A 560,420-nucleotide genomic window follows, 5' to 3' on the forward strand; every position below is an offset into this window, starting at 1 on the left:
TTAACACGTAGAAAACATTAATGAATTCATACTTAAACGTGCGCCAAAGATTTTCGAAACTTGCAACAACAGTAAATAGGCTTTAGTTTGAAGCATAGGAGGGATCCATATGTCACAAGGGCATACAGGAAATAATGCTAATGTTATGTGATTAATAAAACTGTAATATATTTATTTAACTTATTTATTAACTTAATTATTTATTTCATAGTTACGGTTTTATCATTTTTCCATGAAAACTAAACTAAATTAATTTTACCTAAATAATTATGTTAAAGTTGTTACATTAAATGTGTAAGTGGAAAAAGTTTTTATTATGTACCTCAAAATTATATATTGTAAAGACGTATTATTTAGTGACATATGGATGAATAAAGTGAATAAAACAAACAAAGAACTCCTTTAAAACGGTCTAAATACCGTTGTAAGTTAAACGATGCAGGATTATCTAAAAGAAAAGAAAATTGAAAATATAAAAAGGCCACTTTTTTGGCCTCTCATTTTTTATAACTCACATGTAATGTCAATTTCCTTTATAGCATCTTGTATTGATTTTATTGATTACATTTTTTCATATATATTGTAAAATTAACTATAATAAAAAATGTATACATACAAAACTACGCTTGTAAGCTCCTAAAATCGGTACAAGAAACCTAAACATTCGCTACCGTTCTAGACCGCAATTCTCTGATTTGCTCTCTATAACTGCCAAGGATCGACACCCTTCAAATAAAACATATTGTGCAACCATTTTCCACCCGCCGCGGGCTTTGACTCAAATATAGATATCCGTCATAATTGAGTATACGCGAATAGCCTGGTTAGGATGATTCTTCTTCTGCGATATAAATTCTCTGGGGGGAGGGTTAAGAAGAAAGAGCTTATCGAACGACCTGGGCCACTGAAGATGTCATCTTTTCGTTATCATATTTTTTATTGATCAGATTGTGATAGTTAAGATCTGCAGGATGGTCTTTCGCCGCCTAGTTCGTTGCTCTCCGGCGCTACACGTGTCAAGGTACCCAGACAATTACTACATTTTTTAGATACGCGCCAACTCGGCGTAACTTTCCAACAAAAGCGACGATCCATCGAGAACTTCATTATTATGAAGATTACAATGGATAAACAGGGCCGAGAGAACAACATTGAAGTCGGAAACATGAAGAACACGAAAGACAAAGAAAAACACAGACTTTCCCATATCAAACTACCAACAATAAACCAGTTGTTAGTAAACTCATTAGTTGCTAAAATAAAAATTTAACATGAAGATAAAAGGAACTAGATGGAAACGACAAAGACAACACAAGGAGGACCGTAAAAGAACAGAAGAAAAGATGCTCCAAGAACGGTAGGTACATCCGATGTAAAAGAATTTTTGTACGTTGAATGATTTTCCTGATTTGGTCGGTAGTAGATGTAAAAGTAAACAACTTTAAACATGAACAGGAATGTTATATGCTTCAACCAGAATACAAAAAAAAACTACATCACTGCTATTCTGTGTTGAGCTGAATTCAGATAACATCTAGTGATGATGCTGGAGACCGTTGGGATGTACCAAAACAAATTCGCCTGAAAACATTAAAAAGGGGATCACACTTACCCGATTCAACGCCATGTGATGCTTCCCGATACTACTCGACGCTTGTCGCGTTTTTGTAGGGTGTGCACACCTATGCGTCAAGTGCACACCACGTACGTCACACAGCGTGTATCACAATCTCAACGCCTTTTTTGTTCTTAATGCACTATTTTGAGCAAAACCTTGTAAAAAATTATAATTAAATTTTATGAGCACAACCATGTAATAAATTGTTTGAAGAACTTAATCGTTTTAAATAAAGTTATTCCGGTGTTTTTATAAATTTTCTTCCCAACCACCTAATTAAATAATTTTTATAAAAACTCATGACGTTTTGATCTAGTTTAATATGGTTTACATTAAAATAAGAATGTTTTAATTAATACAACGACAATAATACATGTAATTTGAATAAAAACATGAGTGTCCGGTTCTTTTGTCTTCAAATTTACTCGATGCTACTCGACGAAAATCTGGACAGTGGGGATCGCGTAGGGTAGCGTAGCGTGGCATCGGGCAGTAGTGCACGGGGGTACAACAATTTAGAAAATTGGACTTTGCATTTGCGTCCGGTAGCATCGGGTAGCGTCGCATCGGTAAGTGTTCCCCGCTTGAGTTGTCTCTATGCTGTAATGAATGTGAAGCCTGGGGAACGGTACATGAATGAAAATGAAGGCCCATATTCTACATCGATTAGGCAGAATATATGAAATCATGGTTCAGTATCAAAGTGATGGCCGAATTTTCGGCGTCGGGCAAAAGAGCCATAAATAACTAATATATTGTACTATAAGAGTCCGCCACACTCGGCGTTTGTTAATGAAAATGCATGTATTTGTGTGTTAAAGATTGATATATCTTATTTTTATTGTTACTTTTCTATTAATCAGAACCAACTACATTAGTGAAGTGTCTACCATCTTATAGATATTTTCCGCCGATACCCATACATAAATATCGAGACTGATAAATAATAAATAACTTGTATTTGTAGATATTAAATTATTTCTTGATTTTTGGTTAAAAGTAGCTATATTATTTAAGCAGTGAAAAAGAAATATAGAAAGTTCTTATAACCGATTTTTCCACAATGGACATTCTTTCAGACAAAACCATAATTAATAAAAGCTGAATATATCAGGGAAATCTCACTTTTTATATGAGAATATTAATATTAAATGAACACATAGCGTTCACCTCATCTATTGTTTAATTAAATTGTTAAATTGAAAGCAGTTTCTATCCTTTATAAATATGATTTCTTTTTAGTATTTTTTTCTTTCCCTCACATCATTAATATAATGTGGTTTTCTCATTGTGATTTGTGGCTTTGATAACAAACCAGATCTTATATGTGAATTTTTATAATAATGCATTCTCACATTGGAATCACATGGAAGAATGTTGTATGAAAAACGTAGATTTCTTTAACTTCGGTCTTCTCAGGGAAATTTGACTAAGATAACCAAGTGCTGTATCCCAGAGAGAATTATCGACCAGTGATAATTAATAATTGAGGATTGAGATCAAGTGTGTGGTCCAAAATGAAATAGTCGTAACTTTCTTGCAAATCTTCGGCTTTTTATTAAGGCCTCCTCAGGGACCTCCTTTATAAAATTGCATCTAGTCACGGTTAAGGTATTTATTTGGCAAATTATTTACTTGTTAAATTACAAAAACTTAATACTGTATAAAGTAAAAACATAAGAATAAAATGTGTGGTGATTAATGACCGTTAGTCGATGATTATTCGGAAATCGTGAGATGCGGTCTGGTGTGATGTAGGTACCCAAAAAACATTTCCTTTACCGTCCCAACGTTTCGATCTTTATTAAGATCATCTTCAGCGTCTGGGATTTACAAACATTGTTTAAATTTAATAAATTCATGTAGGATATATGCGTAAGTATCCAGCTCTGGGGAAGGCTTAATAAAAAGCAAAAAGCTTGGCAAAAAATATATGACTACTTGGATCATTTTGGACCATATACCCGATCACAATAAACAATGTCAAGTGTTGCATCTTTGTAGATAAGAAACAGATCATCCAATGTTAAGGACGAGTATCTATTGTAAGCAAAAATGTTGATTTGACATTCTCATTGATAATTTATCATATCTACAAACTTTCGCTTCATCTCAAATCAATTAATTTAAATTTCGGCGTTTCGCCATTTTTTCCCTGGCTATTTTTCCGCGGAAGGGATTTCCAGGACGAAGGCTTTTGCCCGCCTCTTTGGCATTTTCTCTTCGGCAATTCAAGACGTAAAACTTTATCTAACCGAAGTTCCTAAAGGTAACTTGGTTCAGTATTTATCTGTATCCGGTATTTGTCTAGAACGGGCTATTCTATTTTCTTTGTTTTTATATGACCTCTCGACAAGAAAAAGGCGGATCGTAAACTCAGCAGAACATCTTTTACAACGTGCTCTGAATTACTTTTTAGGTATCCGGAGCATAAAAAGCCAAAGTTAGATATAAAAAAGTTACGCATGCATAGTTCACTAAGTACTTAACAAAATTGGTGCCCTGTGCGCGTTGTCGCCGTTTGGAATATTCGAATGTTGAATTTAGTTGGTAATTGATGTACATAAAAAACAATTGTGCGTTGTCTTTATATATGAAGACGAGAGGAAAAGCAATACTTTTATTCTATGGTAAGAAGAAGAATTTTTGTAATATACATAGTGATAAGATGGCCTTTTATTATTATTACTTTTACATAGAAAGTTTAAACTACGCGGTCTCGAAAATAGGTTTCAAATGTTGCAGCAAAATGAATTAAGAAAGAATTAAAACGCTTTTTTCTGTTAAGTTATCTAATTTTATGTTTTCGAAGTAAGGTTACCGTTGCCATTGGGGCTGCTTTCTTTTCCATGAACATAAAGATCTCCACAGCAGTTCTCTAGTCCAATTATCTAGTTTTCTGATAGTTATGGGTGTCTACAGAATAGAGTAGAAACTATATTGGTGACCGTTTTAGATGTTATTTATTACTTAAGGTCGTAAAAACTTCTTTTTTCTCTCTTTAGATTTCTATTTTCTTTTACCAAACAAACATGAATGCTCTTATTCAAATGGCTTATTAATGCTAGGTTGAATTGTTTTTGAAAACTAATTCCTTCCTCGACTATTAAACTTTCAAAACGGCTATGCAAGACATGGATTGTGTTTTCTTTGGGTTTACTTAAGGTGTATTGCGAACTCCTGCGAATTCCTGGTGGTGCACCTATCTTCTTTTTTTTCTTTTTCACACAAAGTGAATTATGGTTTATATTTCATTGCTTGCGAATCTCGTGTCTCATTATTTTATGTATTACTTATACTTGTTTTGTAATAAATTACTGCTTACTGATTTATGTAAACCATAATCTACATAACAAATGTGCATACATAGACATGGGTGCCGAGCTGAGCTAATCACATCATTCCTTCTTTCGTAATTTATAATAAATTCGATATCGAGAATCACCCGTGTGTTGGCAGTCCGAGGAGAAACCTCGGTCTCATCCGTCTAGCCACCGAGGTAGGGCTCCGGGTCAGCTAGGTCATTTCAGCACGCAACGCAGTCTGTCAGTTCAAACTCATTCCCACTCCCACTTCTATAATTTAATTAATAGTATGTTTTATATTTTTTATTTATTTTTGATTTCATGATAGCTCTTAATTTGAATAATTTCATGTAAAAGCTTTGTTTCTTACTTTTTAGGAAAAAAACATTGTTTTGTGATATATCTGTACTTAATGATTTTTTGTGATTAAGTATTATTCGAAATCAAGGCCCGCTTTATCTACTTCTTATGCAAACATAAGGTTAATCTGGGCCCTCATGGCCATGATGATAAAATTTACAGATTGACGCGAATCTTTCAAAACAGATTGGGTCAAATTTTGTCGTACTGCAAGTAAAAAAAGAGGTTTTGATTATGTAAGACTTAAGTTCAATAAATAGAAGTTCTATTCGCATTTGTTTTGGGATGGAAGAAAACATGCATTACTTTTAAACAAAGTTCGTATTTTAAAAGTTATTCATAAATCGGAATTATGAGTATGAAATTTTCACTGATATAGTAAAAATACAAACATGGTTGCATGCGCCTTCTTGATTACACAAAGAAGGAATCATGACAACTTCGAAGTAAAGACTTGCAGCGTGGTTTTCCAACCACCTAGCCGAAATGCTGGCCGTTTTGAAAACAACCTCTAGAGAATGACCGGAGGTGAAAAAAGAACGATAATTCATCATACGGATAGTGTAGTCTCCATCTCAATGATTCAAGGTCACAGAAACCATCATAAGTGAGTTGAGGAAATCAGGAAAAAACTAAATATATTGCGACATGATTTCGGTTGGAACATTACAATTTGTTGGGTCAAGGCTCATTCTGGTAGGGAATGAGAAGAGAAAAGAGGAACAAAGGTTGATAAAAAACATTCCATGAAGTTCATGTAAGCTAGGTTAAAAGTCGAACTGAGGAGAAAACATAAAGAAGCTGGAAGAAGAATGGAAAAATACCAACGATACAAAAATAACAAAACGTTATTTTCCGACTAACATCTCGCCTTCGACTGGATATAAAGCATTCGTTCAAATCCACAATGGCTGTGACAGACCATGGTAAAACTAGATCATATCTTGAAAGGTTTAATATAATAAGTAATCCTGCATGCCCTTGTGGCTACATTACCAAACCTGGAGTCACATAATGACAGATTATGTTATATTCGACATGGAAAGATTGATTTTGATGATATTGGGTTCAAAATAGTGAAACTTGGCCAATAGAACAAGAAAAACTGATTTCTAGATAACCAGAAGCAGTACTTTAAATTTGTGAACTCAATAAATATTGAAAAACTATAAAGAAATACATAATTCGGTATGTTTGGGCAAATTTGCTGTTGTTTATATAAGTGTAGTTTTTATTTATTTACATTATTAGTAGTATGTTATTCTTTTCAATTAATTAATCTTTAATTAACGTTTTGGTTGAAATAAAAAGAGGCAGAACCACAAGCGGGATTCGAACCCACGACCTTCGGCTAAATACGCAGCTGCTCTACTTGAGCTCATTTTTCTCATTTTATAAAATTCAGACTGTTAATAAATCCACTTGACAAAATAACCTCACTAGGTATCACACTTAATTTAATTTAAATTTACCGAGTTCTGTAAAACAATGTTGAATAATGTTTGACATAATTTACAATTGTTTATGTATACAAACCGGTAAAACAAAATCGATTTTTGTAGTCTTTATCTTTGTATACTAAATTCACTAATTTCGTGGTCCGCTTGACCAATTAATATATTACAATTAATTAAGGTTTTTAGTTGAGATAAAAAAGTCAATAGCACGAGCGGGATTCGAACCCACGATCTTCGGCTAGATACGCCGCTGCTCTACCACTTGAGCTATCGTGTCTTCGATCCACTCAGGCACTAACTTCCCATCTCTCTATTTATCTCGATAAAGGGGTGCAGGCAGAAATAAAGTTATTTAAAAATACATTTTTTGCGAAGTTCAATTTTGGGAAAATAATTTTAAATTTACTTCACGTGAATATACAGATAACAACAAATTGCACACAACATTTAAAATTTAAGACAATATAAATATTGAAGAGAAAAAGAACTGACAATCGCAAAAAACGACCGGAACAATAAAAAAACGGAAACAACCAACCTACATTTCATCCCCCAGCAGGCCACAACAGGAAATGCTTCGGTGAATATTCGAAACATTTGAAAAATGGTATTAAATCAGTCTGGTGTTGTATAAGTATTATTTTAAGATCGAAATGTTTTTCGATTGCATACATTTTTTACGTGACCATTTTTGCATTACGGTGGAGTGTGCACGGGTTGGCTAGGTTAAGCTTAATTGGGTTGGTTTATTTTAGGTTAGGTAGGGTTACAGTTAGCTTAGGTTACATCATATTGAGCTAATGTTTTGACATCTGAATCAGAGAAAATGCGACTTTCACTTATGATTACGTATAATGCAAATTTTATAAGAAAAAATTTATTTCATTATCTGTTCTTATTTGGAATAGAAAAATGCAAAATTTAAACGTTACATGCCCAGCAACAAATTGCGACTTTTCAATAAATATTAAATCATTTGCTAAATTTCGACTGCTATAAACAATTTGTATATAAAGCCGTATTGCGAAGTTTAATTTAGTTGTATTTACTTACCGTCGCAGTACAGCAATAGGACTTTTTCAGCGTTTACCGCTTTTGGTTAAGCAAAGTGGAGCCGTTTCATTTGATTTTATTTCTTCTGTAAACATTCCGGCCAGCTGTATAAATAACTTTATAAACATTCAAATGCGAATTAGATCAACCTTGTTTCCAATGGCGTTTTGGTGTAGTTTCCCTATTCTGAAAAAAGTATATTGATTTTAGCCAGTTTGGTTTATAATTAAAATGGTGCTATAAATTAAAATCTGGATCTCACCAAGCACTGGCTACAATTGGATGGGGCCAGACTTACTGGAGTGATGGACTATGAACCGGTCACTGCCTTCTGAGAAAACATCTACATAAAATTGGCATAGAAATGACAAATGTGGGGTGAGTATGTATGTTCTACTTTTTGTGAATCAGTTTCAACCCACAGATTTGTTGTTTACAACGATCCGAATTTCAAGCATTAATCGCTCACCATCAGGTTGAAGGAGTTACAAACACGTCTTTGCACATTGACCGTCAACGCGACGGTCTAAAGGTAAGTTGGTTAAATTTTGGATGTGCGAAAAAACGTGCATTACAATAGAACTAAATATTATCCCAATAAATACTGTAAGAAAATAACTTTCAATTAGTGATTCACTTGTATGTCAAATAATATTTAGACACGTGGTTAAAATAGGAGGTAAATTAAAATCTATTACAAATTCACTAATTTCGTGGTCCGCTTGACCAATTACAAAATTTGTTGATTTATCTCCATGTTTAATTTTAATTTTTTATTTCAAATTTCTCGAACCAATCTAAACTGCGCAAAAATGAATAAGGATATTGCCAATTTTGTAGTATTTATTTTCCCTAGCATTTTTATTATATATCTATTATAAATTGCATTAAAATTTATTAGAAATTATTACGCTTTTACAGAAGATAAATTTAATTAAGGGATTTTGAAAAATAACGAACTAAAAAGTTTTAGTTCCATAATTTTGTTTATTGGGCACTATAATTTTTTAAACAATTAATACCATTAATAACCATAAGAATTAATAATATCCTTTGTTTGCTAACACCTCTGTGCACCTGTTAGGCATACTCTTTGGTACTTCACGTCACAGGACCAAATGCGGGTTAGTCTTCAATCTCCACAGCTGTGCATTACTTAAATAAATTCGCTATCAATGCCGACCTCTTCTCCTCGTCCTTTCAGATCTTAAAAAAAATATTTTTTTAAAGATTATAAGTATAAGTCAGTTCGGTTGTCACTAATATTTTTTTATTTTATTTATTTATAGTCCAAACAGGTCAGGTACCCAAATATAGGACAGTCAAGAAACACAACAAAACAATAGTTATGATATAAAATACTAAAAAAGGATATAAAAATAATAGCAATAAAAATAACAGCAAAGAAGCGCTTACACATTTAACAAAAAATCAATATTATAAATAGATTAATAAATAGAACAACAAAAGTAATAAATAAACCTTCAATTACATTTTAAAGCACGTTTAATATTTTTTTTACATCTGAAAGGACGAGAGAAGGGGTCCGCACTGATAGCGAATTTATTTAAGTAATGCTCAGCTGTGGAGATTGAAGACTGTAACCCGTATTTGGTCCTGTGACGTGAAGTACCAAAATAATTCATGGGTTCGTAGTTGACGCTGGGGATCCCTAAAGCGATAAGATAATATCTCCGGGGAGTCAATAAAATTATTTAGGATCTTCCACAGAAACACAACGGAAGCCAAAACTCTTCTATCCTCCATTGAATCCAGGCCTACGAGAGCAAGTCTGGCTTCATAGGAGCAATGATGGTAGTTCCTGTGATTGCATAATTTGTAATACAGGTAATTCGTGGCCTTTCTCTGTACCCTTTCTATCATGTAAGACCCATCTAAAAAACTCGACGACCAAACGACACTGGCATACTCTAGGTGAATGAGGCACCAGAGATTGATAGAGTAATTTTATTGCAAACGGGTTCTTAAAGTCAGCAGTTTGCCTGACTACGAATCCTAAATTTTTAAATGATTTATTTCTAATGGCATGGATATGGTCCCGAAAATCACAATTCTTATTAAAAATAACCCCGCGATCCAAGATAGTATCTACCTCGTCAATGTACCTTCTATACTATAAACAAGTTGGTCGTAATCGTGAATTATTTTTTTCTTGCTGAAATTCAAAATTGTTCATTTTTTGTTTAATTTCAAATTATTACGCTGACACCAAAGCCAAAAGCGACCCAAGTCATTTTGTAAGAAAATACAATCATTCAACGATTCGACAGGGCGATAAATTTTCAAATCGCCTGCTAACAATGAAAATGAAGAATTAATGAGAGCAGAGTCGACGTCATTAAAAAATAAAAGGGCTAAGATCGGACCAGAATAAGAGCCTGAGGTACACCAGGTCGTATTTTCGATATGCCTTCACCAAATCTCACAACAAAAGACCTCTCAGACAAACAGGACTCCACCCATCCCAAAAGGCGTTGGCCCATACATAGTTTTTTGACCAGAATGAGACGATCCACACTATCAAAAGCCTTTGATAAATCCGTATACACCGAGTGAACACATTTACCGAGCTCTAGATTATTTAAAATGTATTCTTTATACAGAACAAGTTTCGTAATACAGGAGCGTGCTTTCATGAACCCATGCTGCTGTTTCAGAATAACATGCTTAAACAAGGAGCACAAAGCATCAGCAATAATGGAATTCATGATTTTCGGAATAATCGAACATTTGTTGATAGGGCGATCATTTTCAATATTTTTACGATCTCCTTTTTTATAAACCGGGGTAACAAAACTAATTTTCCCCTCCCTCAAAGACTTCTTGAATCAATATCGTAAGGGATTTCACTTCGTAGATGTTGTTATGCTGCACTCAGGTGGAGGTCAACTGGCTGCGGATAGTGAACGAAAAGCGTTCTCTGCAACACATCCTACATGTGTTCAGTGGGATTGAGGTAAGGAGAAATGAGGAAATGGGTAGATGGGAAATGGTTTTCTAAACATTGATTAACAACTCTGCCTCTGTGAGGTTTGGCATTGTCATCCAGAAATCGAAAATCACTGCCAATGAGATCCCTGAGATATGTGATATTCCTCGATGATTTGTTGGGCAACGGACTACGTAGAGGTTGCCTTCAACAATACGGAGTCCAGTTAGTCATTCAGTGTAAGTCCCAGCCCAGACCATTAAACATCTTCGGCGCCTGCTATCACCATAGAGGCAGAAACGCGACTCACCAGTAAACATAACAGCATTCCAATTGAAAAATGGCAAAAAGGAGGGAAAACACATAAGGTGGGGTTGAGATGGGAAGTTGGTGTTCCAGTGGATCGAGGTCACGATAGCTCAAGTGGTAGAGCAGCGGCGTATCTAGCCGAAGATTGTGGGTTCGAATCCCGCTCGTGCCTTTAACTTTTTTCATCTCAACTAAAAACCTTAATTAATTGTAATGTATTAATTGGTCAAGCGGACCAAGAAATTAGTGAATTCCAATTAGGGTTCTCTTCTAGGTGCTCGATGCAACATATTTTTCTGAGTTGCAAGTGGCGGGTTTTTGCTGCAGGTCGTCTCAATGGGTCATACGATGTGAGGCCAACAACTTAAGGAATCGTTTGTGTTGATAAAGTCCTTGCCAATACAACTTGTACTTCATTTAGGATCTGGCGGACACTGTTTTTTTGCACTAATGACAATATTGCTGACCTCCCTTAGCGTCTTAATGCACTGAGATCCACTTCGCCAACTGCCTCTACGATATCCATTTGCCGGTGACCTCGATGACTCATTCTCACAATAATATTGCGACATTTTAGTTCAACGTGTATTTCCATAGTTAAAGAGAATATAACCGGACTGAAATGTAGAAAAAAGAGAAAATATGTTTGTTTACAAAATGAATAATCTTCATGTTTACTCCGTTATTAATTTGAATTTTTTATTTTGTTTTATCTAACTAACAAGAATATATCGGTTAATTTAATTCAAATTAATATAATAAGAATAAATATCCGATTACATTTTTGAGCAATTTATTTCCTCCACTGTTGAAGCTGGGTAATATTTTTGTACTTAATTTTAAATTGAAATTGTGTTCTATTTCATTTAGATGGTCCTTAAATTCAAAAAATTTGATCGATTTAGGCAAGTGTATTTAACTTTTGTTTTAGTTTCTCTGCGCTTTGTTCTATGTGCTTAATATCGGAATCATGATGATTTGGCAACAGTCAAACTATCACTGTCAAACTATATCAACTTAAGATTGATTTGCCCTGAGGACTGAAAATTGTTCGAAAGCTTTGCAGCCGACATTTAATTTTGTTATTCAGACAGACCATACCGAGATCAAGGTTGTTCGTGGGTAAAGTGGCTCATACATCGCACTTTAAAAATAACTTCGTTATTATTTTTACAGTTACACACTTCATTTATCATATTATTTGTAGAATTAGAAGAAGACAAAGACATAATTTATTGCGTACTTGCATTTGCAATTTACAATATAAGATGGGCAAGGGGCAGGGCTTCCTTATTTTGGTCTGTCGGATGCTTTTAAAACAGTTTATTAGAATGCAGTAAAGAATTATCACTGTGACATATGTTACCCTTTGTCTCTTACAACTTCTTTTCATAAAAACAAAAATGTCCTTCCTCTTCCTTTCGTGTCTCGGCAAGCTCTGCCCGAATCGTTCGGTTGGGGGGATTAACATATCTTCACCCAACAAATATAATCTTTATATAAAAAAGTAATGTTATAAAAGCAGATCTGGCTCGGACACGAAAGGAAGAGGAAGAAACTTTTGCTCCGCTCTGTCGGAAGCACATTTTTTTATTTCCACAGAAATTAAATTATAAGGCTGAAAATTATGTCAGAATAATAAGGGAAGACGGGCAGACCAAAATAATAAGAAACGACAAGCTAGGTTTCTCACCAGGAAGACCTCATGAAGAATCTGACAAAAGTTTACTGTATTGAAAAGTAAATTAAATAATAATATTACCTTTGCTCTTAAATTGAGTTATTGGTAATATTCAGTGTTACGAAACCAACCAATTGTGATAAGCCAAAAAGCATCGTATAAACCAAAACATACGGAAAAGATAAGTTCAATCACTATAAAATTTTAGGGTGATATTACAGCGAAAAATTGGCGGATGTTTTTAGTAGATAAGTTTAGAAAGTTGAGCAACAATACCGTTTAATTGTAACTGGAAAATACAATAAGCTATATTTTCTAAACTAAAAAAATTATAATTTTGAAACGTGTTGGAATAAGACGGACATTCGGATTAAAAGGATTCAAGTGAAATTATATATAAAGTTCACTTATTGGAAGTTTGATTTTGCATTGAGTTTTGTTCACTTCGATGGACGAAGGTCCTTCAAGTCTTTTTAGCTTCCTGTATTCAAACACAATTCTTTCCCTATACGCATACATACTAACAGGTTATTACGAATGTCAGATTATAATTCACGTCCGTTTCCTGCCGTCTGACGTCTTTGCATATATATGGATATATTAGAATATTAATAAAATTGACCGGTCCGAATGACAATGGAAATTTGACACAATTCGTTACTCCTCGCGCGTAAGCCACGGAGAGAATACGTCAATATCTCAAAATTGACTAGCATACGTATCACCTGAATAAGATATACAGCAGATTATATAAACTACGCTTTAAGAGGATAAAGTATGCATTTTAAAAAATTGAAAATCTGAAATACATCTCCGTTTTTCATTAAACAACAGGTTTTTCATAAAAGACATTAATAATTATAAAAAAATCCAGATAAGCCTACAAAATGACATGCGTGCTCGAGTGCGTAAATTGATAAATTGATAAGATATATGATTAGTTTAAGCTTTTAAATATAAATGAGTTTTCGGAAATAATAAAGTTGGAGTTTTTTTAATCTCTTTAAAAGATAGTTCTTACTCCCAGTTTTGAGTAACTCAAACTATAACAACTATCATTTAAAGAGAATAAATGAGTTATTCGAAATAAATGTTAAAAAAATAACACGTTTGTCTAGAGATTTTGTTAGATAATTGATCTACAATGCCATTTGTATTAATTTAAAAAAGTGGTGGAGTTTTACAAGTCAAATTTCAACCAACTTTATTGTTGGCCTCTGATACGACGACCACTTAACCATATCTACTCCGAAAAAATCAATTTATACATTATGATAATCGGCTGATGGCTGAAGGAGAGACGACAACAATTGAAGGAAGTGGTTTAAATAGCCTAAGAGCATAGAGCTGCTCAAAGTGAAATCTGCTTATTGAATCAAGACGTCAATTCAGCCACAGCGGGGTAGAGCGACGAGGTAAGCAGATTACAGGGTTACATGTACCGTAATTTTCGTCGATAGATTTTCAACACACAATCGAGCTTGAGGAATTTGGTTTGTACTGAAAAAAAAAGAGTCTTTCCCACAGACAACAAACATACAGACTCATATATTTCGACATCTATTATTCGGAGATTGTGAGTTGCGGTCTGGTGTGACGTAGGTTTTAGAAAAACAATTTCTTTACCGTGCCAACGTTTCGATCTTTATTGAGATCATCTTCAGGGCCTGGGATTTGGAAACATTGTTTAAATTTTACAATTAGATGTAGAATGTGAAAAAAAGGATTTAAACAATGCTAGAGAATTTTAGATTAAAAAAAAGAATTTATACAATGCTAGAAAATTTTAGATTAAAAAAATTGAATTTATGCAATGAAAAAATATTTCTTATATTCAATAGCATTTGAAGCATTTCTACTCACTCAACGTGTTTGTTTTCAGCATATAGATTTTGTCATGACTGAGAATCATTATTTAAATATTTTTCGACCCATTTAAAATTGATTTTTGCTCTGAGGTGAAATACAAAGAAAGCATGTTTAGTGTAACCTCGAGATCTTTCTAATGGCTGACTGTTTCAATAATAGTTTAGTGGTATGTCTTGCATATCATTAAGTTCCTGTAATAACTCGAAATGATCTTTCTATTAAATAGAGATTTTTAATTGTGAGGCACAAGCATCGTTGCACGGCCATACATACAATTACATGAGTGATAAATTATGGTGACTGTATTTATTAGCGTGAATGAGTAGTAGATGGCCAAATGTCGGCGACGAAATATTGAGTCCCATATCGACCTCTAATCAGATTAGGTCACCCGATTTGACTTAATGGTATCTAATTAGTATAGAATGTATTTGAAAACACTAAAAATGGCCAAAACTACTAAAACTAAACTGACATTTTTTCTGTGGCAGGACCGTCATGACCAAGTTCAGGCCATGGACTGAAAATAAGCCTGAAGTAGCGTTTCTCTGGGTTGTCGTGAGAAGACTAGTTCGTAATTAATTTTAATGATTTTGTTTAAATCTAATAACTTTATTGGACATTTGAGGAAATAATGAAAAATATACACGGTAGCTTTAGCGATATTGACATGAAACATTCGCAGTGGTTATCCTCCTAAATTGGTATTTTTTTATGACAGAAAAAATATCCATACTCGTTCTAACCAATTTGATGGTACGTTTTATTCGGATGGCCCAGACTATATCTATACGCAACTGTAAACTCAATTATTTTGTATGTAACTTCTTACGAAATAGTTTCTTCAAGTGGACGAAATATTCGAGAATTTTTTAATATATTTTGTGTAGGAAATAACAGAATGTGTCTTTTAGAGTTTAGGGTACTTTTTGTACCAATTTTCGTTTAAAACGAAGCAGATAAACCTATGGTCACACATAGGAATTCATTTCATATGCAGCTTGAAATAATATCCTTCATTTCATTGGATGTATTTATTAGCGTGAACGTCAAGTAAGTTTGGGAGTATTTGTGATCCAACATCGAGTTTCACAAAAACCCCAAAGTCTTCTAGGTTAATTGGTTATATATATATATATATATATGGGGGTAGTCACTGGCGTAAAATCTAAAACCCTGGTGACTTTGGGAATGAATTTATTTGCCTGAATGTTTTGGACACACACGTGTACTCTTTATTTCACACAGACTTGTCGAACAAATTAGGATGACTTGATGCATGATTTTTACTGTGTGTCAATATATTTATTGTCGCGAATGAAGGGAGGGTGTCAGGGTAAAAATCGCTTTGCCGGGCTTCCAACCGAAGGTTTTGGCTGTAAACTGTAAGGCTGGAGAACCGCCAAACTTAGGTTAGATAATCTTTTAAAAAGCATGACTGTGTGTTTTATTGACTATATTATGTGTATTGACTTAGGATATTTTAATTACGTGTGGAAGGGTTAAACAACAAATAAATGGTTAGCAAAACAAACGCATGATAGACAAACCGTGAGGAACCAGTAATAGCCCTACGTGCTAGCCAGCCGAAAATAATAACACTAATTAAAATTAGCACGAAAATATCATCATGCTTTTTTTAAAGCAAATGATGTAAGCTTGAGTTGTTAGAGTAAAAACGTGAGTTCGGGGGCACCACTCCTTCGTTGCTATACATACCTAATCAAATTCTTATTTACAATGTGTTTTACCTTCTATTGTCTGCTTCATGCTTTTTAATTATTATTTTTAGAGATTGCATTATTATAGCACATTGTTATAAATAAAATATTGGGTTAAATTATTTGTCTATTTCCTAAAATAAAGCAGCGCCACGATAAAAGCACTCAATACCGACAAAGCAGCCGTTCTAACAAAAATGAATATAAATGGAGGGTTCTTTCAGTTTTTTAATCTTCCACGAAATAGAACGACTGAGTGACTCCATGCATTGTAAAATCAATACGTAACTTATTTCGGCTGCACAAATGATATTGGCGATACTGGCCTTTGTTGACTTTGGAACTCGAGTAACTTCATAAAATTGGCACTTCTGTAAATCTCATGATCTCCATGAACCTTCGGGATCCGATCTTTTTGAAGAATCCCATTTGTAAGTATGTTCACCTTACATTGATGAGCGCCGTGTCAACTCCTAAACTGTTGAGCCCTCCTATTGTAAAATTTTATTTTCACACATTTCGGTTTTTCTAAAACTACCTCCTCCACCGATCTTTCACAAATTTTTACACTTAATTAAACAAAAATCTCTGAAAATCGCTATATTTTCAAAATCTTAAAACAATTATCAAAAATTCCAAAAAAAATATGACGATTTTTTTTCTTTAATTTTTGAGCTCATGAAAATTGTTTTCAAAGGAAATCAAGAAAACAATTTACTAGATAGAAACTAAATAAATTAATAGGGCGCGTCGGTGGCCACAAAGGTTTAAGGGTTGACACGGCGCTCATCACTGTAAGGTAAAGGTCCCGGGTTCGAATCCAACGGCCCGCATTCCAACCCGTCATACTTTCAAATGGGCTTGTTTTAAAAACACCAGCACACTGAGGGTTGATTGTGACTTCTGTTGTTACGAACCCTCGTCAAAAATATAATAAAAAAATCATAAATAATAAAATAAAAAAAGACACGACTAAAAATTACTTTAACATAACAACGGACAAATATACACATCTAAACAAGGACTGTGAATGGTTAACCCAACTACCGCCACAATAGTACAAGTATTTTTACAATACTGTAACTAGAAATTATTTCCCAAAATTACAGCAAAAACAAATCGTTATACATGTCCTTATTCACTCACATTCATTAATGACATACTTACTAGACGCCAAAAACAACAATTAAGCCGGGTCACCTTTAAAGATGGCCCGGCTGAATTTCTCTAGAAAAAAAAAATAGTTCGTAATATTTTGCCCACGTTCGAAAATTCCAACGGTTTAGTATGCCATTAGAGGTGAAGTTGGGTTCATTAGAATGTAGGGAACAACGTTTTCTTCAGCCTCCTAAAATCGACATTTGTGCAAGGAATTAGACGTTTGTCATAATGAGAGTCCCGAAATCCCTGGACAATATGAAGATACGCCTTAAAATTGTAAGTCCGGAGTACACCTCTAATTTTATTTTTTGAAAAACCTAAAACCCTTCCAACATTTTGGAAGAGGAATTCGTATTTTCGGGAACATGTTCTTTACCTAACAACCACTAAGACCAAATGTACGTCAATTCTACATATACAGAAATCAAACAGCGATTGACAAACCATATAAGCCAACCCCCACCGATAAATTACCTTTAGTAAAAAATGCGTAATTGATTGAACACCTGAAGGACAAATGCTCGAAACAGTCTGTTTTTCTAGTGATTTCTGTTAGATTTTCGTCAGTGGAGATAGGAGATAGCTGCGCCATATGATACGTTTATTCCACGGTTTGATGAGCGGTTCATACTACCTCGTATTTTTTCTATTGGCTGTGCTCTTTCAGAATCAGTCTTTATAAAAGAAATGAAGGCTGTTTTGAAGTTTACGATGTACTGGGCGGCTTACTGTTTATGCAGATCTTCGTCTCTAAAGTTTAATTTCTAATACTCTGAGTGCTTGAACGCAGGCCATCATATTTAACACCGGGCGGACTTTTCCAGCAGTTAATCTTTTTACGACCATATTCTTGGCTATCGCCGTCATTTATGACTTGGACGTTTCAATTTCTGCACAGTAAAGTCAGTTTAATTTACACAAATTTTTACAATACGGTGGCAAACTGTAACCTAAATATTTTATTTTGGCTGAATTAAATCCTTATTGTTTTAGCTTGTTCGTCGTTCCATTTGTGTCAAATAAATATGCAAACCTCGAACTACCCTTTTAGACCTCATTTAATTTTCAAGGAGAAACTATGAGCTTTCAGTTCAGCAATATGTGTTATTGCTATTTCTATTTAAATATAAAATAATTTTTGCTTTTGTAAAAAAACTTTTATTTTGCTATTTATTTCAAACGGTATGTGTTTATTTTCATCAAAATATTGATTGCACTATTCTTATTTTAATGGAAACCAAATTAAATGAGATCAAAAATGCTTGAGTTTTATGAAAATTGTCTGATGCCCAAAATACCCGAAAATTATTTAATGCTAGATTACAATTCTTTATCTGTTTTGGTCATAATGTATTATTAAAATCAGAACCATGCAATAAATTGTTAGTTAAATTTGTGATTGAAGGGTTTTCTAAAATTTTACGACAATCTTTCAATTAATTAAGGTTTTTAGTTGGTAAAAAAGTCAGTGTCATTAGCCGGATTCGAACCCACGATCTTCGGCTGCTCTACCACTTGAGCTATCGTGACCACTCGGACACCCACTTCCCATCCCAACCTTCTTTTAAAGTGGATTCGAATCCCGCTCGTGAGAATGACTTTTTTATCTCAACTAAAAACCTTAATTAATTACAAGATATTAATTGGATAAGCGGACCACGAAAACTAGTGGATTTTACTACAATGTTTTCTTTTACTATTTTTGCTGGAAGCTGGCAAAACAATCCTGTAAGTGAACAAGAAAATTGTTTAATCTATGCGTATCACAACTACCCCATGCTCGGTAACAAATAATAATAATTATGGCGAATGATATTTAAAAAAAAGAAAGAATCTAATGGTATTACCCCTTATGTAGACGTTTGACATATTATTCGTTTGATTTCTAGGCTGGCGGAATATTTGGGAGTTCTGAATTTATGAGTTCAAGGGAGAGGAAGATTTTCGTTACATTTAAGAGAAAGGGATTGAGTTACTTAATGCCAAATTTTTTTGTGTCTCGGTCTTTTGTTGGAGAACGAGTCCTCCATTATAATTCAATAATTTTCTCCTTCCAACAGTGGACGAGATGCGATAAATATAAATTTAACAGACAACCGGATATCGTGTAATCCTTATTAAATGATGAGAACGATAAAAAATCCTAATTTTTCTTTTAATGCATATATAATACATATACAGAATATATAAAATTCACAACTCCATTTCATTCAGTAGGGGTACCCATCAGAAAACAGTTCAAGTTGTGAATTTTCGATAAAAATGTCAGAAATGGTGAATTTTTTGTACCCCTTCACCTCCTACCTACGAAAAATCGCCAAAAATGAAATTTTCGGCCGATCAGGTTGGTTTTAATTCTCACTTTAATCAATCGACGCAGAAATTAATCCTCTACAGATGTTATGTCAAGCTGTTTTACGGTCAGGCTAACGGTTTACTTACAATTTCACGAATAAGGTTAAAAAACGTGGTTTTTCATGGTTTTTTGCCTGTAGCTGAAGGGTTTGCGGACACAGGTTCATAAGACCTTTTTTTACTCAGCGTTAAATTTGCTATAAGATCTGGAAGTGTGGCTGAATCGATTGGGGCCACGCTGTATACTGCTTAAAGAAAAAACTAAAACTAAGAGATAGTGTTATTTTTTTGGTAAATTACTGTATCGTAGAAGGTGTTTGATCAGTAATCCTTGAGAGAATTTATTCCTGTTTATTGAGAGGGTACAACTATAATTATATTATTTGCTACTTAAGTTATGCAATTTATCCATAATTTTTCAAATTTTGGTAAAAAGGAGGGAAGTCAGATTGACGTACTTCAACACAGACTCGCTAGGTTGTGGGAGCGTCCGGCCTTGCGATGTTTTTAAGCTGCACCCGTTAGAATGCCCTGCCATGTCTTTACACCCCCGAATTGACGGCGAACTCATAAACGTTTAATTTTAATCTGATAAAGATAGTAATAGCTTTTTCTGTAAATAATATCAGGTGTATAAAAATGCATGTTTTGACAAAAGCAGTTAAAACTATAATTCATTTATTGAAAATATTTTTCATCGCGATCTATACATCTTTGCCAACAGGTAACATGCGCTTTTAGTCCGCTGACATAAAAATGTTTATTTCGACTCGCAATAAAATCATGCAAGGCGTTTTCAAGGCTTCACCGGGCTTTCTAAACATTTTATCCTTCAAAAAGTGATCAAAATGTCTAAAAAAAATGGAAGTCTGTAGGCGAGAGGTCGGGTGAATATAGTGGATGGGGTAATGTTTCATATCCTTAGTCCTTAAGTTTCTGCAGGGTTGGTATTGCGACATGTAGCCTGGCGTTATCGTGATGAAGAATCTGCCCCTTACGGTTTACCAGTGTTGGACAAAGACGTTGCCATTTCCCATACATTTTGTCAATTTCTTTAAAATATTTCTCTACTGTGAAGTTTCATGATAATTCAAAAAATTATAATGAACAACCCCAGGAGTACACCAGCAAACAGTCATTGTAATCTTTTTTGGATGCAGATTTGATTACTGGAAGTGTTATGGTGCCTCCAACCACTGACTTTTACACCTCCTGTTAAGGTACAGAATCCATTTAACATCACGTGATGATTTGATCGATAAATTTGTCGTTTTGGTTGCGCAACAGAAGATACGTGGATATTTCAAAGCGTTGATTTCTTTGGGCTTCGGTTAGGTTGTACGGTACTGGTCGTTTCTTTATTTTACCAATTTACTCCAGATGGCCAAAAATGGTTGAGTGGTCAACACTAAGCTCTTCCTCAATTTCCCCTGTTGTCTTTCGTGAATTTTCCTCAATCAACGTTTTTTGTTGGTCGTCGTTCACAACGGAACGCCTACCGGGATCGTTCCTGTCTTCGAGATCGAAATCTCCAAAACGAAATGAAACCATCGCTGCACCGTGAATTCACTAATGCTTCCCTCCCCCTCAATCTGTGCTGAAGTTGCGCGCGGTTTGGACAGCAATTCACGCAAGTTTAAATTTGTAGAAATAAATTTGACACAAATCAAGTTTGGACATGTTTAATTTCAAAGGTCCTCATTCTTATAAAATTCAATATAAACTAAAACATTTTGTATAAAAGATAACACTTAAAAGTATTTATTAAATTCCATAAATTAAGCTTGTGTATTTAATGATATTCATAAAAATAAATTTAAATTTTCAAAACCAGCCTTAATTTTGCACCAAGCTAATATTTATTACTGCTGACTCCAGTTGACATTTTTACTGCTGATAATTTCAAGAGATAATTTATTAAACACATTTTATCAACGACGGTAAAATATTTTGTTACCTTAAGCCTTAAACGAGGAAATTAACATTTTTTTATCTTAATATGCGCGTCTTATAATTTATTTATACAATATTTTATATCATACTAAAAAGTGTATATTAAGCTGATTTTTATTTCCTAATATAGTGTCCTCTCCGTCTAACGCTCCAACTACAAAACTTCTAATCCTAGAAATTGGCCCATTGCTACTAACAAACGCCATGATTTAGACTTCTTCATTAGAGCTTAGCTCTCCTCACTGACCACAGTCCTGTTCTATTAGCTATGGAAAAGAAAATAAATGTGAAAAACCCTCTACCCCTGTTTGCCAAGACAGAGGAGAAGAAAACTAATGCTTTTGCCGCTTAACTGAAGACCATGTTCATTCTCACATCCAAAATCATAGACCACATAGACCACACTTATTCACAATCGAGGAATATTTAACTCCACTATTCTATTATCCATCACTCCTAAAGTTTTTTCACCTTCTAATGCTCATTCTGACATACATCTCAATTCAGAAAAACTCCAGGCCTTAGACCTAATTACTCCTAAAATCCGTCAACACCCAACCAACAAAACATCATATTCATTACATTCATGTTTAATATTGCTCTTCATAGAACCTACTTCCCTATAACGTGAAAACACTCGTAATACAAATGGACCTTAAATCAAAACCCAACCAAAAGCCAATAAGTCTCGTTAGTACCCATTGTGTATAAAATTGTATAAAAGCTCATATTAAAAAGAATTCTAGCAATCGTAAATAATCAAAGTACCCCGACGATCAATTTAATTTTTGCAACTGCTATTCAACTATCCAGCGGGGCCACGGTACGGTAGACATTATCTACTCCTCTCTTGAGTTGAGACAGTACTGTTCTGGGGCCTTTCTTGATCTAACCCGAACTTTTGATCGAGTTTGGGACCCTGTTTGCTTTTCATGTCCAAAGGTAATTTTTCCCCACATACTACTTCTCTGCAGTTATCTTAGTGATATGTTTTTTACTTTCATCCAAGACAATTCCCTCTCAGAATATTTCCCTATCCATCCTGGGATTATATATTACGCAGGGTGGGCGACTAAGACCCGAAGGGTTAAATGCCTGGGTAGACTCTACCCATCTCGAAAGGTCCGGGACTTGTTCCTCCATAAATCTCATGGACTTGTTCACAAACCCCAAGATTTTGGACTATTTTATCTCGGGGAGTGATTTTGGAGATGTCCACTACTTCAGAAGATTTCAAATCTAGACCTAGCATACCTATCACACCCTGCGAGGTAGTGCTTTGCCGTTTCTTCTTTTATTTCGCAAAAACGGCAAAAAGGATCTGGTAGAATACGCATTACGGTGTCTTCTCACTGGGCAGTGGCCCGACAGGATACCCATTAGCCTCCTAATTCCCTTCCTTGAGATAGAAAATATCCATTTCGATTCTGCTGGTTGGATCACCTTAACAAACTCTTTCGATTGCCTGTGTCCGGAGGATAGATTCTACTCCTTAAGGAATCCATCCTGGGATTATATATTACGCAGGGTGGGCGACTAAGACCCGAAGGGTTAAATGCCTGGGTAGACTCTACCCATCTCGAAAGGTCGGGACTTGGTCGGCTCACGTGTCCTGCATAAATCTCATGGACTTGTTCACAAACCCCAAGATTTTGGACTATTTTATCTCGGGGAGTGATTTTGGAGATGTCCACTCCTTCAGAAGATTTCAAATCTAGAACTAGCATACCTATCACACTCTGCGAGGTAGTGCCTTGCCGTTTCTTCTTTTATTTCGCAAAAACAGCAAAAAGGATCTGGTAGAATACCCATTACGGTGAGGTGTCTTCTCAGTGGGCAGTGGCCCGACAGGATACCCATTAGCCTCCTAATTCCCTTCCTTGAGATAGAAAATATCCATTTCGAATCTGCTGGTTGGATCACCTTAACAAACTCTTTCGATTGCCTGTGTCCGGAGGATAGATTTCACTCCTTAAGGAATCCATCGTGGGATACCTAAGGTTACCATTCTGCCCCCCTCCCACCAATATACATGGTTTATACAGCGAGCATTCCATCACATCTTCAAACCACACAAACATTTGCAGACGATACGGCAATCCTCTCTAATATCTCCAATCTTCTAATTTCCACGCGAAACCTTAAATAACTCTCTTCTAAAGTCTTGGTGTGAAAAGAAAAGAATAAAATTTAACCCAGAGAAACCTACCCACATTACTTTAAAAAAGATCACCTCTCCGGTCTACTTATATATAATTAGAATTAATTTTTTTTTTCTTCCCAAGTACGGACCATGTGGGGTACCTCGGACTGTACAACAATAAACGATGACAAACTCTCTGATTACCCCTCATGAACCTCTGCTTTACAACACCCTAATTAAGGCGATATGGACTTAAGGACAAGAAGTGCAGCCAATGGTATGGTATGGTATGGTGGAAGGGATGCCGGGAAGCGGGGTTGTGTTCCCCAGGCACTGCAGCCTTCTGGCTTATTGTACCTTCCCNACTTATTAAATCAATACCAGTAAAAAGAACATTAAAAGCCATACAAAAATTAATTTATTAAGTGAAAGAATTTTTACAAGAAATTTATCATTGTTATCGATTTGTCGCCTAAAAAATGAAAATAATGTAATAATATTGCACAATCTTTATGTGTTACCCAAATATATATAGTATTATCACTCCCTTACACGGTTTTAGTCAACACATCATACGTACAAATTAGGTGTATGATTTATTTTTGTTACTGTTAATTTAGTAGTAATTAGTAAGTTATATAATACAACATATGTATATAATTTCTTGGTTGCAGCTCAAAATGCACGAATACAATTAACAAAAATATATATGATGTTCTATTTCATATTCATTTCAATAACAACAATACATTTACTTTATATGATTCGTAAGGTCAATTTCTTAACGTTCGGAAGTGTTTAACGCGCGTAATGGAAAGAGAGTGATGGCCAGCAGTAGCGTTACGTGACCTGTGAAAAACTCGTGATGTTCTCATCAATTTCGCTAAAGATCGCTATCAATCAGTTTAGGGATACGCAGTATTTAAGACAAGATTGATGGCTCAACTGAAATATTCCCAAAGATTTACTTCCAATAATTTTCTTTGAATTCGCCCACTGTCAGTTGAAGGGTCGTTCCAAAATAATTTTCCCTTTCACGCGGATAGACAAAAAATCTCTACCACTGGCCATTTTCTGATTAAGACATTATTTCACACGTCAGAGAACCATATCGAATCCAATGGAACGAAATGAAATGTTTCCATAGAAATTAAAGAACATAGATATATACCCATCTTTACATACTTCCAACATGTTAAGCGCAGTTAAAACTAAAATTAAAACATTCTATAGGATATTTTCAAGTTCATCTTTATTCTAGGCAACTGCGGTGCAAATCGTACATGCACAGCAAACAGTTTTTACAATTTTATTGTGACCATATTGAAAAAACAAATTGTAAAAGCTTGCTAATTCCTTGTTTACTACACTCAAGGGCCCTTGTAAAGCAGGAATTACTTTACTTTTTTTACTCACTTTGTTTATATTCCAAATACTGTAATAAATTTGATAAATATTTGTTAAAAATCGGAGAAAAATACAATTTGAAATTAAAATCTCAGTTTTGTCATCGAGATTTCAAGAAATATATCCCATCCATCACTACTTGAAAATGAAGTCGGCAATAATATTGAATAGGTTCGACAACTGTTAAAAGTAAAGAATTATTTTATAAAGATATAATTACAATACCCACAACATGTACAAATATAATTGAAATAATGAATATCTACCACACTAAGAAATATTAAAACTGACTAATTTGGATGTTTTAAAGTTGGTCATTATAGCCTATATACTTTTATGTCAACTTTCCGAAATATACTTACGCCTATTCCATTTTCACATTTATACCAAATACAACATTTTCAATTTAATTTTGACCTTACCATGTTATTATTAAACGTACTCTTTTTTAATGTTAGCAGTTCCATTTAATTTTAGATATTTCCATTCATTATTGAACTGGTACCTATTTAATTTAAACTTTTACGTTTAATATTCAACTTTTTTACATTTTGACCTTAATATACTGTATTTTTATTCATATGCCTTACTCTGCTTTTACTTATTAAATAGGTATTTTAAAATTGGATGCTCAATTTTTGTCAATTGAAAGCGGTTCAAATACATGTAGAAAATATTTAAACGTAATTGAAAAAAGTTGAATAATAAATAGCAATTAATCCATATTTCTTAGTGGTCATAATTGACCACATTAGTTATTCTTTTTATCTAAGGTTTTTGGTGGAAATGAAAAATTAGCGTCATGAGAAGGATTCGAACCCACGACTTCAAAGTCACGATAGCTCAAGTAGTTAGAGCAGCGGCGTATTGAACCGAAGGTCGAAGGTTTGAATCTCACTCATGACATTATTGGATATACATAACAATGTGACATCATTGGGATCTCAACAAAAAATCTTAGACAAAAAGAATAATCAAGTGGAATAAAAAGAATAGTGAAATTAAAACGGGAAATTTTTAAATATATTTGCATAAGGTTGAAATAAAATTGAGAATGCTTTATAACACTGACTTTTTATATATTTTTCATTGTAATCAAGACTTATTACGCGGTATTCGAGTGGTTAGAACACCCTACTCGTATTCGCCAAATTAACCGTTTTGGGTTCGAATCCCGATATAGCCCATGCAATTTTATTTACACCTTTTATATAAAAAGGTTAATACAAAAAAATGTTTTAAAAATTTAAATGTTGTAATTGTTTCTCTAAAAGTTTTTCAACTTATAAAATATTGTAATAACATCACTTTTCTGAAATATTATTTATACAACGAAACATGTCCCACTCGGTTTTACATAAAGGAATGTAAGTGATGCTTCAAGACCCCACATCGGGTTTCAATTGGTGGTATGCGAACTTGAAACTACATCAAAATAAAATGGAATAGACAGACACGTCGAGAAGGGGATTAGTAAAAGATCAAGGCTACATATTTCATTTCTTCGTATGATACATAACAGAAAGTGCAAGGGAATAGCATTAGAGTACATGATATAATATTAAATAGTAATAATTAAAAACAAAAATATTTGATCAATATGTATTGAAGAGCAATATTGCAGCAATCATATTTTATTTTGATGTTTTATTCAATTGCGAGTAAAACTGGCTTTTGGATCAATAAAACACAATCATTCGGCTTGTATTTTTATTAAATTATTTCACTAATACTATTTGTTTCCAAAATAAAAAACAACACACTGTGTGCATATGAAATAGTAAAAATAATTTGAAAAACAGAAACAATGGAAAATCTGATTGGTGACGGGCTAAATTAGTTTCACAAACCTTTGAAACGCTTGTTTTTAAATGTTTCCTTTGTTCCTTTTGAAAACTCTATAATTTATTTTATGTGCTTTCCGTCAGTTGTACCCCTAAACACTTGTCTATTTTATCTTCAATTGCATTATTGCATCGCTTTTTCGTTATATTTTTTATTATTGGGCGAGGACTTAAATTCTAACAAGTTGAACTCGATGGGCGTTGGATCCTCCATCAATACACCATACAGGGCTCTTTGCTCGTCTTTTCGACAAACGCTCTAACTTACTTCACAATAATAAAAGGTGACGTTACAGAATAATTAATCCGATTTGGAGTTACTGTCCGGAAGCGTGGGGTTCAGCCAAATGTCCTTTTTGCCCTATTTTATATATCAAACGAAACTGTAAATAAAGACATAAATATTCGTCCAAGATAAATCCTACTCCCGTTATATAAAATTTCACAAAATCCCCTCAATCACTGTTAATCAGCACATCCAAAAACTCGTATCGCGACATATTCCACCAAACACACCTCTCCGACGGACGCGATAATGGTCGCAGATCATCTACGCAGTAACAGTGAAAGTGATGACACAAGTATCAATTAAACAGACAATTTTTTAGCATCCTTGGAGCACAACCAATGGATAATTTTTCCACTCTTGTTTTATTGCTGAATACATTTCCTACCTCATTAATACAAGTATCGAATTGAAGGTAGTTGTAATGTAATGTAAATTAGAAAAATTCCCTAAAATTTTTTTTTCATTTTTTCCCGAACGTGGGATCGTCGATTTTAATGAAATCGTTTTTAATTATACTAGGTTTCAAAATACTAGACGTGTTCGAGCGTTCTTACCAGTGAGACTGAAGATCCGAGAAAAATGTAAAATATGATTTTAAACATCGTGGCGTATGTTGTGTATTGTATTTCGAAATTATTACATATTAGTCGATTTTCTATTTTTTTGTTTTATTAGAATAAAGAAATTGTGCAGAAATACTAATTTAGATTAGTTATATAAAATCCACTTAAAAACGAAATTTTATAGTTTTAGCAATAAGCAAATAGACATTTTTGGAAGGAATTTTTTACATGTCCTGTGTCCCACTTACAAATTCATGATCGCTTAACTAAGTTAACGCTTTTTTCATTTGGAAATCTCTTATTTGTAATGTTTTCTAAACCTTTGAACTACAGCGTAGTCGTTTCAAACTTATTACCATTTATGCGATTTTCAAAAGAAATCGGTGTCATTGAAAAGCGATTGAATATTGAACGGCATTTATTTTATGTCTTCTTAAAAAAAATTGTATTCGAGGGTCCAAAAAACGAAATATCAACTTTGTTCTTTGCGAAAAAAAAAATGTTTATGTTTCTATGGTGGGGATACCACACTCCACAAGCAGGGCGGCCATAAATCAGCAAATAAAGCGATCTTTTTTACCGAAAAATTTACAAGGAAAACCTCAGGTGGCCGGGTCGCTGATTTCAATTTTTTCTATATAAAAAACGTCCCGGGAAGTAAAATTGGCCAAAATTAAAATGTATAATATTTCCTTTTATAGAGCCCTGAAGAAGGTAGAATAAAGTTCCGAAAGCTGGGGGAAGATTTAAAATTAAAAATATTTTCTTTGACCACATCCCTGATAACAGCCAAAAGAACTATCATTTTTGTCCTGCTTTCTACAAAACTTATTTTTCAACGAGCAGGTGTGTATATAACCAGATCCGGTGAGTCTACCTGACCGTTTTTATTGTTTATTTCTTTATTTATTAACGAACATACAAAAATTTTTGCAAATCCGATCAAGACTTGGTCCAAATTAGTTCTGTCTACGGGAAAATACAATTTTTACCATATAAATATAACTTAGTGAACTTAAATTGCGTGTGTGTGCTTTATTTGAGGAATATTATATAAACAATGAATCAGTTGTGGTTAAATTCATGATTGCATCGTAATGGTCGATCCAAGCATTCAAAAAGAATTTACAAAAATGAGCGTTTTGGGCTGGATCAACAGGGGGGGGGGTATTTTTTTCTGATGCCTAGTGCTCCACTTCCATTGATTCGTAAATTTTTGCATTTTATCTAATTAAACATTACGACATCCTTCAATTAATTAAGCTTTTTAGTTGAGATAAAAAATTCAATGTCACGAGCGGGATTCAAACCCACGATCTTCGGCTAGATACGCCGCTGCTCTACCACTTGAGCTATCGTGACCTCGATCCACTCGGACAATAACTTCCCATCTCAAACTCACCTTTTGAAGTTTCCCTCCTTTTGGGCGATTTTCAAGTGGTAGAGCAGCGGCGTATCTACCCGAAGATCGTGGGTTCTAATTCCGCTCGTGGCACTGACTTTTGTATCTCAACTAAAAACCTTAATTAATTGAAAGATATTAATTGGTCAAGCGGACCACTAAACTAGTGAATTATGACATCCGTTAAAAAGTTGGATTAGTTTTTTTTTCTACTTCATATGAACAATGTTACAATGTATTGCTAGTCACTTGTTCCCTACAAAAAAATAAAAATGCGTAATATCATGAGTATCGCAGATATTGAAATACTTAGTTTGTAGATAAATGATGTAGCAAAGTAAGTTATTTTTTATTTTTTGAAACAATATATTTTTTGGGGGAAAATAAAGATTATATCTATTGATGCTGATTTCTTCTGATGTTTCCAAAATCACAAAAATAGTGATACCATTGAAACATCACCATCAATCCATTGAATATTTTAGGGCGGTTTAGAACGAGAGAGAGAGAGAGAGAGANGAGTGATATATAACAAATGTGGACTCCATGGACAACCATGGCGGAAAATTAAATTTCGAAAAGAAAAATTTTGCCCATTGGAACGAACGCGGGTAGAACATATTTCATGTTTGAAAAAACAATTAATTGAAATCGGCGATCTGGCTACCTGCTTACTTTTCATTACGAGACTAGTGATCAAGTGTGCCGAAGGTTTGATAACATATCTAACGTATTTTGTATTAAACGATGTCAACGGACATGCTGAATTTCCAACGTAATAGTTATAAAACAACAACAATCTTATTAAATCTGCACACTTGAAGTAGATAGTGCCAAAGTTCACTTCTGGATTTTAGATAACTTATAAATTTATAGACTCCCTTTTATACATTCGCCTTTTTTCCTGTTTCACCTGGTCTATCGTTTTCTGGAAAATCGACTGAATACATGTTCTTTAATGCTTTGTTGTTTGTTTTTAGGCTTGTCATAGTTTGTGTGCTAACTCAGATGTATATCATTTTTCGTTACTTTATTCCCTATCAGAGTTTCATTCTACTTTGTTGTTACAATTATGTATCTTTTTTCATTTCCCTCAGGGACGACCTCTGGCACACGGATGTTCAAATCCAAGCCATATTGCTACTTTTGTAAATATCACTTATGAAAAGTAATAACTTGCCCAATAAAAGTCGTATATTAATGATGTATTTGTTACCAATTACACCACTCAGTATAATTAGCATATAAATTTGTTTATTCGGAGATTTTGATATGCGGTCTGGTGTGACTTAGGTTTTACAAAAATATTTCATTTAGCGTGCCAACGTTGTGTACATCAATTTTGTGTGGTGTTTAGTGACTGTTAGTCAATGATTATTCGGAGATTGTGAGATGCTGTATGGAGTGACGTAGGTTTTAGAAAAACATTTTCTTTATCGTGCCAACGTTTCGATCTTTATTGAGATCATCTTCAGAGCCTGGGATTTACAAACATTATTTAAATTTAACAAATACATGTAGGATGTGGAAAATTCACTTTTTTCCACATTATACATGTATTTGTTAAATTTAAACAATGTTTGTAAATCCCAGGCCCTGAAGATGATCTCAATAAAGATCGAAACGTTAGCACGGTAAAGAAAATGTTTTTTTAAAACCTAAGTCACACCAGACTGCATATCACAATCTCCGAATAATCATCGACTAACGGTCTCTAATCACCACTCATTTCATTTAATTATAACACCGTTCAGATGTAGTAAATCAGAATATTTACTAACTAAAATTTTTGAATTAAGCGAAGGTTTTACATTTTTTGACATGGTTGCCCTTAACTATTCCAACTGTTTCATTTTGCCATTTAGGTAGTGGCTGATCATAAATATGAAATATTGATTACGTTAAAAATGATTAACATTTGCTATGAAAAAACTTTTTTCGTCGAATATTACAATTTCTATTTAAAAAAGTAAATTAGTTCATACTAAAATTATAAATAGTTATTCATTAACCTGCATTATTAAAACAGTGTCTGTCTATGTGTAAAATCGTTCCGTCAGCTTTCGTTCTTTCAAGCGAATGATTGAGATATAGTCTCAAAACGCAGCAGCTTGAACTACAATCCCATTTAATTAAACCTAAACAGAAAACGTCCTTCGACTGTAAACAGTACTAAATAGGATGAAAATCATGAAACGTCCTGTTTTCCATTTTGTTTTGTGATGGCATTTCGATATTTTCCGGCCAATGCAAAATGTTTATTAAAAATTCCCTCCATAAAAATATAAATGTGTAAAATGCACGTGGGTGATAAAAAAGAATTGGTTTGTTTGAAAAATTCACCTTCTGTATTAAATCGCATTGTACTCTATTTCTGTTGGTACGGTTTAGATTGGCTGAATTTCCCAACGGAATTTAAAGGCATCAAACAAGCAAATAAAATATGTACGATTGGTAGAAAAGTATATACGTATTTTTTAAAACTGTATTGCTACAATAATGTTCAAAAGATAAATTACTGTATGTTTCAGTGTTAATTATTTCAAGAGCTGCTATCTTCATTAGAAATACTTTAAAACAAACTATCCAAATTGGTCTTATGTTGAAATTAAAATCATTGACGGAACTAGGAAATTTTTTGTAACTTTCCCTTAAACTGTAAAATTAAAAACGGTGCGTAACATTATTACATACACTCCTGTTAAACAAATTTTTTTACGAAGACGGTAAAACAAAACCTTAGCAGACAACTGTTACAGCCTTTTTTACTTTTTAAAACGCGTACCTCTGCCTTTAGTATTTCTAGGAATAAAATTAGCATAAATTATTTATGAGTTGTGTTATACGGATTGTTTTTTTAAGTTTTCATTATTGATTTGCGTGTGGCTCTTTTTGTTCATTTGTAAAATGTCGGAATAATTTTTCGCGGCTTGTGGTGATGATTGTATGAGAATACTAGGAACGGGATTATGCATTTGTAGAGCTGTATTGTATTAGTACGTAATAATAGGTAGCACTGCAGCCTTCTGGCTTATTGTGATCTTCCTTGTTCCTTAGTTCAATTGAATTAACTCGAACTTCTGTGGAGAAGTAGAATGTCATTCAAAGCCATTGCTATTAATTCTATTTCAAGGAGATTCTTGGTACCCTAGGTTATGGCTCCATTGAGCGGTTGCTTCACATTGGTAGTTGAAAGAGGCAGTTCTGAGTCTACCAACTAAGCATTGAATTTATTACTTGCTGTGTAGGCAGTTCGTTCACACCCTTGAGTTTTACCTTGTCTACCTACACCAATGATTCTTGCAAAAATTCTTTTTTAACCTAAACGACAATATATATATATATATATATATATATATATAAAGTGAATATTCCTATGTGTGTTAATGAATAAAACGAAAACTACTGAGCCGATTTCAATCTTGCTTTATGTTTATTATTATCGGGAGGTTTAGAAATAAACATATAAATAATGGGCGTCAGGATTTACAAAAAAAGAAGAGATATTTCAGGAATTTGTGGCGTCCATTTTCACAGTCAGGCCTTTGGCTTCCGATATGAAACAGGTGTCTCGCGTCTTTCAAATTCCAATTTGTAATCGCTAACAGTCAATAGACGTAAAAACTACGCTAAAACCCTATAGGCGCAAAATTGCATAACAGCAGAATTGGTTCGCTGATGCAAAGATAGGAAAGTACAATGTTTACCGTTCTATATTTACTATAGGCAGCAGTGGTGTTGGTAGAAGAACGAACTACCGGCGTGTGGTCTGACCACTCAGTCAAACCATTAGAATTGAGAAAAGTGCTCCAAGTGAATTTAGTATACAAAGATAAGGACTACAAAAATCGATTTTGTTTTACAAGTTTGTATACATAAACAATTATTAATTATGTCAAAAATTATTCAACATTGTTTTACCGAACTCGGTAAATTTAAATTAAATTAAGTGTGATACCTAGTGAGGTTACTTTATGGTGGATGTATTAACATTCTGAATTTTATAAAATGAGAAATTGTGAAGTTCCTTAATGTTCAGTTTTCCAATATTTTGTAATTAATTAAGATGATTTTGCTGATTAAGAATAATGTTTAATTTTACATTCTGTCTTCTGTTGTAGAGTTGATGTTGGATTTGCATTTTGTTATTGTTTAAAAGCTTCGTAAACCACAAAATATCGGTTTATGAAGATATATTTCCAAGAGAATTCCAAAAGAAAGACAAAATGGTACAGAAGAAGAAACAGCGCAACGAAATGAATGAAATATGATTCATATGCCAATGAATATCAATGAAATAAAAAATAAAAAAAAGACACGAGCGTCACATCACTAAGCACAAAATGAAGGAAATTGAGAAATAATTAGGGAATTAAGACTATATTTTCCCTATTGTGATCAAAATGAAGGACGTGACCAAAGTCGATTACGCATGCACTTTTTGTAGAATTGCATTTTGCTGTTGTTTAAAATGCCACCAAAACGACAACATATTGTTCGTAGATTAATATTAATAGTCTTACTAAAATTTAAAGGAGAGGATGTGTGTGCTAATACTATTACCAATGATACCAATAGAAGTGCCTTTCCAAATCAATTGATTGCAATTTCTAATTAAATTGCTTTGCCAGAAATGAAGTAAAAATCGTAAGGTCTATCATCGCTAGTGTGGATTGAATTTGGACATTTATACGTTGCATGTTGGGGATTTGTTGTCAAAAACATCACCAAAAACATTGTATGTCCATAAGCATGCAATGAGTTTAATGCAGATACAAAAATAATTTCAATATAATTCAAAAGAAAAGTAATATTGCATATGTAAATATCTAATATGATTTTGAAATACAATCATTAATATCACACATTCACTTGTCTGTATTATATATATTATAATTAATANATATATAAAGCTAGTGTAATATTTAAAAAGGACATACCCAGTGTAAAACACACAGGCCAACCACGAATGATTGTGAAACAATGAAATTCGTCACGATAAAATGTACTGGATTGTTAATTAACCACTAAACTTTGGATAAATAAAACAGAAATGTCTAAAAATGCAGGTATATTAAGATCAAAAATAATAAAAAATATAACTCCACAATATGTTTTTAAAATTTCGCCATTAACGTAGAGGTATGTAGCTTGAAGATCTTCACCTGACCAGTTTGTCAGCATGTTCATTACTGAGAATGGATCATTCACTGAAATTTTGAAGGTTTTTTTTAGAGCCATTTGGCTATTTTAAGATTTTCTAGTGCGCAAAGTATGAAAGCATATTTTTAAGGTTGAAAGTTTAAGGGACTTAGTTAATAATACAGAGTAGTTATCTTTTTAGCTTGCACAAATTATGTCAAATTTGCTTCCTTTCAATTTCCGGTTCAACGATTCAACCTGGTTTTCTCCTTTATAATCTGTTAAAACTTTATAGTCTGTTGGCAAAGATGGCTCTGGTATCTTTCAATCACTACCAATCACGTCGAATGGGCGGCCGATTTTAGTCAGCTTGTGAATTAGAGGAATTTTTTTGTTTCGGATTTGACAAAAGTTTTTAAAAAATTTTTTTAACCTAGTTCCTTGGTAGTTGGAACCTAGTTCAAAATATAGGTTACCTTTTCCGAATTGTAATGTAAAATGTTTGAAGGTTATTGAATTCCTGCAAAAAATCTTACTGGAGATAGCATAATGCAACATTACAGGAGAACCGTTTTTCTAAGCGAGTCAGTTTACGTACGTTTTTCATAAAAAGAGAATTATCTTTGAATGTTCACGGCTGTTAACTCTTACAAAGAACGTTTTTAACTTTCCTGGTTTCTAATTCCCATACTTTTTTCAAACGTTTTTACAATGTATATTATTTTTTCAATCAGCCCGAACCAGAACCCTGCCCTCGTTTTTTCGTGTTCGTTCTCGCTGCTTTGAACAATAAAATCCAACTAACTTCAAAGAAAATTATTTTATTTCTTCTCTTACCCTTTCATTCATATCTTGATTCATTAAATATTACAGCGATTAAAGGGTTTTAATTAAAAAACATTTTTAAAGCAGTTTTTGAAGACCAACCATTATAATATGTCCATGAAAATGACCAGGAAAAGTTTAATATTGTTTCACGTATTAACATATTTTATATATATCTTATTATGTAAAATGTAAAATGAAACAATTAACTATTATTTATAATCATATGCGTGGTGTTTTTCGTATACGAAAGACCAATCTACATAAAATTAATAAGAATTATCTGATGGTAACTACAAAAAATTAATAAATTGCATATCTGCATGTGCAATATCCCGATATTAAACTTCTATACGAATTATATGACGGTATTAAAATATATTTATATATTTCTTTTATTAAATTATTTTGGAATATTCTGTTTATAATATAATATATTTGGAAGTAAATAATATAGTATAGCTTAATATAAAAAATAATATACAAGTAAAGTAATTGTTGTCAGGTAAAGTAAATGCGGAGGTAGGTTCGATCCACTTTCCAATTTTTTACAATTTCTAATTTCTAATTAAAATGTCATATTTTAAACCTGTACTGGAACCCAGAACCTATAGCTTGTCAGGTACGCCTCAGACGACCTAACCTCTTGCCCACAGAGGTTCCGCTATAAATGTAAGTTCGCATAACACCTCTGAAGTCCAGTTACAAAAGACATTCACAATATTGTATTACAAGTAAGGTTTATCAAATATGATCACCTGAAGTATATCAAATGGAGGGCCTATGATTACCTAATCCTATTGATGAGGAAAAAAGTAAGGTTCCAAGCTTCAAAATTATTTAATTTATATTTAAGCTATTGGTTGAGATAACAAAGTCAGTGTCACAAGCGGGATTCGAACCCACGACTTTNTGTAAAACTATAAAAATTAGTTTTGCAGCTTAGTCTCGTTTAAATCCCCGAAAAAATGCTAGCTTGCCAGAATGAAAAATATGGGCGGTTAGATGCAGATGTGGTTAGGGAATGGGTGAGCCAAAGGTAGTTTGTCAAGTGGAAAATGATTTTTTTTCCCCTAGAAATAAAATTATCGACGATCAGTTAAAACTTCAAATAAATTAATCCACATTTCATCGACCTTTTAGACTTTATCACGGTTGAATCTTCTTAAAGTTTTTAGACTTTTTTCAACATTATAATTTAAAAATAAACAATTAAATAAAAGTCGATTTACCCAACGAAAATTATACTAAAAATTTTGCTAAAATATGCCAAATTTCAGAAGAAATCGATATTCTATGGAAATGGAAAATGTATCGATACTTTTCTGAAAAAGTTGTTGCCATGCGATATTAGCAACGTTTTACTTTATTAATGCAATATCAAAAACTTAAGAGCATAGGATATCAATTACGATATTCATAATCTGTATAAAAATTGGAGGGCACATATAATTGTTTGTGTTTGCTCATTAGGTTTCTGTAGCAGTAGAGATGGCTAATTGCCCTTATCCTGAAATGAATTAAATATTAGGTATATATTTTTAAAGGTAATAAATATAATATTTATAATTTGGTCTTCACCGAGTATTCTCGGCTGCTTATCCTAGTTGTCTGACAGATAGGCTTGGGAATTTCATACCTTTAGTGTGATTTACAACTAATCTAGCGAGGATGATCGGTAAATTATCAAATCAAATTTTAAAAAAAGTGTTGGTATGAGGTGGAGGGACACATATTAAAATCATTTGCACTGATCCATTACTGGATCAATGGTCACAAGTACATAAGACAGTCAGGGCGAAAAATAAATTATAATTATAATGAAAAGTTATTATAACATCATATTTAAAGTTATTATTACATAGCAACTTGTGAGGAAAGTAAAAGAACAATGCTGCTTTCTTTGACCAACAAAAAGAAAAACTTTTACTAATCTGTTAAACCAATTTCATTTAGAGATGAGTCGGTTATAACATTTTAACTCCGAATGATCTTTCTTAATTAATATAAACTATTCTTCATTTCATCATTGAGGTTCTGTTTTTTCTTTTTATATAAGATTTAATTTTAATTTATAAGCCCATTATTTGAAAGTTTTTAAAGAAAATTCTCAATTGTACAACGCTTCAGAAATCTTGTGCCATTTTCAAAAAAATAGTTTATTTCTGTAAAACTTGTGACCACCCAGTTAGGCTATCATCCTCCAGTGAGGTTGTATTCGGCCTATGGTGTTCCAAATAAGGTTCCTTATTGTATATGTTTTTAAGTTGTACAGACACTATAAATAAAATAATAAACCTATTGTTTAAGATTTCAAATTTAATATTGACCGAAAACTTTCTCCTTACCAGGATATAAGGATATTTGGAAAAGAGCGGAAATATTGTACAACAGCTCATACGTACTTTTTTATTCGAAACAGAAACTAAAAACAGTTACAAGCTTCGATTAGAACTAAATTAAAATTATTCCGAAATCGTGAGATGCGGTCTGGTGTGATGTAGGTTTCAGAAAAACATTTTCTTTATCATCCCATCCTTCCAATATAAACACAAAATAGCAAAATCTCACTGGCACTCTCAAAACGACACGCAAGAATGGCACAATTATACAGAAGATAAACACTTTGAGTGAGTAGAAATACTTTGATTGAATATAAAAAATATATTTTGCATTGTATAAATTCACTTTCCATATCTTAAATGTATTTGTTAAATGTTCGTAAATCCCAGGCCCTGAAGATGATCTCAATAAAGATCGAAACGTTGGCACGATAAAAAAAATGTTTTTCTGAAACCTACATCACACCAGACCGCATCTCACGATTTCTGAATAATTATCGATTAACGGTCATGAATCACCACACACTAAATTAAAAATTACCCAGGAGAAATGGCAGGAATTAAACCCTGCAGCAACAATCAATCAGGCTTACGGCAATTTCGGTTTTATCAGTCCTTCCTTTCGATCCGAGAGCCAGGCGTAGCCTCTTGCCCAATCAGATTGTATTTTCCGCACATCACGCCTCACGGTGGTCCTCATCATCATCCTTGGATCGGTCCTGTTGTCACTCCGCAACAAAATGTTATAATTTTATATGTATTATATTATTACATACATTTACGTCGTACAATTGAGATTTTTTTAACAACAAACACCCATTAATGAGCGTTGGCAGGAAGATTCATCAATTTGAGGGTCTTGGGTTCGAATCCAGCGGATCTGAATTCGAAAAAATGAAAACTTTAATCTAATTATAATAATAAAGAGACTAAGAAGATTTGTGAATTTAAACTCTCTATTTTTTTAAATATTTTTTTAGAACTTGTGATTAATTATGCCATGTATGTAGTGCCCGCATTCTTGCGCCTGTCATTTTTTGCATCTGTTTTACTTCCAAAAAGTGCATGTTCCTAAAAAACAAAAATATTGAAAATATTTATTTATACAAACGAGATTAAAGAATAGGAAGAAGTAGGAAGAAGGATGGTGGGTTTGTGATTAGCAAAAGAAAAGTTGGATGTTTATTCTTTTTTATTTGCTTAAGGGTAACACATTTTGTCACATATGTTTCACTTTATTTATACAAACTACAATATTTTGTACACCAAATTATTAGTTACAATTGTCTTTACCCTCGCTATATTATGCGTGTTCTTAATAATAGAAAATGAGGATATTCCTTTCTTTAAACTAACAATTTATCGCAATCTATCTCATTAACATACATTTATTGCACAAAGAAAAAAATTTCAATTTATGACAGAATTTGACGAGATGCTTTGGTCCAAAAAGATTTTGGAAAATATATAAAAATATTACGTGAACATTCATTTGTGTTGATACGATAACAATTTACTGTTAATTTTGAGTAGAATAGTATAATTTCGTTGCTAAGACCGTTTCGTCTTCACATTCCACGGAATAAAAAAACCACACTGGGCATTAATCTAATGATCTATTTTATTAAATCTCATTTTTTTAATAAATAATTTCAATATACATAATATATACAACAAGAAAGTTACTCTAATTGGGATGTATTTTTATTCTTGTTTTCACCAGTGTAGAACCCTGTATTTATTAGTAATTGATATAAAATATTTGTAAAAAAACGTAAATAAAGATTCTAGAAAAACAAACAGTTCTATAATAATCTAACAATTTTGTTTTGATATAACACTATTAATTTTTCACCCTTAACCTCTACCTTATATAACAATTTATGTACAGGGAAGATGGTAGTGAGATGCGATCGATTTGTAAGATTGCTCTCGATAACATCATCACAGCCGATGCAAAAAGGGGTCCAGGAAATTATCAATTAATTTTTAAAATTTTGGACGGTAACTACAAGACTACGGGGTTTGTCGAGGGAGGAATAATGAAGGACTGGGGTAATTAATATTTATTAAATACAAAACAGCTTATCTCAACTCTTAGCAAAGTCAAATCGGAGAGATAAGTGTTGTTACCACGTTAATCCCGAACAACTATTATGTCTTAATCTATGAGATACTTTCTAGGCTAAGTACGTACCGGCCCTAAAAACAAAATTAAAGGATCTGTTGTTCCATCGGCTCAAAATGGGACCTCAGACCCTTTTTTCAGAATACACTTATAATTAAACATTACTATCTCAAAGAATTTTTATAGTTTTTATAATACATTTATGTACAACATTTAAACTGTTAAGATGATAAGCGTAGAAGCACATTATTAACTATGTACGTAATCTGTTCATAGCTTTATACACAATATCACAAAAATATATTACTCAGTCTGAAATGATGGTAAATAGTATATATACACTGTGAGTCCACTCGCAACAACATACATGGGGGTGGGGGAAAGAGAACTTATATACATTATTGTTTGTCGTTCACGTTCCGATCGACATGAGTTTTTTGAACGCTTTCCGGAATTCAGGGTTGAAAATCGTATAAATCACCGGGTTAACAAAACTGTTCATATAACCAAGCCAGGTGGTGAGGATGAAAGCGGCCACACCGGGCTGGCAATCCGCTCCCAATTTGGAACAAAGGGCGTCCAGGATGTTGCACGTAAAAAAGGGCACCCAGCAAAACAAAAACACACCTGTAAATAAAAATGAATGAATGCAAATGTGTTTAGAATTGAAAAAATATAATGCTAAATTTGTGTAAGAAATTAGTATTTTACGTAAAGATGCTTTTGATTAAGCAATTGTACTTTATTTACATACATATATAAATCTATTAATACATTAATAACACTACATTTCATAAGATACATAGTTTATCTTTCTTAGAACCTCAAAATTGTCACATTTCATACTCTTGTCTTAACCAGAATGCGCAAGATGTAGTATACAATTGCAGTATTCGAAACGTCCAAAAATTTCAGCTTGTTCTGTAAAAATAAAAATATTTTCCACAAAAAAATAAATATACTAATTTCAATTGTTTATAAAAATATATTTATAAATTATTTAATTAAAACAATTTACCATTTTTCTAACTTAGATTTGATAATATAAAACATTACTAATAATTAAGAAAAAACGTTTACTTTGCGATATAGTTACATAGTTTTTTATTAATTTTTAATTAATTTTTTTATGTGTTAGTGAGCTTTCGCTGGTGGGAAAGAGACATCGTCAGTGCCCATTATCTATCAATGGTGCATATTTTACAATGCAGAAATCTACTCCGGGTGATGGACTGTTGTCCATGCCGAAAGGTATTTTGTAAAATATTTGAAGTTTGTTTCTATTCTAGGTATATATATACCATTATTCATTCATTCAATGCAGAAAATTAAAACTATGCAGGTTGAGTTACGCCATCAGCGGGGACGGATAGCAATTTAGCAAATGAGTGTTAACAAGGATTCAAAATGTTTCGTCTAGGAATATCAAGTATTATCGTGAAGTATGATTTATTAGCGTGAATGTGTGGTAATAACCAAATCCGAGGAATGTCAGCGCTCTTACGGACAGAATGTGGTCTTAGGTGTGTCGTGTTAGTCGTTAGCAGTAAGGTCACTTCGGTACTGTTTTGAGAAACCAAAAATTTTGCATATTCACTGTCGAGAGATTAAAAGAAAAGTATTTTTCTGAGCCAATGTCGTTTATATCTGCACAGAAGATTCTGATATGGGAAATAATGGATAGGTCGTGACCCCGGAAGGGTAAGTGTGAGAGAAAATTTGAAGTGAAACTTCAGTAAGCACGAACAAATTGAGAGTTAGAAAAGAAAATCTTGAGGTCATTGTCAATGAGAGATAATAGTAAATCGTGGTTGAGAGCTTAGATTTGATAATATAAAACAATACTAATAGTTAAGTAAAAACGTATACTCTGCGATATAGTTACATAGTTTTTTATTAATTTTTTTTATGTGTTAGTGAGCTTTTGCTGGAGGGAAAGAGACATCGTCAGTGCCCATTATCTATCAATGGTGCATATTTTACAATGCAGAAATCTACTCCGGGTGACGGACTGTTGTCCATGCCGAAAGGTATTTTGTAAAATATTTGAAGTTTGTTTCTATTCTAGGTAAATATATACTATTATTCATTCATTCGATCCAGAAAATTAAAACTATGCAGGTTGAGTTACGCCATCAGCGGGGACGGATAGCAATTTAGCAAATGAGTGTTAACAAGGATTCAAAATGTTTCGTCTAGGAATATCATATGTTATCGTGAAGTATGATTTATTAGCGTGAATGTGTAGTAATAACCAGATCCGAGGAATGTCGGCGCTCTTACGGAGAGAATGTGTTCTTAGGTGTGTCGTGTTTTGTCGTCACCAGTAGACTACGTTCACTTCGGTACTGTTTTGAGAAACCAAAAATTTTGCATATGCACTGTCGAGAGATTAAAAGAAAAGTATATTTCTGAGCAAGTGTCGTTTATATCTGCACAGAGGATTCTAATATGGGAAATAATGGACAGGGCGTGACCCCGGAAGGGTAAGGGTTAGAGAAAATTTGAAATGAAACTTCAGTAAGCAAGAACAAATTGAGAGTTAGAGAAGAAAATCTTGAGGTCATTGTCGATGAGAGATTATTATCCCGTAGTAGAGAGCTTGGAACATTGAGAACATCTGATTGGAATGCGTGGTCACACTGTTGGCAATTATACCTGAATTATAATTATAAACGTTAATACGTTTTTCCTTATGTGTCTGTGTAAGTTGGAGAAAAGAGCCAAAAACAAGTAATCAGATTAAACAGGCATGATTTGTTCGTACATTTAGGAAGTTTTGTAGATTTGCAGTTGATAAAGAAAGTTTCGATTTTGACCGCTGTCTAATTGCTGCCCAATTTGCCACATGGGCCCTCGATCAACATCCATTGTCGACAACATTCATGAAGGAGATGTATTATTAATTCGTCCAAAATTGGACTAATCTGTTTATTCAGATACTGCGACATCTGAGACGCCATGACCTAATTAGATTCCTTTAAAACAATATTTGACCAATTAACAGCTATTTGTTCTAGAGTAAGTTTTTATTATGAAGTATTTACACAGGTATATTTTATTATTAGCAAATATTTTTAGGAAATTCACTGTTCAGTTTCAATTTTTTTTTTGGCAGAGAATTTAAAAAAAATTAAAATTGAACATAACAATGTAACTTTTAATTATTTTTATTAATTTATACCTAATTATATAATTACTCAATTAATTATCCACAATTTTTTGAAAATGGAAACTTTGTGTCACGGATAGGATTCGAACCCACGACTTTCGGCTAAATACGCCGCTGCTCTACTACATGAGCTACCGTGACTTTGATCGCCCATGGCACAAACTTCCCATTTCGACGGTCACGGTAGCTCATAGGGTAGAGCAGCTGCGTATTTGGCCGAAAGTCGTGGGTTCGAACCTTGCCTGTGACACAAATTTTTCATTTCGAAAAAATTGTGTATATCTAATTGAGTTAATGTTATTTACCATTTTCAAATTGAAGAATGATGGAGTGCTTAAAAAGTCCAGAATCTTTTGTAAACCGCTGTTCTTTGCTCACCTCGGCCGACAACACGAAAATTTAAAATTCAAACGGGAACATACAGAAACAGTCTCCGGCTATATTGAACATCATCTTGTTAAAAGACACGGCTAAAACAGTGAGAAGTGTTTATTGCTTATTTTATTTTGAGTACCAAATGGCTAAACGGCAGATTAGGTAATTCGTATGAACTTACATAAAACTGACAACAAAACAGGCAGAATAAAGAACACCTAGTGGGTACGTGATCATTCAATATTTTCAATTAACGGATTATAAAAATGATAAAACAACTGAATTATAATTGATATGTAATGTGTGGTTGTGAAGAAAATTTAGTGTCACGAGCGGGACCCGAACCCACAACCTCCGGGGCTTTATACCCCGATATACAGGGTCCTTTTTAGATGGTCCGGCTGAATTTCAGTGAACGTGAAAAAAAATACATGCTTATTATTTTTTAGCCTGGTTTCAAATGTTTACCTTTTTTTGGAGAAAATGATGCAAGGTATTTCAGGCCCATTTCAAATTCAAAATTTTAAATACGACCCTATACATCATTTTAAACGATTTTTTATACTGAAAACAATTGTGCAATTGGATTTTAAATTGGTCGAAAATGACAAAGTCAAGGGAAAAAGTCATTTGGTTTCTTTTTTATTAATCACATTTCTTGTTTCAACTGCCGGCCTTGCGAAAATATGAAAATATTTCATTTTTTATCCACTCTTCACCGGTGCTCAGAAGGATAAAGTCAGGGGAGATGATTGACAAGCATTTCCTACCCTTTGCCCCAGTTCTTCAACTGAGGTTGCTAATTATGATAGGGGTAAGTACAGTATTAAAAATGGGCCCAGAGAAAATTAAATCGGATGTCGGAGGATGCTTCCGGGAAGTGACGATTCAAATAATGTCTCACCTGCAAACAATTGTATCCAGAGTATCAATCAAGCTGGAGATCATGATTGTCGTTGTTGCAGAGAAACATCATTTAATAGTGTTGGTAAAACCTCTCTCAAAAAATTGAGGTAGTGAGCACCATTTAAATTATTCCCAAAATAATTTATTCCCGAGAAGTCCACAACAAAGGTTAATACTGTGAGCCCCTGATGATAAGAGCACGAAATTCTCAGATTTTTCTCTGCCCACGTTCGAAAATTCCAACAGTTCAGTAGGCGAGTAGAGGTCGAGTTGGATTCATCAGTCCGTAGGAGAATGGAAGAACCTTTTCTTCATCCTCCCAAATCGACATTTATGCAAGGAGTGTTATACGCCTGTCCTAATCAGAGTTGGGGACAATATGAGAACGATAAGGCTTAAAATTGTAAGTCCGAAGTACTTATCTAATTTTATTTTTTGAAAAATCTAAAACCCTTCCACCATTTTGGAAAGAGGAATTCGGATTTTCGCGAACAAACAGTAAAATATTCGGCTCTTCGTCGAAATTACGCCGCCAGTTCCTTTTTGCCATAACTTTGTCGTTTTTGTACCAAGTTAAAAACAGCTGTAAGCTGTGGTCCCATTCGTTCTATTTATTAGGGATAACTTCGTGTTAATGCATGACAATGCTCGACCGCATGTAGCTCGAGATGTCACCCATTATTTGCAGGATGAAGGGATTACCACAATGAATTGGCCAGCACGTTCTCCTGATATGAATCGCATAGATAGAACATTTATGAGACATGTTACAGACGGTTTAGACGTTCGCCGACTCCAGTAGGTTGAGAAGTTTCAAACCGCTCTTGTTGAAGTAAATTCTGTTCCAAAGGACAAAACTCGATCACTCATTTAGTCAGTGCCTAGAAGACGTACGGTTTTCCGCGAGTCCCCAGAAGGTAATCCGCGTGAAGAAGAACTAAACTATGCATTAAATAGTTTGTTACAATGCAGTTTGTCGCTAAATTAATTTTCAGGTATTTTTGTGAATTTTCTGTCAAACCATCGTAATTAAACAATTTTTATTAAAACTCAACTTTTTTGAGTTTGAGTGTGTAAGAAAAATTACAGTACAAGAAGATGCAAATTACACTGTGGAATATATATATAACCATATTATCCGTTTTTTTGCTCCACTCTGTCTTTTCTTTAGGCATAGAGTTTCACATTTTACAATATTCAGATCGAGACAACCAATCTCAGACTGTGAAATAATCTTTTTCTTTCCGTAAAATCACATTTCTTACAATCCGAACCTGCCCAATTACAACCGTTAATTAAAAGTTTTAATTTGATATCAGATCTAAGGCACGCAGGGGAAAAAGTTTATTTAAATAAATTAAGCCATGAAATCTCATTATAGAAAGGTTTTTTCGAACACTTATTTCTTATTCAAAGGTTTTTTAACAAATTATTACAGAGTCTTTCTTATCGAAGATGGACGATAATGAGTGGTAAAAAAATATTATCAAAATATTTAAATAAATAAATAGTTGTTGGCTACCATGACTCCGTAGGCAGAGTGAGGCTGGCTTGGCGATAGCTAAAATGTAAAATCATAATTTATCATAAAATCAATAATTCACAATTAAGTTATATAAATTAGATAAAACAATAAAACGCAATTTTATATTTGAAACTGCAACGAACAAAAAAAAGCTAAATCAAGTTTGATCATTCCTTAAGTAATATTATTTTAGTTTTATGACAATATACGAAAAGTTGTTTTTATATTTTATAATCTCAATGAACATTTGTTACAACCAGTTTTTAAATTTGTTAAAAATTAACTAATAATAATTTAGCTATTCGGCTTACATTTTAAAATAATTACATACTCAATAATACAATTTGTGGATTAATTAAATGCAATAGTCATAATAATAAAGGAGACAACATTATGGATTAGTTCTACACGCCCCGTTGGATATAAATGAAGATATAATATGTCCAATCACCTACCTGAATATTATAGGTATTAAAACAAAGAACAACGAGTAACTTAGTATTAGTCGGTACAAAACATTAATCAATGTAGGTAATTGGAGTACAATATTAAACCAAATAGAGCACTCATCAATGCGTAAACCTTTAATGACTACGAGCCTAAACTTCAATAGTGAAGAGATGGTACATTGAAGTGCCCTAAGACACCATCGCTTTGACATTCCTTGAGATCATACATAAAAGGGAAGAATAATTATTCGGAAAATCTCTTCAGTGATGGCTCTTTTGAAATTTATGAATTGAATATTAGAACCAATTTGCGTCAATTTTAAGCTCGTTAGAGTTAGGAAAGAATATAAACGAATAATGGAACTAACGAAAAGTTTAAACCTCAAAAGAGAAGAGTCGCCTTGTCTAATTGTATAATATAGGGGGTTCTGTAATAATGTTTAATAAGACAACGATAAAATTATGAAAAAACTGCTTCTTTTGACCCATCAAAGCTGATCAACTTTATGCGAATAAAGGGAATTCTAAAAAAGTCGCGATATTAAGGTACATTAAGCACGTTTATTTTTTTAAAATATTGTTATTTTTTATTATTATGTTAAGGCCCTGACGAACTACATTGGTCATTGCACCTCGCTATTTCTTTGCATTTCTTTTCCTGTCACCTCGCTTTAAATGCTACTGTTTTTTTCCTGTTATGCTGATGTATGAGACGGTAACGGACTCTACCTCTTTTCTATACCATATCGCTAGACACTCTGCTTCTCAGGACCTCGTCAATTTTCGATACACACTTGCACAATAAAACGAGAAAAAAGATACAACATGATAGTCTGGTTATTATTTACACTAACTTAAAAGATCTCGTTAATCCTCGGATTGTTTGGCGATGAGAACTCCATTCCCGCAAATAAATTACATTTACTCAGAACAATTCGTTCACACTACCCGAAAGTTTTCTAAATTCCTCGGGGTAATCGAGGAAATAAATTAAATTAACACACAAAAATTCATTCACTGTCGACACTCGACATTCCTAGGGTGATTGTGGTTTACGTCCTTCCATCCGCTCAAATAAATTACATTTACATACAACAATAATTAATATTTCAATCAATATTTCATTCACTTTACCTAAAGTACTCGATATATCTTGCGCTAATTAATAACTAAGAATAACATTCAGGCAATTAAATTGAATTCGCACAGTAAAAATCAGACTAGCTGAACAAGAATACTCGAATTTCCACGGGGTAATTGAGCATAAGCCTATTCATACTAGTAAATTACATCACATATCATATTCATAATACCCTATAATACCTCACAGTACTTAATATGCCTCTCGGTAATTGTGGATAACCTCTCAATTCACGATACTAAATGCTTTAATTAATTTTGTTTTAATTTAAGGTCTTAGTTCAGATGAAAATATCAGTGTCACGAGCGGGATTCAAACCCACGACGTGCCGCTCAATACACCGATTTTCTAACCACTTGAGCTATTGTGACTTCAGTCCACTCAAACACCAACTCCTCATCTTAACCTACAAGCTTTCGAATTTTCCCTCTTTTTCCCATTTTTCAAATGTCGTATAATCAGGATTCGAATATCAATATTATGAAATGACGACGGGAGGTGTTAGCGAAGTGATTACTTCTTTAATTATTATATTAATCCATATGTTTAGCGATCATAATTGACCATATTATTTCAATTAATTATTCTTTTTATCTAAGGTCTTCGTTGAGATGGAAAATGGTAAAAAGAGAATTGAGAATTGGTTGGAACTCGATGAGGAGTTGGCGTCTGAGAGGATCAAAATCACGATAGCTCAAGTGGTAGAGCAGCGGCGTATTGATCCAAAGATCGTGGGTTCGAATCCCGCTCGAGCCAGTGACTTTTTCATATCAACCAAGACCTGAAATAAAAAGAATGCTTAACTGAAATCATTAATACGTTCAATTATGACCGCCGAAGTTATATGAATTAATCTAATAAATACATTTCCATTCTTCCAATAAATATGATATACCACATACATTAAAGGTACTAATATTTATATTCATTTACAAATGTTTATAGCCCTGAGATAACAGATTAGAAATTATTGCAACATTTTACACCGAATATTTTGTTGTGTTTGTTTTAAATTTTGCTTATTGCGTAAAATAGTTGGCAGATTAGAATAATTTTCCTGCATGTATTGCACTTTTTTATAAATCAATTATATAAATACTGTTTTTATTACTTATTAAAAGAATGGTCAGCAGCAGACTTTGAAGATACATTCAAGGGTCCGCTTGGAGATAAATTGGAGGAATAATATCTGAAAGATCGCCGAGGTTCAAGAGACATCTGCGATAAGGGAGGCCGTGACGAGCGGCTCTGAAAGGTGACAAGAGGTGAGAAAGAGACTAGTTTCCAGTATTTGGAGGGAGAGTGATCGTCCGTCCCTTCTGACCCTTTTGTCCCTCAATTTTATTAAGCGTCGACGACTTAAAATCAATACGCCCCTCGTCGTCCTCCCTACACCTCGGCCCTAGGTAAAATATTCCAAAAAACCCGGATCAGGTTCCAATTTGCCGGTAGTAGCCCACCCTTAAGCGGAATACTTCCGAAACCGAAAGTTTGCCCAGAATACGAAAATACCCCGTTAGCAGAGGGTGCTACAAGCTTTTTAGTTAAAGGCGAATTTCTTCAGTTGACACATTCTTGATATTATATTTTTTTAATGTATGAATATGTATAAGATATACGTAATAAAACGTCCGATTCCCAAAAGTTTTATTTCTGTCTAAAACTTTATCAGGTCCATTGTAAGCATTTTTCAAAATTGAAATTAAAACTAGCCGTTTATGTTTTTACCAGATTGGTTTGATCCGTTGTGGCTGAACGTGATGTCTTTGAACACCGCATTGGATTTTAGTTCATTCGTTATAATCATAATTTTTTTCCACTTTTCCGAAATTTTCAATTTTTTTATGTATTTATATATTTTTAACTTTACAAAAGTATGTAATACATAAAAAATTTGCGTCTGTAGTTTTCTAGTCTAATTTGTTAATACCGAATGATCTTTTGTTTGAGGGAATTGGTTTATTATCAATTTAAAATTGTAAAAATTTATAATTAACTCTTTTAGCGTTTACCGAGTAAGGGGCGTCGGTAGCCGCAACTGTTTAGGCGTTGGCACGGCGATCATCACTGTAAGGTAAAGGTCCCGGGTTCGAATCCAGCGGTGCTGTATTAGAACCGGACATACTTACGTATGGGCTTTTTTCCAAAAACACCGGCACTCTAAGGGTTTATATGACCTCTGCTGTTGCGAGCCAAAAAAATAATAATAATGTTTACCGAGCAATTTTTTCTTATTAGAAAATGGCGCCAGAATTCATGCAAAAAGCTAGTAAATTGTTTTTCCAATGGTGTGTCGAAAAATGCATCCATATTAAACGAACATTTTTGAATAGTCTTATTAGGCTTGAATGTTTATAAATATGTGGTATTCAAAAAGGACTTAAAGCCTCAATTAAAGATTTTTATTTCAAACACGGTTTACAGCACCATATTAATAAACTTTATATTATATGGAATTAATGAAAGGTATGCAGGGTAAAAAAACTGACAAAGGTAGTAAACATTAGTGAAATTAAACAATAGAATTAGTTAATTTTACTAACATTTAATTATCTTCTTATTAAACAAGAAGCATGATCGGTTTACTCGTTATTTATATCAAAATTAATTACTTTCAAAATTATAAAAAAAAATAATTATTGAGTTTTATTTATGGCTGGGGTTCTAGGAAATATTATTTGATTTTTTTAATTAGCCTTTGATAATAGTAAATTAAAAAATATTTTATTTAATGTTAAATAAGATGATTACCGAGCACAATTGCTAGGGTCTTTGTAGCCTTCCGTTCTTTCTTTGCTGAGCTTTTTTCCCTCTTTTTTCTCGACGCTTTGTTAACTTTATAAATTGTGAATCTTGAGGCAGCCGAGGCTTTTCTTTCCTTTTTGCTCCCACTGGTCGTCCCTTCGTCTTCCGATGACGCCCGGACGGCGCTCACGCGTCCTCGGCCGCCACGTCCTGCCGCAGAGCCGTTCCTTTTCACGCTCTGGCCGGCTTCTTCGACGACACCGCACTGAAAAATAAAGAAGTGATCAGCAAGAAAGTATATAAATTGAAATAAGCCTAGGGTAAATCATGTAAGAAAATGAGCTGTGACGACGTGATCGGTGATACTTTACAAATTGCCTTTATTGCCCCTATAAATCATTTCGTATCCTATTATCACGGGGCCATTAATTCAGCTTGATCATTCTCTCGGTTCTAACTATTTGCCAAGTTTGACACCAAAGAGTCGACAATCAAATTCTGGCTAGGGGTAATGCTGAAATAATCAAATTTGGTCAATATAATCTGCCGTATGAATATCCTAAACAAAGTGAAGAAAGGAAGGTTTTAAATGAAAAAATGGAAAATGTATTGTGTGAGTTTTGAACGTTAAGTTATAAATGTCTAAAGTAAAAAAAGACGCTTTAAACTAACATAAAATACCAAGTTCTTTTACACTTAACCTTATCACCAAAATTATTTAATAACAAAAACCTAGAAATAATACAAAAACATAAAAATCCCGCACGTGTTCATCACAAGGCAACAAATTACATCAATTCAATTTATTTATTATCAGTGTGCAAAGAGATGGCAGTTGTTTATATCTTACGTTGTAAATGGGATAATGGCAGAGGAAACAAGGCATGTGGAGACTGGTTGACGAGGTAAATTTAATTTCCGCCGCTGGAAAAAGTGCTGACGTTGAAAAGGTGGCCGTGGCTCGTAGTAAACGGATTAGTAGTGGCATTCGGCAAGAAGGAAATATGTGGGCCCCATGGACGTGACTCTCAAGTAAGGTTCCAACTCCTATTATTTGTGGGACCCGTGAGGGAATTCCGAAACGCTGCAACCATTTAATACAACAGAGATAATGTCCTTAATGCATTCGGTATACTGTTCATTAACGGTAATGCAATATCGAAGTCAGTGATGATACATTAATACGATATTAGCAGTTCAGTTATTAAGTTCAAACTAATTACAATAGCTTTCCAAATCCAGCACGTAAATGGAAGTTTGTATATGTTTCTTTTAGTAAAGCATACTCATTTGATGTCGAAAAATTCCCATTATTAAAATGTGTTCATTCAAATACAAACTTGAAATAGCATAATTGTTTAAACAAAAGTTTTTCATTCATAAACGAAAGGAACGAACGAAGAAGCAGGAAAGTAGGGAGATTGAGTGAGTGAATGAGAGAGAGTAAGAGAGAGAGGAGAGAGAAAGAGAAGAGAGAGAGAAAAAAGGGGGTATGTGACAGAGAAGGAAAATAACGGAACGACCTTAACGAACGGAGAAACAAGAAAGTAGAGAGATTGAACAAGAGAGAGAGAGTGAGATATCGAAAAAGAAAGAGAGCGATATAAAGAGAGAATGTGGCAAAGAAAGAGGATAAGGGACTGAACTGTACGAACTGAGAAACATGAATGTAGAGAGAGTGAGAGAGAGAGAGAAAGAATGAGAGAGGAGACGGAGAAATAGGATAAGAGACCGAACTGTACGAACGTAGAAACAGGAAAGTAGAGAGAGAGAGTGAGTGAGAGAGATAAAATGAAAGAGAAAGAGGGAGAGAAATAAAGAGAGAATGTGACACAGAAAGAGGATAAGGGACAGATCTGTACGAATGGAGAAAACACGAAAATGGAGGGAGTGAGTGAAAGTGAATGAAAGAGAGAGAGTGATGAGGGGGGAGAGGGAGAAAGCCAGAAAACCAGAAATACATGAAAACAGCCCGACAGACAGTCATAAAAAACGAACCGAAAAACGAAAAGTCGCACGGCTTGCAGATAGTTTTCTGATACACAGAGTCAGAATGATATGCCGAAGTACTGACTAGAAATAGAAAGAATAACTATTCTATAGCCAACCAGATTAACCGACCGATATTATATCCCATGGGGGGTTGCAATGCCATCAGGATTCTTTAGCGTGCGCACCTGGCACATGGCCTTATCTCACGTTTAGATTCTCAAAATAGGAACGACACATCTCAGCTCACAAATGATCAGTGTTAATACTGTGTAGCAGCCACAGACTAAGTTGACTTGTCCCGGTGGCTCTTCCGAGGAGATTGGCCGTCATTTATGCTCCCGACAGTGTGCCGCAAGGCTATTGGAAAGGCGCCGCTCACTCGGTACTGAAATCTGTTGACTAACATGTTATACTATCTAGATAGAGAAGGTAACTGTATCTCCAAAAGTGTTGGTCCCGACCAGCGTCGGATCCGCTCCGGGCACGGGTATTGTTTATAGTGGGATTTCTAAGTACCCTCCCAGGGGTCTCCCCACTAAATCACTACGATTTTATTCCCATGTAGCGCGTGCCAGGTCTTGGAACTTGGAACTTTGCGCTACACCGTAGTATAGGAGAGCTATGCTCTCTGTGCTCTCTCTCCCGCCTTTGCAGACAGGATCTGGTGCCCTTCCCCGTCTGTGCTACTGATCGAGCACCAGCCGCCGGCCTGCTGATGCAAATTCCGCCTGACCAACGCATTAACCGACAGACAGATGCAAATTCCGATAGACAGTCATAAGTACAGAAAATATATCGTTATACAGCAAAACAGGTAGGCGTACAGAAAGAACGACGGGAAGAAAAACAGGCGGAAAGAACATCCGACAAAGAGGTAGATAGCCAGACAGCAATCCATATCGACAGACAAATAGAAAGAATGACCATCAGGCTGACAGACAATAAAACCAACGGACAAGTGTTTACGGAGAGAGGGAAATAAGAGCTAGATGGTAAAAATCAAAGAAACACAAACGGCACAAGAGATTAAATAAGAACGAAGTATCTAAAAGACAGATTTAAAAACCGAAGTTACAAAGAAAAACCCCTGCGACACGAGAAAAAATGAAAAAGTGAAAATAAATAAGACAATAAATGAAAAGAGAATGATATAGAGGTTTCATGTACCTTTTCGAACTCCTAGCATAATTACGAGAATCCAGTAATAGATACATGAAAACATCGATAGCGATTAACAAGGACAAATCAACCAAGAGTTAAATTAAAATAAAATAGAATGAGCGGCAAATTAAATTAAAGTCAAGTGTAATAGAGAAATACTGACTTACAATTAAATCTAAACCCATTAAAAAACAATTGTACAATGCATGCAGAATAATTTATTGGGGTAAATAAAGACAAAGTTACAGAGAGAATATTTTTAAGGGTAAAAATATGGAGGACAGGGTTGGAACATATCCTCACATTTCCGGCTTTCAAAGGGCCTACTCTCTATTTTTATGCTCTTTGGCTACATTTACGTGAATGAAAGATTTATTTACCTTGTTGCAAATTTTTTACACTCATACCATCAGATGGGAAATTTTATTGTAATTGTGCTAGTTTTATTTTAATTTATTTCGGTGAATTCGTTGGATATTCTGAATATTTTCACCCTCCTGTTACTATTTCACCCACTGACTATCCATGTCTGTTCGACTTTATACTCAATTTTATTTAATGTTAATTTTATTCTGTTTATATTCATAAATTGTAATTACAAAAAGTGTGTCATGGGACACCTGTTGCCTATTTATACTTGTTAATAAGTTCTCTTCATATTGTCCTCTTTTGAATAACAAATTATTCTTTTTTTTCTCCAATAAATCGGAGATTAAAAATATTCTTTATCAATTTAGTTTATTTGCGTGATATAATTTTTTATCTATAATATTGGATATTTCTTCATATGTGCAAACTCAAAACATTGGTTAAGAATGGTTATATTTATAAAATTTTAACAAATGGCTATGAAAATTTTAAAGATATAGATACAAGAACAAGATATTGAGAGATACCAGCAATGTTACTTTTTATAGAAATAATAAGTAATAGAGTAACAGTAGTAATTTAAAGAAATGATAATAAGGTGGGGTGAGTATGTTGTTTAATCTCGTTTAAAGATAATTCTTATTCACAGTTTGTAAAAAAACAAACTGGACAAACTGTGAGTAAAGCTAAAGAGATGTTACTTTTTTTTCTAGAATTCCATTACATTTCATGAAGGTACAGGTTTCTTTTAGATAGATAACCTCCAATTGGATAGGTAAGATATTTATAAAAAGCACATGTAGCAAAATTGAAATTACGATGACATAAGAATTTGTAATTGAAAAAAAATCTATTTATATATCTACAATATAATCATAATAGGGACAAACATCAATAATAGGGAAACTAGCCGATTGGATTTAATCTTCAGGTGTGACATAAATCAACGTTACAGAAAAATTGCTCCTTATTAACTATTTACGAGGTCGTGTATTTGTATAAGGTAATCAAAGAACAAAATTCAGAATTACAAAACTATTTTAAAATTGATAGAAATAAGTGGTCTGGATTGTTGTACTTATTTAAGCACGTTGATCCATTTCCTACCTATTTCTCTTTGTTATGTCTGAGTATAAACTGTTTTGCGCTAAGGCAGAAATTTCCTGTTGTCAAACTCTCCGCTGGCCGCATATTGTTTTTAGATTTTCCAATATTGCGGTTTACCATGCCATTGATTTCCACCTGTCAACAGCAAGTTCATACCGCTAAACTCCTAACTCATTCGCTTGGCACAGGTGCGGCTCAGAGAACAAGAAGAAAATTCTTAACAAGGTGATTTAGTTGTTACTCGTTCGGCTTGTTAATTATCTTCAATATCTATGAGATTTGTATTACTGTGTAAAATATGGGCGCACATATGGATTTTTTTTCTTTAAACCTGGGGGCTTCCAGTCATTTCAGCCCCCTCGCACTGCACTGTTAGGGCCAATGGTGTACTCATTATTCCGCCATCGGCCCCTACAGTCTAAAAAGATCACTCACTTACAACAAACAAATAAATAAATTACTTACAAATAAATACACGACACAATGAAACACAACACAGATATTTAAAAGTGAGGAAACACCCCCGTTTCACTTAAAAAGCTGAATAGGGGATCCAACACTTGCTCACTTACTCGCCCAAGTACCGTTCTTATGTCGGGGTTCATGCCTACTCGCTCACTGTAGGGGGCCAAGGCACGGCACTCTTCGACAAGATGAGACACACTGAGCAACCTTTTGGTTTTGACTCAGAAGCAGATGTCCGTGTGTCAGACGGGTATGCCCAATCCACAACCGAGTTAACACGATCCTTTCATTTCGTTTCAGATTCTCATGGGGCCATCGTTCAGTCGTGCCCTTAACTTGCAGGAGCTTCTCGGACGACCCGGCCCACTGACGCTGCCAACGCTATCTCACAGCTTCTTTACTGCTCGCAGAGCGTCACCGGGCCGGATCGCGGTAACTTGGTCTGGAGGGCGAGAGGACCCAGCTTTCGCTGCCTCGTCTGCACGTTCGTTGCCCTCCAGCCCTTCAGACAACTACTACCGTTTTTCCCAGGCGCTCCAGCTCAGCATATCTTTCTAAAAGGAGTACGACAAGAGGGTCCGTGGAGAATCTGTCCTGTATTGCCGATCTGCACTGAGGAAGTCCGTACAGACAAGGAAGGCAGAGGCTTCATGTCTCGAATCACCCCGAGTTCGTGCCAGATCGCATAGAGTTCCGCCGTGTACACGGTGCAGTGCCGCGGGAGTACCCATGAAATGGACGAACCCCCGTTATACACGGCGCTCGCCACACGCACACACACACACACACACACGCACTTGGACCCGTCCGAAAAGACGAGACGAAAACCAGAAATTCCCATCTGAGTTCTAAAAACCCAGCTCGGTAATGGTGCGGCGGTGTACACGACCCAATACCGAGAGGTCGTCCCGGCTGGAAGGACCCAGGGCGGTGTCGGTCTGTTGCCCCGAGTCCCCAGTGTCAGACCCGCCCTCCCAACGGCTTTGTTAAAGCGAATTCCTCGCACATATGGATAACAATAGGAGAGCGAGAGGAAAGAGAGTGAGAGTGAGTGAGAGCGAAAAAGGGAGAGAGAGATTTAAAAAAAAAAAAAAATAATAATTCCATGACTAAATCCAGCTTGGTATTTACTTAGCATAAATAGGACTATTATTGTTTAAACAATAGTTTATGCAAAATATGTCCTTTCATAATAATATTTTTGATAATCAAGGGCCAATTGTGAAAATTTATCTATGAATATTACCATTTTCTTCACTTTGATCCGTTGTGTAATTGCATTCCAATACGTGGTCCTCTTGACCACAAAGCCTTTGGTTGCGTTTATTCCCAAGAAGCCTATTGGACATATTGAGGAATTTTAACCTTCCAATACCCCTTTCATCATAAAGGATTCAATTTAATTAATCAAAACATAAATTCCTTTTGGATCTGCTTACAATATTTCGCTCGGTTTTAAAGTTAAAAAGGTAAATGATCATTTACAAATTCAATAGAGGACATTTGTATAAATGTATTTAATAATCGTGTTATGCTAAGCGTGTCTAATCAAGCAGCGAACGCCATATTTATGCATGACGTATGGAGTAGATATACAGAGTGTAGCAGTATGTCAGAAACAAAACAAGCTCGCAATCCTGGAAGAATAATTGCTTGCTATATATAATCTACGCACTTGTTTTAATAAAAATGAGAGATATATAATTTAAAACCACTTTGCCATAACATTAAAAAAAGGAAACATTCTTCATTGTGTTTTTTACTAACACCGTAAAAAAAGGAAACGAAAGAGGATCAAGAGGATTCAATTCCAATGTCGATCTGTCGATAATCTATTGTGATGTTTCTTGTTTTTTATGACCGTGATAAAGCCGATAAGAAATGTCTCCAACATGAAATCTTTTTGACGAAACCTATCGTATTACAATTTGTGTGAAACAGAAATCTCTGTACCAGATTTTTTCCTGTTACTGAGTAAAATGAAATTTTGCAATTAACGTCTTGCCTCATGAACATCGACTAGTTTTCCTGATTGAGAAAGAAATTTAATTATAAATGTTTATGATTTCGATGTTTTAGTATAACAATTCTACTGTTAATTGATCTATTTTAAAACCATCGGTTTTTACAAAACCGCTGAAAGTTTACTGTTTTAACTTTATCAATGTTACTTATCAGTCGTGCGTCGATATAATCGGTAATACACAATTTCTGTATAATTTATACTTGGGGAGAATAAAATCAACGCAATGATATCATAGTTGTTTTTAAATTCATTATTTTTCGTGGTCCGCTTGACCAATTAATATCATTCAATTAATTAAGGTTTTTAGTTGAGATAAAAAAGTCAGTGTCACGAGCGGGATACGAACCCACGACCTTCGGCTTTATACACCGCTACTCTACCACTTGAGCTATCGTGACCTCGACTGGGGTGTTGAGATGGGAAGTTAGTGCCCGAGTGGTCGAGGTCACGATGGCTCAAGTGGTAGAGTAGTGGCATATCAAGCCGAAGGTCGTGGGTTCGAATCCCGCTCGTGGCACTGACTTTTTATTTCAACTAAAAACCTTACTTAATTGCAGTTGTTTTTAAAGAAGTTTCATGTAAACAAAATTTAATTTTGAACCATTGTTGTCCAACAATAAACGTTATCACCACACCTCCCACCACAAACGCCTATAGCGACAACCTACAGAACAAACGCCAAACAGCCTCACTGGCAGTTCCTCACTGAAGATGTCTCAATGTCAAAACGCGTTTTAATAGTTCAATAAACCCGCGAATAAAGATGGACAGAAAAGCGACCCATGTCGGTTCAGCATGATTTCACCTATCCACAGATTTATACGCAGCATGTTATTACTAAAAACAACGTCGGCCAACATTAATTTCGAGAACCAGTAAAGCGCATAATGTTAACGACGAGTTAACGTTTTGTTAACGACACAAAAATAACGAAGTGGAAACACTTCTGTTATTACGATAAACTTTTACTCGAAATAGAACAGTGATTCTGTCAATTAGTTCTGACAGAGATTCTTCACACCAAGAAATATCTTGATGCCTATCACCCTACACCGTGACACTTCAACTTTCAATCTAACGAAATAAACTTGTTGCTGGTTCCTGTCCTTTAACTGTCCGAGCATCGTTAGAGAATCTGACGTCTACAATCTTCTAAATGTACCCAATCAAAAATCTTTCGGCAAACAGGAAAATAATTTCTATATTTATTTCGGAAAACCAATACAATCCATACTGATTTAGTAATTATAGAAAAAACATGCATATAATTTTAAAACATCAATAAACCACTACCAATAAAAACAACAAAATATTAATTATTCACAGATCGACCTATAGCATTTAAAACATACGAAAATAAAATGTTTAAAAAATACGAACTTATATAGGGTAATAATATTATCTAAATACAGAAAATAACACTGGTAATTCTGATGAATTGGAGACCGTGAGATGCGGTCTAGTGTGACGTAGGTTTTAGAGAAACATTTTCTTTATAGTGCCAACGTTTCGATCTTTATTGAGAGCATCTTCAGGGCCTGGGATTTATAAACATTGTTTGAATTATACAAACACATGTAGGAGGTGAAAAATTGAATGTATACAATGCTAGAAATTTTAGACTCAATCAAAGTATTTGTACCCACTTAAAGCGTTTTTGCTGTGTGGATATGTCATTGAGTGGCGTGTTGAGAATGCCAGTAAGATTGATTGAGTCGAAAAATGTCTATCATTGTATAAATTCACTTTTTTCACATCCTACATGTATTTGTATAATTTAAAAAATGTTTATAAATCCCGGTCTGGTGTAATGTAGGTATAAAAAAAAAAACATTTTCTTTATCGTGCCAACGTTTCGAGCTTTATTGATATAATCAATGGTGCAAGAATAGCACAATTACGCAGAAAACAAACACTTTGAGTGAGTAGAAATACTTTGATTGAATATAAATATATATTTTTTTGTATTGTATAAATTCATTTTTTTCCACATCCCACATGTATTTGTTAAATTTAAACAATGTTTGTACATCCCAAGTCCTGAAGATGATGTCAATAAAGATCGAAACGTTGGCACGATAAAGAAAATGTTTTTCTAAAACATACGTCACACCAGTCCGCATCTTACGATTTCCAAATAATCATTAACTAACGGTCACTAAACACCACACAATGGTAATTATGTTTAATGCCGAGGAAATTTGAAAAACTATTGATCCATTCTGTAATTGAGCATCCTACATTTTCCATTTGACGTGATTTAATACATTTGCCAGCAAAGTTTCTTTGTTCGACAAGAATATATTTATCTGTGAAATTGAGCACGTGAGATAAGCGCTGATCTCTTTATGCTACAGCCAAGAAGAAATCCGATATTGTCACAAAGGGGATTACTGTGAAATAACAGAAGCGCTTATCACCGCTTTGGTTTATTTGTTCTCAGATGTGTTTACCTTTAATATTTATAATAAAAGTGCTTTTAAAACGTCATTTTTTACATTTTTACCGCAATTCTTTTTAAACAATACTTATTTTATTGGAAAATTAATTTAAATGTAGTAAATATTGAAATATATGATTTGTCATTTTATGTCTTAATATGTTAATATGTTATTAAACATCAATCAATGTTTATAAAAAGCACAAAATTTTTAAATGTTCAATTTTTTTTAGGTCGATGCAATTTGATTTATGGTACAGTACGTGAAACGGATAAATTATTTACCTTTTTTTCTTCGGCATGGTGTTGATCTTGGTGTGATGGATCTCCTGCGGAAGCTGCGTAACCGCTGTCGTTGTTTCCGTTTGGGTCAGCGCCCCTCGCGTTGTTCCGAACGACCCTAGTAAACATAAAATATAGTAATATTTTATAGAGGTGGTTGCAGTATTGAATGTCAAAACTGCCATGGTGGATTTACTAAAGCATAGTTTGTGCCACCAAAGCGAGGTTTCTATTTTGACTCTATTGTGGGTCCTTTAAGGAATGAGTATATTCCGTCTTTTAAGGTTGATTAACCCCCTTTAGGCCGGTGATCTGCCTCAAAATCAAAGGAATTTTGATTTGAAATAAAATACGAACACAATTGCAGAGGGACACCTCTATTTTGTTTCTTTGACTGGCTTTCAGCTGGATTTTTTCTTATTGTTTTTCTTCTAATGCCTAGGCTAGACTGAACTATCCGTTCTCGCTTTCCTGTCTCCAGCACGGAGGGGAGAGCCTGGACATAATTTGTTGTTATAAATATTCCCCCATATACAAAAAAAAATTTTTTATATTGTTTCAGTTTTAATTATTTATTGTGGGTCCTTTAAGGAATGAGTATATTCCGTCTTTAAGGTTTGATGAACCCCCTTGAGGCCGGTGATCTGCCTCCAAATTAAAGGAATTTTGATTTGAAATAAAATACGAACACAGTTGCAGAGGGACAACTCTATTTTGTTTCTTTTAAAACAAAAATGTATTTCCTTATGAATCAAAAACGTTATATAAAAAATATAAAACATAAACCTTTGCTTACAAGCTAACAATATTTTTTTTTAATTAAATGTTTTTATTAAAACTGGTCTTATTAGATTTACATTTTACAATAATAATATAGAATAAATAAATGTTTACACTCTTATAAACCCATTGGGACAATAAGATTTACATTTCACTATTCACAATTCACTTAATCTTCTGACCATGTTTCGGTTATGTAAGAGTTTGGTCGCTTCCACATTCTCGTGCTGGCTGAGGCGAGCCTGGTGTTTGGCGGCAAATCGTTGTATTTCCGCCGTGACTTCAGGGATCTTAAGATCCCTATGTAAGTCCTTATTCCTTATGTACCAAGGTGCATTGACCATGTTACGTAAGATTTTATTTTGGAGTGTTTGTATGATTTTGATATTGTTGTGTTTGGTACAACCCCATAGTTGAATACCATATGTCCACATAGGCTTTATGACTTGTTTATATAATAATATTTTATTTTGTATAGCAAGATTGGAGCCACGTCCTATCAACCAGTATAGTTACCTATACCTTAAACCTATTTCTGTCCTTTTTTTCTTCACGTGTTCTTTCCATCTCAGCTTGGCATCTAAGGTCATACGCAGATATTTAGCTGTATTGCTGTATGGTATAGTAGTTCCATCGATTGTGAGCAACGGAACATGGTCCACCTTTTTGTTTGTAAAGATTAGATGGACTGATTTATGTTGATTTAGCTTGATTTTCCATTTTTTTGTCCATTCATTTATCTTATTACATGCATTTTGGAGGAGTTTGGTTGAATGGGTGATAGTCGGTCCTAGTGATGTCATCTGCAAACGTTGAATTTTTACTCCATCTATTTTCGGAAAATCACTGGTGTATAACAAGTAAAGCAGTGGACCTAATATGCTACCTTGTGGCACTCCTGCATTTATTGTTTTTAATTTTGAATATTGATCTTCTTGACAAACTAACAATTTAAGAATAATTAGATACTATGGGAATAATATGGGCCTGAAGGGCAAAATTAAAATAATCAACCTTAATAACCAAAATGGAAAATACCAAACAGAAAACCATAAATGAAAATGAGCCACAAAACAGAAATAATTTATACTAATAAAAATCAAATGGATACAAATCTGATTTGACTGGCTTTCAGCTGGATTTTTTCTTATTGTTTTTCTTCCAATGCCTAGGCTAGACTTAACTATCCGTTCTCGCTTTCCTGCCTCCTGCATGGAGGGGAGAGCCTGGACATAATTTGTTGTTATAACTCTTTCCTGAAATATTAACATTTATGTAATTTTAGTGTAAAATCAAAATGTTTCACATAAAAATCGTAATTTCTCAAATTTACTGCCATTAAAATACAAATCTGAGTTTTATTACATTGCGCAAACTACATTAAAATTTCCACAAGATAGAAACTTTTCCGTTGGAAAATCCGCGCTTCTCAATTCATTGTAGCCGCTAAAGAAGAATAAGTAGCAAAACCTATGTTTTTTAAATACTCAATTGTGGCTCCTAAACAATTACGATATGAAAACTTTTGTAAGTTGATAACAAAAATTATTGGCATAACCAGGAGCCCTGATTTAACCCCACTACATTTTTTCATATTGGGAACTCTAAAAAGTACTCTCTCCAACGAGGGTACAGCTCATCGAGAAAATCGAAATTATTTGCAATGACATTTGGGAAAGAAGGGATGAAGTCCTCCGTGCATTAGGTCAATTGCAATACGTTCGCCCTTGTGAATCCCATACGATGTAAAGCATTTCGGAAAATACGAAAAATGTATCTAATTTTTCATATCAACTAATAAATGTTTTCATTAAAAATATGACATGTACGAGGTTCTCGTGCTGCTGCTCCTTGGGTTCGATATCACGTTGTTCGACCTTGCGAAGGTGATTTCAGTAAGAAAAGTAAAAGAAAGAATAGAAGAAGTCTTGCAATACGTATAAAATTGGGCAACTTTGGGCAAAGTCCTGAAAATGTTAATGAAAAGTCATTTGCACAAGCCACAATTGAGTATTTAAAAAAAAATAAAAATAATAATAATATATATGGGTTTTGCCATTTGCCTTTCTTTGAGCGGCTACCCTGTATTCGGAAGCGCGAATTTTTCAACCAAAATGTTATCTTGTGGAAAATTAAATTTAGTTTGTGAAATAAATGTCCTATTTGTATTTTAATGATGATAAAGTTGAGAAATTGCGATTATACATGAAAAAATCTGACTTTCGACTAAAATCACAAAAATAGATATGAAGAAAGAGAGAAAGAGCGAAAAAATGAAAGAAAGGGGAAACAGTTGTGTATGAAAAAATTAATGGAAAAATGATGTAGTTGGAATGTAAAAAATTTGTAATTAACGGAAAAAATGAGTAAATAGATTTATTTTTATTTGACCTCAATTTTAACAGATTTTCAAATCAAAAATCCTTCCATCAAAAATATATTCAATTTAATCATTAGCAATCATTTTGGTCGTCTTATATTTGCCGAATTTTGTTTCATAATTTCATGTTTCCATCTTTTGTTTATAATTTCAATTTTCATGCATAATAAATCTAAAAATATTCGATATATTAGTTAATCCCTATACATATTTTTGCCCTTTTGTATATTTAATTGTTTGCTAGTTATCCGCTTTCTTTTTCTTTTTTTAACTTTCACACTCTCACTCACCCACTTAGAAACACACTATATCTTTCTTTTTCTATCTAACTCACACAGTCTTCTTCTTCTCTCCTCTCTCTCTCTCTCTCTCTCTCTCTCTCTCTCTCTCTCTCTCTCTTTCGAGTTTATTTATTTTTAATGGTTTCCTATTTTCCTGGCGCAGTTTGAATTTTTTTAGAAACTTTAATTAACTTTAACATTAAGTGGACCTCAAACTTAGGCCCAACACAGACCATACAGCAAGGATAGGCACATCAACATTACCGGTCTACCATTAGATTCTTTATGCCGCATACCATATCGAGAAATCTCACGAAGAATCACGTATGCTTTTCATTTCTCGAAACGCGGGAAAATAATTTTAGTATATTTTGTCACAAAGATTAGTACAATAGTTCTAAATGATATGTATTGAAAAATCGTTTATAGATTTTTGAAATTAACCCATATTCCCTAAACTTTAACAAAGTACAAAATCTCTGTTATTAAATAATGAAAAAGTCACTAGATAAGGCGTTTGTGGAACAATAAAGATCATCCCATACTTTTGTTCTACAAATCAAGAGGGTTACGAGCAGAACAAAGAGTAAATGGCAGTGTGTGAGATAGTATTGTCCGGCCCACATCACCTTTACCGTCTTTACGGACCTAATTAAACAGCCCGGTTTGGGTTAATAGATAGGGCACAGACAGTCTTTTCCCTTGCATTAGAATCCGCCAATTGTTTTTTCCCTTTTTTTCTTTGGGCTCAAAGAAATCTTTTGTTAGCCGGATAAAGATTAGTTAAAGAGATTAATAATTTTTACAAATGAGTGGATTAACAATCAATTTGAGTTTGCTGCTAGCATTGGCAGGGTACAGATCGGCTCTGTTATTTACTTCTTTTTTTGTGGTTTATAAGTAGCCGCTTACTTTGATTTTTTGAAGTTTTTTTAATCAGAGTTTCAGCTTCCGGGTACAGTTGATGCATTCTTCGCTACGAGACTTTTTCGTAAGTTTCATTGAACTTTTTCAAAGTTAATTTGTACTCGGTAAGGGCAAGGTTCGGGCCCCTTTGTTGTGGCCCACCGGACGAGATATTCGGTGTTTTCGTTGAGGTCTCCGACTGCATTCTTGTTTGATAAACAAACCCAGTTTGTTTTTCTTTGCCGACGTCTGATGTCAGCGTCCCGTAAAAGAGATCGTACATCCCCTCAAAGCGACTCAGAACGAATCATTAAAAAATACTATCCGATTAAGGAGTCACAAATTCTTCGCCACATCTTCTGTCTGCAATAAAAGATGTTGTCGCTGATCTTCTGGACTCCAAACTTTCGTCTCTTGCAACCAAAGATGACATATCCGATATCAAAAGTGATCTGAAGTCTCTCAAGGAGGAGAACGCCCGTTTACGCACTGAGAACAAAGCTTTACGGGAAAAACTACGCGACTTGGATTCACGCCTCGAAGATCTGGAAGTAAAATCCCGACAAAATAATCTGATTTTTAAAGGATTGAAACACTCCACAGAGCATAACGTCGAACAAGTAATATCTTCCTTTTGTAAACAAGTGTTCAATGACCACATCTCTCCGGAAAAACTCCAGGTGCGTCATTTAGGAGCTATTGGATCGACAAATTCTCCGTTACTAGTTACGTTTTTACAACCAAAAGATAAATTCAATATTATAAAATCTTTACAATTAATTAAGGTTTTTAGTTGAGATGAAAAAAAAGTTAATGGCACGAGAGGGATTCCAACCCAGGACCTTCGGCTAGATACGCCGCTGCTCTACAAACTGAGCTATCGTGACCTCGATCCACTCGGGCATCAACTTCCCATCTCAACCACACCTTTTGAATTTTCCCTCCTTTTTGCCATTTTTCAAATGTCACGATAGCTCAGTTGGTCGGATACAACCTTTCGGACTTCCTGAAAGCCGTTCACACGGACTCACTCGCCAGCGATTACTTCAAACTTCAACATAAATCATCGAACTCAGTCCCCCAACAAAAAAAGACTTCTAAACATTCTAAATGAGATTTCGCAACCGTCAGTTTGAATAATAGTTGTAACTCCTCATATATTTCTGTGTTAGCTATAATATAGCAGTTTTAAATTTTAAAGTGAATGATTTTTCTTTCCTAGATTTTGTTAGAGGTTTTGATGTATTTGTTCTTATCGAAACTTTTGTTGTGTCAGGTGGCAATAATTCATGTTCTCGGTTTAACAAAGTTTTTCCTCATCACAAGTTGCATTGGATTTCTGCGGCTAAGGTCTCACTTTTTGGGCGTGCGAAGGGGGTATTTTGCTTGGAATAAAATATTCTTTTTGCAATCTTTCTTATTCTGATGTTGGAGGGTACCCAGTGATTTGTATCGAAACAAGAAAATTTTTTAATATGTTTATAATTCCCGTTTATTTAAATTATTCGTCATGGGATATGGATTTTTCTAAACTCAGCCAAGTGTTACCTAATTGTTCTGAGGATAATATAATCCTTGTAGGGGATTTCAATGCTAGAATTGCTGACTCTCAGACGCTCCCTGAGGAGCTTGTTTTGAACAATGTTAATTGCAGCCCCTTAGATCTTCAAAGGATTTAACCATAAACAACGCGAGGTCCAGGTTGCTTGAGTTGTGTGATGATAATAGTCTTGTCATTCTGAACGGTCGGTTTAGAGGGTACACAAATGGGGATTTCACATACATCGGTGCAAGAGGTAGTTCAGTTATAGATTTTTGTTGCACGTCTATAAATTGCCTTCCCATAATAAATAATTTTGTCCTCAGTTTCATCCAATAACTAAGTAAAACCCCTTCCCCTCCTCCCATAAACTCTCATGGAAAGACTCTGACTTGGATACGTACAGATCAAACATAATCATATATTTAAATGATGTTTCCTGTTCCCCAAAAGACCAACAATCGTATGCTAATCACCTGACTGATGCCATTGTCCTTTCATGTTCTGCGAAGCATCGGAGAACGTCAAAATTTCTGAATTCACAACGGAAAAGCACATGGTTCAACGTACAGTGTTGGCAAGTCAGGAAAAAAGTATTTGCACTTCTAAATCTCTTCCACAAAACTGATTCAATTATCGTAAAAGATGCATATCTCGGTGCTAACAAAACCTATATCCGCCTCTGCAAAGAAATGAAGAAAAATTATTTAGAAGCGACTTGTGATAAGTTCAAGAGTGTCTCGGATGCTAAGCAATTTTGGTCTCTTGCTAACAGTTTCCGTAAAAAGGGTTGTCTGCGTCTGACAACCCCCGATGTCTGGGTTACACATTCTGAAGCTCTCCTTAACTCCTCTCACCCCAACCCCATGATGTACGCACCTCAGTATTTGGTTTCGGATTTCTTAGACGCCCTTCTCTTGGGTGGAACTCAATGAAGTCATTGCCTAACTCAAATTAAATAAAGCTCCGGGTCCTGATCGTATAAAACTTGAATTTTAAAGATATGCTCCCTCTTCTTTTATCGAGAAACTTCTGGACTTCTTCAACAATATTTTTGATACGGGCCTACTCCCATCCTCATTCAGCAAATCAATTATTTTCCTCCTCTTTAAAAATGGTGACGTAAACGGCGTATCCAACTATAGAGGCATTTCATGCATAGACTCAATAGCTAAAGTATTTTCTTCCATGATACACCGGCGTTTAGAAAAGTATGTCGAAGGGAATGATCTGCTTAACGAATTTCAGGTTGGGTTCAGAAAAGGTTATTATGCAATCGATAACATCTTTGTTCTGTCTAACCTAATACAACTGAAGCTCTCAGAAAAACGAAGGAAAGTGTACTGTTTTTTCATAGACTTAAAGGCAGCTTTTGACTCAGTCAATCATTCATCCTGATTTCTAAAGCTCATAAACATGGGCATATCGTCTAAGTTTGTGGGTATACTTAAATGCATTTATGCCTCGGGAGCCTCAGCGGTTCGGACCTCAGAAGGAATTTCTAAATACTTCAGAATAGGGACTGGAGTAAGACAAGGGTGTGTGCTTAGCCCCACGTTATTTGCGCTTTTTGTGGACGATATTGTTAACCTACTAGAAGGAGGAATTCTTGTTGGCAATACCAAAATAAAAATATTATTATATGCGAATGATATAGACCTAATTGCTGAGAGTCCGGCTAGTTTGCCAAAACAATATTCGAATCTTTGAGTCCTTTTGTGATCCTTGGAACTTATCTGTAAATTTAAAAAAGTCAAAAATTATAATCTTCCGCAATGGGGGTAAACCGGCAGCCTCTGAAAAATGGTTTTATAAGGGTAACAATATCCAAGTAATGAATAGGTACAAATTCCTGGGGTGTTATTTTTACTCCGCGTCTTTCCCTATCTCACCATTTTGAAGCAAGAATTTCGGCTGCAAAAACAGGTTTAAACTGTGCTTGGGTAAATCTCTTTTACAACAAGCTTGTACCTTATGAAACAAAACTAAAAGTTTCTAACAGTGTACTGCGCACAGAGTCGCAAAAATACTCATGCCCCTGGTGTTCGGGAGAATCTCTCGGACCTTTTAGTTCTTCCTTACAAAATAATCGAAATTCATCGAGAAGAAGCTGTGAATAAGGCGAAAAGCACAGAGAGGATCTACTTGTATAAGAACTTTTCAATGAACACCTACGGTCATATAAACCGATCCTTTCCCAGGACCTTTTCAGGATTCAAACTAAGAGGAGAATTGTTATATTTGAAATTCAAACCCTGGGTTTTGAATGATCTTCAAGATAAAATTTGTCCACTTTGTAACAGCCACGCCGATCGGGCCATTTAATGGGAAAACCAGATTTTCCGACTGTATAAATCGCATCTGACAGTTGCTTCTGGATTGATAGTGAAGCTACTACCATTGATTGAACTATCACTTTTTTTACTGTCTCGCGATCATTTCTATCAATCTTATCCTGTGCATCTTCCTCCGTCGGCCAGTTTCGCTTGATGTAATTTTTCAAAACGACGCTCCTGCCATACGAACAGCGGGATCGACTTCTGTCGAGTCTATGAGCCTCAGAAGCAAAACGGGATAATTCCTGTTCAATTCTACACTCTCCAAAAACCTATCGGCGCGCGTAAGGATTGGGGTCCAACGTCTGAATAAGATAGTTGGACAGGGTCCTCATTTTGTCGTCGTACAAAACGTTTAACGAGACGTCCACTGCTCCTCAAAAAATTACGGCACGATCAGATTCCTTTTTCGAAAAGTCTTTTTCTCGACTGGCGGAAAGACAGCAGTGACCGAACAAAGAACAAAGTCGAACAGAGAGACGTTTCATATAACTTTTTGGGAGTCTGCTCTCTTCTCTCAGAATTCAGAATTCTTACGTGGGAAAGACAGTCATCTCCAAAGTTGAAATACTGGAATATCTTTCTAACCCCAAGTATCCCCTTTACCGCTAATTTCCTTTGATCGGCACTCCTGGAGAGTGAGATACGAGTGACTGTCAGATATGCAATAATTGTCGTCCCTGTACATATACTTTTGCTTTTACTGCTTTGTATTTTAGTACAGTATCAGTTCTCAAAAGGTAATTTGTTCTTATTTAATTCTTTTTGTTTTCTTTTTTTTCTCATATTTCCATCTATTATGATTCATACACTTGCTGTATGTTAATTTTCTCTTCGAATTTTTTTGTTTTAATATTTCTGTATTTGTAAGGTTTTATGCAGTAAACTCAGCAGACGGCTATTAGCCATGCTTATTATACTTTCTATCAGTATTTCTATTTTTTTTTTAATCAATTCTCAAAAAGTATTGTGTATTGTATTGTAACAATCAATTTGAATCGTGAACAACGGAAGCTTGTTATAAATATCCCTTTCATCCTTTGAGAAAGTATCCTTAAATGGCCTTTACGCAATATTTTGCCTTACTAATGCAAGCCCTCTTCGCGTTGATTAATTACTCGCAAACACAATATTTCAAAATACTTCTTACATTTTATGAAAATCCTGGATAATGACAATAAAGTTTTATTTTTTTGCTTGCGATAAAACTAAAAGTTAGAACATTTTAAAATTTTATGTTTACTAGGAAACATTTCCTGCTAAATGAAATTTATTTTACTCCATTAATTATACACAGTTTTTTCGAAATGAAAAATTTGGGTCACAGGCGGGATTTGAACCCACGCCTTTCGGCTAAAACGCCGCACAGTGGGACGAAATGCCCAAAATCTCTGAGATGGACCAAAAATTATTTTTTTTCTATTCCAAGCCCCTACCTATTTGCACCCTCTTACAACCTCTTAGGTATAAGAAAATGCAGCCATTTTCCTGGATACAAAGTAGAATCGTTGTATCATATACAAAAAAAAAATATTAGAAATCGACAAGTGAGAGTTAAACATTCGTGAAATTATATTTCTTTCAACTTTAACTTTTTCTTGGATTTCTAATGATGTTACCTGTTTTTTCATACTAATGAGGTATTAAAATTAATAGGTCAAGCGGACCACGAAATTAGTGAATCTAATGAGGTATATTGAAAGTGAATAAAAAACTTACGTCTAACAAAATGCTAAGTGTATTAGATTAACACTTGATGACACTTGATATTTAGTAACTTTGAGCATGTTTGGGTGCACTTAAAAAAAAGCTCCAAATTGCTCCAAAAAAACTGACTTCTTAAGGAAGAATTTTTTAGGAATATTTCAAATGTGACGGTTTCTCCAAATAATATTATTTTATTTGCAATTTAGTGTAGCACGCTCTAATCAATTTAGTTTAGTTTTTAAATTATAATGCCGGTGATTTTCATTGTAATTACTAAGTTCATGCCCATGTTGAACCGGCACTGGGTTACTTATTGCGACCATCTTTTTTGTTTGTTGGATTACTCAGCCTAAAAAGCGTTAATCACACTAAGAGCAACAGAAAGAATCAAGTCAATTTGATTTTATACAAATGGGGAAAACCATTTGAAAATTTAGAAAAATGAATAAATATTAGGGAAAGCAAAACTTTCACGGCAAGTATTGCAAAAATGACTCGGTAAATCAAAAACTCCAATAGAAATTTCCCCGTGCTTTTTTAAACAAAAAACGATTTTTAAATTTTTGTTTCGATAAACACAATTCCGTAACAATTTATTACAATTAAAAAATTACGACAATAACAATAAATGATAAAAAAATATAACAAATACAATAACTTTATTTACAGTTCATAATTGTTCAAAGTTTTTGCTTTCCCTAATATTTGCAACATAATTACCAAATAATTATAAATCATAATAATGATATAAATCATTGAGACAGTCAATTGCATACATGTTGTAAAAGGTTTAATTTAAATTGACTGAGCATATTTTTATTATAAAAATATTTTAGATCATTTCAAAAAATATTCGCGATTTTTTTAGTACGTGATCATTCTGAGGTGTTACTTTTTATTAGGAAATGTTATTTGAAACGATTTTCAAACGGTGTTTGCCTTTTCCATAAAATGTAATGAACCTCATTAATCCGTATAAGAAAATGTAGCTTACTATTTGAAAGCAAAGAGCCATATTTTTAAATTTTTTTAAATTAACAAAACGTAATTATTGTACTATTTACAAGTAGAGGTTATGAGGTAAAACATTTTTTCTAGGATGAGTTGTTTTGACAAAAAACAGATGCACTAGTAAGTTGGTACCTTATGTATATTTGCTTGATAACCAATTAGTTAGTATATTAATAATTTTCTGTTCATGAATTATTTATTTTATAAAAGAAAAAATTTCTAAATATAACTTTCTAAAATGTATTTCATTCGCCTTTGCATTTCGAGCCTCGTTTTTTTTCTCTCTTCAAAGCTATTGTTTGAGCTACTCAAAAAGAACTATGGGTTTGTACTATTTCGCTCAAATAACTATTTTGAAAAGAGACTAGATACGTGGCCAGTAATTCAAACACAAATGAAATATTGGGCGTATATCATAAATTGGCGTTGTAGTTAAAGAAAATCAAAAACCTAGTTTATAAAAAAAAATTTTATTATGTTATAATTGTTATATGTTTGTAGTAATAAATTTTTTTAATGTATTTAGGTATCAACTAATAGATTATTATCTATGGCGTACTCACATGTACACACAAACACATCTGATCATCAACCCTGCATCTGGAGTAGGCTTTAAATACCAAAGTTTTTCTTTTTATTACTAATATAAATTTTATTTTAATCATTGATTTTATATTTTTACTGATTATTATTTGAGATAATACTACGAACACAGCAAAACAGATAAAAACATGGTGAATGTCGGGTATATATATGCACATTTATTACTTTTTGAAATACATTGTCTGGCTCATTTGATGGCAGATTTCATTGAACGTTGTCAACCCGTTTGGAGGATGAACCCTTGATGTGCTTTTGAAAACGTAGTTATTGGACAGAACGGAATTGCCACATTTTGCCCGTGATATTGCGAAAGTGGGACGACAGATAAGAGTTTAAATATGAGCAATAACCAACTTTTCACAAGCAGGAGTCCTTTTTAAAAGCATCAATAAAAACAGGTAGTTTATGTCGCTATGAAATTCGTCATTTAACAGTTTACAACATTATGAGTATTTTTGGATGATTCAATATGGGTTTGGTGTTATATTTATATCAGCCGGTTCAATAGAAATCTTCCTTTTCAAAAAATTGCCAGTCCATTAATCAGCAATGTTTAATGCGATTTTACATGTCAAAATCACTTCTCGGCTTAAAAAAACGATTACAATCAATTGCGTTTTTTCGATTCAAAATTCTATTTAGATTGCTCAAACTATAAATAGTTGAAATAATTATTCCAAGCCATTAACCATTCGTTGAGGGTCGGTGACTGTAAGCTGGCCTCACATCGGGCAAGTGCAAATTTTTACTTGTCAATAATTAACTAATAAAACTGGGGGAGGCTACAGAGTTGGGATATTTAATCTCTTAAATAACAGTTTTTATGAAACTACATCAAAAATATTAGACACGTATATATTTCGTGATTAATTGATGTCATATTTTTTTGTGTTATGAGAAACCAATATTCAGGATCATTGTAAATGGGATTAAAATACGATCAAAATCAATAGTGGCTCTCAGTAAAGTAGGTTAAAAATATTTTTAAAAAATGGGATTCTTTTAAACACTCTTTGAAACTTATAAGAACTAATTTTTATATCAAACAAAAATATTCAGTTTTGTGCTGGATTAGACTGGGCTTTTTTCTTTAATGTCAATTTTTCCACATACAACGTCAAAACGCTACAAGATGTTATCTAAATTTAAATTTTGACTTGTCAATAATTGAATAATAGAACTGGCAAGGGGAGGCTACAGAGTTGAGATATTTAATCTCTTAAATAACCGTTTTAATAACACCACGACAAAATATATTAGACACGTACCATCCCTAACCATTTGAAGCCATTAACCATCCGTTGAGGGTCGGAGACTGTAGGCTGGCACCACATCGGACAGGTGCCAAATAAATATCCACCAAATTTGAAATCAAATTTTTACTTGTCAATAATTAATTAATAAAACTGACAAGGGGAGGCTACAGAGTTGGGATATTTAATCTCTTAAATAACCGTTTTTATGAAACTACATCAAAAATATTAGACACGTATATATTTCGTGATTAATTGATGTCATATTTTTTTGTGTTATGAGAAACCAATATTCAGGATCATTGTAAATGGGATTAGATATAAAATACGATCAAAAGCAATAGTGGCTCTCAGTAAAGTAGGTTAAAAACATTTTAAAAAAAATCGGATTCGTTTAAACACTCTTTGAAACTTATAAGAACTAATTTTTATATCAAACAAAAAAATATTCAGTTTTGTGCTGGATTGGACTGGGCTTTTTTCTTTAATGTCAATTTTTCCACATACAACTTCAAAACGCTACAAGATGTTATCCAAATTTCACGTTTGTATAACGGTTATAAAGGGGTAATTTCTTTTTCCACAGCTTATGTCAACTATGTTTAAATTTAATGTCATAATAAGGAGAAAAAATCTGATTCAACAAAACTCATCAAACTTTTACTTTAAATTTCATAACTTTTTTTTTTCTTCAGAGCCGAGATTTTTACCATTACCTGTAGGCTATAAGTTTCTGAATCAGTAAAAAGTTTCCTATAAATGGGCGTGTAAATTCGTATCTATAGAAATACAAAACGATTTTGAAACCGACCGACGTGGCCAAATAGATTAAAATATTTCTAAGAAAAAAACAAAGTTGATAGTCTTTTCGGTACCTCAGACTATAATGTTTTTTTTGGATATTAAATTTTTGTCTCATAAATTTTACGTATTCAAACTTCTTCTATTTTTGCGTTGCCTTTGACACGGCTCTATCGAGCCACATAAAACTACTGAGGCTTAGCGCCATGTAATATCGTTGTAATGGCCCAAACCCGGTTATTTTAAATAAATCATAACGGAAATGATAAAGTAAAACGTTTGGAGAATTTGTGCAAATTTCGTTTTAATTTTCTCTCCTCAGTTTTCAGCTCCCAGCTTTAATGTTTAAAATATATATAGTTATATCAAAATAAATAAAAAATGTTAACATAAACTTTTATTCATTATAATAATGAAAGGGTAGTTACTTGGCTGTAGTAGTAATAGCATACAGTCCAAGTTGCAGTCCAATTCTAATCACGTCTCTATAACGGAAATCAAATGCATCAAACCGATATAATTTGAATTTATGAATAAACACTAGACACCGTCCTTGAAATTATGCGAAATAGAATAATTATTCAAATTACAGTTGCTAATGTAGAGCCAATTAAAAATTCTAAATGAGTGCTTTTAATGGGCTCATGGACCGATAATTTCCATCAACCCTCTCCGGCTGACACACGACAATACCACCACATAAGCATCAAGATAAGTCGTTTACATTTCTTGCGAACAGCCTGCTGATATTGCAACTATCCTCGAGGCAAATGAACAAAAATTATATGAAGTGTAGGAATTTTAAAAACCTTCAGTTCATAAACAGTTCATTACTATTAATATTGTTAAATAACACATTTTCCTGGCCCTGATTAATATATTAGTATATATGGAATTATATATTAATTTTTATATATATGGTGACCTTTTTAGATGGCATGGCTGAATTTCTCTCTCTCACTCACCCTCTCTCTCTCTCTCTTTCTCTCNTGTTGAATATTAAATATTATGAATTGTCAGTTTATAAATATGTAACGATTAATACATTTACATTGAATAATTAATATTGCATAGCCAAGAATTGAAAACTGTTCTAACATATACTGTGTAAATTAAGCCTTACTTCTCCCGAGGTATTCTTTTAGTCGAAGTAATTTTTTTAAACATTGAGGAACGTAACTTTGTTTAGACAGTTTTTAAAAATGGGAACAGGTTTGGCAATAGACGTTCCGTACTGAAGAGCAAGTAGAAAATTTTAGTTAATAATTTATACCGATGTTGATTTAATGCACTATTGAGACTTTATTTTTGACCAAGCATATATGATCGTGAAATTTTCTTCTGCTTTGTGGGGAAATCTTTGGAGAGATAAACCACAATTTGGGCGTTACCGATCAATTTGATTTCCTATCCTCCTTGGGGCACTTCTATCCATGAGTTTTGCCATTTTACGAATAGAATATGAGTTATAAATAAATTTACTAAAATAAAGTTTAGGATTTAAAATTTGACAAGACAAGTCTATTTTAAAACTCTGAAAGGTTACTCTGTGTTTAAATAAGTTGGAAATGACAATTGGATTAATTCTTCTAGTAAGTAGTTAAGGTAATTGTAGTCGATAAAAATCGCCTTGAGACTTGCAGGCAATAACCGTACATGGGCGAACGTACGCTATCTGTAACTACATTTGAAGAATGTTTTCCGAAGAACGGGGAATATCAATCAAATACCACAAAGTCGCAAAGTAAATGCTCTTTAAAATAGTTTAAAGACATTACAGTTCGGGGTCCGATTGACCATTAAATTTTTCAATTAATTAATCTTTATGAAAGGTACTGGTTGATATAAAAAAGTCAGTGTCACGAGCGGGATTCGAACCCACGATCTTCGGCTAAATATGCCGCTGCTCTACCACTTGAGCTATCGTGAATTCCATCCGCTCGGACACTAACTTCCCATCTCAATCTCATCTATCGAATTTTCCCTCCTTTTTGCAATTTTTCAATTCGAGAGGTTTCAATCTAAGGACAATAAATAAATGTTGAATCCCCGTTCAATTAAGTCTTTTTTTTATTGCAATGAAACGAAAATTCGAGTCATGGAAAGGATGTTCTTGTGGCTACTTTTTTTTGCTCATCTATTTCAAAATGTTGCAAGAAATCAGTTGGATATTACTCATTCCTCATTTTCTACTTTCTCAGCCTTTCTTCGGATTGATAGACGAACAAAACTACGAATGAATTATATAGCGAAATTTCGAAATTACCTGGATGATGGAAGTCTACCCTAGGCCGAAGACAGAAGGCAAAATAGTTTTTGATAAACAATGCTGCCAAAATATTTCATAATAAAAAAATGCTACTAAAAAGTGTATATTAATTGCAAGCCTTTTCGCTTTTGAATGTCATTATGGATAAACAGGAAAAACCTTAGACATGTATCGTGTTGAATTTTAATTTGAAAAAAAAAAATTTGTCATACGTACACTTATTTTTTCCTATTTCAAGTTAATTGTTCTCACATTGTTTTTTTGTTGCATGTTTATTATTTTATACATAGTTTGTATAAAACTATGATTATATACATGCATAATTATCGTCGGAATCTATTATTATATTTTTATTTATGTAATTGTAAAGTGTAATTGTCATTTTATAGTTTGTTTTAAAAGTGAGTATGATTGATTGATTAATTTTTATCAATAAAATATTACATCATAAACAAATTGGAGGAGAAAAATGGACTTTATTTTGATTTAAAAAAAACGTTTGCTTTATTAAATGGGAACTTTTAACATATTACTTTTTTACAAGTTCCGAATTTTTTACAACACGGAAATCCGGTCTTAGGGATAAGAGTATACATTCCAAACGATTCCGGTTATACAAAACCCATTTGATGAGCGAAATGCGGACGTTCAAACAAAAGAAGATAATTCTTTCAAAAATAAAATGGTAGAGAGTATGTCAAAAAGTTTATCCATGACAAAAAATATGTTTATAAGACTATCCGACGTTTTACGTAATCAATAATTAAGTTTGTACACAAACCCAACGTGTACACCAATCAATCGTATTTTCTTCCTTTTTTATTTTCTTTCTTTTTAATTTTTTTTCTTTCTTTTTTAGTTTCTTTACTTTTTTTGAGCAATTTTGTTTGATAAAAAATAAATATATCAGTCTTGTAGAATATAAAAAGGATTTGAGCAAAAAATATCGGGTGGAAGTAAGATCACTAAAACAATTTTTATGTTTGAGAATTTGTAATTTCCTTGGACAGTGTTAACTCATGGATTTTAATTTTGAGGAAACGCAGTCTATCGGATTTGCTGCTAAAGTTTTTTGGGTCCGGCGATCATCTGGTTTAATTGAGTTCCTTTATCAAAGTCCCTACAAATTAAGATTTCTCAGTGCGGATGTGTACTTCATTACACGATTGGGCCGGCTCAATTACCCGGGAGACCATTAGCCTTGACCATCCTGACATGAAAGAGAACCGGGAAGAGTGGAAGAGAATTAGCGGCTGGCAGGGAGGGCCCAACTGAACGGATTCCCTGAATAATGCATCCCGGCCACCCGTTAGGAGAGTCAAAATAAAATTGATGGCACTGCAGACAGAATGTGAGAATAAGCCGCCATATATCAGCGAAGATCAGGAGACCCTCTGGGACGAGGGGTAGATGGATCGTCAACACCCAATTACACGAAAAGGATGTTACTCCTCAACCGTCCTACATATTCCAACTTTTTCCTTCAAATTTTCTGTTCCAGACACTTATTCTTTTTTATTAATCAAAAAACTATTTTGAAATATATTTAATTTAAATATACTTAAAAACAAAAAGAATGGGCATTAGTATTGTTTTTTATTTCTAATTACATGTATTTTTACCGTTATATTAACTAAAACATACTTATTTTAATGTAATCCAAACTAAACGAGATCAGAATTTCATGAGTTTTAATAAACATCAGTTAATTATTTCAATTAATTATTCTTTTTATATAAGGTCTTGGTTGAGATAAAAAGTCAGTTTCATGAGCGGGATTCGAACTCACGACCTTCGGCTAAATACGCCGCTGCTCTACCACTTAAGCTATCGATCGTTAGTTAAGAGGGAAAATTCGAACGGGTGTAGGTTGATATGGAGAGTTGGTGTCCGAGAGGATCGATGTCACTATAGCTCAAGTTGTAGAGCAGCACCGTATTTAGCCGAAGGTCGTGGGTTCGAATCACTCTCGTCACACTGAATTTTTTATCTCAACCAAGACGTTACATAAAAAGAATAATTAATTTAAACAAGTAACATGGTCAAATTATCAGAGAGCCCGTGATAGTCCAATTCATTGTCGCAGTCCCTATAGCCTCCAAGTAATGGGTGACAACCTGACGACCCTCGATGACGATCATTATCATGCACACGAAGCTGTCCCCCCATAAATGGACGAATAGGGCTACAGCTACCAGAAGAACTTCTTCAATATACCTTAGTGTTCAACGATCCATTCTATATGATATTCACTTCGGCAAGGGCATGGACGTTGGTTTCACTCTATTCTCTTAAATCTTTGAAAAGGTTGTGACTCGTGCATTGTACACACAAATGTTACACGTCTTCACCACCCACTATCCGGGTCATCTGAATGCCACAAGCCAAACCGGCTCTCATCGGTGAAGAGAAGAACTCCTCATTGTTGAAGGGTCCAAGTGATGCCTCACTCGGTGCCCCACCAGTAGTAGAACCTGATGAGGGACGTTAGAGACTAGGCTATTCTCATGAAGCCTTCTGATCACCGTTTTAGACCTCAACGTTACATTACTGACCGTTTGAAGTTGGCTACCTACGACAGAAGACGTTAATTGAAGGTTATGTAGTACGGCAAAACCAACAAAATGTCTCTAGCCGTCTTACATCACGGTCGACCACGCTCTTCTATGAGACTTCCGGTGGTCATAAACCGCTGTAGCCCATCGTGGATGGTAGAGAGAGGCATGTTCTGTTATGACACTAATCCGTCCTTGCCCAAAACATACTCCTGGGCAAAATCTTCTTGACTTGAAACCGTGATTTAAAAAATTGATAATGAATTGTTTACTCCCATTTGCTGTTTGATCAAATAAAACAATTTTTGTCGCCGAGAATCAAATAGATTACCCGACATTTGAAAAATGGCAAAAACGAGGGAAAATTCGAAAGGTAGGTTTTGATGGGTGGGTGGTGTCCGAGTGGATCGAAGTCACGATAGCTCAAATGATAGAGCAGCGGCGTATTTAGCCGAAGGTCGTGGGTTCGAATCACGGTCGTGGCAATAGCTTTTACATTTCAACCAATACCTAACATAAAGATTAATTAATCGAAAGAAGTTATTTGCTCAATCGGACCAGGAAATATAATAGATTTAAAAAGGAAGCAATTTAAAAAATCAATGAAGCCACTCGACAAGATGAGTCTAGAAAGGAAGAATTCAATCGATTTTCTTTATTTTTAATCTAAAAAGTGTAAAAGAATTAGTAACATTTTATAAAGGTAAACCACATAATTTTAATTATGTTTTTACATTTTACATCAATTATTAATCTTTATAGTTAATTATTATGGGAAATAAACAAGGTTTTTTGTCTTTGAGAGTACAGCAACATTCTAACTGTTCTGTTATCTAATATTATAAAAAAATCGTATTTTATTTTTTCTTCAAAATCAGATAAGCCATGTTTTATAATTTTTTTCTTTAAGCATTTTTTCGTGTATACCTTACCGTTTTAATTACTTTTTTCATTTCGTTATTTTATTAATTACAAAATATTCGGTACGGCCCATTATACAAACATACAAACACTACCTAAGCGATAATTTATTTCCGAAATTTAGGAAATTAAAATACGTTTTTATTTCTTTTGCAAATTAGATTTTGAACTTTATTCGCGTATAAATGTTAAACAATTCTTTCCAGCTACGCCCTATTGTTCTTTAAATCTCAATGCATGAAACAAAGTTGTCGGTTTAACAGTTTGTACTTCAATTAAAACTAAAATACTTTTCTTTTAATTACGGCAAAGCTATCAGCAGAAAAACAGTTTTTTCAATAAATTGCAATTTATCGTTTATTTCTCAATTTGACACGAAGAAAATTTAATATTGACTTATCATTAAGCAGCCAGCACTAGTGACACCTGCATCAAGTTGGGATTTATCCAATCCGCGCGGGTAAAACTCGTTTAAAATTTCAAAACAACTTTAAAATATTATAGTTTAACTCCTTCCGTCGAATTGCAAAACGGTAATGCACGTGAATGTATAAGGCACATGTGTCACAAGCGCCTCGAGGCTATTCCGGCTTGCGAAGTGTATCGATTATACATTAGGAGTGAGCAAGAGCTAAGGTAAATTGATGTGACATTCGCACACGTTCTAATGACTACTTAACCCTGCTTTAACGAGCCCATAAAATATATTACTTATGCTATTCGTGAAAAGAATAAGAACTTTCACAATATAAAACATTAATATAAAAGCGCATTAATATTTCAGTTATAGTCCTAAATAAAAAAAACTTAAATCATTTCTCGAATCGTCATAAAACCTGGTTGGCATAACATTTAGAAGGTCAATTTTCATTAAAATGCGTCATTTACAATTTACATAAATCTAATAATATACATTGATGTATGACAGATTCGTTAGAAAAATTCTAATTATTCAATTAATTATACAGAATTTTTTCGAAATGAAAATTTATGTCACAGGCGGGATTCGAACCCACGACTTTCGGCTTAATTCGCCGCTGCTCTACCAATTGAGCTACCATGACTTCGATAGCCCATGCCACAAATTTCCCATTTCGACTCACTGTTTCATTTCAATTTAAGCAAATCGCGGCTTCATATAGAAACACTTTTTATTAACGATTATGCTACATTAGCGGGACTGTGTACGTTTCACAGTTGTGATCTTAGATGGTTTCGAATCCCGCCTGTGACTCAAATTTTTCAGTTCAAAAAAATTGTGTGTTTTTGATCATTTTAATTTGAGTAATTATATAATTAAGCATAAGCTGATAAAAATAATTAAAATTAGTATTAATATGAAAATTCTAATGAAGGAAACATCATTGGTATTAGATTTTCGTTGTTCAATATAAATTTATTTTCGTTCTTAGACTTCTCAAAGCTTGCTACTGCGATCGTTGGTACTCCAAAATCATTTCGGATGAGGTGAGACGTGAGTTAGTTGCTGACCAACTAACCAATTTTCATCTATGGAACTGGACTTACTTAGGCTTAATGGAGGGTTGGTGCTGGCTTGAGAAAGAAAAACTCAACTACATGACAAAAGCACCAAGTATGAGGCTAGGGAATGAAAGCGGGCACCAAAATCAACTCTGGAGTATTATGATCCTTTTTCGTGCCTAAATCTCGCTCTAGAATATTGAGAAAACCCATGGACATAACACAATGGGTTGTATTGCAGGTTTGTCTTACGACTACTACCGACACATTCACTGAGAACATTGGTACCGAGTGGCCAAAGTGTATTTTCTTGAGACCATACGTGAAAATTACGGATGTTGTAAATCCCCTTAAGACAAGGATAGTTTTAGTATCCGACTTCACCTGTCCACAATATGATGTTGTTCTTTGTTTACACATTTTGGTTTGGTATATTGCTCGTAATATTATCTAAGCTCAAGTTCTCATATACTTGTACAAATAATTATTAAGATGGAAGTTAAAGAATTATTAAATTATTATTATTATTAATAAGAATTATTGAAATATAACACCTTTAACAATCAGGTACTAAAAAACGCCAATATTTTTCTAAATAATCTAAAGAGTTTCAATAATTAATTTGATGTTATAAAATATGATCAATCAACTTAAATGAAACCGCTTATTTGATTTTATGCAAAAAGAGATGTGATGTATATATATGCAACATGTATACAAAGATTTATAACAATAATTATTAGGTAACTGTGTTGCAAATGTTTGAGTAATATGTAAGGGAAATTATGAATTAAAAATATAGTTGTAGTATTTTTGGATTATTTTTCTATCGATTATCTATATTTACCGGAATTGTCATAAATATTTTTATAAAAGTAATAAATTGTTATGACATTGTGTTTATCGTAATAAAAATCTGAGCAAAAGTAATTTTTATCTTAAAACCCATGGTGAAGTTTCTTTTGCGATTTTTGATTTACTGTGTTATTTTTACAACATATAACGTTTTTCTTAACGAATATTTAAATGGTTTTTGCCATTTGTTTAAAATCGTATTGATTCGAAATAAAAATGTATGTTTACTGTCGAAGAAAGAAATTTCATTGTTTAAACTTTTTTTAAACAATTAAAAAATCTGTAATCATTACATTGTTAATGTGAACAAATAATAATGGTTAAACTTTTTTCTTGGTTGAGTGGTATTTGAAAAAACTAGATCGGTCCATATATATCTAATATTTTTATGGACCGATTTTCAAATGGTGACATTTTTTATACAATCAAATTTACTTGAGGAATCTTCAAATTAACATTTAAGCTACTATTCGATAAACAAAAATCTAATGGTTTTTATTTAGTAAGACATTGAAAAATAATTGTAATGTCTGAAAGTAAATTGTATGCGAAAAAATAAAGTTTAATTTTTTTTAACTACTACAGCAATTATAATTAATGTTTCATTTAAGAAAATTACCATCAAATAAACTATAAAAAATGGATTTGAATTTCTTTTCTAATTTTTGTTCCAATTTTGGGAACAGTATAGCGCACTAAAAAGTTAACAATCTATAAAAAAATAAAAAGCTAATTAGTACATGCTGCCCGAATATATGTATGTGAGTTAACGAACGAAAAAGATTATATAACTAAATTTTTTTTTTTAGTTGGATTGCAGTAGTTATTCTAAAAGATGATTACTACCGTTGTTGCTATAAACTAAAATTAAAATTTTTATTTCTAGGAGAGAGAGAAAAACGTACCTATTTCAAAAATTTAGAAAATAATTCAGCTTTTTCCTATTATTTTACAAATTTTCAAACACCCACATCCTGTTTCTGTTTATTTTTTGAGACCATACGTGAAAATTACCGATGTATTACGGATTGTATAAAAAACGAATTTCGGTCCAAATTTGGTGAAAAGTTCTCCCTGTCATTACATCATTGCACAGCGCCTTCCTTCGTTTGAAATCGAATTTAAGATAAGGTAAATGGTATTCGGGCGAATAAATTATTTCGTTCATTAGTGCAGCCTTTGGCTTAGGAGTAACGAGTGGGACTTACTTATGTGGGGACTTTGACTTACTTCCACACCTAATTGGAACGGTACACCTATAATTCCTGAAGAGGGTTTTGCGGATCGTTTCCTCTATTAAGGATAAACCACCTGCTGTTATGTTCTAATGGCTTTAATTCCAAAGTACTCGGTGCTCATAATTCAAGCACGGACGCGTGAAGTGATTTCTGAAGATTTACCAGATTCTAAGGAGAATATTTTGACATTTCTTTCATCGGTTATGGAACAATTTAAAAAAAATTATAAAGTAGGCATACTCATTAGCGTTAAAGGATTTTTCTATTGCTTACAGTAAAATTTATTAAGACCGTACATTATACTTTATTTTGTCATAATAAATCGTTTACTCAACAATTTTCTTTTCACACACACACACACACACACACACACACACACACACACACACACACACACACACACCATATCTCTCACTCCATCATTATGTACATATGTAGGTCGTCAACTAGATTATGTATTTTATTAATAATTTCGGTCTGTGTATGTGTTTTTTCCCTTCTATGCTTTAATTGTTTATTTATCTATGTACAGGTTGGTTTGCTATGTGGTTCTAAAGTATATTAAGATGATGGTTAGGAAATAAATTGTCTTTTTCACAATAGGACCTACTTATTTCCTTCCCATTATCTTATGATGAAGTTCAACAAAATCAGGATGAACACCATCAAAAACGTAAAGTACACTAGGTCAAGTTGACCGTACGCGAAGTCGATGCCACAAAAATGGATTTTAAAGGAATATATAACACCAAGAAAATAGAAAGAAATTTTTAGAAAAATCAAACTAGTCAGACGAAAAAATATATTCTTTATCTAAACTTTTTCATGGAAATTAGATCCTTTTTATAATACCCATTATCTCATGATGAAATTCAACAAAATCAAGATGGACACCATCAAAAACTAAAGTATAATAGGTCAAGTAAATTGTACATGAAGTCGATGCCACAAAAATGGGATTTTATAAGATGATATAACCAAGAAAACAGAAAGACATTTTTATAAAAATCAAACTAGTCACAGGAAAAAATATTCTATTTGTTATCTACACTTTTTCATAAAAATTAGATTCTCGTTTAATCTAGGTGAAATTTTTGGAAGAACTATTCATCTACTGTACCTTTTTAGAACAGCTAAAAACCATCAATTCTGTCTAATTTCAAGCAGAACTTTGCTTATTGGATTATTTTGTTCTATTAAGATCAATATTGAGAATTTCTTTTGAAAAAAATAATTGAAAAATTATCCTATTATAAAGAATATAATTTGGCAGAACAGTGGAAATAATTAAATTGTGAACGTGTTTGGATTAATTGTGTACAAGGTTTTTTTATAATAAAAATATGTTGGTTCACAACCCCTCTAAATTAGCAATTTATATGTTGAAAATAAAAGTTATCAGCGACTCAGTGTTTTTGCAATTCTCTTTCTCGGAAATAGGAATGGGAAATCTATTAATGCCGATTCACCCCTTTTCTGCGAGCCGGCACTTTATTTATTGCTGTATCAGGAGGTGGGGCACGAAATGTAAAAAAGTAGATTAGTTTAACAAATAAGGGGATTTTCCGAGTTTTCCACACTTTATCCTAAACTTAAGCTATAAAAATATATGAGCCTAAAGGCCAGAGATATCTTCTGCGGATGCTAATCAGGAATAGGGGAATATTTTTAACAGTCTCGCTTTTGATGGGTAATGCGCCGTTTTCCATTATCCAGGATACTGCGGTTTTGACCAACGCAGATGGAAGCAGAAATTAACTGTATTTTACAGGTCTCGGCCAGTTAATGAACTCCTGTAATCTATTTTTAAAATGCTATCGGGGTAATGTTTGGTAGTAGGGTTTTTATAGTTTTATAGCCATCCTGTGCAACTCAATCTTCATGCTTTATCCATACAAATGTACAAAATTCAATGTTTTATACTGACGTAAAAAATAATGATATTAATAATAGAAACTATGTTTAGTTGGTTCTGATCAGTCGATTTTATTCGTAAAAATTCTAAGGGTTTCTGATGATAGGATGATAGGACATATCGTAATGGCCATTTCAATCACGAAGTTTGCCTGGAAGGTTTGTGATCTTTCTGCGTTATATTGTTTGGATACAAAAATATTATAGATAAATATCCATATTTAAAACGTACTATTAATTACTTCTCATTGTAAGAAAATAAATTAAAATTTCCAATGTAAAGAAACTGCTATATACTAATCTTATTTTGCATAAAATAATGTGTGACATAAGGGATTCGTATTTATATATTGAATAAATTTAAATTCTACTCACCCTCCACTCTCTTCTTCCACAGTGGCCAAAATAAATTCGGTGCTTTTGTCATTGGAGATGACATGGCATTCCTCGAAGCCGGGGGATCGCTCTCCTTCCTCTTCCTCATCCTGAAAAATATATGAAGAGATTCTGTTTTATAAACTTTCCGACCTGGCTGCGTAATCACGGGACAAAAGCGGTAACAACAATCGTAAAGGTCTTTGTGGGGCCGTAAAGGCGCTCTTAGCCTGGTTAAACTTTCAGATTCGGTTCTACAATAACATTCATTTAAAACCAGCTACAGACGGCCTGTAACCGAGAACGCCGGGCTTACCCTAAAAGTGCTCGCCTGTCAAAACTAAGTTGGGTCAGAAGGTTTTTTAGAACTAAATTAATTAACTACAGAAAATACAGACCAACTTGCAGAAACCTTGCACATGAGGTCTCTAAATCTAAGTCAAAAATAATAATTACATGTATATATTATGTATATATTATAACCAATTAAACAGATCTTTAAAAAACTGCGAAATATGTTTTCATTTTGTATATTATTTTTATTATTAGCAATATCGTAGAATTTACAAAGAATTTAATATACATTTTAGCGGTTTAATTTCTTTTTTAATTACTTGTTTCAAAGATGAAGAAATTGATGCACGAAACGAAAAAACCGTGGCTGACAGAAAGATTAAAAATAATAAAAGATAAAAAACTTAAGGAAATTTTGAATGGATTTTTTAAACGTGTTTTAATTTTGATATGAAATGCTCTACATCCTCCGCAATGTATTTTCGACGCAGTGCCATCGCACTAAACCCGCAAACCTGAACATATAGCATATTCTTCAGAGAAAAGTAGCCACGGAGAACTAAAAAAATTTTGAATCTTAAAACTTTTATATTCCGGAGAATAGAAATGCGATAATGCTTTAATTAAATTTTGTATGGGTGTTTGTAAATATGTGAACACTTGCACTTTTCGGTTTCGAACCCAAATTAAAAAAACGTACATAAAATAAATTCATTCAAAATTACCTTAAGATGTTTTTTTTTTAATTTTCCACCTTACCAATACGTCAGCCACTGTTTTTTTCCTTTTCTCCATCAATTTCTAAGTCTTTGAAAAAAGTAAGTTAAAAAAATGTACATCACTAAAACGTATATTAAATGGAGTACAATTTCTGTAATTTTCTTGTCTCTAGATTTGGAAATGGTAGTTTAGAATCACAATAGTATGTTTTCAACTTTAAAATTTTTGTAATAAATCTGGATTACACACAGAACAAAACAAACATAAACGTAATTTCTTAGAGATGGTTTATATCAACAGAGATAAACACAGCATCAATTACAGAACAGATACATGTAAACTCAGTCGCAGCTACGCCAATATCATTAATCAAATTCAAAACATATAACATACCTATATCATCACATTACATTCCACACATCAAATATTTTTCACATAGTCTAATTTTCCAACAATTTAGCTTTCCTTTTCCTATTTATCCCTTTCCATATAATCCTGAAAGGATAATCTGGCCGAACCATTACCAATACATTTTTTTCCCTTCGTCGGCTCTTTTCACCTCAAAGAAGCCGACGCCTTATACAAAAATGACTTTTCTATACCGACATCCTTCCCCACCCCATCAAAATCCAACGTATATAAACACAAAATAGCAAAATCTCACTGGCACTCTCGACACGACACGCAAGAATGACACAATTACACAGAAGACAAACACTTTGAGTGAGTAGAAATACTTTGATTGAGTATATAAAAAATATATTTTGCATTGTATAAATTCACTTTCCCACATCGAAAATGTAATTGTTATATGTAAACAATGTTTGTAAATCCCAGGTCCTGAAGATGATCTCAATAAAGATCTAAACATTGGCACGATAAAGAAAATGTTTTTCTGAAACCTACATCACACCACACCGCATATCACGATTTCTAAATATATATATATATATTATAAAGCTCTGACTCCAAACATTCACTCATAAACTAATTTATCCTATTGCCATCCAAAGTTTGAATTTATCCTTTTAAAATTCTTCATTTGAAACGCTAAAAGTATTCAAAATCCCATTTTAAATTACATATAAAATGTATTCCTGTTTTTTATTAGAATTTTGAATTTTTGTTCGATAATTTAACATTTCCCATAGCCTTGTATGGCTAATAATAATAATAATGGAGTCAGACTAGCAACAGTGTAGGCTCACACTTATTCTTTTATTCTTCCATTCAAATATGATCACAATATCACAATAACACTTTTTTTTAAGCTAACTTTCTTATTTAAATAACAATTTTGGGGCATTGCAGTTTATTACACCGCAATTTTTATTTTCTTCCATTTAATTTTTCCGCTCCGGCAGCCTGAAAAATTTCTGAAAAAAGAAAGAAATCTTGCACGCACAACTCTCGTTCAAACATTAGCAAGCAAACATTCAATGGTATAGCGATTTGGGAAAAGGCCTAAATCTCATTATAATTTCCAATAAATTTGAGAAAGCTGAAAAGTGCACTTCATAAGGAACAATGGGGACCCAGTAACTCCTGTAAATCACTCGAAAGGTCGAGCCTTTGCCTAAAGGGTTGCAAAGTGCGACAGTCAACCAAAATATGTTTTACTGACAGGAGATACGTTCTCCACTTCGCATACATCGAGGACAAGTTGGAAGATAGTTGCCTATTAAAAGTCTATTATGGATTAGCCGGATGTGACCTATTCGCAATCTAGAGAGAATCACAAGTTCTTTTCTCTCAAGTTCCTCAGTTGGCCATGTACAACTGGCTTAATTTCTTTCATAAAAGCTCTACAGACATTCCATCTTGCCTATTATTATTATTTAGTTGACAACATGAAGTACATGCGAAAGGCTAGCACATTAGGATATCGATGTAGTGTAAGATAAAACAGAATGTTTGTAAGCAGATCAAGACTATCAAATGGCTGTAATTTACATAAAAAAATTCGCGTGAAAGTCCAGAAAATGAATGAAAACACGCAGAGGGCCGACCTCGCCCCATGAGCCCACATGAGGGTTTATATATGTATACATATATACATATATATTGATGGTTGGAGATTTAAACTTGACATAAACAAGTACAAATTTTAATTTTGATTATTCTCGTGTTTAATTTAACAGAAATTATACATTATGTGAACAATTTGAACATAACAAAACAAATTCTAGTAAAATATTTGTGGCTAAATCATACTATTTAACGGAAATATAACGGACATTGCAATAAAATACATCAATAATTGTAATCAAAACATACACATATAAGGAACAAGTTTATCACATATTACTTAAACAAGACTTGAAAAGAATAAGGGGCACAGATATTCGACAAAAATTAATATTTACACGAAAACATGCTTGAAAAATGGATGAATGGTTTGAATAGAAATTTGTCCTTTTTAAAGATAAGAAGTACCGTTGTGCTTAATAAAATTCCAAGGAGAAAATAAATAACCGTCCAGATCGAATGGAAATGACACCCACTTGATGAAAAAGGGGTGACAGGGTGTAGGGGCAGTTAGAAAGAATTGGGAATAAAGGAGAAAGCATTTGCATTCCAAAAATGACTACGGGCCAGCTACCCTAAGCATCTGCATAATTGGCTGGGGACGTCCGTTGCTTAAACCTTAGTTAAGGTCGGCGATTCGAAAAAAGGTTCAGGATTAAGACAATGAAAACACTCGATGTAACATAATTTCATAAGGGATTGAACTAGAATAGTAGTCCATTTCATTCACATATTTTTTAATATAGTACAATTTTACACAATTTTATTTAGGGATATTTGTTTGACCATATTTACTTTTTGGCAAGGTACAAGAACAGGATGATATTCGGACATGAAATATTTCAAGATCTATAGGATAGGTTTTTTATCACACGGGTTCAAATCGGTGTCAATATTTACATACCAGCATGGCGTATATGGCTTGCATGTTTGAATCCTGGCATATCGAAAAGCCAACAGACGAGTCTTCAAAACAATAATTCAGCTAAAACATCAATTGGAATTAGTCAATCATTAATCATTTAAACCGTGAAAACAATTGTTCATTAATTTACTCCCAAAAAACTAATAAAATGGCAAAATCATAAAAAAATATTACGATATTAAATAATAAATAGACAACTGCGATGTGGTGCTGGGAAGTCATTAAATCCAGTTCAATCAGCAATTAAAAACCGAGAAATATCCTGCATGTTTTATTTATATTGTCAGTGTTTAAAATAAAACAGTTCCATCTCGATAGCATTATCAGAAACATTATACAAGTATTTAAATAAAATCCTTGATGCTCATCCTAAGTGAAAATTCTTTTCTAACCCCATGCACAACACAGAAGTTATCAGTGCTGGGCAACAGATTCCCGCTGCTCCCCTTCAATTTTCGCCAACAAAGTATTTTTCACTCTTATATAAGTCAAATAATGACACTATACAGTTCTTTAGGAAAAAGACGTACGAAGAATAAAATTCACTTAACATTTTTCATAGTACCACTACTTATGTTGTTATTCTATTTTCCTGCAGTAGTTATTTCTTTGAGATGTATATTAGACATTTCAGGTACGAAATTAAGTATTCCATTTTTGTACTATCTATCAGTAATATTTACAAGTTTACCTTGTATAAACATAAAAAATAGTATTCCATTCAGAAAGATGAAAATAAGTAAATATCTTACGAAACTTTAGTGAACATAAAAAAATTATTGCAATAAAATCCTCTCCACACACACAAGCAATGAAGTACGAAGGAAACAATATAATTCGCCGATGTCAAGGTAGGAAGGAAAATAGAGACAAAGGTAAACATCACACGGCTTTTATGAGAAACACCTAAAAGTTTCTTGAAATGTAAACGCACTAAATAAGATAAAACAAGAGACCAAAGATGAGACAGCCCAAGAGGTTTATGACCTTCCAGGTTGATCCTAGCTAAATGAACTTGTTGAGTAGCAGAACTTGTAAGCCCTTGAAGCCAAAACACACTAAAATATCACTTGAAAAACAAGAGTGAGAAAGTTTAGCTTGTTTTATACACAGAAGCAGAAAGTCATGTCAACGTAGTTTTTAAACTGCAATATTTCTTTCTAATACTTAACTCGGCGGTGTGATTTAGTTGGGCCAATTTGTTAGTTCCTTCGGAAGCTTTAACAGAATAGATGATTTATCTCTGAGAGTTCCAACATTTACGGTAATAAATTTCCTGCTAGTTTCCTAAATATATATTGGAATGTACACATTTGATGTTACCAACGTGCATTTCGTCCGAAGTCTAAGTCCTTTTAGCTAAAAATATATTTAAATTTAAGTATTATCTAGTTTTTACATACTTTTGTTTTTTATTATTTCTGCTTATGCGTATATGAGTTAAAAGAAAAACAGAAAATTTAATACTGAAGTAGAAAAGAAGGGTATTACCGTCTGTTTTAAAAATTTCGTACTTTTAACAAACTTGAAAAATATTGAGAAATGACTAAATTAAACGATTTTAATTAACGATAGTCCTTTATTATTTTGCAAACAAAATACGCTTATATTTCAATCAACAATTATTCGTTTAGCAACGTTTGTAAGAAGATTCTCTTTTATGAAGATTTATAAAGACTATAACATTTTTATGGACAGCCTTTACCTCTTCTGTGAGTATAAAGGAGCTAGCTGAACAGTAGTCAATTAGACACAATAATGAGAATTTTCAATCCTTTCATAACCTCTGTTTATTTTCCGATCAGCCATGCCATTACAAATGATTATCAATAGGATTTATGAGGAGGCATCGGTAGTTCAACGTTTAAAGTGATGGTATGGTGAATCGTTATTGTAATAGTCTCAGGTTTCAAAATCAATCATATCTTTTAATCATGTCATATCTCAAATCCTGATAATTGTGCACATTTGAGGCAAGGATTATATTACATAGGTCATAATAATATTTGAGTTCGTTCTACTGCCATGAAAATGACGCACATTGTAGCTTATTCAAAAAGAAAATCTTGTTTTAGTATGTAAAATTAAGTTGGTTAACATTTCAATTTCTCCTATGGAAATCATCAGCCGTTTACAACTACCCTACTTATTTTTCAATTATTCCGTACAAGTAGGGTAACAATAATTTTTTTATGGTATTGAATAAACGACAGTACGAGAAGCTTTTGAAAAAGAGGTTCTGGTGGACGTTTTACAAAAATTAATCTACAATCTCACCCCATCATGATCATTTCCAGTACTCCAAACTTTCATGGTAGTAGAATGAATAAGACCTCCAATAGTATTTTGACCCATCTAACATATCCCTTGATTTGACATTTTGTTATTCGCTTTTGCTGCCTCCTTTAGGCCTTACGGAATTTTGTAATTGGTAAGAATTTCACCATTTCTATTTTTTTGCATAAGTTCCTGGATTGTTTATACGACTGAAGATGTGGAGGAAGTACTTCTGCTGAGCCTGTATCTCGTTTTCTAATTCCAATCCACTCCTTAACCATTTAAAACGGAATTGTTGATTAATTAAATTTATACTTGTGCATTGATAACAAAACAGGAAAATATCTGAGAAAAGGCTCACACGAATGTGAAAACTCCTTCCTAAAAGAAAAAGTTCAATGATGAAATGAAATTAGAATAATAGCCAAAATAAGAAACAACAAATTGGTTTTTATCTCAACCAATACCTCAAATAAAGATTAGTTAATTGAAAGAAGTTATTTGGTCAATCAGACCACGAACTCTAATGGATTTAATAGGAAACAACTGCAAACTTACTTAGGTCTACATTGCCGTAAACGAGTTCTTTATGTGCATCCGATACCGATTGCCTTTACGGAAAACTTTAAGAGTGTGAGATAATATCCTATTATTAATTAATTTCCACCCACCAGTTGAGTCTACTTTTAATCATTCTTTCATAGGTTTTTTGTACACAGTACATTAATGTTATGAGTTGTAAGGAGGGTTATCGACAGGTTTGCCTTGTTTTGGGATCGGAATAATCAATATTGGGGGCGTCGGTGGCCGCAACGGTTTAGGCGTTGACACGGCGCTCATCCCTGCAAGGACCCGGGTTCGAATCCAGCGGCCCTGCATTCGAACCTGACATAATTACAAATGGGCTTTTATTTAAACACCGACACTCTGAAGGTTGATATGACCTCTGCTTTTGCAAACCCTCGTAAGAAAAATCTATGTTTTATTCCAGAATTTCGGTATTTTGAGTTTGTGTGTAAAATGGTCGGGACTTTAAAAAACAAGTGGTGGACTGATACCAAGAAGATACTCTTTTTTAAATATTTTTTTCCATTAATTCAGCACTCAAATGCATCCAATTTAACTTGCCATCAATCTTTGGTAGCAATAGGACACATAAAAATAAAATAACCACTTTTTTTCTTAATAAAAAATACTTTTAACGAAATTATTATATTCAATGATAAACTGAAATAACTGAAGTATAAACAGACCATATTTTTTTCGTTCAGGCTGTAAATAATAGAACAAGGCTTGCCAAAATTCAAGCGTTTCTGGGTCTAAATTAAATCAAGCCGATTGGGTATGAAAACATGTAAAACATATTGTAAAGTGGTCTGGCCAATTCACAAAAATAAAAAAAAATTGCCTTGGCTAAAGTGTCAAGTTAAGTAATCGAAATCAAATGAAATAATGCCCTCATATTCCGGCAATAATTGTTTTAATTTCCATATTGGGAATTAAACATGGAGAGAGGAGGGTTAGCATTGACAGGAATTTTATTAAGAAATCGTGAGATGCGGTCTGGTGTGATGTAGGTTTCAGAAAAACATTTTCTTTATCGTGCCAATGTTTAGATCTTTATTGAGATCATCTTCAGGGCCTGGGATTTACAAACATTGTTTACAATGTTACAATTGCATTCTGGATGTGGAAAAGTGAATTTATACAATACAAAATATATTTTTTTATATATTCAATCAAAGTATTTCTACTCACTCAAAGTGTTTGTCTTCTGTGTAATTGTGCCATTCTTGCGTGTTGTTTCGAGATTGCCAGTGAGATTTTGCTATTTTGTGTTTATATTTGTTGGATTTTGAAGGGGTGGGGAAGAAAGTTGGTATAGAAAAGAAATTTTTGTATAAAGCGTCGGCTTCTTTGAGGTGAAAAGAGCCGACGAAGGGAAAAATGTGTTCGTTATGGTTCGGTCAGATTATCCTTTCAGGATTATATAGAAAGGGATAAAATAGGAAAAGGAAAGCTAAATTGTTGGGAAATTAGACTATGTGAAAAATATTTGATGTGTTGAATGTAATGTGACAATACATATGACGAATACATAATACGGATATGTATGTTATCCGTATTGAATTTAATTAATGATATTGGCATAGCTGCGACTGAGTTGACATATATCTGTTCTGTAATTGATGCTGTGTTTATCTCTGTTGATATAAGCCATTTCTAAGAAATTACGTTTATGTTTGTTTTGTTCTGTGTGTAATACTTTTGGATTTTTGAAGTCGAAATTGTGTTGGTGTTCAAGATGGTGGGTAGCGAGTGCTGTAGGATTTTGCTTCTGTTTTTTGCAATCATAGATATGTTGCTTTTCTCTCTTGTCCAGATATTGGGATGGAAGACCGATGTAAGTTGCCGGACAGTTTAAACAGTTGATCTTCTAGATTACGTCATATTTATTTGTTATTGGTGTAGGATCTTTAATTTTGGAAAAAATGGTTTTATAATTTTTGAAAGCTATTTTGAAGTTATCGGACAAGAGAAATGTGTTTAATTTATGTGATAGGCGTTGGATAAATGATATATATGATATATAAACACAAAATAGCAAAATCTCACGGGCACTCTCGACACGACACGCAAGAATGGCACAATTTTTCTTGACACACAGATGACAAACACTTTGAGTGAGTAGAAATAGTTTGATTGAATATATAAAAAATATATTTTGCATTGTATAAATTCACTTTTCCACATCCAAAATGTAATTGTTATATGTAAACAATGTTTGTAAATCCCAAGCCCTGAAGATGATCTCAATAAAGTTCGAAATGTTGGCACGATAAAGAAAATGTTTTTCTGAAACCTACATCATACCAGACCGCATCTCACGATTTCTAAATAAATATCGATTAAAGGTCACTAATCACCAAACATTGACAGGATTACAGAGTTTGTCCATTTTTTTCATAAAACTAAAATGTGATTTTCTTAGAGTAAAGGTTGTCAAACGACCATTTTACCATAGTATCGAGTTAGTAGTTATATTAAAAGCTTAATGAAGAAATTTAAATTTCAGTCTAACATTTACTTTGAAACTGTTGGTCCGTATTTTATATTTAAACTGGTTTTATTGTTTTAGCTTACAATTCCAAATTAGTTTTGCTCGTTCAAAAGGGTGTGAAGCGTCAAATTGTTGATTTTATCAATAAAACATTCCCGTCCGTTGTTATACGTGATTTGTTCCAGTTAAGTTCACCGTAAAAGCCCAATTGTGCGACAGAACAAAACGGCGATAATGATTGTTAACGACCTCGGCGGATCGGAATCCGGGTTCGACGTGGATCCAAAAGCGGAAAACGCCGAGTTATGCTAATTCCAAGTAGCAAGGCTTTCCAGGCCGTCAAGAGGGACGTGCCTTCAATTTGGATGCTATGTTCGTCTTTAACGCGCATACAAAAGGCCGATTAATGGGGTAACGCGTGTACCACTTGACTACGGATGGAACGAAGGGTCTTGTTCGACTCCAATAATGGAAATAGACGATAATGGATAAAACGACGATCCCTTCTCTCACCCGGCTCTTAGGGACACATCCCTTGAAGTGCACTCTTCCCCACCATGGAATCTTTACTGGACAAAGCTTTCAGGAGATAACAGGCAAGCTTTGTAGAATGCTGGCCGACTCACGGCCTTTTTTACTTTGCATTTATAGCTTGTTCGTGTCTTGACGCTTAAAGAAATCTCTTTCGTGTAACACAAACTGTTTTTAAAAAATTGCGAAAATAACATACTTATATTTAACTTGACAAACAAAGGTTTACAAAATGTTAACAAAAGAAATGGGTTTTTTGTTTGTTAAAGGCGATCATCAGAGTGTAAGGTGATAGGGTTGTGCACTAGAAACGTTTTCTTGTGTGAACAATTCCGCCGCACCACCCCGATAAGAGCCGTTTTCTCCGTTCGGCCGAGGCTTAGAAAGACAGAAGTGCTCTCTATTATAAACTGAGCCCTTTTCCAAAAGTAAACAGAGGTTTACAGGCGCCTCTGCTTCTCACAATCTACTCTAAACAATTTCACATTTGCGATTTAACTCCCATAAAATGTTATAACTCCCTAGTGAAAATTAAATTCATTCCTTTACTAGCCTATTTTTATTTCCTATTATTTATGATTTTTCCATGATCTTGAGCTGTTGGCATTGGACTCGGGTTTGTTCATAGCACTGTCATATATGTTGATAGGTTTGAATTGGGATAGGTTTTGCTGGTCAGCAGTATGAATAGTTAACAGGATAGGACCAGCAATTATCCCTTGTTTGATGGCTACTTGGATCTGTTTTATCTTGTCGAAATCCTTGCCACACCTCATTCTAAAGCAGAAGTACATTAGGTAGAAAATTGTCATTCCTGTCCTGTCGAACGCTTAGGTCATGTCAAAGAAGGATTTCAAGCAGTACGCTTTATTCTCAAAGAACGATATGGCAACATATACAACATTAAAATTTTGTTTTCTTCAGTAATGAGAAGAGCGGAAGCCATCACTGGAAGAAGGCTGGGTTATATGTGACTTGGAGGCATGGTAAGGAATAAGAATGAGGATGTGTATATATGGGTATGTGGCAGGAAATTAGGATTGAGTTGAATATTTTTATTTTAAACTTATGCCATTCAAAGGGATGTTTCGGAGCATTGTGGCGTTATGAGATAGTGTCTAGAAGATTTCCAGCTTAAGGAGTTGTGACTTTGGAATTTGAATGGTATATAAAGAGGCAGTAACATATCATTTATTGTTTGTATTATAGGCTGTGAAGGTAATATTGAAGGAGGTAAATAATTTAAGAGATTAGCCCCATGGATTAAAACTTCTACTCCTCGAAAAATCATTGCAGCACTTACTTTCAAGTAGCAATCAGTTAAATATGAATTTGAGATGAAGCAATAAACAACGGATAGAAATAGTTTAATTTTAATAAAACTCCAGTTTTTTGTTAAATATCTACTCGAAGGATACAAAATTTTGTGCTGAAGAATAATGGTGACCGTTCTTCCCACGCTAGCGGTTCTGGGTTCGAATCCCGGCAGAGCCCATGGCTTTGATGATAATAATATGAACAATGTATTGTAATATTCCTAGTTAGATGTTAAGCCCTCCTGTTTGACAGGAATTATTTTATTTTGATAATGAGTGAACGAGGATTCATTATGGTTTTATTGACTTAGCTTCAGTTGTTATCATAAGAATAAGCCTTTTATGTTCGGGAAATCTCAATTTTGAATATTCTTCATAAAATATACAAGATGATTTGTAAAGTAAAGGAATGAAACTCGTGGGTAATAATCATTATTTTCTCTTTTCATAATACTAATTTATCATTAAGATCAAAGAACCAGAATTTCTAAACTGTCTGAGAGAATGAAATATCCATAGGGCTTTATAATAATTTAATAAACATTTTTATAAAACAAATTGAAAATGGAGCACACTAATGTTGAGAATCATTAACTACAGGTAATGTATTGTGTTTTAATGCGTCTTATTTTATTGTGTTTTTTCTAAGGTAATTATTTAAGGTTTATAAAGGTAATAATTTAAAAAATATTTAATTTCAAATTTGTTGGTAGAAATAAAGCATAGATTCATAACTTGTAACCAAGAGGTTTTTTTAATATATTTATGACAAAAGTCAATAAATAATGAAATATCCATATCTCTGTTTTGTCCGAGTATCTTTTTAGTAAAAAGCGAAAACGAGCCCGATCTATTATAGGAGGAGGGGTGACGTTGATGTAAAGCACCGAGAATGTAATGGGGCGAGGCCCCCGTTTCGCATACAGGCATAAACGGATTTAATATTTACTCCTGAAAACGCCAGTGATCTCCACCCCATGCCCGCAAACCATCCTTCGGCCCGTCATTTAACTCATGTCAAAAAGGAATTCGTATTGAGCCACTATCACCCGAAGGTACTTTCACTTTTAATCCCAATTTCATCCCCTCAGGCTCATATCAAGTACCTGCGGACCCAGAGCTATTTTAATTCCCTGGCATTTGTAAATTGTTAATTTTATTTGCAATAAATACCGACGTAATATTTGCATGTACAATAGGGGATAAAGTTATATAAGAATTCAATTAATTATGGTTTTTAGTTGAGATAAAAAAGTCAGTGTTACGAGCGGGATTCGAACCCATGACCTTCGGCTTGATACGCCGCTTACTCTACCACTTGAGAGCTCGAATCCCGCTCGTGACACTGACTTATTATCTCAACTAAAAACCTTAATTAATTGAATGATATTAATTGCCAAAACGGACCACGAAAAATAGTGAATTTAATGAATTAAAATGAAGGATACTTCACTAAAGCTCTCCCTGAACATTTCATTTGTCGCCGAGAATCAAATAGATTACACGACATTTGAAAAATGGCAAAAAGGAGGGGAACTTCAAAAGGTGGGGTTGAGATGGGAAGTTAGTGCCCGAGTGGATCGAAGTCACGATAGCTCAAGTGGTAGAGCAGCGGCGTATCAAGCCGAAGGTCGTGGGTTCGAATCCTGCTCGTGACACTGAATTTTTTATCTCAACTAAAAAAACCCTAATTAATTGGTCAAGCGGACCACGAAAAATAGTGAATTTATATAAGAATATTTAGACCGGGTTTTTTCGAAATAAATGTTAAACTATATAAAAGATCAACTTGATTCACAATAATTTAATGAACAAGCTGATCGTTTATCTTTACTTTGTGAATGTAGTTTTGATGATTGAATTTAGAAATGAGTAAATTTGAGAAACTTAAGTGAATTAATAACTATGAGACGAATTCATAACTTACATTAATGTAGCATATTTGAACCTCACCTGACTTCCACTGCCTGTGTTTGTTGGTCGTTCTTCGTCTACACTCGACCCTGGAAGCAGCGCAGATGCGACTAGAGTAGTCTCGGCCAACCTCCTCGTCTGAGCTACATTTTCTATAACTATGCCGGGCTTCAGCTCGGCCTCGGGTCGCCTCGCGGCACGTGCCTTTTTCGCCCGCGTCCTCAACGCCTGTGAACAAAACAAATAAATTTGTTAATGATGTGCCGAATTAACACAGGTTTTCCTAATGGCTGTTTAGAATGTGGAAGATCAATGATTTAAAGGTGATCGACCAGCTGTTATTCAACAATATATTGGTTAGGATCGGGGATGTGGTCCAAATAATTCATTAGATTTCGTGGTCCAATTGACCAAATAACATCTTTCAATGAATTAATCTTTATGTAAGGTATTGGTTGATATATAAAGTCAGTGTCACGAGCGGGATGAGGGAAGATTTGAAATGTCGGGTAAAGATGCAACTTTCCATTTCAATGTACCTTAGTGCAGTCAACTATCCTTTCTATATGATATTCAATTCGGGCATGGACGTTGGTTTCACCCTATACTTTTAAGTCTTTGAAAAGGTTGTGATTCATGCATGATGCATGGAACAGAGCCTTCTACACGTCTTCACCACCCACTATCCGGGTCATCTGAATGCCACAAGCCAAACCGGCTCTCATCGGTGAAGAGAAGAGCTCCTCATTGTTGAAGGGTCCAAGTGATGCCTCACTCGATGCCTCACCAGTAGTAGAACCTGATGAGGGACGTTAGAGACTAGGCTATTCTCATGAAGCCTTCTGATAACCGTTTTAGACCTCAACGTTACATTATTGACCGTTTGAAGTTGGCTACCTACGACAGAAGACGTTAATTGAAGGTTATGTAGTACGGCAAAACCAACAAAATGTCTCTAGCCGTCTTACATCACGGTCGACCACGCTCTTCTATGAGACTTCCGGTGGTCATAAACCGCTGTAGCCCATCGTGGATGGTAGAGAGAGGCATGTTCTGTTATGACACTAATCCGTCCTTGCCCAAAACATACTCCTGGGCAAAATCTTCTTGACTTGAAACCGTGATTTAAAAAATTGATAATGAATTGTTTACTCCCATTTGCTGTTTGATCAAATAAAACAATTTTTGTCGCCGAGAATCAAATAGATTACCCGACATTTGAAAAATGGCAAAAACGAGGGAAAATTCGAAAGGTAGGTTTTGATGGATGGGCGGTGCCCGAGTGGATCGAAGTCACGATAGCTCAAATGGTAGAGCAGCGGCGTATTTAGCAGAAGGTCGTGGGTTCGAATCCCGCTCGTTTTTATCTCATCCAATACCTTACATTACGATTAATTGTATCGGTAATTAACCAAAGAATGTTCTGGTGTTGAATCTACGCCAAGCTTTTGGTTTTTTATTTCCCCTTCCTCAGGATCACAGTCATTTTCGTTTACGTTGATTTTGTCTCTGATAATTTTGAAATAAGTGCCATTTATTTATTTATCTATTCATTGAAAACATTGAATTTAGTATAAGAAATGACAAAAAGAGTAAAAAAATATCTGCACATGTTGATAAGGAAAACAATTCTAAACAGTGACAGAGAATCTGTAAGTTGGAAAAGCAAGTGAATTTTTGATTTTCACTTACACAAATGAGCAATTAGAAAATGTTATATATATATGTATCCGTTGTAGAGCCGTGTCGAAGGTGCAATAAAACACCGACAGCTTCAACACCAGAACATTCTTTGGACCTCATCCCCGATCCTACCAAATATATGTTGTAGAATTTCGAAGTGTTAAAAAAAATTATAACAGCTAATTTGAGATTTGCTTAAATAACAAGCTAGCAACATAAAAGTGGTAATTTCTATATAGCAGTTAAAAAAAAAAAACAAGCAAAGGAATCTTTCACATAATATCAGTAGAAACAATATCAATTTAATCCTGACTAACATGTCCTGGCCTGCAAAAGACCACTGACCTTTCATATGAATCCCCTAAGCTTACCACCTTCAGATCGTCTACCTTGATGACATTTGGAAACTCCAATACGAACCACTAGACATGCGGACGCTGATCAACTAAACCGAATATTTAAATATTGTTCTAAAGCTCTTAAGAATTATGTTAATTTAGAAATCATGCGTTGAAACGATGAACTTTTTCATTAATATTTCGGTCAAATGGCTAAAGCAGCCGGCATCGATCGCGCTAAGTGCAGAGAGATCGGCAGAATTAAAATACAGCTGGGCCGTGATATTGATTAACTAGTTGTTCTTTAAAAGACGACATTAGCGCGTTAAGCGACAAACAAAGTTGTAACATAAATTCTCATTCACTACTAAGTTTCACCCGTGGGAACAGGCGCGTAAAGTGACGATTAGCAACAGACGTCGTGTGAGACACAAGTTAGTTGATTACAACATAAAAAAACTAACTATGAAAATTAGTAGCTAAGGAGTTTGAATGAGTTGAAACATGAGAACAAATCCTTGTTAAAATATGCAAATGTTCAATTTTTCCAAGTGATATTGTAGAAAAGTAGGCATGAAAAATCGGTGGATCCAGAATTCCTTAGCTAATAAGAATAACTTAAAATAATTTAAATGAAAGCACGTTTAAAACTTACTTAACTAAATTTATCAATCTTAAAAATTCCTGACGTCCAACAACCCAATGCGTGTAGCGGACGACGGGTCAAACCACTTTACCATACTTTCCCCTCACAATTATCAATTAAACAGTTATGAGCTCGGCCGGGATTGGAACCCAGAACAGTTAGGGTAGCAAATATGTGATAACCAATCGACGATCGCGGTTCCCAACTGATCAATTCATTTTAATTAGTTTAACACTATCGAAACGTCAATTGGTTAAATTGAGGGTCAGATATACTATACCATCCTTATATCTCCATAATTTTGTAACGTTCCAGTAGTCATTTAAAAAAATTGAATTTTTCTTCAAACTAAAGCACTTTGTACACATTCTTTATTACGTAATCCAAAAACCATACTTAACTGATCGCTGCTTGGAAGTAAGGTCGACAATGATTTGTCGGAGAGGAGCCAGCGTCCCAGACGTTTTAATTCATGGGAATATGCTACAAATTATTTACACTGCTGACCTCCAAAATTGACTTTAAAACTATAATGCAATCAAATGAAATTTCAATAACTTTTTATACCGCCGTCCAATCTAGACGATACCAGTCAACTTCCATATTCACCAAGTCGCATCCGGGAAATCTCCGATACACCATTTCATAACCCCACAACTATCCGAAACCTTTTCTTGAATGACGTAATTTTAGAACAAAAATAGTCAACTGAATCATACGTTCCTCTAACAATCCATTAATATGAAAATATTCCATTATGATCTCCATTCCGAAACTTAATCAAGTCTCAGTCATACGTCCTCCTAAAATCTTATAAAATCACTAGTTTTCGTGGTCCGCTGACCAATTAATATCTTTCAATTAATTAAAGTTTTTAGATGAGATAAAAAAGTCAGTGTCAGGAGTGGGATTCGAACCCACGATCTTCGGCTGGATACGCCGCTGCTCTACCACTTGAGCTATCGTGACCTCGACTGGGGTGTTGAGATGGGAAGTTAGTGCCCGAGTGGATCGAGGCCACGAAAGCTCAAGTGGTAGAATATCGGCGTATCTAGCCGAAGATCGTGGGTTCGAAACCCGCTCCCTACACTGACTTTTTTATCTCAACTAAAAACCTTAATTAATTGAAAGAATCTTCTAAAGGTTAAAATCGCCTAATACCTTTCATCGTTTTACACATCAATTCGTTTTCCGTCTTTGGCATTCTCCAAAACGACAAGTTTTACAGTTGTATGCCCTAATGACCTTATATAATAAGGACTGCTTCCCGATCCTTCTTTGACATGACCCCAGCGTTCGACAGTCTATGCGACAATTTTCTACCGAATCGATTTCTGCTTTAGAATGAAGAGGAACCAAGCCAACCTGGCGTCCAACAAGGAGCATTAACTTTCTATTCGTTTCAATATTTACACAGCGGAACTTCAAAATCTCTCCCACCCTAGCCTGCCAACCTATACGGCAGAATTATATACACGAATACAATACAAGCCACGGCTGATATTTCGGAACACTTCAAGCTCATGGAAACATAGGAAATGACCGAAGATGAAATTAGACGAAAACAAATTATTTTTAGGCACAAAAACAACATTGCTATAAACATCCACGAATCGGAACTACCGATATACTACTGGACACAACCTAAGCCGCTGTCATATACATACTAACACAAAACTTACGCGCGCGACACGACGATCTTGTTTACATCTACGATTTTACCAGTTTCATCGTTCTACATTCACCAACATTTAGATCTAATTGCCGACTCGTACACTCGGCATTAAATTGAAGAAACAAAAAAACCAACACCTGACGGTTGCACTTAAGCGAACCTTGAGCTTAGCGAATATTAGTCGGACCCCCCCTAACCATTCGTCCACCGAGGTACCTTATATTACTCTTAACAATAAAAATAATTAGATTCCATTTACTTTGACTTTTATTAAAACCTATGTGGCCATGGCCTTAAACGCTAAATCCTATAATTGTATCATCTTGGCTTGGACTACTAGATATTGGTTTTAATTTAACATCACAGTTCTCGTTTGAACAAATTCTCTGGTACAGGTAATACAGGAAGGTAGGAATGAACCAAGAAGAGAAAATAAATAACATTATATCAGAGACGTATTCTTTGCACAAAGGAAAACCACAAATAAATTGTAATCATATGCTGATGTAGAAAAATCTAGTCTATCGTAAATACCAACAAGAACTAATTATCAAGTGTAATGATTGTTCAGACCAAACATATGACAGAAATGTTTCTAAGTGAAAATACAACGAAATTAACTATTAATTGTTTCATTTATTGGACAACTTTTGTCTTGTATGGAGTGGCAACAATGTATATGCTAATGCTATCGTTCTACTAATACGAAAGTCTAGAGCTGAAAATGTGTTTTTCTTGATATTTACAACCTAAATCCTAAAAACGTTAGCTAGTAATATGTTAAAGAGCCCAATAAAGAAGGTTGGTAAAGGGCGGGTTAATGGTTTTAAAGCGTGCTTAAAACGAACCCAGTTAGTTTTTCTTTTAGTTTTTTATTTTGCCCACTTTTCCGGAAGCATCTTTTGTTTTGTGTATCATTTTAAATTTCGATTCTGCACATTTTTAATCGTCTTATCTTGTTTGGACTGTTAGAATTAGATAACGATGAAAGACAAAAAAACAGGAAAATTTCTTATTTTTATGTATCATAATTTTTGACTTAGTTTCATTAGAAAATCTTTTATTATAATCGCTGATACAACATCCTTCGCCTTTCCTTGTAGATAAGATTTTATTTAATTTTACCTTAAAGTATCAAACCTCAATCACCGGCCTTTCATATCGGAATATAAATTATTAGTCGTATGAAAAAGTTGTAAGGAATGTTCATCTTATCTTTTAACTTCCAGGCATTGGAAAAAATTTTTTCTTTACGGAAAATATCTTTTACAGAGATTAAAAAGCCTTTCATGATTACTTTCCAATATTCTAGTGAAACAGAACTACTTTGCTTTGAACGTCAATGTCAAACTTGACGGTTATTTTGTTGTAATTTTTAATCTTTTCTTAATGTTAAATTCTTGTTACCATAACGTGAAAACAGAAGAGCTATGCGGTTTAATGAACGAGGTTTTATGTTTTAAATTGTAGTTCGTGGGACAAAGCCATGTCTTTTTGTTTTTATAGTATAGAGTATTCAAGTTGCTACGATGAAACGAAATTAAATCGATTTTTTCACGAGAGTTTTTTCAGCTCTTATCTTAAAATGCTATTTTCTCCAAACATATTTAAAAAAAAAATCCTTTGTTTACTGGAACAAAGAAGGCCTGAATTTTTAGCTTTGTCTCCCCATTTATCAGTATATGTTCGTGTTGTTCGCGGGATCGGTTGCCGCTCGGTGTGAAAACTGGGTAAACAAAATATTTATTAACAACATGGCTATGCAGAGCGGTTTGGATGAAACAACGCAACGGGCATAATGTAACACGGTTTTTAATCAAATATCATGCTATAAACATTGGCCTCTCGAAATGCAGTCACCAGAGAGATTGCTCTTCCGAGCGGATAATTGCAGTCGGTTTACGTGTAGTTCAATCACATTGTCTATCTTCCCATTTAGTATTATAGTATTAGTAACATATAGTATTAGTCAGTCTGTATGCAACTATTTCTACACTGGGAAAAGAATGAATAATAATAATTACAATTAATTAAGGTTTTACAGTTTACATAAAAAAGTCAATGGCACGAGCTGGATTCGAACACACGATCTTCGGCTTGATACGCCGCTGCTCTACCCCTTGAGCTATCGTGACGTCGATCCACTCGGACATCAACTTCCCATCTCAACCACACCTTTTGAATTTTCCCTCCTTTTTGCCATTTTTCAAATGTCGTGTAATCAATTTGATTCTCTTCGACAAATGAAATGGCCACGGAGAGCCACAGATTCTATGTCACTGTTTAGAAATGTTTTTCCTTATCAACATGTGCGGACATTTTTTTACTCTTTTTGTCATTTCTTATACTAACTACAATAATTAATTAAGGTTTTTAGTTGACCTCGAGGTCACGATAGCTCAGGTGGTAGAGCAGCGGCGTGTCAAGCCTCGTGGGTTCGAATCCCGCTCGTGCCATTGACTTTTTTATCTCAACTGAAAACCTTTATTAATTGTAATATATTATTTGGTCAAGCGGACCAAGAAACTAGTGAATTGAATAATAATAATAATATTAAAAAATTTCTGTAATAATTTCTGTAATAAAAGTTTTTAAAATCGATTACTCCATACTAATTTCTGTCTCCAAATGTGCTTTAGAAAATGTAGTAAGATAAAGTTTGAAAATTCAATTTTTGATGGTTTGCGGTTTCAGATCGATCATCCGGAAAGTTCACTGTCAAACCCAAATTAAAACTACACGTATATCCACTCTCTAACATTCCGCATATACTTCAACCAATACTGCAAATGCAAATCTCTGTTAATTACCTCTCCATAGAAGTCAAAGTGAAAAAAGGCTAATTAAAGAAAATTAGAATCTCTAGTTGTAAATGAATAGTGTTCATCACATTATTACATTCTTACGGGGTTTTTTTTCATTTGTAAATGGTGGGATTAACGCTGAAATGGCTGGGTAACCACTTTGCCTTGAACGCCAACCAATGTTTTAATTTATGGTTCGAAAAAACCTGCGCTTACAAAAGCGAAACCTGCAGTTACAATTAATTAAGGTTTGAGATGGGAAGTTGATGTCCGAGTGGATCGAGGTCACGATAGCTCACGTGGTAGAGGAGCGCCGTATCAAGCCGAAGATCGTGGGTTCGAATCCCGCTCGTGCCATTGACCTTTTTTATCTCAACTGAAAACCTTCATTAATTGTATTACATAAATTATTTTGTTGTACTAACATGAAAAATATTGTAGTTTTTCAACATATTAAGAAATTATATATACATNATATGATTGAATATATAATATGATTGACGAAATTGTCACACTTTAGGGCGAGGGTGGAACAAACTCAAAATGAATTAATTTTCTCCGAATTCTGTATAATTTTCAATAATAATAGTGAAATTTTGTGGTTTAGCAAACAGTGTAAAACTAAAACTTCACAATAAAAATGGAAATGTTTTCTGTACCGTTGCTCCCAAGATATGGAACATGCCGTTAACAAACGTATTAAATTTCCGTAAAGAAAATTCTCGATCTAGATGTTTGTTCATATATGTTTACCCAAAATTGTGCAAATTTTGCGAAAACATCGTTGATTAATAACCCAATTATCCCGACTTAATTAATTGGAGAAAACAACGAAATTACGAAAAAAATTACTAGATACTGATTAATAGATAGGGCGAAAGGATTGTAAAAATTAAAAATCTTATACTTTACAATTTGTATTTATTAAATTAGTTTCCACGGGAAGAAAAAGAAATACGAGCAGTTGGTACTTCCTTTTTAGATGTTTCAAGGGAACGGCTGCTCATGGAATTAGAATGGAAACAAAACATCTGCTCAGCTTCCGGGAACTTGTCCTACTGAACCGTACGCCATAACCCCCTATATATATGGCAAGGTTTTAACGTAGTTCTCTGTCTCTGTCTCTCTGTCTCTCTCTCTCTCTCTCTCTCTCTCTCTCTCTCTCTCTCTCTCTCTCTCTCTCTCTCTCTCTCCTCTCAAAACCAATTATCATTATGCGCTAGTTTTTCCACATGAATGCACATAATACGAATTTATTTTAATTCAAAACGTAAAAACGAGTTAGTTTTCACGGCGTTTAAGATAGATTGGATTATACTCTGACAGGCGCTAGAGTCGTGAAGGTTTAGCATCAACGAATGCCGTGTTTTGTCGACTTTTAACGGAACTCTCTCTCTCTCTCTCTCTCTCTCTCTCACACACACACACACACACACACACACACACACACACACACACTCNGAGATAAAACACCATATAAATGTTACTCAGACATATTTTACTGTTAGTACTAACCATAGTTCTCTCATAGAAAATCATAGTTCTCTTCCCTCCCTCCCTCTCTCACACTCTCTCTCTTTCTCTCTCTCCCTCTCTCTCTCTTTTTCTCTCTCTCTCTCTCATTATTTCTCTCTCTCCTCTCAAAACCAATTATCATTATGCGCTAGTTTTTCCACATGAATGCACATAACACGAAATTATTTTCATTCAAAACGTAAAAACGAGTTAGTTTTCACGGCGTTTAAGATAGATTGTATTATACTCAAGCAGGCGCTAGAGTCGTGAAAGTTTAGCATCAACGATTACCGTGTTCTGTCGACCTTTAACGGAACTTTCTCTCTCATTCTCTCTCCCTCTCTCTAAAAAATATATATCTGTCTATCTAACTCTCTGGTTCTCTTTTTTCACTTTTGGATACATTGAAACATCTGTTCACGATGAGTTAAATTTTTATACGTTACGTTTATTCGTATTATAGCGACATTGAGTATCTAACACTCTACTCACACACACACTAGGGGTATTCACGATCTTTGTGTTAACACTGTAACCTATTAGGTCGTGTGAGATTTAGGAAAATGATGACGTAGACTTCCAAGAATCGGCTAGTTAACATTGCTCGATCTAACCGGCCAGGGCCAATGTTAGATGTTAGGCCGAAAATGTAGGCTATCCGTTAGGGCTTAGGTAACCAACATGGCAGCCATGAATTTAACAGCTGTTTTTTTTTTACACATATTTTTATTCTCAAATACGCATTAATCAAATCAGACCAATACATTTCTTTTGTTAATTTCTGACATGTCCTTATTCTCTCATTCATAATAGATACATCCCTTATGCAAGTTAAGTATGTCGGCACGAATTGATGCGTGTCATTTGTTATTTTAGAGTGCATAATAGCATTTTAAATGAAATAGTTGATTAATTTTCCTTTTTTATTAACTTTTGGCATCTTACATTTTAATACAAAAGAAAACCAAAGCAAACAACAGCAAGCCTTCAAGAACTGTTATAACTTTATTTTTGGTTCTTCCAATCGCCACGCAAGCCTTGCGGAAAAACTAACGTTTAACATGCTAAGAAACGAAGGGGGCGTTCACGATCTTATTGGACATATCTCTATTCCAGGTAACATGGGTTAACATCTTACAAACATCGTGAATACCCGTACTCTCCCCCAACAGGGAATATCTAACACATAAATTAGTAATTATGTCACCTAGTGTATCTACATATAGTAGGTGGTATAATTACTAATTTATACTATTGATATATACATCTCTTTTCTGTAGACTAGATCGATCCTGTCCTAGCTTTTTAGTGTGATTCTCTGTATCTCTGAAGCTCCGAACTCCCCTTGCTATCGTAGAATGATTAACACTCGGTCTCCTGTCGACTTTGCCTTGGCTCTATCCTTCCTCTTATAACGTTCTGACCCAGACAATATCAGGCTCACATAAATGCCTGACTTCACCTATTGGGAAAGGCTAATGATATAAAATGAAATCAACGAAGGTAAAAGATTGACTTAATTAACATTAGTCACAGCAAAATGGAACTGCTACCTTTTTGCAAATTAATCAGTACAAAAGTAAATAAACGAAGTAAACAAAGCAAAATTTACTGTTTGTTTTGACTACCATAGCTTCTAATTGTCGGCAACTAATGAAGAAAGACAATGGATTTAATTTTAAACTAAATAAATTGACTGCGTTAAATTTGTCCACCAGTGAATATATATCTACACTGATACCGGTAATTACGAATGAGCGAAGTTAAGTTAAACAATAAATATTGCTTTTTTTACTTTCTTTGTTTAATTATACATTGTGATATGTAGATTCATATTATTATAATATATTATATTTGTATTATTTACTACATTCAAAACCACATAATATCGATGCCACTTTGAATGTAAACGGTGATAAACGCAAGAGGAGGGGATATTTTCTTCATTATCTTTAAACTGAACATAAACACAACACAAACATTCATAAACACTGTATACATTTTAAAATCACAATATGTTGAAACATCGGAATAGGGTTGTGTTGCCGGACCCAAGACTACGCCTGTGTCAGATGATATGCCAAAGTATTGCCTGTATATGTCAAGCCTTCTACAATTAAAGGTGCTTGAACGTTATTCTATTATTGTTTAACGGGCACCCACTCGATCGCTTTCCGGCCAGAAGATACCATGTTTTATTCGTGAATCATCTAGTCTTGTCAGTAGGGCCTTTTCCCTTTTCGAAAAGTTCTCCGTCGAAGAGGGACAGACGTCTGTCTTAACCTGCCACAGTTTGGCAAGATAATTTCTGTTTTTACGAGCAGTGCGGTTTCTCCATTCTTCTTTTACATTTGAAACTAATAGCCTTAAAAAAGTTGAGGCGCTGAGGCGCACGCCCTGTCAGCTTTTTCGTTCCCGTGTATCCCTATGAGGCCAGGAACCCATGCCAACACGACTTTCATTCCATCTGTTTCGATCTCTTTTAATTGTTCTTTTATTTTCTTTACGTGGTGTTAACGGAAGCACTACCCTTCAGCTTTTGTATTTTGGAGTAGGTATGTAGTAAAAATCATTTACTGTTTGACTTTTTTTTAATACTGAGTGCGTTTAGTTCCACCGTGTACTCACTATTTTTAAAAAGATAGTTCCTACTCACAGTAAGTGGTTTTCAACGATCCGGATTTCGAGCCTACAGATCACCATCATCAGGTTGAATGAGCTGTACAACCAGGTCTCTCGTCATAAATTGCAACACTGAACCACAGGCCAACACGGTCACCAGTCCATCACGACGTTCAAATGAGAAGCTCCTTTTTAATGCTGCTCAAATATCACGTGGGAATTATAACAAAATCCGGAATTATAACACAATTAATATTATATAACTAAATACTGTAAGAAATTAATTATAAATTATTAATAATTTTTTAAAAATTAATATATATACCTATATACAGATATACCTATTTTTTAAATATATTTATTTTATTTAGTTATTTATTTACTAATTTCGTGGTCCGCTTGAACAATTAATATATCACAATTAATTAAGGTTTTTAGTTGAGATAAAAACGTCAATGGCACGAGGGGGATTTGAAGTTATCTATTTATTATTTTATTATTTATTTTATTAGTTATATCAGTTATTTATTTTTATTTATTTAGTTAGTTCTTAGTTTCAATTTTTATTTATTTCTTTTTAATTAATTACTTTTATATTTATTTTTTTAATTTTACTAATTAATAAAACATAAAAATTAAAATGATATTTTAATAATAGTTAGTAGGTTAATGACACTATTAACAAAAAAAAATTAATTAATTTGATTATTTTGTACGTCTAATATTATTTATGTACATATTTAAAATACGTCGTTGATCAAAGTCCACCGTATTATTATTTCATTTATCTCCATGTTCAATTTTACATTTTTAAATTCAAATTTCTCAAACCAATCAAGTTCTCTCTCTTTGTTAAAACTATGTAACAGTATTGCATTACAAGCGTACTTACTCTCAGTGGGAGTGAGTGGCATTTTTTTACATGTCCCTCTCTGAACAAGGCATACTCTACGCCCACTGCGGTTCTGGTCATCTCTATATTCGTCTTCTAGGGCTTCTGACTTGCACATTACTTTATATGCATAGTGGAGTTTTTCTTTAATTTGGCCATAGCCCACTGTAGGACGAAGGAGGGGAGTAACAAGGGGGCGTTAGAGTAGCTTTTTTGCCTTCACCTGGTTCTGCTCTACTTCCCGGGCCGCTAAAATCTTCTTAGCTCTTATGGCCTGTGGCCTTGTACGGTTCCTCAGGAGGGCGTACATTTCGCTGGAGTTAGGGTCGAAAAGAGTCTTGTGTAAGAAATGGCCTGGCTTTTCCCATTTGCTCCTATAATATTTCAGCATTATCTTTTTTTCTTTTTAGGGGGTGGGGGGGTGAACCAGTGCCTCTACGCAGATGCTATCAAGCGGGCTTGTCCTAGACGCGTTATCACTTATCTTAGCAGTGCATATTGTACGTTAATTCCGTTTCTTTTTCCAAATTGTTCTTGTAATCTGTCAGGGTTTTTTTTTTTAAAGAACGAAACTACGAATTTTTATTTATTTCGGGACTCCCACAAATCCTCTTCAGCGACAACCTCAAAGAATATATAGTGTCTAATTTTTCAAGGCATATTCTTTTTGTCGAACCGTAGGCCTTACAACCGTAGAATAATTTGTGGCATAGCAGCGTTTGAAAAGGATCAACAATACCTCCCTTTCAACTCTCCACCTGAAGTTCGACAGGTATATCACAATATTCTTGAACTACAAGGGGAAGAAAGAATACTTTCCGTTTTGTAATCTTTGAAAACTGGAGCAATCGCTGCTTATATTAACATCCCCTAAGGCCCGGGCAAAATCGATAGTGATGAAAAATGAAGTCTTCATATCATCTGGAAACTCCGCCCATTGAAGAAGAATTGCCAACCCGCATATATTTCTATATGCGTACATTTAAATTGCAACTCTGAATTGAAACCTAAGAGAAAACTTATGCCATTGTGTTTTAAATTTTTTTTCTTAAAAGAAAAGTACAAAATTTGTCCGTACCGCTCGCTACAATTTAGAAAAAAGAGCAAAGAACAAACAATAGGTTTGATTATTTTTGTTATTATTACCAGCTTTTCAATAGATTTTTATTAAAATAATCAATAACAATAGGCCTAATTTGAAACATCCAACCCATAATAAAAACAGAAAAAAAATATATAAATTACCGGTTATAATTATTTATATATTTATATTTCCTGATTATGCACGCGATTTTATTTATTTATAGAATAATTTTAAGTTAACCATTTCTATGGAAGTGAAGTGAATTGCCAAATTCATGTTGAGGCCAGGCTAAAGTGTTTCATTTCATGAATAATTCCTCTCTAACCTCCGCAAGCATTTCCGAAAGTGATCGTTAAGGCATGCCTGCTTATATCACACTGTTGCCTAATCACTGTAAAATTAATAACAATTTTTTATTATGTTTAAAAGAGAATTGTATAATAACTAAAAATATATATTTCTAAAATGAATAGATTGTTCAATTTCATAACAAACTATCATAAAGTGGTATAGGGCGCCGCATATTAATTGGAGATGGCCGACCGGTACTGAATCGGCACAGGTTCACTTATTGCGTCCGCCTTTATTCGCAGTTTTGTTGAACTACTCAAACGCATTTCAGCATTGTGCCTTTCTCAGTGATGAAAGATATCATATTTTAATTTACCATCAAATTATTGATTAATTCAAAAAATCTTGAAAAACATAGCGAATAATCTGAAATTTCGTGCATACTGGTCATTTTGTATGTCATTTATGTTGAATTTTTAGGCCAAAATGATCTGTAAAGAAGAACCTAACAATGTCTCGATTATATGTTCTCACGTGTTACGTACAATTATGAGTATTGCAAAACTTATTAATATTAAATATTATTAAATTAAATAAATTAAAATTAAATATTATCAAATTCGTAATGCAAATATTTAGTTTTAATTGAAACAGTTAGATTTTAGTTTTTATACTTAAAGTTGAGATGATGAATAGAACTGCTGTTGAACTAAGTGGAAAAAGTTCTTCGTGAGTTCACTACAGAAAAATTTCTTTCAGTTTTTGCTGAGCTTTCGACGATTATATCGTCATCATCAGGGCCTATTTATTATAGGTAGATGTAGCAGTTACATACTATACAAATTAGAAATAAAATTAAAAACAGGTCCAGACAGCATCTCACGATTTCTGAATAATTATCGATTAACGATCACTAATAACCACACATATCTTACTAGAACTCGATAAGAGTTAAAATATTTCTGGAGAAAAAACTGCATTTATAATCAGTTGACTAGTTTCCTGGTCCGCTTGACCAATTAATATCTTTCAATTAATTAACGTTTTTACGTTTTTAGTTGACATAAAAAAGTCAGTGTGACGAGCGGGATTCGAATTATTAATTCAATTATTAATTGAAAGATATTAATTGGTCAAGCGGACCACAAAATTAGTGAATTTAATAAGTTTAAATGAAGTGTGCACGCGCTGGTCGGTCGCAATAAAATAATTTTANAATTTTCAATTTCTTTACGTTTGTTACAATATTTAAATTGTTTTTTTAAGTTAGTAACACTACAATTTTTACACACTATTTCCACAACACACTATTGATAAGGTCCGCTACCCACTGGGGGAGTTTCAGATCAAATTTCGTAGGATAAACCATCGAAAAGAGAAACTTTTGTAGAGCGAAACAAAACACGTCTGATCACGTTAAACGCCATTGCGCGACCATAAAATAAAATAAAATAAAATAAAAATACAAAACAAAATAAATTCTCACTAGGTAACTGTGGCTTGATTTTCTCGACAACCAGGGAGGAGAGCCGTTTAATAGCTAGAACCTGCAATAACTCTGGCGAAAGATAAAACAGAATCCTAGTCTATTAATTACCTTAGGGGCTCCGTCCGAACCCTGTATGATGTGTCGCATTAAGGATGAGGGAGGAGACAATCGCGTTATTTTAAACGCGATAATTAAGAAAACGAAATTAAAAAAATGCTTCTTGAAAATAAGAGAAAAACTGAAAGAAAACTAAAAGAAAATCACTCGTGGAGGCTAATTAACAGTGGACTGTATGGAAGCGAGACGGAAGCGAACAGGACTAGAGCAGGATTAGGCAGCAACAGGACATGATTGTGGGGAGGGAACAAAGCTAGGATAAATTCTAGATTAGCGGCATTTCGGAAACAAATAAACAATTATAATTCGCGATTTTTAGCGCGAACATGAAGTATACCTTCACTAAGGCTCTCCGTGGCGATTTCATTTGTCGCCGAGAATCAAATAGATTACAAGACATTTGAAAAATGGCAAAATGGAACGAAAATTCAAAAGGTGGGGTTGAGAAGGGAATTTAGTGCCCGAGTGGATCGAGGTCACGATAGCTCAAGTGGCGGAGCAGCGGCGTATATAGCCTAAGATCGTGGGTTCGAATCCCGCTCGTGACCCTGACTTTTTTAATAAGATTATTTAAATTAGGTGAAGCTCAACATCTACATATTAAAAAGATAAGAATCAATTAAAAACGATAAAACCAACATAATATATAATTTTAAAAAACAACGTTGTCGTATAGGTTACCTCGGTTAACATACATGTAAGTACATGCCTCTTTTCTTACATTTTTCAGGTACATTTCGATAACACAGTTTTGATTACTTTTGCTTTTTATAAAATGTACTATAAAATGTATATAATTTGTTTCTAACTTGTACAATATGTTCCAACTGCTTTGTTTTCCTATAATAAATAAGCTCCGATGACGATATAATCGTTGAAAGCTCAACAAAAACTGAATGAATTGTCGTTCTGTTATGACCTTTTCCACGTAGTTTTTGTACCTAAAAAAAAAATTTATTAATCGTTTTGTGCCAATTACTTTATGTTTTACTTTTAAATATTTCAGTTTTATTTTATTTATTGCGAAATTAACATATGCACATGTTTTATATCGTCTTCTGTTCCTTGATTATCCCTTTCTTTCTTAATCTAATAATCTATGATTATTATATAAATTTTGAATTGTGCATTGTAATGAGTGATTTGTAAATTAATTTAATACATAAAATTTATGTTTTCATATCCAATTAACAATATCTTCCTTCCACTGAAAATGTCCTGATGGCACATCGTTTGATTGATGGACAAGTGACAGCAATAAAAAATATCTACAATGTAGTATTTTCTATTTTATTTCTTCACCATATAAAAAATGAAAGGTCAGTTATATTATCCCTAATTGGACATTACGCCAGAGCCATTGGAGAATTGGTTACGGACGTCCATATCTCTTAACCGGTAATTAATATTACTTCTGCGGCCGGGGTCAAACACAATAATCATGAGATATTACCACGGGTGTTGGAAACTTGTCTTAATATAACTTGTTAAACATTAATTACAGACCAAAACCCCTTTGGCCCGTTTATTGTTTCCTAACCCTTTATCAACATAGGGAGGGGGCAAGTCAAATAATGTCGGCTGACTCATTGTTGCGGAAGTGAGGTATACTGCATAATAAATTGCACCTATTCTAAGTTAAACATCCACCTTGATGCTGTACGTCTTATTTTAATTGCAATAATTTGATTAAGAGTCCAGTATTAATTGCTCGGCAGGGACTCGATCACAACATTAAATTTATTAAATTCACGAATTTCGTGGTCCGCTTGACCAATTAAAATATTACAATTAATTAAGGTTTTTTATATCAACTAAAAACCTTAATTAATTTTAAATTTATTATTGAAAAATTTAAAAGTTGGCGTATTTGATTAACCCAAATTAAAAATAATATTTTAATATATAAAATGATAGAAACCACTGTTTGTTGGGTAGTAATAGTAATTACGCACCGAATCGTTATCGTTGTGTAATGTTTCTGTTGTTTAAATTATACGGCAACGTTTGAAATTTGAGCTAAAATAGAAAATCTCTTATACTAAACAGTGTGATTAAGGATTTTTTATTTTTCGCCCAAACCCTCCATCATATTAAAACGATATGTATTTTATTTTTGCAGGTTATAGATAAACATTTATAGAACGAAAATTATATAAAATATCTTGTGCTGAATTTTTTTAAATTTTTAACAAAAGAAAAGGGGTAAAACTGTTGCATAAATTTAGCTTAGGACAAAATTTACGAATCAATATTTTGAAAAACCTACATTTTAAATAAGTAAAATACATACAAAAAATATATACTAAACTAAAATATTGGTTGTAAAATATTCAACTCCTTGTTTCTTTTTGCTATAACTTTGTCATATTTTTCACAATCCGATAGCATCATTGTTTTAGGCGGATAGAATCCTTTAAAATGATGTGTAAGGATGTAAGGGTAGTAATGAAATTTCAATTTTGAACTGAGCCTGAGGTACCCTGCAATTGTAATTGCACTGTGCATCAGTCAACAAACATTTATTGTATTTTATTATTTGTAGTATCCTTTTTTTTGTATTCCTTTCTTTTACAGATATACTTATATGCCATACATCCCGACTTTCTCTCTCTCTCTCTCTCTCTCTCTCTCTCTCTCTCTCTCTTTCTCTTTCTCTCTTTCTCCATCTCTCTCTATCTCTTTCTCGCTCGCTCTCACTCTCTCTAAAATCTAGTATAGTAGTATAGATTAAATGTTTAATCCGTCTGTTTTGTAGTAAGAAATGTAATTCCTGTCATTCAATTGGGCTTAATGCCCCATTATCCGACAGGTGCTTCGGACGACGGGTCAAACCATGTTACAATATTTTCTTCGTTTTATTCACAATAAAAATCCAAGAGCTATGCCCAGAATTGAACATAGGACAGGCACGAGTAAGACGCCCTAACTACACGGCCACGCGACATCATAATGGATAAATCTAAATAGTTGTAGTAGTGGTTGTGCAGAAAGAAAGAAAGAAAGGAGAGAGAGTGTGTGAAAGAGTGAGGTGTGAAAGAGACAGAAAGAGAGACAAGGAGAGAAAGAGAGTGTTAATATGTGTGAGAAAGGGAGAGTAAAAAGAAAGACAGTGTGGGAGTATATTTCTTATTTATGAACTAAGCACATTGTAGTCAATTTATCTATTAAAGTGTGTGGTGATTAGTGACCGTTAATCGATGATTATTCAGAAATCGTGAGATGCGATCTGGTGCGATGTCGGTTTCAGAAAAATATTTTCTTTATCGTACCAACGTTTTGATCTTTATTGGGTTCATCTTCAGGGCTCAGTGTTTGTTTTCCGTGTAATGTGCCATTCTTGTGTCATGTGTTGAGAGTGCCCTGAAGATGATCTCAGTAAAGATCGAAACGTTGGCACGATAAAGAAAATGTTTTTCTGAAACCTACATCACACCAGACCGCATCTCACGATTTCTGAATAATTATCTATTAAAAATCACAGATAAGTTCTATTTGGATCAAGTGCCTATGTCGGAGGTTTGAAGGAATTAGGATTTGAATTTATAGAGAACACCGGCCTATTTATTAAAAAAATATTAATTCCTATATATTTCTAATTTTATCTTAATAAATTCACATAGCAAACTAAATTGGTATTTTCATTATTGAAAAATGTTTATGTTTTCGTGTTAATACATTTGGAAAGTATTTATGTTATGTGTCTGTTTGTTTGATGTCTGAAGGGTGTGCTGGTCTGGCCAGTCTTAGCTCTTGTTGATCATCCTTGTTGTGGAATCAGTTGTGGAGACAACAGCAAGTGGAAGCAAACGAAGCCATCCATTGAAAAGAGAACGCGTTCCAATCATCAACTGCGCAATCAATCCTCCGATTACGGCAGGTCGTGTGTTCTGCACTCTGCCCCGACCGGGAAGCCTGCGATATTACCTCATTTCGCGACCTATCAAACAAGAACGGCATCTGTCGAAGCGAAATGTTTACATTGATTAATTTTCCCTGGCAAATACTGTTCGAAAGCATTGGAACGGTTTAATTAACTTGTTGATGCAGCACCGATTACAACCGCAGTTGTTTGTTTACTATCCAATCTATTAGTTTTGTGCACCGCTAATTCAAAAGCTTACTTGATATTTTTTATCATCTTAGTAATTTTGGTTATCATTTCTTATGTATTTAAAAAACATAAAATTTGATTAAGATTTTCAAAAGCAAAACAAAATTTTTAGTTGTTACAACAACAAAAAAAAAAATATTTTTATTTAACCCTAATAATGTAGTAATAGTATGTTATTTTATGACGAAAGCCGTTTGAGGCTCTCTTGTTGATGAGATTTTCTTGATGATTTTCTTCCCATTTTGTAAAATTAAATTAACAAATTTAAAAAAAATACACATTAAACGTGATCCGTAATTTATTTTAATGGCTTTATGTACAATTCATATTAGTCAAACCAGACAATATATTATCCGTATTTACATTGGGTGGGAGGGTTCATGAAAACAGGGCAAGAGGACACGGCGGGAATTGAACCCACGACGGCGGGGTCGACAGGCCTGGAGTCTTTCACACTAACCACTCGGCTACCGCGGTCCCCTTCGTAAAAGTTATGTGAGAAAACAATGTGGCGGTGTGCAAACGTGCGTGTTCCAACTCGTGCCAGTTGGGTATCGCTTTAAAAGAAATATAATTATTTGAAAGAACCACCCTGCAGCTCTACTACCAGTGGTAGGGGAAAAAACGGGCTTTTTATTTTGGTGTAACTAAAAAACCCACCTATAATGGTTTACATAACATAGTAATAATAAAAAGAATAGGGGAATCTAAAGAAATAGAGGAAAATGGGCCTTTCTGAAAATTATATCAATTTCATTCAAGGATCTATAATCCCCATGGTGTCTGTCTTAGAACAATAAAAAAAATAGTAACTGAACAAAAACACATATAATTTGCTGAAAACTATTTGCAACTTGCATACTCATGCAAGTTATAAAATATTGCAGTCATATAAAGAAAAACTAAAACTGCCTTAAAAAATAGAATAAATGAAAATTTCGGAGCCAAAATAAATGCAAAAGATTGTAGGATTTCTTTAGTAGTGGTTTTTTTATTAACGTTACAATGCAGGGCTGCTGGATTCGAACCCGGGATCTTAACCATGCAGTGCCGTGTCAGCGCCTAAACCGTTGCGGACACCAAAAAAACCTCCATGTTATCAGAGATTTTACCATTGCGTCATTGATATCGAGGAGGGGGTGCACATGGGTTAGGTTAAAAACAGATTGATTATGGTTACGTTTAAGCTTAGAATTGAGGTAAAGTTAGGTCATGTTATGTTTAGTGAAGGTATAACTGTTATGGTTAGGTTTGGGACAGAGTTAGATTAACTATGCTGGGGATATGGTAGAATAATGCTGAAGTTATGGTGAAAGAGAATGATTATTATTATGGGACGAGGTTTCGTTAGGGTTATGTAAGGAACGAAAGTTGTTCTGTTAAAGTTGCTTTCTTTATATTCACACAATTTATGTAGAAGTAGAATATTTTGTAAAGATTATAAAACATTTGTTTACACAATAAGAAGCTTTCACTCATTACTTCCAGAATAATTTAATTACGTTAAACAAAAGTACATAATATTTTTTATTACATTAGGGTTAGGACGGAGGACATACGTGTCATTGGCGAATACAGCTGCTTTGGAATGGTGCCAAAAGGGAAGGTCAGCGGCATAAACGTTAAACAGGAGTGGTATCAGTATACTTCCTTGAGAAGCACCAGAAATGATAGAAAAGAATTATAAATGAAAAGTAACTTTGAGCAACATATAAGTGAAAATAGATTAGCTGAGTTTTGACAATGACGTAAGGAAGTATTATTTTATGTTTCCATCACTGGTCTAGGAAATTTCCAGGGAAAAACCTCACCCTGGATGAGTAATAGGGAAAGCAACATATCATCGCTACTTTATTCATTCAATCTGAAATCATATTTCAACAGAATATTTGGTTTTGAGTTGATGAAGGGTATTGGTCTGTAAGAGACCCTGTAAGGGACCCTGTGTCTGTTCAACATGAGTTCACCGATACGCCGACCAATACTCATCATCAACTAATAATCCAGCAAGTCAGTCTACGTTACTTAAAAGGTATGTATATACAGCGAGTGTAGACAGACCTAGTAAGTGACCCTGTGTCGTCCATGATAATTTATTTTATTAATATTAATTATGTACATCCATAAACTAAATCTTAATTATTGTCGAAATTATTTCCAAAAACCTTTAGACAATGTTTTCAAGTAGTGAAGAAAAGAGGAAAACAATGAACTTTACATTGCAAAAAAATATTAAATTTCAAAACAAAGAATCTCAGGTTCATTCGGCTTGTTGAAGTGTTTTAACAATGTTTTTCACCGATTTTTCATAGGAATAAAAATGAACGCTGAACTCAAAGTTAGGCGGAAAGGGCGTAATCTATACTTTCGGTCTTGTTTTGAAAATTGGTTTCCCCTGTAACTCAATTACAAAGTGGGTCCGCAAACCATTTTGGCTGAAGCGAATGAAAAAAAAGTTTTGCCCCATTTATTCACGTTTTATGCCATTTAAAAATCTAGGTAAAACAGTTAAACGCTTCATTGGACCTGCATCCATTTTACAAAATTATGGTGCTTTGGTATAATAATTATTCAGAGATCGTGAGATGCGGTCTGGTGTGACGTAGGTTTTTAGAAAAACATTTTTTTATCGTGCCAACGTTTTGATCTTTATTGACATCATCTTCATGGCCTGGGGTTGATAAACATGGTTTAAATTTTAGAAATACATGCAAGATGTGAAAAAATGTATTTATATATATTGGTAGAAAATACTAGATGAAAAAACTAATAAAAAAACTAATACTAGAAAATTTTAGGTTAAAAAAATGAATTTATACAATGCTAGAAAATTTTAGATTCAATCAAAGTATTTGGACTAACTCAAAGTGTTTGTTTCCCGTGTAGATGTGTCATTCTTGTGTGTCATGTTGATAGTGCCAGTGAGATATTGCTGTTATATATATATATATATATATATATATATACGATGGATTTTGAAATTTTGAAGGGGTGGGGAAGGAAGATGATCTCAATAAAGATCGAAACTTAATTATTCAGAAATCGTGAGATGCGGTCTGGTGTGATGTAGGGTTCAGAAAAACATTTTCTTTATCGTGCCAACGTTTCGATCTTTATTGAGATCATCTTCAGGGCTCAAAGTGTTTGTCTTCTGTGTAATTGTGACATTCTTGCGTGTCGTGTTGAGAGTGCCAACACTTTGAGCCCTGGAGATGATCTCAATAAAGATCGAAACGTTGGCACGATAAAGAAAGTGTTTGTCTGAAACCTACATCACACAGGCCGCATCTCACGATTTCTCATTAATTATCGATTAACGGTCACTAATCACGACACAAAGATCGAAACGTTGACACGTATAGAAAATGTTTTTTTAAAACCTACGTCATACCAGACTTCATCTCACGATCTCTCAATAATCATTGACTAACGGTCACTTAACACCACAAATTTGGTAAAATGTTCTGCCAATTTTCCGTTAACTTTTTATTGATTCAATTGTTTTTATAAAACCGAGTGAAAAAATATATTGCTATAGCAACTACAACCGTGAACGGTATTAATAACCATAATTGTAACATTATTATAATTAACTACTCATTACGTTAGATGAAGAATTTTTATATATTGACAGTACTGTTTTGTATAAGCTAACTCGATTTGGAATGAATCTGTGAGCACTGATCAATCACTTTTTGTCATCAAATAATAAAGAAATAAAACATTAGTATATAATGAATTTACTATAAAATAATTTTTTTAATTATTTCACTCTAGTTTTTTTAAATATCTGCTCTCTCTCTCCAACAACGCCTCGACATCTGGGTACCATCACATCATGCTTTAAAAATGAAGGTCAATGAAAAGCAGTTCATTAATCAATTTTCTTATTAAGCAAAGAAAAAATAACCTTCTTCCAGTCTTTCATAACACTAAAGAACTCAGATCTCTATTGCATTCAACTTCCAATCCCAAATTCTTTGTATATTATTAAATACACCGTTCCTTGTCAGGAAATATACCATTCACACGAACCTAAGTATCCCCTACCTCCTAGTACTTGCCAAATCCAAATATCTTAATTTTCATTCCAAATTAGCTCCTCACACTAATCTATCAATAAATAGACTTCTCTATTTACCGTCGTCCCAGACCATGCTGAATACTTATTAACCTTTTTAAAGTTTTAGAGATCTAATGAAAGGAATATATTTCTCAAAAGCTGTACGAATCAGCTGTACCGACTGTAGAATAATGAAGTATATTTTCAGACAATTTTATTTATTGATATAATTTTGTGATGAAAATATTGGTAACTTAATTTATGGATGTACCCAATTAAAAAGAGTAAGTAATATTGGTTGGTTAATTTCAAGGCGAAATATTTCAAAAATAACAGCACGACAAATTAACATTTAGTTCTGATATTTTGGACATCCAGCTTAAAGAGTAAGTAACGAATGATAAAACCATTATCAGTTTCTTTTAATGCTTACTAATTAAAAGCTAATTTTGATTTAAAAAAAGGTTTTGAAGGATGTTGTGTAATCGATTCATTTTCCCTGATTTACGATGGTGTAGTGTCAAGGAATAATTATTTTGTTTGGGTTTGTGTCTCTCTGCTGGGTTCAATTCAGATTCCCTGAAAATTCATTTTTCAACTGGTAACTGATGTTATTATGTCAAGATTGTCTATGAAAATAATGAGCATCTCATTTCTGAGACATTGGCAGTCTCACATTACATACGTAATTTTTTTCTTAATTAACCTACACTTTCAAACCTGCCTTAATTAAGTAAATTTGTTTCTTGAACATGAACTCCTTTGAAATTCATCCAGAAGGGTTGAAATTAAAATTAAAATATATTTTCTTAATGTTGCACGATAAGAATCTTTCCTTTGGTGTTGCCTGTGAAAGTTTCATTATTGAGCTTTCAACCTTTGTGCCTCGCATATTTAATGTTTTCACTTAATTAATTTACAACTTTATTGCTGACTCTCTGAAGTTTCTCATGTTACTTTTCATCAGAAACAACAACAACAACGAAACGTTCAACTTTACTGTGCACAGAATTTTTATTCAATTAAGTACAATATTTATTTACAGTGTAAATTATTGACAAGTTTGATTTTTTAATCTGATTTAGGATGTATAAATTTAGTAGCTTAGCTATAGGTTAAAATTTTAGATAATAACATAGCTGACAATTTTTTTAAAAGTCTTTATTAAGTCTATGCTGCTTAGCTTCATATTTTTATCCTAGTACATAGACGCGGTAGCATCGGTTCTAGAAACCAAGTAATCAGCCATATTTCTAGACGTTATGGATGGTTTAGAACGAGTAGGGCACCGTGGCCTTGTTTTTCAAGTTAAATGTGTCCTCGTTCGTATTTACAATTTGGCTGTGTAATCTTTCTTCCTGGAGAGCTGGCTAAGTGAGAATCTGTTTCGATTTTACATTCATTATTCCGATCAAAACTGGTGTACCGTAGGGCAGTATTCTAGAACCAACCCTTCACTGAATCTACGCTACTAACACCCCTTCATTTTAACATCCAAATCACAACCTACGCAGACAATACGGTGATTCTACCTAATTAGTTTCTACAATTGTCAATCCTCATCCATCAGAATGGACCAATATAATACTCAAACCAAATCGTTAAATTTCTCAATTTCTCTTTTTCCTATCTCACCGCCTCACAACGCTATACATCCCTCAGACGTCAAAATCCAAAATTTCCGCCTCTCTGTAAAGACGTCCTCAGGTCAATGAATTCAAAGTTTGGACAACCAACATGACAATATTCAAAGCCCATTCACACCACTAACCCAAAAAATCAATTCGAATTTAGATTCTTTCTTTCTAATCGCTTGCAGTATTTACGTGTAGTCGACACACTATCATCTATCCTAGAAAACCAGCTTCATTGCACAGCAAATTTTTGAGTGTTACAGTCCCACTTTACACCGATTGTATTCCCACCTATTTCAACTCACAACTGTTATTATCAAAAACAATTCAATAACACGTAACAGCCCGTTACGGGGAGCGAGTAGGCATAAGCCCTGAAAAAGATGGTACTCGGGCGGGATTGGAAATAAATTTTTAAATAATTAATGTATTGAGAGTAGGGCTGAATATCGAGTACCCATCGGTCATGACCTAACCTATAAAAAATAATAAAATAAAATATAATAAAAAACCTGCCTCCATCCAACCAAATTCATTATCTTAGTTGATATTAAACCCACATACAAATATGAAAAGACAAAAACTCAACAAAAGATACAGTCTTCCGTAGTCAATATTCAAATAGCATATCCTCCACATGTTCTCGGACCCATTTTATTATTTTCCCAATTATCTAGTCCGTATTCCTTAAGCCAATGGAAGAGTCAGCGGCTGTGCAGTAAAAGGGTTTAGCAACACGTGTACGGAAAACACTCATTAGCCATACTTGGAATTACGCAGTCAAGCTGTGGGCTCGGCCAAATTCTCCAATATCCATCAAATCCATTCATTTTAATCCAATGCCCTCAACACACCATCAACGCTTCCTTTTACCATCCTCACATAACAATTGATAAAATCTTGGACATTTCATTTACCACTTTGCAATAAATTTTTCATTCTAGAATCAAAGAAAATACAATGGCTTCAACCCAGAACCTCTAGAGTAGTAAAAACGAGCCGAAAGCCCTAACCACTCATCCACTGCGGTTCCATGCAAATCCTAATCCCCAAAATAAAGCTTTCCTCAACTCAACTTGCACTATTTAAACCTCCACACCGACTTTGAGACTCATCTTGATTTTATTCTAGTTCCAAATAAAGTTACAGCAAGGGCTGGCTCCTATCCATCACGCCAAATATTCTGACAAATATCAGATCTGTATATACGTACTGTTCTTGTCAGTCAATGTAAATTTTTGTATAAATAGCAATACATAAATAAAAAATTATAGAAACCTAATAGTTAATAATTTTAATTACTGATAGATGCACGTGACCATCGCATTGTTACAATTATTTTGTTGGCTTAGTAATTTACAAAAGGGCAAACAAAGGAATTATGTTTTGTTTTACGAATGCCAAGCTTTCCGAACAATTGTTTTACAAAACAAAGAAGCAATGACGTGAATCATTATGTAAAAAGATACGCATACTCCGTACGAATATGAAAGCTCGTGAACAAATTGAAGTTTTTTAGTAATTAATTGTGTAAACACTTTCACGAGAAAACATCCAACGTACTCACTTACGTACCATTCTTAAAAACAAAAATTATATTTTTCGTTCTTGTTGTCTTTATTTTTATTCCGTTATGGACGCATAACGGTTTTAGTAAATCATTCTTGTTAAGGCCTTTTATAAGGGCGGAGAGAATAATTAGTGAGACTTATTTGTACGGTTATACTAAGTCATCCTATACACATTCCGTGCAAAATGATGATTAATTAAAATATTCCAAATATAAACACTACATTTAATATGGAACTGGACGTCAAAATGTTAGTGAACAAATAAGCCTAATTAATTAATTTAAACATTTTCAAAATAAATGGCCTAACAACGGTGTTTTAATTTAATAAAAATACTTAATTGACAGTGAACAAAATTTATTATAATTACGCAAGGTTAGTTTGTCATTTAGCTTGTATAAACCAACATGATTTATAGCATTTGTTTTACAAATACGGCTTTATTTATAATAAACATTTTATGTGTGGTGGTTCGTGACCGTTAATCAATAATTATTCAGAAAACGTGAGATGCGTTCTATTTTAATGTTAAATGTAAACAATGTTTGTAAATCCCAGGCCCTGAAGATGATCTCAATAAAGATCGAAACGTTGGCACAGTAAAGAAAATGTGTGGTGATTAGTGACCGTTAGTCGATAATTATTCAGAAATCGTGAGATGCGGTCTGGTGTGATGTAGGTTTCAGAAAAACATTTCCCTTATCGTGCCAACGTTTCAATCTTTATTGAGATCATCTTCAGGGCTCAAAGTGTTTTCTTCTGTGTAATTGTGCCATTCTTGCGTGTCGTGTTGAGAGTACCGTTGAGAGGGATGATCTCAATAACGATCGAAACGTTGGCACGATAAAGGAAATGTTTTTCTGAAACCTACATCACACAGGACCGCATCTCACGATTTCTGAATAAAACCATTTTATTTTTACAACTTTTTAAATTAGTTCTGTAACACAGGTTTTTAATGTTTAGTAATGTATTTTATTTTTAAAAAAAAGAAGAGATTTATCTCTTGTGTTGGAATCCATCTAACACCTGGACTTATTTTTTATTTACAATCCTAGACAAAGGAAATATGTAAAAATCTCGTACATGCCATTTTCAAATAAAAAATATTGAGATTCCCTTCTCAATGGAATGAATATTTATTTTATGCGAGATTAGTACGGATAGAAAGGAATCCGCAAGCGTCTATTTAATACAACCCAACCGTACAAAAAGGGCCCGGCCGGCTTGGTTTTCTTACAGTATACCGCAGGAGAGGTTGACAAAGGGATCTACCTAAATGTCTCCTTTGGCCTTCTGGATGAAAACGGGCTCTTCTTTCTTCCTAGCCTTTACCGAAGACTAATCCAATGTCAGGTCCGATTTGCAAGACATTCCTTAACCGAATTATTTATTTTCATCCCATCCATGCTTTCTTCCTCATGCCCCTCTGTATTTCCGTTGTTTTTAAGTATTACCTATTTAACTTTATTAAATCGTAACACAAAAAATTAATCAATTTAAGCCCTTATTAAAACATCAATATTGAGGTAATTTTGATATTTAATTTAATTTCAGTATATCATATTCGGGTGTCGATTCAATTCAAAACAAAATAATTGAACCTGTCGAATGTTAAAAAAACATGTCTTAATATTAAGTAATTACAATTTAAAAAACAAGACGATATCAAAATCGTTAAGTTCTAAATCTTTAATGGATATTTAAGTTTTCTTCAAATGACTTGCTGTATTTTTTCAATTCTAAAGATTGGAAAACGATTTTAGAAAAATGCAGAATCTTATCCAAAACAGGATTGAGGGGTTTAGACATACCAATTTTAATAGGACTCATAAGCAACTCAATTTTTTATTAGAAAGTGATAGTTTTACTTAAAAATATATTAATTTTTATGTTATTACTAATATTATTAATAATTTTTGAGGGTGCGACGTGGCTAAGGTCATTTCACGCCCTAATATTTAAACCTTCTATCTTAGAATTAATTAAACTGTATTTAAGGTATTGGTTGAAATGAAAAAGTCGTGTCGCCGAGAATCAAATAGATTAAACGACATTTGAAAAATGGCAAAAAGGAAGGAAAATTCAAAAGGTGAGGTTGAGATGGGAAGTTAGTGTCCGAGTGGATCGAAATCACGATAGCTCAAGTGGTAGAGCAGCGGCGTATTTAGCCGAAGATTGTGGGTTCGAATCCCGCTTGCGACACTGACTTGTTCATCTCAACCAATACCTTAAATACAGATTAATTAATTGAAAAATGTTATTTGGTCAATCGGACCACGAAAACTAGTGAACTTCAATCTTAGGTTAGCTATATCCCTTCTGAATTCAATAAACCTCAGACTCCAAACCATCACTCATAAACTAATTTTTCCTATTGCCATGCAAAGCTTTATTTCTTAAAGTATTAATTTGGAAGGCCAAATTTATGCAAAAAACACATTTTAAATTATAAAATTTATTCCTGTTCTTTAATTATAATTTCGAATTTTTGTCCATAATTTAAACATTTCCCATAACAATTGAATCAACAAAAAGTTAACGGAAAATTGGCAGAACATTTTACCAAATGTGTGATGGTTAGTGACCGTTAGTTATTGATTATATGGAGATCGTGAGATGCGGTCTGGTGTGACGTAGGTTTTAGAAAAACATTTTCTTTTTCGTGCAACCGTTTCGATCTTTATTGGGATCATCTTCATAGTTCAACATCTTTTGTTTTCTGTGTAGATGTGTCTTTATTGTGTGTCGTGTTGACATGCTGGATCCACTTATAAATATTGACACGCTTATAAATATAGAAATAATCTATCGAGTGTACACACTGTTTTAAAGTCTAAAGAGACTATTGGCTCCCTGTCTAATGTTGTTTAAAGGATGTCCTTTGATGGTTGGATGGGTCAAACGAAGCAAAAAATCAATGTTACAATGAACCACCACAGATTGCATGCATAAAAAGATAGCCATCTTTTCAAATTCTGGGTCGAGATGTTCGTTTTGAGATTAGGCTTGTATTGGAAAAGGTACATATTCATGAAACACAGAACGCCTGCAACATGAAAAGTGACAGACTAGGTTCCATCTCAACATTTTCGGGATTGATAGAAGAGTACAAAAACGGAAAAATTAGAGGGCGAACAATTGGAGGCACACAGAGCGTGGTAAGCTTCACTGATCATAGCAGTCAAACCCGTGGCGACGGGAATCGTCGCTTTCTCCCTCATTAATTTTAATCATTCATAGTTTCTATAAATAGCTGTAATTTTAGTTTTAAATATATTCTTTGTGATCACAAATGTTACGGATTTTTAGCGAAGTATTGTTTAACTATATTATAAATATTGTATGTTAATAATTACTTTTAATTTTATATAGATGTCTATTTTCACCGTCAAAAGTATAGTCGAAAGTAGATTATATATGATATGTTTGGTACTGAAAACGATAATAAAAAATAATTTTTACTATCGTGTAAAAAACAAATAGTTTATATTAAGAAAATATTTGATTATACTTCTGACATGAAATTAGGGTGGTTTGTAAATGGTTATCATCTTTGTATAGTAATTTTATAGATACTAATTGTTTCAGGGATGTGGTCAATGACACTATGCAACAGTAAATATTCGGTGGTCGATACTTCCATATACAACATTTAATAATTTGGAAATTTTACACAATTCATCTCATAAATCGCATTCTAACATACAGTGTCTCTCAAACGTATTCGTAAATTATGTTATATATTATTCTCATGTTTTTTCTTACTTATCAATGACATTTTGTCTCAGATTTTTATATAGTTACAAGGAACAATAAGGGGAAAGTTCGAGATAAAAAATGAAAACTTTTAAATACAATTTTTCAAAAATGAAACAAAAATTGGTAACAATGATATTTTTGTAAATTGTCAAATTCATGAAAGCAACACATGATAGCTCCTGCCTTATTTTTTATTGGATTGGAAAAAAAACCGATACTTGTAAATTTTTATTTTTTCTTTATTTTGTTATGTACCAAATGTTTTGGTCTAACTTACCAGTATACGTGGAGACGAAATAACGGCTTAAATGTATCAAATAGGAAGATACTCATCAATGTACTTTTTGAAAGGGTTTCGGACGTTGAATTCAACGGTGCGAAAGGGTTTGATTTGTGGTGATCGTTCTCAAGTTAATTGCAAAAATCTTTTTCCCAAAATTGTTTCTCCGAAAAACAATCCTATTTCTTCAACCAAGAGCGAATTTATTTATAGTTACGCTTTATTCCGAAATCCTGGAGAGTTAGAACAATTTTTTTCATGGGAAACATCTCCCAGATTTTTTTTTCCAAAACTCCCCATTAAAAAAATAATATAAAAATAAAAATCGAGGAAATAGATGTTAAATTAATTTACGTAACTATTAGTATCACTGTTGTTAATATATTATCGAACCTTGTTTTGTGACAATAATACAATTGACAATATTGCTATCGAATGAACTATTTTAAACTTAGTTACTCTTACTTTGAACCACCCCATCATGTTTGAAAGAACACTCTGGATCAAGAGATGGCCTTGAAGAAACTACGACTTTAGATACTGTGGGCAATACTGTTACAGTCGTTGGCAATGTTGGGACTGAATCGGTATTCCAGAAAATTTGAGATCAAATGTAAAAAAGCTTAAATATGTCAATCTGTAGACATGTTTAAGATTGCTTTCCCCCGATGACGCCATTACAATAAGTCGAAGCCTTGGCAGCAACAACTGAATTTTTTTTCTTCAAGACAATACCGTGTCCAGGATGTTCCTCAGTGAAAAAGTTGTGTATAGTTTTCAATAAATTAATCTTTAAGTAAGGTATCGATTGTGTATACTGCTAACATTAAAAACAGAATCTACATAAGGTACCGAACGTCATGGCCATTTTAAGTCATATTATCCAAATTTACAAAAGCATCATCATACAAACAATTATATATAGGAAACAATTATATATAATATATACATAGGCAATACTGTTACAGTTCGTGGAAATGTTAGGACTGAGTCGGTCTTCAAAGAAATTTGAGATCGCCTGTAAACTACTTAAATACCTGTAGACATATGTAACATAGACATATTAGAGAACTCGGAATTAGGCTCTACCGGTCTCTCTGAGAGGTAACAAAAGTTTTTTGTTTGTAAATTATTCCGACTTCTTTGTAGGTCTTATTTGCGAATTAATAATTTTGTGAATTTTGCTTCGAAATTCCTGCTGAAGGCGTCATCGACGGCTGAGAGCTTGACACAGGAAGCGGTTGTTGTTTTCTTTTTCCTCCGTGGCCTTATTCCCGATTGAAACAAAAACTAATTAATTATTGAATGCTGATCATCTATATCAAGGAAAATTAACCTTAAATTTAATTCAAATGTTTTTTACGCCTGCTATTAATTCAGATTACAATTCAAAAGAGATCACCTCCATTTTGAAAGCCACCAAGTATCGACGTGTGCAACGGTGTATGTATATATATTTATATGATAGGAGATAAAACTGGTTCGTGGGAGTAAAAACTCGGGGTGTACAAAAACCTTTGTATGAACGTTGTTGAAACATTTTGTTTTCACTTTTTTTATCTTGACATTGTATGTTAAAGTTAAAAAATTTATATAATAAAGTAAGGATTAACAAGAAATTTTTGAAAACTTCTTTGGGCTTTATTATTGTACACTCCCAAATGAAGTCTACCACTTTTTTATAGAACAACGTTCTCATTTTATTTACGTGAAAATTGTTTTAAGTAAAACCAATATTAACGTAATGATTTAAGCATGAAGATTAAGAGCGTGTGTGGTGATTAGTGACCGTTAGTCTAGAATATTCGGAAATCGTGAAGTGCGGTCTGGTGTGACGTAGGTTTTAGAAACATTGTTTAAATTTAACAAATGCATGTAGGATGTGGAAAAAGTGAATTTATGTTTTTATTAATTGTTGTTTATGTTGTTAAAATTAAACAATGTAAATCCCAGCCCCGGAAGATGATCTCAATAAGGATCGAAACGTTGGCACTACAGAGAAAATGTTTTTCTGAAAACTCGTCACACCAGACCGCATCTCACGATTTCCGAATAATCAGTTTTTAAGAGCGTCTAACACACCTATTCTTTTTTCTATTTTCGCTCCTTTCTTCATTGAATTTCTGTCCATCAGATTTTCAGAAGATTTTCGTTTCTTTAATAAATACAAATCTATTCTCAGGGGTTGGTATCTATTTTTTTGGTATATTTTTTCGCAGAATCGGTTTCCTAGGTACCTACGAGAGCATTTTCCGAGCTTTCCAAAGACAATTTTATGAGAACGAAACTCCGGTTTTTTTTATTTATTTATTTATTTTTTTTTAAAGAAATAATCTACATTGGTCATATGGTTACATTCCCATTTTATAAAGTCGGATTTTACAATGTTGTTTATCTGCGTCACACCTTTTACAATAGAAAGTATGCAAAGACTGTCGTTTTATCATTGCATATCGTAAACAATATCTTTCTCCTTCTTTCTGCTCTTGAGGTATTCTTTGACAATCGCTAACCTGGTCATTTCACGCTCTTCTTGACCTGCAGTTGAGCAGGCTTATTCTTTGGTGTCCAGGGGTTTCTCCATTTTTATGTTACTATGTTTCATAACCATTGTTTTAAACCTGCTGGGCTTACAGATTGGGATTAATGTCTTAAGAATCTCGTCGAAATTATAACAATTACAAAAACTAGCTTAATTTTTCAATCAATTAATTATACATATATGTATTTAGTATATAATTGACGTATTAATTATTTTAATTACTTATACTTTTAATCTATGGTGTTGGTTGAATCCTGCTCGTGGCACTTGATTTTTCATCTAAACCAAGACTTTAGCTTAAACGTATAATTAATTTTAATGGGGGTTCGCAATAGCAGCGGTCGTATCAACCCCCGGGGTGTCGATGTTTTTGAGGAAAAAAAACAACAATTTGCAAGCATGTGAGTAAAGAAAAGGGACCTTTACCTTACAATGATGAGGGCCTTAATCGTTGTGCCACCACGTCCAAATGTCAAAATAATATTAAATAAATAAAAAAAATCACCTGAAATCAGATGAAGACCTTTTGTACGGTGATGCAGTATCTGCTGACATAAATGCTGGATTCTTTCATTGGATAAATCAAGATTAAAAGACGTATCTACTGCAATCGTCAGAATTTTGAATAAGGAAAGGAGCAAGGATGAATATGTGATACGGTTAAGCAACTCTCTAACAAATTGGGGTTGACATGGGTTAGTCCACGATAAAAGCAAAGAAAAAAAAACGCTTTGATCTCTGAACGAAAAGCAGTTGGATCAATTCGTTGTATTACCTGTCCTTGAGTATCTTATGAGAAAATCGATTTGGGGAAAGATAATGCTGTTATAAAAAATCAGGCATTCAGTGTCGTCACTAATCCACAATTTTAAAAATATAAAAGGAAAACAGTTTTTTTTTGTTAGACTTTAAATTAAACACATTGGTTATTATCATAAAAATACCTTTCTAAAACTTTATAAAATATAAATTTTTCATAATTTGGTCAGCCATACGACATTAAAAGGTTTGTTATGACAAACTGTATATTTTTCGTCAGTTAATCTCGATTTAATACGAAATAGTAACTTTTATCGTTTTCTAATTTACGCTGAAACTAAGTACATCTTTGCGCGGGGGTTGCCGTTCGTTTATGGAATTTTGTCCTTACAATGACTGGAGGGGCAAAGAGAAGCTGGAGTGGTTTACCTTAGTTGTATCTTATTGCTGCCCTCATATGGTTTGGAAGAAAAGCAAACAATTTCAAAAGGTCCCCTTTTTGAATTAAGACTGAGGATTAAGTTGCTCGGAGGACAGAATGTAGTTGATGGGGCGGTATTGTTTCGTCCTTAATACAGCCTCCATGTGGTGGCGAATTGCCTACTGAGAAAACCTTACCAAGGCTAAAAGCTCTCATCTCTTCATTAAATTTGGCAATCAACGTATCGTTGAGACGGCAGAATGGGTAAAACAAGAACAAAAGAAAAACTAACAACTCGGCCCATTCTGGAGAAACGACTTCGTCTATGACACCTACATCGATTCATTAAACAGATCCAACGAAATTTTTCTCGGTTGCTCCATATAATTTTACAGCACAAAATAAGTACATTTCAGTTGTTTATATAAATAATTTTATATACAAATAACGCGGAGCATGCATATTAAGATATTATTGATCAGCGAAACTCATGCATACTGAACCATTCATGTTTAAACCTATAAAAAAAATCATTTAGGCATATCTGCATAATATCATATTAACTGTTTTTTCCTTCTCCAATTGCGAACTATATTTTGGTTTAGCCTATTGCCACAAAAAATATCTATCCAAAAAAGGATCTAAAACTTGATGAAAAAATATACCAGGCATGAGGTACACAAGGACAATTAAAGAAAGGCCATCTGCAAAAATTTCTTTAAAAAAATGCAAATTTCAGCTCAGTTTATGTTGTGTACAAACCAATTGAACTTATTTTGGTAATGATATTTGAAAAAAAAGTGAATTTTACCCTATTTTTAGAAATTAAAAGAAACTGTAATTACTCCAATGCTCGAAAGTATGGCTCCTGCCAAAAAAATATATAGTATATATCATTTTTTTTTAAGTTCAGTGCTTTTTGAGCAAATTGGACGGTATACGTTGACACCTTGTATACACTGCTTACAGGTGTGTAAAATACAAAAATGTTTGTATTATTGATAAACATGAGAAAATGAGCTAACCAAATTAAAGCTTTAAGTAAGCGTAAAAACCCAATACATTTTTTTTACATTAGATTTGTTTTTTATAGAAAGTTACATGTTATTTATTTTCTTTACCAAGCTCATGTGTAAATAACATGTTCTATAACAAAAAATAGTTTATTATAATTTAATTCACCAGTCATTTAATTCATCTGTCACCTTGGTGAATTTTCAACTATGTTACCAAATAATCCATATATCTTTTGCGGCCATAATAGACCATATTAACTATTCTATTTATCTAATTTCTTCATCGAGATGAAAAAGATGAAAAAAAATAAGCCGGAGAGGGTTACGAAATAATGTCGATATTATTACTACGATTATCATTTTAATTATTTGTCACATTTTAGCCTTAATTCATTATTATGAAAATTTATTATTTGGTATGTATTTAGATTGCTTTGCAGAATAGATACATGAACCGTGTGTTAGGCTTAAATTATGAACGTCACTGTGTTTCCATGGCAATAGCAATCAAAGAAGCCTGGGTCACAGCGGTGTTATCTGGTTTACTCATTCTCTTTATTTTATTGGTTTATTGGTACTTAAAATCACAATGAACACTTGTATTCGCTGAAAACAACAAGTGACGCTAGTTTAAAGGTTTAACGAATGGTAACCGAATAGTTGATTACCGTATCAATATAACTGTTGTTGATAATTCATTAACTCCCTGTGCCCAACATTATTCAACATCGCGAACAATTCTCTCACCTCAAAGGGCAACAATACGATATAGTTTGGCACTTGAATATTGTAGTTGACCTTTTGGTTCATGACCCGACCCGAATTACAAAATCGTACTAATGACGATTGATTTTCGTATTCTGAATATAATTTCTTCTGAATAACTTACTTTAGAAATAGATAAAATCGATTAAAGTCTAATAATAGAAAAGGCTGTTTCCAGCTGTAATTCTCACGTTCGACGCAAAAGACGAATTATGTGTTTTATGATTCGTAGATTTATGTTCTTCAATAATTCATGTATAACCAAATAATACGTATTAAAATATATGTGATAGGTTTTTACAGTCAAAACGCTGACACATTCCACTGCACCCGGAAGACACACGTTTTGAGAAACCAGCCAAAGCTTCATTCAATACGAGAAATTAAGGGACAAAGAGGACGCAGGAAATCGTCGTTTATGGCGATATGGCGGGTTATCGGAACAAAAATTTGTTGAGTTGGCTAAGGCTGTAGTGTTGTGTTTATCAAGAGTTTTGGTTGAGATAAAAAAGTCAATGTCACAAGCGGGATTCGAATCCACGACCTTCGGCTAAATACGCCGCTGCTCTACCACTTGAGCTATCGTGACCTCAATCCACTCGGACACTAACTTCCCATCTTAACCACACCTTTGGAATTTCCTCTCATTTTCGTCATTTTTTAAATGTCATAATTCTTTTTACTGACAGTTTTGTCTCAACGAAAACCTTAATAAATTGAAAATAATTTATTTGGCCAAGCGGACCACGAAAACTTTATTTGTTATCTGTACAGAATTGTATACTATACAAATATGTACACATGAATGATAACTCACACAGCGCAACACTAGCACTAATGCCAGCACTGCACCGGTAGAATACATGCTTTGAGGAGCCAGCCATTGCTGGCACTCATTGAGTATGACTAGGTGTCAAGGAGGTCCCGAGGCCATCGTCAGTTGAGGTGACGTGGTGGGGTGTCAGGATGGGAATGAGTGGATACGGCTCGAGCACTATAGTTAGGATGGTCCGAAAGGTTGGTATGGAAGGTTGGGAATCTGGACTGTATTAGTTCGTTAACAAAAGGAATGTTGAGGTCTTTGTGGATAGTGAGGTTAATGACATAATAAAGTGCTTTGACAATTTGTCTAAGGACTTTCGATTGGAAGGACTGGATGCGCTGGATATTGGAAGGCTTGTCAGTGCCCCACAGTTCTACTCCGTATGTCATTATTGGTCTTAGTAAAGTCTTGTATAGTGTTAGTTTTGTCTTAATTGTCAAAGTCGATTTCCGTCTTAAAAGTCTTCGTAGTAGTCCAAGTCTTGTATTAATTTACTGTTTTTTAAGTCTTGTGTGGGGATTCCACGTTAGTCTGCTGTCGAGATATAGTCCCAGGTATTTGACTTGAGTGGAAATCTCTTTGTTGTAGATGTACAATGGAGGGCAAGACTGCTTTTTCAGCGTAAAAGTACACTGAGTGCATTTTTCTTCGTTCCTACGAAACCTAATAAAATGTAATAAGCAAAATGAAGTATACTCCACTAAAGCTCTCCGTGACCATTTCATTTGTCGCCGAGAATCAAATAGATTAAACGACATTTGATAAATGGCAAAAAGGAGTGAAAATACGAAAGGTGGGGTCGAAATGGGAAGTTAGTGTCCGAGTGGTTCGAAGTCACGACTGCTCAAGTGGTACAGCAGCGGCCTATTTAGCCGAAGGTCGTGGGTTCGAATCCCGCTTGTGACACTGACTTTTTTATCTCAACCAAAACCTTAATAAATTGAAAAGAATTTATTTGGTCAAGCGGACCACGAAACCTAATGAAAAATTTATCAAGAAGTTGATATAGAACTGTAGGAAGCGGGGTCAAATCAGTAGGGGGTAGTAAAGTCGTTATGGATAGTAAAGAGGTTTGACAATTTGTCTGACCACATTAAAAAAAAAAAAAAAAACGATTTGAAGCACTTGATATTCCATGGCTAAGAAACTGAACATTCCACTCATGACCAAAGTTGTCTCAGCGATATCTTGTATGGTAACGGTATAATCTTGAAATGTTCGTAGTTTTCGACTCTTATGGATACCACGTCAGTATACTGTCAATGAATCCTCAAGAATCTCACATGATTGGTAGTTCTTTATTAATAGTGTACAGCTAAGTGCAATATTTTTTCTAATGCTTCTGTGTACATTCATTTTTTTCAGTCTTACACTCCACGGTTTGCATGAATCCTTGATAAATTCAAGGTTGCACGTTCGGTTAAAAAGCAAAATTTCAGTTTATTCCGTGTGAAAAGCAATGGTATTATTAGGTTTCAGAGGAAAGAAAGCAGCATAAATAGTACAGAGGAAGGGGACTAACAATGATCCCATGTGAAACGCTTATTAGTCTGAGTATTCGTTATATCATTCCAGAATTAAGTAATAAGTGGTCCATAGGACGTATTTAAGTTGATAAAGAATAACTTGATTTTCAATAGTTTGCTTCTAGGTATAGTTCCGAGTAATTTACGTGGAAGTATGTACCATATTGTTGTTGATGTACACCAGTAAAAGAGGTTGATTTTTTACCGTGAAGTTGTACACTATGTACGTTGATCCTAACTTAGTGCACTTTTTATACTAAGGTGTTCTTTGAGGAGGTTCGGTAAGTCAGTAGTATAAATGGGTCTAGGAATTTTCCTCCTGAACCATGCCAGCTTGAATTGATCTAGTTTCTTAAAAGCGGCAAATGCAAACTGAAACAGGATTCTAGGTAAACGTAGAAAGCGTTTTTAGAAAAACCATAACTGCCAGGACATCACATCTAATCACATCCAGGCATGCACCCAGGCAATGATGTTTGTATGTTTGACCGAAGAAATGGTATCAACCAATCCGAAACATTGTGGGGTCAAGGGGAGGATTGATAGGGATGGAATCTGAATTGGAGACAAAGTGGAATTTTATGTGAATCGAGTTAAAAATAAATAACTATATTTTATTCCATTTGTATGAAATCTCTTCTAAAGCACGCTAATTATAATTGAAATAAATTTATTACAGTTAAACTAAGTTACTTTATCAAGAAAAACATTTGGGAGATAATTATTCTACCCTAACATTTGATTAATATATAACTTTTTATTCCGTTGTTCAACTTATTTTCGTTGGTTTATGTTTAGAAACAGCATTGCTGTTGCCATAAGTGCTGTTTCATAATCCAACAATGAGCAATTTAGATTTTCAATTCCCAGTTGTTCTATTTATCAGTATAAAATCGGTGAATTTTCCAATTCCTTTCTAACACTGTCGCGCCGTGACTTCATAATTATTTCTCGTGAGGCCGGCATCAAAAATTCACGATGAAATGTAAACACATCCGCTGGGTTGAATACAACTCGAGCACGGTCTCGGTGGGGGATGATAACGAATTTACAACTGAGGAAATGAAGGACAATGCTCCCCGACAAAAGAGCCTATTTAAGATCCCGGCTGAAAGAGAACAGATCGTTTTTCATATATTTTTTTTCTTCTGCGCATAACAAATTCACGCAAGGCCCCACTTAGATTCTGAGTAGAAATGCAATTTGTCGAATTAGCAAAAGAGCGGGTTTCTATAAATCAAGAAACTTCATTAGCACGCCCCAATTTAGTTGAAATGGCCTGGTGATGCTTCTCTTTGCAGTTATTGTCACGACGGAGCAATAACATTAACCGCCGCCGGTGCGGGAATCATGCCAAATTCCTTTATGCTCACATCCTCGGGAGCAAGCAGCTGGAAAATGGATTTCGAATATAACTCCAACGGGATAACAATCCGGTCATACGTCAATTACTAAAACCGGTGGAACAATTAGCATACCGGTTACTAAAATTCGATTTTCCCTTGCACCAGTACGAGAAATCATGGCTAAATATTCCACCAAATCGCGTGAATTTTGTTTACAAACCTTTAATCCAAATCAAAAATCAAAAAATTCATCGGGGTCAATTCCCAAAAAATTGAAATTAAATTTAACCCCAAAATTCGTCCTTGTTAAATTAAATAAAAAGAACTGTTCAACTATCTTACAACCTAAATACCATAAAACTATATAAAATAATAAATTAAATAATTATACACTCAAAGAGATACAAAATGTTTTTGCCAATATTTGCGCGCAATCTATTTGCCTGATAATTGTTTTCAGTAGATTAGGATAAATTTGATTTTGATGCATGTTGGGATTTTATTGATTAAAAACAAAATACTATGAACAAAAAAATTTAAAAAAATAAAGTACGGTATACTTAAAAATACTCATAAAGACCAAACAACTCCAATTAAATTTTACCCAAGGGTTATAAACTGAAGATCATGGTATTAAATAAAGAAGAGAACAATTTATTAAATAAAGGTTTAAAATTTGTTCCATAAACGGACGTAGATAAAACGGAGCTACTTTCCCTTGGTCCATCGGGTGATTGTAGTAAAATAAATGCAAATATAAAATATAAATGTACTGAAGTAATTAAACCAAACTTTATAAATCTAAACGTCAATTTAAATATCCAACGTACAATTAGATCTATTGATACATAATAATGTAATAAAAAATAGTTTTGTTTTATGTCTCATAAAAATAATATAGTTTTCATTGATGACCAAACATTATCTAGAGTTGAAGAATTCCGAAATAATCACAATTGCACAGAAATAAAAAAAGATTGTACCTTTATATTAAAATTGGAGTTCAGCAGCCTAGAGTTTTATAAAAAAATACTAACTTTATATTTTCAAATGACAAATACGCGGTTAAACATCATATCAACCAGAATGCGAAATAATACAAGTAAAATTTCAATAAACCTAATTCTAAAAAAATTAAAATATTATTGATGTTACAGATGGAATGTTGATCAGGATAATTACATAATTAATAACGTCAGGGTTAGCGTTGTTGTCTTAAATCAGGGTTAAAAGTGTTTTTATTATGTAAGACGTTACTGGAATACAAAAAATAGTCAAAACCTCTATTACCTCATACGATTTCTTTTGAATCTGGCAGGTATCACAATTTTTCGGTTGGGTGAAAGCATGACCATGGATTGGATAATTTGCAAGCTGTGAGCTCAGATAGTCTACCCAGAATTTGTTTTAAAAGATTCCTGACCCTCGATTTCTCTTCCTCAAACCTAATCCCAGTGTAATTGGAATACAGATAAGACGCCTGTTTTGATGCAGAGGCAGTCATCTCATCCTTGGGACCAGAACTACAACTAGGTGCGCCGGAGTGCATGCTTAATTGGAACCTAGAAATATGGCTTGAGAAAGAAAAATTGTAAAAACCACCAGGTCTAAGGCAAGCTAAGATATTTATAAATTTCCCAAAAAGGAAGGCGAAGGAATTCCTCTTTTTCAGGCAGGATTTGAAAAAAATTATAATCCTCTACAGGGCACTGCCCTCTTATCTACGAGTTAAAGATGGGTAAGCAGAGATAAAAACGTGCCGACACTGTCTGGAAGTATCGTAGATATTAGCAGAAATCCTTTGTGAAGGTGAAGCAAAAGCTCGGATACTGTACAGTCACTTCAAGGTAACTATCACACCAAAAGAGCTCGAAAAGGCACCGAGGAAGGGTATGGCTAAAATTTATAGGGGTTCCATAAAAGATCCATATAGGTCGCGGTGGAGGAAAAGATTATTAAATTCCTTATTTCAGCCCCTCCTCCAAACTTAAAAAAATCATAGAAAGCCTAGGTAATGAAAATGAATTCACAATTTAGTTAATCTTACCTTATACAAAAAAAAAAGAAAAGGATCGCTTAAAATAAATCGATAATAATAGTAAATAGACAGAAGGATCATTATTGGAACATTTCCTACTATTTGGGTTATCAAAAATCTTTTTTCCAGACATGTACTAGCAATAAATAAGTATAGCTTTAAGTTGATTTTCCAAGCAGATATACCAGATTGATAGAAATTCGTTTTGCTCCCTTTGCCGTTTATCCGAAAAGGAAGACCTTTTGCATATCTTCTTTTATTGCCCAATTTATGAACCTTTTCGTCCCGCTTACTTGGATTATTTTGTGAGGGGGAAAATCCAATTCAACAAGTTTGCCGAGCTGGTAAATAAACATTGAGCTAAGTTTATTTCACAAGCACACAAGTATGTTCATTTAAGCTGAGTGGACTATATATTGATTTGATATATCTTACCTTAACATATATATATATANATAATGTTATATAATTATAAAATAATAGTATAAGTTTCAGCTATTATTTGTACTTAAAAATTAATTATTTTAAAATACATGTTTTTAGGTAGTAAGAGGTTTTGTAGGTATAATTTTGTTTTAGATAGTAATATTGGTTACCACACAAGGAAAAAAAAAATAAGATGGACATTTTATGAATCTATGTAAATTTTAAGATATTATTATGTTACCTTGAAAATATTATAGTAAAGGAAGACCATGATGATACAAGGTATGTAGAAAGATGACAGCGATGAGTAGATGATGAAATCTGAATTGTAAAATAGGCAGAGATCAGGCACTCGATCGGGCGTATTGTTAAGCCCCATGACGATCGGGCTGCCTATGGCGCAGCTGATCGCCCAGACGAGTACTATCGTTAGCCAAACCCTCCGATTATTCTTGTGCTTGGCGTATTTTATCGGCTGGGTGACGGCAATGTACCTGAAACAAAATGAAATCGCCAATTAAAAGGCGATCAATCGTAAAATCCAGTTTCGAAGGAAAAAATGCCCTAAAAATCGGGTAAATGGAATAGATGGTGTCGAAATAAAGTTAACCGGGGTGAGAAGAGCGGAGTTCACTTAGGAAAAATCAACATAGAGTAATAATTCCTTAAATTCACTAATTTCGTGGTCCGCTTGACCAATTAATACGTTACAATTAATTAAGGTTAAGCCGAAGATCGTGGGTTCGAATACCGCTCGTGCCATTGACTTTTTTATCTCAACTAAAAAAACCTTAATTAATTGTAATACAATAATAAGATGACGTGAATGAAAAATGGGCCAAAAAAAATTTATATAAAAATATTGACAGTAGTTTCAAAGAGATGTTTGAACTGCTTGATTCGACGATTTCAACCCTTGACTTGGAACGGGGTAAATTTCAATCAGTAGGCCAATTTATGTGATGCCCTGTTGTGGCAATGTCCGAAAGTTTACAAGGGACCAATTTGTTATTCGCTCCCCTTTTGGCCAATCCATCTTGATTTGCGTCAAACTACCGACATTCCACGTTCTCAGCCAAAGTGGTAATGGAAAGCCCAAACGGGATTCTCACGATTAGCAAGGGGCTGGTTTCTCATTAATAATACAACAACTATTTTACTTTTCACCCCTAACAGTCATTTAAGCTACCAAGAATAGCTAGATTTACTATTTTAAAAATCAATTGTTTTATATCTCTGAATTCGTTTACCATCGACCAACTTAGATTAAAGTTGAGTGTAAAGGTAATAATACTTATATAGATCCATATTTAATGTGAAAATTGCAAAATCAATGTGAAATTAAGGTGGATTAATTATCACAATTTATTTAAATGTTAATTATTATAAAAACAGATGAATATTAAATAACGACTGAAAATTACACATATAACATTACACAGATTGTGCTGCATATACAGTGGAATTCGCAGCTGGATACAACGATATTCTGGTCTTACGTCTACGAAAAATGGTTATGGTAGGTTTTCTATCTCCTATTCTCATATAACGCTGCCGGTTACATGGATAATTTAGAAATAGCGGTCCATTTTGAAAGAAATTCTGAGAATTCCTCCCATTAAATTTTCTGTTATTCACTAATTGCCAACGATCTCCCGTCTATATATTGATATTTTTCCGGGTTTAAATTATTATGATATAACGCAATCAATCAGGCTTTACTATTTATAAATCTAAAGGTTTGAAGTGTTTTTCTTGTTCGTGGGATCGGTAGTAAATTTTAGTTCGTGCTAGAAGCAACACGTGGTTGCAACAGGAACCCGAATGCTTAAATGACCAGCCGAGCTGAAATTACTCTGGGTGGCTTTTCATTTTAATTTGACCGTCGGTTCTTTGAAAACCTTTAGCGTTAAACAATATTAAGGCTTCAGTGAGTTTATTATTGCAATTAGTCTGTGGCTAAGTTTAACATTGTTTATACTAACGGTTTACTAAATAGTTTAATTTAGATTAACCTTAAGACAATAAAAACCACACTTTTATCAGTTTCAAATAAAACTAAGAAATGTTTACTCGTAACAGATTTGTTAGTCTTTTCTTTAACTGGTTGCACATAAATTAATGTATTAATTTAATAAATACGATGTTTTACACAAGGAAAAACTTACAATAATTAAAAATACCTGAAAATACGATTTTGTCTACTTTCCCCATACATATTTCGTTTTTCATCTCGTTTACCCTTTTTAACCCCTGGGCTTTCATTTGCTATCTATTTGTGTCCAGCATATCCCCTTCTCCAAGCTGAATAAAACGGTTCTTCTAGACCTGACCTGATAATATTACACCTTTCAAATTTATCAATAGCCCCGTTCTCAATACACTTCGAGTTTCCTTATTTTTCATCCAAAACCGGACTTAAAGAAAATATGTTATATAAATATGTTATCTCCGTTTTTTTATTTGATCAATATTATAAATGTTTTAAAAGAAGTGCAAATTGATGACTTTTTCGTTATAACAAATACAGTGTGGAGCTGGCCCGAAGAGAGAAGGAGTGAGGAAGAAACAAGCAGAGAGGGGAAGGAAAAGAGGGTTATGAACAGTACCGGGTGAAGACAGGACTTTTTTGGGGGGGAAGCTGATTATCTGCACTTAATCAGACATCCTTGGCCTCAAGATCATAAAGAGGACTCGTTTCACAATCGGAGACTAATATTCAAGAATAGCATTTCCTCGAGCTCGAAACCAGTTTTCTTCTCTCCACAGGATCAGCATAGCGAGGCAAGAATTATCAACTTACATACAATTAAACAATACAATTATCAACCATCAACTTTAATTAGTAATCTTCCTTAATTAACTTAATATGAAATATTCAAAAGGATTTTGTTTATAGTATAGCAAGCACATATGTACATAGTTTTCTGAAATTTTCTCATTGCACATGTACTTTTGTATGTTAAGTTTTTGTTTGTTTTAAAAAAAGGAATTCAAAGAATCTTGTCATTCTTATAGAATACATTATACCATTTCTCAAGTACAAGGAAAGATTTTTTTAATTAAAATATAACTCAGAACATAACTCCAGCAAGATAAGTCCCCCTTAATAGATGGTTATTTTTGGACAGAAGGTAAGATTCATTAAAAAAAAAAATTCGAAGATTTTATTTTAATATACAACAGCACGTATCATTATATCGTTTTCTGAATATTTATAAATGATATCCCTTAATACCAGGTTTACCTTCAAGAAAATAAATATTATCATAGTAATAGTGTAATTAATAATGCTAGGTAATATAATATATAAGAATACACATAGATTGTAAACACGCCAAGTGGAATTTTTGTGCAGAAATTGTGTTAATGAAAGCCCAGTATAATTAAATGAAAAATTGCCATGGTTTAAGCTAAAAACAAGTAGGTAGTTTTACTTTTCATGATAAAAAGAAAATTATTTATTTTGTTGTTTTTAAATGTTGTAAAATTTATTATTTGTTATCAAGTTATTCTTAATTATACATCAAATATAATCTTTTCTATACCGACTTCTTTCCCCACCCCTTCAAAATTCAACGTATATAAACATAAAACAGCAAAATCTCACTGGCACTCTCAACACGACACGCAAGAATGGCACAATTACAGAGAAGACAAACACTTTGAGTGAGTAGAAATACTTTGATTGAATATAAAAAATATATTTTGAATTGTATAAATTCACTTTTTTCCACATCCTACATGTATTTGTTAAATGTAAACAATGTTTGTAAATCCCAGGAAGATGATCTCAATAAAGATCGAAACGTTGGCACGATAAAGAAAATGTTTTTGTGAAACCTACATCACACCAGACCGCATCTCACGATTTCTGAATAAATATTATACATAAACTCAAATAATTAATTTAGTTTACAATTGGAATAAAATGGGAAGTCAAAATGAGAAGTTTGTGGCATGGGCGATCGAAGTGGTAGCTCAAGTGGTTGGATCAGCGGCGTATTGAGCCGAAGGTCATGGGTTCGAATCACACCTGAGGCACAAATTTTTCATTTCGAAAAAATAGTGTATAATTAATTTCTTAATTGTAATGTTTATCAACCTTTTACTTTATAAGTTTTAATTAGTGGGATCGGGGAGGTGGATAATGTGGGTGAATGAATATTAAACATTGACACTATGCCAAGCTTCGGTGTTTATTTCGCCTTCCTCAGTGCGAGACAACCAAAATTATTATTGCTAAATGTTAATTAATATTTGGTTATTTAGGTATGGAAATAAAGATCTTAAATTATTTAAGATACATAATACATTTCTTACTAATTTAACATTGGTTTACATAGATATAATCAGCGTATATCACACCCACAAGAAAAGTGACACAAGTCGAAAAATTATAAAAACCGGATGATTTAGTTTTTGTGAAGCATTCGGGTATGTGATGCTACAGGAGAAACGACTATAGGTGGACTCATCTGTTATGCAGCACCATGGGTCACTTTTGTATTGGCGGGAACTTACTTTCACCATTCACGAAAAATGACATATCTTAGTTCTGAGTCGAGCTTTAAAGCATCGGTGTGAGTATTTATCAGGAAAAGTGGGACATTTCGAGTTACGTCAGTTTTTTTCTTGTTTAGTGAAGAATTTTATGTTGTACCGGAATCACATTTTCACTTTATGAAAGTCAATTGTTAAACCAACTGAACAAATATGCTTTTCGTAACGTGAAATTAATATAAGCCCTGATGATGACCTTGAAATAGGTCGAAAGCCGTAACAACCTATTGGCAAGATTTTTTTTTAATAATGTCTTTTTATAGATCCAACGATTTTTTAAATATTTTAATTATAATATCTTTAATAATAAATAAAAACTTTATGTCATTAATTAATTTTGAATTTTAAATAATTAATTATCCCTGACTCCAGCAGGAAAGCATATTTGGATAACAATCTTACTAAAGCTTAATACATGGATATTTATGCTCGGTTATTAGGTTTGAATTTTGCCTGTTATTATCACAAAAAATTATTGCATTCGTTGACCACCCTTATCGTTAGAACAAGGAAACTAACTTAAATTACTGAGAGCCAATATATGCAAGAAAAGTGTCAAAACTAAAAAAGTGGTATTTTTTAGGGGTAATACTTCTGAATTTTTAAAGGTTTGTATTTTCACATAAGTGTTGGAGAATTGAAAGACAGTATTGATGGATCATGGCACTTTTTATTGCCAACAACCGTAATGGCGTGTACTTAATACATAAATCAAAGAAAGTAAACTACCATTTGTCTCTCTGTTAAATTTTCATTTGTTGTGTTGTGTCACTTTTCTTGTGATGTGTTATATTGTGATATTTCTTGTGTGTGCGATATATAAAAATGTACCCATTAGATAGTGATAATACGGAATTGTCATTTTTGGGAGAAATGAAAAATTCAAGTATATGAACATTTTTACTTAATATAATATTTGTAGTTGTAAATATCAAATAAATTTAATTAATTTTTTTAAAAATTAATTTTCAGCCTATCTCGAATTCTACGATGAATGAATCTATCATCTAATTAATCAATGAAAAAATGTTATTTACAAAATAATATACATTATGCATTTTATGTGGTACAATTACTCCTGCGTTTAGACATCCTATAACGTATTTGTGACGATAATAAAAAATATAATTTTGTCTTAATCTATCAAACACAATATTCAGATTTACATATATTACAGTCTAAGAAAAAGTGCATTTTTCTTATGGGTGCTTATTTTAACTTTACAATATAGCCTGGCTCTCTACGATTATGTAGTACTCGTTGTTAGAACCTGGGTTATGCGAAGTGTACAGAAAAATGGAGAGCAATGTATTATCTAGGATTGAGCCACATGTGAAACATCTGTGGCGATATTAACGTGCTAGAACAGCATATTTTATAATAAAACCATTTATTTATTTTAAATATTAATTTTTTTCTTCACAATATTCTTCGATTAATTAAAATATACAAATAAAGGTCTCTATGCGTTACTCATAGACAAAAGATAAGAATGTTGTAGTTTTTCATAGTATTTTGTTTAAATGGTTACAATAGTGTGCAATTTTCACTAATGAATAATCTAGTTCTCGATACGGTCTGGATGAAACACAAGTTCAAATGATAATCTACAATACAATTGTTATCAGCCAAGTTTTCACCTTATCCGACAACATCATAAAGAAGTTTTCAACAAATTTCCATAATTCAGTTTTTATTAAATGGTTTCAAATTTCTTTGAACAGTCCCAACATTTCTAACATTGAGATTTACTGTAACATTATTACAAAACCTTAACATGGTCGAAAGCTATACTTTTTTTTTTAATGCTGAATTCGTTTTTCACCCAGACCATACGGACATTCAAATTACTCATTTATATTTGAAGTTAGTTTTATATATGATGAAATTTGTTTCGAAGAATTTCAATCAGTTGGTCATTGCGTTGTGGCTAATATTTGTCCTACAGTAGAATTGCAGAAGGACTCACAGAAAATTCAAATGAAAATGAAATTGAAATTGATTGACACAGAAAATGAAATAAAATTGATTTCATTGTTGTATTTTAGTTAATTAATCTTTATGAAAGGTATTGGTTGAGATAAAAAAGTCAGTGTCACGAGCGGGATTCGAACCCACGATTTTCGGCTAAATACCCCGCTGATCTACCACTTGAGCTATCGCGATATCGATCCGCTCGGACACCAACCTCCCATCTCAACCTTACCTCTCGAATTTTCTCTCCTTTTTACCATTTTTCAAATGTCGTGTAATCTTTTTGATTCTCGGCGAGAAATGAAATGGCGACGGAGAGCTTTCGTGAAGATATACTTCAATTTAATTATTAAATCCATTACAGTTCTTGGTCCGATTGACAAATTAACTTTTTTCAGTTAATCTTTATGAAAGGTATTGGTTCAGATAAAAAAGTCAGTGTCACGAGCGGGATTCGAACACACGATCTTTGGCTAAATAGGCCGCTGCTCAACCACTTGAGCTATCGCGATATCGATCCGCTCGGACACCAACTTCCCATCTCAACCTCACCTCTCGAATTTTCCCTTCTTTTTGCCATTTTTCAAATGTAGTGTTCTATTTGATGCTCGGCGACATATGAAATGGCCACGGAGAGCTTTCGTGAAGCTATACTTCAGTTTAATTAATAAATCCATCACAGTTAGTGGTCCGATTGACCAGTTAACTTTTTCAATAAGTTAATTAATCGGACCACGAACTAATTTGGTTGTATTTAAGGTCTACACCATCCATCGAATTGTACATTTAGAGTAATTGATCCCAACCACTTATGTAAAGGTCGTAAAGGTCAAAATGGGACCAACCTGTTAAAATGAAAAGAATTTTAAGTCTAACCTGTAAACGCAAAGTGGGATAAAGTGTAGCGTGACCTTCCTTCAAGGAAAGGGATGGGGATGCTCTTAAGGACCAACGGTTAATGGCCAATCCCATTTTGTTTCCAATTGGTCGCAGCCCAATTGTTATAAGGCCGGGAACCGAATCGGCTCAACGGTAATTACCGAAACCTTTCAGTTACGTACATTTTGAAAAAACGGTTTTACATGAATACACTATTATGTTTAAGCTGACGGTATTAGGGTGTACGTATAACGTCTAGGAAGTAAATTAGCATATTTGGAAGATACGAAATAGTCAAGGCAACCTTTAGTTCATTTTTAGTTTTAGGTTTCTTTCTTTTACTAAAATTTTTCGACTGTTTTTATATAAAGATAGGTCATACAAACGTGGAGCGGCAATGCCGAAACGGGAAAAACAAATGCAAATTTTTTACGCGTTTAGCTAACTATAAGACGAAAAGAGAAAGACATGTTACTTGTATTGAGTGTCTTGTGAAGTCAAAATAAACAATTTTGTATATACATTTTGTTCTTCTGTCTAATTGTAACATTTTTAAGGGCGTCGGGTATCGGACTCCAAAATGTTACCATTGTAATTATGAGCAAAAAAAACAATATATACATACACACTGACAGGCAAAAACTTTCCTCCACTTGTAATATAAAATTGATTTGTATGTATTTTTATATATATTAATCAAAGTTTCACGTTTTTGAGCGTTTAATATTGTGTTTTCGTCTAAAAAAATAAAATACAAACATGTAAATTGCTACGCATGATGTTCCAAAATTGCAGCCACACAACGAGTGGCCGTCAAAGGCCCTCCACGAACAACAACCAACTCTGTGCGAAACTATGAAATTCCCGTCCACACCATCACTGAGCTACGTTGAAATGGTTGGCTCTGGGAAAAATTACAGGCTTCGTACCTTTCATTTCACCTTCTCCACACTCTTTCACGTGCATCTGGAAATCGTAGAGCAAATTTGCACTCAACTGTAACAAGTACAACAGAACCGTTCGTCCAACGATCGATGGCTGTGTTCTCGAGCAAATGCGAGCCATGCAACAGTGTGTTCTGGTCAATTCTGGTTCTCTTATGCGCGAAAAGCCATCAGGTCATATTGATTTAATCTTCTTCGAGCAGTGCGTTCAGAAATTTGTACAACTCTAACTTCCCGGAGCTGTTGAATCGCTTGAACAAAAGCAAAGTGCCGGTTGCGCAAAATTCTCAAAGTCAAAAACTGGTGACTGTGGTTCCTGTTCTATGGTAGGATCCAGTTTCTCGAAAACGTCTAAGGCCGTCCCTCAATATATCCTAGGGAACTCCGATAAAGCTGATGGAACGTCCACCATCAAGTGCCACATCCCACGTACCATTCTCAGCATTAAGAGGCATTTTTAAGTTTAAAAGTTGAAATTAAGAAATCAAAGATGAAAACAGTTAAATGTACATGTAAAAGTCGGGGTGTAATATACTGCGCCCTTTAAGAGCTATTGTATTCCCCATTCTCTTCCTAAAACACACTGGTGAGTCCTATTTCATGTCAAGGAACTTCCTCAATGGTTTCAATGGTTGAATCTCTTCTATGATCACATTGTACACTTCCAAGTATGTCCTCCTGCCGGCAAGTGTAGTACCACAGTTTGTTAGTAGGTGTGTATGTGTCTCCTCTGCCTCTTTGCAGAGGCTGCATGTGCCGTGTTGGATTCCAATCTTTTTAAAGTGTCCATTTATCGTGCAGTGTCCTGTTATTAGGATTCGCAGTTTATTCCTGCTTCAGTTGACACATTCTGTAATTTCTTTTCTTCCGAAATTTGTAAGGAGATTTTTGGATTGTCTGTAAATTCCATTATTCCTTCATTTTCTTGTTGTCCTTCTGTCTGTCATTGATAGTGTGGGCTCCTAGGCCACAGAAGGGTTCGGGAATTTAACAGTTTATTCCTTCCGAATTGAAATGAGACTGAATAAACATTTTAAATTCCGTAAAAAGTAAGCATTGAAAAATCCTTTATCTTCGTTTTGGATTAAGAATTAACCGTGTTTACTTCGAATTGATATTTTCAATTTAAAACATTTCATCAACGAATATTTATTGATAAAAACAATGAGACAAATGAAGGGCAGAATTTTTTTCGACAAGACACGCAAGAATGACACAATTACACAGAAGACAAACACTTTGAGCCCTGAAGATGATCTCAATAAAGATCGAAACGTTGGCACGACAAAGAAAATGTTTTTCTGAAACTTACATCACACCAGACCGCATCTCACGATTTCTAAATTTAAAAAAACGCAGATTTTTTTTAATCGAGAAAATGAAAAAAAGTCAATTGGAAGGAATATTTGCCTGACAGTATATTTATCCTGGTTTCGTACGTAACGCCTTAATTGATTAACTTATTTTTGTCATGTTTGATCACTAATCACTGGTACAAATATTTTTGTATTTTACACATTAGCAAGCAGTGTCACCTGTGGTGTGTGGTGTCAACCTTCTAGTGCACCCTCTAGTTTTCTTAAAAAGTACTGAACTTAGAAAAATATTTAAACTAGATATTTTTTGCATGATACTTTCGAACATTGGAGTAATTACAGTTTCTTTTAATTTCTTAAAAGAGGGGAAAATCCACTTTTTTAAAGGTTATTAACCCAGTGCCTTCGCATTCTACGTACTACTAGTACACATACCTAAATTTATAAAACATTTATAAAATAAAAGACTATAATTTTAATATAAATGTAATGAATAGTCGTTGAAAGTGAATATAAACAAGAATGAATGCATGACTTTAAATAATTTGTTTGCAAAATTAGCGCTGTCGGCTCTTAAGATTCGTTACTTCCCTATTAAAACCCGTCAGACTTCAAAACCCTCTCTTCTAATCCTATTTTATTTGTTTCTTTAATCTTTTCAAGCTTTTATTCTAATTAACTTCAAGACCGTGTCATTCAATTGTTTACCGCGATAGTAAAATTTTTTCGAAGATAAACAATTCCATTTATCTCACAGTATCCCCCTTTTCAAAAAATTCTCCTTCACATCGTGCTTACTGTTCGTCTATCTTTATAACCGGAATCATAATAAAATTTAGAAAAGTGAAGAATTCAATTAAGCCGGGTTAATAACGATCACAGACTCATATAAACGGACTTGGGGTGAGGATTATTTTAGAATTTAAATGTATGAAATATTAATGAGAAAAGAGTAATTAAAATCTTTCATGACCTTCCGTAACTCAACCGCATATCTGAAGAGTTTGTGGAAATTATGTTTAAGCGGAATGTAACGAAATGACTAGTTTGTAACTTTGATAAATGCAAATCCGGGCTAAGATTTACAGTGTAATTTGTGTGAAAAGGTAGATTAAAACATTTCAAAAAAGGGTTCTTACATTACAAAATAACCAGGAAATTCTACTAAGTTCTGTTCAAAACTAAGGATATTTTTCGGACTATTCACTATGAACTTATTCTTATATAATAAAGCCATTAAAAGGTCGAACTTAAGGATTTTTAGTTAAAAATAAAAACCATTTTGACACAGTTTGATTGAATTAGAAAGCCTGGTTTAATGTGTACATAAAATCAAAAATTATGAATGCAATAAAAGCAAGATAATAATAAAAGTTTGGTAAATTTATAAAGAATAGGATTTCATTAAGACAGTCAGAGTAAACGTAAAGTATCATGGGTGAGCTTCAAAATGATTTGACCACAATAAAAATGTGATTAGTAAACAAAAGCAAATAATTAGGTCGTTAACCATGTTCGTTTTTTGCGTTATAATAGAGTCTCGATCCTCCCTGTTAGAAGGTGATGGGTAACGACCATAATCATCACCCCGTAGACCACACGAATAAATTTCTCTCTCTCTCTCTCTCTCTCTCTCTCTCTCTCTCTCTCTCACACACACACACACACACACACACACACACCCACACACACACAAATACACTATTTCGAGGATTCCTCAATATACCTCAAAAATCAACTTGTACAGAACGTGATGGACCATTAGAAAGATTTCGCCAAAAGGGTAAAAGCCTGAATTAAACTAAAGCTAAAAAGGAAAGGGATAAAACATGGGAATAGAAAAGAAATTAAAGTGGATATTTCCAACAACTTTAAACCCATGTCAGCCCTTCTTCTCCTAGTGTAGAAGAGAGCTAGAATCCCCCAAATGTCGGGTGTGCGCAAGGAAGCTACAAATGTGTTGGACAATTTGGAAGTGACGGTCTGTAAGATATGATTTTAACGTAAGACGTAAGGTAGATGGTACGATACTCTTGAACTTCCACCAAAACCATACCCTGTAAAATGGCTGAGCTAGGTCTAGAAAGACAGCAGGGCAGTACTGCTTCAGCTGGAGTGCAGTTGATATGAAATGTGCAACGCGATGAATTTGATGGCTGTATGAGTACCAAACTCCTCAAGCCAAACTAGCGATTATGATTAATATGGGAGGGTATTATATAGACGAAATAACTGTATTATTTTCGAAATCTTATTGATTTTAAGCAAAATATACTGATCGTTTTGTAAGACCCGGGAAGTTGAGTTATTTATTTGGTTTAGGAATAATCTTTATTTGAAATCATTAGAAATAGAATGATATGAAAGGTTGAAGGAGGATCTACTATGTTCTGTTCTAAACCTGGAAAAACTTTTCGTTTTTCAGAATTTCCCAGGTTTTAAAATAAGTTAAGTCTTAATTGAATTTCTTACCCATTAGACATACAATTTTGGCTCCAGGGGTTTGGGAGATGTGGACTTATCCAGATACCTCGATGTAAGGTTTTTACCCACATCTCTAAAACCGACCCTCGTAATGAATTTTAAATTAAACCTTTAAGATTTAAGATTGAGAATATGAGAGGGGAGCCCTGTCATTTCCTGTTCGTTCGCTGCGGCCGGCTTGGTGGCATCTGGCTTCTGGTGATGCACGGCCCTGAAGGTCGGTTCGTTGGCTAATGTATAACAACGAGGCCAAAAAAAATTCACAATTGAAAAATAATTGTCATCAATATATCGTAAACCGTACACGTCGTCCAACTTGATAATACATTTTTATGTGATTCATATTTAAAATTCTATGGGTATGCCAAGATTAGAAGAAAAACCACTAGCGTGGTAAATTGCAGAGCAGAACGCCCATCGAATCACCTACTTCATACATCTAGTTTTGAAATTATCATAATTTTGAAGATAATTGAAGTTACCTACAGAGCAAGCTTAATTGTCACAACGGAATATACAGGGTGTACGGCTACTCATGTTACATACTTTACCAGTAGATTCAACATTCAGAAAGGAACCCAAAATCCTAATTAACTATGGTCCGAATCTCAATAGTTCGGAGTGATTTCACTTTTTCTGTTTTTTAATTTTTCACGATCTTGCTCCAAATAAACAATTATAACACCAAAACGAAAACATTTTAGACAATTCCGTCGATACCATTGGAAACATAAATATCCAATAAGGTGTGATCAATACTAAACTGGTAAACATTGGTGAAATAAGCTTACTTATTTTGGTGCTACTTTGGTTGCACTCGCTCGTTTTGGTAGCGAGAACTTTGAAAACTTACTAAGGTGATTGGAAGCTACAATTTCCAAACCAAACCAGTCTACTTCAGAAAACGTACTTGATTCAATATCCTCTTTAGTGGTGCAATTTAATTACTTTTTTACTTTTAATTACTTTTTTCAAAGATGAAGAAATTGATGAAGGAAAAAAACTGTGGTTGAAGGATTGGTAAGGCGAAACCCATACATGAGATGTATATCAGAGTATTATTCATTACAAAAAGTAGCCATTGTGTTGACAAGATATCACATAGATAACTAAAAACGATTTGAATCTTCAAACTGTTTTATACCGGCAAATAATAATACAGTATTTCTTTAATCAAATTTGCAGTCGTATTGGTAAATAAGCAAACACTTGCACTATTTCGGTTTCGAATCCAAATTAAATTTTCGTTTAATAATCGTTTAATAAAGTCATTCCTTAAGTTTTTTTAAATTTTGCATCTTACCTTATTAGCCACGACATTTTCCTTTCCTTCATCAATTTCTTCATCTTTGAAAAAATTAATTAAAAAATCAAGTGCACCACTAAAAAGAATGTTAAATGGAGTCCGTTTTCTGTTTGTAAATAGTAGTTTAGATCACCATAGCTTTTCAACTTTGAAAAAAAAAATTCAAATTTCTCGCTATTAAAGCACTTATTTCCCGAAAGTTTACAAGCTATTACAAGTTTACAAGATATTGGTCACGTCTTATTGTAATTCTATTGTAGTTTTCAATGGCATCAACGGATTTGTCCAAAACCTTTTAGTTTTGGAGTTATCATTGTTTATTTGATGCTAGGTCGTGAAATCTTAAAAAATCAAATATCTCGAAACTGCTGAGATTCGAACAATAGTTAATTAGTACTTTTTGATTCCATTTTGAATGTAGAATACACCTGCAAAGTTTGTAAGACGAGTTGCCAAACACCAAAAATGAAATCATATCAAAAAAATGAACTAAAGAAGCAGCATTCAATAAAATTTTAATGTTGTTAGAAGAAATAAGTAAAACTTAAATATGCTAGGACAGATTATATGAATGTTTTGATGATGTGAGACAGTTGAAGTAGTCAATAATAAATTTGTGGTGAAGGAAAATATATTCTAAAATATTTTGTTATTTGGACTTTGGAAACAGTGTTGTCAGATTATAACAGGCGAGCCCGAATTTGAAGTTTCAGCCTATTGAGACACCAAATGTATTCACACTTTAGCCTGTCGGACATTCACGACACTCGCACACGATCCGTTGTTCAAATCGGCATTGATCAACCGTTGCAGGAAGTGACAGGTGTATGCTAAGGGCGTGTTTGTCTTTGCCAAGATTAATTTACGGCCCTTCGACCCGGCTACTTCCAGTCGTGTTAATTGCTTTCAAATTCCCTCGGCGAATTGAGCCGATCTATCAAACCAGTCGAACCGATATCCATCTTCCACGCAACACTTCATGACAACAACTTCAACATGACGATGGTCCCATTAATTTTCATTATATAAAACAGACTAAAAACTCGAGTGCTCGGTACTTTATACAATTTTAGACATCAAAAGTTTTAAGGTTTTTGCAAAAAGCACCTATACATTCACCCATTAGTCCAAATATTACAAAATCTATCCATTGTAATACAATCTGTTAGATTAGCAATACTAATAAATTTAAATGTTTTGGTAATGTTTTGTAGGCCAATACCAACGTGTACCAATTGATTGTAATTTTGTTTAACAAGAAATCAAACTAAATAGTTATTAATTTTTCATATAAAATGGATTTGTCGGCCGACAAACGTATGAGGTTATTGCCGACCCTCTGCGTGTTTTTATACATTTCTCTGATCTTTTACGGCATTTTATTTAAATGAAATAAAATCTCAGGCCGGCCTCGGCTTTCCATAAGAGGCCATTTTTGGTTCTATACTGTACACTATTTATATTGTTGACCTTCCGTTGCATCCCAACACCACCCTCTCAATCCCTTGATTTCAACCCCTAACTCTAGAAAACAGCAATTGACCACCGATATCTATGTCAGGTAAAGCCGGGAATACACTTAGCCGATGCTACGCCATGCGACGCTATCCCGATGCTCCCCGATGCCTTGCCATGTTTTGGTAGGGTGTGCACATCTATACGACGCAAGCACACGTCGCGTACAGTCCACAGCGTTTATCACAATAATCACTATCACAATCGCAACGCATCTTTTGTTCTTAATGCACTATTTTGAGCAAAACTTTGTAATAAATTGTTAGTTAAATTTTATGAGCACAACCATCTAATAAATTGTTTGTTAAACTTAATTGTTTTAAATAAAGTTACTCCTAACCATCAGAATTAAACAATGTTTATAAAAACTTTGAATTTTTGATCTCGTTAAATTTGGTTTACATTAAAATAAGTATGTTGTAATTAATATAACGACAATAATACATGTAGTTTGAATAAAAATATGAGTGTCCGGTTCTTTTGTCTTCGATTCTACTCGATGCGACCCGACGAAAATCTGGACAGCGGAGATCGCAGAGCGTCGGGTAGATGTGCACGGGAGTAATACAACCTTATGGAAAATCGGAGTTTGGTCGCATAGCATCGGGTAAGTGTGTTCCCGGCTTAACTCTTAGGGACTAAGGTTGTATGACCTAGAATCCTCACAAAAGACCTCCGCGAGAAGAGCTCAACAACTTGACAATTTAATACAGGTCCAAAATCATATATAACTGTAAATAACAAACTAACACCAACCAAATGTTAGTTAAGTCTAATTGAACATACAAATTGAAGCTTTGGGGACCACTAAGCTAATAAACAACTAATCAAACCATTCCAATAAAAAGCCCTCAGAAGAATTCTCCAAGCTTTTTACAATGTCTGTATTTTTTCTGACCAAAATGATCTAAACATTCCCATAGTAAAATAAATGGTCTGTTCACGATTTCTAGTCTTCTTCGATTTTGCACTTTTGTAGTTCAAGCCACCTCGAACTTTATCTGACTACAGAGAATAGCGACAGTTTTGCTAGTCGTTTATAACATATTTTCTCCGGGTGCAGTGCTTCACTTACACAGTACTTGCTTTACCGTAATGTTAGTGTCCCAGTAGTGCATTTTTCGACCCATCATAGGAAAAACAATGCACCACCTTTTTCAAAAGACTCGGATGCAACTTTCATAATTTTTTAATTATAACGTATTTAATAGTTAATACTGAATTTAATTAATTCGAATGTCAAGATGTTTATAAAAGAATCCCGTGAAACAAAAATATATATGTTAGCAAATAAATCTACAAAATACAAAATAAAAAATAAAAATATATGTAGGTACATTCCTAATTATAAACAATATATGAACCCAGTAGTAAAGTTTGGATTATATTTCGATGGTATTTTAGTATTTTGAAGCTTTATAGGTTTGCTTAAAATCAGAAAGATTTTTAGTACAGAATTCATTTATTAACTTTGACTTATTGCAACTTTACAAGTGGGTTTTTATTTTGTTTTTAATTTGAGAAATTACCTCCCTATTGCTTTTTTCATTTCTTATGTACATTTTGTTGCTTTATTTCCATATTTATTTTAAAAGAAATTTCTTTGACAGAATTTATATTCACTTTAACATTGTAAAATCACATTCTTCAAGCGTGTATCAAAAAAATTGCTTTAATTAGAAAATTAAGAAAAATTCACCAAAGTAAATTGAATCGTTGTTTTCCATATTTGGCGTCGTGTGTGTGTGTGTGTGTATTGACTTTTATTTGTATTTTTTCTTTTGTTACAAATAAAACAAAACTCTGCATAAAGGCTTCAAAGCTATTTTACCTTTTTCTTAATTTTGCATGTTCCGGACTCACTAATTAGGGGAATGTATAATTTTCGCTAACGACCCGCGTTTCGTTAATTGGGTTCATTTATGCTTAAAATAGCCCGTTTCACGCATTTATGGAAAAGAACAGAAACTATGCGAGCAAGGATTTGTAGGACAGTTCGAAATCCCACCTTGGTCCCGTTTTACCTGGATAAGCATAAAATAAATTTACGTTTTTTTTCCTTTGTTAAAGGCCTAATAGGAAAAAAAAGGTTAAGCGTTTCGCATTCAGCGAAAATGTTTATATAATATATGTTTAAAAATTCTGGAATTCATGAAGTGGTTTTGTTAAGGAAATAGTTCGGGTTAAATATGAGAAAATAAATATTTTTCGTTGAACTAAAGCATTATGTGTAATCAAAGACCGATCTGAGTATTTTTGTTTTTTGTTTATTTCGAAATCAACGCGTGGTAATGGCAGGGGGATGATGACGCCATTGGGGGGAATGTGGATCCCATTGTGTGCAGGGTGAAGACCTAAGCTGTTTAAAGCGGCTTGATAAGAACGTATGACACACGCTTTCCCTCTTATCTATAAACACAGACACGGTTTGTCACACTCCACCGACAAACATTGTTATTATTATTGAAAGCCCCGTTTAAATATAGTGATATAACTCATTTTCGTTTGAAGAACAATTCGTCAAATCGTCTAGACCAAAATCAGCTAAATTTTCTGGTTTATTGGACACCGAACAAAGAACAATATTTTTAAACTTACAATTAAATAAAAAATTATATTATCTTATATTGATAATATTGTTATTGTTATTATATTTCTGTATTTGGATTTGTATAGGTTCAAATCCGCACTTGTACGTACATATACATAGACATGTCGCGAGTTGAGCCTATTGGCTTCTCGTAGTCCCCAGGCAATTCCAACTTTTACTATTTACAATAATTTGACGGCAGACACGAGAATCTTCACCCCGGGTGTTGGCAGTCCGGGGCAGACCTCAGTTTTATACGTCCAGCCACCGAAGTTGGCAGTTCCAAATTCATTCGCAGTCACGTTCATTCATAAATACATTCACTCCTATTTACATTCAATTAGGGTGATGAAGTACTCGATATTCCTCCATCACCTTTTAGACATATTAAACAACTAGCCTTATTGAGGGTCGACTCGGCATTCTGTCATAGGTTCTCTCACATCACACACACACATTCACGCTAAAACAAACATTCACACTATTACTATATACCATAGAACAACCTCTTTCTTCCAAGAACCTGAACATAGAACCCAACTACTCGCAACCGTGCTCAAGCAGAATTCATAAATCGGTTAAGATTCCGGTGCGCTCTCTTTATTCCACCAAGGAATTGCACCTTTCAATTAGGTGAGACACAGCCGGCTACCTTTATCTACATGCCGGACATATATGCGGGGCTTTGGCTCAAAAGTAAGTGTTTACGCCTGAATTTAAATTTTATTTTTGTTTTAATTTAAGTTGAGTTTGTTTGGTCTCGTTGCCACGGGGAACGAATGTTGACGCCTCCCGTTGCTATGGGAACCAAATGTTATGCTTTCGGTTGCCATGAGCACCACGTCGCCGTTGCTACGGTGAATTGTTTTGTATTTTTCATTACCATGGAAACGCCCCTTCTTTTCTTTGGTCAAGTCCAGTCAACTGGACCAGTCGCGTCTCAACCGCCAAGAAGACAGCATACGCTCTGTTTCTTACATTTAGATGTTTCAGGCAGTAATTTTATATAAGTTATTTTGTATTGTAAATCGATAGTGCAACATTCTGTACTGTTCAACAATACGGCCATTATTATTATTATTCGTCCGCCGCACTACAATCAGTTGTATTCTGTGTCTTGATTCACAACGACCGCACGCCTGACATCTTCCCGCACCGCAGCAGAAGTGGACCCGACTTCATAATCTTTCCCGCACAACCGCAACGCCACGTCACATCTATACATCAAGAATACTCACAAGTGAACTTTTAGTTTAATTTAAATATATATCCTTTTTTTTTTTGTATCTTCATTTTAACTTAGTTTTTTCTTTCTTTTCTAAATTCATTGAAGAGCTCTTCCGTTATTTCTCTGTTTAATTAATTTTTAATTTAAAACTAATACTTTAATTTTATTTGATAGTATTATTATTACAATAAGAAACTAACTTTGTTTACCTTTGCCGTAACTTTTTCTTATAATATATTTGTTATTTCTATTAGATAACATTTTATTTGCATGCTATTGCCTATTAACGCTATCTTATGGATTTTTAATATACAGAAGCTCTACATCTAATCAGGTGAGTGATTTGAGTGGCAAAGTGTCGTAAAATAGATCTGGCAACACATTTGGGAAAAAGATTACCTCCCACAATCGGACGAGGTCGCTGAATACCCAACAGTAAGTGTACGGGTATCAACCTCGCATGGCATATTCATAATTGGGTTAGGATGACCCTTTTTCTGCGCTTCAGATCTTCTGAGAGTTATCCATCGACAGTGCTCATCAAGAGCCTATCAAAGGCGAGAGATTTTCTGTCGATCCGGCACATTGTCACTGCTGTCTTGTTTTAATTATGTTTTTGTTGAATTCTTAGCGTCACATGGTCGGATCGTGATTGTTAAGTCCGGAGGTTGGGACATCCCAGCCTTAGCCGCCTCGTCCGCCTTTTCATTATCTTCCAGGCCTATGTGTCCAGGTAACCAGACAACAACCATCGTTTAGACGAAACGCCCCAGTTCGTGTATCTCTCCAATAAAATCACTACAAGAGGGTCGATGGAAAACCTGTCAGGGACCGCAGAGACCGCGCTGTGGGTGTCAGTGCACAATAAGTAAGCACAGCCAACCTCTGATTACTACAATCGCGTGCCAAATCACATAGGGTTCTGCCGTGTAAACGTTACAGTGCGCCGGGAGCGACCACGAAGTCACACCCTCGCGATACACATTTTTATTCTATTTTATAGGTTGTTATTAAATTTATTTTTTGAAAATTTATTTTTTATTAGAAAATTGAATAGAGTGGGCCAAGATAAAATATAAATTATATACATCCTCAATCATTTTTAAATAAATTATTTCTTATTTTCATACTATTCATTCAGGCAGGGTGGTGGAATATTCGATATTCTTTTATCATCCTATTAATATATTACATAAATGCAGGATGGAAGGAAAACCATCTCAAGAAATAAGTGACCTCATTAAACACTCCATCGAACTTTTCACATTACATATTCACTCAGAGTGTACACAAAAGGAAACATAATTGATACAAATATTAAGCATAAGGTGGGCCGATTCTGCAGAGAACTCATACGTATCACCATCGATAGCTAGGCTCGGGAAGATCTGAATTGTAGAACAGGGATCATCCTCACCCGCTTAACAATAGACACACGGACACACTTTTGTGCAAAGGTCTGCGTATGTGTTCTAAGTGATAATTGTAGCGAGCCAAGATTGGGTCCATGCAGAGTTGGGCAAAATCAAACTAATTCATTCATGATTAAGAATTTTGATTGATGTTTAATCACAATTGAATTAGTCCTAAGTAAATTAATTATTATAACTAAATGATTTAGTCATAATTAATTCAATCATGAGGTATGAATAAATCATACAATGATTGATTTACTCATGACTAATTCAATCATGATTAAACTTCAATCAAAATTCTTAATCATGATTGAATTAGTTAGATTTTGCTCAACTCTGTCTTCTGTGCGTCTTAAGAAACGGCGATGATAAGCAGATCCAGAGTTGGGCTAAATCGAACTAATTTAATCATGATTAAGAATTAGATTCATTAATTTCGTGGTCCGCTTGACCTTTAATATATATAAATACTTTACAATTAATTAAGGTTTTTAGTTGAGATGAAAAAAAGTTAATGGCACGAGAGGGATTCGAACCCACGACCATCGGCTAGATACGCCGCTACTCTACCACCTGAGCTATCGTGACCTCGATCTACTCGGACATCAACTCCCCATCTCAACCCCACCTTATGAGTTTTCCCTCCTTTTGCCATTTTTCATTTAATTAAGAATTAGTTAGATTTTGCCAAACTCTGGCTACAATGACCAACGGACAAAAATTTTGAGATGAGAGTCGTTCTCAAGGCCAACCTTCAAAAAATGTTATCATAAAAGAAAACCAAAGTTACATAATTATTCTACATGTCTATTTTATTACAATCAAGACTCCTTGTTGATGTATTTCCACATAATGTAGAAATCCCTACTTTCAAGTGGAATAAATTTTAATTCAAAGAAATATTTTTTCCATTGATCGGTTATGTAAACATATTTACTTTTCTAAGCGTAGCTTGTTCTAGGATATTTTTTATTTTATTGTCATTATTATTGTTATTATTATCATTATTTTTTTGGCTTTTCATAACGACATAGTTTTAATTATATTTGGATGATTGATTTTTGTTAAATAAGGTGGTGAAGTATTTTCCTTTTGATGAAATAAATTTCTATTAGAAATTTTTTTAAAAGCGATGAAGTTGTGTATTTTTTATTTTTTGAGCCCACATTTGTACAAGATTTATCGAAATTTAGTCATGACTAACTATATTGTGAATAAATTAGTCATGCCTCGTATTTAATTACTAATCATGACTAATTTAGCCATCAATCACATATGGTGACTAATGACTAAATTAGTCATTTACTACCAATCATGACTAACGTCTGATTGATCAATCATTTATCATTAGACATGACTAATTTTTGCCCAACATTGGCTCCATATAGGGAGCGTAATTTTTCAATTGAGTTTTTGGTTTTACTTACATCTTGTTATTATTTATATATTATATAACTTACATATTGTTTGAAGTGTTTAATGAAAGTTTTTTTAAGTAATTACTTTTATAAAATCTTTATTCAGGATATAATGGTACGCAATAGTTTAAGATCGATCAAATAGCTTCTGATATAGATAATTATTTTTTTCATTAATAATGCATTTTTTTGTTTTATTGATTAATAGAACTCCACTAGATGATAAAGTCAGGGAAATGTTTGTTTATTCTTGACGTTAATAAAAGGAAGGGTGAAAAAACTGGCTGTGTTAAAACTTCAATCATGATGACGAAATGAGGAAACGCGTCTGACAGACAAACACGTCGAGGAAAGGCATGACAAAAATGATCAGTAATGTTGTTAACCTATGTTCAGGTTGCCACTGTACACAAAACTGTTATCACCATATCACGGTAATGAAACGGTTAAAGGGTGATATAAAAAAGTGGAAAGGGGTTTAAAATTGGGAGTTGAGTCATTTACAACTCTTAACTCGACTGATAAAGCGGTGATTTTTTACGCAATAGCCATAATCCCTAAACATCCAAACTGTGCCTGAGCTACGCCAAACAATTCTTAACCATAAGATTGTAACAATGATTACTGTTCGGTTACATTAAACGTATTTGTTATGTGTGGTGTTTAATGACAGTTAGTCGATGATTATTCAGAAATCGTGAGATGCGATCTTGTGTGACGTACGTTTTAGAAAAAAGTTTTCTTTATCGTGCCAACGTTTCGATCTTTGTTGAGATTATCTTCAGGGGCTGGGATTTATAAACATTCTTTAAATTAGTCAAATACATGTAGGATGTGAAAAAAAGAATTTATACGATCCTAGAAATTTCAGATTCAATCAAAGCATTTGTACTCACTCAAAATGTTTGTCTTCAGTGTAATTGTGCCATTCTTGCGAGTCGTGTTGAGAGTGCCAGTGAGATGTTGTCTGTTATGTTTATATACGTTGGATTTTGAAGGGATGGGGGAGGAAGTCGGTATAGAAAGACATTTTTGTATAAGGAGTCGGCTTCTATGAGGTGAAAAGAGCCGACGAAGGGAAAAAACGTTGGTAATGGTTCGGCAAGATTATCTTTTCAGGATTATATAGAAAGGGATAAATAGGAAAAGGAAAGCTAAATTATTGAAAAATTAGACTATGTGAAAAATGTTTGATGTGTGGAATGTAATGAATGTTTTATATGTTAAATGTTTTGTGTGATGTGATGATGATATATGTATGTTATCTGTATTGAATTTGCTTGATGATATTAGCGTAGCTGCAACTGAGTTTACATGTGTCTGTTCTGTAATTGATGCTGCGTTTATCTCTGTTGATGTAAACCACTTCTAAAACGTCACGTTTACGTCTGTTTTATTCTGTGAAAATTTTTGGTTTGTTGAAGTCGAAATTGTGTTGGTGTTCAAAAATCCAACGTAAATAGAAATAAAACATCAATATCTCACTGGCACTCTCAACACGACACATAATAATGACACATCTACACAGAAAACAAACACTTTGAGTGAGTAAAAATCTTTGATTGAATCTAAAATTTCTAGCATTGTATAAATTCATTTTTTTCCACATCCTTACATATATTTGTATAATTTAAACAATGTTTATAAATCCCAGGCCCTGAAGAAGATCTCAATAAAGATCGAAACGTTGGCACGATAAAGAAAATGTTTTTCTAAAACCTACGTCACACCTGACCGCATCTCTCTCCAAATAATCATATTTGTTATGTTATTTTTCGAAGGTGCTTCAAACCAATAATGACCTGAAAGGACATGGACTTCATAAAAATCACAAATACTCGGGATTGAAGATGTCAAACGGCCGAAACCGACCCAGGGAGGAAGGCAGACTAAAAATGTTCGGTAACGACCTAATTAAAGATGTACGAGCATGAGTAAAGTATTTTCCAACTTTGATTTCGGCTGAATATGCGGTGATTAATATGTATAATCCCTAACACATGTAAATTAGGCAAGTAGGTCAAAAATTGTCACAATAAGTTTGTAATTATGATTATACTAGTTTACTTTAAACACATCTGATTCGTTATATAAAACCAAGTAATTTAATTGTCAATAGGGTTTATTCAGTGAATGAAGGGTGTCGGATAATATTTAATCCGACAAAGTAATAGGGACACGGACGACGGGTGGCCTTAGCGAAAACACGCATTTCACAGCCCGTCCCATTTCATCGTTAGACGTACAAATAACTCATGTAGATCTAATCGAGATGATATTTCATGCAAGCGGCGACCGGGCCGATACGAGCGAAAGGGAGCCGTTTGGAAAAAGGGCGCATTAAGGCGATTGCGGTAAATCACTCGCTTCGGCCTCAACCCTGGCAAAAATCATTTGATTGCCAGGAGGAAAAAGCGGAAACAATTTAAGGGGGGCCGGCGGTTAAATATGAGTAATGAGCATTTGATGGGGGAGGAGATTAAAATGAACGCGGGCGCATGAACTCGCTTCCAGCACTTCACCGCCTGGATTTCCGATTTCTGGAACAGCTTTAAATACACTCCCACTAATTTGAATCCCACTGGAATCGGAACTCGAACAGCTTTGATTTTAAAGCTTTTCACCCAGTATTCAAGAAATAAACTCGATACGCTGGCTTTGAAAGCGAATAGCTATTTTCAGCATTTATATCATTCACATTTTGTTAATGTAGACAGTTATGGCCAAACGCTAACCAAACAATCGTTTTGCTGAGCCTTCAAGAATCTACGATTTAAATTTTACATATAATGAATTTATGATATACAGTGAATATTTCCAAACAAAATATTATTAAAAATAAGTATTAAATTATTAAAACTTGTGTTAAAACGAATGTGAGATTTATAAGAGGTCTTCAGGGTGACTAACGTGCAAGTTGCGCATTACCGATCGTTTTACCCATCTGTAATCGCTCGCAATGGTTATAGTTGAAGAAATATATTGTATAAAACTTATATTTTATAAGCAATAATAACATAATGCACGGCACTAAATGATTATTTGTGAAATTTTGGTTATTGGCTCGTAAGATTAGTTATACTTATGGGAAGTCTTTTCAGAGGATCTTCGGAAGAGGTCAAAACAGACTTCCTTACGGTTTTTCGCCGAGCTTTCGACAGTTTTATACTGTCATCTTCAGGGCCTGTTTTATTATCATATAAACAAACAATTAAAACATGAAAAAACAATAATTACAACAATAATTGGATATCTTACTTTAAAACCAACATGGTGTTTTGGGCACAGAAGTACATTATGTTTTTTGGGGCTCAGCATCTAAACATTAATTTAAATTGAATACATTAATAATTAAAAATTATAGCTAAAATTACAGTAAAAATAAAAATTAAAAAACTAAAAACGTGGTCGAGAAAGGTTATCTCATATAAGTCTAAAAAACCAATAAAATCCTCCTTTTTTAGTTTTCCAGGTACATGTGATCACAGTACGTTTCCCAAATATATATACATATACAATTAACTTATTTTAAAATTTAAATAACAATACAGTAGGATCACAGATCAAATCAATAAAAACCGATAAAACCAAACTCTCTACGACGAGGGGAAACAAAGGCTACGGGAAACAATCGTTTTTTTCCTCCTAGTTAACCCAAAAACCGCCACTAGGGCGATGTTCTCCTTTCCCTCCTTTGCTTAGAAATCCTGTATTCATTTAGGAGGCCTGCAAAGACCGAAATGGATTCCAACCTATCAGTTTGTAGATTACAAGTATTTTGGGTGACACTGATATATACTTTCTCGGTCAATAATCTCCTTTCCATGTTCGACTCCCCGGACAAAATTTTCGGGAAGTCGAACTTGAAAAAGTGATTATTGTTTAACGCATGGGTAGTAAGTCCAGATATCTTTTTTTATTGTCGCAATCCAACCTGTGTTGGTTCAACCGTGCAGACAATTTTTGCTTTGATTGACCTACATAGTTGACATTGCATTCACCACACGACACCTGATAGACCACATTGCAAAGTGATCCGATTGGTTCTTTTGTTTTTAGATTTGCATGTAATACATTTAGGTTGTTCTTATATTTATAAGCAATACCTACATCCCCAACCTTATGTCTGAAGAGTCTTTTTAATTTTTGAGACACTTCAGGTATATATGTGATAGACTTGAAAAAAGTAGGTTTTGCCACCCCGTTATTTACCATTTCGATTTGTTGTACCATCGCACTTTTGTTATTTGTCATTTCGACATTGCCATTACTTACATTAAATTGATTATGCCTGAATTCAGTAATTAGGTTATTGATCCTCTGAAAAGACTTCTTGTATCCAGCAGGTCGATTATCTAGTTCATCGTTATACTTATGTATTAAAGCTCCACGGTCTTTGAAAATGTTTTTTATATAACCTAGTGTCTGTCTGATCAAAAGTGGATCAAAATAATAAGAAACTACCAAATTTTATATTTACTGTAAAATCTCCAGGTTTTTACCGTTACGATTGCGCATCTTTTAGAGTAGGCCTAACAAACCTGAACTAGTTTGCCCAAAAGTAAAGGACTTAGGTGGTCCCCTTGAAGAAAATTAGAGAGGCTCAAATGGGTCGTAAAAGACGACGCTCCGAAGCAAGGAAGAAACTATCATGCGGGTAAAATTTGTCAAGTATTGATGTACGTATCTAATCGGTAATTGGGGCAATCACAAATGATCAGTGTTAGTGTGTTTCTTATGAGCGATGGCCGAGATCCTGTTCTTGAGTTGCTCCTATAATTGGAAAAACGTTTCCTTTCATTCTGTGAATAATTTTATTTTTTGTTGTATTATTTTATTTAAAAAGAAAAATTAGGATTCTATTTTCAATAAATATTGAAAATAGATATATATTNTCAGTGTGGAGGAGTGCTGCCTCTGGGCAACTTCTCCTAAGTCTCAATTGAAAAATTCTCACTCAAACAGCGGCGTGTTTATCGGAAAGTCGTGGGTTCGAATCCCGCTCGTGTAATTGACTATTTTATCTCAACCAAGACCTTACATAAAAAGAATAATTAATTGAAAGAAGTAGCTTGGGCAATTGACCACTAAAACATAAATGGGCTATTTATGTACCATATACCAACTAAAACACAGATGGTTTAACTCCTCCACGTATAAAAGGGCGAAATAACCGTTAAAATCCCTTTTATGTCAAAACTGGTCACCAACAATGGATGCACTAGTTACAAATATAAGTAGTTTAGCGAGCCGTGCTTTAATTGAATATAACTGACAGGGGTAGTTTAACCGAAATATTAATATATATTATTAAATGATAGATTGAATTAACATTTCAGGTTGGTTAATCCCTATATTTATATTTTATTATGTAATTTATTACAATATCTTATTGTTTGTATTTTTTTTACAAAATGAGTAAACAGCAATTGAGAGATTTATTAGAATAAGATAAACAAAAATTCGTTATAAGAAAAATATTCTCCCTTCCTTTCCAGGGCCCTTCCTTTGAAAGGAAGAGCTTAGGAAAGACGTAAAGAACAATATTAATCTATAAAATTGGAATTATTTTAGCGGCCTTTCGGCATGGCGGAGAATTGGATGAAGAAAAAAATCAGTAGAAGGATATGGTGCGATTGAACATCTAGACGTATGTCTAGGAACACACCAGAAGGTCACATGATATTTACAAAACGATGAATTGGTAGATTATTGGTTGCCTGGATAGGTCACTTGGTTTATTGGTTTCAATACAGTTTTTTTTCTCGTCTCATTTATTATTAATTTTTTTTTTTTTAAAGGGACATCCGCCAGCCTTGTCATTTCAGCCCCTAGCGCATACGAAATATTGCAACACATATTCAATAAGCATTCACACAAATAAATACATTCACACCCATATATATTGCATTTATTGTATTTGATAAATGGAGTACTCGATATTCCTTCATTAACCTGCATACAATATCAATTGGGGGGTCGATGGGGTACTTTTATAAATATTCCGCCATTGACCCAAGTCATGGACAGAGCTCGAGAGGCGATGGGGATGCTACCCCACAATCTGCCCCTCCCCATTCACTCTAATAAATACACTCACTCATACAAAACACATATTTTAACGGCTATATACAATAAAAAAATTCCCAATTCCTCTAAAAAGCGGAACAGGGGACCTTGAAACTCGCTACCGCTTGATAATTATTGTTATACATTATGGTGTATATTCTTACATTTTTCTAATCATATATTTTTCTACAGTTTGTGTGTGTACTAGAGAAACTCTAAATTTTAACTTGAGCATATATTATATATATTTACACCCTAACAAACGTGTTATTAAAAATTATTATTTCAAATATATAAAAACTACTGCGTTTGTACAGCAATAATTAGGAACAGGTGTTACATGAATTAATCAATTTAAATTGTTGGGAAGCTTTGCAGGAGACTAATCAATAATTAATAGGAAAACCCTTCATTAATAACAAGAGCGTGATACAAAAGGAGGCAATCTATCAGCTTTAGGATAATTAGTAACATTAAACATAATCGAATAAATCTGGCCGTATTTTAACAAGTTTCTTGAAACTGTAAATAAATGACGAAAAAATTCTGTCTACTTGGGCATTCCCATGCTTTGTGTATGTTGTTGGCATTACTGTTTATTTCGTCAGACTGTTCAATAATTACTTTTTTATTTTGCACATTTATGTGAAATATACACTTGATGTCAACGGCGTAATGAGCTCGTAGAATACACACCTCTTCACATCGTGCTCGTATCATGAAAATACATACATTAAATAAAGATTTCAACTTGCAATATTAAGTCTGTGATTTGTCAGGCGTAAGCGTTTTATACAACCCACTTGTTTTGAGTTGTAAATAAGATAAAATGTGCTAATACAGTTGGCAACATGGAAAGAAAATAACATTCGAGAAGATACTTTTTAATATATAAAACCAAACCGACAGAGTGGCGAGAATCAGTTTATTAAAAGTTCACTATTTTTCGTGGCCCGCTTGACCAATTAATAACATTCAATTAATTAAGGTTTTTTAAGTTGAGATAAAAAAGTCAGTGTCACGAGCGGGATTCGAACCCACGACCTCCGGCTAAATACGCCGCTGCTCTACCACTTGAGCTATCGTGACCTCGATTCACACTAACTTTTTTATCTCAACTTAAACAACCTTAATTAATTGCATGTTATTAACTGGTCAAGCGGACCACGAAAAATAGTGAATTTAATTGATTAAAATGAAGTACACTTCACTAAAAGCTCTCCGTGGCTATTTCATTTGTCGCCGAGAATCCAATCCGATTACATGACATTTGAAAAATGGCAAAAAGGAGGGAAAATTCAAAAGGTGGGGTTGAGATGGGAAGTTAGTGCCCGAGTGGATTGAGGTCACGATAGTGAAAAAAGGCTAATTAAAGAAAATTATAATCTCTAGTTGTAAATGAATAGTGTTCATCACAGTATTACATTCTTACGGGTTTTTTTTTTCATTTGTAAATGGTGGGATTAACGCTGAAATGGCTGGGTAACCACTTTGCCTTGAACGCCAACCAATATTTTAATTTCTGGTTCGAAAAAACTTGCGCTTACAAAAGCGAAACCTGTAGTTACAATTAATTAAGGTTTGAGATGGGAAGTTGGTGTCCGAGTGGATTGAGGTCACGATAGCTCAAGTGGTAGAGCAGCGGCGTATCTAGCCGAAGGTCGTGGGTTCGAATCCCGCTCGTGACACTTAAACTCAACTTAAAAAACCACAATTAATTGAATTTTATTAAAAGTATTTTTTACAATCACTTACATTATTTTATTGTTATAAATTTGTACATTTATTTATTGTTTCATTAAAGGTTGTTTTGATTTTAAATGTTTTTTTTTTCGTAACATTAAGGTGTATGTTAATTGTACACCTTAAATTGAAATCTTTAGTTCTCTTGTGGTGACCACCTGTGGTGTCGCTTTACACTGTAGCCTATGAGCTTGCAGCAGGTCTGTATATAAACAGGGGCTCAACCTGCTTATTTCTGACTTGTCGACCAGTTCTCAACTCTCACTATGGAGGAACCGTTACCACTAGTCACAGCAACAAGCGTGCTCGCAGCATCATCTCTCGCACTCTCAACAGCCGATGTGGCTGCCTGCTGCACGAGTTCCTTCGTTCGCTACAGAATCTACCAACAACCGGTTCATCAAACACCGGCGCATGCATATGGACATCAGTCCACGTACTCTAACCATATCGATTTAACTCATATCAGCGGCCATCAGAGGAGCCAAAATCCCCGGTTGCTACACTATCCTACATGTACGAAATTTATTTTAATAAATTCAAACACTGTAAATTAATCAGGATATTATATTACGGTTCTTGCGGAAGATTCGAACAAGATGAAACAATAGTTTAATTTTCCAGAGAACCGGACCTCAACCCCAACCCCACCATATCCAGGAAATTAGAGTAGTTATTCAGCCCATAAGTTACATATAAGGGGCTAAATGGTTTTTGTATACCAATGAGCCTCCCCCAACAGAGGGAATACAGATTTTTCTACCGTGGTATACAAGGGGTTTAAGCAGTCTAAAAGTATTAAAAAGTATCCTGAGAAATGTTGAGTGACAATTTTTTGTCCTCTGGCATAGAAAAACACTGAATCATAAATATTCCCTCGGTCCCGCTGGAATTCATGAAGTTCCAAGCAAGGGAAAAGCATACTTTCTCTTGTCAAACATACACATTGAACTGGATTTCAGCTCATGCAAAAAATTATTAATTGTAAACAATATTGATAAAATAAATTTTTGAATAAAATATCTTAAAACTTAGAGAATTATTACTAGCTTCTTGAAAGATGTGGTATATTTTTTCTCGTATTCGCACTCATATATTTCTATACTAATTGTTTTGTTGTTAGTTTCATATAATAATAAAAATTACTACTGATAACATTAATCTCTCTACTTCTATAAGTTTCATAATTATTATTAAAATTTTCCCATCTATTTAACGCACAATTAAACATATCCCCAATATCTATAATATGGTTACTGTAATCGAAAAAATAGCTAATCCACTACACAAAGATTCATCCTATCGATCCATTTCGTTGCTTTCAGTAATCTCATAACTAGTTTAAAAAAAGTCCTAAAAGATTTATACCCTACGTTGAAAAAGCAAACATGATATAAAAAGCCTTTTTAAAAAGACAGTTCCTACTCACAGTAAGTTTTTTGCAACGATCCGGATTTCGAGCCTTTTAGCTCATCATCAGGTTGAAGGACTTCTACACCCACGTCTCTCGACATGGATTGCCAAAGTAAACCCGCTGATACCTCCGCCAACGCTACGTTCCAATTAGTAGCTGATTTTTTTAATTCATTTCATTAAATGATTCCTGTAACCGGTAGATTCCCGTTCTACTACCTATGGAAAACGTCATCACAATTTTTAAATGACACAGCTGCCCTCTGCCTAGAATAAGGAATAATACATCGACGAACCGACAATCAAAAGCCTTCATGACTATATAGATAATTGAAAGATCAAAATAAATGACCAAAAATCTGCACATGTTAACTTCACAAATTGAAGTAAAAACTTAACAAATACCAATGATCTCAACCGTAAAATAGTACAATCTCAAAGTCAATAAAATACATACGTTACATTATCCTATATGGATGTATTTCTGAAAAAATAACATTATCATACTAGAAGGGTTTCAAAATAATGTACTACGAAATATGGTACTTGCTACTTGGTGGTATGTATTAGTGGCATATTTCAAAGCAGACTGAAGAGGCTAAATTATCGTTTGAGGTCCTTTTTGACAAGTTACAAGATTTACGCAGCAAGTTAAACTATAGCACTAATGAATGGATTTAATTAACGATATTATTATTTTTATTTGCGAACGTAAATTAGGTCGCATTTGAATAGTTTAAATGTACATGATAAAATGTGTTCAAATATATTACAACAACTTGAAACTCTTTTACGATTTTAATTGTTTAAATTTTTTCTTTATTTGTACTATTAAGTACTAAGAAATAAAACATCATTTCGATAAACCAAAACAATAAATATAGAAATAAATTGTGAAAAGTGCTTTTTATGCATAAAGAAAAGTTCTTTCAGTTCTTAAAAACGCACTCAATTATAGAAATGTTTTCGATTAATATGAATGATTACAACAAAAAAATGCGTGCCCCTCCAGATCATTTATCTTTTTTATTATTGATTACTGAACAAATGTTAAAGTTGAAAACCATGAAGCCAGAAAGGGCAGGTAATAAATTAATCAGACAGGCATAGAAAAAGTTTTCTTTTGATGAAATAAACGAGAAAAAAGGCAATATTGAAAATATTTTAATTAAATGATGGTGGGAAAGTGGCTGAAAATATTTCCAAGAGATTTTGGTCTGCCTATCCTCAAATTCTTGATCAGAAAGAGTTGTTTCTGTTTTTTTTCCATTTTTTAGCAACGATTCTCCGCGATTCGTAGTACTGCAGATGTACCAAAATAATACCAAAGTCCAAAGTATAAAAAATCTTATATAAAAACTTCGTAATTTAATTCTTAAATTTGTTTAAATTTTTCATTTGTTGGCACGTAATGTTTTGTATTCTTTGATCGATATAATTTTTCAAGTGTACGGGTCTTGCAGAGGAATTACATGCATGCAGAGTTTATCTAACGTTCATTTCCCTCTATTTATTTTTGTTTCGGGCGGTTTTGGGAAATACTTTAAATTTTTTGTTTTTTACGGTTAGTTTTTCATGACCCAAAAATTTATGATCTACTCCATTTTCACAGGGTATGAATCGGAATTTAACTAAGCATGTTAAAGATCATTGTACATTTAGTTTCTCATTACCTAAAAATTTATGATCTACTCTTAAGGTTCACAGGGTAATCGGACTTAATTAAGTATGATGCAGATCATTGTACATTTTTGACGCCTAATTCAACCAATGGATTTTAATTTAGAGCAACCATTTTTAAGTTATTTGCAAAAAAACTTTTTAGAACGCTTTTTCGGATGAACGAAATCTTGTCCAACTTCTTTAATCGATTTATTTATCATTTTATTGGAGAGTTAATTATTTGCTGAAGGTACCGATTTTGCAACAATTTCCCCAAATATATAGATTAACAGGACGCTCTGGATGTTCCAGATTAAATCGTGATTCAGTTTGGTGCAAATTATTGTCCACATTTCCCAAAAAAAGATTTTACGATTTGCACAGTTATCAAAGCACGTACAAACTATACTTTGGTTTGTATGTAAGTGTAAACAGTGTATTAAAACGTTTCAATAATTTTGGAAGATTATTTAAAATACTCAAACGTCACCAAATTATCATTTGTTTACGTTTTGTTCGTCAAGCATTACTTTCTTTAAGCTTGTATTTGTAGATCGAATTTGCACTACACTGAATTGCGCTTCAATGAGCTGCAACCAGAGCGATTAAATGATGTTATTTTAGGAAATTGTTCTGAAATTTTTTGTTCAGTACCACGAACAAATGAATTGGTGAGTATAACAAGGTTAAAATTCAAAAAATGGTTGATATGAGTGACGAACACCATTTTGTAGCCGTAACTAAGCGTATCGAATGAGTCAAAAACGGTTATGATTACAGCATTACTTAGAGCGTAGAGCGTTATGAAAAATATTAGTGAGAACAATATAAGGAAAAGACAGGATAAGATTCCTGGAGATTTTCCGTTGTTGATAAGAAGAGATTTTCCGATAAGAACCGTTGATACTGACCTGTTTTTGCATATCAAGGGTTGGTGGCCTCAATATTACAACATTAAAACAACGACAGACATTGAGAAAAAAAGAGTCAAGTTCAGTATAAGCAAGTACTGACATCTTATATTCTAAAAGCGTGCCTGGTTGTGTTAAAGCCTGCGAATTCATTGATGGATTAATTCCAGTTACTTTCAAATTGGCTAAAACAGCTGCCCAAGTGCAGCTACCTTCACTGAAACCTTATCAGGGGGCAAAAAAACAATCAACTACAAGAAAGTAGAAGACATCAAGAAGGGGCACATTCACTATGTGCTTGAAAATTTTAAACCGTTCTACCAAGAGATTTTTGAGTGGCCAACTACCAACCAGGATTTTGACAGCGACAACGAAATGATTAAAATGACTTTTTGCTTTTTTGAAAGAAAGGTATTTCTTAAAATACATTTTTTATTACATGAATATTTTGCTTTTTCTCAAATAATGGAAGAAAGATATAATTTCAACAGATGTATTTTAATATAGCTATAGATACGATGGACTTTTTTTTTCAACATCTTCCTTCAAGACTTAAAATGAACATAAAATAAAAATATTGTGACTAAAACTATTTTTCAGGAAGAAAATAAGTTTTCTTTGTTTTTCTCAAAACTAGGAAATTGGATTCTTAACCTTGTTACACTCCTCGATTCAAATAATCTATTATCAATTAAAATGGTAAATACATAAATTTGTGATTATTTGGAGATTTTGTCGTTCCAAAAAAAGTGTTCGAAAAGGATTATTCCCAAATACTTTGAGAATGGTCGTTCCTAATTAAAATCCATGTTGAATCCAGCGTCAAAAATGTACACTCTTGCTTGCTCTTATTCGTATCTTGTTAACCTGAAGGTAAATAAATAAAATTGTATTTTGGTGGAGATGATGTCCTTTATCCAAAAAAAAAAGTATTCGGTAAAGACAACTTTAGAATGGTTGCTGCAAATTACAAACCGTATGTATAGTTTAATTCAACATCAAAAGACATTTTATAAAATGTACATCGATCAACATCTTGCCATTTGAAATATTTAAGATCCTATGTCATGAATATTTCTACCCTGGAGAGTTACATCAAAACTTTTTGGTTTGTGAGAAGCAAGGTATAAAATAAAAATTTGCTAGTACCGATGTTTTGCATAGAAATACCTAATGAAGAAAATAAGAGGTGTAAAAGTTAAACTTATCCTGTATTTTATATTTTTTCTTTGTTTCAGTAACTATCAGCACAAGACGCTTAACTCTGAAAAATAATGTCGATCAAAGAGATACCACAGTACCTTATTTTACTTAAAATAAAGAACTTTTAAAAATAGACATCGATCAGTATCTTGCCATTTAAAAGAGTTAAAATCTTATTATACCCGTTCCATCTTTTTGCAAATAATAGGCGAAAAAATAAAATTAGACTTGTTTTGAGATTTTTTCCCAAAACTACCCCAATAATAAAAATATAGGGGAACAGAAGTTTTAAAAATAAAAAATAATAACCCTTTATTTTTTGGAGCATCAGTTCGCCTAGGGTTGAATTTGTAATAATGAGTACGGTGTGCATTACTTCTTAATTTTCATTAAATTGATCTTATGATTCTTCCTTCTTGAAGGTGAGATAATAGGTCATCTCAAAAATGTTTTGAGATGACCTATTATCCCACCTTCAAGAAGGAAGAATCATAAGATTAAATTGATCCAAATGTAAATCGAGTACACATATCATTTTCCTTATTTTCACGAGAAATTAGTTTAGTTCGAGAAATTTAACACAATTGTAAAGAAATATCATAAATTAATATTTTTAAGTTGAGCCAATGCCATTCGAAGATAAATAGAAATGTTAGATATGTAATCAAAAGGAAAAGTTATTTTTTCTCACCAGAAGCAGTGAAACGTAGATTTTAACAAAACCATTTTAAAAAGTGTAACAAAGAAGATTCGTTTTACTGCCGCACCGGAGAATAAAACTCGATCAGCATTTCGTTTATTTTTGTCGGCCCCATTCCAAAAAAACTTGACCCCAGGTTAACATTTCTTTATAAAAGAGCAGGCTATAGTTGTCATCGCGGTTCGTAATTACAGCTAGAAAGGGTCCGTGCTTGCCATTCGGCTCCACAGGTGATCCTGTTGACAGATCCGATGGAGCGTGGAGTCGTTGGAGACCCGCTCTGTTTACCTTTCAACTTGAGGGAATGTAAATCAACGTGCGACTCCTGAGACAACCTTTCAAAGAGTTACCACTTTTTTTGCCCTTTTGTCAACAAAGTACAAAAAAACGAATTCATTACTGGTTTTTTAATCGTAATTGGAATTTAAAGAAATGAAAAATTGACTGTAAAAAAATTTGACAGAGGCGGAGATAAAATTTGTAAAATACTTTCTTGCAAATTAATAAATTAATATAAATTCTTAATGCGATGTGTGTAAATAATTTTATTATTATTACTANTGAGCGAGGCGGAGAAAAAATTTGTAAAATACTTTCTTGCAAATTAATAAATTAATATAAATTCTTAATGCGATGTGTGTAAATAATTTTATTATTATTACTATTATTATCATCGTCATATACAGTACAATTATATATACAATTTCAATGTCCAATTGATTTTATTACCGACCGATTTCAACCCACTGGGTCATTCTCAATGTCCTACAATCAATATTTATGTTAGTTTTAAATAATTTTTACAAAACAGAAAATTGGAACATTTTCAGTTGTGTGTTAAATTTATACAAAAGAAACTTGATCACAGTAGAAGCAAGTATGCAAAATTTAAGTTTGCACTTCACCGTTTATTTTTTTAATTTAACTGATCGTAACAACTTAATCTACACAATTTTACAGATCGTGTATTGTATTTGTATATATTTTTTGTATATTTGTACATATAATACATTTAAACCACAGACATCACAGCACTTTTATTTTGTACTTTTAGGAAACTTAAAATTATACAACTTCCAACAATGTCTGTAAGTTCACTAATTTCGTGGTCCGATTGACCAATTAATATATTACAATTAATAAAGGTTTTTAGTTGAGATAAAAAAGTCAATGGCACTCGTGGGATTCGAACCCACGATCTTTGGCTTGATACGCCGCTGCTCTACCACTTGAGCTATCGTGACCTCGATCCACTCGGACATCAACTTCCCATCTCAACCACACATTTGATTTTTCCCACCTTTTTGCCATTTTTCAAATGTCGTGTAAACAATTTGATTCTCTTCGACAAATGAAATGGCCACGGAGAGCTTCTGTGAAGTATACTTCATTCTAAATAATTAAATTCACTAATTTCGTGGTCCGCTTGACCAATTAATATATTACAATTAATTAAGGTTTTTAGTTGAAATAAAAAGTCAATGGCAAGAGCGGGAGCTGATCGAGGTCACGATAGCTCAAGTGGTAGAGCAGCGGCGTATCAAGCCGAAGATCGTGGGTTCGAATCCCGCTAGTGCCATTGACTTAAACCTTAATTAATTGTAATGTCTGTAAGTTTTAGCAGACTGACATATCTGCCATGTGTTATCTCTGTATGTTAGAAGTGTCACCTGTGGGGTCATTGAGGAATAAATAATCTGTACTAGCCGTGAAATTGTATAGATTAAGTTGTTAAACTATCAGTTAAATGAAAAAAAAATTTTTTTTGCATACTTGCTACTACCAGTGATCAAGTTTCTTTTGTATAAATTAAACACCCAACTGAAAACCACCCTGAACAAAGCTGGAAATTATCCTAATTTATTTGGCCAACGGAAACGTCAGCCTGTGCGTATCGGGATGGAATGGGGAAGAGTACAATTCACCGGTACCTTTCTCAACCACCGTATGTCACTTTTCTCTACTATAAGAAATTCCACTTTTTTCAGTAAACAGTTAGAAAAATTCTCTAAATAGTTAAGAAATGGAAACGACAAAAAGGTAATTAAATTAGTTGAATTTTTCAAAAGTCATTCTCAAATTTAAAAGAGATGCTGGGAAATGCTGCTTTATGAAAGTAGAATCAAATGATTATTAGGAGGTTGTGAGATGCGATCTGGTGTGACGTAGTTAAAAAAACAAACATTTTATTTAACGTGCCAACGTTTCGATCTTTATTAAGATCATCTTCAGGGCTCAAAGTGTTTGTTTTCCGTGTAGATGTGTCATTCATGTCTGTCGTGTTGAGAATGCCCCCCAGTAATGTCAAATATCTAATCACATTGTAAACCACAAATCATGAAACATTCCTGAGTGTTATTCCTTGACGACTCGAGAAAGGATATGCTGATCTGCCGTCAGAGATAGAATCGTATTTTATTCTGTAGAATGAGTTTGTTCTTTATTGTTTTACAACTATTATTTAGGAACTACATTTTTCTAAGAACAGCAAAATGTAATCAATGCAAGTTAAATAAATTAAATCAAGTTGGTAGTTCGGATAAAAGCAATCGAAAATTGATTTAAGGTAATAATGGATATAAGATTGAACTAAATTAACATCTTTCAATTAATTAATCTATTTATTTAAGGTTTTGATTGAAATGAAATAGTGTCACGAGCGGGATTCATTTCATTTCTATAAAAACCTTAAATAAAAATATTAATTAATTGAAAGAAGTAATTTGGTCAATAGACCACTAAATATAATGGATATGTTAATATCTATGAAAGACAAATAACGGAAGAAAGCTCAAAAGCTTTCATTGGATAAAGTCCCTAATCGTGTATGTTTAGCGCTTGGTTAAGTTGACACCCCGACTTTCTAAGCAGTAATGCATAATTAATAAAAATAAATAAAAACAGGAATTAAGGCCTTATTGTGTGCAATGAATAAAAAAATAGTTCCAACTATGAATTTTTAACAAAATATATCAATAAAATGCCATTTTGTTACCGTAAATTGATTTTTAATGAATAAAATATTTAATTGAAAAAAGAAAATAGAACATAATAATAAATAAAAAGTTTTTAATACAGCATTGACTGTAAAACTTTGTGCCTGTAATCAAAAGCCAAAGCTGCCTAAATAAAGAAAACAAATTAATTGGAATTTGGGTATATTTATTACAATAATAATGAATAGTATACGTTTGTATATTGGCGTTTAGGTATTAACTATCAAACACAAGCTATAAACTCCCCCCTCCCCCCAAAAAATATATATTAAAAATATCACCATAAATACGCAAACAATCTAATTTTTGTTGGAACATTAAAATATCTATTTTTGCAAAATGAACCAAAACATGGTAGGTCTAATTTGATAAAAATTAAGTTGATACACTTATTTTACTGTCATATTATTTCAGCTACGTATTGTAGTTCTTTTGTAAAAACTATAGGAGTTGATATATAAACTTGTTTTTTATAGCACTTCGTTTATGGGAAAATTGAGTGTCGTATTGTCGCAGACACCTTGTGTATTGAAACGTTGACCACGTAATACATAAGCAAAATGACAACATAAACTGCATGCTGATAGACTTGAATTCTTTACAACAACAAGAAAAATCATAACTTAGTCCAGAACTAAATGACAAAGAGAAAAACAAGTATAATCTCATGACATAACACAGGCCGATACAAATTGCCCCCAAGGACGCAAAATTGCAGCAGTAACGTAGGTAAAAATAAATACAATGCTAACATTTGATCTAAAAGAGAAGACACGGGACCCTTCGTAGGCCCGATAATGAGTGACATTTCCAATTAATATCCAAATTTCACTTAGGCCGAGATCCTCGGAGGCGGCTGAAGAGAAGGAGAGCCGTAGCGTCTTTAGAACCCTCCCAACAGCCTTATCACATTAATCAGGACACCTCCCCTCCGAGTATGCCGTCGAGGCGAAATTACATTAAGGCACTCCAAGTCCAGCTCGGAATGTCAAAACCCGGATTACATGTAATCACGCTCCCAGGGATGGCAACTTTGTACTGCGGAAGTTTCCCAGTAAAATTAATTTTAGGGAGATCACACGTCCTATGTCACAAAGCCTCCTCTTTTCATCATCCGGAACGATGATGAAAACGGAATAGAGATCTTTGAAAATCACCCTTAACACCTTTCGACAACGATGTCACACGATATAAACTTTGTATTACGTCTTTTTTTATATTTTTTAATCAAATCGGTAGAAAATTAGATTCAATGGATACATTAGAACTGTTTGAGTAAAGTTTCAATACTGCTTACTTACTATTCAACCCATTAACACATTGGATGTAGGCATGGATTTATTTTAAACAGTGAATTTACATACTTGTAACAAAATTTCACTAGTAGAGAAAGTGTTTCTGCACTATGCTTCCTACTGATCTTTTAAATAATAGAGAGTAACAATATCTAACATTTAGCAATTGTGAAAAAAATTTGTGCAAAAACCACAAACAGAAGGATGACACAATTTGTACGTACAACAATAAATACCTAAAACTAGCTTATAAATAAATTATTCAGAAATCGTCAGATGCGGTCTGGTGTGATGTAGGTTTCAGAAAAACATTTTCTTTATCGTGCCAACGTTTCGATCTTTATTGAGTACATCTTCAGCGCTCTATAAAGATCGAAACTTTGGCACGATAAAGAAAATGTTTTTCTGAAACCTATATCACACCAGACCGCATCTCACGATTTCTGAATAATCATCGTCTAACGGTCACTAATCACTACACACTTATTAATAAATAAAGTAATAGACAAATAAACAAATAAATACATATAAGTAAGTTAATTAATTAATTAATGCACTAATAAATATTTACACTTTCGGTACATTATGCTTAACATGCCTGAGTTTCCAACTATGTTCCTACTGAACAACAAATGGGGTTCGATGAGGCGAAAATTATTTGTCATTAATCTATTTATTTTTAGTGGTCAATTGGCCAAGTTACATCTTTCAATTAATTATGCTTTTTATGTAAGGTTTTGGTTGAGATAAAAGATTGTTTGTTGCATATTTCCTCGTGAATCCATTTGACATTAGTAATTTTGTGCAATTCGGTTAAATTATTACTTGGGAGAGAACGTGGCTAGCATTAAAAAGTTACTTTGTATAAGCTGTACTCTGTTTAAGTTTGACTTATAGGTCAAATTACATCCTAAGCAAGCATACAGCAGCCGTGGTTTAATAAACACTTTGTAAATCAGTATTTTATTGTTTTTGCTCATGCCAGACTCCTTTCTGAATGATGGAAACAGTGTCCTAATAACCATTTTGCTGTTGCAAGTCAAGTGACTTGTGATAGCAGTTTCACGGAACTTTTTATAAGTTCAGTTTGGAGTCAAGTGTAATCCTCAAGTATTTTCTGTTTTTCTGATTTTCTGTTTTTAGCCAGGCGAACGACCTTCCCTCGAAAGTTATAGAAGAAGAAGAAGAAGAAAAATAACTTTATTCTGGGACTGGTGTCCCCTAAGAATTAGTTATACTATGTTAAGTTATACTACTTTTATAGAGTACTACTAGTTATAGTACTTAGTTATAGTACTTATACTTATAGTTAAGTACTTATATTATACTTATAGTTAAGTACTTATATTATACTTACATTAAGTACTTATATATTAAGTATTTATTATATTAATTATAATATACTTATATTATACTTACTTATAGTACTTAGTTATAGTACTTAGTTATACTACTACTATACTATGTCAAGTTATACTATGTGTTAGCTGAGCATACGCTTAATAAATAGTATACAATTAGGTTTAGAGGTATTAATTTTCAGTTTCTATATAATACAATACCGCTTAATTTCTTCAAGCTCCAATTTAGTGTTTCTAGTAATCGCACTAATTCTCCAAGATGTGTTGCAAAGCGAAATATCATTACAAAGCTATTAGACAGCAGTTTGATGTAAGTAGGGCATTTAGAAATTTTAAAAAAGTGTTGGTCCAGGTTTCAGCGCTAGGGCACTCCTGCCTTGATAGAAAAATGGCAGGAATCATTGTCACAAATTCTCACATCTGTCCAAAGCCAAAGGCAATTGACATGTTTATATCCATTAGGAGAATTTCAGTTTCCGAACATTTTTGAAACGTTGATTTCGAAAAATAAAACTAGGATAATCATAATTTCCAGTAGCGCATGTTTGCAAATAATATACAAGAGGTACAACCACGGTTAGAAACCTGCAATGGATAATATACCCGAAACAATCGAGCAACTAGTTAGAACATGGCGTCAACTTAAAAATAAATANATTTTAATTGTATTATTAATTGTGTTTGATTAGAAAGTAAGTTATATTTCAAAAAAATTTAGTAAAAGAATAACAAAATATAATTTAACATTTACGTATTTTGTGCGGCACGAAATGATTAAAAACTATCAAAACACGATTACTTCAGTCCTGTCAACAGAATATAACCTTTCCGGAGCTCTTTTTATAAATTTAAGAGGATCTCAAAAAATATCTTCCATATTTTTCTCAGGTGTATGCGCAGTAAATGAAAGGTCAGGGTATTATATGACACCATGTAATCTGGGTTTTCAATGCGATAAAAATGATCGTTCAATCTACAAGCAACGAAATCATGCCTGCGGTTTGGTTCTCTGTTTGCTCCTCTCGCTGACCTTTTTTTTGTGTTGCCATAAAATACAAAAATTTACCGAAAGGACTTTACAACCAGCCCTTACTTATTACGACTTCCTTCTTTTACGCCCTCACTGATTTGGAATTTAGAGCTCCCTCTGTGAAAGATCACGCGGTGTACTATACAAAAAAATGGAAAAAGGGTAAAAAAAAAACTTTTAAATCATTTTTTTATTTGTTTTATTTATTGCTATCTTTGCAAAATAATTATAAATTTTCCAAATACATAGGACATTTATATACAAATCTGATATATTCTGTCAATTTTATATAATTAGGACGTAAGAAATTAATCATTTCAAAATATTGGTAATTGTTGAGTATTTATGTGTATTAATTACATTCATAACAAAGGTAATTTATTTTAATAAGTATTAACACCTTAATATTAATTTTATTGTATTAGTCTTATGATTTAGCCGTCGATCTTCGTAGATTTGAGAAAGTTTTTAAGGCTCCAATGCAATATGCACTTAGTGATAGTATAACAACATAAATACAATTAAATTTTATAACAGTTACATTAAATGGTATACAATTATTATTGATTTTTGTGAGTTAGAACAAATTAAACCTTCGTGTCAGCCAATACGTTCCTGGATGTTTTGAGTGTCAGCAATCGGCACAAAGCACACATGTTATCACATCGAAACTCCATTAAAAGTGTTCTATTGTCCAAAATATTTGCCGATTCTCGTACTAACTTCTATTGTTCCGAATTGGGTCAGCCAGTCGGTAGTACGCTTTCGATTGCCGTTTGTTCATTTCGGATTCTCCCTCCGCCCGACCACGACGTGGTTGGATCCTCCAGTCTTGTGGATAATCGTTGAAGGGTCCGCCGACACACGCTTAAATGGTTCTTCGATCCAGGGCCAATTGGTCTATTCATGCCCTAAACTCAGGCTAAGAAATAAAATTCTGCACTTCTGCTCAACTTTCAAGTAAAAGGGACTCGATTAAATTGGCCCACTCGAATTACTCCTATTTATTTTTATAAATATATTTTTTTTTCGAGTCATCTAGATGTGTTAAAACACTTGAAAAACAGTAAACAATTTTACATAAACTTATACAGCATGTTTATTTAAAATGGCCCGGCTGTATTTTTCTTGAATCAATGACGCTAAAAAAAACCTGTTTAATATTTTTTACTCTATATTCAAAATTTTACCTTTTTTGGAGAAAAATTATACGGGTACATTGAAAACAATGGTGCAATCGGATTTGAAATTGGTCAAAAAATGATCAAATTATGGCAAAAAATATAAAACGCATTTTTTTTGTAGTTAATTCCAATAGTTTCCTTCTTCACTAAAGTACACATTATGGCCATTTCGTTTACATTCTGTCACTCTCGTCATTGTTTGTCAAAGTCGTATATCAGGGCAAATCTTAATTCGTGGAAGTAAATAAATTTTACAATAGTACCCATTCGTTACATTCACTAAGAGAGCATATTTTTTCGGTCAAAAGCGAATATACGACTGCTTTATTGACAGTGGTGGTATTGCGCGTCGTGCAGTCGAGTTGTACTCCCAGAAATTTTCTGATCGCCCCAGGGTAAACCACAAAATGTTTATTCGTGTTGTTTGCAATATGAGGAGATACAGATCAGTTGCTGTTCCATCACCAAGAAACTCGCAGTTGTATTTTATACTGTAAGTTCGCAAAAAAAAAATTCCTCTCTGCGAAATGTTGGAATGATTTTAGATATTACAAAAAATAAAATTAGATCTGTACTCCGGACTTACAATTTTAAGCCGTATCGCTCTTATTTTGTCCAGGGATGTCGGGACTCTGATTATGACAGGCGTCTAACGTTATTCGCCCAAATATCGATTTGGGAGGATTCCTGTAATACATACATCCTATGGACTAATGAATCCAAGTTCTCCTACCATTGCATACTAAACCGTTGGAATATTTGAACGCGGGCATAGGAATTTTGACCTCATGTCATTATCATAGTTTACAGTATCAACGTTTGGTGTGGGCTTCTCGGAAATAAATTAATTTGGCCTATATCTACGAAAATTGTTTAAATGTTGCTCAATTCCTCAATATGTTTAGGGTGGTTTTACCAACACTATTAGATGATGTTCCTCTGCAACAACGACAAAGAATGATTCTCCAGCTTGATTGATGCCCCGTACGTATTGTTGTATCGTAACTTCCGGGATAGGCGGATAGGACTTCATGCCCGATCTGTTGACCTCCTCGGTCACCCGATTTAACTCCATTTCATTATCGTCGGTGGGGCTGATTAACAAGTAGTGTCTACGCCTATCATAAACCAGCAACCTAAATTGAAGAACTGCTGCAAAGGATAGAAAATGCTTGTCCATCCATCTCCCCTGACTCTATCGTTCTGAGCACAGAGAGCTTTTCAGTTTTATTTTTATTTTTTTTTATTACATTTATTTGGTATTTACAACTACAAGTGATGTATTAAGTAAATATGTTCGTATATGTTGAATTATCATTTGAGGTTCTTGTAGGAGAAGTTGCCCAGTGGTAACATTCCTTCACACTGATATCTTGTTCAGTTTTCACACAATGAGAAGGTCTCGGGGCCACTTTCGCTTCAATCGTCTTGGAGGATTTTCAGGTAGGGTTGGAAGTGATAAATTTCGTACGAATAGATTACTGTGTGTGTTCAGTGATTGATGAAATTTTTTATATCGGGTTTTGATGAGTTCATGTACAAACGGGATGTGTAGGTCTTTATGGATAGTGTAATTTGAAACGTAAAAAGGAGCATTTATAATTTGACGGAGAATTTTAGATTGGATTGATTGGAGACGCTGGGAATTGGAATCCTTGGTTGAGCCCCACACTTCACAACCGTACGCCCAGAGAGGTCTAATCATTGTCTTGTAAATTAAAAGTTTATTTTCAAGGTCTAATTTTGATCGTGAGTCGAGTAGTCTTTTTAACAATTTATAACGTCGGTTTGTTTGCTGTCTTTTCAGTCTTGTATGGGGATTCCAAGTCAGTCGTTTATCCATGAAAAGTCCAAGATAACGCACAAGGTCAGTGGTAGGCAATGGAATTCCATTTATACTCACCGCAGGACAGACATTTTTACGTAAGGTAAAATTGATCTGTGTGCTTTTTGTTAGGTTTACCTTTATTCTCCACTTTGTGAACCATATTGTTAATTCATTCAGGTGTTGTAAGTGTTTAGTGTTAATTGAGGGGTCCGAATTGCGTGTAAGGATCGCTGTATCATCAGCGAATGTGTGTATCGAAATGCCAACGTGTGTAGGAATATCTGCAGTGTACATAGAAAATAGAAAAGGGCCAAGTATGCTTCCCTGAGGAACACCCGCCCGTATGCGTATACATATAAGGTGAGAATTCAGTTCCCTGACGGACTCGACAAAATCGATCAGTCAGGTAGGATCAATTTTTCAGTGTGGGTAAAAAGAGCAAATCTTTGCATATTTACGCAAGGCAGCACTCCAACATGAAATGTGATTAATAAACAGCAAACTGTTTTTTCCCGAAAGTTTTGCCCTACATTTGTCAATTTTTGACCAATTTAAAATCCGACTGCACCACTGTCTTCAGCGAAAAAGTCTATTGACTGAAATGATGTGTCAAGGTCTATATGGTGGTATTTAAAATTTTGAAGTTAAACTGGGCCTATAGTACCTTGTATGATTTTTCTACAAAAAGGTAAAAATTTGGAAAATATATATATATATATAGTATTTGTTTGTTGTTTTTTGATAGCGCCATTTATTCAAGAAAAATTCAGTCGGGTCATCTAAAAAGGGCACCATGTGTAGCAATTAGAACTATAGCCACTCTTTTGTAAGTTTCAAATACTTCAATTTAATCACAAATTATTTTTAATAAAACTAGATTCGTTTGAATTCATACAGCACTACAGCTGTTTCAAAATTAAGATTCTTGTCCATTTTACAATGGAAATTGAATTTTTTTACTCCATTGTTCAACTCATAAATGTAATAAAGATATAGATGTAAATAGATGTGATGTTACTAGAATTATATATTGTATTAAAAAACATTAGGGGTTGTGCCAATCAGAATGATTCTTAAAATGCTTGCATTTCCACATTATTGGTACGGGGGACATTCTTGACCTTCAAAAGTAATTTTTTTAGAAAGCGTAAAGCTTTTAAAATTTAAATTAAAATGCTATGAACTTTAATATACTTGTCAAATCAATACACCGATATTTTACATAACTTTGTCAAGGTGAATTGAAAAGAAACTAAAATACGAGATATGGAGATAACCTGATCTTAACTCCATTAAGACTCAATGCTGACTTAAGTTACTCTGATTTTTCTATAATTTTTGTTATTCGCATATATTTTTCCTTGGTCTATGTTCATAAGCTTATACACAGAAACAATAAAAATACAATTAAATATATATATTTATTATTATTCTACTATTGTCCTGCGGGAAAGATATGCAAAGAAATGGTTTAGATTATTGACCATACTTTTTTATGACCCATGGTGGAAACTCGGGAACACTTATATAATACTTGCTAACTTAGCATAATAAAAAAGTTTTTGTACAATCGATGAGCCCATGTCCGGACCCTCCACATAAAAGTACAAAAGGTGCACATTTTTCTTGATAGTTTCATATTAAATTTTAAATTCACTAATTTCGTGGTCCGCTTGACCAATTGACATAATTTTTTTTGACATGACATAAGTTTTTAGTTGAGATAAAACCTTAATTAATTATAATATATTAATTGGTCAAGCGGACCACGAAATTAGTGAATTTAATGAATTAAAATGAAGTATACTTCTCTAAAGCTCTCAGTGGCCATTTCATTTGTCGCCGAGAATCCAATCCGATTACACGACATTTGAAAAATGCCAAAAAGGAGGGAAAATTCAAAAGGTGGAGTTGAGATGGGATGTTGTTGTCCGAGTGGATCGAGGTCACGATAGCTCAAGTGGTAGAGCAGCGGCGTATCTTGCCGAAGATCGTGGGTTCGAATCCCGCTCGTGCCATTGACTTTTTTATCTCAACTAAAAACCTTAATTAATTATATTAAATTTTAAACATAAAACTTTAACAGCGGGATTTTCTTCTGGAATAGAGTTTCGTTTATTTGTACTCGTAACTCCTCACTCCTTAAATATATTTTAAGGAGTAGTGTCGCAAGGAAAGAGAATGGACTTAAAAGCTTAATTTTCCATCCAATTAATGACTTTAGTTGAACAAAATTAACAGTTCAATCTTGCTTTTTGATTAATAATCGATAGTCAATCGAGTTATTAAAATACGAGGTAAGAACGTACGCCCGGTTATAAACTCGGCCAGATAGTTGGGCTAAAATTAAACTCCCTTTCACTCCACGGTGCGGGTTTGCCGGTTTCTGCTCAAATATTTGACTTTGAGACCTGCACGGCTTAATCGACTTGGCTTATTGCCATGAAGATGAGCCATAATTGTTAAAGACATAATGAGAATAACCTGATGATTAAGTCATCAAGCCGAATTACTTGTTTGAATGAATCGAGTTTAGTTGATACTGTTGATAAAAAAGTGTATACATCCAAGTGGTAACTTCTCTCATAATTTGACGGACTTTAATAACATCTTGAACGTAATAAAGAGGCAAATCTGGATTTTGTGGACATTTTGAACGTTGAAAATTAAAGCCGCAGATGGGCTTTTCTGGAACGGTTCTAACCCAATTCGGTTCAATTTTAGACCCTCGTTACCCTGAAACAAGTCCTCTCTCAATAAAGTTCACCCTGCTCTTTTGCATAGTCCCTAAGGTCCCTTTCTTGTTCTCAGCTCAGACCAGAGTTTTACTCGAAAGGTTTTCTTTCAACCGAAGACATTTATCTTGTGTTTCAATTTATTTAAAACGTTTGACCTTATTCATTTAGCTTAAAATCCATTAGGGTGTACACTTAATTTTTCGTTTTGGCTATAAAGTTACCAAAGTATGTTTTATTTTAGAAATTATAGCGTTCAATACAAAACTTGAATTGATCTAGTAAATAAATAATGATTTATTAAAAATCAAACTTTAAGTACATATTTTCGATTGTATACAAATATAAAAATGTTAAAGCTAAAGTTTGGTGGAGATGAATTGTCAACATTAATACCCTAAACAGACCTAATATTTTTCCCGTCTTATTCGAAATGATCTACAATTTTTCTTGCATATATCGATTTATTGGAACGATTGGTGGTCCACCAATCGGTGTGCAGTGTGTCGCAGTAGACGACGCGTCCAGTAAGTCATGTATGAAATTATATATATTGGGTTGTCCGGAAAATAATGCAGGATTTTGGTATTAAACAAAAAAAAAGAAACTAGTTACTTTAAAGCAATGTTCTTTAATCAAAATAATTTCCCANTAATCCTGTAAACGTAAACAGAATATTTTATATAGATTTTTTTTAATGAAAACTTAAAATCCTGCATTATTTTCCGGACAACCCGATATATATACCCTTCCTCTTGTGAACATTTCCGGCCAATAGCATATATATATGCTATTGGCCGGAAATGTTCACTAGAGGAAGGATTTTGTCAATATAATATATTGCCTATGAAAATATAAAATATAAAATGATGTCCGCTTGTCTGAATGCTTATTTTAAATATAAACATGATTTACCTATAACCTTTTTATATTTACAGATTACTAAAAGTTCGTGTTTTACGACTAATAAATTTTTACTTGTTTATATGTAAAACAGCTTCTCTGATATGTGAATTGGTATGAGCTTGTTTTAAAAAACGTGATTCTTATTAATATTTCAACAAACATAATTTCGATCTTCATATTCAGAAAATATATTTCGTGTGTGATCCATTGAAAAATTGATCTTACAAATACGCAATTTTCTATAATCAAATTAACTTTAATTTTTCGTTGGACTATACATTGAGTAGTAATGAAATATATACTCCAAAATTCCTCTCAATCAATTATGATTTTTCATTGGTTTCTGACCATCTGACATAGCATATAATATTCGTTAAAGGAAATTCTACCTTGATGAATAGAACGTAATCTCCCGATGTGAATTGTTTTAGGTGTTGTGTTGAAATAAATCGCTGGTTTGGTTTAGCATTTGCTATTGTCATTTCTAAATGTGTTTCGATACAGCCGCCCTTCAGTGATCCATGATGCTGAATTACGCTTGAGTGTTCAGTAGGATCTGCATGACAACATTTGCGGATTATCGGTTACAACTGTTGCTTTCATTACAACACTAAGCTGCCGCAAACATTTTTCATTGAGCTCCGACAACCGTACTTGTCACAGTCATGATGCGTGATTTGTCAAAGGTCAGCTTTTAAAGCAATTGTATATAAACAAATTTACTCAAAATTCAAAATATTGTGCAGAATGTCGTACCAGTTGACTTCCGTTTGAAAAATTTAGATCTAAATCGTATCTGGATGATAAGTATGCCATGCCGTATTCTTACCAGCGTTATAAATATATAAAAAATAAATGGAAACTTCCATTTAGCTGACTTTGTCAATGTTCCAATAAGATCATCATTTGCGCTTTAAAGTAATCGACATTTTTCATTTACCAAACGATTCCGTGTTGTCGATTTTCCCATGTGATCTTCAGTGTGATGTGCCTGTACCGTCATAGTCGTAACTGATTGTTTTTTCCGTCCAGATAGTGTAAGGTCGTCAGCATGCCGAAATGCGTCTGACAGACCAAAGCAGCGAAATTACTGTATAGTGGTACCAAAAAGATTGGTATGACTAAACGGCCAAATTATAATATAGACGAGAATAAAAAAACTAGAATGCACAGAATTTGAAGAATTTGTTAAAATTCAATTCGCCTATCGGTAAAAGAAGAACACACAAACTATGTAGCGTAGCAGAATCGCCTTTCCCTTTTCTCGCCATAAATGTTGTTAACAGTGTAGCCTCCAATCAGTATTAAGTCAATTTGAGCAACAAAGAATACAAAGCACAGGGTGAGGAGAGAAAGAAAGAGAGACATAGATAGAGGGGGAGAAAGAAAGTGAGTGAAAGAGAGGGAAAGACAGACAGAGGTATAGGTAGATAGAGGCAGAGCGTGAAAGACAAAGAGAAAGGTATTGAGGGCAAGTGAAATATATATAATCAATAGCTAGAGGGATAAATGAGATAGGAATGGAAAAAGCAAGAGAATAAGGAAAAGAAAGAAGCAGAAACATCGAAAATGAAATCGAGCAACAAGAAGGATTTAGATAGAGAGATAAATATAGATAGAGATGGAGTGATAAATAGGTAGATGTATAAATGAGAAAAAAAGAAAAGATAGAGAAAGAGAGCAAAAGAAGGANGCGAGAGAGAGAGAATGAGTAAGCGAGTAAGGAATGGGAAAGAAGATTGATGCGTCTAGTAGGAAGAAACTCAGCTTTGACGGATTGCTCCTCTTGATGTATGATGGGCCACATTAGGAAACGCAATTAGAGGCAATGATGAGAGGCAGTTTTTTAACCGTCGCTTTATAATTAATCTGGAATATTTACTGAAACAAGTAAATAGGCAACCAGTTGCAAAGCTAGTAAAGAAAACCAAGTTAAACCAACGTGAATAAAAGAGGGGCCAGTTTATTAAAAGCGTAATGTATCATTATACTCCTACTTCATTTTCAATGACGTACCCTAGCAAAAAATAAATATAATTGTATTAATTCTTATATTCTTTATTCATTTTCATCATTAAAATGGTTCTGATAAATTGACAAAAGTGAAATTATTTTTAATACAATAAAAAAATTATAAATTTTAGCGGCTACATATAAAAATATTAGAACCCAACACTGTCATATGATTTCACAAGGCATGACGAGAATAAGAAATTAGATTGTACAGAATTTATGAATTTATGATGAACACGATCATCATTTATAATGGTCTAATTAAATGTTCCTACTGCATCTCCCGGAAAGAAAGAGGCTATAGTGAAGACGTAATGAACGTAATAAAGACCCACAATTAATGCAATTTTCCGTTCTCTAACATTAGTTGATTTAACTATTATACATCGGTTAATATTAATTCCTTGAAGGTAGACGTGAAGGATTTTTTCTGCATTTTTCTGTCTTTTTTCTGTTTTCTTTTTTTTTCTTTCTCTCGTCTTCTTCTTTTTTTCTCACTCCGTCTTTCTCTTACTGTATATCTCTATTTCTCTTTGACCCTGTCTTTCCCTTTCTCTGTCTCCATCATTTTCACTCTCTATGTTTCTCTTTATTCGTATCTATCAAATATTGTATACATTTGGTCATTGTGCATTTTTTTAACTAATTAAAACAAAAAAGTTTTATGCAATACGGCATGTTAGTGCGTTGTTACTATTACCAATAGTTCAGTTTATGATATACGCTAATTGCAAGGGCTTAAAGAATAGGACGTAAAAATAACCTAAAAATCATTAAAATTTGTATATTAATAAGAAATTTTTTCTAACTTTTATCAAGGTGATCGACGCGGAAAAAAGAAAAGTTAGAAACGTTTATATCAATTCGCTTAAATTGAATTGTTTCCTAACATACTACGGAGCATTGGGCATACCAATTTATGGTTTTAACAAGTCGAGACTTCATGCGTGAGGAATGTAACAACCAAACCAGCATCATATGAATTGCAAATAACGAACGATCATTCCAACTTAATATTGGATTTGGCAATCGATGGCAAATTGCACAATAACGGCAACAACCAGGCCCCAAATATGATTTTTCGATGCCGATATTTTTCCCTGCCAAAGGTTTGTCAAACATCATCTGGCCAAGTTGATTGATTGCCCTGCGGCCGTATTATGTTTCATTTCCGACTCTATTTGTTCCATCATTTCCGACTTGACTGTCCTTTTACTGAAACGATGACCTACAGGTAGAACTCAGTTCACCATTCGACGTTTGATGTTCCTGCATCGTGGAGTGCAGCTTGAAATATATATCTTTTAGCACTTACACAACCGTTAAGACGTCCAGATTGTAAGAACATTGTTTCATTAATACCTAGGGCTGTTATGAACATACCTAAGACAAGTTGCTAGGTGACTTAGATTTTTGATATGAAATGGTTTGCCCTTGATCCGCATAGGTTACACGAGTAATAGTGGATTTGTTTTGTTACTAAGTTATAACATTCTTGCATATGAAGAAAATGGAGAACTTAATGGAACAGGGATTAAGCTTGTGCATTCTGACCGCCTACCTAGGAACTTGAGCCTTTAGTTATAATTTTCCTTGCATCTTTTGCATACGCTCAACCATGCTTTCCTCTGATTCCGATCCTGCAGTTGCCTAGGAGGAGCACTAGGCAAACATCTAACCTCGAAATACTCTTTTGTAAATAAATTATTCACCACCAAATTTTCTGTAATTCACGACTAATTCTCTACGGACAATAACCCACTATTCCAATCCGTATCCCAAATAATCAATCCCTATAATGAGTCAGACGACGAAAAGCAGAGCTGGCTCCAGGATCGCCCGCCAAGAACCAACCCTTGCGTAAAGTTAGGAGAAAAACAATGATTGCTAACTCCCCTCAATACATTTTTTTTTGTAGGGGGTAGGCGAACAGCAAAGGTCATAGCCGACACCCTAGAAAATCTAAAGGTGGGTGTAAGTTTTTCTCTATTTGTTAATTTTTCTTTGTACTCCTTTTTCCATTACCCCTTTCTTTTATTCACCTTCTTTTTCTTCTCCTTTCTATTTTATGCGTGTGCGTGTGAGCGTATGTGCAACACCCACGTCCACACGCAGGCGCTTATGGAGGCGGGACGGCTTCACTATTTCCCTCCAGATCTTCCGCTCTTCTGTAGCTCTGAAAGTTAATAGTTTTCACAAACTTGGCCTCGTCCCCCACCCTCTCTCAATTATATCCTTTCATCTCTTTTTCCCCTTCTCTTCTTTCTTCTTCGTAGTTTTCTATTGGGCTAGGCAAATATATGTCAGAGTGATTGGAGATTCTCCAAGCGATCTTTCTCAGGACGGGATACGTTGGATTAATTCGTATCGCCTCACTACTAACCCCCTCTTCTTGCAGTTTGGGGTGTTCGGATCCTTGGATCCTATCAAGACACAGTTAATTGAAAATATGTTTGAAAAAATCCATATAATTACAAAATGTATTATTATATACCGATGGTAATAAACATTCTATTAAAAATATTATAACTGTTATAATTCTAGGAATTTTGAAATATACTCTTCTAAAAGTTCAACCCTGTTCAACTGAATGTTACTTCTGATCATTTTAAGGTCTTTATATAGGTGAATGTAACCAATATCGTCTAAGATTAGATCATTTTTCTCATTCAGCGTGAGCACCAATATTTTTGTCCAGCACTTTTTGCACCTCCTCTCGTGCAGTCAGTTTTTGTGTCATGCGTAACATGGCGTTGTAGTCAGCAAATTTCGTTTGTAATGGTCGGAAGATTGCTGCCATTAAATAAAGTACAGAAAAAGGCCGAGAAAACTGCCTTGATACCCTCCCGATTTTATTGCTCTTTACATCGATAGTGCGTTAAGGTCATTTCAAATACGACTTTCAAACAGATACAGCGGACTTTCATTTTGAACTTTAACTATATAAAGTTACTCAATAATTCTCACGCACACATTTTTCATATGTATTTGATATTGGCATCAAAAATATTGTACATTTTATTTTATTTTATTTTTTTAAATGAGAGAAGGAGACCTCTTATCCAGTACGTCCGCAATGAAGGGGTTGTCAATTTGTTGAGCCAACTCGTTCAAAAGAACTATTTTTTTCTTTTTTTTACCGGCTGATTGGTAGGACCATTTTATTTTTACAGATTTGCCATCTCGCGTCGCATTGGCTAAATGTCATCATCATTTATGATATTATGGCTTCGTTGCTATCTCTAATATGCTACCCTCCCACACGCGGCTATGAAATCCTAGTTCGATATAATTACACATGCACATTCATCCTAACGCAAACAATAACTTAATCTATGTTTGTAGTAGTCGGAGTACGCTAAATTCCATTGAGGACAAACAAGTAATAAAAATGTACAAATTGATTATTTGGAGGTCGTGAGATGCGGTCTGGTGTGATATAGGTTTTAGAAAACATTTTCTTTATCGTACCAACGTTTCGATCTTTATTGAGATCATCATCAGGAATAACTATCGAAACGTTGGCAAGATAAAGAAAATGTTTTTGTAAAACCTAGGCCACACCAGACCGCATCTCACGATCTCCAAATAATCATCAAATAACCGTCACCACACAATACGGGAACTATAGTTAGGAAGATACAGGGTGTTGGTAGCCTGTAGTCCCACCATTCATTCCTAAAAATACATTTACACATAGAGATAATCATCGCGGTTTTTTGCGTTTCTCCAGGGTCTTACTCAGTCATATACCTAAAAGGTATATGTTATTTAATATAGGCCTGTCCGTGAGGTACTCGGTATCCGTCGCAGACTCAAATACACATGCTCAACCATTCACGCCAATAAATACAGTCCCAACTTAATAAAAACCTCGTAGGTTCGCTGTATGCATCAATAAAAACTTCTGTTCAAATTAATTCAAATAACATTCAAATAATTTATTTCTAGCATAGTTGGATACTTTTATCTCGTCGGTGAATATGTAGCATCTTCTTCAATCTTCATCCGTATTTTTGCAGTCCTTTGCAATTGATTATTTTATAGCCTACTGTTTATTGCTCCATGTAGTGAATACAGCTTAGGTCTATTTCAGACTCTTTAGGTTAATCGCTATTCCAAATCCTCTCGCGGGTTAACACTATTTTATCCCTTTTTTTTTAAATTCTCCATAACACAAGAGTTCACCTTGGGCATGCAATTTATTATTTTCACTGGATCGTGATTATTATTAAGAACAAAACTAATATATTGTATCTAATAGGTTGTAGTATTTCACTCAATAAAGAAACAATTATAATTTTTTTAAAATTATAAATTGAGTTTTTATTTTTGAAAATGTGAGAAGTGAAAATTGCCTGCAACCAGAGCACGTTTCAACCTGAAATTCAACATTCCTTTTAGAGTGCTGGCTGTCGCCCACTTTTTTCAAAATAATCGTCCTGAGAGTGATCTTAAACCCCTTGTTGGACAGCAATAAATCTCTATGGGCTTATTGAAAAGTGATTCGTTCAATCGACTGAAATAGCTTCCCAAACGCGGTCAACTAAAAATACCGAAGTATGGCTAATCTAAATGCTTTTAACATTTTGTTTTAGTAACAATTCAGAACCTCAATACCTCTGTTGACTTCTTAAATGTTAGTAATTTGCTCATTAAATTGTTGACCCGTCACTTTTCGTTTTTAACAAAGTGTTTAGGGTAAAATATACTTACGGCGGTAGCTAGTGAATTAGTTGGATAGAAATTTTCCGACCTAGACAAATGTTTATCCAATATTTGCCGATAAAGTACATAAATTTTTGCCTTGATCTTCGTATGTTCAAACACTGTTTGAATGTAGAGGCCAATGTGTTTTGATAGGTCGGAAGTAATTTAACGCGCGTGTTAACGTAGACCTAATTTCCATATCCCGAAATCAATTTACTAATACGTTACCGTTGGAGAGTATTTTCCCATTATTCAAATAACTGAACGTTGATGGGAAAGGTGAGACTTGAACTTGTTCCGTGCAAGTCATACATAAAACATGTGACACCTGCGATGGGCCGAAATCCGCTGTCCTCCAACGTCCGCTTAATTCCATATTAATTTGCTCGCTACGCCTTCCATATTTGGCAAGTCAAATGCCAATGGTAATCATGAAGGGTGGCAAAGGATAACATGATTTGTCCCTATGAATTATTTAGCCCCGGGCGGTGTCTTTCGTCTGGCAGAAATTCGTCTACTTGATTGGAGCAAGAATTGGAAACGGAGACGAGCCGGTGAAATGATTCCGACTTGCTTACCGAAACCATTTCGCGACGGCCAAAACTAAATTCCTTCTTTGCAGTAAGTGAAAGTAAAGTTAACTCAATATAATTTTTGGAAATACGAAACCAGGACCATAGATTACACAAAACCAAACGCAAACACGAGATAATTTTCTAAAAATGTTCGTAAATTTTGTATTAATTTATTAATTTCCTATACCAACATTCCTTAAACTAGAAAATGTATAATCTCATAAGATATTAGAGTGCAGTTTTTGTTTATTCATTATGTTAAAAAATAAATAATATAACCCTTTAATGTAGGTATGTTTCTTACATTAAAAAAATAATAATTTCTCCATCTTGTCCTCTGTTGTAGGGCCTTCAAACAAAACTGGTCATTGCCAGACATGTTTTACTGCTTTTCTATTATTTTTCTTTTTGCTTGTTCATTTTACATGCTGTTTCCAGTCTCTCTGTAACTCATCGCCCGGTCTGTCCAGGATAAAATTATACATATAATAAACATATATACGTACTCGAAAAATCAAGTCTGGTTAGCATTCCTACTTACTGCAGAGTACTTGAACTTCCTAGAGATAATCATGAATGAAGATTCTCCATTCACGCTAATAAATTACATCCACAATCACCGGACTTTATACACATTGCTTGAGAGAACTCAATTTCCCTCGGGGAAACTATGTCGATTGTATTCACAAAATATAAAGCTATAATAAATAAAGTATGAGATGTTTAATAACCGTTTTAAAGTAAGAAAATTTGTTAGCAAAACTATGAGAAGTTTAATTCACTACTTTCGTGGTCCGCTTGACCACTAAAGCTCTCCGTCGCCATTTCAATTGTCGTCGAGAATCCAAACCGATTACACGACATTTGAAAAATGGCAAAAGGAGGGAAAACTCATAAGGTGGGGTTGAGATGGGGAGTTGATGTCCGAGTGGATCGAGGTCACGATAGCTCAGGTGGTTGAGCAGCGGCGTATCTAGCCGAAGGTCGTGGGTTCGAATCCCTCTCGTGCCATTAACTTTTTTTCTTCTCAACTAAAAACCTTAATTAATTGTCTTGTATTAATTGGTCAAGCGGACCACGAAAATAGTGAAATAGTGATTATTGTGATACACGCTGGGTGTCGAATAGATGTCCACACCCTACCAAAACGTGGCAAGGCGTCGAGTAGCATAGGGCAGCGTTGCATTGCGTGTGTTCCCCGATTGTGTCCGGTATATACAGAAAGCTTGCTTAATGTGTCCCACTAACTGAAGGGTGCTGTTCCTCGCTTTCATCCAGAGAGGGCAGGTATTCCACCTTGAAAGGGAATGTATTTAATGGCAAGAAATTGTTGTATGAGAGAGCCGATGGCTGTATGTAGTATGACCGCCGTAAATTAGTGGATGGTATGTCAGTAGGAAAGAAAGTATTTAAGAGTGAGTAAGATTGTGAAGGATTTTGGAGGCAGATTACAATAGGAGATGAAATGAGTTGATTGCCCTCGAGACGAATCTCGATATCGGCTCGATAAAACCCAGGTCTGACCACGGAGACCAGCGTTGAATGATTCTCCAAACCTGCCAGTAATTTCAGGCGTGCTGCGAGAATTGATAGGTTCGTCTACACTCACATATGTGCAAGGATAAGCTTAATAAATCACTGATCAGTAAACCATCTATAAAAACAAGGACAAAAGAAAGAATTTTTTTAAGTGTTATGAATTTTCTTTTTTAGATCATTTTTAAAAACACTTATTCGAATGAAGGTGTATTTTTCCGCGTCTTTCATACTCTTCGTTTATCTTATTCCTCATAAAAACGAGTCGTTCTTTTTTTACAGACAGGTTTTATTTTACTAGGTCGTAGGATGCAGAGCATTTATGATGTCGAGCAGACATAACCCGCGATTTTTCACCATTACTATTTTATTTTATTATCGTAATAGAAAATATATTGTAGATTCTTTCAATGCTAAAACACCATGAAAGGCGACGCATCTCTTTGATAAATCCTGTTTATCCTATTACTTCCGAGAGAGTGAACTTTTTCCTGAAGGGCTGGGATATGGTAGAATGTCTACAAAATGGTCAGTACGGACAGAGCTCCATGAAAGTCTTTTATACGACCATGCTTTAAGGGCCAGCCTTCCTTTCGACTTCAGTCATAAACTTAGAATGATTGGATAACTCCTTTTTAACATAGGAAGAGTGGAAAAAATAATCAATCACAAAGTCAAGCACACATTTCAAATAATTAACCAAATTGAAAGAAAAAAGTTTATTCATAGTGCATTAAATTAAATTAACCAGATTAAAAAAAAAAATATTTTGACGCTTTTTTATTTGCAGTACTTCATTTCATGTGTGTAGAACACGACTAAAATTATTGACAAGAACGCCCAGTTAGCATTAAATAAGAGAAAAAGCCAAGGGATGAAAATGAATAATTCCGCAAATCGAATTGGCTTATGGAAAGACCTGTCCGGAATCGTCAGAAATAATTGGAATCATGACTTGGCCTGCACAAACTGAAAGGAATATTATCCTTTTCTCCCATTATGAAAAAAAGTATCAACCCCTTTTTAAAGGTTTCTGGCTGTGTGAAATTAAGGTAATCTTTTTCCTCTTTTGTTCGTAACTGGCTGCCTTCCCTTCTTTAGAAAAACTGAAACAAAAACTCACCATGATAACCAATTATACGCTTCGTTTTTATTATAATGTTGGACTGAAATAACATCGTTTTTTACAAATTACCCTTCTTTTCGCAGGTCCGAAATTGAACGACGTATTGGAAAATTTTCGAAATTGTAAAACTAAACTAGGAAATTGGAATTCCCATTATTAAATCAAAAATTACTATAGAAAACCCTCACAAACCCTCGATATTTCAGACAAGCACGAAATTACTACACGATGTACAAAAAAGACAAAAAATAATCTTACTTGAAAACTTGAAAATAAACTAACATAACAAATTTAACACTCATAAAACCACAATATTAAAAACATTTCACAGGCCAGTTTTAATACTACACAAATGAGAAAAGAAGGATGGAAGACCACTAAGACCGACATAAGAAATGAAAACCAGACATAATCTATTATTGTCACCGACAAAGAAAGTAACTGACCATACACAGTCTTACCCCTTGGTCCTACCAAAGAGGACTTATGATTTGACTTAGGAAGAATCACACAGTCCTAACACTGAAGATCCGTCACACCTACCCATAAACGTGATGATCGGTAGAGATCACGTAACTAAAAGAGAATTGGTAAAAGTACAAAAATCTCTCATTTCGCATGCTTTGATTCTCCGAACATATAATCACCAAAGATGAGCATACTTGAAAACTTAGAAAATACTAACAATTTACATTAAAACACCCATAAACATACACATTAAACATTTACACTATTCAAAACCATGTACGATTTTTTTATAAGAGTAGAGAAGCAAACCATTTGGCATTCCAAATGGATACATTCCATTACATTTCACTACCACTACCTTCACTGGGCCTTTTCACAAGAAAAAAAACACAAACACAATTGCATTTGCTTACACGCAAACCAAATAAAATGGGTGCTCTCAAACAAGAGAACGTCACGGAGGATAAACAATATTAGATATATAATAATAAATAGGATTAAAATGTATTTTTGGTCGGACTCCTGGAAAGGAATGCAATGGCTGTTCATACATACAAACTGCTGTCCACTGTTCAACAACTCCCACCCATCAACAAAAGCGACTTAACAAATGTTTGTGTCCCTTCTGCATGGCTTTTTGATTAAAGCAGAAACACGTCTCACACCCACAAGAAAAGTGACACAACTCAACAAAAGATAATTTTACAGGAAATAAAAATGGAAGTTTACTTTTTTGCTTAACATTTAAGTACACGCCATTACGGTTGTTGGCAATAAAAACTGTCATTATCTATCAATATTCTTGTTCGTTTCTCCAAGTTTTAAGCGAAAACACAAAAATTTAAAAATCCGACTGTACTACCCCTAAAAAATTACCCTTTTTTGACTTGTGACACTTTTCCTGTAAATATTGGCTCTCAATAATTTAAGATAGTTTGTTTGCTCTAACGATAATGGTGGTCAATGTATGACTGTAAGGGTATGAATTTTTTGTGAAAACAGACAACAAGCAAAGCTGACAAACGAACATACATATCCACGGAGTAAGCTTTACTAAGATTATTTTTGACCAAAATGTCCTTTCATCTTGAAGTCAGGGATAATTATTTATTTAAAATACGACATTAATTATTGATGGAAAGATTATTTGGAGATCGCGAGAAGCGATCTGGTGTGACGTAGGTTTAGAAAAACGTTTTCTTTATCGCGCCAACGTTTCAGTCTTTATTGAGATCATCTTCAGGTCCTGGGATTTATATGATCTCAAAAAGATAAAAACGTTGGCACGATAAAGAAACTGTTTTTTTAAACCTACAATAATTAATTAACGGGCGTGTCTAGTCATTAATTAACGGTCACTAAATACCACACATTTATACAAAGGTTTTGTTGATTATTAAAAATATTGCGATTAAAACATTTAGAAATTGTTGAAACTATAAAATAATCTAAGAGTTAAAAAACAACAAGGTTAAAAATTATAATTAAGAATGTTATTTTTTTATTAATTTTTCCATCTGAAAAACAAGGTATAAGAACAAAACTTCCAGAGAAAAATATATGAGGAGAGCCTCCTTTAGAAAAAAATAAATATACCCACAATTCAATTTTCTTCGTCACTTAGGGTAACCGTGGCCATCTGCGTCTCAGTCGACGTGGAGGATTATCTGGGACGGCTGTGGAACTGAGCTGACGGACCAAAGCATTGGGATGGGTGGAAAGGGATTGATGGAATTTTTTTAAATTGCTTTTTGTTACTTCTGGAACAAAGGAAATATTTATGTTTTGGTGTAGGGTGAGGTTGATACACAATAAATAGGGTAAACAATTGTTCTTAAGACTTTTAGTTGGAATTTTTGGATACGTTTGGTGAGGAAATGCTTGGTTGCCCCCCAGAGTTAGATACCATAAGTCCACATAGGTTTGAGAAACATAGTATATATTTATCTTTTGTAATTCAGTGGACTTTTAATCGTCTTTCGATTAGTGGTAGTAACTGTTTGTATCGCCCTAAAAGAATATTATTAAATTAGAAGAAATGAAAAAAAAAATTCACGATCACTCTAGATCAAGGTCTGGCCTTGAAGAAAAAGGCAAATTCAGTTATTACTGCCGAGCTTTCGACCTATTTTAAGATCATCATCAGGGTCTAAAATTAATTTCACATTACGAAACACATATTTGTACAATAGATTCAACAATTTTTTTCATAACGTGAAAATTATTTGGAGAAGGTGAGATGCGGTATGGTGTGACCTAGGTGTTAGAAAAACATTTTCTTTATTGTGCCAACGTTTCGATCTTTATTGAAATCATCTTCAGGGCCTGGGATTTATAAACATTTTTCAAATATATATTATATATTTAAAAAATATACATAAATAGTATTAATTAATTAAATTAATATTAAATATACATATGTATGTACACGCGCGCGCGCGGTATCTGGTGATAAATGTTGAAAATTTCAGGATGTCATGCACCATATGCAACAAAAAACTTCCTATAAACCCCTGTCCAATTCTAAACGGTAAAGAAGTAATTTTATGTTTTGTGTTTTTTTTCCGACATAGGTCCACTGAATTGCTTATAAACTTCAGAATTACTGGTTGTAAAACAATCAGGTTTGTGCCACCTAAAAGAACGTTAAATTTTCTGTGAGGAAACCTATTTACATTGTAAAATTGATGAAAAAATCCTGCACGAAAAATTCAGAAAAAACAAAAATGTTGAAATTTAATTTTTTTTAAATTTTGGATTGGTAACTTAATACCTACAAACTCCTGAAGCTTTGCAAATTCCCTCAAAAATTGTCCTTTCAATTAGCTTCCAGCGGTATACCTCACTTATTGGATTGCCATTCGGGAAGGCCAAACAATTTTTCATTCTGTTGGAAAAAAACTGATGTCGATAAAGGGGGGATAAAACTCCGTCTGGCTCTTGAGTTCCGTGTCAATTCTTTAATGTTCAATTCAATCAGTTTGCCAGTTTGCTTTATGTTATCAGCTGACAACTTCCTCGGGTTGGTGATTTAAATTATGTCCTTCTTTCCTATATATATTTGGGTTGATAGGAAGTTTGTTGTTGCATATGGTGAGTAGAACCTCCTGAAATTTTCGACACTTATCGGCAGTCACCCCCCATTATATATATATATATATATATATAAATATATAATTTTTCGACTTGTGTAACTTTTCTTGGTGGTTTGCGACATGTAGCATATCAAAAATTGTCATAACAAGTATAACATAGAAAATTATTAGAGCTCTTCCTGAAATGGTACTATTGTGTAAAAAGCGTTCATTTATTATTAATAGGTTCTGTACTTAAAGTTATAGAAATTGATTTGAAAAAAAATTGTACAGGTAGTTATACAAGATAATACAGACGGTATGACAGTGGTACATATTTTATAATATAATATACCAGTTTTAGTTTATTGTCACAACTAAATTTTGTCCTAAACGAATTATCAACTAAATAGTAAATAAATTTTATAATGCTCTTGAAGATGTAAGCAGGGTGCTAAATATTTATTGATGTCAGTCTCACTTCAAACATTTTTCCTGAAATATATCCAGCCTCGTTGCGTTAAAGAATCAGGTTTCTCTGGAAGATGTTACCATCAACTTTGTAACGCGATGCTCTCCTTGGAAATCTAATGCCGATATTTGTTCTCCCTTTGCGACTGAGAGGTATATTATGGCTGGGACCTTTTGAATAATAAAAGCAGAAAACCTCCATGTTTAATATAATGGGAGACAATTATTTTAGCGAAATTAAGAAATGAAACAATAAAATTTTAACTCACATACAAACTTATGTAGTTTGTAAAGATGGCTGATATGTACGTTCAGAATCGTAATACGGACAGGATTTAAGATAAATAATGCGAATGCAACCCTCCTACACAAATATAAAAAGGGAATATACTTATAAAACTTGTTGATCCTCTTAAGAAGTCGGCCACTCAAAGTAATGCTCTTCAGTTGAGAAGTTCGATCCTTGAGATAAAGCCTGCCCTATACTTTCTCTTTTCACGTTTAAATTCATAAAGTGCAAAAGCCAATAAAATTCTCTATTATTAAAACGCCACCGCTACAACTTTAGTTACACAATAAATAAACAATATGTACAATAGAAAATTCTTATAATCATTGTAGCGAAGTAAATTAAATCGTGTTGTCTTGGTTTCTCCCTCGTTCAAGGTTGAGAAACTCAGGCACTGGATTGTCGGCAACAATTCCGCAGAGGCGTCGTGATTTTATGAGATTGCGACTTGTTGAAGAAGGGGTGATAACAAGGGAAGGCTCCGCAATAGGATTATGAAGCGAACAACATGTAGCAGGAAGTGTGCCAGAACGAAGTTTATCGCAAGTTGCGTCTTTGACTTTATTAGCATGTATTTTCCATGAAAGCTTATCAAGCCCGACCATTTCACCGGTTCGTATTATTAAATTTACTCTCATCTAGTACAGTATAAGTCATTTTAATCAATTGTGATTCTAGCAATAGTTATGTGCAAAATTAATAATTATCATCATGTTACTGTACGCGGCTTTCCGTCTGTCGTAAATCAAATTTTTTAGTAAAGTATTTCGTTTCTACAAGTATATTTGCAATCCAAGGGCAAATGTTTCTAAAGATATAACAATGTAATAAATTAGAACATGTCATTAATTACTAGAAATGTATAAATACCTAACAATACATTTATAAATTCATATTACAACCAATATCAACAAAAATACTAAAATGATATTTTCACTATTTTTGTTTTACATTTTCAACTTTGCAGCCTGTAGTTGATGCTGCATGTTGGTCTGCGAGTCGGCGAACTCACAACCGGCACTGGGTCACTTATTGGGTCCGTATTCAATCGCGTTTTATTTTTTATTTTTGATTCGGCTCAAACCGATTTCGGCATTGCGCCATCTTCAGTAAGGAAGGAACTGTCATTTTGTCTGAGAAGGGATTATGTACCGTTGGGACCGTCAGTTATCGCTAGGGTCGTTGTTAGAAGTGCGGTGTACGTTGGTCAGCTGTGATGTCTGTTATTTCCTTTAGTTTGTTGTTATTTCTGATCGTTTGCTTTTTTGTAGCTGCTTTTATGTAGTGTTTTTAGTGGTGTGAAAGTAGTATATGAATGTGAGTTTGTTTTTACATTTATAATTTTCCGCCTTAAGAATTTTTTTAATTTTTTAATTTTTATTTATTTATTTATTTATTTATTTATTTTTTTGCAGGGGCATACGACAGCTTGATCATTTCAGCCCCGTAGCACTAGGAAAATATCGCAACACACACACGATCACACCAAATATTTGTTGTTATATGTCTAGTTCTTTAGTACGTTGAGTTTTGTGTTTTAAATTCATGCTTGTTTCTTTCATTGTGATATATTAAGTGTGAGAGTTAATTTGATTTCCCATCGTTGTCTCTGAAGGATTTGAGAAGTTTTTTAATCGATTTTTTAAAATTTCTTTCCAGTCTGTACATTGTTTGAGTCTCCGCATTGACAGTAACGTTATGAATATTTCCTGCGGGTCAGTTGTGTGTGTTCCTCTTCAGTAGTTTAACTGTGTTATTATTGGTCGTTAATGCTGTTTTTCTGTTCCGAGTTTGGAAATTGGTTCATTAATCTGTAGGTGTTTCTTCCTGTGAATATTGTCCATTTTTTAATAGTTTATAGTATGGTGCTTGTTTTGTATACGTTTTTCATCACTAATTTTGTTATTATTTGTAGTTCTTTGTTGTAATTTTCAGTGTTGTGTGGGTTGAATTTTAGTTTTGCGTTTGTGTGGGTGGTTGGATTTTCCGTTTAGGATGTCGGTGATTGCGGTGGGTTTTCTGTACATTTGGAATTTTATTGCTGGTTCTGGTGGGTGTTAAGAACAAGAAGTTGATGCTGTTGTTATTTTCAGTTTTTCTGGTGAATATAATGTTTTTGCGTATGGTAATTGTTCTTAAGTATGTTTTCTGAGGAGGAGTTGTCTGCTAGTATGTCTTCGACATATCTAAGTAGATAGATTATTCCATTTTCAGCCATATTTTTGGGAACGTTTTTAATTCTCCAATTTCACTCCAATAACTGGTTTTTAGGAACCATTTTTATTTATTGATGTCTTATACTATTATAAATAATAGAAATAGTTTCACATCCTTTCAAAATGTTTTCTAGATGAATGATCAAATTGTTTCTATCCTTAATAATCTATTTTAAGATTCCTCAGTAATATATTTTTTCGTTACTTAATTAGATTTGACCAATTTTTAAATATTCAGTTTTTTTTGTGCAAAATATCTTAAAAATTCAGTTTACACCGAAATATTAAAATTCAAAAGCTTACATATCTATTGTAAAATTCTTGACATTTATGGTTACCCATGTCGGCCAACGATATGTTTATCTTCGTAATGCAGGAACGCAGTTGATCCGAAAATTTGCATAAGTCGTGAAACTTTCTCCCCTTTTGTTTATGAGTTAAGGTAGTTCCAGGGGATTTACGGTAAAGAGATATTTGCCCCAAGGAGATAAGTGAATCCACATGAATTTGTTTTGATCCTCGTAAGAACACACGAAATTCCCCAGCCGGCAGCGGCCTGGCAATAAAACATTTATAGCTCATAACCTTTCTAATGTCACGCTATACTAAAATAACTTCAGACGACCATGGAAGCCCGTAATGGTTTTATTATTCCGAAAAGAGGGATGTCAAAGTTGTGACCGGAAGATGGAATAAACATTTTCCTGTGTATGCATAAAAAAATGGTGGGGAAGGGAAGTTGAGCCGGAAAACAGAAGGCAAAACTGCGTTTTCTATGAAGATCCTTTTAGCTTTATTCACGACCCGCTCAACGCATTTAGAGTCTCCCCGATTTACAATTTTCCGTATTTTTATCGTCTGCCGTGATTTAAAAAAATGCATTCTTGCTAAAAGTAGTTCGTAAATTGTTCAAAACTAAAATATTTTTGGTTTAATTTGTATTTACCTGTCTATACTTATAGCTACGAGATTAAAGATGGAAGATGTGCTACAAGTTACGTCCATTGCAATGTAGAAATCGCACACGAATGCTGGTAAACTCCAAGACCCGTTCACCTAAAGAAAAAGAAATCTGTTATGTCATTGTTTCATAAAGCTATATAAACTTAATTTTTTATAAACAAAGTTAATATTTGTAGTTAAGAGATGAAACTAAGTGTTTTTATTTCTTTCAAATTCCCCTTATGCTTGGATTTTTGGGTAGTTAATATTCAAGTTCTTATGAAATTATTTATAAATTAATTTAACATTTTTTGTTCATAGATTGAACTGAGTATGTTTATTTCTTTCAAATTCCCCTTATCGTATGTATCATTCTTGCTGTGGTGTTGAGTGTGGGTAGTTTCAACACGGAAGGCAAGAATGACACATCTACACAAAACAAACTCTATGAGCACTGAAGATGATTTTCATAAAGATCGAAACGTTGGCATGATAAAGAAAATGTTTTTATAAATCCTACGTCACACCAGACCGCATCTCAAATAATCCTCCATCACCTCCAAATAATCACTAAGTGACGGTTACTAACCACCACACATATAATTGTGGGATAGTTAATATTCAAGTTCTTATGAAATTATTTATAAATAAATATAACATTTGTAATTAAGAGATTGAAAAGAGTTTTTATTTATTACAAATTCCCCTTATCCTGATTTTTTTTTTTCAATTATAATATTAAGACTTACATCAATCATATCAAAATAATTTGAATTTATTGTATAATTTAAAAAATATGTAGGATAGTCAATATTCAAGTTCTTATAAAATTTTTTATAAATTGCTCGAGCTTGTCGCCGAGAATCGAATCCTGATTACTCGACATTTGAAAAATGACAAAAAGGAATGAAAATTCGAAAGGCAGGTCGAGATGGGAAGTTGGTGTCAAAGTGGATCGAACGATAGCTCAAGTGGTAGAGCAGCGGCGTATTTACCCTAAGGTCGTGGGTTCGAATCCCGCTCGTGACGCTAACTTTTTAATTTCAACCAATTCCTTTCATAAATATTAATTAATTAAAAGAAGCTATTTGTCAATCGAACCACGAACTCTAATCGATTTATTAAATTTATCATTTGCAGTTCAGAGATTGAACTGAGTGATTTTATTTCTTTCAGATTCCCCTTATCCCTGATATTTTTATTAGCAATTTTAATATTAAGACTTACATCAATCATACAATAATAATTTCATTTTATTATATAATTTTAAAAATAAGTAGAATAGTTAATATTCAAGTTTTCAAGAAATTATTTATAAATAAATTTAACATTTGTTATTCAGAGATTGAAATGTGTGTTTTTATTTCTTTCACAGTCTGCTTATCCCTGATTTTTTATTTTCACTTATAATATCAAGACCTACATCAATCATATAATAATAATATCATTTTATTGTATAATATAAACAATACGTAGGATAGTTAATATTAAAATTTTCATGAAAAGACAAAAACTTGAATTTATCTTTCTACGATTATTTACGATTTCAAACATTCGCGTTTTTTGCAACTGTATCCAACTTTTACCTGCGGCAAATCGCACAGTATTTTTAGTCAAGTTAAATTTGAAACGGTGTTACAAAGATTTAATACAATTGCCAGCTTATCGGACGTTAGCCATACCATTGTTTCTCGATGATACAAGGCCGGACATTTGGTTTCGACGGAGTTTACACAGTAACCGCAACGCAAACAATAGAATTTAATAATTATGTTGGCCACTACCGTTAGAAAGCATATTTTATAACTCAATAAAAAGAAGTGCCTTCATGTTATTTTTAATCTTCGAGAAAATTCGTTTTCTTCATGTTTGTAAATATATTAAACGTATTTTATTCTACTTTAGCCCAAAATAACAACAGCAGCATCAAACATGCCGAATAGAGTTTGAAGAGTTTTCAAATATATTAAGAAAAGATATTCATTTTTTTATTTAGAGATTTGATGCTGCTATTCTTAGGTACGCTTTAAAAAAAATAGCAGTCGAAGAATGTAAAAATATTAAAACTCGAACCAAACTAATGAATAAAAATTAACTAATCACTTATCAAAAAGTAAAAACAATAATTGCGAAATAAACTTTGCTTCAATAAAATAGAAGGAGAATAAATATAAATTATTTAAAAATACTATAATTATTTTAGTATCCAATAACTATAAAAAATATATAAAACGTTTGAATGTATAAGGTACCTAATCGAATGTTAAATAATCCCAACTAGTAATTCATTGTAAATGATAAGAACTATTAGTTATTCAATAACTGTTTTATGTTTTACCTGTTACTAGTGTTGTAATTACACTTGTTTATATTATAAATTGTAATTAATAACATTTTTAGTGGATTTCAATTATTGAATGTTGTTGCTGAGATTATTATGGTAATTGTCATTTTTCGCCGAGAATCAAATAAATTACACGACATTTGAAAAAGAGCAAAAAATAGGGAAAATTCGAAAGAGAGGTAGTGATGGGAAGTTAGTGTCCGAGTGGATGGAAGTCACGATAGCTCAAGTGGTAGAGCAGCGGCGTATTTAGCCGAAGGTCGTGGGTTCGAATCCCGCTTGTGACACTGAATTTTTTATCTCAACCAATGCCTTAAATACACATTTATTAATTGAAAGATATTATTCGGTCAAGCGGACCAAGAAAACTAGTGAATTATTATGGTAAATTCAATTGAAATGGAGAGATGCATTAGTTAACCCTGTGTATTATATTCTTGGTGTTCAGTGTAAATTTAATTCTTAATTTCATTGTACAGTCAAATCAATTCAAAATATTTTTATTCGTTAACAATCCTAAGTACAAATTGTATGAATTAAAGTAAAATAATTACATATAAATACACTACAAAGGAACTACGCACTAAGCGATAAAAATAAATAATCGTAACAAAGTAGTTAAAAAACTACATTGACATAAAATTTATATGGTTGTCACATTATAAAATTCATTTTCATCTAGAAATTTCAAATAATTTCTTCTAAAATTCTTAACGTTTTTAAATGTAATAATATTGGTGCCCTTTCTAAGTTGAAGCCATCAGAAGGAAGCAATTCACCAAACAGTGGCTGACGCCAGAGTAGTGTCAATGCATTGTAAGAAATATTCATGGTATCTCTGGGTTTCCAGAGTATGATGCGCACTGCTTTTCTTGAGTAAAAACCCTCACTTAAAAGATCAGGATCACTATCCCAAATGCCAATGATACACCGCATGATTACTCAATAACAGCTGCTTAAGCTCAACCGGCCTTAATCGCTGCAAACCGAAGCAAAAGCAGACTCCGAGGAAGGTTTCATCAACGAGGGGAGGTAATAGTTGCTAATAATGAGAGTTGACTGAGTTTTTTTTGTAGCGTTTATCTGCCTTACTAAGTATTATGCAATTTGATTTAGAATAATTGAGCTCCAACTGTTTTAATGAAAACCAAATGGATGCCTTCTCGAACAGCTCTCCTGTGGAGCATTCTCGAGGGTGTCTGCGCGCTCAACAAAGTTGAAGTCATCGGCGTAGTTGATAATAAGCAGGAAGCAAAGAATATCATTGAAAAACTATAGGCAAGATGGGAAAAGTAACTTCAGTAACTTCCAACGTACTAACAGCTAAGGGCAATTTAGCAGAGCCGCTGGGCATCCCCCAACATCCCTGCCGAAAGGAAAAGAACCAAACCAGGACAAAAACCCGAATACCATTTTTTCAACCTAATCAGATGAATGTTATGATCTACTGTTCAAAACCCTTCGATAGTTCCACGAAAATACCAATCACCTGATCTCCCTAATGCAGCGCTTCAACATAAAATAAGTGAGGTCAAAGGGTGCTTAATCGGTAGATCTGTTTTTCAGGAAGTAATGTTGGCTCTCCGGAAACCCATTTAACCATAAGCTGGTTATAGTTCAATATTTTAAGTAAATGTTTATATTGATTAACCTTATAAATTATTAATAATATTCTAATAAGTGAGGTAAAAGTGTGCTGAATCGGTAGATCTGTTTTTCAGGAAGTAATGTTGGCTCTCCGGAAACCCATTTAACCATAAGCTAGTTATAGTTCAATATTTTAAGTAAATGTTTATATTGATTAACCTTATAAATTATTAATAATATTCTAAGCCCTGATGGAAGGAATAAGTACCACAAGGAAGAAGCTAAGCGTTACTTTTCCTTTCGAATTGGCCTGGTGATCTCAATACCAAATCCGGCTACTCAATCAAGAAAGTTATGAGTTTGAATTAATTTGGTTACGTTATTAAAAAGAAAAATTTATTTGTTGGTTTTCAGGAAACGTCTATATGTAATCCGCAATCATATTCATATTTCTTATGCCTTGAATTTTTAAAAGTTTACAGCGTCCTTCCTCGAGCCCAAGAAGCGTCATCCCTTAGTTATTCAATTAATTCTGGCGGGCAGACTGTCAACCTGTTTTATCCAGCGTCGCCTTGTGAATACATTATACAACGTGCCCTGAATAACCGCCATTATTAATATCCCTCTTCTGTCACAGATGCCTGTCTCTTTTGCCAAACTGATCATGCTACGCAAAAAACCAAGCACTAGTTTAATTTCGTGCAATTATCAAAGGACGAGATCGTGTGAAATGCTTTTGACAAAAAGCCCACATAATATACGCTCCAGAATTGCTGATATAATAAACGACATTTATAATAATTTTCAAGTTAATTAAGGTTTTAAGTTGAGATAAAAAAAATCAGTGTCACGAGCTGGATTCGAACCCACGGTCTATGTATGTACCTACTATGTATAAGTAATTTTGTCGTTATATTAATTACAACACGATTATTTTAATGTAAACCAAATTAAACGAGATCAAAAATTTATGAGTTTTTATAAGAATTATTTAATTATGATGGTTAGGCCGAAAATGAAACACTGGAATAACTGTAAACAAAACAATTAAATTTAACTGACAATGTAGGTATTGTATAGTTATTCTCATACAATTTAAATAACAATTTATTACAAGTTCACTAATTTCGTAGTCCGCTTGACCAATTAATATATTACAATTAAAGTTTTTAGTTGAGATAAAAAGTCAATGGCACGAGCGGGATTCGAACCCACGAACTTCGGCTAGATACGCCGCTGCTCTCCCACTTGAGCAATCGTGACTTCGATTCATTCGGACACCAACTTTCCATCACAACCCCACATTTGGAATTTTTCCTCCATTTTGCCATTTTTCAAATGTTTTTATCTCAACTAAAAACCTTAATTAATTGAAATATATTAATTGGTCAAGCGGACCACGAAAACTAGTGAATTTATAATAATAAGACAATACATTAAGTATAAAATGTATCTATTTATCAATTCATTTTATTATAGATTTTTAAAATATTCCTATTTATCGGTTTCAGATCCATTCTGTAATTAGTAAGTTTCGAACATGATATTTGAGATAGAACAGTAACGGATGAGACCCGAACGGTCATCGGAACAGTACCCCCACGTGAAAAGTGTGAAAAAACGGATGGGATTCGAGCCCACGGTCTTCAGAACAGTTCCTCGAGGAAAAAATTATTTCATTTTTTCCGATAAAAATTATACTCATTCATTTTGTGTTTCTTGTCTTGACAGCAATATGGGCACTCCAATAGGTTTTCTTCACGCCAAATTGGATCTCGATTTTTTTCTCGAAAAGGATGGACAGAAATTAAACTCACTCTGTATTGAAAAAACCTGGTAGAAGAACAATAGTTTCAGCTACACACAATATATGTCGTTTGTACAGGTGGTTATAAAAAAATCGACCAAAATATTTTTGAAGCTCAGGCGTCAATCTCACATTTTCCGGCCTAACTTCATTTTTATTTATTTATTAATTTTTTATTAAACTTTTTGTACATAGTACTACGTAGAGTTGGGTTTTACGAATACATAGTACATTTCATCATGCAAGCTCCAATTAACTTTAGACATGCATTGCCGTAATGACAGTTTCCAGCGGATTTTCGTGGGAAAGAAGGACCTGGTGGTGGCGTCCATAAGTTTCGCGCATCTTTCTTACTGACCTTATCCCCTGTTTTCTGAACAAGTTAACCTGTTGAAGGTATCTCAAATTGTCAAATTGGTATTATCAATACAAGAAAACCCAAACTCATAAAACATAAACAGTTTCATGCTACATGGAAACGCCACTAGAGACGGGAATCCTACTCCCGGAGTAGAAGAAGCCCCAGAATTGCCACGGTGGAGAGCCTTTGGGTCTTTATAAGCGCTAAATCAGGTTTGAAAATATATCAATTTTGATATCTTTATGATAATTAGGTAGTGATAAAGATAAGATAAAAAAGGAGTCTCAAATTAAACAACATACAACTTGGCGTGTATAAAGAAACTTGAAACTTGAAATATGAACTGCTAAGGTATGCGGTTTTATAAAAGTTTTTAAAACGCCCTTCCCAAAATACAAAATAATTATAATGGCTTAAACATTAGATAAAATTGAGTACATGAGATAAGCAGCAAAAACAAATTTTCTCATCTTTTTTTCAACGCTTCGATGAAACAAACAGGAGGTTCATTATGCAAATGCACCCCCGGCAAATGTTTTTCATAAGTCGTAGTTAATAAAACAGAATTAACTCTGTCGTAACATTTTAAACATTATTTCGCTAGTATTTCCTTGAAAAAGGGTGAAAATTACGTTCAGACGAATCAACGGAGTGAAATTTTGCACATTTTTACGCTAAAAAATATGTAATTTTAATACAATCTGCATACTTATGTCGTAAATTGGAGTTATTTAAATATTAAACAATTTAAATTGAAATATAAATTAACCTGTTGCTTTGAAAATTAATTTACTTTTACAACCATTTCTAAACCACTTTGAACGTCTTAACAAAACGTCAAAGTTGTTATAACTTTTAAATGGGCTATTTCGTTTTATGCAGTCATAAAGTAAAAAAGGAACGTGTCGAACTACGGGCAGTAAAGTTTGCTCGCGTCAAATTTCTCCGTGGCAATAAAATCCACATCTGTCTTTGTTGATTCGTATAAAGAGAAATTAATAGGTTTAAGAAAGAAATGTCTAATAAATTGCCTTTTAGATTTTTATTCTGAAAATCGCTGGATATAATATAAAATTAATTTAACCGTTGCATTAATCTAATATTTAAATTAGCAATAATGTTATGATAGTTCCATTTTATTGATCGCTGATTTTTAAATAATTTTTAATTAGGCTACTGACTACATTGATTTTGTTAAATTGGCTTAGTTTTCATTTTAGAGTAACTAGAAAGGTTTTCTTTAACTATATTTTCCGAACACTTCTCCAATTATAAAACTTCTGGCCAAATATAATTGCGATGTTCGGAGCTTGTTTTTCTCAGAGTTTGTAAAGATTCCCACCGCTTATTTATTTATTTTCCCTGCGGAAAATATAAAGAAAAGAGAGAACATAGAAAATATTCAGAGATTTGAGTTCAGGAGAATGCTCCCCACACAAGCAGAGGTTCGCAAAATATGGGAGAAAGCGAGTTGGCCAACTCTTAAAAAGAAAGAGAGAAAAGTAGAAAATCCTGGACATAGATAAGCTTATCGCCGGACAAAATGACACGGCCATACAAAGCCCTTATAAATCATTACTTTCGATAGATTTATTGGTAGTTCGTACAAAGTTAAAAAAGGAGCGAACTTCCGAAGAAAATCTGACCTGTTCTTTCACGTTTTTTTTTTTATGATTACACCATTAGAGCCGAAATGGCAATAAATTGAAAACTACTTGTTGATTTCGTTTAAACTGATGATCCAAATAATTATTGAGAAATAACAATACATTTAAGCACCTTAAAAACTAACGAAGAACATAAAATAAATTTTACTAAAATTGACATTTGATTTACGCTAAATTCGTCTAATAATTTTTAAAAGGGGGTCACGTTTTTTAAGTATGCCAAACTTTTTTTTGTCTCTCTCTCTCTCTCAATATAACATATAGTTCTGTAAAAAAATTAAACTGAGTAAAACAATTTTACGAAAAATGTTGATATTGGAACAATGAAGAAAATATTCAGTACAGAGTATTTCCTCCTCTTGCGCTGATCACCGATTCCATTCGACGTGGCATTGATTTTATGAGGTTTTGCATCTAGTTCTGAGGAATATGTTCTCGAAAGGCAATTTTTTTTACATAATTGGCGTAAATGGGAAGATCCAGATAAGATGGAAGTGGAACATCGCTGTTGTTGGAAAAGGAAGCACTCCCTCTATTATGTGAAAACACTTTACTACGCTATTTTGTGCATTATGTTGCCTATTTGAATTCTCCACTTGAGGGGACATGAGTTGTACCTATACATAGAACACGTTGTTCTTATTTTCTTTGGTGGTTATAGCTACATCTTTTAAAGTGTGTGCTTTTTGGCTACTCTATCTTCTTGTTGTTACGTGAATGAGAGCGATTTGCACATGTTTGATATTTAAACAGATTTTATCACATCTTTCTCCAATGTTTAGAGTGTTTGTAACAACTTTGACAGTGCCCTATTTTCCCTTCATGATTGTAACCATCATCTGACCAATCTTTGGTATGGTATCCGGTATATCGAATTAGATGCCTACTGTCTTTAAGTCCGACCACTCCATAACCAAGTGTAGAGAGCTACTGGGTGCGCTGACTAAACAAGGTGGGACATCTGCGCAAGATTCGCCTTATAAGAAGGAGTTCTTATGTCGATCTGATGTGACATATCCTCAAACGTGTTAGCACAATCCTTTCATTTCGGCACAACTTTGTTTTAGTTTTTGATTGAGGTACAGCATCACCGGGCCGGATCGCGGTGGTACGTTCTGGAGGGGGTGACGTCCCAGCTTTCCCCGCCTCGTCAGCACGTTCGTAGTCCATCAGCAAAACAAGATCGGTTATCCAAACGACTATCACCACTTTTACGAGGTGCTCCAGCTAATAGCTAGAGATAACATATATCTCCAACAAGACCACGACGAGATTGACCAACGAGAATCTGTCACAAATAGCAGAAACCGCGCCAAGGAACTACTCCGCTGTGTACACCCGTCGCTTATTATCAGCGGGCCAAACAGATAGGTTTGCTTTGAGCACCTAATTCCTGGAAAATCAAGTTTGGCGTGGCTGTCAATACAATGTTTTAGTACGATTGGCAATTCTATCCCAAAATCAGCAGTAACTAGCGATTTCGTATCATTCCTTGGGGTTGCCTTTATTGACACAACGATTCATTACAAGGGTCATGCTTTTGTATCTCAGCGGCCCTGAATTCTAATGCAACCTAGTAACTCCGGCTTCCCGATTTTCTGAGGTTATTGAACAAAAAAAAATATCCGTAAAATTAGGGTCAAATTATGGTATTCGAGATAATACCGGCAGATTTATAACCTTTAGTTTTAATAATGTAATCAGCAATTTTAAAATTTGTATGTTTTACACTTAGCCAAATATCTTTACATAATATGTTTATTGACAATCGCATTGTTTCAAAATTTGGATTTATCTGTCTAAAAGAAAATTCGTTGCAAAGTCACTGTTTTTTAAGAATCACAATTTGCGCATTAAAGTCCATAGTTTTAAAATAACTTTTTTTCTTAACATTTCATAACTTGTTTTAACCGTAGACTTATCTACTAGAATGTTAAGTGAATGGGATAAATATTTTTTTGGACATAAATCAAAAATATATCTCTCAACACTTTGAAACGACGTACAAGAGTTTTTATCCTTGCCAAACAAAGCATTTAACTGATTTCAAAATGTGCTGTGTCTTTCCGGGCTTAATCTTTACAAAAGTCGACCGATCAATGAGGAAAATGTTTCGCAGCCAAGCGTTTTTCCCCATTTTCTTCAAAGCTGAAGGAAATGAGCAAGTGCTTGGTTGTATGCGTATGTTAGAGTATAAATAAACAGTAACAAAAATATTTTTAGCAATGTTTGTATTATAATTGTTTTGATATGTAAATTCCTTCCGTTAAGATTTAAAGCCTGCCTGCAGAGTGAAATAATGCCTAGTTAAAATTCTTGAAACAACTATCATTAAATATTAAAATTCTTCACTAATTCGTTCTACTACTACACTCTTCATTAAAACACTTTGTACGTATAAATAAATATTTATGATCATGCAGTTCCTTCTTTTTCTTATCGACGTATTATATTGGAAGCAGAATTAACTTGAAATGAAAATTGTTTTTTTATTATTTAACTCGATACGTTTTCAGTTAAATGGAAACAATATTTTGGGTTCAACAATGTTGTGTTACTTAATTTTAAATTTCGAGGTTTCAATAGGACAATTAACAAAACGTTATTAAATAATAATCAGTTCCCTTTATTACGAATAAATCGATATGCAAGGACTATTCAGGAGGAGGTGTTGAGGTCATCGTCGTTAAACGTGTCGTAGAAAATTTTCGCAATAGAGAAATCTTGAAAAGTATTGCTATATAAATGGAAATATAGAAGGTTGTAATGGAGCTTTAGAAACGGAAGTGGAACAATTCGACAAAACATTATGCCATTATGGATGGTGTGAGTATTGACGTAGTTTTTACAATTTTGACCTCTTTTTACTTTAAAGTACGCTGATTTCATGGCGGAAACCCCTCATAATCTTCATACACGTTCCCCAATGCGGTCAGAGGTGTTTTTAAAAGTTAGCAGCTCGGATAGTGTTCTACAGAAGAGACTACATTGAACGTATCGTCGTATTAATGACATTGGGATGTCCAAATAACTTTGCTTTGTAAATGACATGATGATGCTGCCAAAATGCCACGGATGCTCACTTGTGGGATCCCTTCAATTGATCCAATTGCAGTGTATTTGTTTCCGCATGCTACCGAATGAAAGCATAGCCCATGTTTAAGAAAACACCCAAGGAATAATCTTTTTTTAATTATCTTTTAATTCGCAACAAACACCGAAACTTCACTAGATCATGAAATAATGGAGCCTGAAGCTGAATAGTTGAATACTGGGTGACCCTAGCATATATAAAAACGTTTAAAATGTTGTTTGTCCGAGGATTGTGTGATTACATGAAAAAAGCTGATTGTTCTATACAGGGGCGCGTAGTTTATAGGCAAGTCGAGTATCGAAATGATGACGGAAATACATCAAAGTTGAATTTTAAATTGTTTTCTATGTGTGGTGATCAGTGACCGTTAGTCCATGATTATTCGGAGATCGTGAGATGCATTCTGGTGTGATGTAGGTTTTCAGAAAAACATTTTCTTTATCGTGCCAACGTTTCGATCTTTATTGAGATCTGGGCGAGCGAGGGCCTGTTTGTTATTTCAATTAACAAACACATGTAGGATTTGAAAAAAAGTTAATTTATACAATGCAAAAAAAGATTTTTTATATTCAATCAAACGTTGGCACGATAAAGAAAATGTTTTTCTAAAACCTACGTCACACCAGACCGCATCTCAAATAATCCTCCATCGCCTCCAAATAATCACTAACCACCAGCATAATATTAATGCTTACATCAATTATATCAAAATAATTTGATTTTATTATACAATTTAAAACATAAATGGGATAGTTAATATTCAAGTTCTTATGAAATTATTTATAAATTAATTTAACATTTGTAGTTCATAGGTTGAACTGAGATTTTTTATTTCTTTCAAATTCCCCTTACTCCTGATTTTTTTTGCAATTATGATATTGATGATTATTTGGAGGTCGTGTGATGCGGTCTATGTGTCATTCTTGTGTTTAGTTGTGGGCACTCTCAACACGACACACAAGAATGACACATCTACACAAAAACAAATACTAGGAGCACTGAAGATGATCTTAATAAAGATCGAAACGTTGGCACGATAAAGAAAAGGTTTTTATAAATCCTACGTCACACCAGACCGCATCTCAAATAATCCTCCATCACCTCCAAATAATCATTAAATAACGGTATATATATGTATATTCAATCAAACGTTGGCACGATAAAGAAAATGTTTTTCTAAAACCGACGTCACACCATACCGCATATCACGATCTCCGAATAATCATTGTTTTCTATGTTTGTCGGTGTAGAATCTAGGTTTGAAAAATTTTCATTCTTTTAAAAACAGTGAGTCGCATATGGAAAATAATTACGTATTTGCAGTTATTAATTTGTAATAATGGATTTTACGATAAGAAATTTATATTGAAATTTTAACAAAAAAATAGCGATTTGTTTTTAAAAGTATGCATTATTTAATCAATTGGTTCGTTATAAAATTATGTAAAACTCTTTATTACCGTTGCAGTTCGTGTGCCATCCTGCAAATGATTATCCAGGGTCAATTTAGCACGCACAAGCTCTCACAGCTGGGAATTGGATCTAATTACTCCTTGTAAAACAAGCTACTGAACATCAGTTGGCAATGTCATACAGTACATGCTTGCACGAAATGAGTTTTGATAAACGAGACACCATCGTTTCATTAAAGAGGGTCATTATTTTAAAAATGTGACAAGATATCATAGGAGGAAACAAAGAGCAATGACAACCCTTTATTCAGTCACGTTTATTTTATTATTCAAATATCGTACATTCCTAATAAAATCTATGCATCAACAAAATAAATTATAATGCTAAGTTATAATGTAAATTATTAAACAATTGTTTAATAAACAGTTCATTAAAAAGCACTAATGATTTACAGTTTAAATACATTATTTAAATAGTAGATTGGGCAAGGCGCAAAGCAAGGCGGCTGGCGATAGAATAAGGTGACAAAAATGGTCATGAACGACCAAATTGCAAAATAAAAGTAGTTTCCTTTTTGAAATGTCACTTTACTTTAATAACTGTTGTATTCTTTACTTTAATAACTGTTGTAACAAATAATTGTACATTGCATTCAAAATATCCTCTAAAAAGCATGGAGATATTTATAAGCGGATTTTATTTGTATATTACTTGGAATTTGATAAGTGAATTTTACCTTGGCTTTTATCTGAGCATATTTGCTTTTCCCCAGGGACGAGAACGCACGTTAATCCTCCCTATAACAGGCCATGGTGGTCATATTGGTTAATTCGTTGTGAGGATAATCTAAAAAAAAACTTTGTCCATATAAAAACCATTGCCTTTAAGAATCTGCCAGTAATACCCCTAGTCCGACAAACTTTCTTGTTTTACTTCTAGACAAAGTTCATGGCATTTAAATCGATGCTCTTGAATTATCTAGGATTTTGTGATTTACCTTTAACGAGGAGCTGTTCAAAATCATCTTTTACATTTTCCCGTCCTCTTTCATTTTTTAATCTCATACTTTTTTTTCAGGGAGTTCATTAAAAAGAAAGATCATTTTTTAATAGAAGATACCTTTTATATAAAAACTAGGGCATACCTTTTTTTAATTTGTCTGTCCGTTCTGATACAACATAGTTAAAGTAAGCAGTTATAATTAAAATTTTATTTACGAATCAAAATTAATGACAATTTTGTTTAAAACAATATGTTTTTCTTCCTAGCTTACGAGTAATAAATTCCCTTTATCAGGATTTCAAAACTATAAATAAAAATGTATAATATTAACAAATACAAACACTTAGTTAAACATTTGAACTTGAATTTCGAACGTAATATATTGAAGAGTTGATTGAATGAAAACAACCAAATTTCCTACTATCACAGAAATGTAACCTCCAAAATTACATTTCTTCCTTGAAATATTATGACTGGTTTTGAATTTATCTCATCATCTTACTGAAGCTTTTAAATAATTGGCTCCCAAAATCTGGGCTACTTTTATATTCTTCTATAGTCTAATCAAATGTGAAGAAAACGGCATTTTTTCTTGTACATTACGAGTACGACAAAAGCAGTGCAAAGAAATAAAATCAAGTAAAAAATCTTTAAATACTTATCCAGGTCCGTTTTATACTGTATCTCAGTAAGAATAACCCTGTTTGTAATGTATATTTTTCTAAATATTGGTACTGCAATATACATAAAATATATGCTAACAAAACAAAATATAGAAAAATGTTATTTTTTAGAAAAACCGTATGCCCGCTCATAAACATAAAAGGTCTTTTATACAAAAATTATGTTAAGCACCGAATAACGGTCTACGAGATAGCAATATTATCTCGAAATAAAAAATATCATTAAAATATATTATTTGTCTTATTATGTGCAAATATTATTGAAAAAAGTAAAATCGTTGAAAATCGCATTATTAAATCAATATTTGAATGACTCTTTTGTTTTAATGTTTTCAAATATTTACAATTCCAAATTTAGATATCACAACATAAATTTAGAAGGACGATTATAACAAAGCCGCACAAATATGAAGTGTTCTCCGATGTGTTAACATTTTACGACTCCTCAAGGAAGGCTAACGAGGATCAAAAGGAAAATATTTATAGTAAAAGTTACAAAAAGTAACCTTATTTAATTTTCCTGGGAATGAAACGGGGGTGTCTTGAGCAATTTTTGGATCTGAGGGAACATTATCTCATAAGGCAACTTATTGAAAAGCAGGGCACTCTCAACACGACACGCAAGAATGGCACAATTACACAGAAGACAAACACTTTGAGCCCTGAAGATGATCTCAACAAAGATCGAAACGTTGGCACGATAAAGAAAATGTTTTTCTGAAACCTACATCACACCAGACCGCATCTCACGATTTCTGAATAATTATTGAAAAGCTTTTAATCTTGCTAACTAATTATTTATTACAACGAGCATAAGATTAAAATTAAAACACCCTTACTTTTTTAAAGAATGATTACTTTTGAAGAAACTAGCGATTTACTTATTTTTTTATATTTAATTGTACACCTTATTTTTGATGAAAAATACTCTAGAAATATTTTTCGAAGGATATACATACTACATATTTACGCTAAAAATGCATTGACGTTTTGATATACACAAAGGGAATAAAAGCCGAATTGTCTATTACTGTATATAATAAAACAGCACGTTTCTTCCAAAAATCGAACAGAAAACCAAAATGCTTGCTGCCGTGCTCAAGCACAATTAGAAAATAACAAGTCATTCATTTTCGTACTTTAACTCAATCATAAATATTGTCTATAGTATAGATGAGTTTCATTTTCCCCCAATCATCCAATTTTAAACATACTATTTTAACAACAAAAATATTTCACAATTGTAGTTATGTTAATAACTTGTTTAAATATTTTTTACTAATGCATTTCAACTACGAGGTTATATAAGCTCTCGGGGTGTCAGTGTTTTTGAAAAAGCACATGTTGTTAAAAAATAAGGAAGTTAATTAATAATTTTTGATCCAAAAACGGACGCCATATTAATAGGTAAAAAGAATGAAATTGAAAGTTAGATTTCTGGAATGTCTATAGATTTTTTTATGAACAAGTAAAATGTTAATAGATCAAGGCAAATGCTTCAAAACGAATCCGATTAAGTTGGCGAAATGGTAAAATTTTTCTCAAAGCAGTCATTAAGGCGTAATTTTTTAAACATCTTGCCGACCGATAATAAGGGCTTTCTGGTGACATTTGCCGCATTCTTCCACAGATGATGTAAGGGTCTCAAGACGTTTTCAATTAAAAGTAGTATTCAGCGTAGATTAATGCCTCAGATTTGAAATCAAAAGTATAATGCGACCAAGACCGGGGAAAATTAATTAAACTCCACCACTCGTTGTGCTCAGTTAAAAAAAAAAAATAAAACAAAAAAAATACGAGGCTAAAATCGGAAAGTGATTTGTTCTTCCCATTGTCAGTATGATGGGAGTAGTGCGTGCCCGCGACAAATGGAACTCATCAAAGAATTCCTCCCTCGGCTTTCATGTGATAATGTGAAGTAATATCGCTCTTCGTCATAGCTCATCCGTTTTTTTCTTCTAAAATGGAATGTCAGCTCATAAAAGTGAGATTGACATTGACAAGAACAACGCTATTGATAAAATATTGGGATCGGTGAATTTACTCAATTACCTGGATATACGATGGTCGAACAAAAATATTTATATTTTTGAAATTAGTTTTACTTTCTGATGCCTGAATCATGAAACACACCAATGATTTATTCATTCACAAAGAATTAAGATTAAACTACTCATTCAAAAACTAAAAATTAATAATAATTACAAATGAGTAATAATAAAACAATTTTTGTTATATTTTTCTTCAAATTTCAGTTGGCAATTTGATAAAGAAATATTATTATTTCATTGATATTGCATTCACTAGACAAACAGCACGAATTGGTTGTATGGAAGAAACATTACGTATTTACAGTCAAGTAGGAAAGAGAAAACATGAAAACTGTACATAAACATTACATTCCACGTATTTATCAACCATTTTTACATTAAAGTCACACCCTGCTCGATAGGCAGATCATAAATTATTGATATCGCCTTGTAGCCTATTGGAATTAGATTTACATGCATCACCGGGAGACGGTGCCGAAATCTGGCTTCCCACAACGAATACAAAACAACCACTAAAGAGATAATAAAATCGACCCTGTTGGGCCAGGGGTCCTGGGAATATAAACGTGATTTCTGTTCTTAAATTGACTCGGGAATTTAACATAACGTGTTAAAGATCCCAATCAATCAAATGTCCAATTTTTATTTTATCGTATTCTGCATGCACATACGGTAGTCACATAAGGTAGTACCCCCATAAACAAATCCGCTACATTGGGTTCTACTTGGACAGCAGATGTACATGAAACATACACAAAAACCAAAAAATAAAACAAGAACTGAACCTAAGGTGGAAATCAAATGCTCGCTTGAATCCAAATAAACAACGAGTACGCACAACAAACTAAAGATATACAAGACACTAATTAGCCCAATTTGGAATTAGGAGTTGACCTGAGGGTTCAGCCAAACATTCCAACATCCAAAGAATCCAATTTTTTCAATCAAAAATCCTCCATCGCATCCTCAATGCTCACCCTGCTATGTCACCAACCAAACCATCCACAAATACCTAGACAACCATCGTTCCATTCCAAGCTTTCCATCTATACCAATCTATTAGCTCAAGTCCCGCCTTAACTACCCTAATTCTCTATATTTCCGGTATTTCTTTTTCGCTATTTTCACAGTTTTGCCCATAAGGTGGCAATGAAATGGAAGTGGCCATTGTGAAAGCCAATTATTTTCCTTAATTCTTGTCTACTGAGAGAGAGACTACATTTTTGCTTTCCATGTTAAGATGTTGCGAAATTCCTTAGATTGTTTTGCATCAGGTCCATTCATCCAGATTTCTATATTGAATTCTCATGTCCCTGTACTCAAATCGAAGTTATATGATTTCATTTCCCCAGGAGTCGGTTACATTGCAGTTATTTCAAATATGCTTTATTTCTTTCATAACCTATTAATAATAAACATATGTAGCCAATAAGCATCTGCAGGGGGTTGAATAGAGAAAATGAAAGAGAAGGAGAGAATGAAAAAATGAAGATTGTGTTAATTAAACATGCAGAATTTTGTCTAACTTGACTACTCTTCATCTAAAGATTCAAAAGAAACGAGAATTTGAGAGAAAGAAGGATAACGAAAGAAAAAATGAGAAAAATAAATAAGAATGAAGAGAAAGAAAGAGAATTATGTAGATAAATAGAGATAAATATAGAATGAGAGAAGATGAGTGAAAAAATTGATATGAAAATAGAGCGAGGGAGGTAGAGAGAGAAAATGAAAGAGAAAGAGAAAGAGAGAGAGAGAGTGAGATGTCGGTGTTAAGTGGAAAAGGAAATAGATGAGGGATAGAGAAAGCTAGATAGAAAGAAAGAGAAGTATAGAAAGATAGTAAGAGAGAATGAGAAGGGAAAGAGAGATTGCAATTGTTATTCGTTTTAAGCATTCCTATTTAATTAAATTTTCATTAAGAAACTAGGATGGTTATAAAGAAGGAAAAAAAAGAGAGATGGAAGTAAAAGAAAGTGAATGAGTAAATGTAGAAAAACAATGAACTGAAGGCGACAGTAATGGATAGGGTGATTCGAGAATTTACTGTTACAAAACCATTATAATTTTTTATTCAAAATTTTCCTTTTTGGAGTCTTATAGTTTAAAAAAAATTAACCCTTGCACACTTAACATTACAGTCCAGAGGGCGCAAAATTTTCACCTTTCTCACCCGCCCTTGAACCGGGTTACTCGCATCGATCGGTTGTGAGAATATATTTACAATATGATTTTTTTCCTGCACAACAAATTCAGGAGAATCCGGTAGGATTGCGGGTGGGTGTCAGCCCGGGAACATTATCGGGGTTAACCGAGGAATCTATTGTCTACCAATCAGCCCCAGGCCTATCTATCTAATCCTTGACATTCGAAGATTAGGCTTTATCGAAAACATCATTTATCTGGCGCCTTCCATTCACTAAATCCACAAATATAAGGACTCCTGTTGTGTCTTAAAACAATATCATTGAATAAGATATTATACTGATAGTGCAAAACAAGCAAATAAATCTCGTTAATACACTCACGCAATTCTTGAACTTGATGCTTTTACGTTTAGATTTCTTCATTTGTAATTGGTCTGAACAAACTATTCAGTTTTGCACAAAATTATTAGTCTTGTTATATAACAGATTGTTCTTGGTTAGTGTTTTATCATAATGGAATTGTTGATTTAACTCTCTGGACTGGATTAAAAATTACACTGAACAATCGATTCATGTATAAAATAAAAATAAACAAATAATTTATTTAAATTTTACGTGCTTGTTATTTATATAATTATTATGGTTGTTAGCGATTTTTGGTGGAAGAGGACAATCCAAAAAGAAACGACCATGCTCAAAAAATTAAAATGAAATTAAAGACTTGACGAAATATATTTTTCAAAATAAATAAAAATTATATAAATAAATATATGATCAAAAAATTAAAATACACTAGTTTTTTGGTATAATATTGTTTATTAATAAACATTAAAATTTTTACAAATTATTTTTTGGAATATTAGAAAGAAGTTATAACTTTCAAAACATTTCAACGTTTCGACTTTCAAACTTTACAGAGGTTTACAAAATAAAAATTACTCTTTGTTTTTGTTATTCTTGTCTCATTTATTATGACATAAAAATATAAAATAAAAATTTTAAGAAGCCTATAAAAAACACGTAATGGCTAAATTATGGCCCCCGTTAATAAATTAAAATTTCAGATATAAAAGTGAAAGGTATAAAAATCTTAATATATAATTAAAGAAGAAAAAGTCTTCTTTCATCTAACAGTTGTATAAACGTTTAATTCCTATAAAATTCAGTAAAGGTATGAACAAGTATGAAAAAAGTCCGCCAACAAATTAAGATTAAAAATGTCTTTTTCTTATTGTAATTATAATTTTATTGAAAGATGTTAATACATACTAAGGGGCCACGGTAGCCGAGTGGTTAAGGCGTCAGACTCTCGGCTAGTAGATCCCGCGGTCGTGGGTTCGATCCCCACCGTCGCCTCTGGACTCTTTCTGACGCCTAAGGGGACCGGTGGCCGCAATTGAAAGAAATTGACACGGCACTCATCAATGGAAGGGGCGGGATCGGATCTCAGCGACCCGAATTTGGTCCCAACCCCTTCAAATATGAGTTTCTTCGATGGAAGAACACCAGTACAACGGGGGTTCAAGTTCACATTTGTGTTGCGAGCCCACCCCCAAAATATGGAGCCAGGGATAAAGTACAATAAGCTGTACAGCTCAGCTTCAGTGGTCAGGAGGGAACTGCTACAGTCCCTGGTATCCATTGCAAGAAAAGAAAAAAACCTACTATATTTATTTTAAAAAATTTTGACCAATTTTACTTAAAATATCTTTTGGCTTTTTAGTTTAAGTTTGGTTTTTAATATATTAATCTTCCAAGAGTATGTATTAGGTAGTGTAGGTATTTATTTAAGCATCTAAGTTTCTACATACGTTTAAGGATATATTCATTTAAGGGTTGGTAATTATTTGTTGTAACTATTAGTTATATTAGTGTTACGTAAAACAATCATGCTTACAAATTTCCTATACGCAGACAGCTGAGAAAAGTTCCAAGATCACCTCCTTATCTTCACAGCCGGATCAAAACTTAATGGTTTCTCAGGTTGTGCATTTTATGACAGCCTGAACAGGTATCACGAGGAACACCTACTTCCGAATCTGGTAAGGTCTTACACAGCAGAAGATATAGCCATACTGAAAACGCTGGAATACTCCGCGAAAATACCAAATAAAAAAATTGGAGACGGACAGTCTCAGCACGATATGCGAGCTACACACTTTCATTTTTCATAAGAAGTATGAATATATTTTAATCGAAATTGTCATGTTAACCTACAAATGAAGGAATCAAGGCAAAAATATTGCAATATGCTGGATAAAAGGGCATGCAGGTATAAAACATAATGAAAGAATCGACCAGTTAGCCATTAAAGGATCTCCCACGACTGTGCAGCTAACCGTCGGACACGTTATAAACAATATCAAAAGAGACGTGAGCAGAAAGTGGCAAATTTGGTACCACAGCAGGGAAGTTCTACCGTTCACTGTTCCCAACATTACAAAAAAAGCCATGGTTTCAAGAAGTAGAGAGAGGAAAAGCTTTCATCTCAACAATTACACGACTCCGAACTGTCCATGGCATCTGCGGTTCGTATTTATACAGGATTGACTGTAGCCAAACTGCGCAACGTGCGATGTAGAAGAGAGCCATGACCATAAACTACTACAGCGCACCGAATATGAGGCACAGCGAGAACAATTTCTGAAAGAAATGGACGCTGCAAGTGGGGTAAGTGAAAAGGCCACTGAACATATGCTCGCTGCTGGCAGAGGGTGACACGGAAGACTATGACGCCTTGTTCAACTACTTCAAGAATTGTGACGTTAGTTTTTAAGTAGTTTATCCGATTATTTATATATTTATTGGCCTATTTATTCATCTGTTATTCCTTTACATAGACAGTTACTTAGATTGTTAGTCACTGGTATCTGAATCTGGCTGAATATCCCTGATAAAGCCACAAAAAAAAATATCCTATACGATTTTTATTTTAAATATATACTGACATATAATAACGTTAAAAATAGGACATTGTTAAAAAATGGGCTCATCCAAGGCTTTAAATTATATTCTAAAACATTTAAAATTTTGCGGGTTCTAGGTTTCAATGGCAAGAAATGTCAACTATTTTTCCAACTAGTCTCACCTCAAAAGTTTCATTAAAATATGCAATCCCACCTCCATAGCCTCGCCTTTTTATTTCATTATGTTGATCCCATTCCGTTGCCCTCAATTGTTCTAATCTGAACGATATCAATTTAATTATACTTCAAATTTCAAAATAAACGATTTTATTATATTTTTACATTTTATTTTGCTGCGTAGCTGACATGAAAATATAGATTTTAATTTAGCAATGAAAATGAAATTATGCCAGTAAATAAAAAATAATACTTACGTAAGTACGTATTCTGAGTCTTAAAAACTGCTATAAGGGATGATTGATCAAATATTGTAATGCTAACTAGTAATATTAAATATGTATTCTCGTTTGTAGAGAGGTCATTTATGTATATTTATTTATCTAATAAGTTAATACATTTTGAACGTAGCTTATATTTATATGTTCATATCTATTTCGCTGGGATTTATGGATGAAAATCTTCTCCCACTTCAACCCGACATTTACCTAACAGTATCAAAACTTCTGGATTTTGTTGTTGAAGTTAGAAAAGAATGAAAGAAACAGCGTTTGAGAAATAAGTTGCTAAATTGATATATTATGAAGTTCTTATATATAGTTATGCATAAATAAAAAAAGAGAAAGAGAATACAGTTAAGTTTCAGAAGTGGAGTACGATTAGGATTTCTAATCATATAACGCATTTCTGATAAGAACAATACAGATCGCTGCCGATTCTCCAAATGACAAAAGGCGGCATTTCCAGCCATTACTCAACAAAGGTTCGCTCCTGCTTCTTTACATTACGGCGGGTGAAGATTTATTAATTGAATTGTTATTGACGATGAAAAATGGATTCTCTAAACTTATATTAATCATCCCCGGAATAAATTAATTTGGTTGAAACACTCCTTGTACTTTTTTAAACTGTTTTATAATCTTAATAATATATTTTTAAAGTAGCTACATAATGTGTGGAGTTTAGTGATCGTGAGATGAGGTCTGGTGAGACGTAGGTGTAGAGAAAAATTTTCTTTATCGTGCTAACGTTTCGATCTTTATTGAAATCATCTTCAAGACCTGAGATTTATAAACATTGTTTGAATTTTACAAATACATGCAGGATCTGAAAAAATGAATTTATGAATTTATTAATGAATTGATGCCTTTTTAGAAATGGTTTCTATCAATAGAGATAAACACAGCAACAATTACAGAACGGACTCATGTAAACTCAGTCGCAGCTAGGCTAATATCATTAATCAAATTCAATATACTAACATACATATATCATCATCACATCACAAAACATATAAAGTAACATATAAAACAATCATTACATTCCTCATAACAAAAATATTTTTCTTTCCCTACTTCCTTCTCCACTCCTTCAAAAGCCAACGTATATAAACATAAGACATCAATATCTCACTGGCACTCTCAACACGACACACATTAATGACACATCTACCCAGAAAAGGAACACTTTGAGTGATAACAAATACTTTGATTGAGCCTAAAATTTCTAGCATTGTATAAATTCATTTTTTCACATACTACATGCATTTGTATAATTTAAACAATGTTTGTAAATCCCAGGCCCTGAAGATGATCTGAATAAAGATCGAAACGTTGGCACGATAAAGAAAATGTTTTTTTTAAACCTAAGTCACATCGGACCGCATCTCACGATCTTGAAATCCACGTAATACGAACCCAAAATCCAGTAAGTTCATAATCTTCAAACAAGACGAATGTAAATATATTGCCTTATTTTCCGCGTTGTGAAAGTTAGTTTTTATATCAAGTGAACTCCTATTACACGATAAAACCAAAAGAGTACGTAAATGTTCATCACATTAGCAAGTCATGTAATCTCTATTTTGTGTAACGAGATCTTCTGCCCCCCGGAAATTTGCACCATCCCATTCTAGCAATATTTTTTACGATTTTATCGTAAAGATGAGCCAGTTGATCCAGGACAGGTCTCCTGAGTAGATCTGTACTCAATCGTTTACGGCTTCGGTTGAATCAATTTGTAATTCACGTTTTAATAAATAAATTACATAATTACAAACATAATTATTTTAAAGGTTTACTTAATTATCGTAAAAATGCTTGTCTTTGCTCCATGTTTTGGCCAGCTTGGATCAAAGTGTACGTTTTTTGGCAAAATGGTATATTTTTTATCCCAAACTTACCTACAGTATGAATTAAGTTTTTTCGTATGAAGGTTTTTTTGACATTGAAATTTCTCCTATTATTTAGGTTAAACAATAAAAATAGGCTATAGGTGCCCCTAAGGCAGAGAAAGGTTGCTCGAAGTGTCACACATACTGGAAACATGTCTGCCTTGGCTCCGTAAAGCGAGCATTTAGGCTTGGGATCCAATCCGGAAATGGTATTCGGGCACTGCAGCGAGATTTTGGGTCCCCTGTTCTGCTTTTTAGGGGAAATTGGGTTATTTTATTGTATATAATATGTTTTATGTGTTGTGTGTCTATATGTTTTGTCTGAGTACATGTATTTATTAGCGTGAATGGCGAGGGGCGAGGGTGAAATATAACGTCATCATTGCCCCTCGAACGTTGAGAGCGTATGAGTGTGTGTTCGGGGTCGATGGCGGAATATTTATAAAAGTACTCCATCGACCCCAACCTAGATTAGTTTGAGTATAGGTCAGTGGAGGAATATCAAGTACTCCACCGACCAAACGGAATGAGTGTACTGCCTGGATAAATAAAATATAGACTTAGTTGGGGGCTGAAATTACCAAGATGTCGGAAGCCCCAAAAACAAGAAGAATTATCATAAATGATTGAATACTATATAAATTGGTAGCTAGTGGTGGAGTACTTGATATTCCTCCACCGACCAAAAGGAATGAGTGTACTGTATGGATGTATTTATGTGTATGAATGTCTTTTTTGCAAGAATGTAATGTTTGAAAGGGTAACTAGAATATAGACTTAGTTGGGGGCTGAAATGACCTAGATGTTGTAAATGTAAATCGCCTAGTAATTCTTAAAGTGCTCTAATTATGTTATCGATTGATTGTCCGCAAAACAGGAGTTAGAAGAAACCTGTGAATGATTACTAAAACCTAACTAATCGTTCGCAAACATCTAACTCCCAATACATTTATTATTATGTGAAATTGCAAAAACAGCACTTTTTGCGATAAAGCTAATCGCCAACAATTTATGCGAACGAACGAAGACAATTTGGGTTAAACAAGTTTTCCAAGTTAGTATGCAGAAAAAGGTGGTCCGGTGTTGGATTTTCATCAGTCAGAAAATTTCTGTCTACTCTTGCCCGATTTTTTCCCCTGCGGAATAAATCCATGAAATTTGTTCCAGCTCTTGTAGTTTCCGCCCGGCCGGACAAATTATTTGGGGAGTTCAAACCTCAGATTGGGGGGGGGGCGAGTAATATAGCACACTTTTTCAGTATCTCGGATCATCGTTGAACAACGTGATTTTCTTGAAGTTGTCGTCAATGTCATAATTAAAAATCACAAAAGTTTCTAATTGTATTGATTACTATTTTAGTTTAATGATTTCACGATATTTACTTATTAGGTGTAGTACGAACAATTAACTTAAAGACGAAAATATCCTCATGAAATCAGTGAGAAAAATGGCCCTAAAAGTATTAGTACGTAAAAATAATACATTCAAGGAGAATATACCAAAGCCTCCAAGACCTTGAAAAACAGCACAGCCTACCAACATCATGAGCAAGCAGTCAAACCAGATAAAAGAGGTTCTACAATTTTAAATAGCACTTATACTTGCTCAGAACCTATAGGAATATAAAGATCAAACCTAAATTCCTGTATTTCAGAACGGTCACAATAAACTAAACAGATATTAACGAATTTTAAAGGTGCCAGATATAGAAAAATCAAGGTTAAGTCTCCAAAACAGGCAAAAAGTAGATGGGGTAAAATTTGCGATAGTAATATTGTGAAGGCACTATACCGATCATTGGCACCCTAAATAACCTACATAAAATGAGTATATATATGCACCTGTGCGTGTTGGTTATTCAACAATGGTCTACATTTGTTAGTGGGAAAAGGAGGAAGAAACTGCAACCCATATTATCTTTCAACGCGCACCAAGAGCTCTACAGAGACTTAGGTTACCAAGAAGGCCCGTTAAAAATAATTGCATCAATGACAGTAAAATGATTTTTTACTTGATAGAACGATCACAAAAGAAATAGAAGAAACGGAATAATTGTAGAAGTGCCAGATATCATCAGACTCGTAGTTCAAGAACACTCACTACAAAATAGCATTGCTAAAGTCAGACATGGTAAAATTCTCGACGCTGTTTTAGCCAACGGTCATCGGCATCTAGAAAAATATCTAAAACCCCGGTGAGGGTAAATGAATATTCAACAACGATCCCATTTGTTTGATATGTTTTGAGAAGGAAGAAATTGCAACCCGAAGATCAGGGGACGTATTAGTACCACTGATAGTCAAATAATCTTCTACTCGTTAAAAGATCGCAAAAATAGGAAAAATTGATTAATTTTAGATGTCCTAGAAATAGTCATGATTAACAATTTCTCACTAAAACTTGCGAAAACTATGTTTCAGTTAGACAGGGTAAAAATCACGGAGGTGTTGCTGACAGTGCTCTATATCTGTCACTGGTACCGAAGAAAGCACTAACTCATATTGGTATTTAATTGTAAACTCATCAGTAAGTTGGGAAATGATGGAAGAAATTGCCAATCATATGACGTTGGATCGTGAAGCAACCGTTCAATAGGATATCATATTGAATTCAGGGTATCAATTTCCTTTGTATTAAATAAAAACGTCTAAGATCAAAGAAAATTTCCCAGATTTACCCTGTCAAACTTATACAAAAACGGCAGAATACAAATTCACGATATGACGCAACAAGAATAGCCCCACCCTTTATGAGAGTATGAAACACTTGGTTCAAAACTTATATTTACATCTTAAATTGTATTTTTTCTAATCAAAATATGTTCTGCAATTTATGGCCCTGAAGATGACCCGAATAAAGGTCGAAACTTGGGAAAAAAAATGAAAGAGGAATGAAACTACCCAATTCTTGACCGCTCCTCACGATTTCAATAAATAATTAAAAAAAAGTTTTTAATTTTTAAAATTAAATACTTTATGTTAGACTATGTTAAATTTACTTATGTTCTGTTATAATACTGATCATCCCGTCTAAATCTATTCCCAGAACGGTCGGCAAATTAAGTCCAAACTGTAATCCATCAAGCCGTAAACTCCAATATAGATTCTTACCACTCATCCTGTACACAAACAACGAAAATAAACTTTGTTAAAATAAATATGTTTAATTTGTTTACCGAGAGATTTGCACTCAGCATTGGATCGTATAAATTAGAAAATATTAATATTTTATATGGTTTTTCTCTTCTGGTTGTTTCTATAGTGAGAGGGGAATATAAGTTTTTCTAATATAACATAATTAGTAAATATTTGAGAAGAAACAAATTTTCTTTATTATATTTTCGAGTTTTATTTTTATCAGTTTTAAATTTGTGTTGCAAGTTTAGGCAAAATGATAGGATAACAACTGTAAAAATACTTTTTTAAATAACTATAAATATATAAACGACAATTTTTCGTATACAGTTAATTCGGCTTTTTGTGTAATAATTAAACTATTTTAGGGAGAAAAATAGAATGTATAGATTTTTGACTGTGTCAGTAACGAAAGTAATCTATTTATGGAAAAATTGCAATAATATTATTGCTTCCAGTCTGTTGTGATTTGAAAGGTGATTTTCATCGTATTGTTTATTTGTTGATGGTTCAAAGCGTTTTCATCCTAAGCCTCACCGGCTCGGACGATCTGACAAACAATATCACGTCCGTGGGAGCTACACCGGTTGAAAATTGCATGCCTGTATTCATGACCAAACAGGCAACGATCCGGCGACTTAATCATATTTCACCAGTTGATTAAACGTATGAGGGTTGGCAAGATTGCCCAGCTCGACCCTAAAAACACGATAAATCTTTTCCACTTAGCCGGCTTGCCAATAGTACGCTGATTTTACAAAATCGTTAAAATATTTGTATTACTGTTTATGTAGTATGTAAAATTGAAGTATTACTGGAACCGTATACGGTCAATAAGTTTGGTTATAGGTTCCGTTTTAGAACAACATTTTACTTTCCTGAAAAACCTTTTTCGCTTTTTATTTTGTAAAATTGCAGCCTTAATGTATGCCAATGAATCATAATCATAGACGAAATCGCCAATGCACTAACGTGCTGTTTACATATTCAATAACACGACGTTCGACTTCACTCCATTTGACTTCATTTTCAGTTTGCAGGAAAACTGCATCTATTAGCACGAAAAAAAGACTCGCGGTTGAAGAATATACATAACATTGAATAAACTGTGCAAGTATAAATAAATAATCCATATTATATTTCGTGGTCTGATTGACCAAATAACAAATAATAATATAGAAATACAATATTACAATATGGAAACACCATATAATATTATTTATTTGATTATCTTTTTTATGTAAGGTATTGGTTGAAAGGAAAAAGTTAGTGTCATGAGCGGGATTCGAACCCAAGACTATAGGCCCTATACGCTGCTGCTCTAACCACTTGAGCTATCGTGACTTCGATTGGAGGACATTGACCCGAAAGTCGTGGGTTCGAATCCCGCTCGTGACACTAACTTTTTCATTTCAACCAATACCTTACATAAGAAGATTAATTAATTGAAAGAACTTATTTGGTCAATACGCCACGAAATATAATGGATTTAATAAGTAAAACGAAGTATATCTTCACTAACAGCTCTCCGTGGCCACTTCATATGTCGCCGAGAATCGATATTTGAAAAATGGCAAAAAGGAGAGAAAATTCGAAAGATAGGTTGAGCTGGGGAGTTGGTGTCCGAGTGGATCGAAGTCAGGTTAGAGCAGCAGCGTATTTAGCAGAAGATCGTGGGTTCGAATCCTGCTCATGACAATAGCTTTTTCATTTCAAGTACCTTACATAAAGATTAATAATAATATTTGGTTTAAAGTAAAGAAAGTGCTTTAAATTACTTTTTAAAAATTTGAATGTGCTGATGGTACCTGCTTTGTATATTTCTTTATATCCAAAATAGGTAAAAAAAAGAATAATTTTAGCAAAGTCTGTGACAAACAAAGTTAAATGTAGGAAATGCGGAAAATAATACAGACGTACAAGAAAAAAATAATAATACCGTTGAGGTTTTTTCACAGAAACTTTGTAACATGTTACAAGGAAAGTTAAAAAAATTAGTGAAAAATAAATTTTTTAGTTAAGGTAAAGAAAATATTAATATCCAATATCAAATATACAATATTTTATCGATATAATCAAAAGCATGTAAAAGGACTAACTCTACATTATTTTAATGATTTGAAAGTTCCAAAGGATGTTGTTATAACGGCGAGCTTAATTAAGTTGAGTTATCGTGACGAAAGCAACTTTTTGTTAACGTGTAAGTGACGGCGGTTATGTCTTCCTGCGACGTCGTTACCACGATGTCACTAACTGTACTGAGATGAGCGACCTTCTCTCTAATGACTGTAGACTTGAGATGTTAATGAAGGGCGGCACCTGTAGGCCTGCGTTACCCTACGTTAGAATCAGCCCCCAATTTGCGAGCCATAACTTCCTATCCTCAACAGCTGTGATCCATATCCGTTAATCAATAATTACGCGAGTGATATATGAATATGCATTCACATACGTACGAGAGGGAGGACGGTTTTCCTGATTTTATTCGGTTGTGGTTATAAAACTTACTTTTTAGCCTTTTAAACTTTACGAACTCCCGATCCTAATATGTATAAACGCGCAGTATATAACTTATATCATATCATTTCTCTCTCTCACTCATGCCCTCTCAATCTACCTTTCTATTTCCTGCTGATTCTCTCCTCTCACTTTCTCTCTCTCTCTCTCTCTATATATATATATATCTATATATATATATATTCACGATATATCATGGACTTTGATACAATTTGCCTCCACGACNAGAGAAATGTTTAGATTAAAAGATATCACGATTTTCCGACGCCAGGACGTGATATCTTTCAAAATCGATAAAAAGCGAAATTACTCTGAAATGGTTGAGAATCGGACCATGGACAATATGAACTTTTTTGTTCATTTTAGGGTGAAGAATCTACTGGAGAAGTGTGTAGCACGAGTAGCAATTCACCCTGTATATATATATATACCTTTTTTCGCTCACTCTTTATTTTGATGTCTCCCTCCTTTTTCTACAATTTATCTGTTGTTTATGGCACTCTCTGGGTTTTACTCCCTTTCTGTCACCCATCCCTCTCCTCCTCCAACTCAATCTCTCTTTCTCTCACTCTTTGAAATATGACAGCAGTATATATAAGAAGTTTTTGCAACTTAAATTTCACAAAATTAAAGATCGGATCGATTACACTCTATGTAAAGTTTTATATAAAACTTTAAAATGTATAAAATTCAAAATCCAAAATATTTATATATGAAATTTAAGAACATGTCTCAGATTCGTGATAGAGATACTAGTTGGCAAACTACCGCCTGCGAGTCGTTAAGCACAAAAATAAAACTTTTAATAGGTCATTCTCAGTAAAAGGTGGAATAACATGTTCGAGAATCCCTATAAATATAAAACGATGTAAAAATATCAAAGACTTCCAGAATAGTCTTAAAAATCATCTCTTATCAAGTTATGATTGATGCTCATAATTCACTGTCTTAAATATAACTTTTTTTGTATTACTATTTAAAGAATAGAAGTTTTTTTTCTAGATTTATATTGGCTATTCATAATTCATGATTTGTACCGAATTATATTGAAAATGTATTTTTGTTCATTAGGGTTTTGCAATTTACATTTTGATTGTTAATTATTTTGTAAATTAAAATATTTATTTAAATAGGCAATTTGAAGTAAATACATACGTAGTTCAATGTAAAAAGAAGAGATGTAACATATTGACCGCCAAAATAATGTTATTTGAAGTAAGTAATGTTTAATGTAAACCCTTATATAAAAGTAGGGTAAAATTACGGTAAAAAATCATAGCATTAATATTAGAGAGTTTATCATCATCATCATCATCTCTCTCTCTCTCTCTCTCTCTCTCTCTCTCTCTCTCTCTCTCTCTATCTATCTATCTATCTATCTATCTATCTATCTATCTATTTATCTATCACGCTCTCTATCTCTCTCTCTCTCTCTCTCTCTCTCTCTCTCTCTCTCTCTCTANTATATCCTTTTTCTAGCTTTCTCCCTCTGTTTTACAATTTTTGTACACGAACTTTTCTCTCACCCTTTCTTTCACTCGCTCTTTCTTTCCACGTTTTATAAATCTCTTCATTTTTCTAATATATTTTTCTTCTATACTCTCTCTATTTTTTCACTCTTTCTTTCTTTATTTCGTCTGTTATTCCTTCTCTTTCCATATATCGATCTCTAAAGCTTTTTTCCTGATTTTGTCTGTTATTCTTTCTATTTCCATCTAACATTCTCTAACGCTTTTTTCGCTCTTTCTTTCTTCATTTTGTCTGTTATTCTTTCTATTTCCATCTAACATGCTCTAACGCTTTTTTCGCGCTTTCTTTCTTCATTTTGTCTGTTATTCTTTCTCTTTCCATCAATTCAATATCTAACGCTTTTTTTGCTCGTTCTTTCTCTATATCCTTTTCTCTCTATTTCGCTCTATATACAGCTCTTTCCCATAAATTTTTGTTTTCACTTTCCCCTCTCACTCACTACCCCACAACATTATAATAACTTAAATTAACGTATAGTTTCGTAAAATAATTTGTAATTACATGGTACAATAAATGACACATTTATAATGTTTATTAAGCCAATTGTTTTATATTAAAAGTACTGCTTGATTGTTAAACACACGCATTGTGGTTATGATATAAAAATAACTATCTAAAATCTAAAAAATAACGTCGTATAATTAATCGTGAGATAACAAATTATTTTTTTACATTATTGAAGGAAGGATGCAAATAACCAACATCCTGTAATTTGTTAGTCATTCAAGCATGCTATTAACGCAGAATTTGGAAAACAAGTGGGAATTGATTTTATAAATACATGACGTGTAAAATTGTTTTTATTTTGCCATTGGGGAAAAAAGTGAATACACAAAAGAAATTTAATTTGATCTGAATAATTGAACCCTTTATTTTGGAAGTGGCGGTCACGGGTTTTAAAACGAGATATTTAATGCTTTGGGTTTACAAATATTTTGAAATATTGAAGTATGCAAACATTCGAAAAGATTCAATTCACCTATTTCATCAGAATATTTACATTTTTATCAGTACAAAGAGTTTCTTACATTTGAACGGACAATTTATTATCATTACGGTAAAGAGACTTATCATTTTCAAAATAGGGAATTAGCCGTTCATTAGAGCAGTATCAACTCGGACAATATCTCAATAATTTTCAACGTATTGATTTTCATTTTTTGTTAAGCTGTAATTTTTGTTTTCGGTAACTTGTTTCGCTTAAGTTGTGATTCATGTCAGTTAATACGATTAAAAGAAAGGTTCATTCAGAATTAAGTAGCATGTAAAAATTTTAGATGTATCTAATGTTGACGTTATACTATTTAATAGTGTATATTAAACATACATTAATGTCAAATAAATCCATGTCACATAAATCCAAGTTTACAGCGTTTACTAAGAGTTTACTCTTATAGTTTTCTCACATAAAACTGGGTTGTAAATCAAGCAAATGTACCATATCAATATTACAAGGTTATTTCTTTTGTTTTTAGTTTATGCATTATTTTTCTCAATAAAAAAATGAGTACCTATAAAAATAATTCGTTTTAAGTGTTAAATGTTAAAATAAATTAATTAAGAAGATTTATGAAAACCAATATTTATTTATGTTTCTACGTTGCCGTCAAAATGTTTGTAAATATTCAAATTGTTTTCCGCTTAGCGGTTTGATCCGTCTGCGGTTTATCGAAAAAGACACGGCACACGCGATACCGCGCCTTTGTCGTTTAGGCCATTTAAGAAATTACGGGCTTTTAACATTAATTACATAAAAGTGTTTAAAAAATTCAAACACCTTGATAAAGAAACGCTTTAAACGTTAACGAACTTTCTCGAACATAAATATGCTTTCAAATAAACTGAAGTCTGTTTAAGTAGGAATAAATTTTTTCTATTGCTTCCTCAGAAATGTTTTTATTTTCTTTTATCAATTTTTCTTACATAGATAAATAGTACTTTTTACCTACCACCACTAAAATTGGAATAGTGTAAGTAAAAATCTAAAATGCTTTTAAAAATTGAAGATGAAAATGATCTAATTAAAAAATGTATATATAATAAAATGTTTCACCCATTAAGGTACGTTTTTCTCTGAAATTTATAAACCAATTTTGATAAAAGAATAGTTTTGGTAGAGTAGGATAGATAATTCATTTTTAAAATAATGTATAATTTATGAGAAAAAGTGCTACATCAAAAAATTTGAAGGTATTCTTTCCAAAATTCGAATTATTATTATTATTTATATTACTTAACTTAGATTCTGTTAGCCACAACTATTCGATATACATTCCCAAACACAGGACCAATCTTTTTGTCCAATTAATTCAACATTATGGGAGAAAAGAATACCTACCTGTATGAAGAGGTTCCCCATACAGATCTTGTCAAAGTTTAAGGATACAATGAAAACTAAATTTCAAGAACATGATTTTTAGAACATCATACACAAGAAAATAGTAGTGGGGGCAAAAAAATAGACCCACAAATCGATACACCAAATAGTGAAAAAAGAATTGTAATATTAATCTTTTTGTCAAAAAAAGAAGTATGTTTTCTTTTATTTACTTCGTAAGATTTTTTAAATTGTTTTTTTATAAAATAAACACAATTTAAATGGGAAAATAAGACTAATTGAAAAAATATTGTAGTTCTAACATTGCACACAAAACATTAACGTGCTACAATACTAATTACCGATGGGACAGAAAATAACTGATGAAATTGATACAAAAAAAGTTTTAAAAAGAAGAGTGTTTGTTTTCCTAAAAAGGCAAAAAATATAAAAGCAAAATAACTTAATGGCGAAAAAAGAAACATAAACTTAAAAATTATAACTGTTGAAATATCAGACATAACGCATACCAACAAATTATTGAAGGGAGAGTGCAGAAGAAGACCATATAGTTTTTTTCAGACACAGAACAATGAATGAAACCAAATAGACCTACAGAATAAAAAGTTTAAAAAGTAAGTTAGTTGTGTTTTTTTTTATATATTAATTTTAGGGCCGACAAACTACTTTGGTCATGGCAAGCCCTCTCTCCTTTGCCTCTGCATTTATTTTCATCTTTCTCGCGTTTTAAACCTACTGATTTCTTACTGTCTATCCAGCCAAGTTATGATGGTTTATGCTATAACGTTAACCAACCCTTTTCTCGTTTTTTATCATGCTTATTTATCTTGCTACCTCTCTGCAATTCAGGCCTAGTCAATTGTGGAAAAATACACAAATTATAATTACAAATACACAGGATTAATACTCACACCACCCCAGAGTAGTCATTGATCCTCGGGATAAGCCCCTTCATTCACGCTAATAAATGACATATACACTCCACAATACCCCTACTACGTACAAGTACTAGGCATTCGTTGGGTAATTCAGGATTAATCTCCTGGCTGTGGTAATTCCCGCGCAAATAAATTAAAACATAAAAAAAGACATCATTTAATAAATCAGTAAATGCTGTTATAATAATTAGTAATATGGGGTTATTAGTAGGTCGGTGGCCGCAACTGTTTAGTCGTTGACACGGCGCTCATCACTGTAAGGAAAAGGTCCCACGTTCGAATCCAGCGGCCCTGCATTCTACCCCGACATATTTGCAAATGGGCCTTTTTTTCAAAAACACCGGCACACCGAAGACCGCGGTAGCCGAGTGGTTAGCGTGAGAGACTCTCGGCTCGTAGACGCCGCGGCGTGGGTTCGATTCCCACCGTCGCCTCTGGCCCTTTTTTCACGATAAACCCCCCCCCCAAATATGAACACACATACAAGAATTCGTCGCCATGGTTAATATGTATAGATCATAAGGCAAAAAAAAAAGAAGTAATAAGTATTTAAAACCAGCATTCAATTATAACAAATTTGTCCCAAGACACATTATTAATGTAAAAAAAAGTAACAAGTAAAAAGAATTGTGTAGTAATACATTAAATAGTTCAGTAATCTTTATGCTGTAAAATCAATATTATTTGTTTAAGACAATTACAAAACAAATTATTCATTGCTAGAATAAGCAGTTCTTCGCTCCATTAACAATTTATCTTACTTCTGAGACAATTTGTTTGCTGAGAAGGTACAAACTCTTTTAGTGATCCCATTATAATTTAATGGCTTTTGAGACATCTGCAATGCGTGTCACGTAGACACTATGACATCCATATCTTTCTACATTATTTCCACACGCAGTTTCGTAATTCATTATAAGCAAATGGGTATTTCAACTTGAAGATAAGATTTCCTAAAGGAGCAAGTTTTGATGGTGACTTTTATTGTATGATCATAATTAAAAGAGTTTATATTTTACAGGGTAGAGACCGTTTTTAAACCAAACATTGTATTGGGTGGTTATATTTTTGTTTTTATTGGGGGGGGATAAACACAACCAGGGCTTATACCCCAATTACCTCAAATATATGGTTCAAGCCATTAATGTAGTTGTGCCATAATGTGCAAACTTTTTGACACTTGGATAAAAAAGAAAGTCTGTTATTACATTACCAAACATTTAAATGAAGTTCAGCAGTAATTCTATTTAAAATTTAAATTACGCAACGTACAGAAGTTCTTTCCAAATTAAGGCTGGTGGAAAGCTAAACTAACATTATTTAAACAAAAAATTGAAATTCTTGTCGTTTTTGAAAAATAAAAACAATATTTTTTAATAAAAACCCAAATCTTATTTTTTTTGTATTTTAAACGATTGCTTGTTTAATCGTTTGCCACTATTAAACAAATTTTGCTTTTTTTAGAATTGAGTAAAAAAAAATATTTTTTTTATTTCGTCAGCTAACAGAGAAGGTATGGAGATACGATTACAGGTTTTTGTCAAATCTTAATAATATTACAACTACATTTATTATTTCATTTAAATGTAATATTGACAAATTTTTTGTTCATGTATTATATGGTTTGTGATATTTTTCAGTCGTTCCTAATCCCATTCACACGAGGAATTGGAGTGCGATATAAATAGACGCATTGGAGAATGTTTTCTTTAAGTTTGAAACACTAGGTTTAGTTTAATTCTCCATAGATGAAGTCAAAGTCCCAGGATAATAACAAGGTCAATATTTGTGGAGAGTATTGCCGTTATCATCGGCATACGTCTAGGTTATGTTTTTGGAATGCATTGAGAAATCAGCTTTAAAGAAAGAGTAAAGTACGAAAGCAAGCTTCGCTGAGAGATGTCGGTTAAAATTAAATAAATAGAAGTGGAAGTTTCATGGAAGTATCGGTTTGTTATGGAATAAAAGGAAAAATGAACCTCAGCTTTTATAATAAGCCCCGGTTCCACCCTCACCAAACGACCGGAATATGTTCAAGAAAACACACGGGCAGTTTTACTTGAGCTCAATATCGACGGAAATAGCAATGTCGTGCTTGGAGAATAGTCGAATGTCACATCGAATCCAAATTTGTGATTATGCATATAATCTCTATTCGATGACGTGACCGAAGTAAAAGAAGCTTTTGAAATGTTCAAAGATAGGAAAAATGCTGATGAGACTTTACGAAAAGGCGAGGTGAGGAGGCTTTATATTTATATAAAAAACGATAGGAAATATGTGGTTATAAGTAAAAAGTAAAAGTGATAAGTACTATTGATTTTTTCTGTAGTTGGAAAAGATATTGAAATTCACAATATCGTAACCATGTTTGCTATCTTCAGGAAAGTTAATTATATATGACTGACTTCGTTGAATGTAAAAGGAAAGGCGAGAAATTTAAATTGTCTTAAGCGTTTCACTTGACAAGTGATCGCTAAAAACAATAATTATGTCCCGGTACTAGTCGATGAAAAATATTTCCTTGTTTTAGAGAAAATTCATTCCGTTGAATGCATGTTTTATCACAGGTGAATTGTTTTCAAATATATCAACACCTTATTTTTTTCTTTCTCATTAATGTCATAAAATATAAACACTTTGATTTCTCACATCGAATCGCCGAAGGCTAACATCGGGTTTTTTTTCGAAAGATGGTTTAATAAACATTAAGGTTCTCAATGAAACTGTTCCGATTCCATCTAAATGGTAATGTAAGAAAAAAAATAATAAAAAGCGGTAATGTCATATTTGAATTGAAAATGATATATAATAGGATAATATTGATCGAGCGTACAGAAACCACATTAACATTATTTGAGCCTTTATAGCGATACCTATTAAATTAAATTAAACATTAAATAATAACTTATGATTTTTCCTTCTTGAAGGTGGGATAATAATAGGTCATCTCAAAAAAACCATAACCAGTTTTTATCCACAACATTTCGGATTTATTTTAATCCTTCCTCAGGTGAGTTAACGCAATGGTTATTAACGTTAACTCACCTGAGGAAGGATTAAATTAAATCCGAAACGTTGTGGATAAAAACTGGTTGTGGTTTTTTTGAGATGACCTATTATCCCACCTTCAAGAAGGAAAAATCATAAATTAAATAATAATTAATTAATATTTTTATACATAAGATATAGTAATTATATTTCGTTTTAATAAATTTCATTGCATTTAATTTTTATGATTTATGTTCTGACTATAATTTATAACCACTTTCTTCGTCAAATATAATTTTCGCCCGATGACCGGCATCCGCTGAGATTTGATCCGACTTAATTATTACCGAGGAACATAAATTATTCAATGTAATCAGTATCTGAATTGAATCCGCCAGTGTAAATCACTGTAGAAGACCAAGGCCCCGGGTTAAACAGGCAGCCTTCCATCATCGCCGATGATTTACAACGGCGGGCATTAGCATGGCGATTTGTGTCTCTCGTTCACGCAAAGCGATCCCGGTCTTTTATGCTTCGCTCAAACTCTATTTCTTATTGCTATTATCATTGTTGACATTTTACATAGTGACGGCTGCGTCATACGCTTTGTCAACATCAACTATTATTATTGTGTATAACAAGACTACATCAAAACTATACGATGAAGATACATATCAATAAATTATATTAAATTCTGAATTACATAACAATTATCGCTACCAGTTTGATTAGATGTACAAATGGTAGCATTAGATGATAAAACCTGCTGTTTTCTGTGTTTCTTAACCGACTTACTTCAAAATTGGTGAAATATTTATTTAGAAATCGTGAGATGCGGTCTGGTGTGATGTAGGTTTCAGAAAAAACATTTTCTTTATCGTGCCAACGTTTCGATCTTTATTGAGATGCCCTGAAATGATCTCAATAAAGATCGAAACGTTGGCACGATAAAGAAAATGTTTTTCTGAAACCTACATCACACCAGACCGCATCTCACGATTTCTAAATAAATATCGATTAACCGTCACTAATCACCACACATTGGTGAAATACTTAACACCAGAACAGTTACAATCATCCCCCCCCAGAAATAGAAAACCATGAAAAAATATTTCTAAAGAAAAGAGCAGGTTTTTCTCTTGTGAGACACAGGGGAGACACAAGGGTGACAGGATATAATAACCAGTATAATAACGTGGGACATAAAAAAACTACGTATATATGTGTGGTGATTAGTGACCGTTAATCGATAATTATTCAGAAATCGTGACCAATCGCACGATTTCTGAATAATTATGTATATATGTGGTGTTGTATTGCAATAAAAAATTAATTTGTTGTACTTTATTATTATTTTTTCATTAGATTTCATAGTCCGCTTAACCAGACAAATTATTTTCAATTAATTAAGGTTTTGATAGTGATAAAAAGTCAGCGCCACGAGCGGGATTCGAACCCACGACTTTCCGCTCGATACGCCGCTGCGCTAACCATTTGCGACACCAACTCCCCGAGTGGATCGAAGTCACGATAGCTCAAGTAGTAGAGCAGTTCGAATCCCGCTCGTGACACTGACTATTTTATCTCAACCAAAACTTTAATTACTATTATTCTTTTCATTTTGAAGTCGTGAAGAACGGTGAAACTTTTTTGACTCCTCGAAATCCTAACAAATTATTAAATAACCATTCACTAAAAAACGCATTATTATTATTTTATTGTTTTAATTGAAGTTGATTTTAAGTTGTTTATTGCAGATTTGTCCTTTTAGGCATAATTTATAAACATGGAACCTTACTAATTGACGGCAACTATGTTTTATATATTTTTATATTTAATTGTACATTTGCAAATATTAAAATGGGTATAATCCATTGATGATAACATAAATATACAAAGTTCATACACAACGTTTATGACAGTAATTTATTTTAATGCTTATTCTTTATTTGATCATTTAAACAAACACAGATCATCTTTTTTAATTAATTTCAAATTTTATATCCTTTTTACATTTCAGCGGAACATGTTTGAGTCGGGATAATATTGAAATCGATTGTCCAAAGTTGGGAAAAAACGCCGCGATCCGATCCCACCATAAATTACCACCCTGGGGCTATTTGAGGGTGAATGTTCTCTCCGCTCTCCCGGGTGAGTTGCTAATGAACGTTAAAGGTGGTAAATGAGACAAGTCTTGGGCATGTGGTATGGCGACGCCCTGAGGGACACTCTCGGAACGTCCTGGACAAATCGTAGAGGAAGAGTTAGATCCTTTCTTAATGGCCGACATCCGTCTTACTTCTCCTTCTAGAGCCCTTCCAGCTTCCTCATTCCCGCCTAGAGTATATCAAAACGAAGAAAACGTTAAGCCGGAAGATTATGTTTATCTCTGGGATTTAGCATCCTGATAAATAATGTAGATATCCGTTAATTCTTCAATAATACTGAAAAAGTGTAAACATTATTCAATGATTTTTTTAAATAGAAAATAAAAAAATGTACTTTTAAAGATGAATGGTCCCAAAACAAAAAGAGATACAAATTTTAACACAAAAATGCACAATTATTTAAATTTCTCCATATTGTCTTAGGGATTAAAGGTGTTGAAAGTTTAGACATTATTAATCAACATATGTATATATATGANATATATATTCACTGTTAATCCGATGAACTAAGAATTGACACAGTTAACATTAAAGAAGGCTAATCAAACCACTGTAGATGACGGTAAGATTGTTAAAGTCGCTTCTTATATTCAATGAATCAACATATGCTTAAATGTAAAGAACTTACTGTATAAATCTCCTGCCCAGGACTTTTTAGATGTCAACAACCTTCACTTCATCAAAATTTATGTCATGGTTTGTGTTATGGTAATGGAGAAACCATTTTCTGGTCTTCATACGTCAGAACACTTTTATCGGCGTTGTCTCACTCTCTCACCTAGGTATTATTCTTTCTAACTATAATACATCAATAGCTTTTTTTTTACATGGGATGGAATATACAGTATAGGACTTTTTTTGAGACGGATCTGTACATTTTAGTTTTGAAAACATTTTCCTTCCAAATTTATTATTGAATTTAAAAACAATCTGTACATCAATTTAAACACCTATTAGAAAACACCTCCAGCAGAAGTTTATTTACTTATCATATAAACAAACAAATACTACGCTGTTTTCAGAGCAACACATTTTTCATTTGCAATGGAAGTACTCAATAATTAAATTCAAAAATCCAAATACTTTCCGATCCTAAGCATATGTTATTCCCGATCATCATTTCAGGTTCTGCTCATTTCAATCGATAATTCAACAGGTGTGTCTTGTTGCATACGATACACTTGATGTGAACAACAACACATGTCATGGGTGTCGTTCTAGATTTAGTCTTCCATCGAATATGGCACTCGGAATTCACTGGAAATTAAAGAAAACTTCGTACGTATTAACTTACACTGAAATCATACTTTTTCTGAATTTATACCTTTTAAACTCATTAGAGCAGATGTTCCTCAGGGAAGCATTCTTTACCCATTTCTTTTTTAATTATACCCTTCAGGTATTCATCATGTTAACATTTCAACACATGCCTTCATACAGCGATCTACATCTAATTTGGACCTCTCATTAAAAAGGCGACGCATACAACAAAATCTGAATGACACACACTGCTCATAAAATGGAAAATGAAAATAAACCTTTTTAAAAGCGTACAAGTAAATTTTTTCTTCACTGAACTCAAATAGAATTCCACTACCAACCGCAGCTTTGTGTGTTTTCTTGAACTTATCCTGGACAAAATACTAACTTAGGATCGTCACACAAGACAAGGGGAAAAAAACGAGAAATAAACCGTCGTTCAAAAATTACTGGAAATAATACTTCACTAACGATCCAAATTGGACTTGAAAATACACTTTTAATTTACAAAAGAAATATTCGACCAAACTGTGCGTAAGGTTGTGCATTTGGGACTTTTTTGGCATACAGCAAATCCTTTATTACAGGTATTATAACCATATCCACACGTGTAACTAAGAACGTCATTTAGGGTATCCAGACATGATGAGATAAATGTTATCATTTTTTTAAAACTGATTTATTTATAGCTTAGTGGAGTTTAACCAACGATTCCCATTTCCAATTTTGATCTATAAAGTCTAAAATTCTCCGTCAAATTCGAAATGCCACATTTAATGTTCAGAATTATATTATTCATAACGACCTTCACATCCCTAGAAACTAATCAAAACCTTATCTATCATTTACCATAAACCTAGTACAAGAACTATTAGTGCGAACCCTTAAAAGAAAATCTTCTTCCTTTCAGCTAAAGGAGTGTTCCTACTGAACGCCACTTCAAATGACTCAAACGACACAGTCAACCAAGAAAATTAAACATTAATATAATCTTTGTAAAGTAATTTTAAAAAAAATTTTGTTGGCAATTTTGATTTTTTTCTTATTTAAGAGTCGCGACATCTTTTAGTACCAGCATTATCTTTGTCAACCTCATTAGCTTATACCATTTTCTGACCTGTGGTTCATTCCAAATTGAATTCTATATGCACGTAGAACCAATATTTACCATGAGTAACTTTTTACCCAATCATTGACCCTAAATTGGTCGCTCCCTTGTTTGAGTTGGCCGCGTAGTAATGTTGCAGGGAAAGATTCTTTTCCGATTTTCTCCCCCCTAGCCCGAGCGCTCAAATGCCTAAAGCTTTTGTTCCCCTGAAAACAGCTTGAACTTTACCCTGAGGATTAGCGAAGTCTTCACATTTCACCTGGCGGCTAAGATTATTTCTGACAAGACAAAGATTCACGGCCTTGTAATCAGAATTTGCGTGTAGTTTCGGAGGAGACCCGAGTGTCTTTCTGTACGCATGTTGTTACTAAATCTAACAAAAAGTTTGCCTAGCACGAAATGACGAACGCACAAGCAATCTACTATTGTAACCAAAGTTCCATTGAAAGAAATAAATTGGGCAAATTTCAAGACATTAAAATTTATCCATTTATGTTTTAGTGGTCAATGGACCAAGTTCCTTCTTTCAATTAATTATTCTTTTTATGTACGTTTTTGGTTGAGATAATAAAGTCAGTGTCACGAGCGGGATTCGAACCCACGGACCCTCGGCTAAATACGCCGCTGCTCTACCACTTGAGTTATCGTGAATTGTTCCTCTCGAGCACCAACCAACTCAACCTACAACATACACTAAAATGTATGCCGAATAACGCTAAATTATAAGTATAGATTATAAATCAATATTCAGTTTTACGAAATTATTTAACAGTAGGTCTTAATTACAGAACTACTATCGAACTGCGAAGGATAGTAAAACGTCCAACTAACTTGCATCTTGCATAATTTAGAAAAGAATAATTTGGAGAAGCAATATAAAATAAAACAATAATTTATAAATTAGATATTTTAACAGAAGTAATTGGTGCGAGAAAAAATAGCAAGTCGAAGTAAATGTTTTCAATTATCTCCAGTTCAGATGACGTTAAAAGCAGGGGATGTGGGAAATTAGCAAAGAAAAACTCATTTGAATTCTGGTTTCGGCCATGTGGCACGTTAGTTGGTCCTGTTTCGTGGCTGAGAGGATATTTTTGTTATGTGTCCGAAGGCGTGTTGCGGGGATAATAGGTAACGGGGATACGTGGCCGATGTGAGATGAATCCGTAGGGTCCCAGGGCCAACTGGGCAAACGGAAAAAAATATGGGGAAAACGTTTTGCCGAGGATTTACCGGGCTATCCCTAGCGGTCGAGTTAAAAAGTCGGGGAAAAAAACGATAATCCTTATATAGAAAAAATGAACCCCTGTGAGTTAAAATAACAAAAAAACGGAAAGGGATTCGCCTACCAGACTTGAGAAAATATTTTTATAAAATTAGAATTGACAATTGGCCAATCTGCGGATCATCCTTGATAGATTACCTTATTTTAAATACTGAAATAGTTAATTTATATTCCGAAATGTCCCTTCTGAAAATTTATGTTTTCCACACATTTGTGCACATGTGAAACATTTTACCGTTAATTTTAATTCCCTAATTTCGTGGCCCGCTTGACCAATTAATATATTACAATTAATTAAGGTTTTTAGTTGAGATAAAAAAGTGAATGGCACGAGCGGGATTCGAACCCACGATCTTCGGCTAGATACGCCGCTGCTCTACCACTTGAGCTATCGTGACCTCGATCCACTCGGACACTAACGAATCCCGCTCGTGCCATTGACTTTTTATCTCAACTAAAAACCTTAATTAATTGTAGTTCATTTTAATCTTTCCTCGCTGGTTTCTGGTATCAAACGTGTTTCGGCATTCCTTCATATACTCTCATAGTTTTTTACAATACGATGGCAAGTTCAATTGTGAGATTGGTCAATGTTGACATTGAAGATGACGACCAGCTAAGGTAAGAAGATCTAAATGATAGGTAACGATTTAATTATCCCTCAAACTGCACGTATTTATGTGTTTCTCTTTATACCCCAGGGTCCTAAAAGGTAAAGATTAATCAACTATTGAACAGGCACTGGTTTAGTGTTTACTTGATCGAAAGGGCCACATCCGTTTGAACTTCCTGATTATCTGCATGAAACTATTGGACAAACATTTGAATGTGTTTTTGGAAAGTATCCTTGAAAAATAGCAAACATGAAAAATTAGTGATTTTAGGGCTTTATACTTTTTGTCATTTGTTTTCAATATTTTTGTATTAAATGGCGCAAAGCCGAAACTCGTTTGCGTAACATCAAAAACTCGCGAGTGTAGACAGACCCAGTAAGTGACCTAGTTTCATTAAATGATAAAATTAGAACTTGTTCATCAAACCAATAAATATTTTCAATTGTACATTAATTTTTAAAAACACGCTTTCAACCCACAAGTTTTTGCCTGAACAAAATTATAATAATGAAATATTTAGCTCTAAATTTTTATCACATCAAACTTTTTGCATACTTTATTGATTTTTTTAGTAAATTTTATTTACTTTGTTAAGGGCAAACACAGTACATTGGTCATTGCTATCCTGCTTTTTTAATTTCTTTTTCTGTCTTTTTTCGTGTTTAATCATACTGATTTCTTTATCTGTTCTTCCAGGAAAATTATGCTGATATATGCCATTGTAAAGGTGACCAACTCTTTATTGTGTACTAGTGATATCATCTCTGTACCTCAACCCTACGTCAATTGTAGACAAAACAACAGAAATACCAAACAAAAATACGCATAAAAACAGCAACCAGCAAAAACACGATAGTCTGATTAACTCAGATTACTCGATATTCCTCAGGGTAATTGGGAATAAACTTTTCTATTCACGCTACGAAAGTACGTTAAAACACCTTTATTTATTTATGTAATTGTTTGAGTTACTTATTTTTATACAGGTCAAAACTGTACAGGTCAATCACCTACATTCCCGGTTTGACTCAGAGAATTAAAAAATTAATGCTTAATAAAATAAATGTAAAAATTGCTTATAAATACAAAAATAATCTCTCTTGTCTTCATACCGTTTTAAAGTCTAAAGAGCCTATTGGCACACGATCTAATGTGGTTTATAGGGTGTCCTGTGGTGGTTGCGATGCTCAATATGTTGGACAAACAAAGCAAAAAGTTCACATTAGAATGAACCAACACAGATTGGATTGTATTCATAAAAAGTTGACCCCAGTGTTGTCCTCCCATGCTACAAAGAATGGTCATTTTTTCAAGTTGGACTCCCCGGAGATCTTGGGTCGAGAGGTCGGCTTTGAGAGAAGACTCCTGTTGGAAAAGTTATACATCCATTTAACGAGGAGTGCCTGCAATTTAAATGGTGACGAACTAGGTTCCATCTCAACATTTGCGGGATTATTGGAAATTTATAAAAAACGGAAAAAAGGTGGCGACCGTTGGAGGGCGCATAATGAGGAGTGCACAGAGCCTGGTAGCCTTCACTAACTGTATCAGTCCAACCTTAGGTGAGACGACGTTGTGTCGTGTGCTTATCTTAATTTTAATCCTTTGTACATATAATTTAAAACAAGCTGTAAATTCTAGTCATTAATATAATACTCTGTGATAACATGGTTTTAATGTCAAAAATAGCTAGTAAGAACAAAAACAGTTGGATTTGTAATTGTGTGAATTATTAATGAGGTAATTTATTTAAAAAAAAATGTTATTATATATATAAATTATTGTTTTCGTCAATTGTTAATAGGAATAATTACTCATTACTTTACATAGATGTCTTGTTCACCATGTATAATTGAATGCTGGCCATGTGCTTCATAACCTAAACCAAAGCAATTTTTCCTTAGTTTTTCCGATGAGAATTTTTTCTCTTCTCTCTTGGGAAAGTATGCATTGTTGGTTTGATTGTTGATTGTTAAATTTATATTAATTATGTATATTTTTCTTAATAAATAGGCCCTGATGATGGCAACATAATGTTGCCGAAAGCTTGGTGATCCCAACTCTTTTGTCTTTCTTTCATCTAGTAAAGACCTTAAAGAAGATATTGAACTCTACATTGATTATCTGCAGGTCGAACTACAAACATCATTTGTCCATACATTTTTATTCTTGTCGAATACTTTCGGTTTGATTGAGGTTGAAATTTAAATATTTTATGCGCTTTTTTATTGACAACAGTAAACTATAATGACGGTACTGAACTCTATGTTAGTCAGCAATGTCCGTTAGGAAGTACTGAAAGCGCTTACTTCACACTTAAATTAAACTAAAAATTATAGTCAACGAGACACCAAAATTCAATTAATTTATCGCTTCATTTAGCTTCACATACTCTAAAGTTAATATTGAAGCCATGAGCACTTCCCTGCCCTTTCATAAAACTACCTACATAAAAAGATATGTGAGTTTCAGGCCAGTTAAACATATATTTTTATTTCAACATAATAATGCTTAAAACTGTAAATAAGCGCTTTTTGTGACTGTGTTAGCGCCCATTAATTTACTAAATATAAAATCACTCTACTATAAATTATATTTTCACTAGCACTAAAGGGGTGTCGGTGGCCGCAACATATGTTATATTGAACATATGTTAACCTTAAAAATAAGCTTCAGAAGAGGCGTCGGAGAGCGCAACGGTTTAGACGTTGACACGGCGCTCATCACTGTAAGGTAAAGGTCCCGGGTTCGAATCCAGCGGTCCTGCATTCGAACCCGACATACTTACAAATGGGCTTTTTTTCAAAAAACACCGGCACCCCGAGGGTTTATATGACCTCTGCTGTTGTGAACCCTCGTGAAAAAAAATAAATAAATAAAAACTAGCGCTAAATTCATAATAAATATTCTTCAAGAGCTATACCGATGCACCATTTGTTCATCAAAAAGCTGTTGTTTTTTATCCACAAAAGCATTAAAACCTGAAATGTATCATTTCTCCGATCTTATTTTCTACATCCATAAACTTCATGACCATACGGATTATTGAGTCTTATTTGATGATATGGTCCGGAATCTCATTGTATCGTAAAAAATTATTAATTAGTCATATGAATATTATCAATTTTGGAATGCAAAAGTTCTTTTCAAAAAGTAGGTAATGTTTAAATATAAAATTTTGAAAACAAATAAATACGGGCCGTTAATGTTTAATTTATCTGTCATTAATACACCTAATTAATTGTTGTTTATTTCAAACTATATGCATTTTTATTTTACATATGTTCTTATTTTTTTCTTATGTAAACCTATTATTTATATGCTAGGATGCTAACAAAATTGAACGAGATCTAATATTCATAAATTTTAACAAAATTTGGTCTGACAGAAAATTGACCGAAACACCTGAAAATCATTTAGTGTTAGACTAAAATGAAACTAACAATTTACTACCTAGTTGATCTTGTTGGCCAATTCATTGTAGTAATCCTTACATCATCCAAGTAATGGGTGACAACTCGAGCTACATGCGTCGAGCATTAGCATGCATTAACATAAAATTGTCCCCAATAAATAAAACGAATGGGACCACAGCATCCAGTAAAACGTTTTCGATGTACATTAGTGGTGTTAAAGATCCATTCTGTACGTTTATCAGTTTCGTATGGGCAAGGATGTTGTTTATTACACTTCATACCATAACTGACACTTTTCGAAATGGTTGTAAATCAAGCATGACATAAAACAAAGAGTTTTTAAAGTCTTTTCTGTACATGATCCCGGTATTCTTATTGCCGCAATGCATTCCGGCACTCCTATGTGAAGAGAGCAGCCTCTAAATGACCAAGTGTCATACTGATTTGCGAATAATTGTCTTCTCGATGCCCAGTAGTAGAGACCTTGAGACTAGACTATACCAAGAAGCCTTCTGACTGTTGTCACACTTACATTACCGTTTGGGTAGACTACCCTAGGAAGTCGTTAAATGACGGTTACGGTAGTGCAGTAACGGCTAATACAATAGCTTTGAACTTCAAATTTTGAAAGACAGAGTTCAGCAGGCTCGGGGTGGTTAGGGATGGTTACGAGAACTCACACGAGACAACAACCTCTCTTATACATCCTTTTTCGAGCTCCCGCAATTTTTAAGCGAGCCCGGGCCTGCTGAACTCTGTCTTTCAAAATATGAAGTTCAAAGCTATTGTAATAAATATTCTCAAATTTTGTAATAAAAAAAAAGTAGAGCTAGGAGTCTGAAAATGTCTGTTTACACTCATTATTCCAAAAGATTGATTACAATCTTATTATGCTTAAATCTACGCAAAAATATTAGAAAAATCAAAGGGGTTTAATTGTTATATTTTTTGGAATAATAATTCGCATCGTTGAGATGAATGGAGGGGTTGTGCATTTTGGTATGTAAATAGTTGCAGCTGCACGTCTCGAGTAGATGACGGAATTGAGGAGGAAAACGAAGTCACTGACGAAGTTTCCTCCATTTGATTTTGAAATTGCTTGAAAAACATGAGGAAAAATATCTTGGAGTAAAGCCTCGGTGGAATCACTAAAAGAAAACTATAATGACATTCCAGAAGACATAGCATGTGGTAAATTCCTTAATTTTTTTTTCCAAAAAGATTATTATTTCTCTATATCAGCCCGTCAGTACTGGATCATAGATGAAAAGGCAGCTGAAGCCTGCCTGAGCCCGCTGAACTTTGTCTTTCAAAATTTGAAGTTCAAAGCTATTGTACTAGAACAATAAAACGATCGTGGCCTTAAACCGCTGTAGGTCTCGTTAAACGAAACATCTGCGCGGGCGATATCTTCGTGATTTTTTAATGATAAAACATTTTTTTACTCAAAATTATTGCTTTACCAAAGAAAACAAATTAATAAACCATTAAATTCACTATTTTTCGTGGTCCGCTTGACCAATTAATATCATTCAATTAATTAAGTTTTTAAGTTGATATAACAATATTAATAAACCACTTAACTCACTAGATAAGTTGGCTCTGGAAAGATAAAATTGACCTGATTATCTTCATTTTTTATCTAAAGAGTGTACCGCGGTAGCTGAGTGGTTAGCATGAGAGACTCTCACGCCGCGGTCGTGGGTTCGATTCCCACCGTCGCCTCTGGCCCTTTTTTCCCGATAACCCCCAATTTGAACAACATATATAAGAATTCGTCATGGCTAATATGCAAAGATTATAAGGCAAAAAAAAAAGAGTGTAAGAAGATTAGTAACACATATAAAGGTAAACAACATGTGTTCACGTATGTGATATAGCGTGTCTCTTCTTCTTTTTTGTTGGGCCCAACCCTGAATTCGAAAAACCGAAAACAAGGTCCCAGAGGTTTTCTACGATCGGACCTGACTACAATTATTTCATTTATCGATCAGGCACCTTTTATATTTCATTTAAACCAAAGTAAATACGACACCAAATGTTTGTTAAATTTGAATCTATTATTATTATTATTATTAAAATTTTGACCACCAAAATAGAAAATACAATTACAATATTAACACAACTTTTAAAATGAAATATTATTTCTTTTATTTTTCTTTATAAAAATATATACCATTTTAAAACTAAATTACAATTATTATTTTTTATTTTGACATCAAAGAAATAAAAATTAACTCACTTGAATAGTGTGCACACCAAATTTTTCTTTGTACCAAAAATAGCTGTTTACCCACACAAGCCAGAAAGGGATCTGTTTCTAGGACTTGAAAAAATAGCCCTTTCTTGACCCCTACTCCTTTCACTGTTTGAGTGTGTGGAGGGGCATGGCGGTTCATTTAAATCTGAACGTGACACGTGCAAATCATTTTTACGATTGACGTATTAACCTTTATTCATGGATATTTTAGAAAATAAAATTATTATTAATTATTATTAATTAATAATTATTAATAAATGCGTGTGCGTAGTGTTTTATTTCTTTGATTGTATATCAACTTTTGTTTGATATTCAATAAATTAGGTCAATAATCCAGTTAGTAAGAATCACTTTTTTTACTTGTGTATTTAATCAGTGCCCTACAGTTGCGATATTGATTGAAAATAATTATAAGCTGGACTGCCGTATCGGTCTGCGAATACGGAGCTTTAAGCAATTCCGCCCTTGAACGGGAGGTTGTAGGACTGGGCCGTACAAGACTCGCCTCCTTGTAATACCCTGCATAATTCAATACTTGACCCAACGGAAGGAGGGCTCAGTCGAAAAACATTGCGTCTACGTGATTATCCCACGAGTCGGCAGTTATCCTCATTTATTCATGCAATCTTTCGTTATCGAGATTCAGGCCTATCTGAGAACGCTTTTAAAAAAACTCTCGGAATTATAATAATCGGGGAATATTTTTATACCGAAAGCTTATACATAATTTATAACATTGAACAGGAGGGTTGAACAAAATATTCAAACTAGAATTTTTCCAATTTCCGTCTACGTCTAAAGTGATTTTGAATGCTTTTGAATCATTGCGAGTTTTGCTACTAACTTATCATTGTCTTTTTATCAGTATTATATTAAGAATCGTGAACTACTGGAAGCCTGAAAATTTTTCAAGCTTAATTTGTACCCAAAGTCTCACGCCTTTAGCAATAATATCAATTTAATGTGAAAAAAACGTGACAAAATATCTTGACCCATTTTTCTACCGTCAAATAAACTATTTCATATTTTATTAAATTAACCTTTTTAAGCTTTAAAAATTTAAATTTAAAATATAAATGTAATTTGTATTTTTCGACTTGAGGCTATAATAGGTTTTTCATTTTTTTAAATTTTTCTCAATTTTTCACATCTATATTTTCTTTACAATGCTACAAAATGGGAAGAACGATGAAATATATATCACATGTGTAGAGATTAGTGACCGTTAATCGATATCTGAATAAATATATCACATGATAGAAATGGAGGGTTTTAATAAAAAGTAAAAATAGTATGAACAGTAAAATTACGGATTCCCTTCCACTTCTCTTTCCGGGCCTCTTCAGACGTAAAATATATTATTCATTTTCTCATCAAAGGCCTCATTATATCGTAAATAGTCAACAAATCCCGGAGGAAAGCTGTAGTTTTCCTTTCCTTTCATCAAAGATTCCTGGCTTTAAGCCAAATAAATCCTATCTACCTGCAACGCCCCCTGTAGACACTGCCGCTTCTTCCTTGATCAGAAAATGTGCTGTTCTGCCTTCCACGCTGTTTGTTTGTGTTGTTAGTTGTTTTAATTTTAAATATGCTTTTCAGAATATTTGTTCCTTAATAATTGTCGTAATTAAAGCGTTTAAAATTAGGTTTTTAAAATAGTCCTTTTTGTAATTAAATTTCACATCAGATCGTACAAAAATTAGTATACTTGGAAATCGTTTCACATGAATGTCAGAGAGCCAGTAGTATTTTTCCTCTCAAAGAAAATTCGCATAAAAAACTGATTTCCTCTAAGATTAAATAAACCACGTTGATCAATTACGAGTCCATCTCTCAAAAGGATGACATGTTACGGATGAAAGAATAATAAAATTAGCTCGAAGATAGCGAAATGTGAAGTAAACAAAATGGATCGTATGGCTGATGTTATTTGTCTTAACGTTTTATTTAGCACCTTAAAACTTCAGGGGTTTATGTTAAATCTCTGTATTAACAATATAAACAGAAGTGATTAGAGCAATTAGCATATAGATCGGCAAATACAAACATAATTAACATAGCAATTTGTGTTTACACACCAATTCAGGACATCTACCATTTATTATTTCATATTGAATGTAACTGTTTTTAGTTAGGAAACAAAATTGTGCTGCATAACTGGTTTATTTGTTAAAATGTCGAGCAAAATTAGGTTTAACACTATGTAAAATTGTTCTAAATTCGTATTAAATTCATTATATTTAGTGGTCTATTGATCAAATTACTGATAAATTACTTCTTTCAATTACTTAATCTTTTTATGTAAGGTTTTGGTCGAAATTAAAAAGTCAGTGTCACGTGCGGGATTCGAACCCATGATCTTTCTGCTAAATATGCCGCTGCTCTACCACTTGAGCTATCGTGACTTCCATCACTTGGACACCAACTCGCCATCAAAACCTACAACTGTTCCAATTTTGAAAAATGGCAAAAAGAGGGAAAAATTCGAAAGGTTGTAAGTTAAGATGGGGAGGTGGTGTCCGAGTGGGTCGAAGTCACGATAGCTCAAGTGGTAGAGCAGCGGCGTGGGTTCGAATCCCGCACACTGACTTTTTATCTCAATCAATACCTTAATACCTAATAAAAAGATGAAATAACTAAATTCTAATGTTAATTTTTTGAATTACGGGCATTTTTTAATGGTTTTGTATATCTATGAAAAAGATTATAAATATCTTAACTGTATAAACTATTCTATATTATTTAATTTCAACATATAATAGCATTTAGAATTAACAAATATCTTTTGATTTCTCGAAAAACTGAAACAAAATAATGAAAATTAGACAACCATCAAACCAATTTTCTTTTTATTGATAGTGATTTCGGGATCATCAGCCTCCCCACATCAGTCTCGTTTTCTTTTTCAAACCGCGATTGATATCAGTGAAAAGAAAGTGAGTTTGATGGTTCCCTAGTTCCTGAAGAGAACCCCAAGAAATATAAAAAGTCAACAACCGAAAAAGAATGTAAAAAATATTGCCAAACTTTTTAATACGGTCGGATTCAACAAAATCAATTAATCTGTTTAAAAAATTCGTCTAAAATGTGTTCTTTTTAGTGACCGGTTGTTTAATAGTTACATTCGTGAGGAGCGGTCCAGAAGAGGTTTCTTGACCACTCCTCATGAATCCAACAAATTATTGGCTTAAAAATTGTTAAAATGTTGAAATTCCTCGGATAACCGGTTGAATGGTATAATTTTACAAAAAGTTAAATTATTTTGGACTCTTTTTTCTCGATTTTGACAGATTTGACATTTGGGATTTCACGAGTATTCCATCTTTCTGTTAATAAACCTACAAAATGCGGGAAAGGATTATTGGAGAAAACACCATCAAATCCTAACGTTTTTGTATGATACAAGCAGACATCAAGCAAGTGATAAAATAATCTGTATAATCCTAAATGAACTAATCCTTACAAAAGGAACAGGCAGGTGATGTAGAATAAATCTAACCAGATTGGATTCAAAGTGTCAAAACAGTTTGAAGTAGGTGGGAAACAAACTAACCCCAAAACGAAGAATGTTGATTCTCTTACACTTTCCTATTTTATATCAAGCTTTTTCATTCGAACCAATCACAATTTACATGAGTGGTGTGCAATTCAATTATGTAATAATTTATTAATAGTGATTTATTCATTGTCTCATATAATCTACCTATCCTACTGCGGTAACCGATATGCTAACATTTTGTAGCATAGCTTTGTTTCTATACTTGTGTTGTAACCATTATTGTGTGATATGATTTTGAATAAGTAGGCCACGTCTGTCTGTATGTGGTTTAGATTGCTGCAGTGATGTTGATCATGACAGATGATGTTGATGTCTAGGAATTCTAGTATGTCCTCAACGTATTTCTAAAAAATGCGTTACGCTTCCTCCTCGTAAATTGTATTAGAAAACTGAGCCCCAGAGATCTTAATCGAACCTGAATACAAACAGATCAAGTGCGTTTTTACGATACTAATTAAACAAATTTATCAACATTTAATAGACAACAAAAGTTACATACTTTTCATTTCTAATAAAAAAAAAACAGCTTATTTTAAATATTAAAAAAATATATTTAAACTTCTACAAAAATATGTGTTTAATATTTGCGAGATCATAGGAAAAACAAGAGTGTATGGGGACTCACTATTAAATTTTAATTAATTAAGGTTTTTTGTTGAGATAAAAAAGTCAATGGCACGAGCGGGATTCGAACCCACGATCTTCGGCTAGATACGCCGCTGCTCTACCACTTGAGCTATCGTGACCTCGATCCACTNGGCCATTTCATTTGTCGTCGAGAATCCAATCCGATTACACGACATTTGAAAAATGGCAAAAAGGAGGGAAAATTCAAAAGGTGGCGTTGAGATGGGAAGTTAGTGTCCGAGTGGATCGAAATCACGATAGCTCAAGTAGTAGAGCAGCGGCGTATCAAGCCGAAGATCCTGGGTTCGAATCCCGCTCGTGCCATTGACTTTTTTATCTCAACTAAAAACCTTAACTAATTGGTCATACATCATACATCATGGTCATACATCAATATTAATTGATCAAGCGGACCACGAAATTAGGGAATTAAATTTTAAGTCAATCTCCTGCGAACAACGTCTTTACTTTAGGAACATTTTCAAGATCCAACACTGCTCTCTCATCAAAGAATGAGAAAAAACTAATGCTACACTAAAAAAGATGTACTTTAATCAAGCATTCCAGTAACAAATCACAAACTCCAACTTACAAAATTGCCACCCAGAAACAAAATTATATGAGACTTGTGTAATGTTATGTTGTGCAATAAAAGCCATGGGCAACAGTGAAGATAGCTTAATGCTGATACACGTCTGACATGCCAAACTAATAAGGAAAGGCAGAACAAAATGATCTGTACGTCCAAATTACAGTTCCATCATCCTCGAGGAGGCACGGAGAAACATCACAAGAACAATGATGTATGCTGAGAATTTAACACATTTTTCCCAATCCTTTATGAAATTTCGCAGTTTTAATTGTTTGTAAAATAAATATTTCGTTATATCCAAATTACATGTACATCATTATTAATATGACAATATGAAAAAAATACGCTTTATCGTTTTAATAGAAGAATTCATAATTATATATTGACCGGGTGTTGTTTGGGCGATTTATAACAATTTTTAACTTAGGTAAAATGTCAGTAAAGTCGTAACTAGAATAAAATGTATTTTCTGAACTATGTTCAAACTATCGATCTAAGGGTTTATCATGTCTACTTAGTTTTTTGTAAACTTCAAAAAAAAAATCAGCTTAAGAAAGCTTGTTCTGTAGCGTGCTGTAAGTCATTTCTTCTAAAGCTGGAAATTTACCAGGTTGCTTTGTAAAAATTTTTTACCTAAACGAAAGCCGTTTTTGTTTCAAGTAGAGCTGTGAATAACTCGCTCATTACTCGCCTTTATCAGCACAATTTTATGATCGCTCTAACTGTTAATGTGTATTCTGTTGCTGGTAAAATATGAATAACCACAGTCTAAGAGTTTTCGTTCTAATACAGAATAAAATAACCGTTTACTTGTATCGGTGTTTTTTCCAAAAACGCCCTAATCAAAAAATGTTGATGGGCATAGAATTTACACTCAATCCGTATATTATGATTTTTTGGACATCGTGAGGTGCGGTCATAGGTTTAGGAAAACATTTTCACTTTATCGTGCCAACGTTGTGATCTTTATTGAGATCATCTTCTTCCTGAACGTCACACCAGACCATCTCACCATCTCCAAATAAACATTAACTAACCGTCACTAAATACCACACACACCTGTATCTTATATCGATTTTTGGAAGAGGGACTTTTTTCCTTCCACCCTTATTTGAATTCTGGTTCCCTGCTGTACAGGTTATATAAACAGCGGAGTTTCGGTGTTTTTCCATTGAATAATCTTATTTGGATATATTTCATTATTTGTAGATACTGAAAGACGGATCATATCACATAATTTTTTAAGACGATTATCTACTGTTAATGGTTTTCAAAACTGCATTTCAACCATTGTAATAGCTAAAGTATTTTTTGTTCGTTTTATGTTTTTCAATAAAAATTATAAAGTATGGAATTACAAAAATAGTTATAATGATTATTTAGAGATTGTGAGATGCTTTCTGGTGTGACATGGGTTTTAGAAAAACATTTTCTTTATCGGGCGAACGTATTCTCTCAACACGACACACAAGAATGACACATCTACAAAGAAAACAAACACTTTGAGCTCTGAAGATGATCTCAATAAAGCTCGAAACGAGGGCAGGATAAAGAAAATGTTTTCTAAAATCTTCGTCAGACCAGACCGCATCTCACGATCTCCAAATAATCATTGACAAACGGTCACTAAACACCACACAAATAGTTATAATTACAATTGCGGGCGTCGGTGGCCGCAACGTTTTAGGCGTTGACACGGCGCTCATCACTGTAAGGTAAAGGTCCCGTGTTCGAATCCTGCGGCCCTGTATTCGAACCCGACATACTTACAAATTGGCTTTTTTTTTCAAAAACACCGGCAACATGAGGCTGCTGTTGCGAACCCTCGTAAAAAAAATAATTACAATTAATCACAACAATTTTACACAAAACTATCATGACACCACAAGAATAGTACCACACTTTTTGTGAGCATTAAATATTTGGTTCAAAATTTACAGTACATCTGTATTCTATAATTATTTTTTTACAATTATCATATGTTATGTAATTCACCCGGGCCCTGAAGATGACCCGAATAAGGGTAGAAACGCGGCAAAAAATGAAAAAGTTGTTTTTCTAAAATACTTCATTCTTGATTTCTCCTCACTACTTCAAAAAATTATAGTACGTAATATTGCAATGTAGAAGACTATTACAGCCAAAAATTAATAAAATTTGACAATGTTTCATCAAGCAGTAGACATGTGGATAACACGGAGGACAAATTATAAAACGGAAAACAAACGGACCAGTCGTGATAGGCGAATGGCTGATTTTGTAATTGTAATAAGTTCGTTGAAGCGGTGCTCATTTAAATGCTAAATAGCGAAACGGCTCTTGGGTTATTTACCCGCATCAAATCGTCCCAAAGGCACCTGTAATCAATTTCAACCACTATTGACCCGGGGCAACTTTAATGATTTTAATTAGAACAGCTTAGTTCCTGCCGGCAATTAGTGGCCGGTAGCACGGATTACAAAGGGACGGAGTCGTAAAAATAAATCGAGAGAGGATTGGCACCCCTCTATTGTTTACTGCCTGGGGAAAAGAATCTTAACGACTGTAGAGAATATAAGAGAATGTTAAGTATTTATTAAATTTTACCGCATAAAATTGACAAAATTGTATTTATTTATACAATTTAAAAGTATAAATACAGCAATTAAATTTCTTAAATAATTGAAATTGTTCAATACATAAGTTTATACTAAATTCGTTTTTGTCACAGTATCAAAGTAATACACTTTACTTCCATTTTACCAATAAATTTTTTGTAAATTTAAATTTTTTATGTATAATATATAATATATATATATAAAAGTACGATAATTTCATTTACGAAAATTCTTTGTTGCTTTTTTTATAAAGCTTCTTGCTAACGTTCTGGTGGTTTGATTTGTTAAATGGTGTCATTTTTAAATTTGAAATTCGTTCGAGCTGCATTGTGAGAAAGAAGTCAAGCCTATGTGGGTGCTTAACATTCCCAGGAAATTCACTAGTTTCGTGGTCCGCTTGACCAATTAATATCTTACAATTAATTAAGGTTTTCAGTCGAGATAAAAAAGTCAATGGGCACTAGCGGGATTCGAACCCACGATCTTCGGCTAGATACACCGCTGCTCTACCACTTGAGCTATCGTGACCTCGATCCACTCGGACTGACAACTAACTTCCCATCTCAACAACACCTTTTGAATTTTCCCTCCTTTTTGCCATTTTTCAAATGTCATGTAATCAATTTTTTTCTCGGCAACAAATGAAATTCCCAGGAAAACTGAATTGTTGGTTAGGTATCATTATTAATTAATTGCTTACACCGTAATTTAAATTTTACGTTGGAAATTAGTAAAGATGGCTGTGTAAACGTGTTAGGCTTAAATATGTCCAATTAAACAATCAAATCGAAATAGACGTATACAGAAAACCCACAACTACACCCACCATGATACCAGCGGATTCTTCTCACCCATGGACTCAAAATGATTCAGGTTTCATTTGGCACATAGACGGTACGTTAAAACTTCATTTAACATGTGCTAAATATAAAAAAAAAATACAATCTTTTAAAACTTTTCTAAAAACAATGGATACCAAGACATATAGATTGACGGGTTGCTAATTAAAAGAATATAAAATTAACTTTAAAAGAAGCAACAATAGTACTCAGCCACCCCACAAAAATTAATCATTTTGGTGAACTAGCAGAAAAAGTAAGTAAAATTTTTAAATGATAACGTTATACAGTAGCTTTTAAAAGTACGTGTTCTCTTAGAAACATCCTCTCAAAACCTAAAGGTAGCGTGTGTAGAGATTAGTGACCGTTAATCGATAATTATTCAGAAATCGTGAGATGCGGTCGGGTGTGATGTAGGTTTCAGAAAAACATTTTCTTTTCGTGCCAAAGTTTTGATCTTTTATTGAGTTGATTTGGCAAAAAGCGGCGTTTAGCAACTTAATTATACTGATTGCGATATTAAATGTTCAGGACAAACCAGTAGAGAAATTAAAACGAGAATTAAAGAACACTTACCTAAAGCAAACAAATTTTCGAAATTTAAGGACCAACTAAATGTAACAAAACACAATTTAAATTTAAATTTAAATACAACAGTGCTTCACAGCTTCAGTAAAGTGAGAGAACTAGATTGGATTAGAAATTTGAAATTAAAAAATGTAAAATCGAACACGGAGTTAACTGTATTGTTAACATAATAGATTTTGATTTACCTCATTTTTATTTTTATTTTTATTAATTAATTAATAAAAACACCAATTAATTACTAATTTATTATTATTTTCTTAGAGTATTTAATAATATAATAATTAGGTAGAGCGGCATTGAAAACCAGCTTCTCATTGGAACGTCGCGTTGGACGAGGATCGGCGGGTTCATTCTTATAATTCATGTCAACAGGCTTGGTGATAAATATTATTAACCTGATGATAAGCTGTAAGGATGAACTCCGGATAAACAACTTACTCACTCCACTATTTATCATTTCTGTCCGAAGTATCTTTCATTGCTAACAAGATAATGGAGGTACTCAAAGCGTGGACCATTTCGCCGTCTTGTGACATCTCAGAAAGGTAATAGAATTATTGCTTCGAATGGACTCAGAACAATCTATATTCTCTTGCTGTTCAGATCTAGCAACGGCTTCAGCAAATAAGAAACGTTAATATCAGTAGCAAGGTAACGCGAAGGCTTTCAGAAGCTCGCCACTGGTTCATAACCTCTGACTAGGAGCATAACAACTCTGGTAAAAACTACTACAGCTCCGTACGAAAATCTTGTATTCGGATGAGTAAAGGTTTTGTATGAGGTCTTCTGGCAGGCGTGAGAGAGTTTGTAGAAAAACAGGACAACGATATATCCCCGCAAAATTTTTACCCTGGAGGCACTATGAAGGTGGGGGTATTACGGTTTTGGCAGGCATTCTATGCAGGTAGCACAAACTTGATCTTCATCTATGGTTCCCTAACTGCTGCGCCATACATTGAATGTGTGTTATCAGAAGAAGTTGTTCCTTATATGCCCCTAATTGGCGACAGTTTTATTTTTATGCAAGACCCCACACAGCTAGGTAACTTCTTAGAACGGGCTTCAATTTAATGTTTGGCGTGGCCAGCACGTCGTCCCGACTTAAATCCTATCGAACACCTTTGTTACGAGTAGTGAAAGAGGGTAAATTTCGTCCAGTGATGCCAGAGAATTTTCTCGAATTAAAAATGGCACTGTTGGATTGTGAAAATATTCCAAAGCACGAGATTCAAAACCTCAAAGAATCGATAACACGTCCAATGCAGGCGGTGATCAACGCAAGAGGAGGAAGTCTCCATACTGAATTCCATATTTCCTACATTGTTTCCACAGTACGTAGTATATTTTTGATAAAACTGTTTTACACAATTTTTTATTTAATATGTTTATTTAGCTATATGATATTTTTCTTTAAAAATATCCAGTAAACAATAAAAAATAAAAATTATAATAATTGCATGTATTTACTAAAAAAACAAAAGCAAAACAAGTACGGCCAATTTTTCTGCCTCTTAGTGTTGGTTATTTGAAGTGAAAAAAATCATAACTCACTGTGTGACATGTATGTGAGATGAAAAAGGAGTACCCAGTTTTAGAAACACTTGCAACACAAAAAAATTAAGTTTTAGTATTTAGAAAAGTTCCTCCGGTTGGGTTGTCCCACCGTGTGTATATTTTACTAAAAAACACATGAAGGAAGCCGTCATGCTCAATAATTTATTCTTTAAACAAGAAATTTGATATACAAGCGTAATTGAAAACAAATAAAACAATGAATGATCATAATCGCAAATTATGCATCGTAACAACAATAATATGTTGATAACAATAATGCTATTTAGAACGTTGATAAACCATGGTGATAAAAAAATTTACAAATCAACTCGAAGTATAAAACAATACTTCGTAATTAAATATTTAACGCAAAAAACAACAATTGGGCGTTTCATTATTCAAAAGGACCGACGGATATTTTCCGCCATTTTATTGGCCGTGCTTCCTTTAAAAATGTCGTGCTTTTGAGTTTTAATAATAATAGTGCGTGATAAATTTATTTTTATAATCTAAATATTGCTAATCATTAAACAAAGGAATTGAAACCAAACTATGACATTACCACATTAAATACCATTCTTTCATCTATTATTTTTTAAATTAGAATATTTTATTATGTAGAGTGTCATCACCTACTTTTCCATTGGTTTTCTTAAAATATAAGCTTAGAAAAAATATTAACCGGTTGTTTTGTTCCCCAAGCTCTAATTTCAAACAGTTGTTTTCATGAAAGAATTTTAAAACAATTTTGTGAAAAAACGAACCAAACAAAATTTTTAAGCATTTTGAAAGAGTATGTGTATAATATCAAAGAATTATTTAAGCCAATATATTTTTCAAATAACTGCTGGAAAAATACCTGTTATGAAACTTGAACAACAAACAAAGGAATCTCAACTATTTGTTTTCTATTTTGCGTTCTCATTTTTGTTTCTATTTTTTTCCCCCCCCGATTGTTAAATGGGTCGGAAAAGGTTATTGATGTTGGATGCGCAGTGAACGACAGTTGGCCAAATAGGAATGGGAACCAAATGACGGTTTTAAGAAGAGGGAAATGGAATCTACAAATGCGTCTGATACGCTGAAAAATAGAATCCATTTTTCCCGAATTACAGTACACAAAATAAACTAATTTTTCACTAACCGTTGGACACTAGAGTGATACAATTGATCGACTGAGAAACGTTTCTGATTCTTTGAACAAACATTTCTAACAATTTGATATTTCTTGATCCAATGATTTATCGAGATTTACTCGAATAAGTTTTTTGTATTAAAGTATTTTGTACCTTGTTCTGCCTACCTTAGCTGTGCTGTTCTGTCAGATTAAATTCTGTTTTAGTTATCTCCAGTGTCATGTCTGTAATCAACTTAACGCAAATTGTTATAGATTTTGATTGATAAAATAACAAAACGAAAAATAAGATGCGTAGAAAAACTTTTCATTTAATTAAACATTTTTACTTCAACCTGGAACTTTAATACAAAGGTATTGCACTTTTTCGGTTAGGGAAGGGAGGTAAAAGATATTCGGGATAAAAGAAAATATTCTTCACTTTGTGGGTGAACGTTCAATTTATATCGAGCTATGTATTATGCATCTACGTGCCTTCCATAAATTAAAAACAATATTGTGCGTTCTATTTCTACGTTGTTAAGAAACGTTAGACTTATGTTATATTTATTTAATTGTTACTATTATACAACTATTGAAATTTAGCTGTTCTTTATGGTGTTTAATTAATTCTCTTAATAATATGATCAACAGGGGGCGTCGATGGCTGCAACGGTTTAGGCGTGAAGGTCCTGGGTTCGAGTCCAACGGCCCTGCTTTCGAAACCGACCTACTTACAAATGGGCTTTCTTTCAAAAACACCGGCACCCTGAGAGTTTATATGACCTCTGTGTTGCAACAACAAAAACCAACACAACTTTAGGTAACTACTTTTAGAAGTTCGTTTTAATTCTATGTTGGTACTCTTATAATTTGCTATCATTTAACGTTCAATCGACGGATCTATAACGTTGTGCACTTTTGTAACATGTTCATGGTTTTTTTGTTTTGTATATATATATATANGATTTTCCTATGTCAGACCCCTAGGCGAACACTCAACTTGTTAAAAATCAAGACTGGCATACCACAATGAAAACATATATCGCCATATTTGGCGATGAACTACCTGCCTGGAGGTGAAAAAGATATCGATACATCGACGAACCGACTGCAGATGGGCATCAACAGATATATATATATATATATCATTTAATGTATCTTAACTAACTGACCATCTATACATATACAGGATTCGACTAACTTCTATATCGGTAGGTTTTCTCAAAAACTTCTCAACGTTGAAAAAATAAATTAAATAGTTTCCGTTCTATTTTCAATCATTGCAATAACTACATTTTTATTAATTAGACTTAAAGTTAAAAATGTAGCAATTGCAATGTTTCAAAGTATAGCACAAAGAGAGTGAATAAACAGTTTAAGTATTTTGTAGGCACCCCTTATTAAACAATTAATTTAAATTATTTTATTTAAATGAATAATCGATTTTATCATTTCATAGAAGTTAAAATTACAATGATAATATGTGTCATTTTTATTGCTTTATTTTTTTTTCACTGGCGGTGAAACATCCCCTGAACTAATGGTTGAGTAGTTTTAAATCGTAAAATAATAATGCTAGTTATTTTTTCTAATAGAGAAAGCTCTGAAAAAAAATACATATGTTCACCTTTATGCTTCGACGTAATGCAAGCATTTGAAAAGGTTTGATACATATGCGAAAAACAATATTCTTAAGACAATATATTAAACCTCAACCGGTAGGTGAAAATCTAAAAACCGGTTAAAACACCTACTTTATGGAAGTTTTTTGGTATTTTAGATGATTCAATAGTTTCACAAAGTTTATTTTTACATATTGGTTACAATTTCTGAAGCGATAGATATGTCAGATTCAGATGAAATAGTCGATTGCATCAAAACTCCAACTCGCAACGCACACCTGAACCAGAAGGTGAAAATCTAAAAACTGGTTAAAACACTTTTGCAAATATTTTTGGTATTTTAGATGTTTCACTAGTTTCACAAAGTTTTTTACACATTTGGTACAATTTCTGAAGCGATTGGTATCTGAGATCTAGTTGAAATAGTCGAATATATCAATCAAACATAATATATATATCTGATATATATAACACTCCACCGGTAATTGAAAATCTCAAAACTGGTTAAAACACTTACTTTTTCAAAGTTTTTTTGTATTTTAGATGTTTCACTAGTTCCAGACAGTTTTTTTTAATATTTGGTACATTTCCAAAGCGATAGGTATGTGAGATCTAGTTGCCAACTCCAACTCGCAACACTCACCTCAACCAGGTGAAAATTTAAAAACCGGTTAAAACTTCTAATTTTTCAAACTGTTTCGAACTTTCCACCTCTTAAGTTTTGGAGATTTTCCTATGTCAGACCCCTAGGCGAACACTCAACTTGTTAAAAATCAAGACTGGCATACCACAATGAAAACATATATCGCCATATTTGGCGATGAAATATCTGCCTGGAGGTGAAAAAGATATCGATACATCGACGAACCGACTGCAGATGGCCATCAACAGCATCCACGTTTGCACAGATAATTGATCAAAATAAACAGTCAAAATCCGGTTCATGTTTACTTCATAAATTACAAATTTCTAGACAAACCTTTTTCTCCAACGTTAAAGATACCATCATACAATTATGTAAACATTTCAGGCATAAACTATTAAATTTTAAAAAACGTCGAAAATTAAATTTTAAAAAAAATTGACTTCGATTACTGCGAACATTATAGATTGTTGTGACTGATTTTTCAACTATCAATACAAAACAAAATCAAAATTTACAATCTTACTGTAACATTTATATGAGAGTATGGTATACAACTCTGTAGTTTTGCTAAACAATTAATACTATCATAATACAACGGTTTGAAAAAATTGTATGAAATATGCTAGATGCTCCTTTGTATTTATGTGACTTATACACAAACCTGAATATTGTGACCATCATCACCGAAATCATATGGTAGCCTATAACCACTATCTAAGTCCTAGTACGCACTGGGATTCTTTGAGTCGACTCTTTAAATCTCCGGAGACTCCGACTGCGTCTAGCCTGAGTCCGGGCTGCCCCGACTCATTGTTGCGATGAATCAGGTGTGTTGCGGGCTAGCATTTTCGGACTCTTTTGAATCCCATTCGATGTGCGATTCTTTGACTCAATGTTGCGCAACATTTGCTAGTGCGGACGTGAATCGGAATAAGCGCTCTTGTTTCATTTGTTCAGTTGACGTTCTAGAGAATGTTTTCTTGAAGATGTTGTGGAGTACCGAGTTGACTTCACAGTTTATTGAAGACATTCCCATCGGTGTTTGTGGGCTGTATCATTCACGCAATACAGAAATCGGGAATTGAAAAGCCAAACATTGAACGGTTTAACTCAAAAATTCAGTGTTTCTGTGAATTGAAAAAAAAATGCACGCTTTAAAAGGACAGTTTTTTAATGCACTTCCGACTGGAAGCACTACGTACAATGAAAAAAAGAGCAAGGGAAATTCCTAAGAGCTAGTTCCTCCGTCATTTTCGCAGGTACTGATGAATGTGAACTGAATCTTGGTCTGGACACGGGTCTTTGTCGCGGAGCAGAGTCGGGGCTGCATCGCAACATTGAATCTACGCAGCCCCGACTCTGCTCCGCAACATGAATCGATTCAAAGAATCTCAGTGCGTACTACACTTAAGCCTTCAAAGCTATCCTAACACCAAGGCCTTCTACACATTTTAACATGACAATAAACTGAGGAAGACCAAGTCGTATATGTTAGGTTTTTAAAAGTTTTGACGTTGGTTTGTTTAGTAGTTAAATTATGACAGCAATGACTGTGACTATTACTGTCACTACTAGTGGATTTAAATGTATTTATTAGTACTATTAATACATTTATTAGCCGGTGTTAATTAAACAAATGGCATTGCTAAACAAAATTCTATCAATTATTACAGATAGATCAAAAATCATGTTGCTTTTCACATTGTTTTATGAGCTATAATTTAATTTTAGAAAATAAATTCGTTAAAATTAAAACAAATTAGTCAGACAGATTAAGATTGAAAAGAAATGAATAGTGATTGTATTAAAGTTATACACATTTTGTTTTTTATAACGTTCATGTATTTTGAATGAAGGAAAAGACTTTCCTTTTTACTTTGTCATTGTGGTGGAAGCCGACATCCCAAATTTTTCAAGGGGGAACGAATATTTCCCCAAAAGTTGAAATATCTTCAATTCACTTTCTATAATAAAGAATATTGGGAGGGATTTATCTTTGAAGGGCTCGTGGAGGCGGGTTTCCGACAGTCACCTCTATTCCGCCCTGAAGGGTTAATCGGGCGATGGCCCAAGTGAGTCGGGGGATGAATGGAAAGAGTATCACGGGGCTTTGTCTTCGCAGGAGGCTTCCAATATTTCAAATCGGTAGAAATAGAGACGCAGGGACAGGGATGGGATGCAAGGAGCCGGGTAAAGACGAGTGTAGTCACATCAAAGGGTACCCCTTCAGATCTCTTATTCCTTTTTAGGAAGAATGTCGGCCACCTCCGGAGTATTCCTTTCAATCGTTCTGCCTTCGCTAAAGTATTTTATTCAAAAATAAAGTTAGTTTTCTTATTACCGTCCATTGTTCCATATCAAAAATACTTGAAAATATTAGTTTCCCACTAATTTTTATTGGTTTCGTCCAACTAACAAAACAACATGGAGTACATAAATTAAAGATCATCAATAAAATACATTCATTAATAAAAATTTAAAACAATATCTTTGAATAACAGGTTTTTGCTTTTCTTCAATTTTTTTTTTTAAGTTTCTACTTGATAAGACAATCAAATTCTACCAAATCTGTCAACTTTTATAAATGTGCTAAGCAACAGAATAAATATTAATTGGCTTACAAAAAAAGGAAAAATTGATTTGCATACTTTTACTTAAAATCGATCGTAGTTCGTTTTATAATCCATTTTAACCTGACCATGAATATGGGCAAGATAAAAACAAAATGTAAAACATTTTGAATATTTATTTTTCTATTTTGCAAAATAGGGTACTGGCATTTAGGAGAAGTTTAATTTTTGATGTACACTAAGAAGCGCTAATATTTTTTAATTAACTTTTCGGTGTCCTTAGTTTTTGTTATGGTTTTTTTTAAACGTACATTATACTAACTACCTCACTAACTACCTCTTTATTTTGTAATCGACTTGGTATAAAAATTGTTTTTTTGTTTGTGTTTAAACTTTCTTATGAACATTTACCGTTTTTTTTAATAAAGTTATTTTCTCTTTCAAAAGTCAAAAAAGCAAGCATTAGGCCAATAAAATATTCAGTTCTTTCGTAGATGTACTGGTATTTGGGAGAAGTTTAATTTTTCACGTTACACTGAGAAGCTCTAATATTTTTTCATTAATTGTTTGATGTCCTTAATTTTTATTATGGTTGTTTTAATGTACATTGTATCTTCTCTAACCACCTCCGTTTTGTAATCGACTTTGTATAATTTTTTTCGTGCGTGCGTGTGTGTGTGTGTGTGTGTGTGTGTGTGTGTGTGTGTTTTGGACTTGCTTAAGAAAATGTACCTTTTTTGTGAAATTAAGTTATTTTCTCTTTCACAAGTAAACAGAGAAAACGAAAAAAAAACATTAGGTCAATTTGAAATAAAACATTCATTCTTTCGTCGAGATTTTGAACAGCCTATTTATCAGGCAGTTGAAACTATTATTAATAATTTTTTAAGTTAAAAAATATGAATTACTATTTATAATTTTTTTATTTTTCTGGTGTGTAAATAAATGGGTTAATATACTATTTTCTCGAAAACCATATTTTCCAGCAATGCGCAATCTATTATTTCCGATGAAACTTGTGTGATTTTCTTATCCTGTATATTTAGACCTTTCAAACGTGTTTAAAAGTCTGTAAAAATATATTCATCCTTCTGTTCACCTAATGCAAGTTTGATGGTACTCATGATACTCAGTATTTCCCATCGACGTCCAACCCTCATTCGTGCTAATAAATACGTTCATACAAAACTTAAAACAATTTTTTTCAACGCAAATTTAAAAATGTGCCTTTAGCAATAAGTAATAAAAAAAGCCTCCTTAATAAAAGTTCTTTGGGGCAAATAATGCAGACGAATACTAAATATAGACGGGGGGCGTCGGTGGCCGCAACGGTTTAGGCATTGACACGGCGCTCATCACTGTAAGGTAAGGTCCCGGGTTCGAATCCAGCGGCCCTGCATTCGAACCCAACATACTTTCAAATGGTTGGTTGTTTTTTTCAAAAACACCGGCACCCTGCGGGTTTATATGACCAAAGAAAAAAGAAGACCACATCCCATATATGACCTAGCAACAAAAAATCTCATTAAATCATTTTTCTTGTATAAAATTATCGTTTATTTTATTTCGTTCAATGAAAATTCAATTTCCAATTTGATTATATTTTAATTGAAAGTGAATCAAGTTTGTGGTAATCGAAAACAAGACATTGTAGGCGCCGTTAAATAGGGCGCGCGCTGGTGTAGTCGCTAACCAAAAATGAAAATTAAAAAATAAAATTAAATTAAACACTTTAAAAGATAATTTCATCTCCTCCATGACGGGACATGTTATAAAATTACACGAGTATAAACGATTCAACCAAGTTTGATAAAAAAAATTTTCATTTTAAGGCCGTTTTTTAAAATAAGTTAGTCTATGTTGTGTTAGATCTGATTGAAAAAGAGCGATAATCGGCAGAACTTATTTGGTTAATTCTGATAATTTTAGCAAACTTGAAAACGATTCAGTTATTTTTTTCTTTTCTTTACACTGTGAATGGACGGTTTAGGCTCTTTTTTTACTGCTTTTCTCTATCTCGCTAATTGGTTCAAAAGTACATGAGACCTAACTTTGACTTAGAATACCATAGCAGTATTTTCTGTTACGTTCATGTATAATGCTAATTTATGTTCTAACTGAACCTTCTGTTGAAATATTCGCTTAACACTATAATGGAATTATCCGAGAGTAAGAATAATCAACTTGATTTTTATTTTAGAAAAGGTGTAATAGGAATTTCAAAGTCCTTGTTTAATAAAGTAACTTTAAGTGGCCTGTCAAACTATATCATACTTTGGAAGAAAGACGTTAAGGCGCGAAAATGATTTCATCTCTAAAGCGAGAAGAGGCGGACCAATGATCATTCGATAACTTTATAAATAACGAATATAAATATTTTTTATATTATTTTCATATATTACATATATAGGTACCAATTTCTCTCCCTCCTATCTCACTCCCCCTTTCTTTTTCTACCTCACTTTTCTCTCTCTCTCTCTCTCTCTCACTCTCTCTCTCTCTCGCTCTTCTCTTACTGCTTTTTCTCTCACGCTAATTGGTTGAAAATTACACGAGGCCAAATTTGCTCAGGCAACTGGTCAAAACCTATCCACTGGTATACCTGATTAGCATTTTCAATTGTAACGATATTTTATTTCATTTTTCAAGTTGAAATCTCATTATATATGACATCTAATTTAATCTACTAATGTGATCTGAATTCATATGAAATTCTCTTTGTATAACATAGTTAATAGTTAATGAAAACTTGAGATGTAGATAGGTTATATCCCATCCTTGTTAAGTTTATGTTGTATTTGGATGTCTATGAAAGGAAATATACTAGATATATTAGAACATACTAGATCAAACCAAGAATAACAAGGTGTTTGCCATTATCATTAAGAATTTTGAGTTTAGTGCGTTTGAAATTAACATAGAACTTATGAATCTTGGACTTGTGATGGATTATCAATAGCACTATTATTATAAAAGAAAATTTTTTACAAATTAAACTAAACATATGTTCTAAGATTTAGAGTATGGACTTATTTATAATAATATTTATGAATTTATGACTGATAGGTTTGAGTAAAACCTTAAGAAATTTTTTTAGCTAGGAGATTTTTATAATTTATTCATTTATAAACGTAATTATTTTTTTATTTTAAATATGTGTATTGATATTGGAATTGCAAAGAGAAGGTAGAATGATTATTTACTTCTAAAGAGGTTTATTGATAGAGATATTTAATAACATTTCACCGTGTTTGGGTTGGATTCCAATCACGTATAAGGCAAGAACGGAATACTTGTGATACTGGAATCCGAGCCGATTGATCCCCCTCAAAGCTATGTGTCCGTTGAGTGGTCGTCGATCAATCCCAGGACTTGCCGATTTTTCCATGTCCATAAAACTTGTTAGACGAGGATTTGAAGGATTTTTTGGGAATGATTTCATACACTTTTGTTTGGTCGGAATTAAATTTTCAGAAGAGGCAGTATCAGGATATTCAAATATGTTTATTTAATTTAATGAATAAAAACAAATATATTTATTAATCGTATGTTTAAAAAGAATAATGGCATTAAATTCTCCACACACATTGTTAACATAGTCAAAATAATAAAACTTTTAATAAGACATAAGTACTCATAATCATTCTTTAGGTAAAAAAGTGCTTTTAATGGAAATTAATTACTTTACCCACTTCCCATGATTTAGGTTTAACATAAAGAAAAAATTTAAACAAATAGGAAACTATATTTGCGGGAAAGTTGTTACTAAAACTAAAACGTGAAGGGAATTGAAACTAGATGGGATGGCGTTCAATTTGTTTGAATAAAATATTCTAACTTTGATCCTCAGGTGAAATCCAAGCCTTTGGTTTTCATGACCAAAAAACCGGTTCACAAGAAATCCTATATGGTCAAAACAAATAGAAAAACTCGAAAAATAACCGATACTATAAAATAAATATATATATAAAATTTAATATACAGTGTGGACAGAGTTACATTCTCTACCCCCTTTTCTTAAGGGAAAGACATCTTGAATTTAAAAACGTTCTGAGGCACTGTCATAAAAAAACTAAATGAAAAACTTGGCCTTATTAAAAATTAATAAAATCAAGTTTCCGCATCACTCGGTAGTTTAATGATTCTGTGAACATAAAATCTTTGTTATATGCAACTGGAAGGTAATAAAATATGCCATATTCCTGATTTCTGTGTATTATAGGATGTTGATTAGTTGTTTGAATACTGCTATTTTTTAGATATTTTTTATACGTTTTTTTTTTCTATTCCGAAAAAGATTTTCGTAAATTAGGGGTAGTTCTCGAGACAATGTTGTTGGTATTTTCTAACAAATATTTTTCTTTGTAATGTTCATGAATAAATGGTTTAATATGAATCATATCGTTTTTGCCAATCATTTTTTATTTAACTAATTTTTTTAAAATAAAGGTTGAAATATATACAATATTCCAGTTTTTCATCACATTGTGACTAACATTTTGGTAAACAATACTTTTGTGCCCTATGATCCCGATCCCACAATTGCATCGGAGGAGTTCCAGGGCCATGTCCTGCAAATACCCGAAAGGGGCGAATACAGGCGTATAAAAATTAATGAAAGCAAGAGCTCCCATCTATCATTCCCCCGTCGAAGCGAAACCCCTTAAACAATATTTCACAATAATACTCTCACCCCCATCCCAAAACATTTTCCACTTTCCATAATAAACTCTATCTCGCCCCAATCGAGTTGCCCAGTCCTTATCCAATTGAAACCGCCCATGATTCCACCAGACAACTGAAGAGGATATGGCCTAGTGTTATTCTAAATGAGGATTAGTCCTCGCTTGAAGGTGGGAGAAAAACACATAGACAATGCCGTTTGTAAAAGTAATTCAAACTCATTACGCAAGTAAAGTACATATTGTAAAAAAATAAAAAATAAAAACAAATATTTAGGAAGGTGTGGAATATTCCAAAAAGAACTTTGTTAATTATTTTTATGTACATTTTAAATCATTAAATTCACTAAAGTCGAGGTCCGCTTGACCAATTAACATATTACAATTAATTAAGATTTTTAGTTGAGATAAAAAAGTCAATGCCACGAGCGGGTTTCTAACCCACGATCTTCGGCTAGATACGCCGCTGCTCTACCACTTGAGCTATCGTGACCTCGATCCACTCTGACACTAACTTTAATTTTGTGACCACGTTTTGCATTTTCCCTCCTTTTTGCCATTTATCTCAACTAAAAACCTTAATTAATTGTAATATATTAATTGGTCAAGCGGACAACAAAATTAGTGAATTTAATGATTTAAAATGAAGTATACTTCACTAAACTTCTCCGTGGCCATTTCATTTATCATCGAAAATCAAATCCGATTACACAACATTTGAAAAATGGCAAAAAGGAAGGAAAATTGAAAAGGTGGAGTAAAGATGGGAAGTTAGTGTCCGAGTGGATCGAAGTCACGATAGCTCAAGTGGTATAGTAACGGCGTATCTAGCCGAAGGTCGTGGGTTCGAATCCCGCTCTTGACACTGACTTTTTTATCTCATCTAGAAACCTTAATTAATTGAAAAATATTAATTGGTCAAGCAGACTACGGAAACTAGTGAATTTAATAAGTTAAAATGAAGTATACTTCACTAAAGCTCTCTGTGGCCATTTCATTTGTCACCGAGAATCAAATAGATTACACGACATTTGAAAAATGGCAAAAAGGAGGGAAAATTGAAAAGGTGGAGTTAAGATGGGAAGTTAGTGTCCGAGTGGATCGAGGTCACGATAGCTCAAGTGGTAGAGCAGCTGCGTATCTAGCCGAAGATCGTGGGTTCGAATCCCGCTCGTTCCATTGACTTTTTTATCTCAACTAAAAACCTTAATTAATTGTAATATTTTTATCTACATTTTCCTGATACAAGTGTATCAAATGGTGTGGATTTTAAATGATAATTGTTAAAAAATGCAGATTGAAACCTTCCGTTTGGATTGTTCTCGTCCACCAAGAAAAAGACCTGGTTTTATTTGTACTTATATACTTCATATAAACTTGTTTTTTTTATCTACTTATTTGGTTATTAATCTAATTATTTGTATATCTGATAATTTGTAAATAATATTGGAATGATGTGGACTGTTCTATAGCCAACTAGTGCTTTTTTAATGGCTTTTATCTACATTCTTCTGATACACGTGTATTAATCGGAGAGGATTTCTCAAAGCAAATGTTGAAAAAACCACGATCGAGAGCTTTCTCGAACTGGCTAAAAAAACTTGTTAATTGATCTATTTATTTATTTATCTATTTATTTGTTCGTCCGATAAATTATTCATGTGTCGGCGTTATTACGTTCTAATTATTGATTTATATAAGATCAATTACACATAGGCATGTATTTACACACACGTGTGTCGAGACGCCGGGTGTTGGTAGTCCGGGGTGAGACCTTGGTCTTATCCGTCCATCCACCGAGGTTGGGCTCCAGGTGCTTTCATCGTCTAGGTCATTTCAACCCCAAAGTAATGAGTCTCTAGATCCAAATCCGTTCACACTATCACTTGCTCTTAAATACATTATTTCCTATTTGCATAGCATTCGCTCAGTTAGAATATGGCGTATTCGATATTCCTCCATCACTCTTTACATGCACGCTTTACGTTATATAATATAAGTATTATATTATATAATTAACTTAATTGAGGGTCCAGGCGGAACTCAATATTTCGACATCGGCCTGCTCGAATAAATGTATTAATCTCGAATCACTATTGGATACAAACTGATCAGTACTGTTTGCAATAAAACAACACTGTTTCCTCCAAAAATTGGAACTGGGGACCAAAATACTTGCTACTCTGCTCAAGCATAATTCGCATGTCGGCTGGCATTCCTACGCGTACGTAAATACTTTGATCACAAAAGCACGAGTTTCGCACCAACAAAAAATGAAAATTTTTACGTTTAATTCGGCAATATATAAATAGAAAAAAATCGAAAATTTTAATATAAATGATTGTAATAGAAGGATATCTATGTAGTTTGGTAACTCGTTAATGAATCATTATTTTCAGCTATTTTTATAATAGAAGGAATGGAACTTTCAAATAAGTGGCACTTCTTTCTTGTTTGGTTACCTGTCTATATTATTGTTTAGTGCAGTTTAAGTAGATATTTATTTGGTTTATTATTTATTCAATTGGATGAAAATTTATTTACTTAGTTAATTATTCAATGTTACTATTGCTGTATGTCCTAAAGGTAAAGCGAACAAAAAGCACTTATTTATTTTTCTTAAATAGACATAATAGACCTGTTTTTCATCATATTCAATGCGATGATGTTTTGTTGTAATTAATAAAAAATATTTGATCTAGTTAGTTTTCAAATGTATTTATTGAACATAGTTAAATTTAAAGTAGGAATATAGGAAAGGAAAAAGAAATCCTCAAATAAGGATTTTCTTGGGGATTTTTCCCTACCGAAGCCGCGCTCACACACACAAAGAGGATTTTCCCCAATGAAATCACCAAGGTAAAATCCTCTGTGTTGACTGGTCGTGGGCGTTGGTTGATCACGGTTTTGGCCTTTGGGCAGAAAAAATATTGAGTTTTGTTCGTGATTTTCCTCCAACCACGGCCTGAAAAACGCGGCCATACTCGGTGAGCCATTCTTCAAAGCTCGGACTGTTCAGGACGAACCTTGATGAAATCTCGCTGTATGGCTGGAATTAGGAATGATGTTAGTTTTTTTATTGCTGGTGAAAGGCTGGAAAAATATTTTATAGTCCATAAAATTTTTGTTATTTTGAGATTCCCCGAAGACCACAGTTGTAAAATTATTTTGTGTTGATACATAAACATTACAAAAAATCTCTCTAGGAAAACAATATTATTAAAAAATATTTCTTTTTATTTATCACTGTATTGCCCATTGACCACTCTTATAATTATGATCAAACAACACAAGTGTTCGAATAGTATGGTTACCAATAAGTTATTATATTACGTTGCATAAATATATTAGATTGTAAGTGGTCGATACAGTTTTCTGAATGTAATAACTAAATCATTCGAAAAAATTTTAAAGGGGCGGAACTGGAAGAATACGTTATGTAGACTGCCTTCTAGACATGCAATATCAAGCTTATTTTTCTTCATGAAATATCGCACCTTATGTCGTAAAAAATGCTTTCGTAACAGTGAATGATCGCCGGAACACGCCAAGTTAATAAGCGCCGTATTCAAAATGGTAAAACGTGCATTTTTCATTTTGGAAATAACCCGTTTCACTAAACATTTTTTTCACCAGATTTTTTTCCATATCGAACGGTACTTCTCAATAAACACAAGAAATTGAGGCGAAGGAATATCGGTGTATTATAAACGTTTGAAGATCCGTATTAAAACTGAAGTTTAATACCGTGGGCAACCTATCTATCACGTCGGGCTCTAAGTCCTCGAGGCCTAAAGTCCAATAAGGCACAAACAGTATTCTTATTGGCCCAAGACTTAGCAACAACGCTTATAAAACCAGAATATAAAAAAAAAACTCCAAGTCATATATCATTTTCTACTTCTTGATCAATATAAATTTATGCTGGAATGTAAAAGACTCCTTATTATATCTGGACAAAAATAAAATCCGGAACTTTTTTTTAATTTTTAACGAGGGTTCGCAACAGCACCGGTCATATAAGCAACGCTAGGGTTGCCGATTTTCTGAACAAAAAGCCCAATCGTAATTATGTCGTGTTTGAATGCAAGGCCGCTGAATTCGAACCCGGGACCTTTACCTTAAAGTGATGAGTGCCGTGTCAACGCCTAAAGCGCTCACCGACGCCTTTTCTGAAGCTTATTTTTAAGGTTAACATATGTTCAATATTACTATGCAATCTATGATAATGGTTCTTTAATTTATAAATATTCCTTGAAATTTTAAATATAAATTTTTTATTTTATATCAAACTTAAAGTTTCATTGTTAAGCTCAATTTTAACGTTGATTTCATTACCGTTGCTCCAACGTCAATAATAAATTAAACAATTTTTTTCTGGTATATACTAGCAGAGTGGACATATTTGCAGTAATATCTAATAAGCAGAATGATTTTTCCGTGTTAGTAGTGTATAATTTGCAGCGACAAAGAGTGCCTTACTAACATTGATGTACTAAAAAACTTATCTATCCTCAGTTTTCATTTCACACAACATTATACCGACCGATTATTTTTCCAGGTCAAAGAATTCTTAAGCTTTTGTCGCCCTTATCTCATCGTTCTAAATTGATTTCTCCGTCAGTTCTTAAGTAAGCTATACACACCTCTTACCTAAAAAAAGCTCTTGGATTTGACCTCATAGCTTCTGAAATTATGAAAACCTTACCAGGAAGCATAACATCCATCACCAATCCATTTAACCTACTACCCTTTATCCTGGAAACATTCCGGCATTTCCAAGCCCAAAAATCAGACGATCCTTCAACTTCCTATAGGCCTGTCAATGTAATATCGATTTTAGGAAAAATGTGTGTTTCTTAGTGGTCTGTTGTTTCATCATTTGTTGAAGTCGTGAGGTGCGGTCAAGAATAAGGTAGTTCAGAAAACCCATTTTTCATTTTTTTGCCGACGTTTCGACCATTATTCGGATCATCTTCAGGGCATAAAGTGTGGTGTCATCTTGTGTGAAAGTGTTGTGGCGAATTTAGAGAAAATATTACAACGGCTTATTTTAAAACATATTCTACATTAATTACCAAAAGGTCCCAGGAGCTAATTTAATATAAGTCCTCTTGAATTCTTATAATTGGAGCTGTGAAGTCAGTAATTTGAAAGAAAAAAAATAAATTTGGGAGTCGTCTGCAAAAAATTACAGAAGCAATATTTCGTGGAATTATGGATCGTTAATTTAGTAACAAAAGAGAGAAGCAGAGGTACTTGATCCATCCACCAAGAAGTGATGGTATGGGGGAGCTTATCTGGGGTGGATTCTACTTGGGAACGATCTGAAAGGAAAGATTGCTAACAATGGAAAACACTGCAGGACAAAGATAACGTTTTGAGTTTAGCAAGGAAAAGGGAATGATCTAATGTATCAAAAGGATGATAAGAAGTCCAAAACAAGAATTGTAATTTCACCTTGGTCCATAGCCATCTGGAATCAATTTTACGGAAGCGTATTTTGTGGAAAACCCAGAACGAAAACCAGATTTGAGAGGGACATGGAAATTTGAGGTTTCTTAATAAAAAATACGTTTGTAAATGGAGTAATTTGTTAAGGGGTTTGGTAAGGATAGAGAGGAAAGGTATTCGACGGAAATCATTAATGGTGATGGGGTAAGGAAATTTATTTAAGGGGTTTTAGTTTCGCCTGCTTCCATTCTTTTAAAAAAAAATAGAGTTTTGTAAGAAATAATTGTAGACGGTAAAGGAATTAATGATAGCCATATTTAATGAGTTTTACGGGTATCCGCGATTACCAACTGCGTCGATTCAAATACACATAATGGAATGTACCAGTGGGTGAAATAATTAAAAATACAGTTAACATAAAATATAGGGCAACTAGGAAGAAAAATCAGGTTATGGAGAACGGAAGATTATGCAGTTGTCACACAAACACAGAGAGTTCTCGGGATGAATTAGAGAGAGGGGAGAGAGAGAGAGAGAGTTCACGCAGGACGTTCCTCTTGGTATCGATGGAGAAGAAAGGGGCGCGTGGAAGTAACGAGCAGGAGCCAGTGTTTATAATTGTATGGATTTTTTATTTATAACTCATTACAATAAGTTGTAATGTAAAGCAAAGGTTACAAAAACCAATAACTTCCAAACGTGCATTTTCATCATTTTAATTAAGAACGTTGAATTCAGCCGACTAAAATGTACTAATTAATATTCCACTGTAGCTTTTCGAAGATATATAAATGGCTAAAGTAGAAGTTGTTTACAAATTCTAATTATAGCAGAATGTGAGGAATATTTCCAGCATGAGAAATTTCCTTGTTTTACAATATTAGTATGTTTTTTTAAATTTGTAACCTTGACGTATATTTTAATAGTATTAATATATACTAACTACTAATATATATATATATATATATATATATATAAGTGTTAACTAAATAAAAATTAATCTATTTTGGATATCAATTGTTGAGTAATGATTATCAAGTATTAAGAAATATTATCTGCCCAGTATTAAACAAATTTCAAATAGTCTTAAAAAATGCTTGTGCCAGAGATGGTTTACTAAGATTTGAAAAACAAATAAACTTTAGCTTGTCCGGTAGGATTCACAGATTTAATAAAAAATTAGACCATGGCTCGAAGAGTAGAGATACAGCAGAATAGACTGGTTATGACAAAAAGTATTGCACGTTCAAAATACCCAAAACCTAGACGTATTTATGTCCGGTACGACAAAAGTACAAAAGTTCCGTTTACAAAAAATAATATAAAAAAATTACAAACAAAATAATAATATCTTTTTTAGAAAAACAGTGAATATGGAAGAGTGGTATAAGAGTCAGTTTTTAAAAAAAACTCGTCAAAAAAAGTTCAACAACCCTACGTCTTATCACAACATGAAACAAACACATAGTACATAAAGAAAGACTAACAAACAAGTAAATTTCTAGCTTAAACTTATAAGTCCTGTTTACCCCATTTTTTTTAATTTACTGTCCAATTGCCCTTCATACGCTACCTGTTCTCAAAAGATTTTAAATTTATTTGTTTTTTTTTTCATTAATCGTTTTCGTTTCCTTCTGTATTCAATCCCTGTCTAGAGTCAGCCGCCGGACTTTTATCGTTTTTCTGATCTAATATTAATAACAAATTTTTTGACGTGTTTTATTAGGGCGGTAAAAGATAGTATTTTTGTTATTATTTAATTTTATTTCAAGGAATGTTCTGGAGATGAGTAAGTCTTCATCGGGCTAGGCAATTATATCTATCCAGTTCCAGAGATGTCCAGCAAGTTTCGGACTGAGCAAAGAAACTTTATTTTGAAAAATCACAAACTTTTTCTGACCTGATTTAGGGAGGGTTTTGGGCTTCAACAGGGGATTTAGGCTACAAAAGAGTAATATGGAACAGGCTATGTGCTTTTCGCCCTGCGTACAGGTAAAATCTAATTTAATTTTAACTTTCTTTTCTTATTTTTATTCGTAATTTTCTTGCTTGTGACCAACCAGTGGCCCTGACAGGTCCTTTTTACAAGTTTTAATTGACATTCAGTTTGAAAAGAAATTTCTATAAAAAGTCGTGTTCTGAAAACTGGATCAACAGCCATGGTAATTAATACTGGTTAATCCAAGGAGAGAAGACAACGCACGACGTGCGTAAATATTTATCAGGACGCAATTGGTTGCCGCTCAGATTTGCCAGTTCGTTCGTGGACGGACGAGGACCAATATTTGGCAGTCGTTGCCTTGTTTACGAAACCGTCGACGTACGATGGTTAAATATCTCCGGTTGCGTAGGTATGAGGCTGGGCGCTAAGTGTTTGCCTTGGAATGCTGCAGTAATTAGGCCAGGCGACTGCCTGGAACTCTAACTATACTTAGAAATTTTTAATGCTAAAAATTTATGTTTTCATCATAGAGCTTTACAAAATGTATAAATAGTTATATTATGTAACATTTCTACTCGGTATGAAACAATGAAGGTAAAATTGTGTACGGAGTAGTGCTTTATATATATATATTTTACATCTTTATATGTATGTATTACATATATTACATTGACATTATGCCTAGAGTCAACTTAATAAATCCTGATGTGAACTAACGAGCTAAGCATCAATACCGCTCTTCAACTCTTCTGCTCTTCAGATCCATTCGGGACTCCGAACTAGATACATACTTCAATAAAACTCTTGTATCGAATGTGTAAAAGTTTGTAAGTTTATATTAAATAAATGTTTTTTTAAGACATAGTTTCTCAGTTTCTCGCATTAAAACTATAACTTAAATATATATATACATATATTATGATTATTATTATGATTGATTGGGTTCGATTCCCACATATCTCTCCTATTCTCCATAAAATTTATGTTAATTAGCATATCTAGTAAGGACAAGAAAAGGAATTTTAAAACAATAATAATTAAGAGGGGAAAATAAATTCTCCTCTAGTCTTCAGCTCTACTAAATAGATAATTCAGTTGCACATCTTCCTAATTGAAGCCATAAAGTGCCTTCTATTTTTTAATTTATTATATTCAGCAGATTTAAATGGCCATGAAGTGTGCTTTTATTAAATTATATTTATATTGTAATATATCAATATTATATGTTCTTTGAATAAAATATATTTACTTCATATTTTCATATATATTATAATTTTTTCAAAAGTAAATATTAAGTACAATTTTGACAAAAAAATCTTCGTATCTTTTGCCAACAAATGAGATTTCCTGTTATCAAAAACTAAAAATATGTAGGAATCTAGGTAATTTATGAGCACAGCAATTGCTAATTTAGAGAACAACGTAATATTCGAGAAAATATTAACAAAAATGTAAAAAAAATAATGTTTTACATAAGCACATATTTGTAATAAACGATAATTAATTCATTGCATCAATACAAAAAATTGTTTCAAAGATAAAAAAAGGACGGTTTTAATCTGTATGATTTTTCTTTTCTATGAAAACTCCGATTACATATTAATGCAATATTACTGTATTCGGTTAAGCACGGATAAAAGTCATTCGGATGAAATTAGAAGTTTCTCGCATCGAAACTATAATTCAACCTCAGAATTTCTAACTCCCTCATGTCTAGTATGGACAAGTAAATGCCATTAAATTTTTAAACAATAATAATTAGGAGGGGAAAATAGTAAGTGGTATATTTTTTCAGCCCTATGCCAAAACCATTTTTTCCTTATGTCTTCAGATTTACTAAATAGATAATTAACTTGCATTTCTTCCTTATTATAGCCATAAAATACCTTCTATTTTTTTAATTTATTATATTCAGCAAATTTTAAAAGCCATGAAGTGTGCTTTTATTAAATTATATTTATATTGTAAAATATTATTATCATAAGTTCCTTGAATAAAATACTATTTTATTATTATCTATTATAATTTGTACAAAAAGAAATGTGAAGTACAATTTTGACCAAGTTTCTATATAATAAAATATTTGTATAAAGTTTTGCCAATAAATAAGGTATCATGGTATGAAAAACTAAAAATTTATAGGAACCTTGGTAATTTATGAACATTATAAATGCTAATTTAGAAACAACAGTCTACAAGTAATATCCGAGAACATATCATACACAAAAATGTACAAAAATACTATTTTATATAAGATCATATTTGTAATAAACGATATTATGCATACTATAATTAATTCCTAGCATAAATGTTAACAAATGTTTCAAAGAAAAAAAAAAGGACGGTTTAATTCTGTATGATTTTTCTTTTATGAAACCTCCGATTACATAATTATAAAATACCACTGTATGCGTTTAAGCACGGATAAAAGCCATTCTGATGAAATTGGGCGTAGAAGGAGTTCTTCATAAAAGGGGGCCTTTAACGAAAATTGCCCTTATTTTAATCGGTAAAAAAGTAATTTGCATACAGATGGTTCATTCAAATATTATAAGTTTCGAAAATTGGATCACCTCAAAAACTGAGAATAGGCTGAAAAATGCCTTAAATCATGATTGTTTTCAATTACGTATTGTTTTATTTTGCGGTTTGTTTAGTAAATACTTAATTTTATGTTTTAAAGTAAAAAAAAGTTCATATTTTATTTTAGTTCGTTATACCTTGAAGAAAAATACGCCTTATTTTATTTAAACAAATATATATTTAGATAAAATATTTTTTTTTCTAAAAGTATATATTTTATTAGAATTGAAAAACAATTATAAAACAGTTTTAATGAAATTGAATTATTCTTGTTGATTCGTACCGATTACTTATAACGAATCGATTCTTTAGATCCTGGAACCTTTTATTTTAAAGAAAATCTAAAATAAATGGTTATCTAATTTATTTTATATAAAACAACCATTAATTAGTTGAAACTCAAAATATTATTACAAATTTTTAATTTAGAGATCTTTCTTTTAAAGAAAGATTCTTCGCTATAAAAGATAATTTGTGAAATAAATGTGGATGAAATTTTATTTGTGTTCTAAAAAAAAGGTTTGTAGGTTCTAAATTCTAAAAATTTGTATATACATTATTTTTTTATTGCTGGGTGGGAAGAGTTGCGTAAAAAAATGCCAGGGGCGACGGTGGGATAAACCCAACTAAACGAGATCAGAAATTCATTAGTATTAAGAAAACTTATTCAATTATGAACGTTAGAATGAAAACACCAAAACACAAGAAAATCATGTAGTGATATATTAAACTTTAATTAACAATTTATTACTTAGTTGATCTTTTGTTAACACGGATTACTCCTCTGGTTTTGTGGAGTGTCTTAAGTCTCAGAGGCATCGACTTAAAACGGATCGGATTTCATCTTGTGACACAGAACACCATTCTTCAACAACAGCGGTTGAAGCTGTTTAACGATTGTTGGAGTCGGGGAACAATGTCTTACCAGTCGTTTTATCAAGTCCCGTAAGTGTTCTATAGGATTCATGTCAGGAGAACGTATTGGCAAATCCATTATAGTAATCCCTACATCTTCCATGTAATGAGTGACAACTCAAGCTAAGTCTAGCATTATCATGCATTAACACGAAATTGCCCCCAATAAATGTATGGGACAATTTCCAGAAAAACTAATTCAGCTGCGTCTTTGCGCAGTCAAAAGACCATTTTTATGATAATCAGTTCGATAAATAGAAATTGATTCACCCCATACCATAATCGGATATCTTTGAAAAGGCTGTGACACGCATGGCACATGAAGTACAGCGATTTTTGCAAAGTCTTCCGATGACTGTTTAAAGCTCACCTTATATTACGGACTGTTTGGAGTTGACTACCTATCAAGAAAGCCGTTAAATGACGGTTCGTAGTGCGGTAAGAACAATAAAACGATCGTCGACTAAAACCTTATCTTCGATCCGGTGGCCCTAAACCGCTGTAGAACACCTTGGATGGAGCACGGCACGCCCAGGACATGCCTATGTAATCGGCGGTTTTCCCTTGCATCTGCCCGGGCGAGATCTTCTCCACTTAAAACCAATCTTTTAAGAAAAAAAAATTAAAAAATATCGTTTCATTAAAAAAAACACGTTTGCCCATGAAAGAATGAAATTGAACGCATTTTCGCTATTTTTAATCTAAAGAATTAAAGAATTTAAAAACACTCTATTAAAGTAAACAAAAAGTTATTAATGATGGTCAATATTAATATAGATATAATATTCAATATTAATATATAGAAAATAAACAAATAAATAGAAGTATTCCCTATTTTTTTCTTTGTGTGTATTAGATAAATTATCAACTAATTGTGAATTTTTTATATTTTTAATAAAGACATACATACTATTTATCAATATGTAATGCTTTCATCTCGCAGTTTGCGTTTATTATTTTATCCTTTTTTGTCGTGTTTAGATTTGGTTTTATTAGAAAAATTAAAGAATATGGTGAAAATTATTCTTCACACACTAAAAAGTTTTGGTAAGGTTTGCTCTATCTTTATAAATAAAGATTATTTGGCGATCGGAAAATGCGGTTTGGTGTGACTGTTTAGAAAAAAAACATTTTTTTTATCGTGTCAACGTTTCAATGTTCATTGAAATCATCCTCAGGGCTCAAAGTGTTTGTTTTCTGTGTAGAAGTGTCATTATTGTGTGTCTTTATAAATAAGAGTATAAAAAAGTATTTATAAATAAAAATTGTATGAGATTATTGTAAGCCATGTCAAATACATGTGTACATGAAGTAATAAACAATCTACATATATTGCACTTCCTGGCCCAGGCGCTAATTGAAGTTAAGTCCTCTTGAATTCTTACAATTGCAGCTATAAAGTCAGTAATTGGAAAGAAAAAGTAAATGTGGGAATCGTCTGTAAAAGATGACGGGAGCAATATTTCGTGGACTTATGGATGCTAATCGATAATGTAGTAACAAAAAAGTGAAGCCGAGATACATGATATTTGAGGTACTGCAGATGCGTTGAGGGGGGTGGATGGGGGACTTGGTTGTATTCTACTTGGGAATGATCTGGAAGAAAAGATTGGAAACAATGGAAGACTCTGCGGGAAAAAGATAACGTTTTGAGTTCAGCAAGGAAAAGGGATCTGGGGGAATGATCTACTTTATCAAAGGATGATAAGAAGTCCAGGAGAACAAGAACTGTAATTTTACCTTGGTCAATAGCCATCTCTATATCAGTCGGTGAATGTTTTATATTTTTATGAAAGACACACATACAGTTTATCGACATTTAATCCTTTAAATGTCGCAGTTTGCGTTTCTTTTATTCTTTCTTGTCGTATTTAGATTACCTTTTATTTGAAAAATCAATGAATATGGTGAACATTATTCATCCTACAGTATCAAGGTTGGTAACTTTTGCCTTCTTTATAAATAAAAATTCAATAAAATGATACATCCATACGAAATAATAAACAATCCATATATTCTGCATTTAGATAAAAATGAAACACATAAAAGGTCCTTTTTTTGCCAAAGGGCAATGTAAAATGTAGAATACTGAAGAGCAGTGAAAACAAAGTAGGAAAGAAAGAAGAGATAAGAAGATCATATTTGCAGAACCCTTCAAAAAATCGTGTTTGATCTTTGTAGCGATTCTTCTTTATATTTATACAAATCCGCAAAAGGTTTTCCTAGGGAACAATACTAGCATTCCATAACATCATACACAAACGCTTTTTTCCCAAAGCAAACGTTTGATTTTCGTGATAAGCATTGATCCAATTTATATTTTTACCAACCGTTTCGACTATTGAAAGAACTAAAAAGTAAAATAATTTTTGACGCAATAAAAGCACAGTTTCGATCGTAAACCAGGTCTCAAAACGAATGCAACTTGCTTCTTGCCGCAGAAATGTTTGAGGCTTGTTTAAAATGTACAGCCCTAACGCTATTTACAGAGCTTTCACTTTATTACACATTCCACTTTTATGTGAACACCGGCTGAGAGTTTTCCCAAGTATAAAACCGCGGAGTGGAACTTGAGGAGTAATGCTTCATTTCAAATTCCGAAGACGGGAGCTGGAGTGCGGAATAGAAAAATCACTCTTAAACAGCTCGGGTAAAAGATTGAAGCACAGTCATGTCTCGGTTCTAAAAGAAGGAGGAAAAACTCGCTCCTCGAGGATTAATCGGTTAAAAAAATCCTTGTTAAAGGCGACTCGCCACGAACGAAACGTCCATCGAATAGCAATTTAAAGATTTAATGAGTCATAAAACAGTTGTTTAATGACATGAACCGAGATGCTGTTCACTAGTGCCAATTGAAATCTTGGCCTTGACATTCAATAGACATGTTTACTGGGCTGAAAATCTTAATTACGATCGATTAGGAATCTAAAATTAATGAGCTTACTTTAAATTAATTTATATAATTTGGAAATCAAATAAAACAGAACTAACAAAAGAAATACATAGCAAACCGAAAAAATACATTACATAATTTTTTTCTTCCGAAGAAACATAAGTTTTAAACGCTTTATTAATTATATCAAAACATTGAAGGTCAAAAACAAACATGCGTGCATTTGTTGGTAAAGCCTGATGTTTATCTAATAATGGCTTCATAACCCTGCGTTTCCTAAACAAAAAAGAAGGTGGAACCTGAAATTGCAAACTGCAACAAACATATAAATTGATACATAGAGAGGAATACAGGAAGAGAGAGAGAGAGAGAGAGAGAGAGAGAGAGAGAGAGAGAGAGAGAGAGAGAGAGAGCGAAAGTGATAGAGGGAGAGGGAGAGAAAATAAAAAATAAAAAGACGGTAAAAGCTCAAAAATAATGAACTGAGTGCTGTTAGTGAACAAAAGGAGCGAAATTGAGAGTGAGAAAAGAGAGAATAGGAATAAAAGAGAGAAATAGTGAGAGAAATGAAAGGAGACGAATTAGAGGAGGTGAGAAGAATGAAATTACATAGCAGAATATTCAGGAAGCGAATAAAGTAATACAGAGAATTGCTAAAATCACATGAAAAGATAAAACGTTAGAAAAAAGAAATGTAAAATTAAGAAAGAGTAAGAATTAGCTGGACAAGGAATGATAGACAAGGGAGAAAGAAAAAACAAGAGTGAGAAACATGGGGAGAATAAAAAATAGGTAAGGAATGTAGAATTCCTAAACAGGAAAACCCAAAAAAAGAAAGAAGTAATGAGATAGGAAAAGATTTAAAAAAAAAGAATGATATTAATGTAGTGTTCACTCTGGCAAAATGATTTCCGTAACCACTATTTTTCATACAAATATTCTGGCATATTCAGTAACTTCACTATGCAATAATAATGAAGTTTGATTATATTATAGAACATCAAGTAACAGTGGATCTCCATATAGAGGAAATTTGAGGAGTTCTGTAGGGTAGTTCAAACGGCTTCTTTATAAATTATTTGATGAATACCTCTACCACCCTATATTCTTTTCCTCTTCATATCTGTGGACAATAGCAAATTGTGAATTTAGAGAGTGTATCGAACACTTTGGAATAGGCTTCAATACCAATCAAGTTATTCTTAAATGAACTTGCGAGGTTATGCTCTGTCAAAAGTAGACCTATTATTTCCTTCCATCAACAACTTTTCGCATCTGGCCGGTTTTCCTCTATTTCTAAATACTACGATTTTAGTTTGCTTAAATTCACATTTAAGCCTCACATTTCTTAATAATCAAGAATCCGCTGGAGAGGATTGATTGGGTTGTAAGAAAACAATTTTCAAAAAAATGCCATTTATTAATAAATTATAATTATCCACACTCAACATATAAAGGATCAAATACTACGTGTAATGCCAAACAATAATGTCATCCAAACATAACTTTGTAAAAAAAGATTATAATTAAATTTTAACTTTTTTTTTAGATTTCCCCCAAAAAATAATTTCATTCACTTCTATCCATTTCAAACGTAATACGATTTCCATTATTTTTATTAAATTCATATAAAACCTGATAAAAACAAATTTGACCGTTTACATTAATGAACATTAAGATCTTAAAAGGAAGAAGTTTAATGAATTAAATAAATTCAGTAACTTTATAATTAAACTAATTATGCCTAAATTAATGAAAAGTTGGTTTATAAAAAGTTTGTTTTATAATTTTATTAATCGAATTGCTTTCATTAGCTATCTTGTTCTTTTACAAACTTCAACTGATTTCAATTTATTAATTGAAGTAAATTAATTCATTTAATATATGAAAATATAGAAATTGTTTTAGCTCAATTTAGTGTAATTTTCATGCATCATCAAAATAATACATAGCTAAAGGAATTCTAATGCCCCCCGGGCTTATCTGACGAAAATGTGGCCTACTAATGACCTGCTCTGTTCGACAAAAACCAACCCTTTTGCATTGAATCATTCAAAATACATCTCTTCTCTCAGAGACCAATAATTAATTCATTTTAATATGCCCTAATTAGTCCTATGAAATCATGGAGATACAATTTATCGTAAAAGCCTGCGCATAATAAAGCATTTTAAATCTGCATTTCACAATCAATATTTTAACGTGTTGGCGTAATAACAATTGTCAGAGGGTAGCACGAAATCAACGACGTATTAATTATTACGCTAGGAACCGAGGTCCAACCAATGAATTGTGATCAATCGTGTTTCCGACAATGGTAATAATTTATATTTCTATTGACTTTAAAATCCATAGATTTTGATTGATTTTATAAATGCGTTTTATTGCAAATATTAGTTTTTTCAGTATAGAAAATATTTAAGGGTTACTAGTTTATGATTATACAAGTTTGAATATTTTTAGCAACAACTATTAAAAAACTGAAACTAGGTTTATTTAGTTAGGCGCAAACAATTTTTTTTATCTTTATGTTATATCCTAAAAAATGTTTAATCTCAACCTGAAAAATGCATATTCGTCATAAAAATCACACGTCATAGGAGAGAAATTATAATTTTAATATATCCTACAATCAATACAGGTAAGATAAATTAAGACAAATCGTTAGAAATTGGTTTTCAATATAACAAAATATTCACTAGTTTTCGTGATCCGCTTGACCAATTAATATTTTTCAATTAATTAAGGTTTTTAGTTGAAATAAAAAAGTCAGTGTCACGAACGGGATTCGAACCCACGACCTTCCGCTAGATACGCCGTTACCATACCACTTGAGCTATCGTGACTTCGATCCACTCGGATAACAAAATATATTGTAATGTATAATAACATATTATTACTCTCTGTATTATAATTAAGTTGTAAGAATGATATTTTATTTTTTTCCATAAACTAAATTAATAGGCACCCCCAGTTTAAGATCTACAAAGTGCTAATTTATTCTATGCCGTAACTATTTTGAACAACTGAGCGATATATTGAAGTGTTACCAAAGATTGTTTCTCATAGGCCACTATTTTTTTTTTTTTTTTTTTTTTGAAATGCATGTCAATGTAAAGTCCCGCACAACTGGGAACGTTGGTTATTACTTCAATACAATAATATACCTTTGTTACGAGTTGTCAAAGAGGGTAAAATTCGTTCAGTGAGGCTAGAGAATTAAAAAAATGGCCCTGTAGGAGGATTAGGAAAATATTCCACAGCACTAGATTCAAAACCTCATAAAAGCGATGGCATGGCGAATGCAAGCTATGATCAACGCAAGAGGAGGAAATCTCCATGCTGAATTTATTATTTTCTTCTTTGTTTCCCTAGCAACATTTTTGGTATCCTCTCAGCGTGGTATCCGGTAACATTGGTCTAGTGGAGTGATACCCGACTGGCCCAGGGTTATTTTGGCCATTTCCTGTCATTTTACCCGCATTTTTTGTCTCTTCTTTATATCGTTTTTTTCCATCCGTTTTCTTTTCTGAGCAGGTTACACCGGAGATGTGGATCCAAGATTACCATAAATACCACACTCGGGTGAGGCAGCGTCCGCACTCTTCCCGTTTGTGGTAGTGAGCTTCCACTGCTCATGTCCTGTTGTAATGCCTTGTTCACTTTCGGTGTTTCTGTCTGTAACAGTGGTATTGGAAGTCTGTTGACTGACTGACACTGTGTGTGACACTCCAACACTGACTCTGAGGCTTTTGGCGTTCCGGGTCTCAGTCTCTACTAATAGTTTTGTAACATAGTTGATTCGGCTACAAGGAGTGTTCATACCCGCAGCCTAGCCAGTCAGATGGGCTGCCACCTAAGGGTGAGCTGGCACACCCCTCACTTCTCCCTTCACCAAGCGGCTGCTAACCTGGGGATTTAGCCAAGATTGATGGGCGGGAAAAGAGTGTTTCCTAAGGGGGTAAACGTAGGGTGTGTACTAATGGTGCGTTTATTTCAGTGTGAGAGTTTACGTGATGTGCATGTCTTTATCAAGTCTGCTTGTGATTACCCACAGCCAGCAAAGACGCGCTATGGTGAGGATACACGAAACCCCGACGCATCACCAGGCAGGGTACCACCTTGCACTGATCACAATGAAACAGCAATGCGGGGGTCTTTGAGAAGGATGTGCGTGTGTGCACTGCTACCTACACTCCTTCGACCATCATCCGAGACTATATAGCCAAAGACAATAGTTCTCCTTGGGGTGGAAACCCTTGGGTGTGTGTAATGTTACCGTACTTGTGTCAGTGTATATTATGCTTGTTGACGCACTTTACCCTCATTCCCAGGTAGTCCTGATTTATCTATTTATTAAATTTTAGTGAAATATGGTATTCAATAGAGTCATAATTATTTTTTATTTAGTCTATTTAGTATTTAATTATGTTTTTTTACAGCTCAAACGACTACTAATATCTGATAAATATAGATAACTTTTGACTAAGATATATTTTGAAGGAAACTAGGGAAAATCGCTATTTTATATTTACTCTCAGGTTAATGAGAGTGCGGAGTGAAAGGAAATCTGACGAGAATATGAACTATGGTGAAAGAATAAGGGGCATTCCGATATTATTAAAGTTTTTTCACAGACCCCCAAGTAATTTAAATAAGCAAACAAAGGGTTCTTATAAGCCAGAAGAACAGTATAATAAACCTCTCAAAATAACATATACTACTCTTTTAAAAATAAAAAAAATATAACAAGTGTTGTAACTATCAACTATTATTTGAGAGATAGTTTAAAATGCTGTAAGAGATAATTAAATAATTGGTTCTATCCATCTGAACTAAAAAGAAAGTGAATATTATTTGCCATTGAAATCGTAATGACCGAGTGGTTGAGTCCTACTCGTTATTATCACAGTAGCGATTCTGAGTTCGAATCCTGTTATGAGCCTTGGAAATTTTATAAGAGATTAATTTGTAAAAGCAGTTGTACTGTAACGTAGCTGGACGTTTTACTCCTCTTACTTCATATATTTTAATTATTTGGCATTAAATTTTTTCTATTAGTGGTTTTTGTTTTAAACAAACAGACGTGAATTAAATAAACTGTACAAAAACAGCTTATGTTTCTATACCATCTTGTTTTTAGTATGCCAACTTGGTGTAATAAAAAGTGACATATTATAATGATTCGTTTAATTTTATTGCATTATGTATTTTGTATAGATTTACGAACTGTAGTTTGGTCGCAATCGGATCTTAGGGTGAAAGATAAAAACCTTGAAGAAACGTTTCGGGCATTATCGTAACGAAGAAAAAAAAAATGTTCCTTTAGTCAGATAATACATTGTAAAACCACCGAGGGTATTTATGTACCATTTATCTGACGAGAAATACCAACTATAAAAAAACTTTAGGAACAACAAAAGACTAACACAAAGAAAACAACACATCAAAAAGAGAAATACCTGAACTAAATTTATTTAACCAATTGAGCATAGATATAAAACTGTCATGATTGAAATTGAGGCATCGATTACTAACCATCAAACAGGCAAAAACGCTCATTCCGGACTAAATATATGTACCCAAAACCCGGTGGTATTACAGAAAAAAAAAATTTAAAATTAAAATTCAGAAAAGTGTAATTTTTATAATTTAAATAATTAATTTCTTTTCAATTAATTAATATGGCTCCGTGGCCATTTCATTTGTCGCCAAGAATTAAATAGATTTCACGACATTTGAAATATGGCAAAAAGGAAGGAAAATGCAAACAGGTGGGGTTGAGATGGGAATTTGGTGTCCGAGTGGATCTAGGTCACGATAGCTCAAGTGGTCGATCTGCGGCGTATTTATCGGAAGGTCGTGGGTTCGAATCCCGCTTGTGACACTGACTTTTGTAATCTCAACCAAAACCTTAATTACATTAATTGAAAATAATTTATTTGGTCAAGCGGACCACGAAACCAAATAAATATAAAAATAAATAATTAATGCTTATTTATTTAATTCGGTTCCACTATGAAAATACAAATTTTAGTTTAAAAATTCATAATTTAAATACTAAGTATACAACATGTTTCATTTTTTGTCTGAGTGAAGCATCATAATATGCACAATTTCAAAAATCGGTAACAGTTTTTCTACTAATGGAGCCAGTTTGTACTGTTTCTAGTGGTTCCAGGGTAAAACAAAGGCTATGCGCGGAATGGACAATATACACCCGAGTTACGTTTTTCCGTAATGAAAACGACATAAATTCTATTTAGTGTGTCAGAAGGAGAAAATGGGATCCATCTCTGGTCTATATTTCGTCTAACAGGTGTCTGAAAGAGCGGCAGATCCTTTTTTATACCGTCTGAGAACCAGGTGGTCTCCAAGGTTCTCTAATCTTGGCCCCGTCTCTCATATGAAACACACTTAGCTGTCTCCTTTCAGATTTATAAGGGGGATGATTCCGGGCAAAACGGGTTATTGAGCCGCGGAGGCTCGTCTCGAAAAGGCTTAACCGGCGAATTGCTTTCTTAAGCAATTGCCTAAGAAGTGTTTCAGCTAGCTTAGCTTTCCCGTTCACAATCATCAGTCATATTTCTTCTCTCGGTGCCTTCCTTTCCAAAGGTTTATAACGCTTGATGAAAGCTCTGATTGTGAGTTGAACAACTTTGTTTAGAGGGAGATTTAAGGAAAATTTATTGCTTCAAAACAATGGCTGTTCTTTTCCTAAATTACCAAGCTTTAGTGTCAATCATTCAACTTTTACAAATCTTTTGTTAAAGTAAAATATATTATTCAGAAAATGTTTACCAGTCATAATGATAAATATTGAAAGTCTGTGTTCCATCATCATTGACTAGAACTTTTAAACTCGGAATGCTCATTTCCCTTTTATTTGTCTCGGAAGATTAAGACACAGAATAAACAAATTCAATATCAACAAAATTTCTAATGGGATAACTAATCAGTTCGTTTCAGTTAATAAACGAAAATGCCTGGTCAGCGTAATTTTGGGCCTAAAACACCCTACAAACTCAATATGCGTAATACGGAATTCTAATTTTTGAAATTTTTGATTATTTTTAATACATATATTTTTGAATATAAAGTATAAAAATAACTTTTCCATTAATTAAGGTTTTGGTTGAGATAAAAAAGTGTCACAAGCGGGATTCGAACCCACGACCTTCGGCTAAGTACGCCGCTGTTCTAACCACTTGACCTATCGTGACTTTGATCCACTCGGACAAGTGGTAGAGCAGCGGCGTATTTAGTCGAAGGTCGTGGGTTCGAATCCCGCTTGTGACACTGACTTTTTTATCTCAATATTCCCTCCTTTTTTCCATTTTTTTACGGACCACAAAACCTAGCAAAATGAAGTATACTTCACTAAAGCTCTCCGTGGCCATTTCATTTGTCGCCGAGAATCAGATAGATTAGACATTTGAAAAATAGCAAAAAGGAGGGAAAATTCAAAAGGTGGGTTGAGATGGGAAGTTGGTGTCAGAGTGGATCGAAGTCACGATAGCTCAAGTGGTAGAACAGGCGTATTCAGCCGAAGGTCGTGAGTTCGAATCCCGCTTGTGACACTGACTTTTTTATTTCTAAACCTTAATTAACTGAAAAGAATTTATTTCGTCAAGCGGACCACGAAACCTAATAAAATTTATAAAACTAACCTTTATTTTATTAGAAATTCTAGAATATATTGTTACAAAGTATATCTGTACATTCAGCCCAATACAAAATTCTGAACAAAAACAATGATATTGCTTTATGCGTTATTGTAACACATAAAACATTATCTAACATGGAAACTAGCAAACATTGACCCTGCAACAGGGAATTCGCGGCGCACGGTCGGTATTGAAACTCCAATCAATGCATATTTTCCCGAACGTATTGCGTGATTGAATACAATTATGATCAGCGCACCAGAGAAGAATACGTTTTACAATAGATTTACAGTTATTTTACAATTTTATCAAATAGAAAACCACTCGTCGAAAACAAAAGCGTAAACGCATCCAGGATTTTTTTAAAAACCAGGCTTACGTTTTAAAATAACTCATAAATACAAACAAAAATACGATAGGATTTTCTCCTAACCGTATACCTGGCGTGAAAGTAAATCAACATTTCCTCTTTAATTGTATCCTCAGGACTTTTAGAATTAACGAATTTTATAAAAACGACCTCAATTTGTTAAATAACGTTTCCTCAAATTGCCGTCGTTTCGTCAATATCCTTTACCTTTTAGCTAATTACTGCGGTGGAAGGAGCCAGCTGCAATATTTAGTAAAACTAGAGCCCTTGTTGAATATTTATACGGCCCTGTGGACCGGGTTCCTGCAAAAGGCATCCTCTGCACGTGCCACAATTCTACAACCGATGCCCACGAAAGTCAAAACACCATATGTACGTATATTTATTTTGCTGAATTTCTTGTATAAAGATCTTGAAAAATAATAAGTACTTAGATGGTATATGTGTTGTTTCGATAATAATAAATGTTAATATTTAATCATAATTTTTTTTCCTTTAATGATTTAACATCTTTGTAATTTCTCGTGTCTCAGAATAAAAGAGGAACTAATTATTACTATCTTTCTTAATTTGATCAATACAATGTATATGTGATTAAAAATATATGAAAAAATTAAGATTATATCTGAACAACATCAAATGGCATTAAATCGTTAATTATATTAATATATTAATTGGTGATGCATATGGTGGAGAGGAATAGTCGAGTGCCTGTCAATTTGACCCAGGGAGGTCATTGGTTCGATTGTCCTTTGAATTTTCTGACCCCCATTCACATTTCCAAAGATAGATTAATATATATTTTCGTGATTGTACATATACATACGACCAACTACTGTCAAAGTAGAAAATATTTTTAAAATAAAATTTTCAAATTACGTCTTTTAGTATTTAAGCCAATAAAAAAAACATGCATTGTTTAAAATATATTATGTATTTTCTGGCAATAAACGTTATTATTAAAATTAAAGAAGGAAATTTTTAAATAAATTGGTAGAACAAAGAAAGAGGGTTGTCATCATCATGGATTGCAATATTTCTATTTTTATGTCTTTTATATTAAGTCTCTTGTTGGGATTCACATCGTCGTTAAAGGCGACGGGAGGATTCTCAGGATTTTAAAGCTTAAAGGAGCTTGAGAGGTTTGTTGCAACATAAAAAAAACGAGAGCAAGGATCAGTTCGTTACAAGTGGAATGTTATGCTCATTGTGGATAATGAAGAATTGACAATATGTCCGAGATCTTTTGATTTGAAGGATGGGATATGGGGGATGTTGCATAGCTTGGCGTAATCTCACAGACATACTGCCCAATGTGGTCGAAGCTAAAATATATGTTAATCTTTGAAATCGATCTGGTTGTCAAAGCATACCAATGAGTGTTTGTATTTGAATTCCGGTCTCCTGTTAACTCTTTATTGCCGTAAAAACCTATCTTCAGAGAATATAAGTAGCTCTTTTTTTCTTGAAATACAATGAAAAGTAGATATGCTCTTTTTATAATGTAAATAAGCATTTGAACGATTATTTTTAGGGAATTTAGTTTTTGAGTCATCGTTTGATAAGTTCAAGATGACTTTGTGCATCCACGTAAGGTTGGTATTGAGATGTAAATCAGCTGTGTAAATTGTATACACGATGGATCCAGAATGTTCTCTGGTGAGGCGCTGACTTGGACATTCGTATTATAAGATAACGTAATAGATGTTCGTAGAGGATGAGTTGTGCCAGACACATTTGAAATCCTTGTACAAGTTTAGGATAACACCCAAGCAATAAAGTTGTATAAAGAGGACTAGAGAAGTAAATTGTGTTCACACATCAACTTTCCTTGATAAAAAAATTTATGAAAACAGAAGGCGAAATGGATGAATACGAATTAACCAGGTTAACCTAGGAAAAATATGAAACTTTTTAAAAGGTTCATATTTTCTTTTTTGTTTGTTGTTGTTCAGTCATTATCAATCCATAGGAGGGAATATTTTCAAACGTATATGTGTATAAGCAGCTTTTGAGCAGAAGGGGATAATTAGTAAGATGTCGAAATGCAGAAATATAAAAACTAACACACTGCTCAGGGAAGTAAAATTTGAAAAGGTATGTTTAGTGAATTTTGAGATCACTGAAAGAAGGCAGTATGTGGAAAGACTTATTGTTTGGAGGCATATGAAATTTAGGAATGTACGTAGTGCTAGGAATATTTGAATAGTGGAACGTACAAAACTGAAATATATCACTGTTTCACGTTAACGAAGGTAACAGGAAATGAACACAATTAATTGGAAAACTAGTAGAAGGAGGAATGTTTAGTAGTTCACCCAGTATCGAAAACCTCAGCTAGGCTTTACATCCAAGCAAAACGGTTTTTTTTCTAAACGAAATAACATGAAACTTGGTTTGATCATGAGGCGAATAAAGGCCGAATAAATGAAAGGAAATGATATTACATGAACCTAGGACGGATATTAATCCTTTTTTAAAACTGGTTTAAGCTAGAAAATTCGTCCTCTTGACCCAATACTTCAGAAGCTGTTTGCAAAAATCTTAAAATTATTAATGTATTTTTGTTAGATAATTCTAAACTTTTGCTTATAAAGTTAACAGTTCGCTATGGCAAACAAAATAATGTTACAAGAGTAGAGAAACTACACGTTGGTAGTGTACTAATGGACAGGCGGTAATTAATTGAATTGTAAAATTTTTAAATTGGGTGAATTTTTTGGGAAATTTAAGGTAACACGATCGATTTAGTTCATGGACCAAACGGAATATTGACATTTTTACTTATGGCTTCACTTGATACAAAAATAGATCATCAAGTATTTTTCCAAAGCAGTTTTATATCAAGAAGTCTAAAGATGGATCGTGTTTGAGCGTTTAATCAAACCCGCAGGATTCTAGTAGTTATGTCAGTATTGGTTTTAATATAGTGAGGAATTTTTGTTGGGCGATGACAAGTTGGATCGTTTGTCAAGAAGTTATGAAAGGTTTTGAGGGTTTTTTCTTTTCGTTTAAGGCTTGAGAGTAGATTCCCCATAAGTTATTTGTCTTAGTACATCCCTAGGTAACGCTTGTTGTCTGCTGGTTGAAGCGGAACGTTACTAATATAAGTAGGACTACATTTTCTACGAAGGGTAAAGTTTATGTGGATAGTCTTTTCCGTATTTAATCTTAACGTTCATTCCTGCACCAATATTCCAACAGTGTGAGTGATGGTGCATGTTTTGAGACTAATGAACGAGATTGGTTTTACGGTAAAGAATGGCCGTATCATCTGCGAAGGTAAAACTTCCTTTAAAGATGGTCCTTTATGTTTGAGAAGGAATGTCATCTTTTTACAGTCCATATAGTAAGGGACCAATACACTGTGCTGAGACGAACTAGCACGAGTTTTGGGTGGGGCAGGGCGAATTGTTATCAATGACTTGAAAAAACCGGCTAATAGCAGACGAGGGGTCAGAACCACTTTACATTCTCAAGGTAAATCTCAGATAAAATACCGGGATAAGAACCCTGAACCGGTGGCGTAGCAAATATAAGTATTTGAGTATTAACTTCGTCATGCCTGGCTTCCAAACTCGAAAGAAAGCTTATCCTACCTATAGCAAGGTTTGAGAACAATAATGACTCAAGTTCATTGTAACAGGTGGTAATTTGACGTGATGACACTAACGGACAGTTGCAGGAAACAAATTATACGCCAGTTATATTATTTTGAGAATTTCGGTTTGGAAGAAATATTTGTAAAACTGTAGTTTTTCTAAACATTTTCCTAAATAGATATAAGACTGTGGCGAGCACCCACCACCTTCGGCCCAATACGCCGGTGCTCTAACAACTTGATGTATCATGACAACGATCCCACCGACTCCTCTCAGACGATTTTTTTTTTTTTTTTTTTACAGGGGCATCCGACAGCTTGGTCATTCCAGCCCGGAACGCATGCCAAATATTGCAACACACATTCCATAAGCATTCATACAAATAAATACATTCAGACCTATATACATTGTATTCATTCTATTTGGTGGATGGAGTACTGAATATTCCTTCATCAACCTGCACACAATAACAAAACAATTTAACTGGAGTCAATGGGGTACTTTTAGAAATATTCCGCCAGCGACCCAAGTCACAGCTCGAGGGGTCATATGGATGCTATTCCACCATCAGCCCCTTACCATTCACTCTAATAAATACACTCACTCATACAAAACACATCTTGACGGCTACTTACAATTAAAAAAATTGCCAATTCCACTAAAAAGCGGAACAGGGGACCCTGAAACTCGCTACCGTGTTCGAGAACCATTCTTAAATCAGGCGGCATGACTACACGCTCTCTAAATAGAGCCAAGGCGAGACACGCCTCACGCCTCTATTATCTGGGACACATCGAGCAACCTTTCTCTGTACGACGGGCACATGCGCGGGCTTTGGTCCAAATCTCAGAAGACTATTATTTGAATTTTATCTTTTACCGCGAATATTCCAACTTCCTAGCATTTAATTGCATTACGATGTATGATTTTGAGTGAAGCTTATTTGCTTTGTAATGTTTGCATGGCAAATGATATTTAGAAAGACAGCTAATATAATTCAAACCCCGGATTTGATAATTCATTTTAAATGTATTTTGTTTTGTTTGTACTTTAAAAGGTCTCGTAACTGATGACATATTTACGTAAAACGTTTAACTGACAATTAATTAAGGTTTTCAGTTCAGATAAAAAAGTCAATGGTACGAGCGGGATTCGAACCCACGATCTTCGGCTTGATACGCCGCTGCTCTACCACTTGAGCTATCGTGACCTCGATTCACTCGAACACCAACTTCCATCTCAACCACACCTTTTGAATTTTCCCTTCTTTTTGCCACTTTTCAAATGTCGTGTAATCTATTTGATTCTCAGCGACAAATGAAATGGACACGGAGAGCTTTAGTGAAGGTATACTTCATTTTAAACTTATTAAATTCACTAGTTTCGTGTTCCGCTTGACAAATTAATATCTTACGATTAATTAAGGTTTTCAGTTGAGATAAAAAAGTCAATGGCACGAGCGGAATTCGAGTGGATCGAGGTCACGATAGCTCAAGTGGTAGAGCAGCGGCGTATCAAGCCGAAGATCGTGGGTTCGAATCCCGCTCGTGCCATTGACTTTTTTATCTCAACTGAAAACCTTAATTAATTGTAAAATATTAATTGGTCAAGCGGACCACGAAACTAGTGAATTTAACTTCACAGTTAACAAAGTTTTATTCAGTTTACAAAGTACTAGGATTTAATAACCTATTTCATCGAAGTTAATGGCTCGTTCCATTATTGAATTATTTTTAAATATAAAAGTGTTATTTTTTAAAATCATATGATACCAAATAGTTTAACGTGTTTTTATTTTAGCGGCGGTAATCTGTATGTATAGAAATTATTTTATGTGCAATCTGAGCTATTCTGATTAGTCCATGGTCGAGAATTAATCGTACGTATTAATAATGATAAATACACACTCAATTTGATACATTTATTGATTAACAACACAGTTTAACGTTTTCACTTGTCTTATACCTTGAAGTTTTATTAACTTGATTTAGGGCCATTTCCCTCTTCTGGAGCTCTTGCTAATAATATTTTTTGAAGCCTTCATGGGAAGTGAGAAAAGAGAAGTACAGGGCTATGAGAAATATAGTGTAAAGTTCCATGTCGATGGAAATGTAATCGTCGTTCAAGCAAGCAAGTTGGTAAAGTAAGTCGTAGCCGAAGAGCACATACAACAAGAAGGCCGTTAAGCTTGAGAATAATATTAAGGCAATTGTCACGGCCAGGTGTAGAACGACCATGGTCACTATTCCAGATATCAACGCCAAGGCGGCGATAACTATGCCAATAACTAACTTCTGCGGTATCACGTATCTATAAGTGATTGCGATGAATGACATGATCGTTATGGATATGACGGCAACCACAAAGGCGCACGAGACCGTTGTTAAGGAGAACGTCGAAGCAATCACTCCGATGGTCCATGTTCCTAATGTGCTCATGACGCATACTAAAATTACGTTCAAAACGACAACGTCTTTCCAAACGAGTCTTATTATGAAGAGTATGGCATAGATAAGCATACACAGTAAACTGACCCAAGAGTTCTGTTTCAACAATAATTTTAAGTTTAAGTACGTTGTGATCATCAAGAAGAAGACAGAAAGCCCGATAATTTGAATGACAAATAAAATATAACATTTAAAAACTGTCTTGCATATACTTATGTCCATAGCCTTACTACTCTTCACCGAAATTGCCGACTTTTGAAAAGACCACACAGATATCCTTTTTTCGCGGGGCGGTGAAAGATTAGCCTAGAATAATCATTTACGTTAGTATTTGATATAAGCTAGAACAAATTAAAAATGTTGTGTATTACATAGATTTAAATTAGTTGATTTTTTTACAAATTAGTTACTTTTTACTAAACAAAATTAGAGAAATTACACCGTAAACCTTTTTTATATTTTGAAATACCGATATCACTAAGAAAAATATTTATAATATAAAAAATAAAAGGTTCATCATGAATAGATATATTTCCAACGATATATTCAATGACTCAATTTACGTATTTAAAAGAAAAACATTTTTTATCCTGGAATTTTAGCAAATTCACACAAAAATTAATGTTTAATTTAGTACATTTAGATGTATAAAACTAAGCCAACATTTTACAAATTATAAATACATTTTTTTACTCACATCTATAGTCCTGGCGCTCATGATAGAACAAATTTTAAAGATTTACTTCTACTGCCAGATTGTTCGTTATTAACTAATAACTGTACGAAATTAAGAAGAAGAAACTATTTCGAACATGAAAAAATAGTTCTAGAGAATGTTGTTTCTATGGAAACTAAATATGTTTTAAAATGTGTAAATAAAAAAAGAGCATTTTTTAAAACGTATGATAACCAAGTAAAATATACTTTATTTAATTTTCATAACCCATGGAATCTTTGTTACGTTACATAAATGGAATTAATAATGTCATAGAAAATTAATTGTAAAGTGGTTAGGCGCGTAGTCCGTAACACAAGTTGTTTGGCGTTAAGCCCGATTTGTCGAAAATTATTGTCTTTTAAAGAACAAAAAACCTTAACAAATAACTATAACTGTAAAGGAAAAACCAAGATAATTGTTCCGTAGATGTCAATAATACGAATACATTTTTTTCAACCATTTTGATAAATGTCAAGTTTACATCTTGTAAAGGGATTTCTATCATTTCTAAGATCTAAATGACAAAGAAATAAAAGTTTATTAAAAATCTGTTAAATTTAAAGAAAATTCTGCACTATTTCAGGTAATGTTTCCTCATTCTTAACCACTAACGAACATCTAACAAAAATACTTTTGTATATATAAATATAATAAATAAATTTTACTGAAAACTGTTGAATATGATAATGCCTACGGGAAAGAATGGGAAATAATACCTTCCCACTTTTCTTTACGCTGTTGTAATCACATAATTTATATGAACCCGTTGGCGAGATTGTTGAAAAAAAACTGGCTATCGATGAGCAAAGTAATTCTATACACTTGCGAGATATGAATGTGTTGCTTAGTTGATTATTTCTAGGTGATTGTTGGGAGGTTGACGCCCATGCTGCATGCTGTAATAATTTCTTAAAAAATTGACTACAACTTTGTCGATTTTTTCTGTAGTATTTAGTGAAATGAGAGTTAACTTTTTGTAATTATGTTACCAAATTTTTTCTTGTCTGCAGCTGTAATTATTATGCAAGAATATTTTGATTCAATGAGCATGACAGGATTAAGGACTAATTGAACTTGGCTTTGATCAGAAGAGAAATAAAAAAATTGATATATCCAGATGTGATAAAAACTATTGTAATCAATGATAAAGTTTACGGGAAAATTGGCCAATATGTTGGGTTCAGAGGAATTCTAACGAAGCAAAAAACCTTTTTGAATATTCAACTACAACGAATTTTGATCTAATTGATTTTTGTACTTCCAAATTTTAAACATAGGCACTTTCTAGAATTTCTGAAATACTAGGCAGCACGCCTTATTATCTTTTATAAAAAACAACATTTCAGACACACCTTTTCTGACAATTTTATTATACAACTGACGAGGTAATAACACTGACCAAGCACAATTATAATTAAATTTAAGCTAAATTATATATCCAAGCTATCAAAAAACAATGTTTAAGTTTAGGCTAGTTAAAATATACAGGGAATATGATCCTATATATCGGAACACATCATTTTAAACGATTTTTTTACTCTGAAAACAATGCAATTGGATTTTACGTTTGTTAAAAAATGGCATAACAGTTGAAGAAAAATACAGTTATTTGGTTTGCTATTTATCTATTTATTAATCATATTTCATGTTCGAACTGCCTGCCTTGCGTAAAGATGCAAAGCTTTGCTCTTTTTAACCATTCTACACCAGTGCTCAGACGGGAGAGTCAGATGGATTGACAAGCATTTTCTATCCTTTGCCGCAGTTGTTCAACTTAGGTTGCTGGGTTATGATTGGCGTAGACACTGTTTCTTAAATGGTTGGTCAAGTGGAGTAAAATCGGGTGTCCGAGGAGGCCAACAGATCGGCCAGAAGTCCTATCCACCTATTCCGGAAGTGACGATCCAAATAACATCTCACATGCAAAGAATTGTGTGCGGGGCATCAACCTAGTTGGAGAATCATATTTGTCGTTGTTGCAGAGGGACATCCATCTAATACTGTTGGTAAAACCTCCATGTAAAAATTGAGGAACTAAGCGTCATTTCAATTATTTGCGAAGAAATAAGGCCCAGTTAATTTATTTCCGATAAGTCCACATCAAACGTTGGTACTGTAAACCACCTGATGATGACAAGCGTATGAAATTCTAGGATTTTCCTCTGCCCACGTTCGAAAATTCCAACGGTTCAGTATGACACTAGAGGTGAACTTGGATTCATCAGTCCGATTTGATACCTATCATAATCAGAGTCCAAAAGCCCTGGACCAGATGAGAGCGATACGGCTTAAAATTGTAAGTCCAGAGTATAGCTCTAATTTTATTTTCTGAAAAACCTAAAACCTCGTAACATTTCGAAGGGAGGAATTCGGATTTTTGCGAACATACAGTAAAATATTTCGCTCCTCGTCAAAATTACGCTTCCGGTTTCTTGGTGATGAAACAGCAACTGATCCGTATCTCCTCATATTGGGCAGCAAAACAAGTTTTGTGGTGAATTTCGGGGCGATCAGGAAATTTTTGGGAGTACAACTCGACTGCACGACGCGCAATACCACGACTATCATAAAACAGTCGTACATATCAACTCGCAGTTGATCCGAAAAATGTGCTCTTTATTTAATTTTGAATGGAATACAGAATGTTCATACGTGTCCGGAATTAACATTTGCATTAAATTAATACGAGGTTGACAAATAACAACGATAAAAGCAATTAATTAATTGAATATGAACGATAAGGGCCATTAATACTTAATTTTGTGAAGAAGAAAATTATTGGAATTAACAACGAAATAAACGAAATTTGTTTTTCAAATTGTTTGCCATATCTCTGTCATTTTTTTGGCCAATTTAAAATCCGATGCACCATTGTTTCCAGCGTAAAAATACTTTAAAATGGTGTGTCAGGTTGTCGTATTTGAAATTTTGAAGTTGGACTGAATATATGTATATGTAAAAACACAAACCTTAGCTATCTTATAAGGTTTCAGTTTTCTTTCTTTGAACCTTCTAACCTTTAACTTGTTTTAATACTTTCTTTTCTTGCTTATTTAATTTCAATTTTGAATTCATATCAATCAACTTTGAATCATTTTCTGTCTACATTTTGCATAGCTTTTGCACACGCAATATATTCTATTTTTGTTTTTTACTTGTTCTTAACTGTTTTTGTTTTATATTTGGTTTACGTAAGTACATTAGTAATTTATATTTTGTTTGATTTCGTAAGTTTTTGGGAACTTGATATTCATAAAGTTTTATTCTTAGTCGTTTTTCATTAAAAAAAGTATTGACCTAACTAGGGATAATTCTGCTAATGGGAAAAGTGGGCCAAAGTTTGCACCAGGCTGAGCTTTAATGACGCTCCAAGTAGCGTCCAAATAATTGACGTTATTTGAGTAAGTTGTTCCTATTTTTTTTTCAGTGCCAGGAACAATTAAATTAATATCAGTTAAATAAATAAATTGGTGATTGGATGAAGAAGTTGGAGAGCATATAGTTTTAATACTTTCTTTTCTTGCTTATTTAATTTCAATTTTGAATTCATATCAATCAACTTTGAATCATATTCTGTCTACATTTTGCATAGCTTTTACACACGCAATATATTCTATTTTTGTTTTTTACCTGTTTTTAACTGTTTTTGTTTTATATTTGGTTTACGTAAGTACATTAGTAATTTATAGTTGGTTTGATTTCGTGCGTTTTTGGGAATTTGATATTCATATAGTTTTATTCTTGGTCTTTTTCATTACAACAAGTATTGACCGAACTAGGGATAGCCTTGTAAATTTGGGGTTGAAATTTTTTTCACGTTTTTTAAAAATCTTAGTTCGTGGCAATTTTAGCAATCGTATTTTGTATTTATATAAAAAATATAGAAACAAACTTAACTCAAAATTATACATGAATACTTACTTGAAAAAAATATATATCACTAATATATTTAAGTTATGATTACAAACAAATCAAAAATAATTACGAACATGTAAGAAACAAAAACGATACGGTGAAAGGAACTCCATAACTACGGACGCTTTAAACTATTCGACCCTGAATGTTAAGGAATTTCACGTTTAGAATAATTTTATTTGAACCCTTCAGTCAATGAATAATAATATTCAATAGTATCAGTCCTTAATGCTTTTTGATTTTTAGCAATCTAGCCACTGACCCACAGGGAAGGGTTAGGTTGAAAAGAGCCACCCTTGCAGTGCCCTAAGTGGCAAAGTAATTGCCTTGTCACCTACAGAAATCTTCCTGCAGGCATCCAAAACGTTCTAAGCAGAAAATTTAATCTGTTATCACACGACGGCCAATATTTTATCACACAATTGATATTTAATACTTTATACTTTATTTTCGTCGTTATTTCGTAAGTCGAAGATGTAATTTTTCTTTCGGAAGCAGGTCCGAATTTCAAATGCCCTTCTAGGAAAATATATGTATTTTAAACTTAACAATTGGTTTATAAAATAATTCAAAATAAATCTCAGCTCGTGTGAAATGAGTCACTTCGAATCAAGGTAAAAGATGATGCAGTATACAAATTTGACATCTTTTGCAACTTGGCAGCTCGTTAGCAAATGCTGAAAACCGTCTTTTGGGAAATCTAAACGGAATTGAAACTTGGAGGGAAAGCTGATTGGCTGAATCGGCTAGAAACTTCCCACCATTCTGGTAATCAATTCCCATGATGACTGTTATTCACGCGGTCTTAAACTTAATTATTCATTAACAAGCGTGCGGCTTCTGTTACTAATTTAATCCTTTAGAGGTCGTGTGAAAAAAACTTTATCTATTTTTGTACTTCCGACCGTATTAACGTAGCAACCAATGAAGATAGAGAAGCAAAGTAAGTCAAAATCATAGTTTTTCGTTATATTATTTTCGCAATATGCCGGCACAAATGTCGCCACGAGTCAAATTAATAAGCGAATATTTTAATTATGTCAGTGAATTATTTATTCATGACTTCTATGAATTTTAGTTAGTGTTTGAGCAACCTCATTTTATCCTAAAATAAAAATACCAAAATTTGTAATTTTTAGAAGAACGTTTAATTTTTTTTAGCGATAAAGTCCGGCAGACGGATTTATGTCCATGCAGTATTAATTTTGGTAATTATTTGTTTGTTAATTATGTACAGATTTATAAATAAAATATCTATTCGTCTGACATAGTGTTGGGTGTACAGCTTTAATACTCTGTATAGGAGGTTGATATCAGGCTACAGTAAATCTATATCTGTCTATTTATCTATCCTAATTAATCATTATAATTAGTTAAATTTGAAAAAAAACTAATTTTTGTTCAATATTACAAACCTACCACTTTTACATTAGCTGTTTAAAATTTTAAAAATTTTCATTGGCTTTAAAAGTTTATCAAACGTGCTAAATAATAAATAATTAAATATGACTTAATTAAAAGAACAATTTTACTCAAATATTATAATAAGATTTTTTCATGTCCATACTCATAGTTTATGTTTCATGCCATATGACATCATAAATTTTGTCTCACCTGAACTGCTTATTTCTTTAAAGCGAGATCACAAATAGATTCAATTTCTCAGAAATATACCAAATAAATAAAATACTATTTTCAATTTATTATAGGCAGAAATATAGGAAAAAATGTTATGTGTCAATATGATTGGTCTTTTTTTATGTAGCCGGTCTATTTGTAAATATTTTTTTTCGATTCCGAAGGTCAAAACCGTTTGGATGTTTAAAAAATTCATCGCCTTTAACGAACCTTCTGGTTCAATAAAGGTTTATCTCTGTGATTTACAAGTTTTCTTTATGCAGTTTTAAGTCGATTTGTACTCTTTCTGTATTAAATTAATAAAGTTGTCTGTTGTAAAACCGTGCAAATAAACTGGTTACTGCTAACTTATTGTTAGATATATTAAAAAGTGTTTATTATTATGTGTTTATATTTTGAAGTTACTATCTTCTTTGATATCCTTAGACAGCTTAAACCTTAATCTTTATTTTTTAAATTTCTGAATATTTGAAGAAGAAGAAATATATCATTATTCTAGGACGTGTCCATTTAGAATAATACAACGGTTTAACTGGGTGAAAGTTCCGCTAATCATAAAGTGCAAAATAAAACAGAGTGAAAACGGCATAAAACAACTTCTTGGCGGGAATAATTAAATGAAAATAAATGCCCACAATTCATTTAAACTGACAAACCGATTAAAAAATTTAAAATTAAATTATTAATTTTTTTATAAACAATTTATTAAAACAACTCTGTTTGAAGGGTGAGGAGGTGATTATATAGGAGAGAATTGAAGGAATTAAGAGAGGTGTCGTGAAAAATAGAATGTTTTTATAGATCTTATAGAAGTTATAAAAATATAATAGAGTTCCAGAGTTTGGGGGCGCGGACCAGGAAGGATCTTTCGAAGGATTGTGTTGGGGAGAATAAGGTGATTGAGCGGCGAGCAGATTTTGCTGTAGTGGTGAGAGGATTTGAATTGGACGGATTGGACGATGTACTGAGGACGACACGTATAAAAACAATGAAAAAGGAAAGATACTAGAAGTACTGAGATCTGAATGAAGGGGAGAGCCAGGAAAGATCCACGAAAACAAGGACCCCCAGGGGGTACCGAACACGAATCTGAAACAGCAGTTCATGATGCGATTCAGGCGCCTGCTCTGCTCCTTCGAGAACCCCGTATCACACAACTGTAATGGAAGAATGGAAAGATAAGAGAAGATACTAGGAATTTACGGGTGGAGAAGGGTAAAAGAAGTCAGGACCGACGGAATTGGTTGACCGAGGCGATACAGCGGCAGGAAATTTGGGAAATGTGAGAGCGCTAGGAAAGGTTTTGGTCGAGGATAATCCCAAGGTCGAGTTAAGGAAAATTTCAATATCTGCAGAACAAATCCATAAATTTCTGAGTTTCACTTGTATAATTTTTTTTTTTAGAATGGAAGGACTTACAAAATGTGCGAAAAAATTATAATGTACTATATCGGAAAAATGTAAATCACCAGGCTGGCTTATCGAGCAAATTTATTAAAATTCTAACAGTAACAGCAGTTTCTACGTAGAAAATCCCCATTAGAACTATGGTTCTACAATAAAATAATCACCAAATAATAATAATAATAATAATCCATGTTTTTTACAACGATTATTCAGAAATCGTTAGATGCGCTCTGGTGTGATGTAGGTTTCAGAAAAACATTTTCTTTATCGTGCCAACGTTTCGATCTTTAATGAGATCATCTTCAGGGCCTGGGATGTTTTTCTGAAACCTACATCACACCAGACCGCATCTCACGATTTCTGAATAATCATCGACTAATGGTCACTAATCACCACACTTTTTACAACCTTTAAATTCTTTCATTAATTAACCATTGTTCAGTTCATAAATATATTTATAAATCCTCACTTTGCAAAAATATTTCACAAACTTTTTTTATACTAATATATTATGACGTAATGTATACAATAACATTTTATCGTTTTATTGAATGCTTGTTTTCTTATTTACATGGAAACTAAAAAAACTGCGTTTGTCTCTACGGACACTTAGATTGTTTGTCAAATTCGTTTAAATAAATTTATACATCAATTTATAACAAACAACTACATCTATAAACAAATAAGTTTTCATGGTAAATACGAGAACCTTTTTCTTCCACAAACATTTTCTCACGTTCTACTTCTGTCGCAATTTGACCTCATAATTCCCCTGACAATATTTTATTAAAACCTACGCCACGGCTCTAATTACAAAGGAGAAAATTAACTCCGTATTTATTCATATCTGAGCAATTTTTGCCTCTAAAATATGATATTAGATGGAAAATTGCCAGAGGTACAAGTTCACTCCATTACAGGTACGTGAACAGGGAGACGATCAATCCTGGTTTAGAGGTCCCATGAGGATTCCTACCCTACTTCCTGGGCCTGCTTTCACTCTTCGCCAGTCTTGTGATTGAATATTACAAGTCGTATTCTGCCAACTGAGACACAACTAAACGATTTTGGCATCGCTCAAAAAATTCAAATCCTCGTTTTGAAATAGTTTTCTTACTGTCATTATCCATTTCCAAGAAACTCTACTTTTTGAAATTATTCTTAACTTATTTTTTAGCGAAGATTTGTACATTTTTATATTTAACATCTGTACACATTATGTGACATATAATATTGTAATATTACTCTTAGTCCTATTCGTATACCTGGTGTTGTATGTAGACTTTTATCGCTTTTTGTAGAGAAGAAAAGGTATCTATTTTTAATCATTTTTCAATACATAAAATGATTAATGAAGCTGGAGAGAAATAATTGGCCGACAGATTTAACCAGCGTTAAGCTTTACTGATTGCTGATTAAGCTTTATTTATTTAGATAGGGTTGACCGCATCCCGCACTGATAAACTAGCGAATTGAATAATCAAAATTAAAGCTACAAAATGCCCCTTTTATACATAATCGATGGTCGTTAGAATAATACGATGCTACTCAGGATTTATGATTAATGTTTCATTTCTAATGAACAAAGGTAGAGTTTTAGTTGTTCGATATTTCCAGGATTACATTAGGAAACATACGTACACTTTATAAAATTGATTTAATAAACTAGGCGTTAAAACAGACGTAAGTCCACAAACACTATCGGAAACTACTTAGTCATATCATTGAAAAGTACCCAACCAACTTCTCAAAAATGTTATTACGAGATAGCAAACGCAAAGGCAAGAACATTGCACACACAAGACGAAAATGAAATACAAATACAAATAACATATAAGATCACTTATGGACAAAGACGGAAAATCAAACAACGCTATTCATCTCATTGAAAACATCAATGAACCGTCATAAATAAAGACAAGCATGAAATTGCACCACAACGTGCCAAAAGGACGAAAAATTACCAACATACTTGACTTTTTGGAACAAAGATAACACATTTAACACTAATAGCATTTAAATTCACTATTTTTCGTGGTCCACTTGACCAATTAATAACATTCAATTAATTAAGGTTTTAAGTTTCACGCCGAGAATCCAATCCGATTACACGACATTTGAAAAATGGCAAAAAGGAGGGAAAATTCAAAAAGGTGGGGTTTAAATGGGAAGTTAGTGCCCGAGGGGATCGAAGTCACGTTAGCTCAAGTGGTAGAGTAGCGGCGTATCAAGCCGAAGGTCGTGGGTTCGAATCCCGCTCGTGACACTAACTTTTTATCTCAACTTAAAACCTTAATTAATTGAATACTAATAACATTCATAAACAAACAAATTAACAACAATTCAGATACAGTATAAATAATTTATAACTAACTTCAGGGGTTCATAAAATTGTGTGCGTTATAAGCGGTATAACTATAAGCAATGACTAGTTTATAGTGAACAGTTCGTTATATCTGAACCTTTCATCATAAATTACATATATTATATTAATTATATATCCAGGTAATTACATAAAATATATCTAGGTTTATGAGGAAGTACAAAATACATACTAACCTGCTAAAGTAATTTATACACATAAATGTTTTTAAAACATAAATACATATATGTACTTATTTATGTACAAATATGAATGGAGTTATTTGACTACAATATCATTGTAATTTGTAATCTTTTTTCCCATATTTTTTTAACTTTATGGCATTTATTGAATTGTTTGACAATTTTCTCTTTTTTTTGACAATTTCCCAAATTTTGGAACGAGACGTTACCATATCACTTGGGAGACTGCTTGCACGATCTCCCGGTTCGATCCGAGAAAGAATTGCGAATTTTTCTTCAACAGAAGACACTAACGTCGTGTTTATACTTTTATAGTTAAAAGATGGGGTAGAATCTTTCCTACAAACATTATGCAGTTGGGGTTACTGTTGGTGTTGTCCACTATAACTGATAGTTCGTTATAAACGATTCCCTATGTGTTTTCTTATGACATTTCACGGGACCGGAGATTTTATACGTTTTGTCGTTCCATATAATAGGGGTCGTTGTAAAAACAATTTCTAATGTATATCAATTACACCATCTTAAACATTACCCAAGTTTGAAAGACAAAGAACTGACGATCGCCAAGATCGCAGAAAATAATTATTTTTAACTTCATGTCAACTTCTTTACTTGTTATACGCCAGTGATTTTCCGAAAATAGATGGAGTAAAAATTGAAACTTTTACAGATGGCAAAGAGGTCTGTAGGACCGACTATCAACCATTCAACCAAATCCTTCAAATTGGTTGTAATACGATAAACGAATAGACAAAAAATCAAGCTATATCAGCATAAATCAGTTCATTTTATCTTTACAAACAAAAAATTGGACCATGTTCCGTCGCTCACAATCGATTGAACTACTATACCATACAGGGATTCAGCTAAATATGAACACGTGAAGAAAACAAGGACGGAAATTGGTTTAAGGTATAGACAACTATACTGGTTGATAGGACATGGCTCCAACCTTGCTATACAAAATAAAATATTATTATATAAACAAGTCATAAAGCCTATGTGGACATATGGTATTAAACTATGGGGTTGTACCAAACACAGCAATATCAAAACCATACAAACACTCCAAAATAAAATCTTACGTAACATGGTCAATGCACCTTGGTACATAAGGAATAAGGACGTTCATAGGGATATTAAGATCCCTGAAGTCACGGCGGAAATACAACGATTTGCCGCCAAACACCAGGCTCGCGTCAGCCAGCACGAGAATGTGGAAGCGACCAAACTCTTACATAACCGAAACATGGTCAGAAGATTAAAAAGAACAAAGCCATTTGAACCTGTGTAGTTAAAAGTGAATAGTGAATAGTGAAATGTAAATCTTATTGTACCAATGGGTTTGTGAGAATGTAAACATTTATTTATTCTATAATATTATTGTAAAATTAATGGTTGGTCTAATAAGACCAGTTTTAATAAATAAATTTAATTAAAAAAAATATCTGAATTTCAATAAATGCACCCAATCACGAAATGAATTATTATTGCTGTTTTCGTAAGTATTTTAATAAAATAAAAATAAAAGTACTTCCATATAACATTCTCAACAGCCTAAGCCCAATCTTGTGTGCAAAAAACCATCGATTGTGTTGCTTTCATCGCTCAACACTCGTTTTTTACGACTCTTAATTTTCAATTTTTCCTTCCCATGAGTTGTATTTATGCTTAATGTAAGTTACAAACCCGAGTATAAACTCTTCCACGTAGATGAGCTGTTTACGCTGGTGGCTCCGACGCACTCGGGCCAAAATTTCCTCGCCGAGTGAACTTGGTAAAAGTACCATAAAGGTGAGGTCTTGAAAGCGTTCTCGGGCGGACTGCTTTATTTCATAAATATATTTATTTTACAACTTGGTCCATTCATTGTTTTGTACAAAGGCACGCATTTATCAACGAATAACAATTTACTTTCGTCACGTCATCACATTTTGCTAGTACATTTCCTTCATCTTGGTTCAAAAAACATATTGATTTATTTTTTAGTTAACGCAACATTCTTTTTAGGCCATATGTGCATGACTAAAAAACTCTAAAATTATTTAAACTGTTTATAAGTAGGGTGAGGAAAAAGAGTAGGTAATCGTTATATCATAAAACATCATAACTTGGCTGAAGAATAAATAAAACAAATTAGTAGATTTAAAACGCGAGAAAGCCAAAGAAAAAAAAACTGGCGATGACCAATGTAGTAAAACAGAAAGAAATTGACATTCACACGAACACAAAACTTAACGAGACAGCAAGAATACGGACTTTTAGAAAGTATAATCTTCAAAACCAAAATTCGATCATTTAAACTTGTTAAATATGGTATTACAATAATATAATGTTTTATTATTAAATAAAAAAGAGGTGAAAGTTAAACAACAAAAAATTTCTTTATCTGCGATATTACGTTTTATACAAAGAAGCAGATACAAATGTTTTTCTGACCTTTTTATAAACTAGGATGCTTATACTGATTTGACAAGATAATATTTGCTTAAAGGCACGCCAGATAATTTTATTTATTTATTTTGTTTATCGATTGAAGCATAATTTGGCAATTATGCAAGTGGTCAACTTCTGGAATTACCAAGTTACTTGAAAACGTTTTTGATCATTCTAGGTTGGGAAATAATAGAGACGTCTAAGCTTTCTTGGCAGAGCCCTAGGAGGTAAGAAAAATGTTTTATTTTAAACAACTTTCTTAAAAAATCTGCATTTTGTGCATTAATTTCAAGCATTTTTTACGTAGAAAAAGAGGACATACATAGGGCAATATGAAGAAATGTATAAAATGCGATTATATGTAAAAAATTGACAAGAACCAAATTATGCTTACATTTATGTATGCAAAACAAGTTAGTTTTAAATATTTCAGATTCGTTTTAATGGCATTTTAAAATACTTAAATTTAAAAAAAACTATAAAATAAACGGTTTTTGAATTGAATTTGCTAGAAGCAATTTATTTCAGGGTTTTCACTTGAAAATTCACAATCACTGGATTTTATCCAAATTGGACATTATTACAACCGTTGGAAAGGTAAATATTTCTTGTTTTACCTATTTCAAATTGTAGGTCAATCAAAAAAGTTGAAAAAAGTTTTAATTTATATCTGTAGCATCAAATTTTTCCGATGATCAACTTTAACTGGTTCTGTCAAATGTGAATAGTTCTGAAGCCTAGTAAAGTTTCTTCTAGATCGGTGGAGTAGTTTCAAAATTATCAATAGTTTTATGCTTAACGAAAAAAAATCTGAGGCAAAAAATTTGATAATATGTTTTAGTTTATGATACTTTAGTTGTTCCAAATCGCCAATCAATTCAATTTGTAACTTTTTTTATTTAGAAATCGTGAGTTGCGGTCTGGTGTGATGTAGGTTTCAGAAAAACATTTTCTTTGTCGTGCCAACGTTTCGATCTTTATTGAGATCATCTTCAGGGCTCAAAGTGTTTGTCTTCTGTGTAATTGTGCCATTCTTGTGTGTCGTGTCGACAGTGCCCAATTTCAATTTGTAACGTTGAAAATATGGATAGAACAGGTTCCACGGTTAACGAAAGCGATATATTTTTACTTGTGTATAATAAAATCGTTGCAATCGCTTTATTATCCTCGACTTGACAAAACGTTGGGCACCACGGACAATTCAATATCAAATAATTTTAACTTATACAATATTAATCATTTCAGATAGTTTATATATCATGGAATGCACGTTTAAATAAAACAGACATGCTTGAGTGTTATTTTACAGTTGTAAATATGAAATTGTTTTTAAGTAAAAAAAAAGACACATTTCTTGTAAATATTTTACGTGTTATTGAAGGTAAAAATTATGTATTTTTTCTGAATATATATATATAAAAACCCAAACGTTTCATGAAAAAAGCGATTTCTGAAAAGATGAAACCTAAGATCATAGGATTTAACCATTCAAACAATATTTGATTAAATCACCATTTTTTTAATTTTTTAATTAACTATAATGACATTCCTCGTTGGGTTAGCATTGGTCCATTACCCCTTCGGTTTTCTATTTTCCCCCCAAGATATGTGATTGATTTAGCCGCGAATTGATAAAAGTTAGGTTGAGTCTGTGTATCCAATTATACATAAGATAACGGTTACTTAATTCTTGAATACTTTTCTTTCAAACAATTGATTTTGTTCCTACTATACAAGCATTCTTGTTTCTCAAGTTTGCGGTTGTTTTGTTTGACCTTAAATCAAAACCCGTTCGCCATCGGATTTCCTAAAGTAATATAGTAATGGGCAAATAAGTCAGTAACATTTATAAAACTAAACCCAAAATAAAGGTCTTAAGCGAGAAAAGGCGAAGATTTTCCGTGAATTGTACAATACGTGAAACCCTACACACCTGCTAACAGATTGTGTTGCAATATTTCTTCTCAGGGATAAATGGTTCCCCAACTTCTTAGACGACAGGGAAAGTAATGCAACAGCCGGTAAAAGTATGGATACTATTTGGAAAGCAAGGAATAACCTAAATTCATACATAAACAAATTTTAACCAATATTGTTTTTCTAGAAAAACGACAATAATTTAAAAGTATCTTCTCACTTAATAATAATATCATGTTAATTTTTTAACAAAGTTAAATTGTCATACGTTTGCAGTTTTTGTTAATTATCCGATAAGAAAGTTAAACAACCGCCTTATGAAATTCTCTATGCTAACAATGAGAAAAATGGCAAAACGTTTGTGTTTACATTTCTCTGTGTTTAATTACAAGCTGAAATTAATTTAACTTCCTTCAAACAAAACCTCTCAGAATTGTGTCGACTGGAAGTTACAAAGCATAAATTACCCTTGCATTAAGAACCAGCGAAATGGATAATTAATTGGAAGAAATGATTTTCATTTCAATGTTTACTTTCAATAACTCATTTCTGTATCGAATCGGAGGCTTCGATAACATTCCAGTCGTGCCATTCACGCCTAAGTCTTATGAATCTAGACAAACAGACAAATTAAGCATTTTCGGTTTTGTTTTTACTATTAAGATCCACCAGAGAGCAATCATGTTTTCTTTGGAAACAGACCATTTCATTGATGTTTGTTTTGTCGATATTTCAATACAAAAAACGGCAAAGGTTTTTGCTTCGTCAAAATTACTTCGTAACATGTTGTTTTTTATTCGTGCCTTTATTTGTAGAAAACTATGATAACTATATATGTTTCTCGTTTGAAGTCGATAATTACCTTCCTTTTTTTAGATTATCTCGCTGGTTTCTTCTGTAAAACGCGTTGTGCCAATTTGCTATCTGTCCATTTCACTCCACACCGATAATGGCAAAATAAGGAAAAACGTCCGGTGGAATAAATTAATTAATGCAACTTTAACTTAACACTTTTAAGCCATACAACGATCGGTTTCAACCAAATTACGGGTTCGACACTATGCAGCCAGATGAAGACATCCCGTAAAATATATTTTGTTGTACGATTTTGTCAGAATCACTTACGGGCAAGATAAACTATATTAAATTCATCAGAAAGAACACAAAATATTTCTACAATATTAATACTTTTTTTTCAATTATTTAATCTTTATGAAAGGGATTGGTTGAGATAAAAAATTCAGCGTCATGAGCGGGATTCGAACCCACGAACTTCGGCTAAATACGTCGCTGCTCTACCACTGACCTAACGCGATTTCGATCCGCTCGGACACCTACTTCCCATCACAACCTCACCTTTTGAATTTTCCCTTCTTTTTGCCATTTTTCAACTTGTACGGTGATTTTATCTCAACCAATTAATTGAAAAAAGTTAATTAGTGAATCGGAACACGAACTGTAATGGATTTAATATTGACAAGGTTTTTGCTCAAGTATGAAAGAAAGAAGGACCATACGATCTGAATGGTGTAGAAACAGAAAAAGATAGGAAGAGGATAAAGTCAATGTTTTAATAGCATTTTTCTTTTCTAACACCATTTTCTTAGTTTAAACCACGTTATATTTAGCGCCTTTGCTGGGAAAATTTTTATACTGGTTGGTGACTAACGATAGTCAGTTTACCAGTTTTGCCAGTTTACGAAGATTTCTTAAAAATAGTTTGTTATTGAATAGCTCTCATCAATTCAAATTGTCCAAGAAATGGGTTTAGGATGGAGATTCCGCTGAATTCTCAGATTGGTTATTAGATATCCGAAATAATGTCATTAAAAAAACTTAAAGTACACAGAAAATGTTATACGATAATTTGATGAAGAATTTTATCCATTAGATTTATCTGAGGAAGAAATGAGTAATAGAATTATATTAGCAGCTAGAAATGATGTAGTGAAAAAAAGCTATCATCTTATTGTGAAACGACTGCCAGGCAAAATTGTTAAGTGTATTTTCATAAATCATGCTGAGCCACTAGCTGGTGACAAGGCCGTAAATGAAAACGTAACTTTACAGTATTCCATTCAATATTTACAATCAATTACAGCTTCGGGTTTGCCTCCCAGAACGGCACTTAAAAGCTGGATGTATAATTATGTACTTGAGAAACGTTTGCAAAAGACCATCACCTCAACAGAATGGCCGCCTAATCTCCATAAACTAGTCTGTGATACCAAATCATTTGCAGTACTAAAAGACTTTGCCTCAACTACGCTTAAATCAACAAGTCCCTGTTTATTCTGCTTACTAAGTCTTAAATGTTGTTGTTATTGTTAGAATATTACTACCGTTATTCATTTAATTATTGCATAATGATTGCATAGGTTTTAGGTTTAGTGCTCCGGAATGTTTTCCTTTTCTTAGTTAGAAAATTTTAGATAATATAAATATATAGAAAAGAAAATGATGAAAATGTAAGTGTGCAAGGGGAAACTAGCAATGAAAGACCTTTTGTTTTAGGTTTTAAAATGAAAATGTTGTTCCCGCTAAAACCGACCAGCGGGCTCTCCAGAAAGAAAAAGTGTTGGGAGGTAACTTTATTCCATTTATTGGAAGTCCCTTAGATTTATAAATACGAATAACTTAATGGGGTCTTCCTCAGGTACGGCGGGGTGATGGAAAGAGAAAAAAATTCATAGCTAACTTGCCACATCTGAGAAACATATGCTCTAGTACGACAAGGAAAACGTCAGGGAGAGGGCAGTACACTGGTACTGCCACCCGACACTAATGATACGTCTTGGGCGTAATCAATGATTAACACTTTTTAGGTTTTGCAATGAGACAGCCTTTTCATATTACCTATCTTCGAATGTCAAGGAACGGATCAATAAGTAAATAGCCTAAGGTACGTACCAAGATTTCCTGGAGAATGGGGTATTCCGGCGGTAAGCGGTCTTCCTCAGGTACCGCGGGGTGTTGGAAATGGGAAAAATACTTGAGAAATTACGCATAGGAGACGGTTTGTGTAACGGGATAGTAAGAAAATTGATAGGACGATATTACATTGCAAAATCATATCTGAGAATAAAACCGAAGATATTGTGCACATCCCTCAAATATATTTTGACATACGAGGAGATACCGAAATGCCCTTTGTTTTGAATTTCCCGGTTGCATTCGGTCTAGCATTCGCAATGCCACAAATACATCACAAGGATAAAGTTTTGAGAAACGGACAATCTTAGCCCCTTCTCGCTAAAGTCCTACATTGTGGATTTAATTTTATAAATTTTACAGACATATTTGCGCATTATTACTTTAGGAAATCGAGCGGCATACAATTTTTGATTTACGGTCAGACAAAACTTCAATGAAAGCGTTAAAAACGAGAATGCTTGTATAGAAGAAACAAAATTAATTGTTTGAAATAATAATAAAATAACTTTCAAAATTTAAAATAAAGGTTTAATATTTACCAGATTTCTCCATGAGGTCTGCATTATGGCGAATCTGTAATTTGGTAGATTTACCTATTGTTGTCATTTTGGATTGATTTGCCACCTTGACTGTTGGGTCCACGAAGAGAAATTTTACAATTAAATGTGTAGTATTTAGTGATCGTTAATAATTGATTATTTGGAGATTGTGAGATGCGGTCTTGGGTGATGTAAGTTTAGAAAAACCTTTTCTTTATCGTGCTAACGTTTTGATCTTTATTGAGATCAACTTCAGGTTCTGGGATGAAACCTAAAATTTCTATATTGTGTACATCAATTTTGTGTGTTGTTTAGGGACCATTAGTCAATGATTATTCGGAGATCGTTAGATGCCGTCTGGTGTGACGTAGGTTTTAGCAAAACATTTTCTTTATCATGCCAACGTTTCGATCTTTATTGAGATCAATTTCAGGGCCTGGGATTAAACCTAAAATTTCTATATTGTGTACATCAATTTTGTGTGTTGTTTAGGGACCATTAGTCAATGATTATTCGGAGATCGTGAGATGCGGTCTGGTGTGACGTAGGTTTTAGAAAAACATTTTCTTTATCATGCCAACTTTTCGATCTTTATTGAGATCATCATCAGGGCCTGGGATTTATAAACATTGTCGAAATTTTACAAATACATGCATATTTTCCACATCCTACCTGTGTTTGTAAAATGTAAACAATGTTTATAAATCCCAAGCAATAAAGATGATCTCAATAAAGATCGAAACGGTATAAAAAAGAAAATGTTTTTTTACAAAGCTGTCATTCGGTTGTGAAAAAATTATGAACCAACTTTTAAAATGGTTAAAATGGCAACTCAGTAAACCAGCAAGGATAGACAAACCGAAATGATCAAAAACGACCAACTTATAGAAACATTTGTCCTAAAATAAATTATTAGTTGGCACATGTTTCCTTTTAATTATTACTTAACAGTTCTGATGAAGGAGATATACACATTCCGCAAAAGCTGAAAACGTGTGAAAGCTTTCTGAAGTTTTATGAACTACGTGATCGATCCGTTGAGCTTACAGTAGGATCCCATAATTCAAAGGAAAAGGAAAAGAAACCACAATTCTTGTGAAAAATATTACAATTCATAAGCGTTAAACCTGGCAATAGCCTTGGTAGCTAGCCGGGCGGAAAGAAAAAATAATGAATAAATTGTAGAATAAGCATTTGAATAATGAATTTAGAATGTTGTTATTCTGAACTAAAACTAAGTAAAAAAACGCTCTCATCTTAAAAGCTTGAATCCCGACATTACTTCCTCAAGAAGGTTAAAAAGCACCAGCTGCATCCTTTATAATCTACTGGTCGCCATCTCGTTTTCAACTTAAATGTATTTACCATTTCCTACATGACTTGAGGTAGATAATGGGCTCTGAAAGATTGACAAAAGCGCAGTTTCATTCTCCTGTTCTCTAATCGTACTTGCACAAAAATACAATTAATATAGTATTAAAAATACAATTAATATCGTTATTAATGAATTTATCAGATGCAAAACTATTAAAGACTTTCTCAATATCTCTACCAGAAAAATAATCTACTCTCTCAATAGGCAATTAATATCGGACATTACCTATTTAAAAACCACCTCAAAAAAGGAAAAATACGCAGAAACATGCCGATTGTCTCATCGGAATTGGAGCATGAACATTGTGACTGTAAAATATTGGCACGAAAAAAAGCCTGTCCCATCGAAAAGTTGATCTCACGACTAAAGACATAAGAAACAGGGAACCCCGAAAAGTACTAAACGACGTTAAGGACCGTGCACTTTTTGAGGTTTGGAAATAAAGAATGTATTGTATATTTCTAAGCGTTTTTGTGTCAAAAGAAGGCACGCCAGGCATTGAAGTGGATTTAAATTTGAATTTTAGTTTTCTTCTCTACCTATAACCTGACCGATCCGGATAAAACTCTTAATGAATTTTAATTCTCAAAAACTCACGATAAATCTCAACCAAGGTAAATTCACAATAGTCAATTGCGGCGAACGGTTTAGGCGTTGACAGGGCGCTCATAACTGTAAGGTAAAGGTCCCGGGTTCGAATCCAGCGGCCCTGCATTCAAACCCGACAAACCTACAAATTACAATTAATTAAGGTATTTAGTTGAGATGAAAAAAAGTTAATGGCACGAGAGGGATTCGAACCCACGACCTTCGGCTAGATACGCCGCTGCTCTACCCCCTGAGCTATCGTGACCTCGATCCACTCGGACATCAACTCCCCATCACAACCCCACCTTATGAGTTTTCCCTCCTTTTGCCATTTTTCAAAAAAAAAAGAAAACGAAATTAGTGAAATTAATGAATTAAAATGAAGTACACTTCACTAAAGCTCTCCGTCGCCATTTCAATTGTCGTCGAGAATCCAAACCGATTACACGACATTTGACAGACATGTAAAGTAGTGAATTTAATGAATACTTACAAATGTTTTTTTTGTTTTTTTTTTCAAAAACACCGGCACCCCGAGGGTTTTGACCTTTCCTGTTCCAAACCTTCGTAAAAATGAAGAATAAAAGAGAGATTTTGTTCACCTGTGACTCTGAAGAAAGAAAAAATCCATAATTGAATTATCATTTTTGGCTAGTATATATATGAAGTTTGTACTCACTGATCGATATTTTTATTTCATTCTATCAATGAAGTAGCACTAAATGTACACTCTATGTACTGATAATCTTTGTTGGCAGAATTATAAAATTTCTCCACTTGCCTAACGTAATAAGAAAAATGGCAAAAAGGAGGGAAAATTCAACTGGTGGGGTTGGGGTAGGAAGTTAGTGCCCGAGTGGATCGAAGTCACGATAGCTCAAGTGGTAGAGTAACGGCGTATCAAGCCGAAGGTCGTGGGTTCGAATACTGCTCGTGACACTGACTTTTTATCTGAACTAAAAACCTTAATTAATTGAATGATATTAGTTGGTCAAGCGGACCACGAAAAATAGTGAATTTAACGTAATAAGATTATAACAAAATCCATTATATTTCGTGGTCCGATTGACCAAATAACTTCTTTCAATTAAGTAATTCTTACATAAGGTAATGGTTGAAATGAAAAGCTCATTGTCACGAGCGGGATTCGAATACACGACCTTCGGCTAAATACGCTGCTACTCTACCACTTGAGCTATCGTGAATTATGAGCTATGTGAAAGTCGCCAAGAATCGAATCGTGATTTGAAAAATGACAAAAAGGAGGGAAAATTCGAAAGGTAGGTTGAGATAGGGAGTTGGTGTCCGAGTGGATCGAAGTCACGATAGCTCAAGTGGTAGAGCAGCGGCGTATTGGCGTATTTAGCCGAAGGTCGCGGGTTCGAATCCCGCTCGTGACACTGAATTTTTCATTTCGAACAATAGCTTACATAAAGATTATAACAAAAGTTTTTCCCACTGCGGATATGAAGGAACGGTAGAAGCATAGTGAAGTAAATAAAAGTCCAATTTGCTAATTTTAAATGTAAACATGGCAATTGTTACAAGATACTTTATCAAGTCAGGTGAGTCTATGTTATCCATATTCAAAATACCAACGCGGCATCAGTAAGTAATTCAAAAGCATTCTGCCCGTGGAATAGCTTTAATTAAGTCTGGTCATGCCTGAACCAGGGAGGCAATTTAATACCAACACAATATGGCAGTAATATTAAACCAGTGTGAAAGCCAACGGTATATGTATCCGTACATATTACTATTACAAAATTAAGTCAAAATGATCAATCTTTATTATTTTAAAGAATAAATTCGTATTTTTAACGTTTTTCGTTTTTCTCACCTACCCTTCCCTCTGAACTGCCAGTTCCCCTTTTGTCATAATAATTTGTGTTTCTTGGGCAAATTAGGGCAATTAACATAATGCAGTTACAGCCTCGGGCCATGTCTGTTAGAGAGCAAGATCAATAGCACTAAGGTGAAGAACTCTTCAGCGGCTAGGGCTCTTGACAGCAAGTGCCCCCATTACTTCGACTTCTCGCGCTTAGGAAATAACAACTTACTTGACCGACTCATCACCGTAAGACGACTGAGATTGATTTTAAATAGTAGATGAAACGATAATTCGAAGGCGACAGACAGCAGTAGTTTTCAACTACTACATTGCGTGGAATTCCTCCCAAAGATACGTTGGTGATATTCTACAATTTTTTACTTCCTTCTTTTCTTGAGATATGAAAATATACAAACCTCATTGAATAAAGGGATAAACTATTTGTGCTTACTAATTATGCACTTTTAGTGTGTTTTTAGTTTTTTACGCTGTTTGTGCTGTAAATTTTATATTGCAATTACTTATAGCCAAACATAAAATTATGTGTACAACATGAGATACATTTCTACTTTCTTGTAGTACGGAGTTTTGAAAACATCAAGTTTAATTTTGTGGTTCAATATCAATAGTTTAAGGGAATTAGTAGGCAATACGAAAAATAAAATATACTTACAACTATTCAAGCTGTTCAATTCAATACACACACACACACACACACACACATATATATATATATATATATATATATATATTCCTTTTGTAATCTTAATAATAATACTAACATTGATTCATTTAGTTTAAGAATTTGATTCTTGTACAAAATGGAGATGGGTGCATGGTTTGAATTTTCTTTCATAAATGAGTTACAATTTACAATTTAGTAATTGGCATCGTATTTTTGTTGAGATTGATGTATTATTTAATTACTGAAAGATAAAGTTGTATTGTTTTTTTTATCACAAATAAATTTTTTTTTAATTTTCCAACTTGCCACGATGTCTTTTGAGGATTAACATATTTTATGAGAGCAACTTAACTAAAATTTATTCCTCCACAAAGTAGGATTAATTGAAACTTTTAATTTATATTTATACTTCGAAAGTTTTAACGGCATTTATAAATTTCAATGATATCGTCAACCTTTATTTTTATATATATTTTATTTATACGTTTTTGTAAAATGTAGATATTGATTTTAATTGTCGTACGTGTTTCATATTTTTTAATCTAATTTCAAATGTCTATATTTTTTGAAGAAAAATTATACATCAGGCCCAGTACAACTTCCCAATATCAAATACGACCCTGTTCATCTTGACATATCATCTAACAGAATGTTTTACGCTGAAAACAATGGTCAATCGATCATTTGATATGTTATTTATTAATCATGGGGGATTAAATCTAAAATTTCTATATTCGGGGTATTCACGATGTTTGTAAGATGGTAACTCGTATTAACTCGAATAGAAAAAGTTCAGTAAGATCGTGAACGCTCCCTTCTTTTCTTGGCATGTTGAACGTTAATTTTTCCGCAATGCTGCGTATGGCGATTGGTAGAGCCAATCCTAGTCTTTGAAGGCTTGTTGTTGTATGGTTTGGTTTTATTTTGTGTTAAATTGTATAATGCCAAAAGTTAATAAAAAACTCTTTCATTCGAAATGCTTTCTATGCACTCGAAAAGTACTAAATAACGACACGCTTTTAAATTCGTGCCGGTATCTTGTACAACCTATTTTGTACCCCAACGTCAAACAGCCTACAACTTTATAAGGTAGGAGATGTATCAATTATGAATGAGAGTATAAGGACAGTTCAGAAATTAACAAAATAAAAGTATTGGTCTGACTTAATTAATGCATCTTTAAGAATAAAAATACGTGTAAACAGAAAACAGCTGTTAAATTCATGGCTGCCATATTTGTTACCTAAGCCCTTTATAGGATATGGGATGTATCTATTATGAATGACAGTATAAGGACAGGGCAGAAATTTAAAAAAAAAATGTGTTAATCTGATTAAATAAGTGCGTATTTAAGAAAAATTACGTATAAACAAAACAAAACAGCTGTTAAATTCATGGCTGCCATATTTGTTACCTAAGCCCTTTATAGGATATGGGATGTATCAATTATGAATGAGAGTATAAGGACAGGTCAGAAATTAACAAAAGAAAAGTATTGGTCTGACTTAATTAATGCATCTTTAAGAATAAAAATACGTGTAAACAAAAAACAGCTGTTAAATTCATGGCTGCCATATTTGTTACCTAAGCCCTTTATAGAATATGGGATGTATCTATTATGAATGACAATATAAGGACAGGTCAGAAATTTAAAAAAAAAAGTGTTAATCTGATTAAATAAGTACGTATTTAAGAAAAATTACGTGTAAACAAAAAAAACAGCTGTTAAATTCCTGGCTGCCATGTTGGTTACCGACGCCCTAACGACTAGCAATGTGACTACATTTTCGAACTAACATCTAACGTGTGAGGTGGTTAGTGACCGTTAATCGATAATTATTCAGAAATCGTGAGGTCTGTTAGATCGAGAAAAATGATAACGTTGACTTGTAAGAATCGCCTAGTTAACATTGCTCGATCTAACAGGCCAGGGCCAATGTTAGATGTTAGTTGTTGATAAATCGTGAGATGCGGTCTGGTGTGATATAGGTTTCAGAAAAACATTTTCTTTATCGTGCCCACGTTTCGATCTTTATTGAGATCATCTTCAGGGCTCAAAGTGTTTGTCTTCTGTGTAATATTGCCATTCTTGCGTGCCGTGTTGAGAGTGCCCTACACTTTCAGCCCTGAAGATGATCCCAATAAAGGTCGAAACGTTGTCACGATAAAGAAAATGTTTTTCTGAAACCAACATCACACCAGACCGCATCTCACGATTTATCAACAACTAACATCTAACATTGGCCCTGGCCTGTTAGATCGAGCAATGTTAACTAGACGATTCTTACAAGTCAACGTTATCATTTTTCTCGATCTAACAGGACCGAACAGAGTGAAAGTGTTAACACAAATATCGTGATTACCCATATTGTGTACAACATTGTAAAAACTCATTTTCATATCTTGCATGTATTTGTATATTTTAGAAATGGTTATAAATCACAGACTCTGAAATGATTTCAATAAAGGTCGAAACGTGCCACGATGAAGAAAATGTTTTTCTAAACCGCCGTCACACCATACCGCATCTCGCAATCTCTAAATAATCATTACTTAATGGTCGCTAAATATTACACTTTGTTGATTATAATAGCAAAGTTAACAACGAAATATGAATTTCTTCTTAACAATTCAACCATTTTCAGGGGCTTAATGTGTGTAATTAATAATGAGGCGAAATGGCGGCTCTTTTAACCATTATCACTGAACGAATAGAATATTCGCTTAAACTTAATTACGCATGTAATAATCATTTATCATAGCGCTTTTTTAATTAAGTTTAAATAAATGTAACCCATCCGATCTAGTTTATAATGTAATAAAATTAAGTGAGTTTATTTGATAAAAATAGAACAAATAAAAGCAGGAGCTATTAAGAGAGAGAGTTCGAAAGATATATGTTCGAGGGAACTCCAGAGAAGGGTTAATTGTTATTGTAATCATTTCCTTCTATAAATTTCAACTCGAGACGTGCTAATAACGGGAACAAGAGCCTGACGATGAAAAATCTAGATAACAAAAAGGGATAATAGGAGAAAGGGGTACTACAGGAGGGAAAAGTGAGAGTGAGAGGGAGAGATAGGGTTTATCACCTCTCTCCAAATATGTCCCGAGGGAACAGTTGTGGGCGCTCTGGTGTAAAGAGAAATTAATCTGAGGCCCTTTCTTACAGATGTTTCTCCCTCAGGCGCCATATGCAGCCTTTATTCAAAATCAACAATTTTCTCTTCTTTTATCGTAATTCCGTATCACGCCTTACGGAAAATTCACCCCTCCGTTCATTTTTATTAAAGTCGGACAAGATTACGGTCTTCCTAAAGGGATAAAAATTGCATCGTGGGATTACACGCAGGCACAGAAGGAAAGGAACATCCATCAGCTAGTCGAACAATTTGACGCATTATGCAAAAGATACGGTTGGCATGCTGTTGAATCCTCGGTCCAAAGATCAAACAAAAAAGATAAACACAAAGCAGAAACACTCCTTCATCACATTTGTCATTAAAGCGGCACAACTGTCAAACAGAAAATGGTGTCTGACAATCAAGGATGAACGTTTTCAGGTATCGGAGAAATAAAAAAAGGTTAATTTAATAAAAGTGATCAACATGGAAAACACATCCGCCATCAAGGGGGAGAACAAAGTTGCAGGATATTGGGCACAATGACTTTCAGGACTTATCCAAGCATAAAAAATTAAAATAGGTTTGAGGTCAACATCAATTAAATTCAATATCCGACCTGTTTCTCGGGCAGAAGAGCCATTCGCTTCAGGTGGAACCATCCGCGATGAAAAAATGTCTAGAAAAGATATGAGATTGAATCACAAAACTGTTTCTGAAAGGCAAATAGGAAAAAACAAAAATCTGATATTAAAAAACATAAAAAATGATATTTCAACATAAACTTCTCACTTATACACCAAAGCGTTTCCTGTTCCATTACAAAGCAAAGCTCTACAGGCAGTAATTTCTTTAAGAGAAAAAGAAACGCTTAGGTTGACGTGCTGTTTGTAATAATGAATTTTATTAATGAATTCCACTAATTTAACATAAACACTCTCTTGCTTGAAGAACACATTAAATGTCTCAAATAAAAAAGTTCAATTTACAACAAATATATGTAAAGAATCATCTTTTGTAGTAATTAATTTTTTTAATAAAATTGGCAAACTAATTACAGACAAATTTTTTAATAAATAAACGTAACTAATCCAATAAGAGTTATTATTTACCATAATAAAAACCTGCAAAATAATCATAGTTTAATATTATTCAAGCCATTTAAAAAAATTATTTCATTTACAGACATTGAAGGATAATTTACAAATCTCGCATGATTGTAATATTTACAATAAACAGCTGTATATTACCATTGTTTATATGAATAATAATCAAAATATTTTTTACAAAATTCGGTAATTCATTTACAGTCAAGTCATGTAATAATAAATTGAATAACTAAAAATACAGTTATTATTCTCAGTAATTATTGGAATAGAAAAAATTTCAAATTTTGTAAATATGTATTTTATTTTGAATTTGTCTTAGTTATTTCTGGCACCGTTTTAAGTTTTATGTGTTGTATGGGGTTTCCCAAAATGAAAGCAAGCTAACCGAAAGCACTTTGCCCAAAAATAAAAAACATAGCTTTCTCTAATGGGTGTAATGCTAGATAAAAATCACTTTTGAAGGAGATTTAAAGGCAATTCAATCTAAAATCCGAAAGTATAACTGATGTTAGATCCTCGTCCAATTGAATCTTCTGTTTGATAACTTTGAATGAATGGCAATGAAACCAACAGAGAAACTGGAAAATTAAAGGATGGACTTTTGATACTACTTACATTGTGTCGGAAATCTTACGTTTTTACGTTTTTTTATAAAAATATTGCAATTTAGAAAATTATGTATGAAACCAAAATTAAACATTATTTTAATGGGATAACGGTATTGAGCCAACGAATTATTTTATTTTTTTAATAAAACACTTCTGTTCCATCAGTTGATGCGTATATCTTACGTTTAACTTTACAGTATTTCTTGGGAATATAGCATAAACACGTAAAAAATCATAATTTTAAGTTGAAAAGAGGTGGCTACAGGGCTACTTCGAACCAAAGGTCGATGGCAAAAAAATTGTATGTAATACGGGCTGTAAAAATGTGTTAATACAGACAATGTACATTAATAGAGATGTAAAGAGAGTCTTTTCTCGTTTTTGAAACACATACTTAATGACAAAAGCATAGCATAAAAAAATTAATTAAATCCATATTTAAATCAAATCTTTTTATCAATAAATTAAGTGGTAATAATATTTTTACTAGTTAACGTTTATTGTATTATGTTTATTGTATGTTGATATATATATTTTATGCTCACGTTTTGCACATTTTAAACCTTACTTAATTGTCGTTATCTAGTAGTATATTTTGAATTTGAATCCAAAATTTAAATGTACATTTTTAGAACATTTGTTTGTATGTTTTAAAAAGAGTATGATCGATTGATTACGAAATAAATAATCATTTCATACGCAATGTTTACGACAAGAATGACCATTTTTACTATGCAAAATGGGAATTTGTTACACTTATTGAAGTATTTTACTGGACTTTATTAAAAATTCCGTCTTTATTTATAACAGTTGTGTGCAAATGATTTTCCTTTAGCCGTAGGATTTTGTAGCTAACTTTGCCCGAGTGCCATAACTAATTAAAACGTAGATTTGTAAAGCCTTCATATTGATGTTTGATTACACATTCATTGCATATTTGAATTGATATTTTAAATATTTTTTCTGAAGGAAACTAGTTTCTATTGTACAAACCACGGCTCAAAAAACAAACCAAAAATCTACTGCTGAAAGACGTTGCCTTTGTATTGAAATGTCTCGATTTTCTGGGTTTATCTTTACTAGCTGAAATCAGATATAACTATTTTTCTCTAACTCTTTGAAGTGGTGAAAGAATTGCATACTTCACAGTTCAGTCTCATCCTCGATCACTTTTTCATTATGCAAAGATTAGCAGGTTTATCCTCCTGGATTAATTAGGTTTGCAGGTCGATCCTCGTAGCCGCAATAATTAGTATGCAAGCCCAATAACTTTTATTTAAACTCAGACAGAAAAATAAACTTTCTTTATTGTCTTTTGGCAACTATATTCATAAAGGTTTAATTTTTGAATTACTTAAAATGATTTAAAACATATGTTTTCTTCATAGTTAGATACACAATGAGTTTTTTACTGTTATTAAGATATATCCTTTTCAAATATTTAGGTATTTTTATGGCCCGATACATTTCAGTATTGAAATGGATGGGAAGTTGATATGAAAAAATCTCCATAACCAAATCTCTCTAGCCATACTTAGTGAGAGGAAAGTGATATTTATTAGGCCCTTACCTTACTTCACATCTACCCAAAGGGGCGGACGATATTTTACACAGCTCAGGCCATATAAAACTGGAAAGAGGGGAGCCTCGAGAGGGTGAAAATATTCAAACGTGTTTCTTGATTGCACGGAACTGTGTCGGGCGCGATGGTGAAGAAAGGTAGGGAATAGGGGAGCATTTGTTATTGCGGCTTTTACCTGCGGTACCAACGCTGTTGTTTGCTTTAGGCAAATCAATGGAAGACAACGTCTGGAGGGATTTGATTTGGTGAAGGGAGCATTATGTTGGGGATTGCGGGATGGAGGGTTATTGGCTCCCGGGCAATGGACTGTCCCATCTTAGCCAGCAACCCTTTACTTGCCTGTTTGTTATGCAAAATGAACCCTTCTCATCAATAGTGCGCATTCCTCGGTCAATCCTTTACTCAATATCTATTTGCTTAATTTTCACTTAAACCTAAGGACATAAATCGCTCCCCAGAGAATGATAGATATTTAAATAATTCTGAGGAAATAATCACCGTCTAGTTACAATTGTTTTTTAAATAGAGCTTTATTGAGTTATTAATATGATAAAATAAAGTAAAACTTTTCAAATAAATTTAACATAAAGACAATTAATCAAGTAAATTGATCAGTCGTACCAGCATTCTTTCTTAAGAATGTTTACTCCCGTACAGTGATGAAATCCGGATATTTCTTATTTTTATAACAAATTCTGGATAGATTGAGTACGAAATATTCTGCTATGTAATATGTGTCTCAAGAGCTTCCGGCCAAACATGCTTATTTACCGTATATTTTAGTAATGTGAAATGTTAAAAAAAATGGAAATGTTCTATGAGAAATTTATCTATTTTCACTATACCGAGTGCTACGTTTTCTGGGCAATGTGTCGTCCCTCTATGATGTGGTATGGCTTCTATTTTTAAAGAAAAGAGGCCTTCTTTCTAAGCAAATTTTTAAACTTTTTCATACGAAACGTTTTTCGGCATCATCTTAGAAACATCATCATTACATCATGCTAAACGTAAAATATCAATCGAATTTTATTAAAACTCCACTTTTTCAGCAAGACACTTTCCTTGCCTGGCTGGCTTTAGTCTTTCTATATTTAAGGTGATTGGAAAAATAAATGCAACTTTGTTTTGGTTTAAAACGCTCAATCCACCAGCTTATGATTTGACATTGATTTATGTTCAACATTAACAACATGGTCCTATAAAATTTCTGATTTTTAACCTCCAGTGTTTTCAGGCATTTTAAAAGTAGTACAGTCCTGGAAATTAGATGTAATTTCTTTCTCTAGGAGCAACTCAATCATAGGAAACAGCAATTTCAACATTATTCTGTAATAATCTAAATCTGCCCCCAGAAATTTTGTTGGTCCTTTAAACTGAGGTGTGGACTGATTTAATTTATTGTGAAGAAAGACCTCTTTTATTTTATTTTAATGTTTTGCGTATTACATTCTTTCCTATTTGAGAAACTATGAAATTTTTGAATCCGTATTTAATTGCAAAACGCAATTCACCTATTTGTTCAGACCTGGTTCTGTTCTAAAAATACTTTTTTCAACATTTACATCTATAAGTTCATTTTCAGTATTGAATACTTAATTATTAAGTTAATAATTAAATTTATTATTAATATGATTAAATTATTTTTGTTTTAAAACTTAAATTAATTAAATACATTTTCAGTACCCCCAGAACCAAAACACACTTACTTACATTTTAGACAATAAATTAAAAAATTCGTAAAAATTAATCATTTAAATCATGTGTTACTTTGATTACTTAAGGTCACAAAAAAAACAACGAATGAATTTCATAGGGGTTTTGATGCTCTTTCTGTTGGTATAATCAAATTTACAGTAGCGATTTAGGGAAGGCCAAAAATAAACGAAAAATGATATATCTCGAATACAATTGGGAATCAAATTTTGGATAATAGTGATTTTTTAGACCAATTTAAAATGTAGAATAAACTCCAGAATTATTGACGTCAGTTCACAGGACACCTTGCATAAAACGATAGGCGATAGGCTATATATATATATACCAACGGCTGTGTTCTCTCACAGGAGTGGAGGAAGAGAGGAAATGCGAGCCATATATATATATATATATATATATATATATATAAACGCTCGCATTTGCTCGAGAACACAACCATTGGTTTTTGTTGGTCTTTGAATGATTGGTCTATTTTAATTTTGCAGATAAGTGTAGATTTGCTCTACGATCTCCACATGGGCGTGAAAGAGTATGGAGGAGGCGAAATGAAAGGTAATTTTTCCCAGAGCCGACCTTTTCAACATAGCACAGTGATGGTGTGGGCGGGAATTTCAATGGAGCATCGCACTGATTTCGTGGAAAGTCTTTGATAGCCGCTCGCTATTTGCATGAAACTCCCGGATAATGCCCGTCCATATCTCGCTCGCATAGTACCAATGTACTTTCAACAGCATGACATCAGGGTCTTAGACTGGCCAGCCCATTCTCCAAATTTTAATCTCATCGAACATTTATGGGATAACCTCAAAAGACGGATAAGAGCAAGTCCATCACTTACTGATACACTCCACGATCTAGAAAGGGCTCTTCGTGAAAAATGGACTAACCTTCAGCAAAACGACTTCCAGACTAGTAGAAAAGATGCTGAGGCGTCTTTGAGATGTAATTAAGGCAAGAGGAGGAAATACGGAAAATCGAAATGTTAATTAAAAATCTAAAACAAAATTAATACAAATTTTATCTGTCCATCTTTTAAAAAAACTTATTTTTCATTTTCCTTAGCAATTTACATTTTTCTTTTTTATGTTTTTAGGCAAAGACTCAATTATTAAACGTTAAAAAACCTGAAACTTTGATTAATATATAAAAATATGTACAAGTATATACAAAATATTAATTAATTTTTTTTTATATTGTATCACGACAATCATATTTTTATTAATATTAATCATATTCTGTTATGGCATGAGAAACATTTGTAGATCGAAAATTTGGCAATACGTCTATTGTTTTCCCCCAAGATCACATTCTTTGTTCATTATGAAACAAGTATCACTGTTGAGTAATAATTTAAATTTTTGTCGTGAAAGCTGCTGTAAGTATTTACCATTCGTAGCAAAACCCCTTATAAAATATGCGTCAATAATACACCGATCCGAGAAACAGACTCCGTACGCTACCTTTCGGTTTCATCTAGACTCAACACTAACCTGTAACAAACTCACTAAAGCGAAAGGAATTAAACTATCGTTTCGGACTGCTCTACATTACAAACATCCTAAAAATAATCTGGACGTACGGCCTAGAACTGTGCCACAAACCAACATCCCAAGAACTCAGAACCACAGCCCATGCTAATTACTCCGTCTAAAACACCATCCTTCACAGTGACCTCACAATCCCTCTCGTGCAAAAATTAATCCCAGAAACCTATCCCACTTTCCACCATAAACGATAGCGGAGTGGTCAGCATGATATACCCTCTGTTCTAGAATACGAGGTGGTGGGTTTGATTCCCTCCGTCGCTCGGCCCTTTTATCACCCTCAGCCCTTCCATCAAAAAAAGAATACGCATCATGTATGAGATATAACTAACGTACCTTGGCAGATATGCAATGTTGATAAGGCCATTAAAAAAAGTCCACATTGTCAAAGACTTCAAAGACTCTTTAAAGTTTGGTCTTTTGAACAAATTACTCACATTAGTTACTTTAAATTATGAACATCGTACTGGAATGCCAGGAAATTGTACAATAAGAAACATTTTAAAGTTATTTTACCTTTCACCTAACCCGACGTAATGAGATGAGCGCAGTTTTTTTATATTCCGAGCAAAGGGTTGAATCTTCAAAGTAGGCGAAACGATTTAACTCAGCCTACTCTCCCCCCATGGCCAGGTTCTTTTCGTAAGTGTACCCCTAGGGGATAAGAAAGTTTAGCCGTGACTACACTTATGCCACTGCCTCGGGTTTAGACCTACGTAATTTATGGGATTTTTTTCCGTATTTATATTGAATCTTGAACACAGATGAAACTCAGCCATCATACTTGATATGTATATGGATTAAATAACGATAATGTAACATGCAAAAGTTAATAAATTTGTTATTGCTAATAAATAGTGTATAAATTAGTCTATCCATATAACTTTAAATAAAGATTGACAGGTTAACTTAGTACACATAACTAAATTATATTTTGTACAATTAGGTCGAAGACGAAGTGAAGGGGTTCTATAGTGCAGCCCCTTCCTCAAGGTAATGTCACGACATGGAAATTCACTTCGATCGTCCTCAGGCTCATCAGTTGCGAAGGCTTACTCACCTGAAACAAGCGGAAACATTCATTAATCCTAGGAAAAAATTAAAATGGACAGGTGATTTTTATGTAATTGTAAGTTTCGGCTTTTGCCTTCAACAATATGAGAAACAGATCTAACTATTATAACCAGCGAAATAATTAATAGCAAACAAACAGATCAAAACAATTTTTGCACATTCCGATGCAAATTCAGTTCATTGTAAATAAATGTATTGACAATATTGCTTGTTTGCTGGTTTTTGATGAAATTTAGAATATCTCTAGATTCAATATTTCTTAGAGTTTGTCCATACAAATCTGTAAATATAAAAATGCAAACATTTACACACAACACTTTCAAAATTAACACATTTACGTTGGCACTCTCAACACGACAGACAAGAATGACACATCTACACGGAAAAACAAAACTCTAAGCCCTGAAGATGATCTCAATCAAGATTGAAACTAAATTCACTAATTTCGTGGTCTGCTTGATCAATTAATTTATTACAATTAATTAAGGTTTTTTGGTTGAGATAAAAAAGTCAATGGAACGAGCGGGATTCGAACCCACGATTTTCGGCTAAATACGCCGCTGCTCTGCCACTTGAGCTATCGTGACCTCGATTCACTCGGACACTAACTTCCCATCTCAACCCCATCTTTTGAATTTTCCCTCCTTTTTGCCATTTTTCAAATGTCGTGTAATCGGATTGGATTCTCGACGACAAATGAAATGGCCACGGAGAGCTTTAGTGAAGTATACTTCATTTTAAATCATTAAATTTACTAATTTCGTGGTCCGCTTGACCAATTAATATATTCCAATTAATTAAGGTTTTTTTTGGTTGAGATAAAAAAGTCAATGGCACGAGCGGGAAAAATGGCAAAAAGGAGGGAAAATTCAAAAGGTGGGGTTGAGATGGGAAGTTAGTGTCCGAGTGGATCGAGGTCACGATAGCTCAAGTGGTAGAGCAGCGGCGTATAGCGCCGAAGATCGTGGGTTCGAATCCCGCTCGTTCCATTGACTTTTTTATCTCAACCAAAACACCTTAATTAATTGTAAAGATTGAAACGTTGGTACAATAAAGAAAATGTTTTCTAAAACCTACGTCACACCAGACCGCATCTCGCGATCTCCGCGTAAGTAAAAATTTACATTCTTGCATGTTTTTTATATATGTATATTCAATATGGATTATAATTACATGTTATATACATATATAACAAATATATATGTATATTTATATATACATGTTACATAACAAATAAAAGATAAAGTAATTAATATTGTTACAACTTTGGCTTTATGAACTACATAAAATAATGAAACCTAAGATTATTTAATTAAAGTTACTTAAATAAAACTAATGTAAAATTTTAAAATCTTTTTTTCTATTTTTTTATTTTCAAATAGATTGTTTATAAGAATGTAGTGATTTATATTATTATGTTAATATAACAATTTCTTTCCAAAAGCTTGGAAATTTCTCTGACGTAAGAGAAGAAGACATCATTATCTAAAATTCTTTCAATAGTTAAATTAGCATATGAAGATTTTGTAAAGTTGTAAGTTGGAAGGGTAGCAAACAAAATAGCAGACCATCAGTAAAAACATTATGGAAAGAATGGGCAATTTGCAGCGAATTTTAAGATTAATGTGTTACATGGCGAAAAATTGAAACCCTCTTTATGAATTTTTTGGGTTTTCTATTTCAGAATGTATGATTTTTGATTTTATGCAATACATACAAGATTAAAAAGCTTTTTAAACTACGTAAATTTTTAGAATTAAAAAAATTAATAGAAAATTGATTTACCATAATTATAAATATTTATAAAAATCTCAAGAAGTAATATTCAAATTGACATTTTTGAACAACATGTTTAATGGTATTTTATTTTATTGTTTTGTAATTTAAAAATAAAAGTCTACGTCCCAGAATTTGAAAGCATTGTGTTTGCCCGAGAGAGAGGAGAGGACAGCAAGGCAAAGAGGGGTGGTTTTGTTTAATAAAGAGGATTTGTGACTCCTGGAGTAAAAAAAATTCCCCAGCGTCTGTGGCGAAGCATGAGGGAACTGTCCAGTAGGCCAGAGATGACGGATGGAAAGAGGATATCGGCGTTTCGTCGCATTTTCCTCTTTATGTGTGTCCAAATCCTGAACGAGCGAATAGGGCGGATACCTACGTCGGCCCTATATTGAGGGCGACGACTTTTCAATGCCAGATAAGAAGACTTTCCGGAAAAACCGTCGGATGGCTTCCCAGAACGCCTACAATGGCTACCCTAGATGTGTTCTGTTTTTTATTTTTATTTTTTAGCTTGTCTTTAATAAAGTTCAACTATTCTTGAATAGATTACCACTTTGGCCTCATGATGAAAAGTTAGTAATTAATTGAGAGAAAATTGTGATCGTGATTTTCAAGTAAGTGGAGATTCATCTTGTCAATCCTGTGATGGTTTTATGTTATTAATGCCCTTGCCTTACAATAAACTCAGCGGACTTATGCCTACACTTCCATGAAGTTGGTAAACGAAACTACATATTTAGGCCTAACTTTAGTCCCAAATATGTCAAGTGAACCACACACAAAGAATCTCCTTATCAAACTAAGATATTGCTCAGCTAAATTATTTATGTTGAAACTATGCTTTCTTAACAGAACACTCATAATTTCAAATAAAGACTTCTTTGGATCTCAAATTAGATAAGCAGTTGAATGTTATGAAATTATTTTAAAAAATTAATTGTCAGTAGAAACAAAATTTACAAATAATTAATCTTTTTTGTATGAGGTATTGGTCGAGATAAAAAAGTTAGTGTCACTAGTGGGATTCGAACCCACGACCTTCGGCTCAATACGCCGCTGTTCTAACCACTTGGGCTATCGTGATCTGAAGTTGAATATAGCTAATGTCACGATAGCTCAAGTGGTTAGAGCAGCGGCGTATTGAGCCAAAGGTCGTGGGGTCGAATCCCGCTCGTGACACTAGCTTTTTCATTTCAACCAAAACCTTGCATAAAAAAGATTAATTAATTGAAAGAAGTTATTTGGTCAATCAGACCAAGAAATATAATGGATTTACAAATAATTTTAAATTTTTAAATAAAAACCATAGAGATAATTTCCTAAACACACTTACATTCAAGGCAAATGAATATCTGATCTTTAAAATAATAAATTACTTAAATGACAACTCAAAGCAACAGCCGTTAGTTGTAAAAGTCCCAACAGTTATCAATTCATCCCAATCCTATCTTTCCTCTTTATTAAAACAGTAACAAAACGAAAAGAAGCTTATAATAAAATATATTATCGAAAATAATTTACAACAACTCTGCCCTTGCGTTAATTAGTTTTAAAATGTATTAATTAATAAAATATAAAGATTCTAAATAAAAATTTAATAATTAATAAGAATTTCAATTTTAGTGCAAAATGTGTAGATTAAATATGTAATAAAACCAAAGATTATAACATGTCAGATGGATGGTGAAAACTCGTTTCGCCTTTTAGAATTTATATTTTTTTTAAAGTTGCGCAAAGGGGAAATTCATATTTCTGTTGTTTTATTTCTTTCGTTGGTTAACCACAGTCATTAGCTATATTTCAATTATTTACCTAGTAAGAGAAGGCGTTAATTTTGTTCGTTAGTATTTTAATAAAGGTGCTATTTTGTTTGTTATAAGTTTTATTTTTATATTTTATTTTATTTTTATTTTATTTCATTTTATATTTTTTATATTTTATACAACTCAAAGAAACACTGCGGTCTCAGGGGATCAGAGTAAATTGGGATCACTAGGTATTGGTATTTCATTCTTTTGGAGAATTTTTATTTTTTGTATGTTGAATATAATTGGTTCCTCTTTATTATTCACCCAACATCTTATTTATTTCTTCAATTATATTTTTGTTTATAATTATTTTATTCCCAGTCCAGTCTCCGCCGAGCGTCAAGAATAGATTTTCGGTAGTTTTAGTCTGTTACAAACATACAAATTGAATTCTCTATATTGGCAAGAGAATGTGAATAACAAAATGTGTTAATGTTAAAAAATTATGACTAACCTAGTTGGTCTAATTTAATGGAAACGCTAGAAAAACACTGCAACATCAATTCGCGTATGGATAAATAATTACACACCTCGCGTGATTTAAGATTTTAATTCGGGTGGGATGACAGAGAAAAAGGTCAAAACAGGTCTATTTAAGAAAAGCTGTCATAACAAGTAATTCCGAGGAAGAAGATTGCATGTTGTACTTGATGAAACGAGAGGAAAATACAGGGTTGGTGATAACGTCTCAGAGAAACACGAATGTGTTTTTATTGTCCCGAAAATAACCAAAATTATATCACATTAGACTTGATATGTGTTAATTTATTATCTGTTTATCAATTTTTTATTATCGATTATTGCTTGAATATTTTAAGTTGGCAATATCATTTATATGTCTTGATACTAACACTAAAACACACACCTAAAAAGATTTATATTTATGAAGTATGTGACGCCTAGAGTATTTTTCTAAATTAAAATGTAGTTCTAATATTTATCAACGCGCTGCTCTTTCTGTTATTTCTATTATTGAATATCTTTCAGTTTTAACATCATGGAAAAAGAATCTTCGCTTAAGTCACAACAGAACGACAATTCTTTAATCAAAACTGTGATATCGAAATGTACCTGAAAAAGTACAAAAACAGGCATGTACTTATATGTATATTTTAACCGAAATGCTGAGCTTCACCTAATTTAAATCAACTTATTATAAATGCAGTTTTTTATCAAGACTTATTTTAACGCATCGTGTTAAAGCCTGAGGACGATAAAATTGGCAAAAATTTAAATTATTTTCGTTCTATTATGACCTCCCAGAAGATCCTTTTTCCACGTTGTTCAACAGCAAGTCGATCCATCATCTCACCTTTAGTCTTTCAGGTTTATTAAATATGACTCACATACAAAAAAATTTCTTCTATTTTTCAACTAAAATATATTAATTTTAAACCCAACTACCATTTGCATAGCTTCCATGTAGGTACTCTAACGTAAATAAAAAATTTATAAAAATATTTAACTTACGTAAACATTTAACGGTAAGGAAAGGTAAACGAAATGAGAATTGCATTTGTCCGCCGTTAAGCGGATTACCAGCAAGAAATTTGAATCGAAAATACATAGTTATTCTGAAGTCTGCCTTCATTTTTCAATTCTTTTTTTCCGAGGGTTCGCAACAGCAGAGGTTATATCAACCTCGGGTGGCCGGTGTTTTTGACAAAAAGCCCATTTGTAAGTATGTCGGGTTCGAATGCAGGGCCGCTGGATTCGAACCCGGGACCTTTATCTTACAGTGATGAGCGCCGTGTCAACGCCTAAACCGTTGAGGCCACTGACGCCCCCCAATAGAAGTTATTCAATTCACATGTTAACAAATAAAATAGCATACTGGGAATTAGTAACTCCCGTGAATTTTTTTTGTAACAAAAGTTTGAAAAATAATCAATTATTCACCAAATTGCAAGATTTAAATTATTCTCCTGGCAGAAAAGCAAGTATCCGGTTAAAATATTAAATTGCAAATTAAAAACATACAAGGGGTTTAAATAAGTATTAGTGCACTTCATCCTCTCTAAAATATACGAGTGTATGTTTTTCAATAAACCTAGCCAATAATAACAAAATAAGTTTGCTCCTTTATAGAAAAAAAACCGGTAGCGTTTGTTTTACCGACTAACTTTATGACTTGGAACAAAGAAACATAATTAATGAAAGAACTGAATAAAAGTAACAGCATTTTTCGTCTAAATTACAAAAAATGATACTGATTCAATAAATTTGTTACCAGTTTAATAACCATTTTTAATGAAATTGTATTGTTTTTCAAATTATCATAATTAACGAAATTTAAAAAATGCCTGCCATGTATAATATTATTTATATTTGCAAAATTAACGTAATGAATTTAAAATCAGTATCGCTAATTTTCTAATTTTGTTGTTTGAAAATGCTTTATATGCATAGGTACAGAACCATTTTTTCTTCAAGTTTACAAACTGAAAGAGACTGAATTTTGACTTTTTACTACGAAATATGGGAATTACTTTTATTTACTTAAAAAAACATTAATGATAACCTTTGAAATTAAGGAATCACAAGTAAAACTGAAAAGAATGACAATTAATTAAGGTTTTTAGTTGAGATGAAAAAAAGTTAATGGCACGAGAGGGATTTGAAAAATGGCAAAAAGAGGGAAAACTCATAAGGTGGGGTTGAGATGGGGAGTTGATGTCCGAGTGGATCGAGGTCACGATAGATCAGGTGGTAGAGCAGCGGCGTATCTAAGTCGTGGGTTCGAATCCCTCTCGTGCCATTAACTTTTTTTCATCTCAACTAAAACCCTTAATTAATTGTCATGTATTAATTGGTCAAGCGGGCTACGAAAGTAGTGAATTACTGAAAAGAATTATTAAATAAGAAAAATAATTATTAAGTAAAAGCTTTGCACTGGCACATTTTTTTCTGCAACACACATGAAATCAAACCCGTCGTTAACACTATCCATAACCTACCTAAATTCACTTAACCTTTAACTAACCAAGCCCACATCCATAATCTAACACTACACCTAACCTAACCCTAGACTTTTTATTTAAGACTCTAACCCTAAACTTACAAAATCTAATTGTCATTACCTTACCGATTCTAAACCCCGATATCTAACCTGATCATGCTGAACCTTATCTAATCCACACTCACCAGTTACAGAAAATCATTGGAGCGAAAGAATGGTGTATTCAGTCCGAAAATATATCCAGGTAAATTTTTTGATTTGGTAAAGGGGTCTCCGAGAGAGGTTCGCATCACAACGAATTTATACATCTATTGTCTACGAAATGTCAAGAAAAATGATATTTTTAGCGTCATATATTTTTAAAAAAGTATTACCAAAATAGCTATTATATAAAAATTGATATTCAGCTTTATTTTCAAATTTCTTCTTTGCCATATTGAGAAACGGCAACGGATCATTTGCAAGTCCTTGAGTGGGGATAAACAGTGGCCACAGAGCAAAAGTGTCGACAAAAATATATTATACCGGAGGATAGTATAAACTGTAGATTTGACTTGTTACCGAGGGGTAGACACAAGAAGGAAAGCAGTTTATTATAATGCCGGTGGCTTGTGCATGAAGGAAATAAGGCCAGGAGGTGGCCATTAAAAAACAGCTTGAGTCAGGAATTGTTCAACGACTTTCGCCGACTTTCCAGTACAAAGATATTCAAGTGGAAATTATCTATAGCCCACTTAATAAATGATTTATCTAATAATATCTATAAAAAGTGTAAATGGTTATTTAATAATTTTTCAAACTACGTACACTTTTTAAAAGTTTACATTGTTCTGATTTTTAACGAAATTATCAAAAGATATAACCATTGTCAAAGAGAATGAGAAAAAGGATGTGAAACAGAAGTATAATTAATTATTAACAACTATCTAGTAAAAATTAAAAAATTAACCCATGAAATAAAAAGTTGATAAAACAGTTGTTAATATTGATAACAAATTAATTAGTATTTGAATTTAAAAAATATAGGGTTAATAAAATTAATTAATTATGCGTTTCTTTCTTTATTTTGCTAATAGCTCAGATGCGTCAAGATTTATAGCCGTTATAAAATTCGCACATCGAGGATTTTTTATTCCTGTTGAGCAATAATCGACTATTCAACATTTACAAATTTTCTAGCTTTGAAATGGTTGTTGTCACGTTTTATCATGATAAATTTGTTAACAATGAAGAAGGACTAAAATTAGGCAATGAAATCGATTAAAAAAAATATTGCCCTGAACGACAATTATCTCAACAAGCCATATAAAAGATAAAAATCTTTACAACATTGTTATAAATTGTTATAATCACCATTAAATCATTATAAAATTAAGGAAGTTTTGACAGTGAAGAAAGAAACTTGTACGTTCAGCATCTCTATTATCCTCTTTTTCTAATATTCTGAGTTTTTCTTAAAAGATCATTTTTGGAAAATATTTTTGCATAATGTCGATCAACGATTCAGAAAGTAAGGTACTTTTAGGGGTTTCGTTTTTGTAAAACAACTTCAATTGATAAATGTGTATAATTTCTACTCCGAATTCTATTAATATTAAAAATATATTGCCTAAACATATTGAATTTACTTAACTTTTCCTTTTCTTTTTTTATTTGTGACATAAGTCATATTATCTTATTAGCACTTTATCAAATGTTTATTTTCAAATAAAACGAACGATATAGAAACTCCATTACAATTCGTGGTCCGATTGACCAATTAACATGTTTCAATTAATTAACATTTATGAAAAAATGGGTATCAAAAAATGTAATGGATTTAATAATTAAACTGAAGTATATCTTCACTAAAGCCCGTAGCCATTTCATTTGTCACCGAGGATCAAATGGATTACACAACATTTGAAAAATGGCAAAAAGGAGAAAAAATTCGAAAGGTGAGGTTGAGATTGGAAGGTGGGGCTCGAGCGGTCGAAGTCACGATACCTCAAGTGGTAGAGCCGCGGCGTATTTACCCGAAGATCGTGGGTTCGAATCTCGCTCGTGAGACTGAATTTTTTATCTCGACCAATAACTTTCATAAATATTAGTTATAGAAACTTAAGTCAACGATATAAAAAAATAAACACATAAAACAAGAGAAAGAGAGATAAAGAAAGAAAGGAAGAAAAAGAACGAGAAATAAAAAAGAGAACGAGAACGATAGAGAAAAAAGAATGAAAGAGAGAGTGTGTTAGAAAGGGAGAGATCAGACAATCTATAAAAAAGCAATAAAGAAAGATAACAAAAACGAAAAGATTTTTGTTATCTTTCTTTGTTTCATGTGTTGATGTATTGTTTGATTTTTGTTATTTCTAAGACTTACATTTCTCATTCTAACCATTTCACCCTTTCTTTTTTTTCTCTCTCCCCCTCCCACTCTCCTCTCTCTCTCTCTCTCTCTCTCTCTCTCTCTCTCTTTCTTTCTTTCTTGCTCTTTCTCTTTCTTTCTGTTTATTCTATCTTTCTCTTTTTTTATTTTTTTATGTCGTTGACATAAGTCGCTGTTAGGTTTAATTTGTTTGAAAATTAACATTTGATAAAGTGCTAATAATGTAATATGTCTTATCACATAAATAAAAGAAAAAAAAAGGAAAAGTTAAGTAAATACAGTCACCTCAAAAAACCCAGAAATAACCGCTTGAAATTAAACTTAATAAAGAGAAAATGAAGAAAGAAAATACCATTATCACATTATCAACAAAGAGTGGCCGAACAGGACCGGCAAAACAATGTGAAATAAAGCTGGCAGAAAAATAGAAAAACTGAAGAAAAAAACACCTAGAAATAACAGAACATTGAAAAATTCAACTTCATTTTTGTAATTTAAAACTTTCTTATTAAAAACATGGGTACATACCCAAAGAGTTTTGTACTTTACAGTCGAGATCCCAAAGGCTTTGGATAAAAAATAATGGATAACGAAACTTCAAGCGTTTTACATACTTATTTTTTTTTTTACTTATTACGGACTCATATAAAACAATCTTTGAGCGTTAAAACGGTTTTATCAAATCGCACGAACAACTTCTGTTTTAGAAACGAGTATTTCGAATTTCATCGGGATTCAAAACAAACCGAAGGGTGTCGAAAGTTAAATTGTCTTTTTGAAAATACTCGATGCTGGCTCATCAAATGATTCCCTCTCTATTCAAGCGGGTCTCTAAACTTAGGATGTAAACGTGGAACTTTTTTATTCACCGGGCGTTAAGAGAACCGTCAACGGCAGACCTCCTAGCCAACAATGGCTTAAAACAAACGGCGGGAACGTCAAGATGTAATCTTAAAGAACGCCAGACCTGAAGTGCCTTCTTTTCACACTTCTCCTCCACTAATAAATTGTTTTCATTGTTGTTTTTTTTCCAGGTAACCACCTCCATCTTGTTTCACTTTAATAAAGAAACAACTTTTATCGTCCATCAGAATTTTACCGACATTTAACAAATCTTATTTTATTTGTTTTGAAAATTCTTGACATTTTGACACTTAAGTAAATTTCCTTGACCTAGATTTTAACTGGAAAAAACTGGGTTTAAATTTTGTTTAACCCATAAACTTAAAACAAAAGTAACAATTTCATAATATGTAGATGTTTTAAGTTTCAGAAAATGTTATTGAAATAATGTGGATAGCAAATATTTCATTGTAATAATAAATAAATTATATTGTATTTTCGTATAATGTTTACATGTGTTTTTGCAGCTTGGTCAATACAACAACGATATGATATAACTAATTTAACAAAAGCTAAACTTTGAATCTGCTAATTTACACTACATATCTACGTAAACGTTACAACTTTAATAATTCCCGTGATTTACAAGAAAATTTTTTTAAAAAAATCGTTTAATAAATCTTAGCGTGGCCAATAAATTGGCAGATATTTCCTATTATTTGTCTATAAATCTAGAGAGAAGAAAGATTTAAGACCATTTATTGAACCTCCAACTGGTACTTTGTAATTGAGGGAAAAATGTAATTTTCCCACGTGGTTCTGAATTAAAATTTCAATGGACGGCGCAAGATGTTGCAAAAATCCTTGTGCAGGCTAGAAGTACAAAGTTAATATTTTTGTTATTAGCTCTGCGTTTATAATTCAAAGAAGAAATTTTCTAACGTATAGTAGTATTTAATTGATAATAGTTAAATTTTTTAATGGATGGAGCCAATACAAGCTAATTGATTAAAATTAAACTACTTCGCTTAAATTTTTTCATATAATCTTTCATAAGCAAACGATTATTAGCTGTCAAGTATGTAAGGTGTCCCCAATATTTCAAGAGATATTCCGACATGTCGAATTTGATTAACAATTAGTCAACAATAGTCCAATGTCCAATTCTTAATTGTATTCGAGATAATTTTACTATTATATGTAAGTTTGAATACATAATAGTTTATATCCGACAATCAACGAAAAAAATTTTTTATTTTTTTATATGTTTCTATGGTATAGGATGTCATAATTGTCTATTTACTTTCAAATGAAATTGCGCTTAAGAAGCTTTATGGTAAAATTCTTTTTTTTTCAAATTTCTGTTCAAAGTGTTAGATGAATAACCTCCTTTTTACTTATGAATAATGATGAAAAAACAAATTCAAATTCTGCTAAGCTTTGTACCTATATTAAGTTGACCATCAGAGCGAAACAATCTTAAAGATGTCTACAAATTGACATATTTAATATTATTTTGCACTAATGATGACCTTAAAATAGGTCGAAAGCTTGGCAGATTTTAACTGAATTGGTTTTATTCATTCAGATCATACAGTGATCCAGATTATTCGTCGGTTTTCGATTTCGTATGGTATATCCAAGGTACAACAGATTTCTCATAAAGTGATAGTTGGGTCCGCCAAACCGAGAATGTTACGAGTTTTAGAAACTTTGTATGCGTTGAATTTCACAAAATAATTCTAAAGGTGGGACTTCAAACTGAACACGCATTCAGCAGCATTGGCTGAGTTATTACTGAACTTTTATAAATAAGGTTAGTTCTGATTTTTACGAGACAAATTGAAAAAGGGCAGTCAGTAAGCTATTTTCATTCAACGTTCCTGATATTTATGTGAAACAATCTTCTTTTTGTTTTGGTATTATAGTTGGAAGGATTACTATCTAAAGCAAAAGTACATGGTCTCCTATTCAAATATATTCCAAATGATGAAATACTCATTGATTAAAAACTGTTTTGACGCTGATTTAAAGAGGGCAAACGGCTTTTAATTTGGTTTCTGAAGTTATTCACACAAAAGTATTTCCAAATTTGATTTTCCGAAAAATGAAATCTCCATTTTCTTCAATCAAAATTTAATTTGTTTTGGTAGTAAATTAAAAGTATTGTTTCACATGTTTCAAAAATTTTCAACAATTTCTTCAAACACATTCGCCTACGTAGATAAACAATTAATTGTGTTTATTAAATTTTACTTCTGGTTGAAACCTCTAAAGCGTAACGCCATGAGAGGACACGGTTCATTAAAAGGTAGACATTTTCTTGATAATTCGTTTCGAAAAAATACGAACTTTCATGTAAATAAAACTTTGTCTGATCAGCACGAAGACCTGGGTCGGTGGCCCGCATTCTGTCGTTTTATAGTCGAAGATAAAGGCAGCAGCGGGCCATTTGGAGGTGATAAGGATGGTTTAGTTCAGGGACGGGGGATCTGGAAAAGCAATGTCGGAGATTGTGGATAGTTTAGTAGCGCAGCCCGCTGAGAGCTTTAAAGTCTGACAACTTGTGACCAAAGCTCCGGCACCGAATTCCCGAGCTCGCTGGATTTCACGGGTTAATTTGTCCCAACGGCCGTCTCGTGTTTAGCCTTGTGCTCCCTGTTGAGCCCTCAGTCGCTCGTCGGCCGGTTTTCCAGTAATTAACTGCCTCGAGCTAACTCCTGACCCGTTTGGGTGTAAATAGACGACTGAATAATTGAAGAGGATCCAGGCAATGGAGATGGTTTTATTACAAATGCCGTGAGCTGTCTTGTTTGTAAATAGTTAATAACGTTCAGTATTATCCTACTCTTCTTATATTTATATTTCTTTCTCTCTCTCTCTCTCTCTCTCTCTCTCTCTCTCTCTCTCTCTCTCTCTCTCTCTCTCTCTCTCTCTCTCTAACTCACACCAAGTTATAAAAAATATGGTAATTTGACAGACTGCAAGAGAACATTTTTAAATTTGACATTATGCCGCCCTACCGTTAAAATCCTCAATAAGTTTTTAAAATAAAGCAAAAAATATTCAAATTGTTATCACTGAATTTTCGTATCTTAAGAGACATAATATTATAATTAAATAAATAATCATTAATTCTATTGTGTATCTGTGGAATTTTTTGCTAGAAGATTTTTTTTAAATAATTCTGCTAACCGAGTATTTAGAATTCATGTGATGTTTATGTCATCACGTTTCATTTAAAAATTTTCAACATGTTTGTCTTTTTCCTTTTATCTATCGGTATGTCTCTCTGTATATATGAAACTCTCATCACTCAATTTTCTTTCTTCTACCGCCTTCTAATTTCATCTTCTCTCCTAATAATATTAAAGAGGATAATATTGTTGAACAAATATTATAGTTATGAATTAGTTTTCCGACATGGTAAGTACATAAAAAATATTTGTTTTAAAATCTAGCAACATTAGATAGTTGTATTTTCAGAGCGGTTAGGATAGATTAAACCCCGCAATTTGGTTGGGTCGTGAAGGTTTAGTATCATCGAACGCCGTACTTTTAAGCTCGGAACTAGTTCTTTTTCATGGTGATTAGTGTCTATATCTCTATATTTTTTCTTTCTCGTTCACTTTGTGAAAAACATCGACCACAGCCTAGTCAAAAAAATTATACCCGATATTAATAATAAAAAATTAAAGTAAGGTTGAACATTGGTTTATATACACTGCTCCACAAGAAAAAATCAGTACTCGAAATTTTCCCTATTATTATAAACGTGCCATTTCGAGAAAAAAGTTTCGTTTTATACAACAGTTATTTGATAAAATGATAGTTTGTGTGATATAAATATTTAAAAAACTAGAAACTAAATAAAACAGCACTTTTAAATCAATTTAAATTTAAATAAATCTAAAACTTTTATCACTTTACATTTTTTTGGCCACCTTTGGCGACTTTAAAATATTGATTAGTGTTTGTTACGTATTGTTTTTATTAAACTCTCCAAATGTTCTTAACTATATCTGATCATTATAACTAGTAAAATAATGACGTTGCATTTTTTGAAGGTTAAACATTCGTTGGTTTGATATTACTGGTACGCTTGAATTTGGAATTTTGCAGACGTCCTTTCGGTCTTCACAGAAGTATCTATGAACAAAAATCGTCGAAAACAAGCATCGGTTCGAGAAAAGGCAAGGCGATGAGGGCTATGAAACAGCTGCTTATTTTCAGAAACAGCTACTCCACTGTTTCTGTAATGGGTCATATTTTTAAATAGGAATGTAGCACTATGAGTAGTCATAAAATGAGATTTTTAGAAATGTTTGTACTCCCCAGGTGGATAACAACGAATGCAAAGTTTACGAAATGTTATCATCACGCCCGCTTCTAGTTCAAGAGAGTACAGACTAAACAATTCCATTTGTCAAAAAACGAAAGGAACAATGTCCTGTTTATTACGAGTTTCGTTCTCCCCATTCCCCAGAGAGACGCATTTCAGTCTATCAAATAGGAACAGAATGCAACCAAGCATGCAATAAACAGTTACATGCATATATAATATCAACATCTCAAAGTCCATATTTTTGTTATATAACCACTTTTGTTGTATAAAACCAAAATTTTACAATTTTTCAGAGTCGAAGTATTTACACAAATAATTTGCTTGAACGGGATTTAAAAAGTATAAGTATTGAATTGAAATGAATTCAAAAGATAAAAAGAAATTTAGTGTATATGTATTAATATTTTATTCTGTATTAATAAATTTTTGATTGAATAAAAATTTCTATCTTAAATTCGAATAACATGTATTAATTATATGAAATGGTGAATTGATATGCATGTGTTTTTAGTGAATTTGATGAACCATATTCTTCAAAAATAGTATAAACTAATCGTATGAAACAAACAATTCGCCAGCCTATTCTATAGAATTTTCCAATTTTTTGGCACATTTGTCAAGCTTGGTGAGCATATTGAAATCCTTCTAAAATCTGGCATTGCATACATTCAACAGGTTGTTGCAATCAAAACAGTGTTATCAATCAATTGGATAAGGAAAGAATAGTTAATTACTCACGCTTTTCAGAATTTAAATTCGATTTTAAAACCGACTTCAATTTTGATGAAAAACACATAGGCAACTGAGAATGTTTGTGATGTCAGGTTTTTCCGAAAATAAATTGAAAAATTCGCATGGAGTAGATGAAATAAGTTAGAAGGCTCCTATTTGCGCCATTATATTTCATTTACAATTTCATATCACCCAGTTGTTTTTCATCTTACAACCAATCACTTGTATTGCCGGAAGAGTATGAAAATACTTCATTGAAATTGTGCGAGTATATCTTCAAACCTAAAACCGATCTCCGCGTTTATAATCGTAATAAATTTCATTATTCGGTATTATTTCGTACCATAATTGAAGGCAAAACGTCGTAATGAGTGTTATGCAATTCATTCTTTAAGCTAGTATTCCAAGAAAAACCAGCCCGTATGCTTTCTGAACGTCAGTTGAGTTAAAGGTTGCTCTATTGTAAATTTTGGATCTGAATGCCAATTAACTGGTTCAAGAATAAAGGGTTGGCGGTTGTTTCTCAGCAAATTGTAAACACTGGATCATGGTCACACTGGATCTTTTTACTGCGCGGGTATCGATTTCACGCAAACGCAGGTCGGTCACGGCATCATCAGTTTGAAACCCAATCAGAAGTATGACAATATGAGGAGAATGTGTAAGAAATAGCTTAAAAAAAACACTATTACATTTTTAATGCCATTACGATTTGTTTAAAATTTACATTCACGCAAAATTTTTCAATTCAATTTTTATTAATATTAATTTCATTCCAAGACGTTTTTATTATTCACACTAACAAGGTTTTTTCTGTAAATAATTAAATTATGAAAAGGAAGTTCAGGTTTTAGGTTTTGCAGAAAAGGCGGGTACATAAAAAATTAATCAATGCGGCGAACTTTGAAATTTAGATATTCTTTCCTGTAGAATTATTTGACCCACATGTTTTCTCACAAAATTAGTACTACACTCTTTCTAAATGTGAATTTCATTCATACATTTTAGTTTAATAAGTTTAATCGATCTACCACATTTGAAAAGGACACTATTGTGAATTAATAATTAAAATCACAATCATAAATTTGACGATCAGTCATAAATTTAAGAGCATTTAAAATTCATTTAAACCAGTAAAATATATAACACATTAAATTGAAAACAACAATGAAACTATTCAGTTAATTTACGGAATTTATTTGTTGGGTCTGCAAGGTGATTTTTTGTTTTTGTTTTAAATGTGCACGCTTTATTTTATTTTATTTGTAAAGCTTTTCTTCCTTGAGAAAATTTTTGTAAACCAATCGACGCCGGCTTTTTGCGAACTGATACACCACCGATTAATAACGAACAGAAGATACTTTTTGTTATTTCATGAGATCGTTTGGTCGAAACATAGATCAAAGGGAAAAGCGGGGTTTGCGTGAAAATTGATGCCGTGATTGGAAAAAAACGAAGGTTTAATCTTGTTGCCATATCAGGTAAGGTATAATCCCGAGAGTTTTCTTTTGAAACAACAAACTGCAAAACTTTTTCTAAAATATCTTACCAATTGAATTTGAAGTTCATCAAACGCCCCTTTTTGTGGCTGGTTTAATAATACGTTTTTCAAAACTTTACTACGTAATTCATTCGCATTCCCGTTTCAAACTTCCCCTTTTTAAGCAGGAAAAAAAAGGAATCAACGAAATTAAATATACTCAACTTGTGTCTTTCAATCTTGTTAGTGATTAATTTAATTTTCTTAAACGTCAGTTCATTTACTTTGTTTGTATAAAATGTATAAAATGGACTATATGATGTACGTAAGCTGTAAAGATTTTTTTTATTGATTGGTGAATTATTGAGTTTTTATAGTGTTAAATCAGGTGTCTTACCGCATTTTTCCGTTTATTACTACGCCTGTTCTTTTCCTGGAGTGTTATTAGGCTTTCTGTATTTTTGAGCATTTGTGGTGGTAATGTGCGAGGTGAGTCACGTAGTTCGATTTTTTCGTTGTCCGTTACGTACATTACATTAAGTTAATGGTATAATTAGACAATTTCATACGTCCAGATTCACGTTAAAATTGTTGTGGAGATAATGCATTTATTTTGCACTGATTGTTTCGATCCGTTGTGAAGTATTGAGTGGAGTAGGAGGTTCCATGTCATTTGCGATGTAGAATCGAAAATAGCGGACGACGTTGGTTGGTCGTGAGAAAAGAAAAGAGTTTGTAATATTTTGGTAAGAGAAGTGATACGGCGAAGGCTCAAGTGTTTTGCAGGCATGTGATTCGTTGACTATGTTCCTTCGTTTCTTGAACCATTCTTTTAAATAGGAGAGTTGATCCTGGGGGTCCTGAACGTGTGAGCACTGTTTGCTGAAAAGATGGCGGTATCATGTGCATACGTGAGACGTACGGTACCCGGATTCGTAGAAATGTATACTGAACAGAAAATAGTAACATAGATGCTATATTGAGGAACAACCTGTTCGGAATAATGGTTAGTGGAGAAGGATGTTCCGATTCATACTAAATAGTATCTATCAGATAAGATTGCAGAATGAGCTAATAAGTGGCCCTAGCGTTTTCAGACTTTAAACACCACAAATCCTACAATCATTACAAATACATACATGTCCTAATATTTAATTTAAACAGTTTTCTACTTTAAACCTAACTGTTGCTGTAAGAAAGCCCATTTGATGCGTATAAATATCAATCTGGCTGTAATAATTTAAAAATATAAATGCATTTACTTTCCTTTACTTCTAAAGCATTAGAACTTTGTTGATTTGTGCCTTTCAAAAATACATGAAAATGTCCCGTGATCAAGTTACACAGTTAAGTATTTTTATCTAAAATATGTATACAGTATTTTATTATTCGTAAATTTATACGATATATGAAGAAATTTTATAATATGTATTATGTTCATTGTTGATGGATGTTTTCTCTACTGGATTATTTAATTGTTTAACTCTTTCAGTGCAATATTCCCGGCATAACTCAGCCAGTTGACATAAATAGCCGGTTTGTAGCATTATTTGAGAAGGTAACAGTTTGCTTAGCATATCGTAAACGCCTTTTCAACATGGGTAACCCTAAAAGATAATTGGATCCAGTGTTCCATTCGTATGGAAATTCAAGCAAATTCCAGTTAAACCCCTTTCTGCCCTGTTTGGGCTTCATCTTGAACGGAGTGCATCTGGTGATGAGGTTGACGAGAAGAGTCCCAGTATAAAAAGGCTGGAAATGGATCAATTTCCTCGTCGAGCTTTGCCGCCGCGGCTTACACACTCCATATTACCATGAGGAAGTAGCAAACCGTTGTTTACCAATCCATTATCCCGTGTATCGGCACAAAATCTCTTTAAATTTCCCCATACTATATACCCTCCTTTAACAGCTGTAGACTATGTTTATAACAGAGTTACTTTATATTATATTAAATAAGCGATAAACACAGAATAAATTAAGTGGCATTTTTGTTCATTGCGAATAAACAACGAACATTCAGTTTTCATTGAGTCCGATAAATGCTGTCACTTTTTACGTTAATTGAAAACAAGCCAACCAAATGTATGCAACTATTCTCGTTAAAAAATATTGACATTCACAATGTCCGAAACATTGCAAAACTCCATTTCCCTGACTTTTATTAGATTGTTCGGCTTCCTAGTGTTACTAACTACTAACTGCTATTTGAAATGAGTACTATTTGTACAAAATGGTTTCATTCCAACTTTTTCTATTTTCTATGAACTGCGACTTCTAGTTTTGGTTATGTCAAAAATTATTCAATACATTGATCAAAATTAAAGTCTCTTCAACCAGTAAAATGAACCCATGCTTTTTACAAGTTTCATTTCTAATGTAATTTTTATTTTATATTCGTTACATTTGATATTTACGTTAAAAACGTGTAGTTATTAATTTTAAAATGAAAAGTTCCACAAAAAGGTATGAAAAAGAATAAAATTGCCGAAAGATAACGTAAGAGTATAAAAGATTTAAAAATCTGACAAAGAACATAATAACAATGGCTTGCCATTAAACAAAGGTTCACTCGAATGAAGTGACTACCCTAATTAAAGCTCTTGAGAGTCAGTTCGCACTCAGAGTAAAAAGAAAAATCAACAAAGGAAACTACCCGACGAAACCAAAGCAGTCAGGTTTCGTTGGTATGCGAGATGGCCTCCTCAAAAAATGTGCTAAGCCTGCGAAAAACGAGATTTGGACTTAAAAAATCCACTTGGAGTGGAGAGACAACCGAAACAAAAAGTTTTTATTTAGTCGGAAATTGTGGGATGCGGTCTGGTATGACGTTGGTTTCAGAAAAATATTTTCTTTATCGTGCCAACGTTTCGATCTTTATTAAGATCATCTTCGGGGCCTGGGATTCACAAACATTGTTTACATTTAACAAATACATGTAGAATGTGAAAAAAAGTGAATTTATACAATGCAAAAAAATGTTTTTTATATTCAATCAAATTATTTCTACTCACTTAAAGGCTTTGTGAGTAAAAATACTTTGATTGAATACATAATTGTTTACATAAATGTTTACAATGTTTGTAAATCCCCGGGCCTGAAGATGATCTCCATAAAGATCGAAACGTTGGCACGATAAAGAAAATGTTTTCAAATACATGTAGAACGTGGAAAAAAGTGAATTTATACAATGAAAAAAAAAATTTGTACAACAATGTTTACAATGTTTGTAAATCCCAGGCTCTGAAGATGATCTCAATAAAGATCGAAACGTTGTCACGACAAAGAAAATGTTTTTAAATACATGTAGAAATTGGAGGAAAGTGTATTTATACAATGCAAAAAAATATTTTTTATATTCAAACAAAGTATTTCTACTCACTCAAAGTGTTTGTGAGTAGAAAAACTTTGATTGAAAACAATTTTTTTTTGCATTGTATAAATTCACTTTTTTCCACATCCTACATGTATTTGTTAAATGTAAACAATGTTTGTAAATCCCAGGCCCTGAAGATGATCTCAATAAAGATCGAAACGTTGGCACAATAAAGAAAATGTTTTCTGTAACCTACGTCACACCAGACCGCATCGCACGATTTCCGAATAATCGTCGACTAACGGTCACTAATCACCACACGTTTATATTTACGTATTGTATAAAAAATTATACTGAATATTCTATTACAATAATTGGACCGGCATACATAATGAAATAAATATATCACATTTAAACTAAGTTAACAAATCCTTTAAGAACAAAATGCGTATTTTGATTTTTATACAATTCACACACTTGGATGTCGTAAACGAACCAACACTCACTCGTTGGAAATTTATTGATACAAAAAGTTTTCCCTTCCGAGAAAAAATCAGACATGTAAATCATTTTTTTAAAATTACCTAGGTTTACCATTCTTCCGTTGTTACAAAAAATTGTCAACTCTTTGGCTCTAAAAGTAGAAAAACTTTCTTCTTTCTAGCAGTTTCTTCTTTGAATATTAAACAAACGTAAAACTGAGTTGTTCACCCGTTGATTCAATATTTTTCTTCGTTAACTTTATTACGGTTCGTTTTTGAAGGGAGATAGTTTACACATTTTTTATTTAAAAACGTGAGTTCGTCAAATTATATTAGTTGATTAGTTGGTTTTGTTTTTATTACTTTTATCATAAATCGTTTAATAGATGCTTTCAAGACCAAAGGTACTCACTTTCTATGTTATATCATATAAAGTTAATCATCTTAGAAAGTACTGAATACGGACTCACACACGTTTGTCCTTAATTGATTAAACTTTTCATTTTTCTATCCTCTCCTTCTCTCTATCACGTTCTCTGTCACTCTCTCAACATACTTAAACACAATAACAAACAAACAAGCGGTAAAATTCTAATATACGAATTTATAGATGAAGGCTAAGTCAATTCATAATCGTTACATAAGTTTACAAACATCCGAATTACATTAATATGTAACAGGCTCGGCAATCAACCCGCTTAGAAATACTACGCGCTTCGACTCGCTTGTCAAAATCAGCAGCATTTGGCGTAAAATGAAAATCCAACGATATCAAGTTTCAATACACGTCAGATTGAATTTGTAAACGCATTTACGTTAGTGTAATTGAAGAGGGGAGTATTACCTCTTTGTCAGAAAACACGAAATCCATCTAACGTTTTGTACAGATTATCTCGACATAAATGATATATTAAAAAATCAGAGATAGGCTTTTGAAAAACAAAATCACTCAATAATTAAATTTGGAATAACGACCGAATTTTCCCATTTCCGGTAATGGTATATGAAATTATTTATCTCAACTCGAGTACTTGTTGATTCTGGCTTTGTTCCAAATTGACTGGAGCGAGCTACAGATATTATCTTTTGCCTTGTTACAACGTGGGGTACACGATCACTTTTCTTACCATGTCTCTCCTCTAATCTCATGAATGAAATTTACACTTCCTCCCAGGCATTTTTGTACAAATCCGGCTTGTCGGTGTATCATGATTTTATCAAATTGAAAGGTAAATGTTACAAATAATCCTGAGTCCAATGTTTCACATCATTGGAGTTATTGTTATTCTTATATCATTTTAGTGATTTGCGAGAATCATGTGGTTTTGATTTGAATGGCACGATAAAGGTAAAAAGTGGTTTGATCCTTAATAATGACACTCAATAGGTACTAAAAATATACTTGACTTACTATTTAAACCTATTTTGCAATTTATTATTTCTAAACGTAATAAAACAAATCAACAATTATCCATTCAAAGAAAAATTGGGCACAGGACGAATTTTGTAGTTTATTTCAAATGAAGAGGGGGGCGTTGGTGGCCGCAACGATTTAGGCATTGACACGGCGCTCATTACTGTAAGGTAAAGGTCCCAGGTTCGAGTCCAGTGACCCTGGGCTTTTTTTTAAAAACACCGGCAGCTTGAGGGTTGATATGACCTCTGCAGTTGCGAAGCCTCGTAAAAAAATATTTATTTATTTATTTCAACTGTATGTATTTTTATCGTTATATTCAGACCATACTTATGTTATTGTACGACAAATTAAACGTGATCACATAAGCATAAGGTTTAATAAAAATATAAATAAAATTCTTCCCCTCTAGAATTTTGTGAATGAAATGACGTGAAACTCACCAGAATTGACTGGTTACTAAAGTGCAACTTTCTAAAATATCTCGTTGAATAGTACGATTAAATTTGAAACATCAGTATTTATTTATTCATAAAAATTTTAGTCCCAACAGGAAACCCCACTGTGATTCGCGCAATATAATCAACAATATTATTAATTTAAATTAATTAAACTTTAATTAAGGTTTTGTCTGAGATAAAAAAGTCAGTGTGACGAGCGGGATTCGAACCCATGACTTTCGGCTAAATACGCCGCTCCTCTACCCCTTGAGCAATCGTGACTTCGATCCACTCGGACACCAACTTTCCATTTCAACCTACAACCGTTCCAATTTTCCCTCCGTTTTGCCATTTTTCAGATGTCATGTAATATATTTTATCGGAGCACGAATTCTAATGAATTTAATAAGATAAATGAAATATATCTTCACTACAGCTCTCCGTGGCCATTTCATTTGTCGCCGAGAATCAAATGGATTACGCATCCTGTGCAGCCTTAAAATAAAACGAACTGTTGTTCCTTTTAAATACCATGATTTTTATTTTATCCTGTGTATTGTAATTTATTTCTTTTGATAGCGAACTTAAAGCCATCGGGATTCAGCGGTAAATCAAAAACCCAATCAGGTTGATGAGTTAACAGTTTACTTAAATGCTGAACTGAGAATTGAACGATTTCCGGAGCTTCGCTAATAATTTGCCTGACCAGCTAATATGCCAGATAGACCAAGTATACCATTTGGATTGCTTAACCCACCGAACGCACCAGCTAATTCGCGTAAGGGGCTAACATATTAGCAGTAACAATATCCGTCTTTAGATCTTCCGGCTGATCTTTTGCCAAATAAAGATCTAATTTATCAGCGATATTATTTTGTTCGGCGTTGTTATGACTAGCTAGAATAGCTTGTGAATCGATATCAATACCAATATCTTAATATGCGCCTAGCTTAATTGCGGCAAAGGCTAGTATTGCTTGAACCACAACCAAAATCGATAACCGCTTTATCTTTGAAATTTAAGCTATCTAGCCACTCTAAACCGAGTGATGCGGTAGGGTGTATACCGGGTACGATACCCCAAGCCAGGATGCAAAATAACATTACCCGCATTGGGATCGGGTCATGCATTAGAAAACAATATGCAAATCAACTATCTACAAGCAATCGCTGAGAGTCGTGCAGAAAAATACCCTAAAACATACGATATTGACACCTGTACGGAAATGCTGGAATATGTGCCCGATCCTGAGTCAGAGGTTCAAGCACGTCCACAATTAGTTAAACGGGGCGGTCATGCATTTTTTTTCATGTATTATTTTTCCGAGTGGATCGAAGTCACGGTAGCTCAAGTAGTAGAGCAGCGGCGTATTTAGTCGTGGTTTCGAATCCTGCACGTGACACTGACTTTTTATCTCCGCCAAACCCTTAATTAAAGATTAATTAATTGAAAAGAATTTATTTGGTCAATCGGACCACGAAACCGGATAGATGTAATAAGCAGAAAGAATTATACTTCACTAATGCTCTCTGTGGCCATTTCATTTGTCGCCGAGAATCAAATAGATAACCCGACATTTGAAAAATGGCAAAAAGAAGGAAAAATTCAAAAGGAGTGGTTGAGATGGGAAGGTGGTGTCCGAGTGGATGGAAGTCACGATGACTCAAGTGCGTTCGTTGTATACCCAAGCAGCGGCGTATTTAGCCGAAAGTCTTGGGTTCGAATCCCGCTCGTGACACTGACTATTTTATCTCAACCAAAACCTTAATTAAAGATTAATTGATTGAAAAGAATTTATTTGGTCAATCGGACCACGAAACCTGATAGATATAATATTATTAATAAAAAATATTAGTATTTATACTTACCACAAACCTGTCTGCACATTATCAAGTAGCGAGGCCAGTTTATAAATTTATATAATTTTTTTGGTAATTTCAAAAGTTCGTGCTGATTTTTAAAATAAGTTAAATTCAATTAGTAAAGTTTTATTAAAAGTTGCTTCATCACCGTTAAGTCAATTGAATCCAGTTGATAATAACAATGTTTTAAAAATTGAAATATAAAAATGATTAATTTATCTAAATTATTTATAAAATGTTTAAGTTTGTTTAATCAGAAGAAAACCTGGTTAATTGTACTACAAAGAAAACAAGCTAAAAGCTGATGATGTAATTATATTCAAAATGACATAATATAAACATAAAAGAAGCGCTACAGCAAAGACAAGCGAAACAATAACAGTTTATTAATTTTGTGCTGAAGCCAATTGAAATTTTCAAAGACAGACCTGTCCAATTCACCAGTTGCGAACTGATTGACAAGACAATTTCCACGAAGTAGATATCTTCTTATTAAACGTAAGGGAGCGAAGGGAATTTGGGACGTATCTCTCGTGATTGGTAATTCCTAGGAGCTTTAAATCTCTATTGTACAGAGTAATGTGCCTCCCTTCCGGCTTTCCTGATATCGACACTAACCTTCCTCTCTTTACAGACGCCTCTTATCTTGAAAATGGAACCATCTTCAACAATTTTTCTTGGCTTTTCACTTGAAATCGTTCAAATTCTGGCAGCTGTAAATCCAGTAATTACAGTTATAACATAAAAGATTAAATTATCAATTAATTTTTCAATAATTTGTGTACTTTAAAATATTTCCAATAAAATAAAATGTCTCATTTCTTATAAGGGAAATTTGTCGAGATTAATTGTACTAAAGTATCTTAATAAATAAATCTATGTATATATAATACATAAAAAGATGTATGTATTTTAATTACAGACCGGATTTTTATTCAGATGCATATTTTATTTGCCACCACATACGACAGAGGAAATCGATTATCTATGCGAATCATGTATCTAGGAAGCTGTAGGTTAAATTTTATAGAGCATGTTTTGGCATATTTGATTAATATCGCATAAAATTGCATATTTGAACAATATCGCATATTTAAAGGATCTTTTACGTTAAAATCGCATTCATCTCGAAAATATTTAAAATACTATGTTGGTTTTCGTGGGAAGCATAAAAAAGTCACAAAAAAAAGAAGGTTGACGAAAAGTTGGTTTAATTCGCAGAAAATTGAAACAGGCGCAAACACTGGAAAAGAAGATCCAAAAAATACCGACCAAAGAACATAGAGGTCTTCTTAGGTCTTATTTCAATATTCAATGTACTCACAAATTTTAAAATGTTATTAAATTGTTATTAAAAATGTTTTGTTTTTTCAAAAACACCTGCAGCCCGAGGGTTCAAATAAGGACGTAATTGAAATACTCTCGTAAAAATTTTTTTTTATATCTATTTGATTTAATTATCTATATTTTGTTTAAAGATACTATGATAGCAAAAAAAAATGGTTTACTGCATAACGTATTAATACTGCATATTAATGCATAATTCAAGGCTTTCAATTGCATATTTTGTCAATTTTTACTTCTACTTATTTCTTTTTTTTAAAATCCGGTCTCTGACTATATTTTTTATTTAGTTGATTATAATTTTTGCTTATTAAGTTTTAAAAAACCTTTTGATTCTATTTTAAACAGTCTTTCCAACTTACTGCTTTTAAGAACCTTCATTATCATTGTTTAACCAAAAGTAAATTAATACTTTGTATTCGGTAGTTTTTTCTAAAACAACAATTTGTTAAATTTGCTGATACTGACTACTAAATAAACCATCTTTAACCAGGTTAATCCACCTAGGGCCAAAGTTGCTTGTCTTGGTTGGGGGTTGCTCCGCAACAAAAGTCACGCCTACTCTACAGAGCCAGTTCCCTAAAAAATGTCTCACGAGTTAGACCTCGCGGAAGTTTCTCTGTCATTATTATTATTACTTAAAAATAGAAATCAAAGAAGATGTGTCCGAAAATTGTCTAGTAACACCAATGACACATACCGCGATCTTTTTGACACATTACGGCTAGAATATGGAATGGGATTTGTCAACTTTTTAAGGATAACAGATTTTGAAAATATTTTGCAAATGGTTGGTCTGAAGGTGCTTAAAGTAAATATCAAGTTTAGAAATTCAATTTCACCTACAGTGAAACTGACAACCATACGCCAGCCCCTCGGGAACTAAACTTGCAATGTTGCGCAATATTTTATCACTGTTTCAATTGGTCTCAAAATCTTGTATCACATAGATAAATATTTCTATCATATATTTTAGATATAAGGGAACAGATTGCGGGGATGAATCTCAACACTCCGGATTCAGAGGAGATTCAGCCCTGCAACAATGATGCGTAACTCCCAAGTTTGGACTAGGACACTTCAGATGTATCCATTCTAATTAATACCATTTGATAATATTGGAATGAATAAAACAGCATTTGTCACAAAATACGATATTGTAACATTTCTTCCCTGTCAAAAAGCATTCTTAATATCCTCACCATCACTTTTAGTATTTATTTTCAAGAGGAAAAAGCTTTATTTCGGTATTATCCGAAACAGCCGTGTTTACCCAGAGGTGGAAGAGCCGAATGCCGTTCAGACTACATCACCCAAGAGACGAATTTACTGAGCCTCCAGGCGAAGGCTTAATGTGGGAAAGGGTAATAAAAGTGTGCTTCCCGTTATTTTATACTAAAAAAACCGTTGGTTAATACCGAAGGGGAGAAACTTAAAAATTTAATACCTTAACGGGTTTTCTGAACAAAAAAATCATTTAAACACAAGGTAATTTATTTCAAAATTAAGCAATAATATTTCACTATTCCTTATTAATATGTTGATAGAATTGATATGTCATAGAAATTAATATTCTATACGCCATATCGACGTACTGTCGCACAGCGACATCATCCATCTAGCCTATACAACCTGGCACCAACCTCCCACAAGGGATCATTATTAGCCTTCTCCTTACACGATATACACTGCTGACGTTCCAATACTTGCCGACGAAATTTTCTACACTTTTTAGGGGGTCAGACTCTCGGCTAGTAGATCCCGTGGTCGTGGGTTCGATCCCCACCGTCGCTTCTGGACTTCTCTGACGCCTAAGGAGACCGGTGGCCGCAATTGAAAGAATTTGACACGGCACTCATCAATGGAAGTGGCTGGATCGGATCTCAGCGACACTGAATTTGGTCCCAACCCCCTTCAAAAATGGGTTTCTTCGATGGAAGAACACCAGTACTACGGGGGCTCAAGTTCACATTTGTCTTGCGAGCCCTCCCCCAAAATATGGAGCCAGGGATAAAGTACAATAAGCTGTACAGCTCAGCTACAGTTCTTAGGAGGGAACTCCTCCAGTCCCTGGTATCCAATAAAAAAATAAAAAATAAAAAAACAATCCTTTCCCCGCATAAAGATTCATTCACTGCATACAGAGTACCTCGACGTAGGTTCAAAAATTGGATAATTAAAATAAATTGAACGAAAGGAAATACATTAACTCAATACAGAGACGTATAACACTATGACCTATTTATTTCAACGAGATTTCACTACACCGTGTCGAACACTTACTTGCGACATCACCTCGATAAACGACTTACTTGGAAGGCACAAAACTAGAACGAAAGAGACTCAAGTCAAAGAGACTAAAGACGACCCTCACCACCACTCTAAAATCCGAACTTCCACCTTAACTACAAAAGGCTATATACACTATTGGTGTCACAGCTATGTGGACTTATACAAGCATTCCGACTCTCAGAGTATGCAAAGTTTCCAATCAAAAATTTAAAAAAAATTGTTCACCCTCCTTACTATGCATCAAACCACACCTTACACCGAGACCTAAATTACAGTTTGTTCCAAAAGTAGCAAACATTTATCAAGAAACATTCCATGCATTTTTTCTACACATCCCAATGCCGTGGTCCGTCAGCTCAGTCCTACTCCCTTCACAGATAATCCTCCCCGTTGACTGAAACGCTGATGGCCGCGTGATGCCCGACTAGCTACGAGGAAAGTGTAAAATGTGAAGTCATTACTTCTTCTGTAATAGGCTCACCCCTGCGGGAGTTCTCCTCACATATTTTTCATGTTCTTTCCTTCTTACAACGTTTTTACTGTTGTAATTGTTTTACAGTTGAAAAAGCAAAAAAAAAAAAATAGTAGAACTTTGTACCAAATATCTACCTGAGTGGTGTTTTTCGTAGGCAATGCAGTAGTATTATGTACAATTTTAATTTTATTTTTCTTTTAATTGTAGCCCGCAAGAGTAAATTTGCTTGCCCCAGTGAATAGATTTTAACTGTACATTATAATGTGCTCTTTCATTACAGCATACAGGCACGATTTGGCCTCTTATAATGTAAGCCTTTCAATTGTTCAAAACCATACGTTGTACAGAAAGCACAACGTCCTATATTTCGAAGTATAGCTTTATGATACATCACCTTACATTCTAAATAAACAGTTAAGTACGTTTAAAACGTCAAATTTTGTTATTATATACGGTTATCATATAATATATGAATTTTTCACATCATTCTTAGGACAAAAGATTGTGCTAACGGGACTGGGAGAGATGGGAGACCTAATTGGAAAAATCGGATTGGTTTTCCTGAACAACGGTGCCGCTACACACATTGATTTAAAGGACAGGGAGATTCAACTCGATCGCCGCTCTATTGTCTCACCTTCCCTGGCAACAGTCTTAGAATGGGTTCCATTGGGAAACACTCAATTCTCGGTGAGTGAAATCCTAAGGAGTTCTCCCGTGAGACTTGATCCAGTGAGAAGACGAGGCAAACTGGCTGTTTTTTTTCTGTCGGGGACTTTTTTTGCACCTACGTCGATTTGGGTTTTCTATATTTCGAGGAGATCTACTTAGTTGAAGACCATTTGGTAAACGAAAGCAAATCTATGGCTAAAAATGTATACTTGTCTACTATTTACAGTAGACTGTAGACCTTTGCCCAAGAAAATGTTCATCGAAATCGCTCTTAACTGGTGGTTGAAGTCTTGGTGGTCAGAATGGTGATATGTATTACAGGTGTTTTTCTTTTGATCCTGTTATTTTCCAGCACCGAAAATGTTATTGGTTAACTTCTGCCTAGCAATGTCTGAAATGTGGCGAAGTAATGAGTTAAGGAGGCTGTCGATACCAGAAGATTTACCTTTTAAACCGGCTACTTGTAGGCAGCGTGCATTAGTAGCTTGAACACCAGAGCACACGATAACGGCACATTTCGGCTCTTCTTAAGTAATGTATAAAATGATTAAGTGATGTATAATATGATAAATTCAGATAGAGGCGTATACTGCCAAAGCTCAAATAGAAAACTGACGAAGTATGTATCAATTCCCGTACTTCGACTTGGTGGGCATGGCTAAAGATCAGGGTTCTCCCTAGCAAAACCAGACCTCCGACGATGCTCACACAATGTTGCAGCCCGACAACTCAGTGAAGAATGGGATGTTGGTAAGAAATTTGTTCGGAACTTTGCAATCGTCTTAAATTTCGCTTACTCGGACTAAACCCAGAACCGCCTTATCATCGGTCACTAGTTGTCGTCAGATTGGAGAATTTGAGGCCTCTTTGAGGCGCGCGCGGGATTTAATCCTGTACTTTATTCCATATGCACGCCTCCAAATCCATCTACGTGTTGCGAAGCACGGCCGGTTGGAATTTTTCAACATGGTGTTTTAAATAATACCCATCTTTTAAAAAAGTAATTGTAAAAAAATAGAAAATAGAAAAAGACAATGAGACAGTAAGGGAGAGAGAGAGAGAGAGAGAGAGAAAGAGAGAGAGTGAGAGGGAGATTTGTCTTTTATGGCTTCTTAAAATAGACTTGTGGGTACCCGAAGACGATCATTTGTTGCACATTGATATACCTGATAATCTTTCATTACACTCCTGAATTCTATGGCCTGGTATCAAACGGATTTACGGTATGCTAATCATGCTTCCTCGAGTATTGAAAATACGTTTCTGAATAGAGAACACTTCTGTGAACAGACTATAATAGTTTGGAGTCTTCTACATATCGCACGTCTACAAATCTGGTGATATGCATCTTTATCAAATTGAATGTATTGACCTCTATCAAATAATTTTTCAGAAACGTTTTTATGGGGGTTTGCAACAGCAGCGGTCATATCAACCCCTCCCCCCAAAAAAAGATTGTAATTATCCAGCCGAAAATTCGAACCTGGGAATTTTACTTTACAATGATGAGCGCTGTGTCAACGCCGAAACCTTTGCGGCCACCTCCTCCACAACTATTATTTATAAAAACGGTAGTTATAATTTATGGAGACTAAGGGTTACCAGATTAATTTATAAACGGTATTTTTTTTATGAAAGGATTTCGATGTTCCTGTACGCCAAAAATAATGTTCCCATCGACAGAAGACGGAAAGTAGGGACTAGCCAGAAATCAATTCTTTTTAGGTGTTTTTCAAAAACTTACATCCATTTAACAATATACTTTTATTACATGGATGTCGATTTCGGGGGCACCAGCCTCCCCTCTTCAGTCTACATAGTAAAATTAACAAAATTACATATTACGAACAATTTTGTTCCATATAATTTTAAATAAAATGTAGTTACATGGTTAAAATGCGTAAATAGACCTACCTGTTTCAATTTTTGCAACGTTTATGCAGAAGCTTAGAGTTATAAAAAATAATAATAGTTCACTTAACATTGTAATGTATTTGGTTGAAAGAATTTTTGTAAATGTATAAATATAAATGTAATTAAAGTAAAATTAGGTATAATAAAAGAACATTAACAGCAACTTGGAAATAAAAGAATATGCCATAACTCAAATAATAAGGATAACCCATCGCGATCAGGCACCCTGACGCTAAACAAGCAGTAAAAAATATGGTTAAAGAAAGATGGCAGCGTCAGTGGGCGAGGTCGTCGGAAAGACTCTTGCGAGTCAAGAGAACGACCGGTAGATGGCCCTCAGAGAACCTGAGCAGGAGACGAGGGATCGTCCTCACCCGACTGAGGATTGGCCATACGCGGTTGACACATGGGCACCTGCTTTTGGGCCAAAGCCCGCGCAGGTGCCCTTATTCAGAGAATGGTTTCTCGATGTATACATATGAAGAATGTATTTACATATAATTATGTGTATGAATGTATTTATTTGTATGAATGTAATGTTTGAAAGTGTAAATAGGATATAGACTTAGTTGGGGGATGAAATGACCAAGATGTCGAAAGCCAAAGTCAAAAAAAAAAAAAATAAATAAATAAAATAAATTTTAAAAAAGAATAACCAGTATAATGGTATAACACATAAGAACCTTCGATTTTATGCATAATATTGAAACCAGGTAGGTGTTTATTTAAGCATTTTAACCATGTAACTATGTTTTATTTAAAATTATATGGAAAAAATTGTTCGTTGTACGTAATTTCGTTAGTTTTACTATGTAGACTGAAGATGGAAAGCTGGTGCCCTCGAAATCGGTATCGATATGGTAAAAGGATATTTTGAAATGGTTTTAAGTTCCTGAAAAAACACCTAAAAAATCTTAAAACAAGGGTACAACCAAGAAGAAAGAAGAGAAGAATAAATATTAAGAAATTCTTACAATTATTTAATTTATTTTATATTATTTATTACATTCAATATTTATAAAGGGTTGTCTTTATTTCTTCGTAAAAATACCGACCGAGTTAATCAATTATTTAAAAACCTAAAATAAATAAAAAGGAACTTTTTATAACAATAATCTTTTTGTAAACCACTATTATCCCAATTTATAAAAGCCTTGCATGCACAGTGGTAATTAGTGGCAGCTAATGCTTTTTTAATACTGATATAGTCAACTCATTAAACATTTTTCACTTACTTATGGGAATTTGAATGAAACCAGAAGACTCGCAATTAGTTAAATAATTTCCCTCTAACTTCGCTTAAAATTTCTGTATTTTGCAAAAAATAAAAATGGTTAAAATAAGTGATTTCATTATTAACTCGTCTTAGATATGATTTTCTAAACAATGACTAAGTTGTTTAAAAAATCGTAATTACAGTTGAATAAAAACTTAAGATATTGCTTTTTGAAACTACGTCAAATTTGTCTATATTTTTCAATAAGAACTTACGAGCATAAAAAATTTTGCAGCCTCCTAAATATTTCTCTTAGAATTCCTTAGTTCCGTACTTAATTAATGTCAATGCAGGTATTTAAATTATGGGAAAATAATTAAAAATATTAGCATTATGTCTAGTTTTTCAATTTTCTCGCCCACCGTTCTAGATTCTGTTTGACAGGCTGCTATTCTCGAAAACGTTTGTTGATTTGGACGTGTGTAGGATTGTTCTTTGGCCAGCCTGGAACTCTAAACTGAAAAAAAAAAATTGTTACCAGAACACCCAGGAAAGCAGTTTACCCCGTGACCACATTGCACTATGTATATCAAAGCGTTGTCAACTTCCAAGTAGTGAGTATATAGCAGAACACGATTTGGCACTAGATTAGACTAAAATTTCAAGTTTATTTTATTGGTTTTTTAAATAATTATAGAAGACGTATCTGACGGAAATGGGAGGTTCGAACATTCTATTATAAATTTCAATCGTTGCAAGAAGAAGTTAAAGGGAGGTGAGTGCGATAATGCTAAATCTAGGGGTACTGTAAATGAAAACTTTCTTAATATTGTACTAAAAACGTTCGGGCATAACGTGCAAGTCCAACAAGTTGATTATGGGTTTTTGAGCAATTATCGAGTGCGTGGTGCCGAGGCGGGGTCAGAGCCGTCAACGACCCTGGTATGTTGTAAAGTGGCCAGATAAAGTTTTTGACAAGTTTTAATTGAAAATACCTGGACTGAAATGAGTGTGGGAGTAATGAGGAAAGTTGAAGGAGGATTCATCGGTGTGCGAGCATGTTTGGCAGGCTGGCCAGATTTCATTCTCCGTGGTTGATTTGAACCTTTTTGGTCACCCGTCTTGACGTCCTTTCGTACCACGTTTCAACGGAAATGAATGATTCTACGATAATGATGATCACTTAAAGAAGTCAAATGATAGAACAATTCTAATGATATTCTAATCTACTTACAAATAAGTCAATTCTTCAATATTGAATTTCAATCATAAATATTTTAATGTAAGAAGAAGGTTTATAATAGCAAATAGTATTTTTAATTTAAACAGTTTAATTTTAAGAAATACAAGAGGTTTGCAAAAAAAAGCCGAGTTGTTTTTGACATTTTTTAACATTTTTAATGTCGTATAAAAAAACCTATTCTCCAATCTTGAATTTCATTCATAAATATTTTAATGAAATAATAAGATTTGTAATAGCAATTCGTATTGTTTAATTTAAACCATTTAATTTTTACAATTACAAGAGGTTTACAAGGAGAAACCCGAGTAGTTGTCTTTTTTTTTTGTATTTTCAATATTTGTAATGGCGTATACAAAAACCGACTATTTTCCAATTTTGAATTTCACCCATAAACATTTTAATGTAAAAATTAGGTTTGCAATAGCAATTTGTATTGTTTAATTTTTACAATTTCAAGAGGTTTATCAGGAAAAACCAAGGTTTTTTTAGTATTTTTCAACATTTGTAATGGCGTACACAAATACCTAACATTCTCCAATCTTGAATTTCATCCATAAATATTTTAAAGTAATAATAAAGTTTGTTATAGCAATTAGTATTGTTTAATTTAATCCATTTAGTTTTTACGAATACAAGAGGATTGCAAGGAGAAACCCGAGTTTGTTTGTGTTTTTTTTTTGTCGTATTTTTCAACATTTGTAATGGCGTATACAAAAACCGAGAATTTTCAATATGAAATTTCATCCGGATATATTTTAATGTGATAATAAGGTTTAGTAGTAGTAGCATATTAGTAAAATAATAGTATTTTAAAATCAAAGAGTATTTTAACTTTAAACCGTTTAATTTTTACAAGTACAAGGGATTTGCAGGGAGAAACCCAAATTGTTTTTGGTATTTTCCAACTTTTGTAATGTCCTATACAAAAACTTTGTTCTAGTTGGATTGTTTTATTTAGATCATCATTTTAACTAGAAAATCTCTCTCTCTCTCTCTCTCTCTCTCTCTCTCTCTCTCTCTCTCTCTCTCTCTNACACACACACACACACACACACACACACACACACACAACACACACCACACACACAAACACAAAAACACACACACACACAAACAAACAAACACACACACACACACACATACACACATATTTTCTGTTTTTCAACAATGAAAGACGGGTATTATTTAAAAAAAATTCTAGTGGCAATTTTGTTAATTCGCAACAAATTTCGAAGTAACAAATTGAAACACCTGTGCCCAACCTCAAGAGGGCCTGTTTAAAATTTAACGGTCGAAAAGGAGGCGCAGCGGAGCTCAAGTATTAAAACATTTGTTTGCAAATTTCCAGCAAGAAAAGGGAGGTTGTTAGACTGTTTTGCATATGCAGTCGAGGTCCAAACAGTACCCCCTAATCCGACCTCACAAACTACATTATCCAATGGCATAGGTTGACAAAAGAATTTTAACTTTCTGCCCCCTCTTAATCAACGGCTAATCGCTGGGGGAAAAAACCTTGTTGAATTAATAAATTTCGGTTTTATTTAGAGAACAACGTCAATTGTTGCCAATGCTTTATCAATGCCCAAAGGTAGAGCACAATATCATTTGCATCTGTAAAACCTATGCATAAATTATTTCAAGTAAAATGCTATTTCAGGATTTAAATGACTGCCACTAGAAGCTTTCATGTATTCAATGTGACGTAAAGCTAACTGGATTTTTTCCAACTCGTGGAATGTTTCTCTTATTATATCAAACCGGATTTACAAGCGTTCGTCAAAATTATATTTGTGAGATGTATCGATGCAAGCAGAATATAATATTTGATAGAATATTGTGAAAATTGAAAAATTTTTGGGCATTTAATTTGGAATAAATTCAACTTTAAAGTCGTTGAAGAGGGTAGTATTGCAAAAATAATATGGACCACTTATAATTGATTTCAGGACTTTATACTTAAACGATTGGAAAAGTTGGATATTGGAATATTTAGCGGTTCCCCTCAGTGGCATAACATATATCCAAATCGGTTGTAGTAACTTTTGTAGATTCTAAGTTTGTTTTTTGTCGACAGCTTGGATTGTTTTCGTATAAGTTTGTAGAGCAAACCGTAGCATCCGTTTGGGTCTATTGTTTCAGTTCTGTATGCTGATTCCAAGTTAATCGTGAGTCTAGGTAACCGACAAGGCTATGAACGCAGTCGGATTTGAAGATAGACATAACAAGATAAAGAATAATATATACCTAAGTAAAAATGTACAGATAAATTTTACTTTTCGTATCCCCTCGTGAACTCCATTATTTATTTCTGACCTAGGATTTTCCTTGAAGAACGACTGTCTTGGAATCCACATACAATAATGAAAAGGCAAGAAACAAATCGAGGTTATAAGTTAAGTACGAAAAATCTACTTCAGTCATGATGACCTATCGGGACGTAAGGTTATGCAGTGCGGGGCTCAACCGATCATTAAAATTTCCGACGCCTTCAATCTATTCAGTCGAACATTTTCCTTTTTTTTGTATTGCTTTGCCTTAAGACATACAGCAATCGTCTAAGTAAAAATATTAAGCTTATATACACAATACAAAAATATCGCAGATAAATTTCTTGAATATTGAATAAATAATCATATAAATAAATATATGAACAAATAAACTTTTTTTTAATAAGTAATTCCTGGAGGCCGAGTCTGCCTGCAGGATCGAACCGATGGCTCCAGGGAAGCTCACTCATTTCATATAGTAACTTCGCAGTCCTGGAAGAATGAATAAATCAATTTGTAGGCCTCGACCCTTTCCTCGATCCGAGCTGAGAGGTTTGGTTACCTCCCTCACCTGGTACAGTTCGTTAAAGAGGACTTTCCTACTTTCTTCGTATTCCAGGCAGTCAAAGACTATGTGTTTGACGTTTTCTGCCTCATCACGTTGCGCAATTTCCCGAGTCTCTGGCGTTTATTCTGTGCAAGTAAGTGCCATGTAGTGATCCGTCCGGATCCGGGATATTACCGAAAAAGATTTTTTGCTGCCGCATTTTATTGCACTGAACCATGGGTTTGGGCATAGCTGGGGGAAAAGTGATTTATAACTCTTCCCGCCGCCAGTCTTCCAACCACTGTTTGTTCACAAGGTGCTTAGCGTCAGTTTTGGTCATTTTGATGTCGTGGTATTCCCCGTACACAGCCGCTTGTTTGGCGAGTTGATCGACCACTTCACTACCACGGATTCCGCAATATCCACGGCTCTAACAAAAAACCACTCTCTTCCTCTAGGACTCGAGATTGTGTATCAAATTTATGATTTCAGTCAGTAAATGGTCGCACTTTGTGTTTGGGTGGAACCGCTCAATCTGCTTGAACGAACTCATACTGTCGGTTGAGATGCCGAAGCTTGTTCTATCCAAGGTAGCTGCGTGATCGAGCGCCCTGATAAGAGCATACTTTTTGGCAGTAAAAATAGAGACTTGACTAGGCAATACTATCCTATCTTTCTTTTAATATTATCAGCGCCGGATCGTAATACGCGCAGCCTACTCTCCCCCGTATGATCGATCAAAAAATGAAAATCCTTGTGAAAATCAAGTGGAAGTTGGGTAGTGCCTTTTTTTTACATCCGTGATTCTTTTTATCTTCGATTCCCAATAATTAAAAACTTGAAATACTTATAATTCAAAATGTCGCCAATTTCCTTTGAGTTTTTAAAATGATTTGAATGACTTCCTGAATTGTGAAGAAGCTCAGATTAAAAATACATAAAAAATCTTTTCTGGAGAAGTGATTTTCTGATCGTGCTCGACTTTTACCCGTTTCCGCCCAATTTATTTCATAAAAAAAGTTTAACTTGTAGTTGAAAGATAATAGACCGTGCTTTTGCACAGAATATACAATAAAAAATACAATTATTGTCGTTATTGTTGAAACGATTGTTTCAATTTAATTTTTTATTATTAAATGTACACACGAATTCACTAATTTCGTGGTCCGCTTGACCAATTAATACATTACAATTAATTAAGGTTTTTAGTTCAGATGAAAAGGTGAGGTCACGATGGCTCAGGTGGTAGAGCAGCGGCGTATCTAGCCGAAGATCATGGGTTCGAATACCGCTGCCATTAACTTTTTTCATCTCAACTAAAAACCTTAATTAATTGTAATGTACACACGAATATTAGTTTGATTTTATAATTTATTAAACGATCATCATTATTTTAGATTTATGTAATATTTATAATATAATACAGTCAAGGCCACTGCAAAATTGTTGACTTCACAATAAAGTTCTTGTTTTACCAATTACATGTGGTTCACATACAATATTCATATCTTGTAAATTCATTTAAATAAAGGCTTTAAAAAAATACTTTTATCAAAAAACCATATCAATATTTACAATTTAATGTTGCATATTTGTTTGGTACTATTCGCATAAATCAATTATGATATGAAATACATTGCTTAAATTCAACACACCTGTTCTTCCGTGAATCAATAAATTGGCTGTTTACTTGATATTTGAATTAAAACCATTATATGAAAATGCTAATTAATAGCATTAGAAACTATACAGAACTTATTTATGAAACTCTTAGCATGAGAGACTTGCTGCACGAAGTACTGAGATGTTTTTATTCTTCTTGGGTAAAATGAACACCAGGAATGTAAGATCGGCGAAGTTATTCAATTAGCAATTCCGGTCGGCTAAGGATGTGTTCCATTAATTTAAACCTATTGAATTTCACTAATCGAGTACGAAATTCAATAGGTGTAAATTAATTGGCTCCGTTCCGACCATTCCGCAATCCACAATTACAAAGAACTACTATTTTCAATTTCTGATTTTTTTCGGTTGTAGGTAAAACGACTTATTAAAAAAAATTCTTCAAATATTTTACGCAAGTTCATTCTTTTTTTTTCATAGTAATAGCATAGATATTATATTATTATCTACTATGATATAAGGTATTAAGGAATTTTCTTGATGCCATTGTAATTAGCCTTAATATTGTAATTTTATACAAAGTATTAAGAAATTGTTTATGGTTATTATCAAAGGTGATAATTTTGAAATTACATTTGTTATTTAATCTCTGACCTGCTTTGTATGATTGCGATATTTGATTAAGTGTTATTGGGTTTCGCGGTTGGTTTATTGTCGGAACCGCTGGTGGATCAGACCATTAAATTGATAGTTTGTAGGAACAAGGTTTACACTACGCAATAAACATGAAAATATGACCATTAACCATTTACCGTCTTAAATACTAATTTGATTGCTTGTTATAAACATAGAAATATCATATTTTAATTGTTACATAGTTAGCCTTCAAATAGACTGAGAGGCAAAAAATTTAACCCAATTAATTTTTTATTCATTTACTGGATAAAAAAATGTATTCCCTTCATTTGTCTCATTGTTTATATCAATAAATATTTGTTTATATTATATTTTAAATTGGGAATATCAATTAGAGATAAACACACATAATCCTCAGAAACAAGGATAAAGGATTTTTCAATGTTTACTTTTAAATATTTTAAAATGTTTATTCAGTCTCATTTGAATTCTGAAGCAATAAACAGTTCAGTTTTCATCTTTGTTTTCTCTTTCAGTTCTTAAACTTAAAAATACCACTTAGTGCTGAAGATGTTGCGCGTGCTATGGAACTTATTGATGATGGACGTCACATCAGGTATGCGTGCGTCTATTGCTATCAGAGTTCCCTACGAAATTATACGAGACGTCGTTAGACGTTTTCGAGAAACTGGGTCCTACCATAGAAGGCCCGGTTCTGAACGCCTTACGGTAACAGAATCACAGGATGACCGTTTTTTTTTAATTAAGAATTTTGCGAAACCTTACTGTTGTTCAAGCTATTCATCAGCTCCAGGAAGTTCGAGGTATCCAAATTTAGGACGCTTTGCTCGAAGAAGGTTAAATCAGTATGGCTTTCCCCCCCTCATAAGTGGACCACAATTGACCAGAACACACAGTTGCACGGCTCGCATTTGCTCGAGAAACAGTCATTGGTCTTTGGACGATTGGTATCCTGAAATATTTACAGGTGAGTGTAGATTTGCTCTACAAGCTTCAGATGGTCCTGAAAGAGTGTGGAGAAGGCGAAATGAAAGGTACAAAGCTTGTACTTTTTCCCAGAGCCAACCTTTTCATTGCAATGATGATGTGGGCTGGAGTTTTAATGGAGAGTCGCACTGTATTGGTTGTTGTTCATTGACGGTCTTTGATAGCCCCTCGCTATGTGGATGAAACTCATGCGTTGCCTATCATCGATGAAATCAGCGACAATCCTTTTCTAATGCATAGTCGACATGTCGCTCGCATAGTACAAACGTACCTTCAACAGCAGGGTCGTAGCTGGCCAGCCCGTTCTCCAGACTTGAACCCCATCGAACATTTATGGAATAATCGCAAAAGAGTAATAAGAGCAGGTCCATCACTTCCTGATGCACTACACGATCTTGAAAAGACTTAATGAAGAATGGGTTCCTCCAAGACGACCTCCAGCAAAAATACATTTCCAGGATGGTAGAAAGTATGCCTAGGCGTCTTCGAGATGTAATTAATGCAAAACGAGGAATTACGAGATATTAAAATGTTTATTATAAATCTAAAACAAAATTAAAACTATGAAAAGTATTAATAATAACTCAAAATCTTAATGAAGACGATTTTTTGCTTGAAAGTTTATCTAAGGAACTGAGTATATTTCTTTTCCATAAAATGGGCCGCATTTCTGCATTTTTAATACAAAATATAAAATGCTGGTCTCAACTATATTGAGATAGTTATCAAGGTACAACGATAATAACATAACTCCAACCACTCGCCCGATAGGGTGGATCAAGATAATGGAGGGGGATCAAAGCGTTGACGAATACTAATTCTAAGTTAGTGTAGGGCTGTTCCTAATTAACATTAATCTATTTTAAAACATCACTATTGTGTAGTAGTAGCGGAATAGTGTTGAAACATTAACCAATTTGTGGGAGAAATTAAAGGATTAGAAGAAACTGGCAGAAAGAGTATTAGAAAAGAGAAAACCGGCGCCAGATAATTAATTAAACCTTCTCACAGCATTACATACAAAACATCGAAACAAGTTTTCAGATATGTTCCTTTCGTCAGGAACGCTTAAATGTATAATACATTCTCTATTTGGAGGACCATAGTGCCGAGTGGTAAGGACGTCCAGATTTCGACATGCTTGCCACTCTGGTTGTTCTGGGTTTGAATCCCATCATAGTTCTTGAAATTTTATTTAAGATTATTTTGGACAAATTATTGTAAAGTGTTTCAAACTGCTTGCCTACGATGCGTTACGCCTTCCAGTATGACTGGAATTACATACTTTATCCTTTTTAAAAAGATGGTTCCTTGTTACGTTAAGTAAGGCTTACTGTGAGTAGAAACCATCTTTTTAAAAAAGATTTAACTCCACACCCACTCCAGCATTCGTAATTTCTATTAAATACTTTATTTTCTTGTTTATTTGGAAGTTTTTCAACCTTTGTTTGACTGTTATAGTAACCAAATGAATTATTTACACAGGTTTTTCATATATCTAAATTTTTCATTGATAAATTAGTTGGAAGACAAAAATAATTCAAAATTTGATGGCATGTTATGTTGTTTATGTTTATTTCGAAATCGTAAGATGCGGTCTGATGTGACGTTGGTTTTAGAAAAACATTTTCTTTAACGTGCCAACGTTTCGATCTTTATTGAGATCAACTTCAGGACCAAGAATTTATAAGTATTGGATGTGAAAAAAATGAATTCATGCAATGCTAGAAATTGTATATTCGATCAAAGTATTTGTACTCACTAAAAGTGTTTGTTTTCCTTGTAGATATGTCATTCTTGTGGGTCGAGTTCAGAGAGCCAGTGAGATATTGGTATTTTGTGTTTATATATGTTGGATTTTGAAGGGGTGGGGAAGGAAGTCGGGATAGCAAGACATTTTTATACGAGGAGTCGGCTTCTTTGAGGTGAAAGCCGGAAAAAACGTGGGTAATGGTTCGGCCAGATTATCCTTTCAAGATTATATAGGCCTGGATATTTAGGGAATGGAAAGCCAAATTGTTGAAGAATTAGACTATGTAGAAATGTTTGATGTGTGGAATGCCATGATTGTTTTATATGTTCTATCATATGTTTTGTGTGATGTGATGATGATATATCTATATTATCCATATTGAATTTGATTGATGATATTAGCGTAGCTGCGACTTAGTTTACATGTTTCTGTTCTGTAATTGATGGTGTGTTTATCGCTGTTGATGTAAACTATTTCTAAAAACTTACGTTTATTTTTGTTTTGTTCTGTGTGTAATTTTATTTTTGATTGTTGAAGTCGAATTTGTGTTTGTGTTCAAAATGGTGGGTAGCCAGTGCTGTAGGATTTTGATTGGGTTTTTTGCCATCATAGATATGTTGCTTTACTCTCTTATCCAAATACTGGGACGTAATACCGATGTAAGATGCTGGACAATTTAAACAATTGATTTTGTAAATTACGTCAGATTTATTTGTTACTGGTGTGGGATCTTTAATTTTGGAAAAAAGTGTATGAATTGTTTTAAAGTATTTGTTGTTTATGTTGTTTCCTAAAAGTAATTGATAGAAACGTCCATAATGTTCAATGCCCAAGTGTCCAAGATTTATTTAAAAAATCAAATCTCGAATGGCAACGTTATTAAAGGTTAAAAAGATGACCCACCTTAGTATTTTTTATTGATAGGTATTTTATCGTCTCTCATAAAGAGTTTAGTAAGAGGAGAGATAATTTTCAAATGTATGCGCTTGTTCCTTTAAAAAAAATCGCTTTTAATAAAAAAATATATCTGTTTTGACGGCAGTATTTAAAGCATTTGCTTCGTGTTTATTTGAAACATTTTTTTTTATTAAAAGTTAAAATAAAAACTTAATTGATTTATTATGTGTCGAGATTTTGTTGAAATTGCACGGTTTGTAGTGGTGAAGTGTTTCTTTTTAACACCACTAACTTAATGCCACTGAACAAACATAAATATTTTCAAACAAGCAGCCGTGGAAAGTGTGGGAACGGCTAACATGACCATGTCTCAGTAAATTAAAACCTGTTCCTGGAACCTTGTTGCCTAGGATTCCTCTAGTGTAAATAGTGATTTGTATGAAATCCAAACTTGTGATCTGTTTGTTTTCTTATTTTGTCAGTTTTTTGTGAAAATTAACTTTGTTCTAAAAACGAATTTCTAAACAATTTTTGGAAATCGTGTTCACTGTTTTGTTCACTGCAGTTTTGTCCATTCAAAATATATTTTTCTTTACTCTGTTGAGTTAAATAGTTATCTTAAAATATCAAAAACAAAAATTTTACATTAATTGATTTACTGATAAATAAATTCGTTGTTTAATTATTCAGAAATCGTGAGATGCGGTCTGATGTGATGTAGGTTTCAGAAAAACATTTTCTTTATCGTGCCAACGTTTCGATCTTTATTGAGATCATCTTCAGGGCCTGGGATTTACAAACATTGTTTAAATTTAACAAATACATGTACGAAGTGGAAAAAAGTGAATTTCTACAATACAAAATATATTTTTTATATTCAAAACTGTCTTTTCTATACCGACTTCCTTCCCCAGCCCTTCAAAATCCAACGTATATAAACATAAAACAGCAATATCTAACTGGCACTCTCAACGCGATACGCAAGAATGGCACAATTACACAGAAGACAAACACTTTGAGTGATTACAAATACTTTGATTGAGCCTAAAATTTCTAGCATTGTATAAAATCATTTTTTCACATCCTACATGCATTTGTATAATTTAAATAATGTTTGTAAATCCCAGGCCCTGAAGATGATCTCAATAAAGATCGAAACGTTGGCACGATGAAGAAAATGTTTTTCTGAAACCAATATCACACCAGACCGCATCTCACGATTTCTGAATAATTATCGACTAACGGTTACTACTCACCACACATAAATTCGTTATTTAGAATTTATCTCTCCGTCCATCATTGACACGTTTTACAATTCTTAATCAATTTCCACTTCATCATACATTTTACTAAAACATCCCCTTCCATCGCCTTTGCTAAAAATGTTTTCTTCTAAAGCTAAACCCCCAGTGAAATTTATTTTTTTGCTGTCGTCCAGAAAAATAATAGTCGTCCATGGTAACATATACGATAATTCGGACCTTCAGCAAGAAAAATAACGCAGGTATGGCACTTCTCGGTACGGAAAGGCTTTTGGACTCGATCTGACAGGATTTCATCTACCTTTCCGAACATCGAGTTTTTCCATGTCTCGCAAAAATCACTTATTGCTTAAAGGGCAGAAACTATGAAGTGTCCCTGAATGATTTGCTTTTCCTACTGGGGTTCGTAAAGCTTGGAACTTCATCTCAAAGTTGCACAACCTGCCTGTTCTAGAATACCATTGCTGCAAGAAATAATCCGATTAATTTAAACTGTTGCAATTAAAAATTACACTTCGTTAGAACCCTTCAATCCCAGTCATTTATTATCCCATGATACCTTCTACCTTACTTATATGTACTTATACCTTACTTTAATAATATTAAGTAATAATCTGGAACTTCTGTTCTCTCAAATGTCAATCCATGATACAACCAAATCTTGACCATTTGTAAACTCGAGCCGTCATGTCAATTGCTTGCGATTGTGAGTGAATGCGGGAAATAAATGTTCTGCTGCTCTAGTAGCGTTGAGTAAACACTAACCACACACGCACGCACGCACACGCGCACACACTATTCATGCCTAAAAATTCAAAGTTCATTGAGACATGGGGGTTGTCCCTGTGGTTTTTTACTACTATAGTCGACAATTGATTAGATTTTATTTCAATTATAACAGCAAGAAGTTTTTTATACGTTTTTATCTGCACATTTTTTAGGAAGAAATTAAAAAATAATCTACAGAAATCCGTAATATTTTCATTATTTTTATTGTCGGAAATTATGATCTGTTTAGAGGAACTGCACGGCTCAACTTTTTAACATTAAAAAGATTAATGTTCAGTCTACCATTCACCACGGATAAATTGACCGAATTTCAAGGCCATTAAACATAACAACCGCAGGATTTATTTTACCTGTGATTACAATTATTTAGAGGCCAACGTTAGAGGCAGATCTGGTATAATATATTACAAGGAATTCATTTCCCTTTTGTATTTTTAACGATTCTCACTCAGTCGATACCGGGAATGGAATTTATTATTCATTATTAAATCGTACAAAAACCGTGGGCCTTGTACATCAAGATCATCAATCAACAGATGATATTAATTTCTTTTCCACCGGCTAAAAGCCCCGCCCAGGCCGACGTGCATTATTCCCCTGGAACGAATCCAAATTCAGACAGAAAGAACCAGCATCATTACCTTCACTGGGCTGTATACCACGTACTCAAAATCAAATGTTTATTGTAAACTGTAAATGAATTATCAATTATTTGATCAATTTATGATCATTATTAAAGAAAACTTTATAGGTTAGGTCCTGGACCGAACGATTATGAAAAATAATACTATGTGTATATAACAATATTTCTTTCCCAGTTTAATGGAATCAATTTAACATGTGGTTATACATTCTTCAATTCAATTTTCGCTTTCTTTATTCAATTATTTGTGACCTTTTAACTGCACTGCAATGATTCTAAAATAATTGCAGCATCGTTTAGCATTCACTTACATGGACAATCTTCGACTCGTCGTCCTTGTTCAGTCACACATTTTACACACTATTAGAAGTCAAGTCAACCTCAATCAATAAATATCATTCACAAATATATATATATATGCAGGGTGGCCCCAATCGATTCAGCCAAACTGCCAGATCTTATAGGAAATTGAATACTGAGTAAAAAATGGTCCGCAAACCCTTCTGTTCCGAGCTACAGGCAAAAAATCATGAAAAACCACGTTTTTTTTTACTTTATTCGTGAAATTGTTAGTAAACCGTTAGCCTGACCGTAAAACAGCTCAAAACAACATCGGTAGAGGATTAATTTCTGCGTCGAATGAGATTAAAACCAGCCTGATCCGCCGAAAATTTCATTTTTGGCGATTTTTCGAAATTAGAAGGTGAAGGGGTACACAAAATTCACCATTTCTGACATTTTTATCGAAAATTCACAAAAAAATATAATATATATATATATATATATTTTTTATTTTTTTGAATCGGTCTTTCGATCCACAGCCAAATTTTTAATCTTAATCATTTTTATTATTAACTTGTACAAACATACTGTCCTTACCACAAATTAATAACAGTTTAACAACAATGGTTAGCACTTAAGTTGATTATAGTACATATCACATAATGAAACAATCATTAATTTTCGAAAAAGCCTATGTACGGAATTAAACTTATCACGATTTTAAACAATTCAAACGTAAAATTTCAGAGAAATAATTACAATTGGCATATTTTTGTTTATTTTGACATTCATGTACCACAATGTTTGATCTGATCATTTTTCGTTTAACAGAATTTTTTACCGAATTTCCTTTTTCCTTCCTTTTCTCCGAGGGTTAAGTTTCTAATCATTAAGCTAACTTTTAATTGTCTTAATTCGGCCGTAAACCAATATAGCCAACTTTTTACCCCTGCCATAAAATCCTCATGCTTGACGTAATTAAGAATTCGTTCTGCGTTTAACTTCGCGAAATAAAAGACGGTAGGTCATGACGAATTTGATTCATTATAGTAATAATTCGTAAGTACATCATTAATGACGATCACCTACATTTGGAAACGTCGTACTGATCAAAGAAACTCAATATAATCCAACTACTAATTATTATTCGACCTGTTCGCCTATCTGAATAACTATAGATTAACGGTCACTAATCTCTACACATATCTAAATAATTTTGCCGTCTTTTTATTTTTATTGAAAATTTCAACTCTCAGTCGGGTTGCGCTTCACTTAATACTGAATTAATCTGGATTGTGAGTTACGATCATTAGTCTCAGGGCAGAGACAAAAAGTAACGGTGTTTTTAAATGTCAGTACATTTTTCCAAACATTAATAAACAGAATTATACTGTTTTAAATATCAGTACATTTTTCCAAACATCAATAAACAGAATTGTGGGACGGGTCGTCAGAGAGGCCTTTGCGCGTCAAGAGCACGATTCGTAGATGGCCCCCCGAGAACTTGAGCCGGAAACAAGGAATCGTCCTTACGTGAATAAGAATAGGCCATTCGCGGTTTACACACGGACACCTGCTCTTGGGCCAAAGCCCGCGAAGGTGCCCCTTATGCAGAGAAAGGTTTCTTTATGTGTCCCACATACTGGAAACATGTCATGCCTTGGCTCCTCATAGGGAGAGTGTAGGCATGCCATCCAATCTGAAAATGGTACTCGAGCACTGCAGCGAGTTTCCGGGTCCCCTGTCCCGCTTTCTAGGGGAAATTGGGGTTTTTTATTGTATATAATATGTCTTATGTGTTGTCTGTCTATGTTTTGTCTGAGTGCATGTAATTAATGGCAAGGGGTGAGGGTGAAATATAACGTCATCATCGCCCCTCAAACTTTGAGAGCGTATGAGTGTGTGTTCGGGGTCGATGGTGGAATATTTATAAAAGTACTCCATCGACCCCAACCTAGATTAGTTTGAGTATAGGTCAGTGGAGGAATATCAAGTACTCCACCGACCAAACGGAATGAGTGCACTGTCTGGATAAATAATATAGACTTAGATGGGGGCTGAAATTACCTAGATGTCGGAAGCCCCCCCCCAAAAAAAAAAAAAAATTACCATAAATGATTGAATACTATATAAATTAGTAGCTAGTAGTTCTGGGATCGAATCCTTCCATTTCTCTCGTGCGTAATTTGGAAAAGTAAAGCAAAATGGTTGTAACCCATCCTCCGAGATAATAAACGGAATGTTGGACGGCAAACCCACGTGTATGACAAAAATTAATTTATTTGATATTTCTTTTGATTTTTAACTTTTGAGTTTTGCTTGAACTTTTACATATATGTAATTGAAATGAGCATAATCTTGATTCGACTTTTGGAAACGGAAAAAATATAGGAAATTGATCAACAAGTGGATACTTAAAACCTTGATTAATGATGCTAGTTGCATTTCCCGGCCTCATAATGTGGTTGGTAGTTAAAATATTATACAATTGGCATGTACAGTTGGATATACAGGGTGTCCGTTTTAGATGGCCGGGCTGAAATTCTCTTGAACAAATGACGCTTTAATATTTTTTAGTATAGTTTCAAATTTTTAACCTTTTTGGAGAAAAAATATACAAAGTACATCAGACCCAGTTCAACTTAAAAATTTCAAATCTGACTCTATACATCATGACACATAATTTTAAAGGGATTTTTATTTTTTGTAGAAAAATTATTCAAGGTATCCAGTTCAACTTCAAAGTTTCAAATAGGACCCTATACCTCCTGACAGTTCGTTTTAAAGGGATTTTTACGATGAAAACAATGGTCCAATCAGATTTTAAATGGGTCAAAAAATGACAAAATTATGGCAAAAAGTAACCGGCAGCGTAACATCGAGGTGGAGATAAATATTTTACTGTATGTGTCCAAATATCCGAATTCTTCTCTCCGAAATGTTGGAAGGGTTTCAGATTTTTCAAACAATAAAATTAGAGATGTACGCCGGACTTACAACGTCACGCCGTATCGCTCTCATTTTGTCCAGGGATTTCGTCACTATGATTATTAGCTTAATTTAGACGAGGAGCTGAATATTTTACTGTATTTATTCAGAAATCGTGAGATGCGGTCTGGTATGATGTAGATTTCAGAAAAAACATTTTCTTTATCGTGTCAACGTTTCGATCTTTATTGAGATCATCTTCAGGGCTCAAAGAGGCACTCTCAACACACACGCAAGTATGGCACAATTACACACAACATAAACATTTTGAGCCCTGAAGATGATCNGTGCAAATATCCGAATTCTTCTCTCCGAAATGTTGGAAGGGTTTCAGATTTTTCAAACAATAAAATTAGAGATGTACGCCGGACTTACAACGTCACGCCGTATCGCTCTCATTTTGTCCAGGGATTTCGTCACTATGATTATTAGCTTAATTTAAACGAGGAGCTGAATATTTTACTGTATTTATTCAGAAATCGTGAGATGCGGTCTGGTATGATGTAGATTTCAGAAAAAACATTTTCTTTATCGTGTCAACGTTTCGATCTTTATTGAGATCATCTTCAGGGCTCAAAGAGGCACTCTCAACACACACGCAAGTATGGCACAATTACACACAACATAAACATTTTGAGCCCTGAAGATGATCTCAATAAAGATCGAAACGTCGGCACGATAAAGAAAATGTTTTTCTGAAACTTACATAACACCAGATCGCATCTCACGATTTCTGAATAATTATCGATTAACGGTCACTAATCACCACACATTTTACTGTATGTTCGGAAAAATCCGAATTCCTCCGTTCGAAATGTTGCGAAGGTTTTAGGTTTTTCAAAAACTAAAATAAGATATGTACTCCTTACTCATAATTAACATTACTTACAATGTTAAGCGTTCTTATCTGGTCCAGGGAGTTTGTACTCTGATTATGATAGGTATCTAGCGTTCACGGCTCAACTGTCGATTTGGGAGGCTGAAGAAAACTTTCTCCCATACATCCTATCCAAATTCACCATTAATGCATACTAAGCTTTCCTCCCTGAGTTTCCTTTCTGACTGATTACCGATTTCACTTCAATTGACTATTGACAGCAACCTCAGTTGAAGAACTGCGGCAAAGCATAGAAAATGCTTGTCAATCCATCTCCCATGACTCTATCGCTCTGAGTACCGGTGAAGAGTGGATAAAAAAAGAAAATCTTAAAACCTATTTCCTTCAAATTATTTAATAGTGCTAATAATGTTCAAAATCTGAGGTTCATAATTAGCAATCAAAAATACACAAAATGGAAATACTAAAAAGGAAAAAATAGTAAAAAAATTTACTCTGCAGACCTTGTAGGCTTATTTACATAAAAATATTTTTCATAAAATATTACACCATTTTTATGTTTTGTGAACAATGCCTATCTCGAATGTTAACCCTTTTTGAATAGACACTTTCTGCGTCGACGATTCCATAGTCTTATCTTAATTAAGAGTTTTATCACTTCTAAAATCATTAAAGCACTTCGCAATTACTCGACATCTTCTTTATCGTTATAAAACGTCTACTGTTGTGTCTCATGACAAAATGAAAGTTGGTAAATTGTGTTTGTTTATATTCCGTTGAGAAACAATTTTCATTGCAGCATAATGATCAAAGAAAGCCTACTTGCATATGAAAGTTACTTTTATAATTTTTATTTAGCCCGATATAAACTACGTCATTTTGACAGGAGTTGTTTGGCTTTTGCCTTTGTCGGTTAATTGTGCAAACGATATAAACGTTGGCAATTTCCTGCACCTTGGATGGAAATAATTTAACTCAACTCTCTAGAAATAAACGCAATTTTGGGGAAATATTGTGTCAAAATTCTGAGCGGCCATGGACTTTAGTTGGATAAATTAGGTTGTCAAAAATGAGTTTACATTGAGAACTCACATTGAACCTATTTCCGACATTTAAATTTCTAGAATATTTATCATCTCTAACCAACTCAACACAAAATAATATCAATCTGATCTCTTTAAAAACCTTATCATACCACAAGCCATTTTTTTCATAATTTATAGCAAATCAGTTTGAATAAAACCTTAGCAATCTTTAATATCAAAATATGAACTGAGTTAAAACAAAATGATATCATCAAAATCCTTCGGTTTTCATTTTACATAGATTGAATACCTCAATAAAATATTATTTTAAAACTCGTTCCGAGCATGACGTTAAGTATAACATAATATTATATCTATTATATTTACTTTTATATTGGCCAAATTACTTCTTTCAATTATTTAATCATTTTATGAAAGGTTTTGGTCTAAAGGAAAAAGTAAGTGTCACGAGCGGGATTCGAACCCACGACCTTCGGCTCAATACGCCGGTGTTCTAACCACTTGAACTATCGTGACTTCGATCCACTCGGACACCATCTCTCCATCTCAACCTTCAACCTTTCGAATTTTCCCTCCTTTTTGCCATTTTTAAAATGTCGTGTAATCAGGATTCGATTCTCGGCGACATATGAAGTGGCCACGGGGACCTGTTAGTGAAATATAAATAATAATATATGCGATGCCACTATTTGTCCCTTAACCTACCACATTTCTCACCTTTACTAACATGTGCATCATTGGGCCGAGGATCTGGGAAGTTTCTAGACCACAGAGTTAAGCCAGAAACACACTTACCCGATGCTACGCCATGCGACGCTACCCGATGTTACCCGACGCCTTGCCACGTTTTGGTGTGGTGTGCACATCTATCCGACGCAAGCACACGTCGCGTACAGTCCACAGCGTTTATCACAATAATCACTATCACAATCGCAACGCATCTTTTGTTCTTAATACACTATTTTGAGCAAAACCTTGTAATAAATTGTTTCTTAAATTTTATGAGCACAACCATCTAATAAATTGTTTGTTAAACTTAATTGTTTTAAATAAAGTTACTCCTAACCATCATAAATAAACAATGTTTTTAAAAACGTTTGCATTTTTATCTCGTTTAATTTGTTTTACGTTAAAATAACATGTTGTAATTAATATAACGACAAAATTACATGTATTTGATTTATATTTATTTATAGTTTGAAATAAACTATAAAAATATGAGTGTCCTGGTCTGATGCTACCCGACATTAAAATTGTGTAATTTTACGAGCAAAACTATGGAATAAATTGTTAATTAAATTTTATGAGCAAAACCGTGTTCCAATTTTAGTATATGTACCGCCGAAGCGAGTACAATAAATTGTTAGTTAAATTCATTATATCAAAAAATCACATTTCGATGTTTTGATTAATTTTCTACCAAACCATTAAAATTATTTTTTAAATTAAAAACTAATTAATTTTTAATCACAGTTAATTTGGTTTATATTAAAATAAGTATGTTGTAATTAATATAACGACAATAATACATGTAGTTTGAATTAAAATATCAGTGTCCGGTTCTTTTGTCTTCGACTTTACTCGATGCGACCCGTCGAAAATCTGGACAGTGGGGATCGCAGAGCGTCGGGTCGGTTAGCGTGGCATAGCATCGGTTAGATGTGCACGGAGGAAATGCAACCTTATGGAAAATCTGAGTTTGGATTTGTGTCGGGTAGCATCGGGTAGCGTCGCATGGCGTAGCATCGGGTAAGTGTGTTTGTGGCTTTATTAGGGTCTAAATGGTTACCTTCCCAATGACCTAAAATCTCAAGACTTGAACAAATTCTGCATATTGGATTTCCGTAGTTCCGGATGTGGTCACAGGATACCACTGACATTATTTTCTAGTGCCTTGTTTTCTGCTGCAAGTCGCACTATTCAATGTACGAAACATAAAAGCGGATAGAAATGGACACTTTAAAGGTACATCATTCATTCAATACTGAATCGAGGCAAAAAAGTTTAAAAATAAAAACTCCTGAATTTGTCCTGGATAACAATAAATGGAAAAGCGACGTATGGTAAAAAAAAAGTAACTTTTGAATTATGCTTACATTTCTCCAAATTCAATTGAGTTGTTGAGTATATAGAATTATGAGATATTCGAGTTTAGATCAGTAAAATTTTAGAATTGATGACGTAGTTATTTAATGTCTTTAAAATGATACGTTGCATTACAAGAAAATAATATTGTATCTTTGTCGAATTTACGAGTTATAAATTGTCTGTCCGAATTAAAGATTTTCTAGGTACTACTTTTTTTTCAAACTTGAATTATCCGAAGATTTTTGAAAATTAATCCATTATCAAATACGATCTTTTCAGTAGTGTTATTTGTATAATAGTTTCCCAAGACCAAAATTAGTAAACTAACGAAAAGCAAACAATGAAAGGGCATAGCTTTTAGATACAACGTAAACGATTACACAAATATTATTCTCACGTTTTCCTCCGCTTAGTTGGAGAAACGAGCTCAGTCTATACATGAAAGTTGGAAGCTCTCTACTCTGCTAGAGAAACAGCTCAATTAATTGGAAAAGTTCCATTAGTAAATCACATGCACATGTTTCAAATTGCTTCAGTCTTCAAACATAATAGACACAACCACACAATTGAGGTTTAATCTGCATTTGTATCGATGAAATGATGATAAAGAAAAAGCGTCCTTAAAAGCCAATCGAGAGTAGTAGGGTGTAATCAAACAGAATAGAACTATTGTTATAAAATACATAAAAAGATAATTTATTTTTTTGGCAAAATTACATTTATACTCTGCCTTATTATAATGATCCAAACAAAGACAACTTTTCAACATCCCTGTCTCTTCATTTTCTGGTAATTTATCGTACTGATTATTTCTTTCATTTCTTCAGTTCATTATCACTGAAGGAAAATAATTTTTTTTCTAAGCTTTATACATTTATATAAACCAATTTTATACGTTTCTAAACAAATCGATACTCGATAAATAACAAACGATCTTTAACTAAAAATTTATTTAATTATCAACGATCAAAGACTGACATGGTTAAAAAATTAGAATTATTTTTTACAATTTGATCACCGTTGTGTGTCTCATTTGAAGAAGCAAGTAAGATAAGGTGCTTTAGATAAATGTCCTGACAAAGTACAGCCTGTTGCGCGTCCTTGGGCAACTTTACCTTCTGAACTTTGCCGTTATAATATTTCACCCACGTACACTGAAATTTAATAATTTTTCGTTCCTCCTCTCGAATCAGGTGGGATTTGAGCTTTCGTACTCTTATTTAAATTTTTTTTACTACATACTTTTTCACGATTTAGACGCAAACTGACTGAATTGCAAATTTTCTAAATTAAGAATTAATATTAAGTTTTAACAACGAGGGATTACACAAATAGGACCTTAGCAAACTAAAACGATTTTATTTTATAGGAAATTTATATGGAAATGATGATGGTTGGGTAAGTATGTCTATTGACCATTTTAATATAGATAGTTTTTACTCACAGTTTGTTGTTCTGAACGATCAGGATTTCGAGCATTAATTGCTCATCATCAGTTGAAGAAGTTACGAACACGTTTCTTGACACGAATTGTAAGAATGAACCCGCCATTCCAATTTTGAACGTGGCAGGACATTCAAACTGATGATGAGCGTTTTATGCTCGAAAGCCAAATCATAGCTCGCAAACAACAAACTGGAGTAAGAACTATTTTTTAAAAAGGTTAGGTCTTCATAACGTTAAGATATTAGTCAGAAGGGAATATAGTAAATACGATGAAAGCGTATGATTTTACAATATTCATAAGCGGTACTTAAATTAAATTTGGAGTGTTTCAGACCCAATTTGAATTCAATCCAGAACCTGTTGGATAATCCGTGGATCGGCGTGGACGTCATTCTCGTAGATGAAATTAGGCTGTTACTAACGTTAGGCTAGCTTTACGAGGATTAAGTCAGGCTTAACCTGTTCAAAACAATATTATCCCAAATAGCTTATCACCGAGGGTCAATTCTCTTATCAAAATAATTATTCTGCTCAGCCGGATCGATACGACGTACGGGAAAAGTCCGACAAGGTAGGCCGTTAAGAATTTCTAAATAATATTTGCATGATTGGGCCAAATTTAGGAAGTGCCTGATAGGACATAAAGTCAAAACAGGAGCATGTCATTTCGAACGAGGTAATGGATGTAACCTTCTCTCCGTGGCCCGTTCAAAATGGTAATGCAGAGATCCCGCGGGCAAATTAAATCGACTCGGCTAAATCAACAGCACTGGCCACTCAGAAATAATTCGACCCCTGTGATTTTAAACCTTGTGCGAACGCAATTCCGAGCAACTCCCTTCCAACAATTTGATAACAACATGCGTGCTTTCGATTTACATCTATTTATATGCTGACAAATTAAACATAGTTTAATGTCTTATTTTTATTTCCCAAAACGACAGAAAGATACTTTGCGTTGGAAATGGCAATAAACATTTTTCATTTTGAATGGAATAACTTCTTCTTATAATGTCGGTAATAAGAAGCAACTTCTACCCGTGCCAACTCTTGCCTTTATCATCTCATTCAGATGACATGCAAATTACTTTGTTCAAATGACTTCACAGATGTTAAGTAGTTTTCCTGTCCTGATTTTGTGAGTTTAATCGCAACAAGATTAACTCGGCTCTTTGAGAACGCTTTATTGAATTTTTCCCCGGCGAAACTTCTAAACAAATAATCTTTTCTTTCTAACGAAATACCCCAAGGTAATACATTTTTCCCAGTAAAAAGTTCACATTTACCATGAAGACTGTACTTTATGCAAGTTCATATTTTAAAAGTCACCCATTTCAAACGTGATGTGGTTGAGTGAGTAATTATTTATGTAAATCTTACTGCTTTCACCCAATACAAAAAATAACTCCACGGTGGTTAATTTCCTTTCAAACCATCATAATTAAATGATTTTTATTATAACTCATATGAACTACCGATCTAGTTTTTTTTGTTTACATTAAAACATTTACAATATGTTGTAATTAAAAGCCAAGTGGTAGTGCGAGGACTCGCTCGTAAAGGTAACGGCCAGTCGTGAGTTCGATACCCACCGTCCCCTCAATGATCTTTTTTCACTCACTCCTTCCCCTACCCAAAAAAAAGAATGCACATCACAAGTTCAAAAGATCATTTAAAAATATATATATAATAAAAACACTTAATTTGAAATAAAAAAATATGAGTGTCCGGTTTTTTTGTCTTTGAGTATATCTATTACACAAATACATTCTTAACTTCACTAATTTCGTGGTCCGCTTGACCAATTAATACATTACAATTAATTAATGTTTCTTTAGTTGAGATGAAAAAAAGTTAATGGCACGGCGGGATTCGAACCCACGATCTTCGGCTAGATACGCCGCTGCTCTACCACTTTAGCTATCGTGACCTCGATCCACTCGGACACCAACTTCCTATCTCAACCCCTATTTCCATATTTTAAATGAAGTACACTTCACTAAAACTCTCCGAGGCCATTTCATTTGTCGTCGAGAATCCAATTCGATTACACGACATTTGAAAAATGGCAAAAAGGAGGGAAAACTCATAATGTGGGTTTGAGATAGGAAGTTGATGTCCGAGTGGATCGAGGTCACGATAGCTCAAGTAGTAGAGCGGCGGCGTATCTAGCCGAAGATCGTGGGTTCGAATCCTCCTCGTGCCATTAACTTTTTTTCATCTCAATTAAAAAAACTTAATTAATTGTAATACATTCTTAACATTCGATTTACTTAGACACACTGAACAACTTCTGAAAACTTGAGTAATATACCTTTTAATTAATTACAAAGCTGACTTCAACACAAAAATTCATCATGATTCCATGACAAATCACTAAAAAACTGCTAACTTTTTGAATATAACGATTTTTTTTAAATAAAATGGATCGATAAGTATATAAGTAAATATGTACAACTATGATAACTGCTAATGTATAAATGACAACTTTTAATTTTTTAACCATTTTTCATTTGTGGAATAGATGGTTAATTTAATCTATTATTCCCAAATTTCTAGTGCTTAAAACAAGTAATGTAGTTTAACAATACTGACCACTAAATGCACTTTCAGTAATTATGATCAGTATTTTTTACAGGAATCGATTATTCTGACCACTATTTATTAAGTAAGGAACCCCCTCAAATTTCATAGCTGAATGCTGAGGAAATAGCGTGTACAAAAGAATCGAAGAAAGAAAAACTAATACACTGTATTTTTCAGAAACCTACGGTACAAGTGAGAGAATTGTGAAGTAAACAGCAAAAAGATTTAAATTTTTGCTAATTTAAAAACAAAATGGGTACTCTTCTGTTGTTGAAATCAGCACATTCAAAAATCCGCATTCCCTCGAACCTGGCTGTGATCTCCAACGCGCGACAGTGGGAGTGGTAATGTGATAATGACACAAGTATTAATTAAACAGAACATTTTATTATCTGTATATATTTCCTATCTCATTGTTACTTGTTATCGAATTGAAAGTAGTTGTACTGCACAAAAATTTAATACTACATTATTTGAATTCCGTTTTACAAATGAACTCTATTCTAGATTTTGCATTTATAACAGCTAAAGACTTTAGCGCAGTAAAAACCTCGAAATTTGCAGAAACATTCCTATCGGCGCTCTAGTCGAAAAATTTAGAATTATAAAAAAAAAGTTGAATCAAAATATCCAATCGAAGAGAGTAGGAGAAAGAGATGACAGTATTGACCATGTCTGATATAACGATGGCTTCAAACCAAGATGGGTAAGGAGCTGGTATCTACCGAAATAAAGTGAAAATACTTTAGGAAAAATGTAACTGTTTTCCAGGAGGATACCGTGGCTATTGAAAAATGGGCTCAGGTGATTAAAAATCTCGGATTAGCCTACTACAGGTAAAGGAAATACAATATCACTCTTGTTTGTATTTCGGAGCATACACGGCAGGCGGAAAAGAGGAGGCCAAGAAAAGATTGATGATCGTGAGGACACCTAGAGGGCCTGAACCAATTATCGGCATACCGAATTGCCAAAAACACATATTCCATTAAATTCCGTTAAAGGACCATCTCATAAAAAATGCAAAGTTCTAAACCAATGACGTGTTATGACTAGAAAGGAAAGAAGGACTGTCTGACACGGCAGATCTGTAGGCATTAGCCTACAGGTAAAGGAAATACAATATCACTCTTGTTTGTATATCGGAGCATACACGGCAGGCGGAAAAGAGACAGGAAGAAAAAACAGTAGAACATGTCCTCTGTTGGTGCAACAGATTTTTCAGACTCCTAGAAGAAAACAGAAGATCTGCAGGATACCCACGTAACCGTTTAATATAGATTTGAGGTCTGATTAAAAGTTTAATGTTTAACAAAGAGCTCTAAACACTGCTGGAAATGCGCAATATATAAAGATTGGTCTTAAAGATGTCATTATTGATGTTTAAAATAAAAGGTAAAACTTTAATTGCATAAATGTATTATGCAATTAAAACAGATTTGATACTTTTCTACAAAATTGATCACAAATTCCACAAGTTATTAAGCTTTTTCTATACTACGTAACGAACACTTGAACTACATCATGAATGTAACTTAATCCACTATTTTTTACCCTATTTTGTCAATTGATGAGGGAAACCACAAGATTTTCTAATTTTTGATAATTAAACAGGTCGAAAATATTTTTACATCAGTTTATTATTGTAGCAGCTTTTAAAATTTGAAATGCTGCTTGACGTAGTAATTGTTTAGTTTTATTTCTTTAAACGAAGATTGATATTGTTCAGCCAGGGTTGTATTGTTAACACTTCCTTATTCAACGAAAAGATCATTAAAATAAATGCGCGGCTCACGGAAGGGGACTAAATTTGAAATCCAAAAATTCGCATTATATTCACATATTCCCAAACACGGCCCAATGCACTCAGAAGCAACCAATGAATAATACATTTCTTCCTATAGCTTTCAGCATAGAATGTTAAATAAGTTGCACGACATCGAAGAAGAGGGGAAGTACTTTTGCCTTTTGAACTCATTGTCACTTTACATGTGAACCATGGTCTTTTGGTTTTCAGACATTATTAAAGAGAGAGAAAGAGAGGGAGAAAGAGAGAGAGAGAGTGAGAGAGAGAGAGAGAGAGCGAAAAGGAAAAAAGAGAAAAGCTTATTTTTGTAAAATTAATTTCCGCAAAGAATTGATTTTTTTCCATCTGTGATTTGAAATTCACATACAAAATATGTTCTAATAGTCCATTTTGATACATCAAAGCATTGTGTTCAATTAAACTAGTATTAAACAAAATAGTTACAATTTATTTGATCAGAAATTTTATATTTTAAATATCCTAACAGGGCAAAAAATAGGGCTTTTTTTCTTAGAAAATAGATATTCAAAGTTTCCTTTCCCATTTTACAGCAATTTATTTTCTCGGCGTTTACGAATTGACCGAGAAAGACTTGTTGGTGCTATTTAGCATTACAAAAGAAAAAGACATAATGGACAGAAAAGAAAAGAGAAACTGCGTGAAAATTGCGGCATTAGAATGAAATTGATACTTTACATCTATTTCTGGCTTCATTTACACTCCACCCCTGAGAAGAAACTTTGAAAATCACCTAATGCCATCCACGCTTTGAACTTTCAAAAGGTTTCCGCTTTCAAGAAGGAAGATTACAGGAAAAATAATTTAAGCGTGTTTTCCTTTCAAGTGTTTGAAAACAACTCCTTGCAACAAAATTATGCTCTTGCCTTTTTTTTTCTAATTTTTGTGACATATCATACTTCAACCTTTGCTGCTACGAGATGCTAAGGTTATGATGAAATATTTTACGTTTTTTCATGGCTAAAAACCTTTCCTCAACATAGCTGGAACTACATTTTATTACATTATTGTATATACAGGCAACAACTGTAATTTATTTATTTTAACTGTTGTTATCTGACAGAAAAGTAATGTTTTCAAGCAATCACATTTTTCTATCTCTACAATCGAAACAATAATAATAATCGTTAGATAATTTTAGTCTTTCTATCCTCGCCGAGTCTATTAGACTCCTTTCGACATTTCACTATCTTCAGTGTGTCTGAGGGTTCTCCTAAGCTAAATCTTTTTTAAAAGGGAGGGAAAATTGGAGTGAGTGTGTCAATGTCTGTTTGCGTGACCTTTTGTGGATTACGTCTGCGATTTGTTTATTGTTCCGGATAGATAACGCCTACACCATGGCAGCTAAAAACGACCTTAGCTTCGCCATGATCAACCAGACCCGATACTGAAAATGGCAAAATGGAAAAATACGCCTGACAAACAAATTCAGCAAGGAAATACAGACAAAACGTCTTAATTTCATATTCACCGATGAAAAATGTCACAATTTAAAACATACAAAGTGATAGCGTTAAAAAGCTTTAAACTACCGTCTATAAAACCCCGCCAAGAAATTCATGCTGTGGAGAATTCATTATCTGGCCACTTGTTGACTACCTAAAAATAACAGGAAGCAGAAAAGCGCGAACATTAAATCAACTGAAATGGACAGAAACACCCCTTTCATATCTGACTGTCCTTTTCCATTTCGTAACTCGCGTTTGAGAAATTTTTTGAACCGCTGAGCACGAAAACGATCACCTATTATCAGGGATAAAGGTATTTCGATAAATTAATTTTTAAATTATAATAAGGTTTTTCTTTTGTCATGCATGACGGGTTTTCCGTAAGTAGTATTGGATCAACAAGACTACCATTTGAACAATTCGGTATTGGTCATGTTCGACTGCACGTTTAGGATATCGGAAACAAATGTATTCTCAAAACAACCAACAAGACTGCAGAGTGAATTACAAATATATCCTATTGAAACTGCAATTAAAGCATGTTGGACCCTAACTCTATTTAAAACCGGAATGAAATATAAGATATAAATTCAACATAAAATCATACTAATGTATGTACATATGATTTTTTGGTGCGAATTTAAAACTCAAACATTAGAATATATAGTGATCGCTCTGCATCATTTCAAATACACAATTATGTGAACAATTCAACAAAAACTACTCTTTTGATGATTCAGAAAACCTTCTTTATGTTAAACTATGCTGAAGTTAGTTGTAATTTTATGTTAAAACTAAACCGGCAAACCAATTTGAAAGTAAACCGTCAGTTACCGTATGAGCCAACCTATGCCGCCATTTTTTTACAAGGGTTCGCAACAGCAGAGGTCACATAAACCCTCAGGGTGCCGGTGTTTTTGAAAAAAGCCCATTTGTAAGTATGTCGGGTTCGAATGCAGGGCCGCTAGATTCGAACTCGGGTCCTTTACCTTAAAGTGATGTGTGCCGTGTCAACGTCTAAACCGTTGCGCTCTCCGACGCCTCTTCTGAAGCTTATTTTTAAGGTTAACATATGTTCAATATTACTATGCAATCTATGATAATGGATCTTTAATTTATAAATATTCCTTGAAATTTTAAATATAATTTTTTATTTTATATCACACTTAAAGTTTTATTGTTTAGCTCGATCTTAACGGTGATTTCATTACCATTGCTCCAACGTCAATAATAAATTAAACAATTGTTTTCTGGTATATACTAGCAGAGTGGACATATTTACAGTAATATCTAATAAGCAGAATGATTTTCCCGTGGAAGTAGTGTATAATTTGCAGCGACAAATGGTTACATACAAACATTAATGTACTAAAAAAATTATCTATCCTCAGTTTTCATTTCACACAACATTATACCGACCGATTATTTCTCCAGGTCAAAGAATTCTTAAGCTCTTGTCGCCCCTTACCTCATCGTTTTAAATTGATTTCTCCGTCAGTTGTTAAGTAAGCTATACACACCCCTTACCTTAAAAAGCTCTTGGATTCCAGATCATAGCTTCTGAAATTATGAAAACCTTACCAGGAAGCATAACATCCATGACCAATCCATTTAACCTACTTCCCTATATCCTGGAAACATTCCGTCATCCGTATGATTTCCAAGCTCTAAAATCAGACGATCCTTCCACTTCCTATAGGCCTGTCAATGTAATATCGATTTTAGGAAAAATGTGTGTTTCTTAGAGGCCTGTTATTTCATCATTTGTTGAAGTCGTGCGGTGCGGTCAAGAATGAAGTGGTTCAGAAAACCCCTTTTTCATTTTTTTGCCGATGTTTCGACCATTATTCGGATCATCTTCAGGGCATATAGTGTGGTGTCATTTTGTGTGAAAGTGTTGTGGCGAATGTAGAGAAAATATTACAACGGCTTATTTTAAAACATATTCTACATTAATTACCAAAAAGTCCCAGGAGCGCCGCGTCAACGCCTAAACCGTTACGGCCACCGACGATGCAGCTATTAATTAGTTGATTAATGTAACATCTATCCTGCACATATATGCACATGCATAGACATATATGCAAAACCAACATTTCACCGGTAATTTGGTGGTTTGAGGTCAATCCACGGTTTTATTCGTGCCGCTTCAAAAGCTTCGATCGAGGGACTACAGCCAGTCATTTCAGCCCCCAAAGAATAAAGGAACTCACTCTGATACTCACTCTTTCTTTAATAGATGCTTTCTTATTTACATAACATCACCGTTTTACACATATAACCAACTATACATACCTTACCTAGTCCACGCTCTTGTACTACATATTCACTCTTGTAAATATATTCTCGTGGCACCGTTAACTCGGAATACATCGATCCCCAATTTTTTTCGATGTAGAAAAATTAGTTAAACTGCTATAAGAAAATCTACATATACAAATGAATCTTGTTTCATCAAAAAATTGGAACAGGAGACCAATATATTCACTGCCTTACTTGAATACAATTCTTTAGATCCATTATTTTTAGTGGTCTATTGACCAAATTACTTCTTTCAATTAATTAATCTTTTTATGTAAAGTTTTGGTAGAAATGAAATGTTAGTGTCCGATTGGATCGAGGTCACGATAGCTCAAGTGGTTAGAGCAGCGGGGTATTGAGCCGAAGGCCGTGGGTTCGTATCCCGCTCGTGACACTAAGTTTTTCATTTCTACCAAAACCTTACATAAAACGATTAATTAATTGAAACAATTCTTTATGATGGAGTCTACTAGCTCTCTATATGAAACCAAGAATGACAACCATAAAATTAAGAATGGTATATCGAACGACCTCAGAAAAAATACAAAATCTTTGAATAGAGTGTAAATCAGTGAGAATTTTGCATAATTTAGTCATTTTTAACGAAACACAAAAATTAGCCCCCCAAAGAATAAAGGCCATTTTAAAATTTGTAGCCATTTGCAATTCGTTATAATGATATAAACAAAATGTAATAAGAAGCTGGTAAAAGATGTAATATTAATAGAAATTTAATCAGTTTATTCGCGCTTTGTCTACTTTCATTGTGAAACCCATGATCCAGAAGACTATAATGTCTATTTTGTACTTACTTAAGTTTTACCGACACCAACCATAAATATTACCATTATTGTTGATAATCAGGCAGAAGTTAAGTAATATGTTCACTAATTTCGTGGTCCGCTTAACCAATTAAACATTACAATTAATTAAGGTTTTTTAGTTGAGATGAAAAAAAGGTAAGGGCACGAGAGGGATTCGAACCCACGACCTTCGGCTTAATACGCCGCTGCTCTACCACCTGAGCTATCGTCACCTCGATCCACTCGGACATCAACTCCCCATCTCAACCCCACCTTATGAGTTTTCCCTCCTTTTGCCATTTTTCAAATGTCGTGTAATCGGTTTGGATTCTCGACGACAATTGAAATGGCGACGGAGAGCTTTAGTGAAGTGTACTTCAGTTAATTCATTAAATTCACTAATTTCGTGGTCCGCTTGACCAATTAAACATTACAATTAATTAAGGTTTTTTAGTTGAGATGAAAAAGTAATATATTTTATGTATTAATTAAGTAATATGTTTTTATTAAAGTTTGTGTGTTTTCACACCCTCTGAATTTTGACCCGATGGTTCGTCCTTACCCCGTGTGAGACTTTTATGAGTTTTTTTAATGAAAAATAAATTATAAATTATTATATCTTTTTTTGAATAAGGAAAATATTATAAATACAGGCAGCTTATGTTATACACTATTAACTCATTATATTTGTTTTAATTAGACTTACACCATTTTTTTTAATTTAATCTTCGAATATAAAATTTACAGAAAAGGAAAACCGGTTATCTTTGAAATATTATTAAAAAATCTAATAAACAAAAAATTAACACTATTATAAAAAATAAGTGAATTAAAATTTAACTTTACGCAACCACAAAGGAATAAAAGAAAGGAATCATGGAAATAGGAAACTCACTCGAAGAATGCTTTCTTCTTGACATTTTCTGGACAGGATTAGACTTCCAAAAAAAGGGTGAAATTGCCAAGTTGGGAAGTGGTGTGTCCGAAATCTCGAGAAGGAATGTCCCCGTGTTATTTTGCCATTCATCCGGACTCTTGTCTACCACGAGTTCCAAAGTTCATTGTCAATCGTGTTTATTTTGATTTGTTTGTTACATCTGTACGTATCACTTGTGAGTGTTGGTCACATTACAATTAAAAACAGAAGGCAACATATTAAAAATTCAAATAAATGTATGTGAAGAACAAAAATAACTCTAGGTACATTTTAACCTTTCGCAAATAAAAAGGGGAACAAATTGTACGAAGTTGAAGCAGTTCTTAAACTCACCAGGCAAAACAGGAAAAATCAGCGATGTGCTGATAATGGTAATAAAATTGATCAAATGTATTTCTGCTTGTGGGTTTTTGTTAACATAGATTTTTTCCTACAAACTGTTATGGAATTTCTCTTACCGATTTGTATTTAAAAAAAAAATGATTAGTGTAAATAGTAGAAAGCCATAGTGAAATGTCACTTACCCTACATTCGAAAATTATTGTATATATTGTTGTGCACATATACAAATAAAATATTATTATTCCATATCAAATTTTTATTAATTTAGTTAATAAAATTACTAATACTTTCAAAGTTGAAAGATTATGTTGAAAAGTTGAAATTACTTGATAAATAGATAACTATAATATTAATCACTCCGATTTTTATTGTGATCAATTTCAAATTACCCGAATATATTGCAAATTAATAGTAAAAAATTCAAATAAATCGATGTTTAAATCTGTTTACCCTTTGATTAATTGAAATTAATTGAAACAGATCCCTAAACATGTTTACCCTGAAAAGAGCGAAGCCAAGCGGAGGCGTTGCGTCTGAAGGCTGAGGCGTGGGAAGCCCGTGGAAGTAGGTAAGTGTGTTAGTGAGAGCTAATTATTGCCAAAGACTTACTCCCACCGTCTATTATGACCAATTTGTTCCATTACCGCCCTGAGCCGTACGGACAGAGAATACTCCCTCCCTCTCATCCTTCCGACATACAAACTTGGGGAAAAAATGGCACAAAAAGGCCGGTCCTGCTAAGAGCTTCTGTTTTTATGAAACTCCATCTAGCTTGTGTCATAAAATACGCACACTTTCCCTCAAATAGAAACTTTTTGAATTACCAAAACTGCGCTCACTCCAAAACACAAAAAGAACATGAAAAACATTAAACTTGGATATAAAAATTAATATTACAAAGGATCGAATTTAGTACAAAATACAGTGAAATGAGACAGCTTAATGTTTTCTATTTTATATCAAACGCTCATCTATATTCAGTTATTTTGATTACTCGTAATATCTAAATATACGTTCATTAAAACTATTGTAAATCTACAAGTATAAAGTTTTAATAGATGTAAAAAGCTTTTTAATAGTTTAATAACTTCAATGAACCTTCATGTTACTTTTCTTTTAAATACGAACTTTCAATTTTTGTTCACAAACACTAATTGTAAATTAAATAGTTGCTATGATTAGACATATAATTTTCAGATCAATGAACAAACAATATGTAATTGAATATAATATCTTAATATCATGTACTATTTAAGTTAATTATACTTTTTATCTAAAGTCTTGGTTAAAGAAAAGCTACTGTTAATATATTATAATTAATTTAAATAATTAATACGGTCAATTAAGACTACTAAATACATTAAATCCATATATGTATTCAAAATTAAAAACAATTAATGCAAGAGTACCACAAGGTAGCGTATTACGTCTACTTCTTTTCTTATTATACACCACTGATTTTTCGAAAATTGATGGAGTAAAAATTGCAACGTTTGCAGATGAAAAGGCAGTGATATCAGCAGGACCAACTATCAACCATTCTACCAAAATCCTTCAAAATGCTGGTAATAAGATAAACGAATAGACAAAGAATGGAACATCAAGATCAATCAGCGTAAATCACTAAATACTAAAAAAAAGGTGACCATGTTCCGTCGTTCATAATCTCTGGAACTATTATACCATACAGCAGTACAGCTGAATATCTGGGAATGACCTTAGATGCCAAGGTGAGATGGGAAATGCACGTAAAGAAAAACAGGAAAGAAATAGGTTTAAGGTATAGACAACTTACTATACGCTATGTAGCTCCAACTTTAGTATACAAAATAAAATATTATTATACAGACAAGTCCTAAAGCCTATGCGGACATCCGGTATTCAGCAATGGGGTTGTACCAAACACAGTGTATCAAAATCATACAAACATTCCAACATAAAATCTTACGTAACATGGTCAATGCTCCTTGGTACGTAAGGAATAAGGACTTACATAGGGTCTTAAGATCCCTGAGGTCACGACGGAAATACAAAGAACCAAAACACCGTCAGAAGAAGAAAAATAACAAAATAACATAGCTATACGAACTAGTGTAGTTAAAACTTAGTGAATAATGAAATGTAAATCTTATTGTGTCAATGGGTTTATAAGTATGTAAACATTTATTTATTGTATAATTATTGTAAAATTAATGGTTGGTCTAATAAGAAAAGTTTTAATAAATAAATTAAATTTAAAAAATGCATATATGGATTATGTATTATATTGGTTTTATAAATCATAACGTATATACTGAATTTAAATATATTTTTACTTATATTTACGTCGTTATTTATGAATTGAGTTGATACACCGAAATCAATCAACAGGTAAAAAGCGTATAAGTCTGATTAGTTCCAACACATCCCAAATAAAGGAAATGGAAAAAAAAGAACCCGAAAGAAGAAGAAAACAAAATTAGGTTATATAATTATGTTTTTTCATCTCCCTTATATTTTTGACCTGCATGTTCGATGTATTTATCCCCATATATGTCATTTTTGACAAGTGGGTTCTTTTGAAAAATTCCGAAATTCGTCTGATAGAGCAATCAGATATAGCAAGAAGAAGATACGCAGTCCAAAATTATCAGCAATAGCCAAATTTCAAATTGGTTTTTCAATGGCGTACCGGCATTTCATCATCTTCCGTGGTTGAGCTGTGTTTATTTAGTAAGTCATGTCCTTAGCTGACAAAAGTGAATGGATATCGTGTATATTTGTCTTTAATGATTTAATATTGTGTTTTTCAATTGATTTATTGTTTACCGGTAATAAATCAATTAACGTAATTGCATTGGTTAATACGGCCAATATTGTAGTTTTCGCTGTTCGTTCAGGTAGATTTTGTTTGTGATCACCAGTTCGATAATCTTTATGTAGCTGAGTGATTTGTATGAACTAAATGATTTATATTCACTAATTTCGTGGTCCGCTGGACCAATTAACATATTACAATTAATTAAGGTTTTTAGTTGAGATAAAAAGTCAATGGCACGAGCGGGATTCGAACCCACGATCTTCGGCTTGATACGCCGCTGCTCTCCTACTTGAGCTATCGTGACCTCGATCCACTCGGACACCAACTTCCCATCTCAACCCCACCTTTTGAATTTTCCCTCCTTTTTGCCATTTTTCAAATGTCAATGAAATGATTTATTCTTCCAACTTTAATAATCATAATGAGCCACGAAATAAATCAAAAATAAAATTATTTCTGAAAGATTTATTCATCTATAGTCATCTCTTTCCCGCCCTAGTGTTCTGAAGGTGGGCTTTTTATAAATATATTATAAGATTTAAAGTATGATCGATTTTCGTCATTGTTAATCATTTTAAATAGTTTCTATATTTTTTAGGGTACGTGGGGCTCCCTTGCCCTTTTTATTTAGTAGGGGCTGTGTTATCGTTATTGTATTTTGAAATTTTGGCGTAAATTAGTCTAGTTTATGGTACATTTGTGGTATATTTTAGAATTTTAATTTAAAATGGAAAGTGTATTAGGGTTGTAGTCAGTTGTAGGTTGAGGGATACTTGTCAATTTCCAAGCTAGGCCCATACTCTTCTACATTCTTGACCTTCCCAGAGCTAAGATTTTCTTCTGAACTAACTTTATAAATCAACGTTATACCTTAGCCATGAAGAAGACTATAAATAGAATGATTGGCAATTGATAAATACAAAACCTATCAGCTGACTCACTGCAACACTGATGTTGGTTTTCTCTACACGTCAAATTGAATGTAGATTCTGTTGTGTTATGGCATAATTTGTATGTCGGCGGATGTAAATTTAGTTAAATTTTAACGTGTTTGAATTAAATCTTGATATTTTGTTTTCGAATAATTTGAAATTCCTTCACGAACGTATTCAAATCTATGCTAAAATCGGAAAGGAGCTGTTTACTCAAACGTATTATGGAAGTAAGAGGATTTCTTGAAAAGTGCAAAAATGTAAATAAATTTACATTGCTCATCTGTGCTATAAATATATCGAGATTCCAATTAAGAAAGAAGTTTTTGTTTATAGAAACGCTGTGATGATATCAGCATAGATAGCGTTTTATTAATTAACAAACGGATTGAGGACGTCTTGAGAGCATTCGCAAAGATTCAATAGAATATTTTTATTCGTTATAATTAAGAGTAGTGACCAATTAGTTTAATTTAAAAAAATAACGGACCTCCCTCAAGGAAGGGATGCATGCAACTGTTACAATGTTGATTGTTCGAGTGATATGAGCGTTATACAAAGTGATGATCTGAAAAATATTGGAATTTTCAATTTTGGACGAAACCGGAGTAGTTTTACTACAATTTTGACAAGGAGAGGTAGAAGACTAATGGGCTGATAGTAACTAGGAAGTTCAGAAGGTTTGTTTGGCTTATGAATCATTTCAATTATTGAGAGAGAACTTCCTTTTCAATGGAAAATATGTGGTCCTGAGTACAGCTTTGTATATGTATGTTAAGTAAAGTAAGCCTCTGCTGGGCAAATTTTGTAATATTTCTGTTGCAATTAAATCATATCGTCAAGCTTTTTGAGTAATTGTTTAATAGTGCGTCTTATTTCTGATCGAGGAAATTAATTAGGAGGAGGAGAGGTAAAAAAATTAACGTGTAATATATAATTTTGATATTATTTACATATAATAGGAAGTATTTAGTGAAATTTGACGTGTACTGCAGCTAGTTTATTGTAATTGAAATTTATTCTCTAATCGAACCTATATTGTAATGTTTGATTACGTGAAAGATTTTAGAAGGGTTCTTAGAAGTTTCCATTCGACTTACCCGTAAGAGAAAGATAATTACATAAACCAGCCTCCAACTTGGCCTATATAAAATCAATACTTTTAAGACATTAATATTCCTAGGGGGGGGGGATATTTTTGTGGAAACCGCGCATTGAGTATCTCGAGGAGAAATTCAAAGAGATAAATGTTAATAAAAAAAAAGTGATCCGATTGAAATACTGTGCTTGTCCATGAAAATAGACTATCGTGAGGGTAAATAATATGGAAGCGGTCCTTTTTTTACATTAATACCACAAAAATGTACTTATTGTGTTTGACCAGCTCCAGCACAAGACGGACTAGTAGAAGTTTTCAGAAGCACAAAATGCGATAAACAGGCTGGGAGATATTTCTCTATAATATTAGAATTGATTGAACTCAGCTGCCTAAGCTCTAACTCAAAACGCGCCATACCAGCCGATTCAATGTAACTCTGGTTAAACATTTAAGACGAAAAAATATTACTAACAAACTTTCGCTGAATAAAATATGGTCGTAACTAATTACTCAGGAAATGATTTTCATAAATGTGAAATATAATATTTTTACCCTAGGTTGCAGATAAATTTTGAATTAGGACTGTCTTACTGTTGAGCTTAAAGCAATTTGACATAGTGGAAACGAACAGAGGTTATGTTTTAAGAAATTTCTTGCACTGCCCATCTTACTTATTAATTCCCTTATATTATCTTCACTCACTAAAACATTACTTTTCCTACATTTTAATAATCGTATCCTTTCCGAATACTGACCTTAATGAAAACTCAAAAAATATAAAAAATAACTTCATTAGAGTATTGATGTATTGAACCAACGACCCTCGGCTAAATACGCCGCTGCTCTACCACTTGCGTTATCGTGACTTCGATCCACTCGGACACTAACTTCCCATTTCAACCCCACCTTCGTCGTGGGTTCGAATCTCTCCCATGACACTGACATTTTTATCTCAACCAATACTTTATATAAAGATTAATTCATAAAAAAATATATTTGTTTATAGCACCAGTAAGGACAGTAGTTGGGTGATTGATGGAACTGCGAGCTGTGGTATCCCAAATAAAATAAATGTCCTTTTCAATAATAGTTTTCTAATAATAAAAAATATTGAATTTTTATGATAGTGCTCGTTGCAATTTTTTTTTATTTTACTTTTCTCATAGTCAGTTTGTAATAATTTGTTAATGTATAATGCGATTTCTGATGACAACCTAATAACCTTCTATAAACCATTCTTTTACTTTCTTATCGTATTTCCGGATAACTTGTCTATTTTTTTAAATAGACAAGAAGGTTGAAAAGACAGTAGTTTTGACTATTTTTGGTCTAAATCATTTAAAACCTTAACTAACTGATTGTAAAAATATTGACTAGACTTACGTACGTTATGTTATAAAAACTTGTAATTTTATCATATATTTTGTATTCTAGTTATATTCCTTCAAGAGTTATTGTTCCAGATGACTTCCCAACCTTCCCGTTATAGATTGGACTATGAGAGGTTTAATGGAATATCGAAACGACTTATACCCAAGTTTCCAAAATTGGTAAACCACTGCCTGTGATGGAAAGATCATCACTGCTATCGCACGGTTGGTACACACAGGGTTATATTCAATCCGTGCGTTGCTAATAAAGTTCTATAACTTGGCAAACTTAAATATTGTATATTCAAATAAATATGAACGTACTATGTGCTTCTTCGTAATTGAAGCGTTTATAAATATTCATTAAACAATTACTTTGAATGCGAAAACAAGTTGTGTTTTTATGGTAATACACTTTGTAATATAGTGATCTTGATTTGTATTTTCTTTAAAAACAGAAGCCCTATATTGGGTTTTGTTTTAGATCTATTATTTTACTTCTTGTGACAAAAGTTAGAAACCAATATGTACCCTGATTTAATTTCAAAATGAAATGTAAAAGATCTTTTGATAAAAAACAATCATTGAAATATAAATTATCTATTAACTATATAAAAAATATTGATTTTTGATGACAGTTATTGAGCTTGCTTAAGGTTACAATAAAAACAAAAATAAATGAATATCATAGATTTGTTAATGCTCTTTTCATATTTTCAGTAGAATTTTTATTTTATGAAATATGGGGGATGGATTAAAAGTCCATTAAAATGTCTCGAAAATAATCAAATGGCATACTATGGACAATGAGGACTTTTATTGGAATTTGACATGCAGGATTACCTTGTGAAGCAGCGAAGTCTGTTACACCGGATGTGTTTAATGATAGGATGTACACACAAAGACAAGCAACTCTTATTTATTTATTTTCCATAATAACTTATTGCAAAATTTAATAATTGACTCAAAACATTAACACAACAATAATAAGAAATATGGCAGCGTCAGTGGGCCAGGTCGTCCGAGAGGCTTTTCCGCGCCAAGAGCACGATTCGTAGATGGACCCCGAGAACCTGAGCCGGGAACAAGGAATCGTTCATATGCGATTAAGAATAGGCCATACGCGGTTGACACACGGGCACCGGCTCTTGGGCCAAAGCCCGTGCAGTTGCCCCTTTCGCAGAGAAAGATTGCTCGATGTGTCCCACATACTGGCAACATGTCAAGCCTTGACTCAGTACAGGGAGCGTGTAGGCATGCCATCCAATCTGAAAATGGTACTCGAGCACTGCAACGAGTTTCTGGGCCCCCTGTTCCGCTTTTTAGGGGAATTTTTTTTAAATAATATATGTCTTATGTGTTGTGTGTCTATATGTTTTGTCTGAGTGCATGTATTTATTAGCGTGAATGGCGAGGGTGAGGGTGAAATATAACGTCATCATCGCCCCTCGAACGTTGAGAGCGTATGAGTGTGTGTTCGGGGTCGATGGCGGAATATTTATAAAAGTACTCCATCGAACCCAATCTAGATTAGTTTGAGTATAGGTCGGTGGAGGAATATCCAGTACACCGACCAAACGGAGTAAGTGTACTGCATGAATATATTTATGTGTATGAATGGATTTATTTGTATGAATGTAGTGTTTGAAAGGGTAAATAGAATATAGACTTAGTTGGGGGCTGAAATGACATAGATGTCGGAAGCCGCAGTCAAAAAAAAAAAATAATAATAATAATAATAAGATGTTGTTTACAGAGTGTTATTAATCCTTTTACAAGGAAGGTCAGGGTTAACATTTAAAATTAAAATTGTAATTATAAAATTTAACAATTTGTGGAAGAAAAATTATTGATGATTTGTTTGCTTCATCTCTCATTAAAGTACTATTTAAAAAATTCAATTATTTACGTTTTATGACAATTATAAGTTTATAACTAAGCAATACCTTCGTTGACGACCATACGTATGTCTTAGTGTAATGTTTTTGATTATTATTGTATACTGTATATTGTATGAAAAATAAATAAAGGCATTTATCTCTCTTTCCAATCTTTTACACTTTCGTGATTAAAAGTAAAGAAAGAATTTCATCCTTTCTAGAGCCACTTGACAAGTAAGTTAGTTGTTGTCGTTTTTTAATTATTTTCTTTTATGACATATTAAAAATATAAAATAAACAAGTAATTTTTTTTTGGTTAAAACCATGGTTTTCAGTCGGGTAGTTGTCACTCTGGCAGATGCTTTGGCCAACTACGGACACTAGCTAGGATAGCTCAAGTTCTTGGTGTGCCGCTTTCTCCCATTACGGGCTACCTTACAAGAGTTTAGAGCCACCGGAAGTCTCGTTCGAAGATAAGGTAGAGGTCGATAGCAATTTACGACTCATCAATCATTCATCATTTGACGGATTTCTTGTTTGGTAGCCAACTCTCTACACTGTCGGCAATGTAAGGATGAGCTTACAGTACTTATAAAACCGGTATCAAAAGGCTTTGTGAGAATAGCCTCGCCACTAGGAGGTTTGTTGCAGGTTCTATTCTCCTGGAGAGGCATCGAGTTGAAAAGCGACTATTCGCAAATCAGCATCTTGCTTTGACACTTGAACAAAGTGGATTCAACTCCATGCCCGTACCGAACCGATTATCATTCAGAATGGATCTTGAAAACTAAGGTACGTTGTGGGTGTTCTTCTCGAAACTGTGGTCCCACTGGGATCAACTCGGTGTTAATATATAATAATGCTCAACCGCATATAGCTCGAGGTGTCAACTTGGAGGATGTAGGGACTACCACGGGCCAGCACGTTCTCCTGGCATGAATCCTTGTGTGATTTTTGAACTAAAAAACACGAAATTTTGTTTTGCTAAATAATTCTGCTTTTCAGCGTTTCAAATATTTCCTCGAATCTAAAGTGAGTTTAAAAGAGACTGAAGGAATAATTAAAACATGTTAATCAGATAAAACTAATGCTTACGCATTAATAATCTCAAACAATTACATAATTTTTGACAATAATTATATTATTTACATTTTTAATTAAACCTAATTCATTGAGACGAAAGCGTCAATGGCTTAAATGCTGAGACTACGATTCGAGCGATTTAAAAGTTATGTTAATTACAGCAATAAAACGTGTATAAATTGTTTTACTAATCCTTTTTGTTAATTTATTTACAGTTGCGTCAGCCGCAATAAAATAAATAATGGCTGATGAGTGGGGCTAGCAAGAATCCTCTTCTTGTGATAATTACTTCGATACTAATGTTATAAAAATTTATAAGGGGGGGAAGTGAAGAAACGAAGGGAATATTTCCACAATACAAGTAGAGGAAAAAGCAATAAAGTTCACTATAACAGTCACTAACTACTTTAAAAAGAAGGGTGGCAAAAGAGGACAAAGGGCGGAAAAATGACGGTACAAATATTTTCGAGTTCGTCCGCCGGGCAAAACGGCCGCGACTTTATGCGTTACCGTGGGATAAAAGCCCATTGTTGGCATTCCTCATTGTCGGCTTGAAGAGACAAACAGACCGTCGGAATTTGAACAATCTCCGAGCCATGGGACATAAATAGAAGGAAAAGTAGGAGAGGCCAACTTTCTGAACTTGTTAGGCGGAGGGAAAACATCGACGTCCCTCCCTTTTGCTTAGGCGTCGTCGTCTAGGGAAAAGTGCCTTCAGGTTTTCTCGGGCGTGAATTTAAATCATAAGGGATTTTCATCATTGTTTTATTTGACTTCTTTCTCTCCTAAAACTTCATCAAAGAACTTTGAGACTTATAAGATTTTTTTACACAAGTAGCGCATACTTCCCATAATAAGATATTGTGAAGATTTTTTATCATTATCACAAAATTGATTTTTTTTTAAGTAATATTTTTTCTTCAATCATTAATTTAATCGAGTGAGAATTAGAGCATAAAACTCAAGATCGCTTCTGAAATCTAGAAGGTTTTTCATCAGCACGATGTGTAAGAAGAGGAATAGGAGTTTTGTGGAACAAAGTATTTAACTGTATTCTAGGTTTTGTAAATTTTTGAGAAACAAGTTCGAAAGAAAAGATAGTAGTTTTATATCGTTCAAGTTTTTTCTGGAAATAAATTTATTAAATTCTGGTTATTAAAATATATGATTGCTGATTTGTAAAATCAGTGCACGTAGTCGGATCAAAACTATTGGCAGCTAATTGAATAAATATGACATGAGAGGTTTTGAATACCTCCCTACCCTTTGAATACCATACGCATTTAATGAGTTGACGAAGTTTTTATGAACCTCCAAAAAATTCTCTAAGTTTGGTGTGAGAGATATTTGGGCGGGGAAAATATTAAAACTTGATTGACATAAAACAAAATGAACAATCTTTTAATTTTGATAGCGATTCTGGTAAGCATTTTAAGCGTAAGGATAAATCTCTGCAGTATTCTGAAAACTGCTAACCTTTACTCGCTTATCATAGAAGAAATTATCGGAACTTTCCGTAAGGGTGAGGGCTTCGTTGTTATGAACCAGAGAATCAAAAAGGCCATTTGACCACACTTAAAATTTTAAATCAAAATCAGGAACATACAATTTTTGCAGTAAATTTGTTTTGGCAGTAGGCGTTGAGGCCTGCAATTTGGAAGAGGACGAAAGAATTATCCATATAAATGAAGTATCTCCAGAAAGATATTCTTTTCAGATTCACGCTCCTCATCAACATCAAGCTGATATATCAGGAAGTTTTGAATTAAACTTGATTATATCGTCCTGTGTTTGGTTTACCGCAGTTTTCAAATAATTGACTTTCTCGTAATTAAAAGAAATACTGGAAGCTGTGTCAGCTATCATATCGGTCAAACTTCGTGGCAACATCGGAGATGTGTTAACAGCTTTTCACGCTTAGATTTTAAATAATTAAAATTTGCAAATTGTTTTTGACAATGAAAATCGGGACTCTTCCGTACTTCTTTCAACATGTTTGTAAGAAGGTGTAATTGTCAAGAAAGACGACATAAACTGAATAGGTGGGAAGTCCATAGAAAGAGAGAGAGAGAGAGAGAGAGAGAGAGAGAGAGAGAGAGAGTGAGAGAGAGTTAGAGAGAAAATACTTTTATTTACGGTAATAATATTTACAACAATAGGAGAAGGTATATACAAATGGACAAAGTCCGTCTGTCTGAGGTCGTTGTAGAATGAAACAAGAATATATGTATAATGGAGACTTAATATAAACACAGGTTGCTTCTAAAAATGATAACAATATAATGTAAAGATTGCATTAAATAATAATGTTTTTAACAAGTTTTATTATATTTCTAATTGAGAATGCAGGCAATGGAGGTCTTAATTAATTGTTTGGTAATGAGTGGCAAATTATATTTGCGGTATAACAAGAAGGAACTTTAAAGAAAAGGGGGCGAAGTTTTAATGAAAAATAGGTAAAATAAGCTCAGCCCAAGAATAATCCATGAAGTACACTCAATTTTCTGCAACATACTGAATCACGAAGTAGACGCTACTTCGTGCTCGACTTCAGAACTTAGTTTCTCGGAATTAATAATTCTCGGCATAAGGAAAACCAATTAAGACAAATATTAATAAATTTAAGAATAACAAGAAAAAAATTAACTAGAGAATTTGTTCGTGAAAGCATAGAACGATTAGAGAGTAAGGAAGTATTTTCACAAAAAGTGGATTATCACTTCTAGCCGATTAAACGTACAAACTAACAAAAATGAAATTTACTATGGCATAAACATATATGTTTGTAGCATATTGAGTCTATATATTACTAATATATTGCGTTTTGTTTTCTACATACACACTACGTACGTTCGAAGTGGTCGCAGTAGTGGATTCTATAGTTACTTGATTATTTGTAGCTAAAACAGATTCCGGCCCCAGTTGTCCAAGTTTTCTGTTAACTTGATATTTCTTAAGTCTTAAATCAGTAATTGAAATTTAAAGCATCGTTTTCAATCTTTGTTTTGCGCGTAATTCAAGATTATAAATGAAATAAAAAAATAGATTATTTTTTACCCGCGATAAGAAAATAATATTCAAGTTTGAATTAAATGAGATTAGATATATATAAAAGACATCCACCAAAAGACTGTAGAAAATAGACCAAAAAAACATGTTTTAATCATTTCGATTTGTTTTCGGCAACATTTAGAGCCTTTAAATGCGTATTTTCATCCCCAAGAAAAAAAGAAAAACTTATTTTTGGTTGGTTTATCCAAGGAACAGCAGCTTTTTACTCCCCTGCCATAATAAAAATTCATAACACTTTTGGATTTTATACAAATTTACAAACTAAAACTTCATGAAAAGCTGAATTGAAGGTTCAGCATATTAATATTTAACTAGACTTGTCTAATTAGAATTCTAAATAAACCATACGTCGCCAAAATGGTGAAAAAGGCATATCCCAAATTGTATCAATGCATAACTGAGCACCGGAATACCATCTTGGCTGATTTTGTCCAGTTGCTGCCGCCGGACACGTGACCTTACAGGACAAAAAATAGAGACATCATAGATGACCTTGCTGTGTAAATAAATTTTGAAAAATCCAAATTTTGTAGAACAGCCACTGGGTTGAAACATCCTTACAAGTTTCATGTCAATTAACGTTATCGCTACTACATGTATTTTTTATTATTTGCCAAATTGTATAAGTCTTATTTCCAGTAAAGTTATCTAAGTACAAAAATATAATATAAAAAATCCCAAAACTTTGTTTTTGAGGGTTTGTGAGGGATGTAATAAACTAATATCGACTTTTGTACATGCTCAAAAATTAGCCTAACCTATTTCGCTAGGCTGATCGCCCGGCCAATATACCCCTGCTTGTACTGGTCGATTGTAATTTTCAACAACGTAGGAATGAAATGACTGGATTTAGATGTATTATAAAATATGCATGTACTTATTATGTTTTTATTTTTTATGAAATATTATACATATTATATAACTAAACAAATTTAGGGGTAGTTTTTTTTTAATTATTAAGGGATTATAGAAGTGTAATTATATTAGTTATTCGAAAAATGTAATGAAGGGATCAAACAAAAACGTAAATCGATCTATAAGATCATTTGAAATAATTTCCATTTTTAAAAGTAAAATTACGTCGATCTGGTGCTAAAATATTTGTGTACCGTCTGAAAGAACTTTCTATTTCTACGGACGTAATGGGGCCCAATTGAAGGCTGCAATTACATTTGGAGTAAAAGGAATTTCTTTTTTGCTCTATTCCCCAATCAAAATAAGAGCAATCTCTCCCAAGTTGTCTATGCTCGGATTTTCTGTAGTACATCCATAACATTTTGTTTAACTTGAGCCCCTGTCCTTCCGCCAATATTTTTGTAAATATTTTGCAATATTTTCGTTTACTATGGCAGAGTACATTGTTGTGAGACGCACTGGGTTTCCTGTTGCTGAATTGTGTTTGCCAAAAATGAATGTTAGACGCAATGAAAGCTAAATTTTGCAAAGTTTATGCATTTACATATCTTTTTGCTTTTTCAAAGGCTACAGCGTTTTCTTCAAAAATTACAATCACGTACTTAATCTTTCACTTACATATACTTCTACGCACATTCCCCTTTCTTTTTATTGAGAAAGTGATAAATCTGGATAGTTATCCTTTAAAACCCTCACTCTACTCTGATCTTTAAGAAAATTTATTTCTATGTCTGATATCAAAGCATTCCCTTCTGAAAATTCAATTTACTCAAAATTTTGGTTTACGCCTTGACTCCCTTATTAGGTTTTTTGCTCATTTTCCTTGAATTTGTTGTTCATTTTTTTAACTATTGGTCAAAATAAATACATTGAAGTAAAATATGTAATTATATGTATAATCCTCCAACAATTTACAATATATACAATAAAATAGGTCTTACTTGCTTCTAATTAGAACGAAACAAGAAAGAAAATATTCACAAAAAAGCTCAGAAAAAAAACATGTGAATACTAGTCATACGCACTTCACAACCAAACAAAAATTACTGTTTCGAACTAATTATTGAATAATTACATAAAAGTGAAATAAATCAAATCATTTAGAAACGAAAAGATAGCTTGTTAAACATATTACATACCCATAAGAAAAATGACTCGTCAAAAAATTTTAAAAACCGGATTATTTAGCTTTTTTTTAAGTATTCGATTTTGTGTAAGTAGGCAGCACCCAGTGCAGCACACTTTTGAATTGGCGGGAACGCACTTAGCGAAAAGTGGCATATCATAGTTCTGTGTACAACTTTAGAGCATAGGTATGTGATATGTTTTATTTATCAGAAAAAACGGAATATTTCTAATTAGGTCAGTTTTATTCTTGTTTAAAGAATGTATTTAAGCTGCACCGGAATAATTTACTGTTGTTATAATAACCAACACATCATAATATAATGCTTTTGCGTATCAAAGGATCTTAACTTCCAGCATTGATAAATTCATGTTTTAGAGTTTATTTGCATATTATATATATAGAACCCGATTGTCCACGTGATGCAAAAGTTATTTTTACAAAACGTGGACAAACGGACTCCAAATTCGTTAGCAACCAACAAGAAAGAAACTTCCGTCAATAATGGTAATGAAGTCTGTCAGTTTTCAAATTCCACATCTTTGACAACTAGTTTAGAGCAATGTGTTATGTATATTGGATCTTCTCGTTGCACTATGATAATGGGCAATAAGAAGACTAGTTTGACCTATTACTTCGATAGCTCTGGCTCTTCAGGTTTGACCAATAAATCTGGGAAGTAGGAATGATCAGCTTCAAACTTGCAGGTCAAAAATGTTGTAGAAAATAGAAATATTGTAAATACTGAATTACCACAATTATATTTTATACAAAAAAAGAATATTGCATGATGGTAATTGAAATCAAACAGCATTCCTTGTTCGTTTGCCGTGTTTTTCTCTTCATTCTAAGATCTAAGTGGTACTAACTTTAGAATTATTTTAGTTTTCAATGTTAGAAGTATCGACCTTCACTCACGAACATTCGGGATCGAGGTATTACAGATAAAGCAAATTCAGTTGTTACTGCCACATTTCAACCTATTTAAAGGTCATCATCAGGGCCTATTATTATATTAATTTTACATTATGAAAAATAAATTAAATCAATTGTACAAATTTGTTTTTTGCAAGGGTTATTTATGCTTGTTTGTTAGGTTTATACAGGGTGTCCCAGTTCCTTCTGACGAAACTCAGGGAATCTATTCTACTCTTCGTTTTGAGCAAAAAATGCCCAGGAGAAAATTTTCGGAAAGTTCTCTATTTTGAAGATATTCGTCAATTTAGGTTTTTTCAACTTTTCACTACCTTACCACATAAAAACGCTTACAACTGCCAAAATGTTGAGACTACAACAAATCCAATTACACCATTTGAAAGAACGCTAAATTTGCTGTAAGATACTTCTATTTGCAATAATCTGAATGACATAAAATGTTAGCCAATATCAGTTGGAACATGTCAAAATTACAAAATTTAAAATTTTGGTCATGATTGCACGTTCTATTGAGGTTACAAAAAATACCTACAACTTTCACAAATTTCACAAAAACTTTTTCGTCTAATATGCTTTACGTTGATATATCCAGGTTTTTAAATAACGTTCTAGTAAAGTTGAAACATAACAATTGAATGTTCGAAAACATGAGCTAAGGTAAACTTGAAGGGGGGTAGAAATAAATTACTACAAATCGAGTTCTAATTGATTTATTTTATTACACGGTTTTGCTCATAAAATTTAATTAACTATTTATTTCATAGTTTTACTCGTAAAATTACACCATTTTCTAATGTCGGGTAGCATCAGAACAGGACACTCATATTTTTTGTAGTTTTATTTCAAAAAAGTACATGTAATTTTGACGTTATATTAATTACAACATGTTATTTTAATGTAAATCAAATTAAACGAGATCAAAAATTCATAAGTTTTTATAAACATTGTTTAATTAGATGGTTAGGAGTACTTTATTTAAAACAATTAAGTTTAACAAACAATTTATTAGATCGTAGTGCTCATAAAATTTAACTAACAATTTATTACAAGGTTTTGCTCAAAATAGTGCATTAAGAACAAAAGATGCGTTGCGATTGTGATAGTGATTATTGTGATAAACTGTACGCGACGTGTGCTTGCGCGGTGTGCACACCCCACCAAAACGTGGCAAGGCGTCGAGTAGCATCGGGTAGCATCGCATGGCGTAGCATCGGGTAAGTGTGTTCATGGCTTAAGTCTTGGACAAACTAAAGACAATATTGATAGATCATGGCAGTTTTTATAACCAACAACCGTATGGCGTGTACTTAAGACATAATAAAAAAAGTAAATTTCCATATGTCTTTGTTGAAACGTTTTCTTTTGTTGAGATGGGTCTTTTTTCTGGCGGGTGTGCGATATATTTGATAATAAATTATACATAGCAGAGTAAAGACATTTATTGATTTCAGGCTTCATTATATGAGCATAGAACAAAGGAAATGTCTATAAGTCTTTAATTTTTCCGAATGGGTATTTCATGTTTTCTTGGGTGAAAATGTATTTTTACACGTTCGTAAACAAACGTATAATTAAATACACTTTCAAATGTGTTTCCAGTACCAAATGCACGATATCTATTACGCCAACAATCAATTCAAATATGAACAGCATCAGATTATTTATCATTTGTTAAAAATTGTTTTTAATTAAACTAATATTACGTTGTCACATTCTATATTAATCACAACACGAGAACCTTAAATAAAATATCGAAAACTGAAATATATGAGTTTTTATATTTAAAAGGTTCAAGAACTAATAACTGGAAACGGCTTCAAGTTAGCCAGAATTCTGTCCAACTTTGAGCAATACAGTCACAGAACGTGAGGCAAAACAGTAAAACCGTTTCCACAATTTATACACTGTCTGCAAGCCAGTTGGAAGACATTCAACTTGGCCCGAAGCTAACTGATACCGCTAATCGACTTTTTAACCCCGTACAGGCACATATTTTCCCAACGCCTGTGGCGAAAATCACTAACTAACCGGGCTATAAGTAGTGTCATTGTACTGGCATTAATAAAATATGGTTTACTAATAAAAATGACACTGACACATAAATTTATATAAAACTCTAATAATTTTATTTTAACTGTTCATGTTAACTGATGGGAAAGCAGTACCACCTGGTGGTCTAATGACATTATCAACGTTACGTGAATGTGGCAAAATTTAGCATTGATGACCCTCATAACCATGGTTAAATCTAAATAGGTTAGGAAATTAGCGAAAATTGAATAAAAAGTGTGATATTCCTATAAACGTTTCGAGTTCTAAATTCCATTATCAAACGACCTAATAATGATTCATACAAAAATATATGTTATGAGATTATTAGTTAAAATGTTAAAATCAAATTAATTGAAATACATTTCCATTACATCTGAATATGTTTGTATAAATACAAATTTTTATAGTACCGTCGTTATCAGTTATTTAAACATTTTTTTGTTAAATTCTCTAATTTCGTGGTCCGCATGACCAATTAATATATTACAATTAAATAAGGTTTTTTAGTTGAGATAAAAAAAGTCAATGGCACGAGAGGGATTCGAACCCACGATCTTCGGCTAGATACGTCGGTGCTCTACCACTTGAGCTATCGTGACCTCGATCCACTCGGACACTAACTACTCATCTCAACCCCCACCTTTTGAATTTTCCCTCCTTTTTGCCATTTTTGAAGGGGCCGAGGGAAAATTCAAAAGGTGGGGGGTTGAGATGAGAAGTTAGTGTCCGAGTGGATCGAGGTCACGATAGTTCAAGTGGTAGAGCAGCGGCGTATCAAGCCAAAGATCGTGGGTTCGAATCCCGCTCGTGCCATTGACTTTTTTTGGCTGGTTTTGGAAAAGATTTGTGTTCCAAGGGTGCTCAACGTAGGCAATGTGTGATGACCGAATGTAAGTCAACTTTTTTATGATACTAAGTCGACAAAAATTAGACTGTCAGAGCGTGCTACCCAATAGTAGCTATTAGCAGGGAAAAACATTAATTAAAATATGTACTTCGGTTTTATGAGTTTTTTTAAATTCAATATAGTTAATTTCATATTCTTTAAAAAAATAATTAAATGATTCGTTATTTTTCAATTTTTCTCCGTTAAATTTTTGACTTTCTTATCGAGCTTATCTGAAGAAGATAAAGGGAAGAAAAATTTATGAGTGGCAGTTTTACTTAAAATTTTAAAAGGATATATAAAAATATTGTATAAATAAAAAATTATTTAAAATATTAACGGGAGGAATATTTTTTCATCGGTCCTATTCTTTCACTTACGAATTCCTAACCCCGTTGGATTTTATTCAAAACCAACGATATGACAACCGTTCTACTCTCAGGATTTTTCAACAATGTCTAAATTTAACGTCATTAGTGAGAAATCAGAGGGTGATACAAAAAATCCCTCAAACATTTTATTTTATATCTCTCGCTCTACTTTACAACGAGACAATGTATGTGCGATTAAATGTCAATGTTTTATTTCCGGAAAAATTGGGCGTCATTTTCTATATCACAAATTTTAATAAAAAATATTCCAAAAATTAATAAGAATTTAGTTTTTTTGGGCGAGGTTGCAAAAAAATTTCAATTTTGTTTCTTGATTAACTTATTTTAAAAGTTACTTTACTAAGTAGCTGGTTTGTGTTGTTTGTTATTGGTTTTATTACGTTTTTTGGTTTTAGTTCGATTTTTTTATTTCCTATTTCTCATTGGTACTAAAAACTGTGCCACAACCAACTCGCAAATCACGCGAGTTTTCACACATCACCAAATTTTTCTTATAATTAATTATTGGAAAATCTATTTAGTTCTATGTACAATGGATTTATGCTTCATCAATTATTTATAAAATATTACTCTTGAAATTATGAGTTAACATTGTTGACATATTCATTTACTTTGTTCGTAATTTTTGACATTTTTTTTGTTCTGTTAGTATAAAATTTCTTCATAGTTTAATAAAGGTTTTGACAGGTCTCTAGAAATGGCTGTATGTATATTGATAAATACATGTTTCCTAATAGAAAAACATTTGAATCGTTAGTTGTACGATAATACCAAAATTCAAAAAGATCATTTGTACGAAGTTTACGACATGACAAAAGGATTTTTAACAAGGAAAACATGGAAAACATTTCTTTAACATATCAACAATGATATATGTAACGGTTGCACGAACCGGTATTTAGGGATTAGTTAAACAATGCGATTAATTTTTCCTTCTAAAGTATGATTTGTTACTGCTTGCTTGTTGTTTGTTTATTCCAGTAGAAAAACATTTGTAGACCTATTAATCCATTATACCTAATTGCTGCACACACGGAAAATCATAATCTGTTTTTCAATTGTCACACGAAAACCAAATTAGTTCGATAAGGCTGTAAAACTTTGCAAATGTCATGTTTAATCGTGTTATTAATTGAGCAATACGCTGGCTAACCTTCCGAGAACAATAAATTGCCAGAAAAATTTGTCAGTTTGAATCGCCTTCGTGATTTTCGTGACCATAGCAATTTGAAAGGAAAATAAAGTTTAATCGTTGTTTTTAAACAAACATGTCACGGCAAATTATATTAATTTACAGCAATCACAATTCAGGATTTTCTCTCCTTCAAGAACTTCATTAACGTCATACTCGTTCCAATAAATTAACATTACAGTCTCATAAGGCTGTTTGTAGTCCCTTACAAAGAGCTCTTATGATAATGATGAGCTCGGATAATTTTCCTGTAATTATTTCTCCAACAAATTTTCACACTCGTGCGTTAATTTTGGAGTAAAAATATATTTGCGAAATTCGTACGGTCTGTTGAGATATCTTTAGAGTAGATGTTTGACGTTTGATCATAACGAATCAAGTTCACTTTTCACCGGTGTTAGAAAGTGAGGGGTACTTTACGCTTAATATAATCGCCATTACACTTTAGAGTTTGTTACGTAAACAGAATATCAGAATTTCTGAAAAAATAAATGAGTGTCAAAATTAAAATCCAACGAGTAAAATTGCAATGGTGGCAACCTCCTTAAAATACGTGTGCAAACATTTTTTCTATACTCCACAAAACCACTGGCGAAGTAAATAATAACAACAATTGGCATCTCAATTGTTTATTACAACGTTTTAGAAATTAAAAAAAATCTTAGCTTTTTATCGACGAAATTTATGACCTAGTTTTGCTTGAAAAATAATTATTCAGAAATCGTGAGATGCGGTCTGGTGTGATGTAGGTTTCAGAAAAACATTTTATTTATCGTGCCAACGTTTCAATCTTTATTGAGATCATCTTCAGGGCTCAAAGTGTTTGTCTTCTGTGTAATTGTCCCATTCTTGCGTGTCGTGTATGAGTTTCTTGAAAAATAATGTGGATTTTTTAAATTTTTTGGCTGTTGATAAATTTTGATAGTTTTTACTATATTTTTTATCAAAATCAACATAAAATTGCGGTAAAATGCTATATTTATATAGTTGATTTGAGCAAGTAGACCGGCAAAATAAAAATATGAAAAAACGATAAATTTCAACTTTCAACATTTTTTTGGCGAAACCAGGGTCCATCCACTAGAAGTGGAAGATACTATCCGATATTTTGGAGTATAGAATCACTAACAACAGTTTTGTCCAAATGCGTGACCTAACAAAATGGTCCCTTGTAAGAAAAATTAATGTTTGTACACAAAAAACTTACACTACGTCGCGCAAAATAATAATTTTTACAATAATTACTAGAAAAACGTTTCATGTAAGGTATTGGTTGAAATGAAAAAGCTAGTGTCACGAGCGGGATTCGAACCCACGACCTTCGGTGACCCTAGGTTTGTCATTTCTTCCATACCTTACGTAAAAAAATTAATTGATTGAAAGAAGTTATTTGATCAATTGGAACACGAAATATAATGGATTTAATAACTACAAGGTTATTTTTAATATTAATTGTGGTGTTACTCGCAATAAGGGTCTTAAGGATTATGCAGATCGAGTTCAGCAAGTTAGTGAAACTTGCGGTTTTCTCGGCCATCAAGCGGTAAAGGAAAACAATGGAGACGGGCATTTGATCAATTACCTAGAACAACTGCTGTAATTATTTAATAATGCAATTATAACTGACATTTCTGTATCGTTGAATATTTTCATGCAAATTAGGATATTAAGAGGAAGGTAAGAAGCCTCTTGGCCGACAGAAACACCGATAAGTTTACAACTCAGGTGATTTCCTGAACAGGAAACATAATTTGAGCACAATGGAATCAGAGAAACTCAAAGTGAAACCCGATGGACAATGGTTCACAAGTTCGGTCCATCTGTTATTTCTCATAATAATGGATAATTTTTACTTGCTCGATTTTTGGTATTAAACAGTTTTTAAATGCTTATTTGATTTATTCATGACAAAAGGTGTTTTTGCCAAAAAAGGAAGAAGACTGAAAAAATAATTGCGCTTAGTTCCTAAGTCTTTAGCAAAATAAAATATTGATTTTCTCAGAACATGTATGTTTTATTTATCATAAATATTCACATTGAGTTATATTTTTAAATTTTTAATTGATGCTGCTCTGCTGTTTAAAACATATCATGACCAGTTATTATAAATTTAGTTGATGGTTATAAAAGTTCCCATAATTAATTTAATTAATATTCTCTGTTCTAAATTTGAATTTCTTTACGTAATTGAACTCGTAGCTGGCCATCAGAGATCATGCATTTACAAAATAACGAAACTACATATTTAATTATTGCATTTTCGCGACCCCCTTACTTATGCTAGCAGTTCAGGCTTAGCGGAAAAAAGACCCAAGTTTAATCCTACCGGATTTTTAGCTTGCCGGATGATCTCTTCGCCGTTAATCTAACTCTGAGAGAAAGAGAGAGGTAAAAGAGAGAGAGAGAGAGAGAGAGAGAGAGAGAGAAAGAGAGAGAAAAAACGAGAGAGGAATTAGTCAAATTACTCAACCGGGAGAATCAATAGTCACATTTCACCTCATTCATCCAAGGACGGACTGTAATTTCTTCGGGCACGCCAGGAAGCTGAAACACGCTTTGCGGCATTAATCCAAATCAAGCCTATAATCAGGGCTCACATATTAATCCGTGTTAGTCCGTATGGGCGCGGCGCGGTTTGAATTTTTCTCACGTCGCGGTCGGTATAAGTTGGACCTGCCTTTTCCGACAACTTTCCCTCGTTTTTCAAGTTAAACTTGAAGAGCCGGTCCCTTCCTACTTTTACTGTATTTTTTGAATAATAAGTTTTATACTATTACGGCCCCTGGACTCGATAAATTATGCGTTTACAACTTTTCGTTCGATATTGCCAAAGAATGAGTTAGGATATACCTTGAATATGAAAAATTCCAACTCCCATTCATTTTTACGTCATAGGACAAAAAGAAAAAAATTGTAAGTCGTTCATTTCAGGTTCTATATTTTACAACTATTCTGAAAAAGAAAAAGCCAAAATCTATTTTTAGAGAAATGAAAAGATGCTGTTGAATTTTATTAATTTATGCTTATAAATTAATTTTTTTAACAAGCAGTGATCATGACCATGTAGATATATTTGATTTTACTTACTGAAACTTATTCTGTATAAGCTATCCAAAATGCTTTGGACAATGGGTTATTAATTACTATCCCATTTATCAAGTCATAGTGTTTTAAAAAGAACAGTGCGATAAAAGATTGATTTGTGCTAAGCTTAGGATAACTTTAATATTTCAATCGTTGTAACTGACAATCTGATTCTATCCCAAAACTAAAATTTCTTTTGAATGTTTTAGTTTATCAATAGTAGTTAATTATCACATATTTTTATAAATAGAAATTAACTTTTTGTTGTTTCATAAAATCGACTATTTGAAAAACATTTTGGGAGTGATTTTGGCTTCTTCGAAGAAATAATGTGTATTATGTGTGGTGATTAGTGACCGTTAATCGATAATTATTGAGAAATCGTGAGATGCGGTCTGGTGTGATGTAGGTTTCAGAAAAGAAAATGTTTTTCAGGAACCTACATCACACCAGACCGCATCACACGATTTCTGAATAATGTGTATTATGTTTACCATGGTGCATGGAAAGATTGTATTCACAGATACAACCTTGATGATGGTTACGAGGTTTCTCCATTGTAAAAGTTGAATAAGTTGGAGGTTGGAACGTTTGGTCGAACGCGAAATTTTGTTGTCGTATTTCAGAATGATTTTTAGACTGGTTAAATAAATGAGTAATTTGGTAAGTCGGGTCAATTCCGAAATCTTTTTAGAAGTTTGTTAAAATCTTGCCTTTTCGTCAGGTGTGTGATTCCATGTAAGCCGTATGCCAATGTATAACAAAAGGTATACTGATAACCCTACTATTCGATGGGAGTGCATGTTTACATAAGCACGTTTATTGTCAAAGAACAACTACATGAGGGATATGATATGGGTTTGAAAGACTTATATGACGGAATATTTATGAGAGCAACGATCGGCTCAGGAGGTAAGAATTTTTTCAGAAAGAGTAGGATTGTTTGCAGTGTATACCTTCAGAAGATGGCTTTTCGAGGTACCTTTGCGTTTGTACGACAGGCATGAAAGTATCTGTCGGTTAATAAGGATTTTATGATTAGTCAGTAGATAAAATTCTTTTAAACAACCAGAAAGCCCCGAGAGCCATTCCTGATCAAATGCAGGTTTCACGCCTAGGAATACATCGAAGCAGCACTCCTTCCACTCAAGATTGGTAGTGATGATGCTGCTCAATAGTCGAATGAGAAATTCTTAAGGCAAACGGACGATGTTGGAATAAACAGTAGGGTAAATATCCTTGATCAGTTTGTTTTAGTATTTTGTCCAATTTGACATTAAAATAGTTGGCCGGTAGGTACATGTAAGACTATGAGACTTGAGCTTGTGGAATCATCAATAGAATCCATTGGGAGGGAAAGTATGTTGTTCAAAAAACAAGAATGCAAATGAAAGTCAGGAAAACTACAGCTTTTTTAGACAAGTTTAGTTCGATTTCTTCAGTAATTAAGTCGAAACTAGGAGCTTTAATAGTTGTAGATGGCTTATGATATGGTATACTTCATGGGTGTGAATGGATTCATGGAAGTGGAAAGAGGTTGAGTATATGTAATGGTATTGTATTATGGTCCTATTGAAGTCGGGATTAATTAGGTCTGGAAGAAGAGTTGACGATGGAAAGGTAAGAGACAAAAAGTAAGAGATAGTCGCTCATGCGCATCCTTCTTCCGTAATGACAGTTCGTATATACAGGGATGTAATTATTGTGTATATGTGTAGGTACAGTTTGTATCTAATCTCTCTTTGAATAGCCGGGCAGGAGATGAGAGTTTCAGTTCGAGTTTGTACAATAGACTTGCTCAAGTTCGGAATTTCGCGGCAGTCGACTCCCGGGTAGAACTTCCGGTCTTTGTGTGTGCCTCCAGTTGACGTGATTGACCATCGGTCTCAGGTGGAAAAAGCATCCAAATTAGGACAAAACAACGAACGACTCCATTTATTATATTTTGATTTGTAAGATTTTCAAAAAATCTCTCACATAACCCAACACTAACTTTTTTGGTACAACATTATCACAAGATATTTTATTGTGGAAAGTCATAGAACTTATTGTCAAAGTTGTATTAATTGATTTTTTGGTCATGACAAATTAAAAACTAATTCAAGCTTAAATTTGTTAAACGCACTTGAAAGAGAAGGTGGCTACGGTCACGACAAGTCAGAAAAAATATTTTAAAGATAAAGTGTGTGGTGTTTAGTGACGGTTAATGAATGATGATTTGGAGATCATGAGATACGGTCTGGTATGTTTTTTCTTTTCCTTCCTTTTACTTACTTTTCCATTTCAAGAAATACCTTACATAAAGATTAATTAATTGAAATTAAAACAACATTGAGCTTTATAAATATTTTATGTAATATTTAGCTCAGGTGGTAGAGCAGCGGCGTATCGTGGGTTCGAATCCCTCTCGTGCCATTAACTTTTTTTCATCTCAACTAAAATCCTTAAAGTATTAATTGGTCAAGCGGACCACAAAAATAGTGAATTTAATGAATTATCGTAATATGAAGTACACTTCACTAAAGCTCTCCGTCGCCATTTCAATTGTCGTCGAGAATCCAAACCGATACACGACATTTGAAAAATGGTAAAAGGAGGGAAAACTCATAAGGTGGGGTTGCGATGGGGAGTTGATGTCCGGGTGGATCGAGGTCACGATAGCTCAGGTGGTACAGCAGCGGCGTATCTAGCCGAAGGTCATGGGTTCGAATCCCTCTCGTACCATTAACTTTTATTCATCTCAACTAAAAACCTTAAAGTATTAATTGGTGACGCGGACCACGAAAATAGTGAATTTTATGTAATAGTTCAATAGTACCTAACATCTCCCGTCAGTTAACAATTCTCTTAAGAGTTTGTATAAATAATTACTTTTATCATATAATGACATATATTTAAATATTAAAATAGGTAAGAATAATAGAAACATTCTATAGTGATATTTGTTATCAGTTATTATATTTCTTATTACATATTTTGTATTTGTTAGGACCACTGTTCTTCCGTCTCATGATATTCAAATGTTATATGTTACATTTTTACTGCAACGTAACATATAACAACATATTGCAAGTTGTAACATACATATATTTAGTATACTTCCAGGTTGTTGGCATTAAGATTTGTGTGTGACAGTGAAGCTCACTCAAACTTGTGCAACGCAAATAAATGGGTTTTTTTCTCGTATTTTTTTATTTGAATGTTATAATATTTGAATATTTGAAGGTCGTGAGTAGCGGTCTGGTGTGTCGCATTTTTTAGAAAAACATTTTTTTTATCGTGCCAACGTTTCGATCTTTATTGAGATCCTCTTCAGGGCCTTGTGTTGTTTTTAAATCTATTCATACAATCCCATGTTCTTCGTTCTTCTCGTGTAGAAATGTGTGGTATTTAGTGACAGTTAGCTTCTATGAACAAATTTCAACTACATATGGACACAAGCAAAAAGTATTCTGAAGGACATCGCTAACAATGAGAAGAAATTAATTAAGGGTTTTAGTTGAGATAAAAAGTCAATGTTATTCGTTGTTGTTATTATATGATTCGAACCCACGACCTTCGGCTAGATACGCCGCTACTCTACCACCTGAGCTATCTGACTTCGATCCACTAGGCTACTAACTTCCCATCTCATCCCCACCTTTTGAATTTTCCCTCCTTTTTACCTTTTTTCAAATGTCGTGTAATCGGATTGGATTCTCGTCGACAAATGAAATGGCCACGGAGAGCTATATTGATATATATACTTCATTTTAATTCATTAAATTCACTAATTTCGTGGTCCGCTTGACCAATTAATATCTTTCAATTAATTAAGGTTTTTAGTTGAGATAAAATCGTTCGTAAAATTCGAATCCCGCTCGTGACACTGACTTTTTATCTCAACTAAAAACCTTAATTAATTGAAAGATATTAATTGGTCAAGCGGACCACGAAATTAGTGAATTTAATGAGAAGAAACTTGCATCGGCTATCAATCAGAGAATTTTTTTGTTGAAATGCAGACAACACAAGCCCCTCAAGATGATCTCAATAAAAATCGAAACGTTAGCACAATAAAGAAATTGTTTTTTCTAAAACCTACGTCACACGAGACCGCATCTCACGATCTCAAAATAATTAAAGATAAAGGTTGACAATTTGAAAAAACGGATTGTTTTTTGCCGATAACTTCTACCGAATAATTTGTTATTTAAAATTATAATAAAATAATAAAGTTTCACAGTACAAAACAATCTTTTTAATCTGAAACTTCGCTAAAAATCCGCAAAACACACCAAAGCCACAACCAGCACATCAAACGTCGAGAAGGTTTATTACTTTTATCAAACAACAGACTAAATAAAATTTTAATGTGGATAAAACGAAAAATGCTTTGTATGTAAAGTTTAGTGATTTTAATCGGCAAATCTATGTTATGTTAACATGGAAAATTATATTGACGATATATGTTATAGGCAATTGTGAACAAGAATTCTTTATCAAGTAACCATTGTACCTGTGAATTGGTCCACTTTTGTGTTAGTGCTCAAAACTAAATTTCAAAAAATATTAGTTTTAATATATTAATTATGCTTTGAGTAAGTTCAATTTTTTGTTTACAAATGTTTATAAGGATGTAATAAATCTTATTAGTAGACTCAATTTTTATATATAATTATTAGTTAAAAATAACTAGAATGTTTTTTTAATAATATAAAAAATATACTAAAATTATTTAAAATTATACAATTGTTTGACATACACCTTTTAACATTTTGTGTGTTTTGTACTTTTAATTAGTCAACTTCTGGCTTTTCTAAGACATGGAATTCAATTTCCAAAAGTATGAGACAATACTCGGCCGATATCATGGCGGCGTTCCGCAAAAAAGAGGGAATGACTTGTAATTAATAACCCTGGCTTAGCTGACAATACAAAGCTAATTTACACTGGTCCTCCGTCTTTTTGTCGGACCGGTTCTATAGCCGGAGATAAACCTTGGGCGCAAGACAATGTCCCCCTGATATAGCCCATTTATCTTGTACCGTCGTTGTCTATGTAGTCGAAAATTCAATTTTCCAAGAATTTCAATATCTATGGTAATCTCCAGGAGGTGATATATAAAATTCAGCAAAAGAATCTTCCTTTTTTGGAAATATAAAAGCGTCGTAAGGTTTCATTTTATCAATTTCGTAAGGTGAAAAAGAAAAATATCGATTGATACTTCATAGCCGCAATTTTTTCATTTTTTTTTGGGGGGGGAGAAAATATGGTTGTACTGTATCACAACGAACAAAGAATACCATAAGTGAAAGGTTTGATTGGAAAAATATGGCAGTAATCAAAAGCGTGAATGCTACGGCGTCGTAAAATAAACACTGATTCTTTTCCTGAATCATGGATAATAAAAGCATAAAGCCCTCTCTCCTTTTGACAGGAAGTCGTAATTTTACTGCCCATACATTCCCTCTTCCGAGCCATAAGTTGTATATCAGAATTTGACTACTATAAAAAAAGCTAATGGTAGTGCCCGTCGTCAAACTTTACATATAAAAAAAAATTGATGCCTTCGTCAATACCATTAATTATTCCAACTGAAGCTGATTTGTGTCCTATTTTTTTCACTCTGGTAGACAATGAATACTAAAATGAAACTGCCTGTCCCAGCTAAAACAATATTTATTTGTAAAAATTGATCACGTGAACTACTAATAAATGAATGAAAATTGTGTTGTTACCACGTTAAATTATTAAACTGAGCATAAGCATAAACGAATCCTGGTAGAAGAACACCACAGCACAGACGCCGGTCATACAATATAAAGTTAAGCTTCAAGGTTTAATCACAGTAATGGCAACAAGGGATGAATAATAAAATGGCTGAATCCCTAAAGCAATCTTTGCTGCTAAGTCCTTCGGGGCTTTTCGCCTTAACCTAGCAAGAACTCTCGTCTTCGCGAGCATACTTTGATAAAAAAAGGTGTTCAAACTTTTAAAAAAGTCTCTCAATTTAATACTTTCTATCATGAAAATAAATAATAAGAATTATGACATACTACAATACTTATAATTATTATAATGAATTTTGCTTGAAAAACTATGTTTAATTTTTTTTCTTCTCTTCCTGACCACGTATAGGATGAAAAAATTGAAAAATCGGAAAGTCCACTTAAACAGTATAATTGAATCATAGAACAATAACGATAATAAATAACGCGATCAACCAAGAAAACTTTATTAAAAAAATGGAGTGTAAAATATTAACGTATAACTAAGTATAATGATAAGAAACACTGGAAAAGTAAAAAATATTCGGTAAAGGTAAATGAAAAGAAAATTTCAATAATGCTTCCTTCGCATAATGACTATTTACTTTCGACATTTCGTTTTATCTTGTGTAACAGCAATTTGTGCCATTGACCAACGCAAGGTGAAGATTGAGCTCAATTCTCTTTGTTAGCTATTACAAAGGCCACCTCTATACACGTAGAAATTAACTCTGATATAACTGTAAGGCACGAGAGATACACTTGATTACAGTTTAATTAACCTCGAGGTACAAGCTGTAGCTGTCTCGTTTGTTATGTTTTATGATTATTATTTTTCCCCAAATGGAAAATGAAAGCCGTAAAACGATTTACATTATCTTTTTAATACAATTTACAAACGACCCACATACCACCTAGAAAAAAAAACATCATCAAGACCGCAATAAATATAACGTTTTAATTTAACTAACGGAACTTTTATTATTTACGTGATAATGTAACATTTTACAATGTATTAAAAATATTTCCATGATCGAAAATCAATGCTGAGAGAAAAAATATAACAGAAAAAATACATGTAGGTTTAACATGGGCACGTTTTCGTAATTCGACTCCACCTATCGAGCTGAGTTTGCCTGAAATTGATTGAAAAATTAACTTTATTCAATAGTCTAAGATTCAAGAACTGTTTCCGAGAAAATCAAAAGTTCGTTGCAGAATAAACTGTTGTATATGCAAAAAAAAGTAAAATTCTTTTTAAATCGAGATGCTAGAAATCCACAACAATAAAATCCCCATTATATTTCGGGGTCCGATTGATCAAATAACTTCATTAAATTAATTAATCTTTATGTTAGGTATTGGTCGAAATGAAAAAGTCGTGTCACGAGCGGGATTCGAACCCACGACGTTCGGTTCAATACGCCGCTGGTCTAACTACTTGAACTATCGTGACTTCGATCCACTCGGACACCAACTTCTCATCTCTACCTATCTTTCGAATTACCAACAACCAATACATTCCATAAGGATTAATTATTTGAAAGAAGTTATTTGGTCAATCGGACCACGAAATATAATGGACTTAATAAGTAAAACGAAGTATATCTTCAATCAAGCACTCCGTGGCCATTTCATTTGTCGCCCAGAATCGAATCCTGAATATACGACATTTGGAAAATGGCAAAAAGGAGGAAAAATTCTAAAGGTAGGATGAGATGGGATGTTGGTGTCCGAGTGGATCGAAGTCACGATAGCTCAAGGAGTAGACCAGCGGCGTATTTAGCCAAAGGTCCTGGGTTCGAATTCCGTTCGTGACACTGACTTTTTCATTTCAAGAAATACCTTACATAAAGATTAATTAATTTAAATTAAACCAACATTGAGCTTTATAATTGTTTTATGTAATAGTTCGATAGTACCTAACATCTCCCGTCAGTTGATCAATTCTCTTAAGAGTTTGTAAAAATAATTACTTTTATCATATACTGTCATAAATTTAAATATCAAAATAGGTAAGGATAATAGAAAAATTCTATAGTGATATTAGTTATCAGTTATTATATTTCTTATTACATATTTTTTATTTGTTAGGATCACTGTTCTTCCGTCTCATGATATTGAAATGTTATATGTTACATTTTTACTGCAAGTTGCAACATACAGTGACTCACTGATTCATTCACAGCTGAATGCAAATTGGGTTATATCATTATTTACTTTACAAAACAATTGTAAGATAGCAAATAAACGTAGTTTTTTTTAAATAATTTTATTATCTTAACACAAAAAACTCCCAAAAAATTAAGTTGTTCCTTTATCATGATTATTAAAATAATATAAAAGAAATTACTGTGTGCGAACGATAATATGATTGTGTCACAGAAAGTCCTTTGATATTTTGTATGTCCTCCTTTGGCTTTCAAAACAGCATCTGCCTTCTGGGCATACTTCTCACGAGATGTCTGTACTGTTCTGGATCAATTAGGTCCCATTCAACTTGTGTTTTTTCCCAAAGTTGATCGAAGTTTGAAGCGTCTCCTGCAGCATCGGCTAAAGATTTTGTAGTTTTCCCCACAAGTGCTCAATCGGATTAAGGTTAGGTGACTGTGGAGGCCATTCGATGACATTAAAACCACGATCAGGAAGCCACTGTTTGGTCTGCAATGGTTTCTTCACTTTTCCCGTCGCTCTTAATCCGGCCTCACGTAAACATCTCCGTTTGTTTCAGCACTGACATCCATATTATAATTATCACCTGGCCTACGCTGAATTTGGACAGCATTGTCAACCTGTCCTGATCGAACGGAGTGCGTAGATACAACGCTTTTGGCCTCGGAAAATTTTGTTTTATGACCACTCCTCTTCTTTTTAAAACAACTATCGTAAATTCCGGAAATTGTTATTACCCCAATAATAATAATTTATATTTTTTGAAATTTCACGATAAGGAAGTCCTTCTTGAAAAGATTTTATTATTTGATCTTTCAAAAATGTTGAAAATGGCTTCATACTGTAATTAAACGGAATAGATTATAACCATTAAGGAAAGGAAATATTTTCAATATGTAAGAAAAATAACTAAATTGATGATGTTTGATAACAAATTTGTGACGAAGTATTGAATGGTTTTTGCGAAATTTGCAATGAAGTAACCCGAGTCACAAAACTGTTCACACGAAGACTCGTAATAAACTGGCTCAATTCAAAGGGGTAAACATAAATAAAGATTATTTGATTGAATGTTTGTTTACCAACAGTTCAACGAACTCAATCCTATTGCTGTTTTCTGGATTAAAAAATACGGGATTTGCAAATTGAAGATAATAGAAAATTGTTTACTAATGTGAACGAATCTATGAGTCACTGTATATTTAGTATACTTCCAGGCTATTAGCATTAAGATTTGTGTGTGGCAGTGAAGCTCAACGCAAATAAATGATTTTTTTCTGAAATTGTTTTATTTGAATGTTGTAATATTTGAATATTTGGAGATAGTGAGGTTCGATCTGGTGTGACGTAGGTTTTAGTAAAACTTTTTCTTTATCATGCCAACGTTTCGATCTTTACTGAGATCATCTTCTGGGCTCAAAGTGTCAAAAGAGACTGGCACTCTCAACACGACACACAAGAATAACACACCTACACGGATAACGAACACTATGAGCCCTGAAGATGATCTCAATTAAGATCGAAACGTTGGCACGATAAAGGAAATATTTTTCTAAAACCTACATCACACCAGACCGCATCTCACGTTCTCCAAATAATCATTAACTAGCGGTCACTAAACATCACACATTATAATATATATAGTTGATTGTAGCCTAAAGCGAAAAACCCTGTTGCATATATCATTTATTATTACTTTTACATTTTAATGTGCTCCAGTGAAATCGTTTCTTTGTGACAATGAGTCAATTTTAATTTTTTGGCCTTTCTTCAGTAAACTTTGAAATAATTTAACAGCGCCCGAGTGTTTCCAATTGGGAATATTCTAAAGACGTTTTAATCGAGTTTACTCTTGGAACAATAACCCCTCCCCCCTTCTCTGACTCAGTTAATTTATGTATTTAAACCACAATGGTCAAATGCATTTGAAATAATTGATTGCTCCGTTCGATGTTCATGTTTATTCAAATATTGAACAAGTAAACACATTGCGTAATCAATAAAAATTAACAATTTATGTAACGATGGCCACCCTTTTTATGACAGAGGTGGGTGTTAATTAATTTTATTCAACTTATATTGCTTTGATGAAAACAATTTATTTCTTCTTTGTTGTACAATTTAAAAAATAAAGCCTACTGTAAAGCAAAAAAAAAAGGTTAATTATTTTCCGCAATAATTTAAACAGGTTTTAATTACTATAAATGATTTTCACCTTTTAATAAATTTAAAAGTTTACTTGGGACGCCGATTAAGGCATTGACACGGCGCTAATCACTGAACATAAAGGTTGGCGGTTCGAATCCAGCGGCCTTGCATTCGAACCCGACTTACGCCGGGAACTTGTTTTTAAACTTAACAAAAAAAAAAAGCCGGGAACACACTTACCTGATGCTACGCCATGCGACGCTACCCGATGCTACCCGCGCAAGCACACGTCGCGTACAGTTCACAGCGTTTATCACAATAATCACTATCACAATCACAACGCATCTTTTGTTCTTAATGCACAATTTTGAACAAAACCTTGTAATAAATTGTTAGTTAAATTTTATGAGCACAACCATCTAATAAATTGTTTGTTAAGCTTAATTGTTTTAAATAAAGTTACTCCTAACCATCATAATTAAACAATGTTTATAAAAACTCACGAATTTTTGATCTCGTTTAATTTGGTTGATATTAAAATAAGAATGTTGTAATTAATATAACGACCAAATTACATGTACTTAGTTTGAAATAAACTACAAAAATATGAGTGCCCTGTTCTGATGCTACCCGACGAAAATGGTGTAATTTTACGCGCAAAATTATGAAATGAATTGTTAATTAAATTTTTGAGCAAAACCTTGTTGAATTGTTACAATTTTAGTATATGTACCGCCGAAGCGTGTACAATAAATTGTTACTTAAATTCATTAAATTAAAAAATCGTATTCCGGTGTTTTGATTAATTTTCTACCAAACCGTTAAAATTGATTTTTTAAATAAAAACTAAATAATTTTTAATCACAGTTAATTTGGTTTATATTAAAATAAGAATGTTGTAATTAATATAACGAAAAAATTACATGTACTTAGTTTGAAATAAACTACAAAAAATATGAGTGTCCTGTTCTGATGCTACCCGACGAAAATAGTGTAATTTTACGCGCAAAACTATGAAATAAATTGTTAATTAAATTTTAAAGGCAAAACCTTGTAATAAATTGTTCCAATTTTAGTATATGTACCGCCGAACCAATAAATTATTAGTTAAATTCATTTTATCAAAAAATCGTATTGCGGTGTTTTGTTTAATTTAATACCAAACTATTAAAATTAATTTTTTAAATAAAAACTAAATAATTTTTAATCACAGTTAATTTGGTTTATATTAAAATGAGAATGTTGTAATTAATATAACGACAAAATTACATATACTTAGTTTGAAATAAACTATAAAAAATATGAGTGTCCTGTTCTGATGCTACCCGGCGAAAATGGTGTAATTTTCCGCGCAAAACTATGAAATAAATTGTTAATTAAATTTTATAAGCAAAACCTTTTAATAAATGGTTCCAATTTTAGTACATGACCGCCGAAGCGGGTACAATAAATTGTTAGTTAAATTCTTATATCAAAAAATCGTATTGCGGTGTTTTGTTTAATTTAATACCAAACTATTAAAATTAATTTTTTAAATAAAAACTAAATAATTTTTAATCACAGGTAATTTGGTTTATATTAAAATAAGTATGTTGTAATTAATGCCACGACAATAATACATGTAGTTTGAATAAAAATATGAGTGTCCGGTTCCTTTGTCTTCAACTGTTCTCGATGCGACCCGACGAAAATCTGGACAGTGGGGATCGCAGAGCGTCGGGTAGGTTAGCGTGGCATAGCATCGGGTAGATGTGCACGGGGGTAATACAACCTTATGGAAAATCGGAGTTTGGATTTGCGTCGGGAAGCATCGGGTAGCGTCGCATGGCGTAGCATCGGATAAGTGTGTTCCCGGCTTTACTTACGAATGTGTTTTCTGTTCAAAAACACTTTCACCCCGAAGGTTTATATGACCTTTTTCTCTTGCTTACACTCTTATAAAAATCTTAGTTTTTAAAATGTTCTAAATGTCTAGTAAAAATTTCTTTAAAAAGTTATTTTAATCAGTGTTTATTTGTATTACAATTTATTACATTTTTATCATATTATCCTAATTTTTTAAACATATTTATATTTGTTTTAGTATATCTATTAAATATACTTATAAAATATAATCGTTGTGAAACCACAAAAGCCATGATAAGAAAGGCAAAGAATGGATAACAAAGAAATCTGCCATTGACAGCTCTTCACGCCTTCTTCTAACTGGAAAGCAATTTCCTTACTGAACAATTATAAATCCACTTTTATCCACACCTCGGGCCAAAATCGCTTTTATTAAAAAATAAAATAAAGAAGCTTGTTGAATAGTTGAACGGTTCACTTTTTTAATCGAAATCGGGTCGGAATCGTTAACAAAATCTCACCGGGTGTTAAATGGATTCAACTCACAGTAACGATAATTCTTGCCGTCGATAACTTAATTTTCTCAAGAAGTTGAAGCGCTCATGAGGAGCGACAACTTTCAGAATTACTTAGCAACGGAACCCGAGTGTGATATTGACAGGAAACTGCCTTCCGAAATTAACCCCCCCCCTACCTTAATGAATAGTGCTGGTCTTCCTCAAAGATTCTTGATATAAACTTGGTCACCAGAAAATCGATAAATAGATCTTTTATGCATTCTCCCTAAGATGGAGTCTGTTAAAAGCATTGGATATGCCAACTTTAAACATCTTTTCGAAGTATTATAAAAAAATTTCTACAAATATTCATTGTTAATACTTTTGCCTATAAGTTCAAATTGTCAATTATAATCAAATTTGATAAATTAAAAGATAAAATTAGATGTTAATGAAAAGTAACAACTTTAAAATTTAAAATCGATTGGAGGACTTCATTTATGTGTGTCTTTACATGTCTCTGTGCGTCCCAGGAAATTCTTCGTTTCTCTATCTTTCGCGGATTTTCATGTTAAATGCACCACAAAGTCCCTAGTATTACTAAAAACAATTTATGCTTGATTTTTAAGCCCTTATGGAACTATTCAAGGAACATGTGGTGATTATTGACCGTTAGTCGAAGATTATTCAGAAATCGTGAGATGCGGTCTGGTGTTATGTAGGTTTTAGAAAAACATTTTCTTTATCGTGCCAACGTTTCGATCTTTATTGAGATCATCTTCAGGGCTCAAAGTGTTTGTTTTGTGTGTAATTGTCCCATTCTTGCGTGTCGTGTTGAGAGTGCCCCCACACAGTCTCAACACGACACGCAAGAATTGCACCGTATCTCACGATTTCTGAATAATATTCAAGGAATATTTCTTTCAAGCAGCTGGTGTAAGTGGGAGCGGAAGAGGGCATACCGGACACTTAAAGTACCCTCACAGATTTCGCAGTTAAATAACACCCAAAAATGCTCATAACATCTTTGACTTTCTCCCTTTCCAGAGCCCTACGGACATATGTTCAGAAAGCGAATCTTTTCAGCCACAGTACGACGATACCGGTCGTTGAGCGTCCCAATAATGACGGACCCTGACAAATCATAACCGAACACGATTGGCTACGAGAGGAGTTGTTTAGGGGGAGAACCGCACAGAAGGAAACGACCTGTGCTAAACCAGAATAAGATTAATTTTTTGTCAACCAAGATACGCTATAGATACACACTCTACTATATACTTTCTAGATACGAGCTATTTTAATTTCGTAACTGTTTGGGGTGAAAAATATTAACCTATTAGAATTAAAGCTCATTTATCTTCTATACACAGACATTTTTCTAACGTAAACATACAGCTACAAGTATAAAAGAATTTTGGATAAGTCTTACAATTTTCTAAAACAGTTTCATGTGTTCTTCTATAAAAGTTTGGTAAATGTTAATGAAAATTAATTAATCTTTATTTAAGGTATTGGTTCAAATGAAAAAGTTAGTGTCACGAGCGGGAATCGAACCCACGACCTTCGGCTAAATACGCCGCTACTCTGCCACTTGCTTTAGTGTTCTCGGCTGAACAAGTTTGTTGTACATGTGTAAGTGTAAATTTAGATTAGATAAATTTTTCTCTATCGACCAAAGGGTGCAAAAGACCTGTATGAGTCACAGAATGGATCATAGAAGCAAACAATATGTACGAGGTTAACGTTGAAACTGATGAACCTGATGAATTTTTATGTAAGGTATTGGTTGAGATAAAAAAGTCAGTCTCACGAGCGGGATTCGAACCCACGACATTCGGCTCAATACGCCGCTGCTCTAACTACTTGAGCTATCGTGACTTCGATCCACTTGGACACCAACTCCCCATCTCAACATCTTCTCTTTTGAATTTTTTCCCTCATTAATGCATTTTGCAAATAATTAATGAAACTTTTCTTCTTATGTGCATGTTTCGCACAATGGTGAGCTAAATATAAAAAATATATATCCCAACCTACAGATCGTCTGCCAAAAGTTTGGCAGAAAAGGCAAAATCAGGCATCTTCATGTTTTTGCGTTTTTGTTTTTTAGGTATGTAGTTATTTACTAATTTCACCTTGGTTGTTTCATTAGCCAGCTTATCCAAAGCTTCCTTACTCTCAATTCCTATATGTACTCTAATTAATCAACCTAACGTTTCTGCACCCTTGGGGCACAACTGGATAAGAAAAAACACAATTTTCAGTATAGCGATTTTTAAGTTTAGACCTTTCGTACAAATTTAATTTTTTTAATAACAATTATTTATTGTGCTCAAATTACACCATATTGAATACAGTTACCATAATAATTAGATTTTTAAATTTATTTAATTATATCTTGACGCTTTGGCAGTTACCACATTATGCTCCGATAGTTAACTAGTTTTTATCATAAATTTAGAGCTCTTTTCAATTATCGTACGACCTCTTATGCAATTATTCACGTGTAACTTCCTTAAATCAAATATTAAAAATGACTATATTTTAGATGACTATTGAAATATTGACTAATCATTTGGAGATGTCTAATAAAATCACAATGGGCTTTCAAAAAATTGTTTTCTTCTCGACTAAATCAATTGAATATAGATAAGATGGAACATGTTATCTCATTTTGCCAAATTTGACTTATACAGTTTTTTAAGAAGAATGCAGATTTTTCAGTTGAATGTTGAACTGTTTAAAAGATTTTAAATTATTAAAGCCTATACTGGTAAAATGTACTATCTCTCTTTTCTATTCTTTTGCACTATTAGATAACTAGCTTCCTTCCAGTATCGTAATACGTGCCTTTTTGTGTTTAAGAGTAATCTAAACCAGCTCTATTGCCGCTCACCCCGCTATAAAAATTGAGCCTATCTCGTGGTTAAACCTTTATTTCTTCTCGTATTTGTATCAAAAAGTGCACACGCACATTTATTTCATTCTGAGCCGTTTGTGCATATGGTATACCTTCCTGTGCTTCCTTTGCTAATGAACTCTTGGAGAATACCATTAACTACTCTGATATTGTTATATTGTTATCTATCTGGAAATAATTCACGCCGATATTATCGTATCGTTTCATACACTAAGTTCAAGCCAGCTGGGTAAAATTGTACTTCTAATGAAAATTTTTGAGATAGATGTAGTTAGGTTAAGGTAGGAATGGTTAGCTTCAGGTAGGGCTAGGTTTGGGTTATGGTGAGGGTTAGAGTCAAGATTCAGAAATAGGGACTAGTTAAGATGAATATGATTAGATTAGGTTAGGTTAAGAGTAGTGTTAGGAACAGCTTAGGGTTAAGTTACACATCCATGATTGAATCGAAAAATATGCAAGTGCGAAGCGCAAGTTTCAGATACAACAAACTTGGAACACAAGTTACAATTTAGTAAAAATTTATCAACTAGAGGCAAAATTTAAAAAGAAAGAAGAGTCCGTTCACAAATGAGTAAAGGAACTAATTGGACCATCCAATGTAAATATTACTACTGCAGTAACGATAAGGCTGTAAGTTCTAATTATTAGTTTGGCCAAGAGATTTTGAGACCAGACATTATGTGGTACACCAGTATGGCTTTTGCCAGTAATCTGAGCAATTATTAATGTTACATGTTATAACCTGCTTATTACACAAATTGACCAAAAGAAATATTTACTATTTGAAAGTGAAATAAAATAAATTCTGAACGCTAGCACAGGCAATACGATTAGAATAGTTTCCGTGAAAAATCATTATACATGAAAGTGTAAAAAGCTATATTTTATTCATGAGAAATGTTCGGATTTCTCCTTCGAAATGAAAATTTGAAAAAAATATATTGTTGTCAATTGATAATTCTTAAAACCTAAGTAATATATATACATATATTTTTTATTTATTTATTTTTTTTTTATTTGGCTCAAGGCTGGAAATATTATTTTCGGGGGCCTGCGTCGGTTGATGTGCCACTCGGAACAGCGAGAGGAAGGAATGTTTATGACACGCGGTCAGGGATTATACATTCATTAAACTGGCATTGTTGATTATACACCCGATGTGTTTTTGGCCGGGGACCCTATTTCATAACCGGCATCTCGTCAACCTTTCACCCCTAAAATTAACAATGTTTTATTAACCATTCCACCGGGACGATAACAAATTCGGTGAGACACGCGACTAATGGCCAATATATATATATATATATATATACATATATAATACATATACTCACACAATTGGTAAGGCTCACGTAGGTACCTAAATTAATGGACAATTATTAATTTATTTTAGAAATTTGGAACATGTGATGGACCAGTGAATATACAAAGAAAGAAAAAGTGAAATAACTTTGAAATATTGACAGCTATTCAATTTCTAACTCTACTGTGCCAACCGATCATCATAGAAGTGTAAACATTTTCTAGTTATCATTTTAGTAGTTATACATGGATTGTAACGTCGAGGACACAAGTTACAAATGGGTTTATCAAATTAATCGATCCTATCGCAGGAAATAAAAACATTGTTAGTAGATCCATATAGTTTATTAATATCAACAACATTTAAGCAACATGTAAAGAAAAGGAACATCCAGGTAGTTTTTACATGGCTTGGATGAACGATTCAATCAAACTTTGGTGAATAGAATTCGTTGTAAAATAAATAATAACCAACACGATAATTATACACCATGGACGAGAATGGCCGATTTATGTGTCAAGGAATATAATCACAAGGTCCACAGCACAACAAAATTTTCGTATAATTACATACTAACTGGAACAACATCTGAAATTGTACCCATTTCACAGAAACAATACGACTTGGCAAATATAGAAGAGGCGTCCAAAAACACAGAAAAAGTTTTGAAAAGAATAAGAAGAAAATGGATCAACACGGAAAAGAATATGATTTTCGAGAAGGGAATCTTCTGTATGTATCCAATAGTAATAAAATAAATAAAATTAAATTAGAAGTGGACCATTTGTTATGAGTAAAAGAATTTAAAAATCAATGTAAAAAGTCAAAACTGATGGGAGGCGTTTNTGTGTGTGTGTGTGTGTGTGTGTGTGTGTGTGTGTGTGTGTGTGTGTGTGTGTGTGGGTGTGTGTGTATTTCATTTTTTCTAAAAGAATATTCTTAAAGGTAAATACGCTTAATGCTCAATTCAAAATAAGGATAAAAGATTTGTCAATGTTTAATTTTTACGGAATTTAAAATGTTTATTAGGTTTCATTTGAATTCTGAAGCAATAAACTGTTTATTTTTCATCGTTGTTATCTTAATTTCAATTTTTAATCTCAAAAATGCCACTTTTTGCTGAGGGTGTGGCGCGTAGTGTGGCACTTACTGATGATGGACGTTCCATCAGGTATGCGGCTATTGACATCGGATTTCTCTACAATGTTCTTCGAGACGCCGTTAGACGTTTTCGATAAACTGGATCCTACCATAGAAGGCCCGGTTCTGGACGCCCTAGGGTATAAGAACCCAGGTTGACTGTTGTTTGACTTTGAGAATTGTTGAATTTGTTCAAGCGGTTCATCATCTCCAGAACGTTCAATATGTCCAAATTTCTGAACGTAGGGCTCGAAGCAGATTAACTCAGTATGGAATGATGGCTTTTCGCCCCGTAACTGTACCAGAATTGACCAGAACACACAGAGTTGTACGGCTCGCATTTGCTCGAGAACACAACCATTGGCCTTTTGACAATTAGACTGCTGTACTTTTTACAGATGAGTGAAGATTTGTTCTTTGATCTCCAATATGGGCGTGGAAGAGCGTGGAGAAGGCGAAATGAAAGGTACCAAGCTTGTAATTTTTCCCAGACCTCTTCAACGTAGCTTATTGATGGTTTGGGCGGGAATTTTGATGGAGTGTCGCACAGAGTTGGTTGTTGTTCGTGGAGGGTCTTTGACGGCCACTTACTATGTGGTTAAAATTTTAAAACATCATGTGTTGCTCCTCGATGAAATCAGCGACAATCCTATTGTAATGCACGATAATGCCCGCATGTCGCTCGCAAACGAACCTTCAACAACATAACATTAGGGTCTTAGCCTAACCAGCCCGTTCTCCAGACTTAAACCCCATCCGATAGGATAACCTCAAAAGACGAATAAGAGCATGTCCATCACTTACTGATTCACTCCACGATTTTGAAAGTACATCGTGAAGAACAGGTTCCTGCAAGACAACCTCTAGACGAGACATTTCCAGGCTGGCAGAAAGTATGCTGGGGCGTCTTTGAGATGTTATTAAGGAAAGAGGAAGAAATACGCAATTTTATTTGTCCGCCTTTTTATTTATTTCCACTAATTTCGTGGTCCGCTTGACCAATTAATATATTAGAATTAATTAAGGTTTTTAGTTGAGATAAATAAATCGAATCCCACTCGTGCCATTGACTTTTTTATCTCAACTAAAAACCTTAATTAATTGCGTTTTATTTATTCTTTTTTATATTTCATTTTCCTTAGTAATTTACAATTTTTTTTCCTTTTTAGACAAAGTCCAAATTATGAAAGTAAGAAACGTGAAACTTTGATTATTACATCAAATTATGTACAAAGCAATTATATTGCAAGTGTGTAGAATTTTTTGCCTGTCTGTGTATATATATTTTTTGAAATATAAAATTTCTCAGGAAGAAAGTAACGATATTAATAAAGATTTCTATTACATATATTTATTTCCAGTTACATAAATCGATAAAAGTATAATTAAAGGAAATGTATTAAACAAATTGCATTACCTTACATAACAAGCACATAATTATTTTGTCAATTTGGCTAGCTGCCAGATCCGACAAGTTGCTCTAAGAAAGTTTTCTCGCTATAATTGATGTCGACCATTAACATGTTAATCCGAAGATCATTGCGTGACGGTCTGGACTAATAAATCACCGAGTACTTGGCTCGACGAGCTGCTTAGCCGGGCGCGGGCGAATCCTGCCCTCCCGCTTTACCTCTTCCACACTTTTTAATTAAAATCGACTGCGGTTTTCCACCTTGATTTATAAAGGCCGTTTGTTAAAACGGTTCAGAACTTCAAAATCCAAAGAAGGTGGGAAAAAACGACTCAGTTCTTTTTCTGTAGTCGACCTCAAATAAAGTGTAGCACTGGAATTAAATTAATGTTAAGACAAATTCTATCTACATATAACTTAAATAATGTATTCAGATTTTGATCAATCGTACACAAGTTGTTTTAAAAATAAAGCACAGGAATGACGGCTTGCTTTGGAAGCGAAAAGAACACTGTCCCTCATACGTATTTACAAAAAAATCATACATTACAGAACGATTCTCCCCCGTCGTCAACTAACGGAATTTTCATGTCATGTAGGGAAAGTGTTCCTCATTTTTGATTCAATCCGTTACTAAATATTCACTGCAGAAATACTAGACGTGTTATTCCTTTCAGGATTCGGGAAGCATAATGTGACTCCAAGTATTATGAATGCGGTACAAGTCAGAATAGAAGAGAAAGTCTTATTATTCATTAATCAATTATTCAAGGTTTTTAGTTGAGATAAAAAAGTCAGTGTCACGAGCGGGATCCGAACTCATGACCTTCGGCTAGATTGAGCTAAAGATAACTACACTTGAGCTATCGTGACCTAGATCCACTCGGACACAACTTCTCATCTCAACCCCACCTTTTGAATTTTCCCTCCTTTTTCATGGAAGTTAGAAGTTAGTGTCCGAGAAGATCGAAGTCACAATAGCTCAAGTGGTAGAGCAGCGGCGTATCTAGCCGAAGGTCGTGGGTTCGAATCCCGCTCGCGACGCTGACTTTATTATCTCAACTAAAAGCCTTAATTAATTGAAACATATTAATTTGCCAAGCGGACTACGAAAACTAGTGAATTTATTTATTAATATTATGATATTATTATCTACATAAGCAAAAGGAAGCATGGAGGACGAAAAAGAAAAGCGGTGAAATGCAGAAATGCGTCTGACTGATATAGGCAGACCAAGATGATGAGTAACTATCAACCTATAAATTCTATCAACTTTTTTGTTTGAATGAGCCATTTCAAAGATCTCTACATGTAAAAAGTCCACAGATGATTTCTTCCAAGTCGGTAAACTTTGTCTTTTTCAACCGTCCATTACGCTTACATTACTGTAAGATTTAAATCCATTATAATTCGTTGTCCGATTGACCAAATAACTTCTTTCAATTAATTAATTTTTATGTAAGGTATTGGTTCAGATAAAAAAAGTCTTACATCACTGCCTTTTTATATCTCATCCAATACCTTATATAAAAATTAATTAATTGAAAGTTAGATTTAAATTTCATATTTGAGGTACACATTCGAAGCAAATTTTAATGCTATTTCGTTTTGAAACGATTTTTTTGCTAAGATAAGTTTTACGATTTACAAAGAAAATATTCTAATTAATGAACTTTTTACAATTAATTTTAACAAATTAACCCTTTTTAACTTCAAAATAACTTTTTTTAAATTTCATATTCTCTGTTTTTATCTTCTAATTAACTATTTTAATTTCATATTCACTCTTTATAAGTTCAAATTACCTTTTTTAGATTTCAAATTAACCCATTTAACTTAAAATTTAGCTTTCCTCCCTTTCTGTGTGTCAGGCCCAGCGGGAGTGGCCGAGCCTGGTTCGTCTCCACACTCTCGACGTCTTTGGTGTCCTACGATGATAAAAGTAAAAAAAAATAAATGGTTCAGTTATTCACCGATTAAAACTCTCTCCTTTATCTATTTTTCCTACTCCCCAGAGCTTGGTTCTTCAGCGTCGCGGTCGGTGGTGAGGTCCCGAAGAAGGCCGTCTGTGATGTAGGAACATTTTAACAATTCAACGGGAGATACAGTAGCGCTCAAGGGCGCAGTATATCATCCGTAATATTACACCTACATCTACCCAATTACGGCATGCTAATATTAGGAATCCGCTATTTCTATTTACCATGAAGTTCGATTGAATTATAAAATTACGTAAATCGCTCCAGAAGCCATTAAAGCAGATAGTGTATTGTTTTTGATACGCGTGTTTCAACTCACCACCCTGTATCATTTGTTACGTACGTAAGGAAATTGCTATTGTTACATAAAACATAGATTAGAAATATAAAAAGAAATAAAATCAGAAAAGGCTACAGTAAAGTAAGACAAAAAAAGTTATGTAAGTTATAGTTAAGTAGTAAGTAAAAAAGTTAAATGTATATTTATAGCAATAATTTTTTTTGGATGGATTGCCGGGAACATTTTTATTTTTTGATGTTCAGTGTTCTATTCAAAAATATTAGATTTAACTAGATTTTATTCAGATTCAACGTTATTACGCAATTAATTAAGTATTTTAGTTGAGATAAAAAAGTCATTGGCACGAGCGGGATTCGAACCAACGATCTTCGGCTAGATACGCCGCTGCTCTACCACTTGAGCTATCATGACCTCGATCCACTCGGACACTAACTTCTCATCTTAACCCCACCTTTTGAATTTTCCCTCCGTTTTGCCATTTTTTCAATAGCTCTCCGTGGCCATTTCCTTTGTCGTCGAGAATCCAATCCGATTACACGACATTTGAAAAAATGGCAAAAAGGAGGGAAAATTCAAAAGGTGGGGTTGAGATGAGAAGTTAGTGTCCGAGTAGATCGAGGTCACGATAGCTCAAGTGGTAGAGCAGCGGCGTATCTAGCCGAAGTTCGTGGATTCGAATCCCGCTCGTGCCATTGACTTTTTTATCTCAACTAAAAAACTTAATTAATTGTTATATATTAATTGGTCAAGCGGACCGCGAAATTAGTGAAGTATTACGCAAGTTGAAAAATCTAACTTCTTTTCATTTATATATTTCAACAATTTTATATCATTATAACCAATAAAGTAAAAATGAAATCAATAAAGAAATTTAAAACGTTTAGTTTTTATCTCCGGTTTTAAGTTGTTTACGGGATACATTAATCATGATAACGTGCATGATTTGTGCCATTACGTGTAGTTTATAGGGTTCTAAACCTCTGTCGAACTCCTTCCGATCGGATGGGTTGTTTCAAAGTAATCACTATGTTTGCGATTTTTGAAAAAAAAATCATTCTACTTTACAATGAAAAGATCAGGGAATATTTTGTGATTTGTGATTTGGGGTGTAAAAATCGAATATCAACTTAGTTTTTCTTTTCTTTTTCGAAGGAAATAGGTTAACCTCGATTGGTAAACGTTTTTGTTTAGAAAAAACAGATAAAATTATATATTCCAATTTGAAACGTAATTATGAAGTAAAATTAAAACAAAAAAATAACTACAACTCCTGCACTACATAATTAAAATTTAAATAAATGAGTGTGTGTACAACTTAATTCCATAAAACGTGTTAATTTTTTTTACTTTCAGCGCAAGTTTTATATAACTTTGCATATATATATAAATCATGTGCAAACCTTTATGACAACATTGAGATATTCAGCTTTTTTTTACAATAATTCACATGGCTTTTCAGTACAAGTCCAACATATGCAATTCAGACGAGGCGGATGGCGGGTCGGCCAAACTTAAAAATTAAACACTGGAATATCGTTCCACTCTGCCCGTCTTGGCGTACTGTCTTGAAAGTGAATTATATATAATTTACGTCCAAAATGGAGCATCCTATCCCGGTCTTATTCTATGAATTTACCTTACGGGTTTTAGAATGATACTCCTCAAGCCGTCAGGGCACAACTCTGGCATTTTATAAAATATAAGTCACTTTTAGATTATTTAATTAATGCAACTGTACAGTTTCTTAAAAATTAAGTAAGTAATAACACAGAAAATTTAAAAAAATCTTTTTAAAATTGAAATGAGATGTTTGAGGCATGGGCGATTTAAGTCACGGCAGCTCAAGTGGTAGAGCAGCGGCGTATTTAGCCGAAAGTCGTGGATTCGAATCCCACCTGTGACACAGATTTTTCATTTCTAAAACTGTATATAATTAATTGAGCTTTTTATATTTTATTTCTTATCATTTCTGTAGTATCGTGTATTTTATATCATATCACCCCTAATATCATTTCATAGAGATATAAGTTTTAACGCATATTTACTGTTGTATTTGCTGTTGTTTTCCTACACAAACCGGTTCAAAACATTTTAACGATTATTATTAGTTCACCTTTAGAAAGTATTATAAAAATGTTTAATCATCACATCATTATAGATTTGTGCCGAATGTACGAGTTTTTGAACATTTGTCAGCGTTTCCTTGTCCGTCGAGGGTGGGATGATGATGGTCGGATCAGCACGCTTTCCTCATTTATGCTTACTGTTATAATTTGTGACGTACCATTAGTATTCTCAGAATACTTCCAAACTTTTGTTTCTGACATAGTCGACAACTAAATGACCAAATACATACTGAAAATATTAAAAAATAATGATAAATTTAAAAGATGTATGTACTGTAATAATTAAAAATCTATTTCAATTAATTTTATTTTATAACACTAGTAACTCGACAAAATAATGTATAGATATTAAAGGGAGCAGTATGTATGAGTAAGAAAATAGTTCAAAAATTAATACCAAGAAGATGAGGCGTCGGTGGCCGCAACGGTAAGCGTTGACACGGGCCCATCACTGTAAGGTAAAGGTCCCGGGTTCGAATCCAGCAGCCCTGCATTCGAACCCGACATACTTACAAATGAGCTTTTCATCAAAAACGCCAGCATCCTGAGAGTTAAAATGACCTCTGCTTTGCATTCCTTCGTAAATAAAAATAAAATACCAAGAAGAATAAAAGATTCAAATAAAGTTTCTGTTAACATTAACAATGATTGTATGATTAAAAGAAAGAAGCAAAATCGGTGGGCTAGATCGGCAAAGAAACTGTTACATATATGGGTACCATTCATAGATGGCCTTCGGAGGATCTGACTTGTATAAGAAGGGACATCCTCACTCGATTAAGGATAGGCCATGCGAGTTTGACAAAGGAACTTACTTTTGGGCTAACGCCCACGAATGTATCCAACATGTAATAACTGGGTCCTCTGTTCCGATTTTTAGAAGAAATAGAACTATATTAATGTACATAGTAATGATCATTTGAGTTCCTACGTGCGTTCAGAGTGAATGTGTAAAGAAAGGGACTTTCAATTATGTTAGTTATATAACCTGTAGATGGTGATGAAGAAATATCGAGTTTTGACCTAACTAAGAGAATGGTATATAAATAGAAAATAGTATAGTTGAAAGGAGTGAAAGTGGATTTGGATTTAGGAACTTCATACGACGGTGATGAAATAACCTCTCTGTCGAATGCTCGGAGCCCAATTTCGGTGGCTGGTCCGATAACACTGATCTTCAATAAAGCCATCCTTTCATCAGATTTTACTGTGCTAAAAAACACGAGTATGTCTTTGTTTATAATTAATAATATATTACAATTAATTAAGGTTTTTGGTTGAGATAAAAAAGTCAATGGCACGAGCGGGATTCGAACCCACGATCTTCGGCTTGATACGCCGCTGCTCTACCACTTGAACTATCGTGACCTCGATCCACTNGAGCAGCGGCGTATCAAGCCGAAGATCGTGGGTTCGAATCCCGCTCGTGCCATTGACTTTTTTATCTCAACCAAAAACCTTAATTAATTGTAATATAATAATTGGTCAAGCGGACCACGAAATTAGTGAAATTAATAATATATATTACTACGTTAAAATGAAACTTTTACAAACTGTAGTTTGTCTTATTCAAAATAACAAAGTTGAAACTTATTCTGTTTCAACAATCATATTACAAAAAGAAAAAATATGTTAACTATAATTAATATAAAATTGTAATTGTAGAATTTGATTTAGTGATGATAAAAATATCAATTTTGACACAAATTGTGTGTGAGTTTTGAATTTGTTAGAGTATAGTGATTTGTTGCAGATTACTAGGGGAGAGCAAGATGATTATCAATTGTGGGAATCCGTCGTACCCTGAAACACACTTAGACGTCAGAAAGAAAGAATCCCTATCCCTTAACATCCCTTTCGAACAATAAAGGGCTACATTTGGATTTACATGTATTTTTATAATACAATTAAAAATTGGTGGTAAACTGAAAGATCAGTAAAATATTGATTGTGCTTTATTCAGTTCATCACTGAATATTTATGAGGACCTCCCTTTTATTACCATTAGCTGACCTTTCCAGACAATTTATATTAATTATGAGCCGGTTTTTAATCATTTGGTGAGTTCAAAGATCAACGATTTTGGGTTCTATACGTTGATATTACGGAATCAATATTCCTTGGGTCATAAAGGACCAACTCCTATTATTAAACAGACCATTAAGGCTGAAGAGGGATGACGGTGCATTTTTCAACCCCGTGTTAAACTAGCTGACGAATTTGCTTACTTTTTACAAATCTATCTACCCCGTCACTTCCTAAATAGCCACCAATTTCAAGTCATATACTTTTTTTTTTTTTTTTTTTTTGTAGAGAATATTTAGTAGGAAATTTCAGTGTGGTAACAAGTACGTTCTATCATCTCCAAATCGTTTTTCCTTGATGTCAAATGATAAATTTAACAAAAAGCAAAATAATTTTTTGAAGAAAATAAAAAAAACTTTTTAAATAAAAGCAGAAATAGCTAGAAAAAAATCCTCAATGCAATAGGTGTAATATCACACAGCTAATTTAATTCATAGCCAATGGGACAATGCAAATTAATTAGATTTAGAAATCTTTGAAAAAAACTAACATTCTAAAATTAGGTTCTTATTTCAGGAGAAAGAATAATCATTAATTGATAATTAAGTTCATTCATTAATAATTAAGTTGATGTGATTGATATCAGGCTTATAAATTTAACTGTATTCAAAAATCAGGCATTAAACAAATTTTAAAAAAGAAAGAAAAACAGTCGTTCCATTTGTCAAACTTTCAAGAAGATTTAGGTCACAAGACAATCTAAAATCTTGGAGAAATATTTCAAAACTAGACTGCTGAAATGTATATCCAAGAACTACATTTTTGAAAATCAATTTGGTTTTCTCCGTCTTGGTCTACGGAGCAAGCACTACACCAAGGGAAAATGATTGTAGGAATTATGTTTATGGAGGTTTTTTTAGACATTATTAAAATATTCGATTCTGTGGATCACTTAATATTACTTAAAATGCTCAAAAATATTGGCATTTTGGCATTAGAGCTTGCCCCCTTCACATCATACCTTACTGGTAGAACGCAGGTTATTAAAATGGGGGTGACAGAAGTGCTTCGATTATAACTAAAACTGCTGTACCCCAAGGTGCAGTTCTTGATCCTGTATTATTTATAATTGATATTAATGAAATGCTTAACATTCAACTAGCTGCAATAATTATTAGTTATGGGGATGATATCTGTCCTTTGTTTTCAGGAAATAATTTTTAAAAAATTTTATGTAGGGAAATTAATTATGACATAAATATTGTTAGGCACTGGTTGCAAAGAAACTTTTTATTATGGAACACTAAGAAAACAAGTTTAATCTAGTTTTCTTTGAAGAGCAATGTTAATTTAAAGCCTTTGAAAATTTGCTTTCGTAATAACAGCAATATCAGTTTTGGTAATTGTCTTCCTACACCTTCCTTAAAAATCTTGGAATCATTTTTGTCGAGGGCTTATCAGTTCAATTCCATATTGAAGCTATAGTAAAAAGAACCCGAAAACTATTTTTTACATTTAGAATTCCTAGAATTATATTAGACTGTGCAACTTTCAAATTAGATGACTTTGCGCTCACCCAATCATTGTCATACGACATCATTGCCTGGGGTGGAGCAAGTAATTGCTACGTGAGAACTTTAAAGATTGTTAATAATACTTTATTTAAATTTTTTTTAACCTCTAAAATATGCAAAGCAGCTCGATGGTGATATGAAGGTGCTCCATTTAAAAAAATCATTCCTTTAAAAAATATTATATTCCCCTCATAAAATGCAATAAAATCCCTCCTTCCCATAATACTTTATTAATCACCAAAAATTTCCTTCCATGTCAGATTCCTGAAGTTAAAACTGTCGCATACTATAATTATTATGTATAAGCTTTTACCTAAATAATTTACTTACTTTTTTATTGAGATTTTTACAAAAAATAAAATATAGTAACCTTACATCCTTTATAAAAGCCTAAGAAAAAATCATCCATCAGTATAGTTATAATTAAATTTTTTAGGTTTTGTTTATGAACTAGTATTTTTTCTTTTCATAATTTATAATGTTCTTTTCCACACCTCCCATAGAAATTTTTACTTACTGAAAGCAGGCAGTTTTGTACAGGTTTTGTTATATTTATTTCAATTTAATGTTTAAGTTGTAGAGAACGCAAATATATAATTTATATTCTTTCCATTCTATTCTATCAGAAGCAGCTGCACGACCACAAGAGAAACAAGCCAGTCAATATACAGAAGGAGATTTAATTGTCATTACTGACTGGGACAATTGTTCTAATGTAAATTCAAAGTTATCACATAAATTTAAGGGAGCTTATAAAATTAAACATATATTACACAAATGATAGATTTGGTATAAGTGAAGTTGATGGTTTTCAAGGTCGACGCAATCCATATCAGAGCATCCACTTTTTGATGATGGCTTAATGATTAATTTGTCTCAGTTTTTTGCCAATTTGTATAATTTTTGGTGCATTTTTGAAATATTATGACATGTTTAACATTTAAGGGAACGATCGGTTGATTTTAACTTTGAAAAAACGTACCGAAATGAGCAAAACCAATCATTTACAGGAAATCCGATTTTTGTGAAATTAGAAGTGAACCCAACATTAATATACCTGAAAATATTAGGGCTGTTCTCTCAAATGCACCGTGGGTTGGAAAACGGTATTTTAAGAAATAGGCAATAGCGCTAACATAATATTTCATTTATATCTAAATGTCGTAATAAAACAAATGCTACAAGTACTAATTAAAACTCTTTTCAATTAGTTAATATTTAAGAAAGGTATTGGTCGAGATAAAAAAGTCAGTATCACGAGCGGAATTCGAACCCACGATCTTCGGCTAAATACGCCGCTGCTCTACCACTTGACCTACCGTGACTTCGATCCGCTCGGACACTAACTTCCCATCTCTACCTCAACTCTCGAATTTTCCCTCCTGTTTGCCATTTTTCAATTTTTTCATTAATTCCAAAGACACGATAGCTTAAGTGATAGAGCAGCGGCGTATTTAGCCGACGAACGTTGGATCGAATCCCGCTCGTGTCACTGACTTTTTTATCTCAACCAATACCTTTCTTAAATATTAATTAATTGAAAAATTTTAATTGGTCAATCGGACCACGAACTGTAATGGAACTAATTAAAACAATGAAACAGAATATAGAAGTAAACATACGGTGTAAACAAAAACCTGATTTGGTACCTATCTAGGTTGTGATAAAAAGAGATGTCCTCAAATTTGCATTTTTACTCAAAGAATATAATTTTTAAACTACTTGCAACTTGAAAATATATAAAGTTTATATCCTCAAAACAACAATCGTTAAAGAAAAGTTTGCAGTATTTTATTAATTTAATTCTTCTAACTACTATAGAATAAGTTCCATTTATTTAATCCAGTAAAAGTTTAGTTGTTACTGTATTTTCAGATAAATGCTTTTCAGAAAATTTTCTAAATGCTACGCACAACTAGCTAGTATAAAAAAGCCTTCCATCTCTTATCAATCACATAAATGACAAAGTATTGTTCAAAAATTGAATTTTTCACCAGTTTACATTTTTTCTCTTTTATTTTGTTTGAGAAATTACATTGAAAAAAAGTGGTGTTTTTCTGATGCCACACATTTGCTGTAATTAATTAAGCAAGGGATAATACCAATTTTGAACTTGCTTCATGATATCAGCCGGTTCATGATTGTTTCCTTGATGATAACAATTATTTTATTTAATATACAATTATTAAGGAGTTATTAGGCCGGCTGACGGTATTTTCCATGCTTTCAGTTTTGTGTTCGAATCCCGGAACGGCCTTTGGAATCTTATTTATAATTAATTTGTAAAAAGTGTTGTAAAGTGGTTTGACCCCCTTTTTCGCAACACACCCGATAGATGAACGTAACTCCCTCCTGTACAGTTGCAAGAATAATGAAAACATTTGGATAAAAATATTAGGCTTTTTAACTAATAGATTGTATATCATGTACGACTGGTATATTCCACAAAGTGCCGTCATATTTTCCAAATGCGATAACCGTTGGGAGGGGTCTAGGAATGTAAGCCGAGGCCTTGTGAATGAATGTTTCGACAGTTTCCCCTCCGGTTATTAGGTCATAACCAGAAGATTTATTTAGTGGGGATATGATAGATGAGGCCCTCAATTTCGCCAGGATGAATGGGTTTTGGAAACGGTCAAAACAGAAAGGGCTTCAATTTCTTCCACAAAACCGGATTTTAAACATCGCCGTTATTGTTTAAAGTAGATGAGAATAGATTTATATAATCACGGCCGAAAATCCATATCGACATTCAACGATCAAGTATTTATTAATCACCAAAAAATTAATTAACAATCAATCAAATTTAACCTTTTAAGAAGAAGGTTAAGTTATCGGAACAAACTAATCCAGCCATGTTGAAGTAAGTGCTTTCTGATTCACTTCGGTAAGTTTTGCATATAAATTGCCCTATATGAGCGATAGTGAAGTAACTGTAAATCCCCTGTGAGTAATTTATTAATTTAAATTCGCTAACTGTACGCCTCTCCACTGGCCTGAGAAATCGTGTATAATCCGGATAGAAGGAATTAATTATCAGTATTTATCGAAAGTGGGATAAAACACCTTTTGTGCTTTCCCCTAATCCTCAAGCTTAGGATTAAGCTTCGTATGGGCGAAGTTGTAACAAATTAACAACTGATTGTCGAAGAGAACAGATTACTGTACATGCTAGCCTAATTTCGTAACTTCCTAAGTACACATTATAAACATCTTTACATGGTGATAATATAATAATGGTTTCGAGTTTTCAAAAGAGAAAACTTGTAAACACATATTAGAAAAATTTACTTTACGCATATTGGAATATTTTTAAAAAAATTAGACCCCCTTGCAGTTCAAAAATTTTTAATAACTATATGTCTTTTTTGTTTTTATACTAAACTAATTACAAGAATTTTTTAGTTTCTAGTAACAGCATGAGCCTGAGGAGAAGCAAGGCCTGGCTCGAAACTTTGTTAAACCTGGGATAAAACTATGGTTTAAAAAACTGTGTAAATTGTATGTATAAAAATATTTGTGGTGATTAATGACCGTTAGTCTGCGATGCGGTCTGGTGTGATGTAGGTTTCAGAAAAACATTTTCTTTATCGTGCCACCGTTTCGATCTTTTATTGAGATCATCTTCAGGGCCTGGGATTTAGAAACATTGTTTAAATTTAACAAATACATGTAGGAAAATGTAGGTACATGTAGGCCGAACTAAACGTTTTTTTCCCTTCGTCGGCTTTTTTCACCTCAAAGAAGCCGACTCCTTATACAAAAATGTCTTTCTATACGGACTTCCTTCCCCACCCCTTCAAAATCCAACGTATATAAACATAAAACAGTAATATCTCACTGGCACTCTCAACACGACACGACTTACGCAGAAAACAAACACTTTGAGTGAGTAGAAATACTTTGATTGAATATAAAAAATATATGGTGATTATTAGTGACCGTTAATCAATAATTATTCGAAAATCGTGAGATGTTTTGTCATAATTCCATAATTTTGTTGTTTTGTCCACTTTACCATTAGATTTATTACTGTTTTGCACTTTTTAAACAATATTTTTTTAATTATTCAGAAATCGTGAGATTCGGTCTGGTGTGATGTAGCTTTCAGAAAAACATTTTCTGTATCATGCCAACTTTTCGATCTTTATTGAGATCATCTACAGGGCCTTGTGTTGTCTGCATTTCAGCAAAAAAATTCTCTGGTTGATAGCCGATGCGAGTTTCTTCTCATTGCTGGCGATATCCTACATCACACCAGACCGCATCTCACGATTTCGGAATAATTATTGATTAACGGTCACGAATAATCACCACACATTTCTACACGAGAAGAACCAAGAACATGGGATTCTATGAACAAATTTCAACTACATTTGGGCACGAAGCTAAAAGTATTCTGAAGGAAATCGCCAGCAATGAGAAGAAACTCGCATCGGCCCTTAACCAGAGAACTTTTTTGCTGAAATGCAGACAACACAAGGCCCTGAAGATGATCTCTATAAAGATCGAAACGTTGGCACGACAAACAAAATGTTTTTCTGAAAACTACATCACACCAGACATCACATGATTTCTGAATAATTATAAAAATATTGTTGAAAAAGTGCAAAACAGTAATAAATCTAATGGTAAAGTGGACAAAACAACAAAATTATGACTTTATTTTATTCCTAAGCAAAGAAAAGCAGGTGATGAACAAGGAGTGCTTCTTATCGTTATAATCAAACATATAATCATCGTTCTGTTAGTTGCCTTCAACGTTTTCACGTAGCACGCGTTTTATTTTTTTTAAATGCGCAAAAAATGATGCACACTATAGAATTAAATTAGCCGTACGAGTAATAAAACTCTATGAGTTCTTGCTAAATTTAACCAACCAAAAACATTGCTTTTTATTTCCTTGCTGGCCCCTGTTCCTGTACTTTCTAGCATACGTCCTGCCTCAAATTTCAAAAGAACAGAAAACTGAATTCGTTTGTAATAACTAAAAAATATATAATTTAAGAAAAAAACGTACATGCTACAAGACAGGCAATTAATGCTTCGGCCATACCAATTGTCAAAAAGAATAGAAAGGATGACGATGGGGTGAGTACGTATATACATGCCACAAGTGAATCTTAAAAAGAGGTTTCAATGACAAAATTCCTTTAAGTCAGATATCCAAGAAGGTCTAGAAGCAAAGCGTGAATAAATACGACATTTAAACAAGTAGGTGAACGCATCGTAACGAAACATCTTAAAAACAACTTGGGTTCAAGGCTTAAAGCGTTTAGACCAAGCAGATAATCTAGCTACAAAAGATCAGCAAAACATTTCCACCAACTATTCTACACTGGAGATTTCTCAATTGTCCTCCAGAAAAACTTGACAAAATATCCTTATACAAATTATTAATGAATACTTACAAACGCGAAGACATGGACCTAATCTAGACCTTAGTCCATATCAATTTTTATTTATTTTGTTTTGACAGTAATTTAATCACTTTAGTATTATGTTTAGTAATAGTATTAGTAATTAATAATGGTATGTAATTATTTGCTTTGCTAATGTTTATCCCCACAAATGTTTATCCCAAGATCGGAAAACGAGGTTGGAGAGATTTTCATTCATATGGCCGGATAAAGAATTAAAACCCAGAAATCAGGCATCTTATTTCCTTTTAAATAAATATTCAAACCAAAACCACAATTAAATAGAATTAGGCACTAAAAAAATATTATTTCTATATGGATAAAAATTCTTTATTTATTTAAAGATTATTATTTATATTATTTTTCGAATGCCAGATATGCATTTACAATTAAATTCTTTATAGTTTATATTTTCCCTATTTTAAAGTAAAATTTCAAATTTGATTTAAATTAATTTTCATTAAAAAAAATTTAAAATTTAAAATCTATTTATATTTCGTATTATAACATATTTAAAATGGTATTGTAAATTCTCATTAAAATTCTAAAATTATAATTAAAAATAAAATTCAACGGATTTGTTTTGGGCCCAACAATGAATCCCAAGGTCGGAAAACGAGGTCGGAGAGGTTTTCATTCATAAAGCCTGACAAAGAATTAAAATCCAGACATCAGGCATCTTTTTTTGTTTTAAATAAATATTCAAACCAAAACTACAATTAAATAGAATTAGGCAATAAAAATCTTTTTTTTTTTTTTTTTTTTTTTTTAATAGCTTTTAAGAGATAGAATCTTTGACTGAGCTGGCGGCTAACACATGTTTTTTTTTTTTTTTTACGAGGGTTCGCAACAGCAGAGGTCATATAAACCCTCAGGGTGCCGGTGTAAAAATCTATTATTTCTATATGAATGAAAATTGTTTATTTATATAAAGATTATTTTTACGCAGAAAACAAACATTTTGAGTGAGTAGAAATATTTTGATTGAATATAAAAAAATATTTTTTGCATTGCATAAATTTACTTTTTTCACATCCTACATGTATTTGTTAAGTTGAAACAATGTTTGTAAATCCCAGGGCCTAAAGATGTTCTCAATAAAGATCGAAACGTTGGCACGATAAAGAAAAGATTTTTCTGAAACCCACATCACACCAGACCGCATTTCACGATTTCCGAATAAGAAAAGATTATTATTTATTTTATTTTACCGAATGCCAGATATGTATCTAAAATTAAAGTCTTTATAGTTTATAAAATAAAATTTCAAATTAGATTTAAAACAATTTTTATTTAAAAAAATTAAAATTAAAAATTCTTTTACATTTCATATTATAACATGCTTAAAATAAAATTACATTTTTTGTCAAATTAAATATACCTTTTATGGAAATAAAATAATTAACAAACTTTTGTTACAATTTTTTTTACCATTAAAAAAATGTTTGCTATGTTGATATTTCGACTTCAAATGTAAGTTTCTCATTTGGCCTGTGCTCACTTATTTTCTTATTTTTTGTCTGTTTACAAACCGTTCTTTACTCGAAGGACAGAAAGAGAGTGCCCTTTTCTAGTCCCTTCTTCCATCACCGCTACAAATACAAGGGTAGGTGGTACTTTTAAATCTTTATATGACATACATACTTTTGGCTATGAGATAGTGTAAATTTTATTGAATTTTTGTATGTAATTTTCTTGCCTTTGTCAACCCCCAAACTCTTTGTAACAGCTTAATGCTTTTTTACAAATAAATAATATCCATTACGTTACTTGGAAAGAAAGAAACTGGGTAAGTTTTATTTCATGAAATGGGTACATATACAGGGTGAATTGCTACTCGTGCTACAAACTTCTCCAGTAGATTCTTCACCCTAAAATGAACAAAAAAGTTCATATTGTCCATGGTCCGATTCTCAACCATTTCAGAGTAATTTCGCTTTTTATCGATTTTGAAAGATATCACGTCCTGGCGTCGGAAAATCGTGATATCTTTTAATCTAAACATTTCTCTGAAAATCTAATAGCACCGTTGAAATTCCCGTTAATTTTTCAATAAGAAGATGACGGTGGCAAAATGTTTGGGCTAATTTTTTGTGTTTTATTTCAGCCAGAACTACAAAAAGAGTGGAAAATTGTGTAAATCGGAAAGTGTATAAAGTAATCCAGAGTTTCTAATTTTAGTCTCAGAAGGCAGCAAATTTGAGGAAAACTACCTGATTTAATAACGCTTCCAACGCACTCGTCATTTTCTTATTTAGTGGTTGTGAGACCAAGATGTTGATGACAAAAAGAGAAAAAATGGTGGTTCAAGGATTGCTAATGTTTGAGAGTGACTTGCTACTCGTGCTACAAACTTCACCAGTAGATTCTTGACCCTAAAATGAACAAAAAAGTTCATATTGACCATGGTCCGATTCTCAACCATTTCAGAGTAATTTCGCTTTTTATCGATTTTGAAAGATATCACGTCCTGGCGTCGGAAAATCGTGATATCTTTTAATCTAAACATTTCTCTTAAAATCTATAAGCACCGTTGAAATCCCCGTTAATTTTTCAATAAGAAGATGAAGGTGGCAAAACGTTTGGGTCTTTCTTCCTTGACCTTCTAGCTGTTTGTAAACTTCTTAAGCATTACATACTAAATGGGCATTAAATTAAATTAAAAAATTTCAATGGAATTATGATTTTGATTCTCTCTAAAAATTAACGGGGATTTCAACGGTGCTTATAGATTTTAAGAGAAATGTTTAGATTAAAAGATATCACGATTTTCCGACGCCAGGACGTGATATCTTTCAAAATCGATAAAAAGCGAAATTACTCTGAAATGGTTGAGAATCGGACCATGGTCAATATGAACTTTTTTGTTCATTTTAGGGTCAAGAATCTACTGGTGAAGTTTGTAGCACGAGCAGCAAGTCACCCTGTATATTGCCATAAAGAACGCTGAAATAAAATTTGTCAAATTTTATTTAAATTTTGCAGAGAACAATGAGTTGAGAAAGGTTCATTACTGCTTTATGCTATGCTCAGGCAGATGTAGTTTACGATAATGGTGATAATAAAAATCGATCCTCAAAAGATAATAAAACATAAATAATGAAGCTGAACACGTTAAGCTCGTTAATGTTAATTATGAGAGAAAAATAAACTTTGTGATTCTGTTAGGTATACTGTTAGTAAATTTAGTTTACAACTGCACTGTACTGTTCATAAACAATATAAAAAAATTAATAAAGACAGTTTTTCTGTCATGACATTTTATTTATTAAAGGCCTATAAATCCGTTCCCCCTTTTACACAGAAAGCGAACCCAAATAACATCGCTCTGCTATTTCGCTAAATTGTTGCTATATATAATGTGTTTTTATTACTGAACTTTGTATAGCCGTTTTATTACGCATAATTATTGTTTAATTTTAATCAAATGACTGTTATCATAGTTAATGTTCTTTTTGGAAATTCAGATATTTTTTCAATATTTAACTGTATAATAAATTATTTTACTTTACATACTTAAATAGTAAAAAGACGGAACATTATCACATTTATTTTACTGATCAGATTTAACAGAAGATTTTGTTTAGCAGGAGTATGTTGTTTAAAACCATCTCGAGGTCTTTATTCAAACCAGTTTAAACAGGTTGACCCATTTTTGGAATTATGTCGACATGACATTAATGAGAATTGAACGCCGGCGGTAATACGCGGCAAGAGCGACAATGCAAATAATATCCTCCGCGCACGATTCAATCCCACATTTCATTCGCAATATGACCAATCAAATTTCAATTTAGTCAAGTCACGAGAAGGAAAGGATTTGAAATAAAAGGAATGCTTAATATTATTTTCCTTGGACACAAAACAAATTTATATCGCTGATTTGAAACAGAAAAATTTGTTCATCCTATATTGGCTGTGAATAAAACGCTAAGTGGTTTCTCATGTTTTTGTTGCCCGTATCAAACTCACCAGACTCTAAAGTCTTAAAAGAGTATTTTCAGATGATATTCACCACAACTAGCATCTCTGCTGTTAATTACAAAGTTGTTAAACCCTCAGAATAGGTGATTTTCCTTAGAACAATTTTGACGTGAAATTGGAAACATCTTTATAAAACTGGCTTATATCCAGATCTCGGCCTACTGTTTCTTCTAAAACAATATTACCTCGATATCTTAAAATTTCTTATGAAACTTGTTACTAACTTACGAAAAGTTAACTCTCATCAAAACCAATGTAACTACCAGGTTTCATGCTGAGCTCTTTTCATTGCGGTCTTGAAAACAGCTGGATATTTTCTTTTATAAGATTTCTTCGCCAGCACATCAAGAAAAAAATAGTAATTCATTTCTCACAAAATAAATTTAATTTACCTTGCCCTGTCATGTTTAAATTATTCTATACATACAAACATTAAAAAACAGATTTATTTTTAGATATTTTGCCGTTTGTAAAAATATGAAACTATTCCTATTTCATTTAACAAATTTTGTTGTTTTTTTTCGTTTTTTTCATACGAGGGTTCGCAACAGCAGAAGTTATATCAACCCTTGGGGTGCCGGTGTTTTCGAAAAAAAGCCCATTCGTAAGTATGTCGGGTTCGAATCCAGCGGCCTGCATTCGAACCCGGGACCTTTACCTTACAGTGATGAGCACCGTGTCAAAGACTAAACCTGGCGGCCACGACGCCCCCTACTATTATGTATGTTAAATAAAAAATTTTGATTATACTTTCTTTTCGTACGACTTCTCACTGAACTGAATTCCGGATTGGAAGACAGAAAATTGTTTAAACCAAATGAAAATTCCCATTAATAATAATAATCTAAGTTATAATTGGGAGAAATAGTTGGACAATCTCATCCTACTAAAATTTATGCTAAAAATTTACCAATCAATAATGGTTTTTTCATGTATTTAATTTACAACTACAGACAAAATGCACCAAGCAATTTAAAATTAAATACATATTCACATACATTTTAGAGGTTACAAATACATAAATTTTAATCATAAAAAACACATCTATGAGGAACTATTTTCAAAATTATTTTTTTTAACTCTTATCCGGTCGAGTATTTTATTGGACCCACTTTATAGGCCCCGAACGGTCGCATGTGTGTTCAACACCATTACAAATCCGGTTTTATTTGCGTATTTTGTTTTCATTTCCGTCAAATATTTGCTGAAATCCGAAATATGTGCAATCCTGGCGTAGTTCTTGCAATTTTAACTTATAATAATTGGAAATAATATATCGTAACATGGATTAAATCTTCGTCCGTGACACACAAAGGAAGGATGAACTTTAGCCATTCCTTTATGATAGAAATATAATATTTACATTACTATCATTAGATTTATACAAATAGTACGATTTGTTCGAGAAATTTATTTACCAGAAACATAGCATAAACGGATATGTTAGCTGAATTTGTGTTTCGCCTTTTGGGCTTATTAAAATTATGTTTTTCCTTCTATGTTTTCTTTCTTTGGTACTTTTTCCATTTCTGATCATTTCCAGGAATAAATAAATCACAATTTTTTTTTATCAATGACTTCATTAGCCTACAGTTTGAACTTAATGGTAGAACAATCGATTTTAATATAAGCATATCCACTAATTATAACATTGGGATAAAACTCAGAAAAGGACTATAAAATAACAGATCTGGCTAGAAGTAGAAGACTCGAGGATCACCAAACGTTCACAATGCATTCCGGTCGGTTTAATGTAAATTTCAAAAGTGTTTGTATTTAGTAAAGGAAACGTTCAAGCTCCCTATTCAGCACAATTTGCGATTTGTTCTCAAGAACGGCGGTATCATAGATTTTCTAGTGTTTTGCGGTACGTCATTAATATCTCTTTTCTTTATTCCAAAGCGGCTGTTCATAATTAACAATGGGTTGAGATGGGAAGTTGGTGTCCGAGTGGATGGAAGTCACGATAGCTCAAGTGGTAGAGCAGAGACGAATATAGCTCGTGGGTTCGAATCCCGCTCGTTTCACTGAATTTTTTATCTCGACAAATACCGTACATAAAAGTTAATTAATTGAAAAAAGTTATTTTGCCAATCGGACAACGAAATCTAAAAGATAATTAAAAATATTCAACCACTTCACAAAATACCTGATATAATAATGAAAGTGGGCGTCGGTGGCCGCAACGGTTTAGGAGTTGACACGGAGCTCATCACTGTACGGTAAAGGTCCCCGGTTCGAATCCGACATACAAATAGGCTCTTTTTTTTTCAAAAACACCGGCACCCCGAGGGCTGATATGACCTCTGCTGTTGCAAGGTAAAAAACGATTATTTAAAAAAAGTATTTACTTCACATTAATTAAATAGACACCGACAAACTGGAGAGAATTTTACGTTTTTTTATCTATACAATGTTCTTATTCATGTGGAAACGAAGAATGTCCTATCAGGGAGTCATAGCAGGTTTCCTCGAGGCTATTTCTCTATAGATGATATTCTTACTTTCTCGGGAAACGACGGGGTTAGGTATATGCTTTTTTGTGGTTCTAAAGCTACATTCAACGATTAAAACATGCTTTTATGTAAATTATCGCAGATCGATACGTGCAGACTTATTCACACTTTGAAGCGACTTTACACCAAGGTGAAGCGTTGGTCTGGACTAAAAATGGTCTACCTCAAAACAGCTAACCTTAACAACCTGTTAAAGCAAGATGCCCACTGAGTCTGCTTCTATTCTTCTTATACATGAATGAGTTAGTGGAAGAGTAGTAATGTCGAGTAGAGATTGTAGACACTACTATTAAATTCCTAATCTATGCGTATGATCTAGTGCTCTTGTCCAAAATTCCGGACCAGAAATAAATTCGACCTACCCAAGAAGTACTGTGGAGACAAGGAAATTACAAAATAATGATTTTTCAGAAAGGGGGCCAAAGAGCGGTTGCAGAACAATGGACATTTGGGCCAAATCGGGATGATAAAGTAAATGAAATCAATATTTTGGTGTGACGATGACCCCACGGCATTTTCAAACAACATAAGAAAAAAAAGGCAGAATCTCCAAACTTTGCACTTACTTAGTACGGATTAAGGCCTTTAGTTACAGCATACCTTTAAAGGCAAAAATGACAATCTACCAGGCAGTCGTAAGATAAATGCCTTGCTATGGTGCGCAGATGTCAGATTTGTGGTATCGAAGAATATGACTCTATTGAAGGTGTAGAAAATATGTTTATTAAAAGGCTATTCTGCTTGATTAGATATTATACGTTTAGAAAATATGTTTATTAAAACGCTATTCTACCTGCCCAGAAATTATGTGTCCAGCTACGTGATCCATCTGGAGACGGAGTTGGAAGCGCTCTTTAATATACATTAGGCCTGCATATAAATTATGTAGTGAAAATAGCTTCAATGGCTCCAACCCGCTTCCAAAACTACTATCGAGTCAATTAATGGACATGGGCGGATTTGGCAAGAAAGTTGGACATCGCCATCGGTTTAAATTCTTTCATAGAGCCAAAACTGAAGGAAGCTGACGAGGCCATCTTCGAGAGACTCGCGACAGACTCTCGTCAATAAAAAGGAAAATGATGAAAAGTAACTAAGCTTGAAAGAGGATGATGGGGTGGATCTATACGGCACGTGTATAATCTGAAGGTCAAGTCACTAAACCTAAATGTTAAGCTGTATGATGAGGAACCATGGAGGATGAAGAACCAACTATGTGCCTGCCCAATGTGCAGCAAACGGATAGACAAGGATACCTTTCATTTTATGTGCACTTTCCTTATTCTCGCTCAGTTCCATTGGCAAACCGTAGAAAAAAAAAAATTTCTCCAGGGATAAAGCGATCCGAATGTTTCTAGATGTCGGCGACAATGGTTATGAATCTTTAAATTTTGCAGGGCTGCAAGTACGGGAGATACAAGAATTATTTCAATACTTGATTTCTGATAGTGAAAAAAATAAAGACTTTCTGTTTGATTATTTCGGTTGCTGCAGAACTCTAGCTGACGGTATCAGAAACCATGTCATATTACGTTCACTATAATAATATTACATTATAAAATGTACAAATAATTTATTAACAATAAACATCTGTTTCTCTTGCCTTTGCCTTGTTAATATCTTCAAATCTTAGGCATTATACTAAAAATCAAGGCAAAACAAAACTTATTTTCCGGTAAAATACTAAAAAATTAACCATAATCATATTCTATGACATCTCAAATAGAGTGAATTGTCGTAATAGTGTTTATGAAAATGATAGAAAATTAACCGGAGGTTGTAATTTTCAAAGTGGGAAATAGCGGTGTTAATCTTCATCCTGGTGGACGATTAATCGGGCAAAAGTTTCCGAATTATTACACCGCCTCGAGCCAGACTCTATTTTTCATCGTTACACTGCCACTCAGACTAGAAGGGTCAGCGTAAAACATTGTCCTTTTATCCGACCCGAGTTTAACCGCGGCTGTAAAATGGAAAATCCCTCCAGGTAGCAATAAAAATCAACTTTTGGGGATTTCATTTTTACATAGTATTCTTTTTAAACGATAAATAGACCACATCAATGTTTAGCAGACAATAATACCTTATAATGAATTATTTATTTACTTGAACGTTATTATATTATTTGTAGACAATTTAGAATATTCTTTACAATTGACAATGCTAAGAAACGAAAACATTTAATTTTTTCCTACCGGTGCTGGTCGTAGGACACGTGTTGAATCGCTACTGGCTCACGTCTTCACTTTTGATATTGCACAAATACGTTTCGCATTTCCGTCATCTTCAGTGACGAACAGTCCTTTGCAATTGACAGTTCGTCACTGAAGGTTGCGCAAAGCCAAATCGCATTTGAGTATCCAAAACTTGAGAATGTAGACGGACTTAGTAAGTGACCCCGTGCTGGTTCAAGAAATGAGAACTTTACCGTTGTTTAAGATACCAAGTGATAACAAATAATTGATTATGAATAATTATTTATTATTAACAGTTTCATAAGATTTAAAATGATATTGTAAATTTTGTATACAATAAAATCTACGATGAGCTGTGAATTAGATAAATAATTTATTAAATTTGAATATTATTTCTAACAATCATGGGTAGAAATATTTTAAACAAGCTGGTAACATCAGCTATTACTTTTGGTAAAGTTGTTTTACTTTCAGTTTTATTATTCGTTTTGAAATCTTAAAAATGTTTCAAAGTACTTTTCAAAAAACTTTATCACAAGTCCGACCTCCAAAACCAGAAAACTTCAAGAATTCTATCGTAATAAAAATAGAGAGAACATTGAATCTTGAGTTTACTATCTATTGAATTTTAAACAAGTTTAAAGGTTGGCAAACCGTTGAAAACAATTTGCATTTCTACCTTTGAAACAAAAATATTTGTCTAAAAGCTGATAAAAACAAAATATCCTCTACCATTTTTTTCTAGTGAAATAAACAAGTTCAGAAGAAAAAGAAACACCTTTTAAAAACAAACTGTTTCTATACGAAAAATATTCCAGTGCCAGCCCAAGTTAAGTATCTATCAGACAATATTTTATTAGCAATTTTGACTGCAAAATTTAAATGAAAAACCTTTACGTTGTCAATAATATTTTTTAAAGATCATAAAAGTTTATGTTGAAGCGTGTCTAATAAGCAAAATTAAACAAATATATGCTAACATCAAAATAGCTTGAAGTTTACAAAGATTTAAATCACTGAGTTATTAGAAAAATATAAAACTACATCCCAGAAGTTTATTTCCTTACTTATTCTCAATACGTAAATATAATATATGGTATGAGATTATTACCCATCAATATGTATGTTTTCTTAATAGATATTGTCGCGTCGCTCAGAGGTTTGTCAAACATGGTCCGTTGTCGATGCTCTCGAAACCGTGTCATCGAAGTCTCAAGGTTCCATGGCCTTGTAATCGAAAGGTCACTTCCTATGGACCCTTTATCTGTTGGCGCATCTGTTCGTATGCACGAACCCGGGGCCAACGACCTCCGAAACCTCACCAATCAAAGATCCCGAGGCAACTCTTGGCAGAGCCAGGGTATAAGGCTCGCCTGTACAGGGTACAGGAATTGAATGTGGCAGTTAACAGAAAAGCTGGACAGAACACGAGATCAGCCGCTTGAGTCGGGAAAATGAGAGGGAGGCTGTCCCGACGGAGTTCATCACATAAAGGAGAGCCCGCAGTTATCCACCAGCCACAAGATAGACAACCAAGTACGACAATGATCCTCCCACGCATGGAGATGTACTCTGAGAAGCAAAAACAGATTGTAAACCAGAGGCGCCACAACTTTAACTGGAGTATATAATACGTTAAACCACTTTCCCCCATGTATAACACCACTCTACCACTTTGAAAGAGATATCGCGGGGCAAAGAAGAATGAAATAAATCTATCTGTAGAACATGGGATTTTATGAACAAATTTCAACTACATATGGACACGAAGCAAAAAGTATCTATATCTGGTGTGATGTAGGTTTCAGAAAAACATTTTCTTTATCGTGTCAACGTTTCGATCTTTATTGAGATCATCTTCAGGGCCTTGTGTTGTCTGCATTTCAACAAAAAGGTTCTATGATTGATAGCCGATGCGAGTTTCTTCTCATTGTTAGCGATGTCGTTCAGAATACTTTTTGCTTCGTGTTTTTCTGAAACCTACATCACACCAGATATAGATACTTTTTGCTTCGTGTCCATATGTAGTTGAAATTTGTTCATAAAATCCCATGTTCTACATATGGACACGAAACAAAAAGTATTCTGAACGACATCGCCTACAATGAGAAGAAACTCGAATCAGCTATCAACCAGGGAACCTTTTTGTTGAAATGCAGACAACACAAGACCGTGAAGATGATCTCAATAAAGATCGAAACGTTGGTAGGATAAAGAAAATGTTTTTCTGAAACCTACATCACACCAGACCGCATCTCACGATTTTTGAATAATCATCAATTAACGGTCACTAATCACCACACACCCGTTAACTAAAGTTTTTTATTTGTTTATTAGTAGTAGTAATTATCTAAGTCAAAGCTAGCTTACTTCATAAAAATTTAAACAATTAAACTGCCAACTCGTCTCAATTTTTGTAAACAATAATCGTCGCATTCAAAATACAGCTTCTAACAAACCATTAGCACTGACAAAAAAAAAAAAAAAAAAAAAAAAAAAAAACTGGCTATCTCTTTGGTTGACTAGTGAATAACTGGCGTGCGTCAACTGTCAACAACTGACTACTTACTAAAGTGCACTACCCTTTTTGCAGCACCGGTTTTTTTTTTTTCAAACCTCCCCAGAGGGCACTACATAGGGGTTTATTCCCCGTGGCAGCTAACCCTTTGGCCTTACCATATGCATATCTTGAGCTTTTCTTTGTAGGGGATTGTCGTCCTGGCAAAGAAGACACGGAATGTTTTGCTTTCACATTTGCATATGCTCTATTTAATTAAAATTTACACAATTAATTTTATTATTTATAAAACTAATTAGCTATATTAAAACACATTCATTTCCCCCACATAATATACCGAGGTTTATGAATTAAAAAACGTATGCTAAACCCGCATCACAGATCAGTTGTGCGTGAGTGTTGATGTTTAACGCCGTGCTATTAAAGCGTCGTTAATCATAATATTCCAAGTAGGATCAAGTTTACTAGTAGTACTGATAGTACTAATTTGAATTGTTAATGTAAAATCGTATATAATATTATAAATCAACAAAAAAATTGTAAATTGCACTGCCACAAAGATACAAATCACTTCAACGTCGAGTGAAGGGTTTTACTTTTCTATTAATGTAAATAAAAATTGTTTAAAAAATACACTCTTTATGTTGCGAAGTACTTTTACTAATTAATTTTAAGCATTAAATTTTATTAATCTCAGTGTGTGTGTCATCACTTCACAAAATGGTTAAACTTATTTTGGATTTATTAATGTAGACAACAATGAAAAAAAAAACTATTTTTATTTAAACAAAACTGTTTCCACTTAAAGGTTTTTTTGTTAAAGCTAGTTGTGCGTGAACAAGCCTTTTTGTTGCGCAATGAACGAATAGGTGGGAAAAAGGAAGAAGCGTTAAATATTGATTATACCCGACTTTATTCCATGCATATTTATGAGGTTCCTTTCGTTTTTTATCGTTTCTGGCAGTTTCACTGCTTTTGACTTTTGTTTTGTTTTTTCAACGTGCTGCGAACCTTTTTTTTTTCGCTACCGGCTTGTTTGATTCCAGAACAGATGGACATTGCATTATACATGGCCGAGTCTCCGGCGCTGCCGACTTGTTTAATGCAATCATGATCCATCGATCCTAATCGTCCTTCTCTCCATTACAGCCAAAAAGAAGATTAATTGGTGAATTTTTTTGAGAACTCTTTTTAGCTCAAAAAGCTTTCATCGCCGATACAAATTCTTCAATACTCTCTAAGTTTGAGTTTATATTTAGTTGACGTACAAAGCTTATTTTCTGGAGATTATTGTGGATTAGGGATCATAAAGTATTGGAGAGCAGATGTGACAACGATTAGACATCTAATGTAAGTGCAAAAATAATAAAACATTTTACAAACTCATTTTTAACAGTTTAAAATTTATAAAGGTGTTGGTTTTCGACTAATATTTATGAAGAATAATGTGCAAAATTTGACAAAACGTTAAATGATCATTAAGGAAGTTTAAAGAAAATAAATTGAGAGTCAATAAATGTTTTATTCTTTAAGCAAATTTTAAATATGAAAACGCCTATTGTTGACTTAAAAAATTTTGGAATATATTTTGAAGAGAAAGGATGAATTTTGGTCTTAGGGGGTCCAAGAACAACTAAATGAACAATGATACTATCTAAACGTATTCACCTATCATGAAATAGTCCACATTCTTTTTTTCCACTCCAAAGAATAAATGGATGAATCTTTCCGTTTCTATCCTTAGTCTGGAATTAATGATCCCATAACGTTGGATCTCCAACCACTGGCTTGGCCGGAAGAGGGTAAAACCACATCGTTTTATTTATAAAAGGCCAGCATAAGCCTTGTTGAATAATATATCGAGTGCTCGGGGGTGCGAATCCACGAGCGGTTTGTAGCCATTTGTCCGAGTGACATGCCGCAGTTTGTAAGAAGCCACCAGATCTCAAGACATCATCGACCTGTAATATATAACTTATTCTTAGAGATTAAGTCCATTTATTTCCTTTTATATATCCTGTCTTTCTCCTCATTCACTACATCTAGAATAAGTTGACTTCGATTTCATGGTTTGAAATATCATATTTGTATCAAGTTTTATTAACCGAAATTTATACCGGAGGAAAACCCAATTTATTTAATTACTAAAAAGTATAACTAAAATTATTTGTCATGAATGTATGATGCGAATCAGCTTTTAATTTATGTGCATATATAAAGGACTTCAATATCAACATTATTGTAAACAATTGACCCCAGAGGGCATTAGAGTGATTAAGTGATATGAAAACTATATATATTTTCCTATTGGACAATCCTTGAGATTTGCATCAAATAAGGCAACTGAAAAGACGAAGTATTAAATCAATTAGCTATACACGATTTTGTCTGAATGTGACATTGGTGTCACAGGCGGGTTCCGAACCCACGACCTTCAGCTTGTGTCATGGGCGATTGAAGTCAAGGTAGCTCTAGTATTACAGATAGAGAACAAATAGTATTAAAAATTACGTAGTAAAAAGTATTAAACAAAAATAATTAAAATGAACGTAATACATAACTTCACTATTTTTCGTGGTCCGCTTGACCAATTAATATCATCCAATTAATTAAGGTTTTATATTGAGATAAAAAAGTCAGTGTCACGAGCGGGATTCGATGTCACGATAGCTCAAGTGGTAGAGCAGCGGCGTATTTAGCCGAAGGTCGTAGGTTCGAATCCCGCTCGTGACAGTGACTTTTTTATCTCAACTTAAAACCTTAATTAATTGGGTAATACATAACATTACATAATAATCATATTAATAATAAAACTGTACTAAATACTAATAATGCAATACAAAAGAAGAACTAGGTGAAGAGAATTTAAATATAAAGGGAAAATATACAACTAATTCTCGGTGCTGTGGATGGAAAAAGAAAGTAAAAGCAAATAAAATATTAAAAAATAAAAAAATTAATAAATGAACACAATGTCACATTTTGAATTTCATGGTATTGTAATTAAGTTACTTTCCATAATAAATTGTCTCAGTTTTATTGCTGAAATTAAAAACGTATACAACTTGTTAGTTTTTCTGTTTTAGGGCATAATAAATCAAAGAGTTGCCTGGGAGATACATACGACAAATATTTTTCCCTGGTAGTGTCATCAACAGGCAATTTAACAGAAAATTTTCTAATGATTCTAACATCTTTTGATTACAAATTGTGCTTGGCATTTTGAAATCTATGATTTTTTATTTGTCATATAGGTGGCTATATTCTTTATTATGTTGTTTACCCTTTTTGATGTTTTCTTTTTTTAACATGAATTGATATAAATTTTACTTTGTATGGTGGCAAATGGACCGACATGACGTCATAAATCTATGAGAAAATAATACTTAACAAGAGTTCCGGAAGATGAGTAAACTGCTTGAAAGGCGACAGCTCATTATTGGAGAACTCACCATACAAAATAATTTTCATATGTTTCATATTCTGCTCTGGCCGATTAATTTCAACTGATAAATCTCGTTCCCAAATACTGGTAGAGCTGGACAAAGCCCAGATTACTAATACTTCTGAAATGGGAATTTTAATGTGAATTGAGCGTTGAATGAATATGCATTGACCAACCATCATTTGTTTGAGTATTTTCTGACTAGTAAAATTTTTGTATTAGTTGAATTCATAAATTTAAGTTTGCCGAAATGGTGTATTATGTGAAATAATTTCATGGACAATAAAAGGCAGAAGTAGATTAATATTAGCTGTCCAAATGTAGGTATCCTACTATTATTCAGTTCTAAAGACAGCTTTTGAAGGCAGATTTTCTCTAATGTAGGTTCGGGTTTGCAGCCAAATTTTTTTAGCTTTTTTAAATATGGATAATTTGATATTCTTTACAAACATATAAACGTAAACATCTTATAGAATAATTTGCATTAGACGATGGCCTGAAAATTAGATTTTTGACAAACTTGATGAGGATTCTTCCAAATAATTTAAATGTGGCAATACACAAATTTCAGCCTTGTAGATTAAGTCTAAGTTTATTAAAGCTTCAAACAATCTTAATTTAGCGACCCATGAACCAGATTTAGAAATAACTAGAATTCTTATTACATTGGCAGATGCCAAGTTTGCTTTTTGAAAAAAAATGATCACAAGCAAGATGAAACATTCCAGAAGACAAAGTGGACTCTCAGAAAAACATAAGATTTTCCATATTCTATAGTCGAACTCTTGAAAGGAAAAAGTTTAAGCCTTCTTTACCTTATGGAAACCTAATCCTTTATTTTTATAATAATAACAGTGAGATCGTTTTCCTTGCCTTGATTTAGCATACTAGGTTCATCCTGCCAGGAGCGCGCTACAATCCGCATATAAAAGACGATCAATTCTCTTTTGTTTTATATTCAAACCCGCAGGCTCCATGTTTCGTAAAATATTTCATAATGTACAAGGAAACAAAAATGAGCTTAAAAGTTCCCCCTGCATGATTCTTTTGAAAATATTATGCCATTTAAAGTGATCGCCATCAGTTTGTAAAACCATTTTAGAGTTGTCATATATAGTGTAAAAAATACCTATTAACTTTCCATTTAGATTCATTCTAAATAATTTTTTCCATAACTTTTCTTGAGGAACAGAGTGAAACGCTTTACGGAATCTATAAAAATACCAAGTACAGAGAACCCTTTTCTATCTAATGATGTTTTAACTAATGAGTGCAGAATGAATTATTTTCACAACCTCTTACGCTTCTAAAGCCTCTCTGTGCCATTTGAAATAGCAATTCCCCGTGACACACAAATAAATTTTTACGCATTTATTTCGTGGTTGTCTTCCAAAAAAGTCCCAATAAAAAAATTATTACAGTATAAGAGTTAAATTTACTTATTTAATATAAATAGTAGTATTTTTTTTATATAAATATTTACTTACACTTGCCTTCAGATAAAAACTTTTAATTATCACAGCTGTACTCACCTGAAAAAATAATAATTTGAATTTTAATTATTAATCATATTCTTAAATATAAACGGTTATATATCACAGCTTAACTGGAAAACTCAGTATTCAGAAAACTGCATCACACAAAATTAATAATAAACAGTAATGTTGCAATAAAATTTATGAATCTTCAGGTTGCTTATTTCGACGTAGCACATGTGTTAAAATGTATTCAGCAAATAGAAAATATAAGTAGTTTTTATATACAGAAAAAAATTTCACCGCAAGAAACGGTTCAATAATTTTTCTTTTCGGAATTTAAACTTATATTTATTTTTTCACAACACTAATGATAAATAGATATGTGCCTATGGCATATTATTCATACAGTTCCGACATCGCAATATTGGTATTACCATAAAAATATCCTAATAAAAAAATACAGAAAGAAAACCTAACTTAAACTGATCTTATATTTAAAAAAAGAAGAGTTATTTAGGTATATAAGTTATGCCTATTAATAATAATAATATAACATTTAAAGGCCAACATGCAGCTGTGTTTACGTATTTCTTCTTCGTCTTATCTTTCACTTGTCTTTGTTTTTAGTCAGCAACCATTTAAGCTTGCTAATCTGGTTACGCTCTCACGGCTTGTTTCTGAGGTATTATGTCAATTTGTTACACTTTTTTTTGTTAGCACATTTGGATGGTTACAATATAAAATTTACCAACTTAACCAAATTGCATAAATAAAAAACTTACTGTTTTCATTTGAATGTTTATAAAAATATGTAGTGTAGTAAATAAATGATACTCTACCAAATTAAAAATAATGTTTTCCAGTGTACAACATATAATCATTTATATGGGGATATTAATTAGAACATGATCGTTCCCAGTTCGCTGAAACCATAGTGCAATTGAACGAATTTTCAAATTTTACCTCCCAGAAAACAACGATTTAATGAGAGCTTATCTCCACGCGCCCGACTGTAAAACAATATTTACGATATTAATATATTACTTATTAAATTTGATATATTCCAATTTTATTTGCGTGCCGTATCGTAAAAAGCATATATTTAATGTCAGCGTTAAATTGTTATTGAAGGAGTTTAAATCGGATCTGGCACAAGTAAATCCACTACTATCACTGTTTGATCTACCGGTCCGTGTAATTAAATTAAACGGTAGAAGAAGTTAATTGAATCATTTTGTCTTGTCTTAACACATTAATAATAATCTTAACAAATTGTAATATTAACTGGTTTAATTATTAGCACTTAAGTTCACTTCCTTATGTTTTTGAAAATGTTAAAAATGCATCTTGCACTTAATAGTGTGTTTGAAAAAGTATGGTAAATTATTACAGGGATGTACGGATGGGTTCTAGTGATGAAGCTAGAGCAAACTATTGTCATGACGGATCTGTTATTATACATATATAATATATATAGCCAGAGAAAGAATTCCAGGCTGATATAAATTTTATCGAAAGAATTCTCTTATTATTATGTTTATATTAGATCGCAAGCTGTTCAGGTTATTTAAACTGCAATTTAAATGTTGGTCTAATTCTGATATTCTTCATGTTGATAACATACCCAAATTTGGGCACCATAACAAAGATACCGAATAATACTTAAATTTGCATGGATTTTTTGATTCGCATATGTTCAACCCGGCTCGAGCTGTGGACAGTGAAGGTATATATATCCCCGGATCATCAAGATACTTTTTCTGTTTTACTTGGTCGACCTTCGTTTCTGATTACGTTTCAATTATTAAGGGTTATCTTCAAATTCAAAGTCGCAGAACATTTAGAAAATGAATGAATGAAATATAATTTTCTACGTACGAAGAGATTTGGAGGCATTCGGAATGAGAGCATCTGCGTGTGCAAGTGCTTTCCGGGCCATTAAATATAATATATATGCATTCATGTGGAAACAGTGAGAACAGAAAAGAAGAATGAGAACAAAATAATGTGAAAGAGAGATGTGTGTGTCTGAAAGATAGCAAAAGCGAAAGTGTCTATCAGAGAGAGCAAGAGTAATAGGGAAAGCAGATGAGGTAGAGAGAAAATGAGACATCGTGAGAAGGAAAGAGAGTATGGGAGAAAAAGAAAAAGAGAGAGAACGAGAAAGAGCGAGAGATTGGGACAAAAAGAACGATAAAGAATAGGGTGAAATATAATGTGTGACAAAGACAGAAATAGAGAAAATTAAAGAGAGAGAAAGAAAAATAAAGAGAGTCAATCATATATCATATATAAAAAATTAATAGAATTATTATCAATTTTGGAATATTTACTTTCTCTTGCGTTTTTGTTATAAATTGCATTAAAATTTATTAAAAATTATTAGTTTTGTACTAAAGAAAAATTTTATTAAGGGAAAATAGAGTTGATTGAAAAATGACAAAATAAAAGGTTTTAATTCCATAATTTTGTTTATTGGAAACAATATATTGTTAAAAAATTATACGATATGACCAACTGCCTCTGTGATATCGATGACTCTTTCTTACAATAATATTGGGAACTTCTGGTTCAAAATGAGACTTTCCATGGTTAAAAAGAATACAACTGGCTTAAAAATGAAGAAAAGGCGTTTTTTTACAAAATGAGTAATCTTCATGTTTAATATTCTTAAGTAAATCCATTATTAAAAATAAGGATTAATATTTGTTCGTTTGTGGTTTGTAATTTCTATTTTGGTTTATCAAACTAACAAGAATACATCCGTTAATTTATTCAAAAATAATAGAGTTGTTGTCTCTGCTAAATCTTTGAGTCAATTTGAAATTCTACCTGAGCCCTCCGACAAATCAGATGCTAACATTACATCCGATCATTGCAATATTAAAGTCCGTTAAATAGAATCAACATAGTTGCCCCAATGGCTTATCTTTTCATTGGGTCTTAATTTTAAGTGTTCGTTATCGTTTTAAGAGTGTTGGTGGGTAATTGATTGAAAAAAAAAACATTCTTTTGTAATTTGCAATTCGTGATATTAATAAAGAAAAACCTTATTTTTCCGTTTCCAAACATTGAAAAGTAATCCCCGTTAGTGGCTTACGATATGCCACGTAATGAATGGGGTAAAAAACGAACAATCGACGAGTGTTCCGTCCCGCCGATCATTTGGGACAGGTGGGAATTGACGTTTTTGTTAAAGGGGCGGTGGTGGTGTGCGGGTCAGCGGGGGTGGAATTAGGGGCGGCAGTAAGAGAGAGACAATGGCGGGGGCGGTGCCGGTAATGGGGCCCCTCTTGTCCAGCAGAGCCGGTCAAAGGATGCCCTTTACCTACCCTGGACAGGATATAACGGCCTCTTTCACCTCTCGTCATATCGCTCGAGGAAGGACATTTCCCTTTCAATTTATATTTCCACCTTCTTCCTTCGTCATTAAAAATGCTTTTATCGAATACACTTCTAGCAGAGCTATTTCAACAGGTTGATTTGCTCTTTAAACCTTTGAACAAATACCAGACGTAATGCTGATTTATTTTATTATTGACGTAGTTCTTTTTTTGCGTGGTTTTCAAGTCTATAGACTTTTCTTGCGATAAAAACAACGAGGTATAAAATAAATACAAGTTGCTTACTAAAATTTACATCTGCAGTTTCATCAGCAACAAAATTAACCAATTACTTATTCTATAATATTAGGTTTTTTAACTAAATTAAACAATTTATTTTTATGCCATTTATTTCAGTTGCTAATGCAATTCGGGCCCGTCCATAGTCTTTCTTCAGTGCTCGCTATTTAGCTAATTTGAACTCATCCGTTAGTAGGATTACAAAAGTTACCAAACTTGACCTGAGAACAAGGACCAACTGAAACATATTGCATCAAAATAAATTGGTGTGTTTAGTTAAAAAAAAATAACGAACTTTTTTCAATCATTAAATTCACTAATTTCGTGGTCCGCTTGACCAATTAATATATTACAATTAATTAATATTTTGCTTGATGGGATGGGAAGTTAGTGCCCGAGTGGATAGAAGTCACGATAGCTCAAGTGGTAGAGCAGCGAAGATCGTGGGTTCGAATCCCGCTCGTGCCATTGACTTTTTTATCTCAACCAAAAAACCTTAATTAATTGTAATAACGAACTTTCTTGATTTAAAATATTTTTACCATCAAAATAATATTACAAAAATAAAATTTGAATTACTTTTGTTCTTGAGGTTATTATGTAAAAATTAACCGTGTAATGACTACACATAATTGTATACAAACAAAATTCTTCATACAAGTTATAAACAAAAAACATCATTTTTCAAAACTACACTTCATATTATGTTTAGCAGTTCGTACGTTTCCATAAAATATATTAATTGTCCTATTGCACGAAAAACTGGTTAATGATTTATATAGGTTGATTCAGGGTTAAATATCAATACCGCCATGGTGGATTCACTAAATAAAACTTAGATCAGTGCTACCGGAACGAGGTTCCTATTTTGAATCTTTCCTGGGATATCATTTTTGAGATGTTAGTCTAAAATCAGATTTTTTAATAATAAGGGTATTCACGATCTTTGTGTTAATCCCGTTACTCTGTTCCTGTTAGATCGAGAAAAATGATGACGTAGACTTGTAAGAATCAGCTTAGCATTGCTCGATCTAACAGGCTAGGTCCAATGTTAGATGTTAGGTCGAAAATGTCACATTGCTATCTGTTAGGGCCTAGGTAACCAACATGGCAGCCCTGAATTTAACAGCTGTTTTTTGTTTACACGTATTTTTATTCTTAAATATGCATTGATTAAATCAGATCAACGCATTCCTTTTTTTTAATTTCTGACCTGTACTCTCATTCACAGTAGAACATCCCCTATCTTAGGCTGTTAGACGTTAGGATACAAGTTAGCTATGTCGACATGAATTGAAGAGGTCATTTGTTAGTACTTTTCGAATGCATAGATAGCATTTTGAATGAAAGAGTTGATTAATTTTCCTTTTTTATTAACTTCTGGCATCTTACAATTTAACACAAAAGAAAACCAAAACAAACAGCAACAAACCGTCAAAGACTGGTACAGCTTTAATTTTGGTTGCGTACAAGGTGGTGCAAGCGTAGCATTGCGGAAATATTAAAGTTTAACATGCTAAGAAACGAAGGTGGCGATCACGATCTTTCTGGACATTTTTCTATTTGAGTTAACACAGTTAACATCTTAAACATCGTGAATAACTTAATATCGCGATTTCTCAAATTTAGCGGCATGAAAATACAAATCCGACCTTTATTTCGCAAACTAGAATAAATTTTCTAGATAGAAGAACATTTTCGTTGACAAATTCGCGCTTCCAAATACACAGAAGCCGCTCAAAAAATAACAATTGGCAAAACCTATGTGTTTTTTTTAAATACTCAACGATGACTCCTGCCTGACTTTTCCTTCCATATTTTCGGAGATTTTACCAAAGTTGTTTTGTACACCAAGGACATACGCACTTTTACCTTTTTTAGAACGTTTTTGAATGAAATTTTCTCTGCAAGGTTGAAAAACGTGATATCAAACGCAAGGAAAGCAGCATCCCAAGAACATGTTAGATTTTTTCTAAACACAACACAAATCACATTCATTTCTCTTACTTATTTCTTTCATGTCATTGCACCTGATTTCAATTTTCCCTATTAGGTGTTCTCTCGTTTTGATGGGTGTACACTGCACTTTTCAGACTTTCTCATATGTAGATATCTAATGGTGTCAAATCAAGGCTCCTCGCTGGCCATGCGACGAGAAGAAATCTAATTTTTGTTACCAACTAATAAATGTTTTTATTTAAAATATGACACGTGCGATGTCCTCTGGAAAGTGAAAGTGTCCGTGGACCAGTCTAGCATTGTCTATCTTAAGTAATCCCTCTTCTACGAGTCGAATCCTCCTAGGGTCACTAATCATATTTTGTAATGCAGTTTTACCGTCAGAGGGCTGGTTATGTCCGGATATTGGGACGTCCCCCGGACAATAATTACCTTTTGTCCGAGACTCTCCTGTTCATGTGTTCATGATATTTCACCAACATTAGCACAACGAAAGGGTCGATGGAGATCCTGTCACGGACAGCAATAAGCGCTGAGGAAGTTGGCGTAGACATAGGCTGAGCCAACAACGTCCCAATCACCCCAAACAGTGCCAAAATCTTGTACAATTCTGCTATATAAACGTTACAGTGCGGCGGGCGTGAACACGAAGTGCTTCAATGTATGAAAGAACCGAGGTATTCAGATTGATTTCAAATACAAGGATAGTTTATTTTATAGGAAACGCCAAACAACTGTTTAAAAATAATTATATATATATATATATATAATTTATATTATTTTTATATATATAAAATAAAAACGTAGGGCGTCAATTTTGGTTATTTTTACGGTAGCTGTTATTATCCTAAGAATGAAGCATAAAAAGATTTTTATTGAACCATCTGGCCATGTTAAAACCCGTGCACATACATAAAGAGATGAGAATACGGAGTCCATAAATTAAAAAGAATGGCTTTATGAATGTTCTTTGCGTGAATTAAACCTGTCGGAGAGACTGAAATGTAAATCTCTTACCTGCCGCAACTTGCATTTTCTAGAATGAAAATTTCGCCTCTCTCCAAACAAGCGTATCATCCCAGAGTTTGTTAATTGCCATGGGGGGGCTTTAGTTGACCCTCATAAATCCCAGTTCAATTACCATCTTATTTGTTTAATTAGACCTCCCGAGACCGCTGGGTTTTCAACGTGGAAAAAGAACAAAGTATATATTTTTCCTTTTCAATTCGCGTTTATTTTAGTTTTAATTAGACGGCGGAAAAAAATGAAGAGACCGACAGTGAATTTTTGAAATTGCCAAAGGAAATACGTAATTTGCTTAGTGCATATGTGGTCCAGAAAAATTCAGAAATAAAATCGTTTTCCCTTTTGTTCCATAGTGGAAAAAATTTTAGTAGCAACGGATAAGGGGTAAAACTCGTAAATTCCCCGAAGCGTCCCCGCACACGCGATGAATTGCATTTGAATTTCCGTCTATCCAGAGTACCATGCAACAAACCAAAACGCATTTTGCATTAGATTTGTACTTCACTTATAACTGTTTAAATTAAACAGTAAATAATAAAATTTGAACAATTTGAAATATTTACTGAATTATATTAAGCCACATTTCTCTTCCTTTTAGTAGAAGTTAGCACTTTAATTTAACTTATCTATGTATAGTATATTTTAAAAAAGCTTAATTAATCTTAATTGGCGAAAAACAAGTTATAAAAACAGACGTACTTATATGTATAGTTTACCCTACATGACGACGTTTTTTTTTAAATTTTAGATTATTATTCAGAAATCGTGAGATGAGGTCTGGTGTGATGAAGGCTTCAGAAAAACATTTTCTTTACCGTGCCAACGTTTCGATCATTATTCAGATCATCTTCAGGGGGATTTACAAACATTGTTTACATTTAACAAATACATGTAGGATGTGGAAAACAATGAATTTATAAAATGCAAAATATATAAACATAAAACAGCAATATCTCACTGCACTCTCCACACAGCACGCAAGAATGGCACAATTACACAGAAGACCAACACTTTGAGTGAGTAGAAATACTTTGATTGAATATAAAAAATATATTTTGCATTGTATAAATTCACTTTTTTCTACATCCTACATGTATTTGTTAAATGTAAACAATGTTTGAAAATCCCAGGCCCTGAAGATGATCTCAATAAAGATCGAAACGTTGGCACGATAAAGAAAATGTTTTTCTGAAACCTACATCACACCAGACCGCATCTCACGATTTCTGAATAATTATCGATTAACGCCACTAATTACCACACATTTTAGATTATTTTGTGTTTTATTGTTTTTAATTAATTCCATACTACATGTTGTTAATATTTAGATACTGAGCTTCACCTAATTTTAACTAATCTTATTATAATGCAGTTTTTTTGTCAAGATATATTTCAACACTCATCGAGTTAAAGTACGAAAAACTTAATTTTTTTTTAATTTTGTTTCTAAATTACACAATATGTTCTAACTGCTATATTTTCCTATAATAAAAAGGCCTTGGTGATGAAGAAATAATCGGAGAAAAATTGGAAAAACGTAAGTGATTGACGTTCTGTAATGACCTGACCGAAGATCCTTTTTCCAAGTTAAATAATTTATTTTAAATTATGGAAAAAATATTATATCTGAGCTATTGTTTTAATTTTCTAACTTCTATAGTACGATACAGCATTAGCGAAGATATTAAAAGGCTTCTTTGTTTTGATAGGATTTTAAGTCCAAGTAATTTCATAAATTATGTTTTATAAAGTTAGGATTAGATTGAATAACACTGCTCACCGTGCTCCGGGTGATTCAATTTGTTTGCAACTAAATTAGGATCGCTAATAGGATAATCCAAAATTATTAACGTTTCGTCAAGAGATTTTTTTTTCGAGCCGAATCGGAGATTGTGTAAATTGAGAAAAATCACATTATCCGATGAGCCGGAACGCTGAGAACCGCCGCGCCGGTCAGGTATTTATGAAATTTCTCATAACTGGCTCACGACCTCTCCCGATTGACAATTTCATTCAATTTCAACGTTTAATTTTGATCGTCTCGGAAAAACCGGTCGGTGGAAACGAAATTGCCGCTCAGGGTTTTGCCGTGGGAAGTGGAGACGAGTGTTAGAAAAATATTTGTAGGCACCAAGTGCCCGGCACCACTTCATTCGAGGGTCCGGCAATAAAAGGAATAGACTCCCACTTTAACGGAAGTAGGAAATATAAGATACCAAAGAGTAAATATATTGCTTTACTAAGATATAAAATTATTTGCTGAAAAATTTATTAAAAATTTAATATTCTTGTACAGTGTCACTATTTTTTGAGAGGGGGATGATTGAATACAATTCTTCCTCCACTGCGACTTAAACAGGTCTATTATGGAACACCTATAACTTACTACAGAATTTAGAAATGTCAAACCGGCTTTTCTCAACAACTATTCAACCTATAAAAAAATAAGTTTTTAACTAAGCTCTACTCTAAAATTTCAAAAATTACAGTTGTAAAAATTCTTATAAATATTTTAACAAAATTCAAATCTGCCTTCCATTTTGTCATTCGATTTTGTAAAAACAATGGTAAAATATTCAATTCAGAGAAATTTTGGATATTTGCAAAAGTAATAAAGTCTGCCTGATCAATGTTAATTTGTATTAAAGCAGTTAATCAAGAATATAATGTAGTAAAGAAAGCTTTTTGCTTATTTTTTATAAGGCAAAAAGCAAACAGTTTGGGCTTGATAAATAGAAAAAATGTATGTAGAAAACGTAAAAAGACCTTCAAGAAAAAAATGACAAATAATTGTATTCGATTCGGTTGTTACTTACTATTTCAGAACAAAGAAGAAAATTTTTCTCGAAAATCTTTAATATCATTCAATTAAGGTTTTTAGTTAAGATAAAAAAGTCAGTGTCACGAGCGGGATTCGAACCCACGATGCCACAGATGGATAAATATTTTATCGACTGTACAAATAAAGAAAATGTAGATATTAAAAATTCACTAATTTTCGTGGTCATCTTGACCAAATAATATTATTCAATTAATTAAGGTTTTTAGTTGAGATAAAAAAGTCAGTGTCACGTGCGGGATTCGAACCCACGACCCTTTGAAAAATGGCAAAAAGGAGGGAAAATTCAAAAGGTGGGATTGAGATAGGAAGTTAGTGCCCGAGTGGATGGAAGTCACGATAGCTCAAATGGTAGAGTAGCGGCGTATTAAGCCGAAGGTCGTAACTAACTTCCTATCTCAACCCCACCTTTTGAATTTTCCCTCCTTTTTGCCATTTTTCAAAGGGTCGTGGGTTCGAATCCCGCTCGTGACACTGACTTTTTTATCTCAACTAAAGACCTTAATTAATTGAATAATATTAATTGGTCAAGAGGACCACGAAAATTAGTGAATTTTTAATATCTACATTTTCTTTATTTGTACAGTCGATAAAATATTTATCCATCTGTGGCTCTAGTGCAATATGCCATGCCTATGTTAGGCTTAATGTCCACTCAGTCCTTCGCAAAATGTAATAAGTGCAATTAATATTCGGAATTATTAGGAGAGCTCGTCCTGGTGTTATTGGTAGACCGACATTACTCCTCCAGAATGTTCGGCCATAATGGTAGCACCGGCCCCGATAGCTCCGTCGTATTGGATATTCCGAACCCATATGCAGATTTCAAGCTAAACATGAATTATCACATTCCAATTAGATATTTACGAATAAATGCAGTTTATATTTCTATGTTTTCGTATAGAGAAAAATCAGATAAACTTGGATGTGTAGCACTTCTATATATAAAGATTGTAATATAACTTGATTTGTATATATTTTATATATTAATCAAAGGTTCACGTTTTTTAAACCATTAATTTTTGAGCCTGTTACGGCCAATGCCGTGGAAGGAAAGAAAAAAATAATTTAAAAAATTAATGAATCGTTAATATTGGGTTGTCCGGAAAATAATGCAGGATTTTAAGTTTTCATTAAAAAAAATCTATATAAAATATTCTGTTTACGTTTACAGGATTACACTTATTAATCCTCTTCCAAATGATATTGTTTGTTTACCTCTGTAGCATTCCGCTACTTGGAAATAATTCAGTCATCCTTATAATGTCAAAGCGAGAATTTCGTACGATTTTCTTTTACGAGTTTAAACTCGGCCGAAGCGGAGCCCAAACGGCTAGAAACATTAACCAAGTCTGGGGCGAGGGTTGTGTTAATGAGTGCACTGTGCAAAGGTGGTTTAAAAAATTTCGGGAGGGAGATTTCAGCCTTGAAGATGAAGAAGGTCGTGGAAGGCCTTCCTCTCTTAATGATGATGTTCTGCGATCAGTGGTGGAAGAAAACCCCAAAACAACTGTTCGAGAACTTGCAGAGCAACTCAAAGTCAGTAAAACGACCGTCGCTGACCACCTCAAGGCGATTGGAAAAGTGAAAAAACTCGAAAATTGGGTTCCACACTCATTAAACGATCGCCAAAAAAATCAGCGCTTTGATGTTTGTGCATCACTTCTTTGTCGAAACAAAAATGACCCATTTCTGGCCAGAATTGTTACATGTGACGAAAAGTGGATTCTCTACGATAACACTAGACGTTCTGGACAGTGGCTCGACAAAGGAGAAGCTCCAATACATTTTCCAAAGCCCCCAACTCATCAAAAAAAGGTAATGGTTACGGTATGGTGGGCTTCATTTGGTTTAATACACTACAGCTTCTTAAATCCTGGCGAAACCATCAATGCTGAATCATACTGTAACCAAATTAATACCATGCATCAGAAATTGGCAGTAATGAAGCCCTCTTTGTCAATCGGAAAGGGCCCATTTTGTTGCATGACAACGCTCGACCACATGTGTCACGTGTAACGTCACAAAAATTATTGGAGCTTGGCTATGAAACTTTGCCTCACCCACCCTACTCTCCGGACCTCTCGCCTACTGACTACCATTTTTTTAGACACCTGGACCACTACTTACAACACATAATATTCAAAAATCAAACGGAACTGGAAAATGCATTTATTGACTTTATCAATTCTAAAAATTCTGAATTCTACTCAGACGGAATTAATAAGTTACCAACACGTTGGGAGAAATGTATTGAGAGTATGGGAAATTATTTTGATTAAAGAACATTGCTTTAAAGTAACTAGTTTCTTTTTTTTTGTTTAATACCAAAATCCTGCATTATTTTCCGGACAACCCAATAGTATAAATTTAAGAAAAATACTAAATTAAAATAAATGACTGGAGAGATTCATAAGGGACATACCACCTTCCTTCAGATGACGGCTGCAAGAAGCGTAGGGAGTATGGGCTCGATTCCCCTGTCCTCGCCGCTGAATATCAGATGATTTCAGGTGGAAGAGATCGATGTAGAAGCACAGAGGATTTTCGGAGATTCGCGTGATTGTGGATCTTTTTTTAATTAATAAAGGTGAAAAAAATACGAGAGACAAAAGGTGAGGAAACGTTCTATCAAAGGAGTAGAGCAGGACTGGGTTTGTAATGAGCGTGGGAGTTGGATTAGGGATTACACTAATCCAAAACAAAGTATATTTCAAAAATAAGATGGCTGGCGCCAACAAGCCTTTGTCTAAAAAAGTTTAAAAAAATGTAAATTGCTAAGAAAAATGACAAATGAAAAAAAGAAAAACGGACGGACAGATAAAATTTGTTTTAATTTGGTGTTAGATTTTTAATTGACATTTCAATATCACGTATTTGCTCATCTCGAAGACGCCTCGGCATACTTTCTACCAGTCAGAAAAAGTTTCTTTTCTGGAGGTTAGCCCATTCTTCGCGAAGAGTCCTTTCAAGATGGTGGAGTGGATCAGGAAGTGATGGACGTGCTCTTATACATCTTTTGACGTTATCCCATAAATGTTCGATGGAGTTCAAGTCTGGAGAACGGGCTGGCCGGGCTGAGACCCTGATGTGATGCTGGTGAAGGTACGTTTGTACTATGCGAGCGATTTTTGCTGATTTCATCAAGGAGCAACTTATGATGTTCCAAAATTTCACTCACATGGCGTGAGGCCGTCAAAGTCCCCCCAACAACACCCACGAACAACAACCAACTCTCTGCGACTCTCCATTGAATTCCCGCCTACACTATCACTGAGCTACGTTGAAAAGGTTGGCTTCGGGAAAAATGCAAGCTTTATTCCTTGCATTTCGCTTTCACCACACTCTTTCACGCCCCTCTAGAGATCGGAGAGCCAACCTACACTCATCTGTAAAACGTACAACAGACCACTCGTCCAAAGAGCAATGGCTGTGTTCTCGAGCAAATGCGAGCCGTGCAACTCAGCCTGTTCTGGCCCTCTTACTTAATGGGCAAAAAGCCATCAATTCATACTGATTTAATATTCTTCGAACAGTGCATTCAGAAATTTGGACACCTCGAACTTCCTGGAGCTGATGGATCACTTAAACAACAGTAAGGTGCCGGTTTCCCAAAATTCTCAAAATTAAAAAAAAAACCGTCGTTCTGTTACCCCAGGGTGTCCAAAATCGGGCCTTTTATGTTAGGATCGAGTTTCTCGAAAACGTCTAACAGCGTATTAAGGGAGTTTCGTAGGGAACTCCGATAGCAATAGCCGCATACCAGATGGAAAGTTCTTCATGAATAAGTGCCACACTACTAAGTGGCATTTTTACGATTAAAAAATGAAATTGAAAAAAAAAAGGATGAAAATTAACTGTTTATTCATTCAGAATTCAAATGAGACCGTACAAACATTTTAAATTTCGTAAAAAGTGATCATTAAAAAACCCTTTATCCTTGTTCTGGATGTTGCTTACCTCTAATTGATATTCCAAATTTAAAACATAGCATAAACAAATACTATTTGGAAAAACAATGAGAAAAATTAAGGGCTTTTCCTATGGATTTGTTTGTTTTAATCTTCTGACCGCGATTCGTTTAAGTAAGAGTTTGGTCGCTTCCACATTTTCGGGCCCATAGTTGAATACCATATGTCCACATAGGCTTTCTGACTTGTTTATATGATAATATTTTATTTTGTATAGCAAGGTTGAAGCCACATCCTGTCAACCAGTATAGTTGTCTATACCTTAAACCTATTTCTGTCCTTTTTTTTCACGTGTTCTTTCCATCTCAGCTCGGCTTCTAAGATCATTCCCAGATATTTAGCTGCAACGCTGTATGGTATAACAGTTCTATCGATTGTGAACGACGGAACATGTTCCACTTTTTTGTTTGTAAAGATTAGTTGAACTGATTTATGCTGATTTAGCTTGTTTTTCCATTTTTTGTCAATTCGTTCATTTTATTATTACAAGCATTTTGGAGGATTTTGGTTGAATGGGTGAATAGTCGGCTCTAGTGATATCACCGCTGTGACATCTACAATCGTTGCAATTTTTACTACATCTATTTTCGGAAAATCACTGGTGTATAACAAGTAAAACAGTAGACCTAATATGCTACTTTGTGGCACTCCTGCATTTATTGTTTTATTTTTGAATAAATCTTCTTGTTTGACTCTAAACAGTCTGCCAGTTAGGGAGGAACTGATAATATCGACATATTGCTTTGGTAGCATTTTTTTAGTTTATTAATGAGTTCTTCGTGCCAGACCTTGTCAAAAGCTTGTGAGACATCAAGGAAAATAACAGAGAAAATTTGTTTTTCTTCAAGAGATTTTTCTATTACGTCCGTTATTCAGTGAATTTGATCTGTTGTTAAATGTCTTGTTCGGAATCCAAATTGGTGGTCAGGGTTGATTTTCTTTTTTTTTTTCGATAAAATCAATTGGGTGGAATTTTTTTCCTGTCAATGTTTTAGTTTAATAACGTGATGACCACACATCACATCTTGCTAATTAACAGATGCTTAAAGTTATATTCAATCAATTATACATTAATATGTGTAAGTAAAACGTATATAAATATTTATAATTACTCAAAAATCGTGAGATGCGGTCTGGTGTGATGTAGGTTTCAGAAAAACATTTTCTTTATCGTGCCAACGTTTCGATCTTTATTGAGATCATCTTCAGGGCNTGGTGATTAGTGACCGTTAATCGATATTTATTTAGAAATCGTGAGATGCGGTCTGGTGTGATGTAGGTTTCAGAAAAATATTTTCTTTATCGTGCCAACGTTTCGAACTTTATTGAGATCATCTTCAGGGCCTGGGATTTACAAACATTGTTTACATATAACAATTACATTTTGGATGTGGAAAAGTGAATTTATGCAATGCAAAATATATTTTTTTATATATTCAATTTTAATTTCTACTTTTAATTTAATTACTAATAAATTAAAATAATCAATGTAATTTCTACTCACTCAAAGTGTTTGTCTTCTGTGTAATTGTGCCATTCTTGCGTGTCGTGTTGAGAGTGCCAGTAAGATTTTGCTGTTTTATGTTTATATATGTTGGATTTAGAAGGGGTGTTCTTCATCACAAGAACATAAAGATATACAAACAGATCCTCCTTAACAATCTCTACCCTAAACACATTATTAACAGAATAATCAACAACTACAACTCAACACTAACACCATCCACTATTACAAATAATACTACATTAACTCTATCAAATACAAACAATTACTGATGATTATGATGACCGCATCTCACGATTGACGAATAATTATCGATTAACGGTCACTAATCATCACACATTTCTACACGAGAAGAACAATATTTATAATGTTTATGTTGAATAGTGGTTTGTTAGAACAAAATGGATTGGACAATTTTGTCTATAACAGAAAGGGGCTTCTCCGGCTATTTCTTTACCTTCGTACTTCAATATGTCGGCGTGGGTCCGGGGGTGGGAATTGTATTAGCCGGTGAAGGCTGGTCACTTAGTCCTTCCCTCACATGCCCTATATGTCTTGAACATATCTGCCTCGCTGGAAGGAAACCACCCCAATGCAGCTCCTTGAAAAGATTCACCCGACATAAGAACGTGATATACTGTGATGATTTACGACGTGCCCTCCTTATTTTTTACGAGGTGTTTTCTCTTTGGCCTGTCTTTCTTTGCCGAGGATCTTCAGAATGAAATTATATAATAAAGATGACTGGTGGATGGGCTTATTGGACGAAGTCTTCTTGGTTATTAACATTAATATATATTACTCTTCATAAAGTTAATCATTGTCGCATATCGCACACTCACAAGAAAAATGACACAATTTAACAAAAGATAATTTTACAGAATATACAAATGGAAATTTAATTTTTTTTAACTTATGTATTAAGTCATGCCACTACAGTTGTTGGTAATAAAAACTGTCATTATCCATCAAATACTGTCTTTCACTTAACACTTAATCAAAAACACAATACTATACTACCCCTCAAAAACTCCACATTTTTGAGTTGAGACACTTTTCTTGCATATATTGGCTCTCATTATTTAAAGTTAATTTGTTCGCTCTAAAGATAATGGTGGTCAATTAATGACTGTAAGGATATTATTTTTTATAGTAACAGACAACATACAAAACTAACAAACCAGCATAAATCTCCATGTAGTAGTTTTTCTAAGATTATTTTTGACCCAAATGTCCTTTCTATCTAGAGCCAAGGTTAATTAGTTATATAAAATACAAAATTAATAATTGAAATAAGGATTTTATTTATTATTAAAAATTTTGTATTTAAAGCATAAAAAAAACTTTGAAACTAGAAAGTAGGGTAAGTTAAAACATACTGTTGAAAAATTTCGAAACCCCAATATTTTAATTAAGAATGTTATTAAAATAAAAGAAATAAAACTAAAATAATTCACGAACACTCTAAATAAAGATTTGGTGTGAAGAAAAAATCCTTATTGCCAAGCTTTTGATCTTAACGTCATCATCAGGATCTATATTAATTTCACATTACGAAAGACATATTTGTAAAATAGATATAAAAATTGTTTTTAAAAATGTGAAAATTTGCCAGTACATTCCCGCCAATTCATAAGTGATACATAATACTGCCTAGCAGCTAAGGGTCCACCTACAGTTGTATCATTTTTTCTGAAGCATCACACACCCTACACCCTAATATTTAAAAAGTAAATAATCCTGTTTTTATCATTTTTCAACTTGTGTTACATTTCTTGTGAGTGAGCGATTGAATTGTATGAAGGAACTGAATTAATCTTCAACGAAGGAAGGCTAATTGTTCCTTAAAAGTTAAATTAAATCCACAAATTCCAAAATAATCCATACTGGCTAATTATCAAGTGGCAACAAAAGTGAATTGAACATAGATACGTAGAACATCTGTTGAGCAGGTATGCCTTGCTCATATGCTCTTTGAAACATTGATTTGCAACGTGGCATTAATCATTTGCAATACGATGCCTCATGATCAAAGAGATGTCATCTTAATGCTTCAAAGTACTAATTGAGCGTGATGTGTTGACATTATTGTAAATGTGTTTGAGGAGAAACCGCTATTAGCACTTAGTTGTAGCAAGTCCTGTTTAAGGCCGAATGCTGCAAGGAAAATCGGATTATGGATTGTATACGCGTCATAAGTTATTTATTGTGTTTTTGTAATGTTCATTTAACTATTTTGTAAAAATTTCAAATTTAAACAAATGCGCTGTCATATATAAGGTAATATACTGAGAAGAAACTGTTATTAGCACGTAGTGGTAGCAAGTCCTATTTAAGCCCCAATGCTACGAGGAAAATCGGATTATAGAATGTATACGCGTCATAAGTTATTTATTGTGTTTTGTAATAAGTTAGTTAATTTAACTATTGTTTTAAATTTTCAAATATTATGAAATGCGTGGTGATTAGTGACCGTTCTTCGATATTTATTTAGAAATCGTGAGATGCGGTCTGGTGTGATGTAGGTTTCAGAAAAACATTTTCTTTATCATGCCAACGTTTCGATCTTTATTGAGATCTTCTTCAGGGCCTGGGATTTACAAACATTGTTTACATATAACAATTGCATTTTGGATGTGGAAAAGTGAATTTATACAATGCAAAATATATTTTTTTATATATATATTTTGGAAAAAAGTGTTTGAATTGTTTTATAATTTTTGAAAGCTATTTAACTATTTTCCAAAATTAAAGATCCCACACCAATAACAAATAAATCTGACGTAATCTACAAGATCAACTGTTTAAACTGTCCGGCAACTTACATCGGGCTTAAATCCCAATATCTGCACAAGAGAGTAAAGCAACATATCTATGATTGCAAAAAACCTAAGCAAAATCCTAGAGCACTCGCTACCCATCATCTTGAACACCAACACAATTTCGACTTCAAAAATCCAAAAGAATTACACACACAACAAAACAAATATAAACGTAATTTCTTAGAAATGATTTATAACAACAGAGATAAACACAGCATCAATTACAGAACAGACACATGTAAACTCAGTCGCAGCTACGCCAATATCATTAATCAAATTCAATACAGATAACATACCTATATCATCACATTACATTCCACACATCAAATATTTTTCACATAGTCTAATTTCCCAACATTTAGCTTTCCTTTTCCTATTTTATCCCTTTCTATATAATCCTGAAAAGATAATCTGACCGAACCATTACCAACACATTTTTTCCCTTCGTCGGCTCTTTTCACCTCAAAGAAGCCGACGCCTTATACAAAAATGTCTTTTCTATACCGACATCCTTCCCCGCCCCTTCAAAATCCAACTTATATAAACACAAAATAGCAAAATCCCACTGGTACTCTCGACACGACACGCAAGAATGGCACAATTACACAGAAGACAAACACTTTGAGTGAGTAGAAATACTTGGATTGAATATATAAAAATATATATTTTGCATTGTATAAATTCATTTTTCCACATCCAAAATGTAATTGTTATATGTAAACAATGTTTGTAAATCCCAGGCCCTGAAGATGATCTCAATAAAGATCGAAACGTTGGCACGATAAAGAAAATGTTTTTCTGAAACCTACATCACACCAGACCGTATCTCACGATTTATAAATAAATTATGAAATGCACTCATTTTATTTTATTGTTTGATATAATTGTCGTTGGGAAACTAACGGATCTAACTAAATATAACTTTACGGTATATTCTTACAACATATTTTAATTATATTATACATTTTTTCTCTTTTTATAAATGTGTAAACTCTACAGCTTAAAAATTTGACGTTCCTGGAAGTCATGTTTAAAACATTAAATGGCAAAATCAAGCAGTCAATCCGTTACTATTAAAATGAAGTAAGTGCTGCATATGACTTGGTACGAGAGCCATCCGTCTTCAACTTCTTGATTTTCCAGACAACCATGACAACGCAGTCCTTATTACGTCCGAATGATAAGAAAAAAACTTCGCACACCATCGGACTTCCAACTTTAGTATAAGCCGATGCAATACCATATTATTTTCTTGAAGAAATACAGGCTTCTTTTTGTCCATCTAACGAGCAGTGAACCATGATGTGAAATCTGGTAAACTAAAACGTGCCGAATTTATACAAAGATTCAAGGAGATTAAACTTTGGAACAGAAAACAGTCTTTATACAAGATTTAACCGAATTGCTTGAAGTTACTTCTCTACTAGAACGTTACGGATACCTAGAACTATACTTTTATCTTATACAGCCATTTCAATCGAAAGTTCTCGTTACAGAGTTCAACTTAGTACGTTTTTTTACTTTTACCTATGCCTACCGAAAGGGCCGTGGTATTGTTGATTTATATTGGTATAAAAAAAACATAGAATTTCGCCAAATTATACAACGTATGACGAGCCGCAAGGGGACGTTTTTTTGGGTGCCCTATGAGATTTAAAATAGCCGACCAATATAAGCTCATTTCCATCAGAAAGCTGTAGGGAAATATATCAGTTCATTTATGGATTTTGTAAAAATTGTGATATAAGCTTTTGAGCACAGTGTATACCATGAATAATTATTTATTTCCCTATTTATATATCTATTTATTTATTTGTATCCTGTTTGTTACCCAGTTTCATTAATTGGCATTTGTGCATTTGTGTATTATATTTTGGTCTATTCTGAACGTGTCTATTTTTGTATTGATGTACTTATTTGATTATGTGTGTATACTAAGGTATTAAATGCTTAATATAATAAAAGAGAATATTTAAATAAGAATTAGAAATATTTAAATAAAAGTATACAATATATGTAATACATAGAATATACACATAGAGGATATTGAGATATGAGCATCTGTGGCTTTTCGGGTTCGACCAGTCAACATTTTTATGAATTATGAGATAGTCATGCTAACCGAATTTCCAATGTAAAGCCATGAATAAAGAATAAATAAAAATAATTGATTTCCCTGTGTTAAGAAAGAAACCGCAAAGAATTACGCTGATAAATGTATTGAAAATTTGACTTGCATGTGAAATATATAAAAAAATGGTGTCGTTAGTTGGAATTAAGAACTGGCCTATGGATTTACAGTTATCGCAGTAGCCGATAAGCAATCTTTTCCCGATTCTTTCCCACGGCGAACTTTAGGTTATGAACGGAGGAGCAATTTGCCACACAGGTTCCAATTAGTGGTCTGGTGCACAAATCCAAGTTTTCACCTCAGGGGTTCAGTCGATGGGCGAAAACGCCCATTATTCACGGGTATGAAACACCTGCGGACTGACTCACTGGAATATTCAATTAGCTTTCTACAGGCAGCTTACCAAGTTCACATTACAATAATTTACATTGGGCGCCAATTCCGACGTATCGAAAAGGCACAGTGGTTTGATAGTTGAGCCGGCAGTGACTCATTGTAACTCGCACATCCTGAGAACGAAAGCCTGCTGGGCCCTTAGAATTGACTGACCTGTCATAAACTATATGCACGCCTTTATTTTTAGCCAATTTGGAAAACTTATGACCATTAAATAAAGTGCAGTTTCAAATTGGACTTACGATATTAGTACACATCGCATTAATCTGTCAGACGAGTTTCGGCATGCTTTAAATCCTGTATTTTATTGGCCTGCATTACAACGCATAAAACAGGCATGGTTTACAAAATACCATACAAGAAGGACAAAAACAAAATTTTTTTGTTAACTTAAAAAATTTTCTGGGACTTTTTGCATCTAACTATGATGTCAACACAATTTTCTGTGCACTGAAATTTTGTTTTTATATCATTTAATTTAGCAATCAGTGCTTCGGAAAAAGCGGTTATAAGAAGTATCAAAATTTGTACCCCATCAACAATCATTTTCTTTAAATTTTCTTTGAACTCACTTTGAATTTCTTACGGTTATAAAATTAAATACAATTTATAATTCAAAAAGTAAATAAAATTTATAACTTATTAAATTCACTAGTTTCGTGGTCCGCTTGACCAATTAATATATTTCAATTAATTAAGTTTTTAAGTTGAGATAAATGGCAAAAAGGAGGGAAAATTCAAAAGGTGGGGTTGAGATGGGAAGTTAGTGCCCGAGTGGATAGAAGTCACGATAGCTCAAGTGGTAGAGCAGCGGCGTAGCAAACCGAAGGTCGTGGGTTCGAATCCCGCTCGTGACTTTTTTTTATCTCAACTAAAAACCTTAATTAAAAATTAATTAATTGAAACGAATTTATTTGGTCAAGTGGCCCACGAAACCTAAAAAAAATAAATCTGCGTTAATGTTTAGTCTTTTATAAGTCTCCTGCCCTTGACTTTTGGTCAACAATCTTCACTTCATTAAAATTTATGTTTAGGATTGTGTCGTGGTGATGTTTTGACAAAGAAGTTCCTGGTCTACCCAAGTCAGAACAATCGTACGAGTTGTCTCACTCTTGTTTACCTGGGTACCGTTTTATCTGACCATATACATCATGGGATGAAATATAGAATATTTGTCTTTTTTCAGGCGGATATTTACATTTTAGCGTCGAAAACATTTTCCTTCAAATTTTATTATTGAATTCAAAAACAATCTTTACATCACTTAGTTTATTCTCTAAAAGTGACTTATTTTTTTTTAGAAGGGAAACTATTTGTACTCCGAAGCGGTAAATGTGAATAAAACAAATTTAACTTACAAATATACATTGTACAAAATAGTTTAGTGGAGTTTCCATGTAGCTACTCTCGCTTTAGATTGTTAGGTTGTTATAGAATTATCGCTACCTCATATTATTGACCTTTTGGAAGAAAATATAATATTAAAACACCAGCGTGCCAAATTATAGGAGCATGCATTTATCTGTCGTCCAAACTACAGTTATTTATTTGGCAGCAGATTGTACTGTACCAATTTGGGTGTTTTCCTATATTGACTCCTTTGACGGAACATATCGAGCGTAGACGGATGAAGATGATCAGAAACGCAAAAACCGTTATATTTTAATTACCCCAATTATTATGTTTTATAACATTGATTTCATAAAGCCCGCTATTTCTTCCCACCATTGAGACTAATAGAAAAACATAGACCTAGTGTGAGAGGATGTAGGGCTGACCGGCTCATTCTTGTTGAGAAAAAGGGAAGAAGAAAAACGTGGCTGTTATTAGGTTTTAAAATTGATTATAAATAAAGTGTTATCAGTTTGTTTTTTAATTTTAATTTAGTTAAAGGTACATTGTACACAACACACACAGTAAGTGTTTCTGTTTGTGCATGCACAAAAATTTTGGTTAATTTCTCCTATTTGTATTTTTCTTATTCTTTATCGTAAACATTAATCTTTTTATCATTTGTGATTGAGCATTTATTTTTTTTAATAATTTGTGATTAAGCATTGATCTGTTTTTATAATTTATTATTAGAATATACTTAGTTTAGAAGATAAAGTTTTTTGTTCTATTTGTTCATGATTCACTGAGATACGATCCTCCGACTATAAAAAGTCAAATAATCATTACAGTTTAAAGCGTCATTGGTAAATATAAGTAAACAGCAATATAAATCATGAAATAATAAATCAATTTCCTTCATTGTACCTGTTAGCAACATACAATTTAACTTTCGTTTATTTATATTGGCGATGATTTTCGTAATGTGTATGAATGTATTAGTTATAATGCCATATGCGCTTTAAACAAAATCCTTCGTTTTATTTCGTACATCGTTGTCACTAACTCTTAATCTTGTTGTTTAGCTTGCTTCAAAGGTACCTCATGTTGTCAAAAGACTATTAAAGAAGAAGAAAAACTTTTAAACATAACTATTATCCCGCTCATTTTCGTTATAATTCATAGTTTTCTGTAATTCTAGGACAGTGACTGGACTTTTTTATAATCTGCCATTGATTTACGTGTATATGATTAAATGCGATCAAGTTGAGCATTCCTGAACTTTCACATGGAGTCATACATTTCCACTCATGCTGAAGAGTACATCAAAAAACGGCTTCCCCAATCCGGCCAACTCTTCCGGCCATGGAATATTCAACGGCGAGACATACGACCACTCAGACGAGTGGCAATTTGTCTGACTCTCGTTAATTCCCGGGGCAGGACATTTTCATAGCTGTCCTCTTCGGTGAGATGAAAAATGTCACCTCTTCAATCCTTTTCTGAAAGTTAAAGGTAATGAGCTGTTTCGGTGTTTTTCTTAAGGAAGCGGATTCATTTCGTCCGTTTTTTTTGTTGTTGTTTTTTTTCAACGGACAAATAAAACAGCTTTTAAAAAAACACTTTGGCTAAGTAAATTAATTTGAAGTAAAATTCGTGATGATGATCGGGATGGATTAATTTGAACTTTCTGGTAGAACTTTGTTTTATTAGGTTTGTTTAATTTTTCAATAATGCTGTTTGTTTAACTTTTGTTGCAGTGTAGTACTCCTTCTAACTTTACTGTTAATAGAATGCACCAAAATAAAGCTGAATTTTGTGCTTTTAGTTTGATTTGTATAAAACAAGATTTGAAACAGATACTGGAAAAACCAACAAGAATATAATTAACGTTTTTCAATTAATTATTCTCTTGGTTGAGATAAAAAAGCTAGTGTCACGAGTGGGATTCGAACCCACGACATTCGGCTCAATACGCCGCTGATCTACCACTTGACCAATTTTGACTTCGTTCCATTAGGACACCAACTCCCATTCTCAACCTCCAACCTTTCTAATTTTTCCCATTTTTTTGCCATTTTTCCATCGCCATGTAATCAGGGTGCAATCCTCAGCGAATTATGAAGTGGCTTCGGAGCTGTTAGTGAAGTGATACTTCTTTTCCTTATTAAATCCATTATGTTTAGTGATCTAATTGACCAAATTACTTCTTTCAATTAATTATTATTTTTAACCAAGATTTTGGTTGAGACTTTGGGTTTGAATCCCGCTATCTAGCTTTTTCATCTCAACCAAGACCTTACATAAAAAGAATAATTAATTAAAAGAAATAATTTGGTGAATTAGACCACTATACATAATGAATATAATTAACAATTAATGTATATATCGGCCCAAGAATGGAATTTGGAAATCCATATGTTAATACAACTGCTTAAAAGTAAAAATTAAAAATAAATATTTACTAATTTGAACATTAGTTATCACACAACCTTATAAATGAAGTAATCAGATCCGACCAAAGCAATTTCTTGCCGTTTGTAAAAATATAAAGATATTCCTATTTCATCAGTTAACAAATTTCGTTTTTTTTACGAGGGTTCGCAACAGCAGAGGTTATATCAACCGTCAGGGTGCCGGTGTTTTTGAAAAAAAGCCGATTAGTAATTATGTCGGGTTCGAATCCAGGGCCGCTGGATTCGAACTCGGGACCTTCACCTTACAGTGATGAGCGCCGTGTCAAAGGCTAAACCGTTGCGGCCTCCGACGCACCCAGATTTCGATAGTTGTCTGTGAATTTTGTATTAAATAGTTTGGTGGATGTTTGAACCTCAAAATACTTATTACTTATACAAACGAAATGTGAAACAATGCTGCAGGAGGGCAATGCTCGTGTAAGAGGGAAAAGAAATTTGCACCACTCCCCCCTACTTATTTCCTTGAGTAAATTTTCTATTCAACAAATACCTTTGATTTCATATAAACCATGTTGCAAATTACATGGTAAAATAATTTTTTTTAAATCTTAAAGAAAGTACATGCGTTATCTTTGGATGAGCAGTGTTAAAAGCTTTTGAAATTATCTACGATAAGACTAAGACGTTTTACGTTATTTAGCTTTAGATTTAAAATCACCCTTATAAATTTTGCTAACGGACTTTGCATTTTTTTTATTATCGCCCTTCAAGAAATGTTTTTGTTGAGACAATTATATTTATTATTATAAAAAAATGTGTTCTTTCGTTTGATATAAGAATTATAAAAAATATAAAAACCTTTATACAAGTTTTAACAAATGCGATAGGATAAGTTTAAAACCTTCTATGCGGTTTGTAGGGGACAGTCTTGCACGTTAAATATTTGAAAAGACAGTTCGAATTGCTGAAGTTCTAAATGTGTTATATAGCGAGAAGAGGAGGATAGAACCGGTTTCACAGAGGGTTGTGACTTAGCCGTCTGGCCCTGTGATAAGTCGTTTGCACGTGCCATCACCCACAGACCCATATGATGAATTGCTCTGCCCTTACAAGGACCTTTAACCTGAATAATATTAATATAAATTAATCTTTTATAAAACGATATCATACTTAGCTCAAAATGTATATTGTTTAGAAAAAGGAATAAGTAGTTAAGGAATCAGATAAGTTTTTAAAAAAATTTTAAAGAATTTATTTAATCTGAGGTACTTTTCTAAAAAACGTAGGTAAATTTTAGTTTTTGTAAAAGGATATTTATTGATTATATTCTGAAAACCCTATCATATCAAATTGTAAAATCATATATAATTCACAAATTTCCAAATCCTTTTATAATATTGAATTATATTGAGAAACGGATTCAACGAGGGTCTCTAGAGCCAGTAAATGATATTTTTACTGTCTTTAGCCAGCCCTGAATTATCTGTAATTCCCCATTCGTATTCTAGGGATTCTAACCGCCGGAATGGTTCCTTGTAGATAGAATGAAAGAAAAGGGGCGTTTGAGTAAAAATGGATGGCCATTAACGATAAAACGGACGAAATAAAAAGTTAGAACGACTCCGAAGAGGTCAAAGATAATCTTGGGTTAGAAAAATTATGCAAAGGGCTTTGAAAGAAACATTTACGGCCCGTATTGTAAAATGCATTTGTTCCACTAAACAATGGTACACAGGAATTACCAATAACTGTTTTTACTTGACGGCCATCCTTTCAGAATTAAAGCCACTCGGTTTTGATCTATGGCTGACTTTCAAAATTCCAACAATTATGGCAGCTTCATAATTATAGAAAATAAATTCATCTTTTAGGGAACATATTCGGAAAAATCAATAAGCAAAAGTATAACCCTGAATAAACTTGTACAACAAGTACAATTTCCTAGTTTAATATATAATTCCAATTTTGAAACACTGAAATTACAATATATTCGTCCAATTAAAAATTTCAACATTCATCAGAGATAAAAAGCGTTCATTTCCTGTTAGATGTTTGTACATTATCGATCATTCATGGTCCTTCACTCTCTCTTTCTTGAAACTAGCCACAAGCGTTTTGGCCTCGTGCCATCATCAGTCAATGTCTGCATTTTGGCTTACGTGAAATTCATTTTTTATGAAGACCAAATTGCATAAATAATATATACAAATTATATGAACCGAGTGTTAAATTAATCAAAATAAAACGCATGAAGGTAATATTGTATAAACTTTGAAGTAACGTAATTTTAACATACTTCCTTACTGCTTAATTTGGAAAACAAATGTTCATGCGAACTCTATAATTTGGAAATATTTCAAGAATTTCATCACTCTCCTTTGAAAATAACTAAACTAAACAAAAATAATAATAAAAGCTACCAGCTTTCCCAATAAATTAGTTAACTTCTTAGCTCAGAATATAATTATTAAATTGATCATTCAATCAATTATATTGTAATGTACAAACGCTTATTTCATTTTTTATATAAAACGCCATAATAAAAACCAAGCACAATCTTACGTGGAAACTGTATAAAACAATTCTTTAAAAAACTAGTTATATTAGAAAATTATATTGTATTATAACAGGGGTGAGAATAGATTAAAAGATGCATTTTTGTTGAGACGTGAAGGTTTAGTATCACCAAACGCCGTACACTTAAGACTATCTATCCATCTATCCGTCTATCCATCTGTCCATCTATCCATCTATTCAACTATCCGTCTATCCATCTATCTATTTATCTATCTATGTACCTATCTCCACATTATCAATCACACATTATTTGCCATTTTTTCTCCCTCTCTTTCTAATTCTAATTCTTTTTGTCAATCCCCCGTTCAGTTCTGTTGATTATTAATATTANAAGATCTTCATTGTCCTTTCTAGGACGACTGAGTATACAGGAAAGCAATGTCCGTAGCAGGTTCTCCATCTGCCCTCTCCAGCTCTTGTTTAAAAACAAAAACAAATTACCATGAACTGAGTGTTTCGGCAAAATAATGGTTGTTGTCCGGGTACGCGGTCACATAGGTCGGGAGGTAACGAAAGGGTATACGAGACGCTAAGCCTGTTTAACCTTTATTGTAAATTACAAAAGCTTGTATTGCCTGTGGACTGCGAGTTGTGTGACTCAACTCCGCACATTTGTGCAGATGTGAACTTAAATAAATCGAAATTCAAAATCCTTACATATGAACTGTATAGTATTTCTAACAATTTAGATTTCATAAAGTTAGCCTTGATATTTTGGTTCAAATAAAATTAATTATGGCAGTAGTTAACACTTATTTATATGTTTCGTTTAAAAAACAACCTAACAGAAAGGGATTAAATCAGTCATATTCTACATATTCAGCTTCGGGTTTCGATTTTGAATTTCGTGGGGCTGCGAATCGGACAAACTTCCGTCGTATTTAAAATTTGTGGTTTGTAGTTTCGTCTCTTCAGTTTCAAAATACTTCACTTTTAAAAAAATGACACCTTCCTCCATTAATATTTTTAGTTATGTATACTTTCCTAATGGATATAATCGATCAATCATTATATTGATCAGACATTTTATTTTGGTAAAATGATTAAGATATCTCTTGTTAAATTAGTAGGAAAATATGTATAATAAAGAATCTCAATCATTTCCTCATTCTAACTTGTACTACTGAATTTTATCGGCTAGCTATTAAAAAAACAGAAAACATGTTTTAATTATCTACAAGTGGATTGTTTTTATGGATATTAAGATTTTCTTTTTGTAAATAAATTATTTTTAAGTATAACTACAAGATCTAACGACTATTTCTGAGAAAGTATTATTGAACTAGGTTTTAAATTCTTCAGCCAAAAATAGAATATTTTTGCAATTAACACACAAATTAGTTTCTGGAGAATGTACGGTTTTCATTTGAGAGATAATCACTTATGGATGGGGCGGAACTGCAAGCCTGCAGCATGCCTGCCAATCTACCGTTTATATTCAACCTCACCCGTCCACCCGTCGCCAATTAACAATAACAACATTGAAATCTAACTTCCTAAAAAAATATATAAATTAATAAATAAATAACTGGAAATTTGTACCTAAAATCACAACAGATTCAATCGGACTTTGCGGTTCGACTCATATTTCCAAAAGTATAACTGTATATTTGTGTGTTTATCCATCCATTCATTCAATTTTCGATTTTGCCACTTACCTATTTACATATTGCACAGTTGAATTAACCAATTGATTTAATTGTATATTCTACTATATCTTTTCTATTGAATTATGGATTGAGATATGTACATTATATATATATATATATATATACCTCTACCTCTCCCTCACTACCGCTCTCTTTCATCCCTCTATCCCTTCCTTCCTTTTTCTCCTTCTCGCTATGTATTTTTTGGCAAATTGATATATCAAAATCGTATAAACAATATTTCGATTGCAATAGCAATTGCCATTTAGTTCATCTTGTTCCACACTTGTAGTTTAATTATATTTGCTCCAAAACTCTAATTATAATTCAGGTTTTCAGCGTGCATACGTTCATAAATAGGTGTCAAGTGAAACTGCTAACAAAGGACTTGGTGTTGATGGAAATCTGTCTAGAGATTAAGCCCATCGAATAAAGTCGATATTCCAGGCGTGAGGCTTTGGCCTCTCTTTGATCTTTATATCCCAATATATGGCCGTCCGCTCAATTATAGAGTTTTAAAACAACCGTTATGCGCCAGCTTTTGTTATTACGTAGATTATCTACCGATAGATTTTTTGCTAAGTAAATAAATAATAAGTAGAAAATTATATCAGAACTATTTGTATTAATATGCTTATTTATTTTATGATTAAACTATCACAAACGTTTCTAGCCTCTAATATTTTATTATTTTTGTAAACAAAGAAACTATTTGTTTGAAAAAATAAATTTTCTTTTGAAGTAATTGGTATAAAACTTTTAACTTTTACATAACGGTGATATACAATTACACAGAAATATTCAGAAAAATATTTCACATTTAAAATCAGGTATAAAACCAATTTGAAAGTAAAGTTTTAGTCCTTTTATCAACATTTTGAGAATATATCTACAAATCTATAATTAATAATTTACAAGGTAAAATATATACGAAAGTTTATTTACAATTCTGAAACGTATAATTTCAAGTCTAATTAAATTCACAGAGAACGAGATCAAATGACCAGTGAAATCAATGTATTGTAATATTAAAATATTTAAAGGGGATATTAATTATATCGAAAATAATATGCATAATCAATAAAGCAGTGAGCTACTCGATTACAAAAGTCAGGATTTATTAAAACCGAACTTCTTCACTATGTCGAGAGATGGTGTGGAACATGCCCTGTATTGTGACAGTGAATCCACATCATCGTCCCTCCCACAACATTTTAGTACTTACACGCCGGAATTATATGCGATTTTGCACACACTTGAGGTGATTCGAGAAGATCGTGGTTCTGTCTACCTCGTCCTCACCACCTCTCTCAGCCAGCAACCTACTGCCCGTAACAGGTGGGCGTAAAATAATGGTGCAGCCCTGAGAGCGTGGCAACCTTTCTAAAGCCCAAACTGTACTCGTGTCGGCATGAGGCGGCGGGTGCTTTATCAGAGGCACACGATGGTACCAGATCCAGTCTGCATAAACGGGGGAGTGAACATAACCATCTGTACTACGGGGTAACAGAAATGTTCAAAGGTTCAGCCCCTGTTACACTGGGAATGGACTCGTAGTGGTTCGTGGCGACGCCCGTTGCGGGAACTTAGAGAAGTGGCTGTCTTCTATCTGTGACGTTCGCACGAGACTTGCGTATGACCATCGTTATACACCCGGCCTCAAGGGATACGGCGGATCATAGGTATATATCCTAGGTAGCCCTTTGCGCGCGGCATACGGTTCGATGATTAATGCGGACCCGACCACTCGGAATGGGCAACCGAAAAGCGAGGTTGTCTTGACCTCTCGGGGCTGAGCTGGCTCTACACCTACGCTGCGGCAGTAACATCCTTCTGTCGTATGCGGAGGTGCGTCAGCTCTCATTTTGAGAATCACAACGTTCGATAAGGCCGAATAGGCTAGGTGCGGACGTTAAAGGTCTTCATTGTCCTTTCTAGGACGACTGAGTATACAGGAAAGCAATGNTCTATATATATATATATATATATATATATATATATATATATAACATAATTTAATTAATCTAATCTGCACAACAGAATTTCTTCTATTTTCTTTTAATGAAAATTAGGTTTGTAGCTAACAAGTTTAATGTTCATTCTCATAAAACATATATTATATAAAATAAACTTAATCATCTAGTTTATGGTATTAACTACTACAGTTATTATTTAGAAACATAAATCTCATAAAAAAAAACTAACTACGTTTTTAGGTTAAGTTGTTGTTAGTCAGTCAGCACGTTGGTGACCACAGTAAGCTCGCAGCACGACTGAAGGCCGTTAATTGGTTGTAAAATTGATTAAAGTGGTTCACTAATGGTCTTTCAATGAAAACATGGTTCAATGATTGATCCTGTACAAGTGTGATTTTCGCTTTAGCACCTGTACACCGCAAGTACTTTACTAAAGATTGTGTGAAGAAGAAACTCGTTTGAATGAAACGCAGTAAGAACAGTCCGAAAGCTGTAAAGCGATAAGTTTAGTGAAGCATGAGTAAGAGAAAAAAATTTTAATCCCTTGTTTGTTCAATAAAAAAGCATTGGGCATGAACTGCAGCTATAGCAAGTCGTTTCCTCTTGGCGCAACGAAAACCCTAGTTAAAGTCTGGCCATGATTATACTCTATAAGCGTTCAAATTGATTACAGTTTTGACGGTTTATATACATTTTTTTCTACGAAACTTTGATAATTAGTAACACGGGCAATTACTTTACGGTGACCATTTCTTGCTGGGTTTTTTTTCGTTGAACACTTCTAGTCAGTGCAGGACAGTATCAAAAATGTTCAGTTCAGCTCGTAAGAGATAAATAGATACAACATAACACGTGTTGAAATATAAATAAGGATAATTGAGAATGATCAGAAGACATATGGAAAGAAGAGAAACAGGGTGAGCGAGATATTCGAACTATATAAATAATAAATGTCATCATCTTAAATTGTTACAAATTTTAAATATCTGCGATAATATGTAAAAATTTACAGTTGGTTATTTCGATTAATATGTTTTCACCGGCTTTGTAGATTTCTATGGATGACATGAAAAGAAAATAATGACAAACGGACCAAAGAGAATTTTACATAATTTCAGCAGTCTATTGCATAACTTGAAACTAAATAACAAGCAGTCACAGTTATATAAAGTCGTTCAAAATTTATCAGTTATCAACAAACGCTATGTGTTTGTTGTTATAATGATATTACCTAAACGAAATTGAACGATAGGTTGTTTTAAATGTAAAAATTACAGCATAAGATTTAATGAATCTACTATTAAAAAATCTATAGTCTTGTCGGGCAATAATCGCTATGAGGATCAGTGGGGATGAAAAATCCTCACAGCTTCACCTCAGTTACCCCTAATTTCCTCCTCATTAAATCCTTGCTTGTGCTAGTCCCTGGATCCTCCCGTCTACCACCACAGCACCCTCTTCCATCCGAAACACGTTCCCGCCCCTGCCCCCCCACAGCTACTTTTTCAATCTCCCCTTGCTCCTCGAGTAATAGATCAATCTTGGGTTCAACTCGTTTTGCAGTTTGTAAATCATTCCGTTACGAACTTCCGACTTTTCCTCTCTTATTTATGGAATATATTTATTTTTTCAACGAAATTTTAAAGGGCTGGGAGGTAATGAAAAAAGTTGAGGTCGAAAGTCATCAACTCGAGTCAATAACATTGATAGATATTGATCCCTTCATTACGTTTGATCTCTGCCTACTGAAACATTTACATTGGTCTCATTGGGTCTCATTTAGCTCAATACTAGTTTCAAGATTTAATTATAATTAGCTATTTTGTTTAATTAATGTAAACACAATTTGTTGGAAACCGTATACAGTGATTAAATTATAATGATTTGTTTTATTTTCTCTTTAAATAGTGAGGAAAAGAAAAGCATACGCAAAAAATGCAAGAAAGTTTATCACATAATACCACAGTAAAATAATTTATATTCATCCATAAGACAGGAGAATTTTTTTTGTTAATAACGACAAAAATGTGGTTGTGGTAAAATAATTGCACAGTATTAACAGACTGTTCGTATTGAAATTGTAATACATATACTACTGTATAAGTAATAAACATTTTTAACTTTTGTTAATGTATAATTAAATTTAAAAAATTTAGATTTAGATTTTTTGTCTAGTAAAACAAGAAACGAAATATTTAACTATTAAATCGTATTTTTTGTCCGTAGTTATCATTGAGCCATCTACAGAGCTAGCCCTGGACGTCCTGTGTAAATGCCTAACAAAGTCCATGAACGACAAGGAGATAGCTGTTACACTTTTTATGAATATAGGGGGAGCTTTCCATAATGCAACAACAGCCTCTGTATTGAGAGCTATTAAAAATAAGGGAGTCTCGGAGAAGAAATGCCAATGGGTGGAAGAAAGCCTAAGAAACAGGATAATCACATCCACCTTGGGCGGAGCGACCATCCTGGCCAAGACAGCCAGGGGATGCCTGCAAGGGGGTGTTCTCTCACCTCTACTGTGGACGACGGTGGTAGACAAACGACAAATGTTGGAACAAGAAGGGTCTTCTGCGTATGCTAAGCGGACGACTTTGCCGTAGTAAAAGGCCGCCATGCGAACATCGTGATTTTACGTATACAACGAGCCCTCACTCTGGTTGACATGTGGTACAAAAGGGAAGAGTTATCTATTAACCCCCATAAAACCGTAATCATTCCATTCACAAGGAAGAGGACAACGGGAAGCTAAAAATATCTAGGGATTACACCACATCAGAGGCTCATTCACATCTAACTAAAACTACCCAAAGAGCAAAAATTGCCTGGGGTTGTGCAGAAGACACTGCTCCAATAACTGGGGTCTAAACCCCAAAATTACCCTATGGCTGTACCACCCTAAGACTAATGTTGGCATATGGGTCGGTGGCGTGGTGGACAAAACTCTTCAGGCCAAAGCAATAAGGCTGTTAATTGCCAACCAAAGACAATGTTGTCTCATTGCCACTGGTGCCATCAGCCCAACGCCAACTGCGGCCGTGGAAAACTTCTCATTTTAATCCAAGGAGAAACCAGAGCAGCAGTACACAGGCTCATAAATGGACGATCCATCGGCTAGGATAGGCCATATAAATGAACAATGGAAACTGAGGGACGAGATACAGGCCGATGCCCTTCTAGGTATGCCAATTGATGCCCCTACTCCAAAGTACAACATTACCAAGAAGTTCAAAGGACTAATACCAGAACGGGAAGAAAGGGCTAAAGGAACACCATTTAAGGCAAATTCCTACTGTTAACTGACAGCTTCAAAACCGACAAGGGTACAGGAGCAGGGTTCTTCGGGATAAACTCCCAGAACGAACTGAAGGTAAACCTAGGTAAGTATGCTACAGTTTTCCGGTCTGAAATCATAGCGATTGAACAATGTGCCAGAGAAATAAAAAGGTTAGGAATACATTCCCGGAAGATAGCCATTTTCTCTGACAGCCAAGCAGCACTCAGGGCCTTAGTCTCATGCGAGGCGAACATGGAGGCCCTGGTGGAAGTCAGTGACACTAATGCCCTGACCCTGGCATGGGTCCTTAGACATTCGGGGTATAGAGGAAACGAAAAGGTTGACATGTTGACCAAAAATAGAGCCAACATGGACCCTCTGGGCCCAGAACCCCACTGCGGCCTGCCACAAAAGAGGATATACCTTAAAATGGATCCTTAATGAGTCCTAAACCTTGTGGAACAATATCACAGGTATGAGACGTGCGAAGAGATTCATAGAAGGACCATCCGAAAAACTTACAAAAAATTACTGGAAGGCAACCGCAACCGTACCAGGATTCTGAAGAGGCACTGCCACTTATGAAAGCACATGTACAGGATAGGAGTACAGACAGAAGAAACACTGTCCAGATACTGCCAGGAAGAGGAGGAGACCGTAGAACATGTTTTATGTTTCTGTGAATTCTGTGTAGGAGCAGGTTCTTGCAACTAGGTCAAGAAAAACCACAAGCAAAATTCTACACCAAGGAGCCGCTGGCAAAGCTGTGGAGGCTGGTTAATAACCTTTAGCTGGCCAGTGACATAAATAACAGGGGAGCACAATATGGCCCGCTCTTTTATCCCTATCTCCTATCCCCTTTCATAGAGCTGATTTTGTTTCATATAAAAGAAGTGACAGCGTTGTTAGGCTGTTAGTTTGAAGAAGCAGTGTTAATTTTTATTTTATTTAATTTTTTTAATATAACGTTCTCAGTGTTATTGTAGCATCGTAACGGGAGTAACGTTTAGTAGCATACTAATGGGTAGTATTCGAGCCAGCATTTCAATTAGTGTAGAGATAATTGTTAATCATTTGTCTGATTTTGAGCTTTTGTCCGCGGATCTAATTTATGTAACTATGATCCGATTGGGCAAAACAACTAGTGAGATGAACGTTGAATCATTAGTTCTAAAGGACCTTTTCTTCAGTGTAGGGTCAACGACAAAATGTCTAAAAACGGCCACATTCAGAAAACAAATGCTCACACGTTCTAAATTTCTAAATGTGTACTGTTGAAAAAGATGTAAATATTATTAACAAAATATATTTTACATTTTTTTACAATGTGTCTTAAACTTGGGCAACCAGTTTCATTTCTCCAATTTAAAATGGTTTCTGTAAATCCTCGCATGCACCGCATGACTTTCTTTGGGCGTAACATGTATTTCAGGAAGTGCTTTGTTCGATAGTCCTTGTGCCAGGTCGAGCCTGAAGAAAAGCCTCCAAATAGGGTGAAACCTTACACGATGTCACAGGAAAATGACAATGACCCTGGGCTATCTCTGTACGGGCAGATAGTTTTCTATTGTAGTCCTGTTTACTATGCTTATCCCCGGTCATTTCCGTCCTCTCGTTTCTTCGAAAAATATTATATTGATATTGATGCTAGTAAGCGTATAAACATGCAAACATCAACATAGGAAAAAAAACTGTCTCTAATCAATCATCTGCTCTGACGTGCATTATTATCATGAAAAAGAAACTTCGATGAGTGGTGAGGACATTTTTTTCCACGAAAACTAGTAATGCTCCATCCATTTTAAATTGACACGCCTCTGAAATATGACGGAAAAATGTATGAACCGATACATATTCTTTATGTGAAATTAACGATTCGCTTACCCAACTACGTACAAAATAGGCTCAAAGCATTCGGAAATGATACGAATTTATTTTTCAATGCGAAACGTGCAAAATTCGGTAGGTTTGTGAGAAGGGTAGGAAGTGAGATGGGGTCATCATGCTTAGCTGCCTGGCACAAACGCGTATCATCAGGCATCGACCAATCACTCAGTGCGGCTCTCTTTTCAAAATATACGACAAATAATAATACGGATAATTTCCTCCCTTTTTTACGCGCAATGCCCTGACAATAAAACACATTAAACACACAAAAAGTAGTTTTAATTTATAATTTGATCATAAAACTAGCTGTTTTTGCGTCCACGTTATAAGTTATTACTGTAATCAAATTTGTGCCCCGCCTTTTATTTTTCATTGGATAATTGGAAGTTTCAATAAACTTATTATTTTTTGGGTTAAGAATTTTTTTATTTTATTTCACGATTGCTTCTCATCCATTTTATTCCGTACACATTCCCTCTGCTAATGTACACTTAGAAAAGGACTTCGCTCCGAAATCATCGTTCGGCTTGGGTACTAGACCTACGAAGCACCTCTGGATAAGTTTTTCCAAAATTTAAGACCTCCGAGGGAAGCACAAGCTGACAATAGACGTTAAAATTATATTCCAATTAATTAAGGTTTTTAGTTGAGATAAAAAAGTCAATGGCACGAGCGGGATTCGAACCCACGATCTTCGGCTTGATACACCGCTGCTCTACCACTTAAGCTATCGTGACCTCGATCCACTCGGACACCAACTTCCCATCTCAACCGTACCTTTTGAATTTTCCCTCCTTTTTGCCATTTTTCAATTCGAATCCCGCTCGTGCCATTGACTTTTTTATCTCAACTAAAAACCTTAATTCATTGTAATATATTAATTGGTCAAGCGGACCACGAAATTAGTGAAGTTAAAATTATACAAATTCAATTATACCATACCATTGAAAACCCCAAAATTGGCGAGCATATCGACACATAATAAAACGGTAGCGAAAAACAGCTCGAATTTACTGCAAGCAGGAAATACTGTATTAGAAATAAAATTATGCCAAATCGAATTTAGAGGATATTTTACGATGTGGATATTGAATTCGAAGTGGGCGTTGGGTAGAAAGTTTAGGGGTGAAAATTATGCCAAAATATTTATATTGATAATTGCGTTGGGAGAATTGAAATACCATCGATCATATTGGCAAGCCGGCCTACTTTCCGAAAGGCAATATTTTTTAAATTCCTAAGATTGACTGAATGATTCCATTTGACAGGAGGAATCCATGGTAATATATTTTTGCATTGAGGATGGATTTTAAGCGAGAATTCTTATTTTATCTGTATCTAGAAGTATCTTTACTGAAATTAATAATATTATATAGAAATAAATATATAGACATTATTATGTGTAATATAGAGATATAACACTTTTAGATAAATATGTCCGATTTTGTTTTACTATAAAACGTTCAGCTTTGTAGCAAATAAAGCATGGAATACCATATCATTAAATTAAAACATTTTATCATTAAAATTTACAAAAAAAGCAAGGATTGCCATCCCATTCCTTTACCAAAAATCAGAAAATAAACCTCCTTCTTTACGAAATTAATTTTTAAATAAATATTTATTATTTTAGGCATTTTTTTTAAAATAACATGAATATTTTTATGACTAATTAATCATTTTTACCTTTTTGTTTTTGTTAAAAAAATTCGAAAAATAAGTAATAAAAAAAGTAAATTTATTACTTATTTAAACATTCATTTGGATCTTATCTGAATTAACACCCATCATCAGAACTTTTTTTAAAATATTAAATTTTGCATTATACATTTTCTTTAAAAGAAATATGATCTTTTTGCAATGTCAAGCCGCATGGGCAAGTTGCAAGTATACTTTCTAATAAAATATTGGCTATCAAAAACCAATAAATATTTATTTAAATACATTGTCAAATTTCATAAATATAAAATTTTATAAGAGAATTGAACTAAAAGGTTTTTGGTTTGTTGAGATTGGACGGACTTTTACTACGAAACTTCTCGAGAAGGAAACAGTTAATTCCATCAAATACTCTTCTCAACTTGATGAACTAATGTAGCAGTAACTGCATTATTGAGTGGAAATGGAGTGTCAAGACAAGTCGTGACAATTGCCTTGGGAAAGCGGCAAAATTTTACAAACGCTATCCCTAAAAAATGGTAGAGGGAGGATTCAAGTGTTTTGTATTGCAAACAAATTCAAAAAAATATTTTAAATTCTACTTTGCTTAATATACAAATTTACCCTTTTAAAGTTAGGTTATTTGCTTTTCTTCTGAGCTTGGGAGTTATCATGTTGTGGATTTGTAGAAGAAAAAACGGTTAGTACAATAAAATTAAAATACATTTAGTATGGTGAACAGCTTTCAGAAATAACTTCTCAAACCAAATAAATTTTTATATCTTTGTCGTGAATAGTGCGTGGTGGTGAGGAGTTGGCCATGTCAACATAAGCATGCAAGTTGAGCCTTGAAAGTGAAGTCTTGCTGTCTTAAGTGCCGTTGTGAATGCTAATCCTGCAGCAAGTTCCACGAATTTAGGTGGACTTGAAAGTTTGCCACACTACTGTTAACCGGCATATTTCGATCGTTGTAGTAAGATCAAATAGCTGCAAAAGGTTTTTGATTTAGCAAATTTATACATAATTCTTATTAAATCATTAAAGTTCGTGGTCCAATTGACCAATTAATTTTTTTCAATTAATTAATCTTTATGATAGGTTCACTATTTTTCGTGGTCCGCTTGACCAATTAATATCATTCAATTAATTAAGGTTTTTAGTTGAGATAAAAAAGTCAGTGTTACGAGCTGGATTTGAACCCACGAACTTCGGCTTGATACACCGCTACTTTACCACTTGACCTATCGTGACCTCGATCCTCTCGGGCACTAACTTCACATCTCAACCCCACCTTTTCAATTTTCCTTCCTTTTTGCCATTTTCCAAATTTATGAAAGGTTATTACAATAAATTAAGGTTTTTTAATTGAGATAAAAAGTCAATGTCACGAGCGGGATTCGAACCCACGATCTGCGGCTAGATATGCCGCTGCTCTACCATTTGAGCTATTGCCGAAGATCGTGGGTTCGAATCCCGCTCGTGCCATTGACTTTTTTATCTCAACTAAAAAACCTTAATTAATTGTAATATATTAATTGGTCAAGCGGACCACGAAATTAGTGAATTTATGAAATGTATTGATTGAGGTAAAAAAGTCATCGTCACAAGCGGGATACGAACCCACCATCTTTTGCTAAATACACCGCTGCTCTACCACTTGAGCTATCGTGACTTCGATCGGCCTTTTTTATCTTAACCAATACTGTAATGGATCTAATAATTAAACTGAAGTATATCGTCACGAAAACTCTCCGTGGCAATTTAATTTGTCGCAGAGAATCAAATAGATTACAGGACATTTGAAAAATGGCAAAAAGGAGTGAAAATACGAAAGGTGGGGTCGAAATGGGATGTTAGTGTCCGAGCGGATCGAAGTCACGATAGCCCAAGTGGTACAGCAGCGGTATATTTAGCCGAAGGTCGGGGTTCGAATCCCGCGCGTGACGCTGAAGTTTTTATCTCAACCAATACCTTTCATAAAGACTAATTCTTATTGTTAAAAGTAAATCTATCAACTTAAATATCAGTTAAAATAATGTTTGCGTTTTTACCCTCTACATAATGATCGGGTGCCAGTTCCTATCGGATTGTGTCAGAAGAGGGGCAAAAAAGAGATAACTGTCTTGTGACATGTTTCATTTTAAATGTTATTTTTACGAAAATCCTTTACTACAAAATTGCTTTATTTGTATAAAAAATATATATTCTAATTTGAAATCTAAAGATCGATATTGTCATTCAGTGTCGTTATAATTAAATAATTAAAGGCAGGTAGAAGGAAGGAGGTAAGGTTATATTTTTTTCAATAAAAAGTAATAAACTACAACCACATATTTTGTTACAGTTCCATTTAGGTTGAAAGTTGGTTTTTATGTTCTAAAATCGGTCTCTTGTTTTTGCATTTACTTGTTAATACAGTGTGTATGCCATGTATCAGGACAATTGCCACCGACCAGCGTGCTTGTATGCGAATGATTGGGAAAATACGATCCGGTGTTTAAAACATTTCCGTAATTTAATGTTCCACGGGGGCCTGAGCGGCAAGGGAATTTGCAATATCGGCTGTCGAGGTGGATTCAGCAAACCTAAGCGGACAGTAATAAAGTTTTTTCGGACGGGTTCAGAACAATTGCCGCTTCTCTGACAAAACGCTGTTGACACCTGTATGGCCTTTGTGTTATTTACACCACCTTTCCCAAAAAATTCCTATCTATGCCGGCCGCAATATAGACATATTTTCCTCAGTAAAAAGTCTACAATTTATTTCTGGCATGTTGAATGAAGTAATGTTTTCATTAGATAGAAATCATAATGGTTTAAAAGAAAAAACATAGGAAAAATCTGCATAAATTTTTAAACAACGTTGTAAATTCTTTGCACGCAGGGAGTAACTTCGAGAAAAAAACTGACTGATAATCTCTTTATTATTTATTCACGCAGTTGCTTGCTTCTCTTCGAATAAAAATCATAGGGCTTATTCACAGGCAAATAACCTTGTTTAACAAAATGACAAAAACATTTAACAATAATTCAAATTTCAACGTAATTTTTAATTTTTTTAAATAATTGAAACAAATGAAAATTATAACAATATATTACGTAGAAAACCAGAAGGCCATTACATAAAATTGACAATATTTCAACAAATATAAATTCAGCCACAACCTATTTAGCCATAGAACCGTAATTATTGTTCCACATTGCATAATCGGTTTTATTATTTTAGAAATAATAATAGAGAAAATCAAGCGTAATTCTTGTTTTTTACTACCAGCGTATTAGAGATTCTAACATGCGGTAATTATTCTTTAATTCTATATTTATATTGATTTTATACTTCTACAATTCATCACACACTTTTTAGTATACCTTCAAATTTGAACATGGAATGAGAAATTCGCGTTGTCTTTTTTGAGCTTAATTTATGTTGGGTCATGGCTGTAATCATTTACTATTCCAATTTGCCTTGAGGTGAGACGATCTGTTACATTAAAATTAACCAAATGCACAACCTACCACAAAAAAATGTTTTGGGTAACCGGTCATCAATTCAAAGGAGAGAGTGTGAATTAAAGCGTAAGTTCTGTTCAGGGTTCATTAGGCTGCAGGCATTTACAACAAATGCATATAAAACAAAGGTAACTATAATGGTAAGCATCAGAAGAAACACAATAGAGCTTTTAGTAAAATAAAAAAATAACTTAAAAAATCAACGTATTTTTTCCTATGGTGCATCGACATCTGACTCACCTCTGCTCTTACATAGCACTGGTGAGTGAATTTTGAGCACGACTAATTTTTTTCCTCAAGGTGCGTCTCAAGGGTGACTCATTCTCTACAGTAAGAATACGGAGGAATTTTGAGCCAAAAAACTGACATTGTGATATATTAGATATATATGGACCAGGTTAGAAAGCAAACGAGGCCATCTTGATGATTTTCCTGAGAAAAATTGTGCAATGAAATGGGATTGATGAACCAAAGCATTTCAAGCTGAGAGCTATGAGATTTTGTGTATAATAATCTCTAGCAATATTATTTTAGGAAGTTGGTAATTGGGAAGATTTAAGAGCTTGTACACATAAGAGCCATGTAACTTTAAAGACCAAGAAAACTAGAACAAGCGATAGTTGCAAGGAAATCTAATAATTAGGGGTAAATATTGGGAGAGATAGATAAACTTTGCTAACAAAATAATGTTGCAGAGCTTGAATTATATCATACCGTTAAAAGCCCTAAGCCTGACAAGCGTAGCACGTAATACAGTGGCACATAGCTGAAAACAACTTAAATTCATTTCTAACAAGGGTAAGATTATTAAATTTGAAATCAATTCAAAGTGTGTTTTCCATAAATCTTGCGTTGTGGTGGAAAGCAAGGTGGAATTAAGCCCAATTATGTGCATACAGTTTCGATAGGAGAACTCTTGAAATTCCAACGCTCACTTTTTTAACTTGCAAGATAAGCAATTCTCAGAACACCTACTATATTCAAGGTTACCAAAGGGAGGCTACAGTATGATCACCACTCTTAATGAATCCTTTTTTTGGTTATTCTCAGCTGAAAATAATATGCACGTGTCAATTTCTAGAAGTCAATTCATTTCTTCTTTATGCGCGATGATTAGTTTTCTTATACGATTGGAAAATAATAAACAAGACTATATTGGATGAGATAAGATATAAAAAGTTACCAAAACTAAAAAACGCTTCGAGTAAATCCGTTTTTCAATCGTATTTATCACCCTTAGATATGAATTTTCATACATACATGTGTGATTTTCTGTAAAACTAACATGTTTATAGCCCCTCTGTATTTTATTCTCACTTAAGGTTATTACAACATTAGAAAGCAGAATCGTTTCTATTGCAAGTACAAGCGAGAACAATACATTTTGTTTCTATAGTTTTCATTATTACAGAAACTTTGGTTGAGCTACTAGATTATTTTATAAAAAGCTTTAAATCATTATTATGTTTTTTTAGATTGATGGAGGTCTCATTGATTTATCAACGTTTAGATGAATTTTCAAAGAAATCAAAGACATTTGGAAGAAGAAAAATTTGTGAAAGAATTTCTTTTAATTTATCATGGGGAGTTTTGGAGGTTCTTTCTCCCTAAGAAAACGTGTATGTATTTTAGTAAGCTTTTAACAGCATAAATTATGTATTCCATAGATAAGTCGATATTTATTTTTCGAAATAAATCAGAAGCATTTTAAGAGACATAGGAAGACGAAAAATTCGAGAAAAAAATTGTTTTCAATTTTCCAGAACTTTGTGATCAGGCTTTTTGGAGGTTCTTTCTCATTAAGAAAATGTGTATGCATTTTAATAAGCTTTTAACAGCATAAATTATGTATTTCAATCGATAAGTCGATATTTATTTTTCGAAAGAAATTAGAAGTATTTTAAGAGGCAGAGGAAGATGAAAACGTCGAGAGAAAAAAAATTGTTTTCAATTTTTCAGAAATTTGTGATCAGGCGTTTTGGAGGTTCTTTCTCGCTGTAGGTATAAATGATCTATTTCAATAGGTAAGTCGATATTTATTTATCGAAGGAAATCAAAAGTATTTTATGGGGCACAGGAAAACGAAAAATTCGGGAATTTTTTTTTCAATTTCCCAGAAATTCGTAATTAGGTCTACTTCTCGCTAAGAAAATATGTATGTATTTTAGTAAGATTATAACCATTTCGATTTAGTTACAATCAAGTATTTCAATTAATAAATTGATATTGATTTTTACAGCTTTAAGAACACGCTGATAATTTATTTGGAAAATCAAAAAAGTAACATTTCCAGAAATTATTCGCCTTCAAACTCGCCTTAGATTGATTCTTTGTGAAAAACACAATGGCACGTAAATTCGTATTAGTGGTTAAAAAATGCTTAAAAAATACCCCAACTGTTTGCTGTTGCTTTTGTTTTTAGAATGAAAAGAATTTTATGACAGCTTTATTAGAAGCGTCTTTTGGTTTACTATACACTTAATTTATCTAACATTAATTGCATTGGCATATTATTTTTATTATGCGTAAACATTCAATCGATTGATGTGATTATTACTGCAATTACTTCGAAATGCATGCGCAGCATAGGCATAAACCCATCTTTTTATTATTTAAATAGGTTGATTTAATTAGTAAAAACGCTCGGCCATGAGTCTAATATTCTTTAACCCAGTGTTACCAGAAAACTTTTTATAAAAATTGGTAAACTTAGGAACTCCCCATGCCTTGTAATATTACAAAAAATATATGATTTACAATGATGTACTGTGTAGAAATAAATATTATTTCATATAACTAAGTTTATTAAATAAAATTAAATGCAATTAAAATACTTTCCTAAAATAAGATACAGAAAACACAACTGATTAAAAAATTGTTCTAGCTCGGTCATTTTTCAACCAGTTCTTCATGAAAATTAGTGAAAGAAAGCTCACACATAAGTTTATACGACTTTTAACTTAAAAAGTTCAACTGCTAAATTTACAATTGAACAAAAACTGTAAATCAATTAGCTTTGTATTCATTTTGTAAACATGCATTAATGTTACAATTTTAATTAAATTTGGATAAAAGAGTTTGCTTTCTGTCTAATTCCTCGAATATTTTTAATAAGGATATTGCTACTACATATTTTACTCCTATCCAATAAACATTATTGGATTTCACAATGGAAAAAAAATATTTATCACACATATTACGTTTTGTCAAAAACAAACTGGATTAGTGGAAATATCGGCAAAAGAGAGAGATTTTTCACCGGCTTGGCCATCAGGAAATATATCAAACCTCACATGTAACCAAAAACAACGAGAGAAAGCACACATTGATACATTACGATGTACGTTCAAGCGTGTTGATGCATAAAACATCGTTACAAGGTCGAGATGATAAAAAATTACAATGTGCTGCTTTACATTAAATAAATATATTTATATTTAATAAATAATGATGTCGAACGTATTGACAAACAATTGTTTGTAAGTAATGTTCAAAATAATATCAACAATATAGTTATAAAATGTATATTCTATCGCTCTCTCTCTCTCTCTCTCTCTCTCTCTCTCTCTCTCACTCTCTCTCTCTCTCTTTCTCTTTCTTTCTCTCTTTCCCTGTCTTTTCCACCCTCTAGAACATGAAACATTAAAATTTTACCTCAAATATCATACTACTTAGTTGGTCAATTTTTTCCACCAGCTAACGCACAGGACAAAAAAAATGCTCCATTTGTAAAAATTAATACCTTTACAATCTCCGGATAGAAAAAAAATTATCTAACTCTCCAATTGGTCTCTTATGACTACCCGTAATCATAAGGTACATAGAAATACATAGATTTTAAAATCCAATACGTTCAAAATAAGTTAATTGTATAAGTTTTATTGAAATAAATTTTCTACCTTCGATTTAATCTTAAAAATAAGTAGATTTATAAGAGGAAAGGCTATTGATATCCGTAGAAATATTCAGCAGGCAAGTCTGTGGTTTTGTCGATACCCCCTATCATATATCAAAGCATTTCATAGTACCATCTTACCTAAAAAGCTTTTAAGTATTCGATATAATAATGTTTTATATTTAAATATATTTTATGAGAGAGGCAGTCAGCGACCTTGTTGCCTGTAAACGGGTAGAGAATCATTTCTGTAAGATAATAACGGAAAGTTCCGCCATTTCTCGAGTCGTTATTTTCATCTAAACCTTTAAGGTGGTCGTTGTCTGTCGTCGTCGACATAACCTTGGTCTTCGAGAGATAAATTGCTTTTTCAACCTGGCCGAACCACCTATGCTCACTAATAGCATCTTCACCCGGTACCGTGCAGATTTTTCATCCTGCTTGTCTAGCTTTCCTTTCTGAGAAATAAACCGTTTACAGCAAGAAATGACTTTATATTGTATTTTCCAACGATTTACGTTTTTACTATAAACGAATGATAAGCAGCAACTCTTTGTGCAGGATTTTAAAACAAATATATAATAACAAGCGTTATTTGATCCACCAGTTTTTAAACACATCAACTAAAATTTCTTTACGAATCACGCGCCCTATTGAAATGATAAGTTCGATTTGTTCCACTTTCTGCCTCAACAAAAAATAAACGAATTTTTAACACTACTACCAGAAAAAATAATCACCGATCACATTGAACTGAAAAAAAGCTAGAGGAATTAAGGAAAATTTGCGAATTTCACGGATCATCGGAATCGGCCAAATCGGATCTTCTATAATAAGCCGGCCTTTTCAATTTTACCCTGTTTCATTTCAAGGATTCCCAGAGATAAGAATGATTATGATGAACGGAATCGTTAAGTCTAGTAAATTTTAGCGGTAATAGTACATATTATTTATGCAAGATGCTAAATCACCAAAAAGTGTAATTCAAGATTTTTATGTCAAAACGTTTGTATCATGGTCACAATTACTAGACAGAATTATATCCACTTAATTCTTTCAGAATCCGAAATCCTTTAATAAATTCGATTATTTTATTTTTGTATATATGAGATAACATTCTTGCTGTACTATTTTCGTTAATGGTGACATATTATTGTCAAAACTGGAAGAATTCTCACCTGTAATGTAAAAACAATTTTATTCCAACATAATGCTGGTCAATTTTAAGACCAAGTGGATTCGGTGGGCATGAATAATGAAGTTTATTTTCGGTTTTGGTCTGCCATTTTTTTTTTGTATTTATTGTATGCTAAATAGGAATAATTACAAATTTATTAAAAATAATTCAATATTAAATAAAAAATCACAGTTTATCACTAGCTGTACATTAAAAAAATCCATTACAGGCTTTGGCAGCTCGGGTTCCAACAAGCTGTTAATTCACCCTCAATAAAGAAAACAAAAAATCCAAATAAAGTATAAATACCATGGTTTTGTAGGGGAAGTAAAGAAAGGAAGATAGATAAATTCAGAGAGTGAATGAGAGAGTTGCAAAGAAAGTGAGAGAGGAGGGGAGAGAGAAAAAATAGAAAGAAACTAAGAGAGAAAGAGAGAGAGAGAGAAACTATAAGAGAAAGAAGAGAGAGAGGACAGGATAAAGTGAGTGTGTTCGGGAGAGAAAAGAGAAAAAGAAACTAAGAGAGAAAGAAGAGAGGATAGAGTGAGTGTGTTCAGGAGATAAAAGAGAGAAAGAATCTACGAGAGAAAGAGAGCGAGACAGAAACTATGAGAGAGAGAGAGAGAGAGAGAGAGAATGGGAGAGACAGTGAGAGATAGTAAGAGAGAGAGAGAGAGAGAGAGAGAGAGAGAGAGAGAGAGAGAGTAGAAAGAGATGGATTGCGTTTATATGTAGCCACGTATTAGGTCTCTTGGTCCTCTCTTACTATCGTGGGTTATGATTTACACAAAAACGTGATAATACAAAAAACATTAAATAATCTGCTTTAAAAAGCAATAAAACTTAATCATGGGCCCACGTAAAGTAAATTACACTGGAATAATAATTATCAGTTTTACTTACAATCGGAATGTGTACTAAAACATAATTAATAAAATAGAAAAACAGTAAAGAAAAACCTGTAATTTCTTTTGTAATAAAAATATTTTCATAATTACACGTACTTTTTTTCTCAACAACTAATCAACTCAAGACATCCTGAGAAAGAACAAAGAGTTTTTTCATTATCAACTTTTTGGTTTTTTTACAAATGGATTATTAAATTTGATCATAATAATTTTATAAAAGCTTCAAGATGACGATTTATATTTAGTATTTAATATGAAATAAATTGATAAAAATAATCTATTTTTCCCTAATGTTGATTGAGGTGTTTAAGACAATCATTTGTAACTCCTATGGGAAGTCAATTCAAAATATATTAGAGCATTTTGAACAGTTTGCACGTTTTATTATTTTGTCTGGGATTTATAATGACCAGATCGACGTTTATTGCTTGTACTTGGCCCTGAAATATGGTAACAGTGGGGTCTTATTGAGAGTTGAAAGTTTGTCCCTTTGTCCCTTATCCCCTTTCTCCCTTTCCTCTTAAAACCGATAACATACAAGGACATTCTGTTACACAGTTTAACTGCCGGTTTATGTGACCTTTTGTCAAAAATAATATGTTATCTTTGTTTCATTAAAATGATGTGATTATGAGTCATTTTAAATTATACAAGACAAATGTCGAAAGTTTGCCGTTAATCTCAAATACAAACGATCGACTATAAGGTTAAATTTTGTCTTTGTGAGCTGGTTGTTGTAATGGAGGTAGATTTAGAAATGTCCGGTCGACTGTCAAATTTGCCTTTGTCAGATAATGAAATCCTGCTGGAGTACGTTTGTCTATTATCTCTTTTCAACAGCATGGGATTGGTTGGCAGCAACTAGTTACCTAACAATTTTATTTGTATTAGTTAGTTGTTTTTTTTTAAATTCCGAATAGACATCAAAGTTTAATTTAATCAAGGGTAGGTTGTCTATTCACTGAAGAAATTTTTTCTTTTCAAAAGATTTTTAATGGAATAGAGAGAAATGGAGCCACATATAATACAACAGTGATTCATTTGCTAAATAGCTATAGAATTTACGTCACTAGCGATAGAACCTTTTTATTGTATAATATTTTGGGTTAATTTTTTATCAAATGGTAATGGTAAAACTTTTATACGTTTCTGATCCGTAGAAGTGTTTAGAAAAAAGTAGATCGCAAAATAAAATAAAAAAATAAAAAACAATTTAAAAAAAATATGGAATTACCTATTTTCAATAAAATTAAAGTTCTAATCAAAATTAAGTTTTAATTAAAAATTAAGTTGAACGTTTTTAGTTGAAATAAAAAATACCTTAATTAATTGAAAGATTGGTCAAGCAGAGCACGAAAACTAGTGAATTTATTAATTTTAAGTTTTAATTAAAATTACCTTTTCTTTAAAAGAAACTAACCATGCAAGATTCGGAAAGACTAAACGCAAAAAATTTTTTAGTGGAATTTTATATTTTTTATGGAATAAAATGAAAGAATAATATAAAAACAAATTGTAAAAATAACCTAAGGAAAAAAAACAATATTATTAATGTACGATAATTTATTTTTGATCGACAACAAATAAGCACTAATAACAAAAAATTTGCATATCACTAACATGTCTGAGCTAGGACCCACCGATCTGAAGGGATCATGCTCGGCCGTTTGGAGGATAGGCCATACTCGATTGACACACGGATACCTGCTTTGAAGCAACCCGCGCAGTTGTCTCGCTGTAGAGAAAGATTACTCAGAGAGTCACATTTCGTTGAGATGTGCCAGTCCATGGCCTATTACAAGGAACCAGCCGACTTAACAAAAATGAGAGTAAGTTGTCGGGTCCCCTCTTCCTATTTATTGGGATAACGGGGAGTTTCTTCATCTTTAGAGTGTAAATATTTTATATAATGTGCGTTGGGAGCTGATTTCCATTGTCGGTAGTATCATTAANATTCAATGACACAGACCTGTAGAAACGCGTTAATTCATCGCCCTTAGAGTGTAAATATTTTATATAATGTGCGTTGGGAGCTGATTTCCATTGTCGGTAGTATCATTAAAAACGGACTTTTCCTATTGCTCTGTTTTCAATGCAAAAATGATTAGGTAGTGATCGATAGAGTATTATAGTAAATCGAGGAGCAAGAAATTATTTTCTTAAGATATTAATTATGTTATTGATTATGTTCGAGTTATTGCTTTTTATGATTTAATAAAAATAAGATAAATCACAATAATATTATTTATCTCGTTTAAATATTTTTTTCATAGTTGTGCTATTTGAGTAAAAATGTATAATTTATTTATTCTGAACATATAAATAATAGTTTCTTGCTTTTAAATTTAATCATAAGTGAAACAAAAAATTCCTGCTGTTTTATCCTCCTTTATTATGACTAATGTGTTGGTTCAAAGTGAAATAATGAAGTTTAAAGGGCTTGAGCGAAATCGTCTGAAAGGCTCCTATTTATCAAGAGATTTCTGACCATAAGCCCTCTTGCTTAAAGCGTTTTCGCCTGCTTAGCACATCTTAACAAGAGTTAAGGATAGATCAAGATATAAGACCCAGTTGCTAGTCCTGGCTCGAGTAATAAGGGGTCGTTTTAATAGGGTCGGGAAGGAAAATGGATTTAATCAGACACCAACTCTTTGATCATCGAGTGTCCTATCGTACTATGAAATTGTACAATGACCTAGCACGAATAATGCGTTTAAAACGGACAGTACTGTATGGCAACTGTCCGAGGCCACCTAACGTCTTCTAGTCAAATCTCTATGGTATCAATTGGACTATATATATATTTTTAAGTCTATATATTTTAAGCAACAAAATAACAATGCATGAAATTGAACAGTGTGTCGACAAATTCATAATGACGCATTTACGTTATCTTTATAAAAATAATATTTTTCGTTTAATTGCGGTGTATAAATAGCTACTAGGACAAGTTCGCTGGTTATTGTTTTACACAATGCTAAAAGTTTGTAACGTAATAGGCCCCCAGTCACGCCTGAACGCCTTTTTTAAAACAACGTACTTATTTTAATGTAAACCAAATTAAACGAGATCGGAAATTCGTGAGTTTTAATAAAAGTTATTTAATTAACAGTGCTTCTCATTTAATTAATTTAAGCTCTTCATCATCTTATCGCCCTATTAGTTTGTTACCAGTTCCTTCTGAATTATTCGCAAAATTAATGTACAAAAGAATTATCTCTGGTGCTTTCAAGCAACATCTTACCAGACCGCCAATTTGGATTTCGAACTCATCATCCCACTACTTATCAACTTCACAGAGTTACAGATTTCATGTCTCGAGTAGAAACTGGAGTTTACAGTACGCGACTGGAGTTTTTCTAGATGTTTCTCAGGCCTTCGACAATGAATGGCATAAGGGATTATTGAACCAATTAAAATTAATTTTAACCCAGGCTTATTATCTGATTATACAAACATACCTTAAGGAAAGTTTGTATGCAGTAAACCAGGGTACGGAAACTTCTGGGATGGAAGAAATGCTTGCGGGTGTGGCACAAGGCTTTAGTGAAGTGTTCTTCATTTTAATCATTAAATTCACTAATTTCGTGGTCCGCTTGACCAATTAATACATTACAATTAATTAAGGTTTTTATTTGAGATGAAAATGATGATCGAAGTCACGATAGCTCAGGTGGTAGAGCAGCGGCGTATCTAGCCGAAGGTCGTGGGTTCGAATCCCTCTCGTGCCATTAGCTTTTTTTCATCTCATCAAAAAACCTTAATTAATTGTAAAGTATTAATTGGTCAAGCGGACTACGAAATTAGTGAATTTAATGAATTAAAATGAAGTACACTTCACTAAAGCTCTCCGTCGCCATTTCAATTGTCGTCGAGAATCAAAACCGATTATACGACATTTAAAAAATGGCAAAAAGAAGGGAAAATTCAAAAGGTGGGGTTGAGATGAGGAGTTGATGTCCGAGTGGATCGAGGTCACGATAGCAAATGGTAGAGCAGCGGCGTATCTAGCCGAAGATCTTGGGTTCGAATCCTGCTCGTGCCATTAGCTTTTTTTCATCTCAACAAAAAACCTTAATTAATTGTAATGTATTAATTGGTCAAGCGGACCACGAAATTAGTGAATTTTTCTAAAGGTTCTTTGTGCCATGGCGCATCAGCCAGTTGTAGAATCACAAGTTGGATCATGCATTTTACGTCTAGTAAATTCCTATGACATTTTTCGAAGAAAGAAACTGGTTATGTGATCAGATAATCGTGCAGGCCAAAATAAAAACCGCACCCTTATTTTTAATGACGTTTTGCTACAACTTGGAAATTTTGAATATATTGTTCACAAATTTCTAATAAGCGGTCATAGCTTTTTATCGTGTGTTCTTGACTTGCCATTTAAAAAGAGGAAAAGGGTTTCCAAGTGTTTCACACAGACAGATGTTGTGGCATCAGCTAAAGTTACGGGGGAGCCGTTCTCCGTAGTTAACATGGAATATTGCGTAATGCATAACTATAGATGTAGCTTTTATTTATTTAACAGCAGAGGTTATATCAACCCTCGGGGTGCCGGTGTTTTTGTAAAAAAGCCCATTTGTAAGTATGTCGGGTTCGAATGCAGGGCCGCTGGATTCGAACCCGGGACCTTTACGTTACAGTGATGAGCGCCGTGTCAACGCATAACCGTTGCGGTCACCGACGCCCCTATATTCGTACTTTTTAGGCTTAAAACACGGCTGTGACTCTATTAAAAGTAAATTTTCCAATTACAAAGGCTACTATGATAAGAGATTCCAAAGATGATCCAGGTTTTATCCAGTATAAGTCCACATTCAATGACACAGACCTGTAGAAACGCGTTAATGTGCTAACAAGGGGGCTAAACCTGATGATAATGAAAAAGTTTGTATGTCATTGATTCAAAAACCATTCCTTTCGGATGGTAAGAAAAAAGATTTCTCTGCCATGTTGGATTTTTTGCCAGAATCTGATAAAAGCTATTATCAAAACATTCTCAATAACTAAAACTTTAATTTCCTTTATACGTTAATTTCATCTATTAAATTATTTACGTTTACCATGTTCTCTGTATCAATATAGTTTTCATTCAAAGAGGTCTACCACGGTACATAGTACGTTTCTTCAATTTCTTATTTTTTGCATATAGTAAAGGAGTTTGTTTTTGTTTTGCATTGCACTAGCTGCGAAAGAATATACTCCTATATTACCAACAAAATACATTTCAATAAAGTTTTTGAGCTACCATTTGACTTACGCAGTTTTATTGCTTCCTGAAAAAAAGAAAGAAAGAAAAAAAAGAACTTTCAGACCGGACCATCGCTACCACGCCCTCTGACGCCAAGCTAGCAGTAAAGAAAATGATAAAAGAAAGATGGCAGCGTCAGTGGGCCAGGTCGTCTGAGAGGCTTTTGCGCCTCAAGAGCACAAATCGTAGTGGTCCCCCGAGAACCTGAGCCGGAAAAAAGGAATCGTCTTTACGCGATTAAGAATAGGCCATACGCGGTTGACACATGGGCACCTGCTCTTGGGCCAAATCCCGCGCAGAGAAAGGTTGCTCGATGTGTCCTACATGCTGGAAACATATCATGCCTTGGCTCCCTACAGGGAGCCTGTAGGCATGCCATCCAATCTGGAAACGGTACTCGAGCACTGCAGCGGGTTTCTGGGTCCGCTTTTTAGGGGAAATTGGGTTTTTTTATTGTATATAATATTTCTTATGTGTTGTGTGTCTATATGTTTTGTCTGAGTGCATGTATTTATTAGAGTGAATGGCAAGAGGGTGAAATATAACGCCATCGCGTTGAGAGCGTATGAGTGTGTGTTCCGGGTCGATGGCGAAATATTTATAAAAATATTCCATCGACCCCAATCTAGATTAGTTTGAATATAGGTCGGTGGAGGAATAATAAGTACTCCACCGACCAAACGGAATGAGTGTACTGTAGAATGTATTTAAGTGTATGAATGTATTTATTTGTATGAATGTAGTGTTGGAAAGTGTAAATAGAATATAGACCTAGTTGGGGGCTGAAATAACCTAGATGTCGGAAGGAAAAAATAACAGAAGGCACCTAGAACATTTAGAATTTCCACTCTTCATAAACTGAAATCCAATCTGCTGGTTGCATAAAATATACGTACAGTTGTAGATAAAAAAATAATTGAAATAAACTAAAAAATTAATAGCGGTTTGGAAAAAAAGCTACAATCAGATAATAAATTGTTAGTTAAAATTATTATGTCCCTAATTTTATTGTCTTTAAGTATATTATCTGGAAAATAACAAAATGTAATATAAAATATATACAATAAAATATACAAGCGACCGAAGGATAAGTTATTTGTAGATTTCAATTAGAGTTCGATATCGTTTCATGGTTGGTAAATTTCAAGTTAACAGTCAAACAACTTTTCTATATTTGCAAAACGTAAAAGTTGTAAAACTTCAGGCAGATCCTTTGAGTTTCAGACCGTTTGGCCGAAAGGAAGGAGAAGTTGGGTTTATGATGCGGTGTTTAACATCCGCCTTTCGGCCGCAAGTACTCGAGCAACAATTGGTTTGCGTGGCCGACCCGTTCTCTCCAATTCCGACTTGGCACCGAACTGTTTTATTGAAAAACAACAGCAACAAACAACTGTTATTTGATTATCTGTCAAATCAAAGTTAGTTATACAACGACAGTTTGTTGTTTAATAAATTGAACCGCGTATACAAAGATAAATACAAGACTGAATAGACTATTATTAATTTATATATAAACAATTTATGAGTTACAATTCATTATTTGTTGCAACCGAGGAAAACATAAAAGTCAACTTTATTTGATTAATACTCTTTACTTTGGAAAAAGGAGGATGAAGAAAGATGTGAGCTGTATGGTGATGAATGAGATTTTTCTCTGAAGGACAAAGTACGATCAGAGAGAACGAGGTTGACAACTAAACCCTTACGTACTTTAAATTATTAATAAACACTAAAGTCGTACAACTCGAATGATATACAATTGGCTATTCCACTTGCATGAATTCTTGCACTGGCCTTGTGATGAATGTACTAGAGCTTCAATAAGATCTTTTTTTATCTAAAAATACATTCTAAATAAGAAATTCGGTGTGAAACATTGTTGTTTCTTAGAGGTAAAAATATTTATAAAAGACAATCAAATCTCACTATCTGGATGTTTGAATGGCAAAGTTTGGACGATGTTAGTGACTAGAAACTTGAAGGAATTATAAGTTTCTCACACTTCTGTTAAATGGTAAAGGAGGCTTTGGTTTAATTAGTCTTCAAGACTTGCCAACATAAACTACACAAATTATTTAAATAATTGTATTGATTTCTGTTTAAATAACATTAGACTTTACGTAAAATAAATATGACATAGAAATTAAATGTGATGATTAATTATATATGATAAGATAGAGAATATACAAAAACACACACACACCCAAAACCATACAAGTTATTACAGCATTATTGAATATGAATATTGACTTGTTTTTTCTTCATTGGAACTTCAAATCTTTAGCATTTCAAATGAACGAAAATTAATTAAATGCTACTAAAACATTGCAACATCATTAATATTATATAATATGATATATAATTATATGTTTGTTATCAGTTCTGAAAAATTTTGAAAAAAAACCATACTTGCAAATATTCCTGCGGCCTTTAAAAAGCGGTTTGCATGAAGGATATACCATTTATGAATATTATTATCTCCCAAATAGAATAAATGATTTATAAAACATTAATATTAGAGGAGGAGTCGTTGGCCACAACGGTTAAGGCGTTGACACGGCGCTCTTCACTGTAAGGTAAAGATCCCGTGTTCGAATCCAGCGGCCTTGTAATCGAACCCGTCAAACTTTCAAATGAGATTTTTTTCAAAAACACCGGCATCCTGAGGGTTGGTAAGACTTCTGCTGTTTCGAACCCTCGTTTTTAAAAAAAAGTTAGATTTTTTAATGTATAAATCATATCGTATCACAAATAAAACAAATAGGTCTGGACTAAAATGTTGATTTTTTTTCACTTTAAAATTATAACACTGGGTTTACTACAATAATATAATCCTTTTAACATGAATATGTTTTTGAGCTCTACACAATTTCGTACGCTACTACTTTTGCGCTGCCGGCTAGGTTATGTACGGGTAGTGTTAGGAGAGGTTAGGTAAGTCTTAAGGTTTCGGTTAGGGTTAGGGTTAGATTAAGGTAAGGGACAGGTTAGGATGGGTTGTGTTTGGTAAGGAAAGTGTTTTTCCACCTTCATTCTACATTCTTTCATTATCACAAGTTTTATGTATTTAATATTCACAATCTGTGGTGATTAGTGACTGTTAGTCGATGATTATTCGGAAATCGTGAGATGCGGTCTGGTGTGATGTAGATTTCAGAAAAACATTTTCTTTATCGAGCCAACGTTTCGATCTTTATTGAGATCATCTTCAAGGCTCAAAGTGTTTGTCTTCTGTGTATTGTGCCATTCTTGCGTGTTGTGTTGATATTGGTACAATTATACAGAAAACAAAAACTTTGAGCCCTGAAGATGATCTCAATAAAGATCGAAACGTTGATACGATAAAGAAAATGTTTTTATGAAACCTACATCACACCAGACCGCATCTCACAATTTCTAAATAAATATTCAGAATATTTAAAACTTATTTACTATTGAAAAATAATACAAATACATAGTAGATAAGTTTCGTTTAAATCTTAATTCATAATTAAGGGACACCTGTATGAAAATCACATCTCTTATCTCAAACTATTGTATATTAGTAAGTTTATTTTAGATAACTACAATCTATAATAAAATTATTCAAAAAAATAGAAAAAAAGGGGGTTAGAAGATGGTAAGGTAAGATTTTGTCGGATTGGATTAAGTTTAAGAGTTAAGGTTATGCTAGTGTGAGGAATAAGGTAAAGATCAGGGTTAGATTAACGTTATAGTTACAACGGTCACTAAATACCACACACACGCGCGCGCTCTATAGTTAGGATTATGGTTACATTAAGATTAGTGACGGGTTATTTTACGATACGGTGGGTGGTGTGAGGAAGATTAGGGTAGATTTAAGTTAAACTAAGCATTTTTCTTCAGCTGAGAAAAAATATGCAATTGCGAAGCAAACTTTTACAAAAGAGGTAAACGTAAGAAATAGTGAGTTTTGATTCCTAATTATAAAATTCGATTATTTTGTGCTATTCTACATTTCAAAAAGGTTTTGTTTCAATTTTACATGCAGTGTATTAACTTAAAACCAAAACAGATTTGTTTTTTAAAATAAGATAAAGGTCGAAAATCGTATTACAAAAAATTATTTCTCTTGGTTACAAATTCATCATAACGTCGTGTCTGTGACATTTTGGAAACGGAGTATTTTAAGCCTGTTCACTTAAAATCCCACATACAAATTTACCAACTTTCTGACCACACTCCGAAAAGTTGCCTACGCCGAGTATGTGTATACTCTAATTAAACTTAAAATATCCAATCCTAATAATGTTATATTACAAACGCCAAAAACAAAGTTTCCACGTGTTTGTTTTTAAAACCTCGAGTTGAAATTAGATTCTGATGTTATCAATTTCAAAGTAAGCTGTCACTTTCAATGTCTCAGCTTTTGAATGCCAGTAAAATTAGTTTATACAACTTAATTACTTTTAAAACAAGAATATTAAGATATTACTTACAACGCAAAGCAATTATAATGAGAAATGTTTATATTTTATAACTAAACATAAGGCACAAATGCTGGCTACTAGTACGAAAAATATTAGTCACGCGTCCGAACGTGGTTGCCAATGGGCCCAAGAAGCCGGAAATTTTTTTTTTAAATAATTGAAAATTTTCAATATGTGTGGTGATTAGTGACCGTTAACCGATAATTATTCAGAAATCGTGAGATGCGGTCTGGTGTGATGTAGGTTTCAGAAAAACATTTTCTTTATCGTTCCAACGTTTCGATCTTTATTGAGATCATCTTCAGGGCCTGGGATTTACAACTTCCCCACCACTTCAAAATTCAACATATATAAATATAAAACAGCACTATCTCACTGGCAGTCTCAACACGACACGTAAGAATGGCACAATTACACAGAAGACAAACACTTTGAGTCAGTAGAAATACTTTGATTGAATATAAAAAAATATATATAAATTCACTTTTTTCCACATCCTACATGTATTTGTTAAATTTAAACAATGTTTGTAAATCCCAGGCCCTGAAGATGATCTCAATAAAGATCGAAACGTTGGGACGATAAAGAAAATGTTTTTCTGAAACCTAGATCACACCAGACCGCATCTCACGATTTCTGAATAATTTTTCAATATGTTTTTCTGTCTTTAATTTAAAGTCCTTATATATCAGTTGATATTTTTTCGGATAATATGATTTAAAATGGAAAGATAAAAAATGAAAAATATCGTATAAAATGAGAATAAATATATAAACATTTCAAAAACCAAAAACGTGTCCAGGAAAGCAGGTCAAAAACATTTTTTTACACAACTTGTGGCACTCATTCACACCATTTAAGGTCTATTAAAAACGTGTAACTTCGTTTTTGCTTCCCATGAAATTACACTACCCACAATAACTGAACCACTTCCAGCAATGTTGCATTGGCTGTAGAACTGCTTGATTGATCAGAAGACGTTCATCTGGTGAATGGAGAGAAAAATAGGACTCATTTGAAAACATAGCATTCCATCATTACAGTTTTTGTCCAATGTCGGTGTCCCTGCAAACTCTAAGCAGTCCCGACGATGGTATTTGTTAACTGCTATAATCGTTGTTGCCTTCTGGAATGTAGACTCATTTCTGGAAGTCTCCTTCTTTCCGTTTCAGCGCTAACGGGCACAACCCGCACAATTAGACGTATTTGAGACGTTTCAGAAGCAGTGGAAAATCAACCTCCAATGTCTCAGAGTGTGAAATCCGATAAATCGTTTGTCAGCTGGTCACCTGGCTCTTGAGCGTCTTGATCCTGGTCTCCGAGTAAACCTTGCAATCTCCTGGTACCGCTGAAGGACACAACAACCGCGGTTTTATACAAATCTGAAACTCTCTGGGGGTAACATTGATTCCTTCCATCGTCAACGAGTGCTCTCTCATTTTTGTAACGGTTTCGTTTTGTGCCACGAACACAATAGTGAATAATTGACCTTTTTAATGGGTTAACGCCTTTGTTGGTGATTTACATTGTGGGCATTTTAAATTAAATTAGGAATTAAACGGTATTGTTCCACAATCGACGACCAAAACAAATACTTTCCCTCTAATTATAATTAACAAATCATTTCTAAAGTAGTAAAACAAAAATATTGCCCAAACATTTTCAAATTAAAAAAATAAATCACACTTTCAACTGCGGCCCTTTTTTTCGTGTGTGTGAAGTAGAGACTTAGGCATTTTTCATGCGCCTATTTAGACTAATCAAGTGTTGAGTTGAGCCACCATCACCGATAACCAAATCGTACCAATCGTATACTCGTTATAAAGAATCGACTCAAGGACACTTCATTGAGGAGCTCTATCAATGGAAGAGAGTTCCCGTAAGACTGACTGGCATTTACTACTTCCTTTCTATCTTCAAGATAACTTAGAAAAATATGCCTGGTAACTGCTAACCACCCAATGGCCTTTAGGCTATCTATTATATTTTTTTTGTTTTATGGTAGGAGTAATCTACAAAGAACCGTAACACATAATGCGTACACTTAATCATAGAACACAAAGTTGCAAAAATCCAGAAGGAGTTTCTCAGGACTTTTGCCTATATGAAATCAATATTGCTTTTTATTAATGATTCTGTAACAATCAAAGTGCACTTTTAACTGTTGCATTTTTCAATAGTTTTATACAGTCAATAATTAATGTAGTCATTTTCCCATTTTTTTATGAATAGGCCTAACTATTTAAGTTTATAATTTTTCAGGAATATCGCATGTTTAACAATAAGTTTTTTATTGATTTTGTAAATGAGTTAGAATGTCTCTTGAGACAATTATTCTTAGTACAAGTTTTTAATAGTTAATATTAACCCATTATAATATTCAGTTTGAAATATTGCGGAATTTTTAACACACGTTGTTTTTAATTTATTACCGCAAAGCAAACATATAGAATCAAACAAAAGTGTTGATAGGTGAATAATTATATTTGCCATTAAAACCACTTTCAGTGTTGTAAGATCGCGGACAATGACGGGGAGTAATATAATCATCACTTGGCCGGTAAATTTTAATAAAAGGGTGAAAACTTTTTTTTACTGCAAGGTAGCCATAGTAAAAGATTGTTTTCGGCGTTATTCCAGTGTTTTCCCGTTGTATTTCTTTCCCTGTCTACAGTCTCTCCAGTGCAAGCCCACAAGCTAACCTCCTTTCCAAATCATACCGAGATTGACTTTTCTCCTTTGAGACTGCGTTATCCCGGTCACCCTTTTATATTATTTGTCGATTTTCTCCTCGTGGGACCAAACCGTGTATATTTTTTGTTCCATCCGGGGCCTACGTGTTATGAAATTGGAATATATTTTTCAACATCTTTGTCCTTTGTAAGACGGTTAAAAGATGTGGAACAGTAAAAATATACATTTGACACGACATATCTAAAATTAATTGAAATATAAGGGAAAAATTATTTTTAAGGAAGAGTTTTTGATTATTATTTAATATTTTTGCATTTGTTGCTAAACGAGAGAATTCACAATAATAAAGGGTTTGATAATTAGTGGAGTTTGAAGATCTCCAATCACTTTAAACTTGTACTTTTCCTAGTTATTATTTAAATTCAATTAACCTGATTTTTCATTTAAGAGGTAATTACATTATTGCTACAGTACGCCATGTTTGACCATTTTGGCACCAGAGATTTTGACTGCATGAGCGACTGTTTCACATTTGGAAATAAAATGGATTGCATTTTCTTCTTCCTGAAGGCATAACCTAAAATGAATGATAACAAGTAAGAAATTTCACTTCTTTTTTATAAGAAATAGTTGTATTTAAAGTTTTTTTTAAATTATTATTTTTACCTACCGACCTCATGGGAAAAAAAAGAAAATGAAAACTGCGTTTAATAAACATTTCCAGAAAATTTCCTTAATTTATTATTTTTTAAAAATTCTAGAACCGTCAAGCTTAAAAGTGTTCCAAAGTTGTGGTACTCATTCATCTCAGAAAAATCTAGTTTCAGATTCATAACATTAAAAATTTGTAGTTACGATATTTAACGTCGAAAAAAATTTACACAAAAATATAAGAAGGGTTACTACTGGTCACTTTTCTGTATATGTTCAAAAAAGAGGGAAAACCTGCTGACTCACGTTATAAAAGACACCCTGTATCATAAATTAAGCATGAAATAAAAGAGAATGTTTTATGTGTTATGCACATGCTTCTACAAATGCTATGCTTTTACTGCGGTTAAAGCACTAACCAGCTCCTATAGATTAATTAGTGAAGGCAGCTGGAACCATAAGGGAAATAATATAGGACACTCGAAAATTCTACATTTACTGAGTAAGGTCAACAACCAACTACTGGGTGTAAGCGACAAAAAGGTGAAAACACCTTTAGGGAAAATGTACTTTCAGGTAGTTACTCCCTGTGACTATAACTATAGGTCTGATGATGACCAACGTAGCCTAGACTGCTTCACCGATGGCTCACTCATTAAGGACAAGGGAAGCGGTGCTGGAATACACATACCTAAATTAGGGATCAGCATCTCCTCTCCTCTTGGTAATAACACCTCGGTCTTTCAGGCAGAGGTCTGGGCCATTAATGTTTGATGTAGAACACTTATGGATAACAAGATTAAGGGAAAAGATATTAAAATTTTTTCCGACAGTCAGGCCAGTCTAAAATCATTACAAAAAGAACTATCAAATCTAGACTGGTAGAGGAAACCGTTGAACTCATTAATAGGACTATCACCAGGTATGAGAATAGGGTAACCCTCATATGGATACCTGCTCATAAGGGGCACTATGGCAATGAGGAGGCGGACAGCCTGGCCAAGGAAGGATCAAATACTGCGTTTGTCGGGCCACAACCGGTATTACCCCACTCTTTAAGCAAGCAAAAAAGAGAGTATAAGTAGCTGGGGCATGAAACAATTCCTTAAGGAATGGTATATGTCCCCCGGATGCAGGCAATCGAAGGAGTTTCTGAAGGAAATCAAACCTAAAGAAACGAAATGGTTACTCTCTAACTCTAGGAGGGGAATAAGGAGGCTGATAGGTATCCTAACGGGCCATTGCCCCTTGAGAAGACACCTCTTCATAATGGGTACTCTACCAGACTCCTTTTGCCGCTTCTGCGAAACAAAAGAAGAAACGGCTCGACACTACCTCGCAGAATGCGATAGGTATGCTAGGAAAAGATTTAATACTTTCGAAGGAAAGGACATAACTAAAACACTCCCCAGGATAAAATGGTCCACAATCCTGGGGTTTGTGAATAGGTCCAAAAGGTTTATGCATGACTCGTGAGCCGACCAGGTCCCGGACCTTTTAGGGATGGGGTACGGGCCTACTCAGGCTTTTAACCCCTCGGGTCCTGGTCGCCCGCCCTGTGTAATATATATAGTCTTTTACTGCACGTCTTTTGGTTCTGTACTGGACAAAAATCCTGTCTAAAATCATTGCCCACAGTTCCTTGAACCGAGGAACATAGAAATTGTTAGGTTATGTTTTTCAGGTTGTAAGGTTTGCTTAGCACGGATTGAAGTAGCAAATGTGGCCGTATGAGAATACTTCAACAATAATTTTGATTATTCCTATTTTAAGCATCACAAACAAATTAATAAATAAAATCTGGTCAAGTTCCATTAATGGTTTTGGATTTCCTTCCCCGTCATATCCTGTTAAAACGTTTTAGAATTATACAAATGGCGCTCATTTGTAAGAAAGAGTGGTTGGTTCTATTGTTGTAACTTTTGAGATTCTGTATAACCAATCTCTAATGTGTTTATATTTTTTTATATAGATTTTTGAGAATGCATGATCAATTATTTTGGGCTCAAAACGAAATGGTAACATGGTATGTATATTTCGCTCATCTTGGACTATTGTTTAATATTTTCTTTTTTTCCTATATCAGAGAAATTTGATAAAAAGGGAGAAAGTAAAGTAGGGCGATTGAACAATACAATAATTAAAGAGCTGTAGAAAAGGCCTTATTCTATCTCAGATTCCACGAATTCCTCATTCCAACCGTCACTCTCTCAGGGACTGAAAAAATTTCATTTAGTTTGAGCAAAGCCACTGTCAAACTTGCAAAGAACATTAATAACTTTAAAGCCAAAAGTTTTTCGAGGGCATGATACATCGTAATTGAAATGAATTAATAGACCAGGCCGTCAGAGGAAATGGCCCTTAATGCATGTGTCACTCTTGGTTTGCCAACGGTTCCCACGAAATCTCATGATTAACCTGTTGTCATTTTGAATAATTATCATATCTCTTTGAGTGTATCACGTACGTCACGAACTTTTCATCATTTCTACGCAAACAGGTTTAAAACTACGATAGACGTTCCAAAACTAAACCTAATAACTTTAATTTTTTTTACAAATTAATGAGGTAAGCACAATTTTTTTTATATGAACGCCAACAATCATTACTGCCAGATGATCGAGCACTTGATTGTGAACCATCCGGAACGTTCTGTTACGGAAGGAAATTGTTGCACAGTTTGGAAATATGAGAAACAATTAAGTTACTATGAACGAAAATAATGAATAAATGTGTGGTGATTAGTGACCGTTAGTCAATAATTATTCAGAAATCGTGAGATGCGGTCTGGTGTGATGAAGGTTTCAGAAAACCATTTTCTTTATCGTGCCAACGTTTCGATCTTTATTGTGTTCATCTTCAGGGCCTGGGATTTACAAACATTGTTTAAATTTAACAAATACATGTAGGATGTAGAAAAAAAGTGAATTTATGCAATGCAAAATATATTTTTTATATTCAATCAAAATGTAAATCCTTGAAGATGATCATAATAAAGATCGAAACGTTGGCACGATAAAGAAAATGGTTTTCTGAGACCTACGTCACACCAGACCGCATCTCACGATTTCTGAATGATAAATAAATGTCATTTTACAGGTGAATAAAGAACATCACTAATTGGGTTTCACCAAGCTTTCGGCGAATGTGCCATCTTAGGGCCTAATTTATTAAAAACAAAATTTACATGAACAGAGTTACATAACACATCTTATACGAATACATTACAAAATACAATTACGTACTTTACCCAGTTGTTAGGAAAATTTTTTTTTTTTTGTAATTGTATTTTGTAATGTATTTATATAAGATGTGTTATCTAACTCTGTTCATGTAAATTTTGTTTTTAATAAATTAGGCCCTGAAGATGGCGGAACATTCGCCGAAAGCTTGGTGAAACCCAATTAGTGATGTTCTTTATTCACCTGTAAAGTGACCTCAAGAAGATCCAATACAACAGTATTGTATCAGTTTAAACTACGTAGGTCGATCAACGTCAACTAGAATAAATAAATGTATTTATTTCTTAGTTAAAGAAGTTTAAGAAGATTTCCTTTTTCTGAAAACGTGATAATTTTTTGCGAATAACATGAGCGTTTTATTTTCATGAAGTGTTAAGCACGAACACTTCTCTTTGAATCCTGGATAGTTAGATGAAAACTTTTTGGCTAACAAAAAACTGAACCAAAAATTAAAGTTTACGTGGCTTTTCCCAAAAACGCCCCGATAAAAAATATACAAAAAGGAACAGAAGATAAAAACCACCTTGTATATTCGTACTAGAGAGCTAAAAGTGTACTTACTCTTTACTTCAGACGAAAACTTTTTGAATTATAATAATCATTATAACTGCACTCACCTGAAAAAAAGTTAAACTTTAATATAAAAAATAATTTTCTGAAATCCCGAAAGATATTTTAAAAAAAAAATTAATTGTGTTCACATTAGTTGAGGACTTAATCGGCCACCTCTATCTGTCTCCATAAAATACAAGCATCAAAATTTTTAACTGGCTTTACGTTTCCTTATTGGCAGCGAACGGTATGTATATATATATATATATATATATATGTGTGTGTGTGTGTTGGTAAAGAGTAGCATGATAAAAGACCGGCGGCGAAGGTAGGGTTGAACCCACGACCGCGAGGTCTACGCGTCGAGAGCCCATCATGCCTACCACTCTGTTTTTAAGCAAGCACAAGAAACTGAAAAGGAAATACTTTTGAGAAGCAGTTCACACTTTTTACCCGTAAAAGTCAAAACGAAAATATAAAAATACATTGTTCCAAATCTTCCCTCGATTGTACAATATAACGAAAATGTACTAAATCGTTTTGGAAATGGTTGATGAAAAGCTTCTCAATTTGTTTGAATTGGCAATTTGATAATAGCAGCGATTAATTCGAAGCTTGGTGTCATCAACAGCTGAACTGGGACAAACTTCTATTTTGACCACTTGTTGACTGACGTCGTACCACCCCGATTCAAAGACAAATTTCCGGATCTTGTCAAACCGAAATATGAATTATCACTGAAAAAGGCTAAGAAAACGTAAATCAATAGTGTGAAGGTTTGAAAAAAATTAAACTATTTTTTCATCCAACAAAACTTTCAAATTTCAAACGTTTAGGGAATTTACATCAAAACATTGTAAATAATTTTTCTTATTGAAACTCTCTACCATCTTATAATATGTAAAAATTATTGAACGTGTTTCGACAAACACTTTTTAAAATTTTACTATATACGGATTATCTCTCCTTAGAAATTTCAACAATGTCGGATCGGGTAAAACAGCGTCACAATATAAATCCTGAGACTCTTCAGTTTTTTCCCCTTTGGCTCTTTTCCTTCTTTTCCTAGGCCAATAAAAATTTCTTTATTATTTATTCATTACACAATTATGGAAAGGGGTGTATTTTGGCGGAAAAATTCCAGGGTCGTCTTTTGCAAATTATGCAACGATTGCCTAACAATAAAGAAATTACGCAATAAATATATTCAAGTTAAACTAATTTGAAAACGGTTTAAGGTGGAAAATAAATATTATCTGTGAAGTTACACAAAGCTTTGTCCCATATTATAAATAACGAACAGACAATTGAGATTTATTAGTAATAATAGTACACTCTATTTTCTCAAATAATGCAACAAGAGAAATCAAATATATATAAATGATATACGGCATGGGTATTATTTGTCTGCAGGAGTTGTTTTTATAAAAAACATTCTGGCCTCATCCCCAATCTACCTTTTGGAAAGAAAAAAAATGTATTTATAAAAAACGTATGAAATAATAGTTACTATAAAATAAATAACATTTCATAGATAGATACTTTACTTAAAAAAGATAGATAGATACTAAAAAAAATATATAGATTAGATACTTTACTTAAAAAGTTATTACGAATTTTTTGCTTTTGTTATTATTTTCAAATAAATTCTTTAACTTCACAGCTCGCCGGGCATACGTTATAATTGGCCTAGCGTTTTCCCTCAACAGAAGCTCGACAGTGTACCCTTGTTAGTCGTAAAGTGCCTAAATGCGAAAATCGCACCTTATAAGTGCATTCTGTCATAAAATGGAATACACTTTCTAAAATGAGAGAATTACATAACAGACACAACTTCTCATTGTCCTGCCGCCAAACTAACGCATGTTACTTCACATTTTGTCTTCACAGCCATCAAAGGTCAGATAGTTTTAGACCTTTGCAATTTGGTTTCCAAAAGTCAAACAAACTAGGCCTCTTACAAAGCCGTTTGTAAAGAATATCGCTGGGAGATGGATGAACATGATGTAGGAACCCATCTCGATGTACTTGAGAAATACGGGAGAAGTGTGTTTTGAAATTCCATTCGGTTAAATTCTCGAAATTTAAAATGCATCGAATAACGTATTTTCGCATAAGAATTTCCAATGAGCGAACCTAGGGAGAAGTTAGCAATCACTTTTGCCGGAATATTGGAAAGTTTAGAATCTTCGGACGTTAAAAGTTTTGACAGTGTAACCAAAGTGCAATTTGCAATTTTATTTTTACCAGAGACGTGGTTGTAGAAGTCCTTCAACCTGATGATGAACTAAAAGGCTCGAAATCCGGATCATTGCAAAACAACTTACTGTGAGTAGGAACTATCCTTTTAAAAAGTATTGAAAAGAAGAATGTGGTCTACTGACTACGCTATAAATGGAAACTTGCATATATTATCAATTATAAAATAATACGTAGTCATAAGATTAAAATTCGAATTTAAACAGGCCAACTATACAAAAAATGCTACACGTCTAACAGCGTCACCTACAGAGTACTTGACTCTTATCTGAATAAATTTAATCTTTTTTTGGAAAACCTTTTGCAAACTCTTCCAAAAGAATGAGATTCTGAAATTTTTCAAAACTGTCCCCTTCACAGGACCTACCAACTTTTAAATTTTTGTCATTTACCTGGAACGAATTCTGGATAGCTTTCATATGTTTTCACCTTTCTGTTCTTACACATTTGTCTCTATAAATTTCGAATAAAAGCTTTTACGCTTTTAAAATAATTTATGTTACCTTACGATAATATGCCTCAAAAGATAAATAAGGACAACGTTTTAAACTGTCTGTAGAGTAGCTCAAATTTCTCTTGGCCAGTTAGCAACTGTGCACATCTTTCAAAAAATAGAAAATATTTATCAATATATTTTACAACTTGGGAGTCAGCATTTCAAGGCGGGATAAATTAAAATTTGTATTGTATCTAGATTTCACTTCAATTGTGATTTCCAATTTAAAACTAATGTTTCGTTACCTTTCTACTTTTATCAATTCAATTATTTCCCGACTTTCCAGTTTTACTTTCTGAAAATTTCTAAAGATATAGACTATCAACCAAACGTTTAGGTATATAGTAGCTATTTTTATTTTATTTCAATGTCTCTTAGCTGAGAATATTTTTGACCATTAAATATTTTAAAAGGTCAATTTTTTTAATGATTTCACTTCACTTATAGCCACACAGAGGGATTTCTTATAAATGTTGCGGCCACCGACTCCCCTTTCACTATTGTTATAATTACTTGAAATTCTTATATAGAAAAAGTAAATTAATATCTTATTCTAACAAGTTATCTTTATTACAAGCAAAACAGAGTAAAGCGTTTCCTGGAAATTCTAATTAAAAATTCATAACTCTTCTAGATTTTTCTCATATTTGATTTTTATTCAATCCTTTGAAATTGGTTTGTTTATTTTTTCAGTCTTTCAGAATATACCAACGTTTAATTTCATATCATTAGATAAGTTGTGAAACTATCAGATCTATGAAGTGTTGAAAACTTCCAAAGGTACTCTATTAGAAAAGTACATGCTGTGCTCAGTTTTGTTTTATACCAACCAGTTACATTTTCAAAACGTCCTCAAAGAACTTTAAAAAGATGTACAAAATAGTGGCCCTAGACGTTATTAAGTAATTACAATTAATTAAGGTTTTTAGTTGAGATAAAAAAAAGCCGAAGATCGTTGGTTCGAATCCCGCTCATGCCATTGACTTTTTTATCTCAACTAAAAACCTTAATTAATTGTAATATATTAATTGGTCAAGCCGACCACAAAATTAGTGAAGTTAAGTTATTCAGTAAATTGTTCTCTGGTCCCATCATTGGGTTACCGTGGCCGACAATTTAATTGTCAATTTTTTTATCGAGATGGGGAAAAGAACTTTATACTCTGCTGAAAAGGATGAAGGTTAGTTATCATGAGTTGAAATCAAAATTAAATATATATGAAATTTGCTGGCTTTCGAAGAGGACGAAAATTACACTTTCATAACCACTTTCTTTAGGGGATTAGGAGTACTTGCTCGATGTATAATTAAATCGCAAAGAGGACTTGCACCACTTTTTCTGTGTAAGTCCGATTCGAACGCTTGCACGAGCCATTGTTAACGCTCTCAACATTAACCACCTTGAAAAACACCAGATAAATTTTCCAGACAGGCTTGAAAATACGGTCTAAATTGATTAAAGATTTTAATTATTAATTTTTAATATTTTTTTTATTTTATTTGAATCGTTTGTATCTTTTTTTTTACTTTCTTAATTTTTATCCAATCTTTCCTAGAAAAATAGAATAAAATCAATACAAAGTCAAACGTTGTATTCTGTAACATCAGTTTTACTTTATTTTCGGAGGCTAAATTTGTGCTAATTAAAGTGGATTATACAATTATAAGCCTCTCTGTAAAATTTCCGGTAAATCGATTGAATCGTTTTTAAAGCTATCACCGTTTGTGAACCGAAAACAACTCGGAGGCATTTTAAAAGCGAGAATTTTTATATTTTTATTTCCCTAAAGATTCGATGTTTTTTTAAGTAAAAAAAATAATTTCAACTTTGCCTCTTGTTAAAAAAAAAATTTAATCTACTTTACCTCGTCGCTCGGTCACAGATGGTATGGTAAAAGCATTGCAATGCATAATATGTGACCGAGCGACGGAGCAATGTAGGTTAAAATATTTTTCGATATTAATTTTAAAATGCTTGTACAACGAGGAAGACAACATTATTAAAAATAAGAAAATATTTAAAAAATTGCAAGACCTCTCGGATATGTGTGTAATATTTGGCGTTATAACATTAAAAAATCTTTCATTAAATTCGGTGACCCCGCGGCCATGGCCTTTCTTTTGTAAGTTACATGAACAAAGTAAATACTTTTCGTAAAAGTTTAGAAAAGAAATGAACTCGTAAACGTTTACATTATTAGTTAAGATGAATAAAATTATTTAATATGAAATAAATAGGTAAAGTAGGATGTAGGTACTGAATGCTATTATTCATTGAAAACTTATGGAATTATTTATTATTAAAAGTATAGTTTTTTAATCTATTTTGTGGATTACGTTAATGACCCTTAAGCGTAAAGACGTTGATGATAAAAATATGCACGTTATTGTTAATTATGTAAATATATTTTTATGGTTACTGTTAATAATATGTTAGGGTTTGTTTAAATTATCTGTTTTATCGTAAAGTTTATACATATTTACGATAATATGTAAAATATCAAAATTTGATGACATATTAAATTCACCAGTTTCGTGGTCCGCTTGACCAATCTTACAATTAATTAAAGTTTTTAGTTGAGATAAAAAAGTACATGGCACGAGCGGGATTCGAACCCACGATCTTCGGCTAGATACACCGCTGCTCTACGACTTGAAATATCGTGACCTCGATCCATTCGGATACTAACTTCCCATCTCAACCACACCTTTTGAATTTTTCCTCCTTTTTGCCATTTTTCAAATGTCGTGTAATCTATTTGATTCTGGGCGACAAAGGAAATGGTCACTGAGAGCTTTAGTGAAGTGTACTTCATATTAATTCTTTAAATTCACTAATTTCGTGGTCCGCTTGACCAATTACCTTTTGAATTTTCCCTCCTTTTTGCCATTTTTCAAATGTTTCAAATGTGTTTGAAAAATGGCCAAAAAGGAGGGAAAATTCTAAAGGTGTGGTTGAGATGGGAAGTTATTGTCCGAGTGGATCGAACTCACGATGCTCAAGTGGTAGAGCAGCGGCGTATCTAACCGAAGTTCGTGGGTTCGAATCCCGCTTGTGGCATTGACTTTTTTATCTCAACTAAAAACCTTAACTAATCGTTTAATGACATAAAAAATTTATCAGTTTTTCATCGTATTTATTTATTTTATAATTTTTTTATAATCTATGTTATCTGCTCATAAATCATAACCATGAGAGACTTTCATCTGTTAACTTTTTGATCGGAAATGTACTATTTTATGTGGGCGATTTCTGAAATTTAAACGGCGCACTACTAACGGACGGAAGGTATTGAACGGCCCATTAGCCGGCGATGGAACCCGGCCTAATGCTAAATAATTATCAATGTCGTCTTAATACTTGTTAGACCATTAGTAGAAGCAGTCCACCGCAGCTCTGGCACAGTTATGACCGGGACTTGAATACTGCAATTTACAGGTTGACCCAACTTAATTACCACCTATAACTGTCGACACGTCGATGAAGTACAAAGCCGTGAACGCTCCATTACCAAATGAATCATTATGGCTCTCCGTCTGATGGTTTCGTACATTATCATCCATGAAGGATTTCTAATTGTACAATATTATATACCGCAAATGATTTTTATTAATCCATTTATGTTTTATGGGTCAATTGACGAATTAATTATTCTTTTTATGTAGCGAGCGGGATGAGGGAAGATTCGAAATGTGGGGTTGAGATAAGAAGTTGGTGTCCGAGTGGATAGAACTCACGATAGCTGAAGCGGTAGAGCAGCGGCGAATATAGCCGAAGTTCGTGGGTTCGAATCCGGCTCGTGACACTGACTTTTTTATCTCATCCAAGACCTTACATTAAAAAAATTATTAAATGAACGAAGTAACTTGGTCAATTGACCACTAAAACATAAATGTTGTTAAATGTGTTTAATGTTGTTTGTATTTGATTTGAAGGTACTACTTTTAGAATGTCATCAATGTACGTGGTGAGAAAGGGTAATGTGAAAGGTAGTTGTGTAATAACAGTGTTGAGTAGTGTCATCACTATCAATTATTCATTATTATCAATTATGTAAGCTCTTGGTTGAGATAAAAAAGTGAGTGTCACGAGCGGGATTCGAACCCACGACCTTCGCCTAAATACGCGGCGAAAAAAATTTGTATTGATGTGAATATAAAGCAATGTATATAAGAGTATTTTTACAGTTAATTATCATACAATCAACTGTACAAAGAAAAAGACTTCATTTATTATAAAGATATCATTTATTACAAGAATAATGAAAAGTGTATTATGTGTAATAAGAGACTTAGCGAAAATCTTGGAAGAAGGAAAAAGAATTTTCATCAAACGCTTTTTAGGAGACGAACACGTTAAAAGAATTTGGTTGGATTCGAAGTGGTTTCATTTCTGTGAACTGGTTTTTGAGATAAAATCATTTCTCTTCCCAAACACCGTGAGAAAAAGTTCTTTTTAAAACTCTCTCCGTTTAAATTACTTTATGAACTGTTTCATGAAGGCAAAATGGCTTCGGCTTTTTCTTCGACCTCATGCCTATTTATGTAATGGAGTGAGCGATTGGTGACAAGTTATCGAGAACTTATAAAAGTTAAATAATTACCAAATGTTACTGCTAACTACCGTGAAAGACTTCCGCAGTTGCTGACCAGTTTTCTCAGCAACTATAAGTTTTGAGTAAATTTGGGAAGTGTTCAAACAAAGTCAACGTCTGCAACCCCAAAGAAATGATATATTTCTTGTAGATTACCGTATGTTTATTATTTCTAGGTAAAAATCATATAAAAGTTAGCAAGTAGCTTGGTGCAAATAATGCTAAGATTACGGAGACAGCATAGTTAGTCTGCAAGAACCGAGATGAATCATTAACCCTGAAAAACCTGCTCGAAACCATAAAAGATGCATCATTTGAAGGAAGTCACTCTATCGACTACAGAGGATGTATTACCTACAGTTATTAGATGTTAAGAAATAGAGACCTGACGCACCAGCCCTTTCTTAACTACTGGGTTAACCACATTGGCCACTCTCGTCGAAGCCAGTCATTTGAACCTAAACCACCGCACACCCCACATGCATCTCTTTTCCTCCAACCTAAACCACATGATGTCCTCCTTTCTCCAGAAATTGCTATCCTTTTTTAGTATTCTTACTCACCAACGTAGTTGAGAAATCCACTCCTATCCCGATCGCTTCAATAAATCTCTCGTGTTTATTTCTCAATCCTTTTTAACTAAACTGCGAAAAAAATTATACTGCCAGATGACAACTTTTACTGAGTTTCACCTTACTTGAAGGTGAAATTTATTGCATATATAACAATATTTTTAAATGGAGCTTATCTCAAAGGATAAGCTAATCCCCTAAAGCAGGATCGGGCAGTGCGAGCTGAGCCACTAAAGGACGAGGAAGGACTCTCTCAATTTTATTTGAAGACACCTGCTCTTTTTATGTAAATGGCAAGGAGTTAGTTGCGTATGTCAAAGATCACATATTTTTTTTCAAATCTGAATACATTTATTTTTTTAAAGGTTTTGTTATAATTTATTTGGATCAGGTCCCAATTTTTGACTTTTCCGTTTAATTGAATTGAGTTTGTGGCATAAACATTTTTTCTTATTTTTATTTTACACTCGCAAGGATACGAGTTTTGCATCGTGTGAAGGGGATTCACCCTAACGCGTCATACATATGAATCTACTGACATACAGAAATGACGATCCACTGGATGTGACATGTACCGCCATCTTGATCTGGATTAAAGTAAAGTAACTCCTGTCATACAGGAGGGCTTAACGTACATCAAATCAATGGTGTCGCAGACAAGAAGTCAAACCACTTTACATACCTTTTACATATCATTACCAGCTAAAATTCCATTGGCTGTGCCAAGATGAACTCTGGACCGTTAACATGGTGATTACGAGTCGGACTCCATAACCACCCAGTCTCTTTCTGCACAAATTTCTTTCTTCCTAATCAACTTATCAAATAGAAAAATGGAATTGAGACGAAAATTCCAATGTTCTCATCCAGACAAAGCAAAATTCCTCTAGAAATATCCATCATGTTCCTTTTTATTAGCCCAAGAAAACTATCTCTACAGAATTTATGTAGAATGTAATTCATTTTTTTCACCACAGGCTCCACCATAACCACGTCATTTCTCATCGCGTGGCTTGTCGGCGACTAAAGAGGCGATGGTCACTACATATCATTGGAGGGTCCTGCCAATGTGTGGTTTCTCCACTGTTGCATAATTTCCAATTACATCATTCTTACAAAAATATTTATTATAATCAAACGTTAAGGTTTAATATACATTGTAACCCATAGACCATCCAGAGCATTATATCATTTCTATCAGTACATTACAAAAAATATATGGCCGTGAAAAACACATTATATTCTTCTTAATTTTTAAGTTGATTGAACTTAATTATGTGCATCGACGATCATTGAATTTCATTGGATTAATAAATAGCAAAGGGAATGTCTTGAATGAATCGTTTTATGTGAAACAATAGGAAAAACCGTCAAACTTCAAGGCGTCAGATGAATAAGTGAAAGTTAAAGGGGTATACTCACCAGTAAAGTTTAGCCTCGATTAAGTCCCTCATATAATTAAATTATGCCGAATTAATCACAACCAGACAAAATTTGACAGGTACATGCAATCGGCCTAGATTAATTAAAAGAAAACTTTCAGAATCTCGGGAAAATTGGATCGTCATGATTTGGCAAATGCCCAAATAGAACAGAATGCAAATGTAAATGAACATAACTTTACAGAAAAATGACACTTGAGAATATATACGAAATACGCAATGGTAGATACATTTGAAAAAAGCTACTAATAATTGCTCACAATTATTTGTAAGGATAACGATTACACAATAATATAAATACTAGATACAAATTATAAATAATAACAAAACTTTTACTTGTTAATTTAAAACGTTCGTATAAAAGTTTTGCCGTAAACGAAGTACATTCTAGTTAGTTATTATTTCTATAATTGGAAAAGTTTTAAAATTTAGGTTTGACTACCACGTGAGTTTGTATAAGAAACAAGTCCTTTCGTTTTTATGCTGCCTATGTTATTGTATAACTAAGTATGGCACCAAAGGAAATTTTTCGTGGGATCTGCTGGTGGTTTTAAAATATGAATCATCGTTAAGCCGAGCTGGTGATCAACTTTTTAACAAATGTAATGCCCAATTTTTTGCACACTATGAAAATCCTCTTCATTAAAAAAAAATGTTCTAAAGGATTGATGTTTTCCTTCAGAACCTGATGATGTCAATAATTAAACGGCAAGCTAAAAATAATTTAAAAAAGGAAAAAGTTAAAATTGAGTGTTGATTTTTTTTAAACCTAACTTCAAACAACGACAATCAGTACACGGTACATTAAAATTGTCATTATCATTATATCCAGAAAGAATCGATCAATTTATAAGAATGAATTTCTTCACGGATTTTGAAAGTCCTTTCGATTCTAACAAAAAAATTAAAAGCCTAACTCAAAAATTCATCAATTCATTTCAGAAATATTAATGGTTTCCTTCAGAACTGGATCATTTCAATTTGTCGTGTGAGGGATGATTGTTTATTAAAGTTAGGTTTAAAAATTCAACACAAATTTAACTTTCATATTTTATTCATTTACATTGCTTTGTTTAACCAGTTTCATGATGTATTGAATTATTGAGTTCTGAAAAATACTTTAAATATGTCAGAACAAATCAATAAATTATTGTATTTATGTTATCATTTTTTTAAACGGAAAGGATTTTTAAAATCTGTGAAAAATCTAGGCTATTTTATTTGATAAGAACGTTCATCACCTCAACAATTAATACAACCAACAAATAGGACATTCACTGGTAATCCATATTTGTTTAGTGGCCACAATTGACCCTATTAATTAATCAAATTAATTACTCATTTCATCTAAGATTTTTGGTTGAGATGAAAAATTAGTGTCACGAGCGGGATTCGAACCCACGACCTTCGGGTAAATACGCCATTTCTCACCTCTCAAGGTGAGATGGGAAGTTGGTGCCAGAGGGGATCGAATTCACGATAGCTCATGTGGTTAGAGCGGCGGCGTATTTAGCCTAAGATCGTGGGTTCGAATCACACTCGACACTAATTTTCGTCTCAACCAAAAACCTTAGATGAAAAGATAATTTTTTTCTTTTTTTTTTTTAAACGAGGGTTCGCAACATCAGAGGATATATCAACCCTCGGGGTGCCGGTGTTTTTGAAAAAAAGCCCATTTGTATGTATGTCGGGTTCGAAGCATGTTCGCTGGATTCGAACCCGGGATCTTTACCTTACAGTGATAAGCGCCGTGTCAACGCCTAAACCGTTGCGGCCACCGACGCCCCCAAGAATAATTCCAAGAATAATTAATTGGAATAATTAATAGGGTCAATTGTGGCCAGTAAACAAATTCGGACTACCAGTGAATGTCTTATTTGTTTGTTGTATTAATTGTTTTTATAGTCGAATCATTTTACCACTGTAAATAATATAAAATCTTTAGTTACACAATTAAATTGTATTTTTTTTTAATTTGACAGGTTCCTTCTTACCATATAAAAACGAAAAAAAAATTAAAGTAAAAAAATTCACTAATATTTTTAAAAGATTAAAATATAATCGGCAAAAGTCGTCTTCGGTTGTTACGGCTCAATTTTTTTTAAATATTGTAGTTGGTAAAACCATAGATAGATGTGATAACAATGTTTTAATACTGGTATTATAATGCGAGCGGGAAATTTTTTTTAACGGCAAGTCATAATTATTTTTGCCCAAGTTAAAACAAAAAACCAATCGGCCATCTCAGAATTGATCGCCGTTTATCGCCATCTCTGAGGAAGTTGAGACCGACTCAGCGAAAATAACGATCAGTGACTTCCGCTCAGTTTTATTTGCTGTATTTCTTTTGTTTAGGAGCTAACTTTTCACAGACGGCGTTTCAAGAAGAAATTAATAACGTCTTTCTTATTTAAGTGGAACGGGATCGTTTATCACTGGGTCTCAAGAAACGTTTCCCTTGAATGGCGTTTCCAGGGTGGAAACATCCTCATCAGTGTCAACTCACTTGCCAACAAGTTGATTTTTTTTTAAACTCAAAATGGTATTTTTATTAACGGAGATACCGTAGCAAAAAAACCATCTAGACTGTTTTACCGTCGATAAATTGCTAATAGTCCAAAAAAGATTTTAAACAATTTTATAAAAAAATTTCCAAAACCTATCGTTTTGACGTAATTAATTTTCCGTTATATTCGAATGTTTAAACTGATCCACACACACTGAATATGATATAATGTATTACGACGTAAGTTTATTAACTTTATTAAGCTAGGACGGACGCCCCACCAATTAAGCTTCACTTAATACAACACCACTCTGCGAAATTAATAGTACCAAGCGAGAAATTGTCCATTAAACTCAGTGACTACATACAGGTTGAACGAAATTTAAAAATACGACAAAAAGTTTTGGTAGGAAAAACCATTCAGCAAAAATCATACTAGAAATGCGTACATCCCGTCACCTTCACAAACACCTTGACACAATAGCGTCATTAAGGATAAGGGAGTGTACAATTTAATACGTATATCGGAATTTATTACGACAGAAAGGTATTTTAAAAGGGGTTTTTTGTCCTGGAAAACCTCCACTATCATCGCCAGCCGATTCATTATTTCATATTTCTTAAGAACGTGTGTGGTGACCATTAGTGACCGTTAGTCGATAATTATTCAGAAATCGTAAGATGCGGTCTGGCGTGATGTAGATTTCAGAAAAACATTTTCTTTATCGTGCCAACGTTTCGATCTTTATTGAAATCATCTTCAGGGCTCAAAAAAAAAATATTTTTATACTCAATCAAAGTTATATCAATTACGCAGAAAACAAACACTTTGAGTGAGTAGAAATACTTTGATTGAATATAATTTTTTTTTGCATTGTATCAATTCACTTTTTTCCACACCCTACATGTATTTGTTAAATTTAAACAATGTTTGTAAATCCCAGGCCCTGAAGATGATTACAATAAAGATCGAAACGTTAGCACGACAACGAAAATGTTTTTCTGAAACCTACATCACACCAGACCTCATCTCACGATTTCTGAATAATTTTCTTAAAAACTAAAAAAGTGATATATTACAAATGTACAGCATCATTAATTTACAAATTATGACAGTGAAACGTAATATTTTATATGTCAGTCATTGCAAAAATGTGTTCAAATAAAAAACAAACATTTTTATCTAATTCTGTCCCTCATTTCATTAGCAAGTAATAAGCAACGTAATATCTCTCATAGCAAAAATTAAAAGAAAGTGTAAATTTTTTTGTTGATATTTAGTTCACAATTAAAATATTCTTACTTACATTCTAGAAAGTACAACGTTATATTTTTTACTAAACGATTTATAACTAAGACTATGAAGTTCCACCCGTAGTGGAAATACCTCTTGGATTGTACCCACGTCTTGTTAGCAAAAGTAATCAAATTTAAGACTCAGTCGGCTTCACGACTGGGCAAAGAGTAAAGCTCCTCGAGCTATTAATTTATTAATTAATCCTGTCTTAATGCGTACCTTCTGTTAGCAAATTACTTTTTCGTTTCTATACATTCAACACAAAATTAAACAAATATCAAATAAAAACGTAAACGCTTAACAAATTTTCAACCGTTCAATTATTTTAGGTGAAATTTCAACATAATCTAATTTTATCCCGACAGTGAGAACACCAGTAGGACAAAGAAAAGAAAATCGTTAGTGATATATATCGTATAACTTTTATAAATTGGCTGGAGAAACACGAAAAAAATTGGCGATGACCAATGTAGTTGCTGGCCCTCCAAAAATAAAAATTAAAAAAATAAAGTAACGTTTTATTGCAATTATTATCAGACATTGTGGTATTGTTGGATGCGTAATCGTTAATATAAAATGACAAATTAAAACAATAACGGACAAGAAAGGTATGATGTATATAGTTAGCATATATGCGTATTAAGCTTAGAAAAGTGAAAACAGAATTTTAGAATAAAATTAAATAAATCATTCACATCAAATTCTGAAAATTAGAAAAATAAATGGTGTTGCTACAAAAATGTCTGACTAATGAAGTAAAAAATACTATTTTCAGATGCCTTCAAATAAAAAAAATAACAAGACAAATAAAACAAAACAAATAATAAGATATGTTCAGATAGATAAAAATCTAGAAACCATTGAGCAAAGTTTTTAACAACAAAATACAACTAATTTTTACTCATGCATTAAAAAAACAAGGTTAGTAACACTCGCTCTTAAATATACCGATGCTAATTTCTCATAAATTCCTCCGTGTAGAAATAGACAACAATTGAAATAAATAATTTTTAAAATTATATATAAAAATTGAACTAATGGTCAAATGATAAAGAATAACTACGTTTGAAAAAAATTTACAATTAATTGAAAAACATAAAATAAAATTAAACTTTTAAACCCTGACCTACAACCATCAAATCCTAAAACTTATAAAAATAATTGGCATCGTTACAAAAATGTCTGGCATAATGAAGTAAAAAAGAATATTTTGAGATTTAATCTATTATATTTCGTGGTCCGATTGACCAAATAACTTTTTTCAATTAATTATGCATTATGTAAGGTATTGGGTGAAATGAAAAAGTAAGTGTCACGAGGGGGATTCGAACCCACGACCTTCGGCTCAACAAGCCGCTGCTCTACCACTTGAGCTATCGTGACGTCGATCCACTCGGACACCAATTCGCCATCTCAACCTACCTTTCGAATTTTCCCCTCCTTTCAAATGTCGTGTAATCAAGATTCGAATCTCGGTGACAAATGAAATGGCTACGGAGAGCTCTTAGTGAAGATATACTATACCTTTAAAAATAGATATTCGGATAGATATTATATCTATTATATTTTGTGGTCGAGCCGAAGGTCGTGGGTTCGAAGACCGCTCGTGATATTGGCTTTTTCAATTCAACCAATATCATACATAAAGATTAATTAATTTTGAGATTTGTACAAACAAAAAATATAACAAGACAAAAACAGAAACAGATGATGAGATTTGTTTAGAAAGATGAAAACCCTAAAATTAATGAACATCGTTTGTAAAAGTAAAAGGATAAAGATTTACTCATATAAAAAAAACAATGATAATAACACTCGCTGTTAGATTATAGCGATGCTAATTTCTCGTAGATTCTCCCTTGTAGAAATAGACAAAAAACTGAAAGAAATCGTTTTTATATTGAACTAGTGATTAAATGATAATGAGGAACTACGATTTAAAAAATCAACCATTTATTGAAAATCAGAAAATAAAATTAAACCTTTTGTCTTAAAATAAATTTGCTAAATTAAATAAAAATAATGTTCTTGGAAATGAGCATTTTTCTAGCGCCAATATTTATCCATTGTAACAATTTAAAAAAAGAATTGACTCTAATATATAAACACATATGAGAAAAAGGAAACAACGGAAAAACATTTTTGAGGTTTTAGAAGTCAATGTTGATGGCACTTCTTTTCTTCTTTTTTATAATACTTCCGGTTATGTCCGAACTGTCCTTTCGAAAGCATGATCGGATCCACCGTCTCTTTCCTTGCTTCTCCATTCCATTCTCCTACCGGCGGGTGGGTATTTTCAAAGTTATCGTGATAAGATAAAAAAATGACAGCCGAATTTTTTATTTGTAGAATTGATTTCTTGGATATAAGAAGGGAATGACATATTTATCATACAAATCTTTGAAAAAAACCTTTCCTATTGATAACATCTTCCAGGTTTCTTCCATTTTTCACTAACGTTAGGATTGGATCGGAATCCATCACTACGTGCTTAGAAAGAAGCCAATATTTTGTCAAATGCCTTATTTTTGACCAAACAAAAAAGCTTGAATCCGGGATATGCCGGCGTTAAAGATTAAATGGATATTCAGACAATGCAATGGCTATTGTTTTACGGCAAAAGAGCGAATACCGTTTTGCGAAAGGGCTATTGTTGTTGGAGGTGTTACTTCATAAGATTATTAACTAAGTTGCAATCGCAACTTCAGAATAATTCCGAATGCTAATGCTACATCATTTAAAATTAAAGTTACTGAGCTATTTTCAACACACTATCAACACATCTCTGAAATTAGTAATTTTCGGGCAATAAAGTACATACACAAAACATTCATGATATAAAGGAAAACAATACCTTTAAAAATAGATATTCGGAGATTGTGAGATGCGGTCTGGTGTGACGTAGATTTTAGAAAAACATTTTCTTTATCGAGCCAACGTTTCGATCTTTATTGAGATCATCTTCAGAGCCTGGGATTTATAAACATTGTTTAAATTTTACAAATACATGTAGGATGTGGAAAAGTGAATTTATACAATGCAAAATATATTTTTTTATATATTCAATCAAAGTATTTCTACTCACTCAAAGTGTTTGTCTTCTTTTTAATTGTGCCATTCTTGAAAAAATGAATTTATACAATGCTAGAACATTTTAGAAAAAAATTATTGCACAAAATACCCAAACAAAATCCTACAGAACTGGCTACCCACCATATGAACACAAACACAATTTCGACTTTAACAATTCAAAAATATTACACGCAGAACAAAACAAATATAAACGTAACTTTTTAGAAATGGTTTACATCAACAAGGATAAACACAGCATCAATTACAGAACAGAAAGATGTAAACTCAGTCACAGCTACGACAATATCATTAATCAAATTCAATATCGATAACGTACATATCATCACATCACACAAAACATACAATATAACATATAAAACTATCATGGCATTCCACACATCAACCATTTCTACATGGTCTAATTCTTCAACAATTTGGCTTTCCTTTCCCTAATTATCCGAATCTATATAACTCTGAAAGGATAATCAGCCTGAACGTTTACCGACGTTTTTACCCCGGCTCCTTTCACCTCAAAAAAACCGACTTCTCATGTAAACTTCTTTTTCTTTCTCGACTTCCGTCCCCACCCCGTCACAAAATCCAACGTATGTAAACATAAAACAGCAATATCTCACTGGCACTGGCACTCACACAAGAATGGCACATCTACACGGAAAACAAACACTTTGAGTGAGTAAAATACTTTGATGGAATCTAAAATTTTCTAGTATTATATAAGTTCATTTTGTTAATCAAAAAATTTTCTAGCATTGTATAAATTTTTTTAAAATTTTCTAGCATTGTATAAATTCATTTTTTTAACCTAAAATTTTGGATTGTTAAAGTTGAAATTGTGTTTGTGTTCAAAATGGTGGGTAGCCAGTGCTGTAGGATTTTGTTTAGGTGTTTTGCAATAGTTTTTTTTCTATAAATTTCTAGCTTTATATAAATTCATTCTTTTAACCTAAAATTTCTAGCAGTGTATACATTCATTCTTTCACATCCTACATGTATTTGTAAAATTTAAACAATCTTTATAAATCCCAGGCCCTGAAGAAAATGTTTTTCTACGTCACACCAGACAGCATCTCACGATCTCCGAATAATCATTGACTAACGGTCACTAAAAATCACAAAAAATTTATGTACACAATATAGAAATTTTAGGTTTAATCCCAGGCCCTGAAGATGATCTCAATGAAGATCGAAACGTTGGCACGATAAAGAAAATGTTTTTCTAAAACCTACGTCACACCAGACAGCATCTCACGATCTCCAAATAATCATTGACTATCGGTCACTAAACACCACACATTTAAACATAGTTTGCACTTAGAACTTTATTAACATATAGACTTCAATGTCGCAAAAACTTCTTAGCATTGTCTTTCGCACCAATAAAAATAATAATTTGGATAGTTAGGAAGAATCTGTTTACTTTTTGATTAATTTTTACGTGGATATTTTAATCAAGACGAACAAAACTTGGTTTTGTGTTAAAACGACCAACATTATTTTTGACAGGCATAACATTTTTAACAAATGTCCTTTGATTTTTGTGATCAATTACAGGATGGCAACAAATCTAGTTACTGAGATCCATTTCAGAACCCTGGAAATTACTCTATTTCCCTGATAAATCTTCTTCTACATCATAAACGACGATTGTTGTACAGTACAATGCACAGGATATTTCCAATTGTTATTGACGGTGTGTTCGTTCGGCTGAAAGGACTCGAAATGAAATAAATAGCTGGTTATTGTCTACGTGAAGATGAGTCAATGGATAGGCGAATCGGAAGTCCACAGGAAGCGAAGAACTGATTCCATTACGTCCCGGTTTGCCTCTGTTCCCTACCCATCTGTAATTGGGTTTCCTCGTTTTTCCCCCGTCTCGAGGATCCTCACCGTCGGCGAGGTTTTGATCTTTTCATTTAATTTGCCTACCACTTCCTCGGTCGTCGCTCTGCATTCTAAGGTACTCCGTCTGCCGCCTCTTGCATCTTAACAGACCCAGCGCCGGGGGAATTAATTTTTTACCTCGACCCTTTTTGAGGCCAGCGGCCCAATAAATGGCTTGCGGTCCTCCAATTTACTTCGCCCTTAAGAGCGTTTCTATCGACTTGAAAATTGTTCATAGAATATCATTTGGATAAATAACGCGCTGGTAAAGAGTGAAAGATTAAGTGATAAGAGAGTGAAGAAGTGAATGAAAGACTTAATGAAACAACTAAGGGGCAAGAGTAAGTGAGTGCAAAAGTAAGAAAAACAACGAGAGAAAGAGAGAGAGAGAGAGAGAGAGAGAGAGAGAGAGAGAGAGAGAGAGCGAGAGAAGGGGCGAGATGGAGAGGGACAGAGAGAGAGAGATAGAGAGAGAGAGAGAGAGAGAGAGAGAGAAAGAGACAAAAGCGAGAAAAAGATATAACCAAGACCTTGCAGTTCTAACAATTTTGTATACCATATAACTGACAAAACTATTGCAGAATATTAAATATTCGTCTCTAAAATCCTTTTTTAGTCTTCCGGATATCACATAAGTAATAGGTTATAGATTTATTATCCGTGTAGCTTTTAGAGATACACACATATATCACAAACGACTAATGATCAGTCCTCACAACTATACAAAGCCATCTTAACCGGTTCTGTTTTTGAGTAAAATAGGGATATTTGTAATTTATTCTTATTCTATTAATTTTAATTAAATTAACAAATATAGACATGTTATTTGGATAAAACAACATTGAATAAACACACCAAAAATAAACAAATGTTATTCCGCATTTTTAATAACGAATTTACTTAGGAATTGTAACCATGAAGTTTACACATTTTGTAAACAAACACCTTTTCTCGTTCATCAATGAAGTATAAGATGCGATGGCAAGGCCTTTATCAACACCAACGATTCGTAATTGTTTGTGGAAAATTGGCCTCACTTCATTGCCCCTCTGAGACGACCTGCAGCAACAGCCTGCCACCAGGAACTCAGGAGAATATAGTGCGGCGAGCGCCTAAAAGACATCAATCAAAATGCTGTTTCATCAGTCACGTTTCTGTTTGTATAGTGAATGCAGACGCCGAAGTGTCCACCGAGTACTGGGGTTGTGTAAAACGCCCCAGTTCAGTGATGTTTGTTGGAGGCGGTGTAATGTTCTGGACTGGGATTTACACTAGAGAACAAACTGGGGTAGGAACCTCACCGTAGTTCGTCATGTCCAAGAAATTATAGAAGAATATATCGCTCAAAACAGAGAACTCACTGCAAAGAATTTTCTTTTATGGATGACAATGCCAGACCACATAGAAGTAGCGTTGTTCATCAGTGTAAACAAAATCTGGGAATTTTCCACTACCCCTTTCCTCATGGTCTCCATACCTCAATCCCATTTATTGACGCAATATTTACGTCGGGGACACCAGCCAAAAATGTGGTCACGATAGCTCAAGTGGTAGAGCAGCGGCGTATCAAGCCGAAGATCGTGGGTTCGAATCCCGCTCGTGCCATGGACTTTTTTACCTCAACTAAAAACCTTAATTAATTGTAATATATTAATTGGTCTAGCGGACCAAGAAATTAGTGAATTTAATAATTTAAAATGAAGTATACATCACTAAAGCTCTCCGTGGCCATTTCATTTGTCGTCGAAAATCCAATCCGATTACACGACATTTGAAAAATGGCAAAAAAGGAGGGAAAATTCAAAAGGTGCGGTTAAGATGGGAAGTTGGTGTCCGAGTGGATCGAGGTAACGATAGCTCAAGTGGTAGAGCAGCGGCGTATCAAGCCGAAGATCGTGGGTTCGAATCCCGCTCGTGCCATTGACTTTTTTTATCTCAACTAAAAACCTTAATGAATTATAGTAGATTTTAAAAAAATATTTTCTTTATCCTGCCAACGTTTCGACCTTTATTGAGATCATATTCAGGGCTCAAAGTGTAGGTTTTCTGCGTAATTGTGTTATTTTTGTGTGTCGTGTTGAGACTGCCCAAAACTAAACACCATACACTTATTAACCTTATATCCATAATGATATTCTTAGGTGCAAAGAGGTTTTAGCTAACTGAGGTCAATATACACGGTATTAATTGTTTAAAAAAATTATTGTGTCCAATAAACTAATGGAATTAAAACCTTTTATTTGGTTATTTTTCAAAATCCCTTAATTAAATTTTGCTTCAGTCAAAACATAATAATTTCAAAAAAATTTTAATGCATTAAAATTATAATAAAAATGCTGGGGAAAGTGAATACTATAAACTTGGTAATAAACAATCATTTCATTTTTGAGCATTTTATATTTCGAAATACTATTACTTGAATTTCTTTTAATTAATAAATTACTGGTTACACAATCAATATTGTAGGGGGGAAAATCAGAAAAACACGAATAAAATAGATGAGGATATACATAGAGAAAGAGGCGTTGAGGGGTTGATGATATATTGTTTTAGGGGATGTGGAGTTCGAAATAAAATTTCAGGAATGACGGGGGGAATCGAACCCGCATTCCATTTTCCAGTTTGACCAGTGGAATCAGTTTTATCTCTCAACGTACATTTTTGGTGTTTGTGAACCTTTTTTCCGGAACTGTGGTAACTGAGTGGTTGGCGTGTTAGGCTCGCGCCTTGTACACCCTCGGGGGAACATTTATTCAATTAAGCCTTTTTTTCCGTATAAGACGACTCAACCATTTTGGGAGAGTTATCCCGGAGCACAGCAGAGGAACAACAATTCTTTGACTGATCTTCATATTAATAAAGTAAAACGGCGATCTTCTTGCTTTTATTATAAACCTGTCACAATATACTAGTACCCTCTTCAATAGACAAGTACTGATAGGGTGGTGTTTTGTGATACGTGCGACACATGGAATCTCACAAGACTAAGGTCGCCACGAAGCTGGTTGTACAGAACAAGTTCCTGAGTCTTGCGACAAACTATTCGATATGCACGCATGTTACCAGCCTTAGAATATCTCAAGGGCTTTTTAAACAATAAGAGCTTAGGACTTCTGTAATCTTCTTGAATAGAAAATTATAGCATGAGTGACAGATTATTATCTGGCCAAGAAAGCTGGTAGAGTCTGGCTTTTCAATTTTCCCAACAACAAGGATGTATTAACTGAATAATTTAATTCGATTTACCTGCAATATCAATAAAGAAACCCTGAAATAAATTTGTAATTAAAATTAATATATGAATTACAGATAAAACGAAAAATAGGAATACCTATTCACACATCAAAAATCAACTCAAACAGTATTATATAAACTAAAACAGAATATAACTGATTTTATCAATACCCGACTAGAACAAACTTAAAAACCCAGACGTGTGTTCATCCTTTACAACGAACGTAAAAATAAACAACTTACCTACCAATGAAAATAGCGAAATGCAGAAACCACTCTGACAGCCCAACCTAACAAGAACAGGCAGAATAAAATAACGGAATCGACCAGACTTCAGATAAATCCATCAAGATCTCATGAAGAAATCTCACGATTAAACAAAAACGGTTTGAATTGTCTGTGTATCGTCTCTTTAGTTGGTAAGAAAGCTGAATAAAAACATTTCACTTTTGCCTAATAACCTGCATTAGCTAATTGAGCCGTTTTTAGCGAGCCGAATAGAAAGAAATCGTTTAGAACGGCGATAAATAGTATTTTGTCAGTTGCTGTTTTTTCGCATTCTGAAGAAATTTAATTCCTTTTTCATCAGCGTGATTAAGTTTTAATGCTATAGGATATATAATTATGATTAAGTAATATTTTCTTCCATCCAATTAAGAAAATTTTCATTTGTTCCACTAAAATTTTAACACAGTGAAAACACAATATCCTCCATAAAAGAGGGTTCAATGTTGGAGGAGCAAGGTAATGTTTAACCGGCCTTTCCAATTTCTTGATTGACAGTTTCCATCGTCTCCGACTCGCATTAATCACTTGATAAAGTCCTATCCACTTTGGTCGGGCCCGACTCTGAGAAGCTTCCAAGTTTTACCGGCGGGATGTCCCCTTTCCTCCAGGGCCTCCGGGCCTCATCTTAACAGCGGCCGAGTTAAATTCGGCAACGGATAAACAACGAGACGCCCAAGGCTGAGTGAAACGGGGATTAACATACAACCGAAGCTGTCGGTCGTCTAGTAAAACTAAGTAAATTTATATTAAAACTACCCTACTTTGCTCCTAAACTTGTTTTATTTAATCATTTTATCTGCAATGTAGATCGTTTTGTCAATACAAAAAAATATTATATTTAATGATTGCTATAACGATAACAATCTGTAAAATAAACCTTATAAAATAAGTAATATAAACTGATATAAACTGTCCATGCATATATATAGAGAGAGGGACGATAACATCAGTCATAAAAACTTTAATTACGTTCAAAAATCCATATTAAATATCCGTTTAACTACATATATAAAATATGTTATAAAAAGTATTAAAGTATATTTAAGTCTTTAGTGTAATCACCTTTGTTAATTTTTTCTAAATATTTTTCTAAATATTCTATTTATTCATTCATGTTACTATTTAAGGTTACATATTTAAGATGCGAAATTTTGCTTAATACCTATTTCTTGATTTTACTTAAATATTCGAACAGCACCAAGATACAATTATTTTAACGAGATGCCAAAAAAATTGTCTTGTCCGTGTACTATTTTCATCAACGTTCAGACCCCCACTAAAATAAACTTCCAATTAGTAATCCTTCATATTTTATTGATCCTATTAAAACTTTCTTTATGAAACGAGAAAAAATAAATCTTGATTTGATATATAAAACAAAATAACTCACGGGGAAAGAGGTGGCTGAGTAATCATCATTAAACTCTTAGCTAGTAGACCCCGCAGTCATGGGTTCGATTCCCATGGTCGCCTCTGGTATTTTTTTTATTTATTTATTTTTTTGACGCGTAAGGTGCCTCCAATGAAAATGGACACGGCTCTCGTCAAAGGTCTGGGACGGTCGGATCTCAGCGACCCTGAATTTGTTTCCGACCCCCTTGAAAATGAGTTTCTTCAACAGAAGAACACCGGCACGCCGAGCTCAATTCATACAAGTGTTACGAGCCTTCAAAATGGAGCCAGGAAGGAATAAGTTCACTATAGAAGTGGAATTGCAAGTATCAATAGCGATGGATAAGGGATTGCGTTTTGCAATAAGAGAGGGTGGTAGAACGGTTGGTGCTGCTGTTGTTTCTGAAATTTTGGAAAATAAATTTTTAGTCATAAGTGGCTTTAGTAATTTCGCTTGCTTTATCTTCAGCAGCAACTAAAGCATCACCAAGGCTTTTAATCAAGTTGGGTAAGAATTAATAGTATAGAAATTACATTAAAAAGCAGTGCAACAGAGGCTAATAAGCCTAACTTGCCGTAAATAATGATTAGAGCTGCAGTGCTCAGTGGGAACTCCCCTTGTTCCTGGTGTCCATCACAGTATAAAAAAAATACCCGCACATCGCGAGAAAGTTGTATAGCTGTGGCCCATGATATGACCGTGCCCACTGTTAAAAGAAGGTGGTCATACTCTTATGCTCTTTGTCAGATAATTTCTTGATTCGTTGCTAAATATATAAAAAAATAATAATATATTGGCTGATTGTAGGTGTAATATTGCTTAAATTAATTGTTGAACATGAAAGGAAATCCACATCACGATAGATCTTGTGTGATGTAGTCGCTTATATGTGAGGTAAATAAGGTCCAGTTAACATTCCCCATTATTCCAGCAAGATTGTATTGTTATTCTGAATTTAACTGATATCATCCAGTATGAAGTTACACATCTGTTGACGCCCCAAGAAGCTTTCATTTTTTTTGTTGTTTTCGGCTGACCAAGGTTCGCCTCGGGAGGCCCTGTTTAACTCGCTGAGGCCCCATTGTTTTTATTTGGGCAAGCGATAACGCCGGTGTCTTCGGCCTTTGCACGGGAGCAAGTTAGTCTCTCGCTAGCCTGGGTCAGCACAAGACGCACCTTTACCGAATCGATTATCGAACCCAATATCGATTTTCTTTGGACCTTCACCATCGATTCAAGTTCAACAACCTGTCGTCCCATCACCGACCTTACGGCTACGTCAACTGTTTCGTCATCC

At 33.4% G+C, this 560,420-nt stretch overlaps 2 protein-coding genes and 4 non-coding genes across 7 annotated transcripts; 1 reads left to right on the forward strand and 5 right to left on the reverse strand.

Moving 5' to 3' along the window:
• Nucleotides 1-38,926: 38,926 nt before the first annotated feature.
• LOC106668960 (dopamine D2-like receptor) lies at nucleotides 38,927-330,813 on the reverse strand. 2 transcript variants are annotated; one of them, XM_024228680.1, is made up of 9 exons: nucleotides 330,759-330,813; nucleotides 206,640-206,749; nucleotides 140,789-141,041; nucleotides 98,345-98,533; nucleotides 89,186-89,266; nucleotides 85,240-85,349; nucleotides 60,036-60,150; nucleotides 50,197-50,455; nucleotides 38,927-40,504 (listed from the first exon to the last, which is right to left on the reverse strand). In XM_024228680.1, exons 1-9 carry the CDS (start codon nucleotides 330,780-330,782, stop codon nucleotides 40,290-40,292), a joined length of 1,356 nt encoding a protein of 451 aa, XP_024084448.1. In that variant the 5' UTR covers nucleotides 330,783-330,813; the 3' UTR covers nucleotides 38,927-40,289. The 2 variants fall into 2 exon arrangements, with proteins under 2 accessions (XP_024084448.1, XP_024084449.1); XM_024228681.1 differs by lacking the exon at nucleotides 89,186-89,266.
• On the reverse strand, nucleotides 57,636-57,708 carry Trnay-aua. Its single transcript has one exon. It is a non-coding gene; the product is annotated as a tRNA-Tyr (tRNA).
• Nucleotides 303,892-305,264, reverse strand: LOC106669013. Its single transcript, XM_014398259.2, has 2 exons — nucleotides 305,164-305,264; nucleotides 303,892-304,772 (listed from the first exon to the last, which is right to left on the reverse strand). Exons 1-2 carry the CDS (start codon nucleotides 305,182-305,184, stop codon nucleotides 304,038-304,040), a joined length of 756 nt encoding a protein of 251 aa, XP_014253745.1. The 5' UTR covers nucleotides 305,185-305,264; the 3' UTR covers nucleotides 303,892-304,037.
• Nucleotides 330,814-387,780: 56,967 nt separating the features above from the next.
• Nucleotides 387,781-387,854, reverse strand: Trnan-auu. The gene has a single exon. It is a non-coding gene; the product is annotated as a tRNA-Asn (tRNA).
• A 105,884-nt stretch (nucleotides 387,855-493,738) lies between these two features.
• On the forward strand, nucleotides 493,739-493,811 carry Trnaa-agc. The gene has a single exon. It is a non-coding gene; the product is annotated as a tRNA-Ala (tRNA).
• A 56,733-nt stretch (nucleotides 493,812-550,544) lies between these two features.
• Trnan-guu lies at nucleotides 550,545-550,617 on the reverse strand. Its single transcript has one exon. It is a non-coding gene; the product is annotated as a tRNA-Asn (tRNA).
• Nucleotides 550,618-560,420: the final 9,803 nt, after the last annotated feature.

The sequence above is a fragment of the Cimex lectularius genome, unplaced genomic scaffold (assembly GCF_000648675.2).
Source record: "Cimex lectularius strain Harlan isolate CLEC.00 unplaced genomic scaffold, Clec_2.1 scaffold148, whole genome shotgun sequence".
In the NCBI taxonomy this organism is placed as follows: domain Eukaryota; kingdom Metazoa; phylum Arthropoda; class Insecta; order Hemiptera; family Cimicidae; genus Cimex; species Cimex lectularius.

Bases quoted from the DNA above. Each gene is read 5' to 3' on its own strand.
- LOC106668960 (XM_024228680.1), bottom strand. From the start codon at position 330,782: ATGGCTCTTCTGCCCGAGAAACAG. The intron at 98,534-140,788 runs GTAACATAATAA...TTTTGTTCACAG, and splicing joins TTTACTATAATATTTTCAAG to GCGTTGAGGACGCGGGCGAA. The intron at 40,505-50,196 runs GTAATCATCTTA...TTTTATTTACAG, and splicing joins GACCCTAGCAATTGTGCTCG to GTGTGTTTTTGTTTTGCTGG.
- LOC106669013 (XM_014398259.2), bottom strand. From the start codon at position 305,184: ATGAGCGCCAGGACTATAGAT. The intron at 304,773-305,163 runs GTGAGTAAAAAA...TGATTATTCTAG, and splicing joins TGAGCGCCAGGACTATAGAT to GCTAATCTTTCACCGCCCCG.